The following is a 506,977-nucleotide window of genomic DNA, read 5'->3' as shown; positions in this document are numbered from 1 at the left end:
CTATGTAGTATTTCCATGCAGGATACATGCTACAACACGATTAAAACCATTGTGCTAAGTGAAAGAAACCACACCAAATGCCACATATCCTGCCACTTAGGTTAAGTGTCGGGAACAGGCGGACCCATGGAAGTACAGAGAGGATTAGTGGTTACCCAGGGCAGGGAGGAGAGAAAGAATGGGGCAAAGAGTCCTTGTTGGGGTAAGGAGAACATTCCAAAACTTGAAGACAACTCTGTGAATCTACTAAAAAATGATTGTTACAGGGCAAAGTGTCCTATGTTAGTCATCCCCAAAGCAGTAAGTTCTAGGCTCATTAGAGCTACTTAGTGAGACCCTGTCAACAACAAAAGTCAATCATAAAGTCACACCATCTTGTACTTCAGAAAAGTAAGTTTTATGGCATGTGAATTGTTTCTCAACAAAGTGTTATTTTTTATTTTCTTTCTTTAGGAAGAAGGAAAGCATGAGAAAAACAGAATTCACCTGTCAGAACTAAACATCAATGCACTGCGTGTGTAGTGTACGGATCAAAAGCGCACAGGTTGGAAGTTTAAAATACGACGTAAGCCAGGCCTAGTGGCACAAACCTGTAATAGCAACGCTTGGAAATCTGGGGCAGGAAGATTTCTGAGTTCAAGGATAGTCTGGACTGACCGTGAGTTCCAGGCTTTACCTGGGTTATATAATGTGACTCTGTCTCTGAAAAGCAAAAGCTAAAACATGAAGAATATTCCAGAAGGAACAGTTTAAAGAATGCAGTGATTGCCTCTGGGAAGGGAGCAGGGCAAAAGATTGTTCCTTTGATTATAAACTTTGGAGGGTTTTAGAAACATTCTTTTTATGTACCTAGATGTCCTGATAAGAGTAAGAACTCCGGGACTATAATAGTTCATTTGGCAGAGTGCTTGCCTGCTATGCATAAAGCACTGGATTTGATCCCAAACACTACAAAAACCGGGCAGGACACGCGTCTGTCTGCCCCCAGGGAAGGTGGAAACAGGGGTGGGGATCAGAAGTTCAAGGTTGTCCGCACACTTTGAATGAATAAAGCTGTAACTAAGCTGGAAGCTTTCTCCTGATGGTTGGTGTTTATAGTGCTGGAAGGCACAATGTGGATGCCGGTGGGGAAAGTCATCAACGATTAGAGCCCTGGATGCTGTAATACCAGCCTAATAGACAAGGCATGTGCACTGGCACTATAGTGGCATGACTGTTTGGAGGGCAACCAACGCCTTTCTGACTAGAGCTGAGGGCAAGTCCTGTCAAAAGTCCACCAGTGGGGGCAGTCACAAGGCCCATGGAGAATTTGCTACGGATGTTTTGCTAAAAGAACATGGAGTCAAACTTCCTTCTAAATGTTTATGCCCACAGATGAATGTTAATCAGAGGAGCCCCCTTTCACAGTGGGTGATGGTTACTACACACAGGCTCAGAACTAGTCCTAGTGCTGAGAATGGATTCCTGAATGCCTGTCCCTAAACAAGTCGTTTGTATAACTCATTCCAAGGCTCAGGTAACATGGCGGCAGAGAAGGCAAAGAAACCATTAACAGGTAAAGGAATGCTATGGCACCCTGCCTCCTGCCTGTGTAACCGCCCTTGCGTTCATCAGCTCACAGAAGCTGTGGGTACCTACACAGACCAGCAATTTTTTTAAATTTCAGACATGAAGGTTGGGGAATGGGAGACTCGTTGGGAAGATCAAGGGACTCAGAAGAGACAAGGGAACACACAAGAGATAACAGAGTTTATAAACATGGCCATAATATATTAAACACATGTATGAACTTGCCAAACATGTAAAAATTAAGAAAAAAAACCCTTAAAGGTCATCCTTGACTACACAGGGAATTTGCAGCCAGCTCAGGCTACATGTGAGCATGTCTCAGTTTTTAAAAAAGTAAACTTTGAATTCCTGCTCAAAACTACTAACACTGTAATAGTAACAACACTCAACGACTGCCTAGGCCTGGATCCCAGGGCATCAGGCAGCGGGCTCCTGATGGTGAGTGATGCTGGCAAAGACTACGACAGCAGCAAGAGTTCCCTGAAACACTTTCCACACTCCCCAGGGCAATGCGGCTCTCTTTGGTTTCTCCTCCAAAGAGAACTCTGCGGCCCCTGGGAACGTGAAAGTAAGTCCTGTGGAGTCGGTTTAATGTATATTCTCAAGAATGCTTGGCTAATGATTATTTGAAACCCTGGCTCATAAAAGCCAAACAGGCCTAAGTGGTAACAGCAGAGGTCACCTATGGCCATGTCATGTGTCTTTTCAGATTAAAAGATAGATAGATAGATAGATAGATAGATAGATAGATAGATAGATAGATAGAATGAAATATATAGATTATAGAGAGAGATGGATAGATAGATAGATAGATAGATAGATAATTTTATGTGCTTGAATGTTTTTCCTACATGTACATATATGTGCACCACATGTGTAACTGTTACCTGCCGAGGTCAGAAGAAAGCATGGAATCTCCTGGAACTGGAGTTATGAGTTGTGAGCCATCATGTGGGTGGTTTCAAGACATGTGGGTGCTGAGAACTAAGTCCTGGTCCTCTGCAAATGTAGCAAGTGCTCTAAACCACTGAGCCATCACTCCAGATCTGCATTTTCAGGTTTCTGAGATTTCATTCTTTACCCATAAAGGGGAGCTGTTAAAATCCCAGTGCCATGAAGATTGGATGAGCGGTGAGGTATAGGAGAGCACAATCAGGGAGCATGGGAAGCGTCCCAAAGCCATCTGTGTTGGTTTGGGGCTGTCGTTCCCTTGGTAGAATGCATAGTTTGTATCCACAAAGCCTTGTGTTACCCCAGCTTCACATACACCAGACACAGTGAGGCATGCCTGTAATCCCAGCACTCAAGAAGTGGACACGGGAGGACCAGGGAGTACAGCAAATTCAAATACATGTTGAGCTACATGAGAAACCTGTCTGAGAATACAAAAAAAAAAATCCTATTTAATCCCAGCACTCGGGGGGCAGAGGCAGGCGGATCTCTGTGAGTTCGAGACCAGCCTGGTCTGCAGAGCTAGTTCCAGGACAGGCTCCAAAGCCACAGAGAAACCCTGTCTCAAAAAACCAAAAAAAAAAAAAATCCTAAAAAGGCATATACAATCAGTGTGATTATATTATTATTTAAATATTTTATAGCTACAAAAGAATTTTGTTCCACAAATTAGAACTACTATTCTAGCCAAGAGACATCTTCTGAGAATTAATCTAGGTTACATCTCGGACCTTCACAATGCCAGACTCTGCTACAGTCAACACAAAATGGTTTCTCCACATCGCACCCCTGGCTCTCAGGAAGCATGTGCAGAGTGGGCGGTGCAAAGTTCTGCCTTTTGGGACAAAGATTCTTCAGCACACTTGCCTCAGGCAACCACTTTGAGCTCTGACTTCTGCTCTGCAAACCCTAGACACTGCATGGGGGCTGAGAATGTAGCTCAATTAGTAGGATGCTTGCTTAGCATGCGCAAAGGCTAGGGTACACATCCCTAGCAACAGACAGACGGATATACACACACAGAGATGCGCACACATGCACACACAGATGCACAGATACGCACACATACATGTACAGATGCACATACATGCACGCACATACCTTGCCTGTAATGTGTCCTGAATTAAACAATACAGTAAGAAACAGTGTTCATCATATATAAACCATCTGATGTTACCCGCACATGCATGTGTGTGTGTGCTGTGTGCTTGTGCAGGTGTTGCATGTTGTATGCATATGTGTGCAAGTGTGCATGTGTGTGGGGTGCGTGTGTGTGCTTGTGCGTGTGTATGTGTTGCATTGTGTGTGCATGTGTGTGGCGTGCATGCATGTGTGTGTGAATGTGTGTGGCATGTGTGTGTGTGTGTCTGTGTGTGTGTGCTGGGACTGAAGCCAACACCTCATGCTGTGAGGCAAGTGCTCTGCCATGAGCTCTAGCCCAAGCCCTCTCACCTTATCAAGTGGGTCTCAGCTGCAGACTCTCCTCACTTCACGAAGGACTATCTGCAGTACCTTCCCAGGCATTCCTCTGTGTTGTTGCCAGGACTTTCTCCCAGCATGGAGGGATATGTATGTGGCCATCTATCCAGATAATTACCCTTCTCCAGTAATTATCTAGACAGCCTCCATTGCCTCCGTCCTCCTCTGCACGTCAATCATCTGTGTAAGAACAGTTAGAATGCAAGTAGCCCTTACCTTTGCACTCCCGCAGGTATCTTAACATTGACTCCAGTTAATCACAACAGGAGCCTTCTACTTTGCAGTTGGACTAGATCAGTCCCGGGCACGTTAAGCTTTCGTTTTGCACACATGCTTATCCCTCATAGATGAAATTATCTTGCAAGTTCCCAAAGTTAAAGAACCCATGTGATGTGATATGCGATGTTCTGTGTCTTGATTTCTTTAACTCAACATTCTTTTTGAGATTTACCTAAGTTGGTTCATTTGAATTTCTGTATTAAATTCCACTGTGTGAGTTGGGCGTGGTAACAAGTGCCTGTAATCCCAACTAATGGGGAGGCTGGAGCAGGAAGATTCTGAGTTCAAGGCTGTGGAGTGGGATGGAGACAGTGTAACTTGAGAGACCCCCAACACAATAGCAGCTTGGCAGAGGCACCGGTAAGGTGGATGCAGGGTAAGAGTGCTGCTGGCTTTCCCCACCCTATCCCTGGCTCCTCAACCCCAGCTCAAGACTTTTACTGGTCCTTTAAAAGCAGAGCTGCAGAGGATGGTGTTACCTGGGTCAAATAGATACCCATCTCATTCATCTTGACCATGTAAACATAGACCCAAATTAACTCCAGTCAGCGAAAATCTTGTGTATCACTCCCAGAGTGGCCACAAAGGCCAGGCTGAGCTAGTTCATCACCCATGCACATCCGGGCCTATTTACAAAGGCCTCTCAACCTGGACCAATGGGTCTTTCTCTGACTGTCACAGAAAGCTACGTAGTAAAATTTCTCCTCCATGCTTCCGCAACTGTCAAAGGCAGACACTAGTTCATAAACTGCTACAACGGTCTCATACCTTTGCTTGTGAATTGCTATGATTGTTCATTTTTATTGTGTTTTAGTTAATTCCCTTTTAGGACATCAGAAACCTTCGAATATACCTCATTTCCTGCTTTTGATTCGTGAGTCCATGTGGTAAAATCATTGTCACAAAGAGTTGCCAGATGCAGTCTAGACCGTAAGACATTAAACTTAACCAAGAGACCACTAGCCTTAGAAGTGACTGGAGAATGCCACCACCACCAAGGAGAGGAACTGCCGTGACTGGGCTCTCACAGATGAGGAGGTTAACTGTCAGCATGACTAGCTGCTGGTTTTTATTCAGCTACGGTGACAGATTTAGGGTTATGACATCATCTCTCTGTTTCTAATCACTGCTGTTTTATTTTCCTGGGTGTCTGGTCTGTTGACCTCAAGATTAGACCCTCTACTGGAATGTCAAAAGACAGATATTTAAGCTCTGTTTACCAAATAGCCTGCATTTTTACTGGTCAGTTTTGTATTTTTCTGTTTGAATAAAAATGACAGGGACATAAGAGCTGAGTGATTTATCACAATAATTATCACGAAAGAGTCAATGAATAACACACAGGAGGATTGTACCCTTGGAGTTCATCACTGACCCTGCCAGTGAGAGGGACAGGGTGACTTCCCAATCCGTGTGTGAGTCCTAAGGATTAAGAGTCAGAGGGTAGAGGATGATGCCTAAATGAAGGCTTTCCACTTCTGTAATTTAAGATGAATTTTCTGGGCTTACGGAAGTGGCTCTATTGGTAACATGTTTGCTGTTCAAACATAGGGACCTGGTTCTGAGCCCAACTACTCAGGCATGATGGTGCACTTGTAATCCCAGCACTGGGAAGGCCAAGACAGGCAAATCTTTGGGGTGTACTGGCTAGGCAGCCTATTCTAAATGATGAGCTGATGTGGGAGTGTCATATATCAATCTGTTGATTTCATTGGCTAAGCAATAAAGAAACTGCTAGGCCCATTGGATAGGCCCACCCTTAGGTGGGTGGAGTAAACAGAACAGAACGCTGGGAGGAAGAGGAAGTGAGCTCAGACCCGACAGCTCTCCTCTCGGGAGCAGACGCCTCAGGAGAGACGCCATGCTCCAGGCTCCTGGGCAGACACACGCGATGAAGCTCTGAACTAGAATCTTCCCGGTAAGACCGGTGCTCACAGATTGTTAGAGATGGGTTGATTGGGATATCAGAATTAGCCAGTAAGGGCCAGAGCTAAAGGGCCAAAGCAGTGTTTAAAAGAATACAGTGTCCGTGTAATTATTTCAGGTAAAGCTAGCCGGGCAGGCGGCTGGGGTGTTTGGGGACGCAGCCCCGCCGCTCCTATTACTACAATGAGCTACAGGCCAGTGAGAGACCCTGTGTCAGAAAAAAAGGTATCCCCCCAAACTACAAGCTACTTAAATCTCCCAACACCAGGCATGAGTTGTTGATTCAAGGTTGCCCAAGAGGTTCCTTGGTTGCCTCCCAGAGGTAGAAGATAAGTCCCTATTGCTTATGGCACCATACCAATGACCCAGAGCCCCCTGAACTGGAACTGAACTGAAATGCTCTTCCCCGAGGACTAGCATCCACGGTACCAGGAAGCACCATACACGCTTCCAAATAAAGGAAGCAACCAAGAGTCTTCCCCAGCTAGGACACCTATGAACCCCAACAATGACGATCATGGTACAGTCACCCTAAGGATGCAGTAGTGGCTCACATTCCTAGGTGGTAACCAACAGCTCTCTAACTAGACTTCAGAACCCACTTGACAAGAAGGAAATCAAGCTTAGTACTAGAAAACTGGCTGACAACCTGCAGCTAGGGAAGTCATGGGTACAACCACCACCTTACTAAACCAACCTAATTTCTGACTGTATTCTAAATATTATCCTTACCTTCACAGGTGAGTGTAGCCCTTGCCCCTCAGCAAGCAAACTTCTCTTTGCAATGGTTGGAGACCATTAAAGAGAACTAAAACCAATCAAAAGACAGAGTTATGGAGCCCAGTCCCAACTGACCTATCTACAACATAACTCCTGCTTCTAAGGCCCAGGGATCATTGTGAAAGAGGGGGCAGAAAGAGAGGAAGAGCCAGAGGAACAGAAGGTCACTGTGAGACTGGGTCTCTGAGGAATGTCTGAAGCTACACCCATAAAGTCTCACCAACATGACTGCCCAAACATGATCTGAACAAGGACAATGACAATAGAAATGCTAACACAAAGGGGGGAATAGCATGATTAATAAAAACCCAGGTATAGAAATTGGGGTTCAACCTAAAGGTCAGAAAAGTAAAACAGCCAGCCACTGGTTCTTACCTCTACCTCAGTCTGAAATGGCGATCCTGCCTCCAGGAATCTCAGAATAAGACTGTGAGTACAAGCTGTCTCCTCCCATCTTATATTCCTCTCTAGGACTGGAATTAAAGGCGTACACTACTACTGCCTGGTTTCTATGGCAAACTAGTGTGTCTACTGGGATTAAGGGTGTGTGGCACCACTGCCTGGTCTGTAAGGCTGACCAGTGAGGCTGTTTTAGTCTGATCTTTAGGCAAGCTTAATTTATTAAAGTACAAATGAAATATTACTATGGGGGTGGGGGAAAGGGAAGCTCAAGAGGCCTCAACCCTAGACAAGAAGTTCAAGAGGAATACTGGGAGCAGAAGAGATCGTCTTCCCCAGTGAAGAGCATAGTAACCGGTTACCCAATACCAAATGGTCAGCCCTGCAAACACACATATGAGTAACATTATATAGACTGAGAAGGTTGTATTTATGTATTAGGTATGTATTAAGTTATTTAGGAATATACACACAGTGTGTAGAGTCAGGGAGGGGGTTGGGTGTGTGTAAGACAATAATTAAAGAAAACCAGACAAGAATTTGAGAAAAAAACCAAGGGGGAGTACATGAAATGGAGGAACGGGACGGGAAAATCATATAATTATATTATAATCTCCAAAAGTAAAAAGTATTAATTTTTTAAAAGATTGATGGTGCCTGAGGATCAACACCCAAGGGTTGACTCCTGGCCTCCTCAGACACATACTTTTACAAGCACCTGTGCACACTGATTGTGTGTGTGTGTGTGTGTGTGTGTGTGTGTGTGTGTGTGAGGAAGGAAGGAGGAAGGAGAGAGGGAGAAAGAAAGGAAAAAAGAGAGAGATGAATTCGCTTTCCATTGTCCCCTTCCAGCCGTTCCATAATTCTACTATCTTCTCTGTTCTGGGGAGAAGTTAATGTAAACAAATCTCCCACCTTTTCCTCAGCGCCCTTCTCAGTGAGCCACACCTTTGTCTCTTATCACTAGGAAAGAAGATAGGCATGCGAAGCTGGAGACTCAAAAGTCAGGGTGGAGACCAAAAAAAAATAAGGGGAAACTTTTTTGAATATCTAAATACACCAGGCAAATTTGTAATTCAAACCTTGTAGGTGAAATTCCCATTCTACAGAAGAGGAAGATGACATTTAATAAGTTATTTCCAGAGTTTTCCAGCACGCAACCAGCAGATCTGATATTTAAACCCCTGTATTCTGCAGCTCACGTGACATCACTCTTCAGAGCTGCCTCCTACCTCCCACCCCTACCCTCCTGATGCCTTCCCAGTTGGTAGCATATGGCCACAGTTGCTTTTAGGACTCCCCAGAGGCCTTGAGAAGCAAATGGAGGTGACTTAGTATATCGGGGCCTTAGAGGAGCAGGTTATGGGAACCCCGCGCTTTCTGTTTCTCTCAACGTTCTCACCGGGCTAGAGGCTGGCTGGCCTTCCATCCTGTTCTACCCTGATGTGTGCAGGGAGCCTGCATGGGCAGATCACACCTGAAGTTGAGGCCAGGCACTGGGGGGTGTCGTATTTACTTTTCTCTAGTTGTAATGGAACACCACACCCAAAAGTGACATAGAGAAGAGCTTATTTTAATGTGTGGCTCCAGAGGGATAAAAGTCCATGACGGTGGGAGACATGGCAACAAGTGGGGAGCATGGCGGTGGGAGCAGGAAGTGAGGGCTCCTATCTTCAGTTATCGGCTGGCGGTGAAGTAGAGAGAGCAATCTGGAAGTGGGCTGAGGCAAAGAAGCCTCAAAACAAGCCCTTGGCTACATACTCCCTCTAGCAAGGTCACACCTCCTAAGCCTCCCCAATTGTGCCCCAAGTATTCAAATACATGAGCCTACAATGGCAGTTCTCGCTCCAAACACCACAGTGGGCTTGCTTATTGTCCAGAGGAACAACAATATCCACATAACACAACCAGCATTTCCCCCACTACCTGTGGGTTCTCCATCCGCCTCCCAGTCAAATTTAACAGCGGCAGTAATGGAGACTTCCTAGCTATTGCCACCATAGCAGGAACAGCCAAGTCATCTTACAGGGTCTGTGAAATGCATGCAAATGGAGATTTTTCAGTCTAGAATGTTCTCCTCCTCTGTCAGCCTCCTGTGCTCTCACGTGAGGATGGGATGAAGGGCTCGATGTCATTCCCTTGGTGGAAAGGGTGATTTCCCTTGGAATCATAGTGTGTCTGTTCCACCTTCGGGATGTGAACAAGCAAAAGACATGTCTTTCTGAGCCTATGGATCTTAACAGAAAAAGTATTATGACTGATGAGGGTGGACGCCAAACACCGAAGGAAGAGCACGAGTGGGAGGTGCTGGAGATAATTTAAAAGGACAGCTTGGAAATTAGAGTTCTGAAACACGGCCGAGCTTCAGGACAGCAATGGCAGTGAAGACATTGAGATGAGTGGGGATGTGGTTGGAGGCAAACGGCCTGCGTGGGCTTAAAAATACCAGGACGTACGATTCCAAAGCAACGTGAAATACTGGTCAACTGGGCCCAGGGATGCAGGCCTTTAATCCTCAGTAGGAAGAGGATTGCAAGTCCAAAGCCAGCCTGGTCTACAAAGTGATTTAAAGGCCAGCCTGGGCAATGTACTGAGATGGTCTCAGATTGAAAAGCAAAGACAGAACCGAGGGTGTAGCTCAAGGGTGAAGGGTTTGCCTAACATGCATTGAGGCCCTGGCTACAAAAATATCTATGAGATGACTTCAAGGTCAATGACAATTGAGGGCATCACAGTTCAGGCATATTTGGCTCTTCTGCTTACCCATCCCAGGAGGTCCCTTTCTGTATATGGCCATGGGTGGGGACACCTGCCTCACCTGGGCAAAGCCCCGCATTTGAACCCTAGCCCAGCAAAAGCAACAACAATAATAAGCAGACCCACAAGATACTAACCATTCCCAACAGGTCATTGATTACTAATGGAAGAGCGCTTCCTGGCTCTGCTCCACCTAGGAGTGCCCCTTCAGAGAGAGCATTTCCCTAGGAACCTTGATCTTCATTCTCACAACAAATACCCTCCTGCTCCTCCTCCTCTCAAGGCAGGACCAACTCGGGCAGGGCTCCTGCTCAAACCTGGGTGCAAACACGCACCATACGATGGGCGGTCACAACCACCAGAGTCGATTTTCCTCAGCTGCACTTCTTAATCTTATCTCTATTTTGAATTAGTTGGGAGGGTGAACTTCCCTTAGCCTGCTAATATTAGAACCAGCAGCTGTAAAAGCAGGAACTGTTTAAAAAGTTGTGGGTGGGTCAGAGAAAAACAACATTATTTCATTTGTTCGGAAGAAACAAAATTAAAAGAAACATTGAGATAGGGAGGGGAGCAGTTTGGGGTATACAAGTGAATACATGTTCTCATATAAAAGAGAAATCAGTTTGTGAAACTTTATATAAAGGAACATGGAACACAGTAACTATTCTTCTAACTTAACTTACATTATTTCAGCTTCCTATTCTTTCAAGTATATCTACATTGTAATACATAAGGTACATGTAAGATATGTTCTGGTTTGTTTTTAGTTTTTTATTTATGTTATATAAGTATGTCCAGGTATTGGCACTAGTTAACGTATTTGCCTTTTTTATTTTATTTTTATGTGTATAAATGTTGTGCCTGTGTGTGTGCCTATATGTGTGCCTCTGTATATGCCTGTGTGTACCTGTATGTGTGCCTGTGTGTGTGTGAACCGGTGTGTGTGCCTGTGTGTATGCCTGTGTGTGCCTGTGTGTATGCCTGCGTGTGTGCCTGTATGTGTGCTTCTGTGTGTGCCTGTATGTGTGTGCCTATGTATGTGCCTATGTGTACCTGTGTGTGTGCCTGTGTGTGTTTGAACTGGTGTGTGTACCTGTGTGTGTGCCTGTGTGTGTGTGCATAGTAGCTGGAGAGGCCAGAAGAGGCTGACAGATCCCCTGGAACTACAGTTACAGATGGTTGTGAGCCACCACTAGGTGCTGGGAATTGAACTCAGGTCCTCAAAAGAGCAAGTAGTGCTCTTAACCAGTGAGCCATTTCTCCAGACCCCACAGTTGTCATTTTTACATCCCCACAACATCCTATCATGCTGACATAATCCCTGCCTACTTGGGGGCTGGAGAGTATTCCAGAGTTTTCCAGTCTTCAGGCTTTTCTGTGGCTACAAGCAAGTGTCGAAATTCAGTCACGTGAAGGAGGGTAGAAAAGGAGCTGGAGAGGCCCCTGATGAAAAGCTTTAGTATATGTCTGTAATTTCTGGTGTTGAGTGTTTCCTTGTCACTTAAGCAAAGCCAAGGTGACAATCCACTGATGAGTGCTGGACAAGCAGAGTGGGGGACTATCACTCACAGATTCACTGTCTTTCCCACCCAAACACACTGTGACACTCTCCTTTGCCAATGGTTCCACATTCGCTCTGTCAGCAGGGTACCTGGAGAGCTTTGTAAGTCCCCAGGGCAAGCTATTTGCTTTATTTTACTCACTTCCTGTGACTTCCTGTCTACTTCCTGTGTGACTTCCTGTCTGCTTGATGTTGCTGTGAACCAGTCCCAGCAGCACCTATTCACCTTGGCAGAAGCAGTTCCTACCCAGGGTATCCAAACCCAAAGTGCAACTTTGTAGCTTTTGCAGAGGTGACTCCACTGTGGTTCATCCACCCCAAACCTGCTCCTGACCTCAAGGTCTCAGCACTAGGCCCAACAACTACCACCTCCCAGGCTGGAGTTTCCCCCTTTATCCCTTTCCCCTTGTTTAATTCTTGCCTGTTCCCTGTCTAAAATATTTTTAGGATGTTTTAATCTTTTTTTTTCTACCAGTATTGATGCAGTGAATACTATACTGTATTAATAATATTTTTGGGGGGTTTTCAAGACAGGCTTTCTGTGTACCCCTAGTTATGCTGGACCCTCGCTCTGTAGGCCAGGCTAGCCTTGAACACATTCTGTAGATCAGGTTGGCCCAAAACTCAGAGATCTGCCTGCTTCTGCCTCCCGAGTGCTTATTTTTTTTACGTGTATAAGAAGAATGCTTTCCTTGTACACATCTTTGTACCATGTGTGTACCTGATGACCCTGAAGGTCAGAAGAGGGCCTCAGATACCCTGAGACTTAAGTTACAGACAGTTGGGAGCCACCATGTGGGTGCTGGGAACCAAACCGGGGTCCTGTGGAAGAGCAGTCAGTGCTCTTTAGTCACCGAGTCAACTCTCCAACCCCTGTGCTTAATTTTCAGTGTACATATTTAATTAGAAACTCTCAGTTGAGTGGCAGTGGCGCACACCTTTAATCCCAGCTTTCAAGAGGCAAAGGCAGGTGGATCTCTGTGAGTTCAAGGCCAGCCTGGTCTATAGAACAAGTTCTAAGACAGGTTCCAAAAGCTACACAGAGAAACCCTGTCTCAAAAAAAAAAAAAAAGAAAGAAAGAAAGAAAAGAAAAACAAAAAAAGAAATTTTACTAGTATTTTGCAAACTTGTTTAAAACTTCTCTAAGAATATGACATTCTTAACATTCTTTAATTTCCCAACACAACTCTTTTGGTCATTGTATGAAACCAGAACCGGAACCACATGGTTATTAAGTTCCCATACCTTAAAAGAATAAGTTTCTGTCTCCTAAACTTAATGTACCCTGCAAAACATGTTTTTCAACTTTCACTGAACTTGTGACCCAATGATCTATGACCACCCTTTGCCTTGCTGAACTCATGATCCCATGATAACTGTCATTTGCCTTGCAAAATATATTTTCAAGATACTTTGAGCTATACCCGTCGCCACCTACCTCCTGATCTATGACTCTCCTTCCACATGATGTATATTCTTGCTCTGATTCTTACTGTCTTACCTAGGGTTTCTATTGCTGTGAAGGGAACTCTTACGAAGGAAAACCTTTAATTGGGGCTGGCTTACAGTTCAGAGGTTTAGTGCATCATTGCCATGGCAGGGAGCACGGCGGCATGCAGGCAGACACGGTGTTGGAGAAGGAGCTGAGAGTTCTCCATAGGGACCATAGGCGACAGGAAGTGAGAGGGACAGACACACTGGTCAGGCTTGAGCTTTGGAGACTTCAGAGCGCACTCCTTTGTGACACACTTCCTCCAACAAGGCTGCATCTCCCAACGGTGGGCCTCTGGCCTATGGGGGCTATTTTTATACAAATTGCCACACTTAACCTTTCAATGTTTTCTTCCTAACAGCCGAATCTCTCGCCCCTGTAAACCCTCCTACAGCTGTTCTACCAACCCTAACTTTTCCCCACATAAGGGATCTCAAAAAGTCAGTAAGGGGCCTGCTCTGAAAAATCTCAACTCAGGGTGAGACAGTCAGCTGACCAGTCCCAGGTGCACTTTTAAAATAATGCTTGTGTTGCTTAGATAATCGTGGGTTTGATCTTTCTCCTCAAATTTTTCAGATTTAACAATTGTTTCTCTATGTTTTGGGTTGTTTGTTTGAGACAGAGTCTAATGTAGCCCAACTGTCCTAGCCAAGAAAGACCTTGAACTCTTGACCCTCCTGCCTCCATTCCTAGAACTAGCTATGTAGGACACGCCACCACACCTTTTTTCTATTATATATATATATATATATATATATATATATATATATATATATATAATCTTTCCAGAAACATATTTAATTTTTCAATGTATTATTTTCTTTTTTCACTCTCTGTTGCTTATGTTCTGAGCTCTTGCTCATAGCTGCTGTTTCTACTGTGAGTGTTATGTTCTATCATACAGACTACGTCAGTCTATGTTCTTTGACATACAGACTACACGTCAGTCTATACTCTGTGACATACAGACTACACGTCAGTCTATACTCTGTGACATACAGACTACACGTCAGTCTATACTCTGTGACATACAGACTACACGTCAGTCTATACTCTGTGACATACAGACTACATGTCAGTCTATACTCTGTGACATACAGACTAAATGTCAGTCAGTGTTCTGTGACATACAGACTACACGTCAGTCTATACTCTGTGACATACAGACTACATGTCAGTCTATACTCTGTGACATACAGACTACATGTCAGCCTATGCTCTGTGACATACAGACTACACGTCAGTCTATACTCTGTGACATACAGACTACATGTCAGTCTATACTCTGTGACATACAGACTACATGTCAGCCTATGCTCTGTGATATACAGACTACACGTCAGTCTATACTCTGTGACATACAGACTACATGTCAGTCTATACTCTGTGACATACAGACTACATGTCAGTCTATACTCTGTGACATACAGACTACACGTCAGTCTATACTCTGTGACATACAGACTACATGTCAGTCTATACTCTGTGACATACAGACTAAATGTCAGTCAGTGTTCTGTGACAAACTGGACTTAAAATTCTAGGCGAGCACATTTAGTTTTGTTGTGGGTTTTGTTTGTTTTTTCTTTTGTTTTTCTTTTGAGACAGGGTCTTGCAATGTAACCCTGACTGTCCTGAAACTCACTATGTAGACCAGGCTTGACCTCATTCGCCTCCTGCCTCCCAAGTGCTGAATTCAAGATGTGTCTACCATGTCTGGCTCAAAGTTAGGACCTTGAGCTTCACTCTTTAGTCTTCTGGTTTCTTTTACTCTGTGAGAAGTTGGCTGTTGGTAGTGACTGTCTTCTGTCAGAAACCTAACATTTTTCCTTTGAGGACTTTCAAACCTTCCTCTTCTCTTGAACTTTTTTTTGTTGTTGTTATTGTTGGGATTTCTGTTGTTTTTGTTTGTTTATTTTTATTTATGTTTTTTTCAAGGCAGGGTTTCTCTATGTAACAGCCCTGGCTGCCGTAGAACTAGCTCTGTAGACCAGGCTGGCCTCAAATTTACAGAGATCTGCCTATCTCTGCCTTTTGAGTGCTGGGATTAAAGGTGTGTGCCACCACCACCCGGCTCTCTTGGACATCTAAATGTGTCTAATGGATCCAGTTTATTATTAAATTAACATGGAAAGAATTCAGGATGTATTTTTTTGTTTGTTTTTCGAGGCAGGGTTTCTCTGTGGTTTTTGGAGCCTGTCCTGGAACTAGCTCTTGTAGACCAGGCTGGTCTCGAACTCACAGAGATCTGCCTGCCTCTACCTCCCAAGTGCTGGGATTAAAGGCATGCGCCACCACCGCCCAGCTCAGGATGTATTTTTTATCTAAAAGTATTTCTTCATTTAAAATGTTTAACCACTATTGTTCCGTTTCTTTCTTCTTACTAATTCTTTGATGGTCTTCAGGAGCTCTTAGGAAATAAGTATTTGAGCTTCTCAGCCCCTCCTCCACAATTCTTGATGGTGCATGTTTATATTTACGTATCTTTGCCTCCCTGGGTCTTATTCCCAGTGACTCCCTCAGGAAGAAGTCTCTCTGAGGCAGTGTCCCTCTGGAGCGCGTTCTGTATGATCTGAAATTTCTGTGTCTAAGTTGCCTAATTCGCATTTAGCGTCTGAAGCTGATGGCTCCTCACACTTGTCTTTCCGAAATTCTTCCTTTAGAATTGGTGGTTTTTCCTTTGCTTATCTCCCTGAGGATGGTAAAACCTTTGTTAGACTTTGGGTAGTTTTTCCAAGTGAACTTGAACAGCAATGAAGTTATGAGACATAAATGTTATACTGATTTTGGGGGCTGGCGAACTTGTGGCATCTCTTCCTGATTTTTTGTTTTGATTTGTTTTTTCTCTTCCTGGTTTTTAAAGGCTCGATTTGAATAGGAGTTGCTTGATACTCCTCTTTGGCAGCTGTAATACTATAGTGGCTAGATGTTTTCTCCCTCTGTCCTCCTCTCTTTCTGTGCTCATGTTCTCCATACTGCTAGGAACCGAGGTTTTTGCGCTGTACTTTCTAATTGCTTATTGACTATACAAAAATACCACATACTGTTAGACTTCTACAGCCTGCAGTTTTTATGTATTCTTTTTTTATATATGCTACATATTTTCCCTCACTGCAGTTTATTGTTTTTATTAGTCTATACTAATTACACAAAATAATAGATTTCCTTATATATTCCTATGTGCATACAATGCGCTGTGATCATATTTACCCTACTGCCACCCTTTCTTACCCCCTATGTTCTTCCCTGTGTGTCTGTTATTTCCCTCTCTCTCTTTTTTAAATGTAGATTCCACACATGAGAGAAAAATATGTGATATTCGTCTTTGTGATTCTGGATCATTTCACCTAAAATGATGATCTCAAGTTCTACACATTCATTTGTTTTTGTTTTTGTTTTGTCAGTTTCTGGTGTGGTTTTTTGGGGGGGGGGTTGTTTTTTAAAATGTAGTTTGTTGCTTTCCTGTGTTCATAGCGCTTATTTATTCTTCTCCTTGAACAACTCTGTTTACCGTTTCTAGTACTGTTCGAGATGGATTCTAGTCAGGAAAACAGAAACCCACAGAAAGAATTTAGCATAAATTTTGTTTACATTGGTTACATTTTCATTGAAGGATGAAAATGCAAAACGGGAATATGAGGGAAATGTAGACATTGAAACTGCATGGATAATTTGCTGAAGAATAAAACCTTGGGACAACGGAAGCCTACAAACTGAAAGGGGGGAACTATGCAGTGTGGAGGGCTCTCCCATGGAAATAAAAACCCAACATAACACAGTAGATACCAAGGGATCTTCCAGAGCACCAGACACTGACCCTTCGATAGGGCCATGTCCCTGTTAGCATTAAGTGTCAACACAGCATAGACTCACTTGGAAAAGAGATGAGTTTCAGTTGTGTCTTTATCAAAAGGGTCTGTGGTCTTGTTTGTGAGGAACTGTCTTTATTGTTAATTGCTATGAGAAGGCCCAGCCCACTCTGGGTGGCACCAACCCTCGGGGCAATGGTCGTGGTCTGTATTTAAAGCTAGCTAAGCATGAATCTATGAGCAAACCAGAGAGCAGCTTCCATAGTTCCCGCATCCAGTTTCCTGCCCAGAATTCCTGCCCTGAGTCTCTTACAACTCGTAAGCTGAAATCCACTCATCCTCCTGAGTTGCTTTTGGTCAGAACGTTTTATCACAGTAACATACATACATACCCCAGAAAACCTTAGAGCAGTCCAGAACATCCCCTCAGCATCAGTTTACCGAAACTCTCTTTTCTATGAGGTTTTGGTGACAGGAAGATTGGCTTTTCCTAGTTCGCTTAGATTCTACCCCTAAAAGGGATATTATGAAGTAGTCTGCAATGCTCTGTCTGTCTGTCTGTCTGTCTGTCTGTCTGTCTGTCTACCTGTCTTCCTCTGAGTCTGTGTGTGTTTGTGATAGTCCTAGGACACCTTTTCCATTTATTGTCTGCCTTGTTTGTGGGTGGCTGGAGGATGACTGACAATGCTGATGGCCTCTGTTAAGGCAGGCTCTCTCAGCACAAGGATGGGCTCATTCTTCCGGGGAACCAGAGTACCATGTCCACTGTTTCACTTGGGAAGACTCCGCTGTGTGCTCCACCAGTGATTTCATCATATGGTCTTCAAGTCCTTCATAGGCCCTAGAGTAGTGGTTCTCAACCTGTGGGTCAAGACCCTTTTGGGGGTCGAATGACCCTTTCATGAATGACCATTGGAAAACACAGGTATTTACATTCTGATTTGTAACAGTGGCAAAATTACAGTTATGAAGTAGCAACAAAAATAATTTTATGGCTGGGATCACCACACATGCAGAACTTATGGTTGCAACACTGGAAGGTTGAGAACCACTTAGAGTATGATAGTTTGGAGTATAGGTTCTGATGCGGATTTGAGCTAATTGGAATCTTGACTGTTTCTAGTTGCATGATGTTGTATAAGTTTTAGCTCTCTGAACTCGTTTCTGTATCCTGTGCGTTTAAAGTTACCTGTGAACTCAGTACAAGACATGGCTATGGCACAGAAAACAAACCAACAACCCCCCCCCCACACACACACTGAAAACAAAATAACAAACCCTCATATAATACACAGACATCGCCTTCAATGTTACTGTGGTGTTCCTGGATTCTGAGAAGCGGAAGTCGCTGTTGGCTCTGGTTCTTGCACCACAGTCTGCTCCAAAGTTGATAGGCAGCCCCGTCCTCCCGACATTGTGAACCTGAGAACCTGGAGAAGAGTGGGTGATACCTCCCATATAGCCTCACAATGCATCGTGATTCCATCTGGAAATGCCGCGAGGGCTGTAGAGGGCTCAGGAATCTATACCTTGCATATTCATACAAGTGGCTCTGGTCTGCCTAATTGTCTACCCTCCCTCGGGGCGTTGACTCTAGTCACAGGAAGTCCCATGATCTAGCCTTGAGACACACACCTGGTGCGCCCCCTCTCCTGCCTTCCTAAGTAGTCTAGAAAAGCACCTCTCTAGATCAATAGAGCGACGCCTTCTTTAGCAATGTCCTCAGGCCCAGTTTCTACTTCCCTTGTGCCAGTGCTGTCGCTCAGATGGATCTTGCTTGGTTTCTCTGAAGCCACATTGTGCCCTGGCTTGCTGGTTTGCCCATAGAGGTTTGCTGTAATTCAGGCTCTCTCTGAGGCTGTGTCACCTGCCCCCTGCCTGTCATCTGCAACATGATGTCTGTGGATTCTTGAAGACATTCACAGTGCCCCCCTCCCAGTTGCTCAGAGTCCAGGGAGCATCCCTGGCTAACGGCTCTTCTTTTTCTCTTTATAGAAGTAACTTGCATCAGCTTGCTCAGGACCCTTTTAGGCGGCTCTGTGGTTTCTGCCACTGTAGCTGTCTTGTCAAGGTTATTTTTCATTGTTTGGGAGGTTTTTTTTTGGTTCATATTTTCTTTAACTTGTTCAGCTGGGCATGGCATGGCTCTTTTTCACAATGCTCTACCACTCATAATAAAGGAATGCCTTTATAAAGCACGCCCGCTGGGTGCTCTGCTGTGCTATGGCCACTCGGATGTTTTATGGTTGGTTTTTCTCCCCGCTGGGCGCTATGCTGTGCTATGGCCACTCGGATGTTTTATGGTTGGTTTTTCTCCCCGCTGGGTGCTCTGCTGTGCTATGGCCACTCGGATGTTTTATGGTTGGTTTTTCTCCCAGTGCTGAGGCTCTAACCCAGTGCTGTGTGTGCTGGGCAAGCACTCCACCACAGAGCCCCATCTCTCGCCTCTGAGAACTCTAGTAAACCAAACACATCTTGTTTGGTAAACAAACTGTTTGCTAAACCAGTCATCAAAATGCTAATTTTACTGTAAACATGTTTTGTCTAATTTGATCTTTAACTCAACTAGCTAGCCTAAGTTATTTTACTTGCTTGATTTTTCGAGTTGCATTAGAAAAAAATTTAAATAAAATTATATTAACCACATTAGATGAAGACAAAATTTCTGGCCATGATGTGGAATTCGTTTATGCCTGGCATCTCCTGTCCTCCACAGCTCACCCCAGCCCCTGTCTCAGTGTTCAGCTTTGCTCTGGTGTTGACCAGTTTCACACAGGTACAACCTGACAGACAGTTTTGCCTGAGGCTGACACACCTCACCCTCCACTTCCTGCCTGCCTTTCGCTAGTTAGGGAGAGCCGCAGACAGGCGTGTAGGGCCTTCACACCCCACTGACCGCGAGACAGGAATGCAAAGCAGAAAGGGTGGTGAGGAGCTTCACCGAAACTGCCTGTAGAGACCTGTGTTCCTAAGGTCATCTCACAGGGATGTCACAGAAAACAGCGAAACATGCTTACATCCAGAACATTTAGAGCCCCACGTCCCACCCTACTAGCTCTTCTCTCACACCCCTAGAAAACACCACCTCAGAAAACCTCCTTACAATTCCATTTGGGAAAGAAGGTTGATGAGTAGCAACCCAGTGCATGCAATTTTTAAACCATTCTAAAATTTAGGTTTTGATTCATCTTCAAGTTTTCTGTCATGCCTATTTTCTTAAGTATGAAGTATCCCCTTCCCTCTTCCAACAAGATTTCCATATACTATTCAAAAAAGAAAAAAAAAACAAAGTCATCCCTCTGAAATCAAATCCACTCAAGAGTTCTGGCTCTTATTGTTCTAAAAATAAAATTGATTATAATAGATTTTAAAGTAGGAAGCAGCTGGAAGGTGGTGGTGCATGCCGTGGATCCCAGCACTGGGGAGACCAAGGCAGGTGGCTCTCTGTGAGTTCAAGACCACCCTGGTCTACAACAGTGAGTCCAGAACAGCTAGGGCGAGAGAGAGAGAGAGAGAGAGAGAGAGAGAGAGAGAGAGAGAGACTCTGTTTCAATAATTAATAATAACAATACTAAGTAAAATAAAGCAGGAAGCACATGTAGTATTCTTATTGGCATATACAATTGTCTTAGTTAGGGTTGCCATGACAATGGCAACTCTTATAAAGGAAAACAATTGGGGTGGCTCGCTTACACTGATGTCAGGTGGGAAGCAAGGCAGCAGGCAGACATGGTGCTGGAGAAGTACCTGAGAGTTCTACTCTTGACTCACAGTCCATCGTCATCATCATGGTGGGACATGGCCGTGTGCAGGCAGATATGGTGCAGAAGCAGGTGAGAGTCCTCCATCTTTGATCCATAGGCAACAGGAAGTGAACTATCTCTCTGGATGTAGCTTAAGCATATCGGAGACCTCGAAGCCCACCTCCACAGTGACACACTTCCTCCAAGACCACATATACTCCAACAAAGCCACAGCTCCTATTAATATTACTCCCTTTGGGGGCCATTTTCTTTCAAACCATCACAACAGATTTGAATTTCCACAGGACACAGAGTTCAACTTTACCTTGTTAGAATGAGAATTGGGACATCCTAACTTACCGCATTGAAAGGACTCTAAGCAGTCAGAGGTTTGTTTCTTTCTCAAGTGCCCAGCCAGGGGTGAGGATGTAGGATAGTGAGGTGACTCTAAACTGAGGTCTGTCCTTGACAGTGTGCCTTTCTCTTTGTCTTTTGTCCCCCAAGCCCGGGTGCGCCCTGATGGAATGTTTCTGGCTTATCAGCTGCCTTTGTGTTCCTGTTCTAACCCACCGTGAAGGAAGATGGAGGAGTCCCTGGTTTTGTGACTTTATCCCTGAGGGACAACTCTGAAGCCACTTGGATCACTATTCATGTCCTATGACTCAGGCTTGTTCCTGTGGTCCACCAGCTAGAGAAGGCTAGAAGCCCCTGCTCTCAGTGAGTGACTGTGTGCCCTGGGAACCACTCAGAGCTTCTGTCCTCAAATATGAGGTTGTTAGCTGCGTTGCTAGAGGCAAATCCTGGGCCTGCACAGCTGTAACAAACTCAGCCACTTATCCTTGAAAGGTATATTGAGAGATGTATAAACATGTAACCCAGAAAAACGAGATTTAATCAATGTGGCCATGCTGGGAAGAGAAACAAAGAGATCCAATGACCCTCTGAAGTCCTTATTCAGGGCCCCGACATGGAGTTTATGGTTTAAATAGTAGGCCAGGGATATGTAGAACTGATCAGCATACGGTCCCTCTACACTGTCTCAGCTCCAGTCTCTCTGCAAGATGATCTAACAAGTTGTCAGGACGGCCGGCAACCTCTTCCTGGGAGACAAGTTTCTCCTCTGGCTGGCACCAGGCTTTAGCCTGTTTCTTCTCCCGGAGAAATCGTTCTTTCTTAGAGACCATTTTTAAAGAATCGATTAGCCAGCCAGGCATGGGGGTGCACGCCTTTAACCCCAGCACTCAGGAGACAGAAGCAGGTGGATCTCTGTGAGTTTGAGGTTAGCCTGGTCTACAGGGCGAATTCCAGGACAGGCTCCAAAGCTACACTGAGAAACTCTGTCCAAAAAAAAAAACCATTTAAAAAATGTAAATGAATTTCTATGTTGCACATATCACCACCAACAACAAAAATTCGTTGTATGCAGGAGTCCAAAGCCCTACTAACATATGAGAACATACCTTACTTGGAGATAGAGTCGTAACAGAGACAATGTTGTTACATGAGGTTGTTTGGGTGGGCCTCCTGCAGTACACTTGGTGCTACACAAGAGCATACAGACGCAGGGAGGATGAAGGTGAAGCCCTGCAAACCACGGAGGTGGCTCAGAACCCCTGCATCCAGAGCAGTGGGCAGGCGCGTGTGTTTCTATTGTTAAAGTGCCCTGTTCTCCTGTATTTAGCTCCTCTGACCTTACCAGACCCGTGAGGCGCAACAATGCAGAGCTGGCGCAGGACGCTTGTTACCGTCCGCTGATTTCTACCATCCAGTTCTAAAAGAGCTTTGGCTCAGTGGGTGTGGACTTCTGAACTGTAATTTCTTGTGGGTCTCTCACCATCTACTTACCTGTCCTGCTGCCTTCCTCGAACCCTCTGGGAGCTAGGATTCTTTATTACTACGATGAAGGGGGTTAATTGAATTATCTTTAATCCCCGAGTTATAAGTAGATGGTTAATAAAGCTGCTGGAACCTCCAGCTGAGGGACAGTCTGGCTCCTGGGAGGGCGCTTCTTGCCACTTTAACTTTCGGATAGCCAGGACCCCACAGAGAAGGTCAAACAAACTTGGGGAATGCTGAGTCTATTTTCATCATTCCAAAGACCTCAGGCCCTTTAGCATTCTAAGGAATAGGGAAGTCTTACAAGAACTCAAGCTAGGTTTCAGCAGGCATTTTCTAAGGCCCGGGAGCCTGGAGCTTCAGGCTCACCTGTGTCCTGAGAAGCCAGTGTTCTACGTGTCTTTCAGAAACAGCACCCATTTGCGGGGCTGTGTTGTTCCTCTTCCTTTACTCCATCTTCTGTTACTAATAACGAATGCCCCAGTCCTGTGTTATTACTCACGGCAAATTATAAGACAAAGTGGTTTGTTTGGGTACACAGTTATGGTTGAAAGGCAGGAGTCACAGCTGGCACACAGCCTTGCTGACCGAGTCCCAGGGCACCGCAGGGCACCATCATATGTCAAGGGACAGGAATGGCGTGTCCGTGTTGTCTTCCTTCTCTTCATTTAAGTTTAGAAACTTTATTTTTATTTTACGTATATGAGGTTTTGTTTTTTTTTTTCAGAGAAGATCAAGACTTTTTACTGAACATGATTTAGTGGGGAACAGGAGAACACCGTGGAGGTCCTCAGAAATGAAGGGCCCAGGGGACTGGAATTGGAGATATATCTGGCCCCATGCCATCAGGAGCAAGCCTCTTCTCAGTGACCATATCATCACATTCATCTGCATTGAACTTGGTGAAGGCCCACTTCTTTGAGAGATGGGTCTTTGGGTGGCCAGGGAACTTGAACTTGGCTCTAGGCAGAGCCTCAATCACGTGTTCCTTGTTCCGCAGCTTGGTGCAGACAAATATGGTGACCTGGCCAGTGTGAAGCCTGGCCACTGCGCCTTGGGGCTTCCCAAAGGAACCACACATACCTGTCTGAAACCTTAACCGGGGACAACACTGAAATCAGAGACTTGAATAATGGCCGGAAAAATCACCTCCGCGGTCCCTTAGGGCTACTCACAAGGCAACACTTCCAAGGAGGCCGCTGTTTGCAACCATTGCGCACCAGGCCCCCATGGGGAAAGAGACTTGCCTGGCTAAGCTATGAGTGTAAGAATGTTTTATCTGCATGGACGTGCACTACATGCATACCTAATGCTCATGGAAGTCAGAAGGAGGGAGGGTCTGATCCTTCAGAACTAGGGTTGAACTGGAGTTACGAGTGGCTGTAACCTGATGTGTGGTAGCTGGGAATCAAGCCCCAGTCCTCTGTAAGAGCAGTCAGTGCCCTTAACCACTGAGCCATCTCACCAGCCCCTCTTTTCCCTTCTTTAAAACTCTCCAATACCCACGCCTGCAGACTGCACCCTGAAGATGGTCTCAAAAACTAACCACTTATCCCTTTCTGGAGCCCCACCTCCTCCGTATGCTGTCAGCAGGTGAAGTCCCCTCTTTAGACCTCGGGGTGCAGACTAAACTCCAACACGAGTTTCAGAAGGACGATCATATTCAAGCCATAGAAGACGCTCAAGGGGGAAAACATTCTAATAACAGCAAGTAAGACTACTCAGACAAAGTGTTGATTGTAATAAATCGTAAATAAATATGGGGCTTCATTTTGACCCAAGCAAGGATCTGGTCAACTTATAGGAGACTCAGGGGTGAGTGGGTAGAAAGGAGGAGACATTGGAAGCAGCCGGCGCAGCAACAATGTGGCGTATCTCCCTAAACAGACTCCGAAGGCTGTAGGAGGAGAGGGGAGTGAAATGCGCTCCCACAGCAATAACGCTCAGCAATAACTGAGCCAGGCATGGTGAAGGCTACCCTGAGGATGAGGCCTAGTCAGAACCGAGGACTGAGAGAAGCCCGCCTAGAATTTGTCCCCTGTCCCCAGGCTGGCCTGTAACATAACCAGCAGTAACCCTAATGTCTTTATCACTCGGTTTCCTTCAGTTCCTCTGTCACAAATCTTAGAACAGTTGATTTTGCAAGAGGATAAACAGAGGGGAATCCAGCAAGGTTTCAGCTGGATTCATACCAAGTTAAGAGCTCATTTGCCACCCAGAGCGAGCGTCCTAAGCAGTGCTGAACAACCTAGAGGAGTTAGATCACAGGAGAGGCCTCGAGCCCACAGTGGCCCAGAAAAGCCAGGCTATTTCAATCCAGAGTGTCACCGTAGTAGCCTCTGTCTGCCACCTCCTGTATTTCACAGGCACCCTGGGGCATTTCTATGGGAAGGCAGCAGCATCGGGTTTCTCTGGAACGTGGCTTATGTGAGGTGAGAATGCTGTGTTCGCGGGAAATGTGACAGAAACAGGGCGGTGTGCTTCCCCCCTAAACTTCACTGTTTCTCAGAAAGCTCTCTGTGGCCAGGGCACAACGGGAAAGGGTTAAGTTATAGAGATACTCAATGTACCTCTTCATTGGCCCAGGACTAAAGCTAACCTGGTATAAGGAAAAGAACTGAAGTCCCAAGTGAATAAACCTTAAGGACCTCATGGTTCCAGGTGCCCCGCAGTTCGATTAGAACCTCAGGGAATTTACAAACATCAGCTGTCGGGTTCCCACTGCTTGGGATTCTGACTTCGTTAACACCGGGGCAGAGAGTTCTAAAAATTTAAAAGAAAACATGTCTTAAGATTCCCACCAGGCCTATGAAATGGCTCAACAGGCAAAGGTGCCTGCCACTAAACCTGAAGACCTGACTGAGTTCAAACCCCAAGACCCACACAGTAGAAATTCTCACAGTCATCCTGACTTTGAGACACAAGCCTACCCTTCCCTTACAAACACAGACGTTCAGAATAAACAAACAGAACCAAAAGAATGAGAGGAGTCCCATCTCACTCCAAACAGGATTCAGAGCATGGGTGTGTTTTATGTTTACATTTGGTGGATGAGGAAACTGAGGCCCAAAGAAAAGGAGTTGACCTGTGGAAGGGCACACAGCGTCAAAGTAAAAGCTGATATGCATTGTGCAGCAGCGAAGGTTTCAGGGACTTTGATTCGTTAACCTGGCATCCACAGCCGGCACATGAAAGCTAAAGCCTCCAGTTAGTGTTCATCTGAACTCAGATGCTGTGGGACAATGTCTTTTATCCTGTTGCTTGTATTATTACAAGTGCTGATTGGCCAGTAGCCAGGCAGGAAGTAGAGGCGGGGCAACGAGAATCCTGGGAAGAGCGAAGCTCAGTCTGCAGTCGTGACCCAGCTGCAGAGGATGCAAGATGTGACTGCCTCGCCAAGTAAGGTACTAAGCCACATGGCTAACACAGACAAGAATTATGGGCTAAGATAGGTTATAAGAGTTAATAAGAAGCCTGAGATGCTAGGCTAATCAGTTTATAATTAATGTAGATCTCTGTGTGTTCCTTTGGGACGGAATGACTGAAGGACCGGGTGGGACAGAAACCTCAGTCAACGCTCGGATGTGTATATTGGTGGATTATGGTGGGAGACCCAGGAATAAGTCCGCACTGCTCCAGTCACCCAAGTTTTGACAGAGGCCTTGAAATACAACCAAGCTGGATGTCAGAGTGCAAAAGAATGGAATTAGAGTCACCCATCCCTCCTGCTGCACGAAAGGTAATTCAAAATGGATCAAAGACACTCAGAAAAGCACGTTACTGTATACACACAAGCAAGAACTTTCTGAGTGGAACTCGGATAACACAGGGAATCACTCCAAGGACTGACGGATGATTGATCACGTGACATTGAGAAGGGCATACACTGAATGGGAACCATTGCCAGAGTGAAGTGTCAGCCTATAGGTGGGAGATAAATCTTTGCCAGCTCCACAAGAGACTGGAGATTAACATCCAGGATATGTAAAGAACTACAGAAATGAAAAATAAAACAAAACATCCTGATGTGGGATATTTTGACCATACCCTAACACTCCCGAGACTGACAATAATGTTTACCTTGAACAGAGGGCAGAGCTACCTACTATCTGACCATATCGGCCACAGATGTTTTGGAGGAACCTTGAACAGAGGGCAGAGCTACCTACTATCTGACCATATTAGCCACAGATGTTTTGGAGGACCCATCTTGCACCTCCTGTGTCCTCTCCATCTCTGCCTTTCTTCTTCCCAGAGTCCTCTCTGTCTCCAGAAATCCTGCCTAACCTCTTCCTGCTTATCTATTGGCCATTCAGCTTTTTATTTAGCCAATCAGATGGCACCTTGGCAAAGACACATCTTCACAGTGTAAGCAAATACTCTATGATAAAATGCAGTCGAGGGAAGAGCTAATGACTGGCACGCACAGCTGTCAAATGAGGAAACACAATAAGGACTGGAAAAGCATTCGTCATCCTCAGCCACAGGGAAATGGACATTAAAACTGACTGGAGCTTGCATTTTACTAGTCAGAATGGTTGCCAGCGAGAAAACAAATGGCAACAAATACCGCAAGGGTGGGGGAAAGAAATGTTACTCACCGCCAATGGGGATGGGAACTTGTTCAGCCACTGTGGAAATCAAAATGAACATGCCTCAAAAACAGAATCCTGAAAATAGAGCTGCAGACAAACTATGTATATACACTACTCATTAGATATACCGAAGGACCTCAAGGCAACACACCACCGAGAGGTGGTGGGATAGCTCGGTCACTAAAGTGCTTACCTTGAAAACATAAGTACCTGAGTGCTAGCCCCAGAACACATGTAAGAAGCCAGGCATAGCATCACACAACTATAATGCCTGTGCCGAGGCAGTCAAGGCTGGAACCCTAAGTCTCTGTCTCGGTTGATGATGTGAGATTCCCCTTTGCATGCTGTGAACACCATTGGTTAATAAAGAAACTGTCTTGGGCCTGTGCAAGGAATAGAAGTAGATGGGGAAAACTAAACTGAATGCTGGGAAAAAGAAGGAGTAGTTAGAAGAAGCCATGTAGTCTCTGTCGGAGATAGACGCTGGACAGAACTTTACCTGGTAAGCCATAGCCATGTGGCAATACACAGATTAATAGAGATGGGTTAGTTTAAAATATGAGTTATCCAAAAATACCTTAAGCTATTGGCCAAACAGTATTGCAAATCATATGGTTTCTATGTGATTATTTCGGGGCTGAGCTGTTGGGAAACAAACAAGCAGCCTCCTTACAACAGGTTGATGTAGTTGATATTCCTGGGTGTGATGCCTAAGGTGATCTCGATCTCTATATTCATATGAATATATGTGCACATCTCCTCTCACACACATATGTATCTGCATACATGTGAACAATAATATACATACACACTCACTATAAAGAGGTAACTGCTGAGATTCATGCATACCCATCTTTACAGATGCATTGTTCACAGCAGCCAGGAGGTAGAATAGCCCAGGTGGTCATTAGCAGATGAGTGGATAAAGAAAAGGTGGTACATGGGATTGTATGTAGTCAGAAAGAAAAACTAAGTCATGATATTTGGAGGGGAATAGGTACAACTGGAAATGTTGTATTAAGCAAAATAGGCCAGGAACAGAAAGATGAGTATTGTATGCTTTCTCTCATCTACAGAACCTTGTATGGATACACATATGTTTGTGTTTATATGTCTGGCTGGGCTTGCTAGAAAGGGAATCATGAGAGAAGATGAAGCATTCCTAGGCAGAAGGGGGGAAATAGACAGCAGGTGGAATAGGTGTGCAGAAGAGAAAACTGAGTCAGGGAAGAAGGGGGCACAGAGAAACAAATGAGAACACAGTATAATGGCATTTGTGTATAAGATGCCATAATGAAACTCATTGTGTTGGACACTAACCTAAAACTAGAATCATGTCTCTAGAGACCATGTAGTTGTCTAAGAGTAATCGTAAAGTCACATTTCGATGTTCATGCTTAAATGTGTTCAAGTATTTATTGTTAAAAGTATTATCTATTACGTGTTCAATGCATCAAATGTATATTATAATAGTATCATTGTCTAAAGATAACTGATATTGGGCAAAATCACCAAAGAATAGGATAGGGACTGAATTTTCATAGGAAATAACAAAGAGGAACCAGGTATCAGTAGCACACGCCTTTAATCCTAGCACTCAGGCATAGAGGCAGGCACATCTCTGTGAGTTCGAGGCCAGCCTGGTCTACAGAGTGAGGTTCAGGAGCCAGGACTACAAAGAGAAACCTGTCTCAAAAAACAAAACAAAAAATCCAAAAAAAAATGGAAACTTTTTTCTCAAAAAAATTGAAAATATCCTTTGTATTTACTGTGGTTGTGACCAGTGAGCTCTTAGAATGAGCCATCGAGTTACTGAAGCGTTAGCTGCTTTCTTGCCATGACTTCACCATAACAGTTTCACTGCATTTTCTGCCTCCCATTAGCTTTTCAAAAAGTGATGCCAGAGAGAGAGATTTCTACACGAGCAGCCAGGAGCTTCAGGAATCCACACCCCCCTCCAGGGCTTCTCTCAATCCTTCCTTGTTCAAACCCTTGTCCCCTCTTCCCAAACAGTATCCTGGAGCTACTACTGAGAACATCAGGTTTCTGACTCTCTAGCCTCACCAACTTCGTGGAGATTCTACACCACTTGACAGTTTTACAGAGCAGTCTGCCTATTTGCATATTTCCATGTACCGCTACAATTCATGCAACTCATGAAGAAATAACCAGAACTACCAGAGGTAGATGCTGACGTGAAGTGGGGGTGACATTCGCAAAGGGGCTGATTTGTCACAGTGCCTGGTTCTTTAGTTCTTTCATGAGTATTTCCAGACTCAACAGTCTGTGAGACACTGGGGTTTTGTACCGTGACCGCTCAGATGATAGAGACACCCTGCACTGGGGGGGGGGGGGGGTGTTACCCTCACAGATTAATATGGAAATGAACTCCTGTCACCTTCACAGACAGAAAAAGGCAGGTTCAACATGCCATCATCTATAACGGTTCTTCTTGCTCTGCATACCTTCTGGCATGCTATGGTGGCAGGCTTCATCCCTGAAGACACTGACTGGCACATCACTGTGGCCTGTCCTGTAAGGTGGGTGATGGGTCATTCTTCTCCCATAAGTAAAATTCTATGTGTGTGTGTGTATGTGTGTGTACATGTGTGTCTGTGCATGTGTGTATTGCTTAACTGTGTATGTATGTGTGTGTGCATGTGTGTGTTAGTGCCTATGAAGGCCAGAGGACAACTTCAGGCATCATCCTTAGTCATACTGTGCAGCTTGTCTACTTGAGAACAGGATTTTTCTTTGGGGTTTCCCAATTAAGATAGATAGGCTGGTAGTGAGCCCCAGATATCCACCTGTCTCCACATCCCTGGTTCTGGGATTACAAGCACAGGCCACCATGCTGACATATATAAATTTGGGGACATGAACTCTGCTCCTCAACTCTTTATTAACTGAACACTCTCTACAGCCCTGAAGTTCTACTGCTAAACAAGTGTTTTCTCAGCTGATCTGAAGTCTGGCAGTTGTCCCTACAAACCAGGTTTGTCTATAGCTGCCTGGAAACCTCAGGTGACAATCGCAGCTTCACAGCTGCATCACTGGTCCATAGTCCCGCCCTAACCTATGGTGTTAGCTGTCTGGGGCCAACCACGGTGTAAAAACACAGAACGCTAAGGTATAGAAATAACCAGCTCGTCGGGTTTGAGCTGTTATAGTTGTTCTGTATTAGTGGTGGTCATTGATGGTCATCTCCAATCTCTTCTGTGATCATTTATCAATTGATTAATCACAGTGTACATTACACACGAGACTCATTATCTATGGCTTCTGCCTCCCCAGTCTTAGAAGCCATCTATTCCTGTGGATGAGGGACACAGCCTCTTCTGTTCTCAGGACCCCGTGTTTGTGGATGCTCTTATTCAGATCTGTCCACAGATTGGCAGCGGGAGCCATCGCAGCTATATTTATGGCTCTTCTTGTCCCATGTTTTCACCAGAAGCTGTTGAAGGACTGCCTTCTGTTACCAAATTTTCTTCCCCGGGTAGACATAAACACCATCCCCCTCCCGCTAAAGTCCTACAGCAAACCAAAGTTTAATTCCGCCAATGTTCAACCCAGGGAACTGATGTTTATAGCGCTTGCATAAAGAGCACGGGCAAGGGATTGCTTACAGAAGGGTGGGGGACTCCGAGGCGGCAGTCCTGGAAAGTCTTCACGCAGCATGGATGGTGGCTTCCGAAGCAGCTGAGTAGCAGCTCCAGGTAACAGCCCTCTTGGGGAAGTTGTGGAGCCTTTAAGAGATAAGGCCTGGCTGGCAGAAGGGACTCAGAAGGGACAGGCTTGTGCCTGATAGCCTAGCTCTGGCTTCTGTCTGTGGCTGTGACCAGCTACATGCTATTGCCCCACGGTCAGATCCCTGGCCATCATATTTCCCTTTCTCAACTGAACTCAAATAAATCCTTCCCCTAAGCTGCTTCTTGCCAAGTGTTTAAGCCAGGGAATAATAAGAGTAGCTACGACAGGGCTCTCTGGCTTGTCTCCGTTCCCAGCTTTAACCCCGAGATGGTAAACTAATCTATAAGCTTTGTTCTCCGTGTCTACCGTCAGTCGCATTGCCATCACCCTGTGGTAACTGCACCTTAAGGTGTAGACTACAATTAGGAACAGGTTTGATGGCTTCAGGTGGTTGAATTCCCTTCGCTCTGGGTCTCTATGTGGTTCACTGTTAGTTCAAAGTCATGACAGACATACAAAAAATGACTCTTATCCATTCCTTTGCCTGAAGGCGGGGGATGGACAGCTGGCTCTGCCTCCATGGTACCACAAGACTTTGTTACTCACAGAATTAGCTCACTCGTGTGACCAGCAGGTTGACCATGTAGCTGGAAGTGTTCAGACGGTATATGTGGCAGCCCTGCAGCCATACCAGCCAAACTCTCCAAAGTTCTCCGCAGGAGACCTTCCAAGGTTGCGAGAGCGGTTTCCACTTTGATATGCTAAATATCCTCACAGGTAATGCTGGAAACTCTTCCACAGGGAGTTCAGGGTCAGGTGCCAATGTAATTTCCCATGAACTGAACAAAGAGCTGCTCTCACAGCATTGAAAGGCCTATGTTGTATCTGCAGAGGAAATGACATAAATTATTCCTCCCACCTGGGTTAAGTGGAAGTTCTGCCATTGGCAGAGCGACCCCAGGGATCCAGAAGTGTAACAACACTGACTCAATCCACTGCTGCTTCAGAGGTTGACTCTGGAACAGTCACCCTCTGTATGGAGGCCTCAGAGCCCTGGGGAGAAACTGCAAAGCTATTTCTCTCCCTGAAGCTGCACCAGATTTGACAGCCCACCACTTAGAATCCAACATAGAAGTTGAATCTATAAACTGTAAAAATGATTTTTCAAACCCAAACAAATACCCCTCTTAGAGAAGAACATGCCCTAGTGGGCAAAGAATATGGATAAAGTCACTATTAATCTGAACATCTAAAAGATTGAATATGAGGGCCTGGGAAGGTGTCTCAGTGGGTAAGAGCACTCGATAAGCAAGCGTATGAACCTAGTTTGGAATCCCCAGCACTTAGAGGTGAATATTGCCGTGCATGTGTTCTTCTATGCTGTGACTACATAGAACTCTCAGGCCTCCAGTTTTTAACATCAAGAGTAGCAGGATGGTTGTGACACCTGTGAGACTGCTGCAGCTGGCTTCCCAGGTGTCTCAGTTAGGTTTCCAACCACCTGTGAGACTGCTGCAGCTGGCTTCCCAGGTGTCTCAGTTAGGTTTCCAACCACCTGTGAGACTGCTGCAGCTGGCTATCCAGATGTCTCAGTTAGGTTTCCAACCACCTGTGAGACTGCTGCAGCTGGCTATCCAGATGTCTCGGTTAGGTTTCCAACCACCTGTGAGACTGCTGCAGCTGGCTACCCAGGTGTCTCAGTTAGGCTTCTATTGCTGTAATGAAACACCATGACCAAAAGCAAGTTTAGTTTGCTTACACTTCCACATCACTGCTCATCACTGAAAGGAAGTCAGGACAGAAACTCAGGTAGGACAGGCACCTGGAGGCAGGAGCTGATGCAGGGGCCATGGAGGGTGCTGCTTACTGCCTTGCTTCCCATGGCTTGCTCAACCTGCTTTCTTAGAGAACCCAGGACAAGAAGCCCAGGGATAACATAACCCACAATGGGCTGCCCCCCCCATCAATCATTAATAAAGAAAATGCCCTATGGGCTTGCCTGCAGCCTGATCTTATGGAGACATTTTCTCAGTTGAGAGTCCCTCCTCTCGGATGATTCCAGCTTGTGTGACATTGACATAAACTAGCGAGCCAAAGAACCTCTTGTCAGCTTGACACGCAAACATCATTTTTCAATTAGAACCTTGCCTTTCTCATTTGTTCCCAAGATGACATGTTAATACTAATATCGCAATATAAAACATAAATAACCTTAAAAGTCTCACAGTCTTTACACATTTAAACACATTAAAAGTTTAGTTTCTTTAAAAATCCAGTCTCTTTAAAACTCCAAAATCACTTTTAAAAGTTCAAGCCTCTCCAACAAAGAGGACCCTAGGAGAGACAAACATGGAGCTACATAGGAAGGAGACAAAGACAAGATCTGAGTAAATTGGGAGCATGGGGGTCACGGGAGAGGGTAGAAGGGAAGAGGAGAGGAAGGGAAGAGGAGAGGAAAGGAGGGGAACAGAGAAAAATGTATAGCACAATAGAAAAATTTAAAAAAGAAAAAGAAACATAGAGAGTCTAAAAAAAATCAGAAGTAAAGCTAAATATTTTCTTTCTTTAAGAGGGAAGTTAAACTAGCCAGCATGACAGGTGACCCACCTACCTGTGTGGGCTCTCCTCACTACATCTAGGAAACTCCTGTGGGGGTGCACACCTCACTCCAGGGAACTTTAGAGACATTCTCTCTACAGTGCCAACAGCTCTTCTGATGGATGCCTTGTTTTGCCTCCAGTCTCAGATCAATGAGATTACCCATCATCCCTCTGTTTGGGATGACAAGTGTTGATATCCTGCTTCCCAGACTGGTCTTACATCACAGAAGAGGAGCGACAGACATTCTTCAAATATGGACCGCTCATTTCCACCTTGCCCACTAGTGACGGCATGTGGAAGGTAACAAATGCCAGTGTTGGAAGAGATCATATTCTAGGAAGGAGCCTAAGCAGCTCGAAGAAGAAATAATTGAATAAAATCACACTGTTCAGTATGATACCAAATTTCCGATGGTGACCGGGCAACAACTTCCCACACCATCTGTGACTTGCAGTTTTAGTCGTTATTGCGGAGCACAGAAGCAGCCTACAGAGAGCCACTGGAAGCCGTTAGCCACAGGACAGGTGTGGAAAGTGTCGTGTGATGGGTTATGATGGAACCAAAGGCATCGGGGAGCTGCAGAGGCAAGCTCATCTCTAGCTTCAATGCTAACAGGTCCCAAAGGTCCAGGGGACTGTGAGAAATATCTGTGCTGGTCTTTCCTCCGGGTGATGGAAAGTAGGAAACTGTCCAGCACAGGAAGATTTGGTGATAAAGAACACGAGAAGGCAGCTGCTGGGGCTGACTGTGATGATGCGGGACATGGATACTGCAGAAACTCATCCCAAGCTGAAAGATGAACAGAGATGAAGCTCCTTCTCCTGCATGTGCAACTAAACCCTTCGTGATGGACCAGTTAGATATGTAGTCTTCTAATTTCATCACAGATCTTTAATCGGAACATGAATGTAAATGGCCCTGAGAGAACATGTTAGAGACATAGACAGGTCCAGTTTGAATGGATGAAATTTAAGGTTGCCATGGGATCCCCCGTTGTTCAGCATATGCACTGACTATATGAAAACTAAGAACAATGTCCCCTTGGAATCCGTAAGAGACTGGTCCTAATGTCCCCACAGACACACCAAAGCCAGTGAGCGCAGTATCATCATATAACCTACCGCATCATCTAAACCACCTCTAGATGACCTATATGACATATAAAACAATGTCAAAAGTGATGTAAATAGCACGTCTTTAATCCCAGCGCTCAGGAGACAGAGGTAGGCGGATCTCTGTGAGCTCGAGGCCAGCCTAGTCTACAGAGCAAGTTCAGGACAGGCTCCAAAGCTACACAGAGAAACCTTGTCTTGAAAAACAAAAGAAAGGAGTTGTAAATATCTGTTACCATTCATCATTAGACCACAATGACAAAAAAGTCAGTATGTGAACACTGCAGATATGATTTCCCCCTCTGTGTTTGGTTGGCAGTTGGTTGAGTCCATAGATGTAGGACCCCAGGATACATAGGTAGACTGTATGTAAAAGGTCATGGGCCTCTAGTGTAGAGGCAGACAGGGAACTGAGAAAGGAGCATGAGATTCCTTCAGAAGAGAATGTGGAGCAGAGACAGCAGTGACCCACAGGAAAGCCACCAGCATGTACTGACCGCCCTGTGGCCATATTCTATTCCTCCTCTTCATCAGTAAGGGCCAAGTGACTCAACAGCCCTGAGCTTAGAGCCGTGCTAAGCAAGTGCCTGAGAGCTTCTACCAGCATAAGAGAGCAACGCATTGCTTCTCTTAAATGTTCACAGCCCCCTGTCATGGTTATCTCATTAAACATAGCGAAGGCTAAAATCTCAGAAGAAAATCAGACTGGGAAATGAGAAAAAAATAAGTAAAAACAATCTCAATCTTTTATTTAGGAAAATCCCAACAGTTCAAGTTTTTGTTCCTTATGAAGACAATTCAAAAGCTCCCTCCTTTGAGCTATGATACTTTGGGAAGTGTGTGTCTTTTCTTGTTTTATTTTTTTAATGTGTAGGAGTGTTTTTCCTGCATGTATGTCTGTGTACAATGTGTGTGCCTGTTGCCTGCAGAGGCCAGACAAGGATGCCAGATCCCCTGGTAGGGGAGTTACAGACAGTTGTTACTGGTCAGGTAGGTCCTGGGCATCAAGCCTGGGTCCTCTGCAAGAGCAGCAAGTGCTCTTAACCACTGAATCACCTCTCCAGTCCCAAGTGGGTATCTTTTAATTCATTTTTCTTTCCCTTTTAATTTCCCTTTCTAACAGTTGAGTTCTCTATAGCAGACGCTACTTTCAGTTCTATTTTTGGCTCTGCCACAGGATATGTGTTAAGGGTCTCGCATCCTATAGGCAAAAACAAGACGCCTAGGTTGTATAAAACAGACGTCCGACTGTGGATAACACTTAGAAGCTCTGCTGCTTTCAGCGCCAAGAGCATTAGCTGTCCGCACTAGTGAACCCTACGGCCTTTAGATCCTCTAGGATCTAGCTGGAGCACAAAGGAAGATAAATAAAAACGTAAACAAACTCACCGGGAAGATTTGCTTTTCAACGGTATAACCATAGGTTTTTAGCCACATCTCTATAAATGCTAGCAGTGTTGCTCCCTGGTCATACCAGGAGAACGGTTTTATTCAAAGGCTTTTGCTTTAGAGTTGGGTATCAAAGAAAAATAGCCTGGAAACCATGGGTCCTTCAAAGACTGTGTGTGAACCTGTTTTTCTGTAACCAGAAAATACCTAAGTGAAAATATAAAGACCTATATAATACCGAAGTGAAAACCGTTGAAGCCTCCCACCCCAAATACAAACGTAATGACTAAAGGAAGCCTAGAGATGATGTAATTTACCCTCTCCGATGACACTACAAAGCTTTTTTAAGTTTAAATGTGACATGGGGAGAGAGACAGAGAGACTGACTTATCCTAAAGTAAACTCACTATGTAACCACCACCCAGGGAAAAGGCAGGAATTATAAAGGCACCCTCTCCCGACTACCTACCTGCCTCCCCAGGCAACCACCATGTTCTAAGACCATGGCTCAGTCGGCCGACCCTGTGTTTTCATAGGAACAGGACCACAAAGTGTGTGTGCGTTTACATCAGTTTCTAACATGTCATTAAGTGACCAAGTTCTGCTGTTTCACTCTCTCCGTTCAGTGAAGACTTTCCTGCCCTCGCCACTCAGCTGTGACACTTTTGGGTTTGTGCAGGTGTGTTCATGTGTATACAAGTGCGCGGGTGTGCACGTGCACATGGAAGCCAGGGGACCTCACCTATTCAGCCAGATGGTCGGGGTCTCGCCCACCAGCACCCCAGTCACTCTCCGTGATCTTAAAATCTTCACAAGAGGTGAAGTGCCTTCCTTAAGAGGCACCTATTTACCAGCTCCTTTAGCCCCATTTGAAGTCCCCTTAGAGAAGTGATCCTCAAGCTTCCTAATGCTGCAACCCGTTAATACAGTTCCTCGTGTTGTGATGACCCCCAAAATAAAATTATTTTCACTGCTGCTTCATAACTGTAATTGTGCTACTGTTATGAATCATAGTGTAAATATCTGATATACAGGATGTCTGATGTTCTACCCCTGTGAAAGAGTTGCTCTGCTCTAAAGGGGTCTCGCCCCACAGGTGGGAAGCCTTGCCTTAGAGCATCTAGTTCCCACTCTGTAACACGCACAGTTCCTATTTGCCAAAGGGGAATTGCCACTCACGCTGTGCTCTGAAACGCCAGCTGTATCCAGTCCAGTGGACAGGAGAACTGGAGGGCATGGGCCTAGAGGACAGCCCGGCCTGGTGGCACAGTGAGGTGGCTGGTGAGCCTTCTAAGAAAATTAATGGGGTGTATAACACACACCTGCAGTCTCGGTACAGGAGGATCACCGTGAGTTCAAGGCCAACCTGGTCTACAGCGTGAAACCCCATCCAAGGCAAAGTGAAAGGAAATCAAAGAGGAGGAAAGACAGAGAAAAAGTACCTTTCTTGGCCTCTCTACGTGGTTACCTGCTCTTGCTGCAGGTTGTGGAAGGAGGCTGGACCATCGCTCTGGTGTCTCCCTGATGGGCCAGTGTTACTCACAGATTTGGGGTGAATCCATAAATTAATTGGTCACAAAGATTTTGTGTCATTTTTATGGAAGAGTGAGTGTGGATATATATATGGATATATATATATATATGGTTGTAGATATACACGCATTCTAGAACGGTGACAGGAAACTGAGATGCTTCGGGGTCTTGAACTCTTCTGGGTCCTAGAAGTGCTTTTCTGAGTGGTGAGGGAAGCTCAGAGTGGTACAAGCATGGTGACATGTGGCTCCCCCAGGAGCCCCTCACTGGTAACACACTGCTAGGCACGAGGCTTTGGTTGCCCATTTCCCACCAGTGAATGGATCTTTGTGTCTTTGTTAGTTTTATCGCTGGTGCCGGTCTAAGCTATACGTACTAAAACCATGCAAGTGACCAACACCCGTCACTCCTGTGGCCCTAATACCACATCATACTGGCTTGAATTCAGAATACACCAGTGTTCCTGCACCCCACACATATGCCCTCTGCTGCCATCACTCAGTTCCAGCAAGTGGCAGCTGAGCAAAGGGGACGGGATTGGCCACCCCTCCCCCGAGCCTTGTTTGATATTCCGGGGAGGAAGCCACAGTGGGCAGAATCCTTAGCTGAACCTGCCTGACTACACTGGAGGCTGGAGGGAGCTTGGCAGAATGGCCAGGAAGTGAAAACACAAACTCCAAAACCCTCACACTGCAAGGGAGCGGGAGGGGTGCCCTCTGCTGCCCCACCCATGGGGAAGCCATAGAGGCACAAGAGAGGAGGAAACTGTGATGCCGGGTTTGACCATGAACAAGCAGTCAAGAGTGGCTGGAGGAATCGCCAAGCTCTACCTCAAAGCCATTACCAGCAAATGGCTCTGTATAAAGACAGCTGAGGTCATGCTCAGGTCTCAGGGTCAGAGCCCCAGGGAGCGGCAATGAAGGAAGAGGACAGGGGAAGGAAGGCAGACGGAGGGACAAAGATGAGTGAGGTGGGTTCCAGACCAGCTTCTAGTCTCCCACATCTCCAGAGTGTCCAGACATACAGGAATAGTTTAAACCATATTAAAACCACCAAAGAAAGGGATTTTATTGTATAAAATAAATAAAATTTTATTGTATAAATAAAGCCCCATACATGCATGAATGGAAAACTGGGGTTTAGTGCAAGAGACACGCATTCAGCCCCCACAAAAGTCTACACCTTGGGCTTCCTCAGAACCGCCCTTCCCCATGTCTGACTTCTCAGGGTTCTGTCCGAGAAGGGCCCACAGGAAGTGAGGTGGGGCAGGACAAGCAGGCCAGCTCCCAGTGCCCAGCCTCTCCCAGTTTCTGCTTGATCAACGAGGACGGCCTATCAGATGGAAGGAGAAACTGTGAAACCGCACAGGCCCTTCCGAGATAGCAGAGACTTACAAAAGACACAGTGACTCAGTGCCAAGGACCAGACAAGCTGTCACCTGTCCAAAAGTCCCAGACTGGGTAAGAGGTGACTACCTGCTGCCTCCTCAAGCATAGTCAAGGGTAGCCCCCTTTCCAGAGGATACTCAGACTGATTGGGGGGATCTTCAGGCACAAGGGAGGGTAAGAACACTAGGGAAACACTCAACTAGGGGCTGGAGAGCTGGCGCAGCAGCTAAAAGCACATACTGAGTTGGACTCCCAACCCCCGGGTCAAGTGGCTCACAGCGACTTATAACGCCAGCTCAAGGAGATCCACCCTCTCCTGGCCTCCAAGATGCCTGAATTCATGTGTACATATCCCCCATGCATACACATACAAGTGACTTCTGTAAAAAAGTTTTAAAAACAAAAATCAGGGGGTAGGAACCAGCTCTGACGGAGGCATGGAGCCATAAACGAAAGGCAAATTGAGACAGAGACAGCTGGCTGGTGGCCCAAAACATGGGCTACTTGGGGCAGGCTGCTGGTAGGGAAAGTGTCTGAACAGAAGCAGAGGACCGGGGGCAGATGCTACCCACATCCAGGCCACCCACTGCAGGAGAGACAAGGAGAGGAGGCCCATCAGCTTTCCTGTTGTTTTCAAAGCAGAGAACATCCGGTCCGAAGTTCTAGCCACACGGCTGCAAGAGCTGTGGGTGCAAAATGACCCTTTAAAGATCAATAGGGTCTGAGATACAGGGGGGCCTCACTGTCATTACGTAGGCTGGGCAGATTTACTGACCACACCCCACATGGGCCCCTGCTAACTACCCATGCTCTCCCTCTCCCCACTGTGCCCAACCCCAAGGCCTCTGGCTCTGTCACTTATCGCTGCCCCCAAGCATAACTCCAGGCTCCTGGTCAGACGCCAGCCTCTAGCTGGCACTCGTGATGTTCAAGGTGAAGCCAGGCCTCCTTTGGCTCTCTGGGGACTGAACTTTGAGCTACGCTGGCCTGGGCTTCTTTTAAAGGAAGGTCTCTGATTGAATATCCAAAGGGGCCCAGAGTTTGGGATAGTGATATTCTTCTGGATAGATACTCCATGGTCCTGACCCAGTGAGTAAATTTGTGCCAAATGAATGACTAAAAAAGTAGGAAGCTTGAAAAATAAGAAATCCTTTGCCATGGCCGAAACCTCTGAAGGCGAGACAAGTCAAGACTGACAGAATGGCTTCCTGAAGTTTTCTTTTGGCCAGAAGGGCTTCTATAGGGTTAACAGAAACATACATACCCCTAGATGGGTTTAATGTCTTAATATCATAATTACAGGAAGCAAATCCACTGTGGGCTTAGTTCAGATTGTCCTCGCTAATCCTACATCAAGTGGTTTCCTTGTTGCAGCCCACAGTAGCATGGCGAGGCAGATTTCATGTCCATTTCAAAGGGAAGTCACAAAACCAGGCTTGGTGGCACGTCTGACGTCTCAGGACTCAGGAAGTAGAAGCAGGAGGATTAGAAGTTCAAGGCCATCCTGAGATGCTCAAGGCCCTGTCTCTAGAAGAAAAGAAGTTTCCTTGGGCTAGAGATGGAGATTAGTTAGCAGAAAGCTTGCCTGACATGAATGGTACCCAGGTTCAATCCGCAGGCTGCATAAAACACTGGGATGTGGTGGCAGGAAGGCAAGTTGTAGGCTAGCTTTAGCTACATAGGGATATGTGTGTGTGTGTGTGTGTGTGTGTGTGTGTGTGTGTGTGTGTGTGTGGTTTTTCGAGACAGGGTTTCTTTATTGCTTTGGAGCCTATCCTGGAACTAGCTCTTATAGACCAGGCTGGCCTCAAACTCACAAAGATCCACCTGTCTCTGCCTCCCGAGTGCTGGGATAAAAGTCGTGCTCCACCATGGCTAAGCCTTGCTATATAGGAATTTTGAGGCCAACTGGGGCTACAATGTGAACCAAGATCAGCCTGGACCACAGGACATCTTGTTCCAAAGTAAAAAAATACAAAAGGGATTGTAGTAGGTAGTCGCTCTGCCCCTGACCTGGGCTATCTAGCCTGATAGAGGTGGGGCTTCTTGTCTGCTGACCTCTTAAAAGGAAAGAGAAGGGCGGTCACTCACTCTCTCTCATGTGGTCATCGGAGATGAGACTGCTGTTTCCGTTCACCCCGGGCAGAAGGAAAGATCACGGTGGCTACTTACCTTGTCGCGTATCCGTGTAGTATATATATCCTTGATACCCCTTTAAACAGGCTCTCGTGGTTTTGCCTACAGAGGATATTGATTAAAGGAGACGGGGCCTTTCCCATAGGTGCACAGCAATGAGCGACAACACCCAGACGCCCACACCTCCAGATGCTTCTTAGCAGCCAGCTGTGTCCTTGACACAGGCATCTGGCTTAAACCCCTTCGACACTGGTTCGATTTTCTTGTATAAGCAAGGCTATGCAGCCATTTTACTCCCTGTTTGTGTTTGCTATACATACCTGTTGTGTTCGAGGTTGATCCAGAGCTCTGACTGCCCCACGTGACTCCTTCTGCCATACCCCTGCCTCCCCACACAATGCTGACATCAGCAAAATCATCAGATGGGTTTTCAGTGGCTGGAAACTGCCCAGGAACTGTGGAAGACAGCCAGCAGGCATCATTTGGCATAGGACTTCCATCCGGAAGACAAGCTAGGCAGTGATTCCCAAGAGACCCTGGGCATTGGGGAAGAAAGGAGGTCTCTGTGGGGAGAAGCGAATGTCCCAAGGCATCTCCATCAACTAATTGAGGAAGTGGCTCAGAGTCCTAGACTTTAATGTCACTGTGTTGGGCTGAAGCAATCGCCACAAAGGAGGATACAATAATGTCTCCACCAAGACTGAAATGACAAATAAATTTAAAAACACATTACAGAGAGCCATCGTAATCAGTGCAATGCCTGTAGCTACCCAACGGAGCTAAAACAGACTCACTCATGCTAAATGTCCAAACAACCACACTGACTGCTAAACTCTAAATAACAGAGAAGACAAGATCAGAGAGAATCCCAATGCCAGGCTCCCTGCAGTAAGCCTCACCAGGAAACAAATACATCACCAGTTTTCCACTGGTGCTTCCCGGGAAAGGGACTGGACAGACCCACTTTGATTATTTTTTATTGATTTTTGCTGTTTTGTTTTTACTTTCCTTCTTTACATTTTTTCTTTTTTCTTTTCTTTTCTTTTTTTTTTTTTTTGAGACAGGGTTTCCATGTGTAGCCCTGGCTGTCCTGTAACTCTCTCTGTAGCCCACACTGGCCTCAAACTCAGAGATCCGCTCCCTCCATGTCACACTAACCATCTTCTGCTTCAGTTTCCCTTCCCAAACTTTCTGTCGCATACATTATCGTCTGTGCCCTGAGTCCTTTCTGTTCTTCTAAAGGTTCGGTTTGCCTTGAGTTTTTAAGAGTCCTGTGTACACAGGCTGGAGTGGTGGCTCTGTGAAAAAAAGAACTTTTTAAACATGCATGAGGACCCAGCACACACATTTAGACCCCCAAGTAGTAGAAGACGCCTCATGCAGTCATGTGGAATATTCGTTTTTAAGATGTGGTACACTTGTTTATGCTGTGGAACATTTGTTTAATGATGCAAAGATGTGTTGCCTTACTTTATGTTGCATTTGTTTAACTCTGTGAAACTGTGTGAATTTGCCTGCCTAAAACATCTGATTGGTCTAATAAAGAGCTGAACAGCCAATAGGCAAGCAAGAGAGAGAAATAGGCGGGGCTGCTAGGCAGAGAGAATAAATGGGAGAACTCTAGATTCCAAAAAAGAGGATCAAGTAATGAGAAAAGGAGAAGGAGAGGAGGAAACCAGCCACTCAGCCATGGAGTAAGAAGGAAATAAAGACATATAGAATAAAAAAAAAAAGTAAGAACCCAGAGGTGAACCATAGTTAAAGAGAAATGAGGTAATTTAAGTTAAAGAAACTGACTAGAAACAAGCCAAGCCAAGGCCAAGCATATAAGAAAGAATAAGTCTCTGTGTATTTATTTGGGAGCTGGGTGGCAGGTCCCCAGAGCTAAAAAAAAAAAAAAACTACAATGTAGACTTTTATCTTCCATATACACACATATATACACATTCACTATGCGTACACACACACACATATACATATATAGTGATATGCTTGTGTTTTAACAAGTAAAGCTTACCTGAAGATCAGAGTACAGAGCTAAGCCACTAGAGGTCAGGCAGTGGTGGCACACACCTTTAATCCCAGGGCTGGGGAGACAGAGGCAGAGGGATCTCTGTTAGTTCAAGGCCACCCTGGCTACATAAGATTGAATCTGTCTAAAAGAGAAACTGCTCACACAAAGAGGATCCCAGCACTTGGGATCTTATTCCTTTAATCCCAGCACTAGGGAGGTGAAGGCAGGAGCTCAGTGCAGTCTGAGGTTTGGTGGAGACGCACAGTCTGGAGATGCAGTCTGAGGACAGGATGGCCCCTTCCGTCTGAGCACTGGTAGCAGTAAAAGAACTCTCTGGTGGCTGGTGCTCTGCTTCTCTAATCTTCAGCATTTACCCCTGTATCTGGCTCCAGGTTTTTATTAATACCAATTAGAACCGTGCAACACACATATGCTTTCTATTCTGTTTGAATGGGATGTAAAGCATTCCTTGCAGCACAGAGAGTTCCTCCATGAGATAACCTAGACTCCAAAAAAACAAAACAAAAAAACCAAAACATCCTTCTTGTCATGCTCTTCTTTTCTAGTCTGTCACTTACCTTTATGGACATAACGAGCATACCATGACCCCTGCAGCTACCTAATAGATCCAAGATCTGGGGTGGGGCTATGACATCACAGATGTGACCCCCAGCACTGTATCTCATCTGTAATCTCAGCACTCGAGAGGTGGAGGCAGGAGGATCAGACATTCAAGTTCATTCATTTTAAAAAGCAAGTTCACCAGCAGTTTGGGATCTATGAGACCCCCCTCCCCACCTCTAAAATAGAAAAAAAACAAACTGCAGACGCACAAATCCTTCACTGAGTGTTGCAAATGCTGCAGAAAGGCCGCTTTACCATGTTTGCTGCCTTGTTGGTCCTGAAGGATGCTGCCACCTTCAGTTTGAGTGAGAGGTGGGATTCTCTGGGAATGGAGCGCGAAGTGTTCCCATGGGAGACTAGCGTGTACCACGTAGTACTTGACAGGCAGGAAGATAGGAGCTAGCACAAGGCTGGCAAAAGCCGCTGTCTGGGCAGGGCACTCACCCGTACAACTCATGCGACGGAGGGATGGACTGTCACTCCTGAGGTGTGAAGCCGCCAGCCCCAGGGTTCTGCGCAAGCGCAGGAGGCTCTGCCGGAGAGCCAAATAGTTCTCAGGAGGCAAGCAGATATTTCTGACCTCTGTGCACTGCTTGAAAATAGAGAAGGCTTAGTTTCCTGGGGGCCTCGGGAAGGGACGGGACTCCAGGGAGCCAAGCTGGAAGCTCCATGTCCACACTCCACCAGATGTGCTGAAGCCCAGGGGAACTGCCTTAGGCTTCTCCGGCAATGGAGATCTGGTTGTCATTCTTAGCAATTGTTTTGTTTGGGGTTTTTCCTCTCCCTCTGAAATGAGAACACAAATGAGTCTACCCATTTAGGGTGGGGCAGCATCGGGTGTGGAAAATTAGGGATTGAGGCTCCGATTTCAGAGCCATGAAACTGACTGGAGCAAAGTGGAGGAAGGCTGGAGCCAGGTCAGCTAACTTAGACGCCAGACATAGAGTTCAAGTTAAAGAATGTAGCACCTGTCCCTTTCCTCAGGCCTCCCTGGTCACTCAGAACCCCTTTCTCTCCTCAGACTGAGTGTCTAGGACAAGACTTGTTCTGGTGTGACCGTTGTAACTTCAGGTCCTGTCTGACACAGAGGCCCGCTGGGACATTCAAGGAACATTTGCTGAAGGAATGACAGGTCCCGAAAATATAATATGTGAATGTCACAAGACATATCAAAGTTAGTCATTTACAACTGGAAAGAAAGCAGTTGCCTAAAATATTTAAATTTTAACGTTGTAATTTATTTTTGCTGTTTCATAGTGTTCGTTTTATTTTTTTATTTATTGTTTTTGTTTTGTTTTTCAAGACGGGATTTCTCTATAAAACCCTGGCTGTCCTGGAATTCATTCTGTAGACCAGGCTGGCCTCAGACTCAGAGATCTGCCTGCCTCTGCCTCCAAAGTGTGCGCCACCACCCCCCAGTGGCTGTTTTATAGCATCCTAAATCATCATGGAATACCATGAGAACGTAGCGCAAGAACAATTCTGAAAAAGAGAACGGTGGAAATCAGCAACCCTTGTGCCACCTCACAGTTTACAGAGTACTCCTGGTGAAGTTCCAACAGCTTTGGGAGGGGGGAACCAACTGAGCAGGCAAAATTTATTTTGAAGCAAAATGCGGACTCTGATTTCCCCAAGCCTCACCAGTTCGCCAGTGAGCAAGGGAAAGAAAAATAAGAAAATGAGAAAGTAGGGGGCAAGTTGCCCCCTGAATATTTACCCCAGCGACTCTTCACCGAGAGGTGTGCAGGAAGACCATCTCCCCTGGTATGGGACATGTGGACCGGCACATCAGGCAGAGCGGCTCTGCTCTAGCACGAGATGCTCACTGGGCGATTTGGTCCCTCCTGAAGAGTGACCCTGTAGGATGTAGGAAACAGGTGTCTGTGAACGACAAAGGAGGCTATCAGCTTGTCAGGGCACCTGGAAAATAGTTCCTGTTTCCTTGGAAGGTGGGGAGAGCCAATCAGGACCTGTTATCTTTGTCCAAAGGGTGAGGCCAGAGAGCGATAGTTATCACTATATCACCTCCCCGCCCTGGAAGACGTCAAATGAGACAGCTAGCCTAGCGTCGCCCTTCTGGTTGCCAGGATTCCAAACCCCTGCAGGGAGATGCTATCTTGCTTAGGGAGATTGTGACACTGGACCTGTCCCCCTCCCCCTCCCAGCTCTACCCATGGGAGTCAGCTGCCTGTGAGGTGCAATTCAGCAGGCTTCAGAAAGGTTTCCCATTGCCAAGCCAACTTCCCACTGTTTCTCACTGGGGGTTGGAATCCTATCACTAAAAGGACAAGTTCACTGCTATGGGGCTCAGGGTGTTGTGGGAGGACAATCAAATCAGCAGTCAGAGAGTAGAGTTCTGGGAAGCCAGAGAGACGGGTCAATGGGTAAGTACTTGGCATGCAAGCCTGGGATGTAAATTTGAATTTCCAGAACCTATATAAACCTGGACAGGCAATACAAGTCTGTAATCCAGGGTTCCCATGGCCGAATGAGAGACAGAGACAAGAAAGTACCTGGAAGGTCATGGACAGCTAACCTGGTGTACAGAACCACAGAGGACGAAAGAGAGATAGAAAGTCGGGGACTGACACCCAAGCTTGCCATCCCATGTCCACATGGGCACTGTGGCGTGCACAGAGAGAGGGGGCGAAGAATTTGGGGGTCTCCTGTGTTGGCTGACTTCTGGCTGTGCTTTCGCTAGCCTGGGATGAACCCACTCTATCTTCCCTCTCCCTCTCTCCCTTCCTCCCATCCTCCCCCCCCTCCATCTATATCTAAACTAGCAGCGCAGGCCACTTGTATGTGAGCCTACAAAGGTGATGAATGTAGAGGTTGGGGAGACTCAAGAGGTACAGTTAACCACTAAATGGTAGTCAGCTCAGGCATTATAATCTCAAGTGGGATGAGTTGAGAGAACCTTCCAGAACCTTCCAGAAAGCTCCTTTGGAAGGGAGCCCTGACTGGTGGCCTGACAGCTAGAGTTTTGACCTGGGAAGGAGCTGCGCATATCTGAATACGTGAAGACCTGAGCTGCTCAGCTCAACTCAGCCTCACCGCCTGGAGTTAAGGCTGGTAGAAGCTGCCTCAATTAAACAGCAGTTAAGATAAGTAATCCAACCCATCTCTGTCTGCACAAGCCATCTCTCAGGTGAGAGAGACAAAGAGACATGGTCTTGCCAGGAGCCGTCCAGCACGTCAGACCAAGTAATTGCTTTCTTTGTCAGAGTTTCCTGGATCATTTCCTCCCCTTGTTTGGCTGACGGAGCCTGGCCCGGCATCTGGGAGCCTGTTTGCCAGACATGATTGGGTCCCTAGAGATGTCAGACACAGACCAAGCTACTTTCCATAAACACACTGGCGCATGTATTAATTATTACTAGGGGGAAATGGGTGCCTATGCTTCATCTGGGAGGAGATATGAGGGAGAGAGAAGACAGTAGATGGCTCCCTGTGGGGCCACACTAGCTGCCTCTCATCAGGAACTGACAGAGATACAGGCTTGGTTTCAGGCATTTGACGTGAGAAAAAGAAATGTCATTTCATCTGCGCTGGGGCCCTGGAGGCAGAATCCGGGCATGGAGAAACTGGGACTCAGAAGCCAGGCCTTAATGACATGGTGGCACCCTCTGCCTTTTACAGTGTGAACAAACCAAGCAAAGCAAATTGAGCAAGCCAAGAAAGCTCTTTGCTAGTCTGGGCTTCAAGCCTTTTAAATCATTTTGATTCAGTGGAAGTGGCGTTGGCCTCTGGCTGTGCTGTAAGAGTTCACTGTGGTAACCGTGAAACAGCTGATATACAGCAGGCCCCGTGACACACAGCTCTTGTGTCATTCCTGACAGGCCAGGACATTAAAGAGCAGGGAGTGTATACCTTCACCTTTCTCCTTGTGGAGCTGGCTCTCACCCTCCTGAGTCATGGACCCCCAGGAGCTATGTCATAGCCACTAGGTAGACTCTCCTCCCCAGTCTCTGAGCCTCCAGAGGGCAAGAGCCGAGTTAGGCTTCTGTTCCCCCAGCATCTCTCAAGAGGAGCCCACAAGCTCAAACAGACAGTGTGATGGACCACCTAGAACAGGTAGATGAAGCTGTGTTAGGAAAAGCATATCAGGTCCCTGTAATGTGCCTGACCACCTAAGCCTCTTCCGTGCCTTCAATCCCCTGGCTCCATAGCCGGACTTGTTCAAACCCCTTCATGCTGACCCTCCCGATGTTTGTCCCCGCTGGAGGCCGTCTGGCCAGTGATGAAGAATCCCATTAGAAGCAATTGGGTTTCACTCAGACACAGCCCAGGCTGGGGACCCACAAGGAAACTTGGGACTTGAAATATTAGCAAGATTAAACAGGATGCAGGATAGACAGATGCTTACACTAAACTGAGAAGATGAAAGGGAATTGTTGTTCATCTCAACAGAAGGATGCTGGGGCAGGAGGGACTGGGGTCCCACTTGAGCAGAATAAAGGCCAGGGAAGAAACCAGTTAGCACATGGAATACCATGGGCTCAAAAGGACAGCGCCTGGACCTGCCCCCGTCTACCACAGAGCAACATCGTCAGCCCCTTTCTTTTTTTTTATTTTTATTTTACGACAGGGTCACCTCAGGTTACCTAGGCTCACCTTGAACTCACTCTGCAGCCCACCCAGGAATTACTTACGTTCTTGCCCTAAATCTAGTTTCTAGCTGGGAGTCCAGTCCTTTACCAACAGGCCTGGCTCCAGGGCACAGCTTCTCGGGTCATGGGGAATCAGCTCCATGGTCCCCCAGCCTAACAGATGTCTCCAATTGACCAACAAGGGCAGAAGTGTAGGAGTTTGGGCTTTGTTTCCATTTGGCCACCATCTTTCTTCTAAGAGACAAAGGCCTCAGTCATCCTTTTAATAGGCTAGAGTTCCCAACACCCTTGCCCAAGTCCCCAAGCAGTTCTCTTGGCTGTCCACTTCTGCCTCACCTGTCTATCTTGCTTGGCACATGGTACCTGAGGGATCATGGCACTTGAGATAGAGTTCATGTACTGGAACATTCTGGAAGAACTTCTAGGCTCCCCATTGAGAGTCTGAAGTTCCTTGCCACCTCTGAAGTACTCAGATTATGCCTCCAGAGCCCACCCACTAGTGAACTTGTGGTTTGATCCCCTTCAGGCTGAAGGCCAACTTTGTGCCTCCAGGGAAAGCTTCAGTCCCTGACCCATGACACAGCACAAACCCCAGAAGCCCCAAGCAGCTGGGAGAAGCCACACTCCAAATGACCATTGCTGAAGGGCCTTCAGAGGATGGGGAGCTAGGGTCAACCTACCCATGCCGCGAGGCAGCCACAAGCCAGGGGCCTAAGTGGACTCAGGGACTCAGCCGCCTCCCTCAGAGGATGTGTGATATGCCTCTGATCTTTATAAACATGAACTCTGTCTTAATCAAGCCGCATTAATTGACCAAAAGACCAAATATGTGTAATGTCGTGTGCTGGAACCTGCTGGGAGAGTTAGGAAGATATGGTATGTGCCTGGTGTTGCAGGGTCAAGGAGAGGTGGCTGAAGGCATGCATCGTACACTTTGGTGGTCCAGTGACTAGGACATGTGATAGTCCAGGAGACTCCTTCAATCAAGAGTCCATACTCTGAACCTCGAAGGGCAGTTGAGCAGAACACAGTGAGTTGCTATTTAGGCTCCCCCTCCAAGCAGCACACACTTAAAAATCTGACAATACCAAGAGAAGACAGACACCTACAAACCCTCTCTGCCTGCTGGTGGTACCCATGTGGAGTTGGAAAACACTTGAACAACTCTGTGCACATCATCTGCCTTAGCATTCACACGTGTTATACATCCAGGACACACACACATACAAAAGTGTTTCTAGCAGGTAGGTTCAAGTGCCAACCCCCCAGTGGGCAAACTGAGGCTTAGTACACACCATGGAAGAACATACAACAACCAGAAAACTGTGTGACAGTCCATAAAAGTACAGGTGAGGCTCATCATCTAGAAGATTTCATGCAGCATGACACCACCTTAAATCAGGGAAGTGAGGTTAAAATCTAATGGGTGAGATGAGAAGATGCAGAGAAGGGGGTAACAGGAAATGGGCCCATACAGGATTCAAGATGGTTGCTACCATGGAGTCAGCGGTGTAGAAGCCGTGGCGAGGGCCCTGGATTTCAGGTCGGGTGTTGGCTCCTCAGGTGTTCATTCCTTGACATCATTTGACTTTTCAGAAAGCCCTTTGCTGTCTCCCCAATGCTGCCCTTGCTGGCCTCAAACTCAGAATTCCCCTGCTTCCGTCTCCTCTGTAGCAGGGTGTGTACCATGTGAACACACTACCTCACCAGGCCTTGCCACAGCACTTCTGTGTATGTGTCTGTCTGTGTGTATAGTACGTGTATGCGTGCGTGCGCACATGGGTGCGCATGCACATGTGTGCCTGTCAGTGTAGCAGTCAAAGTCAGCAATGGCTCTTGTCTTCATCGTTCTCCACCTTATGTTTGGAGACAGCATCTCTACCAAGCTCAGAGCTCAACAATGGACTAGACTAGGTGGTCAGTGACTTCCGGGCATCCACCTATGTATCCACTTTCTACCCCTGCAAAAGGATTAGAGACCTGTGCCCAACTTTTACATGGTGTTGGAGAAGGGAGGTCGCTTGTTGGTTCCCGGCTTCCCAGGTAGCTTAGACCCAAAATAATTACACAGAAACTGTATTAATTAAATCACTGCTTGACCCGTTAGTTCCAGCTTCCCATTGGCTAACTCTTATTTTAATTTAACCCATTTCTATTAATCTGTATATCGTCACATGGCTGTGTAAAGTTCCCAGTGTCTGTCTCTAGTGGCTCCATGGCTTCTCTCCTACTCCGCCCTTCTTTCTCCCACCATACAGCCTAGATTTCCCGCCTAGTTCTGTTCTTCCCTGCCATAGGCTCAAAGCAGTTCATTATTTTTAATATTTATTTATTATGTATACAATATTCTGTCTGCGTGTATGCCTGCAGGCCAGAAGAGGGCACCAGACCTCATTACAGATGGTTGTGAGCCACCATGTGGTTGCTGGGAATTGAACTCAGGACCTTTGGAAGAGCAGGCAATGCTTTTAACCGCTGAGCCATCTCTCCAGCCCTCAAAGCAGTTCTTATTCATTAACCAATAAAAGCAACACACTGGCAGAAGGACCTCCCACACCAACATGGGTGTTGGGGCTGTCTAAACAAAACTCCTCAGGCTTATGCAGCAGACTCCACCAATCAAGCCACGGCTCTCTAGCCTCCACACTTTTTCTACAGTTGACGTTGGCCACAGAGGCCAAGATGTGATGTTCCTACACTCTTTTTAATATAAGGAGGATAGGTAACTTGGTAGGGCCATGCTTGTAGTAAGAAAATCATAAAAATAAATCAAGAGTCAAAGGTTGTGATGTGGTCAGTGTTCTGTGCCTGAGGCCTGCCCATCAGAGGTTTTGTTTTGTTTTAAGAAGCAGAGGGGTGAAATCTGGTATGTCTGAAGAATACAGAACCAGCCTCACTAGGGCAGAGGTGAGCTGGGAGGAGCCTGGATGTTCGAGAGACTTCTCAGGTTCCCTCAGGGCTCAGGACTATTTTAATCACAACCAGAGTGTGAGAACCCAGCTCCTGCCACGCCTCCCCACACCAGAGCGCTCTTTAGAAGCTGAGCTGGGATGTGCATAGCAGGCTTGGGTTGGTGGCTGCAATTCAGCACGCTTTACTGCAGAAATTGTCCATCCCTAATTGGCTCTGAGCTGACATAACTTTCACTGCAGTGAGGGTATTCATTTGTTTGTTTGTTTTGTTTGAGACAGGGTCCCTCTGTGTATCCCTGGCTGTCCTGGAACTCACTCTGTATACCAAACTGGCCTCAAACTCACAGAGATCTGTTACAAGGAGGGCGGATGGCCCTTTGTTCCCTACCTGCCGCCCGGCTAGCTTACACTCAAAATAATCACACAGAAATTGTATTAATTAAATCACTGCTTGGCCATTTGCTCTAGCCTCCTATTGGCTAACTCTCACATCTTAATTTAACCCATTTCCATTAATCTGTGTATTGCCACATAACTGTGGCTTACCAGCAAGATCATGGCATCTGCCACTCTGCCCTTCTTCCCAGTATTCAATTCTGTCTCCCCGCCTACCTAAGTTCTGCCCTATCACCAGGCCCAAAGCAGTTTCTTTATTAACCAATGAAAGCAACACAAAAACAGAAGGACCTCCTACACCAGAGATCTGCCTGCATCTGCCTCCCGAGAGTTGGGGTTAAAGGTGTGCATCACCACCGCCTGGCATACAGAGAAGGTATTCTGAGGGCTGCTTGTATTGACCCTGATGACCTCCAGGGCCCATCCGAGCCTACAGAGACAGTGGCCTAGTCTCAGTTGGAACCACATTCCCGGGAGCTCTGGGGTCTGACTGGCCTGTAGCGAGAGGCTATGAGTGTCTGTTAAGGGTTCTCAAGAATTTATTTAAATATAAAATAGGTGTAAACACTCACTGATACAGAACAGCTTAGACGTTGCAGCTGATCCAGCTGCCTTGGTCATTTCTGTCCAGGGGTGATAAGCAAGCCACCTGCTCCGACCACCCAAGACAGTGGCAGAAGCAAGAGAGGGCGAGACGCTCTTCCTCATCTTATAAATTGTCAGCTTATAAAACAAGACCACGCACTGGGATTCATAATCCGCAAAAGCCATTGGCTAAAGGGATGGAAATCCCACAACACAGACCTGCTCCCTTCCAGACCCACTGGCGTCCACACTTGCTTGCCTCTTCCTCAGACCACTCTGCCCAGAAGTGTACAAGCATCAGAATGCAGTCTCACCCCTAGGAGCCAAGTCAGCATGTGTCTATACCATATCCAAGAATGACCTGATCAGGCTGATAGCGGGCCTAAGAGCTTTTACTTTAATCCCAAATGCAAAGAATGCTTGGGAGAGAAGTGAATATCCCAGAAGTCCCAGTCCCCACAGTCCCAGGCCCTGGTCACAGAGGGGAAGCACCACTCTGTTTACCCAGATATTGGCTAGGAAAGCAGATATGCCCATGGACAGGAGTACACACAAAGGGCTAGAACTTCTAGAACACTAGGGGCAGAGAAGAAATGTGGACAGAGTACCCGAGACGGAGCAGGGAACTGAACACACGTTTTAAAATTCGGGTAAAGAGCACCACTATGACCTACATAGACCCTGAGTGAAGCCTCAGGGGCAGAGGACATCTCAGTGCTCCGTGCACACCCAGGGTGCACACATTCCCTCACCCAAAACTCACATCCCGTCCCACGAGTTCCTTGGGTACAGTTATAACCACGAAAGGCTGCAGGTCATCACTGGTAGGATGGGGAGGAGAATACACTGTTCCGAGATTGACTTCCTACCATCTGATTGGATGGGGACTGAAGGAAAAGCCTGGACCTGCTGAAGAAAAATGAAGAAGGCCAAGCTATGGTATGGCAAGGTAGGTCTCAGGCCGGACAGCTTGAGCTAATACCATGACCCTCAGGAGCTGGGTGGCCTAGGTTAAGAATCAGAGAATCTCCATTTCTCTGTGCTTCCATGTCCTAATGCATAAAATGGCAGAATACTGACTAGTCCTGAAAGACTACATGGATATTTGAAATACTTAGGATCATGGCAGGGGAGTAGTTCAGCAGTCCAGAGCAGTGACTGTTCTTCCAAAGGACCTGGGTTCGATTCCTAGCACCCATGTGGTAGCTCACAACCATCTGTAACGCCACTTTCAAGGAATCCAATGCCCTCCATGAGCACTGGGCACACACGTAGTACACATATATATATGCAGGCAAGACACCCATACACATAAAATTGTGTGTGTGTGTGTGTGTGTGTGCAAAATCACAAGTCAAGTGTGGTAGTGGTAGTCCATGCCTGTGATCCAAGCATTCAGGAGGCAGAGGCTGGAAGATCATGAGATCAAGGCCATCCTTAATGAATAGAGTGTTTGAGGCCAACACGGGTTGTGTAAGATGCCTCTGGGGTGGAGGGGAGGAAAAACAAATAAAAGATTTAGATCACTGCCTATCAAGGAGCAAGAGCACCAAGATAGTATTATTTATACTTGTGCTTTGGTTATCTCTTGATCATGAGGTTGAGGGCAGAGATTTGCACAAACTACACTTCCAGGTTTCCATCTCTGCTTCGTACCCAGGACAGCCTACAGGAGGAATACACACAGCAATGGGGATCAACGTCTTGGAATCTGGGTTTCGGTTCTGCTGTCATTGTGGGTTATTTCCTCTTCCATATACGCCCATAGCCACCTCAAGCTCACCCTCTGCTCACACACCCTGACTGTGCCACCTCCCTCGTACTCAGTCGAGCGCCTGAATGAGTCATCAGCCTCCTGTAGCCCTGCCCCATCCCCTCCTGTGTGGTGTACCCTGGGTCATCCTGGTTCAGCTCAGCTCAGGGCCACCAATCACACCCTCGGGTTCTGTCTGACCAGTCTTGCTTCTACCTCAATCTTGTCCTCTCTCCTGCCCAGCCTTTCACAGGCTCAGACTTGATGAACCTCATAATGGAAGCTACCCTCCATCCTCCCTAGCTGCCCCATCCCCCTTCCCCTTTCTTTCAAACCTGTCCCCACTTGGACCCATCCACCAGTTCCCAGTTTCCTAAGCTCTCTGGGGTGTTTTTCCCTCTGCAAACCCAACAGAATCCCTTCAGCCCTACGATCCCTATTCCTAACCATTTAAGGTTCCCTTTTAGGAGTCACCACCTAGGTAACCTGCAGTCACCTGAAGTTCAGTTGTCACAACAGAAGTCTTCCCCATTTCCTAGTCTGTTTCTTCACTCAGATGTTATTAGTAGGGTAAGGCTAGGGGAGGTCCCCAGAGGCAGAACGAGCAAACTTCTCCAGGTGAGAGAAAGAACTCGGAGACTTGAGCAAGGGATTGAGAGAAAGTTCTATTACAGGGAGAAAGGACTCATTCAAGGAGTGAATGCAGGCTTCTCAATAGACAGCCACGCTGCCACGGGTCCTTCCCTTCCCTTCTCTGTACAAGCTTCACTAGTAGGGACACAATGGCTTACTAAAATGGGTAGAGATCTCCTGGATTAAAAATTACGCCTGCCTTTGTCATCCTTACACAGTTTTCAGCTGTGTTGTGCAACAGATGTATGACAGGGACCATTATGAAGAAGCAAAGGACACTTGGTATTGGTTTCAGTCAGCCATGTTGGTCCCTGTTGTGGGATTTGTTCACACTGTGAACCCTGAGTTTGCATTTGTGTTAATTAAAATCAACCTTGGGTCAGGAGGCAGAACCAGCAACTAGTTGACAGGAAGTAAAGATGAGGGAGTCTGGAAGATAGATAGAGAGGACACACAGGAAGTAGGAGGGAGGGACTTTGAGTGTGGTAGTTTTTCAGAGATGCTGGAGAAAAGGTGAAGTCAGCTAGTTGCTCCTCAGCCTCTCTGAGCTAGCAGGTTTTCACCCCAGCCTCTGATTCCCGAGTCTTATTGGTAAATAGAATGATAGATTTAGTTAAAAACTACAGTTAGTGGCAGCAGCAGGAGGCAGATTCAGCAAGACGTAGAAGTCCCTCTGGGCTGCCTGAGAACCAGGGCAGTCACAATTACTGGCTGAAACAGCAGTAGATTTTGGAGCAGCTGCTATGCCGGCATAAAACAACAACAGGTCCCAGCCTGTTTGGGGTGGACCCATATCTTTACAGGAGGGGGTTATAAAATATCTAGACCACAATTCAGCACTACAACCGAGTTGGCCTCCAGCCCCTATGAAGTTTGTTTTATTTTTCTCTGGACCTATGTAGCCAATCTCAAGAAGGTTTTACAATCTGGAGCTCACGCTGGGGTCTCTTCCTCCCTCAGGACCGAATCACCAACTCCTGCCAGCTTTACTTCCAAATATTTCTTCTCACCATTCCTAGCATCACCCTAATTTGGCCTGTGACGTCATTGACTAGTCTGTTGAAACCAATCAATCCCCTTAGCTTGTCATCCTCCAGCTTGACTTCCCCTCCATAGCCAGGATGTTCTTTCAATAGCCCAGGCTAGACCTACATTCTGCTCTTGTCCCAAGTCTCCTTCAGGAGAAACTGAGCATCTCTACAAAAGCTCTTGGTGATCTCCCGTCTTCTCCTGGCTACCTTCCTCTGTTCCCAGCAGCATGCCGATGCCTCCCTACACAATATGCCCTCTCTGGGTCCTTGGGGTTCTGTTCGTCTGGGTGCTTCCTCTGCAGCTGCTTGCCCATCACCACCTGGACACTGATTCATCCTCTAAGACAGAGCCTAGGCTTTCCCTGCCTCTGGGGCACCACTGATGGTTCCCCACGTAGACTGGATACCCAGCTCTGATCAGTAGATATTAGAGTTGCCTGTTTACATCCATCAATACCAGCTCAGAAGGAAAGAGGATTTTCTTTGGTGTACTAGGAACTGCAAGTTAAAAGTCAGATTGTGATAGCTTTGAATCCATGGTCTAAGGAAGGTGAGGACAATGACACTCATATGGGAAGAAAAGAGCTATGTGGTAGAAATTAAAGAAAAGATATGCATGGGAAATAAATGTCTATGGAACAAACTTTCTTTTAAAAAAATGGATTTATGGGAGGAGTATGTGGTACATGACTTTAATCCCAGAACTTGGAAGGCAGAAGCAAGCAGGGCTCTGTGGATTCAAAGTCAGCCTGGTCTACAAATTGAGTTCCAGAATAGCTAGGACTGTTACAGAGAGAAACCCTGTCTCAAAAAATAAAAAAAAAATAGATTTATTCTGTGTGCATATGGGTATTTTGCCTACGTGTGTGTGTGATCTACACATATGCCTGGTGCTTTTATTACAAGAGAGGGCTTTGGATCCCCTGAAGCTGGGGTTCCAGACAGCTATGAGCCACCATGCTGGTGATGGTAACTTTGGCAAGAGCAGCAAGTGTTCTTCAGTGTTGAGCCATCTCTCTAGCTCCAGAGAACAGTTTGCTGATAAGCATCACAGCCCCTGAATTAATGAACCTGTTCAGTGTTCTGGTTAGTCCAACGCCTGTGGACACCAGATAGAGGTGACTGAAGTTCACATTCCAGGTCATTGCTGGAGGTGCAGGTACATCCAGTTCCAGGGGCCTCTGCCTGCGTGCTGAGATGTCCTCTCAACTTTACCTTCATCATAATTCTCTTCTATTTTCACACCACATCCTCTTTCCATCATAGGCTTAGCCAAAGGTCAGGCATGATCGTCTCTGTAGCCTGGGACAGCACCACGGCTACATACCACTGTCAGCTGAATAAATGAACGGCCTTACGAGGGCTCTTTCCGACCCGAGCTGGTTTGTCATGTATTGACTTTAGAAACTTCTGAACTTTGAACTTCAAAGGAAGCAAGAGAAAAATCAAAGAAAGCTGAAAAATCGGTAAACTGGAACTCACACTTTGAGATTCAGCCCTGTTCCATCCTGAGCTGGGTGTGGTGGGCGGACCTACCCTCTAAAAGGGGTTCCATGGGCAAGGCAGGTCTCACTCCAACCTGAAAACTACACATTGAAAACAAAGTTCACTGACCATTCTTCCCACACAACTTTAGAATGTAGACTTAAACATTAAGAGGAAGCTCTGCACAGCCCTGCCAGACACTCGCTGTCAAGGCAGCTTGCATCGGTAGAGTGGTCTATACACAGGTCTAAATTCCCATGCAGGAGTTTGCTTAGAGCAGGGGGTACAGGCTCTGGGAGCCACAGAGTGACCTAGAGAGAGTGCCTCGGCCTCAGGGATGAGTCAGTCACCCAGCCTGCTGAACGAGCCTGTGTCTGTCCCTGCACGGGTACCCCAGCATTATCACACCTACTTCAGGGTTCTCCTGGGGATAAATTAGAGGGCCCATCACTACAGAGAGCACCCAAGACACGGAAGCTTCATTATCATCAGAGGGAAAAGTACGAGCACACCGCAGTGCTTAGGGTTCAAAGGCACTGCCACATACTTTGCATAGTTAGAATCTGCTGTCAACTTGACACAGATCTAGAGTCCCCTGGGAAGAGGGGATCTCAACTGAAGAGTTGGCCGAATTAGATGGGGGCCTACAGGCATACCTGTGGGTTATTTTGTTAATGGCTAATTGATATAATAGGGCCCAGCCCATTGTGGACAGTGACATCCCTGGGTGGGCCTGGGCTGTGTAAGAAAGTCACATAATGGACCAGAATGAAGTGGTGATGATGATAAGTAGTTGTAAAATCTTTCATGTGTTTCTTGCTTTCAATAAAGCTTATTAGAACTTCAGCTGAGGGGATAGCTCAGTCAGTAAAGTGCTTACTGGACCTGAGTTCAATCCTCCAATCCACCTTGTGAGAAGAGGAGAAGGAGGGGGAGAAGGAAGTGGAGCCGGCGGCGGTGGCAGCAGGATGTCTTACACTTATATATTCCCAGCACCGAGGAGGTAGTGCAGGTGGATATCTGGAGCTTGCTGGCCAACAAGACTAGCCTACTTGGAGTATTCTAAGCCAGTAAGAGACCCTGAGAGATGGAAGAAGGAAGGAGTCACGACAGGAGAAAGGAAAGAATAGAACATGGGGTGGATGGAGGGAGGGAAGGCTGAACGGATAGGGAGGGAGGGAGGAAGGAAGGAAGAAAAGGGAGGAAAGGGTGGAGGAAGGCTGGATGGCACCTCAAGAATGACATATGACATCTGAGGTGTTCCTCTGGCCTCCTTGAGCACTCTGGACACAGGCACAAACCTGTATGCCCAGACATCCAAAAAAGACCTGCTAAGATTCATCAAGTTAAAATACAGAGTCCCTTCAGATAGAAACCCATCAGTTCAGGGCTCCACGGGGAAGGATCACTAGTGGACAAGATGCCCTGTGGGAAAGCAGCCTAGCCTCCTTGCTCTCTGCCTCCCACCCACGGGTTGGCTGTAACTGAGCAAGTAGAGCAGGAATCCAAAATTTGGTATTCAGGCCATCAGGCGTCCCTGTGACACAAGAGCTACCACTAAGCAGCTGCCACCCATCCACAGGCACATCGTGGTCCTTATCTGATTGTCACAACAATCCTGCATAGTCACCATCTTTATTTGACAAATATTGGGACAGGACTCAGAGGGGTGACTTGGAAGGTTATGCTCCTAGTGAGTGCCAGTGGCTCAAACGTGTCCACCGTGCCAAGCTGTGCTTGGGAAACCTCCATGATTTTGACCAATTTTGGATCCCTTCTTCTAGATGTCCGTCATCCTGATGCAAAGGGCAGTCTGTCAAAAGACAGGGCAGGTGCACCTTCTCAGCTCTGGGTGAGATCCCTGGCCGCAGCAGCACACTTAATGGATGCAGAGGCAGTCCCTGGCTGCTGCTGGAGCCGGGCCACAGGACAATCGGAAGGTAATCCCTGCTGGGTGACTCAGATGGCACAATTCCATGGTGACTTTCCAAGTCAGGCCGTGACAATCTGAGACCTGAGCTCCAGCAGCCTTAACCCCTCCTTGCCTGTGTCTCACCTCAGCAAGAAGAGCTGGGAAAGGTCATAGCAGAGTTGGTGGCCTGCCTGCCGAGCATCCTTAAAGCCCCAGGTTTGATTTCCAGCACTTCATAAAGCCAGTGTAGTGGTTCACGCCGGTTATCCTAGGATTTAAGAGGTGAAGACTGCAGTGTCAAAAGTTCAAGGTCATTCTTAGCACACAATGATTGTGAGGTCAGCCTGGGATGCATGAGATCCTGTCTGGGGAAAGAAAAGGTTGGGGGAAGCTGAGAAAATAGCTCAGTAGGTAAGAGAGCTTTGTATGTAAGCATGGGGACCTGAGTTCAAATCCCAGCCCTCACAAAAAAAGGCTGGGTGTGGCTGTTTGTGCCTGTAATGACAGTATTAGGGGACAGGGATAGGCAGATCCTGGGAGATCACAGACTAGCCAGCCTAGCCTTAACAGAGAGAGGCTTCTCAGGGGAATAAGGTGAAAGTGACAGAGGAAGACAGTTAATGTTCTCCTCTGACTTCCAGTGCATGTGCAAGGGCACGTACACCCCCTACACACACACACACACACACACACACACACACACACACATGCACGCACGCATGCACACACACAGCTTCTCTTCCACATCTGCACTACACACAAGCTACAAACAAGAAACCTGAGCCCAGATGGATTCATAGTTGGCCCCCCCATGTGTGACTTCCTAGAAAAAAAAATCTCACAGCCATAAACAATAAACAAAAATGTGTGCACACAGCTACCTGCCCAGGAACAGTCAAAGCAGGTAATCCATAACCAGCCCAAACAGAAGCCAACCCAAGAGCCCTTTAACCAATGAATGGATTGATAGGATGTCGTCTAATCTGGCACAGAGTACTTCATGGATTCAATACTCAAAAACCATGGAGGACACTGGGAGAGCCAGAACCCACGTAAACACTAATAGAGTGTCGCATATCTATAGTTCTAGGACATCTATGGAGAGATGGAAAGCAGAGACTGGTGACTTGCCCAACGCTTGAGGGCTAGCCTGATGTACACAGAGGTGCCCAAGAAACCTTGTTGCAAGCCAAGTGGAAGAGGAAAGCTTGTAGGCTAGCCTGGTGTGCACAAAGAGGTGAACAGGAAATCTTTGCTCAAACCAAGTGGAAGATCAAAACTAGTGCCTGGGCTTGTCCTCTGCCCACCACAGATGCACCATGACGCACATGGGCCCACACTCACACATGTACACACACGTACACACACACACATACAAACACCTAAGGAGATAAATTTTAAAGCAACAAAGGCTAGAACCTGGACAAGAATTTAATTCACTTCTGGCACTGGGGATGCTTTCCAAGAGATGGTTGCCATGACAATAGTCGTATCACCATCCACGGGGAGACCTTTTGAAGTTAAACCATAAGAGAAGATTGCCCATGTGTTCTTGTGAGACACATTTTGGTGCCCACACACCCGCAGGCAGACTTGGACCCAGTGTGAGCAGGCTGTCTGGCCTCTAATGGAAGCTCAGAGCACCAACCGTGTCCAGGCAACAAAGCTGCCACGCAGACTCAGTGTTACAATGACACAGTGTCAACCATTCTTTCTGTCAGTGTTTGGGGTCACTTTCCCCATTAGCTCCTGTTTGGAGTATCAATGAGTAGAAGCTATTGCCAAATGTAGGGTGCTGGGGCCAGATTCAATGCAAGAGACAGAAGGGAGACCCCGAGTTCTGCTCTAAGGAGAGTATAGCAATTCCACGAGCCAGATGGATCGAGTATTAACATGCCTATTTGACAGGTGAAGAAACTGAGGCCAAGAAGGACAGGATGGCTGCCTGGAGATTCATCACTGTTATATATTGCTAGCAACACCGCATCTCAAGCCTGTTCAGTCCTGGAGCCTGATGCCTTCTTCCTCTGGCTAAGGATTCCTTCCTGAAAGACCCCAGAGTGTGGGTTTGGGACCATGGGTGGGTGGTAACCTGTCTCACAGGTAACTTAGCAGTGAGGATGACAAGTCAAGACAGATACCTGCCCCTCAGGACCCACTGCGTAACCAGTGGGGCTCAGCATCAAATGGAAGTGCATATCCACTTATTCAGGCACCAAGAAGAACATGAAGATAAAGACTATGTGGGCTGAGAGATGGCTACTCAAACATGAAGACTTGAGCTCAGGTCCCCAGCACCCACATAAAAGCCAGGCCAGAGGCTTAAGCCTGTAACCCCAATACTTGAGAGGTGGAGACAAGTGAATTCTGGAGGCTCGCTGGCCAGCCAGTCTAACCTAAATGGAGAACTCTAGGTCTAGTTAGAGACTTTGTCTCCATATAGAAGGTGGAGCGTAATTAAGAAACACATCTGACGCCAACTTCTAGCTTCCACACACATGTATGAGTACATGTGCACACACAAAAGATGGTGACAGACAAGTACTAAGTGAGCTCAGGCCTTTCTAAGCATGGCTCCCTGGGTGGCTGCAGAGGATCACACCCCTCTAAGGACATCCCTGGCTCTCATTTCTGCTCCACAGAGGTCTAGTATGCCATGCATTGCCCAGCAAATCTGCTCTCTGACTCTGATGAGAAGTGACTTCTCTTGGCCTGGTTCCAAGCCTGCCCTGATGCCAGCCTCCAGTATCTGCCCCATGGACACACATCTTTCGGGCAAGCTGACCTAGCACCCTGTACCACTTTCTGCTTTGCAGATTGGCCGTCTCCCGGCTCACGCCGCAGCTGTGGTCTTTGCTGAGAAGCCCAGTCTCTCTGGCCCAGCTTCAGCTGCCCTGAGAAGCAGCCCCATTACGTCATGACACCAGGATGGGAAGAAACATCTTGAGGCTGAAGTGTTCTTTGGCCGGGGTGTTGTTTGTCTGAGACTCCCCCTGTCTATCCCAGCAAGAAGCTCAGGGTGGGAAAGAGGGGCCTCATGCAAAGATGACCTCACACTAATAACCAGCTGTGCTTTCTTCCCACTCGTCATGCAAATCTTACTCTTTTTCTTTCTGGATTATAGGGACTGGGAGACTACAAACAAGCCTGAGGCTACCGGACTTTCACACAGAAGAAAGGTAATTTGGCACTAATGGACATCAAACATACGCAAAAGTAGGTCTTGGGTCTTCTAAAAGCTCAGGTGGGTTTTTAGAAGACCCAAGAAAACCTGTGAGCATCTCTGACTAAGAGATATTGCTGCATTTCCCTTGAATTTTAAAGCTATCATACAGCAGCCTGGGCATTCCCTGGGGCCACCACCCACAGTGCATCCAAGTGCTATTTGGAAGCCTGAATCTTAACCCAGAGGAGAACTGAGAAAATTCTACAGGGGGCTGTATGGAGAGATGCAAATAAGGAGTACCACAGTACACTCTGTCTACCTACTCATGAGAACTTCTGTCAATCTTCTTTATTGTTTCCCTGTCTCCCATGTTATTGTACAGTAAACCCGAGTCATTTTTTTATCCTAAATATTTCATTAAGCATTCTTATAAGATATAAATTATTTTTCAGTACAGTAATGGCAATATTTGATGGGAAATGCAAAAAAGAATAAGAATGGGAGGAGAGAAATAGAAAGGGTTTGGGTATGAATATGATCAAAATATTTTGTATGCATGTATAAAGATGTCACAATGAAACCAATCACTCTGTATATTTCATATGTACTAATAAAAATATAATACCAGTAAGTGACCTAAAAATAACACTTCCCAGCTAGTGCCCAGATGTTTTTATGTCCATGAGTAAAGAGGAATGGTTGGTTAAGGACTATAGGCTCTCACCTTCAAAAACAAGGAAGAAAAAATAGAGAAAATAAAGACAAACCAGAAAGAAAGGAAGAAAGAAAGAAAGAAAGAAAGAAAGAAAGAAAGAAAGAAAGAAAGAAAGAAAGAAAGAAAAAGAAGTGGGAGAAAAATAGCATGTCTACAGAAACAAAAAAGTTACATGCAGAAGACATTTGGTTTGATTACCGATATGGAGAGAGAGAGACACAGAGAGGAATTAAAAACAGCATAAGGAAACTAGGAAAAAGCAGAAATAGGCTGTCTTGATGGAAAATGTCTGTGTCATACAAGGTCTGAGCCCTTCAAGGAGGGGACTGAGGACTATCACAAAAATTGGGGCTGGGTTAAGAAAAGCCAATCATTAACAGAGAAGCCCTGCCCTCCACTCAAGACCACAAGCAGCAGGAAGCCCTTTCCACTCTGGGCTGAAGAGAAGAGAGTGAAAATAGAGCAAGGGAGACCTGAAGATAAAGCGGCCTTAAGAGCTCATCTTCCACAGCCATAAGAGGACAGGTGAGCAGCAACATTCTTGCCTTCCACTATTTCCCTACTGGCTGAACTATGGAGGGCCAGCTTCCTAGGGTATGGGGCAAGATGGAGAAAGGAAGAAAGGAAAAGAGTTCTAGACTGGAAAATAAAACACTGGGAGCAAGGATCTGTTATAGTTTAGATATGGAGTGTGCTCCCAAAGGGTTTCATGTTGAAGGCTGGATCCCCAGGGCAGCAATGTTCAAAGGTGAGCATCAGAGATTGTGGGGATCATAGGAGATCTGGCCTTCTCACTGAGCTAATCCACTGATTTCTATTGGAAAGTGATGAAAGTTTAAGCAACAGGCCCTATGCTTCAGTTGGCATTTACACTGCTGTGATAAAAATACATGAACAAAACAAGGAACAGAGTGTTTATTTTGACTCACAGCATGAGGATACAGTTCCTCATGGTGAGGATGGTGTGGAACAGGAGGGCCAAGAAGCTGGTCTCCTGGTATCAACAACGGTCAGGAAGCAGAGGGAAATGAATGCTGGTGCTCAGCCTGCTTCCTCCTTTTGGGAAGTATGGGATCCAGCTCATGGTGGTACTCCTCATATTTAGGGTGGACCTTCTCACAGTTAACTTAACAATCTCTCACACACATAACCAAAGGTATGTGTCTTCTGTGATCTAGAGCCTGTGATCTGTCAGGTTGACAATTTAACCATCCTAACCTATCTGAAGGCCATTGGAGGCATGTGTTGGGGGACCATACTTTTCCTTGGGCCCTTACTCTCTCTCTCTCTCTCTCTCTCTCTCTCTCTCTCTCTCTCTCCCTCCCTCCCTCCCTCCCTCCCTCCCTCCCTCCTTCCCTCCCAGAGATGAACAGTTTTGTATCACCATGCCCCTTTCCAACTATGAAATTTTAGCCTTACCTTAGACCTACAGCACTGGGGCCCAGCAACCACGGACTTAAGATTTCTGAACCTCTGAGCCAAAGCTCCCTTTTCTCCTTCAGGTAGACTTATTCAGGTATTTTGTCACAACAATGAAAAGCTACCTAACACAAAGTCTAAATAAAAGAGGTTCAAAAAGGAAATGTTCCTAATCAACATGATATGAATTCTAGACTCAAAGCAAAACAAAAATGAGTGCTAGCCGGGCGGTGGTGGCGCACGCCTTTAATCCCAGCACTCGGGAGGCAGAGGCAGGCCTCTGTGAGTTCGAGACCAGCCTGGTCTACAGAGCTAGTTCCAGGACAGGCTCCAAAGCCACAGAGAAACCCTGTCTCGAAAATCCAAAAAAAAAAAAAAAAATGAGTGCTAGCACAGTGGAGGAAAGGACGAGTCTTCACGTTTTTCTCTGGGTTTGGCGGTGAAACGCTGTGAGGTACACTAACAACTTGACTAACCAGTGAACAGTCAGACAAATTGCACGACAATGGTTTCAGGAAATATATAAAGCTGGACATGAAGAAGACGCTACTGATGGCCATAGAGAATGCTGGCCTGAACGTAGCACATAGGCGTCAATCTATTCATAATGTGTTCTTACATATATTGACCTGAGCTGGATTCCTTAATAATGGAAGGAGGGAACTGATTACCAAAAGTTGTCCCAATTGTCCTTGGATTTCCATATGAGTGCTCGGGTACAAGACCCTGCACGCTTGCACATGCACAGAGAAAGAGAGAGAAAGAGAGAGCCCAGTTTTCATGTTAAGTGGTTAAGAAATGCGTTTTACTCCCTGACCAATGCACTGGTTGTTACTTTAGGCTGGAGAGATAGCTTTAATAGTTAAAAGCGCTCAATGTTCTTGCAGAGGAGTCACACTCGGTTTCCAGCACCCACATCCCTGGTGACTCACAGCCATCTGCAGCTGTGGCTCCCATGCCCAGGGGTCCAGTACCCTCTGCTAGCCTCCGAGAGTACCTGCCACACATCGCACCCCACAAAGAAGACAAAAGACAACCACTACAAAATGCGAGACTTTGCCTCTTAGAAGACCTGATGTTTGCTAAGGAAGTGGCTATAAACGGTGGCAAACATCTTCGCTGTGGTGTGTCGAGAAGCAAAGCGATTCTACAAAAGAGGGAAAGTTTGTAGAGCTGACATGGGTTGGGCTTGACTCCCAACACAAACTAGGAACTAAGGTTGCTGGGCGGTGCAGGGTGCAGCATCTGCGCGCATCTGCCTAGGCTCGCACACGCAGTGTGAGGTGTTCGGCATTCACCTGGCCTCTATCAGGACATCATCCTGTCTGGCACGTGTGAACTTCTAAATTCATATCATTTCCCTGATTTGCCAATGATATGGGAGCAAGTCTGTATTTTCAAAATGAGCAGTCTAACAGGACGGAGGACTCCCAGACTCACATGGGGAAGGGACCTTTGTGGAGCTGGCAGGTAGGAATTTGGCCCCACCCACTCCCTGTTCTGACATTAACTGCCAGGCATCGAAAGGGTGGTTCAGCTGGCACCTGGAACAGCTCTATTCAGCTGGCCCCACCCCAGGCCCTCAGGGCCTCTCCACGCTGTGCACTGGGTAACAGCACAGCAGGTGCAAAGCTTAGACTATCCATCCGTGAGTGCCCCCCTCCCAGAAGTTTCCCTGGGACAGAGGGCAGGTCTTGTTAACTCCACCTGTCAGAGATGGGAAATGAAGCTTGGAGAGACTGCTGTGTCTGTCCCCCAGAGACACAAAGCCCACATAGAGGCAGTGACTTCATCACAGTCTTTAGCAGAGAGCTGTTCTTCCATGCAGTGGGGCTTGGGATGGCTCCTTTAAGTACCTGGTCTTCCTTTGCTCAGAGAGGAGAGGGAGAGCAGACACAGGCAGCCTACCGCCACCTGCCTCTTCAGTACTGACGCCTGCTTCTTGGAACTTAAGGAGAAAGCCTCCACTGCCACCTCAGGGGCTTCACCCGACAGTGGTTGAGAACCGTTCTGATGCCACCAGGGCATGAGCGTCTTAGTTGGATTGAGACACTCCATTCAATCGGCCGTGAGTCAGCATCCTACAAAGAAGAAAGCAGGCAGCTTGCAGGACGTGTGAGGCGTTTAGCTCAGAGGCTGCCACAGGGACAGCTTGTGTGACCGTCAACTTTTAAGGCCGAAACTGGCCCTCAGATTGGGCATGCCCGTGTGTTCCCAGGGAGGTGACAGAGACTGCTGATGAGCAATTATTGTTTCTCAGCTGGGACACCGGCCTACTTTTACTTTATGCTTCCCAAAGCCAGCAGCGAGAAGCCACGTGGCCATAACTTCATGACTATGATTTTATGACCTGGTCACAGGACAAGCTGCTCTTCTCAAACAGGCTTCAAAGACCTAAGCATTCAACACACCAGGCCTGAGATCATCCTTACAGACACATGTTATGGCAAGATCTGGAAAGAAAGGCCTGTTGCCCGCCGCCCCCCAAAAAAGCACAGCTGCCTTTGTAAGCTGGACTACAGTTTGATGCTTGGTCCAGGTGGTGGCACTGTGGGACATTGGCAGAAATGGGAGACAGAGCCCAGCTGGAGGAGGTAAGGCCCTGGAGGTTGGCTCCCTGAGGCCTGTATCATCACCCGCTGCTCCCAGGCCTGCCCTGGGGTAAGCTGAACCGCTCAGCCATGCTGTCCCAGCCATGATGGACTGAACTCTCTGAAGCTGTAAGCCAAAGCCAATCATTTACCCTTGAAGTTACTCGGCCATGAGAAAAGCAACTGAAAGCTTGATTCCGGTCTCACTCACCTTCATCGACTGTGCAGTGGGTGTTGCTGCTTTTGATTCTCTGACGAGGTCATCTTCTCAAAAATACCAGGGTCCTTCACACATAGTAACCCAGACTCTTCCCCAGTCCAGCGGGTGCTTTCCCCATTCAGTCCTGGTTCAGTCCTGGTCCCCGCACTTTAAGGGGAGTCAGCAGACAACAGTCATTGCGGGGTCTCTTTGGTGCCACTGTGCATCACCACTGAGAAAGGTGGCCCTGGTCTTGATGGTCCCCTCTTGTCTCCCCTGCTCCTAACTGCTGTAGCTGCACCCTCAGCATCCCAGTGTGCCGTTCCTCACATGCTGTTATCGCGTTCCTCCGCTGAGGCCTGCACTCCAGGCTCTACCCCTGACCATCGCAGTTTTTATGGAGTGGCAGAGCCGGTCTCCCTCTCTGGTTTTCAAATCCCAAACACCCACCATGATGTTGTATTCAGACATGGGTAAGATTTCTCTTGGAGAAAACCATAGTTATCCATATTGAGTGTAAGAATATGATGGACTGGAGAGATGGCTCTGTGATTAAGAACACTGGCTGCTCTTCCAGAGGACCCCAGTTCAATTCCCAGCACCCACATGGCAGCTCACAACTGTCTATAACTCCAGCTTCAGGGGACCCGACACCCTCAGACATACACACAGGTAAAACACCAGTGCAAATGAGTACAGTGCTTTTCAGTTGTAGTCAGTGGATGGGTAAGGGCTTGTTTTATTGCAAATCTTCACAGCTGCTGTGGGAATCTGGTCCCCGGCTGCATTTCGCATGTTCGCATGTGATGCTGTGATCACGTTTTTATGTAACTAAGCAGTCTGAGGTGAGAGGAGATCTTGAGTCACGAGTGGCTTTAGTGACATCGCCTTCCTCAGCCTTCAGAGGGTGAAAGCCAGCGGTCACTCTTCATGCTGATGCCTACAGATATGCGCATGTGCAAATCCACGGGTGCACATGCGTAAACACACATACAGGCCAGTGTGTATGCCACAGCATCTCTGTGTGTATGGACGTGTGCTATTGTCTTACGGTTACTATTGCTGGGATGAAACACGGTGACCAAAAGGCAGCTCGGGGAGGAAAAGCTTTGCTTGACTTACACTTCCATATTGTAGTCCATCACTGAAGGAAGTCAGGACAGGAACTCAGCAGGGCAGGAACCTGGAGGCAGGAGCTGATGCAGTGGCCATGGAGGGGAGCTGCTTACTGGCTTGCTCCCCATGGCTTGCTCAGCCTGCATTCTTACAGAACCCAGGACCACCAGCCCAGGGATGGCCCCGCCCACAATGGGCGTCACTAAGAAAATGCCCTAAAGGCTTGCCCACAGCCCAGTCTTGTAGAGGTTCCCTCCTTTGCTGACTCTAGCTTGTGCCACGCTGACATATTATAACTAGTCAACACGGTTTTGTATAAACAAGCGTGCAATAGTTTCGATATATACTAATGTGTGTAGGTACCGTCAGACGTGTACCTGTGTATAGATACGCTAGTGGGAATGTAAGTATGCACATGTATGTACATACATTTTACTAATAGATACAACATGTGTGTGAACAAACCTGTGTGTCTGTACTTGGTGTAATATCTGTGTTTGCTAGTACACAGCCAAGCAGAATGTGTTTAGATGGCCCCTTGCACCCTCTGGTTCCCAGGTCCTGGGCCTCCCCTTTGCCTCACATGGTCCTCTGGGCTTCTGTGGCTGGCACAGGCTCTGGCCCCACAGCGCCACCTGCTGGCTGCCTAGTTTCTGACGGAGGCGGACAGGCCATCCATCCGTCTGCATCAGAGGGGAAACCAAAGGGACAGGGCCACTATCAACACAGTCCCTAGGATCACAGTGGCCCAGGTAGCCCCTGACTCCATTTTCAAATCTAGAGAAGGACTCAAGGGAAATGGAAGGACGGGCGGTGGCGACACACGCTCTTAATCCCAGCACTCGCTCTTGTAGACCAGGCTGCCTCAAACTCACAGAAATCCACCTGCCTCTGCATCCCAAGCACTAGGATTAAAGGCGTGCGCCACCACCACCCAGCTCCACTCAGTGTATTTTTAAGATTTATTTTATAATTTTTAATTGTGTGTATGTGGATGAGAGGGGCTATGTGCACACATGTGTGTGCCTGTGGAGGCCAGAGCGAGACACTGGATTCCCTGGTGCTGGGATTACAGGCAGTTCTGAGCCCTGGCACCTGGACGCTAGGAACCAAACTCACATGCTGAGCAAAAGCAGACTCTGAGCCATTGAGCTCTCTCTCCAGCCCCACCTCTCTCAATGTAAGCTGAGACCAGACCAAACTAATTAAACCGTCCTAAATGCCATGCGACAGTCCTTAGCAAAATGCCTTTGTACACACAGTTCATGCATCCAGACTGCCCTTCTCCTCTGTGGGATAATCCTCTTGTACACTGTAAAGATTTATCACTCAAATTGCTCTAATAAAACCCAGTAGCCAGGCAGGAAGGATAGGCAGGGAGACCAAACTAAGGATGATGGGAAGGAGAAGGACAGAGTCAGGAGTTGCCAGCCAGATGCAGAGGGAGCAGGAGAGGACCCTGTCATGCTAATCAAGGTTCCGCCATGTGGCAGAGCATCAATAGAAATATAGGTTAATTTAAAATGCAAGAGTTAGCTAGTAATACGCCTGAGCTATGGGCCAACCATTTGCAATTAACATAAGCCTCGGGGTGTTTATTTGGGAACTGCTGGTGGGACAGAAACTTCTGCCTACACTTCTCCCTTTGAATGGAAACTCCTACTCATCCTACAAACTCTGAATCTCATTTGTGCAGCCTTCCCTGTCTCCCAGACCTCCTCCTTTATCTCACTAGTTATTAGTCATAGTAATACATATATATTAATATATAATATATGAACTATATTTACCTTCCATTTAGTGGCTCTATTGTGTTTCTCACATTTCACGTATTTAATAGTGACCATGCTGGCCTAATGAGCCTCATTAGGGTCAATTCACTACTCCTGTTTTACCACTATGTATGGAAAAGACGGGCCTCCAAAAGCAAGTAACCCAGTCTTGATGCTTCTCCATATACTCACAGCACTAGGGAAGCTGAGGCCAGAGAAGAGTCTCAAGTCTGAAGCCATTTTGGCCTGCCCAAGAAGACCCTGCCTCATAGGATGGATGAACACACCTACTTAGCTTGTTCTAGGTCCAGTGGCTGACAAGGACAGGTTCCAAACTCAAACCCCATGCTGCATGACCCAGAGCCCCTAGATGTCACCGTTGCTCGGCTCTGTCCCTTTCCAAAGGCGTCAGAGTCTTTGTCAACTTCATCTCGCGGTCCTCTTGACCCCTTGCTCCTCTACACTAGACTTCCTGTAGTCTGGTTGCCATTGGCATTTACTAAATTGCTGTTTGGAAGGTGTAGGAGCTCAGACTTTCAAGGCTCCATTCCAAAAGACGCGAGAGCCATCCTAGGGTGCAATGCTAAAAATGACCACCAGAGGGAAATGTTGCATCGCTTCTGTGGCTGCTTCAGCAGGATGCAAGACTTGTTTTTCCCCTGGGTGTGTCTGACGCTGCGATTTCCAGTCCTCCAATGTCAGAGTTAATGGATGGAAGAATTCATGTGCTAGTCACTAACCCGAAATATGTAGAGCATAAAATTGATATTAAGAGATAGGGCGTTTTCCTCTCCCCTCTTTAGAGAGCGTTCACTTCCTAGGGGTTCTCAAAATCTATCTCAAATGCTAAGAAAAGATGCCCCACAATGTAAAATTTAGCCAAAAACAGGAGGACCCGCACAGTGTCACCTGTGCATGAGGCTGTGCTCTCACCTCACGGCAGGGACTGCAGGGTCCCTCCTAGCATCGTCTGCAGCTGTTAAATGTAATAGACAAATTATATCAGTATATTTTTTTCCTTCCCAAGCCAACATTAACAAAACGTCCAGCAAAGCCTTCTAGACACTTTGCCTTTTCTGGTAATTGTAGCCCGGAAACTGGTGCATTGTCACTTCTGAGCAGGGTGTTTGAACACGAGCCTGCTAAAAAGCCCAGACCAAGGGCACAGAGCTGAGGGGGGAGCAGGAAGCCTTGTTATTAGAGGAGCCTGGTTACCTCCCCATAGGAAGCTTATTTGTTAATCTATCTGGCACAGGAAGAACCATCAATGATGTCAGCACAGATCTACATATGACATGAAACTACATCGACTAGCATATGCACATACATGCACACATGCACACATATGCACACACATGTACACATATGCACATGCATGCACACACATGCACACATAAACATACACACACCCACAATCATATGCACACTGCCCACATGCACACATATGCACACACGCACACATATGTGCACACACATATGCACATGCATGCCCACGCATGCCCACGTGCGCACATGTGAACACACATGCACACACATATGTGTGTGCAAGCACGCATATGCACACACATGAACACATGCCCATGCACCCGCATGCACATGCATGCACACATATGCACGCACATGCACGCATATGCACGCACATGCACACGTATGAACACATGCCCATGCACACACATGCACATGCATGCACGCATATGCACACACATGCCCATGCACACACATGCACGCATATGCACACACATGCCCATGCACACACATGCACATGCAAGCACGCATATGCACACACATGCACACGTATGAACACATGCCCATGCACACACATGCCCATGCATGCACGCACATGCTCACATATGAACACATGCCCATGCACCCGCATGCACACATATGAACACATGCCCATGCACACACATGCACACACATGCGCATATGCACACACATGCACACGAGATATGATCAGACTGTGAGGAGGGTACCAGTGTCCCCCATCCCTGACTTCAGTGTCACAATAGTCATGCAGTACAGGACACAGAATTGAAGCTGGAGGTCAGATACACACAGACCCAGCCACACTTCTCTCTGTCTATCACTACTCCAACAGCAAACGCGGAAACTGATTTTTTTTTTAAAGAGAAGGGGCATAGGGCAATGATGCTTCAGTACATAAAGCATGTGACGTGTAGGCATGAGGACCAGAATTCAGATTTCTAGAACCATGTAAAAGCTGAGCAGGTGTGGCTGCCACCATTAATCTCAGCACCTAAGAGACAGAAATCCTGGGGGCAAGCTGCTAACTGGAATCAGCAAGCCCTAGTTCAGTAATAAACAAACAAATAAATAAATATATAAATAGGGTTATGGGGCAAGTTACCCAATGACTACCTTGGGCTGTCCACACAAATGTGTGTTCCACATATGTAAACATGCATACACACACATGAAAAACATTAAAAAGTACAAGGGAAGCCAGGTGGTGGTGGCATACTCCTTTAATCCCAGCACTCAGAGGCAGAGGCAGGCAGATCTCTGTGAGTTCAAGGACAGCTTGGTCTACAAGAGATAGTTCCAGGACAGGCTCCAAAACTACAGAGAAAATTTTTTTTTCTCAAAAAAAAAAAAAGAAAGAAAGAAAAAAGTACAAGGGAGTCTGTCATCCTGTGTGTCTGTGACCAGCTCAATCTTCTGTCCTCAGTGAGGCTTTGTAAATCTAATCCTTTCCCCCTACCTACCCCTTGCTCCCTCAAACCATCCTCACTGGAGGAATCCCATGCTGGAAACTGGTGTCCTCCCCCAGGTCCCCAGGTCTCTCCCTACATCCACCCAAAGCAGCGGTTCTCAGGGTTCCTGTGCTGTGATCCTTTAACACAGTTCCTCATGCTGTGCTGACCCCAACCATAACACTATTCCTTGCTACTCCACGACTGTAATTTTGCTACTCTTCTGAATTGCAGCGTAAATATTTTTCAGAGACACAGGTTTGCCGAGGGGGTTGCGACCCACAGGTTAAGAATCAGAATCAGTGATCACTCAATCTTGCTCCAGTGGGGCCTTGTTTCTCTGTTCTTTCACCTCCTTCGGAGTCCAGGCTCTTCTCTTGAGCAGTTATCCTTGAAAATAGTTCCAAAATCCAGACCCCACTACCCAGGCTAGGAGCCATTCAAGTGCAAAAGTCACCTGCCATTTCTCCCTGTGGTCTGGGCACAACTGTACAACATGGCCCTATGGTGGGAGGATTTGGCTCAGTAGGTGGTGTCCCCTTCCTCCGGGAAGCTTTAGATAAACTTGGAGTCCTAAGCAAAAGACACAAGGGAAAAGGAGACTTAGGCTGCAGACTGACAGACAAGCAGTCTCTAGAGAGACCGGTTCTAACCAGTCAGAATGGCCTAGCAAAACTTGCACCTCTGGTTCCACAGTCTGGACTGGCTCCAAAAGCCTGTTCTGCGACTCCCAAGCTCTGGGCACCAGAGGTGAAGCAGGAACAAGCTTCCAAGAGATTAGGTGGCCCAATGATGAAGGAATTTTGGAGTTTAAAGACATTTTGTATCTCATTTGCCCAAACCCAACAAGGACCCATATGTGAGTTCACAAGTTACTGAAGTTCCCAGACCTCTGCTTCTTCCTGGGTAAAGTGGAACTACGTAAGCCTACACAGGAGCTATTAAGTCCCTTCCCTTGCAGAGATAAATAGGCACCTTCCTCCCTGTAAGGTTCCAAGGACAAACACAAGCAGGATTTGCCAAAGTTCACCTAGGAGAACCATCTCTGGGCTGGTGGTCCTGGGTACTGTAGGAAAGCAGACTGAGCAAGCCATGGGGTCAAGACAATAAGCAGCTCCCCTTCATGACCGCTGAATCAGCTCCTGACTCCAGGTTCTGCCCTACTTGAGTTCCTATCCTGACTTCTTTCATTAATACACTATGATATATAAGTGCGAGCCAAATAAACCCTTACCTTCCCAAGTTGCTTTGATCATGGTGTTTAATCACAGCAAATAGTAACCCTAACTAGCCTTCTATATACTCTAGACACAGCCTTCTGTATACTCTAGACACAGCCTTCTGTATACTCTAGACACAACTTTCTGTATACTCTAGACACAGCCTTCTATATACTCTAGACACAGCCTTCTGTATACTCTAGACACAACTTTCTGTATACTCAAGACACAGCCTTCTATATACTCTAGACACAGCCTTCTGTATACTCTAGACACAGCCTTCTACAAACTCTAGACACAGCCTTCTGTATACTCTAGACACAGCCTTCTGTATACTCTAGACACAGCCTTCTGTATACTCTAGACACAGCCTTCTGTATACTCTAGACACAGCCTTCTGTATACTCTAGACACAGCCTTCTACAGACTCTAGACACAGCCTTCTGTATACTATAGACACAGCCTTCTGTATACTCTAGACACAGCCTTCTATATACTCTAGACACAGCCTTCTGTATACTCTAGACACACCCTCTGTATACTCTAGACACACCCTCTATATACTCTAGACACAGCCTTCTACAGACTCTAGACACAGCCTTCTGTATACTCTAGACACAGCCTTCTACAGACTCTAGACACAGCCTTCTGTATACTCTAGACACAGCCTTCTACAGACTCTAGACACAGCCTTCTGTATACTCTAGACACAGCCTTCTGTATACTCTAGACACAGCCTTCTGTATACTCTAGACACAGCCTTCTATATACTCTAGACACAGCCTTCTGTATACTCTAGACACAGCCTTCTGTATACTCTAGACACAGCCTTCTGTATACTCTAGACACAGCCTTCTATATACTCTAGACACAGCCTTCTGTATACTCTAGACACAGCCTTCTACAAACTCTAGACACAGCCTTCTGTATACTCTAGACACAGCCTTCTGTATACTCTAGACACAGCCTTCTGTATACTCTAGACACAGCCTTCTGTATACTCTAGACACAGCCTTCTGTATACTCTAGACACAGCCTTCTGTATACTCTAGACACAGCCTTCTGTATACTCTAGTCCTCCCCAAGGCCAGCTGTGTAATCTGGGAAAGCCTTGCATTCAACAACTAAGGAGTAGCTGGATACTCAGGTGATAGTCTTGGGACCCTCCCCACTCCTCACAAGGAAATGTACACCATCAACAGGCCCGGCTGGGCTCCCCAAGACAGCTGTTGCTTGGCACAGAGAACGTCGTGCACAACATGAGACTCGGGAGTGGGAATGTAGGAGACCCGCATATACAAATATACTTAGCGTGAGGTAAAAAGTGGATAAAAATTGCTCTGTGACCTTGGGCCAATCATCTTCCCCCCACCCCCACACACACACAGATGAAATAGGTGCAGTAAAAGCACGGGCTCCCCAGGTAGCCACTGTGAACAGAGTTCTTCTTCACAGAGCTCTTAACTCAGCTCTTGGCCCACAGTGCTAGCAGTGGGGAAGTTCCACAAGCGGCTGCTCCCTCCCCTGTAGAGCCTGAGAGTGGCCTTGGCCATCTGGGGACAGGGGCATAGAGGGAGCTGGAGGCAGCAACCCAGTGCGAGGGGATAGATCCAGCAGAAGGCTAGAGGGTGCCAGGGATGAACAGCATGCTCGCCCATGCTCGCCCATGCTCGCCCATGCTCGCCCATGCTCTGTGCCCCTTGTGGCCACGCCTCAGCTGCTTTCTTCAGCTGACTGGAAGGAAGGGAGCAGGGAATGTCACGGGCACTTCTGTGACCAAGAACCAGGTTCTGGAATGAGGTGACTCACTTGGGACACAGAAATGCCCTTCCTGCTTTTCTCCTCCCCTGGGAGAAAGGCCAGCTGAGCAGAGAGGACTGATGTGACCCCAAGACAGCAGGCCTAGGGAGCTGGGCGGAGCAAGAGGTTGGGCTGGGCTGCAGGCAAGCAGAACTCCTGAAACTTCAGGTACTACACATGGCCTTCTGTGATGCCTGCCTGGCCACAAGCTCTGGCGCCTCACAGTCTACTGCATCAGATCCAAGGCAGAAAAGGACTCCTCTGACCCATCCAGGCTGCAAGACAAAGCTACCTGTAGAGCCACTGATAAATACTTCTGTCCCAGCTTCGTGACCAGGATCTGTCCCCACTCCTTTCTCGCCATTGCTGGTGTCAATTCCTTTGCTGGGCTTGAAGCGAACTCTCTCTCTCTCTCTCTCTCTCTCTCTCTCTCTCTCTCTTACACACACACACACACACACACACACACACACACACAAATCTGTACTGTCCTTTCTCTAGTCTGATAAAACTCCCATGGCATGCTCCTCAGCCCATACCTTAGTCCCATTTTCCCCATGTGTCCTGACTGTTCCAGCATCAAAAACAAGGTGTCTGCCTGTCACATAAGCCAGCTTCACATGGCTCCCAGTCATGTATAGCTGTAGAGACAGAAGAAAGAAACTCCCCCAGTCGTTATGACTGAGTCTCTTAGGCCATTATCTGGAGAGGGGGTCATTGTCTGGGGAGGGGGTCATTGTCTGGGGAGGGGGTCATTGTCTGGGGAGGGGGTCATTGTCTGGGGAGGGGCCAGTCTTCCTCAAAACCACAGATGGGAAGGCTGGAACGAAGGAGGTAGAGCGAGCAGAGGCCAGCCATGCCCTTGCTCTCTCTGATCTGTGTTTGCAGCTGGACATTCTACTGATATACAGACATGCCCAGCAAGTCTGGATCTTTGTTGATTCCAGATGTAGTCATCGTTGGGGTGGAGAGAGAGTGAGGTGGCACTTCCATCCCAGTGGCCAGCTGGATACTGACTAGGAGGAATGATGTTGTGTGCTGGAATGGAGCTGGCATGGAAGAGCAAGGGTTAACTGCAGCAGGAGCTTGGGTGGGAGGTCAGCCCAGAAGACAATTGGTCTATTCAACAGACACTTAGCTCTCAGGGGCCAGCCATGGCCAAGGCGGTGCCACAATGGCCTCTCTTGTCTTGAGTTTCCTCTCCTCTGTGGAAATGGACATTGGATGCTACTGCAACATGGAACTACAGACTGCAGGGACGTGAGGAATGATGCTCGGGGCTGGGCTCCTCTGTTCCCACGGAAACTAAGCCATTCCACCCTCAGTCCTTCACTGAACCACCTCTGAAGTCCCCTAGGCCAGGTCTCTTCAAAGCCAGTCCACAGCTCAGAGCGGCTGAGCAACAGCCTGGAGCTGGGAGGTTGTGCTGGTCACCTCTCTGGTTGCTGCAATCAAATACCTTCCAAAAACAGCTTATGGGAGGAGGTGTTTGTTTGGCAAACGGTTCAAGGGGATGCAGTCAGTCAAGGCAGGGAAGGCACAGCCAGGAAGTCAAAGGGGATGAACATTGATAGTTAGCGTTTTTCTCCTTTTTAATGAAGTCTACTCCAGCAGGTGAGATGGGGCTGCCCATATTTTAACTAGGTAACCCTTCCCGCTTCAGTTGACTTAATAGATGATCCCTCGCATATGTACCCAGAGTTATAACCCTTCAATGATTCCAGGTGCTGTCAAATTGACAACATGATATTACCCACCACAGAGGGTCAATGCCAAATCTCTTCCCACAGAACGCCATCCACATCTGGCCCGCTGTCCCTCGACAGCATGATTCTTAGAATTTTGTCAGAAGGAAAAGTCACCACAGTGGATCTCCCCAGTGGGTTCAGACTAATGACAGGGAGATAGATGGCCTCTGAGCCCCAGCAGCCACTGTGAGCACAATCTGTGGGGGCCTTGGAGTGGGGAGGCCAAGTCATTTGGGTCTAGAGAAAAATCACTGTCACTCAGCACGGAGATAGGTGGCCCCTTCAAGTCCTAGGGCTAAGCAGAAGTGTCCGTCAGAAATCAAAGGAGGAAGGAAAATTCCACCATGCCCAGGGCTTCGTGGGGGGAGGGGATGGAGGCTACAAAGCCACACTCCAGAGATGCAATCACACTGCACAAATACCAGAACTTACTGTTCCCTGTGTTTGTCTCCAGCCGTGAAAGGCAGCTCTGTGAGCGGTGTTCACGGTGTTTGGGTTCGAGGTGTAGTTAATCTATTATCTATGCACTCACAGTCACCACAGCTGAGCAGCAGCGACGGTTCTGGACAAGGCTTAGTTCCAGAGTTTCAGCTGATACCTGCTAGCCAAGAGCCACCACGCCCAGAGAGACAGACACACCAGACAGTTCTTAGGTAGCCTCGAAGTTCCAGAGAGAACCCTGCTCAGATGACAGTGAGACCTGGATGAGAGACACCTTGCCTGATCTGGAAGAGTCACACGGATCGCCTGAAGGTGACAAGACAGAGCTAAGAGGTGTTTAGCCTTGCAAGCCAGGGCAGCCTGGGGACAAACAGGGCAGGATGGGGGATAGGAGAAACAACTGCCTTGGCCTTGCTGGGCAAGAAGACGTCCTGAGACGGAGATGAGCCGGGGTGTTTGTCAGTGGTAGAGTACTCGCTTATGAATGAGGCCCTAGCTTCCTTCTCTAGGGCCATAGAACAAAAGGAAGTCATGAGACTCTTTGGGGTCAGGGTGGGAGCGCAGACTAGAATGGCGTAATAATCCATGTAGTAGAGGTGACAGGAAGTGAGGGAGAAATTTAGACTGCCACCTAGGCTTTTGTCCCACAGCCCTCGTAAAAAACGTTGGGCAAGTGCTCACCCAAGCGCTCTTTGTCATAAGACCTGAACAACAATGCACAGAGATACAGTCGAGTAATTTCGGGGTATGGAACGCATACAGGAATGCATGACACACAGACATACGTACAGGCAGCCACTGGACTGTCTAAGACATATCTAATTGGCCACAGGAAAAGGCCTAGCATGCACCCGTATATAAGAACAAGGCATCCCAGAGCAGAGCAGGCTGGTCTCTGTGAGTCTGAGGCCAGCCTCGTCTACAGAGTGAGTTCCAGGACAGCCAGGACTACACAGAGAAACCCTGTCTCGAGAAAAAAAAAGCAACAAGCAAGTGAGGTAACCTTCCCAGGCATTGCCAGGGGTCCTGACCTAAGAGTTGGAGAGAAAACAGCCCTGACTAGGTCTCTCTCAGCTTTGTCCCTGCTTGCTCTAAGGGAGGCCACCTGCCTATGTGAGCTGCCAAACAGAGAGGCCCAGGTAACAACAGTCTACAGGGACCTGGGGCCTGTCAGCAGCCACCTGAGAACACAGAGAGGGAGCTGCCCTGGCTACAGCTTGGCACGGTGGCACACACGGTCAACCCTAACACTCGCAAAGACAGGTGGGTCTCTATGAATTCAAGGCCAGCCCGGTCTACACACCGACTTCTAAGATAGCCAGAGCTACATCAGAGAGAGACCCTGTCTCCATTAAAAAAAAAATAAAGAAATAAAAATAAATTATAGAAAAGCATTGGGCCTTTTCTCTATGGAGTTGTTGAAGTAGGGAAAAGGGGACAGACAGGCCCAGTCTGTCCCATCCTGGTCTCCAGTACAGACTGACTAGCAAACTAGCGGAGAAAAATAGTCCAAAGAGTTTGTCAAAACACGCTGCCGTAATTGCTCAAGGCTCTCAGCTCACTCCATACATACCACACACCCTGTTCACACTGCGCACGTGACCCCGCAATACACACACATGCATGTACACACACGCGCGCATGTCAGAGCTCATCTCATGAGCTCTTCTGCACACTGGCCTGTTCCCGCGCCGTCAGCAAAGGCCCATCCTCCTGAGAGCTGGGATCAGCAGAGGAAGCCGCAGCAATCGCCTGTCTGCCTGTTTGGTATGAGAAAACCTGAACTTTTGCTCTCAGAAAGGACCTGCCGGTAGGGGTGTTCCATCCTGGCAGGGACTATGAGGAAATCACCTTCCCCTGGGCTGGGAGAGGACCGTTAGGGAGCCTGGGACCTCAGCTCCCCCTTGGCTTTGTCCCTGAGTCCCCTTTGGAACCTAGGAGAATCTAGCTCACAGACTCCCAGTTCACCTGCTTTAAAAGACTTTCTGATTTGTATGAAATATCTCTTCTCGTGGTGTAACATAGACCCCAACACATCAATATGAATTTGTCTTTTCTAGGGGAGGGAAACTTACAGGCCTCACAGACCTGGGGGGGGGGCATGCTGTCCTTGCTATTTATTCTACTGCGTCCCAAACACACCCATCTTAGTCCTCAGAAGCAAACCTTTGATAAGCACTGTGTAGAAGTCTCTGTAGCAATGACATTACATAAGACCATCCTGTCAGGGCAATTGTCATCTCTCTGTGTAGAGGAGCACCCGGGAGCTTTAAACAGACCGGGCGTCACACTGAGAGGCTCTCCCTGCCACCAGGACTATGCAGTCGGTCCCCTGTCTGGGGACGGCAGCATGGTGAGCCACGCAGGGGCAGCATCTTCACGCATCCTCCCGGCTCCTGCAGCTTTATGGCTTCATCATTGCTCAGGGCGTGTTTTAATGAATGGACTTCCCACAGCAATTCATCAATTAGTTTAAGATTGCACCCCATCCATTTTCCACGTGAGCTTGGGTTGAGGCCACTTCTCGGGAAAGAGCATTGGCTGTCCTCCCACCAGCTGTCTCAATTGGCTTGTCAAAGACTAGAGAAAAACACGGCATGGAGAGGCAGGGTGAAGAAATGCCTTCTGTGTCGCCAACCTCTGGTCCTTCCATATTCCTTTTTTTTTATAGCAACAAATCCATTTAAAAAAAAAAAGAATTAAAGTGAAACCATCTCATTCAACTGTCTTCCATGGCAATCAAAGCCGAGCCTGGATGCCAAGTACTCTCATCTTTAGAGGTCTCTGTGGATGCAGTTTTCTTGTTCGAGCTGCTCTTTAGTGGCTGAGAAAGAACCTTTCTTCCATAGTAACCAGACCCAGAAGTTGATAATCCAAGATGGCCACATGTCCTTGTTGGGATCTTCAGCCAGGCCCCCTTCCACCAAACAGAGTGACCCAGACCCGGGACATTCCCAGCTCCTGTCTTCCCCACAAACAAGCTCAATGACATCTCCTGCATGGGAACACAGACGAGGAACCCCTGTCAATCTAGACTAGAGCGATGACGCTGTTTCCTCAACAGCCTATGAGGATACTTTGGCCATGCTGCGGGAGATGCAAGTCCCCAAGGGGCTCATCCAGCAGCCTGTGTGCAAATTAATTCTCCTTGTACACAGATACAGTTCAGCGCTGGGAAGGATGAAAGGGCTCATGGGAATTCCAAAGGGAACATTGTTAGCGGTGAGGTGGGTCCCCCATGCTTCCAAGGGAGCTGGTGACGGCAGCAAGGCAGGGCAGACAAACACGTCAAGCAGATGCAGTGAGAAGAGATCTGGTTTTGAGACTGTGAAAGAGGATGTTTGGGGCTAAGAGAGGGGACAGAGGTCCTGGAGAGATGGGTAGATGGAACAGGACAGGAACACCAACAGCCGATACATCTTCCAGCAGCCAGGGCATTCAGAGAGAGACGAGGCTAGATGAACAAGGATGCACGTTTATGGGTCATGAAATACAGGCATCCTTGGGGCCTTTGAAGCTGCAGGGGTCACTCAGAAACCATGTGACATGAACCCAGGTGGAGGTGGAGGTGAGGTTGACTCTCGAAGTCCTAATTTGCAATAAAAGATTCTGTCTTCTCCAGTCCCCCACTCTTGACCCCAGCGGCCCAAGACTCCAGAAAAGACTCCAGAGAAGCTCTTCAGACTCCAGCATAGCTTAAGTTATTGCTGCAAATATGAAGGGGTTTATTTTTAAAGCAAAATCTGCCTTTTGGTTACAAAAATAAAGCCTATTCAGGCTGGGAATGCAGAAAAGTTAGCCAAGGGCTTCTTGCCTAACATTCATGAAACCCTGGGTCAGGTCATCAGCACTATGTAAGACTGGGCACGGTGGCACACGTCTATAATCCCAGCACTCGGAAGACAGAGGCAGGAGAATCATAAATTAAAGGTTATCTTCGTTTATATAACAACTGTGAGACAAGCTTGGGCTAGATGAGAACCTTGTCCTGAAAATACATAAATAAATAAATTGTACTTGTGAAAATTCAAGTATAATGAGTATAAAATTAAGAATTTACCTTAGATTGTACGCATCAACATCGCGGGCTGACAAGATGGTTCAGAGAACAAACGCATTTGCCAAGCAGACCTGAGTTTGGTCCCCCCCATGCTACGTGGTGGAAAGAGAGAACAGACTCCTGCAAGTTGTCTCTGACCTCCATTTCTGCTCAGCGGCACAGAAGATTGTGTGCGCGCGCACACTTGCGCACACACACACATTGGTAATAAATTAAGTAAAACAAGAAACTCAAAGTAACTAGCAACTGCTGGACTTTGCCCTTTTAAACACTTGCTGTGCCTGTAAGCATATTAGCATACTCTGTTGCGGGTAGCTTTTTGTGTTCGTGTTGGGATCAGGATTTTTAAGACAAGGTCTTGTGTAGCCCTGGCTACCCGGAAACTCACTCGGTACCTCAAGCTGGCCTTGAACTCACAGAAATCCTTCTGCCTCTGCCTCCCGAGGGCTGGGATTAAAAGTCTCTGCTAGTAGCTTTCTTAATGACAGTGTCATTGAGGTAAATGTTGACTCACACACAGCCGTGAGAGAGGCATTGACCAGGTCCCTCCCATAGTAAAATCTCAACAAGTGACCGGGCACTGCCACAAGGCAGGCCACCAAGTGGTGTCCATTCCTCCCCATGCCCCCTTCGCACCCCCACACCTATCCGCAGTCACCTGCCTCACTTGCATCATTTGCGTGGGTGTGAGTTGCATTCCATACAATTTTCTCACCTTTCTATTCACATATCTGCAAACAGAGTTAAGACTCCTGATGGGCCAGGGCAGTGGTGGTGCATGCCCTGAATACCAGCACTGGGGAGGCAGAGGCAGGCAGATCTCTGTGATTTCGAGGCCAGCCTGGTCTACTGAGCTAGTGCCAGGACAGCTAGGGCTGTTACACAGAGAAACCCTGTCTCAAAAAACAAAACAAAACAAAAGACTCCAGACGGTTTGAGCACTCCTGGGGGCCTTGGCATTGACCTTTAATAACTGTGCACACCTTTCTTCCTTTTGGGGGGATTTTCCTCTCTTTAAAATTCCCTAGAGAGTCATCCAAGCAGTGTGTGACCGGGCTTTGTCCCTTTCCACTGCCGAGCTGCATTCCACAGCACTCAGGCATAGCAGCAAGTTTAGCAAGTCACTGTTGAAGGACCTCTGGACCAATGCTCCTGGCAACTCCAAACACAATCGCTGTGAATGTTTACAGGACGGTGCATCTGTGGACACAGTGATGGGGGACCTCACCCCCATTTCCAGTAACGCACAAGCGTTCCTTTTGCTGTGGGGAATGTCCAACAGTGCAACAGCCGGGCCACAGAGTGGCTGTATGCTTAGTGTTTTGTTTTTAAATTGTATTCATTTATTTCATGTGTGTGGGAGCACACACGTGGAGGTCAGAGGACAACTGTGGCGTCCTGGGTTTCGAACCCAGGTCACCAGACCTGACAGCAAGAACCTTTTTGCCCATTTAGCCACTTTACCAGCCTGTGTGCTATGCTTCTCTCTGTACAAAACATTTTCTAGAATGGTGTATTAGTCAGGGTTCTCTAGAGTGTTGGAGGGAGAGAGGCCGTTTGTTGGTTCCCAGCTGCTTAGTGCCGAAATAATCACACAGAAACTATATTATTTAAAACACTGCTTAGCCAATTACTTAAGCGTATTGCTAGCTAGCTCTTAAATCTAGAATTAACCCATCTCCATTATTTTATATTTTACCACGAGGCTCGTAGCCAACTGGTAAGATTCCAGCGTCTGTCTTCCCCTCCTTTCTCCCAGCATTCGGTTTAGTTTTCCCCGCCTAACTTTGTTCCCCTATAGCTCTGCTATAGGTCCAAAGCAGTTCCTTTATTAACCAATGATAGTCACAGCACGCAGAGGGGAATCACACATCACTAGAGCATTGGTTTTTAGCCTTCCTAACACTGTGACCCTGTAATACACTTCCTCATGGTGCGTTGACCACCAACCATAACATTATTTTCATTGCTACTTCATAACTGTAATTTTGCTACTATTATGAATCTTAATGTAAATATCTGAAATTTCTGGTGATCTTAGACCACTCCCTGTGAAAGAGTTTTCAACTGCCCCCCAAAGGGGTCAAGACCCATAGACTGAGAACCACTGTTCTCGAGGAACAGAACTGATAGATGAACCTATATATAGATATAAAAAGGTTGGTTATTAGAGCAGCTTACAGGTTGTGGTCCAGCTAACCTAACTGTGGCTGCCTATGAACAGATCATTCAAGAGTCCAGTAGTTGTTCCGTCCACAAGACTGGCATCTCAGCTGGTCTTCAGTACACACAAGAATCCTGAAGAAGTGGGCTGTAATGACAGCGATGGAATAGACCTGTGTGTGTGTGTGTGTGTGTGTGTGTGTGTGTGTGTGTGAGAGAGAGAGAGAGAGAGAGAGAGAGAGAGAGAGAGAGAGAGAGAGAGGTTTCCTTCTTCCGTGTCCCTTATGTAGGCTGCCGGCAGAAGATGTGGACCAGATCAAAGGTGGCAGGTAGCTGGTCCTACCTCAACAGAACCAAATAAAACATGTGTTTTCCCTCTTCAAGTGATTTAATTAAGAAAGAATCAAGGCAGGTGTCGAGGTGCACATCTATAATTCTAGCACAGAGGCAGGAGGATTTGTGAGTTTGAGGACAGCCTGGTCTGTAAGAGTAGGACAGCCAGGGCTACAAGGATAAACCTTGTCTCAGAGAAAAGAAAGAAGGGAAGGAAGGAAAGGAGGGAGGGAGGGAGGGAGGGAGGGAGGGAGGGAGGGAAGTAACTCCAGCTCCAGTTTCAGTGCATAGACATCCATATATATCTTCATAATTAAAGTAGCATTGGGAGCATTTTATATGACACTTATCTACTATTATAAAATGTTCAGGGAAGCAATCATTTTTTATGGAATTTTGCCAGAAGGGCACACATGTGTGAACGTTTCAGGTTATTCTGTAACAGCAGAATTTCAGATGCCTGTCCCTTCTTGTATAGTATCTTCCCTTCAATGACTGTGGTCACAGGAATGCATATATGTGAAGGATGAAGGCGGCTTGGCAGGTGAACACGCTTCCTGTATGACCCTGGTGACCCGAGCTCTGGTCTCTGGAATCCGTCGTAAATCCATAGCGTGTGTCCATAATCCCAGCTCTCTGACCGTGGAGTGGGTGGCAGAGACAGAACAACCCTCTAGAGACTGGAAGATCTGGACCAGCCAGCCGGGAGCATGCAGATAAAAGGGACCTTGTCTCAAACCAGGCAGAAGGTGGGGCCTGACATCTGTGACACGCGCCCTCACACACATTGTACGCACATGAAAAGAAAACAGTACGTACATGAGTGAGGAAAGGTCTCTCTCTGCATGTGTATCTGTGTATACGTGCTGACTTAAAGTGTAACACAGAACATACAAAGGTATGCAAAACCAAGATGCATGGTGTCTTAGCTAGGGTTTTTGTTGACGTGGAGAGACACCAGGACCACAGCAACTCCTACAAAGAAAACATTCAATTGGGGCAGCTCACTTACAATGTCAGCAGTTCGGCCCATTATCATCATGACAGGGATCACAGCAGCATGCAGGCAGATGGGGTGCTGGAGCCGAGAGGGCTACATCTTGCAGGCAGCAGGAAGTCAACTGATTGTCGCACTGAGGGAAACTTGAACAAAAGAGACCTCAAAGCCCGATCCCGTAAGTGACACATTTCCTCCAACAAGGTAACGCCTCCTAATAATTCCACTCCCTTTGGGACCATTTTTTTTTCAAACCACCACACATGTGTATATTACCACTAGCATAGTTTATGTGGTTAAATAAATTGCACATGTCTTTAATCCCAGCACTCAGGAGGCAGAGGCAAACAGATCACCACTGTGAGTTCCAGGCCAGCCAGGGCTACATAGTAAAACCCTGTCCAAAAGAGAAAAAGATATATTTATTAAACAAAATGTGATTCTGATAGACCAGAAATACAAATCAAGTGAACAGCTCTCTGTGCTTTCCTTGTTATGGTTTTTATTGAAATATTACTATTATCTTCCTATGTGTACCAGTGTTTGCCTACATACACATGTGCACATGTGTGAGCAGTGCCGCAGAGGGCAGCTGTGGGCGTCAGTCCTCGCCTACTCTATTTGAGACTGGCTCTTCTTCATTGTCCCCTGCTTTACACACCAGGCTGGCTGGCCCCAGAGCTTCCTGGGAGTATCTGTCCCTACTGCCCGTCTCATGGTAGGAACACTGGGATTACAGGTATGTGTTACCATGATTACCTGGGATTTCCATGTTTGGTACAGCAAGTACTTTAGCCACTGCCTCTCACTCCAGCTCGAAAAATGTGACTTTGAGACATCTGCAACAGTGATAATAGGATGGTTATTGTATATGAACCATCTATGCTACGTTTCTGTGTCAAAATAACAGTATTCTGAGATGCTCGAATTCTTCTGAATTCTATCCATTAATCCCCCGAAAGCCATATTCTGGATTAAGAATGTGAGAAGGTTAAGAATTCAAAGTTTAGCTGGGCAGTGGTAGTGCACGCCTTTAATCCCAGCACTCGGGAGGCAGAGGCAGGAGAATCTCTGTGAGTTCAAGGCTTGGTCTGAAAAACCAAAAAAAAAAAAAGAAGTTTGTGGAAAGACTTTTGCTTCCTAACATAAAAGCAAGACACAGCTATGGTGGACTTGTATTTGTCTTTTGTTTGCTTGTTTGTTTTTTGGAAACAGGGTTTCTCTGTAGCTTTTGGAGCCTGTCCTGGAATTAGTTCTTGTAGACCGGGTTGGCCTTGAACTCACAGAGATCCACCTGCCTCTGCCTCCCGAGTGCTGGGACTAAAGGCGTGTACCCCCACCACCCGGCTGGTGTACTTGTATTTGTGGTAACCCAAAAAAGGCTCCTGCAAGAGGACAGTGCCACCACATGGGAGGTGAAGGCTTGTTTTTCATTTAGGTTTATTTCTTTTATTTTCTATGTAGGAGTGGGGTTTGCCCGTATGTATTTATGTGCAATGTATGTGTGTCTGTTGCCCACAGAGGTCAGAAGAGGGCACCAAACCTACAAAAGCAAAATTACCCATGGTTGTGAGCCCCGGTGTATGTGCTGGGAATCAAACCTCGGTCCCCTGCTAGAGTAACCCGTGCTTTCCTTGAGCCATCTCTCTGGCCCCAAGGAAGCTCGTTTTTAAGTTCAGGTGAACAGAACATATCTTCTATAGTTTTCAAGCTAGACTTAACTTGCTGTCTCTCTAGCGCATGTTCTTCTGAGGTGCAGCAATAAAGTTCTGCCAATTCAAGACTTTCTCAGTTGACTCCTGATAAAGTTAGATGATCTCTGCTTGTCCGTTTCCCCACTTTCTCCTTAGAGTTCTCACTGATCTCCCTGGAGACAGTCTTAGTTCTGAGATGTGGCAGACACATCTAGGTACCTTGAGGTGGCATTCTCTGGCTATCCCCCTGGCCATGCGTGGATCTACGGAGGATAACCACACCCCCTCCAGTATTAACTGTACATAGCTTTTCGGGGTTCCCAATGCGGATGAATGCAACTTCCTAACTCGCCGAGCTATTTTGCTTTTCACTGCTCCAGTAAATGCTATGATTAAAAGCAGCTTGGGAAAAGAAAGGGTTAATTTCACGTTGCACTTTATAGTATATCCTGAAGAAAAGGAAGGCAGGAACTCAAATACGGCAGGAACCTAGAGGCAGGAACTTAAGCAATGGAGGAGCATTGCTTCCCCGGTGCTCTTCATGACTTGCTCAGCTTTTTTTTTTGGGGGGGGGGGCAGGGTCAAGACAGGGTTTCTCTGTGTAGCCATGGCTGTCCTGGAACTTGCTTTGCAGAGCTGGCTGGCCTTGAACTCACAGAGATCCACCTCTGCCTCCTGAGTGCTGGGGTTAAAGGTGTGAGCCATCAACACCTGGTGCTTTTTTTTAAAGACCTTTTTTTTTTTAAAATTTTTTGTGTATGGATTGATGTTTTGCCTACATATATCAGCATTTGATGTGCATGCTGTGCCCAAATAAGCCAGAAGAGGGTGCCAGATACCCTGGAAGTGGAGCTGTGGATGGTTGTGGGCCCCCATGTGTATTCTGGGAATTAAATCCAGGTCCTCTGGAAGAGTAACCATTGCTTTTAACCACTGAGCCATCTCTCCAGCTTCTAAGGCAGCTTTTTTATACAACACAGGACCACTAACTACAGTGGACTGGGCCCTCCCACATCAATCATTAATCAACCAAATAAACATCCCCCAGACTTGCCTACAGGTCACCTGATAGAGGAATTTTTCTCTATCGACTCTCTCCCTTCTCCCTGACTTGTGTCAAGTTGACAAAATGACTAACCAGTACACTACCTGCCAAAGAGCTGGGAGTATTCACCTTGTTTTACAGGGGAGCATGCCGCCGCGACCCAGACAAGGAATTGTGACTCACCCAGTGTCACAGGCTGAACAGCGATGGATGTGGGTTTCCCAGAAGGTGTGACTTTGTGTGACTGATGCCGTCGATCTGCCCAGCCTATTTGACAACCGCTTTTAAAGTTCAAACCACAGGTTTCTTCCAGGCCACAAGGACTCTCCGTCTTTACTGACTTGAGTATCCAGACTGACCCTGTTTCAATCAGACAAGGGAAACCTAAGGCCCTGCCTCGGGCACTTGGCTCTCTGGATGGAGAGCAAACGTTTTCCCTGAGCTCCTGTTCCAACCCAGGACTCAATCAGCAAGAGGAGAGCTAGGACCATACTCAACGCCCCCTCATAGGCCTCCTCCCTGTCCTCTCCTCCCTAACTCAGGACCACTGCTGCCTGGTCCCACACTTCTCTAACCCTTCTTCCTAAGCCACACCACGAGCATAGCTTTTCACACTGTGAGGCAATGGTTCCCAGCCCTGATGCGAGCGAGCTAAGATCAATTGAGTAGAACGCCTTTTTATTTTGCTCTGTTTTTGGTTTTTCAAGACAAGGTCTTTAGGCATAGCCCTGGCTGTCCTGGAACTAAGTCTGTAGTTCAGGCTGGCTTTGAACTCAGAGATCTGCCTTCCTGTGTCCTGAGTGTTGGGATTAAAGGCGCACGTCGCCAACGCCGGGCCTCAGTAGAGTAGAATGTTTAAGAATAGTGACGTGGACCTGGTGAGAAGGCTCAGTGAGTAAAGGCGCTTGTTGCCAAGCTTAAGTGACCTGAGTTTGACGCTTAGGACAGACATGGTGGAAGGAGAGGGCTGACTTTGGCACCTTACCCTCCGAAAATGCACACTACCTTCATATATAAACACATAAACAAAATGTAAAAGATAACGACATCCCGGAGTGCGCAGGCCCTAGTTCCCGAGAGAGTCGGATCCAATCCACCTACGACGACTCCTAAAATATGGAGAAAATTTTTATTGTAGATATAAGGAAGAAAGCAGGCAGAGGAAAGAGTTCAGGCTGGATATGACCAAACTTTAAGAGGAACAGCTGACCAAAACTGGAGGCTGGGGCCAAGAGAGGATAGCCAAAAAAACGACTGGATTATACAGAGATCAGGCTGAGAAGGGGGGTGGGGAGCAGAAGCCCCGCTCCTGGAGGGAGGGGCTAAGGGAGAGGCGGGGCAAGAAGTGCTGGGCGGAGCCACAGGTACTGACGTAGGGAGAGGTGGGAGGAGCCACAGGTACTGAGTGCAGCTAGTCCAGGTTTCCAGGAGACCTACCTGATCGAGGATTTAAACCTTCTGGGATTGTACGCTCACACCTTCCCCCTGCGGCAGCGTGGAGGCCTGGCTTCTGGAAGGTAGATTCTGCTGTCGTGGGAGGCGACAGGGTTATTGGCAGGCTTTCTTTTGGCTCTGTAAAGCAGAATTTTGTGTATCTGTATCTGTTCACCTCCCAGTCTTCCTATAAGGAAAGACTCTTCAGCTTTTAGAAGCTGAAATGCAAAAATCGGTCTCCCAGCCTCCCCACACAACGCCTAGGTCCTGGCCCTGATCCTGAACTGGGATTTTATGGCGAAAAGGTGAAGAGAATTCTCTCTAGGGTGGCAGCCTTCAGCAGAAAGATCTAACTTCCTCCCTGTGCCATCGCAGTACACCCAGAAGCCACAGCTGGGCAGTGGGGTCTCCAGGGGACAATGCCACTGTATGGTTTGCATGTGGTTCTGGCTGTGTAGCCCCTGATCTAGCCTATGTCCCTCTGGAGATTCTAGGAGTCACCCGCAGCCCACAAATAAACACCGTCTCTACTTCCATCAGCCAAATTAGGATCCTGCTTCCTAGAAATAAAGAGCCTGACAGATGTGAAGTCAGAGGAGGGCGGGGGTGGGGTGGGGGAGGCAAAAACTTGTCCTTCACGGGACCAGCCAGCCTGAAGATGTGTTCATAGGCAGGGTTCCGGGTCTTCAAACCATCTCCGGGCCTCTGAGGCTCGTCAGTCTTACGGAGGAGAGAGGCAATGGTGTTCCGGAGGCTGTGTCTCCTGGAATGCTGGTCCTTGGGCTCTAGCCCAGGCTCTTGGCAGCCCAGTCCTAGGGTGTGGCACCTGGATATCTGCCCCGCCTCCTGAGGCAATACCCTCGGGAGCTGAAGGTTGGGAGCCGGACCTCAATGGTGAATTTCAGTCCTCAGTGTGAGCCTGAAGCAGCCCTTGAGCAGAAACACTTTTAGATAAAACCTTCATTTTCCAATGAGAAAACTGAAGCCGGGGAGCCAAGTGACTCACTCAAGAGCCATAGACTCACTGGGATGGAAGTGGAGGGCAGTAGAATCTACAAGACGTGAAGCATTGTTCTGAGAGGGAACCCCAAAACCATCACTCAGCACCCCACCAGGAAAGCACAGCATTCCTTACGTAAGTAGGGCAAGTGGGGTGCAAACTCCTGTGAGGCCATCAGATCAGCAGGAAGAAGCTGTGGCCAAAGGCAGACTCGTGTGCCCCTCCCTTCAGCTATCAGAGTCCTGGAATTTCCACCAGGAATCTCACGCTGGGAAAAGGAAAGGGCTGGGACCCTGACAGTAGCCAGAGAAGGAGTCTTTCTCCAATGGCACCGACAGATTGCAGGACAGACATGGGGAAGGGTGTGTGTGCTGAGCTGAGGGGGTCAACCAAGGGCTGAACCTCAACCAAGACTGCTTAGATATCCACGAATCTGTTCAAATCTGTTCTGCAGTCGGGAAGCAGAAGTAGACGGATGCGGGTGTTCAAGCTGCTTTCTCCTTCCTGTCAATCGGACCTTTGTGGGTGGGTCCAAACTCCGGTGGGCAAGGGGCAAGTGCCCCCAAAACAGGTGGGAAGTTTCATTGGGGGAAGGGAAGGAAGAGGGGAGAGCGAAAGGGAGCACAGAGCGGCCTCGTGGAAAGAGAAAGAGAGAGAGAAGAGGGAGAAAGAGAGAGATGCAGAGAGAAGAGAAAGAAGAGGAAGAAATAGGCAGAGTTCCGCCTTTTAAAGGGACAGGGTGCCGGCCAAGCACGCAGGGGTGACACACTCTGCCAGGTCCCCAAGAGATGGGGCCAGGTGTACCTGGATGCTAACAAACACAGCCCTGGCTGTACTGGGAACTCACTCTGTAGACCAGGCTGGCCTCGAACTCACAGAGATCCACCTGCCTCTGCTTCCCGAGTGCTGGGAAAGGCAAATGCCACCACTGTCTGACTGTTTTCTCCTTTTCATGCAGACCAGGACCCTGGCCTACGGAAGGGTTGCTACCCACACTTAGGGCGAGTCTTTCCAGTTGAATTAGCTCAATCCGCAAATTCCTTCACAGATGTGCCCACAGGTTTATCGTCTAGGTGATTCTAGATTCCATCACATTAAGAATCATTACCACCCCGGAGCTATCAGTAAGGAGGTATCGATCCACATTGGCACTGAGCACTGAGCTGTGAGTCAAGAGGCCCCGTTCTCACCGCGGCTTCTCTGGTAGCCACACTTGTAGGAAGTGGCTAGATGCTGGTGTCCTCATTGCTTAGCCCCAAGTTCCAGAGCCACATAAAAGAGGGTATGCCTGTGATGCTAGATTTGGAGGCTGTAGGATCAGAAGCCCAAGATCATGTTTATCGTCAGTCCGGCCTAGGGTACATGAGACTGTCTCATAAGGCAGCACACCCGATAACAACTGCTTGTTTAAGGTGACTACACCATCCATCAATGTCTTCTTCACTTCCCGGGGCTGTTGTAAAAAAGGGGAACACTTAACAGGGTGGCTCACCTGGAAATTGATCATCTTGGCATTCGAGATGCTAAAAGCCAAGATCAAGGTGTGGATGGGGCTCGGAGACTGAACCTCGCCCAAGCCTCTGTCCTTGTCTTGTGGGTAGCCATCTTCCTGTGTCTTCCTCTTTCTATGCATACTTGCCTCTGTGTCTAAATTTCTTAAGATGAAACCAATGTCCTTGAACGGGGGATAAAAGCATTTGCTGGAAGCTAAGGACCCAAGTTCTTATCCCAGCACCAGCATAAGAAGTCAGGGGTGACTACAAGCCCCTGTACACTCAGCACTGTGGTGGGTGGAGACAGGGGGGTCACTGGGAATGCTGGCCACCAGCCTAGCTCCAAAGACCCTCTCTCTCTCTCTTTCACACACACACAACACACATGCACATATGCATATGTGTGCACACACACACACCATCATCATCCAAAGACCCCTCTCTCTCAAACACACACACACATGCCCGTATGCATATGTGTGCACACACACACCATCATCATCCAAAGACCCTCCCCTCTCTCTCAAACACACACACATGCCCGTACACATATGTGTGCACACACACACATAACATCATCATCCAAAGACCCTCCCCTCTCTCTCAAACACACACACATGCCCGTACACATATGTGTGCACACACACACATAACATCATCATCCAAAGACCCTCCCCTCTCTCTGTCACATACACACATATGCCCGTACGCATATGTGTGCACACACACACATAACATCATCATCCAAAGACCCTCCCCTCTCTCTCTCTCTCAAACACACACACATGCCCGTACGCATATGTGTGCACACACACACATAACATCATCATCCAAAGACCCTCCCCTCTCTCTCTCTCAAACACACACACATGCCCGTACGCATATGTGTGCACACACACACATAACATCATCATCCAAAGACCCTCCCCTCTCTCTGTCACATACACACACACATGCCCGTACACATATGTGTGCACACACACACATAACATCATCATCCAAAGACCCTCCCCTCTCTCTCTCTCTCAAATACACACACATGCCCGTACGCATATGTGTGCACACACACACATAACATCATCATCCAAAGACCCTCCCCCCTCTCTCTCTCTCAAACACACACACATGCCCGTACGCATGTGTGCACACACACACACCATCATCATCATATTCACACATAACATAAAAAGCTGATTTTTCAAAGGCCTTACTTGTAACTGCTTTCGAAACTGAAAAAGAAGAATGGCAAATTTCCCTTCCTAGGACACAGGTGCTATTGGAGAAGAGGCGTCACTTGAGCTGAGATCTTATTTCTAAATAAGGCCGCACACTGAATTCTGGGACCTAGCACTTCCACCCTCTCTGGGTGACAGATGTTAAATGACTTCCAGGCGCTGCCGCAGAGTTTAGGAAGCCTGGGACTGCGGTGACGAGCCCAGGTTCTGAGCTGCAGCTCGGCAGTGCTTTCACAAGCCAGCCGGGGAACTAGGAGGATAAAAAGAATTCACCAGTCACTGGTTGGTGGCCTCTGAGTTGAAGGTTTTCTGCAGTTTGGACCGGAGAAGCAGGTGGCAAGCATCAAATGACATGGGTTTACTAGCCCTAACTTGTACGATTTCTCGGTTCCTCTTCACAGGATCAAAGCTGCACAAGAAGTACATCATGCCCGGTGTGCTGGCACATGCCTTTAATGCCAGCACTCGGGAGGCAGAGGCAGGCGGATCTCTGTGAGTTCGAGGCCAGCCTGGTCTACAGTGGAGTTCCAGGAAAGCCAGGGCTACATAGAGAAGCCCCATCTCAAAATAAAATAAAATAAAACTAAAAAAATAAAACAACAACAAAAAGTACTTTCTAATTAATTCTTTTTTTTTTCTTTTTTGAGACAGGTTCTCATGTAACCCAGACTGGCCTTGAGTTCTCAATTTAGTCAAAGATGACCTTAAACTTCTGATCCTCCTGTCTCTACCTTCTGAGTTTTAGGACTACAGCCATGTGCCACTATGCCCAATCTATGCTGAGGATTGAGGTCAGGGCTACAAGTATGCTTAGCGTGCCCTCCACTGAGGTACATCCTGACCCTTTCTCAATAGTTAACACTTTTTGTGAGACAGGTTCTTTCTATGCAGCCTTGACTATCCTGGAACTTACTCTGTAAACCAGGCTGGCCTGGAATTCACAGAGGATGGCCTGTCTCTGCCTTTCAAGCGCTAGGATTAAAGGCGTGAGTCACAATACGTGTCTCAGGTATTAAATTTAAAAGATATGATTGTTATTATAATTAGCTATAAGAATTATCAAATGAACACCCTCTCCCTACCTCTGAGTTTGCAAGGCCATTTAAAAATTTATTTTAGGAAGTTGGAGAGATGGCTCAGCATTTAGGAGCACTGGCTACCCTTCCAGAGGTCCTAAGTTCAATTCCCAATAACCATATAGAGAGTCACATTCATCCGTAATGGGATGGGATGCCCTTTTCAGTCCTGCAGGCATACACACAAATAGGGCATTCTTATACATGAATAAATAAATGTTTTTAAAAATTATTTTGTTATTATTACTTGTTGTAATTTTAAAAAGCAGCATGTGAGAGAAAGACGCCATGCAACAGCGCTCAGGGGGAGGGGTTTTTATTGGGGGAAGTGAATGGGAAAAGGGGGGAGAGAGAAGACCAGCCTCTGGGGACAGGAGTGGCAGAAGAGAGAGAGACAGACAGACAGAGACAGAGAGAAAGAGGGAGAGATGGGAGGGGCAGGGTCCTCTTACAGGGGAACGTAGTGAATGTGCACAGGAGATGTTCTTAGTCACTGCTTCTCAGGGTGCGTACCCAAGCTCAGGCCAGTACAGATGCTTGAATACTAACATAGCTATTAGTAGTAGTAGTAGCTGTATGTGTATATGTACATGTATACACACATGTAGTACAACATATGTAGAGGTCATTTCAGGAGTCAGTTCTCTCCTTCCACCATGTGGTCCTGAAGATGGAACGCAAGTGTAAGGTGTGTGCAGAGAGCACATTTGATTTGTCTCTGGGCCCTCTCACAGACCCTACAGGGCCATTTTTTTAATTTTATGATTTATATATCTTTTAATTTATGTGCATTGGTGTGAAGGTATCAGATCCCCTGGAATTGGATTTTCAAACAGTTGTGAGCTGCCATGTGGGTGCTGGGAATTGAACCGGGGTCCTCTGGAAGAGCAGTCAGTGCTCTTAACCGCTGAGCCATTTCTCCAGCCCCCTATAGGGCCATTTTTTTTCCTTATAGCAAAAGGCAGAAACACTGAGAGGTCCCAACCCCAGAGTTCTGCTAAGACACTCATGTGAAACAGCTGTGGTCATATAATCCAACCTCAGTCAGTGAAGAGTCTCAGCCCAGGGTTTCTCCACCTCAGCACTGAGATGTTTCGAACACATCATACAAACCGCCATAGAGTCTTTAAGTGACTCTCAGACTTCCCTCTGAGACTCCACCAGCCAGGCCTTCACCATCTACGTTGCTCTCCACATTCTCTCCCAAGCTCCCCCAGAACAGATTACCAAGCCTCATGAACTACCCAATGGCTTTTCTAACCCCAAATTCCAGATTCCTTTCACAATCCTTCCCCAAACACGGGTATGTAACAATACCCCACTCCTGGTACCAATTTCTGTCTTAGTTACTTTCCTCTTGGTGTGATAAAGCACTGGCCCAAAGAAATGTGGGGAGAAAAGTATTTATTGCCCATCTGGAAGGGACGTGAGACCATCAACTCAAGGCAAGAGCCTGGGGGTTTGCTGGAGGAACGCCACTTACTGGCTTGCTCCCCCTGGATTGCTCAGTTTGCCTTTGTATATACCCCAGGACCAACCTCATCAACTGTCTATCAAGAAAATGCTCGACAGCCTTGTCCATAGGCAATCTGATGGGGACATGTTTTCAGTTGCCATTCCCTCTTCTCGGATGACTTTCGTTTGTATCAAGTTGATAAAAAAAAAAAAAGATCAACAGCAACCTGGACAGACAGGGATTCTATCACACATATTACATTAATAACAAATGTATATATGGCTAGAAGAGCCATTGAGTAGAGTGTGAGGCTTGGTAAGCTGTCCTGTAATGCATGGTCTGAGGTAATGCAGACCATGGGGGCCTGGTTTGTGGAGTTTCAGAGGAAATGTGAGAATCCCTTACAGGCTATCAGGGCAGTGTGTATGATGTATCTGGCTTAAGACTCTGTGGTGCCCGGTCAGTTGGAGCTGAGTCAGCTGGAGCTGACAAGGAGCCAGCGGTGCCACTTCAATGAAACCTTTGCTTTACTGGGGAAATAGAAGCCAGTTAGCTGGAACTGAGAGATTAGTGGTGACTAAAGAGACCAGTATCATTCAGGTGACATCTGGGAGTGCTTACTTAAGATCAGCACACCACAGCTGTGGTCCAGAGGGTCACGGAGAACAGCTGAGACTTGGCACCATCAGAAGCCAGAAGTCATTGGTAAAGATGCCATCTCAGCTGTGATGGGGTCATGGAGGGAGGCTGGAGCTTGCACCACGTGGCAGAGTCAGAGTCCCTTAAGAGAGGCAGGAAGCTATGGGTAAAGGTGCAGCCTGGGAAGCCCCCAGTCTGTTGGAGATGGCGGGATGGCAGACCACTGCCAAGGGTAGTGGTGGCTGCAGAGTGGAGCTGGACTAAGCCCATCAGTTAAGCGATGTGTGCTATAAAAGGCAGAGCCTGAAAAGTGGGCTGTGGAATCCAGGATGTCATGAGTCTCAGGGACTGGGGACTGGGGACTGAGTCATTTGTTCGGCTGGATGGAGTTTGGTTTCGCTTTGTTTAGACTGTGACTATGCCCTGATTCTTCCCTCTCGAAACAAAAAGATATTAAAATGTTCTAAATATTAACTTATTTTCTTGTTTTAAAGGAGCCCACAGTTAAGAGATCTTGAATTTTTCTTTTTTTTGAATTATTTTTTATGTATACAGTGTTCTGGTGCCTGCAGGCCAGAAAAGGGCACCAGATCTCACTAAAGATGGTTGGGAGCCACCATGTGGTTACTGGGGATTGAACTCGGGACCTCTGAAAGAGCAGCCAGTGCTCTTAAACTCTGAGCCATCTTACCAGCCTAAGAGACCTTGAATTTTTAAAAAGATGTTTGGATTTCTTTTCAGAAGGACTTTGGACTTTGTTTGTTTGTTTTTTTTTTATTAAGCTATACATTTTTCTCCACTCTCTTCCCTTCCTCCCCTCTTCTCTTCTACCCTTTCCCATGCCCCCACACTCCCGATCTACTCAGGAAATCTTGTCTCTTTCACCTTCCAATGTAGATCCAGGTGTGTCTCTCTTAGTGCCCTTTTTGTTGTCTAGTTTCTCTGGGGTTGTGGACTGTAGGCTGGTTTTCCTTTGCTGTATGTCTAAAAGCCACTTATGAGTGAATGCGTATTATATTTGTCCTTCTGGGTCTGGGTTACCTCACTCAGCATGTTTTTTTTTCTAGATCCATCCATTTGCCTGCAAATTTCAACGTGTCCATTGTGAAAATGTACCACATTTTCTTTATCAATTCCTCAGCTGAGGGGCATCTAGGTTGTTTCCAGGTTCTGACTGTTATGAATAATGTTGCTATGAACATGGTTGAGCACATGTCCTTGTGGTATCATTAAGTGTCTTTTAGGTCTATACCTAATAGCGCTATTGCTAGGTCTTGAGGTAGATTGTTTCCTAATTTTCTGAGAAATCACCATACTGATTTCCAAAGGAGCTGTACAAGTTTGCACTCCCACCAGCAATACAGAAATGTTCTCTTTATCCCATATCCTCTCCAGCATAAACTGTCATCAGTGTTTTTGATCTTGGCCAGAGACTTTGGACTTTTAAATGATGAAAATTAAAGATGATGGAACTTTTGAAGTTATTTATGTTATTATGTTCTCTATATTTTATATTGTGATATTAATATTAATATGAACTAGGGGATAAACAAGAAAGGAAAAGTTATGGTTTAATAGTAGTATGTGTCAAGTTGACAGGAGTCAATTGTTCTGGTTGGTTTTTTCTTTTTTCTTTTTTTGTCAACTTGGCATAAGCTAGAGTTATCTGGGAAGCGGAACCTCAACTAAGAAAGTGTCTCCAACAGACTGCCTCTGACAAGTCTGTGGGCATTTGCTTGGCTCATGATTGATCTTGGAGGGCTCACAGTGGCAACCCTGGGTCCTGGAGCATATGAGAAAGCAAACTGAGCAATCCAGGGGGAGCAACCCAGAAGTAGCCGCCCCCCATGGTCTCCACATCAGTGCCTCCCCAGGTTCCTGCCATGAGTTCCTGTCCTGACGTCCCTTCAAGAGGGACTGAACTGTGAACCGAAGTGAATCCTTTCCTCCCTGAGTTGTTTTTGGTCAGTGTCTTATCACAGCAACAGAAAGTGACTAAGACAACCGTGTTCTTCCCCTAGAAGGTTATGGCAAAAGGTCATGGCGCTGTTTCTCCATTTGACAATCCCGATCACTCACAATCAGGGACCACTTCCTTTCCATCCTTCCGAGGGACTCTCCTCTGCTGGTGACATTCAGACTCATCTTTTCAGGCCCTTTCCTTTGACAGGCCTTCCTTTAAAAAGGAAGCGCTCTGAAGAATCATGTCACGATAATGATCCAAACTGCCACGAGCATTTTTCAAAAATGGAAACTAATTAAAAAGCTGCCATAGGTAAATGGAACCTCGATCCATCTTGGAGCTCTTAATTCAGCATTGGGGAGGGTGAGCTTCAGAGCCACCCTCATGCAGATGCTCCCAAGAGATGTGTGGCAGAGCAATAGCCCAGGGCATCCTCTGCGCTGGGCTGGGCATGGCATGCACTGGGCCAGTTATGGCAGCAGGCATTTGGACACTGGCTGAGCCAAGGTTCTTCCCTGAGTCTGCTTCCTCACTACAAAATGGGGACACAAATGTGAGCTAGAAACTGCTTATTGCCTTGCTTTTCTTTTGCTTTTTAAGACAAAGATCACTTCGTTTGAGTGTCCTGCCTGCATGTATGTGTACCATGTGTGTGTCTGATGCCTGTGGAGGCCAGAGAAGCACATCCAATCCCTTGGCAGTGACAGACATCTGTGAGCTGCCTTGGGACAGCTGGGAATTGAACTGAGCTCCTCGACAAAAACAAAAAATTTTATTTATCCTGTTCTTCAGCATGTATTTGAATTTCAGATGTACACTTGCTCATCTGAATGTCGTCAGCAGAGAAGAGTCCCTTGTAGGGATGAGAAGAAAGTGGTCCCCGACTACTCGCACACTGGAGTGTCAGAGGGAGAAGCAGTGCAATGGCTGCTCATGAGAAGAAAACAGCGTCTCAGTTAACTTTAGTTCATCTTCTACTGTTGTGATAGTGCACTGACGGGAGGAGCAAGTGCACATTCGAAGTTAAAGTAAGTGTTTAAGGATAGGCTTGCCAGTCAGTGGTGGTAGCTAGGCCTCCTTTGGTGGTTTGAAAAAGAAATGATTCCCAAAGGGAGTGACACTCATGGAAGATGTGACCTTGTTGGAGTAAGTGTGGCCTTGTTGAAGGAAGTGTGTCACTGTGGGGGTGGGCTTTGAGGTCTCCTATGCTCAAGCTACACCTAGTGAGACAGACCACTTCCCGTTGCCTTCAAGTAAAGACGTAGGACACCGGGCTGCTTCTCCAGCACCATATCTGAGTGCACACCACCATGTCACACCATGGTGATAATGAAGTAAACCTCTGAAAATGTAAGCCACCCCCATTGAATGTTTTCCTTTATAGGAGTTGCCATGGTCATGGTGTCTCTTCATAGCAATAGAAACCTAACTAAGATAGCTCCCAACTGCTGAAGAATTTGAATATTACACTGGTCAATCCTATCAGCAATGCCCCAGCATGCTGCATTTTAAAAGAGTGACCCAGAGAAATTAACAGAAACTGAGTCCAAGGCTGGATTGAATTGCTCTTTATGAGTATATATGTAAACTGGGTGGGGGTGGCACACACCTTTAATCCCAGCACTGGGGAGGCAGAGGCAAGCAGATCTCTGTCAGTTCAAGGCCAGCCTGGTCTACAAGAGCTAGTTCCAGGACAGGCTCCAGAGCTACAGAGAAACCCTGTCTCAAAAAAACAAAACAAACAAAACAAAACAAAAGAGTATATACGTAGCCAGAACAAGTTGGATAACCATCAGTGAACAAGCCTGGTACTCCCAGAATACCCAGCCATTGGGCCATTGGTTCCTGAGAAGAGAATGCTGCTCACGACAGCCCATGCAGCTCCCAGGATTCAGACACCAACGAGACCGTCCCTTCCCTCCAGAGACTTCACAGTCTGATGGAGACAGACAAAGGAGCAACAGAAACATAGATGAGAATGTAAGCAATGAATGGCACTAGCGGGTAGCGATCATCAGAGGATCAGGGCGTGGAGGAGTGTGCAGGGGTCAGAGAGGCTGGAAGAGCCAGCAGGAGTGGGCAGGGAAGACGCTTGGCCATGTAGAGTGCACAGGTCATGTGGGGAACAATGCTTTAGCCCTGATGAGATTTGGAGACTGAGGGAGCCAATGGGCATCCCTAGAACTGTAGGATGCTCTAGGAGGTCCCTGGGATCCTGGCTCAGCCTCCATCCAGATCACTTTTGCCTGTCATCACCTGCTCCCTCCTCCCATCCCACTAAGAACATTGCATCCTTTAGCAATGCCATCTCTGTGCTGTGGGGTGAAGACAGGGACTTTGCATAGCTCTGTTGCCCTGGGTGAACATAGCACCTGCAGCACAATGTTCTCACTGTGTTCTATGGTGTTGTGAACAAATGTGTAAGTGAATGAATGAATGAATGAATGAATGAGCAAGGGAGTCAGAGCATGGAAGGTATCATAAGCTATTCACGGAAGCTTATGTTCTTGTCCTAAGCGTTTTAGGGAGATGAAGCCACACACTGTTCTAATCAGGGTCACTGCTGCTGTGAGGAAACACCATGACCAGAGCAAGTGGGGGAGGAAAGGGTTTTCATCTCACTGCTCATCACTGGAGGAAGTCAGGACAGGAACTCAAGAAGTGCAGGAACCTGGAGGCAGGAGCTGAAGCAGAAGCCATGCGGGGGGGGGGGGGGGGGGGGGGATGCTGTTTACTGGCTTGCTCCTGGGACTCCCGGGATTTGCTCCGTCTGCTTTCTTGTAGAACCCAGGACCACCAGCCCAGGGATGGCACCACCCACAGTGTTCTGTGCCCTCCCCCATGAATCACTAATTAAGAAAATGCCCTACAGGCTTGCATACAGCTCGATCTTATGGAGGCATTTTCTCAACTGAGGCTCCCTCTTCTCAGATGATTCAGGCTTGTGTCAAGTCGACACACACTATCCAGCAAGCACATGAATTTCGGGAGCAGAGGATGGGTTGGCATTGCTGGGAAGAGGAGGAAGGAGTTCTGGCGGGGGTGAGGGATGAGGGGGTGAGGGGGGTGTTACAGCCTGGCATTTTCTGTGCCAGACGAGGGTCTGTGCTTTCCATGTAGGAGGCCCTTCCGTCCTCAGATGAAATTAAAACAAGGAAAAGAGACTCAACTAAGTCTGATCACAAGGCAGGTGAGGCGAGCCTACACCCAGCTCTGACCTCTGGGCTCTCCCCAATGATGCCTGATTGCCTGGAGGGTGGGCCGGGGATACCAGGGAGCCCACAACTGGAGGCCTGATAGAGAGATACACAGTGTGAGGGTATTGAAGGCTATGGAGACTGGCTACAGTTCACTCTCTCCTGCCATCCCCTCTGCTTAGGTGTCTTTGTTGATCTCTTGTGGACTGAGCTGGAGAGTTGCCCCCCAAAAGAGTCAGGGCCAGAGTCCCTTTTGACAGCCAGACGCTCCAGCAGCGGGCTAGCCCGGGGAGGCACATTGCGTCTTACCAGACGGAACAAGCAGAGTACTTTAATGGGCTTCTCTGCAGGACCACACCTGTGAGGAACGGATGCCGGCAGCTCTGAGCTCTTTGGAATCTGGCCGTCCAGACAGCAGCTGCTCTCAGGTGCGCCCGGGCATCTCCGAGGCCCGTTTTCAGATCTCAAAAGACCCTGTGCACCCACACTATTGAAGCTGGGTCCCCAAGGAAGTTGCAGACTGAGGCGGCTTTGTGCCTGTGAATGACTCACGGAGGCCCTTTACAAGGGAACGAAACAGACGTGTTTTGATGGGGGGAAAGCCATGAAGAATGCCGCTATTTTTTTTTCCCAAATAGCCACCAGTCCGTCTAATTTAGACCAATGAGGGCAAATGCGCCGAAAGCTCCCAGCTGACTATCCCCGTGAGGATCTTGTGTCCTGGTCATGGGCCCAGACGGTGGAGGGGTAGGGAGTGGGGGGGCATCGGGGTGGTGAGGAGCCCGACCCTGGAGGAAAAGGGAAGCCAGCTTTCCCAGGGCTGTTTAGAAAGGATGCTTGTGTCTCCAGCCTGCTGTGTTTCTTGGCGACTCACTCTCTGAAGCAGTGTAACAGGAAAATCACAGGTTATTTTACTCAGCGCCTACTCTACGTACCACACAGTTCTGAGGGTAGCGATTCAGATTTCCTAGCCTCCCGAGGGAAGACCAGGGACTAGGAAAAAGTAAGAGACTTATACAAGGTCACATCGCAGACATATCTGTAGGGACAACCAGGCAGCTATAGTGTCTGTCTAGACTAGCGGTTCTCAACGTGGGGGTCGTGACCCCTTTGACAAGTCTCTATCTCCAAAGATATTTATTTACATTAAGATTCATAATAGTGGCACAGTTAGTTATGAAGTAGCAACAAAAATAATTGTATAACACCAGCCTGGTCTACAAGAGCGAGTTCCAGGACAGGCTCCAGACCTACAGAGAAACCCTGTCTCAAAAAAACAATAATAATAATAATTGTATGGTTGGGGGAGGGGGTCACCACGACATGGGGAGCTGTAAAGGGTGGCAGCATGAGGAAGGTTGGTCACCACTGCCCTAGTCTATACCCGACTGATAAACATTTCCTTCAATTTTATTTATTTTATATGAATGGGTGTTTTGCTTGCATGTATGGCACGTGAGTGCCTGGTGACCTCTGAGGTCAGAAGGAGGCATAGGATCCCCCTGGGAGTGGACATACAGCTTTGGGTGAGCAGCCATGCAGGTGGGAATCAAGCCTGGGTCCTCTGCAGAAGCCCCTGGTGCTCCTAACTGCTGAGCCATTTTCTGTCGTGTCTCCAGCCCCTCGCTTAACCTCTCTGAGGCTTGGCTTCCTGCTCTGCCATAGGGGGTGGGTGACACTGTTAATGGAGGCGACAGTAGGTAAACTTGAACTGATGCAGACCCTGGTTAGACCTATATGTCTGCTCAGGCCCTATCCGCTTCCCCCAGGCCTCGGGAGCCCTCCGTGTCTGCAACGTTAGGTGGAGAAGAGGAAAAAGCAGCCACGGTTTCTATGTCTCCAGCATATCCCGATCCGTTGATATGGAAGCTGTCTGATTGGCCAGTGATGGCAAACATGCCCCTCATACACACACAGCCAACAGGAACCCATCAGCTGTGAGCCGCAAAGAGCCCCGCCAAGCGTTGACAAATGCCGGCAGTCGTTGCAGCCGCTGTCAACCTCAGTTTCATCACCCAGGGCTCAGCTTGTCCTGGGCTTTCAGGGGGTTTCCAGAAAATGCGGCTGGTTTGCATCAACCTCTTTGAACGGGGGAAATCCCGTGTTGACGAAGGGGAAGCAGCGACAAATCACAGAAAGACAGGCTCAGGAAGCAGCTCTCTGATTTCTGGCCCTGAGTGAGTTATCCAGGGCAGCTCCAGCCCTTCAGCTCTCTCTCTGGCTTCTTAGCAGGAAGGAAATGGTAGCCACGTGGACGGCAGGAGACCCTGCAAATGTCTTGCTCTGTGTGAGCATTCCTGACTGCTTTACCTCCTCTCCTCATGCCTCCACCCTAACTAGACAAGCCCCATAGAAAGTCCTTCACCAACCAGGGGCTACCTATGTAGGTGGCAGTAGACATGCCTGGCTTACACATGTGTGACAATGACGCCCACCTCCCTGTACGCAGCTCCTAGGTCTTTCCTCAGGAAGCCAGGCATGTGGTAGCCCTCTGTGCCTCTCTGCTCCGTCAGTCCTCTCTCTGGTTGACAGGCATGCAAGCCAATCGGTGTCATTTTCTGGTGACAAAGTCCCTTAGAATCGGGCTTTGATCGTCTCAGCAAAGAAAGAGCCCCTGACTAATACAGCGGGATTTTATATGCTATGTGGACTGCAAGCTGAGCAGGGGGAATACTGATCTGGTAGGAAGAGGGGAGTCCGGGAGGTGCTGGAGCATAAAGGGGCATCCTTGTATGTGCTCTGTCAGCTGCATGTCTCCTAGCTGCTCCCATGCCTGTGTGCCTGTGTTATGGCCACATTCCAAGTGTGGTCTTCCTGGGAACACCTTCTAATTTCAATCTATAATCAGCTATTGACTGCTGATTGTGTGGTAAGATGCTGTGTTAAGCCCCCTTCCACATAAGGTGCTTAGGGCAAGACAGGGGCAAAAATCTATTGTTAGAAAACCAAGCTAGGCTGGGTGGTGATGGTACACACCTTTAATCCCAGCACTCAGGAGGCAGAGACAGGCTGACCTCTATAAGTCTGAGGACAGCTTGGTCTACAAAGTGAGTCTCTCCCCGACCCCTGCCCAATTTATCTACCTTATAGGTAGCCTGGGCAAAATCCTGTCACTCATTGCATGCCGTTTAAATATCTCTTATTAGCGTGGTAATAAAAATGGACAGAATGTATAAGCACATTTTCTAAATCCTGCAAATATAAGTAACAGAAATTCATGGACTGGAATTTCAGCATTTTCTGGGGCAAATTGTAAAGACAAATGGAATTTGGGGCCCAAATGATGGGAAAAAAACCTTGTGGGTCTAAGCTAGACTCCAGCCCCACTACGGGATGAAGCTTGAATGTGCATTTCCCTCCTGTATGGTGCCGCTGTCCCAAGGCAAAGCCTGTCACTTAGGAAATGTGGCATTTTAAAACTTCATCCGGACACGAAAAGAAGTCAATTATCTCTTCCCAGACATCACTTCCCTGGGTGACAGATAGGAGCTATTAGCATGTCCTTGGCAAAGACCTTGCCATGTTTTAATCCTGCCTTCCTGGCTGGACTGTCCCTGGCCCCAGCCCTTCTGGAGACCCAAGTCTGGAACCTGTCAATTCTGTGAAAACTTCCCAAGCTCACGAAGGCCCCCAAAGTCTCTGCTATGGGCCCCGGAGAGGTCTTGGCACCCTAACTGCTCATGACTCATGGGTGTGGCTTTTGTTAAATCATCTGGGATCAGAGCAGTGATACCCAGAACTTTAACAGTAGGAGAATGAGAAGAAAAATAGCTCCGTGATGTCAACAGATCCCTGTGCTGGTCCCCTCTCTGCAGAGCAACCTTGGACGTGTGACGGTGAAGATGGAGCAAGCGGGTGGCTGAGACCTATTTGAGGTCACATTCTATTTTAGTCAGTTCAGACAGGCAGTCGGGTCTAGCCACAGTGGGACTGACTGCTCATGCACCTTCCACAGAAAAACCCTCGATACAGAAGCTAGAAAACAGGAAGGTTGGGGTGTGGTTCACCCTGCAAGGCCATGCCTAGTCCTGGCATCTTCTTCGGGAGAAGTAACAGTTGGGCATCAGTATCTTCATCCTTGGTCAGGTAATCAAGTGGTCAGGAGGACCTTGAAGTGCTATCCCCGAGAATATGTGGGCTTCTAGCATATTCCCCCTATGGACAAACCCAAGACAGCAGTCTCTCCTCCCCTCTCATTCACGAGGCTTTTTCCCTTGTCAAGGAGGGTGCTATGTGGAGCTAGCTTAACTTGAAACCTAACGGGCCACATTCCTTTAGCTTGGGTTTTAGGCAGGCTCTGGAGCCTGACTGACATAGAGGGGCCTCAGAAAGGCACCTGGCCAGCAGGGAAGCATATGGGGTTTACAGATGAGCAAACACTGAGCAGTGCTAGCTCATGGAGCCGGTTGGCTTGACTGGAAGATGTGCACAGAGAGCCTACCTCACAGAGAGTCAGAAATACAAGAGCGGGGCATACTATGCTTCCTTTCTGCGGTGGTTTCAGTGAGATTAGTCCCTGTAGCAGTGTTCTCAGCCTTCCAAATGCTGCAGCCCTTTGATACAGTCCCTCATGGCAAGGTGACCCCCACTATGACGTTACTTTCGTTGCTACTTCGTAACTGTCATGTTGACTTGTAATGTAACATCTGATGTGTAGGCTACCTGATATGTGACCCCTGTGAGAGGGTCTTTTGCCCAAGGGGTATGACACACAGGCATTTGGACAATAGGTCCCCAGATGGTGGTGCTGTCTGAGGAGGTTTAGGAGGAAGCACATCACTGGAGGTGGGTTTTGAGAATTTATAGACACTCCCAGCTTCCATCTCTCTCTCTCTCTCTCTCTCTCTCTCTCTCTCTCTCTCTCTCTCTTTCTCTGTCTCTCTCTCTCTCTCTCTCTCTCTGTGTGTGTGTGTGTGTGTGTGTGTGTGTGTGTGTATGTGGGGAGGGGGGAGGCAGGAACAGCCTCCTGTTCCTGCCTCCCTGTTTGTCACTCACTTGTGCTTTCGCCATGACAGGCTCCTATCCCTGAGCCGTAATAGAACTATTCGTTCCGTGAGTTATTGTTGGCCATGGGTTTTGTCACAGCATTAGGAAGGTAACTCTGTTGTCCCAGAGGATCTGACACAAGTGCTTTCTAAGGAATTGAGGGGTATTAAAAATACCCACCATTTCACAGCAAGCAAGAATTTGCTTTTCAGAGGCTCAGGTGCCAGCTTAAAATTCTCGGAAATTCCTCCTTCTTGCTCTATGGCCATATATACAATCATGGAGCTTAGGTTCTCTGGACACCATATTATTTTGAGAATTCCTTCCCTAGAGAAACATTATCAACATCTGTTTCCATCCTCTAAGGCCCCAATGACAAACCAAAGTATGATCCCACTGACGTTCACCCCAGAGAACCAAGTAATTTACTGAGGTTACGTCCTGGTTAATGTTCTGTCATCTTCACACAACCAGGAGTCAGACGGAAAGAGGAACCTCAACTGAGCCCAGGCCTCCATCAGATGGCCTGGAGGCAAGCCTCAACTGAGCCCAGGCCTCCATCAGATGGCCTGGAGGCAAGCCTCAACTGAGCCCAGGCCTCCATCAGATGGCCTGGAGGCAAGCCTGTGGGGTTGTTTTCTTGACTGCTAATGGCTAGAGGAAGACCCAGCTACCCCCACCCCCACCTCCACCCTGTGGGAGGTATTCCCCGAAGCATGTGCTCCTGGGTATTGTAAGAAAATAGGTTGAGCAATCTATACAGGGAGCAAGCTGGTGAGCAACATTCCTCCCTCGGTTCTTTTTCGGCTCCGGCCTCCAGGTGACTTGAGGCCGTGACCTTTTATCTTAGCAATAGAAAGCACGTTAAAACAGCTTTATTTTCAGAATGGGGGTGAGGCCTTACAAGCACGTGCCTGGGTGAGTCCAAAGCAAAGCAGCTACTCTGGGAAGAGTTTTCACACAGCGCATCTGTAACCACGCCCCTCTCCAGCCTTCTGGTTCCAGGAGTTAGGGCAGAATTGGATTAAAGCCTGCAAAGAGAAGCTGGCGTCTCCAACGAAGGCAATGTTTTGTTCTGATAACGCGACCTACCGGCCAGCATTCTAGGTCAGGACTCCTGCTATTCAGTTTAGTGCTTGGGACCCAGCCCTCTGGGTTGGGTTTAGAGATTAGCCTTGTACTCAATGCTGTGACAACAACAGGCGTGAGAATGAATGGCCCAGGCCCATCTTCTGCAGGGCCCTTTCTACTTCTCATGGCAACTGCTCTTCCATCTTTGAACCCAGCCTCTTGGGCATCCTGAAGACAGAGGTTTGGATACAGGTCTTTCAGCACCAAAAACGCTCTCACCCAGCTATTCTGCCTTCATTCTTCTGACCACTTGTGCTCCGGACCCAGAAAACCCAGCATTGCCCCTGTTGATCATCAAGCTACAAACAATTATTCGATAGATGGCTATGAAATTATGAGACTGAAAACAATCCCGTGTGCCAAGTATTTTTGAAAGCATAATAATTTGAATGGCAGGTAACAAACCCTGTCAACATAAACACCATGGACCACACTAGAGCAGCCATAGCAGAGACCCTACTGTAACAGGTTCCACTTAAAACAGATCCCCAAGGCCAAGGGCGTGTTTTCCAGAGGCATCCTGGGCTGTAATTCAGACACATACTTATCTATTTGTTTATTTATTTTATTTATAAAAACAGGGTCTCAACATCACCTAGGCTCCAACTTGCTATCTAGTGGGTGGAGGATGGTCTTGAACTTCAGGTCTTCACCACTACATGGCAGGCATGTACCACCACATCCATTGGATGCAATGCTGGGACTTGAACCCAGGGCTGAGAAAGTACTCGACCAACTGCGCTATATATTAAACATGCGTTCATTCACTGAGGAGATCTTAATAACGTTAGACGAGCCCAGATGCCCGATGCCCTGCCATGAGCTTTACCATTCTACCCGGCCTTCCCTTTTGCACTCCCAGCCTGCTGCAGCTCCAGGGATACAGGCTCTGTGGTAAGCGCAGCTATAATAACTGACATGCTATAAAACTCCCAAGAATTATGGAAAGCCCACAGTCTGCCTTTCTCGCTGCTGCCAAAGAATGTGCTTCACGTTTTATTGCTTGGGAAGATAAAATCGAACAGGGCGTTTGATCTGGTGGTTGCTCTGCTAATTTGAAGCCCTCCTACCTCGTGTGCGCTTGGGTGGCAAGGGGCCCCTTCTTTACCTCTTACATTGCGGATCCTGGTGCAGAGGCTGTGGCTTTTCAAAGGCGACTGCCAGGGAAGAGCTTGTTTAACGGAATCTCTCTGCCCTTCTGTTTTCAACACCTCCCGATGCTCGCCTCCTCCTGAGACGGCAGAGCTTGAGAACACCAAGGTTGCACAAAATCGCGTACTGTCTGATTTCATTCCCTTCTCTGCATCTTCAAATCCTGGCAGTGCCAAGAAGCCACCTCCCAAGCTGGCAGTCAGAAGGGTCCTTCTCAGAGCCAGAGAGATGACTCAGCAATCAAGAGCTATTGTTACTTCAGGAGACCAGAGTTCACTTCCCAGCATTCCTCCTGGGGGCTCACAACCAGGGGCTCACACTCTCTTCTGACTTCTATGGGAAGCTGCAGTCATATGAATACACACACACACATATAATTGAAATTTTAAAAATCAAAATGTGTAAAAAGAAAAAAGAGCAAGTCATAGTGGTATAAGCCTTAAATCCCAGCACTCAGGAGGCAGAGGCCAGCGGTTCTCTGTGAGTTCGAGGCCAGCCTGGTCTACAGAGCGAGGTCCAGGAATGGACCTTCTTTTGTAGGTCAAGGGTATTTCCCTGCATGCTTCAGTCCTTGAAGGGCAAGGGTCCAAACTGGGACCCTGGTTCTGTGTGTCCTAAATTAAGCATACTTATTTAGCCTTGTAAGGTGCACGGTGGCAATTACAATACACATGGTATGAAGTGCTGGGATTAAAGGCATGTGCCACCACGGCCTGGCAATAATGAAAATCTTAAGTAAAATTTAAAAAAATATTAGAAAAGTGATGGGTCGTGAGCTTGCAGAGTAAATGAACGCACCTCCCTTTCCAAGGATTCGCACATAGAAATAAGCTTACCACTTCAACAAAGATGTTCTGTGCGCTCCAGCTTCCAGTTCCAAACTGTTTCTTCCTAGCTCGCTTACTCTGCTCACCAATAATAGTTTACTCACGAGTAATAAAAGAAATCAAGCTTCTCCACAGCTCCCTCATCCAAACCCTCCTCCTGTCCTGTCAAAGCCTAACAAACATCTTTATTGCCTCTCATTCATGCGGAGCTGTTGCCACCTCCCACATAGACTCCAGGAAAGCTACCGTCAGGTCTCTCATTTTGTAATCTATTTTACATAAATGTTCAGGATGCTACAGCATCCTTTTATTTAGAATGTTTTAGCACTTCCATGTCTTTGAGACACTACACAGTACAATGATTTGTAGAGCAAAACTTCAGACTAAACCATATATATATTTTCTGCCTTCCAAACTGAAAGGGATAGCATTTAGAGAGAATGAGTTCCTACAGTTGGATCTTGATGGTGATCTTGATGGGCAGGGACCCACAGCTCCCCGCCAGACAGTCTGCATGGCCTTCTGCCCTGCTTCTCTGAAGCCTGTTGTGAGACTACACCTGAGCAGACCGTGTCCAGCCCTAGGTACTCATCTAAGGGACCTCTGTGTCATGCGATATTGGCAGAATGCTCCAAACTCTCCTCCTTGGGCTGGGGACAACAGTCCAGAGGCAGCGTACTTGTCTAGAAAGCGTAAGACCCTGGGTTTGGTCCCCAGGGCAAAAACAACAAAAGTCAAACCAAACCAACAGAAATAAACCCCAGTCTCTGTGAGTTGTAGGCCAGCCTGGTCTACAAGAGCTAGTTCCAGGACAGGAACCAAAAGCTACGGAGAAACCCTGTCTCAAAAATCAAAAAAAAAAAAAAAGAAAAGAAAAGAAAGAAAGAAAAAGAAAAAAAAGAAAAGAAAAGAAAAGAAATAAACCCCAATGAGCCTTCCTCTTCCCCAGAAGAAAACCCTCTCACCCTCTCCTCTAGAAGCCTGTGTGTGGAAACGTGATGCATGAGAAACACACAGGGCCCACCCATCCTTTACAAGACTCCTAGGTCTTGGATAGACAGGGTTCTCCAAAAGAGAAAGACTAAATAAGTGGAATTATCCGGGACCCAAGGGAGGAGCTTTGTGTCCTTCCTGCCCCCGTCTCTGTGTAAATCTATCCATTCAGAGGCCACAAAACAAGGGCTGGGTCTTGTGGACATGAAGTTGAATGAACCACACACCTGATCTCTTTCCAACTCATCTTGTGCCAAAGACGGACACGTAAGTGGAAGGCTCCGTGTGTTACTCAGTTAATATTGCTTTGATGAAACCCTTGAAAGAACCAACTTAGGAGGAAGGAAGGGTTATTTGGGCTTGTGTTTTCAGCCTGGGGTTGCTTGGCCTTATTGCTTTGGGCATGTGCCAACTATGTGCATCATAGTTGCAGCAGGTAGCAGGTGATATTGTTTACTTTATGGCAGCTAGAAGGGGGGGGCGAAGTTCCAATATCCCCTCAAAGGCATGCCCCTGATGACCCAGCTTTGTTCCATTAGGCCCTACCTAGGGAGCAAGCCGTCAAAACGCCCGTCTATGGCAGACACTTCACACCTAAACCACGGCAGTCTGTAACAGAACAAGGGTGCCATAAGAACAGCTGAAGATGTTCTTAGCTCAACCATGGAAGACGGAAGGGTTGCTCTTGAGTTTTAAAGCTTGCAAACTGAGTTTGGAAACACAGCAACAAACTCTCCAAGGAGACTGAGGCGAAAGACCTCCTGGGTGGACGCAAGGCATACAGGCTGACATGAAGCCCAGAAAGACCTCATGGTGACCTGGAATACTATGGCCAGCTTTCAAGACGTTCTTTCATTCACAGTCAGAGAGTTATTCTGGAAGTGCGAGTCATCTTGAAGTAGTTTGATGGGTTTCCATCAGCAGTGACCTGAGTTTGAGATCCCACGACAAGGAAGGAGAGAACTGCTGGTTGTCCTCTGACCTCACACTAGGGGCACGTGCACACTCCGTGCCCACAGGCACCGCCGCCTCCAGCCCCAACATGCACTAAATGCACAATGATAAATAAAGCCGGGACCGTGTGAAGGAATGGCTGAGTCAATCTCCGAATATTGGCAAGGTTGGAGGAGAAATTAGACAGCACAAGTCAAACAGTCGGGGCTGTGAAAGATCTCTAAGAGCAGCCGGAAGAATTTAGGATTTATTCGTAGACTGTAGGGAGCCCCTGGGAGATTTTAGGCCACTTAAAACTACATTTACATTCTAGAAGGATCACTGTTGGAAGGATCCTGGCATCCCGCACACAGAGTGGTTGGACAATTGACTAACCCAGAGAAGAGACTAGAAGCTTTGTTATGAAGTAACATTAGCAGGTGAGGAAGGCCTGAATAAATGGATAAGGGGCGCAATGGGAAATGAGGGTTCAGGGCCACAGTGCTGAGGGGAATTGATAGAAATATCCAATTTGGTGACAGCGGCATTTGTGGGATGAGGAAACAGAAGACTCAATGTAGTGTTGAAGCTTCTGCCTGGACAGCTAGAGGGGAAAGAGAACTGTCCATTCCTGGTGGGCCAGCACTCTCCAGAACCTCTGTTAACGTGAGCTGTGTTTCTACTGCCCTAGGTAGCTAATTTGAGCAAGGACCCTCTCTTAGTCACTGTTCCAGTGCTGTGAAGAGACCAGGGCAGCTCGCATAATGGGAAACATTTCACTGAAGTAGCAGCCTACACTTTTAGAGGTTTAGCTCATTGTCACCATGACGGGACGTGGTGGCTTGCAGGCAGACATGGTGCTAGCTACACCTTGATTAGAAGACAACAGAAAGTTCTGAGACCTTGGGTGCGGCGTGAGCATATATGAACTCTCAAGGCCCATCCCCACAATGACACGCTTCTTCAACAAAGTCACATCTCCTAATAGTGCCACTTTTTCTTCTTCTTTTTTTCTTCAGACAGGGTTTTTCTGTAGCTTTGGCTGTTCTGGAACTCACTCCGTAGGCCAGGGTGGCCTCGAACTCACAGAGATCCGCCTGCCTGTGCCTCCCGAGTGCTGGGATTAAAGGCATCCCCACCACCACCAGGCCCCACTTCTTAAGAGTTTATGGAGGGCAATTACATTCACACTACCATAGGATCTGTCTTTGTTACTGTCACTGTGCTGAGACACCACAGCCCAACCAACTTTGAATCACTGGTCATCACTGGAGGAAATCAGGACAGGAGCTCAAGCAGGGCAGGAACCTGGAGGGTGGGGCAGATACAGAGGCCATGGAGGGGTGCTGCTTATTGGCTTGTTCCCCATGGCTTGCTCAGCCTGCTTTCTTATAGAACCCAGGAAGAAACAGCTCAGGGATGAAACCACCCACCATGGGCTGGGCCCTTCTCTATCATGCCCTAGAGCTGGATCTTATGCAGGCTTTTCCTCAGCTGAGACTCCCTCCTCTCAGATGGCTCTAGCTTGTTGTCCTAGCCAGGACAAGATCTGAGGGGTCTTTTGCTCTGCTAAGATTCAAGCACCACAAAGGCGAGAACACTGCTTAATCGGGCTTTCTGTCCCCTGCCACACGAAGGATGAAGGTCATTCCTGGTTTTACATCACTGCTCTGCCTGGTTCACAGTAGTGAGCCGCGTCTTCCAGAGGTGCTGTTTGCTCCTAGGAGCTTCAGGCTGGACTGCTGTGTCATCTTTCCTGGAGCAAGGCACAAAGGCGACATTGATCAGCTGGCGGCCCTGCTGTCAAATCCCTTGGTCTTTGCCTTGCTGGGCTCCTGTCTAACTAATTACTCAGAGGGACCCAGAGTGCCCAACCAGCCATTTCTACAGGTCTGGCCCAACAGGGACCTTCTTTTTCATATTTGGGGGTTCTGCCCAGAGGAGGGTTCAGGGACACGACCCTAGGGAGGCTGGGAGCTCCTAGGAAACTTTGACCAGGACAGGAGCTAACTGCAGAATTCCCTTCCTGGCACTGGTCAGTGGGACTCACCAAAATGTAATGCAGAGTCAGCCAGTGAGGTCAGTACTGGCTGTGAACCCCAAACTGAGTGGGAGAGGCCAGCGGGGAGCTGAGAGGGGTGCTGGAACAAGTGAAATCAGGGTGTAGCCCCGCTTTTAAAGCACAGGTTTTAAAAAGGGAGTGTTGGGAGCAAACCGCCTGGCTTCCCACTGTTGTTGGGGGCTGATGTATGACCCTCAGGCTGCCGTAGGCAAAGCCTCAGGAAGCAGTCTATAAGCCCTTTTGCAAAGAAAGCCCTGCACACAGCACCAGATGCCAGGAATTCCACAGGACTAAGGAAACAAAGCCTGTGCGCAGTCTAGGTCTGCTCTGTGATTTGGGCATTACTTCCATTTTCAGGCAGCTGAGAATCCTAGGCGCCAATTAGCCAATCCCCTCACCCCAGACACATACAGGGAGAGCAGGAGAGTTATCTCAGCACAGATATTAGACCCTTTCAGATCCACTGGGAACACTTTCGGTCTTAAAAACATGTCTTATTACATTTGTGTGTGCATGCACACACTTGTGTGGAAGTCAGAAGACAATGTGAAGGAGCTGGTTCTGACAAGTGAACTCGGGTCACCAGGCTTGGTGGCAAGCGGTTTACCCACCGTACCGTCCTGCTGGCCCATGTGTATTCTTGAATCGTGGCTCCATAGAGGTTTGCTTGTGGGCTCACTACTCACTTACACACTTACCTCCAGGAATCACCCTATGCCTGCATACACTCACAAAGAAACTCCCGAAGCATTGGCTTTGAGTTTCTCCACCTAAATGCCAGATAAAGCTGTATAGAAAAATCTCCTAAAACACTATTAAACATATGAGATGCCTGGGTCCTCCGCCCTGAAAACTAACTTTCACAAGTCTGAGGCCTCCGAGACTCTAGATTTTGAAAATGACCCATGGCACGGGCCTGGGGAGATGTCTCAGAGGGCAGGTGTGCTTACGGTACAAGCGTGACTTGGGTTCAAATCCCAGCACACATGTAAAAAACAAACAAACAAACATGGCCGTGCACACTCCTGTCCAGTGCTATAGAGACAGGATGGTTGGGGCTTGCTGGCTGCTAGCCAAGCTTTACATTCAATGAGGGACCTGGAGAGAGTGGAGATGACAGAGCGAGACACCCAAATCCTCCACTGGCCTTTGCAGGTGTATATGTGTGCAGCCACCTGCACACACATGTGCAGATACCACACACACACACACACACACACACACACACACACACACGTGCGCATGTACCACATGCATGCACACATGTGTGCATATACCACACTTAGGCACACACACGTGTGCATATACCAACGTGCGTGCGCGCGCGCACACACACACACACACATCTTTTTTTGTTCTGTTTCATTTTCTTTTTGAGACAGAGTTTCTCTGTGTAGCCCTGGCTATCTTGGAACTCACTCTATAAACCAGGCTGGCCTCAAACTCAGAGATCTACTTGCCTCTGCCTCCTGAGTGCTGGAACTAAACTTGTGTGTCACAACCCCCCCCCCCCCCCAGATAACAAACACAAATTTTAAAAAGAAGAAACCGGCCAAAAAGACAGTTGAGCAGTTAAAAACATCCATGTCGGGTGCCCCTAGGGCATCCAGTACTCTCTTTTGAACTTTGAAGTACCTGCATGAAGTACCATGTATACATACCCTCATACAGATACACACATATAGACATAGTCAAAAGTAAAATAAATCTAGAAAGTAAACAAGCAAAACGATCCCTAGAAACCCGTGATTAGGGGAGCATCACAATGCTTGTAGGCACAAGAGGGCACCTGGGCCTGGACCACGGTCATTGTGACCGTAGTCCAGTAAATGAAAGAGATGCTGAGGATTGTGCCTGTTGACACCTAGGAGTAGAGAGGCCTAGGCTGGCCATGAGCATTCTGTGCAGGTGGGGAGGTTGGGCTTTGTTGACAATTCTGTACTTTAGCATCCAGGGCTGATGTGGGAGTCCCTGCTGTGTGCTGTGATTATCATTAATGAATAAAGAAACTACTTTGGCCTGTTGATAGGGCAGAACTTAGGTAGGCAGAGAAGATGGAACTGAATGCTGGGAGAAAGAAGGGAGGAATCAGGGAGCAGCCATGGAGCTGCCAGTGTCAGACATGTCGAATCTTTGCCAGTAAGCCATGTGGCGATATACAGACTAATATAAATGGGTTAAATTAATATAAGAGTTAGCCAATAAGAAGCTAGAGCTAATGGGCCAAGCAATGTTTTAATTAATATAATTTCTGTATGATTATTTCAGTTCTGAGCAGCTGGGACAAGCAAGCAGCTCCTCCCTCCTACAAGTGGCCCATCTCTGGGTAACACCTGGGAATAAGGCAGGGATGCGGATGGGACCATGAGTCCCATCAGATGGAACCTACTTGGGGACCTAGTGGCAGAATGAAATAGGCTAATCCAGAGAGTCAGGGAAAAACTAGTTTAGGGACAGATATTGCATCCCTTCAAAGCCAGATCGTGTTAGTCCATGGAGTGTGTTGCAGAGTGGCCCAGCATCTGTCACTGGGTCACCCTGTGTCCCTCTCGGTGGACTAAGGTTTGCCTCTGTGAAGGGCATTCACATCATGAAGGCAGAGCACCACTGTAGACACTGTCTCACCTTGTCGCCAGGCCTCCAGGGTCACACCCAGCACCCAGCAATGCTACGACAGTTCAGGGAATTTAACACCTTCACACAGATATATGCAGCAAGGTCTCTCTGCACAGCTCTGGCTGTCCTGGAACACTGTGTAGACAAGGCTGGCCTCAAACTCTGCCTCCTGAGTGCTGGGATTTCACGCCTGGCTATTTCATCTGTCGTCTTTATTTATCTACCTGCCTCTGTCATCTATGTTCTTTTATCTTTATCTATCATCGATCTCATTATTCTCTAGTATCTGTAATGGTCTGTCCTGTCCCTTTAAGAGACAAGCCCCACCCACCTCCACTCTCAACCCCACCCCCCACCCTGTCTACCACCGAGGCAGGCAGATCTTCCTTCTGCTTCCAAAGAGCCTGAGCTCTTTTCCTGTCTGTCTGTCTGTCTGTCTGTCTGTCTGTCTGTCTGTCTGTCTCTCTCTCTCTCTCTCTCTCTCTCTCAGAGGTAGCTGCTGCCATGGCTCCTCTCCTCTCCCCCATCTCTCTGTTTCTCTATCTCCTACCTCTCTCTCTGCCTCTCTCTTTCCTCTTTCTCCTTCCCCCCTTCCCTTCCATAACCACTAAATAAATATCCAACTTCACTCTGCATAGCGTGCCTATCTGTCTGTCTCTCACGCACCATGGCTGCAGCTCCTCGTGGAACTGGCTGCTCCACCAAGGTCTCTCACCCGCCACACCTGCCTGGGACTTGTTGCCCCTCGTGGCCTGCAGGTCACTCGGGGCTCCTCCCTGCCGTGGTCTCATACTCGCTGCCCACTCCTGTCACTCGGGGTCATGCAGCATTTTATTTTTACCGTGAGAGTATCTGTATCTATTATTATAACTGCCGTTCATATATTCTCTATTATTTTTATCTATCCCCTATCTCATCACTTTCTATTATCTCTATTATCTACCTTCCTATCCATCAATCTATCTAGTCTTCTGTCTTCTATCTTACCTACCTCTATCATCTGAATCTATCAATCATCTATCTACCAACTTATTTTGTGGTACTGGGGATGAAAATGGGGCTTCCTGGGTGGTTTTATTTATTTGTTTGTTTTTGTGTGTGAACTTGACACAAACTAGAACTATCTGAGAAAAGGGAACCACGGTTGAGAAAATGACCAGTTAATGATTGATGCCCAGTCCATTTGGGCACTCCAGGCAGGTGGCCCTGGGAAGTATGAGCAGGCTGAGCAAGCGGCAAGGAGCAAGCCAGTAAGCAGCTCTTTTGTATGGCCTCTGCTTCAGTTCCTGCCTAGAGTTTCTTTCCTTACTTCCTTTCATGATAAGCAGTGAGGTGGAAGCATCTGAAGAAATAAACCCTTTCCTCCCCAGGTTGCTTTTGGTCATGGTGTTTTATCCCAGCCACAGGAACCCTAATTAAGGGCTCGTCGTGGGCCAGCCACACAGTCTACTACTCCCACTGAACTCCGCTCTGAATTCTTAGTTCTTCTCTCACAATTTTCTAAATTTTATGTACATTGCCTGTAGGTCTATGTGAGGGGGTCTAATCCCCTGGAACAGAGGTTATAGACAGTTGTGAGCTGTAGTGTGGGTGCTGGGAATTGAACCTGGGTCCTCTGGAGAAAGAGCCAGTGCTCTTAACCGTTGAGCCATCTCTCCAGCCACCCTTCTTCATTTTTTTAAAAGCTATACCCCAGCCCAGTAGGTTTATAATTTTGATTGTGGTAATAATTTTGGACAGATACACATACATACATTTATAATAATTTTCATATACATATCCAAATATATATCTCTAGATATCCAAATTACATATATTACATATGTAATTAATGTATGCATGTGATGGCAAATAAGAATCCAATGAAAAATTAATATGTATTCAGGAGACTTTTTTTTACAGAGTTCTGATAGGTTCCTGAAATTCATTTCAAGTGAGCACCCAACATAAGCTCCTAACTCTTGCGTTCTTCCTTAATGGCATTCTGGGTCCTGCAGCTCATTAGAGTCAGCACTGCCTGGACCCTCACTTATCTGGAGCCCACTGTGGCTCCTGCCTCCACGTCCTGGTTGTGTGCTTTGAAGCGCAAACATTTTAAATTTGATAATGAAACCCATTATTTTGTACAAATAACATAAGGTAATAAATTTTTAAAAAGTTGGATGCAATCCAACTTTCTATTACTAATTAGTGCTTTATCCATCTGTTCTGCCTCCACCCTTGCCCCATGCAATCATTTCCCCACAAGCAGCCAATGGAGTAGTGTGTGTGTATGTGTGTGTGTGTGTGTGGTGCATACATGTGTGCCCAGGGATGTGTGTGTGTCTGAAGATCAGAGTAGATGTCACTTTCCATTGCTCGCTGCCATTTTTGTCATTCTTGTTTTTTTTTTATTTTTATTTATTTTTTGCTTTTGAGACAGGGGTTCTCTGTGTAGCTTGGAGCCACCCTTGGAACTCACGCTCTGTAGACCAGGCTGGCCTCAAACTCACAGAGATCTGCCTGCCACGCCCAGCTTCATGCATGGGTATTAGGGACCCCCATGCTTGTGCAGTGAGCATTTTACCTTCTGAGCCATCTCTTCCCAGCCTAGTCACTGCTTTTAAAGTGAATGGCCAGTTGTGTTAGCTGGTTCCAGGAAAAACACACTCTAGAAGATTCTAGGGCCTTGAGTAACCAGTGCCTGCCGGTGTCTTCAGCACCAACCTTCTCTTCCTTTGGGGGCAGGACTCTAAACCAGCTAAGGTTGTCTTCAATCCACAGAACTCCTGCCTCAGGGCCTTTGCTCCTGCCGTCCCTCTGTAGGAGCCCCCCCCCCCCCCACTGAGGTTCATCTGCTCATTCCTTCTCTTCACCCAGACTCAGGCTGAAAATGTCCTTTCCCAGCCCTGGCTATTATTGTGACGCCCACCTCCCTTTGTTTCTCTCAATAGGACTTAAATGAGGGCTGAACACGCAGTTCAGTGGTCCAGGGCTGGCCCAGCAGGCACGAAACCTTGGGTTGCATTACCAGCAATGAATACACTGTGCAAGGAGGCACGTGACTGCAATTTCACACTTGAGGGGAAGATACAGGAAGATCAGAAGTTCAAGGTTGTCTCTAGCTACTTCTGAGTTAGAGGCCAGCCTGGAAGATACATGAGGCCCTGACAAACAAACAAACACACAAAACTTAAAAATCACACCTACGAACATGTCTTAGTTAGGATTTCTATTGCTGTGAAGAGACACCATGACCACAGCAACTCTTATAAGAAAAAACATTTATTAGGGTGGCTCGCGGTTTCAGAGATTTAGTCCGCTATCATCATGGCAGGACATAGCAGCCTACAGGCAGACATGGTGCTGGAGAAGGAGCTGAGGGTTCTACATCCTGATCTGCAGGCAACAGGAAGTGAACTGTGGGCCACACTGGACATAGATTGACTACTGGAGACCTCAAAGCCTACCCCCACAGCGACACTCCACACCTATTCCAACAAAGCCATACCTCCTAATTGTGCCACTCCCTACGACCTTGTTGGGGTCAATTAGGGTTCAAACTACCACAAACGACTTTCCTTGTCTGCAATTCAGCCTCCTCTCATTCTGTCTTCTAAAAGCGAAGTGACGCCCGGCAATTAGTTTCTATTATTAACATTTAGAGAGTATTCTGAGAGACCCTGTATCAAAAAACAAAATTTGTGGAGATTCTACTCTGTGCATCTGCCTTGTTTTAAAGCTGGAGGGACAATGATAAAACATAGTCCCCTTCTCAGACGCCTAGTGACAGGGGTAAGATGAGGAAGCAGGTGCTCTATGGATAAACGTGAACTGTTTAATTTTTTTTAATATTTATTTATTTAGGTTTTTCAAGACAGGGTTTCACTGTAGTTTTAGAGCCTGGCCTGGAACTAGCTCTTGTAGACCAGGCTGGCCTCGAACTCATGGAGATCCACCTGCCTCTGCCTCCCGAGTGCTGGGATTAAAGGTGGCGTGAACTGTTTTATAAGGGAAGTTTCTAGAACAGAGTGAGATTGAGATGTAAAATAGGATCAGTGAAATGAGTGCTCCCCTCTTGTCTGACTCAATGTTTGGCCAAAGCAATCACTTCTCAAGTCAGTGAGACGGGAGCTTTGGAGGGAGAAGAGGGAGGAGACCTCTGTGCACCTACTTCTTAGTGGTGTGCTCCGGGCTGTTTCTTCTCAACAACCTCAGAGATTCTCTGTCTAAGATTCTCCGTCCAATGCTCTGTGAAAGCATTGTGGGCAAGACCACCGGTTCTGCCCAGAGAGACATCTAGAAAGAATTGAAAAGAACCCTGACCCTTAGGTTTCTGCTAAGGATGAACAAGACACCTCCCAAGTAGCCAAGAGGAAGAAAGTCCTCGGGGCCCAGGGTTTGGTGTACTGGTGTGAAGGTGTCTGAGGATGAGGAAGTTTACAACGGGTACTAAGATCACCAACAGCTAGCATGCCCTGCAGGAGTCAGACGAGGAGCATCTCATCAGCTGGGAGACAAAGGGCACTGTGCACGAGCACAGGGGTGGGGGAGACAGCTCGAAGTGGCAAGGGTGTGGCTGACACGCCCCCTTGAGAAGGGCTGGTGTACTGCAGATACTTCAGGGTGGGGCCACTGGGTGTGCAACTTCTCAACTCTCTACCTAGGACAGTGGGTGAATGGGTGCTGCGGCTGGGAGCCGAAGTTCCACGGCCATTTCACAGCCGAGTTCCACAGAAATTTCACCAGCCTTGAACTATCATAGGGCTGATGTTTTTACTTGAGACAAGGTCAAGAACATTCTAAGCTGAAGGGTACTACAAACACAGTCAGGGTTTAGGGGTGCTTAGGGGCCACAGGTTGCTAACCTGTGTCAGAGGGGAGCTGGCAGAGAAACTGAGGAAAAGGCTAGAAAAGACTTCAATGGAGGAACTTCAGTTTTGTTTCAGAGACAATAGGAAAACACTAGGGAATTTCTGCCCCATAGGAAGAGGGGGGGGGGGGGATCTATGAATGGGCTCGTATCCTGGAGGAAGAATGGTTGGTTGGTATTTGTTTGTTTTGTTTTTGAGACAGAATCTCACTACGTAACTCATTCTGGCTTCCAACTGGCTCTGTAGCCCAGGCTAGCTTCAAATTCCTAAGCTTCTACTTAGGCCTCCCCATTGTTGGGAGTACAGGAATGCACCACCACACCCTGCTACGGAGACAGTGATTTGCTGTAGGGAAATAAATTACAGCAAACGGCAAACACCCTTTAAAAGCTTTAGCAAAAGCTATTTGCATATGGAGTGTTAATTAGACCTTTTTTTTTTTTGGTTTGTTTTGCTTTTTCATGAAAACAAACCCCACCCTCTGCCGGCACTAGTTTGTGTTATTCTAAGTGCTTGAGAACAACAAATGGCACTTTCTTAATTACTGTAAGACAAATAATATTTATTAGCACAAGTTGCCTTTGCTTGCATAATACAGTGTATTGGGGTTTTAATCCTACATGTATTTAATTTCAGGAGCCGTGACTCAGAGCTGGGAGGGCCACTGCCCTGCTGTTGGCAGGGAAGATAGAATTATATTCAAAGTGGGCTGGTAGATACTGAAAGCCTAGCCTCTGAAAATAGATGAGAGTGTATGTACATAAATACACTTACTTTATGTTTGCTGACTTCACGGACGGACAGCACACAGCCTGCAGAGCGTCCCAAGCCGCCTCCTACTCCATACGGAATCCGGTATAGCTAATTGATTCTCATAGACATTTTCATTGATTTTTTTTTTTGCTAAGTGCTTGCATCCATATCCAGTCTGCAGTTTAACCATGACTGGACAAAATAAGACACTCTATTTGTTTGACTTAGACAATCCATGAAGCCGTAACCCCAGTCACGATTAGCAGTTGCCCATTTCTCTGGTGTCAATGCTCCTACCGAGCAATTTCAGGCTGCCAGAATCTGGAATTAGGGAGAGATGGGTCATACCAGCGGCACATAGGATTTCTATCAGACATGAAAGAAAGAAGCCAAACCCATAGCATTCCTGAATGTGTGGCATAAGCTCACCTGTATAGTGGGATATGATTTGTATTTTAGTAAATAAAGCTTGCCTGAAGGTCAGAGGGCAAAGCAGCCACAGTAGTCAGCCATACTGGCCAGGGAGTGATGGTGCACACTTTTAATCTTGGGACTCAGGAGACAGAGGCAGATGGTGGTGGCTCACACCTTTAATCTCAGTGTTTGGAAGTCGTGCACCTTTAATCCCAGCACTAGGGAAGTGGAGACAGGAGCGGTATAACTGGGCAGAGAGAGGAATATAAAGGGAAGACACAGGAACTCACTGGAGCGTGGAGTCTGAGCATTCGGGGAGACAGGATCTAGTCCTTTAGGTCCGAAGATTTAGTAGAGGTAAAAGATCTCTAGTGGTTGGCCACTTTGCTTTTCTGATCTTCAGGTTGAACCCCAACATCTGCCTCTGGGTTTTTATTATTCATGCTACACCCCGGCTATCCTATAGTCTCCATCTTAAAGCTCCTTTATCTAGACTCTTCTTGCATTTCAGCACTGAGAGCTGAGAGACCTCATTAAGATGACAAAATAAATGGTCCTCGTGTGTCGTTCTGTAAAATTAGCTCAGAATAAATCTGCTTGTCATCCAGTCTCTAAAATCAGTTCTAAAGGTGGACCCAGAATGCATCATTTTCAAATGTCTCGACCTAAATTGGGCACAGTGGCATATGAGTTTGAGGCCAGCCAGGTCTACAAGAAAATTCCAGGTTAGCCAGGAACAAACACAAATCCTAAGGCCCAAGGATGAGACTCTCAGCAGTAATGTACCTTAAGGAATTTTCTCTCTGTGTTGAAACAAACACAAAACATGGATAACGGAACTGGAGTAGGGAAGTGCTTTAGATAGGAGCTCGTCTAGAGCATAGCTCCGTGGAAGAACACCTTTTAAGGAGATAGGCAGAGAGATGGTGTAGTACGATTAATAAAAACCCAGAGACAGATATTGGGGTTCAACCTGAAGGTCAGAAAAACAAAACGGTCAGTCACTGGCTCTTATCTCTACCTCAGTCCAAAATGGCGATCTTGCCTCTAGGAATCTCAGGAAGAGACTGTGTCTGAGAGCTGTCTTCTTCCATTTTATATTCCTCTTTAGTGCTGGGATTAAAGGCATGCACCACTACTACCTGGTTTCTATGGCAAACTAATGTGGCTGTTGGGATTAAAGGTGTGTGTCACCACTGCCCGGTCTGTAAAGCTGATCAGTGGGGCTGTTTTACTCTCTGATCTTCAGGCAAGCTTTATTTATTAAAATACAAATGAAATATCACTACAAATTGGTTCCATAGTTAAGCGCAGGTTCAATTCCCAGCATAGATGCATACAGCCATCTGTAATTTCAGGTTCAGGACATCTGATGCTCTCTCTGCTCTCTGAGTGCATGGAATGCATGTGGCACACAGACGTACACAATAGTAGAACACCCAGACATATAAATATAAAAAATATGTGTTGTGTACTTTAAAGCTGAGGCAGCTAAAAACCCTTGTGGCTCTTCCAGAGGAATGGGGTTCAGTCCCAACACCCACTTGATAGCTTACAACAATCCATTTCCAGGAAATATGATACCCTCTCTGGTCTTTGAGTGCACCAGGCACACACATGGTGCACATACATACGAACATGCAGACAAAACATTCATGCACATAAACACATCTTTTTTTAAATAAAGCTTGTACAAGCATCTTTTATTATTTTATAAATGAACTAACTGAAGCTCAAGGAAGCTAATTTATTCAGCACAATGTTGACACCAAGATCTAGATTTTCATTCATTTTATAATTAATTGTGCACTGCCAAACCCTGGCCACTGCATGACCTCTGACCTCACTGCACGGAAAGTGCGGCCAGTGACAGATATGAGCAGCTGTCTTTCATCTTGGGGGCAGCAGGGTCCCTTTCACATTTTTTGTCGGCGGGGAGAAGTACTTTAAAATGTGGAGCAGAAACTCCCAGCAACGCTTCCATGTTCCTATCACCAGGTGCTTTAGGGTGCTTCGATTTTATTACGTCACTTACCACACAGTTCTGCCAGGGTACAGATCTGTTCATTCCAAGAGCAATCATTTACAAGTTAACAGCAAGTGAACTGGAAAGGTCTGTGTTAAACCAGCCAACTCTCCCAGAGAATTCAGAGCTAAGAACATATTTTTCCTCCTTGGTCAGAGAGTGAAAGATCTCGGGTTCTTGTGATCTGCCAGAGACACAACATTCCTTTGGAAAATGGGTTGTTAGCCAATCTTAGTGGGCTCCTGCATGCGGGCTTTCCTCCCATTCTCCTTCCTTTTGGTTTCCTGAGATGACTTAATTTAAAGGATGAGGGTTTACGTTGGCTCCCAGAATCTGAGGGATCAGTCCTTCATCACTTCCTGCTGCTTTGGGGCCTGTGGTGATGAGGTAAAACATCATGATGGAAGAATATGGAGGAGGGAAGCTGCTCACTTCATGACAGAGGGGAATCAGAGAGAGGGTGGAAGCTATACTCCGAGCATCCTCTTCGAGAACAGGACTGCAGCGAGCTAGAAACACATCCTCCAACAAGGCCCCACATGTTCACGGTTTCCCCTCCTGGAAGCACCATCATGAGGTTGCTGGTGGTGTCGCCGAGGCCTGCATGCCTTTATCCAGAACTTTTTAACTCTTCCAAGTCTCAGAGCAATCTAGTTATTTCTGAGAGAGCGTCTCACTGTGCAGCACAGGCTGGCCACAAGCTCACAGAGATCTACCAGTCTCTGTCTCCAGAGTGCTGGGGTTAAAGGTATGGCAACCACACCTGGCAAGGATCTAGGATGAAGTTGATTTGAAACAAATTGGTATGAACTTAAGCGCAGTTCTGGTCCTCCAACATCAATGACAACAACACCCCCCACCCCTACTATTTGGATGTGATTTGTTCCCTAATGGTTCACAGGGTATAGCCTTGGTGTAGGGGTGGGACTGAGGAGGGGCCACATAGGAGATCATTAGGGCACTGTGGAAATTATTAAGGTAGTTTTCTTGGGACCCTCCCCATTAGTTCTCATTAAAGAGAGTTAGCTATAAATGGACTCTCTGGTGCACAATCTGTGATCAGCCTTACAGGTAGCATGATGTTCATGTTACGCTACCACCTACCACGAGGCCACATTGATGGGGCTGCTTGGTCCTAGACTCAGGCCTCGGTCCTAGTTTGGTTTCTGTTGCTGTCACAAAACTGAACCCGAGGAAGGAAAGAGTTTGTCTGGGTTACAGGCTATAGACCATCAACCAGGAAAGCCCAGGCAGGAACCTGGAGGCCCTCTGTATACTGTGAATACCATTGGTTAATAAAGGAACTACTTTTGGGCGTATAGCAGAGTTATATGGGAACAGAGCTAGGTGGGGAAAACTGAGCTGAATGCTGGGAGAAAGGAGGCAGAGTCAAAGAGAAGCCACGTAGCCCGCTGGAGATAGACGCCGGAACTTTAGCCGGTAAACCACAGCCACATGGCGATACACAGATGAATAGAAATGGGTTAAATTAATATGTAAGAGCTAGCCAATAAGAAGCTAGAGCTAATAGGCCAAGCAGCGATTTAATTAATACAGTTTCTGTGTGATGATTTTGGGGCTAAGCGGCCAGGAACTAACTAGCGGCCTCTTCCTACAGTAGAAACTGAAGCCGAGGCCATGGAGGAATGCTGCTTCATGGCTTGCCCTCTTTGGCTTATGCAGCCCCTTTCTTACACAGTCCAGGCCTTCCTGCCTAGGGCTGGTATTGCCTACAGGGTGCTGGGTCCTCCCACATCCATTAGCAGTCAAGAAAATGCCCTACAAACATGCTCACAGTCCAATCTGATGGAGGCTGTTCCTTAGTTGAGATTCCCTCTTCCCAGGTTTGTGTCAAGTTGATAAATCTAAGAGCTGAATAGCTCCTTCCCGTCTTCACCTCTCTTGCTGTTTCTATTGTCTTCCCGTGGTGGAGATGAGCCCTGGCCCTGCACACCCCAGACAAGCACTAGTACTAGACCTCTGGGCTGCATCCTAGTCAACCTCCTCTCCTGATAAATTTCCCAGCCTCAGGCATATCATAGCAACAAAAACAGGCTAATACACCACGGTTAAAAAAAATAGGACTACAGTCTTTTATATAAATTATATGGGCCCAAATACATATGGGTTCAGATTTCTAAGACTTTAAAAAGTAACATAGTTTACATGGTATAGATTTTGAACAAACCCTTACAGGGTCTAGGACAATACTTTATAATCAATGCATTTATATTTTACGGTAAAGCATAGATGTCTGCATGGAGTGGGAAAAATGAGATTATATATCGCCTCAATTCAGTTTCAGGACAATTTGAGCATTAAGGATTATTGCTATTATTACTTGTCTTTTTGAGACAATGCTTCTCTGTGTGGCCTTGGCTGTCCTGCAACTCACTCCAAAGACCAGGCTGGCCTTGAACTCACAGAGATTTGCCTGCCTCTGCCTCCCGAGTGCTGGGATTAAAGGCATTGTGCCACCATTGCCCAGCAAGAATTATTTTCTAAAGTATATATTTTCAGGGATTTTTATATATTTAGTGGTGTCCAGGCCTCTAATAGCAAGGTCAGTATTCCCTTCTCTTGATGCACTAAAATATGTAAATGAGGGCCAGGGAAATAGCCATGGTAGAGTGCTTGCCCAGTAGGTTCAAGGCTTTGGATTCAATCTTCAGTACTACTCATAAGGGAGTGTAAAGTGTCGTCTTGATGTGTGTGTGTGTGTGTGTGTGTGTGTGTGTGTGTGTACAGACATGCTGGTTAGTTCGACTGGTAGTGTATTAAGTATCAAGGAAAACACTATTTTCTCTTAACTTCTCAAGGCATCACAGAGACCAGTCCTCCAAAAATAAAACCTTGAAAAGTTACAGGGACTAATTTTCAACTTCAGAGAACAAAAGGACTTACAGGTGGGGAATGAGGTAGAGGGAACAGAAAACGCCTTAGGTAGGAGAGGGTGTACTATAATAAAATACCCTTGAGTTAGACAAGCTTCGATTGGGAGTCCTGAGATACGCAGAGGATGGAAATACACAAAGATAGGAAGCGGTCAAGAGATGCAGTTTCTGGATTGCAATTTATTGCCTAGCCCAGTAATAAAAGCTACTTACTGGCACAGCTATTTTTGAACGCTGAACTTCATTCACACGCACTGCTAGTGAATACCAGAAGCCATACATAATGTCTGACCCCAGCCACCACTTCATACAGCAAATCTGCGCATGGGAGCTTTAACATGATTGACTGGTCTACTGTCCTGCGGCGGCAGGAGACCACTTTTGTCTCCCACGTTGGGTTTCCAACGTCTCACACACTCCCTCCTTTTCAGACACACAAAAGGTCTCTTGTAAAAGTTTCTCTAGGCTGTATTGTTGGCGGCAGCAGTAACCCTGCTGCATGTCTGGTGGAGTTACAGGGTGTGATTTTCGACTGGTGTATTCAGAACCTCTGGATTTTTGAATACAGCTGAGAATTTCCTTATGAGCTATAAACGAAAATGTGTACTAATTCAGATGTTTTATTGGCCCAGTCTGGTCTGCGGCCGGCCAGCTGCTGTCGGCAGCACTTTCTCATAGAACCACCAGGTACAATAGCCCCCCTCTTCTCTTACACGACCTCAAGTCCCCTCTTCCCTAACTTCAATAGAAATATCATTGCAGCGCGTTCTGTGATCTTCGTAGGGTGAAGCCTGGCCTAGCACCCTAAACCTGTTTACAAGTAACTGGGATTACCCCTAATTGTACAAGTTTAAGGAACACGATGTTCACTAGGGGCTGGAAGTACTCTTCCAAGTCAAAGGACATATGCCTTATGGTTTCTGGCTAACTCTATAAAACCCATCTTTACCAGGCTCCTTAAAGCTGTGAGGAGGTACACAGACACTACACGGTCCCTGTGACTGCATCCCAAACTGTCCCCGCGGCTAGTCCCGCTAGGGTGCAGGAGGGCTGCCCCGACGGACCTCACCGTCCTGTAGGGGGCGAGCTACCCACATTGTCGTCTCGCTTGGCCTTTCCTTGAGGTTCTGGCGGGGGATTCGGTGGGGGGGGGTCTTCGCCCAGGGGTGGGTGGGATTGGGGATCGAAGGGTGGGATTCGTTCCGGCCCGAAGGCCGGAGCCCCGGGTCTCAGTCCACACCCACCAGGGTTCCGGACTGGCGTGGCGAGGTCCGGGCACTGCAGCCCGGGAGTGGGGCACGCCCTCGAACCCCTGCACACCCCGGCGACAGACACAATGCGGCGGCCTGCCGCGACTGGCGGGCCCCGAGCACGCACCTCCCTCCTTCCTGCGGCCTCAGCTTCCCGGCGGCGCGGTGGCGGCGAGAGCGCCGATTGGTAGCCGGGCCTGCGCCCCGCCCCTACCCGCGCCCCGCCGGCCACCGCCCCCTGGCCGGGACCCGCCCCTCTCCGCGGGAGGCGTCGCAGCCCGCGGCTGGGTGGCGGGCAGTTCCCGCCAGCTGTGCGCGCCCGCGTCTGGGCTCGCTCGGAGAGGACGCGGCGGCGGCGGATCCCGGAGCACAGCGGGCAGAGCTGCGGGCTCCGCGCGCCCCTGCTCCCGCCGCGCGTCCCGCGGTGGCTCCCGCGCCCTGCGGCGGCTCCAGCGCCCCGCGCTCCCCTTTGTCCGCCGCCCGGAGCGGCGGCAGCGGCGGGGTCGGAGCCCGCACACTGGGCGACTGAGGCGGCCGTGGTCCTCTCCCGCGCGCCGCGGCGATGCCGGACCAGATCTCCGTGTCGGAATTCGTGGCCGAGACCCATGAGGACTACAAGGCGCCCACGGCCTCCAGCTTCACCACGCGCACGGCCCAGTGCCGGAACACCGTGGCGGCCATCGAGGAGGTGAGTGGCAGCCTCGGCGGCGCGGGGCGGGCGGCTCGGGCCGCGGGGATCGCGCTGCGCCCTGGGAACCCGCAGTGGTCTGCGCTTGCTGCCTGATGCACAGTGCCCGCCGCCCGCGCCCACACCGAGAAAAGTTTCTGGTCTCCCAGAGCCGGTAGCGGCCGGGCCAGCAGTGCCCGACACAGAAGCCCTTTGTTCCCAGAGAGGTGGCTCTGGAGAGAGGCTGTTGGGCCACCTTGGGCCTTTTTGGGGGAACCCTCCCCTCTGCTCTCGTTTCCCTCGCAGGGTTTCAGGTCTTTTGCTCTACAACTCGGCAAGGTCAACTTCGACCGCAGAGTCCGCGGCGGCGTCTGCGAGCCGGGGACCCCTGCGCGCGCTGCTGCCACGGGTGGTGGGTCCTCTCTTGCGGACCTCTCCAACTTGTTCCAGAAGTGGCCCGGCGGGGGCAGCTATGCTCCCTGATCCAGCAGCGGAGCAGGTCCAGAGGACCCCGAAGCTGCTCAGGCAGGGGTGCCATCCCAGCCCGGGAGGCCTGGCAGCTCCCACTGCGTGCCGCAGAGCAGAGCCGCCGGGAAGGTGGACAGCCGCCGCATAGAGGTCCGAAAGGCCCTGGTGGCCGCTCCTGTGCTACCTGTGTGGTGCCTATTGGCACCATGGTCATCTCTCTTGTCCTTAACCTGGAAAAGGCCTGATTTTAGTAAGGGCTGTCAAGGTGCAGAGTCATTGTATCGAACTGCTAAGCAGCGAGCTCTCCAGATCCCGGAGAAGAGGGATCTTGTGAGAGTCAAGCAGCTCGGATTGAAAATTAGAAAGCTTGGAAGGGTCTGTGTGAGTCCCTGGGCCAGGACTGGCTGTGTGACTTGGGACAGTCACACTTCTATCATTTTCTTCATCTTCCAAACCGAATTCAGAGTCTCATCCTTTCGGCTTCCTAGGTTTTGTGCGCTCAGCGGGGCTCACAATAGGTAACTGGCGTACAAGACACATGTGTGGCAGTAGTGAACCGATGACTACATTTCTTCTGGCCAGAATTTTAAGATTGGGGTAATACCCATGCCAGCGATGGGGGCGGGGAAAGGGTTGGTCTTCCGAGAGCTTTAAATTAAGCAATGTCATTAAATCCTTTCCCGGTGCCTGAACGCTGCATCTGCTATTAAGAATCACTTGAAAAAAAAAATAATCTAGACTGTTCAGCGTAAAATATTTTTCTTTGGAGAGATACACAGTCACGACTAGACTCAATGGAAAATACTAGATTAAGCATCCTGGTGCAGCCTCCTCTTTCTCTCCTCTCCCGTCTTCCAAAAGATCCTCTTGTAAATCTTCTGTAGTGAGTTCAGTCATGTACAGATTGCTTTCTTCTGCCAATGCCAGCACAGCTTAAACACAGCCCCTTTAGCTGAGGCATGGGGAGTCACGTCTCCGTCCCCCCCACCCCGTAAATGCCATTCTTTAGGAAAATGCGTCATTCATTCTTATGGAAGGGATTGCGTTTTAAAAGCTTGAAAGAGAGCTTGTAGTTTATAAAGTTGGGGTGCTTTCCTCCCTGCAGCGTGTCAGCTAAATATTATTAACACTGGCAGATGTTGGGGAGCCAGGCAAAAGGAGTTGCGATTAAGTTGGAATACCCTGCCTCTGATTAATTTTGGTTTGCAGTGGATGAATCCAAAGCTGCTTTTGCACGCAATGCAGGAGATTACCCAAGAGCTCAGTTACTGAGTAGATTGGAGAGAGACTGGATTTGGTCATTTTGTTAAATTGCATGCTTGCTTCCTGTGTCTCCCAAGCAGAGAATGGGTCCAGGTTGCGAAGAGGGAAGAATTAAGACCATTTCAGGCTTATCTCATTTTTAAGCAAACCCAGTACCCACTCTAGGGTAATATAGTGTGTATGAACTTGGAGTTGGAGGTAAAGCTGAAAGGGCTCAGCCTGGATTGCTTCAAATAATGCTCTTCCCACTCCTCGATTAGCTAATGTTCACTTCCATTACACACAATTGCTCTGTGTCTAATGTAGTAACACACGATACTCACAATACTTGGATTTCAAGCAGATACCTTTTTTATGCTGGGATCAGGCATGAGCGTGGGTTTTGTGATGCACATGAAGTTACACATTTCACAGAAATAAGATTGAAAAAATTTATCAGCCTGTTGGTTTCCCATGGAGGCTGTGTCTGGTCATAGTTGGTTTCTGATGGAAACAGGCTTTCTGGGCTGGTGCACCCGGACCAGCAGTTAGCTAGTGCCTGGCCTTGCTTCATATGGCATTCCTGCTGTGCTGACTCTCTGGCCCTGGTTTGTAGATGAGGAACTTGAGGCTAGGAGAGGCTGACTTTGAACTTGGCTCCCCCGTGCTGCTTTCACCAACTACATGGCTTCTTATCTTATGCTTAATGGTGTGTTCTCTAAATGGTCCCTTTGCCAGACTAGCCACCTTCAGGTCAGGTTCCGTCACTTTTCTGTTGTGTGAATTGGGAGGAACACCCTTCCCCCAGTCCCCTTTCTTTTCCCATTTTCCAGCCTGAATCATTGTATCTGTGAACTTCTGAAGACTGGTGAAGTTATGTGGTACAGCATCCGACAGACAACTGACTTACTACTTGCTAACTGGTTCACCAGATTTCACTGCAGTTAATGTTTGACCTGGCGGGAGAATGGGGCAAGGAGGAAAGGAAATGGATGAATGGCTGAAGGCCTAAAAGTAACTGGAAAATGTTGTCTGCCTCTGTCTCTCTCTCTTGTGTATGGCTGCAGGTGCACTGGATGGTTTGTGTGCTGACTGAGGCCAGTGGTTGACGCTGGATGTATTCCTCAGTCAATTCTCCCTCATCTTTCCCTGCTCCGCCTCTGGGAGTGGGGCGCGGTGGGGTATCACTACTGTCCTGAGCTTTTACCTGGATCCTGGGGATCAACTCAGGTTCACAAGCTTGTGTGGCAAGTACTGTACCCCGTAATCTGTCTTCCCAGCCCCCATTTATTCTCTCGATCTAACAAGTGTATTTGTTGTCTTTGTAGCCAGGAGAGTGTGGCTGGTTTTAAACTTTCCCCTTGGTGATGATTTTCTCCGGGTATCGCATTATTTTGCACAGTTTTAGCAGACTTTGCGGAGTGAGGAGTCGCGACTGGCATAAGCTTTGTGCTTTTGGAGATGAGGGAGGAAACAAGTAGCTGTGACATCAATCTGAAAGCTGAGCTGCCCCTTTCCAGCTCTTTGTGTTTCTTAGTTTCTTTAAGCCCCTGGTTACTTGAGAATACTCCCGAAACAGAGAAAAAAATGTGTCCATTTTTGGGATGTCCGTGTGGACAGCGAGGCGTGCCTTCATTGCTCCATCCATTCTGCCTTGATGCAGTTTTAAAAATAAATTTGATATTGACTCTTAAGTATTAAAATTTAATCTATTTCCTTCCAGGGCCTTGATTCTCACTCTGTTGTCTTTGGTTACCTTGGAAACCTCTTTGCTGTTCTCACTGAAAAGGGAGAATGAACATCTGGACTGTGTAGACTCCCAGGGGGCCTGCTCTTCATGGGCCAGGCTCCGCCCCGCAGTTCCAATGGGAACTGGCCTTGCTTTTGATTCTGAGCTGTGACCTGTTTGTAAACCAGCTCCTTCAAGATCCCAGGCTAGCAGATTTTGGTTCCACGGTCAGAAGGATACCATTTCTTTCCCAGGACATTTGTGATCTCGGGAGGAAACCTCTCTAGGCCAACAGGCCACCGTGCTATGCTGCTCTGAGATCTCCGTGGATGTATCTGGATCATGTCGAATCAGTTAGAATGGACCTGGTTTCCCCCTCCAGCTGAACTTAATTTCTCTTTTATGATTAGTAGTAGAAGCGCTGCTGGTGCTCCTCCTTGTGGGTCCTAGCTCTTGCTGCTGTTCATTTGGGATCTATGGAATCCTGCTGAAAGGATTAGAAATCCGTCCTCCTTGAGAAAACTTGTGGTCCAATGGGAGAAACGTCCTCCAGGCAGATCAGTGCACTCGGACGACAGGCCATGTCTACAAGAATGTCCAGGGTGACTGGTACTGCTTGTGAGGTGTGGTCAGGGCTGTGGGGTGGAGAGGGCCTTGAAGGGTGGTGTGTCTCAAGTGGCTCCAAGGTGGTTTAATCCAGTCTTCCATATCTGTGCCCCTACCTTTGGCAAATATTTACCCACTCCTGAGCTGGCGATCAAGATCAACTAGGCCTTTGGTGGGATTTTCCTATCCATCCAGTCTGCTTAGGCCAAGAATTTGTAGATGCCTTTTATGGTAGGGCACACATATTCTGCACTGTTGGCCCAAGAATGAAGTCAGCTCCTTGGTCACATTAGTCTATCTCCGATGCCTAGTAGGCACATGGGTTAACCGTGACTGCCAAATGATGCTGAGTTAGAACTTCGTTCTACATACTTGTGGAAAGTTCAGTTGGCGAGCGTGGTTTTAGGCCCTTGGAACTCCAAAGTGCTTCACCAGGCAGTGTGAGTGTGGTGTGGAACTTGCTGAGAGCTGCGGGTCCCCCCCGAGGGCTGTGGAATGAGAATCTGCATTTTACCTGCGCTCCCAGGAACAGTGTGCATTGCAGCAGGTTTGAAAGTGAGTCCTGGCCAGGATTCAGAGTTGCCCAGTCGGGGAGAGGGGTCTTGTGGACTGGAAGAACCTGGTCCCACTCTCCAGAATTCTCATCTCATCTGATTTAGACAAGGCCTGGAACGTCCACATTCTTAACAGGTTCCTTCCTGGAGACAATCACTGATTGACCCAGGTAACGATAAGTCAAGGTTATCCATAAGGCGGTGTAGAGAGTGGTTCTTGAGGTGGGAGGAAGCTGAAATCAAGGCAGAGGTGACCTTTGAACAGTCTGGGACACAGAGGCCTGCTTGAGAGATCTGTGCTTAGAAGAGCCCAGGAAAAGACCTGGAGACCTGAGTATTAGGGGTAGACAGGCCTGTGGTCAGAGGCAAGGGAGGGAGAGGAGGGGCCAGTGCTCATAGGGCTTTGCCTTGGGGAGGGCATTTGCATTTTTGATGTGGTGTGCTGTGGTTTGGTTTGGGGCTCACACTATCATGACCTGATTTCCTCTTTAGAATTTATGTTATTTATTTGTGTGTGTATGTGCCATGCACGTCCAGGTACCCTCAGGGAACCCTTGGAGCTGTGGTTACAGCAGCTTTGAACTGCCTGTTCGGTGTAAGCGCTCTCAACTGCTGAGCGGCTTCTCCAGACACTCATTTACATTTTAAAGGTTTACATTTTTATGGTTGTCCCTAGGCTTAGGAGAAAAGAGGGAAGACCAGTGAGAGGACAGAGAGGACAGAAGTGTGAGGGGTTAGGAGTTTGTTGCAGTCCTTCCAGTGATGAGTGGTGGCAGAGTCAAGGCCAAGTGTCCTTTGAACTGGGAGAATCCGCTGGCAGATGCTTACTGTGTGTGTGGCCGCTGTGGTGCGAATGTCACACAGCTCAAGCCCCAACACTGGAAGAAGGGCTTCCATCAACCCCAAGGTGAAGCTGGCACTGGCCATCATTGCAGCATGGCTGGTTCCAGGACTTGTGTTGGGACCCGTCTACTGCAGAAACTAAGCAGGGTGTGGAGGGGGCTAAAGGGAGCCTTGCCATTGCTGTGTTTCTGGGCAGACGTTAGCAGGTGTTACTTGTTGGTACGCTCTCCCGTTTCTAGGTCTTTCCACTGAAATGAGCTGGGCTCACTCAGACGTGATGCCCTAATGTGACCCCGTGACCAGGATTTCGAAGTAGGTGGCTCGCTGGGGCCTCTCCACCTGCTTCTCTGCCTTTGCGGTTTTAGTGGGTGTGATGCCGTGGGATAAAGGGACTGCCGGTTGGAACTGGAATGCCGATACTGTGTTCTTATGATGGCGATTATTCTTCCAGAGGAATCTGGTTGAGTTTATTTGTTCATAAATGTATTTAGGTGCCCGGTAAATAGTGTCACTGCCAGATACCAGGACTGTGCAAAGGGACAGGCCTGTAGTGAACTGACCTTCGGTCGTGTGTGAAGCTTCATTTTAACTTCGCATTTTCCCCCTTTTGTGCCATGGAGCCCTTTGGCAGTGTGCCTCTTTGAAGAGACTCCCTGTTCCTCTTGTCCTTTCTGTAGTCTTACTGCTTACTGTGTAGCCCAGGCTAGCCCTCATGCTCCCTCTCAGCCTCTGAGTGTTGGCAGTATTACAGGTACCCTGCAGAAAATGGTGAGCACACACAATAGGAACTTAAGGTTTCAAAGGAAGCACCCGTTATACTGAATTTCAGTTTGTAAAACACTTGGAAAATTTGATATGACATACTAGTATGTGGCTTTTGTTGTTAATAACGTGAAGATTTATTATTGGGTCTAATAAGTACCTGCACTGTGGCGTACTACAAGTGTAAATAATACCGTGTGGCGTTGCTAATGATTCTAATGTGGTGTTGTGGCACCTTCCATTGGAGTCCCAAGTGACACTTACGCTAACTGGGATGTGTGGCTTTCGTTCACTCCTGAAGAACGGCTGAATTTCAGTTAGATGCAAATGATGTATACACAGGGACCTTTTTTTCCCTCTCTTCCAAGTGTATGGATTCCTTGAATTCAGACCTAAGGTTCCAAGCCTGATGGTCTGATGTCTTTGGCTTTGGTGGTTGACTTCTTTGCAAACGCTATAAACCAGAGCGTGGACCTATTGTCAGTGTTATGGTTCTGGAAATCTAGTGAGAAGAGTTGCCCTCTAAGCCAGTGTTACAGAGTTCCAGGGCAGTCGGGGGTGGGGGCGGAGGGAGGTGTGTGGAGAGGACTACCTAACTTTGATGTCACCAGGATTCCCCATGCTGCTCCACAGGTGAGGCCTTGGGCAGTTTCCCTGGCGTTATAGCATGCTTCTGAGTTCGGCAGGCCTACAGTTGTACCGTATGAGTCCATCAGTTAGGACCAGGACCTCTGCAGGCCAGCTCTTCTGCTTGTCCTGTTCTTGTTTGTCTAACATGTTATGTGCTGACCTTGATGTAGGACAAGCTCCGGTGGGAAATGACGGCAGATTCCCAGGTACCTTCCACCCAGCGGGGTCAGGGAGTCCTGATGGACTGTGTTGCAGGGTGAGGTTATTGTATGAGCTAACTGCTGTAGCAGAGCATGCTGGATGCCGGGACTCCCCTCCCTGTCTTCCTGTATTTTGGGGGCATTTTATTGAGTATCAGACATGCTTGGCTGTAACTCGGCTGTTACTGAAGATTAACCACACCTCACTGACTTCCCGGAGCTGGCCTGACTTGGAGCCAGGATTCAGACCAAGATTTTCTTTTTCTTCCATGGACATATGTGTTCCTGTGTGCGTGTGTGTGTGTGTGTGTGTGTGTGTGTAGGCTTAGGTTGATATCAGGGGTCTCCTGATCTTGTTCTGCCTTAGCCATTGAAGCAGGGTATTTCAATTGAACCTAGAGCTCACAGATACTGATGCTTGCCCCAGGATCCCCTGTTTTTACCTTCCAAACCGTGAATTCAGGCCTGCCACCGTGTCCACTCAACAGTGATGTGGGTTCTGGGATCTGAACGCTGGTCCTCATCTTTGTGCAACTAGTGCTTTATCCACTGGGCTGTTTTCCCAGGCCTCAGATGGAACATTTTGACATCACGGTTTGCTGTTTCTGTAGCCATCTGTTCTGTAGAGCTGGTGCCTATGGAAACCCTTTGCATTAATGCCTTTGGGTCAGCGTGGCTTCTCTTGTTGCTGGTTTTCGTGAGTCAGCTCTGTTGCTCTCCTTGAGTGGGAACTTCTGGTAGATCCCTGGGCTGATCTCTGAGGTAGATCCTTCCTCTTTCCTCTTCTGCCTAGCCCAGCCCTGCAGAGACGTGGCCAGCCATTGCTCACACTCTGGCAGGAGGCTGCCCTGTCTAGGGTGTTATTAATGATGTCATCTTTCTACTGGATGCTAGTGACGACTTTGTCAGTAACATCAGGTGGTTGATGAAGACAGCGCCTTCAAATGACAGGTTCCTGTGCCTTAGAATTTTTATCACACCAGCAGGCTCTTAGGGCCTCTCTCCCTAGTTTCCTGGAAGAAATCTAATTTTTTTAAACAACAGTGACAATAACCAATATTTCTATGGGCTTTTAGTTCTATGTTAAAAAAATGTGTCTATGTTGATTGGTTCCCAAATACCCAATGGTCAGCCCTGAAAACATACATATGTGTAACGTTATACAGACTGAGCAGGTTGTGTTTATGTATTTAGAAATACACACACATACACAATGAAAAAAGAGGCCATGGATTTGAGAGAGAGCAAGAAGAGGATGTATGTGTGGGTTTGGATGTGATGGCATGTGGCGTCATCATTCCTGGTTCATAGGGTGCTAGGACCAAACCCTGGACCTCTTGCATGCCAGGCAAGCACTCTGCCACCTGAACTTCCTCCCTAGTGGCCTTCACTGCCACTAAGTGAGTTGTTAAAAGGATACACCTGGCCCCTAGGGCTGTGGGTTCCAGAAAGCCATCTGGATTGTGTCTTTAAAAGGACCTCACAGTGAACAGACTCAGGGTGTGTTTTCCAGGCCAGCAGATCTGTGTTTGGTGAGGTGACCCTGAAGGATGTCTCAGGGATGTGCACAGGTCCAGGCAGACCCTGGTAGAGGGGATGGGAGAGATGTATGTCACACCTGCCTGAAACGCCTTGTGTGTTACTAATAAGCTTTTGGGTCTGAATGGGTGACCACAGGCTGTGCCTGTAACAGCGGAGGGCCGGGCGAGAGCTCTCTTTACTTCTGGTCCGGTGAGCTTCTTCTCTCCTACTTTTTTTTTCTTTTTTCTTTTGTGGTTTTTCTAGACAGGGTTTCTTTGTAGCTTTGAAGCCTGTCCTGGAACTAGCTCTTGTACATTAGACTGGCCTCGAATTCACAGAGATCCGCCTGCCTCTGCCTCCCCAAGTGCTGGGATTTAAGGCATGCGCCACCACCGCCCAGCCTTCTCTCCAACCTTTATCTTTCATGTGGATATTTAGATTTGTACTTTTTGAGAAGTTGGAAGTCAAAATGAGCTTGACCTCTTCCACTCCTCCCTTGAAAGATTCCCTCCCCAAAGACCTCTGTAGTCAGCATGGCCGTTGCCACCTGATCTGGAATTCTGTTGGGTTCACTGCTGGCTGAAATCTGGGACAAATGGGACCAGCTTGTCTGGGGTTTTTGTTTCCCCCACCTATGGACCACATCTTGATCTCTTGATTCTGCCTTGTTCTTTCATCTCTCTGGCAAAAGGCAGGCTGTGTTAATGATCACAAGGTTTAGTGCTTATTAAATAATGTGGGCTACTGAACATCACATAAGTACTGGCTTTCTTTCATGGACTTATTTATTTGCTCACTCACTGTGAATATGTGTGAGCCTGAGAGTAAGTGTGCACCGCGTGCTTGCAGGAGCACAAGGAGGCCAGAATAGGTTTCAGGGTCCTGGGTTGGGGGTTACAGTGGTTATGAGCCCCCCATGTGGGTCCCTGGAACTAAGATCTGCAACTGCTTTGACTTTCGACTCATCTGTTCAGGCCCCTGGCGTTCTTGTATGGAGGTTTTAGATGGAGGAGGAGTGGCCTACTCATCCTTGGGAGATACACTGCCTCAAACAGCATTGGTTCTCACGTTTGCCTGTTGTGTTGGTGGTTTGTGGCGGGACTAGTTCGGTAGCCAGGGAGTTAGGAGGGCTGGGTTCCAGTTCTGACTGGGCCTCTGTGTCACTGTGACTTTGAATTTCCTGTTCTCCTGTTCCCTCACCCTGGGCACCCCCTGATGTGCTTTTGGTCTCCGTGAATTTTACCGTGGACATCTCATAATATGGAATGGAACATCATGCGGCCTTCTGTGCTGTCTTCTTTGGCATGACTAATGTTCTCAGGGTTTATTCGTGCTGTGGTATCAATCTGCACTTTGCCCCTTTTAATGGCTGAATCTCATTGTGTGTTGCAACACACTTGGTTTGCCCGTCAGTTGGTGGATATTTGGATTATTAATGCGTTTTTGGCTATTATGAGTGATTCACTGTATGTTTTTTGTAAGTCCTTCTGTAGACGTATTATATTCTCATGGAGCTGCATTGCTAAGTCACAGGGTGACTCGGTATTGAAGTTTTTGAGTAAAAAGGAATTGCTAGACTTTAAAATGGCTACATCCTGCCGTATTCCCTCTAGCCATTTGTAAGTGTTCCAGTTTCCCCACATCCTTGTCAACGCTAATTGTCTGTCTTTTTTGATTCTGTCCGTTCTCGGAGGTGCGGAGCTGTATCTTACTATGAGTTTGATTTGCATTTCTTTGATGGATGGATGGGGATGTCGAGCCATGTTTCGTGTGCCTGTGGTTGTTCGTATATATTGTTTTTGGAGGACTCACTTCTCAAATCCTTTGCCCATTTTTGTCTTACTTTGTTTTTAATCTGTCTATTCATTAATGAGTCATACGCACACACATCATATATTCTGGAAGCTGAACAGTAGTTGCGTGCACCCTGGAAACGCTCCCATTTTGGATTGTCGTTTTACTCCCTTCATGGTATCCTTGGAAACAAAGCATTAAAAGTTTTCTTTAAGTGTTTTTGTTTATATGTGTGTGTATGTGCATGTATGAGAGTGCTGTGCCCAGGGTTCAGGAGGGGGCATCAGATACCCTGGAGCTGGAGTGCCAGGCAGTTGTGAGTTTCCTCATGTGGGTCTCTGGGAGCCAAACTCAGGTCCGCTATGAGAGCTGGACACACCAGGCGCCGGTTAATTTCTCGTCAACCTCACATATCATAGGGCTGTCAGGGAAGAAAATGCCTGCATCAGAACGGCCTGTCGCAAAGTCTGTGGGCCATCTTCTTCATTAGTGAGTGATGGGGGAGGACCCAATCCCCTGCATCAGCGTCGTCCCTGGGTGGGCGGGTAGTCCTGGGCCCGAGGGAGCCATGAAGAGCGAGCCAGTGAGCTATGCTTTCCTCATAGTCTCCGCTTCAGTTCCAGACCCCAGTTTCCTGCCATGGCTTTCATTGGAGATGGGCTGTGGGCTGAAAGATTAAATAAGCCCTTTCCTCCCCAAGTCCCTTTTGATCATGGTGTTTATCGCAGTGATAGAAAGCGCTAACTAGGACATACTCTAAACTTGCTGAGCCATCTCTCCAGCTCTGCAACATCAGTGTTTAAAAGTCTGAAGAACGTCTGTGGACTCTTTACTGAATCATCGACTTAGACATATTTTTAAAGCTCCTTATTTATTAATTGTGTGTGCACATGCGCACCATGGCGCATAGTCCATGCGTATGTGTACAGGTTATAGAACAACTTTACGAAGTCTGTTCTTGTGCTGGGTGTGGTGGTGCACACCTTTAATCCCAGCACTCGGGACGCAGAGGCAGGTGGGTCTCTGTGAGTTCAAGGCTAGCCTGGTCTACAGCGTGAGTTCTAGGACAGTCGGAGCTACATAGAAAAGACCTTTTCCAAAATAAGTCTGTTCCCATGTTTAAATACATGGGCTCTGGGGACTGGACACGCTCAGGCTTGATCGCAGGTTCTTTACTGACGGAGCCGTCTCTCTGGCCCTGACTTGGGTATTAATGTAACTGTTTTTATGCATAGCTGAAATTGTTTCTATTTAATTGAATTCATCTTCCTTCTCATTTGGGTTTTCTGTGGGCTGGGAAACTGGGAAGACATACTAGCCTAGACTTTGGTGGCAAAGGAACATAGTAGGGGATGCCTTTGCTCTGTTTTATAGGGTAACTATGCTCACCTCATTGGGCCATGGTGCTTGGGAGTCACTTGGGAGTTCTGGTTCAGTGGGAGCCAGGGCCGGATGCTCCCCGTGTCCCCCGTCGTTCACATGTCTGCCCTGTAGCAGCCTCTTTTCAGAAGCATCTCCTTGGCTCGTTCTCTCAGGGCAGCTGCTCTTTCTCCCTGAAGGTCAGGGTGGCTGGTCCTTGTCTCACAGTCTGCTCTCCGGTGTGTTGCATTTTGGAAATGAATGATGTTTGTGTACTACCATAGCCGTATGAATGATATCATTTACTACGGCAGCTGAGGGGTTGTAGGAACCTGTAGCTCTTGTTTGCCTCGGCCAAAGCTTGCCAGGGCACCAGCTTGCCATTTGGAAGATCTGAAAGGTTCTGCTGGATTTGTTTGCTAGGGGGAGAACAAGCCTCAGGAAAGCCCTGGAAGCCAGCCCTGTCCCCCTTTTCTGTCCCTTCTCTGATCCCCCTCTTTCCATTGGGGACCGGGATGCTTAGGCCACAGTGTCTGAAGCCTGGGTTTGTCTCCCCTTGTCTTTCTCCTTGTGTGTTTCTCTGGGCCCACGGTTTCTCCTTCCAAGAAGCTGGTCCTACCATATGTGACTTTTGGGATTTCAGGCAGCAGACCCCTGCCTCTCCCTGTTCACTGAGCTGTGACACTGAACACTGGCTTCCGTTCCCACCACGCCGCCTCCTCAGCCTTCCAGAGCTGGGTCGTATGGCTCTCTATCTTTTCAAATAATTTATTATCTCCGGTAGCCACATTGAAGCTTGATTTTTTTTTTCAGAGCGCATGATTTCTTGCCGGTCGAAGCAAAGTAGGAGAGGCTTGATTGATCCTAGGACAAGATAGCTTTAGCTGTTGTTAATGCGAAATCCCTGAAGGGCCCCTGTTTCATTTGCTCTTTTAATTTATGAGCCTTCTTGGATCCTTCACGCATCTATATACTAGCCAGAGAGGCCCCAGCCTGTCTCATTCTGGGCTCTATTTCTGCCTCAGATGCAGCCTGAGCTGCTGTACTCGCTATGTAGCTGACACACGGCTGGATTTTGAACTGAATTATGGAGTAGCGGCGGCAGCAGATGAATGAGTGTTTCAGACATTTGCTGTTTTTCCAAAGGAAAATGTACTCTGAGCTGAAGGAAGCTGTCAGCCACAGGGTGTGCGTGCAGGAGAGCTGGGGGCGAGCGAGAAAAACACAGTGATTGGGGGGCGGCAGAGCTCCGTGTGTTCTGCCGCAGAGGCCAGTGGGAAGAAGTGAGAGTTAGACCAGAACAGACTAGGCAAGACTAGGAGGGTCCCACGAAGCCGCAGCTGCAGCTCCTGGTGTGTAGATTGTCATCAAGATGAGCTGAAGTCAGAGACCGGCTATGACACTGTGGGACAGCAAGCCCTGGTGTTGGTCCCCAATACCTCAAAGCTCCCCAAACTAAAACAACAACAGAAAGCAAGCCCAAATCAGGGAAACTCTGATTCTGCGCGCTGAGCCCCATGCCATCCCTCAAGGAATGTAGCTGTGAAAATAGATCATAAATTTTGCCATATAATTTATGGGCTCACGCTCACTGAGAAAATTAATTTCTGTGTACAGCTTCCTGTGGTGTTGGCTCTCAGAAGGCTTGCAAGGTTTCCTTGAGGGTGGCGTCTGGTCAGTGGCAGAAAAATACAGACATGGGTTCCTGTGATGTGTTCACAGGCCGGTGGGTGTTCGTGTCAGCTATGGCGAAAGGGAAACTCATCCTGTGAGGGGGTGTGCCCATGTGTGCCTCTAGCTCTCTCCTCATGCCCCAGGGTGAAGACTGAGGCCCAGCCAAGTCCTCTTTGACAGGCTTGTTGTAGTTGTCCTAATCAAGGTGGTCATGGCATATTTTTGAAACAATTAGAGAATCAGGAGAGTATTTCAAGCATTATTGTCGAGTCTCTGCTCCCTATCGTATTTCAATGAATACCTGATTTCTCCACTGCATGCTATTGATCCTTTTCCCTGTAACTTCCTTAATCCTACCACACACCAGAACCATTTTCTTCTCTTACTTCTTTTGTGCTGGCTTTTGAGACTGTGTTGTCCTGGCTGTCCTGGAACTCTCTGTCTACTAGGCTGGCCTCAAACTCACAGAGATCCTTCTGCCTCTGCGTCCCGTCCTGAGTGCTGGGATTAAAGGCGTGCACCACCACTGCCTATCTCTTCTTTGAATTCTTAAGGTGTTTTCCCTTTGATGTAGTTGGGTGGCTTTTTTGTTCATCCATTCGTCTGTCTGTCTGTCTGTCTGTCTGTCTGTCTGTCTGTCATTATCCACACACAGTTCCATCATGGAGATTGACTTAAAATGTGTACACTCGGAATGACAAGGTTCTGTGAGGTGTGTGTGCCCCTTGGAGCTGGAGAATGGGGTCCTGGCTTCTCCCTTGTAGCATGGGAATCTCAGAGGAGGTTAGCTTGAGTTGAGGTCTCATGCAAGTGGAGTTTGGACACTTGGGTTTAGCTAACTCCATCCTGCAGCTTGTTTTTGTATGTACTTGTAGTGGTCCCTGGGACTCATGGACCCCTGTTTAAATATTTGCCTGTGGCAGTGGCTAGGTGCTTAGCCGCCGGTGGAGGCAGCCATTTCTACCCTTGCAAATTCATGCTCAGTGAAGGCTAGCCCTTCTGCCCTCCGCCTCTTTAGTTCCGGGTTTCCCTCTGACGATAACCGAGCCTGATGACAAGTGGGTCAGAGCTGGGATGTGGAGGGAGGGATGGGCTTGACCCTTGGAAACGCATCCCGGATTTTGTGGGACTGAGGGTGGAGAGGAGGAGAAAGGCCAGAGACAGGGAGTCTTGTATGAGGATTAGCCATTCTAAGGTGGTGAGTTAAAGCGCTGGGAGGGTCAGGGAAGGAATATGTCAGAGGGACTGCCTGCTCACTGTCAGCCCTATCGCATAGTTGGGGAGTTGTGGGCTTGTGGTTGGTTTTTTCAGGTCTTCATTTCTTCCTGCACTGCAGCTTTGTACAGGCCTGAGACGCCCAGAGTCCCTGCCTTCCCAGGCTTCCTAGGATGGAGGAAGGAGAAGCAGTGGTGTACCAGAGAGAGAAAGAGGATGGGGGAGGAGGAAGCATCCTTCAGGGGTAAGGCCCTGAAGCAGGACTTGCTTTGCTCCCGTGTACCCTGACATATGTCTTTCTTACCCTGTTGCACATGAGAGGGGCTGAGAGAGCTTGCGCCAGCTCAGGTAGCTAGCTGTCTATGTGGAGATTAGGATTGTTTGCTTGGAGTTTGTGTTTGTTACCATATTAACATACCATCTTCTCCTGCACTTGAGGGACCTGTTTAAAAGTCATTTATGTATACTTAGTTGATTTACAGAAGCCTATTGTAGAGCTGTGTACACTGCAGAGACTGGAATTTTCTCATGAGCCTGCAGCAGGGGCCTCTCTGCCAGTTTCCCAAATACCATGTGCCTATTTCTTGACCAGAGACTCCTGGGCCATGACTTCCAATGCACCTTGCAGCCTGTGGAATTAGTATTTTGGCAAGTTCAGCCTCCTGCCATTGCCGTAGGGCTCTATTGAAAAGAGGGGCGGTTGTGGCGCATGCCTTTAATCCCACCACTTGGGAGACAGGCCGGTCTCAGTGAGTTCAAGACCAGCCTGGTTTACCAAGCAAGTTCCAGGGCAGCCAGAACTGCTACACAAAGAAACCCCGTCTTGAAAAACCAAAGAGGGGAGGTGGAGTCTGTGGGCTGAGTGCTCACCCCTGCCAAATCTCATCTCTTGCTGCCACTTCTTCCTGTCTGGGCGCAGGGCTGTTTATGAGTAGGAGACTCAGGGAGCCGGTCATAGGGTGTCTGGGAAAATAACCCATCCAGGGAAAGTGCCAGCAGGCCATATGGTCGGCTCAGACCATGCTCGGCACCACTGGTATGTGTGGGTTCTCCCAGCTCTCGCCAGGGAGAAGCACTACTTGGATGCTGAGGAGTGGTTGTAGAGGCACCATGAGGCAGCCCCTCTTTCCTGCAGTGTGCGGGGATCAGGGTGCCCCCTTATAGGCGCCTGCTTAAGGGAACTGAGACATGGTCAGCTGAGCAGGAGGGGTGGGGTGAGGTGTTGATCAGCCAGCAGACTGGAGGATTGGGGCTCTGACCCCTGGAGTGAGTGTGTATCCCTTCATCTGCCTCCAGCATCCCCAGCGTTCCTGTACCTGAGATGTTTGCACTGTTAGCTGCTTCCACACCCAGACCCTACATTTTTAGGGTTGTACCCGTCAGTCCCCAGCTGTAAGGGCAGATGTTGTGTGAGGAGTGCCACCAACCTGCAGCACTGCCCATGTGGCTAGCCCTGCCGTGTCCTCCTCCAGCACGGCGCCCATGGCGCTCCTGTGGCTCTCTCGGCGCTCCCGCGGCTCCCTCTTCCTGTGTTTGTTCTCAGTTCCTGAAACCAGCTGCAGAATCCTGACAGTGGGAGCTCCTTCTTTTACTCAGACTCTGTCATTTTCGAATCACTGTTTGGATAGAACAATCCTTTTGCAAGCATTGCAGCCAAGTGCATGCCCCCAATGGTGTTTAATGCTTCAGAAAGTAAGATACTGAGACAGAGTTGTCCCGTAGTCTGGAACCAGACCATACAGTGGGTCTTGTCCAGTGAGTGACCATATTGTTTTCCAGAACCACCCGAGTATTTAAAAGTCCTCAGTAATGACTTTGTAGAGCTGGCGTGTGCTTGTGAGTGTACACATACACACATGTATGTACACACCTGTAATTACAAAGCTGTCTGGAAGGCGGATGCAGGAGGATTTCCATGAGTTTCAGGTCAGCCTATTCTACAGAGTAAATTCTGCCTCAAAATAAACAAATACAAACAAACTTAAACAAACAAAGAAAAACCCAGAAAGTGGAAAACATCAATAACAGAAATCCCCCAAAGTGTCACTACTACCAAGTCAGTGTGTGGGAGCCCAGATTCTGCGCGTGTGCACATGTCTCCGCCGGTCTCTGAAATTTCATGTGCACTGTGTGCATTGCTTGCTGTGATACTGACTTAGAAATGCTGGAGAGAAGCCCCAATAGTGAGGAGAGTTAGTACCGCTCACTATTAATGCTGAGGTATTAGCTCTTCTGGGAAGAGGTGCAGCTGATTTGTAATTCCCGGACTGGAGGAGCAGCTCGGATGCGGCTATGAGCAGAGGGGTAATTATAATTTAAAGGCAATGGGGTGAATCTCCTAATGTGAGGCGTTAGGAACACTAATGCCGCCGCGTAACGGACCGTGCATGGTGTGTGTTTGATAAGGAGACATGCTTAGTCTTATAACCCCAAGGAAGTCCTAATCTCGAGTTGTTTGTCATGGGAACGGAGCGTCTCGAGAGATTCTCATCCTCCCTCAGCCTTAACAATATGCTCGTGTCAGCTGTCGAGGCTGGTATTCATTCTCATTTCAATGTGTATTTCTGTCTTTGCAGCCTGCCCACTCACTCAGTGTTATTCTTGAGAAGAGAAAGGGGTCTGGGAGGAGAGCTTAATGGTACCCAGTCTTTGAGGCTATTGCGATGTCTCTACCTCCACTCCAGTTTCTGTTGGCTGTGCTCTCATAGTTGGTCCCTGCCCTCTCTGAGGAGGGGGATTGGGTGGTTGATGAGGGAGGGAATTTACTTGGCCTTGGTAGCAGAAGGATTTGCATTGTGTTGGCCAGGATGCCAGCACCCATCTTATATGGAGGTAGATAATAGACGGAATGGTCTCTTCTCACCTGACTGTCATAGAGATGAGAACCAGTGCTGGGAACACTGAACTTTTCAGACTCAGGCAGCAGCGTGTGTGTGTGTGTGTGTGTGTGTGTGTATTTATGCATGCCCTGGGCTACTCAAATGTAAATTCTTTCTGTTGGTACTGAATATATGCAAATTTATACTGCTTAGTTGACAATGACATTAGGCAACATAACTGAAATTTTCAGCGTTTTCTACCTCAGCGTTCAGGTGTGTCGGGAGTCTTATTTCCTCTGGAACTTTCATGATCATAAGCTTAGAGTTGCTGATGGAGATGCAGTGGCTGCTGAGTAGGGCCAGCATCTGTCCTGAGTGCTGTTGGGCTCCCTTTGGAGGCCTCTGATGGTCTTCACAGGACATAGGAGCCCCCAGAGAAGAGGAGGGGTGAGCTGTTGAGAGCTGAAGGCAACACTGTGGGAGGAAAGTGATGTGTCCTGTCTCACCGTCGGTGCTCATTCAGACACAGAACCCAGCGTATTTGGAGACAGAAGACTAGGTCGTGGGTGAGGCAGCGTGTGCCAAAGGGTTCCATTCTTTCTTTGTGACTTCTAGGATGTACTCCGCTCTTGCTCTGGAGGTGGGCCACTGGGTCAAGACAGTACTCAGTGGTCTCCATAGGGCAAGCGTGGGCCCCACCTCTCCTGCTCATACTCCCTGAGCGCTCTGTTGTCTGAGCTCTGTATATTTAACTCCGCACTGAGCTGGGCATTAGGGGTGAAGAGCAGGTAGGAGATGTACACCTAGCCCAGTGGAACAAGCTCTGTGTGTGTACAGGAGGGCGGAACAGTGTTGCTGGCAGAGAGGTGGCTGGGGTCCGGCAGGAGCCTGCAGCGACCTTGGGCCTGCAAGGGTGATAAGCGTGTTAGGTAGGCGTGAGTCACCAGCATATAAAACCACTGGAGGCCACATGGGGAGATCATGGGAAAGATGGCAACAGGAGGTTAGAAAGATTCCTAGGAAGGGACAGGGCACCTAACTGTCCCCCAAGGGACAAGACTGTGGCTTGGAGAGGAGATGGATTTGGTGGCAGCAGGGGGGAGGTGTCCTGGGTTTGCTCCAGAGAGTAACACAGGTGCTGGTTGAAGTTGAGCATCGTGATTCCTGCCGAAAGGATTGTGGTGTGTATCTCCTAGTCCTCCACTGACAGCCTGTCTGTCCTCTCCAGGCCCAAGGCCGTTGGCTAATGTGAATAGAGGCTAGCATTTCTGTGAGGTCACTTTCAGAATAAACAGACAGGCCACAGGGGCAGTTGCTATGACAACAAGCATCCATCATAGCAACCTGTGGGAATGCACAGAGTCTGGCAGGAGATCCAAAGGACCCACGATGGGGACCTGCACAGACTGTTATAGGCCAGCACCAACCCCGTTGGTGTATTTGCCATATAGAGAGGTTGTCAGAAACCCTGGGCTGAGCTCAGGGCCTGGGATGGAGTTGGAACCTGCCGAACGCTAGCAAACCCACAGATGTGCCAAAGTGATTGGGAGACTGGCTCCTCGGGGAGGGGTGGAGGGAGCCCGGGAGCTGTGTCCCCACGTGCATCAGGACTTTGCTGCCACTAGGAGCGGAGATGCTAAATATAGTTCCTGCATCCTTTGGGCTACCTGCAGACACCCGCAAGGAAAGGAAGGCTGTTGGGAAGAAGCCTGCCTTTCTAATCACGAGGGCTCTGACAAGGGCACGGGGGACAGCGGCTGGCTATGTCCACCTGCAAAGCCAGGTGCAGTGTTCCTGTCTCACTGCAAGTGTGGGGTGGGGCCGTGGCGGTCAGAGGATGTCTTTGGCTTATTTCCATGGTGGATGATGGGTTGGCTTGCTTTCTGGAAGCGTAGCTTCCCTCCCCCAAACCTCTCCCCTCTTCTGGCGAGGAGAAGGCTGGTTTGTGGTTCTGAGTCGGTGACTTTCCTTGAGCCACTTCTTCCCTGTTCTTCCTGGTCCTGAATGTGCAGGAGTGGTTTCCTCTTCCCACTGGCAGAAAGGAAAGGAAGGAAAGAGAACATTGCTCATTTCTGTCTCCTGGTGAGGATCCCCTGCCAGACCAGGACTGTGTTTCTTCCAGGCCACAGGACAGTTACCTTCAGATTCTCAGTGAGATTCCTGGCTCTGCCTTCTTATTTGATCTTGGCTAAGAGGCTGTGTCTAGCCCCCCCCCCCCCCCCCCCCCCCGTCAGATCCTGGCTCCTGCCCTGCTTAGGCCACACTGTCTTTTTTTTTTGGTTTTAATTTATTTTTATTTATGTGCATTGGTGTTTTGCCATGGGTGTTAGGTACCCCGGAACTGGAGTTACAGACAGTTGTGAGCTGCCATGTGGGTGCTGGGAATTGAATGTGGGTCTTCTGGAAAAAGAGTCAATGCTCCTATCTGCTGAGCCATCTCTCTAGCTCCCCTAGACCAGACTATCTCTATCCTAGCTTCCCCAAAGCAACGGGCCTGCCTAGTGTTTGCATGTCTCCTGCGTCCGCACCCATTCCCATGCTCAGGCTGCTGGTTGGACCATCTCTGCCTCCTCTTCCTGGCAGGTCAGGTGTGCCCTTCTCACAGTAGGTAAGGGATTTCCCCCTCCTCTCAACTCCGAGCTATCACTGCCCCTGACTCTGGACCCTCTGGAAGTGACAACTGTGCCCAGCAGCCCGGGCCTCCTGTCAGTTACCCTGCTGCTTTAATTTTCCTTGACCCAGTCCCCTTTCTCTCTTCCTACAGCCCGACTCACACCCCTGCCAGATTAATTATTCAGCAGCCTCTGTCTCCACTGAAGTTAAGCACTTGACCTTTTTAGTAAGGACCTGAGTCTGGCCCCATCTCCTCTTAATCCCTCCTACCTTCTTTTCTCCTGATTATCCGAGCTACACCCTGAGCCTTACATTTTTATTTTTCTGTCTCCTTTACCCTATTAAATCATAAGCTTCATGGGGACAGGGACCTACAATCATGTCCTTGACACCCTGAATTGTGCTTGTGATATCACACAGGCTTAGGAAAGGAAGGATGCTGAATGTTTAGGGCCAGCCTGGGTTACTGAAAGAGATCCTGGACCAGAAACCAACAAAAGACAAGAAAGTGTTTGTTAAATACATAAAATTAACCAGCAAACCCAGCGTGGGTGACCAGGGGTGGAACACCCTTCCCAGAGTTGTGGAGTTACTGGTTCTCTAAGAGCTTGCCATTTTACAAGTTGAATTTGATGAGTATAGACCCCTCAAATAGCAAGAGCCTGTTTGAATAGATGGCTCAGTTTCACCCTGTGTGGGAGGAGTAATCTTGGTGTTGGGGAAGAAGGAATTCCAGGTTAAACACACTCCTAGCTGCAGGAGTGTTTCTAGATCCAGCCGAGATCAGCAGACAGAATCTTTGTGTGTCTCCAAATTGCTGCCTATTAGGGCGGGAAGTGCTGGCGGTCTGTGTCCTGCATTTCTTTTACTCAGTGGGACCAAGGCTGTTCCTTGTTAGGGAGATTGAGAGATAGGGCTTTGAAAGGGTCTGATTCATCCAGTCATTGTTGAGAGGACTGGGCGGCTAACCCTGGCGGCAGCTTCCGATAGCGATCAACAGCTATAATGGAACCTGGGTTACTAAGGAGGGCTTTGAGAGTCAGTGGAGGGCATCGAGCCCTGGGCTCCACCTGCGGTCCCACTCCTCGCTCCTGTCCTTCATATTGTCGTGGTAATTTACTTATCTACCAGCACAAAGACCTCAGTGCAGTTTACAGGCTCACAGTGGTGAGAGGCTTTTACTTGGTTCCTTGGTTCTTTGTCTCAGTAGTTGTTTAGTGTTTGTGGTTTGTTTTGTTTTTCCCAGAGATGACTTTTTATAGATTCCCTCAGATTTCACTCTGTAGTAACACTGGTAGAGTATGGTGCAGAGAAAGAGTACAAATGGCCCGTTTTCTACAGAGCACATGTTCTGCCTTAGTGTGGACAGCGATCAGAGCGTCCATCTATGTATCTTTCTCGAAGTCCTCTGGACCTGAGCTTAGTCACTGGCTTCACCAGCTGACTCTGGTGTGGTCCCCCGGGCAAATAACCTCATTTACTTGTTTAAGAAACACATTGCCCTTACTGCTTTCCTGGAGCAGTTTTCAGTGAATGTTAAACACACTTGATTTGTACACCAACTTGGTGAGTACATGTTGTCATTCTGGCCACATTGAGAGAAGAAAGAGTGAATCAGAAAGCCAGAGCTCCAAGTAAGGGCAGCCTTGGGTTCTTGGTTTGTCCTGACCCTGCCTGTCCCACCTTTCATTTGTCTGTGTTTGAACTTTGAATCTGTATGATGGGGGACATTCATAACTTGAGATGGGATGAGAGCCATAGGCCCATGAGCCCTGTTGAATGATAACAACATCTTAAAACTACACGAGGAGGTGAAGCTGCTGGGGCACTGTGAAAGCCGACCAGTGGGGCCGGATCAGACACCCGGGACCTGACCAAAGCAGGCTTTCCCCATGGTGAGACTCTAGAAGTTGGGTAACCCTTAAAATGAGGGCCGGTAGAGCCACAGAGCAGGAAGTTGGACATGCCTGGCACCAGATGACTGTACTGTTGACTTGGACACATCTGGAGTAGTCCGGCATGCAGGCCCATCAGCCTGCGGCTGTGGGGCTCCTCACAAAGGCCCAGCAGCCAGCAGCCACTTCCGGCCCTGCAGATTCCTGATTAACTTTCCATATTGTCTTTTTGTTCGTTCTCTTTAGAAATTCGCTCCCACACCTTCCTTCCATTGGACTTCTAGAAATACCCCCGCTCTTCATGACTCACTGATTGAACATATCCTGTTTGGGGAAGTGTTCAGAGGGATTTCAGAGCGGGCATGTTGACTGCCGGTGATAAGTGGTGCGGGCAGGAATCTGGGAGACGGCTCTCCCGGCCTCCTCCCAGGCCCTGGACGTGCGGTGCATCTCCAGAGGCTGTCTTGCACCTTCACCTGATATATCCCTCGCAATTTCCTCCTTCGGTTATGGTAGAGATCCCAGTGTGGCTACAGTGACTAATGCTTAGCTGAATCAAATTAGACATGGGGCCTGGAGTTTGAACCTGGCTGGGTAGGATGACCTTTTGAACCACACAGATGGCCTGTTTTCTTGGTACCAGGATCATATCACAGAGCAGGGAGGGGCTGTCTGTGTTCCTGGTGACAGAATTGCTGTCAGAGCCTCTGGTGTGGAGAGAGACGAGGAGGCCCGGCGGCCACAGCAGTATTACACACGGATCACAGAATGCCAGCCTTATCTTCGGATGCTCTGATTTTGCCCGTGACTTGCTCTTATTTCACAAGCTGGAATGTTGCTCCCGGTGGCCAAGGCTAGGTGTGTAACTCATGCCAAAGCAATTCTCTTTTGTATATCCAGAGGCCCTTGGCAGGCTGATAGGAAGCTCAATGTTAGGGCAGGGAACTCACAGTGAAGTAACAGGAAGAAAAAGAGCTGGGGCAGGCTCAGGCATGGGGGAGGCTGTGGTGTGTTGGAGACACCCGGTGAGAACTAGCGGGATGTTGAGGTGCTGGTCCTGCTGAGTGGCTGTGTAGCCAGATAGGCTGGGAGGATGGCACTGAAGAAGCAGTCCACCTTTTTTTGTCAGGGGCGTTGAATCCAAAGGTACCACAGGAGAGTTATCTGCAGAAAATGGTTGAAAGGCGAGTTGCTGAGGTCTCCCCGTAAATGGCACGAAAAAGAGTGAGTGGCGCTAAGCAAGAGCAATGCAGCTTAATCCTGGCAACTGCGGTTTAGAGGGACTTGTGGCAAGGTCTGGAGACATGTTTGAGGGTCATGCCTCAGGGTGAGGGATGTTTCTGGCAACTAGTGGGTAAAGCCAAAGATGCTACCAAATGTCCCTCAGTACACGAGAATGCCTCGGCCACGAGGAACCATGTTGTTCTAAGTGGCCTTAGTCCCACGATCCAGAGACCCTGAGCTGGGAAGTTTGGATGGTGGGGCAGGTTTTAAACAATGTTGTCTGCACCCAAACTTCTCATATGTGTGTGTGTGGTGTATGTGTTCGTATGTGTTGAAGTGTGTGCTGTATGCATGCATATGTGTTTGGTGTGTACATGTACGGAGGCCAGAGGCTGATGTTAGATGTCTTCCCTGATTGCTTCCTAATATACACACACACATATATATTATGATTTGTATATAATTACATTATCTTATTTTGTTTTTGAGACGGAATCTCTCACTGAACCCGGAGCTCGCTGATTTGTTGAGACTAGCTGATTGACAAGCCCCAGGGATCCTCCTGTCTCTTCCTTCCTAGCAGTCAGTCACAGGATTATGCCACCACAGCTGGCATTTGGTGTGGGTGCTAAGCATCCAAACTCAGGTCCTCAGGCTTTATGGTAAGCACGCCACCCACTGCACAGTCTCTCCAGATTCGTGTACGCTGAAGTTAAGCACCATGCGGCAAAGACCATGGTTTCAGGCCTCCTGGTAACATTAAGTCTGTGGAGCCATTAAACTCTTGGCATAGCCCTGTTCTTTTTATTATTACATTTCATTTACTTTGCGTTTGTGTATGCGTGTGTGCGTTTGTGTGTGTGTGTCTGCACATATCTGCACCCACCGAGCCACCCTGCCCACTCCTATATTCTCATTTTTGCCTGTTATTATATTTTTCCTAACTTTTAAACTTGAAATGTGCCCAATACAAAATGTATTTGAGGGAGTTATGTTTTTATATCTTCCTTTTTTATGTTAAGAAGATTAGTAAAACTAAACTTAAAGAGCTAGAACTTAATTTAATTTTGTAATTATGAAAACATTCTTAATTCAACGTTTACTAAGTAGGAGGTATTTATCAGAGAGCCAAAGGGAATTTAAAAATTGGTGGAATTAATTTAAAAAAAATTAAAAGCTACTACATCATCATATATGTTTGTGTGTTTGTTTATGGGAGATAATATTATGCATTTTGCTTTTTTTTTTGAGTCAGGGTCTCTATAGCTGAGGTTGGTTTCAAATTTTCAAGTCTCCCACCTCAGCTAGAGTCACAAGCCTGCATCACCACACCTGGCCGCAGCTAGGGTCACAGGCCTGCATCACCACACCTGGCCGCAGCTAGGGTCACAGGCCTACATCACCACACCTGGCCGCAGCTAGGGTCACAGGCCTGCATCACCACACCTGGCCGCAGCTAGGGTCACAGGCCTGCATCACTGCACCTGGCCGCAGCTTGGGTCAGAGGCCTGCATTACTGCACCTGACCACAGCTGGGGTCACAGGCCTGCATCACTGCACCTGGCCGCAGCTAGGATCACAGACATACATCACCACACCTGGCCGCAGCTAGGGTCACAGACATACATCACCACACCTGGCCGCAGCTAGGGTCACAGACATACATCACCACACCTGGCCGCAGCTAGGGTCACAGACATACATCACCACACCTGGCCGCAGCTAGGGTCACAGGCCTGCATCACTGCACCTGGCCGCAGCTTGGGTCAGAGGCCTGCATTACTGCACCTGACCACAGCTGTGGTCACAGGCCTGCATCACTGCACCTGGCCGCAGCTAGGATCACAGACATACATCACCACACCTGGCCGCAGCTAGGGTCACAGACATACATCACCACACCTGGCCGCAGCTAGGGTCACAGGCCTACATCACCACACCTGGCCGCAGCTAGGGTCACAGGCCTGCATCACCACACCTGGCCGCAGCTAGGGTCACAGGCCTGCATCACTGCACCTGGCCGCAGCTTGGGTCAGAGGCCTGCATTACTGCACCTGACCACAGCTGGGGTCACAGGCCTGCATCACTGCACCTGGCCGCAGCTAGGATCACAGACATACATCACCACACCTGGCCGCAGCTAGGGTCACAGACATACATCACCACACCTGGCCGCAGCTAGGGTCACAGACATACATCACCACACCTGGCCGCAGCTAGGGTCACAGACATACATCACCACACCTGGCCGCAGCTAGGGTCACAGACATACATCACCACACCTGGCTGCAGTTAATTATTATTTGCTTTCTTTTCTTAAAATTAAAAAGAAAGATTTATCTATTTTATGGCATGTGCGTGACTGTTTTGCCTATGTGTATGTATGTGTACTGTTTTCATGCTTGGTGCCCATAGAGGGCAGAAGAGAGTGTCTGGAGTTAGGGATGCCGAGAACCAGGGTCCTCTGCAAGAGCAGCTAGTGCTCTTAGCCACTGAGCCATCTCTCCAGCCCCCCAAATTAATTTGCTTCTAAGTACGTGCTGACTGCTCCTGGTCCACTTTCCTGTCAATGCTCTGCATTAAACTGACAAGAACCTAGTCTGTGTCCGCCTCTGAGAGAGCTGCGGAGGGCTTTTGAGCCAGAGCTGAGTGCCATCAAGACCCCTCTGAGCCCTGTGGGTGCAGACAGGGCTGGGTGGGAGGTGGTCAGGTGCCTGACCAGAGGAGAGGGAGTGGGAGGGACAGTGTGGACAGGAGGAACAGTCTGACCTCAAGCCGTGGGGGCTGAGGAAGAGGTGGAGTCCAGGAAAAACCCCCTTCTGGTTTGAGTGGGCGGATAATTTAAAACTGTTAAGAAAGGGGAAAAAGTCCATCTCTAGCTTGCTTTGATAGTTAAGTTGTCTCGGGAATTTTGCTTTTCAAGAATGTCAGTGAAAATGGAGAAGTCTGAAGAGGCCAGGTTAGGACATTTCTCACTGGTGTAAATTTTAGATGAAAATACCCTTGATACTTTTGGCCAAAGCCAATTCTGCTTATTTCTACTCTCTGGAAAGCTTCTGCTTGGTCTCAGGGGTGGCTAGAAGGCTTGATGGTGCGTCCCCAGGAGTGAGGCTGCTCTTGCTGCTGGCCTGGTATAGCACACTGCAGTCCACAAGCTTCTGTCCTTCGCTTGGCAGAGTCGCTGTTTTAAGATGGTCTTTGTCTTCACACACAGGTAGATGTGAACATGGTGTGTGTCCATTCCAAAGCAAGAGTGCTAGGCAGGGTGGCTCAGGGTCTAACCTGTGGTTCCTGCAGTTCTGCAGACAGGCATGTGTCCCGAATGCTGGTCTTCTTCTGTGGAGGAAGGAATGCGGGTCTTCTTCTGCCTAGGGAGGAGTCTCAGGTCTGCTGGGATTATAGAAACCAGTTTGTTAGTTATGTATATAAATTACCAATTCAAATTATATTCAGTTTTGTATTTTTCCATCTAAACAACCATCTTCGGAACTTTGGCAGAAATTTGTGTGCTATCTTGGGCAAGTTGTTTTCTCAGCAGGAGCCTCAGTTTCCTTTTTATGACGTCACAGAGCTTCGGGAAGCCCCTTGGCGAGCGACAGCTTGAGTTCCAGCCCCGCTGTTCTGTTTTCGTTGGCCCTTATTTACACAGTTTTGCTCTTTAGACTGGGTCTTACCCCTGAGACCTCTGCTACTCACAGGTCTCCCCTCAGGATGGGGGGCGGGTGTCCACTGTCTCCTGGAGTCAGGGAGTAAGTTCACATTGCGTTGCTTGGGGAAGGTCGCAGCTGGGCTTCAGCCTGTTGGCGAGGGGTACTAAGACATTTGTTCCCTTTCTTGCATCCCTTTATCTTGTGGTATAATTTATATGCACTAAAATGCACCATTTTTGATTTTGAGAGTGCTCTCTGGGAGTCACTACTGTAATTACGCTTTAGACATGTCCATCACCTTAAAGGGCCCTCTTGTTGGCTTGGTGGTTTCCATAGCGATTTGTAGACTGCTTGGTGGTTTCCACGTAGATGACTCGTGACTTTCCCAGACACCAGGTTTGACTCCTTCCTTTCAATCTGTTTGCCCCTTCTCTTTCCCTCTTGTTGCCTTGAATTTCTGTGTTGGGGAGTGGGGGTGGGTTATTGCCCCTGCCTTGGTTCTATGTCTTCATTGCTCCCGGCCTTCCCTGCAGGCTCCTTGTGGCTGTAACTCAGTGGTTTCCCTTTCCTTGCTAATGGGCGTTCAGTTTTGTCAGATGTTCCTTTTGCACCGGCTGAGCTGACCATATGGTTTTCCCTTTTTAGCTTGTTCGTGTGGCGAGCTCCGTCTCGAGATGCTGCCGACTCTGTGGAAGCCTCATACGCAGGGTAGGCTCAGAGTCTGTGGTGTCGTGTTGGTGCCCACGTGGAGTTACTGGCGTCAGCTGTGGCACGGGAATGCTCACTTGTGGGGGTCTGAACTGTTGAATCATGACTGTTGCTGCTTTGTTGCTTCAGTGTGTTATAAGGGAAGTGACAGTGTGTCTGTGTGTGGAGACAGACAGACAGACAGACAAACACTAATTATTATCACAACTCAAGGAGATACGTAGCATTTATTTCCTTTATTTTACAAGTGAGGAAACTGAGGCCCTGCCTCTCGGAAGCTCAAGAGAATTCTGTTTGCTGGACAGTTACAGTACCATTCAGGCACCAACCGCTTTGTCTCATGTGAGTGGCACCACAATTCACCAATAGCTGTGCCTTTATTTTAATGGCGTCAACTGAATAGAGGCTCAAGGACCTCCCCCGGGGCTTCAGAGCTGCGGAGAGAAGGCCTCCTGTTGCTGAGCTGTCTTCTTGTCTGTGGCCTTGCTGCCACTGGAGGGGTTGCGGGAAGGAACTGAGTCAAGATGAAGAACAAACCAGGTGGTTTGCTGGCATGATTCAGAAAACGTTTTCAGTGTTAGTCCGCATAGACTCATCCGTATTTATCAGGAAAAGTGCAAACTCACATTCCAGAGTGAGCTATTATGAGCTCACTTACTATCATTTAGGACAGCAGCCTTAATTCAGTCATGCTCTGGAAGGGACTGCCTCCATATCTAGTAATGATACTGCAGAATCTTGGCCGGACCATGTTGATTCTTTGTGTCTGTGGTTGCTTTGAGTGACAGGTAGTTTTCCTGCTGAGCGGTTTTCCAGTTGCTGCCCTGCGCGCCAGACAATGGGTGATTCTGAGATGCTTGTATGGAGTGTGCATACCTGAAAACAAAGTTGGTTGGTTTAAGTTCATGCTTGTGTGGAAAAATACAGTAGACATCCTATTGGGGGTATGCGTATCTTCAAATGAGCTGGCATATTATATTAAGTGTCTACCGTGTGTGAGTCACTGTGGAATGCAGGCAAGGCGGGAGATGGGTAGGAATGGCCGTAGACCTCAGAAGATGATCCTGTGGGTAGGAAACAGGTAGAGGGGCAGGGTTTTTGCCACTGGTTGGAAATCTGTGAATTTCAAATATACCTCTGTTATTGGGTAGCTCTGCACTCCTGGGCCAGGTGCCTCTGTTTGAATTTTCTTACAGACACAGAGCTGAAGGTCTGAGTGTCCTTCAGAGGCAGCTGGTCAGAGTGTCTTCCCGTCTCAGAAATGAGACTGGAGGCCTGGGCTCTGTGCTGGATGACACTTTTATCTTGGCCAGACAGCTGGGCGAGTCGGTGGTATTTGGACAATGGCCTCTTGGGACCACGCACTGGCAGGTCACAGATGGAGATCTGTCCCAAGCCACGGGAGGCACAGACTCAGGGCCTTCTTACTGTCAGCTTTCCTCCCAGCACTTCAGTGCCGACACAGTCGTTGTTTGGTGACAGTTTATAGAACAGTGAGCGGGCGTTTACAGGAATCTGTGACAATCTGCTTCAGGGGTCACACATTGGGACTCTGGATGCTGCAGACTGTGAATAGAGCCAGAATGTTCAGTTGCATGGTGATGTGACTGTCTGGTGTTGGGCAGTGTGGTTCTTGGTTCTCTGTGTCCCTTTGGAAGCAGTAAGGGAGAAGAGCTGGTGACCAGACAGGCCACCGTTAGCTCATCACCTGTGAGTCATCCCCATGCCGGGCGAGGCCCAGGAGAGAATCCTCTGCTCATTTCCATTTTGATCGCCTTTTCTTTTCCTCTGCTCCAGCTCTTCAGTTATGGTGGGAGTTTTCTCCCTTTGGGCAGCATGACACTAAGAAGGTGAGCTTTGGTTGTGTGGTGCCGTCCTAGAGGCTGTTAGATTGGTTTGAGGCCATTGCGTTTCTTCACTCTCGCCCAAAGACCACAGAGGCTCCTAACAAACAGCGAAGAGCAGGATTTTGTTCTAACAATGAAACGGTGTCAGAACACGATGGTGTGCACGTAGAAATGTTCCCGCCGAAACCCACTCATTTGTACAGTTAATATGATTGAATAATTGTGGTTTAGAAACCAGTGAAAGTAAAGGAGGCATCCTCAGTGGTTCGTGCGCCTGCTCCCTCTGGGGCTGCCCTGGACGATGGCTGTCATGTTGCGGAGGGAACGCGTAAGAGGGTTGGTCCCGTTGTGTAATGATTAGCACTCTGGACTCTGGGAAGGTCTAACAGAAGTCTTTCTTCCACTCTCCGAGAATAGGAATGCTTTGCCCTTGGCGAACCTTGGAGTTTGGGGTAAGGCACAGATTGTGATCTCTGTTGGTGTTGTAACTCAGAGGGAAAGTGTGACTCAATAGGGAAGTCACTGCTACAAATCCTATTTGATTTGAAGAAGCAGCTGCTTACTGTGTGTTATGCAGACGAACTTAATTAAAATACTTCCCAACTCTAGACCTGTAGAAGATCAAAGATGTCAGTGTGTTTTTGCAAGAGAGATCTGGAGCTAAGTTGAAGCTTGTTTAACGTGATTTTACCCAGATTAAGGTGAGACAGAATCTGTGTAAGTGGGTCGTCTGGTGTGTATTCCTCGTTCATGTTTATTCAGGAAGCAGTTTGGGTTACGACCCTAGTCACCCGAATTCTGAATTTGTGCCTTCTAGTATTCCCAGCCTAGTGTTGAGACAGAAGTTCAGACAGCAAGTGATGTGGCCAGCTGTTTGAAGGATTTTGGCCTTCCCCACCCTCTCCTATTCCTCCCCGGTCAGAAGCAGGATGTATGCTTTTATGAAGCAACTATATAAACTTGTTTTTGGTGAATTGGTAGAAAATTGCTTTTGTAATAAATCCTTCTTACAATTGTAATACACTGAAATTATACATATTGGGGGCCATAATGAATCATTAAAACTAGAATCTATCTGGGCGGTGGTGTTGTACACCTTTAATTACAGCACACGGGAGGCAGAGGCAGATCTCTGTGAGTTCAAGGCCAGCCTAGTCTACAGAGTGAGTTTCAGGACAGCCAGGGCTGTTACACAAGAGATATTCTGTCTTGAAAAACCAAAGCAAAACAAAACCCCTAGGATCCAGTTAAAATGCTTGCGAATGAAATTCTAGGCTTCCCTGACGCATAGTAGACAGATAATTGGGGAAGGAAACACATACATGCGTGTGTGCACTTGCATACCCATGCACATGCCTGCTTGCACGCAAACACATGCATATTGCAGAGCAGTTTGTGACAGTTAATCCTCACAAGCGCTTGACACACTCTACACACCAAATGGAGTTGAGCGTTCCCACTTCTATAAGAGCCAGGGGTCTTGTTATTTGCTGTGTCAGCTGACAGAATCGCTCACCTGGGTTGTCACAACAACAGTTGTAGCGCAGTGTGAACAGTGCCTGTGACTTCCAGTTACCACCCGGGCAGTGAGTGTGTAGGCAGTGGGTTTGTAGTCTAAGAATCTATGACTTTAGGTTGAGTATGTTTACCCACACCTTTAATCCCAGTGCTTGGAGGCAGAGGCAGGTGGGTCTCTGAATTCCAGAACAGCAAGAGCTGAGAGAGAGAGAGAGAGAGAGAGAGAGAGAGAGAGAGAGAGAGAGAGAGAGAGAGGAGAGGAGGGAGATGGGGCTGGGACACACGTGCGCTCGCGCGCGCGCACACATACATACACACACACACACACACACACACACACACACACACACACACGAAAAACTTTCCCCTAGGCCTTGTAGAAGGAAAGCATCATATAAACAGTGTGGTTGCGTGACTTCTCTGCCAAGAATTATTATTGTTTTACAGGGTAACCTTATGGTACATTTTAACTGCACTCATTGGACTCATACCAGGGTAGGACTGGTTCATGGTTCATGCAGCCTGACGTCTGATGTAAGCTTTTTATCTATGGCTCAGGAGGACAAGTCACTAGGCTACCTACTCTGCTGCATTGTGGGGAAAAAAACTCTGTGGTGGTGGTTCACGATAGGCATCCGTGGAAGGTGGGTATCCATGGAGGGTGGGCATCCATGGATGGTAGGTGCTCACGAAGGGTGGCTGTCCCCAGAGGGTGGGTAAGCACAGAGGGTGAGCGTCCACGGAGGGTTTGTGACCGTGAATAGTAGGTGTCCATGGAGGGTGAGTGTTAATGGAGGGTGGACGTCTATAGAGGGTGGGCGTTCACAGAGGGTGGGCGTCCATGGAGAGGGTGTTGCTAACAGGAGCCATGCATGCTGGGAGCTGAGCTTTTCCAAGGCTTCCCATCTGAGGAAGACTGGTCATAGCTTTGTTGAGCACTGTGTTTTTCCAGATCTGCGGAGTGATTAGTGTGGAGCTGTTGTCGTTGGGCTCTGGATACACTTGGGGTGACTTTGGGGTCCCTGAAACAAGGCCAGCCTGCATAGCTCTGGTCTTATCTGTGCTTCCTCAGGCTATTTACTGTGCTGGGTGTGGAGAGTTCTGTGCAAACAAACCCTAAAGCCATTAGTCATGTATTTATTTCTGGTTGCTTGTCAAAGTGATGACGGTTTCCCTCTGTAACCTAAACTTAGTTTCCAAGTCTTTTTTTAAAAAACGTGTCTTGCTCAAATGTCACTTTGCTTCCCAAACAGCATCCTGCTCATTCATTCCTTCAGTCTCCAAATGCCTGCTGGTGGCTGCTGCTGCTGCACTAGCTAACAGCCTACGAGAGCCCTCCTGGTGAATACGGGGCTGGGTGGTGAATACAGGGCTGGCCGTGTTCTGCCTTTGTTTCTCCCACCTATACACATTATGTTACTTGGTCTGTGTCTCTCCACTGCAATGACACTTGACGCACCCTGTGGAACAGCGCCTCTGCTGCTTCTGCCTTAGAGGCTAGCCCCGGGCATGGTGCCTGAGTCGGAACTTGGTCACAGTGAGTGTTTTTGCTGGGGTGGTGTTTAGGACTCGGGTGCAAGAGAACAGACCCCCCCCATGCTTGGTTGTGTAATCACCAAACTATTAAGACTAAGCCCAGGGAAGACAGATTGTTTTATTTCAAAAGGGCAAAGAGTGTGTGGCCTGAGATGAGGGAGGAGTCCAATCGCACATCAAGAGAACTAGCTGAGGACCTTGGCTGTGTCCCTGGTAATGCTGATTGACTTGGGACAGGTGTTTACATTTACCCCCCCCTCCAAAAAAAAAGGGTAGAATTTTCTAAGATCTCTTCAAAAAGAATCCAGACCAGACTTTTAAATAAAGATTTATTATTTTTGTTTTATGTGTATGAGTGTTTTGCTTACATGTATATAGTGCACCATACGCATGCTTGGTGCTTGCAGAGCCCAGGAGAGGCCGGCCGGGTCCCTTAGAACTGGAATTACTTGCTTGTAAGTAGCCATGTGATGATGGGAACCATATCCAGGTCCTCTGCGGGAGCAACAGGTGCTCTTAACTGAGCCATCTCTCCAGCTTCCATAGTAGACTTAAAAAAAAAATCTTGTTTGTTGTTGCTTTTTAATGCCTGCTGGGGCTAGAACCCAGAGCTTCCTGTCTGCCAGGCCCAGAGGTTGGTGTCTGGTATCTTCCTGAGTCGTTCCCTACCTTAGTTTTTGAGACACAGTCTTTTACCTCTCCAACCATACTGGCTGCCTAGGGAGCCCTGGATATCTTCTTGTCTCTGCCTCCCCGGCACTGGGATTACAGTGTGCATCATTGTGTCCAGTTTTAACATCCGCAGGGCAGTGTCCTTATATAAGCGTTTTACTGGACCACATCTCCAGCCCCCAAAGAGGTGTGCTACGCAGAACAGGTAGACATATATCCTCCTTTATTCGTTCATTCATGTGCACAGTCTCATCCTGTCTCCGGGATAAAAAGAAGTGGGAAGTCTTCAGTTCTACCTTCAGCAAAGCACACTCGAGTCTCTCTGCTTGATGCTCTTGATCCTGTTTGCCTCCAGATTGCTCAGCCCATCCTCAGTCCTCGCGAGAAGGTAACATTCTCCACACATAGCTGTCTGCCTTGAGTCTGTTAGCTCCAGAGTTCTGAGGCATGGGCACCGTGAACTGCACCTCAGTTTAAGGAGACTGCCTTGCCCTTCCCCAGAATGGGCTCCATCTTGGACTGATTTCAGGCCACCAGATGCTTTGGGGAGTCTCAGATGGCGTGTACTCCCCATTTGCTGGGTGGATCAGTTTAGCAATTTGTCCGCCTAAAAGGATATTGGCCTCAAGGCCTCATCATCTCAGGGGTTGTTTTCTGCCACAGCTTAGAGCCTTTGGATTCGAATGTTTTGCTGATGGGCTGGTGGCTTCTGTCAGAATAGCCAGCATGATCTGGCCGAAGGCACACGGATGCTCGACACAGCAGTGTGGGTGTCTGAACTTAAAGGGTCCTCTGGTCCCAGATTCCTCACCCTGAATTCGAGGATGCTAATAAGTCATCAGTGAAATGAGAGTAGCGTGGGCAATGCATAGGCCAGTGCCAGGCTCGGAGCTGTTGGCCTGCATCTGCTGTCTCTTTTAGCTTTGTACATCCTGACCGTTTCCAGCCTTGATAGGTTGTCTTTACTCGGAATTGTGTCTCTTAGATTTATAACCCCGTATTAAGCTTGGTGGGACCAGTCAGCTGTCACTACCAGGCCCTCTTCCTCTCTTCTACCCCCACCCCACTCTGATAACCTCTCCATGATGTGTGTCCTCCAAGCTTTTAGTCATAATTATGCCACACTTATCCAGAGGTCAGACTTTTAGCAACCTCTGCCATCTGGAATGTAGCCATGAACCAGACAGGAAAGGCCCATGAGCTCAGCTGCCCCGGTGTCTTACCCTAGCTGATGGGGCGATACCCAGCTGACGACAGGGAGAGGTGGCAGGTGGCGAAGAAGGCAAACACCCTGGAATGGGCTCTATTTGCACCCCACACTGACATTGAGACCAAGCCAGCAACCTTCCACGTGATGAGAATCCTTGCTGTCCCTACCCAGCCATCCTGAGAATTGAGATAGTGTTGAATGAAACCTTCTGCTTTTTACACACACAGAGCACACCGATACACATGCAGACAAAACACCCATAGAAATAAATAAATCTAAAAAGGAAAGAAAACAGATTATAAAATTGACTTCTCTTGGATTTCCTTTTTTTTTCAGATCCATTAGTGGGGCTGGGGAGATGGGCAGTGGGTAAAAGCATTTGTGTCCAAGCCTGACAACCTGAGTTCAGACCCCCAGAAACCACCTAGAGAGCTGGACGCAGGAGAGAGCATCTGTTATCTCAGCCCCGCTGCGGTGAGATGGGAGGTGGACAGGAGAGAGCTGCTCTGGAGTTCTGGGCCGGCTAGCCTGGAGTGTGTGGTGATACAGACGTGGCAGAAACAGTGAGAGAGACCGTGCCTCCAGAGGGTGGAAGTGAAAAATCAACCCCCCAGAGTTGTCCTCTGACCGCCACATGTGTGTCCCCACACCCCTGAAAATCTCTCGGTATTTTGCCGTTACTTCATCTGGATATTTAATGTCTGTGAAACTTCCCCATGTTTGAGTATGGGCAAACGTACCAGGATATGGGAGAAAGGCGGGTGTGAGACTCACTTTCCGTGCCGTTGCTGGTAGCTTCCCCACAGGACGCCAGCGTCTGAGGCTTTGACTTCCCTATCTGTGCATCCATGTCTGCTCCTCTCCCAGGGTTGCTCTTAGAGGTGCAAGCCTCTCTGGTGTGTGAATCCTTTCCACTTCCTCCTGCTTGCCCTGCCCACCCCTTCCACTCAGGTCTCCTGGGAAGATACTTGGTAAATTTTCTTAGCTGGCACGCCATGTTGAGTGGAGTAGAGCTAGATATCGGGTTTTGTCTCACAGACTTCTCCAGGCTCCTGAATCTGCAGGGACATTCTGTGTGTTAAAAAATGTAAGTTTCACCCATCCATGGCATCTTAAAAGCGTAGAGTTTTAGGTTTCTGGATGATTTAATTTTTGTATCCACACGAACAGATTGCATATTTTGGGCCCATATAAGGGCTAAGAGGTTGTCACTTGGTCAAGGTCATACTGGTGGACCCAGGCTGGCCCTTAGGGTTGGGGCTGCTTTGCTAGAGGGTCTGTCTTTGCTCTGTCACCGGAACAATTGCTGTCTGATGCTGCCTTTCCCTGCTACAAAGCTCCGGTGTTGCCCTTACTCCCCGAGGCCTTTAAGTACGGACTGAACTTGGAGCTGAGTTGATCTTATGCCGAGGTCTGGACCTCAGCTCCACCTTAGCCTCCCTGCTCCTGTCTCCTCCTGCTCTCACGGCTCCAAGGGAACAGCCCTGCCTTCCTTGTGCGGTAAGTTTCACTTCTGTGATGATGCCGTGCCTAATGGTTTCATACTTACAAACTCCAATCACATATTTGAGCTTCATCTTGTGCTTGGCCGGAGAGCAATTTCTGGGGCTCCACAGCGCTAAGGCTGCCATAAGCACTTCCTGAGAGCCAGCCAGACCTGTTCTAGAGCAGTATTTCCCAGCCTGCGGGTCGAAACCACTTTGGGGGTAGAATGACCCTTTCACAGGGGTCACCTAAGACCATCGGAAAGCACAGGTTTATTTCCACGAGGATTCATAACTAGCAAAATTACAGTCATGAAGTAGCAGTAAAAACAAGGTTATGAGGAGCTGTATTACAGAATCACAGCACTAGCAAGGCTGAGAACCACTGCTCTAGAGGAGAGCTGTTGCTGAGGTCAGAGATGACTCTCTGAGAGGAAATGGCAGGTGGACTCATTGCCTGGATTACATGTCTGATTTACCAGGGTGGGGCAGTATAGGTGACTGATAGAGGAAAGGTCACAGAAATTGCCAGTACCTGCTAGTGGCTTATTTGTCTCTGCAGGCCAGAGTTCTGGGACTAGCTGAGCAGCCTTGCGTGCATTGGCACTTCCAGGACAGGGGCACCTTGGGGAGGTGCCATGGGCAGCATGCATGGGATGTGGCCAGAGGGGTCATCCTACAAACATGGATGCGTTCCCAGGTTTTGCTATAGGTTGCTCTTGTTGAGGGCCAATCAGGACTCTGGAATGTCAGGTTGCACCCGTGTCATCAAAGCACTGTGGGTCGTGGTGGAAGGACAGAGAGATGGCGGGATGACAGTGAATCTGGATCGATAAAGGATTTGTTTTTATGTTTGTGTGTCCAAAGAGGCCAGTGTTGTACAGGCAGTTGTGAGCTGCCCAGGATGGGTGCTAAGAGCCAAGTTCTGGACCTCTACAAGATCAGTCAGTCTGTGCCCTTAACCTAGAGCCATCTCTCCAGCCCTGCAAATTTACTTATTCCTAAGCCTTGTTTTACACTCAAGTGAGATTCCTGCCATGACCTTCTTGCACATCTGTTACAAAGCTCTCATAATGTGTGTGATCTTGGAACTGAAACACTGCCTTCACTGCTGTCTAATATCTAGCAGACAACAAGGGGCATTTAATATTTTGACATTTAGTCCCCCCCCCACGGGTTTGCCATGTGTCCTTGGATTCGTTTATAGGCATCTTGCACATGCAGAAGCCTGCAGAGACCAGCAGAGGACATCAGATCGCCTAGAACTGGAGTTACAGATGGTTGGGAACTGCCTTGTGGGTGCTGGGGGCCAAACCTGTATCCTCTGCAAGAATAGTTACGTGCTCTGTTACCCAGAGCCATCTCTCGAGCCCACATCTAGTGTTTTTATTTCACGGTGCCTGTGTAGAGGTGAAAGGACAACCTGTGGATTGGTTCCTTCCTTCTACCGTGTGGGCGTAGGGGTTGGAACTCAGGTTGTCGGGCCCTGCAGAAGTGCATTTGCTCACCGAGTTGTCTTACTGGCCCGGTCATCATCCTTTTCTATTAAATCAGGTGCATTTGGGGAAGTCCTGACAGATGAGAAGGAATTAGGGTGGCAGCATGCAGCATATGACGCAGGAGGTGGAGCCTTTATGTTGTTGAGGAAGCCTTTATATGCTATAAAGATGCTGACACCCTAGAGACATCTGAGAGAGGGGCCAGACCAGGCCATGGATGCTAAGGCCCTGTGTGACCGAGCAGCATGACCGAGGCGAGCCAGTTGAAAGAACTGACAGACAGACCAGTGTATTCGGGAAACAATTTGAAAGTCTTAGTAAGACACTAAGAGTTCAGCTAGTGGATGCCCAGTCTGCAGCCCCCTGCCAAGTGCCTTGACTTTTAATAGCTCATTCCAGCCCCCACAAGTCACCAGTGCTCTCTGTCCTTGACCCCAGCTGGTCCGGAGGTGCCAAAGAAATCAGAGTTGTCTTTTGAAAGTTAAAAAAACCGAAAACAAACGGCGTGATGGAGATACGTTCTATGCATAATATATTTGCCCGTTTTAAGTTGTGAATTCAGTGAGTTTGCTGGAATGCCTCGTTGTGCAGCCCCCTCGAAAGTAACCACATGTAGTTATCTCTGAACTGCGCCTCTGCTCCCCTGCAGATGGACCCCCTACTTCTACTCCTGCTAGCCAGTGCTTTTCAGTTGTGGGCTTTTTTTGTTTGTGGTATTTTGTTTTTTAGTTTTATACAATGAAGTCATGGTACATAGTCCCTTCTGTGAGCTTAAATCGTTCTTAGACCACTCTGTTTTATTACTGAGCCCTATTACATGGGCATGCCATAATTTTAAAATCAGTTTTATTAAGTAGTGGACAGTTGAACTCTTCCTAGGTTTTAGCTGTAACGAGTAAGAGCTTCTAGGAACATGGAAATTCAAGTCTTTGTGCAAACAGATGTTTCTTTCCTTATTTTTCTTATTTTCTTTTTTGAGGCAGGAGATGGCCCTGAGCTGGTCACTGTCTCTGGCCTTTTACTCCTGAGTTCTGGACTACAGGCACTCACCGCCGTGTTTAGAAGATGTTTTATTATTTGCTTGGGTAAACAGTAAAATTGGTGCTGAGTGGATTGAGGTTGTTAAGACGCTGCCATTCTGTTTTCTCCAGCCGCAGTATCATTTTCAATTGCACGAGTTCAGTCCCTCCATCTCTGCATCGGCAGTCGGCGTTATCACATTTTAGGGTTGTGCTGCGGGGTCTCCTTGTGATTTAACACACATATCCCGGTAACCATGGTATCCAGAATTTCATGTTTTCACTGGCCTCTGGGCATTCATTCTGTTGATGTAGTTGTCTGGACGTACTGTGTGTGTGTGTGTGTGTGTGTGTGTGTGTGTGTGTGTGTGTGTATTATGAAGTGCGTTACAGCAGAGGAGATGCTAAGATGTTGAATGTCTCTCACTGGAAGGGACTGTCAAGAGAAAGTGAATGTTTCTGTGGCTCTCAACCTTCCTAACTACGATGCTTTAATGTAGTTCTTCATGTTGTAGTGATGTCTGATGTATAGGATACCTGATACGGTATCCCCAAAGGGGTCCAGACCCACAAGTTGAGAACCACTGGTTTAAGTAGTGATAGTTCAAGACAAGTTTGTGAATGGTATACTCTGCAAAACAGTTGTTGTAGGTATTCTGGGAGCTGGATTAAATCACCCTTACAGAAAAAATTTAAATGATTCATGGTCTCTGATTTATTTTTTAAGAATTCTGGGGGCTAGAGCGGTGGCTCAGTGGTTAAAAACACTGGCTGTTCTTCCAGAGGACCTGGGTTCAAGTCCCAGCAACCACACAGCCTCTCACAACTGTGACTCCACTTCCAGGGCATCTGCCATCCTTTTGTGCGGTCCCTGCGGGCACTGCACACATGGGGGGTATGGGCATGCATGCAGACAAAATGCCCTGGTGTAGGAGGTCCTTCTGTCTACATGTTGCTTTTATTGGCTAATGAATAAAGAAACTGCTTTGAGCTATGGCAGGGAAGAACAGAACTAGGTTGGGAAAGCGAGGCTGTATGCTGGGAGGAAGAAGGGTGGAGTCAGAGACACCATGGAACTGGTGGAGATAGATGTGCTAAAATTTTGCTGGTAAGCCACAGCCTCTTAGCTATACACAGATTAATAGAAATGGGTTAAATTAATATATAAGAGTTAGCCAATAAGAAGCTAGAGCTAATGGGCCAAGCAGTGATTTAGTTAATACAGTTTCTATGTGATTATTTCAGTCTAAGCTAGCCGGGTGGCCGGGAACCAACAAGCGGCCCCTTTCTTACTACAATGCCCACACACATAAAATAAAACAAAGGAAACAGATCGAAAGTCTTCTGGCATTTCTACAGAAATTCTGGACCTGAAAAGGTGGCCCTTTTGTCTGTGCTGCTGTATATTTGGCAGCTGGTTAGAGAACTCAGAGTCAGGCTTCCCTTTCTCAGGGGTGCAAAGGACTTGCCCAAGACTTTGAAGGCAATTTAGTGAGAACTTGTGAGGCCCGGGGTTCCTCAAAGATTCCTGAGAGGTTTTGTAACATGGCTATAATTTTTTAAAACCTAGAATATCTCTAACAATGGCTAAAAACTCTTCAGATTTGCATGCTGGCACTGGAGTGATGGCTCAGTGAACAAGAGCAAGTCCTGCTCTTGCAGAGAACTTGAGTTTGGTCCCCAGCACCCACACCGGGTGGCTTACGACCTCCTGTGACTCAAGCTCCAGGGTGATCTGATGCCTCTGGCCTCCAAAGGCACCTGCAGTCACATGCATACACTCATACGTGTAATTAACAATTATAATAACATTTAAAAATGTTTGCATACTAAAGCATGCATCCGCAGGCCTGAGGGGCTACTACCTAAACATTCTAAGCTCCTCTTACGCCATGGGTGAAGGGTTGTGAGGGCAGCGGATTTATTTGCATGCCTGTTGGCACCCAATGGGTGTTGGAGGACTTAGAAGCTAGAGTTCAGAGGCTGGAATCGCTCCAGTTACACAGCTCTGCTGTTTTAGTGAAGGTGTTTGTGTAGACAGGAAGTTGGAGAGGAGTCAGTATACAACCGTGGTTATCGTAATCAACATCACATTCATAGATGCTGACGCCTTACAGAACTATGCAAGAAGAGCCGTCCCAGGGTCCTCTGCAAAGACAGGTGATCCAAGCAGCCCAATTCATTGACTGATTTTTTTCAGGGCCAACTGAATGCATGGTCCTAGGATGGCAAAGACAAAAAATTAGCCACTTGGTGATCTCCAAGATGTTAAAGTGGGTGGCGTGTGTGTGTGTGTCTGTGTGTGTATGTTCCTATGTGTGGTATGTGTATTTATGTCTTTTTGTATGTGGTGTGTCTGTGTGTATGTTCCTATGTGTGGTGTGTGTATGTGTGTGTGTCTTTTTGTATGTGGTGTGTGTGTGTCTCTGTGTATGTTCTTATGTGTGGTGTGTGTGTCTTTTTGTATGTGCGTGTGTCTCTGTGTGTATGTTCCTATGTGTGGTATGTATATGTGTGTTTTTTCTATGTGGTGTGTGTATGTGTGTCTGTATGTTTTTATGTGTTGTGTTTGTTTGTGTGGTGTGTATGTTTTTGTGGTGTGTATGTGTGTGTTTCTGTGGTGTGTGTTTGTGTGTAGTGTGTGGGTGTGATGTGAACGTGGGGGTGTGGTGTGTACGTGTGTATCTCTTAGTATGTGATATGTGTGTGAGGTAGCACAGCACAGACTGTTGGCTTCAGTTAACGCCTGACTTACAGTCCTCTGGGATAGTATGCACAGGTCACCCAGCAGGGACTTCCAGGCCCTTCTTGTCCAGTGCATTTACAATAAGGACTACAAGGACATGCTCCATGATAGAGAGTTGAAACCAATTTCCTACTACTTCAGAACGTTTCCGTTTTTTTTTCCAAACAGAGGATGTCTGTGCCCATCTGTTCCTACTTATTTGTGCAAACCCGACTCATCTCTGTCTTATGTAATTCAAAGACTAAGGAAAGCGTAGAGTGGGCCACTGGCACCACGCTGCTAGTTCCAGACTAATGGTACCGGCCTCTGTGTTCTCACTGATGCAGCTCGGAGGATGGGATGTCACATCTTTGAACAATTCCTGTTCTAGCAAGGGTGCCTCCGAATCCACCACACACAGAGGAGCTAGTCCAAGGGGACATGGGTCTTCTTATTCCTCCATCTATCTCTGGCTTCTATTGCACCATGTGCTGGGAGGGGCTGGCACAGCCCCTCTGGTTCCATTCATGCAACCTGCCTGCCTGTTAACAGCTTGTCACTTTCTTCGCGATGTCTCTGTATGTGTGTGTGTAAGAGAGAGAGAGGTGGGGTGGGGGGTAGTGCGTTAGGCGTAAATAAAGCACAGCACTGTACGCTCTGTTCATCTCACGTTGCTGGAGCATGTGTCCGTCAGGGAAGAGACCTGGCTCCCTGCCCTGGAAGAAGCACCCATGGTCTCGCCTTTGTCTTCCATAGTTCTGTTAGAAGATTCAATGACTCGGGAAGTCTTAGGTTTCTGAAAGCAGGGTCCTCTTTCACCGTAACCCCAGGCCATGGTAGGAGCAGCTTGTCTGCTTAGTAAGCACTTTAGGGTGACTATAGGATTTCCAGGGATCCTACCGCCTGATTAAATATCTTTATTTTCTCGATTCAGTGTTCCTTAACATTCCCACAGTCGTTTCCTGTGAGCGGTAAGGAAACAGCACTGCTGAGAGAACACGGCAGAGAATTTGAACGAGAATGGGGAATCCGGGAACTGCTTTGGCTTCTCCTTACCTCTGTGAACTTGGTGTGGCCCCTCTGAACCTCGGTTGGGACATTGTTACCGTGTGCCTTTATCATGTCATGCATTGAAAGTGTCACATGGACAAAAGGTGATTCACTGCCTCTTGCCTTGTGCCAATAGAGTTGGTGACGGTGCTCGGACTTTTCGGCTAAGTGGTCATCGGATTTTTCTCTTTTGCTGTGTATTTCAAGATACCCAATCTAGGGAAATACAGTAGAAGTTTTAAAAAGTGCTTTCTGTCATCATTGACTTTATTTTTATACTTCCTTCTTGTTCATAGTAATTGGTAATAACTAATCATTGATTTATTGCCCCCCCCAACGAAACTTTCAGCCATAGATTTTTCCCCCTCCCCCAGGAGAAGCAACCCATTACATCATGTATTAAAACGTAATTTTAATATTTCCCCCATGTGCCTGTCACAAGATGCATAAGGAGGTCAGAAGGCTCTTAGGGGAGTTGGCTCCCTTTCTTTATCTGCCATGTGAGTCCCGGGTGTTGAATTCTGATTGATTGCTGTAGGAGGAGCCACTTGTTCACCCCAGCCACCCAGAACCAAAATAACCACACAGAAACTATATTAATTAAAAATCGCTTGGTCCATTAGCTCTAGCTTCTTATTGGCTAACTTTTACATCTTATTTTAACCCATCTCCATTAATCTGTGTATCACCATGTGGCGGTGGCTTACCGTCAAAGTTTCAGCATGTCTGACACTGGCTGCTCCATGGTGTCTCTCTGACTCTGCCTTCTTCCTCCCAGCATTCAGCTTAGTCTTCCCCGCCTACCTAAGTTCTGCGCTATCAACAGGCCCAGGCAGTTTCTTCATTCATTAATGGTAATCACAGCACACAGCGGGGACTCCCACATCATATCGCCCAAGCCATCTCTCCAGCCCAAATTGTAGATCTTGGAGGCATTAAGTTCTCATGTTGCTTGAGGTGGAGCAAGCACTTTGCATGTTAGTTTTATGGTGTCATGGTTTGAGAAAGACTTTACAGTGTGTCTGTGTCCGTCCGTTCTTCTGTGTTGGTCCCCCACCTCCTCTCTTGTAAGCACCTCAGATCAAAGACAGCAGCATTATGTTAATCCCTGTGGATTTCCTCCTTGGAGCTGGTCCATCTTTGGTCCCTGTGCCTGTTACCTGGGAGCTGGGGCTTGCTTGTCCTTGGTTGCTGTCCCCTGGGCCTGCGCAGTGATGGCAACCTGCTTCAGGTGGGCAGGCACTGTGTCCTGCAGCCTCTCAGGGACCCTGGGCCCACTCTTCTGTCATCAGCTATCTCAGATGACCCCTTAGCCAGGAGGGACTCTGCTTGTGCCTTTATGTGGGAGGAGACTCAGCCATTGCTGTCACTTTCTCTTTGTTTGCTTCCCTAGGATTTCTAGTTGTTTTTTTCCCCCTCTGGAGTGAAAACAAAAAGTGTAAATAAGGCCTGAGCCCTTCCTTGGGGAGGGACCTGCGTCCTCCAGTGAAGAAGGTAAACTGCCCGCTTACCCTCACAGCACAGCCAGGAGCCGCCTCTGTCCTTTGCTGTACTTCCTGTCCCGCCTGTCCTGTCCCTCAGTGACAGGGACCCAGCCCATCCTTACCTTTGCCTGGCCTTGTGCCCACAGCCTCATCCTGATCCTGCTTCTCTGCCTTTCTACTGCTTCAACTCACCAGGCTCCTACTCACCTAACTGGGCCACATTTCTCTTCTGTGCCATGGCCTCTGCTCATCCTCTGTGCTGGAACCTTGGGGGACGGGGAGAGGATGGGATGGGGATATTATCTGAAGGCTTGGTGGTTTTCGGCCAAAAACTTTAATAAAAAAAATAATAAGTGAACGGGACTGGAGAGATGGCTCAGCTATTAAAATCACTTGTTGCTCTTGCAGAGGACCAGGATTTGGTTCCCAGCACCCACGTGACGGCTTCCAGCCATCTAACGCCACTTTTAGGGGATCCATCACACTTTTCTGTCCTCCACAGGCAGTGGTGTACATGCGACACATAGAACTACATGCAGGCAAAACACCCATATAGATACGCTAAAAATAAATATATCGAACGATTAACAGGGACTTTTGCCACTCTTGGGAGCCCCTGCTCTGTCCACTGTTGAGAATATTATTTTAAGGTCTGTTACTTTTGTTTAAACTCTGTGAAGCTGTGATACTTTATCTCGAACACCTGATAAGTCTACTTAAGATCTGAATGGCCAATGGTGAGAGAGGAGAAAGAATAGGCGGGCTGGCTGGCAGAGAATGGATAGAAGGAGAAAACTGGGAGGAGGGGTTTGGAGTAGTAGCCTGAGAAGGAGGAGGACATTAGGGGCCGGCCACCCAGCTACACAGTAATCCATGGAGTAAGAGTAAGATTTAAGGAAATGAGGAAACAGGAAAAACACAGAGGCCAAAGGGTACATGGGTTAATATAAGTTAAGAAGAGCGGGCAAGAAACAAGCCAAGCTAAGGCCGGATGTTTATAAATAAGAATAAGACTCCGTGTGTGATTCTTCTGGGAGCTGATGGTGGACACCCCCAAAAAGAGTCCAAAGAGTATAACATTATATTATTGCTAAAGGGTCAGGGTTAGATTACTGCCACAGTCCGCATCTTGTTCCTTGTGGCTCTTAAGCTATCAGTGAGATCAGTGTGTGTGTGTGTGTAATTTAAAGGAGGTGTGGGGGGCTCAGGAGTGGGCTGAGAAAGTGTTGATTCCCTCAGGCACTAGAGAGAGCAACAAAGGTGAGGTGGGGGCTGCCTGTGGGCCCCCTGACTCTGGCAGGGACACTGTTAAGAAACAGGGAGGAATACAGTGGTGGGAATTGGCCCACGCTTTTCCTAAATTTGCTGCGGCTCTCTAAACCTTTTGATCAGTTCAAAGCCAAATAAACAGCCTGGGGTGAGTCTCTAAAGTCCTTTCAGTCATTCTCTTCTGCTTTGAGTTGGGAAAACAAATGAGGGTTTTGCAAGCTGACCTCGTATTTCCTCATATGATGGGGTTCAAGCGGCCACAGTGTCACCCGCCGTATGGTACTTGGCATTAACCCCCTAACTGTCTTGTTAGACTATGCACTTATATTTTACATATAAATCATATATCTTAGTGTGTGCCTCTGATGCTAGCATCTGAGTGGCACTGTTGCCTTGTGGTTCACTTGAAAAGCTTTGGTGGGGGTGGGGGCAGGGGAATGGGGTAGGCGTGGGTGAGCCATCATCATTTCTTCCTGAATGATGGGGACCCCCCACTTTCCTGGTAGGCGTGGGTGAGCCATCATCATTTCTTCCTGAATGATGGGGACCCCCCACTTTCCTCTATGAGTGCTGCAGAGAGTGGATGGGGAGCACAGACTTGGCTGGACTTCTTGCACAGAAAGACCCCAGAGTCATGAGAAGGGGGAGCTTGCTAGGAACCTTATTTCATAGAGGTGTACCCCAACATGGGATCTCTGACTTAGGGGACGAGGGTTGCATGTCTTCCCAGCACATTAAAATGTATTTTACTTGTTTAACATCATTTTAAGGCTAAGAGCACAAGGGGCTTTTCTTCTACCAGGCTGGCTCAGGGCATTCCTTGTGGCCTTTTGGGAAGCCTTCAAAGGAAGTAAGAAAATGTTCAGAAAAACTTAAATATGAATGGAATAAAAAAACTGGTTGGTTCTTGGAAGTGTGCCAGTGGGAGTGTGAGCTGACTACGAAGGCTTGTTGCTCTTACTTATTTGTTATTAATGTATTCTTTGACAATTCCATGCGTACACAGTGTATCTTGATCGTACCTACCTCCAGTTCCTCCCTCTCACCCCCACCCTTCTAACACACCCCCTGCCACCTTCATCATGTCTCCATTGTTGTCCTCTTCTTCCTCCCCCTCCCCCTTCTCTTCTGCACACCACATCCTCATCTACCAAGTCCACTTAGTGCTGCCTGAGGGAATATCAGCTGATTCGTTCAGCTTCATCTTGTGCCTATAAACCGAATCGCAGTGGATCCGTGGATGCGATGGCCGCGTCCTGTCTAGAAGGGCGTTTTACCGAATACATCCTCGTACTCCTCCTCTTGATGTTTGCACCTCCTCTTTTGCCACACTTTAGCAGCTGTCATTTCTGGAGACGACTTCTCTGATCTGGAAAGAGTTTATCCTGATGATAAGGGCAGACCTAGAGGATGGTGTGTCCCTAACCTTAGTTGGAACGGTTGAGCTGTGCCTCTCTGGGAAGTGGAGGACACCCGGTTGGTGCTGTCTGCTGCCATGCCGGCTGTATGAGGAATACTACTCCGGTTACCCTAGCTGAGGACACAAGCTAAGTTATTCTCAGGTTAGGAAGCTAGGGGATGCTCTTCCAAGACCACAGATTCCTGGAGAAATTCCCGTTTTCTTGGGGACAGTTGTCTCAATTGTCTGATGTCAGGATGGCGAGACACAGGAGTCACACATCCTCACTGCTCCCTGTTACAGTCTGTCCATCAAAGGCATCCAATATCATTTTGCCCATTTTTAGTATATGCCCATTGCTTTAAGCCTGTGGTCACAGTTGCACGATGTTCTTCTGAAAGAACACATAAAACACACCTATGACAGCTTGTGGATCACAGGAAAGCATCTGTGGGACCTGGTACGCTGGACAAGATGAGGACTTGGGGTAGCATGGTGTGTGGTGTGTGGAAGGTGTCCCCAGGTAGACCGCATCACCTCAGGAAGCAACCCCTCCTTGGTTCTGAAGACCCGTGTTTATGTTACTGAAGTGAGGTTGACGTGGCTTGAGACTATGGGGCATTCAATCTGGCCTAGGATCCCATTGTCTTCTGGGACTGGGAAGAACAAGAAGGCTGACTCCAGCCACCTGCTAATGGTCACCTTCCCAGCCTCTGTGTCTCTGTGCCCTGTCCCTTCAGTAATGGCTGGGCACCTTTTAGTGTCCCCTGGCCTGTGCATGGTTCCCCTCCTGCCATTATTGCTCATTCCTGCCCTACCTCTGTGCTCTGCTGTCATTTGGAGTACTTGGGATTGCCAGAGCCAGAGTCATCAGGACCTGGGACTGTCCAGGACATCTTGTGTCCCGCTGGCTCCTTCCTGGGAAGGGTCCGGTGCAGGCTGTGCCGGCAGCCTCAACATACAGCCTATGTGTGGCTGCTGTGTAAGGGAAGTCCCCTTTCCTATTCTCTTGAGCCACTTAGAGGCTTCTTGCCCCTGTCAGTAATCAGATACGAAGCAAGGCCAAGCTTGTGTTCAAGGGCATCTGTCTCCTTTTCTCTGCATAGCGACTATAGACTATAGCGTAGTCTAGTTAGCTGCTGGATGTGTCCCCTTCGGTGTCTGCAGGGGACCAGTCTCCTGAGTAGTTGCTTTTGAAACTTGGTGAGACTGAAGCTGCCCTCACTGACCCAGCATTTCTGGGTGTGTTCTTTCTTTTACTAGGCCATTCCAGTGACCTCATTGCCTTGGGTCACAGTGGACAGCAGCCTAGGCCAGCAGTTCAGCATGGTTGATTGTTTCAGGTGATGGCACTTTTGGGTTTTCCTCTTGTTTACTTTTGCAGTTCAGAAAGCGTTTACTGAGAATGTCTTTGCAGAACCAATTTGTGGCAAAGGGAGGGAAGTGGATTTCAGCCCTGGAATGGTGGGGTGAAGGTGAGACATTAGGTCCCCATTGTGTCCCCAAACCTGGAGCCAGCACCATGTGCAGGCAGCACCCCAGGGCTGCTTCTGCTGGGGTTTCCCCATCACTGGCCGGCTCACTTGACCTCTTCATTGGTCAGTGTTTCCTGGCTGCTCTGGGCCCCTCTGTCCACATCCAGGGAGCTTCAGGGTGAGGTTTCTGCCTGCAGGCTGGATTAGCCCACCCTCCTCTGCGTCCCAGGGAGCTGTTTTCACGTTAATCATTTATTTATCCTTAAATAAACGAATACATAAGTACACCCTGGTAAATCTTTCAAAGAGTGCCAGGAACTGAGTCTCTTGGCACGATTTTCTACCTCTCCTCCGGAGCCACGTGATGGCTTCCTGTACCGCCTAACCAAGGAGTCTCTGTGTTTATTTTTATATGTGGGAATATGCAGCTTAGAGTATTGCTGTTTTCTTTATTGTTTAATCTGTTCCTTCCATGTATTTTTGTGGTCAAAGGTAAACAAATCCCCAGTGGTAGGATAATAGAAAAGGAGACAAAGTGTAGGGTATTGAAAGCCTCTCCCTTTGCCTTTCCCTGAACTCCAAACCTAATGAATGCACTGGGGCCAATCTGTTACTGTGCTGTGTTTTTCTTTTTTCTTTTTAAGATTTATTTATTTTTACATTATGTGCATTTGGTGGTTTACCAGCATGTAGGTCTGCAAAGGAGCCAGGACCCCTGAAATTGGGGCTACAGACAGTTGAGTGCCTCCATGTGGGTGCTAGGAATCAAACCCAGGTCCTCTGGAAGAGCACCCAGTGCTCTTGGCCGCTGAGACAGCTCACCGGCTCTTCTATTTTCTTCTTGCTTTCAGATTTGTTTTTTTTTTTTTTGAGAGATAGTCTTACATTGTAGCCCATGCTGGCCTCAATTGCAAAAATCCTCCTGCCTCAGCCTCCTATGTGCTGGAATTTCAAGAGTGAGTTACCATTACCAGGCCTGGCATGCTTTTAGTGTGTGCTGTGTATGTGTGTGTGTATGTGTGTATGTATGTGTGTGCTGTGTGTGTATGTATGTGTGTGCTGTGTATGTGTGTGTATTTGTGCTGTGTATGTGTGTGCTGTGTATGTGTGTATATTTGCTGTGTATGTGTATATGTATGTGTGTGCTGTGTATGTGTGTATTTGTGCTGTGTATGTGTGTGCTGTATATGTGTGTATTTGTGCTGTGTATGTGTGTATTTGTGCTGTGTATGTGTGTATGTATGTGTGTGCTGTGTATGTGTGTTTAATTGGTTTATAATGAAGCTGGTGTCTTCTTTGCTTTCTGTGATTTTTTTTTTAAACTAGTTAACAGTTTCTTCTCCTGAGTGTGTTGCTTGCTGTTTGTGCAAGGGAGGACCTTTCTGCTTGGCCAGCTGTGTCTGGGTACAGCCTGAGGCCAGCGAGCTGGTAAGGTGATGTCCTCACTAGCCAGGCTGCGATAAGAACGGAATCCTGTATGTGGACACACGGAGTGAGCATTTATCTTTCTTTGCCTGTACCCCGGCGTCACATACTTTAATATTAGATTAAGGCCGTCAGTAGGCGTGCAGTTCGCTAGCCACTGTACAGTGGTACACCTGGCTTTGCCTTTCATTTTGAGATTTTACCTCACAGTATCGCGAGTGTTCTGTTTTTAACATTTTTATTGAAATCGTTTGTGTATGGTATACACAAAGGCTGTTCTCCCATGGCTCTGTAGCCTTTTCGGTACAAATGCATAGTGTGGTTTGTAGTGTTAACTCCCCAACAGACTCGTGAGTCTGTCCAGTTGGGGGATGTCTTGAAGAGTGTTAGTGTATCCTTGTGTTTGACTTCTGTGTCATTACAGAACAACCGTCTGTGCCCCCGCTAGCTTGTCCTGAGGCGCACACATTTCACACGACTACAGTTTGGCTCAGGCATGAATTTGATCTTAATTTTGAACGACACCTGTTATTCTCCCAGCTCAGTTAATTCCCAGAAGGAGGGAGGCCCATTATTGTCCAGCTTCACAGCGAGCTCACGGCTGCCATGTGGTTCTGTGCATCCCCGATGGCTTCTGCAAATGTTTACCACTCTTCCTTAATGCTCTGTACTTTGCTCAAAGTCAGATGTGTGATGAGACCGCCCTGCCACTGATGCCCGTGTGACCGTCCTAGCAGATCTGCCCTGGGGTGTGCTCGGGTTTATCAACTAGTTTTCAAAAGTGTCATTTCCTCTGAAGTTGACCCGTCATCATACATAGGGGTGGCTAAGCGGGGAGAACATGGACGGGGCCAGCTCCAGCAGGGACAGCTGTGCTCTGTAGGTCTCCTGCAGACATTATCTTTGGGTTCCAGGGAAGGACATTGACCCCTTTGTCGCCTCCCTTTGAGATCCCAGGGTGCTGGACCAAATTGGCCGTGGTCTGGTACTAGTGCTTCTAGGCCGGGGCCAATGGGACAGGTCTGGCTGATGCCATGGATGGATGCTTTGCAAAGACCGTCTGAGTCAGAGACAGCAAAGTTTTCCTGAAAAGGGCCAGATGGTAATTAAATAAATTTCCACAAATATTTAGAGTGAAATTCAAAACAAAGCTAATAGTCAAGGCCCGTGATTGAGAAGAATATGGTTGTTTTGAGAGTTGGGATAACGTTTCCTTTAGCTGGGTGAGTCAGAGCGAGCTTTCCCTCACGCATCACCACACCCAACTGGACGCGTCCACCTGTCAAAACTGTTAGGTTGTGAACAGACAAGAGGTGGGGCATCTTTCGCTTGTGGCTCATGGGTTTCCCACCCCTGAACCAAACCATCTCCTTCCACAGACTGTGAGGCCGCCCCTCCACCCAGCCTGCCATCAGGTACCTGCTTGCCAGGACTGTGGGACGCAAAGAGGAAGTGGGTTGATCTCACACCACCAAGAAGGTAGCGCTATGGAGCTACGGAACAGGAGGGCTGCCTGGTGGATCCCGTAGCTCCCGGACAGCTCTCACGTGCACAGAGGGACCTGCAGAGGCAGAGGCAGAGGCAGAGGAGGCAAGAGCCTCATGACATTCTGGAACCATCACACACACGCCTATGTGGCTGAAGCTCTCGCGGGAGTCAGCAAGGCGTGCCGAAGTGAACTGTCAATGTTTTTCATTGTAATAGAATCCCCGACAGCTTATGGCTGCTTACTGTGCGGGGCAGCCAGGTGTGAAAATGCCGCCACTGGGGCTGTGAGGGTCTTTCTAGCGGTGGGTCTATCATGACACGTGCCCTCGTGGTCTCTGCTCCCTTTCCCCGTTCGCCATCTCCGGTTACCACTCCAACGGTTATTTATTTGCCTTGGAAATGTTTGAGACACATCCCTACAGTCTTGTTTATGCAATAAATTTAATCTGGTAAGCTTGTTTTATAAACTAGAGGTCAACTTGAGTCCAGCCCCTCAGAGTTTATAGGGTTTGGCCAGACATCAGCTACGGGCCAGGCCCGCCCTGCTTAGGTCTTCATTGACTTCTGCAAGGTCCGTGTGCTTGTGATTTGTCCGCACGCTTTGGTGCCGGTCATCCCTCTTCCTTCTTGGGTTGAAGAGTTTTGCGGAAGAAGGGGTGGGAGGTGAGGTACGGTTAGAAGTCTCAGCCTCAGCTGCGTTGCAGGTGCCTTAGGATTCTGGAGCCCACAAAAGCCTTATTCGTATTCTTGCTTTAAGGTTTTGGCAAAGCTTTGTGTAAATCACAGATGCAAGAATTTTTTGTCTTAATCATTCTCACTTCTCCTGACTGGGTTTAATCTTATGATCTATAAATACGCGGCGATGGGGGGGGGTGCAGTTTTGAGCAGGGAGGGAATCGCTTTTCCCTGGTGTAGGTTTTAATTATAATTACCTCTGCCACCAAGCGCCATGCGCCAAGCTCACCTTGCTTCAATCTCTGCTGAATAGACGGGAAAAGCAGCAGCCAGTGTTTGTTTATCTTCTCATTCCTGAGGCAGGAAACGGCTTTCCCTTCAACAATAAGGACAGAAGGACTCATGGAGGCGTATTTTTACAAGACTTCTGTGCTGTCCTTGATAGGGAAAGGGCTGTAATTTTCAAAGCATTGTGTGGTGATTTTTGTTCAGCTGGTTGCTGAGACAGCCCCTGGCACCTCAGTAGGTGCCCTCCTCCAGCCTCAGCCATACCCCACAGACACAGATGTACCCTGTGACCTGGGGTTACCAGCGGCAGAGCGCTTAACTCTACTGGAGACCTAGAGAAGCAGGCTAGGTTTCTGGCTGGTTACTCAGGAATCTAATGCCCAGATGGAGCCTGACTGGTTTCTGAACCAGTGTGGCTCCAACTAGTTCCTTCATCTTTGGGAGGTCTTTCCTGGAATCCTTTCCTGCTTGCCCCCAGTGACCTTGAGGTACAACAGAGCTCTCGTGCTCTCTCTCTCTCGCTCTCTCTCTCTCTCTCTCTCTCTCTCTCTCTCTCTCTCTCTGTCTTTCTCTCTGTCTCTCTCTGTCTCTCTGTCTCTGTCTCTCTGTCTCTCTCTCTCTCTCTGTCTCTCTCTCTCTGTCAGAGAAGCCCTATGGCTTGGTACAGAGTCATGTTCCTTGGCAGGGCTTTCTGGTATGCAGTCGGTTGTGAATGCTGCACACACTCCAGCCCCTGACCTTAGAATATGGCACAGGGGCAAGTGACAAGCCACGAAGGTAGTTCTGATGTTATTTCTCAGAACCCAGTGTGTTCAAGTGTTCCAGGGTGCTCAGTAGTAGTGTGGAGGTGGATAGCACCGGTGTCGGGGCGGCGTCCAAGGTTGGCAAAGCAGGTCAGTGTACAAGGTGAGTCCTGGCCTGCTGCGTCTGTGTGTGTGGTGAGGTGTTTGTCTTCTGCAGGATCCTTGTCTTGGTTTTCTCACCGATACTCCCTGCTTTTGTACTGGGCATGCACCAGGTGCTCAGTCAATCTCAGCTGAAACCGTGAACAAGCAGAGATGCCGTGGGCCATCCTAAGATGAGCAATTGGTTCACCCTTCCTGTGGAGGGATTGCATGGCTTTGCTGGAGAACCAGACACCTGTGAGCCAGCTTGTGAAGCTGGGATCAAGGGTCAAGAGGCCGGAAGATATTCCAGGGAGAGAAGGCAATTAACACTGTTTAGAAGCAGAAGAAAACAGTGAATTGGGTGAGCATCAGGCAGTTCACTGAGAGCCCAGAGGACCCCAGAAGTGAAGGTGGCAGTTCAGGGGTTTGACGGATGAGCAAGGAGAGCTCAGAGCGCAGGGGGCTTCTACGGCTTCTTTGAATTGTGCTCTCAAAGAGCTCACCCCTGCTGCCGAGGGGTCCTCTGCTGTCTGTGAGGAGGCTTGGAGGAGGATCTGCCCGGACTGCATGTTTGCTCATCAGCTGTGTTTGCAGCAAGGGTCTACGACTTGGGGTGGGAACTCCCAACTGTGACAGCCTGCTGATTCACCTTGTCGGGCTCTACTCCCTGACATGTGGGCGTGGCGCTTCAGAGACTGCCTGAGCAAACACAACCTTGTGGAATACCGCTTGGAGGCCTGGGGAGGAGAGTGTGAGGGAGAGGGGGCAGGGCAGGTTTTTGTGGATTACCTACTGTTTCCAAATTCCTGTTTTTAAGGTCAAGAGTGGGTTAGAGATGGCCACCCAGGAGCATTAAGAGTTCATGGGGGTTAGGAAGATGGTTCAGTGAGAGAATTCGCTGTACAAGCATGAGGCCCTGAGTTCAAACAAACAAACAAACAAACCAAAAAACCCAGAGCCCACAGCATAAAAAAAACAGGCATAGCCATAATCACCCCAGTACTGGAAGGTGGGGCAGATGGGTCCCGGGAGTCAGATGACCAAGGCGATTCTGTCCTAAGGGAATAAGGTGGAAAGTGACAGAGGAGGACGTAAAGTGTCCTTTTCTAATTTCCACAGGCGTGTATACACCCCCAAAATGCGTGCGCGCACACACACACACACACACACACACACACACACAGAGTGTGATCCCACAAAAAGCCAGGCATAGTAGCAGATGCCTGTAACTCCAGCACTGAGGTAGTGGGGAGGATCTTTGGGGTACATATACCACACTTAAAATCTTTCCCCATATGCAGAAAAGCCAACTCATAAGAAATTTTGATTCAAGGCCAGCCTGAGCTATGTAATATAGCAAGGCTGTCTTTTTGTTTTTTTTAAATAGCTCTGTTTTTGCCTAGAGTCCAGGGTTTGATCTTGATATACATTAAGTTTCACTCAGTGAGTACATCCTATGGGTTCAGACAAACATACTGGTGTGATCAGAACTTTCTTTTCTTTTTTACCCTGCCGTGTGTCTTTTGATCAGTGTTCCATTTAAAACTGTCGGCTCCAATCTCATCTGTTTCTAACACCCCAGAAAACAGCCACGGCAGCGTCAGAATGAGGACTTACAAAGGTGGATGCTTGGAGCAGATTCAAGGGGCCTGGCTTTCTGATGTTTTTAGATGACAGGTCACCCTTACTTGGCCTCACTCTCCTAGCTCCCAGGTGTACGCACCCTCCTGTCACAACCATTTGGTGGCCTTTGATCTTCTGAGCTGTTAACTGATTGATGGGAAAAGGGAAAAAGTGTTCGCTCTGCCTCTTTGGTAGAAGTTTAGCTGTGACTAAATGCCTGGGGTCGACGAGTCACTGTGCACACTGTTGAGCACCTACTATGTGTGCACACTGTTGATCGCCTACTATGTGAACACACTATTGATCACCTACTATGTGTGCACAGTATTGAGTGCCTACTGTGTGCACACTGTTGCATCTACTATGTGAGCACACTGTTGAGCGCCTACTGTGTGTGCACTGTTGAGCGCCTACTATGTGCGCACACTGTTGCACACCTATTATGCGCAGATATCTTTCACACCATTTGCTGTTGTCCTGTGATGGCTGTGCTGTAAATATTTGCTGGATATTAAACATGCAAGTGTTTGCTTGATCATTCGGCCTTGCCAAAGCTGTTACAGCTGGATTCTGGAAGAGAAATCTGAGACTTGGAGGGGATTAGGACTAAGCCTCCTAAACACAGCTAATAGGCTCACAAATCCAAAACACTGAGCCGCATCTGTCCGGAGCGGGTCTGACTCCATGACTTGGCTGTTGGGACGCTCTTTGTGGGGAGGGTCACTTGGTATCCTTGAAATTGCCCTTTCCTCCAGGGGGAGAGGGGCAGACAGGGCTTAGGAACAGACAGGCTGGACAGACGTCCAGATGTGGTCAAGCCCTGTGTCTAGGTTCACTCACCTCTCTGTAGAGTCCTGTGCTCAGCAGGTGATGTGGGCAGAGGCAGCTTGTATGCTTCAGGTGCTGAGACACATGAGTTGATTTTCTGTAAACCAATAAAACTGCTGTTTGGTGCACTTTTGTATATCAAATTTTCCATACTAGGCAAAGCCTCAGCCCATAGAAGCAGCCTTGGGGCCTTGTAGAAGGACCCCCAGAAGGTTCTCATGGTTAGTGTCTGTAGTTATGATCTATGTGCAAATATGTTTTAATTCACATAGTCTTTGTATTTTAGGCTTTGGACGTCGACCGGATGGTTCTCTACAAAATGAAGAAATCTGTGAAGGCAATCAGTATCTCCGGGCTAGGTAAGTCCTCACTGTTGCCAGGGGCGGGGGGGGGGGGGGTTCTCAGTGAAAACACTCTATTTAAAGTCCTGTCTGGTTACCTCCCCCACTGAACATACAGTCTGGAGATGCTGGGATACCTGTTCCAGAAATAGGATTTATTGCCTGTTGTCTGGTTCGGGGAGAGTTCTCTTGTCTCCTGTCTGCCCCACTGTATGAACCCACTCCATCAGGCCCGGCGACAGAAGCTCCGCCTTCTTCTGTTTGGCCTGCACTGTGAGTCATGGCAGAAATCTCTCTGCCTTTCTCACTTCTCCTATTCTTTCCTTGTCTGGGAAGAAAATGAGTAAACATACAAACAAAGTCCACCAGCTGCCAGGTAATACTTGATTGACTTCTACATGTGCTGAAGGAAAATGAATTCACCCCAGAACTGGGGCGAGCTCAGCTGCTAGACCGTTTGCTTAGCACATGAAGTGAAGCCCGGGTTTGGTTCTCAGCAGACAGTGGCACACACCCATGATCATAATACTCAGGAAAGTGGAAGCAGGAGGCTTGGAAGTTCAAGGGTATCCTCAGCTATGTAGTTGGTTAGAGGCAAGCCTGAACTACGTGAGACACTGTCTCAAAACACGAGTCCCTGAAACTTTTGACTTAAGGACAGCAGGCCACAAAGATGGTGGGAGAGCCGCCCTGTGCAAATCCTATTAATGATAGAAAATATTTTTTTAAAAAGTCACCAAATGTCTGTGTAGTTTCATTCAGAAAAGAAGGTGGCAGCTTTCAAAAACTAGAAATAGGGATGGTGGCAGAGGCTTGAAAGAGGACTAGTAGATCCTGGAACAAAAAGCTAGCCAGCATGTGGGAGAGCAACCCTGCTAAGTTAGAGTTTGGATGCTCTGTACGGGTGTAGAAGGGCGTTCAGGTCCACAGATATCTGTACCTTGTGGTGTCTCATTTTAGTCAAGAGTAGTGATTGAGCTGGACGGTGGTGGCGCACGCCTTTAATCCCAGCATTCAGGAGGCAAAGGCAGGCAGATGTCTGTGAGTTCGAGGCCAGCCTAGGACAGGCTCCAAAGCTACAGAGAAATCCTGTCTCAAACAAACAAACAAACAAAAAAAAAGTAGTGTAGTGATTGGAGCAGGAGGACCAGATGATGTCATCAGGCTATGGCAATGCCTGAAAGCTCACATCCCACCTAACCCCATCCAGGATAGTATGAACATGGCTGTGGGAGCCACCCTCTGCTCATCCTTGGCACCAACGGCAACAAGCCACGATGGCGCGGAGTCTGGAAAGTTGTCTTCACTGAAGGCGTATGCCTTGAGCAGGCTCTGTGGAATAACAGAAGGGATAGAAGGAACACACATGACGAAGGGGAGTCCAGCCAGTCTGTTGGCACATCAGAGAGGCCATGTTACTGGATGCCCGAGCCTGGAGAATTCTAAGAGAGTGATTGGTTGTAGTTTGGGGAGCGGGACCCTTTGTCCCGTCCTGCCTGGCTAGCTTACACCCGAAATAATCACACGGAAATTGTATTAATTAATCACTGCCTGGCCCATTATCTCCAGCCTCTTATTAGCTAACTCTCACATCTTGATTAACCCATCTCCATTAATGTGTATCGCCACCTGACTGTGGCTTACTGGCATGAATCTAACCAGTGTCTGTCTTGGGCAGGAGAAACATGGCATCTGCCTGTCTCTGCTTTTTTCCTCCCAGAATTCTGTTCCGTCTTCCCTGCCTACCTAAGTGCTGCCTTATCAAAAGGCCAAGGCAGTATCTTTATTCAACCAATGAAAGCAACACAGAAACAGAAGAACCTCCTACACCAATTGGTCTTCAGTGTGAGATCAGAGCCCCTGGCACAGAGTAGCTGCTCTCACAAAGGGTGGGGTGGACAGGCCTAACAACAGCTTTTCCCTCAGACCTCCTCACGTCCTGGTCACTGCCAGAAGGAACCACCCACAAAATTAGAGATGGCCTAAGTAAGACATAGATGATGGACTTGGGTCTGGAGCCTCCGTACCTACAAAGAGCCCAGGCTTCCCTCTGGTCCAGTAAGACTATGATCAGGTGTAAACTGCTCCTCTTAGCCAACGGGAGGGTCCTGCCGATCAGAGCTATTGCCAGGGGATTGGAAAGGTTTCCCCAGCATGCTGCTTTCCACTGGCACAGGGCTGTGCTCAGCGGCTGCTGAGTTAAGAAAGCCACTGCCCACCTGGAGTGTGTGTAGCATCCTGTTGCTCCTCAGGAGGCTGAGAGCTCACTAAGGTATGCTCGATTTTGTTGTCAAATCCCAGATTTCACAAAGAGTTTAATTTTTAAAAATTGGACCCACTCGGGCCTTTTTGAGATTGTAATTTGAGGAATATTCTATTTTGCACGTCATATAAAAAGGATAGTGTATTTTGATCAGATTGAAAACAGTGATTTTGTCATCACGTGTTGAAAAGGCTGTAAATCAGAGATAATCTGTGTGGTGCGCATGCCTGGAGGCCAGCCGTGGTGTGTCCACACCTGTCTCATTTACCTTCCTGACCTGCATTGCTGTGTGCGGACCATAAACCTCGTGTGTTCCGAGAAGCATTCTAGAAAAATAAAGACACAGAGGCACTGCCGGGTCTGCTTACGATCTAACAGAATTCTCCTTTTTCACCTGGAAATTTGTGGACGTGAGCTCCGTTCAGACATGGGAAAGATGAGGGAGGCCCAGAAGAGGGATGGAAACGGGGCGGAGCACAAGTAGACAGTGTCACCAGAGCCACCCGATAATTTCAGTGTACAAATATGTGCTGTAAGGGGACCCTTGGTCTTTTCCATGTTCAAACAGTCCTTAGTGGGCCATCCAGGAACCCGGCAAGGCCTGGGCTTCTACATATCTCCTGGGCTCAGGCCACCCATCAGAGGTCCCTCCCCATGCCCATGTGCCCTAATTTGCCATTTTTTGGCCTCCCTCCATGTATCCTCTGCATGATCAGAATGGTGCTTCTCCCCAAGGCCCCAAGGACTTTGTTTGCTGTCAAAAGACCCTTAACTAATAGAGCTAGGAAGTTACCCAGTTCTTGGGGACTTTGTGGGTCTGTGTCTTCCTGAGGTCCCATTTGTCCAGCCAACTGGCTGTGCACCTGACCTTGGAGGGGGGTCTTCTGCTTTGGTCATCCTGTGCCCATGACCTCCATCACTCCAAGTTTGAATTATCCTATTAAGACTGTAAGTCTGAATTTTTTGTTTTCCAAGTCTGAGTTTTATCTTGGAATCTTTATTTGAGAACAGGTGTCATCTCCTTGGAAAGTCACCTGAGGAGACCACGCTTTCCTCCGGGTGTTGACGTTGGTCACAGCAGTCTGTCAAGTTCCTCAGGATAGTGGTGAGGGGTGAAGCGCTGGCTACTGCAGTTGGCTAGGTACACATTACCTGGACAGCTTCTGCTCCCAAGGCTGTCTGTCCTAAAAGAAGAGTGCCCTGTGACTGATGTTAGGGTTTAGTAACCCAGGGTGGTTGCTTGTCCAGAAAAAGTGGTCCCTTTGCTTGTGTTTGAAACAGGGGTGAGAATCATTGAGCATTTATGCCTGGCCTGCCCTATGCCCTCTTGGGATTTGTCAATGTCTGACCTCAGCTTTGTGTCTACCGAGACTTGGCTACGTGCATTGCTTCCTGAGCATGTGGTGATGATGTGTGTCTCTCCACACTCCCCAGCTCTAGTTACCTGGGTGTGACCTTCCCAGCCCTAAGTCTGTCTCAGGCTGGCGCCTGACAGGGTAAACTCTTCTTGACTCCCATTTCCTCTTGCTTCTGAAGCATGTTTCTGTCTGCCCAGAGGCTTAATGGAGCGCAAATTCTTCCTTCAGATTTGCAGGTGGCATGTGGAGCCTGGGTCTCACTGTACTGAGATCCGACTGATGCCTTGGTCAAGGTTCCTCTCCTTGCCCGTTTCTTCTAGAGGCCACCGCACTCCTTGGTTCTCAGCCCTTTGTCTCTATGGAGCCAGCAAATGGCCACTGGAGTCTTCTGCAGGTCACCTCTGAGAGTTTGAGCTGGTTGTCCCAACACAATGCTACATCCCCGTGGTGTGAACATTAGAAGCTTATTGGAGTTCTGTAGATTGGAAGTCCCTGATTAGGCTGCCGTTGTAGTCAGACTCTCGGGTGGGCACTCTTGGTTTATTATAGACAGTGCCTCACCTTGTAGCCCTGCTGACTTGGGACATGCTGTATAGACCAGACTGGCTTACAGAGACCTCTCCACCTCCATGGGCCATCATACATGGCCGACAGTTATTCTTGTGGGATGCCCTCCCTGGCAGGGATACAGGAAGCAAGTGCCCTGGGGTCTCTGCTCATAAGGGTTTCAATTCCACGAGGGCCCTGCCCTCTTAATTCATCTGAAACAATTTCCTAGCGGCTCCATCTCTTGATGTCAACACACTGAAGGTTTGGAGCAGACAATGAATCTCCTGCCTCCCCTTTTCACATTTAAGTACTTTAAATAAATTAAAAAAATAACATTGATTCATTATTCATTATTTTGTGTGTGGCGGGGTGGGAGCTGTGTGCCACATTGCCTGTGTTGAAGGTCAGAGAATAACTTTGAGGAATTCAGTTCTCTCTACCATGTGGGCCCTAGCAGTGGAGTGGAACTTGGGTTGTCAGGTTTGGTGGCGAAAGTGCCTTTACTACTGAACCATCTCCCCGTTATCTAGGATAATCTCATCTCAGCTAGGTTAGCATGTCTAATTTATCTACTCCTAATTCCTTTTGTCGGGCAGCTTGCAGTACTCAGGGGTTCCTGGGGTTACGGTGTGGGGGATGGGACATGTCCCTCCCTCATCGAACCTCTTAACAGTTTTGTCGATGGTTCACTCTTCTGGTGGTGAACCCCACATTAGTGGATTCCTGATATTCAGGCGCCATTAACACGTTAAGCGCTTCTTTCTGTTGCTTGTGTGTCTTTGTGTGGTTTTCACACTTCTAAGAGTTGTATATCTTCCCTCCTTGATTGAGCACAAGCCTTGGAGGTCAAGGGTCAAGTCTAGAGGACTTAGTTGGGGTGTTAATGGCATTCCTTGTATTGTTGGTGAGTTAACACCTATGCTTTACAGGTTGTGAGCTAATAAATGGTTTTTATTCTCTTACCCCCTGTGTACAGAAAAGCTTCAATATTGCCACTTAGCCCCCAAAGTCTTGTTTGTTTTTGTGTTTTGTTTTTTCAGGACAGGGCTTCTCTGTGTAGTCCTGGCTGACCTGGAACTCCCTTTGTAGACCAGGCTGGCCTTGAACGCACAGAGGTCCGCCTGCCTCTACCTCCTGAGTGCTGCGATTAAAAGCGTGAGCCACCGCCTGACTTTTTTGTTTTTTAATTTACCAATCTTTGCCTTGAAAGCTTTGCTTTGGAGGCCCCAGGCAGCAATTCTCAATCTGTGGGTTGTAATTCCTATAGCAAACCTCTGGTCTCCAAAACTAATTACCTTAAAATTCATAACAGTAACAAAATTACAGTGATGAAGTAGCAACAAAAACAATTTTGTGGTCGGGGTCCCCACAACATGAGGAACTGTACCAGAGGGTTGAAGCTTTAGGAAGGTTGGGAACCCCTGCCCTGGGGACATTTGGTTCAAATCACGACTGGACCCTACCTGTGGAGTCTGGGTTTGACAGGCCTGCTTGGAACTTCATCAAACAGAGCCCCACGGATAGAGCTGCTTTGTGAGAAGTGGTCCTGAGCCAGGAGCTATCAGGATGTCTGTTCCTTGAATCTACTAAGCAAGTAATTACGCTCTCTCAGGGACACCTTTTGGGGACTGTCTGAACAGGTTCATGAACCTGGTTTTTATGATGATTTGTTCAAACCGTTTCTATAACTTTTCCCCACCCACTGGACTGCTACCTGGCCTCTTAAAAAAAATAAACAAATCCTCGTTTATATGTATTTAAAACATCTCTGCTCTTCACCCACACTCTGTCTCAGCGTAAAGGTGTTTTCCTCGGTGCTGGGAAGTGGAAGCTGACATTTTTCATGTGTGTTTGACACATCAGCGGGTGGGAAAATTAGTCTCCATCAAGGAGGAAGCAGCGGGAGATTTTCATTTTCACTTCTAGAATTGTTGCATTCCCAGTGTTCTTAGGGGGAGCCCGAGTCCTCTTTACCTGGAATCTGAAGGCCCTGGGGAAACTGTCACATCCCCAAATAAAAAGTGCAGAGGAGGAAATGCTAATTTTAGCGACACTTTTAACTGTCTTCAAGTACTGAAGAAAATGAGCCTTCAAGGCTCCTCCCTTTCTCTCTCTCTCTGGTATGTGTGGTGTATGTTTGTGCTTGCTCACATGCATGTGTGCCCATGCATACTTGCACCAGCATGGGCGAGGTCCGTGGACAGCTTGTGGGAGTTTGTCTCTCCTTCCAGCACTTGGGTCCCAGGGATCAAATTCAGGCCATTAGGCTTGGTGCAGGCATTGCCACCTGGCCCTATTTTCATTAATGAGAAGCATATAATAGCTTAGGAATCAATATTTTATTGCATATTAAGAACGCACCACATCTGGTATGGTTTTCTAACTTGTCAGAGTTGGACAAGAATGCTGGAAAGCTGGGACCCTGCTACATGGTTGTGGTACCGAAGATGGACAGACACTTGGGAGTTTTCGGAAATCCTTGGGCAATACACATCACTGAAATCAAAATTTCTATGTGGAAGGATATTCTTGCAAAAGATGTTGGGTTTTTTTTGTTGCCTTCCCTATTGTGCCGAAAAGCCAGCACCTCCTGTTACAAAGCCTGGAGCAGCCGCTTGGAATGACTGGTCTGTAGAGCAGGAAGGAGTAGGCTCACGATGAAGTCCACAGCACAAAATCTATACACACATTTCTGGGAGGCAGAGGCAGACGGATCTCTGTGAGTTCGAGACCAGCCTGGTCTATAGAGCTAGTTCCAGGACAGGCTCCAAAGCCACAGAGAAACCCTGTCTCGAAAAACCAGAAAAAAAGGAAAAATAATAGTGAATTGTAACGTCATAAAACGGCATGTGCTCTGCTGGCCTTTGTAAGCGTAATGGTAGAATAGTAATAATAACAAAAAGCAGATGTTCACCTGTTTGCTACCGGCCAGGCAGTGTGCTAAGGATGCGGGAAGACTAAGTTAGGTACTGACCTTGGGCAGGCGGGGTAGTTGGTGCCCAGTTAGGGCATGGTGAGGATATCAAAGGAGGAGCGTCCAGCACACAGCTCCCCCAAGCCTGACCGTCCTGCTGAGCAGTCTGTAGGTGGTCTTGGCTGCTCACAGTTCAGAAGGAGGCGCCTTGTGCCTTAGGTGACCTCAGGGGAGTGTGAAGGTCATTGGTAAAGGTCGTTGTCCTTCTGAGTGAATCGAAGAACCTTGGAATAGGAGGGCCAGAGCTTGTCTTTGAGGGGTGCTGAAGAACTCAGGACTTCCTGCTTTAGAGGGAGAGGACGTGTGTGACACAGGGCTTCTCTGTGTATCTCCGGTTGTCCTGGAACTTGCTCTGCAGACCAGGCTGGTCTCAAACTCGGAGATCCGCCTGCCTCTGCCTCCCAAGTGCTGGGATTAAAGGCATGCACCACCACTCCGATGAATTGTTTTTTTCCTAAAAGATGGTTTCTTTGACTTAAGTACAAAAGGAACTGTGAGCTGCTCCTCGGAAGGTTCTAGCAGCGGATTGGAGAGGAGGTGACGATGGGGATTGATGTCTGGCGGTGTTTCCCGTAAGTTCTGGTTCTGGCTGCTAGCCCAGTGTCTCTGGTGGTTCACTGCAGTGACTGGAATGCACCCTGGCGACTGGCTGAGGGAATCCTGTCAGCAGTGATTGGCACGTTAATCACAGGAACGCCAAGCCTGTGGCTTAGCCTGTGAGCTTCAGCCTGAGTCACACATGTGGGTAGAGTTCTGATTGGTGGGAAACGCTCTGACGTCTTCAGTTCGGACTCCATGGGGTTATGTGCAGTCCTCCAAATTCTCTACATCAAACATGCCTGGAGAGACAATCTAGAACATTCTTGTGAATTTAACTGGTGCCTCTGCGAGCCAGAAAGTGAAGAGCCATTGGTGGAGCAAACTGTCACTTCCCCGGCGGACACTGTCACCGGCACTGCTTGCCTTTACTGTAAGGCACAGGCCAGATCACCCTGCTGAGTTCGAACCTGTCTCCTTAGTCGACAGATCCGGCAGAACTGCCACAAGATGGAAGAATTCTCCCCAGTGTGGTCTCCGCAGCAGTGGCAGTTCTTGAGTGAGGCTTTGGACTGACTTTGGAGGTGCTCTGACTGCCCCTCCCCAAACCCAGGAGCTGTCCTGGCTCCTTGGCTTGGGGTCTGGGAGTAGCATGGTAGAATGTCTCACCAGGTCATCATTGTAACAATGGGAATTGTGTCCCCAGGTGGATGAAATAAAACCCAAAGGGGAAAGGCTAAAAGCAACATCGCATCGCCTGACCAACAGGAGGGCTTCCTCCAGTAAAAGATACAATTGGATGTAAAATTTTGTCCATCACGTGCAGCGAAAGTCCCTTCCTGATTTTGGCCCCGGGACCCCTGGGCATTAGTGTCTTGAGGAGAGCTGCCTGCTGCGCCCTTACCTGGGCTCAGGCAGAGGCCCTGCATGAGTCAGGCAGCCCCCAGCTCATCTTTAGTTGCAACCTGTCCTGGATTCTCAGGAGGAAACTGCCAGAAGCCTCTGTGGCCTCGATGCTGGAGGATTTCCTCTTTTCCTCACAGTGCTGTTCCGCCTTGTTGTTTTCGGATTAAAGCTTTAGTCATTGCCTTGTTTCTACCCCACCTCTCCCCGGCTCATTTTTTCTCCCATTTTTTTTAAATTGAGAGGTCGCTCTGATTATATATTATTATTATTATTATTATTATAGCCCAGGTTTGCCTCCTGCTATTCACTGTGTAGCTCAGGTTAGCCTTCTAACTCACAGTGATCCTTCTGCTTCAGCCTCTCCAGTGCTGGGATTCTAGGCATGAGCCACACCTAGCTCCCAGTCCACCGTGTGTGTGTGTGTGTGTGTGTGTGTGTCTGTCTGTCTGTCTGTGATGTGTCATTGGTGTGCTTGTGGAGGCCAACAGGGCATTTCCCTCTCTTGCCTTGAGACAAGATCTCTCACTAAACCTTAAGCTTGCCTTTTTTGACTAGGGTGGCCAGCCTGTGAGTTCTTGGGGTGTTAACTCCACCTATCTCTGCCTCCTGGTAGTGGGGCTGCACGCATGCATGGCCATACCTGGCTTTTTACAAGGGTGCTGAGAATTTGAACTTAGGTCCTTATACCTATAGAGCAATCACACTTACCCACTGAGCCATCTTTCTAGGACTCCCCCATATACATACATACACACACACACACACACACACACACACAGCCACCCCTAATTCCTAGGACACACACACATATATACAGTCACAGCCTCCCCTCATTCATCTTCTTAACACAGGTTTTATGACCCTTTAAATTACCTTCCAGTTCTTTCTATTACCTAGGGGAAACCACTTCATTATCTGGTCCCAGGAGGCCCTGCATTGGTCGCTGCCTCTGCCCAGGCTCTGTTCCAGCCTTTGTGTTTGCAGGGAATAGACTGAGTTGAGCCTTTTTCTCTGGTAGAGGCTTGCTGCTTGAGGGCGAGGCTTGTTATAGGAATCTTTATTCATTAGCATCATAGACTTCCCACTTGACTGGGTTCTATTCTCTTAGATGATGGGTGCTTAGGGCATACAGAATGAAAGCACGGTGGACTTGGTGCTCTCAGTACCCAGAGCCTGTGTTCTAAAGGGACAGAAACCAGCAATATGATGAACGGGTCACGGGTCACACAGATCCGTCAGCCCTGCATCTTTGCTTGACTCCAGTGCGCAGTGAGCAGTAGGAGCCTCTGAGCTGTCTCTGTCCTGTCTGTACAGGATAAGGGGTTCTACCCAGGATCTCAGGCAGGGGTCAGCCACTGTTAGATCTAACCACTGTCAGAGATCTGTGTTGGCCACAGCCAGATTCAGTCCCTACCAGGGTGGCATCTGTTGGAACCGGTAGCCTTTGTGGGAGCTTTGAAGTGGAAAGGGCTCCAGGGATTGGAGAAAGTGCAGGGTTGGGAAGGAGTGTCCCCCTGAATGAAGCCAGTCTTGCCAGAGGAGGCACACTGCCTCCTTGCTCATGTTGTCTCTTCCAGGGAAAGTTCTGGGAGAGAATGACAGACTACAGTGATCTTTTAAAAAGTATTTTATTTTATGTTTATGGTGTTTGCCTGCCTTTATGTCTGTGCACCGTGTGTGTGCAGTGATTGCCTGAAACTGCAGTCACAGACTATTGTGAGCGCATGTGGGCACTGGGATATGAACCCAGATTCTCTGGAAAAGGAGCCGTGCTCTTTAACCACAGAGCTGTCTCTCCAGTTCCTACCACAGTAGCACGGTTGGAGAGCTAAAATGATCCAGCCATTGCAGCCGATTGTGGCTTCTTTGTGTTGTTTCCTGGTTATGGGGATGCCTAAGCTTGGCTTAGAAAGTTCAGTTGTGAGCACAGCCAGCTCGCCTGGTGTGCAGGAACAGGAATAAGGTTGGACGGGTGCTTGCCCTGAGCCTCCCTGACTTAGAAGCTGTGCATCCCTGGGCTGGCATCATGGTTGGTTCATTCCCTCACCTCTAGGACAGCACACAGGCGTATTCCAGGAAGCGTGGGGTCTGCTGCAGCTTGTTGAGCACTCGTTTTTCTAGCCGCCATGGTTAGCATTTGTTGCTCTTGCTTCATCCTCCGTCCTGGATCTTATATTTTGAAATTCAGATGGAATGTATAATTTTATTATCTACCCTTTTTCAAATTGGGTTTTCTGTCCTCCATTCCTATGTGCTGATTTAAAAAGCTGGCCCCAGGCCTGGAGAAATGGCCTCAGTTGTTGCAGGTGAGCTGCTTGTTCATCCCAGCCGCCCAGAACCGAAATAGTCACATAGAAACTGTATTAATTAAATCACTGCTTGGCCCATTAACACTTGCTTCTTATTGGCTAACTCTTATATTAATTTAACCCATTTCTATTAATCTGTGTATCGCCATGTGGCATTGGCTTACTGGGTAATGTTCCCAGCATCTGTCTCTGGCAGCTCCATGACTTCTCTCTTCTCTCCACCTTCTTCCTCCCAGCATTCAGTTTTGTTTTCCCCACCTAGTTCTGTTCTATCCTAAAGCATTCTTTATTCATTAACCAATAAAAACAACACACAGACAGAAGGACCTCCCACACCACTCAGTGGTTAAGACCGCATACTGTTCTCATAGAGGACTTACTTAGTTTCTAATACCCACAGCTGGACCTCCACAAGTACCTGCTCCAGGGAATCCAGCATACTCTGCCTTCATGTGGACTCATGCACACATCACACATGCACACACACACACACACACACACACACACACACACACAATCACACATATCACACACTCACATATCACACACACACAACACACACTCACATCATACACTTCACACACACATCACACAACACAATGACATATATCACAACACAACACACACATCACAAACATATACAGACACAATCACACATCACACACTCACATATCACACACACAACACACACTCACATCGTACACATCACACAACAATGACATATCACAACACAATACACACATCAAACACACTCATCACACACACGTAATCACACATATCATACATACCACATTTACACATCACACACTCATATACACTCACATATTATACAACACAATCACATATCACACACATAAACACCACACACATCACACACACACATACAATCACATATCACACACACATCACACACACATTACACCAAACATATCACACTCACTTCACATATCACACATACTCACACACACACACACTTTCACACATATCACATACACCACACACTCTCACACATAAAAATTAAAAATAGCTCCTTCGAAGCCACCCTCACGTGCTGTCCTGGAGGAGTGCTGACCCTTAGCCAGCGCGCCCTTGTTGGCACTGTGTGCATTCCCCATTCCGTTCTGCAGACTGCCTTCCCTGCAGCTGCACAGTGCTCGGTCAACCTCGGCTTCCCCCTTTAGGTGGACTCCTGGAAGCGGGGTTCTCAAACGGCGTGAGCATTTCCCAGGCTTTATTACAGACCACCATGTTGTCAGTTGGATGGTTGTTCTCAGCTCTTCATCTGGGCCTGACCCTAGAAATGAATTCTAAACCACCCCTCCCTGGGGATGGGAAATGACCTGTGAGGAAGTGAGGTCACCTGGGAGAGTTTACCTTATCCCCTTAAGAACTGTGTGCTTTCGGTTAGAGCCAAAACCAGGCGACAGACATGTTGGGCCGAGGCTATGACCTCACTTTGGAATATCTTTATTTGAACATTCTGTGCACATAATATTAATCATGTCGTCTGGGGAGTGTCTCACAGCGCTGCTATCGTGGAGTGTCTCCCTGAATGCTCCCCTCACCAGCTGTCTGGGTGGCTTGAATGTGCCGACTCAGCGGAAGCTTCTCAGCCAGACTCCAGGTGGCCACCGTCTTATGTGAAGCTGGGGCTTGCAGTGGCCCTGGGGGTGATGCAGAGTTTGGGGCCAGGTTGGCGTGCGAAAGTCCCGCCTGATTTTCTTCCTCCTCTATGATGGCATTTTGAGCTGTTGGTTTGACTGGAAGGGTGTGACCTTTGTTTTAGCCTAGGGCAGAAGGCAGGGACGTGAGCTGAGCTAAGGTGGCAGCAGTTCCTGGTGTGGAGGGAGAGCATTGGGCCGGCCACTGGCCACTCACTGTGTGACCTGATGCACTTGCTGTCTTCCCCATGTCTTGGCTTGTTCTCTGTAAAGGGAGGGCTAGGGTGGGTTCTTTCTCAACATCTTTAAAACAGGACAGGGTAGTGGGGTTTCAGGTTGAGAACCCTGGCATGGGCAGGGACTTTAATTAAACATGTGGAACTCTCCAGGGCTCCCTGGAGCTTCGCAACTCCCAACTCTTGGTGGTTCAGACCCATCTTTGGAACGTTGGTGCCTGGCATGAAGCAGTGTACCCGATGTCTCTTTCCCCAGGCGTCCCTGGTCCCTCTATAGAGAGAACACTGCCACTCTTCTGTTGCTGTGCCAAACGTTATGAATGAAAACAATCTCAGAATCGAAGTTGGAGGCGTTCAGTGTGTCGGCAGCTGGAGGTTAATTGGCTGATGCCAGCCCCTCCCCATCTTTTGTTGCTCTGCGTTGTTGGCTTGCACCCTCAGTGTTTTGTGCCACCTCGACTCCTCATCTGTACGTGTGTGTGTGTGTGTGTGTGTGTGTGTGTGTGTGCGTGTGTGTGTGCGTGTGTGTGTGTGTGCGTGTGTGTGTGTGCGTGTGTGTGTGTGCGTGCGTGTGTGTGTGCGTGTGTGTGCGTGTGTGTGTGTGTGCGTGTGTGTGTGTGTGCGTGTGTGTGTGTGCGCGTGTGTGTGTGTGTGTGTGTGTGCGTGCGTGTGTGTGTGTGTGTGTGTGTGTGTGCGTGTGTGTGTGTGTGTGTGCGTGCGTGTGTGTGTGTGCGTGTGTGTGTGCGTGTGTGTGTGTGCGTGTGTGTGTGTGTGCGTGTGTGTGTGTGTGTGTGTGTGCGTGTGTGTGTGTGTGCGTGTGTGTGTGTGCGCGTGTGTGCGTGTGTGTGCGTGCCCGCTAAGGAGGAGCAAGGAGCTGCCTTTGCCTTTTTAGATCTAGTCGTTTTTTTCTTGAATCACATTCTTTGGGCCCTTGATATATATATTTAAAATGATAGTTAGGTAAGCTGAGCACAAGACGAACCTAACCCTTGCCTCTAAAGTCCTTGCCTGCCTAGGCTTCCTGATACGTTCCTGTGTGGGTGGACCCTAGTTCATTTCATTCATCTCTTGAATTGATTGAATTCCGCACAGTGAGGTGTGGGGACAGGAATGTATTCAGAGAGAACCGGGATTCTGTGGTGGTTCCTGCAGTTTAGATTCCCATCTCCCGGGACCTCCCAGACGAGAGATTCTTGGCTCGGGATCCCAAGGACTGGAGCAGAAGAGGTGCTGCCTCTGAAGCAGGGGAGGTGAGAGAGTGAGTGTCCCGGAGAACAGCTTTCGGCTCTGAAAATGGAAGCTGACGGGTTCGTCTTGGGAACTTTCCAGAACTTCATTCCCAGGCTATTTATTTTAGGTTCCTATTTTAAGGTTTGTTTTTTTGGCAAAAGAATGATAAAAGCGTTGGAGTGCTCTCAATTCTTAGTAGGAAAATTTCCAAGTTGGGGGTGATCTGGAGCAATCAATTACCAGGCTTACGGGCGAATTGACTATTTTCACAGTGGGCACTGCCCCAGGCATACCAGGAAGACGCAGAAATTCAGGGCATACAGTCTACAGTGAGATACTTCAGCATATTTGAACCGCAAAGGAAGTGCCCATCACACACACATGCAAACACACACACAAACACAGACACCACCCATGCAAACACACATACCACACACACAACAATACAAACACACACACACACACACACACACACACACACACACACACACGCACCTTGGGCATCCTCGGGCTCGGTTTCTAGGCAAACAAACCCTAGAGCAGGGAAGCAACTGAATTTGCTTCTTGTTTTTCACGCCCAGTGAAAATGGCCAGTACCAGATATCTGCAGTGGTCATCAGTTCTGGGCTGAAACCACACTGAGCCTGCCTGACAACTTTGAGATAGTTTAAAAAACAAAAACAACAGTATGTGGTTTGGAAGGGGTCTGTGCTTCAGAGTTCACCACGTGTGTTAGAGTTGTGCATGTAAATATATGTGTTATATTTATATTAATATAATGTAATATATATAGTTATGCATAGGGATTATTGATCTACCTGTGTAATGGAATTAAAAAATCTAAAAACTGAGTACTTTTAGTCTTAGCAAGGTGAACTGTTTTTGATTTTTGAAAAGTTATTTATTATTGTGTGTGAGCACATGCACGCCACCGCACACATAGAGAGATCAGAGGGCAACTCCGTGGAATCCCTTCTCTCTTTCCACCTTCATGTGGGATCTGGGAATTGACCCCTGACTGTCAGGTTTGCTTGGAAAGCATTGTTACCCGCTGAGCTGTCTTGCTGGCCCGAGGTAAACTATTTTTAGACGTGAAACGTGTGTGGAGGAGAAGGGAGGAACGGGCCGGGGAACTGGACACAGTTAGGGTTGAAGCCGTGCAGCTTTGTTTCCCGGGATTGTTTATTTGATCTTGAGTCCCAGTTTTCTAGCCATGGATAGGGAAGTTGGAAATGTATTTGCTCTGTTTAGATGTCTGTGGCCACCATTACTGCTGTCGTGTGCTCCGTGTGTCCTTATCCTACATTGAATCTTTCTACATCCCAACACCGGGACCCAGCAAGCCTCTGTCGTTTATGAAACCAATACAGTAGGTTTAGTGAGGGTTTCTCTGACCTAGTAGCCACACAGATGCCCACAGAACTGGGGCCCAGATCTTCTGGGGGCTTCTCTTGTGATACCAACACTCTTTCACTTTCAGGAGGGTGCATGAGTGAGTGTGTGCGCATGCGCATGTGCACTTTTGTGTCTTAATTTGATTGATACAAACACACTTCAGGATTCTGTGTGTGTGTGGTGCACGAGCGTATATCTTAATTTGCTTACTCAATGTAGTCTAGAATTTAATTATCTAGAATTCCTGGGCCTCTTTCCGGAACCTCCCCACCTCAGGACTTTGTACATGCTAAATAAGCACTCTGCCACCGAGCGACAGCCCCAGCCCTGGAATGCTCTTCAAAATAAAAAGACTGAGGCCTCGGAATTTAAATTCCTCCAGTGTTTGCTAGTCTCCGTTAGCCTCCCCAGAAATACCCAGGTGCCGCTGGAGGCCACGGACATGGTGCCTCCTAAGCCTTCCAGTAAGAGCAGACTTTCTTGACAGTCTCAGTGACATGTGAGCGGAAGGAGAGGGGAGGTACAAACTCAGACACCCAGGGTGCACGACAGTCTTTAGAGCATCATGGAGAAAGGATAGGCTGGGATGGGAGTGTCCTGGGCAGGGGAGGCACAGAACAGAGACATTGAAGACCACCCTGTTGTAGGCTTAGTTCTGGATTTCAAAGAGCACCGTAGTCTCTCCGTAAGGAGGTGATGGTGGTATGTAGCTATGACTGGATGTCCTGAGCTTTAGCGGGAGAGGAGCTGGTCGGCATCGTCTACATTTCTAAGAGGGGCTAGGGCCCTTCTTAGACGAGTGGCCAGTGTGGTGATGAGGCCGAGGAGGATTCTGGGAAGCCGTGGGGAGATGGGGTACCTGAGGGTCTTGGTGTGTGCTGCAGATGAGGGAGCCGATGGGACACGTTCTCTCATGTTGACGGCTGCTTCCTTGGGTACAGTGGTTTGATCTTGGACTAGTAACGACTTTTCTTCAGCGTCTTTCTGAGGACACTCCTGGGCCGTGTTTGTGACCGAGAAGGCCCTGACTGCCGGGTGGGTCCACTAACAGCCCCTCCGCTTGCTTTTACAGCACATGTGGAGAACGAAGAGCAGTACACCCAGGCTCTGGAGAAGTTCGGTGGCAACTGCGTGTGCAGAGACGACCCAGACTTAGGAAGTGCGTTTCTGAAGTTCTCCGTCTTCACCAAGGAGTTGACAGCACTCTTCAAAAACCTGGTCAGTGTTCACCGTGTGCGCGGCTGTGCTATGTGAAATGTCTGTCATATTCCCCCCAGAAGATGGCCCGGCAGCCGGCCAGAGTGGTTTCTGATCATCTGTGGAGATAATGTCTGGTTTCTGCAGGGCTTAAGATAACTATACTTTCTACGTGTTTATAGTAGGTAAATTTGGAGCAAAGGCTTACAGTTTTAATTTATTTCTTTAATATGGCTTAAACTTAGCTTGACACTTTAAACACTCAGGCGCAGGATGGAATGGGTAAATTCTCGTGTCTTCTTCAGGGCCCCTGACTCTAGTTTTGGAAACCAAAGACTAGTGTGTTCTGATTGGTGTCTAGTATAGTTCCCTGTGGCTGCGAAGCGACTCCATGACCAAGGCAGCTTATAGAAGAAAGTTCGCTGGGTTCTCTGGGGGCTGGCTGGCTTTCAGCCCCGGCAGGTTAGAGTCTGTGACCATCATGGTGGGGAGCACAGCAACAGGCAGCCCGGCATGGGGCATGGTGCTGGAGCAGTAGCCGAGAGATCCACGTGCCACACCAGGCAGAGAGAGAGAGAGCTAACCAGGAATGATTGGGACTTTTGAAACCTCAAAGCCCACCCTCCACGGCACATAAAGCCACACCTCCTAATCCTTCCCAAACAATTCCACCAACTGGGGACCAAGCATTCGATATATGGGCCTATGGGGGGCCATTCCTACTTAAACCACCATGTGATAGAGGGCATCCAGGTTGGTCATATCTAATAGAACTCAGAGGAAGCAAGGTAACCTGTACTCAAAGTGCAGGGATACCATGGCTAGTTAAAGGACTTCAGGACTGAAAGAGAGGGCTGGGTGGCCCCAGGTGCAGAGAAACACAGGGTGGGCACCTGTGGCCACTGCTTGATAGCATGGGAATGGATCAGACATTCCTTGTGCTTGCAGCCCAGTACTGTCCTTGCTGTGGGAACAGGATTCTGAAGAAGCAGGCGAGAGGGTTTGTGGTCCTGCCCTAGTGGGTGGTTGTTTCCCCAAGTGGGGTGTGCCCTGGAGATCTCTGCAGCATTTCCTTCCTGTTTTTCTCCCTTAGCATCTTCTAAAGACTCCAGAAGGCCAGATCAGGCCACAGTCATACTCTCTGCAGAGGACACAGGCAGCAAATGTTTTCATTTTTCCTCTCAGCTTCTGCCGAGCAAAGAAGCAACTCATTCCCCGAGGCGGCGGCGGTGGTGATTGGTCCATGGGGCTGTGTCAGTGGGCGGGAAGCAGGGAGTGCCGTATATGAGTTTATTACAGGAAGGGCAGAGAAAGGATCGTCAGGGCTGTCTCTCTCGTATGTTTTCCTGAAAATACTTTCTTAGAAGGAAGTAGCTGTCACAACGCTCAGGTTATTTTCTCTGCTTGTTTGCCGGTTTGTTTTAACTTGGCTGAATCTGGAACCTCTTGGCATTATAAACTCTGTCCCTCTTTGTCCCTGTCCCAAACAGTGGCAGGCTGCACACTGCCTCTTGGAGCCTGCTTCCCCCAAGGTTGTGGCAGACTGGAGCTGGTGGTTCAGAACGGAGCCAGGGCCTCCTTTGCATGACCAGGGTAAAGCTCTCTAGAGGCTGACCTGGCAGGGTTCCCTAGGGAAAAGTCACTGTGGTCCCCGAACTCAGTGCCAAGTGGCCAGTCAGCATCTTAGAGCATGGCTTGTGGGCGCACAGCAGCATCCTCAAGGGCGAGAGACCAGTGTAAGCAGGAGAAAGATCATGGCGGGAAGAAGACATTGCAGCAACTGTGTGCATAGGACAATGGCCAGCAGACCTGAAGGAATCCTGCATGTGTATTGGGAGGGTGAGGTGTTCCTGGTTATTGGAGGAGTTCGGGATGTGGGAGACCATTAGTGTTTGAAAGTATAGAATTAAAATCTGCGGACAGCCAGGTATTGGGGGCATACCCCTTTAATTTCGGTACTCGGAAAGCAGAGACAGGCTGGTCTCTGAGTTTGAGGCCAGCCTGGTCCGTGGAGTGAGTTCCAATATAGCCAGGGCTACACAGAGAAAGCCTGTCTCCAAAAAACAAAACCAAAAAAACCATAAAACCCTGGGGGCTCAGGAGGTGGATTAGTTGGTATTGGTAGAACGTTTGCCTCATAAGCATGAGGATGTGAGTTCAGAGTCCCAGGATCCATGTATAAAGCACACTCGTAATTCCATTGAAGGCCAGATGGGAGGCAAAGAGATGGATCCCTGGAAGCTGGCAAGCTTGCTAGTCTGGCCTACGTGGCAACGTTGCAGAGCAATAAGGAGCGCAACTCATACAGAAGGCATCTGAGGACCAACACCCAGGTTGTTCCTCTGACCTCTGCACCTGGACATCTGCATTTAAGTTTTATGGACATGTCAAACACACACACACACACACACACACACACACACACACACACGACAAGACTGGGTAGAAAAAAATATCTCCCAGAAAACAGAACAAGAACTAAAGGAAAAACGTCAGTTAGGAAACCTAATAAAGATGAATCCCCCAGCTAGCCTTGGACACAGCAGCACCGTTAGAAACTCTGAGATGTGGCAATACCTTGAACTACTGAGGGAAAAATGGCTCTGCCTGGCCTCAGGCCCAAGCCGCTGAACCTGTGCATAGGATCAAAGATGTTGTCATACACAAGGCTCCGGACGGCTAGCCCCCATGCATCATTTCTCTGAAACCCTTGCTGGACGTGCTTTAGCAAGGAAAGAGGGAGGCTGGAGAGGGGGGATGGAGTCAGGGCGGGAAGGTGGGCACCGATTGAGGATGGAGAGCAGCCTGCCCGGCTCAGCTGGGAATGTTGGAGGCGGATGGGAAGCGTTTGTCCTCTCCCCACATCCCTGGGCAGCTAGTTTTTAAAATGTTTGCTCACTCATCCCTCTGGACTTTCTCAGTTTATTGTTAGATATAGACTAAAGCCAGCCAGGTGCTTCCCCACTTTTTAGCACCTTTAATCCTTAGACCAATCCCAATGGATTGAGTCAGTTTTGCACCTGCTGCAGAGATTGGATAACGGAGGGTCCCAATGGCGTATTGAGCCGAAATCTCGAGGACCAGAGCGCCTTGCTACTTTGGAGTATGTACTCCAATAAAGGCCACCTGCACCGTGGTGTGGACCTTAGGGTCTCAGTTACTCATTTGGGCAGTTCTTTCTATCTTTTATTCTCTGTGAAAGCGGAGAGCGGAGCAGAGCTTGGCCTCCGTGCTGTGCCCGGTGCCTTGCTGGCCAGACCGTGGCTTTGCCACTTGTAGAATCTGAAAAGTGTCACTGGGTGCAGGTGCCGTCAGACTTCGTGCAGAGTGGAAGTCGCGGGCATTCAAGCTACTCCATTTCCTTTGCTTCTGGTGACTGCCATGCACAAGAGCTTGTTCCGCCACCTCATGAGCATGGGGTGCAGAGGCTAAGTGGGCCTCAGCCGCTAAGGGACCGAGCTGGGGTCCAAAATGAGGTTGTATAACCCAAACTCATGTTGATACCCAAGGAGACTTCTTGTTGGCATTTGGGGGGACGGAAGGATGGAAAGTTTGGTGGAGGTATGTGCAGACAGCCTGAGGGCTGGATTCCCAGCTGAAAGGACAGTGAGATGGCTCACTGTCCCGCCTCACGTGGCCGATGTGGCGGCAAACTGAACAAGTGGTCTCTTGGGGTTGTTCCAACCTGTAAACTCACGAAACCTGGCGCTGGGAACTTTGAGGGCACATGTTTCCAAGTTTTCACTTTGTGGAGTGCTGATCTTTGGTTTTATTTTCCAACAAAAATAAAGACAGAGAGAAGTTATCTGTGAGCCTCACTTAGTGCTCACCACAGTGTGGACGCTGTCGACCATAGGAGTGCCGAGCCACAGCTGAGCTGACCATTAGGAGAACTCTCCTTTTTGGGGGTACACTTTCAAAGTCTTGTTTTGGGTCACCTGTTTTTGGACTCTTTGTTGATCTCCCACAGACCTTGAAAAGGCACTTCAGTGTAGTTGAGAGTCTCAGCTTCATCTCTTTCCCAAAAGATAATTGCCACCTGCCTGTTTGGAGGCCTAAAAGGATACTTCCAAAACCGCTGGACCAGCTCCAGGGAAGGCCGACTTAGTATGAAATGAGATTTTCTTCCTAACAACACGAGACTCTCACCGTTAAAAAGACTGAGTCTGGACAGAATCAAGGAAGAAAGCAGGTGGTTCCAGAACGAACACCGTGGCACTAAACAGGTCGTAAAGGCAGCGTGGCTTCTTAGACTCTTTTCCCTTCTCAGAGGAGCACGAGAATTCTGGAGAGATTTCCCTTGGACCACTTCTATGGCGAGAAGGGACTTTTGAATGACAAGCTTCAAGCTGGGACTGATTTCCGCAAGGTCAGCTTTAGAGAAATGTCTTGTCTCTGATAATGGGAAGTCACAGTCACAGAACCTGCTCAAGTGAAGACGTTGAGCCTTCGCTTGAAGAACAGGAGCCAGGGAGGCAGGGCTGAGGGCGGAGTTACGGTGTGAGAGCTACTGTATCTCTGAGCTGAGGAATTTCCATTTTCTCATACCAAAAGAGGACCCAGGAGCTCCACCGAGCATCTCTTGGTCATCACTGTTGCTCTGTGCAGCTGCCTGGACGTAGAAGATACCACAGCTGGATCAGAGCAGGCCACTAGGCTCTGACTGGATAAGCAGAAGTGAGTAGCTTTAGTGCCTGGCAGAGGGGCGACCCACATCAATTACCTTGCCTCCTGAGTGCTGGGATTAAAGGTGTGTGCCACCATGACAAAGCCTGAGAAAGTGGGAGACAGACACTGTTGTGGGAGGGGACAGGCTGCCTAGGTCCCCCGGAACAGGGAGGAGAGCTGAGACAGGGCCTGGCACTTGGCCGAGCACAAGCAGGTGTTGTACAGGCCAGTGAGCTCCACCTTGTCTATCTTTTATGAGAACCTACCGTGTGCTTTGCAGGCCGATAGCCTTCCTAGAGTCCTACCAGCCTGGAAAGCTGTCCCTCTCTTATTGCAGTGTGAAATCGACTGTGTTTTTGGCAGCTGGCTTCATTTGGTCTTTTAGTTTGTGTTAAACTCTCAAGATTGGCGGGGGCTTTCTCTAAACTTATCAAGGTGATGCTGCTGCCAAAGACACAGGATGGAGGGGTCTGCCCAGTAGGCTCCCCTATATAGAAAGTGTGTGTGTGTGTGTGTGTGTGTGTGTGTGTGTGTGTGTGTGTGTGTGTTAGATAGTCTAAGACACCAGCATCCATTGCCTGGGGGAATGTTATATCTATATCAAGAACAAAAGTGGGCCAGATAATTTTGCTTAGAAAGTTTCTTGGTGTATATGTGCTGGCCGCCTTGCACGCAAGGGGACCGGTCTTAAGGAAGCATGCTGAGGATGTGTTCAGTCTGGCTGAGAGCCCTCTTACTCTGGGGGCTGGGATGTGAAACCATGGAAAGAACTCTGACTTCACAGCTCCTGGCTACCCATTCCTATTTGTATGATTTGGGGACCAGGAGAAGGCCCTACCCTGTTTCCATATCTGTTCCGTGGGAAGAGCAAGGCTTACTTCTCAGGACGGCTGTGACAGGTGAGATGAAATGCCGCTGTGCCATTTGGTGGCGTATTCCAGCCATTGTCTTTTCCAAAAATTTTCTGCTTAGGTGTCTGTTCTTTCAGAAAAGCGACTTTGAGGAGGAACATGGAGAACTGACCCTTGAGTCTGGCAGGTACACTTCTGCCCAGGTCCTTTGTGTTAGCCATCCTCTCTGCCAAGAATCTTCTACCAGACTCTCCTCGTTCTCTGCCTTGCCTGCTTCAGACTCTGCTCAAACATTACCCTGATTGTCTTTGAAAGAGTCCCTCTCCCGCACATGACAACAACAGTCACACCTAGGCTGGAAGCAACTCGAATCCACAGCAGGATAAATGAATCGTGGTGTGTCTTTATACTGTGATTAGGGAGGAAGGGATGATGGGTAGATACATCAGTGGGAATGAGTCCCAAAGAAACCATGCTCAAGGAGCCAGATGGTGAGGAGTTAGTACTACAGATCCCACCTCTGAGAGATGCTAGGAGGTGGGAGCTTTTGCTTGAGGACGGGAGCAGGTAAGAAATAACCTACCTGGAGACCAGGCGTGAAGACAAGCCATTTTGGGAGGTGTTGGTATGACACATTGGATAGTGACATGATTTCATGGGTGTTCTAACCTTCATTTCATGTCCTAACCTTTTCAAATGTGTGTGGTTTGTGCTATGAATTACCCCTCGGTAGGCGTGCTTAAAACATTTGAAGCTATGTGCTGAAGCATCGGCATGGAGGAGAACCTCTGCGCTGATGGAAATGATCCTCTGTCCAATGCGTTAGGCCACGAGCCACAGCAGGAACTCAGTCCTGACGAGAGGCACAGGCAGCTGGCATCCATTCTGGCGGGCAGTATGCCACGCCATCCGTTAGCGCCACCTCGCACGTGGATCCGAGATCTTGGGCCCAGAGAGAGAATGGAGCTTGGGGCAGATGAGACACTGCTTTGTGGGCTGAGGTGAGGTGAGGAGGGCTGAAGTTGAGGAGTTTTAAGGTTCCAAAGTAAAATGGCGAGGATGGGCAGCATGTGAAGGTGGCATTGGCAGGTACAGTACCGCCCCCTTCTAGTTGTTAGTTCTGGTGTTCCTGACCTCTGCTTGGCGTGCGCCTCTGTCTTGCTGGCCCAGGAACTTCGATTGTACGTATGAGATTATAGACTTTTGCCTGCAGTTGACTCATCTTGTCCAAATGAACTCCAGAAAGACTGGAAGAGGGAAGGAGGGAAAGATGAAATTTTAGAAGCTTGTGTGTTGGTTCACGGTAGTCACAGGCTTGATGAAGTGACCGTTGTACTTAGGAGTGCTTGCTGCTCCCAAGGCGTTTTACAAGGCTAGTTTACAGTGGAGACAAATGTTCTCAGTGGTCGCCTGAGGTTAAGTTAATCCTTGCCTCAGTGTTATGGCCGGGGTGTTCATTTCTGCCCAGCAAAACTTGCGGTGGAGTGTTTAACAGCTGCCTGTGTAAGATCAGGGTTGATCAAGGCGATGTGAAGACTCTAAGAGAGAGAGAGGAGATAGGTCTCTCCAGAAGCAGGTTGTCCTTCGATGAGATTGATAAAGGGGGTCTCTCGGGAGTGGAGGTGTTGTGCCCAAGCACATGGGGATATTCCAGGGACGAATACCAGGGGGACTTTTGGGGCGGGAGATTCCATCCACAGATCTGTCCCTGCAGTCTCAAGAGTTGTCAGTACCAAAGGAGGTTGGCTGTTGATCTTATCACAAGATCCCTGGGTCCTGAGAAGAAAGATGTCGTCACCGTGTTGGCTTTCCTGTCCAGGAGTTTCTCAGTCCACCTGAAGTTTTGGGGTTATTAGTCCATTAGCCTGAGTACATGCCGCAGAGGCCTCGGACTTGTTGGTCTTGCTGCTGACTGGCACTGAGGCCCAGGGGGAGCAGGGAGACTCCCTAGTGAAACCTCTAAAGGAGGCTCTGTTATATTTCTACAGTTCCTTTACCATTTTGATTTTTAAGGTTTATTTTAGTGGTGTGTGGTGTGTGTGTTTATGAATATCTATTTGTAAACAAACCAAACCAGGGAGTGGCTCCTCGTGGAGGGGGCTGAAGTTAAATCCGGTGCTCTCCGAGAACAGAATGTGGTGTTCCTAATAACCCCTTTAGCCCAATTGCTTCTTCCAGCAGGCAACTTAAAAAGCCTTTTCAAAGTATATTACCCACATCCTAAGAACCACCTGTTTAAATGAGTTTGTGCTTTCTGGAACCTTCCCTGAAGCCGGGCCTCTTGCCATGCCTCAGGTTTAGAGACACCCTCTTCCCCCCAGTATTCCTTGTTCTCTGAGGATCCTGTCTCCCCAGCTCCAGTCAATACTGCTCTGCTTTTAGCCTCTGTTACTATAACTTAATTTTGGTTAGGAAAAAAAAGAAGAAGAAACCAGTAGTTTGTTATTTCAGTCAACTTTTTCTAATGCCAAGAAGGAAACTCCGTAAATAGAGCCCAGACTCCTTCGGCAGGCCCGGCGCCCAAGCTCCACTTTGCTGCAGCTGACAGGGCAGTCCCCTCTGCTGACATGGCTGCTTGTGTCTACATCAGCATCTCAGTCCACCTTCTGCGCCCGCCAGTTACCTGGGCACAGCATCTCAGTCCACCTTCTGTGCCCGCCAGTTACCTGGGCACACGACTCTGGTCCTGTAGGAGGATAGAGTTCTGCCCGTGTTTTAAAGCCAGTTTCACAGGCCTTGCTCAACAAAAATTTCCCTCCTCTCCAGATAAAAGTGACTCTGAGGAGCCCCACTCCCCGCCCCGTGCTTCCCTTATGGCTCACGGGGGCTCCACCAGGACGTTACAGGCGGCTCTCCTCCCTATCAAGCCCGATTCCTAGGCTGAGTCTGTCTCAGTTGTCTTCATCTCCTGGCCCTTCTCTACCCCATTTCTTCCCTGGCACCCCCTGAGGCTGCACGTAACCCCCCCCCCCCACAGGTCTTCACTGTTGTCATTGTTAAATGTTCTCGCACGAGGGACTGCGTGGCCTGACCCCAGTGTGTCTGTCGCTTAAGATGTTCTTAACTATATGAAGATTTGCTTAAATGAACGAACATTAAAAACATGCTGTATTAATCCCAGCGCTCAAAGAGGCAGAGGCAGGTGGATCTCTGTGAGATCGAGGCCAGCCTGCTCTATACAGTGAGTTCCAGGACAGCCAAGGCTACACAGAGAAACTCTGTCTTGAAAAACAAAGTAAAGCCAAACAAACAAACAAAAAAGATGAAAAAAGCATACCACCCCAGTGTGTGTGTATATCCACAATTGTCCGTGCTTCTCTTTCCTATAGGTTTTGCCTGCTTCTTTTTGTATTAAAATCTATTTGATCAATCTGCTATCAGCACCAATCCTCAATCCTCTCCCTTCTCTTTTTCCTGTTTTTGTTTTGTTTTGTTTGGGGGAAAAGAGGGCTTGAACTAAGATGGGATGGCCTTGAACTCTTAACCCTTCTTCTGAGTGAAGAGTTACAAGTGTGTGGCAGTTACTGGTTTGTGCAGTGCTGGGAACTGAACTTAGTACATGCTAGGAAAGTGCTCTCCTAAGCGAACTACACCGCTGGCCCTAGAGTTTATCGTATTTCTTTTACCCTCTTAGCCAGCTGTTGGCGAAGTAGACTCAGAAAACTCATGGTTGTATTGATAAACTTTATTCCTTTGTTATGATACAGTCGATTCTGCTTTTGTTGCTGCTGCTGCTGCTGTTGTGTGTTATTTTGAGGCAGATTCTTCCTAAGCAGCTGTGCTGGCTCTTTGATGTCAACTTGACACTGGCTGGAGTCTTTGGAAAAGTTGGGGCTGTTGGCAAGTCTCTAGGGCGTTTTCTGAAGGAGTGGTGGATCGGGAAGTGTCCAGCCCATTGTATTTTGATGCTCCTTCTGGGCTGGTGGTCCTGGAGTCTCTAAGAATACAGACTGAGTAAGCCATGAGAAGCAAGCCAGTAAACAGCGTGCCTTCCATGGCCTCTGCATCAGCTCCTGCCTTCAGGTTCCTGCCCTGTTTGAGTTCCTGTCCTGGCTTCCTTTAGTGATGGACTGCAGTGTGGCCATGTAAGCCGAACAGACTCTTCTCCCCAGCTTGCTATTGGCCATGGCACTTCATTACAGCAATAGTAACTGTGACAGTAACCACACTGACTTTGAACCTGGGATCCTTCCCTCTCATCCTCCAGTGTGCCAGGCTTACAGGCACGTGCCGCCACACCTTCATTCGACTTAAAAGTAGTGATGTAATTCACTCTGTAACTGAAGCCTTGTGTCTGGATGGTCAGAGGATGTTTGTTGATTGGTCCTCTCTCAGGCCACACCCCATGTTGGGAGACGTGGTGCTCATGAGAGGGAGCATGGAGCGCTGGCTTTTAGAACATACCAGATGCAGGTAGGACCTGCCAAGTGCCAGAAGAAATTCAGTACAGGGAAAGTCTGGGGACCTGGGGAATGATGGGGGAGGGAAGGAGATGATCCCTTTGTTCTGGGAAAGGTGGCATTTGAGTCCTGCTGGGAAGGAGATAGCGCTGGACAGTGAGGACAAGAGAGGACATTGCAGCCAGGGGACAGATCGAGGACAAGCCACTAAATTGGAAAAGCAGAGTTCAGGAGGCTGAACGGAGAGCTGAAAAGTGGCAGATGAGATGCATGGGATGGGGCCAGCACAAATTAGCACTTTGGTATCCCTTAGCAACCTGGTCCCAGGTAAGCCTGGTAGGACTGCGAAGGAGGGCTTGGGGCAGCCAGGGCCTAGAAGCCTGTGACAGGGAGCAAGAGATGCAATGCCTTGTAAGGAGAAGGGACACCAAGGCATGGGGTGGTTGCATTATGGGTGTCGGCGGAGACTCTTTGGCCTCGCGTGGCTGTATGGTGCAGAGCAGAGGTGCATTGCGGACCACTCCCAGGTGAAGCAGCTGGTTAGTAGAGGGGACAGGAACAAGGATGGTTGTAGAGCCAAGGTATCAAGCCTTGGTCCTTGGTCTTGCAGGAGGGAAGGGTGAGCCCCTACATGGGGACTTCCTGTCTGTTCACAGTGGAAACCCGGGTGTGATTGCTCTCAGGGATTAATCACAGGCAAAGGCTAGTTCATCGCCCGCCGGCATCCACAGACCTCACTCTCAGCAGGGCTTTGCGGTATGTAAAAGTTGATCCGTTAAGGTTAATCCTTACAGGCCGTGGCAGATTCCGGTGTGCCTTGGGCTGAGGCCAGGCCCATGACAAATGCTGACTCACTTAATACTAAAGCAACGGTTACTCAAAAAAATTGTTTTGGAAATGGCAGGCGTTAATACGCTCTCCTTTGACCACGGGGGTTTCTTTTTTGGTGGTTGTTTCTGTTTTTATGCCAGCATCATGGCGCGCTTTTGCAGTGTTGTGCAAGCGAGTTCCAAGCTCACTTGAACATTTCGTGTGCCGAGAGCCTAAGGAGATGACTCAGCTGGTAAAGGTGTCTACTGCCAGCCGAGCCTGAGGACCAACCTTATTAACCCCCAGGACTTACATGGTACAAGGGGAGAAACGGCTCCCTTAAGTTGCCCTCTGACCTCACACATGTGCCACGGCACCTACATGCCTACACACAGTAATTAAAGTTGTATGTGCTGGAGATAGGGGATCTCACTATGTAGTCCTGGATGCCCTGGAACTCACAGAGATCCACCTGCATCTGCCTCCCTGGTACTGGGATTAAAGGCGTGTGCTGGCAAGCCCAGATATATTCCAGATTGTCTTTTTAAATGGTGGCGTTTGTTTTATCTCCCTGTGCAAGGTAACTACCAAAACGTTAAGTTCCCTTCGCTGGGGTTGAATGTGAATGCAGAGGTTCTCCCGTCCATTTCTGTGATGTAGACATGGGACCTGCTGACACAGTGTGGCAGAGGTTGTGTTGATGGAGAGGGGGCGCAGGTAGGCTGAGCCCAGGAGGGAGGAAGTGTATCTCAAGCTTATTTCCCACGTGGGAAGGCATCTTGGGGTCGAGGGCTCGCCTCTGTGCTGGAGGTTTGCGGTTGGCACTTCACTCACATTTGAGTTGCCCTTGAAGCATCCGTGCTTGCTCACAGCAGACCCCGAGTGTGTCAGGAAGTTCTGATTCCCTAAGATTCACTCCGCGATGACAATTCAAGACGGCATTTCTGGCTTCTTTTGGCAAGGAGAGCAAGGCTCTGGCTCCCTGGCTTCTGCCCTTCCTTTTCCTGGCTCTCTGCTTTCTCCTTTTTCCAGCAGACGGGTACACAAGCACACTTTCCCAGACACTGATAACCATACCATACTCACGCATGCGCCCTCTCTCACACTCCTTGGCACACAGCCCTCCTCTGTGCTCTGCCGTCTAACCTGCATCCTCATTTCTTCGCTCATTGCCTTCAGTGTTTGCTCACACGCCTTCCCTGCAGACAGAAACCTCTGGATCTGCCTTCCTCTCATTCCCGTGTAGGGATCATGCCGGCTGGACCCCCACACTGCCTGGAGTGGGCTGCTAGCAATGTCGTTGAGAAGTGGGTTGTGCCCTTTTGTTTCAAGCACTGGAGTGAGTGATTCTCTCACTGATTGGTGGTTCGGAGATAGGTTTAGGTTTCACTAGTGGTGACAACTTCCCACAGCTTAGCAATTGAAGGTTCTCGTGGAAGCCTACAGATCCAGGTCTTCCGTTAGCTGCATGCTCACTTCTGAAGCAAAATGAGTGAGTGGGGAAGGCCACCACACCCTCCTGGCCAGGCTGTCCACGAAGGGAGATTATTCCCAGCATCCTTCCCAACACGCTTGTCATCTTTGCTTGGATTAGAAAGGACGTTGACTATCTTCTGTGCTTTTCCTTTTTAGATTCAAAATATGAACAACATCATCTCCTTCCCTCTGGACAGTCTGCTGAAAGGAGACCTGAAAGGCGTGAAAGGGGTACGAATGAGTACCGGGGTTTGGACATTGTGGGGGGGGGGGCGCCATGCCACTTGGCCTGTGGGTTCTTCTCTTGCTGGTGCTGCAAGTTTGGTGAAGGGAGAACACAGAGAGGGAAACGAGCCAGTTGGAGACTCGCAGCACACCAGAGGGTTCCCACAGGAACACGGGGAGGCGGGGGAATCTGGTTTCCTTGCTGTTGTGTTCCTGCTCTACCCCTAGAAAGTACCCTAGCAAGAGCAGAAGGTCTCATGGAGCGTGAGCTGACTATGTGACTCTGCCCCCAGAGGATGCTCACCGAGGCCTTGTAGTACTTAGTTGATGCAGGAACTGCTATTAGTTTCAGGGCTAAAGGGATGTTTGGCTGGGTTCTTGAGAAACCCACGTCTTTGTATGTGTGTGTGATTTCAGGGGCTTGGTCTAGGCACATCTGGCAGCCTGTCTGAACCATCTTGGGGACCTCTGCCTAGACCCCCTGCTGAATCCCTTCCAAAGCAGGCAGGGAGAGAGCTGTTAGGACAGCAAGGGACATGATGTGTTTTCCCTGTGCAGGCCCGGAAATCAGGCCAGCTGATTTACCAGGAAACAAACAAACAAAAAGCAAGGGGTAGGAGGTTGCAGAGGAAAGACACGTCCCACAGTAGAAGCATGGATCCACGCCCTGGGCCAGGCTGTCAGGAGCGGGAGGGCAATTTCACAGAGACCTTCCATGGCCCCTGGAGACACAAAGTTTAAACACAGAAAATAGTCTTGTTGAAGGGAAACAGAGCTGTGTGGGAACCTTTGGACAGACGTGAAGGCCAAGCCCTGTTAGAAACCACGAACCCCAGCTCTGAACCCTGAGTGCAGAAGGGAAGCCCAGGACACAAGGATGGGGTGAAGTGAACACGGGCGGTATGCATGTTGTTTGACCTGATCTTTGTGTGTGTTGTATGTTGTATAAAGCATGTCTTAGAATGAGAAAGAATGGAAAGGAAGGAAGGCTGGCCGGTCCACCCCTAGTCTCAAGGGGTGACTTCTTCCAGAGGCTAGTGCCTGTACAAACCAGTCTAGGGGTTTGGATGTCTGTCTTGCACAGAAGTTAATGATTAATTAAACTTACTCGCTGCCCCTCTGCTTGCAGGACCTGAAAAAGCCCTTTGATAAAGCGTGGAAGGACTATGAAACCAAAATGTGAGTGTTCTTTATTGTTTTAAGTTATGTAGGCAATTTGAGATTTCAGTTTAAAATGGGGATTTTGTTGCTCGCAGGGACTGTCTGAATAAACCAAATCCAGGAAAGGATTTTCCTCAAGCTGTGTCACATGGCTCCTGGTGGCAGGTGTATCTGTTGTCTGCGTTCAGAGAGGGTGGCCTCTTCCAGCAAGCTCTGTGGTGTCGGGGTCGTGGTGGTCACAGAATAGGGTTTCACATTAGGGCTTCCTGGTGGTTCATTAAATAAACAAGCAGAGCCCTGGAGCTGGGGGATGGCTCACGGGATAAACCACTGACTCTGCGAACGTCAAGTCCTGAGTTTGAGGCCCCAGAACCCGTGTGAAGAGACAGCTGTTGTGGTGGCTGTGATGGCACTGTCCTGGGGTAAGGTGGGAAGTGGAGATGGCCAGAGTTCCTGAAATTTGTCTACCAGGTCGCCCCTTACACAGGGGCAAACGAGAGACGCTGTCTCACAGAAAGCAAAAGACAAGGACTGACCCCTGAGGGGGCCCGCTGACCACGTTCCCGCCAGGTTACACACACAGATGCAGGCAGGTGCACCTCCACACACAAGGGTGTCTTTTTGTTCTTTTGTTTGTAATATTTATTTATTTACTTATTATGTATAAAATATTCTGTCTGTGTGTGTGCCTGTAGGACAGAAGAGGGCACCAGACCTCATTACAGATGGTTGTGAGCCACCATGTGGTTGCTGGGAATTGAACTCAGGACCTTTGGAAGAGCAGGCAATGCTCTTAACCGCTGAAACATCTCTCCAGCCCTCGTTTGTTTGTTTTTTAAGTGCACTCTTAGCTCCCAGTCCCTGTTTATCTGAAATACTAGATCTCTTGTTTTTAGGACTGCCAGCCTCGAGGGCTTCAGTTTTTACTTGGTTTCTTTGTTGCTAGGGAGGGAGGTAGTGGTTGGGGCTCAGTGACCCTGATGTCTCCCTCTGCTGAAGGTCAGTCTGCTAGTGGCCAGGGACAGGCAGTTAGAACATTTCTCATCAGTTTCTCATTCTGAAGGCAGGGAGAATAAGGCCAGCTAGAAAAAGCTAATGATGGTATCGTATGTGTGTGTGTGTGTATGTGTGTGTATGGTGGGAGAGAGGGTGCCTTAAAGGTGTTGATGATTGAAATGATGGAGATTGACAATTCCTTTAAATGTTTTGTGTTTACCTTGTATCTGCCGGGGTGCTGAAGGCATCCCTGAAAGGAAAGACACTTCCCTACGGAGCCGTCTGGTAAAGTGAAGGGTCTTCAGAAGAAAGTCATTGTAAAAATGACTTAAGTGTTTTAACTGGGTCCCTCACCCCGACCACGGGTGGCATCCACTCCTATACTCAGCAGGAGTGGAACAAGACTGGGGGACCTAGAATGTCTGTTCAACTCAAGGAGGCTCCCAACTGTCATCCTTGGCCACTTAGCCTCTTTTCACTGTGTTAAGTTCAATGCCGTCAGCACACGGCTGCTACTGTTTGCTGGGGCCTGGCATCTGCCTATGTAGCTTAGGGTCAGGAGTGGGATTGGCTCACCACTATCCAACTGTACCTGCACATTGCCCCTTACACCACGACCTCGCTCAGAGACGTGGATGGTTGGAGCAAGGTAGAGTGATGGCTGAGAACACTGTGGGAGAGGGGTCTCTGGTTGAGGAGAGAGAAAGAGATTGGGGGAGCGACGGCATCACACTCTCCAAGACAAAGCTTGATTTGCTCGGCATATGGACAGAATCACCTCAGAGTCTGGCTTGGGAGTGGGGGGGGGGGCTTACAGAGCTTTTTAAACTCAAAGCAACCCTAGGATACATCAAAAAGTTATTTCTTCCCCCTTGAACTTGGGCAGTTTCCCTATCATGTGTGATAACTAGATTTGAGATGTCTGCAGGATTCCTCCGCAGTAGCTCTGTATTGAGTGTTTAGCTACATGGCCAGCGTAGCAGAATGGTGTAAGGGGCCTAGAGACTGTAGTGCCCTGTGGTCACAGGTCTGTTGAGGTGCCTGAATTCTCGAGACAACGTCCCCGGCCAGTGACCTCCTAGTCCTTCACATTCTTGGCACCTTCAGAGTATCAGGTTGACCTCGTGTGCCAGACAGAAGAGCAAAGGACTGGCATTCGTGCATCTTCCACACGTATGCACAGACAGACACACACGCGCACACTGCCTCCTGTGATGGCGAACCCTCAAGTAGCCTATATAATCATCAAACAGCTTTTAAGGAAAATGCCAGCTGTGTCTCTGTGTGTGAGCTGAGGCTGGGCAGGAAGTGCCTCCAAGGCCATTAGGTCCAGCGCTTTCTGTGGCCTGTGCAACTCTGTGACACCGTTTCCCTTGGTGTTGGATGTTTCTGGGTGTGTGCCCAGCTGGTCAGTTTATACCTGAACTGTACACGTGACATTTACGTCATGTAGCTTAGCATGAGGTCTCTGTGCGAAGGGACATGAAGGAAGAGAATGGTTGAACAGCGTGATGTTGTCGTGAGGAGCACTCTGGAAGCCAGAACTGCGTGTGACTTTGCTAACTGCGACACAGAGGGTGCTAGTGAGGGTCTCTAGCGAGAGGCTGGCTATCAAGGGCAAGGCGTGTGTGGGTCTTCCATCTCCTCGGACACAGATAGGACCCAACAGGTGCTTAGGCAGTATCTGTTGAGTGAGCAGCGGTGTTTCCATGACACCGCGTAGCTTGCTTTCTGCGAGAGTTAAGAGGTCGCCCGCTTTGAAGAGTGCCACATGGGCGGGCATTCGTCTCTGCAGATGATTCTGAGTCTGTCCGCTGGGGAGTGCGGTGCCCAGTGGCCTCTTGACTCACCCTCGCGTTTCCTTCACACACAGAACCAAAATAGAGAAGGAGAAGAAGGAGCACGCCAAGCTCCACGGGATGATCCGCACTGAAATCAGCGGGGCCGAAATCGCAGAGGAAATGGAGAAGGAACGGCGCTTCTTCCAGCTGCAGATGTGTGAGGTGAGAGGCCGGGAAGGGGAAGGTGGTACAGGCTGGGCCACGGGCGCACATCCTCTCCAGTGTGGTCTTCCCCACCAGACAACCGGACTGCGTTTCTGGGCTGAAGGTTTGTTTCCATAGAGGAATCTTAGGCTACTTCCTGGTGTGTGGGTTTAGGTCAGTCTAAAGCCAACCTTCACTCAAGGAAGAGAGAGGGACTGGCAGAGACCGGACTCAGAGGTCAAGAGCACTTGCTGCTCAGTCACGAGGATCAGAGTTTGGATCCCTGCACCCAGACCAGGCTGCCCACAGGGCCTGTAATTCCAGATCCAAGGGCTCTGGTACCCTCTTCTGGCTTCCAGATAGACCTGCACCCACGTGCCCAGGAACACACACAGGAATCTAAGAGCGTCCTCTCTGGCCTCCATACTTTCTCACAGGAGTTGGCTAGAATATTTACCTCTTCCATGCTTTTAGGAGTTCTTATTACACCTGTGCAGTCGGTGGAAGGGAGGTGTGAAGAGCTAGCGGAAGACGTTCATGGCTCCCACAGCATCCTTACTATCCAGTTAGACATCACCCGCCCTAGGGGTCTTGCTTTCTATGGTCTTTGCTGGTGTCTTGGAGAAGGGCAAAGGGGAGCTGACATCAGGAGCCTTTATCTAGATCAGAGTCCAAGAAGCATGAAGGCCTTTGTGTGTGTGTGAAAATGGCCCCGCCTCTCCCCTAGAGTCTGCATTAGCCTAATCCCCAGCCCAGTGGTACTTGTTATACCTCCTTAAACAGGGCACTAATTAAAAAAAAGAAAAGAAAAAGCCTTCACAGACCTTCCTTCCTAATTGTATGCTTTATGGATTGCTTTTTATAATAAGTTCCGGTAAGTAGAACTTCCGGGTCAAAGAGCGTACACATTGTAAGTCTTGCTACGTTGCCAAACGTTTTATTAATGATTGTATCATTTTGGTCCGTTGCCAGATATCCAATTAAGAGTGAATAACTATCAAAAAGGAAGGAGAAAGGACACATAGGCAGTTCTTACAGAGAGAAGAAAATTTGTTGTTATGGTTTCAGAGCGGCTTCCTGTCCCCTCACTGGCTTGCACAGCTGGCCTAGGAGGGTTTCTGGACTTGGGCTCATCCTGAGACAGCTGGGAACTCACGGGGCTTACCTCAGGTTAGCAGGTTTTCCTGGGCCATCCTGTCTTGAAGAGGAGATGTGTTCAGGATTATTTTTTTAAAAAATATTTTATGTGCATTGGTGTTTTGTTTTGTTTTGTTTTTGTTGTTGTTTTGTTTTTGGGTTTTGGCTTTTTTGTTTGTTTGTTTGTTTTCCGAGACAGAGTTACTCTGTAGCTTTGGAGCCTGTCCTGGAACTCGCTCTGTAGACCAGGCTGGCCTCAAACTCGCGGAGATCCACCTACCTCTGCCTCCTGAGTGCTGGGATTAAAGGTGTGCGCCACCACCTCCCGATATACATTGGTGTTTTGTCTGCATGTATGTCTGTGTGAAGGTGTCAGATCTTGAAGTTACAGACAGTCATGAGCTGCCATGTGGATGCTTGGAATTGAACCTGGGTCCTCAGTGCTCTTAACTGCTGAGCCCTCTCTATCCCACCACCTCACAGTGAGGGGAAGGGGGTTTATAAAGCCCTTGTTCTGGACACTTTTAGGAAGGGACGAATGAATTTTATAATGCCTGGGCTTCCTGCTCAGCAGTCCTTGATGGATTCTCTGGGTTAGATGTGGCTTTGATACAATTCATTTAAAATTCACCGTTATAGTGCTTTGGATCAGCAACAAAATCTCCACTACTGGACGCTAACAGTGTTGAAGACAAGGAGCTGGTAAAGAAAGGGACTTGAAACTGGGTGTGGTGGCAAAATGCCATTGATCTCAGTTCGAGGACAGTGTAAAAGGGACCTGGGTAAAAGAAAATATAGAGTAAAAGCCAAGGCAGTTAGAAATTCCCATTTGTTCCAGGCATCCTCCTCCCATGAATTGAGAGTAAGCTCATCCTGCCTGGTTATATGGCAGACTATCTAGTTAGTAGGATGTGTGATTATTGAACGTTGCATTACCTGACCAGCATAGCCATTTAGTCACGTTTGCAGACAGCACCTGGTGTCTAGCACAAGCTCTGCCCGGTCTACAAGCTGTTAAACACGTCCAGATAGAGTCAGTCTTGAACAAGGGGTGTGGCGCAGTTGGTAATGTGCACACCAAGTGTGCACAAGCCCCTGGGGTCAGGCTCCAGCCCTGCCTAAGCCAGGTGTGGTGTTACATACCTGTATCCCAGCACTTGGGAGGGGGAAGCAAGGGGACCAGAAATTCAAGGTACTCCTTGATTGTCCAGCGAGTTTAAGGCTAGCCTAGGCTACAGGAGACCCTGTTTCAAAAGAGCCCCCGATGTCGTTAGACGCTTCCAGCTGCTGACTTCTGCCACGGCCTTCCCTTGTTTCTCAACAGTATCTGCTGAAGGTCAATGAAATCAAGGTTAAAAAAGGAGTGGATTTGCTGCAGAATCTGATCAAGTACTTCCACGCCCAGTGCAAGTAAGTGGCCCTGTTTCATGGTGTCCTCGAATGCTCCCTGTGGGTGGCAGCTTCCAGTGGGTAGCTTTGTGTTGAGGGAATAAACACTTTTGTGTGTGTGTGTGTGTGTGTGTGTGTGTGTATGAACGAACATAGCTCAGTGGTAACTCACTCTTGGCCTGGTATGTGTTTTGGCCTAGGTTTAATTTCCAGAACTGGGGTGTCCGGGGGAGAGAAATTATTATAATCATGAGCTGAGGCTGGGGCTGCAGCCGAGTTTGCAGAGTGTTCGCCTGGCACGCAGAGACTCTTGGGTTGGTAATTCCAGCACTATGTTAACCAATGTGGTGGCATAATCCTGGTCCACCTAGGAGGTAGAGGCAGAAGGAGCAGAAGTTTAAGGTCGTCCTTGGCTATATAGACACTAGCCTGGGCTGCATGGGATTCTGTGAATGAATGAATGAATGAATGAATGAATGAATGACCATGGGAAAAAAGAAGCACCAGAATACAACACAGATGAACCTTAACTATGTAGAGGGAAGGAAGGCAGAGACGCAAGGTCACACTGCATGACTCTGTGTATTTTACAACCCAGGAGTAAAAGCACTTTATAGACAGAAAGCAGCTTAAACAGTTCCCATAGAGAATGAAGGTGTGGGGCCTGACCGCTTGTGGGTCCCTGCTCTTTTGGAGGCAACAGAACACGTTCTGACTGGTGCAGACACTGGCAGTATTCTAAAATCTACTGCACTGTACACTTCCAAAGAGCCATCTTAGGGCTTGAGGATTGTATCTCAATAAAAATGGAAGTAGGGAGGCAGTATTTAAAAATTGACAACAATTGTCAAATACCTTTTATTTTCCTTTTTGTAGAGGGGCCAGTTTGTTTGGTCTGACACAGGCTCTCAGATTTTGTTGATTTTGAGGAAGAGGGGACACAGCATTGATTTGGTGTGTTCCGCTAAGCCAGTACTTGCATACATTACTGGTCTTAGGAAGTCAGTGGGAGCGAAAGAGAATATTCGTGTTCTGGGCACTTAGCTTTGCTGTGGATGTTTCCATTCCAGGCCCCTGACCACTGGTGTGAGTGCACACCTATGACTTTTTCACAAGCCATGGCATCTTCCCTCACTCACCCAGTAGACTTTGATGGAGTTCTTGTTTATATAAGGCTTATGCAAGGTGCTGAGATAAAAGGATGTGCTTGGAGAGATGGATCAGGGACCAGATGTTTGCGTCGGCATTCTGAAGACTGGAGAGATGGCTTGATGGTTAAGAGCGCTGTCTGCTCTTCCGGAGTACTTAGGTTGGATCCCAGAACCCACGTGGCAGCTCAGAACCGCCCGTAACTCTAGTTCCAGGGGATCCGACTCCTCTTCTTACCTCCAAAGGCTTCCGCAGACACATGGTGCACATACATCCACTCATGTGCACATACATACACGTAAGAGTTAAACAAATACATTATTTTAGAAGAGTAGCCCCAGACAGTGAACTGCCATAGAGTAGTCTGGGGTGACATTAGCATGGCTGAACTGATCCCCGCTGGAGGGGAAAGTGTGAAGCCCTTTGAGAAATCCCTCAGAGGTCAAGCTGCCACACCTGTCTGTCTGCTGCTCTCTGAATGGTCTGGCCTGGGGATGGTGTCACTGCACATACTTTGTCCCCTTCCCTGGAAGGTCCTCTGGCTTCCCCTGTGCTCCAGCAGATGCACTGTCTGGATGGGACCTCATCTCCTTGCCTCTGCAGCATCTTCATTCATTCCCATGTCCAGGGATGCCATGTGGACCAGCTATGCATGTGCAGTGGGGGCTCGGGTGCTCACCCCGAGGCTGCTTAGCCGTTGATCTCAGGGTGGCTGTGGTGACTCTGTTAGCTTGTGATCAGGTGGGACATCAGCTGGGAAAGACTTGCCCAGACTCAGAGGACCTGGAATTTCTAGAATTTTCAAGACGGTTTCCTCTGACAGACTCAAAGCGAGGACCTGCTCAGCAGATCGGAGCTGCTGCTCCATCCTCATAGCCCGGTTGCCAGGCTGCGTAGGAAGTGGGTTGCTTCCTCATTGGGTTTTTATTTTTAGGGAAAAGTTATTCTCAGATTTCCTTTTTCTTCTTTATTTTGCACAAAATATCAGTTGGGTAGCAACAGGCTACTTGTGGAAAGTAAATCGCTTGACCTTTTATGGACACGAGCTCGATAACCTTCCAAGATGCAAGTCTTCCCGTTTCCTCCTCGGTTGAGGGCTGGTGTGGGTGAATATGGGGGTTGTGCCCTCACATGGTTCAGTTCATACTCGGGAGGCAAAACAAAGCCTGAGAGGAACCTGGGGTCACGTGTGTGCTCTGAACGTTGTGCAGCCCTTCACACGGCCTCTTCAGGTGCCCTTGCCATGAGGCTCTCGCACGGCTGTCTTCCACATGGCATCTAGACCCTTAGAATGACTTCCATGCACCTTAACTTTGCTATTACATTTATTTTTGCTTGTTACGTTTTGTAGTTTGTTTATTTTTAAGTATTTTGTTGTCACCGTTTTTTAATTTCACGCAAAGGCAGGCACTTGTGTCCCTGGAGCATCTGAAGATTCGTCTTCTGCTGCTGGAGAGGGAGGATGCTGTTCTGTAATAGCCAAGGGAAATAGGGCAGCCCTTGGGACAGTGACTAAAGGAGGCGGCGACTCTCTGAGGTGGTGGCTCTCTCGGAAGTGGGAGTGTGTGTTGAGTCGCCTTGCGCTTTGAGAACGTACTGCTCAGAGCTGTGAGGGCCAACAACTACGCTGATGAGGCTTTGGGAAGGGGAGATGTGGAGGAGTGGGTTTTTGTGCCAGGAAGGGGTGGGTGCCATGGGCAGACCCTCAATAGATGGGGTCCCCATCCTGAAGCTATGGTAGCTTGACTGTGGGGCGCTTGGCACAGTGTGTGAGGTCCAGGAGAAAAGATCGCATCTAAAGAGTTCCATTTTCAAGGCTCGAAAACTGTGGTTGAACCGGCTAGAAAATGTCCAATAGGAAGAGAACAAAGTCTGATTTGGTAACACCAGTGATAAATGCCCTTTGACTAAAGCGTGGAAAAATGCTAACAGGCTTTGGGGACACGCACCTGTGAGTGTCACAGTGACTGACGGACGGAGGTCACGGAAGCAGCCCTTGAGCTCCTTCCCTTGGAAGCTGCTGTGGTGTCTGCCTGGTACCCTCTAGAAGGAGGGCACAGATGGATGGATGTTTGAGAGTCAGAGCGGGAGTGGGTGGTGGCATTATAGGTAGATTCATAGGTTTGTCAATGATGAAAACTGCATACTTAGCCCAAGTTTGCACCTTCTGCATGTACTCTCCAGGAAACGTGTGAGAGCCAGGCTCCCGAGCCCCTGACTACACCTTTGCTCTCTCCATCTACCTTGGGAAGAGTTGCCAAGCTGCAGATGCCCAGGGCTGCGCACCTGTTCCCTCCCCGGGTACCGCCTTTTCCTGTACTTGCATTCCCTGCCTCCTATGTTTATCTCTTCCTCTCTCTCTTGTGACCTACCTACATTACCAGAATGCAGAGTGAGCAAGGGAGTCATTACATAAAGAACTGTAACTAAGGCACGGAGATCACAGGAGCTCACAACAGGAGCAGCCCACTTTCTGGTGCCCGTGGCCCTTCAATTCTTCAAGATTTCCTTGTCAATTTAGGAAGCCCAGAGAGGCAGGGGACCTGACATGTTTGCTCTAACTGTGGCCACAAATACCCGGACAGGTCACACTGACACGGGGACATAATTAATTGCTATCCAGAAGCATGTTCTGTGTTTAGAAACATTAAACACAGGTAAATATCTCGTCACTTATGTTGAGTGACTGGCTACATTGTTTTCACGACCCTTCTGTTTTGTGGCACACTTAGGGTGAAAGAGTCTCATGGAACCATCAAAGACTTTAAAAGAAAAAAAAATTTACCTAAGTAAATATAGATGTGAGACCCAGGTCACTTTCTTCCCTCCCCCCAGATTTTTAGTTATCATTTATTTTTTAATTTGTGCGTGTAGGTATATGATGCTTGCATGCCTTGGGGTGACCTGAGGTCAGCAGACAACTTGGGGAGCCGGCTCTCTCCTTCCACATTCTCCTCTGCTTCTGCCGCTGCCTGTGCGTCTGGCCAATTCTCTTCTCTCCTCACCATAGGGGTGCTGGGATTCCGTGTGCACACACACGTCACCTCTGACATCTGGCTTTTGCTGAAGGTTGTCCAGGAAGGGTTGAGTTCTGGTTGCCTGGCTGTTTAAGTTACTTCTCTTGCTGTGATGGAACAGCCAATGAAAGCCTGCCACGGAGGGGAGGTTACTCCTGCTGTGTGGAGGCGGAGTCTGCCAGAGGGAAAGTTTCAGGTAGCAGGGAATAGAGGAGCCAATGCTGGCTTTCAGCTTGCTTTCTCTTTTTCATTCCATCCGGGACCCCAGCTCACGGAATCGTGCCCCCACGTTCACGTTGGTCTTCCCTGCTTGGCTAAACCTCTCTAGAAATAAAAGCCCTTGCATCCAGACCCAGGTGTGAGTCTCCTAGGTGATCTTAAATCCAGTCAGGTTGACGGTGACGACTGGCTGGCATGCTTTGGGGCTGTGCTGTAGACTAGCAGCTTTGCTACCTCTCCTGAATCCTTTGTCTTAAGTGGCCTCGCAGCCCGGAGTCCCTCGCTTTAGGAGATCCCTTTTGCTAGCTAACCTTTGAAACCCACCCTGCTTTCTGTGTAGGTGGAGCCCAGCCATTGATGTGTGTCAAAGTTGCCCGGTATTCCACTTGACTGTTTCCTAATAGAATTCTCTAGTAAGCGCTCTGGTTTGCACCTTATGGCTTTTTGGCCTCAAAGCCCTCACTGCCGCTGTCCAGGAAGTCTAGTTTCTATTTACTAACTTAAAATCAAGTCCTCTTTTATGTGGGGGAAATGTTCAGCCTTATTGCCATTCCTTTCCAGTTTGTTTAGAGTTTTGTCATTTTATTCTGGTTTTGCCAGATCATGCGCGGTTCTGTTCTTCCAGGAACCCTGCTTCCTTCCCTCCCATAGTCTCATGGCTAACAGCCTCCTCCCCCATGACACACAATCTCTGCTTTTTCTTTCCCCCAGTTTTTTCCAGGATGGACTCAAAGCCGTAGAAAGCCTCAAGCCTTCCATTGAAACACTCTCCACGGATCTCCACACAGTGAGTAGCCTCCCTCTGTATGGGGTGTCACCGTTCAGGGCCCATTTCTGCAGCCTTGTGTATGCCGGCTGTGCTGTCCGGCAAGGACCGGCTCTGGTGTGCTGAGGGATGGTGTGAAGGCCATCCCTGCGTGTGCTCGTGTGTGGAAATACCATGATCCGCAACATCTAAGGGTGCCTTAGTCTTACTTTTCTCTGCTTCGTTTGCTCTTCAAAGATCAAACAGGCCCAGGATGAGGAACGACGGCAGCTGATACAGCTTCGGGATATTTTGAAATCGGCTTTGCAGGTTGAGCAGAAAGAGGTGAGGGGATTTAAGACTGCAGGATCACTGTTAACCCCCCCTTCCCCCATGCCTTAGAAGCTTTGGGCTGAGGACTATGACATCCGTGTTGACGGGGGCTCACAAACTCCTCTGGGACCGTGTCTATTGGCCCGAAATGTCTTTTGCTTTAGAAATCTTAGTGTTATAAGGCCGTCTATTTTAGGATACTTCCTTCTAGGAGCAGCAACCACTATGGGCCTGGAGTGGCCAGGTGTGATGCTTCTCCTGCTCTGTCACAGTTCAGTCTGACACATTTAGACCCTAAGTCTGTCCCCAGACTTTGTGATTTCCCTGTTCTGTGTGTGTGAACTGCTCCCACTGTGAACCTGTCCCCTGTGTGAACTCTCCCCTGTGTGAACTCTCCCCTGTGTGAACTCTCCCCTGTGTGAACTCTCCCCAGTGTGAACTACCTCCAGTGTGAACTCTTCCCAATGTGTCCTTTCCCCTGTGTGAACTACCCTCAGTGTGAACTCTCCCCTGTGTGAACTCTCCCGTGTGAACTCTCCCCTGTGTGAACTCTCCCCAGTGTGAACTACCTCCAGTGTGAACTCTTCCCAATGTGACCTTTTCCCTGTGTGAACTACCCTCAGTGTGAACTCCCCCACTGTGAACTTTCCCCAGAGTGAACTTTTCCCTGTATGAACTGCCCGCACTGTGAACTTTCCCCTATGTGAATTCCCCCACTGTGAACTTTCCCCTGTGTGAACTCTGCCACTGTGAACTTTTCCCATATGTAAACGCTCCCCACTGTGAATGTTCCCATGTGAACTCTGCCACTGTGAATTTTCCTCATGTGTGAACTCTCCCCAGTGTGAACTTTCCCAGGTCTTTGGAGGAGGGACAGAACAAGTTCCCTTAAAGGCCTAGCCTGTTCTGTCTTTGAGGAGTTAGGTTGGGTGTAGTGGCGTGGATTTATAATCCCAGCGTGGGGGAGGCTGAGGCAAGAGGACCTCCGTGAGTTTGGGGTCACCCGGTGCTGCCTAGTAAATTCTAGGATAGACTAAACTATATAATGATGCCTTGTGTGAAAATCAAATGAAAGATGAGACGAGAGCTGGTAAGATGGCTCAGAGGGTGAAAGTTTGAGTTCAAGTCGCGAATACAACGGTGGGAAGGGAACCAACTGAAAACAGTTGTCCTGCAACTTGCATGCCCATCTCACAGGTACATATCACACACACACCACCACCACCACCAACAACAACAACAATGCTTTTCTTAATAGTAAGAGTTGGGGCTGGAGATATGGCTCAACCGTTAAGAGCACTGACTGCTCTTCCAGAGGTCCTGAGTTCAATTCCCAGCACCTACATGGTGGCTCACAACCATCTGTAATGAGATCTGGCGCCCTCTTCTGGCCTTCAGGTGTACATGCAGAGCTCTCAGACATAAACTATAAATAACTTTTAAAAAGAAGATAAGAGTTATCTTTGCATATGTCTCCACTCCAGTGGCAAGCCATCTGTGGTTCTTGTCTGTTTTCCTGGTATGGTGGTGTCTTTGTGTCCCCAGACATCTCCAGGTGGTGATGATGCAGCTTTGGGATTATAATGAGTAACTCTGTCTCTAGTCCATCGTTGAGGCTAGCCCTGAACTCCCAGGCTCAAGTGACCCTCAACCTCTGAGTAGTGGGATATAATGGGAATTTAACGTAAATCCTCTTCCTTTTCGGTAAATTTAAATAACTGCTTATCAAAGCATAGTTCTTAGTCTGTAACTGCATCTTGTTGTTTTTCTCCCAAATGCATTTACCTTTTGTGACCGAAGTCTAGGAGAGTAAGTACCCAGTATTTTCACAGATGGCAGTTTCGCATGCTTCATTTGTAAATGTTTCTTCACGTAGCTTGACGGCTAGTTCACTTCAGCTTTCAGTGTCTCGTCTTTCACTACAGTTGATGGTTTTCCTTAAAAAGATCATAGGATTTGGACACATAAGACGAATGAGATGGAAAATCCCCAAGTTTAGCTTACACCTCTGCTGTCATTCTGCAAGGCCTTCTGGTCCCTGCTGAGCCCTTTCTCAGCAGGGCTACCCCTGAGTGCCTTCTCCATGATGCCGCTTTGCTAGAGATTACTACAGCATGGTGACTTTACCTGGTCCAGAAAGCGCAAGCCTGTGACGTGAGCCCCACCGCCGTGAGGCGGCTGCTCCCCATAGCGTTGGCGTGAATGGTGGAGAGATGTTTTTGTCTGAAGAGGTTCTAATCCAGGCAGAAACGACCCAGTTGGAAATGAGGAGACATGGCTGGCTTCGCAGCCGTTGGGGTATAGAGACTATGATGGTTTTGACTGTGCAGAATTTGAGGTCTAAGGAGACCGGCTTTATCAGAGAGCTGTTGCCAATGGTTCTGCGGAGGTATAAAGTCTGGTGTCTTTTTTCTGTGGTCTGGCTGGACTAGCCAGCTCATTTGCCCCAGTGGCCCGGGGCTGTGTCAGCGGAACCTCCTTCCTTTCCCCTGGCTTTGTGCCTGCTGACTGCTCTCAGGCCAAATTCTCCTCCACGCCCCTGATTGTGAAGATGTTTCGTGTATCGATTGCTGTTTTGGTGCTGATGCTGAGACCGTGGGACAGTCTGCAGACACAGTAGAACCTCGTTAGCAAGTACCAAGACGTCGGATCGTACGTCTTTCCCCGTGATGTCTGGGCATGGCTGCTTACCTCTGCTTTCTTCAGTTACGATCTCCCCTGTGACTCAGACTCAGTCGAGATGTTGGGTGGATTTTAGCAGCACTGTGTCAATTCTAACTCTGCCTGTGCACTGGAGAATGGCGTGGACATTCAACCACGGGCCCACAGACCGTGACTTTTAGGTTGTTTGGAGTGGAGGCTTGCTGCTCCCTCTGCTAATGTCAGCTTAAGTCAGTACCGAATGCAGCCATCAGTCGGTGGCTGCCAGCTGCTCTTCCTTACCACCTTGTGGCTGTCCTTCAGTTTGGAGTCCCATCTTTTCTCCCAGTGTTCCTCACACCTCCCTGGTTAGACTGTTTCTCTCTAGAGAGGGTACCTCTGTGAGATCGTTTCCATCGGGAAGAACCTCACATAGAGAAAATGTGAAAACTGAGTATCTGTGTCCCATGCTTGATTTTGGGGGAGGAATCCTTCTTCCAGGGGGTCCTGGTGTCACATGCACCTGTAATCCCAGCTTCTTGGGAGACAGAAACTAGGGATCTCTGTGAGTTCAAGACCTGCTTGATCCATAGAGTGAGTGCTAGGCTAGCCAGGGCTACACAGTGAGATCCTGTCTCACAAATAAATAAATAAAGCCAAGGGTGTAGAGCACTTACGAGCATGCACAAGGCTCTGGGTTTGATGCTTAATGCCCCCAGTGCCCCTGGATATTGCATGCTCTTTCTGTCAGTCACTTTTGTCTTCTGTTTTCTCCATCCTGTGCACATCTCCATCTGTTTTCTCCATCCTGTGCACATCTCCATGCCCCCATCTCAGTGAGGTCCACATGGGTGGACCTGCTGGGATGCCGCTGCTAATGAGAGCCTAGATGTGATCCCGCAGGATGATCAGGGTCTGGGAGGTGGTCTCAGGGTTTAGCCAGAGCTCTTGGTTGTATGAGTGCATTGCTCTCTCTCGCGCGCGCCCCCCCCTCCCTCCCTCCCTCCTTCCCCCTCTCTCTCTGATCTCTGCCTCTCCTTTCCAAGTGTCCCAGTCTGGTGGCCAGTGGTGGAGCCTTTGGCTTGTCAAGTAGCAGGCCCTGCTCTGATCCTTGTCTCTCTCTGACTGATTTTTCCATCTGGATTTGTGACCTTATGCTCAGCCCTAGTTCACTGCTGGCCTCTGTCGAGTCCTGAGCAAGCCTGCCCCGGTCTTGTCTGCCCCGGTGGAAGGACGACTTGCCCAGCACCTGCAGTTCTTGTCTCTTAAGCGATACACTGCACAAACACCCCAGAATAAAGTGGGCACAGTGCTTCCTACTACAGGAGTAACATTCTAGACGTGGGGTGAGAAGAGCGACTTGGGGTACAGCGTGAGAGCTTTAATGGAGGCGTCTGCCAGTGGCCACACAGTTTCTGAGCCAGGACTTTTAGACAATGGCTAGGAGATGTCCCAGTCTCAGGGGTGAAGCAGGAAGTCTGGTTTCTAATTCAGGACGAGGGTGGAGCAGAAAGGCTGAGTCTTCGTCTTCCATCTTTGCCCGCACGAGAGTGGAAGGGTCTGGGCCTTTCCTGCCTCCGTCTCCGCAGAACAGGAATGATGTCCATTTCTGCAGTCGTTAGGATGGCTGAGAGGTTGTGTATGCCGAGGTCTCAGTTCATTAACTTGATACACAGGGACTAGTTCATTTATTCAACCCCTGGATGCAGCAGTGAGCCAGAGAGGCCATAGCTTCTCAGGCCAGTGTGCTCACACTCGGTGCTGTGCCATGATGGCCAGCTGTGCTGCTGTCTGTCACTGTTGGGCTTGTCCCTGCTTTTCTTAGTCCTCTCTGCCAGCCTCCTCTCACCACCCTTGGCCCAAATAACTTTGTTTTTCACTTTGTCCACGTTGCAGTGGTGGTCTTTCCCAACACTCCAGAGAACATTCTTTCCCAAGGCTTCACCATCACAGGATCTCCTAGTCATTGCTGGGGGCCAAAATACAACCTCTGACCGCCAAGGTGGCTCATTAAAGTCAGTTTAGAAGTGCCGGTAGTACAGGGGGAGAAGAAGAAGCTGGGATGGGACTGGGTCACCCACCTGGGCAACAGTACCCTGCCAGTCCTTTCCCCCAATACCAGCTCTAGAACTACTGATGCTTGACATGCTCTACAGCCCGATAGGTAGCTTTGTGAATTCCCCATTTTATCTCTTTTCTTTTCTTTCTTTCCTTTCTTCCCTCTTTCTTTCTTTTCTTGTGTGTGTGTATGTGATGAGGAATAATTTTATAGTAATATTAAAACATTTAAGCACATGTTTCTTTTTTTATGTAGTGCATTTTTTAAAAAGTGGGACTTAAACAAGATGCATTAAAAAACAGTTTCTTGACCGAATTTTTAGGACTCACAACTTCGCCAGAGTACAGCGTACAGCTTACATCAGCCTCAGGGAAACAAAGAACACGGCACAGAGCGGAATGGGAACCTGTACAAGAAGAGCGACGGGTAGGTGGCCAGCCTGCTGGGTGCTGAGTTGGGATGTACGCAGTTACTTTCTGTGTCAGTGTCTAAACCCTCCTGTTCTCCTCAAGGATCAGAAAAGTGTGGCAGAAGAGGAAGTGTTCGGTTAAGAATGGCTTCCTGACCATATCGCACGGCACCGTGAGTATCTCTCCTGATTCAGTCTCTGCTGGGGGTGGTGGCTGACTGCTGTTCTGTGAGTTCCACTGTAGTGAAGAGGTATTCTGAAGTTTCCCCACTAGGAAGCTTGTGCCCTCATTTGTGGGGTACCCGCAGCCTTGATGTGTTCTTTTGGTCACGTGTAACCTGGTTGCCAGCTTCACCAAATCCAGGACAAACTGGTCACTCCGGTCACCTTCCTTTAGTAGCCTTTGACCTCCAGGAACTGTCAAATCCGCTGTGCTTGCTAGCGTCAACCTGGACTTCCTCCTTACAGAGAATTCTGCTGTTATTAAAGGAATAACCTTTCTAGCCATCAGAATTTTAGGAACCAGATCTAGAAGACAAGGGAATTCCCTATCTTTCTGGCAGAAATCTCGGGTGCCATGCCGAACCTCAGTCAGTGTTTTCTCTCTATCATCCCGTGTGTAAGTGAGCCCCGTGCCACGTGACAGAGGCCGGGATGGGCTTGTGTGAGAACGGAGTGTCCTTCAGTCTAGTTTTCAGAGACCAGGAGCTCTGTCACAGCGCTTTGTCCCCTCACCTGGTGTGGCTGGGGCTGGTGAAGCTGGTCTGGTGTCGAGGCCGCCAGTTGTCCTTTCGCTGAGTGCAGACGGTCTTACTGCATGTTTGTCGGTCATGACCGTGGGTGGTGGTGAGTCTTTTTTTTAGCCTCCCTTTCTCCGTCCTACAGTCCCCTTAAGAGGCAGGATGGGGCAGAAGCACAGATAGAGTATTTTTTCTTTTTAGCACTTTTGCTTTTTTTTTCCCCGAAGCAGGGCTTCTCTCTGTAGCTTTGGAGCCTGTCCTAGAATTAGATTTTGTAAATCAGACTGGCCTCAAACTCACAGAGATCCACCTGCCTCTGCCTCCCGAGTGCTGGGAATAAAGGCATGTGCCACCACGGCCCGTCTTTAGCTCTTTGAGTAACCAAGAATGCTTCACCTAAAGATGTCACAGAAGCAAAGACAATGCTGTGGGAGTCTGGGGAAGGGAGTATCCCCTTCACTTTCGATGAGTCCATTAAGGGCAAGCAAGGCACTAGAACTGATTTGTACCAAGCAACCATGGTCTCTGCTGCTTCGGCCCTGGGGACTCACTATATCTGCCAAGGTCACCCGTCTTCTCATAACCCAAACCGCACCTCACTCCTGAGCCTCGAAGTTTGGACTTGGATGCTCTGTTTCTACACAGCAGGTGGACAGGAGTGAGGGGGTGCGGCTGCCTGAGACTAAGGGAAGCAAGCGTGTTTAACCATGCGGAACGTCAGGAGAACGGCTGGGCCTCACCCCCTCTGCTGCTGTGTTTCCTTTCCACGGTGTCCATTAGTTTGCTTTAGTTCCAGCACACTGCCTCGACGCAGAAATCATTGTCGCGTGAGGGCCACGTTTCCTTGCTTACACTTAGAGCGCCCATGTCACAAGGAATATTTGCTTTCTTGGGGTCCCTGAGGGGCAGGACCTCCACTTAAACCTGCTACGGGGGAGGGCAGGCCTGGTGATTCCTTGCTGAGTTGGTTCTGAGTAAGTTCCAGCGTTCCAGCTTCCTCTCCAAAGGCTTTACAAGAATTCTTTAAATTTTGATGTGTTGCCCCAGTTTTGGAGCAGACAGTAGTTATAATTATCTTCACCAGGATGCTGCTGCTTCTCCTTACGGTGTATGTATTTTTTAAGAGCTGTGTGCTTTGAGGTGAACCTTCTCAAGGAACCTCCTCTTGGGGGAGGCATTCTCTGCCATTAACAGCCACTTCCTGCTATGTCTGGTAGGTGGGTCCCGGCTCAGCCTCCACCTAACTGCCTTGGAGGAGCCTGCGTAGCCCGCGTGTTGTTCTGTATGCCCTGGCAGTCAGGCTCCTGAGAGGTCCTCCGTGTTTCCACTCCACCCAAGTGTTTGCCTGTTGTAGACGTGAATTGTCCGAGCTGAGAGTGAAGACTGGGAAATGCATCTTTTGAGGGTTTTTGTCTGCCTCCTGTGTAGCTTACCCCTCTGGCTAGTGGCCACCTTGAGAAAGGAGCAGGTCCCCAAAGGTGGGTCTGGGAAGTGGGGATTTAAGAGGAGCAGCGCCTGACACAGCTGGGAATAGGGTCTGTGGAAATGGGAAGTTCCTGGGGCATGCTCGCACTACTGGGAAGACAGGCCCTTCTGGAAGCTGGTAGCCACGGAGAAGTGAAATTGCTGCACTTTTTGCTCCTACGGTACCCATCTGGGTACGGGTACCATCTGGGATGGGTACCGTGAGGGTCAGCATTAGTGTCGCCACACAGGCTGTGTTTCTGGAACTGTGACACTCAGTCTTGGGATTAGATGCTCTGATTAGGTGTCTTCTTGACCAGGTCCACAGCATTGCCACCCCACCAAGACCTGAGGGCTGCATTGTGCCCGAAGAGTTGCCTGCTGCCTCTTAGAGGGCCCAACATTTTAGTCTGTCTGTCTGTCTCTGTCTGTCTGTATGTATGTATGTATGTAGTTCATCTGTTTCTGCCTCCTGAGTGCTGAGATTAAAGTTGTGTGCCACCATACCTGGTTAGCCCAATAGTTAAAAAAGTAATTGTTATTCATTTGGAAGGAATAGCACAAGTTTGTGTTTTGAAGGTATTCTAAGGACTAGAAATACAGGTTAGTGGTAAAGAGCTTGCCTTACCTGCATGAGGCCCTAGGTTAAATCCTATGGCATCAATCAATAAATCAGTGGCTTTTATAAGCCTGGGACATTTAGTAGAAGAAGAATCACTAATAACCTCTGCCCTCGCGCTGACAGCTCGAAGGCTGGTAGGAACTTCCCTATTGCTAAAGTTTCCTACTAAACATAGACTGCTTCAGGAAGGAGCCAGCACTGCTCTCCAGCTAGATCGAATAATGACTTTGTTTCTTTCCACATGGCAGTGAGTCTGGGGGTGGGGATGTTAGTGGATAGAACTTTCTCTCTTAAATTCCCCTCGCATCTTTGTTGGTAGCTAATAATCTGAACGAGCAAATAGCAAGTGGTTATTAAACTGAAACCCGCCAGGGCTGGTAGTGTGCAAGATTGCCCGCCGAGGGTCTGTGGGTCCTTCTTGGCCGCCATCTTTAATAGGTAGCTATATTTATGGCCTTGAGTCCCCAGTCCAGATGAAGGCCTCAGGTCTTTTCATGAACTTGGTTTTCCTTTGTTGTGAGTGAGAGTTTGTCTTTGGGCATGATTACCTAGGTAGAGAGAGACAGTGACACGGCAGGGAAAGGAGGTGACAGAGGTGGGAGGGAGGAAATGTCATACCTCTTCGTGGTGGCTCTCAGAAGGTGTCCTGGTAGGAGCTGTGGTTAACTGTGTGAGACTGTATATGATCGAGCCCGCTGCAGTTCTACCATGGATGGGGTTGATCGTCTCTAGATCCTATCCAGTTCTGAGTTGCTAATTGTTGTCTATATGGCTGTACCTGTGTAGTTGTAGGTGGAGGGGAAATCATCTTCATTGGGAATGAAGCCACTGGTGGTTTCCTGTGCTCCAGTGGGTGACCCCAAACCTATGCACATTTGAATAGCACTAACTGGATTTAGTGGGTTATCCATAGAAACCTTGTGTGAGCCCTGGCAGAGAGGGCAGTGACCCTGCCTCCTGTAGGGCTGAGACACAAGGAACCCCAGCATTCCTGTGTGTCTTGTCCCTGATACAAACTTCTGCAGGCTAGGAAGGTGTCTTCTCTTGAGGACCTTCTCCCGTTTCCCACTCACCCTGTGTTTTACATTTGTTTCTGAACAGGCCAATCGGCCGCCCGCCAAACTCAACCTGTTGACCTGCCAGGTGAAGACCAACCCGGAGGAGAAGAAGTGTTTTGACCTCATCTCACGTAAGGCCCTTTCTCAGACTGTGCAGTGCTTACTTTACACGTTCCTGGAGAATCAGCCTTTTGAGGAATTGGTCTTCAGGTGGGTGAGGCAGGAGGATTATGAGTTTGAGGTCCATCTAGTGTAGGTTCATGGTGAGACCGTTTTCAAGTGGCCTGCCTCTTTTGTTTCCAGTGGTGACTGATGTGTGGCTTGCCAGGACTTTGGGTTAAGATTGGCCTTTGGAGAGTTCCTGCTCCATCTGCTCTGTAAACTGAGAGCCACCCTCTCCGCCCTGAGTCTCAGCTCCCCCACTGGTAGACAAACACATTGTATTAGGTGAGCCTCAGGCCTCAAATCCTCTTGCCTGCTTTTTTTTCAAATGACAGTTTTATTGCCTGGACCTTCTATCATTTATGCGTGTGATGTTTAAAATGTCATAAGCGGAGGCCAGGGAGATGGCTCAGTGGGTAAAAGGCCCTTGGCTGCCAAGCCTGACAACTGTGTTCTATTCCTGGATCCCATATGGTAGGAGTGGATCTGTCCTGCAGGTTGTCCCTGAACACACATGCGCACCACAGTGCATGCAAGTCCCCTCTCTACCCAAAACACACATTAATGTAAAGTGGTACTTTTCTTTTTTTTTAAATGCTCAAAACGGAAATGGTTAGGTCTTCAATAAAGCCCTTGAACTTTAGTGATTTTTTTTCCCTCATGTTTTTTTTAAGTTGTTTATTTTTCCCACTACAGAATTTGTCTTCTCCTGTGTATTCCTCTCCTTTATGGTGCACACAAAGAAACTGTCGCAGAACCAGTCATTACAGCAAATGTTTACCCAGAATCCTCCAAAAACAGGAAAGGGGTTCGTGATGTCTTAAGGAAAATATGATAGCTAGGTTTTGTCCTTGGTCATTGCACGTGACATGATTACAATTCAGGGACGGGTGGACCAGTCTGCACTCTAAAGTGGTGCCCCCAGCTGTCCAGCACAGCGGTTGACACCAAGCTCTGACCTGAGGGGTGTAGGCAGGTGGTATATCCCGTCATCCTTAGCACCCCCTCCTGCGATCAGCTGCATTCTGACCACATTGTTGAGACCTTGTAGCTAGTGTCATGTGATTTAACACACACAGCAAATCAAGAAGTGTGGCCATGCTATCTCCGCTGTCTACTAGATTTCCTTTTGTAGACCTCCTGCATCGAGCTGCAGGGAGGGGAGAGCTGTGTGATATGGGAAACCTCTGGGGACTGCTGGTCATTTATGCTGGCCTAGGGAGATTGCTCAGTGGGTTCGGGCGCTTGCTCTGCAAGCCATGGCCATGTGCGTGCCTTCAACCCCAGCACTGCTGAGTCAAGTAGAGATAGGAGGATCATTGGGGCTTGCTGGCCACTAGGGTAGCCTCAGGGTCAGAGAAAGACCCGGACTTCAGGGAATGGAGCGGAAAATGACAGTGGGATACCTCCTCTGGCTTTTACACACACACACACACAGAGGGGGCAGGGGTTGAGGTTATGCTGCTTCGAGCTCCAAACCTCAGTCTGGCAGGTTCCATGTGTAGCAGCAGCAAATTCTCTCTGTTACATCTACAACATAAAATGCCGAGCGTTGACTCTGGTTTAAAATGTGACCACTGTGGGCCACCTGCCTCTAGATAGCAGCCAAAGCCAAAGCTTGAGTTAAAGGAAGAAAACTCGATGGTGTCGTTAGATGTCTACTCATGGCTGGAGAAGGGTTTTTTCCAAACCTTTATTTTTAAAAAAGAAGTAACCTGTTAAAAAGCTGGCTGTTACCATCAGCGTAATTCGGCGTAAGATTCTCTTGGTGATTGAGCTTCCTGGGCTTTGGGCATCTCAGCCAGGTGGGGACAGCACCTCCCCCAGCTGTCACCTTCAGCATGACTGGCGGGTTCAAGTGAACAGCACAGGTGCAGAAGCAGTTGCTATGGAACTTTCCATCCTGGGCTCATCAGGTAGGGGGAGGGGCGGGGCACGCACATAATGAGGGCTCAGATACCCCCTCCCCTCCACTAGGGTGTGAATTTTTGCATCCTGAGGATGTGGGAGAAGTGGCCAGTGTGTGAGTCTGGCTCTGCCCCGAGCAGTGCTGTGGACTTCGCCAAGGCCCCGCTGCTGACTTTGTGGCATCTTCATTCAGGCTTATGAATAACCCCGAGAGGGCCCGGCCTGAGCTGCTCTGTGAACTTGGCTGTAGGCACAGTTCCTTGTTGTGGCCTTGCAGAGCCTTAGTTATGTTGAAAACCTGTCTCACCCACTTCCTCTGCTTGGTCTTCAAGGGGCAAAATTAATTCCAGTCCCTGCCCAGTTTTTAACTCAGCAGATTTTTAAGATGCCCAAATCCTCCAGGAGTGGCTTTACGCGGGGCTGCTGGGGCCTGAGTCCCTGTGAAGAGAAGAAAGTTATCGAGGAAATGCACTAGCTGAAGCTCTGGTGTGACTGTCATCCTGAGAAAGTGAGGGGGACCTGGCTCAGCACCCTGTTCTTTCCTCATGCCTCCTCTGCCTCCTGACAGGTGGAGCAAATGCTGTCAGGTGTCTTTGAGCTTAGCAAAGTTGGGAGACAACCGGGCGCAAGAGTCCAGCTGCCCTCCAGGGCCCCCCATCCTCACTGATCATGCTGCCTTGAAATCTCTCAGAATGATACACTCAGCCACCGCCTGTAAGGTGATCTTGCTCTCCCAAAAGAGGGCTCCCCATTTTGATCAAGAGGCCATGGGAACGTGCCCCTCAAGGGGGGATTTGTCTGTTGTAAAGCCAACCCTTTGGGCACTCGTCCAGTCTCATGCCCTCAGGCTGACTTCCCCTCTGTAAACCCAAGTGTTGAGCCGTTATCCTTGACCCACACGGGCACCCTAGGAAGGGTGGTGATTAGAACTGAGCCAACTTGGCCAGCTCCTGAGCAGGATGGGGCACAGGAACCCTTGTGGCCTGCCTGTCTACATGGCAGAAGCTCATGTGGATCTCCAGAGAGCCTGCAGGTAGAGCATTGTTTGGACATTTTCACACGGAATAACCTCCCACTTCTCCGGTCAACGCTGGCAGAATTAGCCAACAGCCAACCCAAGCCGTACCCGATCTGGCTGTGAAGTAGCTCAGTGTGGGCCTGGTATACTGGCAGGCCCTCCAGTCTCAGCTTCCTGAGAACTCTGAGCTCCGTGTGGCAAGCTCCCAGCTCGAGCTGTGGATCTGCCCCTCTGGCCCTCTTCCTAGGATGCTGGCCAGGGCCATGAAGTGCCTGGGCGTAGAAGAAAGTGGCCGTGTCTCTTTTCTCACTCAGTTGGGTGCAGTCCAGTGTTTGCCTGACGTGAAGTAGTTTTCTACATCCGTCCCTCTCTTCAGTGACAGGTGGGACATAGAAAGGTATTGTTTCACTCCCCGCCCCACCGCTGGCTTGTTAAGATTTTAAAGAAGCAAGCAAAACCAAAAACAAAACCGCGACCTGGATCCTCTGCCCTGAACTTAACTTGTGTCCGTACTTGACCCCTCTTGATGTTTGGCCCCCATCCAGGCAGTTTCTCAGGAGCCCTCCTGAGGCCGGGACCGAAAGTGACTATTGCAGAGCCGTGTCCACCCATTATCTTTTTAAAAACATTTTATGTGTGTGTGTGTATGTGCCCATTTGGAGACCAGAAGGCGACTTGTGGAACTTGGTTCTCTCCTCCCAACCTGTGGGTCCCAAAGATGGCTCTCAAGCTTCCAGTCTTGGTGGCTCAATGCTGAGCCCCCTCCTCGCCCTCTGCTTGCTTTTAAGGTCATCCATATTTTCTTGTGCCACCAAGAAGAGTGTCACTCTGTGTCACTCGCAGAAGTTAGACATTTTCTTCTCTTTTCAGACTTAGTTTTCTTTTTTAACTTTCTTGTTTTGACCGATTCTGTGCATACTTTGTGGCGTGTGTGCGTGCGTGTGTACGTGTGTGTGTGTGTGTGTGTGTGTGTGTGTGTGTGTGTGTGTGTAGATATTAATAAGCCAGTATGTATTACTAAAGAAATCCACACTGAGAAAGGACCCAGGCATAGTACTGTGAAATCCTACCCAGAATGTTTTTTACTCACATCCTTGTTCTGGTCCCATGATTCCCCGCCCCCCAGGCCCCCACATTGCATTAAGATCTTATTTAATCTCGGCCCCCAGCGGTCTCGTTTCTGCCCTCCTCCCTTGTCTGTGTTGACCTCTCTGTGTCTTTTGAACACTGCAGTCTAGTCTTGTTTTGAAATGTCTGTCAAGTTAGGTTTTCCCGTGTTGTGAGGACTTAACTGAGATTGCACATTTTTGGGTAGCACAGAAGCAAAGCTGCCCCCCCATGCGTCCCCACTGTGTGCAAATGGTTCACAGCCCCCCTACACTTGTAAAACACGGCAAGCATCTGCTGCGTCAGTGTGACCCTGTCTCTTCGATCATTATTTAACCGTGTCTTTTGGGTTAGTTATGCTTGTGACATCGGACTATCAGAGTGTGGTATTCTTAGAATTTATGATAGAGTATTAATCCTTTTTTCTAAGAAAGCCAGAAAATGTCTAAGATAGCATTTTCTCAGAAAAGGCTCTTGTTCGCCAGACAGATGGTCCACTTCTTGCATCCTGTTGCTAAGTAAGCACGGGCAGGCAGATCTGTGTGAGTTCAGAGCTAGCCTGGTCTAAATAGGAGACCCTACTTCAAAAAGTGGGAGGGGAAATGCGCTTATCAAAGGACTTTAACAGTTCCTTGGGGGCGGGGGATGGCTGTGATGAATAGAAAAGTTTTGGAAGTTTGGTTTCTGTTCAGTAGCCTCACTTCTCAGGAAGCTGCGTGTTTTAGACTAGAATGGGCAGGTTCATTAATTTGCATTACAAAGTCATAGTGACTGAAGCTTTGGCACACACACCCATGCATGCACACGCAAACCTGGAGGACTGCTCAGCTTTGTTTATACGGTGGAGAGCACATGTCATTCATGCCATAAAGTCCAAGCCTGGCCTCGCGGTAATAAGTCTCCCCTTGCTTATGCAGATGACAGGACGTACCACTTCCAAGCCGAGGACGAACAGGAATGTCAGATGTAAGTACCGTGGGCTGGGCTGGGGCCAGGGGTGGGAGTGGGTGTGCTCTCCCTCTAACACCCCAGCTGTGGCTGTCTGTCCAGATGGATGTCTGTACTGCAGAACAGCAAGGAAGAAGCTCTGAACAATGCATTTAAGGGCGACGACAGCACCGGGGAGAACAACATCGTCCAGGAACTGACCAAAGAGATTATCTTGGAGGTGCAGAGGATGACAGGCAATGACGTGTGCTGCGACTGTGGAGCGCCAGGTGACCTGGGGCGCTCGGATTCCGCAGGCTTGCGTAGAGCCCGCCCATTGATTTCCAACTGTCATTTCAAACATGAAATCGGTGCAGCTCAGTCTTCTCATCCATTACACAAATGCTTAATGAACTGTGCAGAGCGCAGCGTGGCCCATGGGTGGGAGATGCTGGCCTGCTGGGCCCAGGGCAGGACCATGGGAAGACAGCCTGGTGCAGATGAAAAGATTGCAGTGCTCTTTGAGTAGTGAAGAAAACTGAAGGGCGTGGTGGGGATGAGCTGAAGGTCACCGGTCTTACAGGCTCTGAGACGCTGTGAAGGTCCGTTAGGGACAAACCTTTTGAAGCCACTTTCAGGCACACTCTGTCTCTGACACCAGGAAGAGAGCCACAGACTGTCAGACAACTGTAAGATGAGTGACAGATCTCTATTATCTGTCATATCCTGTGTTTGCATTTTAATATAGTTTATCAGAGGGTTCATGTTAAGGCACATAGTATCCTTATGGATATTAACAACCAGAACTTTACAGCTTGAGGAATTGACGTTTAAATTAAGATAGGGGAGGGCCAGGGAGTCAGGGTGGACACAGTACTTGTCTGAATGCTTGCTTACCCTGGCTTCCTGTTCCCTTGGTTCTGTGACAGTTTCTATTGAAAATGCAACTGCAGTAGAGTGGACAGTTAGAAACACCATCAAGTTCTTGTTTTCCTGAGCTTCTATTGGTCTCGGATCTATTAGAACTATCTTTGTGGCGGGAGCAGAGGCAGCAAGGAGAGTGTGCTCTTTCACAGGGAACAATAAGAACGGTGGAGTACTCAGACGCTTAGAGCGTCTTCATAAAGAGACTATGCTGTCGAATGCTAAGGCCACACAGATGGTGTGAAACATGCTGTGTTATCTGAACGTGTATTGTGCCCCCAAAGCAGAGGCACACAGAATAGCTGAGGTGCCTGCAAACAGGGATGCTAGTAATAATCGCTAATACGGGTACAATTGTGTGTGTGTGAGTGTGTGTGTGTTGTGTGTACGTATGTGTACTGGGGATTGAATTTAGTGACTTCCACATGGTAGGTAAGCACTGTACTTCGGAGCTAAAGTTCTAGCCCACATTATTTTTTTCCCAAGATTAATCTGTTTGTTTATTTTCCTTGGAGTTGTGTGTATGACTCTGGGTGAGTTTATGTGCACCATTTGTGTGTGTGTGTGTGTGTGTGTGTGTGTGTGTGTGTGTGTGTGTGTGTGTGAGAGAGAGAGAGAGAGAGAGAGAGAGAGAGAGAGAGAGAGAGAGAGAGAGAGAGAGTCTGGGTGACTTTATGTGTATCATTTGTGTGTGTGTGTGTGAGAGAGAGAGAGAGACTGGGTGACTTTATGTGCACCACATGTGTGTGTGAGCCTGGGTGAGTTTATGTTCACCACGTGTGTGTGTGGTGCCCATAGAGGCCAGAAGAGTGCATCAGATCCTCTGGAATTGGAGTGACAGATGGTTGTGAGTAGTCACATGGGTGCTGGGAGCAGACTTCAGGTCTCTACAAGAGCAGCGGGTGCTCTTACCACTCCAGCCCCTCTCCCCCCATCCCCAATTGTTAACAACCAGACAGTTTTTAAAGAATTTCATGATGACCTTGGGGGCAAGATCGTCATGCTTGCCTGTGGAGAATTTCTAAAGGGCAGCAAGCACTCCTAGGACATCGTGCTCCAATACGTCTTATTTTCAGTGCTCTGTAAATTCTGCATTTGCCTATCAAGTATTGGCTGGGTCCATAGTGTACGCTTAGCACCTGGTAGGATACTTACAGTGAGGAAGTGAATATCCCATGTGGAGAAGGCGTAACTCGACCTTGTGGAGACACTGCGCTAGCTAGTGACAGGCCCTGAGCATACAATGAGATAGTGTGCAAAAGTACTCTGATGTCTGACACTTGCAGTGCGATTGACTCTTCCCCAGCCCGGATCCTGAGCACAGTCCTTCACAAGCATGAGTATTCTCTGTTAGTGGTGGTACCTGGAGACCTTATCCATCCCTGCAGCGCTATGCTCTTCCTGCTCCATTCTGTGATATGGCCAGGCAGAACTGGGGTAGGTGCTGCTGGACTAGCCCTTGCGGTCACTGCAGTGTATAGAGGGACAGGGTTGGGAGGAGAAGAATGAACACCTTGTCTGTTGGTAGTGGGTTTGGTGTAATTTTAGATGACCAGGGTAGCAGCTATATCACGGGTAAAATACTCTTGTTCAAATCTCCGTGTTCAGCAGCCTGACTGGGAGAAACTTCTTTCTCCTGTTGTCTGACGGCTGACTCATGAGGACCTCTTCTCTTTGGCAGATCCAACGTGGCTCTCCACCAACCTTGGCATCCTCACTTGCATCGAGTGCTCTGGAATCCACCGGGAGCTGGGGGTCCATTACTCCAGGATGCAGTCCTTGACCTTAGATGTATTGGGAACGTCTGAGCTTCTGGTAATTTGATTTAGAAACTTGTTGATAATGACTCCCTCTCCACTACCAAGGAGCGAGGGCACGTTTTGTTATGGGATGTTATTCATAAATGCAAAGAGTGGAAACGTCCCCAGACAAGGGTCACAGGCTGGTGGAGGAGTCTTCTGAAATGGCTGAGGTGGCAGCGGAAGGCCCATTGCTCCCTTCCACTAACCAGGCACAGAAACCCGAAGCCTAAGGGCAGTGAAGGGTTTACCATGCCCAAGTCATCAACCAGTTTCTGGCGAGACTGTACCCGTGTTTGGCTTCCTGCCCCCGTTGGCCTTCCTGATCTGTATTAGCCCTCTCAGGAGACATACTGGCTTCTGTTGTAGCCCCTTGCTTTTCTAAAGTAGTCTTCCATGCCTGGCTCACTGCTAATTTGGATGCTCTGTGATAGAGGGCTGGGGAGATGGAAGTGTGTTTTGAGAAATACCTTTTGGTACTTGATTCTGTGGCCTGACTAAATCATAAGGCCAATTGCACACTTACCTGGGCCTTGGTGCCGCTTCAGAATCTGTAGTTTCTATTTGGAAAGCAGCGCTCGAAACCATTTCTTGGGAGGACTGGGCTCTGGGTAGTAAATAGTAAGTGGATATTGATTGCCATTGATTTTACTGCCAAGAGCAATAATCTTGACAGAGGATCTATTCACGTGGTCAGTAGTATTCCTCTCACGGGGCCCTACATCTTCTTGACATCTCCGAATCCAGTGTGTCCGTTTTCCTGATGCTTCTGGCTGTCTTGGGGAAACTGCCCTGTCATTCCGAGGAATTCTTTGTTTGATATTGGAAGGCAAGAGTGAGGAAAAGCTAGTGTGGATCTCAGACAGCACCGTCATTGGTTACACCTTACAAATGAAACAGACTCAGTCCCTCCTCCGGGTGCTCTTGCTTATGAATACAATCCCTGCTGCTCATATTAGGGCGCCTGGCCCACATCTCAGAAGTGTTTGAATGTACAGCATCTCTGGGAAAACTGATTATGGCTCAGTTACTGAATGGCCACACCGAGTTCCCGAGGAAACGGTATCTCAGCAAACTGATGGACTGTGGTGATTTCTCCTTTCACTGGTTGGCTTAGAGCAGAAGGACACATCCAGTGATGTATGGTGAGATCATGGCTTATGCCTTGGATCATCCGATCTCTGTGACTCAGCATCTTTGGTGTAGGATCTCCCACTTTACGGGGAAGCTTTGTTTACAATACTTTAATGTACCCCTGTTCTATACCCGTTAAGTTAACCCACTCATTTTGAATCTGTCTTAGTTCATACTCACTTCTGAGACTCCTGGGATACAACTGGCATTTATGGTGGGTTTTCTGGCCATGTGGGAAACATGTGAGCCCTTGATTGAAGCCCGCCTATTTCCCTGCTGTAAATGCTTCTATCGTCGCCAGTTATGAATTGCTGACTGTAGAGCTGGCAAAGGATGTTCAGAAGCACAGTGTTCTAGCATGCATTTATCACATAAATATAGTGCATATAAGCAACTCAAAACACTGATAATAGGGAAACGCACTAAAATTTAGAAATGATAAGATTAGTTTTATTTGGGTTTGGGGGGAACAGGGTGTCGCTGTGTAGCCCAGCCTCTCTCCTTTCTTCTTCCTCAGATCCCTGCATACTTAGAATTCAGGTGTGCCCCAGCTTGCTCAGTGAGATAACGAGTCTCGAATGCCCAGGGTCGTCGTTGCTGACATGATTTATCATGCGTTTACACAGTACAGTTTTTAACAGTAGCAATGTTTAGCAGCTGTCTCTCAGAATTCCTAGCCATCTAGTAATTAGCTTTCGAGAGCTGGTAGAGCCGTGCTCCAACACCGATTAATTAACTGTGTCTGAAACGCGGGTCTGGAGAGATGCCTCAGAAGATGATGTCAGGTACCCGTGAGCAGGAGGTAGAGGTGACTGATGTCGCTGAGGTGGATGCTGGGATGCCGGGTCCTCTGTAAGAGCAGTGTGCACTCTTAACTGCCGAACCATCTCCCCAGTGTACTTTTATTTTATTTTTCTAAGACGTCTTCATAGATTCAAACCAGTGGTGTATATGGTTCTCTTCTTTCTCACCCTTGATGCGGTTTTTGATAAAAAGCTTCTTAATATGAGGGGATATGCCTGTTGTCCGCGTGTTGCTGGAGTTGGCATTGCTGGACATTGGTCTTGTTATCCAATTGCTGTTTCGTGTCTTTGGTCCTTTGCCCCTGAGTCAGGACTGTCTGTATTCATTCTGTCAAGCTATTGATTGATTATGTCAAGCTATTGAAGCTCATTAGGTATTTTTGGTTCTGTCCTCATATCAGGTGTTTTTCTATTCCGTAGACGGCCCCTTCACTTTATTTGTGCAGAGCATTTCCAGTTTTCTAGTTTTGCTTTCGTTGGTGAGCCAAGGCTTTTAAAATAACCCGAGAGAGGCAGCCAGCCCACAAGCAGGGCCTGAATGTATTTCATTTCTCTTGGGCATTCTGTCTTTGACTAGGAGAGAAACGCTCCCCGTTCCTGTCCTCCGACATGACTTCAGCAATTTCCTCTCCAGAAGAGTCCCTTGCTCAGTTCTGTGGATTGTGACCTGGTTTGCAAAGTTTATCTGACACTGTGCCCTGGCTGTTTCTCCACTTTAATTTGCTGTTGTTTGAAAGCACACTTTCCTCGTTGGCCCGCTGGATTAGGGCAGCATCTGTGAAGGTGGCTGGATGTGGATAGTGACCACCTCTGCTTTCAGATCACTTCCTGCTCACTGAAATGGAAGACAGGAAGTTGGAGGGCTCGTTTGGTGAAGTTATGCCACCCCAACCACTTTAGCGGGTCCAATTCCCTTCCACAGGGGCTTCCTAAGACCATTAGAAAACACAGGTATTCATATTATGATACAGTGATAGCAAAATTACAGTTATGAAGTAGCAGCAAAAGTAATGTTATGGTTGGGGTCCCCACAACATGAGGAACTATACTAAAGGGTTGTAGTGTCAGGAAGTTTGAGAGCCACGGCTCTAGAGTCTCAGTGAATCTGATTTCAGAAACGCCTGGCAAGCCCGGGTTTTAGAGAGTTGAAATTTCTCCTTAACTTTGAAGACCATTAAAAGCAGCTTTTTGCTGGAGGGAGTCATCTGAAAAACCACATGACCTCCTAGGGCACGGGTGTCACGTGACCCGTTTCACTGTCATGTGAAAAGTTACATTCCGTAGTTTGAAATTTGGTTTAGAGTGGGGTGTGATGGCTCAGGCCTGTGAGCCTAACTGTGGAGGCCAAAGCAGGGATTGCTGCTGCCGCAAGCCCAGCCTGGGCTACATAGCGGGCTCCAGGCCATCCTGGGCTACAGAGTGAGACCCTGTCTGAACGGAATGAAGGACATTGACTTTGAAAGCTTTCCGTCATGCTGGAGGAATGTCGGGAAGCCTCGGGAGTTGGGTAGCTGACTCAGCCGTCTCTTGCGGTCTCTCAGCTGCACTGTCAGACGCCAGGGCAGCGCCAGCGCAGCCTCGAGCCCTGGGTCTGCTGTCAATGCTGGCATTTGATGGCACTGAGTGAGCTAAGCCGCTCTGGGTAGTGGCTGCAGCTGCTTAGAGCCATGAGATTGCCGTCAGCTGCCATCCACTGAATCACATTCAGGTTCCAGGCATTGCTGTGACTGGTTTTTTTATTTGGTTGTTGGGTTGTTTGAATTTTTTTGTTGTTGTTGTTCGTTTGGTTGTTGTTGTTGTTGTTGTTGTTTCTGTTGTTGTTCTTTCTCTCTGGCCTAAGTGAGGCCCAGAGTATGAGAAAGTTGCCCATGTAATACATGTGTAACATTCCTTCCACAGGCCATGTGCAATCCTGTTTGTAAGTCACGGATACGTTTTTAGCTGCAGGCAAAACCAAGTCCACAAGCATCTGTGTATATTGTCAAATAGATAAGAGAACCGGCAAGGTCCGCATAAGAGTGTGGCCTTCGTTCCTGCCCTCAAGATGTTCATGCTCCACCCTTGTTAAGCTCTCAGCATCTCTTGACTCTGTCCCTCTGTGTTCCTGGGCCCTCGGGCACGTTTGTCAAGAAATATAGCCTGCCTTCCAGCCTTGTACCCTGCTGGGCAGAGCTGGGGATGAATAGAGAGCTAAAACAAACCAGAATAGACCCAGACTGTAGTTGGCAGAGGCCCAGATGGCTACATGGTGCCTGCGTGCGGTAACTGTGTGGTAGTCCACCCCACTGGGCAGCTTGACCAGATCAAGCCTGGAGGAGGAGGAGCCGACCTCAGTGTTGTGACCCCTGTGGGACCTGAGGGACTTCAGGGAAGTCTGGCTTGTGAGGACTTCTGAATCCTGTCTTCAAGTGAGGGCAGAGAGGTGGAGAAAAGCTAGCAGAGTTGATATCCCTCCTTATGGGGATAGGAATCAGGAACTCTGCTCCAGACCATTCCAAACTCTAACGGCTGAAGGATTTTAGAGGCCCCATTTCCCTGCTCTGGGTGTGTATGTGACTCACACACAGTCATTGTGGCCGTGAGCACTCTGCCTACCTAGACTTAGGGGCTTTCGAGGCTTTGGGGCAGGAGCTTCTGTTGCCACACCCCAAACACCGTGCTGTTTTTACAAATGTATATTTGTGTTTTACAGGACAACTTTCGGAATTCTCTTCTTGTCTTCCACCCTGTTGAGTGGGTCATTCTTGCTTTCTTCGGAGGGAGCGGCGCTCCAGAAAATCAGATCATTCCTTAGGGATTGCTCCTGGTCCCACTGCCAGTGACCCCACAAACTGCCCAAGCCACCCACTGTCACCTGCTTTCGGGGGGGCTTGATCGGTCTTACGCAGGTTTCCTGGTTGTCTGTCCAGAATCAGTGGTCTCCCTCTACTTCGGGTCAGCTTTTTCTGTGGCTTTCTCCATCATGGTCTTGACCCCTTTGCTCGTGTTATCACTTCTTCCTCCTTGACAGGACTCAGGAGCTCGGCCCAGTGGTTAGATCCACAACTAACCACCCTGCATCTGCCTCTCTGCTTCCATTGGTTATTGGATGAAGGTTTTAGGGGATCGTGTCTACTTCCCCTTCCTAGGCAGATCCATGTGTGTCTCTCTTAGGGTCCTCTTTGTTACCTTGCTTCTCTGACGTTGTAGACTGTAAGCTGGTCATCCTTTGTTTTATGCCTATGGGCTGGGCGGTGGTGGCGCACGCCTTTAATCCCAGCTCTCAGGAGGCAGAGGCAGGCGGATCTCTGTGAGGTTGAGGCCAGCCTGGTCTACAGAGAGAGAGTTCTAGGACAGGCTCCAAAGCTACACAGAGAAACCCTGTCTTATTTCTGCCTCTCTGCATATTTTAGGCCATCTAGCCCATGGGCTTCTGGGTAATTCCTATGTCTACCCCTCCTTTCTTGCCAATGGGGTTCTAAGATTACAGATTTATGCCTCCAGCTCTTTTGGGTCCCAGGGAACAGACTCGGGATTTGCAATGTAAGCCCCTTTACCCACCGCGCCACATCCCTGGCGCCGCTGCTTCTGCTTCTTTTTATTTATCTATTACTATTGTTATTATTTTATTAATTTGTCTCTGTCGTTGGCCGAGCCAGTAGAGAATGACATGATGGCTTATGCCCAGTGCCCACCCCAGCTGAAGAGCTCAGTTACACGAAGGGCTCCTCTGTCATGAAGCAGTAGAAAGGGCAAGGGATGGATGGGTCTTCAGTTTCACTGTCTTAAGTGATGATCAGGTGGCCCTCTGTATCTGTGGGTTTACCATCTACATATCCAACCAACCTCAAGTCAAAATTATCTAAACTGGGTGCTGGAGAGAGAGCTCACTGTGGAAGAGCACTTGTTGCTTTCGCAGAGGCCCTGGATTCGGTTCCCAGCACCCACACAGTGGCTCACCACCATCTGTGACTCCAGTTCCAGGGGTTCTGATACGCTCTTCTGAACTCCATGGCTGTGGTGCGTACACACACACATTGAGACAAAACAAACATTCATGCACACGAAGTAAATCTATAATGTTTAAAAGAAAATTTAGGAACTTCTAAAAGAAAACTGAAATTTCAGTTTGCCTCATTCCAAAAAGTCACCCATGAATGAAGTGAGGTGCCAGCTGCAGCGTCTCTTCAAGGCCCTCCAGCTCCCTGACCCTTGAGCCTTTGTGCCGAGCCCGCTAAGGTGTCATCTGGTCGTGGGCACGTGCAGGCTTTTCTCCTTGTTATTCCCTCCACAGTGTCAGTTGGCAGCTGCTTCCCTGGCATTGTCTTAGGAATTAGAAGCCATCTAGAGCCGTCAAGGATGTACCCGGGTACCCTCAGGTCTCCCACCTCCAGACAGGGAGAGACATCTGTGCCATTGAACACCCTAGCTACCCCCTGCTGGCCAGAGTTCCACCTCAGCACATCCCACACTGCCTTCAGGGGCAGTGACAGCTCTTGTGGCCGGAGTGTAGGTTAATGCCTAGTCCTCTGCTCTGAGTATGCTTCCCAGGGGTCTGCTGGTCCCCTTCTTCCCCAGTAGGATCCTCTGGCCTCCAGCTTCCAGGGGCTTTGCCTCTGTTCCAAGTGGTTCCCTGTAGGCTGTTTTATAAATTTTATAAATTGGGTCTTAGCTGATATGGGAGGCAATACGTTCCTCCATGGTTGTGTGTGTGTGTGTGTGTGTGTGTATGTGTGTGTGTGTGTGTGTGTGTGTGTGTGTGACATATAGGTGTGGCCACTCCTTGGACCAGCTGTCCTGGCTAAGCCAGCCAGACCCAAGCAGAAGGGAAGCTTTCTGAGTCCTGGTAAATTCTCTCCTCCCACCCCCATCCACTAAATGCAGACTAGGAGGCACTGGGATGGTCCCTCACTCACAGGAGACAGTGTGGCTTCAGTCATTACTTACTTATTTATAATTATTTGTTTGTTTAAATGATTAAGCTCAGTTAAAGAGTGGCGCCAACATTCTGTATAGCATAGGGTGCTGAAGCAAGCGAGCTGTCTATACCAGAAATCCCATTATTGATATTTGGTTCCATGACTACTTCTTGCTGCACGAGAATCCTTTGCGGGGCATTTATCTTGTGGTCTGTGTCGTTGGAAGGTTTGTGCCCCCTTTGCTGTTTGCTCTGAGTGTCTACAGTAGGAAACGTCAGTCTGGCTGCTCAGATTTTGCCATCTTCCCACTGCTTGAGGCCCCGCATTCAGGTCTAAGCAAGGAGGAGCAGATAATGGGTGTGTCTGGCTCACTGATCGGAGACAGTGTTAAACTAGCAAGGCTCACCACTTGAAGGGCAAGCTGCCTATATCCTATCACTGCCTTTACTGCCTCAGTCTAATGTGACTTCATGCCAGGGAGTCCCTGCTTTCTAACCGAGATCCCTTTGGATCTGAACCTAAGGTAGTATCCCCTAAGGACTCTTCTGACAGGACACACCTCCAGAATGTCCCTGCCTACCCTTTGTCTGCACAGACTGATTCACTGTGTTGTTGTCCATGAAGAAATTGAATAATCTCTTCTTTCAAACCCTTATGCAAGATGGACCCTGTCCATGTTGTTTCGTGACATATTTAAAAATCTGACTGGTGGGCCAACCTGCAGTAGTGGCAGGAATCAGACGTGGAAGCCCAGTTTGGTGCTTGGAATGAGGTGGAGACATCCCTGCTCTGAAGGAGTTTCTGGTCGTGCAGTCCTTCATTTGGCAAATGCCAGGTGCCACGTTGTCAAGATAGCCTGGCTGTGCCTGGCACAACAGTACTTAGTGAACTTAGTGAACATTGCATGAGAAGGTATGGCTTGAATATTGAAAAGTCAGAAGACATAGGGCGATATCCCTTTAATCCCAGCACTCGGGAGGCAGAGGTGGGCGGATCTCTGAGTTCGAGGCCAGCCTGGTTTACAGAGTGAGTTCCAGGACAGACAGAGCTGTAGGTCTCGTGTGACATCACAGTGTTTCGGTTTGCTGAAGGTTTTCACTGAAGGTGCCCCGTTTGGTCACTTTTGCAACCCTCTGAGGTAATTGTCCCCCTGGTTCCATGGATAAAAACTGACTCTCCCATTCGAACCTGGGTTTTGGCTTCCTGGCCCCGTGTATGTCTGTGGTGCTGTCCCTCCCAGCTGGCGTCCCAGTGAATGTCTGCGGGAGAGCATGTGGGAACGGAGACTCACCGTGGCTCGTGTTCCTGCTTTTCCTGAGGCTGTGGTGACTCGGTCCACTTTCCACGGGATCCTCTTCTGGTCTTCTGTGCGGTCCCCCTTGGGGCTTTGGGCTTTGTGCCTTTTCATTAAAAGCAAACCACTTCACCGCTCTGTGTCTCAGTGGCCATTAAATAAATCATCAGATCGTGAGTAACGGGCAGCAGTGGAGGGTATTAATAATTGAGCGTCCTAAAATAGACTTCTGTCTTTGCAGCTTGCCAAGAATATTGGGAATGCAGGCTTTAATGAGATCATGGAGTGTTGCCTGCCATCTGAGGACTCCGTCAAACCCAACCCGGGCAGCGACATGTAAGTATGAGCAAACGGTTGCTCTTTGCTGAGCCCTGTGTGCACGGGGTCTGGGGACACCTCAGTTGTTGCTTCCCACTGGCTGAAGTTTATTTGTTTTCACTTTGATTTTTTTCTTTTTTAGTCGTTTCTGTGGGTCCAAATAGAAACACGGTGTGACTGGTTTTGCTAGGTGACCAGAGGACAACAGGCTTTTTAGCACCTGAGCGACTTCCATGTACCTCTGTGCCCATTGCCATGGTGCTTTCTCTCTGTCCGCTTTCCCAGCGTGGTGGATTGTGCCTAGTCATCACAGACAGGCGACATGTGCCATTCTCTCTGCCAATGTCCTTCAAGATGTACAACTTGTTGTCCCCTCCAGAAAACCTTTTTGTGTTTCACTGTTGATACGAACTGTGTGACCCACAAGCTAGTGTGCCTCATTGTGGTTCCAGCTGGCCACTGATGGACCATATACATCAGGGATTGCCTGCTGGTTTTATCAGTGTTTCCTTCAAACACACTGAGCTTGAGGAGGTGGACAGGGCAGTGCCATGCTGCCTCTCAGACCTCATCCCTGTTTCTTAAAATGGCCGGCTTGCCCACAGGAGGGCTTGGGGGTGGTGTGCCTGCCATACCAGAGTGTGATGCAAAGCGAGGCAGGTAGAAGAGGAGGAGGACTGGGTCTGAGGCCTGCAAACAGACACCGCCTGTGTCTGAGCAGCACGACAACATGGGGAAAGTGGAGAGGATAGGGGAGAAGAGGAAGCTTTGCCATCTGTAACACAAACTACGTTTCACTGGCATGGGCCTGGAGTTGAGTTAGTGGGAGAACAGTGTGTAGGGTTTGTGCACAGCAGAACACTTAGGTCTTTGTAGCTGTTCTATTTGGGAAACTGAGGACGCAGAAGGGTAGGACCTGTGTTTCCTTGCACTCTGATCCACTGAGGACATGGAAACATTCCAGGGGGCGAGTAGGAGGCGGTCATTCATTGACCACCTTGTGTGCCAAGTGTCTCAGACCAGCTGTGAGCTGGTGTTTGGTTATAGTCGGTCTGTGTTTGCATCCCGTCATAAGTGAGCATTTGGGACATAGCTTCTCCCAGAGATTGGATAACATGGTTGTAAAGCATTGTCTTCTGCATATGAGATGCTGATTTCAGATCTGACCTGGAAAGCCAGGATTTCCCATTCTTTTTCAGGCCACGGGGTGGGGCAAGTTCTTTGCAGTTTGAGTCTAAGCGCCAGTTTCTTCCATTAAAAAGGAAGAATATGCTGCCCACCTCAGAGAGGTATTGGGGAAATCAGAAAGATGGTTTGCAGTGAGCCTTCTCTTGGGATCCACGGGTGCACAGTACCTTCCTGGGTAACTGGAGGACCACATTTAATGAAGGAAATGCCTTGGTCCAGCATGCTGAGTTTAGTGATGACTGGCACTTTATGCTGGCTTTCTGGTTGTTTGTCTCTCTTTGTGACACCAGTCTCCTGGGAGGCTGTAATGCCAGTCAACTTTAAACAAAGACTATAGTAACTTTTCCATACCAGGATTAGAGACTGGAGAGGTGGCTCAATGGTTAAGAGCGCTTGCTGCTCTTACAGAAGACCTGGGTTTAGGTTCCAGCACCTATGTGGTGGCTTCAACAAGTCAAAACTCTAGTACTTGAAGCCCTAATGCCCTCTTTCTGGCCTCTGCAGGCACCAGGAAATGTATATGGTACCCATACATACATGCAGGCAAAAACATTCATACACATAAAATAAATAAATGAATCAATCTTTTTTTAAAAGAATTACTTATAAAAGCGGAACTTTAAAAAAATTACTTATGAAAGCAGAACATCTGTTTGTTCTAGGGGTAAATGAGCCTAAGAATGAATACCACCTCTCAACATCTATGCTCAATCCTCTGCGAGGTGCACACACACACCCTTCACACTTTTCACAGGAAGCTTACACCCTCAGAAATGGGGGTGAATGGCTGTTACAGTGATGAAAACACGCTCCCAGTCATTCTTTCGCAAGTGAGATGAACCGCATGACCAGCCGTGGTGGTCCATGACCGGAATCTCTGCAGTGGCCAGGTTGAGGCAGGAGGATTATGTGTCTGAGGCTAGCCTGGACTATATAGTGAGTTCTAGGCTCACCTGGGCTACATAGTGAGTTCAAGGCTAGCATGGGCAGCACAAGGAGACCCTTAATCCGACGACCCCCACCCGCCCAAATAAAAGACGATTAATTGTATGACTCTTTGTGCCTCCGGAAGCCAAGCCGGCTCATTCTTATAGCATTCCATCTCACTTGACAACATATTCAGGTTTTACATACCGTTCTGAGAAATTGTGTTCCATCCATTTTTGTATTTGTCACCACAGTATGTTGCTTGTAGTGATTCGGTAAATATTTAATGGCTCAATAAATCAAAGAAACAGCCCCTGCTCTATGCCAGCTTCATTCGGCGAATGTTTTACGCCTAGGTTTGATAGAGTGAGCTGCTTGTAGCTTGATGTAAGTACACACGATCTTCTGCCATATGCTGAAGGGGAAACCAAAGGCACCCACTAATGGCCTGTGAACCCCCAGTTGGGAGTGGAGGCAGAAAGCATGTGTGACCGGGCCACCCAGAGGCCAGACTGCATCTGCTCATAGAGGCAAACTGTTTCTGAATCCCCGAGAAGCAGCAGGAAGCCCCACCTCCACTCCCCACTCCCACCCTCAAGAACACCAGATGGATAGGTCTGTGGTAGTCTGTTGCTTCCCACCACACAGCTCAGTCTATGCATTTTTTAAAAGCCGAGAGCACATTAATAACACAATCTATCTCGATTCAATGAGGGGGTCACAGAGATCTGTCCCATGTTTGGGTTGGAACCACCTCCAGGGTACTCAGAGCCCCAGATACATAAATATCTGTTTAAAAGCACAAAAACAGCATCTGATATGGTGGTGTACACTCAAAAACCCAGCGCTCTAGAAGCTGAAGCCGGAGGATCCTGAGCTTGAGGCCAACCTGGGTTATATAGTGAGACTCTTTTTAAAAACAAAACGAAACGAAACAAAAAAAAAAAGCCTAGAACTTCAGACTGGAGAGATGACTCAATGGTTAAGAGTGCCTACTGCTTGCCAGGTGATGGTGGCGCACACCTTTAACCCCATCCCTTAGGAGGCAGAGGCAGGCAGCTCTCTGTGAGTTAGAAGCCAGCCTGGTCTGTGGAGTGAGTTCCAGGACAGTCTGGGCTGTAACATGGAGAAACCCAGTCTCAAAACACCCCCTCAAAAAAAAGAGTGCATACTGTATTGAGTTGAGTTCTCAGCACCCACGTCACGGTTCTAAGTCTGTACCTTTAGTTTGAGGGCATCCAAAGCCCTTGTCTTCGTGTCTTCCATGTGTCCTCCCCACCTCGTTTCCTGTCCTTCTGGAGATGAGAGGTCATCTGAGCAGTGGCTTTGGCCTGCTTAACTCACCAGCCTCCCAATGCTGGCTTCTAGGAATGGCGTCCACTGCATCTCACAATGCAGATGTTGCACGGCCCAGGCTTAGAGACATGCTGTCTGTGAGCAGCAGCAGAATGATACAGAGCTGCCTGCTTCTGTCCCTTTCTCACCTGGAAGGAGAGGATGTCGGGAGTGTTTCAGAATGCCGAGCGGACTCATGCACTCCTGAATCCCAGTGTCTGTGGGCTGGGACCCCTGCCATTTGAGGCATGGTAACTGAACATTGTCATTTAGTTTTCACTCCCTGCCACTGATGAGTGAGTGATTTTTATGGCACGCATGAAGACTGCAAAGGAGAGGGTGTAGATATGGCTGTCTGGTAAGTGGAAAGGCACAAGGAAAAGGCCCAGAAGAGGGCACATCAGGGTGACCAGCCCGTGGAGGAGGTGGCTTGGGACAGCTGAAGGAGGAACATGTGGGTAGAGTGATATAAGCAAGATAGGCGAAGACACAGGTTACGTGCAGGGACCGCAGTGTGCTGAGACGAGAGCTCAGGGTCACAGGAGGGACAGCAGCGGGCAGCTGAGAGGATGTGAAGAAGCCACGCCCTCAGCTTCTGTCTTTACAACTGGGTGAAGCCCAGGACTGCTGCGTGAAACTATTCATGCCTGTCCTTAAAGAAAGAGCCCACAGGGCCCCAAGAGAGCGGGGTCACGTTGAGATGATGGGCTAGGCGGATCGGCAGAGGCCTTCAGTGTCTCACCTGTTAGCTATGTCTGGTTTCAGGACCGCGCGGAAGGACTACATCACAGCCAAGTACATCGAGAGGAGATATGCAAGGAAGAAGCACGCTGACACCTCGGCGAAGCTCCACAGCCTTTGCGAGGCCGTCAAGACCAGAGACATTTTTGGCTTACTCCAAGCTTACGCTGATGGTGTGGACCTGACAGAAAAAATCCCACTGGCCAATGGGCATGTAAGAGGGGCTGCAGAAGGATGAGAAATTCGGGGTGAACAAGGGAGGTGTGTTCAGCCATGTTATCCTCCGTTATTGTGCCCTCTCTGGACAGAATAGGTGGCATGTTTTCTTTTCATTGGTAAATTAATGTGCTGGTTGAACATATTTTATCCTACTTACTTGGGCCAGAAGTGGTTTTAATTTGGGACATTTTTTTAGGTATGGAAATACTTGCTATATAGTGAGATCTTAGAGGTTGGCACAGCCAGCTTGTGTCTCTCAAATGCTGCACACATGGAGGTGATTTTGTCCAATACTGTCCCCCCCCCCCCTGTTTTGACATCTGAGCTCAGGTATGGGATTTTCTGCCTGGCACGGAGTTTGGGGTTGTGTTCTGTTTTGGATTTGACTTGCATTCGGGGCGCCCAACCTGTTTACCTGCAACATTGTGATGTGCAAACATGGCATTTTGATGTAGATTCACAATGTGGAATGGCCGCAGTATACGCCATCTCTTATACTTACTTTTGCCCTGGACACATTTCAAATCTACTTGACAATTTTGAATTTATAACTCAGGTACATTATTAACTATAGCTGATACTATGCAACAGGAACTCTCCTCACACACACCCTTTTTTTTTAAAAGGGTCTCACTTGGCTAACAATCCTCCTGCCTCAGCGTCCTGGGTACTGAGATTACATTTATATACCACCACACCTAATTGACTCCTTTCAAATGGAACCTTTCTATGTTTTATTTATTTTTTTTAAAAAAGGCTTAATTTAATTTTCTGTGTATGTACCTGAGTGTATGTATACACCTCGTGCATGTAGGCATCCTCAGAGGGCAGCAGAGGGTGTCAGCTCCCTTAGAGCTGGAGTGACAGGTGGTTGTGAGCCTCCTGTATGGGTGCTGGCATCTAAACAGAAGTCCCTATGAGAGCAGCAAGTCATCTTAACTGCTGAGCCGTCTCCTTAGCCCAATCAGTTTATTCTGAAGCCAAATGTGTAATGCCAGATGTTGAAGGGAAGCCCATCTGAGGTGAAAGGACTCCATCATCAGAAGCTTAAAAGCCTAAGAGGACCCTCCTTCCCGTAGACGGGTTAGTGTGGCAGCTGGTCCCAGAGCATCTCTGGCCAGGACCATCTTGTAGCTCGCATTCTTGGGGTCCTCCCAGAAGGGATGGATACATCACCCCCTCCAGCATCCAGATGATAGATACTCTTGGGATTGTGTCTGTGTTACACTGCTGGTACCTAAGGACCTGTCGAGTCTCCTGGTCTTTCTGACAGAATCCCCATGGGCACATGTTCCAGGTCCAAAGAGCCTCCTGGTCTCAGGACTGGGGTCCTCATCCTGTGTGGTCAGCTACTAGGTAGGGCCATCATGTTTGGACCCAGGCTCCTAGGCTAGATCCCACAAACGGGAACATTATAGTGTAACAGCATTTCCTCCTAGTGACACAAGCTCTTCCTAACGTTAGCCACTGTCACTCCCATTCGTTCTGAGGAGAAAACTCAAGCCCTGTGACTAGGGCAGAATGTGCCCACACTGCCCAGAGGACAAATAAAGAAAGAGGCAGACACCCTGTTCGTGCCTTTTGCGTTTTGGATTTTTGCCTTTCCTCTAATTGTGACCCACCCACCCACCTTCTCTCTGCTTGTGGTATTGATGTCGGGATGGGGACACAGCTGAGATGATTTGAACCTGAGATGCTCTGCATTTCTCAGGCCTTGTGATTAGGAGGGAAGGGACCAACCTCTAAGATACCCTGTTAGTGTTACTCAGTTACTTTTCCATGTCTGTGATAAGACACCATGACCAAGCTCCTTACAGAAGAACTTTGAATTTGGGGCTTCTGGCTGCAGAGGGCTAGAGTCTGACCATCATGGCGGGGAGCATGGCAGCAGGCCGGGAGGTAGGTGCTGGGGCAGTAGCCGAGAGCTCACAGCTTGAGACAAGGCAGAGGCAGACAGACTGGACTGGAAATGTCACAGATCTTTTTAAACCTCAAAGTTCACCCCCAGTGACAACACCTTTTCCACCAAAGTCACACCTTCTAAGGCTTTCCAAGTTGTTCCACTAACTGGAGACCAAATATTCAAACTGTGATCCTATGGGGGCCATTCTCATCCAATCCACTAGATACGCCTCTTGCTGTGGTGGTTGAAACATGGGCACTCTGCACCATAGGTGGCCGTTTTGGGGGAAAGGACAGTCCTGGGGTTAAAAGATGCCACTGGAATTGCAAATGTCTTGGTTTGAATTTCAGGAGCCAGATGAGACGGCCCTTCATCTTGCTGTCAGATCCGTGGACCGGACTTCTCTTCACATTGTGGATTTCCTGGTCCAGAACAGGTGGGTGTCGCACTAGGTGGATGTCTTTGTTCTTATTCTTGGGGCTTCCCAGCAAGGGACCAGATGCTGTCTCTGCTGCTTGGGCTCTGTTGCCAAGATGCTCATGTCTCAGGTTTAAATATGAATTATGGGGATTCCCTAGAAAAGCCATGAGTAAAAGAGAAGGCCTTCATGGTACCTGTAAGATCCAAGATATAGAGTCAAAGAGAGGCCCAGGGAACTGTGACTGCTCAGATCCCAGCTCTGGGGAAGACCGTGTGGGGGCCAGGGCCATCAGCTGTGACTTGAGCTTTTCTCTGGTTTGTCATGTGGGTGGGTCTTCCCTCTATAAGTCCCCACACAGCATCTCAATAGCAGAAAGCTATGAGGAAGAGAAGATGCTTTAGCCCCTGGCCTAGGCCGGGAATTGTATATCAGGAGAGACTTGCGGTACCATCAGCCCTAAGAAACAGTGACTGCTTGTGAAGCCCAAGTTCATAGAACTCAGGGTTGAGTCAGTGAGACATGCTCTCCTCTGAGGCCAGCCCAGGGCCTGATGTGGGGTGCTGGACGTTTGATAAGTAGCCAGTTTGTATCTCCACCTCTGCCTGAGTTCTTCTGGGACAGCAGCCTGGTTTGGCCTCTTCTGAGATAGAAGGGAGACAGCGATAAGGATAGGAGGCATTTTGGGGTGCGCTCAGTGGTAAGCACTTGCTTCACATGCCTGAACCCCGAGTTCTATCTCCAGCACTGCACAAAGAAAGGAAAGGAAGGGGAGGTGTCTGAGGCGTCCCTACACTGAGGCAGCTGTTTTCCTTTTGCTGGGAGCTGTGGGTACCATCCCCAGGGTGCTTCTGTCCTCATTTGTTAGCCTATGGATGCAAGGATCCTGTCCTTTCTCAGCAGCGGTGACACTTCGGGTGCTAATCGCTTTTATCACATATGTGGAACACATGCACCTTTGGTTTTGGATAACCTGGTCTCCTTCTATGATAGAAGAACACGTGACAATCTTCAGAAGTGTCTCTCTTCACCTGCTTTCAGGGGCCTAGGGCCAGGCTTGCAGGAGTCCCAGGACACTAAACTCAAGAGTAGCATTCCCTTCCCAGACAGAAACATCAGGAAACAAAATGAAGGGGGCTGGAGAGATGGCTCAACTGTTAAAAGCACTAGGGGCTCCTCCAGAGGACCCGGCTTCAATCCTCAGCACCCACATGGTGGCTCACAACCGTCTCTACCGCCCATCCTAGGGAACACAATGCCTTCTTCTGGTTTCCATTGGTACCAGGCATGCACACGTGGCTCAGACATACATGCAGGCAAAATACCCATACATATGAAATAAAATAACCTTTTTTTAAAAAAATGAAAGAAAAGAAAAGGAACAAAATGAAAAGTTTGCTTCTTCTCTGGTGTGACAGGAGGGACATTGCTTCATAACTGTAATTTTGCTACTGCTGTGAATCGAATTGTAAGTATCTGACATGCAGGCTGTCTGATACCCAACCCCTGTGAGAGGGTCGTCTGACCACCAAGGCGTTGCAACCCACAGGTTGAGAACCGCTGCTTTAGCCCAAACTCAGCAACAGCACAGCCACCTTTCATTGTTGGTCTTCTCTGTCTTCGTTGCATCTCTGAGCCGGCTCGTTCCCTGACCGCCTTCACAGTGGTACCCACCCACTGTGGAGATGACTGTTCTGCTAATGCACGTCTCCCCATGCAGGGCAGTCCTCTGGCCCGTGACTCTGTTGTTTTATCTCTCTCTGTCCGTGTTCCGAGCAGCGGGAACCTGGATAAACAGACAGGCAAGGGCAGCACGGCCCTGCACTACTGCTGCCTGACCGACAACGCCGAGTGCCTCAAGCTGCTCCTGCGGGGAAAGGCGTCCATTGAGATAGGTGAGCTGCCCGGGGCGCACTGGGGTGTGGGTGAGGGCTCTGCTGGCCCCCCTTGACCTCCTTTCTGCAGCTCTGCACTTCTCTCAACCTGTCAGAGTGTCGTCAGAGTGACGTGACAGGCTCCGCCTACTGTCTGTCTTAGCCTGTGGCCACACCGGCAGCCCTCAGGAATGCTGAGCGTAGGCCTCGCAGAAGCCCTGAGCTGGGTGAATCTAGAGCGGCTGTGTAGCAACCCTGGCTCACCTCCCAAAGTCAAACTAAGCCTTTTGACGCGGAAGGTGCTGTCACTGCCCCCTCCTTTCATTTGTCGTCCTATAACAGGTCCTAATATCCCTTGCCCCTTGTTCCCCTCGGTTGCCGGTCCTTGACCCGCTGATCCAGCCAAGGCACAGTTGAGTAGTTGAAAAGATGCATTCTGCTTGAAAGCCACACTACAGAAGCTAATCAAGGCAGACGTGGTGGCACATGTACTTGAGAGGCAGAGGCAGGGGGATGACTATGTGTTTGAAGCCAGCTCAGTCTCTGCAGCAAGTTCTAGCAAGGCAGAGCTATTTAGAGATAACCTGTCTGGATTTAAAAAGAAGGGGGAAGAGGAAAGCAAAGCCCAAAAGAAGAAAGGGCCAGCTCAAATGTCTAACCTACAGGGCTCACTACCTTCTAGTGTGTGTGTGGGGGGGTGGCACCCACTCTGCATGCTCTTGCCCTCTGGATCGCTTGTAACTAGAGTCACGGCTTTAGTTGGTTGGCTGCCTCAGTGGTTCTTAGGTAGTGCCATCCTTTCTTTCAAAACCATGGCTTCTCTACGCTATTGTATCCTGTACGACTAAGTGGCAGCCAGCCCTGCCCAGGTTAACCTGACTGCATCCCGTGACTACCGCTTTCTTTAGTGAGGTGTCCCCACACTGCACGAGATAATCTTCGTTATCAGCTTCATGGGACTGATTCATTGGGATCACCATGGAAACCAGTCTCTGGGCGTGTCTCCAAGGGTGCTTCTAATGGGATGGATGACGGCATCCCCTGCGCTGTGGCCCTGGACCTACTGAATTGAGATGGCGCTACAGAACTCAGCAGAATTCCCAAGCAATAAAACACAAAAGGCTGAGAAACGCTTAATGATGAGTTCAAGATCCAGGCACCTCCACAGCACCACCAGCTGGGGACCGAGCCTTCAACATCCGTGTCTTTGCAGATGTTTTATATGCTATGCGTAAGGCCAAGTTTTGATGTCTCCTTACCCTCCCTTGACTTTCAGCCAACGAGTCAGGAGAGACGCCGTTGGACATCGCCAAGCGGCTCAAGCATGAACACTGTGAGGAACTGGTGAGCATCCGCCATGGACAGATGGCCTGGGACGTGATGGAGTCGGGGGCGGGGTGGGGTGGAGTCGAGCCCGGCTCTCTGGACACTGACAAGGACAAGGCACACACAGCAGTATACACCTGCTGGGGTAAGCCCAGTGCTCACTGACCTGGAGGAACTCTCAAGAGCCTTCAGAAACCTTCCTTATCCAGATGGCTACCCCTCGTGGTGAAACTTGTGACTCAGTGTGTGCTTATTGGCCATGATGGTAGCCCCGGCTCCTCAGACAGCCGGAGGAAAGGATGGACCTCCCACTGTGTGGTACCCATGAATGCCTGGCTCTCGCCAGCGTGTGCAGCCGGCTTTCCTACTTGTATCCTTCAACCCAGAGCTTGCAGGTTTCTGTGCTTTGTTTCTCTTCTCTTGTGGAAGTAGAGTCGCTGCGGACAGTGGAAGGCTCCCCAGTCCTGGGCTTGCAGTGGGCTGTTTCCTCATTTGTAAAGCTGAGTTAGTTGTACCTCTTTGCAAAGTTATCGTCAGAATTGCTGAATTTTATTAACGCAAATACACTATGAGTACTCAGCCTCCATGCCGCACAAGTAGACGATAAGCAAAGGCGCTGGTGTGGACTCCACCCATCAAGTTATGTAACCTATCATCCCCCGTTTTTGGATGAGGAAGCAGGTACAAAAGAGTCAAGTGACTCACCCAAAGTCACACAACTGACTCGGGAACAATTAAGCCCCAAACATGAACTACACATAAGAAATTGGCGTACCTCCTGTACAGATGGAGTGGAATTAATCGGCCACTCTCTATGAGAGGACTAAAGAAAGGGACATAATTTCCTATAGGGCTTATTTCTGTTGTTGTGAGAAGACTGGCTTGGTAACGAACTCATTCCTTCTGAGGTCCAGTTTCTCCCATGCTGTACTAATACCTGTAAGATGGTTATCACCTTTTAGGTCCCCCAATCCCTTGCCTGTGTGGCATACCGCATGGTTTCCAGAGAATCACTGACAGGGAGGTTTGGGTTATCCTGCATATCAGGTCCAGGGACCGCCAGGAAGATCGGGGATTTAACGAGCTGTCCTGGAGCAGAGTGGAATCTCCCCGTGAGTCCTCCAGGCCCTCCTCCACGACTTGTTCATTCTTGGCCTGGACAGCCATAAGTGTCTGTCCTTTGTGGTTGAACACAGGGGTAGCAACACTAACTGTCCCTCTTCATCCTTAGCTGACTCAGGCCTTGTCAGGAAGATTTAATTCCCACGTTCACGTCGAATATGAATGGCGATTGCTGCATGAGGACCTGGATGAAAGCGACGATGATGTGGACGAGAAGCTTCAGGTCTGTGCCTCCCTCCCTCGTGAAGTGTTTCTGTGGCCTGATGGTTTCCATGGCCTGATGGCTTCCGTGGCTGGATGTTTTGTGTGCTCATTGATCTCGGTGGGATCCAGTCTTCCCCTTCCTGTTTCTCTCCCTGCCTCCTCTCCAGCCCACACCAATGGAAGAACGGGCCAGGCGTTCTATGATTGTAGGTGGCTTGTGGGGGAGAGCACCCTGCTTGCCATGGAGCCATTATACAGCATCAGGTCCTGCAGGCAGGTGACACTGTTTATGTGGCTAGTCATGTTTACCCGAGTGACCTTAGAAACCAGCACATGGGAACTACTCAGCTGCCTTTAGAGTTCACTGGATTCAACTCCTTTCATTGGATGGAGTCTCAGGAGAGGCTGGCTCAGCCCGAAGGACATAAGTGTTTTCACACAGCCTTGGATCGAGCATAGGGCTGTAGTCCTAGTCCAGTTCCCTCTCACACACACAGCCAAGCACACCTTGGGGGTACCTCAGGACGATGCCATCTTCACACGGGTCTGTGGTTGCACAGCCAAGAATAGGCAGCCTCCCTCCAGTCCTTGTTATGACCCTTCCTAGCTCCCTCCACAGCACACTGCCAGGTGTGCAGTATGTTCTCTAGGAACATGAGAGGAAGGACCTGGTCAAGCACATTTTCATGGTTTAATGTCTCTTCCCCCATACAACTTTAATGTTCTAATGTAAAGTATAATACACGATCAATAGATACAAATGGAAGAAAGCATTTCTGAGGGCTGTTGAACCATCCGTGATAGAAAAGCCCGTAACATCCATTCGTAGTGTTTCCTACAGTATGGATCTATAAATGACAGAACATGGTTGTAGCTCAATAAATATTTTTTCCTTTTTTCTTTCTTTTTTTTTTTGCCTACAGGATATATTCTTGACTCAATAAATCTTTATTGATAAAAGCACTAAGGTACTTCTGCCAGTCCTGAGGACCTGAATTGGATCCCTGGGGCTCACATGGTGGAAGGAGAGAACTGAGTCCCACAGTGTCTTCTGGCCTCCACACGTATACCAATACACATACACAAAGAACACACTATTTTTTTTTTGAAGCAAGTGATAATCCAGGAATTAAGACTTAACTGCAGTACCCCCGATTTACTGGGCCCTCAGCAGCTCAACAGTTCAGAGGAAAGTGAAAAGGACTTGTTCATCTGCGCTGAATTAAGCACAGTATTGGTAGAGAGCGAGCGCTGCTCTGTGGCCAGGGCCTTCTGTCCCTTAAGATAGTGTGTTAGGGAAGGGATCCTCAAGGATAGCATGTAGCTAGGCTGAAGTAGCTGGTTGGTAAGATGAAATAGCTTCTGTTTAAAGTCCTTCACAGAAGAAAGATTTGCAGTTAGTAAGCCACGACTCTGTAGGTGTGTGTGTGTGTGTCTCAATTTTTTTTTTTTTCTGAGACAGGGTTTATCTGTATCTTTGGAGCCTGTTCTGGAACTAGCTCTTGTAGACCAGGCTGGCCTCGAACTCATAAAGATCCTCCTGCCTCCGCTTGCCTCTGCCTGCCTCCAGAGTGCTGGGATTAAAGGCGTGTGCCACCACCGCCCGGCCATGTCTTGATTATAAGACAGGAGATGGGTGGGATTTAAAATCCTGCAGCTCAAATGAAGTGGTATATGTCAGGCTGAAATGGTGCCTACCACGCAGCTGTGATGGCTGCGTCTCACTGTTCACAGAGCTGATATCACGCAGGGAAAGCCATACCTCCAGCTCATGCTCTCACCCTCGGCATTTCTCTGCAGCCCAGTCCTAACCGGCGAGAGGACCGGCCTGTCAGTTTCTACCAGCTGGGGTCCAGCCAGTATCAGCCCAATGCCGTGTCTTTGGCCAGAGATACCGCAAACCTCACCAAGGACAAGCAGAGGGGCTTCGGGCCCAGCATCTTGCAGAACGAGACCTACGGAGCCATCCTGAGTGGCAGCCCGCCCTCCTCTCAGTCGTTACCCCCCAGCACCACCAGTGCACCCCCGCTCCCACCACGCAACGTTGGCGGCAAAGGTATACGATTTTGAGTCCCTTCAAATGCCTATGGGCTTTGACTTTGAGAAGTTTGATGCATGGGTGTTTATTCTGTAGCTATTTTCTCTGCTGCCTTAAGGAATTCCCTCGCTCTCACCTTGCCAAACCTGTAGAGTTTGTACTTGGGTTCTTACTCTGGCAGAGGAAGTGTGCAGGGTGATACAGGGCTGTCCCAGGCCAGCCAGAGGTGACAGCTTGCAGCTGGCCAGCTAGGATACCCTCCGCTGCCCGTCACACTGTGCTCTCATCCGCTCCCCTCTTGGTCCCCTCCCGGTGTCCTGATGATTCCCTTTCTTCTTCCTCGGGGCTAGCTTAAGACACATGAGGACTTTGTGTGTCTAGCATACCTTTGAAATGAAGGAGTTAAAGTAGTAACTTGGGGGACAGTGCTCAGCCTAGTTGTAGGAACCTCAAATGTTTGAACCTTCCTGATGTCTTAAGTGTGAGCAGCTCAGGAACCTACCCCGTCTGAACATAGCAGGTCCACTCAACAGGTGACTTTTTTTTGCGTGTGTGTTTGTTTGCTTTTTTTTGCAAATACAGAAACACAAAAGCGTTCGTCTGATAGTGAAGAGCACCCAGCCACTCTGCTTCTTGAAGTGGCCAGCAGATGGCCAGCCCAGCTCTGACAAGCTGCCAGTCTTAGGTGGTAGTCTTCAGGACCTTCAAGGTCAAGGAGGGGCTTCCCTGGAAAGAATCGTAGTTTCCACTTGCTGTCTCTGGGCTGTGGCTGCCATGCATAAAAACATTGCAAATGTTCCCTTGCTGCAGCCGGTGGCGAGGAAGGGGTGGGCAGTGTATGGTGGTAATGGATATTGAGTATCCGGAAGAGCAGCTGGACAGACCACATGTGTCCCTTCCCTGCCTTAACACTCCAGGAGGCTAGTGAGTCACTGAGGAGCAAAAGCACGAAAAGCAGACCCTCTACTCCCTGCTCCCACGGGCACCCCCACCTTTGATTCCTTCTGGACGTTATGAACACTCCCTGTCGCCTCCTACAGGCTGTCCAGGGCAGTGCAGGTCCTTACAGACATATTACTGGTTCTTTTTCCCAGAGATGTGTGTTAATTCTGAAAGGCCGAGTGTCACAGAGACTGGGTATCTGCATTCCCAGAAGCAGCTTGTGCTGACTCTGTGGCAGGAGAGATTTCTGTCATTCTGTTGGATAGTAGGAGAGGATGGCTCAGCTCCTCGTATTGGTTTCTTGCAGTCCTGGAATCGGAGGGATTGCTTTTTCCATTTTTTTGGCCATTCTATATTTAGCTCTATTTTCTTTTCACATGAAGGAAATTGCGCCCTTATCCCGCATCTTCCCTGCTCAAGGGTCCATGCTTGGCACGAAGATGGTATTCTCGCACCCCGGGATGGAGAATGGAGTTACTGCTGCCCTGTATGCCACAGCGGGGCGCAGAACTTCCTCACCATAGGGCAGTAAAGGCTGCAGCCCTGGTGCTGGCGTGGGAGGGCGTATCTCCTCTCTGCCACGCCCGACTCTACCTTAGCCACCCCTGTGCATTTGAGTAAGTGGCACACAGTGAGAAAGACCACGACCAGGGAAGTGCTATCACTTTAGGGGTCACCTGAAGCTACCGGATCATACGTGCTGAGTTGCAGGCAGATAGATGTTACAGGAGGCTGGGGAGAGCCCCGGCCCTCGTGTGTGGAACACACCCTTCCTCTTGCCCACACTGGCTGAGAACAGGGTCTCTCTGGGAGGTAATAGAAGGGCAGAGATGAGCAGAGGCTCCAGAAGCCCTGAGTGCAGTGCTCAGTAGATTTATGGCTTTTTATTTCCTCCTGCGAACCGTGGCATTTTAAAAGCTCGCCATCAGATCGAAAAGGCCACCTGTGAGGATGTCCTGGAGCAGCTTATTGTTTTATTATTGTCATTAGGATTTCTGGGTGCATCTCCCTTTCCCTACTAGGGAAAAGAGTAAATCCTCAGGGTTCTGTTGCTGTTCTAGAAGGCTCATGTTGACCATTTTACGAGAGAGAGGATCAATAACAAAGTGTTTTGTTTCTGTTTTTGTTCTGTGTGTGTGTGCGCGTGCGTGCCTGTGTGTGCGTGTGTGTATGCGTGTGGGTTTAGTTCAGGCAGCCACCTCGGCTAACACCCTGTGGAAGACAAACTCTGTAGGTGTGGACGGTGTCAGCAGGCAGCGATCTTCGTCAGATCTGCCAGCTGTCCACCCACCGCTGCCCCCTCTGCGAGTGACGTCTACCAGTACGTTTTTTTTTCCTCCTCCTTTTTCCTTTCTTGCCAGTGGGCCTTATGAATCTGGAAAACAGGGGGCACTGTTGGCAGCCACTTGGGGGAGACCACTGCGGGCTGCCCACAGATACATACCAGATGTTGCCCGTGTGGCCCCAACCCTTGCAGTCTCTACCTCAAGCCCCCATCTGTTCCTTCACCCCACTCCCAAGATGGCTCACTCTTTTCTCTGTCTCGCCAGCATTTAACAACATTCTCTCCCTCTCCACACAACATCCTTCCAGTTCCTTTAGCTGTAAAGTGATTTGGGGGTGGTCATTTCAGTCATGATCTGGCATGAGATTCTTTTCATGCCAGTGTATAGTTGGCAGTTCCCCACGCTGGGAGCCAGGCAGTGGGAAACGGCCTTTCTCCTGCTGCAGAGCCAAACGTTTTGGGTTTTTTTTTTCTACTGGGTGAGTGACACCAGCCCCGTCTGCTCCCTGCCCCCTGCCTTGGCCTAAGGAGTTTCTGAATCTGTTGCTTCTGGGGCACTGGAGCTCTTCCTAGGCCACGGTGCCTGCGGTTTAAATAGAAAACACCCTAGCCCTTCTGCAGGGATTGCCAAGAGGGACCATGTTAGCAGCTGCAACTGCAGCGTGTGTCCAGGAAACGCTGCAGAGAATCTGGGGCAGGGTCCAGCTGCAGTGTCCTCAGGTCAAGCATTAGGAGGGCTCACAACTGCCTTCCCTTCTGCCTCTCAATATGGTGCTCCTGAGCGTTTCTGTTAAGACAGAAAAGGGAAGAGAGGGAGAGAGACTGTGAACTAAATCCCCCCTCCTTCTTGTTCCATATACGTTTGCTCCCATCTCGAGCAGGCCGTCGACAAGGGCCTGGCACTCTGTTATTTTTGAAATGGGTGGGGTGAGGGAAGGCCCAGACACATGACCTCACTCTGTTGGTTTTGGTTTTTTTAAACGGCTCTGCCCACTCTAGCGGAGTCAGTTTGCCTCTGAGCCACAGCCTGTCATCTAGACAGTACAGAGAGTAGTAGACACCGTCACCTCTCCCCTCAGACTGGGGACCCCATACCACGATTGTCACAGTTTGTCCTCAGAGCTTACTCCGCCCCCCTAGAGGCCAGTGGGGTATATAAAATTCAGTTCCCGTTGGGTGGTGGGTCATTTGATGCAAGAAGAACCCTGGGCTCCCTAGGGCAGATGCCAGCTTTAAACCTAACCTCAGACTCTGGCATACTCTGTTGGTTTTGGGGCAGTCGGCCACAGAATCCAGGGCCGGCCCCAACATAGGTTTCCAGCTAAACACACACAAACCTCAGCAAAGTTTCAGTAGTAGTTGAGGCTCGCTTTCCTCATGGGTTTGCTCCTCGCAGTTTTCCAGAGGAGACAAGCTGAGAAGCAGCCATGGGTGTTCCCAGAAGAATGCTAGAGAGGGAAAAGTCTCCAGAAAGAGACTAGGTATGTGACCTGGGTAACTCACGCTCTCTTTCCCTCCCCCGTCTTCTCTCCACAGATCCCCTGACCACCACACCACCCCCGCCTGCGGCTAAGACGTCAGCCGCACTAGAAGGCATGAGCCAGCCAAGCAAGCCCTCCCAAGCCGGGGCCTCGCAGAGCAAGCCCCCACCCCTGCCGCCTCAGCCACCCAGCCGCCTGCCTCAGAAGAAGCCAGCTTCCGGGTAACCGTTGCCCCTGCCTGGCCGCTCTGTGCCTGGCCACAGCAGCCAACACTGCTCCCATTCAGAGGGCTTCCAATGGCCTTGGCCCCATTTCTGCATCTCTTGGGATTTCTGTGTGAGCCCTGGAAATCTCCCGTGTTTCTGCCACGCTAGGGTGAGAGGCCAAGTGCTGTGTAACTTACTGACCAGCCCTTGAGGGTCTTAACGGTAATTCTGCGAGGAGGGTTTAGCTGAAGGTGTATTACAAGCTTAGATCTTAAACCTGCATAATCAATTTAGATTTTTGTGCATTAAACACTGGGATTTTTGGAGTCAAGTTCTTAAGAAACTGAGCTCCCACTGGCTCTTTGTTTTGCTCCCTGGAAACATCATCTTGAATGCATGGTCCTTCCACAGGGTCACTGAATGTTTCCTATAGACAAGGGCTTTTTCCTTCATGCACACACTGCAGAGGGATCCAGTTACCTTTTTGAAAGCATTTAAAATTTTTTAATTTTATTTTATGTTTATGGGTGTTTTGCCTTCTTGTATGTCTGTACCATGCAATCTCTGGTGCCTAAAGAGGCCAGATGAGGGTGTCAGAGTCCCTGGAACTGGAACTAAAGGTGGTTTTGAGCCACCATGTGGGTGCTGAGAATCGAACCGGTGTCCTGGAAGAGTAGCCAGTGTTCTAAGCCACTGAGCTATCTCTTCAGCGGCCCCCCATCTCTGAATCTATGCTTTTATAGTAGAAAGTAGATTTTGTTTGAGTCTTCTTTTTGTGGATTCGCTTCTAAGGTGTGCGGTCTGGGTGGGAGGTGACGTGGTCAGGGCTACAGGATACCTATGTCTGTGTACACACACTTTCCTTCATCTCTTTCTGTGGTCTGAAGCTCTCTCTATTGGAACCAGGAGCTCATATCACCACATCCGCCTCCTCTCACAGAGATGGCGCCAGTACTGCATGTTATGAGACACACTCTCTTAACTCTGTGCATGGTTCACGAGTCCCGTCACCAGGGTTACAGGGTGACACACTGGAGTAGTTTGTCTTTGCCATAGCTGGCACACACACCATAGGATGGAAATCGTTTGGTAAAGGCAGGTGTCTGGAGGGCTCCCCACTTAGTGGACTTGGAAGCTGTTGCTGCCTCAGCAACACTTCAGCCAGGCTGCTGACCACAGTGCCCTCATGCATACGATCTCTTCCGGTGGTGTGACTCTCTGAAGACCTGGGCCCAGGACAGGCCGTCCCAGACAGGCCAGGCCGTGTTACTTTGCCTTATTATTTGCATGATCGGTGCTGGGTGTGTGGAGGGGGTTCTGTTGGGACACAGGGTAGTGGGGCCCTGCATTCATCATCTCAGGCCCACTTGCCACTCCCTTTCTCAGTCATGCAGTCGCTCCTTCCTGAGAACATTCTCCTGGCTCTGCCTCCACCCGACCTAGAGGCCGCCGAAGCCTTCTTTCCCTGCTTGGGTCAGGTCAGCTCCAGATCTAGCACCAGCAGCCTCTAGCGCCACCCTCCCTCCCCAACCGCTACCCAGGCCGTCTGTGCCCTGCTGGGATTTTTAGTCTGATCAGAAGATCACTCACCCCCAGCCCCCCCCCCCCGTCTCTTTTAATATAACTCCCCCTTCTCAGCTGTCAGCCGCATTGGCCATTCCTTTAAATGTGCCATCTTGGTTTTATCGAATTATCCAAATGTTCCGGCAGCTTCCCCAGATCCCAGAGGTGAAATCTGGGTACATGTGCCTGGTTGATCCCCAGACTCAAGGCCCCACGTCTTTCTGACTCCTCCCACATCGTCCTTTGAAGAGGAAAAGGGGTGGGGGCCGCATGTTAGCTTCTCATACCCGTCACCAAAGCCTGCCCCCTAGAGGTGGGGCCTGGAGCGCCGTCCCCAGCTGGATTCTCCAGTAGTGGGCATTCTGCCACCATCTTCCTCAATCCCCATGTTGTTTCTGTGCCTGTTTAAAATACATATACTTCCAGAGGGGCTTTCTCAATTTTGTCTGTTTAGTTTTCCATTTCCATCCTCACAGGAGATCGAACTTTCTTTATAGCATCCGGGTTTTGTCTCATGGGGGCTCTATTATATCTCACTTCTTAAGAACTGGATGATTTGGGGGAGGGATGGGCACTTGCCTTGCTGGCTTCTCGGGTTTGGCCTCTGCGTGGTAGAAGCCGTTTCCTGTAAATGTCCCTGCGTGCCTCTGTCCTGCATCAGGTGAGACCTCACACCCTCAGGCCAGGTTGCACGTGATATTTCTTCACTGTCACGGAGGCTCAGGAGAAGCAGTGTGAAGGAGGGGCTTACTTTGGTTCACAGTTCAACCAAGGGCCACTTGGCTGCACTGTGGTTGGCCTGTGGGGAGGCAAGCATGTCACGCGGCAGGGACCAAACTGTTGACCTCATAGCAGCGGGAAGCAGGGATCTGGAATGGAGAATGGGCCGTAGCCATGCTAGGCCCTGCAATGGCATGCCCCTAGTGGCCCTGTCTCCTACTTGCTGTTTCCCTTTAATGAAGCATGGTTAAATAAAAACTCAGAGAGAAATTTGGGTTCAGCCTGAAGATCCGAAAAGCAAAGCAGCCAGCTACTTACCTGGCTTTTACCTCAACCTCAGTCCGAAGTAGCGATCCTGCCTCCAGGAATCTCAGAATGAGAATGTTTTTGAGATCCGTTTCCTTCCATTTTATAATCTTCTTTAGGGCTGGGATTATAGGCATGTTCCACTGTGATTAAAAACATACTCTGCCTGGTCGGTTCCTATGACAACGAGTGTGGCTACTGGGATTAAAGGTGCGTGTTATTGTGGCTACCAGGATTAAAGGTGTGTGTTACCATGACCTGGTCTGTAAGGCTGAGCAGAGGGGCTGCTTTACTCTCAGATCGTCAGGTAGGCTTTATCTATTAAAGTACAGTTGAAGTGACACTACATTAACACCACCTCCCCAAAGTACATCATCTGGCAACTGAGCATTTAACATGGGAACCTTCGGAGGGACTGTTTCATATCCAGGCACTAACAATAGGTTTTCCTAGGTGGTATTGCTGTTTGTCTACAGATCTCACAGTCTGAGTGTTTTGTTTTGTTTTTCACCCTTGGGCAACCTAGGTTCAGTATGTCTGCCTAAAAGGTATATGATTTCTGGGAGTCACGTTAAAATTAATCTTACACTTAATCCCTCTGCTTTGAAGATGTTCTCCCCAGCTGCCCCGGTGTCCCTAGGTGAGATGTCCTATGCCATGCCCTCCCTGGAATGGAAGCCGTCTTCAGTGCACTGGGGACGGGTAGCTGGAAGTCCAGGGACTTGCCGGTTCCTGACGTAGCTTTGGGGATTTCTGCTGTCGTTTGCTCTTGGCGAAGCCTCTTGTTTATTGCACAGACTGCTGCATCTCCCACTTGCAGAGGCTTTTGGCCTGACAGGGATGTTACTGAATACCTGGGGACTATTCTAGGACTTCCCCTAGCTTGATGTAAGCGTTTCCTGCTTGGTCAGCTGGGCTAATCACAATTCTTTCTGACATTTCTAGACATTCTTTCCTTTTCAGGTCTTTGTTCATTTGATTTGGATTTTCACTTTTGCTTGGGGGAGTGAAAGGACTTTTATATGCTATCGCTCCCCTCCCACCTTCTTCCCTCTTTATTCCTCTCTCCCCACCCTGCTTTCTTCTTGGTACTGGGGGTGGTACCCAGAGCTTCATGCCTGCTATGAGTGTGCTCCTCACTGAACAACAGTCCCAGGCTACAGCATGACATTTGAAAATCAGAATGCTTGTGTACCGCTTTGCCAAGACATCTTGCTAGAACAAAGTGCACACTTGTACTGTGATATTCTTAAACAGTGGTTTGAAGCAAGGTTGGCTGCTGAGTTAACACCGTGACAAATATGCTTCCCCGGCCCCTTTGCTAACAGCCGAGGGTTGTGCCTCTCCTGGTCCCTGTGTGCCCTTCCTCTTCCCTCTTGTAATGTTCTTGGATTCTCTGCCTCCTGTGTGCTACTTTTTATGGTGCCAGGTCATGTCTTGAAGTTCTGGACAAGAAACAGTGGGCTCCTGGCACTCCGAGGGTACGTGAGATCAGTGGTACTAGCCGGCAAGCGCCAGGTCATGGCATCCCTGCCAGCCGCTTCCCCGGGGCTCACAAGAGCCAAGCTAGGGCTGCAGATGAGTTTTCCCACTGGTTTTAGTCCAACTGAAAGAGAAGGTGGGGGATGAGAAAGCAGATGATGTTAGGGCGTACTCATTCGCGGCAGATTTCCATGAATGGAACCAGGCTGTCACTGCTGGTAGAGTTCCAGTTTAAGGAAGACATGATGTATAGTCTTTGCAATGGAAGCCCACTCCTCCCCTAACCATTCTGAACAAGATATAAACCTGTCATTTCGTACCTGTCCTCTTAGAGCAGGAGACAGCCAGAGCAGGCCCACAGGCCGGCTGCCGCCACCACTTATGCCCACGAGTCCCAAGCTATTGGTGGGTTTTGCGGCATGTGAGATTTCTTGCGCTTGCAGGTTTTAGTGCCTGTATCCTCGTTCCTTTTTTCTCTTGCTGTGAAGAGACACCGTGGTCATGGCAACTTACAGAAGGAGTTCATTGGGGCTCATGGTTTCATGGTCTGAGCTCATCATCATCAGGGTGGGGCGTGGCAGCAAGTAGGCAGGCGTGGCCCTGGAACAGTGAGCGCTCACGTCCTGAGCCACAGGAGCGAGGCTGACAGGTGGAGGGCACTAACCAGGCCTGGCATAGGCTTTTGAAACCTCAGAGCTCACCACCCCTAATGACAGACTTCCTTCAACAAGACCACACCTCCTGAGGCTTCCCATTCAGTTCCACCAACTGGGGACCAAGCAGTATTTAAATGTATGAGCCTATGGGGGCCATTCTCACTCAAACCACCACAATTGTAAGTGACATTTTGCTGGCATGGCAACACCATCCATGGTACCTTCCCACCTCATTAGCAGACAAAGCTAAACGGTTGTCATAGAGACTAACTCACAAAAATTTGGCCTTTTACTTTTTATGTATTAGCCTAAGTTAGCCTTGAACTAGTGACTCTTCTTCTGTTTTACCTGGCCTTTGAGGGCAAAGCTGGCTGACTATGGTCCTCTGCTGAGTATCTCTTGGGAGCCCTTCATTGACCACAGAGTAGGTTGTCGGCAACACAGCTTATAATGTCTGCTAGGACATATGTGCCCAGAGGCAGTGGGGATCAAGTTGGGTCTTTGTTTATGGTTTTTCAGTCCCTTGAAAATAAGAATATAACCAAGTTGTGTTCTTTTCCCTCTCATCCTGAGTCTGCAGACCAGCACCCAGACAGACTCACTAGGGCTGCAGAGGAAGTGACCTGTTGTGGAAAGAATGCCATCCCAGGCTGCCTCCCTGTTCCTCAGCCCCTCCCAAGGCTCGCCTGCCCAATTGTTTGTCTGACTTCCTGCTAGGTCCCCCAGCATCCCTAGGCTACAGAAGATAAGGCCCTCTTAACCCTCCCCAGACCCTGGTCCCTTTTCTGTTTAGAGAATTTGCAGAACTAGTGTCCCATCTTCTGCAGGTGAAAAGTCTTCTCTGCAGATTCCCCAGTGGTGAATCTGAGTAGACAGAGCCCCCCTCTGCCAGCTGTGAGAGCCACTCCTGTCTGTCTCTACTGCACGGCTATGCTAGAGGAAATGCTAGACACAGGGTTCAGTGGGCCTGCCATCAGCTACATTGGTTCCCAGAGCATGTGTGATGTCATGATGCTGTGTGTGACTTGTGGTGATGTGATGTCTGCAGAGACCCTGGCAGAGCCACCCAGGCCTGATATGAAGCTCCAGCCCCTCCCCTTTCACAGGACGATGGAGGCTCAAGCCTGGGCTGGAGTAAGCAAATGAGTGGAAGCAGTGATGGGTGCTTAGCGTCTGCCCCAGGCCACTGTGAGCACGGGTCCCTGCCGTGCTGGGTTTAGGATCAGGATGTAGCACTTTGCTCTGGACCTTTCCCTTTTCAAGGGTGGGGCTAGGTAGCAGGTTACAGCAAGCACCAGCTAAGCACAGATCGGGATCCCTTATCAAGGGCATAAGGTTGGAGCAGGTAGCCTGGGTGATCAATACGTCTGTATTTCCTTCTTTCTAGGACTGACAAGCCAACCCCACTGATCAACAAAGGCCAGCCAAGAGTGCCTGGTAATTATTTAACTTGGAACAGGTTGATTTGTGGGTGGGTGGGGGTGGCACTTCTAGATAGCTGGTCAGCCCTGGTCAGGGCCTGGAAGCTTAAGTTTCTCACACTGTAAAGCCCGGAAGTTCTCTGCCTTATACAGGATTTCTCTCTTGATACCACAAAATACACGGAGAGCCCTGCTTTTAGACACAACTCTGTGGCGCTTACAGCTGCTGTCTCAGAGTTAAAATGGATGGGGTAGGGCTGGGGGTGTCTTGTAAAGTTGCTTTGTCGTGGCCCTAACGCAGAGGATTGATCTCTTTGAACAGAAACTCCAGGTCCTCTGACCAATGCCATGGCCCTGCAGCCCCCAGCACCCATGCCTAGGAAGTCACAGGCGGTAAGTGAACAAGCCTGCTATCCTGTCCTTGGCTCTACCCATTGGGATTGCTCCAAGGCAACCATGCTTTCTGTTTCTCCTGGGCGGAGGCCTGAGGGCTTTTTTCTGGTGCTGTTTCTTGACTGGGGAGCTGACCAGCTTGACCATCTGTTCACTGCCACAGTATAGTCCCCACGAGTGCCAGACCCCGGGTGTTTCATTTCCCAGGCTTATCCCGGTTTGCCTGACCTCTGTGAGTTTCCCAGCCCAAGTGCGTGGCTCATGAGGCAAGCACAAGAGAGAGGCTCTTTCTCTACCTATGACCTTGTCTTTCTCTCACACTGGCCCCTGCAATAGCCCCTCACCCTTTCTCTTCTGACACAGACCAAGGCCAAGCCCAAGCGAGTCAAAGCGCTTTACAACTGCGTGGCCGACAACCCAGATGAGCTGACTTTCTCTGAGGGGGATGTGATCATTGTGGATGGAGAAGAAGATCAGGAGTGGTGGGTGAGTCTGGGGGCCGTGGGGGCTGTGCACAAGTCAGGGGGGGGGGGTCATAGGGCCTGTGCACAAGTCAGGGGGCATAGGGCCTGTGCACAAGTCAGGGGGGCATAGGGCCTGTGCACAAGTCAGGTTGGGGCCATGGGGGGGCTGTGCACAAGTCAGGGGGGCATAGGGCCTGTGCACAAGTCAGGGTGGAGCCGTGGGGCCTGTGCACAAGTCAGGGGGGCATAGGGCCTGTGCACAAGTCAGGGGGGCATAGGGCCTGTGCACAAGTCAGGGGGGCATAGGGCCTGTGCACAAGTCAGGGGGGCATAGGGCCTGTGCACAAGTCAGGTTGGGGCCATGGGGGGGCTGTGCACAAGTCAGGGGGGCATAGGGCCTGTGCACAAGTCAGGGTGGAGCCGTGGGGCCTGTGCACAAGTCAGGGGGGCATAGGGCCTGTGCACAAGTCAGGGGGGCATAGGGCCTGTGCACAAGTCAGGGTGGAGCCGTGGGGCCTGTGCACAAGTCAGGGGGGCATAGGGCCTGTGCACAAGTCAGGAGGGCATAGGGCCTGTGCACAAGTCAGGGGGGCATAGGGCCTGTGCACAAGTCAGGGGGGCATAGGGCCTGTGCACAAGTCAGGGTGGAGCCGTGGGGGCTGTGCACAAGTCAGGGGGGCATAGGGCCTGTGCACAAGTCAGGGTGGAGCCGTGGGGCCTGTGCACAAGTCAGGGGGGCATAGGGCCTGTGCACAAGTCAGGGTGGAGCCGTGGGGCCTGTGCACAAGTCAGGGGGGCATAGGGCCTGTGCACAAGTCAGGGTGGAGCCGTGGGGGCTGTGCACAAGTCAGGGTGGGGCCATGGGGCCTGTGCACAAGTCAGGGGGGCATAGGGCCTGTGCACAAGTCAGGGGGGCATAGGGCCTGTGCACAAGTCAGGGTGGAGCCGTGGGGCCTGTGCACAAGTCAGGGGGGCATAGGGCCTGTGCACAAGGGAAGCCCTCAGCCTAAGCAGTCTGGGTCTGCTGCTGCCACCAGATTAGCATACGGTGCCTTCCACATCCTCTGGTGTCTTCTGTGTGGACATCCTCCTCTGAGTGGGCCTGATCTGTCCTCGGGTGTAGCTGGAAGTGTTCTCCATCCCGCTGGTCCCCCTGGACTGGTTTTCCTCTGCTTGCCTGTTCCTGAAGCCACTTATGAAATATATGAAATAACCGTTCTGAGACTTATTATCAGTTACAGTTGTTTGGCCACTGTCTTAGGCTTCTTACTGGCTAGCTCTAACTATTAAATTAACCCATTTCAATTAATCTATGTATCGCCACGAGGCTGTGGCTCACTGGTAATGAATGTACTGGCACCTTTCTCCTTTGGCTGGCTACATGGTGTCTCCTTGTCTCCGTCTTCTGTCTGTCTCTCTGTCTCTCTGTATCTTTGTTTGAATTTTCCACCCATCTTTACTCTGCTAAGCCATTGAAACAGCTTTATTCATCAACCAATAATATTCAGAAGGACATCCCTCATCACTTAGGTGAACGCCTCACTATTATAATGGATGGGCCACTCGAGCTCCATTTCCAGAGCACCCTTGACCTGAACTGGGGGCGTTGTGGCCATAAATTCCACACGCAGCCCTCCACTGCCAATGTGTGGAGCCAGACATCCGGAGAGCTGGGCTCAGGGCAGAGTCCTGTGTCACTTTGATCCCAACACAAGCTACACCCTGCTCAGCATCCAGCTGGTACAAGAGCAGCGTGGGTACTGAGCTTCTCCTAGAAGCCCCTGCCATTCAAACTCTGCCGCTTAACAGGCGGGGAACCTGGGCAGTAGGATCTCCGAAAGAGAGTCGTGCACAGCACTGCAGCCGAGATGCCATGGGGATCAGCAGGGATGATATGGGTGGTAGGCTGGGGATGAGGGTGTAGGGATGAACCCATGGAATGGAGTGTGCATAGAAAGAGCTCGGCACGGACTGCCACCCAGTGGGCACTCGGGGCCCTGTCCTGTAGACAAAACTCAGATACCAAGTGTTTCAAAAAGTCCCTTGGGACTTGGGGAGGCACTTTGCTTGTCAGCCACAAGGAGTTTGACCTGATCCATCTGTAGCTGCCTGTCCCTGCTGCAGCTTAAGCCCCAAGTTCTCTGGTGGGTCTGTGGCTCCACCCTGCAGCATCACTGCTGGTAGTTTCTGTCACTTTTCTTGAAGCCACTAAGGGAAGAAGCCCATTTCCATCACTTTCCATGGCACCTCAGCTCCCACACACCTTCCTCCTGTTTGCTGAGGAACTCCCGCGCATGGCTGGGCCTGGGCAGAGTCCAGCACTGGGCTCCGGGAACCTGGCCTCACCCCTCCACATGCACACCCACCAACACCTACCACCAGGAAGCAGGATTGGAATCAGACTGTATTTCATCCTGTGTGGTGGATGGATTCCAACCTGACCCAGTCTTAACCCAGTGGAAAGCGTCTGTTTCCAAGAGCATGGAAAATCCGGACAGCCACAAAAGAAGTAAATGTTACCATGACTACAGAGCCTGCCTCTCCTGAGGACCCAGGGTTCTCGGTGGCAATCTGGGGAAAAAAAAAAGTATAGTTCGACAATTTGCTAATATCATAAACATGGTTGAGATTACCCATGGGATTATACATAAAAATTTATGCTATTTACCCAGACTGAATTTTTTTAAAGCCTTTCTACAAATGCCTGATGAAATAGGAATGGGGCCACATCGTTACTTTGGCCAAGTTTTATGACTTTGAGTACAGTTTCCTCATTCACAGACGAAGTGGGAGTGGATCCAAGATGACTCCCCTGGTGTCTTCCGTCCTGCTGTGGCCCGGGGGCAACATCTCTCTGCTCCCTGTAGCCTCTGAGGGTGTATGAGGCTTGCGGAAGGAGACAAGCACAGGTGGGAAGGAAAGAAATGGCTTAGCTGTTTTTCCGTCATTCTCGGGCAGAAGAAATTCCTCTGCACAAGCAAGTATGTGCTGCCCCTCTGAGTCGCTAACGTTTATGACCCAAACTTGCTCGTTTCAGATCGGCCACATCGATGGAGACCCCAGCCGCAAAGGAGCCTTTCCTGTCTCTTTCGTGCACTTTATTGCTGACTGAGTTGCTACTGAGCAGAAGGCCTTTCTTTCATCACGACGTTCCATTTTGTCATTGATACCAAGACTGGCTATAGCCAGTCTCCTGGATCCTGCCGTATGGCCGCCCATCGTCTCATAGTACCATTTTGTTCTAAAAACTCAAAGGCAGTTTTTATATTCAAGCGGATTCTTTTTTATAGGTTGTGGTTTTCATGCAACATTGCTATACTTTTACTAGGAAAAGCCAAATGTCCTAAGAGCAAGGAGGCAAAAGGCTATTTTAACTCTAGACCCAGGATCCTGCATTTTCAGGAGTAGCTAAGCCTAAAAATGCTTAGACGAATTTGGGGATTCCTTAGCTTTCCTTAGCGCGGTTGTGCCATTGCTTAGCTTTGGCACTATCGGTTCAGCAGGCCGGAACCGTGCTGCTTCAGTCTGTTGCCCTGAACTTTGTCCACAGATGCCATCCATTCCCCTGTAAGACATATTCCTCTGAAACCCAGCCAGTGTCTGTTTAAAGCAACTTGGCAATTTACACATTAGCCTTGTACTTTTCCGGCCCCAGCCCAAGGTGGCAGCTGCCATGATCTCCTGCATGTATGTATGACCCGTTGTCGTGGACAGTTGTACCTGGCATACTACTGATGGGCTATTAGGACATCGCACTTTTAGCAGTCTGATCTGCGCCAGTATTCTTAAATTGCAGTTCCTGAATTTGGTTGAAAACTGAGGATGATGGATTGCAAAAGGCCCTTGAAATCAGCTTGTGTGCCCTAGGTGTTTTAGGATTTGCCTCCTTCAACGTCCCCCGTCACTCAGAAAGCAACTGTACACGAGTAGGTGCGGGCCACAGTGAGAGGCAGATGCCTCATTGTGTCCTGGTGTGTGCCACTGCCTTCCCCTCCCAGCCCCCAAGGACACCTGCTCTGCTTAGTGTCTTGTCTTTAATAGGATTCTCCAAAAGGAATGGTAGCCACACTGTTTTTAGCCTGTTCAGTTGTTTGTATTCAAGAGCATATCAGAAATCTGTAGATCCTGGGGAGCCCAGTACCCCCCAGACATCCCAGTTACACTATGTAAGGCCTCACGTAACTTTGAAACTTACAATATGTGGGGTGGGGGTGGGGGACTAGGTTGTATATGATAGAAATCAAAACTCATTTGTTTCATGAACTTGACTGCCATACCTCTATTGATAACTGTAAGCATAAAAGTCACGGTAGAGAGATGGGAAATTCTGGCACGCTTTCGGAATAAAGAGGCGAGTATAGGGTGTGAACCGGAGCTGGAGTGTGAGCAAAAGGAACGGACTGAAGTGTAGGCTTGGCAACAAGGCAGTGATGCTGTCGAGGTGACACCTGATTGAAGCAGCTCCGTCTGTACTCTCTGCGCAAGGCTCTTACGAGCACGGAGCTTCCCTTTCTTTGTCTCAGAGCAATCAGGACAAACTGGAATGTTTTATGATGCTATATAGTGATTGCCTCCTGTCTTTCAGATTCTGGGTAAAAACATGTTAGATCTGTATTTAAGGTCAGTCTCTCCCCCGCCCCTTCTCAACACTACTTGTTACGTTCACTACTCTCATTTCTGTCGTTTAAGCCCTTTTAGCCACTCTTCTCGTAGACCCGAGAGGATGGGCAGATGCATTTGCACAGTGTATCTCTTTTACAGTGCCCCCACCCCCCACGCATCTGTATTGTCCTCTTTGGTGACCTGGTGCCAGCTCTCTCTCTGAGGAATCACGTTGATGTTTATCAACATTAGAACTCCGGTCCCAAGCTAACCTATCAGGTTCACTGGTACTTAAATGCCTAGGAAACATTTTCCCACTTTCTGGTGGTGCTACTGTGTGGTAACGGATAGTGCTTTCTACCAGAAGAGAAATTTAATCGACTTCCCTCCTATTATCCTTTCTTATTTGCTCTCTGCAAACTGAGAAGAAAAAGTAACTGAAAGGAAAACATTGTAGATATCTATTTATATTTAAAGTTTACATTTCTTGAGTGTCGGCCGTGGAATTCGGGCTTCATTTTTATTTTTATTTTATTTTTTTGCCACTTTCCATCAGGTCTGACTTGGAGGGAAGAGGACTCAGAATATGGTGCACAGACTAGTGTGATCTGTTGAGGGTGAGGATGAACTGCAGCCTAGAAAGCTATTTTGAGATGTGTGATACTCGATTCATTCACTCGGTTACTTTGGTCTAGTTGCAGCGCAACTGTATATACTGTATAACCTAAACGGATTATTTTCATTGTCCTAATGCAGTGATTTATAATTAGAGCATGTTTAATAAATTGACTTCCTGTTAACCAGTCATTTGACTGGAAAAAAAATAAAGTACTTTTAAATGGACATGGTTTTCCTCTGTCAAGTATTAGCTCTTGGCACTTGGCAGAGAGGGTGTGAACCATAAGATCCTTTTAAACCCATTTGTGAAAACCAGCAGATGCCCTCCAAGGTCCTCTGGACTCTGAGATGAACTCCCGAGTGCAGGGTAGTATACGGATGGGACCCTTCAGTTAGGGTGCTTTTCATCTTGACACTGCTGTCGCTACTCCAAGGTCATGTGAAATCGAGGTCCCTAGTTCACGCCTATGCCTGCCCCTAACCCAGACTTCCAAGCAAGTAACCCCGAGTCTCTGGGTCGGTACAGTATGCAAGTCTCATTCAGTCGTCTATGAATAGATGCAATCGTCTATGATACATCAGTATTAAGTAAGTCTGGGTACATTTTAAAAAGACAACAGAAGTTTCTTTATCTTATTTTTAGATTTTATTACATGTATGCATTGACTGGCTGCATGTATGTATTGTACACCACATGTATGCCTGGTACCTGAGGAAGCCAGAAGGGGAAGTCAGCTCTCTTGGAACTGGAGTCACCGGCAGTTTTGAGCCACCTTGTGGGTGCTGGGAACTGAACCCAAGTCCTCTGCAAGTGCTCTTAGCCATCTGTCCAGCCTCAAGGTTTCCTTTTAGCCCAGAAAGTAGGTAATTTATTGGAAGTTATCCTACTGTTAGTGACACCTTTGCGTGGCCACTGATATTTCACACGTTACACTTCCTTTAGAACACTGGGTCGGGGCTTTACGCCCTCTCGTAGGTCACCACTGCAGATCCAAAGCAGGAAGATGCAGGACCAGGCGAGCTCTCAGATGGGCCAGTTTCCATGGGACTACAGAGGTCAGGACTTGTCAGATGTCAACACAGAGTCAAAGGCTGTGGATAAGACCTTGCAGATTGCTTGGGCTTGCTCCTGCATTGTACGAAGAGAAACACTGCTGCAAATATGATCAAAACAAAGTGCACAGGATTCTCAAGGAAATGGACAAAAAGACAGAGTGAGAACAGAGATGATACATCTCTCTGGAAACTATCTGACTTTCCCGAATTCCTCATTACTTCCCCTGAAATCTACAGCACCTGCCCAACCCGTGAACATTCCTGAGATGGACAGACAGTAATGGCTGCTACTAAGCCCTGAGCCTGAGAGGATGGTGGCTCAGGAGTGGAGGGAGCCCTGACCCAGCCCGGGTCAGTGTTGGTTGCTCGGCAGGAGCAGTACCCAGCCTGAGTAGCTGCTGACCCAGGGTTTACTCCTGCTTGCTGATGACCACTTGGGAGAACCTTTGCAAGCTGTGGGAGAGTCACAGTCACCGTGTCACCTGCTGAACAAGAACAAGATGTCTCACCAGGCTGTTACACTGGTAAACCCACAGGCTGTATTCTTCATTGCTTGCATCTGTGGTCTTGAGTGCCAGCAAGCTCTTCCCGGCTCCTAGGCCATCGTCGTAGCACACCATCCGGATGATTAAATACAGGGCATGCCTATGCAGAACACCCTGTGGAAATCACAAGACCTTCAGAAAGCTGGGACATGGCTGCCAGCGTTTCGCAGTTCTCAGAAAACACATTTTCCCCATGTAAAGTGCACTGGGAGGCTTGAAAAGACGGGTCCGTAGATCTGGGAGAAAGAACTACACAGCTTCCCAGCCCAAGGGACCCTGGTATGCCTAGTTATGGGGTCGCTTGCTCTCGGGATCCCAGAGAAATAGGAACAAGGTCAGCTATCCTGTCCTCACCTCTGCCTTGCCTCCACGTCAACCAACAGCTACTTTCAAATGACATGGAGTCCCTACATGACACACACTGGGTGCCTGCACATATGTGGGAAATACAAAAGAAGCCCCTGCTGTCCCTAAGGAACAGGCAGAGCTTAACACCAGCAACCACCCAGGACCCGGGAGACCCAGGTCCAAGTGCACCCTGAAAGGCTAGGGCTCCGGTTCCCTAGAATGGGCGCTGCACTTACATGCTGATCCGTGGTTGAGACTTTTATGCCATACTTGGAAACGCCCAGAATGAACTCCTCCTCCAGGGGAACAAAAGGCAACTTTCCATCTTGCTGCAGAGTGGAAATAAATCACAGTGCACACATTAAAATGGCACAGTCCCCTCAAGTTTGATTAGTTGCTTCTGGTCTCTGGTTGTCACAGTCTTGGGCTCTTTAGGGGTTCCGTCTACACAAGCATTTCCCCCAAATTCAGATCGATCCTCTCTGTACTGTTCTGTCCTTTGTGATGTAAACCCTAATGACAAATGGAGATCCTAGCCACAGATCCTGGTGACATTAAAATACTTACACTATTAAACCAGGAATGTTGGCACAAGCTTTTAGTCTCAGCACTCAGGAGGCAGAGGTAGGAGGATTTTGTGAGTTCAAGGCCAGCCTGGTACGCAGTTTCAGGACAGCCAGGACTGTGTGTGTGCCTTGTCTTAAAACAAGCAAAGTTTACACTATTTAGATTTACAGATCCTCAAAGCTCATCTTCATGTCAGCACAAGGAGTGAAGAGGAAGTTGGGTAGCGGGGGACATGGTGTTTTCCGACTGCTGAGATACATTTTGCTAGCTAAGGATCCCAGGGCTCCAGGTGACAAGCTGTTGATGAGTTAACAAAGCTCAGAAAGTCATCTATCAGCAGGATGAGCTCTTGAGAAACAAAGCAGCGGGTGATAACCGATCATACCCATCAGCCGGCCTCATCTACCTAAGAATGCTGCCTAATTTGTCTTCTCTCAAAAAGATATTGCTGGCAGATAATAGGTGTTCTGCATTGCAAATGCTTTTGTGGAATTGATGAATTACAGTAATTGAGCCATGGCCAGATGCCTCAATTTCTGGCCCTCTGAGTATCTGTAATGCCTTGCCAATCATTCTCACAGATCTCAGACTCAAAATAATGTGGCTGTCAATAATGGCGCTTTATCAAATAAAAGCTCTGCAGTGGATGAGCCATCCAGCCATTCTCAAAGAACGGAGGGAGCGCTAATATAATTTTGAACATCTTTCATATAACAGAGTACTTGTCACTTAGGCTGTTTGAATGACCATATTCCAAGTCTTATGCAGTGATAAGAACAGGCTCTATCAAAAGTTCTGCTAAATTGCAAATTAGAGTCACTATTTTTCCTTGTAAGTACCTTTCTTTATGACTACAAAGATAGGAGTCAGTAGGCCCAGTCTCTGTGACTAAGAGACTTTGGGTTCTCTGTGTTGTCCTGGATGTTCTGGGGCTCTTCCTATACAAACTATGATGGCCTTGAACTCACAGAGATCCACCTGTCTCTGCCTCCTGAAGTGTAAATGTATGAGTATAGATCTCATATTTATTTATTTATTTATTTTGGGGTTTCCGAGACAGGGCTTCTCTGTGGAATAGTCTTAGCTGCCCTGGAACTAGCTCTTGTAGACCAGGCTGGCATCAAACTCATAGAGATCTGCCTGCCTCTGCCTCCCAAGTGTTGGGATTAAAGGTGTGCGCTACCACTGCCCAGCATAATTTTATTTTATAAACAGTATGGTGCTACCTTAATTTTGCTACATGTAGAATTTTGTAAGATATAAATATATATAATTATAAGATATCTATGTATCTATCTATCAATGTATGTGGGTGTTTTGCCTGCATGTATGTATATGTGCCATGAGCATGCAGTACCTGGGGAATCCGGAAGAGAGGGTTGGTCCTCTGGAACTGCAGTTAAGGTGGCTGTGAATGCCATCTTGGTCCTGGAACAGAACCTGGGACCTCTGCGGAAGCAGCCAGAGCTTTTAGCCACCAAGATACCTCTCCAGCCCTATGATAATTTTTTGTATTTTTATTTTCCTGAACTGAGTACATTTTTGAAGCCCCTCTCACCTTAATTCTTGTAGAAATGGATTATAAAAAAATGAGACACATGCTGGGCTTGGTAGTACACACCTTTAATCCCAGCATTCATGAGGTAGAGGCAGTTGGATCTCTGAGTTCAAGGCCCGCCTGATCTAGAGTTCCAGGACAGCCAGAACTACAGAAAGTAACTATCTGGAAAAAACAAAACAATAACAACTAAAGAAAAGATATTTTTGGTCCATGTCATGAGTTTTTAAATCAGTGAAACCATTTCAGTAGAGAAAGGCTTTGACAGATTGTTTTAGAAGAATCTATCGTCCAAGCAGTGAGCACAATCAGTTCTTCAGTAAACCAGGAGCCAGGTCAACCAGATAATGTAAACGTTTTATGCCTGGGTAAAGAAACTTTCCCCCATGCGGCTCCATGTCAGGGCACCTTGCACAGTCTAAGACAAAGCTGCCCCAGGATGAGCGCCAGGCTCCAGCCACAGATGGTGAGCACCGTGCAGTGGACCCAGGGAAACATTCTCCTTCAACATACGTTCAGCACCAGCACAGCCAGAGGCTTCCACCGGAGTCAGGTTTTGTCCTGTCACTCACCTGGGCGACATCTATGTAGTTTATCAGGTCTAGTGGTCCTTGGAGACTCTTCCCCTGAGACATGTCCAGTTTCTCGATGGCACCAACATACTTTATTCGAAACTCGGCACACGTGTCTAAACTGTTGCTTTGTCCTAAGATTATAATAGAAACGAACAACAGTACCTACTTTACATAAGGTTTTCTCTTTTTAGAAGATTTCTTTTGATTTTACTTGTGCAGGTGCTTTACCTGCAAAGGCCAGAAAAGGGGAGCGGATCCCCTGGACTTGGAGTTGCAGACAGTTGTAAGCTGCCATATAGTACCTGGGAATCAAACCAGGGCCCTCTGCAAAAGCAGCCAGTGCTCTTAGCCATCCCTGGCCCGTTTCAAACAAACCAATTTTGAAACAAACTCACTCTGTTCACCAGGATGGCTCAGAAGCACAGAAAGCTGCCTGTCCCAGTCTCTCAGAGTGCTGGGATTAAAGGCATACTCCACCACCAAGTTAGCTTTTTGTTTTTTTGTTTTTTTTAACTGGCTTTCGAAGCAGGGTCTTAACCATCTAGCTCTGGCTAGCTGGAACTTACTATGTAGACCAAGCTGGCCTCAAACTCAGAGATTCACCTGCCTCTAAGCACTGGGATTAAAAGTGGGCACTTCCATGCCTGCGTCTGCACCCAGCTTCTTAGCTACTAGTTTCTAAATGGAAGATTTCTTGGTATAACAGGGAGGAACTTAAAATTTTATTAACACTCTTTCCTCAACGATCAACTGATATAGAAAAGCCTCAATGACTGGGGCAAATAAATACTGATAACCTTCATTTCAAAATGAGTAAAAATTTAAAAGTCAACTAGATAGGAAATGCTACCTTATAATATATAACTACTACTTTGGGTTCCTTCTACTTTATTTCATGATTCAGGACGCCTGCTCTATCATTCAGATCTATATATTTGAACATGTATATATAGGATAAAGTCAGAAGTCCCGTAACAGATGGCAACAAACTCTAGCTAGTTCGGAAACTCCCACCAACCACTTGTGACACCTGCCATGCTAAGGAAGTGCAGTGCAATTATGTTCACTCTATTTGTGTATGGAAACAATGCCAACCTCTTGACACCCGGAGGTCAAGATAATGACTTCTATGTGACAACATTAGTTTAGGTATAGTGAGAATGAATGCACTGTACTTCCAATTACCAGCTATTTATAGAGCTCGATTAGGAGTCTCTTAATTTCTAAGGCGCTACCAATTTCATGCGGCTGTGTCTGGGACAAATGGCCTCATTTGCCTGTGTCAGCTGTCATCTCAGTGAGGGTCTCTGGAGGCAGCCTTTGAGGTTAGTGGGTCCTAAACCCTTCGCCACTAACACCTGCCCAATCCCTAAAACCATTTAAGCCCAAATATAATTCAGTCTCTGCTACCTATTAAAAGGCGGTTTTGAAACTGCTAAGTCCTTGGCCCAGATGCTTTCAAATGCTTGCTCTCAGATGCACTGAGGACACTTTGCGTGCCTTTGGCAGGCTCCTATCACACCGCCCTTCCCCTGTCTCACCAAGTCTGAACTGCCCAGAAGTGGCAAGGGGAGAAAAACCAGGAAAGGAGACCTAGCTCTGCCACACAGAGCTACGAGAATAAACACAAGGTCAGCCATCAGATCACCCGGCCCTCATACCTGAGCTTTTGGTGGAGTCCGTATCAAGGCTGGCGACAGTGCTGGATCTTGAAAGACCCCCGAGGCTGGAATCCACAGACTGAGAAGAAACACAGTAAGACGTATGTATGTCTTCTCTGATGCAAGTTCTTACTAAGCTGAGCTGACACAGTATCTGGTCAAGTGTTCAAGCAGACTGACTGCAGCTGAAGACATTTTCCACAGCAACACATGACACATGACTGCTCTGGAAACCACGTGACACCAGATACACATGTGGTCAGCATCTTCAGTTTAGGGCTCAGCCACTAGCTCCCCTCTCTGACTCTGCCTTATACTCGGAGCCTCTGCTGTCCTGTTATTTCCATGGAACCTCAAAGAACCCCTGTGTAGAAAGCCAGCCGGTGAGCAACGTCACTGTCCAGCTCTGAGAGAAACCAAATGTCCCCGTTCCTAATCTGGTCCTATGCAATTATCCCCCTAGTTTCTGGCTGCAGCAGGCTCGTGGTTGTCAGACAGCATGGCTGTAGATGTAAACAGAACAACAAAACGACATGCTTGGTTCCACCAGACTCCACTGTTGGTGTCACTGTGTCTTTAGAAAAGGGCTCAGGGAAAGCCTGATTTAGAAGGTGTGTGCTCCATAAATCCGCTGGTACTGCCAGGCAGCCTTCAGTCTCTGGTCCATAGGACTTAACTGAGCTTGCTGTGAGAGGCTGTTAAGTGCACAACGAACCCTAGACTCCGGGAGATCTCACCCCTCAGTGCCTGCAATTTTTATCTTTTAAAGATAATATTTTATGAGCTGCTGAAATGGTACAGCTTTTCTAGAGGACCTGAGTTCAGTTCCCAGCACCCACAGCAACTCAGAACCATTGCTCCAGTCTCTGGGTTCCAGTGCCTTCTTTTAGACTTTGTAGGCAGCCACACTCCCCTGCATATAACTCCCCATTTATACAGAGATAACTAAAAGTAAATCTTGAAAAAATAATTAAATAAAAAGTATAGTCAGGCATTTTGGCCCATGCATGTAATTCCCGCACATGGGAGGGGAGGATCAGGAGAGGAAGGTTATGCTGCAGGGCTCCTTGCTGTGAGTATGAGGCCAGCCTGAGCTACCTTGGACCCTATCTGCAGGAGGAGGAGTAGAAAAGAGGCTGCATGCAAGTCACTGAGGTAAGGGCACTTGCTGCCCAAGTCTGACAACCTGAGTTCAATCCCTACACAGTAGAAGCTGTGATATGAACAGAAATGCCCCCCACAGATGCATGTGTTTGAATGCTTGGCCCATAGGGAGTGGCACTGTTAGGAGATGTGGCCTTGTTGGAGGAAGTGTGTCACTGTGGAGGCGGGCTTTGCAGTCTCCTATGCTCAAGCTGCAATCAGCACACAGTTCACTTCCTGTTGCCTGCAGAGCAAAGATGTAGAATTCTCAGCTCTTTCTCCAGTACCATGTCTGTCTGCCTGCATGCCACCATGCTCCCTGCCATGATGACAATGGACTAAACCTCTGAACTGTAAGCCAACCCCAATTAAATGTTTTCCTTTATAAGAGTTGCCATGGTCATGGTGTCTCTTCACAGCAATAGAAACCCTAACTGGGACAGAAGCCTAGATCTAATTCCTGCCAACTGTTCCTCTGACCTCCACATGTATGCTGAGGCACACACTCACCTCAATCTCTCAAACAAAAAGTTTAAAAAGTATTTTTTTAAAAAAATATTAAATCAGTGTGTTTTAATGATACCACACATAGCTTTAGTCCCATTTAGTTGAATGAATTTAAGAATTTCAGAAAATTACCAAAATAATAAAGTTTGAGCAAACACAGAGTGTCAGGTAAGGTGATGACTCGGGTCCTGGCATGGCCAGCACTCTGCCCAGAGCCAATTAGGAGTGCCGCCCTCAGCGCTCTGTGCCTCTGACCCGCCCTCTTCTCTAACCTTGCTCTTTGTGCTGATTTCACTGCTCTGGGAACTGCTGCTGCTGTGCCGCTTCTTGCCTTTGCGAAACATCTTTCACCATAGCTTGATCCCAAGATGACGCCCTGGAGGAAGAAGTGTTTCCAGTGCTGTCAAGAAAAGCAACATCAGCCCGGTGGAGGCGCACACGCCTTCAATTCCAGCACTCGGGAGGCAGAGGCAGGCGGATCTCTGAGTTTGAGGCCAGCCTGGTCTATACAGTGAGTTATAGGCCAGCCAGGGCTACATAGATCGGGTCTCCAAAACAAAACAAAAAAAAGCAAACAGAAGGAAAATCAGCAACAGATCATGTTCCGCACAGCACAGACAGAAACCATCAGCCTTTCCAGGCCTGTGGATGTGTTTGCCTTACTTCCCTCGGGTGCTGCTCTGGGAATGTGGCTTTGTGGTTCAGCACTTGCCCAGCAATGTGTGAGAACCTGGCTCACTCCCTATTGCTCCCTTAAAGACTTACAGAAGGCAAGGACAGTTAGAGTGCCTGCTGCCTGCTAGAGGACCTGATTTCGGTTCCCAGCACTGACCTCAGGTGGCTCAAAACCACCGCAGTCCTAGCTCCGGAGGAACCAGTGTACTTTTCTGGTCTCTGATGTTTAACTGCATACCTATTGTGTATGCACACAAAGGACACATACACATTAAATACATACATATATGCATACATAAAATTTACAAAAAACCAGGGTAGCAGAGTTGGCTCAACGGTGAAGAGCAGTTGCTGAGTTCAGCTCCCAGCACCCACACGGCAGCTCACAAAAGTCCACAACTCCAGTTCCAGGGAATCCAATGCCTTTTCTGGCCTCAGGCAACAGGCACACATGTGGCTCATATACATACATTACAGGCAAAACACTAATACACATAAAAACAAGTAATTATTTAAAAAATTTACAAAATGTGAACAAAAAACCCTGTCAGCAGTCATAGCTGAAAAGTACTTTTTTCTCAGACAAACACACATCGCCCAGTTCTCAAAGATCCAGATAGATGCCTTACTTTTCAGTTGATTCAGAATGACGAAAATAAAACATATGACACATTATCAACCAAGATACTGAGATCCAGTGACCTCAGGTACTTGGGAGAGTGGCAGGGTAAGAGCATCTGCACATCCTAGATGAAGACTGTGCCAACACTCACACACACACACACTCACGCCCCTAGTGATGTGAGACAGGGTCTCTCAGGCTAAGCTGGCCTTGATCTCAATGTATGACCTAGGATGACCCTGAACTCCTGATTCTTCCACCTCTGCAGAGCTCTAGGATGTAGAGATTATAGGCATGCACCACCACACCCCTTGAGACAGAATCTTGCTGTGTAGCCCAGGCTAAACTTAAACTCATGATCCTCTTGTCGGAGCTTCCCAAGGGCTGGGGTGACAGGCAGGGACTACATTTCATGCCTGAAATGTGCCCTTTTCTTTCCATAGAGAAAGGCCTTTAAGTAAAAATCCAACATAAAAAGCACTCCTAAGAGTCAGCTCCTCACCTCCCTGCACCCAGAAAAAGCAGGAGCTTAAGGAAGGTGGGTACAGTCTACATTTTATAGATGAGGGAGTCCTGACCCAATTTTCAACTCAGAATTTTTGAGGAAGACAATCCTAATACATTTTGCCTAAAACTGATCTCGATAAATCATGTTTTACCAGAACCAAACACTTACTTGGTGTTGTTCTCCAAGGTCCTGCACACAGCGATTTGTACAGCAGCTCCCCTTCCCCTGATGTGCCCAGTCCCTTCCAGGCTGAACAGCGGACCTTGCAGAGGGAGGAAACGGGTAGTGGGTAGAGGACCCAAGTCAGGCTCAGAGCTTCTGCTTGTTCTTGTAGCACCCACTCTCCACCCACCTTCTGGGCTCCTTGCCATGGCAGCCTGCACCTGAGCGTTTGGTCAGCCTCGCACCCAAGCTCCTTCTTAATGCTCACTTTATTTGTAGCAAGAAGGGCTGACTCGTTCACTCAGTCCTGAATGGGCACTGTGGTGATTCCAACAGACGTGGCGCTCTTAGGAGGTGTGGCCTTGTTGGAAGAAGTGCTTCATTTGGAGGCAGACTTTGAGGACTCCTATGCTTACGATACCACTCAGTGTTACAGACCATTTCCTGTTGCCTGCAAGACGTAGGACTCTAACATATTTCTCCAGCACCATGTCTGCCTGTATGTCGCCATGTTCCATCATGATGATAATGGGCTGAACCTCTGAACTGTAAGCAAGCCACCCTAATTAAATGTTTTCCTTTATAAGAGTTGCCGTCGTCATGGTGTCTCTTCATAGCAACAGAAACCCAAAGACAGGTAACAAGCACTTAGGTGCTGGGGACTCATGGCACAAGGACAAAGCTGACCCAGGAGTGTGTGTGTGTGGGGGGGGTGTCCATTTTTAGTGGGAATGAGTAGATCAATAAGAAAAATCCAACTATTGGAGAACAATAATTCCCATGAGGAAAACTGAATGTGAAAAGGCTGTTGACTCCGGGGCAGAAGTTGTCGCACAGGATGGCTCCATACACAAAGACGCCTGTAGGGAGGGGCTGACAGCAGGAGCCCCTATTCCCAGGCCTGCGCCCACCTAGGTTAACCCAGCGGCAGAAAGCACCACGGAGTGTCCGTGACAGTGAAATTGTTGCTTGGTGACATCCGTAGGTGCATTATATTTAGTGCAGACCTCTTGGTATCTACAGAGGATTGGTTCCATAACTGCACCAAATGCCTATAACCCGCACGCACACACCCTGCCCTGCACCAAATGCCTATAACCCGCACGCACACACCCTGCCCTGCACCAAATGCCTATAACCCGCACGCACACACCCTGCCCTGCACCAAATGCCTATAACCCGCACGCGCACACCCTGCCCTGCACCAAATGCCTATAACCCGCACGCGCACACCCTGCCCTGCACCAAATGCCTATAACCCGCACGCGCACACCCTGCCCTGCACCAAATGCCTATAACCCGCACGCGCACACCCTGCCCTGCACCAAATGCCTATAACCCGCACGCGCACACCCTGCCCTTGCACTTTATGTCACTTCTAAATTATTTAGTGTAACTAGGCAAGCACGCGCCACTGGGCTGAACCTCAGCTTATATCTAATGTAAATGCTACAGAACTAGCTGTTATGATGTATTATTTAGAAAATAACAGTAAAGGGAAGGCTCCGCTTATTTGGTACAATGGGATGTCGGTCTTGCTTTCACCATGCAGCTTTAAAACTCTGGCACAGAGCCGGGCAGTGGTGGTGCACGCCTTTAATCCAGCACTTGGGAGGCAGAGGCAGGTGGATCTCTGTGAGTTTGACGCCAGCCTGGTCTACAGAGTGAGTTCCAGGTCAGCCAAGGCTGCTACACTGAGAAATCTTGTCTTGAAAAACCAAGAACAAATAAATGAAATCTGGTTCTATTGTTTGTAGAATCCTGAAGTGTACCCACAAACCCTTGGCAATGATTTGGATATCATGAAAACTTACTTCCCAGCATCAATCCTGGAACTCGAGGGGGAAAGATTATTGGTTAGTCTTTGGTATCTCCTGCTATTCTGGATGCATGTACTTAAGCAAATTACTCTTGGTTCTAAGTTATTCACATATAAAAATGAGCCTGGGGATGCTGTGTCAGCTGGGTGTTACACAGGTTCACCAAATGCAAAACTGTCAAAGACTGAGCATCCCACCCTCCCTCCAGACATGCTCCTCCCTCGTCTCTCCTACTCAGGCAATTAAGCCATCACTGATAGAAGCCAGAAAGTCACCAGTCCCTCCTTGATCTTCAGCCCCCACATCCAATTAAGCACACGGGTCCCAGAGTGCACAGCAGAGCAGAGCTCTCTGCCTCGGCTCTGTAACCAGCCCCACATCTTTGCTGGATTAATGGCATTCTTTGCAACATGAAGGTGATGAATCCTCAATCTACAGAAAATGTCCAATCTGACACATTTAAGGAACCCACAAAGATACTTTGTAGATAAGATGTCTTTACCTTAAAAACAAAAACAAACAAAACACTGCATAGGAGTAGGGTCCCCCTGGAGCTGGTGTTAAGCCACTGGATATGGGTGCTTGGAACTCAGCAAGAGCAGTAGAGGCTGGTAACCACTGAGCCAGCTCTTAGGATAAATGCTCGTGTCCTACAGGACTTGACTGCCCCCACATTTTAGCCAAATCCATGGCAAAGACTTCCTTCAAATACAAGTCAGAGAGCCTGCAGGAAAGCGTTCACTGGCTCCTCACATTAACGGACTAAAGAAGGTCAGATCTCTCTGGCAAGACACTCAAGGCTCTCCACCCACTCTTAAGCTTGTCTTCCACAAGCTGCTACACACTCACTTCATCCCTCAGGAACGCGAAGCCACCTTGGTTCTCAGGGGCACTGCGCTCCCCATGTGCTCTTAGGCTGTGCTCCAACCTTTCCTCCCACAGAACTTATTTCATAAGTCTCCTGGTAGCTACTTGCCTCTCACAACTTACTTCAGGCCTCTTCTAAGAAAGCCTTCCTTGGACGTCCAGGTTGGACTAAAGGACCCACAGCTTGAATGCACACATCAGATCACTGTATTTTAAAAAAATGCCATACTTCTACTGAAAACTCTCACTCTCAACGAACTAGTCCAAGGCGGGGCTGGGGTTGTTCTCGGTGGATAGATAAGCTAGCGGAGGGTACCGAGTATTGACTTGGGAGGTGATTATCCAAAACACAACAAGTACTAAACATCCAGCATCGCCAAAAGCACGCTCTAGAAACTGCTAGCCCTCCCTCCCGCCCAGGAGGAGCAGCCGGGGTCCGCCCGGGTCATCTGTGCCTTCAGCGTAGTGGGAACGCCCAGCTGCGTACACAGGAGGCAGCTGAGCCAGAGATGCAATAACTCGCCCCACAACACAAAGTTAACTTGGGGCCCCAGGCACGAGCAGGCTTCCAAAGCTCTCTGCACACACGCCTCGCACAAGTGAGGATGGAGACAGCCAACCCCAACCCGTGTCGGGGTGCAGCAGCAGTGACAGGGAGGCCTCAGGGCCCTCTCGCTGAGCCTGGTCCTCGGGGAGGCAGGCGGCCGACCTGTCACGGGAACGCGGGTCCCTCCCTGACCCGGGCACCGAGGCTCCTCTTCCTTCTCCCGCTTGGCACTCAGTCGGTGTCTCTGCCTCGGGATGTGGGGTGGGGACGGCGGGCTCCGGGGGACCCCACCCAGGGGGACCCCACCACCCGCGCCGCCCGGCCCAGTTCTCACCTCGCCGCCTGGGCTCGTCCCCGGGCCTCCCGCGCCTCGCGGGGTGTGGGATGGTTCGGCAGCGGCGGCCGGTCTGGCGGCTCCTCCAGTTCGGAATCCAGCTCCGGCTTTGCCACTTCTCCTGCCCCGGTCCGCTAGGCCACGCCCCAGCTCTGCGCAGGCGCAGTCCTTATGCCGCGCCTCCAGTTCCTAAAGGCGCGGAAAGGGGAACCTGCGGAACCGCTGTCTCCGACCGGAAGTTGACGAGACGAGCCCAGCCCTGGGCGCAAGAGCGCGCCGGAAGTTGTGTGTTGGTGGTCGGGGGTTTTTCTTCCTTTGGTTCGCCGTGGCTGTGTTTTCAGTTTAGAGACTGCGGCAACGGGTTCCTGGTCCACGCTGCTCCTGAGACTGCCAGGATGTCCGCGATTCCTGCAGAGGAGAGCGACCAGCTGCTGATCCGACCCCTGTAAGGGACGAGCTAGCGAGGGAGCGTAGCCCCCGGATGTGGGAGAGCCAGGAGGGGTCGCCGCGGAGGCAGCTGCGGGCCCGGTCTCCCAGGCTCACGGGGTTTGGAGAATGTTGATCGAGGGGCTTGCTAGGTTGAATGTCATTTTACTTTTCCTTCAGTCCCAGGGGAGGGTATGTCGGAGTTGAAAAGAAAAGAAAAACCAGGTCGTTGGGCGCTTTCATAGAGAAGGGTTTGCCAATTAGCACCAGCCTGGATCTCGCACAGGGAACCGACAGGTAGAGGAGGGCAGTGCAAGGGAGACCTGCGTCTGTTTAATGATCTCCAGACCCCACGTGCGCTCAGATGGCTGGGGTAATAAAGACGTGGTTTGTGAGTGTGCGCATTCAGAGCTCAGACCTGAGCAGAAGGCGGGAGGAAAATGCAGAGGAGAAAGCAGAGTTGTCACGGAGGGAAAGTGAGCGCTCCGTTACCGTAAAAGTCTGGTTTTAGTGGAAAGGGCTTTCAGCGTTCTGGAATGCTGGCAGAGAATTGCCTCACGCCTGGAAAGGTCAAGAACGTACTGGTGCAGAGGAGCGATTTGACTCCACACACGATTATCGTTCTGTTTTAGATACTAGCTAGCGCCACGTGAATGTGTACATTTTTCAAAAGAGAGAAACCAGATCCTTTATCTATTCATTCGGTAAGATTTACTGAAGCTGGGCGGTGGTGGCGCAAGTCTTTAATTCCAGTACTCAGGAGGCCGAGGCAGGCGAATCAATGTGAGTTCGAGACCAGCCTGGTCTACAGAGCGAGTTCGAGGACAGGCTCCAAAGCTACACAGAGAAACCCTGTCTCAAAAAGCAAAACAAACCAGGGGGAAAAAAATTACTGAGCGCTTACCAATGATTGCACACAAGTGTCCGTGCCGTCCCCCTATATACACTAATCAAGTATCAGATACCTCATATTCAAGTATCAGATACCTCACCAGGCACAGGGTGAGTTCACTGATGCCACTCCTTTGGTTAAATTGTAGAGCAAAGTGTGTGGGGGGAGGGGAGGTGCTGGAATGAGTTTGTAAAAACAGGAGCCAGCTACCTTGGAGTCAGACCTGAAACCCAGTCATTCTATTTAATAGGAAAGTAGCCTTCATGAAGCCACTTCCTCGCATTGTGGGGGGAAGAGCTCATGGGCTGCGCTCCTTTGACGTGTTACAAGGGTATGGAGAGGCATTGTGTTGAGGGTCAGAAAGGCTGAACATGGGACTTCCTGAGATTGAGGCAAGGATATCTCATGCACCCTGGAAATGGAATTGATGTACAACCCGAGTGTTAAAGAATTTGTAGAAATTAAAGGCAGTGTAAAAGCCAGAGTGTTCCAGGGGAACATGAGTGTAGTCCCAACTCATGGCCAAGTTCCTCTGGCTGTGGTTAACAGCAGATGACTTGGGACAGGCTGTCAGGTACCACCTTAGGAAGGACCTTGTGGAGATTCTAAGAGTATTTATCACACCAGTTATAGTAGCCAAGAGATTTGTGAGGTTTTTTTTTTAATTAATTTATTTTGTATACAGTGTTCTGTCTGCATGTATGCCTGCAGGCCAGAAGAGGGCACCAGATTTCATTACAGATGGTTGTGAGCCACCATGTGGTTGCTGGGAATTGAACTCAGGACCTCTGGAAGAGCAGCCAGTGATCTTAACCTCTGAGGCATCTCTCCAGCCCCCTAGCCAAGAGATTTGTATACAAGAGATACAGTATACAAGAGATTTGAAGCAACTTTATAATGCAGTGGGAATTACATTAAAATGTGGCTACTTCCCCTACCCCCTTTAGAAGCACACGCCTTTTGCTAGTGACCCACTGAGCCGTCAAGAAGGGACAGTAAAAATATCACTTTGGGGTGAAGTGGCAACATATGTTATTTGCTTCAATCATCACTGTGACAAGAAAAAAGCAAAAACCAACTCCACTGTGACTGAAAAGATGGATTAATGAAGAAACCCTGGTTGGATGTCATTAAGCTGGGGCAGTTCTGGGTGACAAGTTACTTGTAGCCGGTAAAAGGAGGGTGACGAGGGAGGAAGAATCGGGTTTCCAGAGATGAAGTAAAGTCTTGAGGAGTTTGTAACTGCTCAGGTGTTGTCTGCAGGGACAGTCATGAAGCACAGGGGGTACATTACAGACAAGAGGACAGACGGTGCAGCCGGGACAGAAAGTGTACCAGAGGAATTTTATAACCTTTCTTACAACTGCGGTACCTAATTCCAGAATATTTTCAATACCCCCCCCCTTTTTTAAAGCCCATTAGGAATCATGCTCATTTCTCCCCACCCTCCCTAGCCCTCAGCATCAATCTATTTTCCTTTTCTGGATTTGCCTTTTTGAGGCATTTCCTACAAATGGAATCATACAAGATGAGCCCTTTGTCTTGGTTTCTTTCACTTAGCAGTTCTAAGGCTTCTGATACGGGAGTTTGGCAAACATTTCAGACCCCATAGCTGCACAGCAGTGGACAAGACAGATGTGAATCTTAATAGTGCTGCCATTGTAATATGTGAAGTACTCCATAAATGTATCTGTGTTGCACTGCAGTGAGGTGGGGTGGCAGATTGAGGCTTGCAGTAAAGGATGCATTAGAGTAGGCAGTCAAGAAAGGGTCTGAGAAGGTGAAGCCTGAGCTGAGACTCAGCCGATCTCAAGGAGCCAGTCCAGGAGTGTAAAAACTAGCCCGGCATACTGAACATGCAGTACCTGGCAGATGCCCCAGTAAAGAGGCTTAAATGTCAGGTGTATGTGTCAGAGGTCTAGAATTCAGAACAGTCTGGGCTGTAGATAGAACCTCTGAAGTCATCGACATGTCAGACATGTAAGGACCATGAAGCTGGGAAGAGATCCCAGGAGAGACTTCAGAGGCTAGAGAGTCAAGGCAGATCAGTGGGGGGAAATGGGAAAGCCAGCGAGACAGACTGGAGTGTGGAGTCAGAGGAGCTGGGAAGTGCTTGGTACTTGAAGGAGCCCTTAAACAAGGGAGCTAGTAGCTGCCAAGGGGACCAGTTAAGTAGAGCTGCTTGCTCTTAGCAGCAAGGACAATCTCAGAAAAGCAGCTGGGAGCAGCTGGGGAGTGGAGTGGATGGGAGGGGAGGAAATGCAGAGGACAGCTCTGTGGGGAAGTTGGCTTAGGAATGAAACAGGAATTCCTCTGGATAAGAACCCAGGAGTTTAAACTGGAGCAAAAAACGAGCATGGCATTTATTCACTTTTAAATTTGAGATGGAGGCTCCCTGTGTATCCTGGCTGTTCTGGAACTCTCCCTAGACTAGGCTAGCCTCGCCTTTACCTCCTATGTGCTAGGATTTCAGGAAAGTTCCACCATCATTTCTTCGTCTCTTAATCCGTGGCTAGCCCAGCGTGGATGGGTATGCATGGGTCCATCTCCTACCTGTTTGCTGCCAGACCACAAAGTCTTTGAGGTCTGATTACCTCATGGTGTCAGGCGCACATCTGTTCTGGGCAGTTAGTACCTTGCGTGAGAGCACTGAGTGAATTGTAAGCTAGATTTTTGGGAAAAGATAACCAAGAAGCAGTTATGTTTAGCTTAAGATGTGCGAGAAAGGGGAGGTCTGAAACCATGGGTGACCAAGCTGCTTGGTATAGTGATCTCCAGATGACAGACTGTGACTTGGTGACTTGATCAGAAATGGTTGTTCTAGAAGTGCTGTGTGACTCTGCTCATGTAAATCCTAAATGTCCCTCAGCTCCCAAGGACCACTTTTCACCCCTTCCTATCCCAGCACTCATCCTCTGTTTGAGCTCTGCAACTGTCATCTGTCTCAGAAAATGACCACTGCCATCGCTCGAGGGCTGTTTAAGTCATGAAAGAGTTTTAATTTATGTTGAATGTTACTGCAGTGGAGTGAGATAGGCTTACTGAGCACTGATTTACTCGCTGTAGCTTCTTAGTGCTGGTTTTGTAGGCATTTGGACTGCTTTAATTGCTTTTTAATCATTTTTCCATTTGAATGTTTGCAGTGGCGCTGGACAAGAAGTGGGAAGATCATGCATTATTTTGGAGTTCAAAGGGAGAAAAATCATGGTAAGTATTATTGATGGTATCATTGCAGTTTGGTACTGGAAATTGAACTTGGGGCCTTGTGAATGCCAAGGACATGATCTACCCCTGAATCATACCCTAGCCTGGTGATCATTTGTTCAGTTAAGAAAACAGTGTAGCTCTTCCGTACTGTCTGTTAGGTCTGTCCTAGTGACCAGTTATCTCTGTAGCACCAGCCAAGAGGGGTGTGCATGATGTATGTAGTCAACACTGTGACGAGAGAAAGACTAACACTCTTGTGCTTAGTAACTAAAAGCATTAAGTAACCTAAAAAGATACCTTGTAAGACTGTAAAGCTGCCAACTACATCTGCCAGACTATTGTCTCTTGCACGTCCTTGTCCGCTCCCAAGGTGTGTGGATAACCTGCTGACCCCACCCCTTTGGAAGACATCAAGGATTTAAGTGCCCTGAATGTATGTCAGCTTTCACCGCCCATGAGTGGCTTCAGTCCAGCTGGCGCTCTGCCAGGTCCGTCTCCTTGCCTGGCAGGTGAAGGGCTCAGGAGCCCTGGTTTCTAAGGTCCCAGTGGGGCACTGGCTCTTGCTCCTTTGTTCCCCTCTCTCTTTGTTACACTTCTGTCTTCAAAACACAGCAATATGTGCCTAGAGTCACCAGTTTTAAAAAAATCATTTATCTGAATGGGTGTCTGGCCTATACCGATACCTATGCACTGTGTGTGTGTGCCTGGTGCCCGTGGAAGCCAGAGAGGGCAGTGGATCCCCTGGAAATGGAGCTGTAGTTGATTGTAAGCCTCCATGTGGTTGCTGGGTGTCAAACCAGGTTCCACTGGAAGAGCAGCCAGTGTTCCTAACCACTGAGCCAGCTCTGTAGCACCCACCTGAGTAATTCATTTAAGGATTTATTTATTTTTGTTTTATTTTATTTTATTTATTTATTTGGTTTTTCGAGACAGGGTTTCTCTGTGCTGCTTTGGAGCCTGTCCTGGAACTAGCTCTTGTAGACCAGGCTGGCCTTGAACTCACAGAGATCCACCTGCCTCTGCCTCCCGAGTGCTGGGATTAAAGGCGTGCGCCACTACTGCCCAGCTATTTAAGAATTTATTAACTTGGCAATAAAACCCCATAGAGTAAATCCCCAGTCATCAGCTCGTAGGAATGTGTTGATGCTCTCCCTAATGGGAGAAGTACTTCACACCTACAGACTGGAAATACCGTTTGGTAACAACGAGCTTGAAGAGGAACCCCAGTGATGTCTTGTGTTCTGTATCCCGTGCTGCTAACTGTGAGCTGTGTCTTAAACGTGAGAGCTGCTTTGGGCACAACCTCGTCTTTCATGAGACCGAGGTCCGAGTGCCCACTCCCTGGGCTCCTCTGAATGTGGTCTGTCTGCTGCATGGGTGTTCGTCAGATGTGTAGCAGCTTGAGATCTGTTTGCTGAGATTTTCTTCCTTCAGCTGGACTGTGGGATCCACCCTGGCCTGGAAGGAATGGATGCTCTTCCTTACATTGACCTCATCGACCCCGCTGAGATCGACCTCTTGCTAATCAGTCAGTAAGTTTCCCTTTATTGACAGCGTCACTTCTCAAGCCTTTCTGTGAAGATCAGTCTTCCCAGGATTTGGTGTGGGGTTTTGTTTACATTTATTGTGTGTGTGTGTGTGTGTGCGCGCGCGCGCGCACTTCCCGCAGTGTTCATCGGGAGATCAGAAGACAATGTGTGGGAGCTGCTTTTCCCCTCCCACTGTGGGTCCTGGTGGTTCAACTCTGTGGTCAGGCTTATTGGCAAGTACCTGTATTCTCTGAGCCATCTTGCTGGGCAGATGTTTGTTTTGTTTTCTAATAAGCTGGGAGTGGTGGCACAGGCCTTTAGTCCCAACACTTAGAGGCAGAGGCAGGCAGATCTCTGTGAGTTTGAGACCAGCCTGATCTTCCCTTGAGTTCCATCAGTCAGAGCTGCATAGTGGGACCTCGTCTCAAAAATAAAATGAAAGAAACAAAAGTAAATATTTTCTATTAGGAAACACAGTTTGGGTCTCTAAGTCTAAACCAGCACCGCTGTGTGAGGCTAGAGATGCTGGCTGGGAGATGTGTGTGCCGTGCAGCGAGAGGTGGTGGAAAGCTCATGTCCTCTGTGGCCATCCTCAGCTGACACCGAGGAAGTCTTCGCTGTCTTGTCCCATCCCTCAGTAAGAGCTTCACATAGGTGGTGCACGCCTGTAATGCCAGCACCCGGGAGGCTGAGGACAGAGCATTGCTATGTGTCTGAGGCCAGTGCAGGCGGCACAGCAAGACTGTCTTGAAGAACTTCATCTAAAGATGGTGACACGTTTCAATTTTATTTCACTAAGTTGTTTGTTAAAATTCTGCCAAGTGTAGATTTGTTTTACATTGTCCCCTTCGAATTGATTACTGATAGAGGGGGAGGGAGTATCGAGAAGGCACAGAGGTAGAAGTACTAGCTACCGAACCCGCTGAGACCCCTGTCAGAAAAGGAGAGAATGGACAAGCATCTGCTTGGTCTCCTGGAAGCGCCCTTATGTGCTTGGCACAAGTTGTCCGCTGAGCAGAACCTCGCTGGGGTCCCGGCCTCTAGTGTCCAGAGCACTCATGGCCCTGTTTCCTTGTCAGCTTCCATTTGGATCACTGTGGGGCGCTGCCCTGGTTCCTCCAGAAAACAAGCTTCAAAGGACGGACATTTATGACTCACGCCACGAAGGCTATTTACAGATGGCTCCTCTCAGACTATGTCAAAGTCAGGTGAGTCCTTATCCATTCTTCGATCAAGGGGCATTTAGGTTGTTTCCAGGTTCTGGCTATGACAAACAAAGCTGCTATGAACATAGTTGAGCACATGTCCTTGTGGAACAGTTGAGCATCCTTTGGATATACACCCAAAAGTGAATCTTGAGGAAGGTTGTTTCCTAATTTTCTGAGAAATCGCCACACTGATATCCAAAGGGGCTATACCAGCTTGCACTCCCACCAGTAATGCAGAAGTGTTCTCTTTTCCTCACAACCTCTCCAGCATAAGTTATCAGTATTTTTTATCTTGGCCAATCTAACAGGTGTAAGATGGAATCTCAGAGTTATTTTGGTTTGCATTTCTCTGATGATTAAAAATGTTGAGCATTTCTTTATTGTGGTACATTTGCACAGTAGAGTACTACACAGCAGCAAAAAATGACAACATCTTGAATTTTGCAGGAAAATGGATGGAGCTAGAAAACATCATTTTAAGTAAGGTAACCCAGACCCATAAAGACAATTATCACATGTACTCACTCATAGGTGGTTTTTAAACATAAAACAAAGAAAACCAGTCCACAAATCACAATCCTAGAGAACTTAGACAACAATGAGGACACTAAGAGAGACTTACATAGATATAATCTACATGGGAAGTAGAAAGTAAAAAAAGACAAGATCTCCTAAGCAAATTGGGAGCATGGGGACTTTGGGAGAAGGTTGAAGGGGAGGGGAGCAGAGAAAAATGTAGAGCTCAATAAAAGTCAATAAAAAAAAAAGTCACCTCAGTGGGTCATGCAAGCTGCAGCCCATCCTCGCAGGTCAGGCGCAGGCCGCGTTGTTTCAAGGATGCCATAATCTAGCTGCAGAGTACAGTTGTGCATCAGCACCATCCGACTTCAGTCTGTGTGTGGTTTTGCGTCCTTTCAGATCTGAGTAAGGGTAGAACTGAAAAGGTTTGACAGAAATGTTCTGTGAGTAGCGCTTGGCCATTCTGTTATTTAAGGCTGACTACAGTAAGCATAGGGGTTCTTTGGGCAGTCTGACCGGGTGATGCTGTTCTCTGGGGAAGTTGGCACCAGTTGTAAGAGAAATGTCCACTCCTCTACCACAAAGAGTCCAGCATGTTTGTGACACCCCCAGTGTGAAGTGTTGGCCTTCAGCAGTCGACTTTTACTTGGGTAGCTACCACGGTGTTTGTTACTCCTCATGTGTGAATACAAGGGGATGGAAAGAGCTTAATAATGCTAACGCTGTTAGCCAGTGCCCGGAGTCCTCAGTGCCCAGCCCTCTCACCCTCAGCAGCTCATGCCAGCTCCCCTGTAAATCCCACTTTACAGACAGAGCATGGGGACAAGTGGGTTGTTTACCTAAAGCGGCCCGTTAAGAGACAGCCTGACTGGTGAAGCCATCCATTGTGGCTATAGAGTCTGTGAAGTTCTTTTTTATAGTTTTCAGGAGATATTATCCACAACATTAAGAGAAATCCTTTTCCAGACCAGCGGAGAATGTCCACCTCGTGTCCATGTGTATAAACATGTGTTCGTGTGTATAGAAGCTAAGAATACCATATTAAAGAGCGATTTGTGTAGCTGGGCCTTGTAGCACAAACCCATGATCCCACCTAAGGCTCATATAGGGAGGTTACAAGTTCAAGGTCAGCTTGAGCAGCCTAGTGAGACCCTGGCTCCACAGGGTTAGGGGTTTTGAGTCACACTTGGCTCACAGTTAAGCTTCGTAGCCATGCACTCCTTTGTACTGTAGTTATGGAAACTGTCTGAGAGTCTAAGTGCTGTAGGCTTTGTTGCTGTTGAGTTTTCAGTATGGGGACTGAGCCTGGAGCCTGTGCCTTCCGGCAAATGCTCTATCCCTTAGCTATAGCCCATCTCTATGGACCGCGGCATTAAGGAAAGCTGTACCCATATGTCATCTCCAATTTCAGCAACATATCAGCAGATGACATGCTGTACACGGAGACGGACTTAGAAGAAAGTATGGACAAAATCGAAACCATCAACTTCCATGAAGTTAAGGAGGTCGCGGGAATCAAGTTCTGGTGTTACCATGCTGGCCACGTCCTGGGAGCGGCCATGTTTATGATCGAGATTGCAGGTGTGAAGGTACGCTGTAGCTTGGATCCTTCTCCCCAAGAGCAGTCAGTGTAGAGCTTCCTGCCCTGAGAGGTGTGGAAACTTCCCCAAGCTTTGCAGAGAGTTAGGACACAAAAAAGCTAAAGCTCCATCACTGCTGTTCCCTCCCCGTTATAACAGAGCTGGTTCCCCAGCCGTTCACTGCAGGCTTGGTCCACTTCAGTGGCTTCAGAAAACTGGTTAGGGAAAAACCATCTTAGCGACTGCTTCTGTTTAAAACTCAAACATGGATGGATGAGATTGCTCAGCATGTGGAAGTGTTTTCTGTATAAGCTTGAGGACCTGCGTTCAGTTCCTAGAGCCCACAGTAGAAGGAGAGAACCAGCTCCCGAAAGTTGCCCTCTGACCTCCCCCATGCTGTGGAATGCACCTACTCACCACATACACAATAAAGCTGAAGTTAGTTAACTAAATTAAGACATGATTTCATGTGTATGTCCATGATTCGGAAGGGTTCAGGTAAACACCTGACCAGAGTGGCCTGATTTCTCCCTCTCTCTGTCTCTCTCTCTCTCTCTCTCTCTCTCTCTCTCTCTCTCTCTCTCTCTCTCTCTCTCTCTCTCTCTCTCTGTGTGTGTGTGTGTGTGTGTGTGTAGGTAGGTAAGAGGACATCTCTGGAGTTATTTCTTCAACCATGTGAGTTCCAGGGCTTGAACTCCAGTCTTAGGCTTGGCAGCACTGCCTTTACTAACAGCCATCTTGCTGCCCTGGACTCTAGAGCAGCTAGCTGTCTGCATTCTGGCGGCAGCCCAGAATCAGCCAAGCAGCTTTTTGAAAATACCCATTGAATAAGACCTGGAGGGGAAGCCTTGTAAGTTTTCAGGGGTTCTGCTTTAGACAGCAGAGAACAAGGTTTTAGTGAACCTTAAAGCTGCTCGTCTGTTTGAAGTGTCTGCACATGAGTTGGACAGAGCCATCAGGTTGCTTATTCTTGTCCTGTGCTGCAGGGCACCAAAAATAAGCAGGAAATAGCAGGGTGCACATCTCAGTTCTCACTGGGAATTAAACTGATGTGGGATATATTTTTCTGAAAAATTGGGTAATATGAACACAGGGTGACCTTCATGACTTGGTTACACATTTAGGATTAAAATTCCTCAAGTGTAGGCAGGTGGGTTTTCTTTTTTAAAGTCAATCTTACTATTAGACTTCAGGGATCAGCTGCTTACCAGGGCACGGAAGTCTTGATTTTTTAGCTTTGCTTTCTCACAGCTGTTGTATACAGGCGATTTCTCAAGACAAGAAGACAGACATCTCATGGCTGCTGAAATTCCTAATATTAAGCCAGACATTCTTATTATTGTAAGTATTAACGGACTGGGTTATAGTTAGTACAATGGAATCAGAACTTTTTCTAGTGGAAAAAAATCACATGAAAGTTTATGTTTTTTATGTGAAGATTTTCTTGGCTCTCTTGGGACCCCTTTGCTGTGAAGTTAATTCTAGTCTAGTTTTAGAAACATGGTCACTCTCAGCAGTGTGGGGAGACAGGGTGTGCCTACCTGTGGCCTGCATATCTTTTCTAGTGAGGCTGTTAGAAGGGCATATTAAACGGTGTTAGAGATGTCCCACTGCCTTTGCAATGCTGCTGGCTTTGGCCTTTTCCGCGGGACACTTGTCACATTTTCTTAGTTTTCAGGTCTCAAGGACACAAGAGGATGGCTGTCTTCAGAAGCACTGTGAGGGAGTGATGGCTGGCACAGGGTCAGGGAACAGGCATCCTCTGGGCCTGTCATAGACGCAGGAACATCAAATACCTTTGGTCTCTTTGGCTGTGGCCTGGACATGAGCTGCCCGAGTGTGGCGGGCGCCTGCCTGGTGCTGTGCCTGTGGCTCCACATGGCTTAGCTGGTGCTTCCTAGCACGGCTTCCCTGGCTGCTGCAGCGAGTAGCCGGCCCTTGTCATCTGCATTCAGGATGAGTCCGGGGAAAGCAGCAGTTCCTGAGTAATGGCACCTGAGTACCAACCCAGGAACCATGACCCACTTCTGCTTATGGAGCTTTGGCTTCTCCGGGGTCGGAGGATAAAACATCCAGCAAAGTTATCCTAAGGGAAGAACATTGTTTTTTAAGATTTATTTATTTATTATGTATACAGTGTTCTGCCTTCATGTATACCTGCACACCAGAAGAGGGCATCGGGTCTCATTACAGATGGTTCTGAGTACCATGTGGTTGCTAGGAATTGAACTCAGGTCTTCTGGAAGAGCAGCCAGTGCCCCTAACCACTGAGCCCTCTCTCAAGCCCCCAAAAGGAACAGTTTATGCTATTCCCTGGCTCCATTTCTGTAACATTGGCCTTAAGATTGAAATTCTAATTTATTTACTGTTTTTTTTTTAGTTATTACTATAACAGCATATATTCAGGTTAATGCCACGTTGTTGAAGAAATGAATCTCAGCCTCAGCTTTTGTTCTGAATTCTCCAGGGTAAAATGGTCTTGGTCTTACACATGTCACCTGTTATTTAGGAATCTACCTATGGGACCCACATCCATGAGAAGCGCGAAGAGCGAGAAGCAAGATTCTGCAACACTGTGCATGACATTGTCAACAGAGGGGGCCGGGGGCTCATTCCTGTCTTTGCTCTCGGACGAGCTCAGGAGCTGCTACTAATTCTAGGTATTTGGGCGACGGCGAAATCCACCTACTCTCACAGCCTTGTAAACAGCATTTCATCTTTCTTTATCCTTTTTTATTTATTTATTTATTTTTATTTTATTTTATTTTATTTTTGAGGCAGGGTTTTTCTGTAGCTTTGGAGCCTGTCCTGGGACTTGCTCTGTAGATCAGGCTGATCTTGAACTCACGGAGATCCGCCTGCCTCTGCCTCCCAAGTGCTGGGATTAAAGGTGTGTGCCACCACTGCCCAGATCATTTTTCTTCTAAAAATTCACTTTGGTGACTCAGTGGTAGATCACCTGCTCAGCAAGCATGAGACCCCAGGTTCAGTCCCCCGTGCCATGGGAGCAACATGGGGACCTGGCATCTCACGTCCTCTGATACAAGAGCCAAGCCGCTGTGCTTCCCATTGGTGTCAGAAGCCTTCCTTCCAACATGAGCACTTCTAGAGTAGCGGTGACACTGTCAGGACACAAAGGGAGATAAGCAGTGTGTACTCTTAGTGTCGTTATTATTTGAGGGTTTTCATGAAAGAAGTCTGGGATGGAAGACTGCGTGACCTTTTATTAATAGCAAAATCCATGCACAATGACTCCAAAACAGAATGGGGAATCTGGGCCGTGTTACAGTGTCACCTGCTGCTCCACTGTTCCCGCTGGGGTCCAGCTCTCTGCTGCTGCCACTTCCTTGTTCCCAAGGGGGATGAGGAATCTGAACCAAGATGCAAAATCGTGGCTTGCTGCCAGTATGTCTACCTTCCAAGAGCGTGCAACCCGCGCCCTTTATTCAGAGCACGCAGTCTTCCATCCAGCTCAGCCCCTTGGCCAGTCGGCCCTCACAAGTGATCAGTGGAGCAGTGATAGAATTCCAAACAGGGTTTGTTAGACTTTACTATACAGCCCAGGTTAGCTGAGAATGGGAGCCCAGGCCTGACCCTTTAGCATTGTTTTCAGGAAATGCCACATCAGTGAATGTAAGAAGTCTCAGGACGGATTATAGATTTTCAGAGTACTAAGTGTGCAACAACAACAAAATAGGACTCAAAAACTACAGCTGCTGTGCTTCTGTTTAGGTGAAAATACAAACAAATGAATCATAGAAATAGGTGTGATTTTCTTTTTTCTGCTTTTCTGTCTTCCAAAGACTTCGGTCAGTTTGCACAACTTTGAACCAAGACTGGTGTGCATTGTGCTGTGAACTTGGCCTGTCCTGATTCTATGAGGGAAGCATTCTCGTAGGCGTGGACGGTCAGCCCTGTGTTGATGGAGTGTGAGGAGAACTAGAGGGACTGCCTCCTGCACACTCAGTGCTGCCGCCTCCACTGGGGACAGTGTTTTTACCGCATTGAGTGGAAAACAGGCAGAGGAAGATGGGCTGACCCAGCTAAGGGCCAGTCAGTCTCTCCCAGACTGCGCTGTTCAGTCTAGCGAACCCGATGGTGAGTCAGGTCGGTCTATCAAACAGTGAGGAAGAGCAGTCGGAACCAGCAGAGTGTAGAGGCGTGGATGTGGTGCTGCCAGGTGACCCTGTGAAGGGTACCAGGTGTCACAAAAATGTCCGTTATCCAGGCAGAAGACTATTTACAGGTATCATGAATGACCTCTCAGTGTTAGCGCCCCATAGTGCATGTGTGCTCCAGATCCTACAGCCCTCACGCTAGACAAGCATTTCCTGGGCGCCCCTGAGCAGCTGATCGGCTGTGCTCTGTATAAAGTGCTGGGATGAATGAATTCCCTGAAAACAGGCCTTCTTGTGAGGGTGTTGTTCACTGCTCTCGGTAATTAGTAATGAGTGGTTTGTGTAAAAGGTTTTTGGAAATATAATTATAAATAATATGACTGCAGTTGATAAGCTGTTTAAAATAATAATTACATTAATAATACTTGTATTAAAACCTCGAGGGGAGTAGGAAGTTACGGTCTATTAATCAGCATAAATTTAAAATGAAGTATTTGTTGAAGCTTCCACATCTTTGACTTATTGTCACAGCTTTATTTTATTTTTAGATGTTATACCAGTATTTAGATTTGTAGTTTGCATTAATAAGAAACAGAGTAGTTTGTAGTAATATGGGCGGCGGCGGGGCTGCGTCCCCAACACCCCAGCTGCCTGCACGGCTAGCTTTACCCGAAATAATTACACGGAAACTGTATTCATTTAATCACTGCTTGGCCCACTAGTTCTAGCCCTTACTGGCTAATTCTGATATCCCGATCAACCCATTTCTAATAAACTGTAGCACCGGTCTTACTGGGAAGATTCTAGCCTAAGTCCATCCTGGGTTGGAGCTTCATGCATGCATCTGCCCAGGAGAGGGGAGCATGGCCTCTGCTCCCCAGAGAGCAGAGCTGTCGAGTCTGAGCTCACTTCCTCTTCCTCCCAGTGTTCTGTTCTGTTTACTCCACCTACCTATGTCCTAACCAATAAAATGGGCCAAGGCAGTTCCTTTATTAGCCAATGACCTTCCTCCATCAGTAGTTTTTCTCAAACTTATTTAAATACAGTTGTATGGATCTTCATTTCTCAGTTGTTCAAACTCTTTAAAGTTAATTTTGTTATCGTTAGTTATTTGAATTTTACCTCATCTGCCAAGTGATGTCTGCCTCTCATACAATCTCTGTAGACGAGTACTGGCAGAACCACCCAGAGCTGCATGACATTCCCATTTACTACGCATCCTCTCTGGCCAAGAAGTGCATGGCGGTGTACCAGACCTACGTGAACGCCATGAATGACAAGATCCGGAAGCAGATCAACATCAACAACCCCTTCGTTTTCAAGCACATCAGCAACCTCAAGGTGATGCCTGTGGAGGAGGGGAGGCAGAGGGGCATGGGGCAGGCAGGGCAGACTGCAGCCCTCCTGCTGAGGCTTCCTACTTACACCCCTCACCTCGGTGCTGGGGCGCTGGGACTCACTGTAGCTGGGCCTGCATCACAGTGCTGGAACTCGCTGTAGTTGGGCCTGCCCTTGCTCTGGGTCTCCACGTACCTTCAGTTTGCAGCTATAACTTGGATCTCTTCTGCCACAGGAAGAAACTCCTGACAGGAAAAATATGGCAGGTCACAGGTTTAGATTCTGTTGTTCACATCTGGTCCTTTTTGATTGGCTCTGCAAGTTCCATGTATGAATTTATAAAACACCCGTGTTTGGCTTTCCAAGATCAATTAAATCAAATCTGTTTTCAATATATTTACAACCAAATGCTTTTTAAATAACATGTTTACAGAGCTAACGTGCTGATTTTGTTCGTCTGGTTGGTTGGTTTTGGTTTTTTGAGATGGTCTTTCTACATAGCCCTGGCTATCCTGGAACTCTCTCTGTGGACCAGGATGGCCTTGAACTCACAGAGATCCACCACCTGTCTCTGCCTTCTGTGTGCCGGGATTAAAGGCCACCATGCCTGGCACATTTTCATTTTAAGACTTGGTGTTTAAACACAACTCCTCCAGCAGTGTGATGGCCCCCGGTGAAAACTGCTTTGACTCCTTCCTTTGTCTCTCAGAGCATGGATCACTTTGATGACATTGGCCCCAGTGTTGTCATGGCCTCGCCAGGCATGATTCAAAATGGCTTATCCAGAGAGCTGTTTGAGAGTTGGTGTACAGACAAGAGGAACGGCGTCATCATTGCGGGGTACTGCGTAGAAGGGACACTTGCCAAGGTCAGTTCCCATCTTGGAGTGTGAGTCAATATTTCATCCAGAATGCTGGGATAAGTCATGTTTAGGTATAGTGCAATTAATAAAACCCAGAGACAGAAATTGGGGTTCAACTTGAAGGTCAGGGAAGAAAAACAGCCAGCCACTGGCTTTTACCCCTGCCTCAGTCTGAACTGGCTATCCTGCCTCCTGGAATCTCTCAAAGAATGAGACTTTGAGCGAGAGCTGTCTCCTCCTGTCTTATATTCCTCTCTAGGGCTGGGATTAAAGGCGTGCACTGCCCGGTTTTTATGGCAGACTAGCATGACTACTGAGATTAAAGGTGTGTGTCACCACTGCCTGGTCTGTTAGGCTGACCAGCACAGCTGTTTTACTCTCTGAACTTCAGGCAAGCTTTGTTTATTAAAATACAAATGAAATATCACTACATTCAGATTGTGTGACTTTTGATTTAGGGTTATTTTGTGTAGACTTTACCAGTTGAGCATCCCAGGCATTTTTGCTTAAAAACATTAGATTTAGAATTTTTCCAGACGAAGGATTCACAGCCTGTGACACGGACGTCTACAGAGCTGTATTGGGTGCCTGGGCTGGCTGCTGTCTTCCTGTAGGTATAAAGTGGCCGTTCTTAGCCTAGGGTGTACATATTGTCGATAACAGTGCAGAACTTTAGGTGCAATTAATGGCTGTCCAGACAGCATGTTCTCTTGCCTTCTTGCTGTTAATATCTGTATTAGTTTAAACACAGAGTGGTTTCTCAGTCGGGTCATTTTCATCCTTTGCCACATGCTGTGGAGTCAGTAGAGAGCTTTTGCGCAGACGGCTCCAGACTGGAGTTGTGTCCTGGTGCCTGGAAGGAGCTGCAGCAGCAAGAGCTGGGTGCAACTTTATTGACAGCTCCAGCTTTCACTGCCAGCTCTGGGGGCCCCGAGCTCTAGTTATCTTCTGACTTTTCTGATTAAATGTTTACTCAATGAAAATCATAAGTGTTTGGTACTTGCTAACTCATGAACATCAGAATGGCTTTGATGGTTAACACTAGAGATTGTGACTGCATAAGACATAAACAAAATGCACCTTCTGTCGTCTAATTGCACAGTCTGTTTTTCTTGTATTTGTTTCCGACAGCACATCATGTCTGAACCTGAAGAAATCACTACCATGTCTGGACAGAAGTTACCACTGAAAATGTCGGTTGATTACATTTCTTTCTCTGCTCACACAGATTACCAGCAAACCAGTGAATTTATTCGTGCTCTGAAGCCACCTCACGTGGTTAGTCTGTGAATGCCATGCCTAACTGTAAGGTGCATGAAACGCAAGGGCTCTCACAAACCTATCATCTCGTTGTGAACAGAGCTCTTGGTTTAGCCATTATCTCTCCTTCTGCACTTGTTTCTTCATTTTACACTGACTGCTTCAGGCTTACCAACCCTATTCTAGTGTTCGCTGTGTTTTCTGCTGCCTCTCCAATAGCCTAAGAACCAGGGTAAGGGGTGTGACTACTTGCCTTGAACCCCAGCTCCCTCCTTTGCCTACAGTGTATCTTTGTGCTTTATAAATAAGGGTGGTAGCAGTTTATAAGGTCATTATAAATGAGACTATGACGTACTTGACAGTGCCTGGCCCATAGTGCACTTTGTGGTTATTAAATTGACAGTTCAGACCGTCGTTCGAGGAGTAAATGTTCAAGGTTTACATCGATATAGATGGAAACAAATACTGAATTAGTTCCTTACTAGTATAGTTTATACCTTTTAAGTATCCTGAAAAAAATAATAATGGGTCAGCAAGACAGCTCTATGGGTAAACGTGCTTGCCTCGGAAGCCTCGTGACCTGAATTCAGCCCTCAGAACCTGTGTGGAGGCACAGAGAGGACTGCCCAGATCTGCCCTCTGACTTCACGTGCATACCCAGGCCTGGGCACGCTCTAAACTGCTGCTCTTTTCAGCCTTTTTAAACTATTACTGCTATCATCACGCGAGTGTCAGTTGGTTTTAAACCATTACTGCTATCGTCATCACGCGAGTGTCTGTTGGTGGAATCTGGAAGACTTTTAAGCTGAAAACTGCAGGGTTTTAATCGGAAGTGGAACAAGTATCCATAGAAATAGATTAGACCCTCCCAGTGTTCTGAAAACTTTCTTAGAGGAAATGGCTTTTCGCTATTGTATTCTGTTTCTTTATCAAATCTTTTTATTGTGCCCAAATATGTAAAGCATACAGTTTGCAGCTTTCACTGCTTTTAGGTATGAGATTCAGTGGTCTCACCTACGCCCATGTCGTAGCCCCTACTTCTGGTTTCAGAACTTCCTGCCCCTCAAGCAGAAGCCTGTGCTCTATTTTACTCTCTTCTCAGCCTCACCAGTCTTCTCTGTAATTGCTTACTGTCGCTCTGAATATGACAGTTGTATTTCACATAAGTGCAGTCATGAATTTTCAAGGCCCAGCCATGCTGCTTGTCTTAAGTAGGCCAGCAATTGCCTGTTGATTATCCTTGAGGCTGCTGCTGATCATTTTGGTTAGTTTGAGTGACATCTAGTGGCTGATCATGTCCTTAGCTTTTGAGCACTTTGTAGCATGCTGGTCCTCCTAGGTATTTTCCCTCAGCCCTTAATGAACAGACTCCTGTATGGAGAAAATCATTCCCCTCCTCAGCATCATGTGTAGGCTGTAGAACTTGAGTGCAGTGTAGACCCCATCACGTGCTTCTGCTGTGTGTGTAACTGATTCATGATCCCACCTCATACCTTGAGGCCAGGTGGAAAAACTGTTCTGCTTTTTCAGCTGCTGGCCTCACCTTCATTCCCTTGTATCTCTTGGCCATCTGGTTCTGTCTGTGCCGCTAGTCTAAATCCTCAGCGGATGTTTACTTCTAATAGCCAGCACTCTCCAGTGTGTGACTGCATGTGAGGTTACACTGGTAGTGGCAGTAGCATGCATTTACTGCATATGGAGTGCCAGGCTGCTCATGCTTCTTATGCATGCACTTGCTCAGGCTTGGTATCCGACGCTGTTGTGGAACCGGGGAGTTCGGCCAGGGTTACACAGTACAGAGCAGTGCTACGGTTAGTGTCCAGGCAGCCCAAACTGGGCCTTGCACCTCTGGTGACAAGCCTTTGCCCTGGAGTAATGCTGGCTATGCTTCCACAGGCCAGATAGAAGCTGTCTGCCAGTGGTTTGGAGACGAGATGCCCACCATGGAAGACAGAGGAGTAAAAAACAAAACAGATGGACGGACAGCCAGTGCAGGGCAGCAGACGCCACTGTAAACAGATGGACGGACAGCCAGTGCAGGGTGGCGGGTACCACTGTAAACAGATGGACGGACAGACAGTGCAGGGTGGCAGATGCCACTGTAAACAGATGGACGGACAGCCAGTGCAGGGCAGCAGACGCCACTGTAAACAGATGGACGGACAGCCAGTGCAGGGTGGCGGACGTCACTGTAAACAGATGGACGGACAGCCAGCGCAGGGTGGCAGATGCCACTGTAAACAGATGGACGGACAGCCAGTGCAGGGTGGCGGGTACCACTGTAAACAGATGGACAGACAGCCAGTGCAGGGTGGCGGACGCCACTGTAAACAGATGGACGGACAGCCAGCGCAGGGTGGCAGATGCCACTGTAAACAGATGGACGGACAGCCAGTGCAGGGTGGCGGGTACCACTGTAAACAGATGGACAGACAGCCAGTGCAGGGTGGCGGACGCCACTGTAAACAGATGGACGGACAGCCAGCGCAGGGTGGCAGATGCCACTGTAAACAGATGGACGGACAGCCAGTGCAGGGTGGCGGGTACCACTGTAAACAGATGGACGGACAGCCAGTGCAGGGTGGCGGACGTCACTGTAAACAGATGGACGGACAGCCAGTGCAGGGTGGCGGGTACCACTGTAAACAGATGGACGGACAGCCAGTGCAGGGTGGCGGGTACCACTGTAAACAGATGGACGGACAGCCAGTGCAGGGTGGTGGATGCCACTGTAAACATTGCATCTTACTTTCAGTTGCTTTACTTAGCAAGAAACTACCAGAAACCTAAAGAAAATGGATGGTTTCCTAGCAAGAGAAAAAGAAGTCCATTTAAAGCTGTAAGCCATCTGGTTCAGCCTTCAATGTGAGCTTTGGAACTAAAGATGACAGTGCACATTCTTCCATCAGTGCTTAAAGCAGTTCCTTTACTTTTTCTTAAAGTAGGTGCTCCTAGCATTGAGATAGGAAAGCAAGATCCAGAGAGTTGATGGCTCAGAGCACCCTCTGCTCTTTCCAAGGACCTGTTTGGTCCCCAGCACCCACATGCAAAGGTTTACAGCTTGCCCATGACTGCAGCTCCCCAGCCTCTTACCGCCTCTGCCAGCTCCTGTACTCAGCTACACCCCACACAGCCGTAGATAGAAATAAGCTTTAAGACAAGAGGACCGTTTCCACAGTTCAAGTGTGAATGTCTCATGAATTAACTAACGTTCTTACAGACAGTCCTTTGCCTGCTGAGGGCTCCTCTATACTCACATATCTATTCTGTGCAGATTCTAGTCCACGGGGAACAGAATGAAATGGCCAGGCTGAAAGCAGCGCTGATCCGGGAATATGAAGATAACGATGAGGTCCACATCGAGGTTCACAATCCGCGGAACACGGAGGCTGTGACCCTGAACTTCAGGGGAGAGAAGCTCGCCAAGGTACAAGGCAGCAGGTGCTGATCCTAACCGTGTTCTTTTCAGGGAGATACATTCAGGGAGAGAGAGAGAGATTGTCTGCTACCTGAGGAGTCAGAAGAGGGCATCAGATCCCCGGAACTGGGGTTGGGGTTATGGGTGGTCATGAGCTACTAGTTAGGTACTGGGATTGAAACATGGGACCTATGCAAGAGCAAGAAATGGTCTTCACTGAGCTACACCTTCCTCGGTGGCACAGGCTTATGACTTCAGCTCCTGGGAGCCTGAAGAACATTGAAATTTTAGATGCCATCCTGAGCTGCAGTAGTGAAACCTGTCTCAGAGTGACAAGAAAGGACAAGAAAGCTAATTGACGGCTGGAAAAGACCTTGAGACTCAGGGTGTGCGGCTTTGCTCTGAGAAAGGGCTTTTTGTCTGAGCCGTGCTGCTCACAGTGAGGCTCAGCGGTAGAGTACTTGCCTGGCTACGTCCCCAGATGGAGCCATAGCTCCACCAAAACATTTACAGCATTTTAAAGCATTAGCATCTTTATTTTCCATGTGTCCACACCACCGCACTGAGCGCAGCCCTGGAAGGGCCTGTGAGACAGCTGTCTCCACAGTGTCAGAGCCAGGGTGCTGCCGTGTAGCCGCTGCGCTCCACTGCCTGGCTACAGCTGCTCCAGCACAGACGTCGGCATCCCTGGGAGCCCTGGCCTGCAGTGAGAGAGTTTACACTCCAGGATGGTGGGCTCCCCATGGGCATGGCCCATGCCTGTATTCTAGCACTTAGGAGATGGAAGCAGGGTCGAAGATTCAAGGATAGGCCCTGCTGTATAGTGAGGACCAGGCTAGGCTTGAGCTACGTAGTACATTAGTTATCTAGAAAACAAAGCCAAATAAGTAAATAAAATAAAAAGTTGGTAAGGTTTCTGTATTTGAGTTTCTGTTTGACTTAAGTGTTGCCTCAGGCTGGAGAGGTGGCTCAGCAGTTAAGAGCACTGGATCTTCTTCCGGAGGTCCTGAGTTCAATTCCCAGCAACTACATGGTGACTCACTGCCATCTATAATGGGATCTGATGCCCTCTTCTGGAATGCAGGCATGCATGCAGATGGAGTACCCATACACAGAAAATAAGTAAATCTTTAACAAAAAAAATAAGAAAGTGTTGCCTCAGTATGTAATTCCATCCTTACTGAGCTTTGTGTTCAGAGATGCTATCTCCTATTGCATAGCTAGCACACTCCCCAGTGGGTCAGAGCAGCCCTCTACACGTCCCACCCCATGTGACGAAAGCCTGAAGCCTTTTTCTTTGACACCACTATGTGTTCTGTTTTTACTAGGTCATGGGCTTTTTGGCAGACAAGAAACCAGAACAGGGACAGCGTGTCTCTGGAATTCTTGTTAAAAGAAACTTTAATTACCACATACTTTCTCCCTGTGACCTCTCCAGTAAGTACACTGTTCAATGTGGGATGAAGTCTCGTCTGCATGTGCGTGCCCATGTGGTGCCTATGTGGTCGGAGGCTGCTTGTTTGTTTCTGCTTGTTCATTTCCTGGCCGCCCTGACTCAAAATAATCCTCAGAAAACTATATTATTTGCAATACTGTTTGACTTAAGCATATTGCTAACTAGCTCTTATATCCTAAACTAACCCATCTCCATTAATCTGTGCATCACCACGAGGTCGTGGCCTACCAGCCAAAGTTTCGGCGGCTCCAGCATCTGTCTCCTGTGGCAGCTACATGGCTTCTCTTCAACTCTGCCTACTTTCTATGTATCTTTTCCAGTCTGGCTATGTTATGTTAAACCATTGGCCAAAAGCAGCTTCTCTATTAACCAATGGCAATAAAACATATTCATAGTGTACAAAGGGGAATCCTACCCACATCGTATGTGCGTGTTTGTGTGTGTCAGAGGACAACTATCTGTGTATGTGTGCGTGTGCGTGCGTGTGTGTGTGTGTGTGTGAGAAGACAACTATCATGGGTGAGTTCTGTTGGCTTATGAAGCTGTCTGTCTCTGTGGGTCAGAGGACAGCTGTCAGGAGTGGAATCTCCTTCCCTGTGTGGGTTTTGGGGATGGACCTTGGCTCGTGAAGCTGCAGTGACAAGCTCCTTTACCTATTGAGCCATCTGGCCACACAAGTGGTCAGATTTCAGTTAGCAGCTAATCAAGTAGGACGGGAATGTAATCTGAATCGCTCCATGGGAAAGAGCCTTTCCCTGACAAGCTGTTGGATCGTTTGAATTACTCCCCAGATGACAGCTTTGAAGAGTGCTCACATGTAAGGCCTGCCTTGCTCAGGCTGCAGCGCCCTTCTCCTCTTCTCTGGTGGTGCAGGGCTTTTAGTTTCTGGAGTAGCTTTCTGCTCTACCCCAATTAACTTTTGTTTTTGTTTGGTTTGAGCTGCTTGATGTGGTACATAAGCCTTAGGGGCTTATGTTTTTGCTAGGCAAGTGTTCCACTACTTAGCGACATCTGACCCCTTTTCATTTTTTATTTTGAGATCGAGTATCACTGTGTAGCCCAGGCTGCCTCAAACTCACAGTCCTCAACCTCCTGAGTAGCTAGATTGGACATACAGGCCACCATGCTCAACCAGCATTTTGTTTTTACATTTGTTTTAGTTCAGTGTGGGTATGGTATGAATGGAACCCCTTGGCCCTCTGAGTGGCGAGCATGCTCAGGCCCCAGGTACACCTTGTTCCTTTATGACCCAAGCTTTCCATAACTTGCTTAGTTTTTTAATTCTTTATCTCTAGAAGAATGGCCAGGAGGAGAGAATAAAGCATTTGTAGTTTCTCTCTCTCTCTCACTCTCTTTCTCTCTCTGTTGTTACTGTTTTTTGAGATAAGGTTTTTCTGTATAGCCTTGGTTGTCTTGGAACTTGCTCTGTAGACCAGGCTGACCTTGAACTCAGAGAGGCCTGCCTCTGCCTCCTCAAATGCTGGGATTAAAGGAGTGTGCCACCACTGCCCACTAAACATGGGGGTTTGAACAAAGCTAAATAGGACTGCATTTATGTTTGTAAATTGCTTTTCCCCAGTATAGAAATACTCCCATAAGAGCTCTGATCTGTGTAAAGTCTGAGCCATTGATGAGTACTGCTTTCCCAGATGATGCAGGTAGTAATAGAAGAGACACCAAGACGGGTTTATCTCCAGGTCAACAGTGCGCTCACACTCGGTGCTGTTGTGTGCTGCCAGATCGTAAGTGTGTCGTGAAGGAGAAGCTATCATAGTTAGATGTTAACCTGTGAGACAGGTCACCTTTCAGCTACGATAACAACAGATAAATGGACAAGCTGGGTTTTTTTTTTACTAATTCTTTTTTTAAAAAACTTTCTTAAAATTTATTTTTATGATTTTTATATGTGTGTGCACACCTGCTGGTGCCTGTGGAGGCTGGAGGTGTCAGATCCCTATGGAGCTGGAGTAACTGGCAGGCGACCCAACCTGGATGCTGGGAACCAAACTTGGATCCTCTGCAAGAGCAGTGTGCACTCTTAACTGTTGACCTCGGTCCTGCCCCAGTGAACTCCCACTCTTAGGCCAGCCTCTGAGCTAAAGCTGGATACTGACGAGTTACTGAACATTGTCCTGGCTGGTGGTGACAAGTCTAGTTAGGGACCAGCACACAGAGGGCACAGAGGAGACTTCCCGAGAGTTGGAAAGAGTGTTTCAGGTCAGGAGCATGCAGGCCAGGTAGTATAGAGACACTGAGCAGAAAAGAAGTACAGATGGTTGCTATACTTGCTTGGAGATGTACAAGGACCTAACACGTCCAGAACCCAGACCCACCGGAGTGGCATGGAATAAGTGTAGGGAGTTAGCCTGGGAAACAGAGCAGCAGCCTGCCAGTTGTGGCACAGGTGGGCTCATCCCTCTGGATCTGGCATGGGTGCTGGATCTGCTACGTTTTTCTTAATCCCTGGTGTGTGTTTGTGCAAGTTATATTTTGTGTGATTTGTTTGTTTTTGAGCTGTTGTCTCACTTTGTAATTGAGGCTGGCACCAATCGCAAATTCTCTGCCTCTGACTCCCAAGTGCTAGGAGTATGTGTTTACCACCATGCTCAGCTGGTCTCTTAAAATGTTTTTATTTTCATTCTCTTTTCAGATTACACTGACCTGGCCATGAGCACTGTGAAACAGACCCAGGCCATCCCATATACTGGGCCCTTTAATTTGCTGTATTACCAGCTACAGAAATTGACAGGTGTGTTTACTGAAATTCACATCATTGCATTTTTAGTAAGAATTTTTTTTTAAAAAAATGTACTTCACTGTAATAATTGTCTCAGAATTCCTATGTACTGCTTGGTCATTTTATCGCATAAAAGTCAACATTTTTTTTAAATATTTATTTATTTATTTATTATATATACAATGTTCTGTCTGTGTGTATGCCTGCAGGCCAGAAGAGGGCACCAGACCTCATTACAGATGGTTGTGAGCCACCATGTGGTTGCTGGGAATTGAACTCAGGACCTCTGGAAGAGCAGGCAATGCTCTTAACCACTGAGCCATCTCTCCAGCCCAAAAGTCAACATTTTAAAAACTACTCACAAACTTTAAAAAAATCCCACAGTATCTTTGATCACCTACAATCTTAAAAATATCAGTGGTCTTTTCTCCTTTTATTTAAAATCTGTTTTGGTTACCTATACTTAAGATTTTATATATTGCGTTCTCTGTTCTGCCAGTACCAGTCTGTAGCCGGCTTGGTAAAGCCTCGGGGAGAGCGTAAGCCTGTGTCTCTCATTCTCACCATTTTAGACAGAAGATTCTGTCTTTACCCAGTGTCAGGTGATGCCTGACGCCTGATGGGGGGTGGGCTCTCTGAGGAGGCGGGAGCATGCCAGCCTGTGACATGCCTGCTGCTGCTGAGCCCTCACAGCCCCTGAAGCAAGGTGCTGCCCTGCAAGAAGTGGGGGAGGAACACCTGAGATTGACCTCAAACAAGAACTATGGCCAAAGAGAAGAGTCATGAGTTAATGGTTGATCAGTTAGTGAATAAGTTCTTGAGCACTAAGGGGCTTCAGCAGCTGGACTCCCCAAGCAATGATTGACTTGCGGTGGAGGTGGGGAGCTGGCCCATGAGGTCCCCACACTTCGGCTGAGTGCTGTGGAATCTGGCCTCTCTAGCTGATGGCCCAAGTGTTGGTGCCTGAGGGGCAGGTGTAGGGATTGTGTACTGCGGTGTCTTCGGTGGCTGTGAGCCGTTAGCGTAGAACACAGCCATTAAATGTTACTAGTTTTCCCACTTACAGCAGCTCTATCTTAACTATCTCTACAAAGACAAATGCCTCTTAGAGTCTGTAAGAATATCATATGAATCTTACAAATTTTTTCAGGTGATGTAGAAGAATTAGAAATTCAAGAAAAGCCTGCCCTGAAGGTGTTCAAAAATATTACTGTCATCCAGGAGCCAGGCATGGTGATTCTGGAGGTGAGGCCCAGTCATCCCCTCACAGAGGGAGTAGGTTTCAGATACACACATGTAATCACAGAGCAGTGTGGTTAATGGTCTTCCAGGGAGCCATCAGTTTTGAAGAGGGAAGTTCACAGACTCAGCCCTAGACAAAACTGCAGGCAACTGAGGATTCTGGGAGCTGGAGAAAGTCTTCCCCAGGGAAAAGATCCTGATGGGTTTTCCAAGACCAAGCGGTCAGTCCTGAGTCAAGTACATACAAATAACAGTATACATGCTGAGCAAGCTGTGCTTACGTGTGTAGGGAAAGAGATACAGCAACAATTGAAGTGGAAGAGGCCGTGAGTTAGAGACAGAGTAGTTGGTGGTGGGGTTGACATGGGAGTGGTTGGAGGGAAGAAAGGGAAGGGGGAAAATAATGTACCTGTATTTTAATTTTTTAAAAAATAGAAAGATCTTAAAAGGGAAAAGGTTGAATTCTGGGGGTTGGACACAGCTGACTTGCCTGAGCCAGCCCAACACATAATCACAGGTGCTAAGCAGTAATAGCTAGCAAAGCCCTGGTCAGACCCTAGCTTTTACCCTACTGTGTAAGTAGGTCATCCCACTGCTTGGAAGGTGGAGGCAAGAGGATCAGAAGAGCAAGGTATCCTTGACTCAAAGATAGTTCATATTCATCCTGGACTTTATGAAACCCTGTCTCAAAAATTTTTTTGTTGTCTGGGCAGAGGGAGCAGCACTTGGGAGGCAGGGGCAGGTGGATCTCTGAGGCCAGCCTGGTTTACAAAACGAATTTCAGGACAGCCAGGGCAATGCAGAGAAACCCTGTCTCAAAAAACCAAGCTAAAACAAAACAAAACCACAAACTAATCATGCTGCCTTTCTTTAAGAAAAAAAAAAAAGTGGTATTTTCATGTTTTGAATAAACTGTAAAATAACTCAAGTCCAAAAGGGTTAGACATCATTAAATTAGGTTAAGACAGACATATAAAAACAGATTCTTTTCTTTAAAAAGACAAACATCTGGGCTGGAAGGGTCAATCCCCAGCTTCTACATGGCCATGCATAATCAACTGTCACGTCAGTGCCAGGACACCGACATCTCTCTGAGAGGTGACACACAGACGTACAAGCTGGTCAGATACCATTACCAACGGTGGGGTGGGGTGGGGATACACTGGTGAGACCCAGTACAAACACAAAGCCAGATGTGCGTATGCACGCACCTTGTATTTCACCCTCTTGTCCTGCTGTCTGTGCCCCTGGCGCAGGTGTGGAATTGTAGTTCCCAGCACCAGCAGTTACGTTGCATGGGGTAACTTTGGGATCAGGCTTCTTTTTCCATAAATAATTGGGGAAATTAAATGGCAATTCATGGAAAACCTTTTGCCACAAAGGGGGTGCTTAGTAGGTTCTTTTTGCTGATTAAAAGGAAGTTAAGGGGGGGGGGTCTCACGTGACCAGAAGTCAGTTGATTCCCAGCAGAGCTAGAGCGGCAGCTCCCCTGTGACCTGTGGCCTGACAGGCAAGGCCCGCAGCAGTATGGATGCAGGTCCCCTGTCCTGACTCCACCTTTGCCTTGTAGTGGCTGGCGAACCCCTCTAACGACATGTATGCGGACACAGTGACTACCGTGATACTGGAAGTTCAGTCGAATCCAAAAATAAGGAAAGGTACGGCCTTGCCTATGCTTACCCCCCACTCCTCCTCTCCCGACTCGTAGAACTAAAGATCAGTGGAGCCCTGAGTGGAAGTTGAGTTTCCCTGTCTTCTTTAGTGTGTGAGTTTGAGTTATGAACACGACGGTGCAGATCTTCGGTGGCCCATCATTTACACACCAAGGTAGATTCCCGTGTAGTCACAGTTCTCTTGGGCCCCTGAGCAGAGACGCTAAAATACTGCTCTGCTGAGCTGGCCTCATGTTCAGGGGAAGGTGCTGAGCAGAATGGCGGCCCCAGCCAGCGCGTGTGTGCTGCACCGTGCACTCCAGTGCTCTCCAGATGCACCACCAGGCAAGGAGCCACCCTAATGTACTCTGGGGGACGCCCCCACGCTGTGCCCACACATCATTCCAGGGCCTGTTCAGTATAGAGTGTTCTAGACTTAAAGGCACGTCGTGGGCACGGGCTGTTAGCACTTTGATTTCAGGGAAGAAAGGGGAGCTGCTCACTTCCTAAGTCTTCTGTGTGGACCACTCTGTCACACGAATGAGCAAGCCAGGCACGTCCAAATCCTCCCTTGAACCACGGATGAGCATTTGGGTTGTGGGTAATGGCAGTGTAAGCATCTCCGCCTTTGGCCCTGGAATGCTGCTGCTATTTGCTCTGTGTGTGATGTGGTTCAGTGGTGACAGCACTTGCATAAGGAGCACCCAGTCCTGGGAACCTTCCCCAGCACTGAGAAGGGTTCTGGCCAGCCTCAGCTATATAGCAATTTGGAGACCCTATCTTATAGAATCAAACACCAAAATATTGAAAAGAAGCTGGGTGTGGTTCACATTTCTTTAATCTTGACACTTGGGAGTCAGAGGAAAGAGGGTCCCCGAAGTCTAAAGCCAGCCTGGGCTACGTAGTGAGCACTGGGACTTCATAGTGAGATACTGCCACAGGGGGAAAGATTATTCTGTGTGTGTGCACACATGTTCTGAGTAGGGCAGGGTCACATGTTAGCTCTACCTACCCTGGGGGAGCAGAGACGTGAATGGGTGCAGGCCAGGGAGGTATATGAACGGATGTGCCAGGGTGACCTTAACTCCAGATTGAAGATGTCATCTTGACCATCAAGTTGTGTGTTTGTTGGGGTTTAAAAAGAAAAGGAAAAAAGTCATTATTAATAGGCTGGCACCTTTAAGTATTATTATTATTATCATTATTTTATTTTTATTTTAGTTTTTAAGACAGGGTTTTCAATATAGCCCTAGCCATCCTGGAACTCCCTGTAGACCAGGCTGGCCTTGAACTCACAGAGATCTGCCTCTGCCTTCTGAGTGCTGGGATTAAAGGTGTGTACCACCTCTGCCCTGCCTGGCGAGTATTTTTTTTTTTTTTTAAGATTCACTGTCAGTCGTGTGTGTACGTGAATGAAGACACCTGTAGAGACCAGAGCTGGAGTTACAGGTTGTGAGCTGCCCCGAGTGGGTGCTGGGAACTGAACCCGGGTCCTCTGCAAGAGCAAGAAGTAAACATCCATAATCATATGCCGTATCAGATGTTAGATGTACATAACATTTAGATACAAAAGAGCTTAATGTGTTTTGGGATTATTGGACCTATAATTTTACTCATCTCTCTTCAAAATGTAAGTTTGAGAAATATGGGAAATAAAAGTGATTGTCATTGTGGTTTCTTTATAAAAACATGGAATAACACGGCACATGCTTTTGCCTGAGTGGGCATGTGACAGACACATCACATGCTTTGACTTTGAGGTCTCCATGGTTACTTCACATCTCCATAGCCATGCTCTGGTGACCTGTCTGTCTGATGATGGTAAATGGGAAAATGGAGACTGAGCTGTTTGTCCTCTAGGTGCCGTGCAGAAGGTCTCTAAGAAGTTAGAGATGCATATTTACAGCAAGAGGCTGGAAGTCATGCTCCAGTAAGTCTCGGGAGCGCACGGGTGTGAGGGTGCATGGGCATGCGGGTGCACGGTGGGAGTGCTGAACTTATGGTGTGTTGTACCAAGTTATGTCCAGTGGTCAGTGCTGGATGGCAGTGCCCACAGGCCTCCAGGAGTGCTCACGAAGCACTTTTGTCGAGACTGGGTGCTGATCAACTGGTCACGGTGCCTTTATTTTAAGGGGCTAGAGATACGGCTCAGCGGTTAAGAGCACTGATTGCTCTTCCAGAGGACCCGGGTTCAATTCCCAGCACCCACATGGCAGCTCACAACTGTCTAAAAATGCAGTTCCACAAGATCTGACACCTTCACACCAATGCACATAAAATAAAGTTAAATAAATCATGAAAAGTTTTTTTTTAAAAAAAAAAAAAGAATTATTTTAAATGTTGCTTGGGTGTGAATTATTTGATAAAGTGGGTGTTCCAGGCTCTTTCCAGTAAGTCTGTAACTATGAAATGTCTCTAGACTCAGTATGTTTCTAATGCCAGCACCTTCCTGTAGGTGCTCTTTAAGCTGATTTCAAGATGCTTTTCCAAGTGATCTTAGGAGCCCTTACCAGTGGCAATTAGTTTATAATTTCAGCACCTAACACAGTGCCTGAAGTGCTGGTCTCTCATTTGCTTGTTGAATGAATAACTTAGTTTTTCATTATAGACAAATGCCTACAAGACAAAGGGAAGAAAGATACATTGTACCTCACGGTTTCAGAGAACTCTGCCATGGCTAGGTAGCCTTGGGTTTGATGATGGACTATAACAGAGGAGAAAGCTCCCCTGGAGGCATGCTCCCAGGGGCCTGTCTCCTCACCTAGGCCTCACGTCCTGGTTAGCAGTGTGGTGTCAGAACCCATCACCCAGCAGCCAGCTTTAACTTTGAGCATCTGGGGATGTTGCAGTTTCTGATCATGACAATGGCTGCTTCTGGCTTTAAGTTGAAAGTGACTCTTAACGTAGACATCTTAGTGTTTGGGCGGCTTTTCTGAAATTTCAGACTGCTTACAGTGGCTTTTAAATAATGACTTTAGTTGGTTTTTTATTTTCATGTTTTAGAGACATAACTTTACTGTCTTGCCCAAGTTGGCCCCAAATTGGAGGATTCCAAGACCTATGCTGCATAGCAGTTGGAGGTTGTTCTCGGCAGCTGTGTGAGGCCTGTCTCAGAACAGTTTTAAAGACCAGTGCAAGACCCCACACTTAATCCCCAGTATTAAATTAATACCAAACCAATACTAGTGCTTGCTAAATGGAATGGTGGTGTACCCTCCTGAGCAGGGCTGTGTTTTAACTGTTGTAGAAAGCTGACGGTCAGCAGCGTGTCTCCAGGGTAGCTGAAAGCATCCTACTGCAGGACTTGGGCCTCTCTTCAGTATCATTCTCCCATACAGGTAAAGCAGCATTTTCCCAGTAACAGCAACTTTCTATTCACTTAAAGGGACATATTTGGAGAAGACTGTGTCAGTGTGAAAGATGACTCTGTCCTCAGCGTCACAGTGGACGGGAAAACAGCAAATCTGAACCTGGAGACACGGGTATGTAGCTGCCCAAGATATGTGGGGTGCAATGTGAAGACAGGAATACGATTGCAGCCCGGGCCATTGGGTGTGGCAGTTTGGAGGCTGGGGGCTAGCTCAGTTGGTAGTGGCCTTTCCTGATGTGGACAAAGCCCAGGTTCTCCTGGTAACACAGAAGTGAGCACGTGGAAGCACACGTCTGTAGTCCCAACAACCCTGGTTCCTGCTGTGGTTTGTGAGATAGGTTCTTATCCTCTCCAAGCTGTAAGATGTAAGCTGCCATCCAGGCGGTGGTGGCGCACACCTTTAATCCCAGCACTCGGAGGCAGAGGCAGGTGGATCTCTGTGAGTTCGAGGCCAGCCTGATCTACAAGAGCTAGTCCCAGGACAGGCTCCAAAGCTACAGAGAAACCTTGTCTCAACCCCCCCCCCCCCCAAAAAAAAAGATGTATGCTGCCATAAACTAGGTTGGGTAACGCATGCCTGTAAGGCTACTGCTCAGGAGTCTGGCCTGAGTTTCAGCAAGTTTGAAGCCTGTCTGTAGAGTGAGACTAACGTTACCTTTAAAAAACAACAGCAGCAGTAAGGCAGGGCCACCAGAAGATGGTTAGTTTGAGCCAAATTAGCCCCAGATGGAGAATAATTTACCACATCCATAGCCGCTAAATCCGTGCCACACAGACTAACTTGTGTAGAGTTACTTGTGCTGGATAGATGGAGGGGCTCTGGCCTGGGAGTCTGTTCGTGCCCCATCCCTTTGGCTGTCCAGTCACTGTGGTCAGGGACACTGCCTACCACAGGTGCACAGGAGAGAGAGGCTGCATCCTGGCAGCAGCCTCGGGGCTTAGAGTGTTCACTTTATTCACCAGTGACTCCAGGCTGAGGTTTGTGCTTTCACTTCCAGGTTGTAGAATGTGAAGAAGGAAGTGAGGATGACGAGTCCCTCCGAGAAATGGTGGAGCTGGCCGCCCAGCGGCTGTACGAGTCCCTGACGCCCGTGCACTGACTACCTTGATCCCCTGCCCTTGAACTTTTGTACACTCTTGGCTTTACCTCTGTTACCTCAAGTAAAATACCTTAGTTTCTCTGGGGTGCCTGTTTCCTTCAGCATCAAATGGCTTGAATCCTGCTGGACCACTGACTAATTCGCCCGTTGGTTTTGAGCTGTTCTCAGGGAGCCGCCTCTTGAGTATTGGTTCTACCTGCAGGTGTTTGCAGCACTAGCTGAAATCCTAAGATCTAGCAGCTGCGCAGACTCCGAAAGGAAAAGCAGTGTCCATTCTGGCATACCTGTGCCTTGAATTGAAAGCAAATACTGTGCCACAGGTTTGAAACCTTTCTCCACCCTTACCGAATTCCTTGCTTATGTGTTCAAAGCCACTGCTTTCAGGACGCTCCTTTGTATGGGATCCGCATGTCAGCTCAGAGCTAGCTTTTTTACAGATGTGTAGATCAGCTCGTTAGTCTCGTTTCCTAAAGTACTGGCTGGAGCGGGTGGTGGCTCCCAGTGGTCCTCACCTTTCTCCTGGAGTTGGCTAGAGCCTCATCCTCAACGCACAGTCAAGCCACAGAATCGCGCGACTGTAACCTGGCCGGTGCACCTCCCCTCGTAGGTGTGTAAATACTCCTGCGCTCTGGTAACAAAGTATAAGTCTGACTTTATGAGATTTCTGTAAAACAGCCCAATTCCCATGTCTTTGGCCTATACCAAAAGTCTAGGGCCCCCATAGCATACAAAAATTTATTAGAGCTAAACATTCCGTTTTAATGCTTTGGAATCGGGCAGTCTGGAGTGAGGGTTCCTGGACAGCTCGGGCTTTCCAAGTTGTCTCCTCACTGTGTCCATCGAGGCCAGTAACCAAGGAGAGGCGAGCCCCACTTGGGCGTGGCCGGAGATGGACGAGCAGGCCTGCCGAAGCGGGTCTCAGCTCCGCCAGCCTGCGCTGGGCACACGGAGCTTCTCTAAGAACCCAGGGCACCCCAGCTATCGCCGGTCACAGAGCGATGGAGTAGAGGGTGAGTGGGCCCCCACAGCCCCGATCTACCGACTCACGGGGCCCAGAAAAGCCGGCGGGAGAAACAGAAGACCAGATCCGCCAGGCTCCGCCCACGGCTGGCTCCGCCCCCCGGAGGCTCCACATCCGGCGCGGTGTTCGGAGCCCGGCACCATGGCGCTGTGCGAGCGTGTTGCTGGCGGGAGCTCTTTGCTCTGGCCTCGCGTGTTGCTTTTCGGGGACTCCATCACCCAGGTACCCACTGCACCCTCGGTTGCGTCTGCGCGTGTCGGACGGGCTCGGTGCTGTTTCCCCTCATGCTCTGCTGGCCGTGCACCTTCGCGGGCTGGTGTGGACGTTCCGGGTGCCCGAAACCGCATCTTTTCAGGAGGACTTTAGATGGCTCGGTGCTCTGTCGGGGGTGCACAGCGGGTTTAGACGGCCCGGTGCTCGTGGGGTTCACGGAGGGTTTAGATGACCCACTGCGCGTCGGGGGTGCATGGGGTGCTTAGAGGTCCCGAAGTCTCCTACGTGTTCCTGACTGAAGGCACTTTGAACTTCGAACCCACTAGTTCACCTCTCGTTTCCTCCCGCGACCCAGGTCCTGTACCAAGTGTTTGAAAACAAAATGATTCCAGCAGTACGGGAAAGTAATCCCGGTATCTGAGACCGTTTAACCCCCAATTAAGGAAGTTCCTCAGGATGCCTTCCTTCGCAGAGATAGGAAAACCGCTCCCCAGTGCTTTTCTAATGCTCACGCATGGCTTTCCCTAGTAATTGGCAACATTTTTTTTTAGGTTTTTGTAAGTAGTTGTGATGGCGTGTTGCTGCCAGAGGACTGCCACAACTGTTAGGGAAATCAGTTGAGCATTGACTTCCTTGGCTTTCAGCTGTGGAGTGGGATAACGCGGTGTCATCTCCCAACTCGACAAACCTGGATAACGAATGCCTCTAATGCGAAGTCGCAGTAAAGTGTAGATGACTGGCTCGGGTCCATGCGTTTCCAGAGAGCTACCAAGTGCAGCCACAGTGTCCCTCCCAAGATCCCTTCCCAAGCAAGGAAGGCAAGAAGCTTGGGGGGTGTCAAGATGTAGCCCCTACCTTTGCCATTGTGTCTGGCCGAGTGGGTAGTAACCGGCTTTTCTCTTCAGTTTTCTTTCCAGCCGGGTGGATGGGGCGCATTGCTGGCTGACCGACTTGTCAGGTGAGGACGGTTCCCTGTTCCCAGATCGTACTCAGCTGCTTCCTAGGGAAGCTTGGTCTGAAGAGTGAAGACGCAAACAGTGGGTTTTGCCTGTTAGCTCCTTTCCTCCTCAGTGCGTGTTAGAGGAACAGAGGCAGGCTCTCTGGATCGAGTTTGCCACCGTGTGAGATCAGGGGGCACTCGTGTTGTCTGGATGTCTACCTGTAATCCTCCAAACCACTGAGTTTCCGCCTGTTAGAGGATCGCTGACATTTTCTACTTGCCCGGATTATCACCCATCAGGAAGTCCATTTGAGATGAACTCCGAGGGGCCATAAACATCTATAGAATTAGCCCCTTGTATGGAATTCATATCTTATTGAGGGGTTTGGGGGATTGAGCAGGGTCTAAGCACTACAAGGAAGCCACTCTTTACTTATAACCTGTCTTTTTAAATCAATTTTATTTCAGAAAATGTGACGTTCTGAATCGTGGATTTTCAGGTTACAACACCAGATGGGCCAAGATTATCCTCCCAAGACTAATTAGGAAGGAGAACAGTGTGGAAACCCCAGTGGCAGTTACCGTCTTCTTCGGTGCCAACGACTCCTCTCTCAAAGGTAAGGGCGTTTCTAGCTCATTCCTGTTTTTCCTGGACTCGAGCAAATACATGTTTATATGTATCTCCCAGTAGAGAGTTTTCCAGAGAACAGGGCGTCCCTGGAACTCACCTGTGTAGGGTTTCTTTTGGCTTTGATGTGGTTAGAGTTGGCTCGGGTCCTCTAGGGCTCATTTTCTACATAACTGCCTTGTTGGCCCACCTGAAATGGTGTTTGATTGATTGTTCCTGCACTCTGGTGTCCTCAGCTGGTACAGTGGCCAGCAGAGGGCTGGTCTCTGGGACGGGACGTGCTCCCTCTGGCAAGAAAGCATTGTCTCTTTGTTAGAGACAAGGTCTCCTGTAGCCCAGGCTGGCTCTAAACTCACTAGGTAGCTAAGGCTAGTTGATCCTCCTGCCTCTACCTCTCAAGTGCTGGGATGGGGTCGTGCCACAGCCTGGCCTGTTACTGGTTTTTTTTTTTTTGTTGTTGTTGTTGTTTGGTTGTTTTTGTTTTGTTCTTAAATTACACATGGTACAGGGAAAGACTGGCCAGGAACACATCCTATCTCCAGCAGTGACTTGGATGGCAGGCTCATGGGTGGCTTTGCTTTTTACTTCCTGTGGTTTGCACGGAGTCTGCAGAGAGAGCACCCCGTGCTTGTGTGCAGCCTGTGCTTTCCACACTTGTCTGTTTTCACTGCTATCCTAAGAGGCAGAGCTGCCGTTGCCCTCGTTCCCCAGTGAGGACACTAAGCTTCAGAAAGCTAAGCATTTTTCTAAGCTGAAATGACCAGTCAGTGATAGGCAGGATTGAAGCTGGGGCAGTCTTTTTGTTTTGTTTTTGTTTGAGACAGGGTTTCTCTGTACCTTGGGGCCTGTCCCAGAACTAGCTCTTGTAGACCAGGCTGGCCTCGAACTCACAGAGATCCTCCTGCCTCTGCCTCCCGAATGCTGGGATTAAAGTCGTGCACCACTACTGCCTGGCTAAATGGGGGCAGTCTTATGTCACAACCTATAGATCCAGCCTTGCTGATGGTAGAGGACCTAGAGACCAGGACATTCAAAATGCCCTAGCCAGCCTCTGCGGTCTGAGCTGTGAGCGGTTTTGGTAACGTTTGAAGAGGAGGGGATCTTGTCTTTGTCTTTGGTGCTCAAAAGTTCCTCAGTTACACTGTAAATCTGCAAACAATATATTCCTGCCTGTGAGGGGTGGCACATGTGTGTGGTCTGTGCACCGGAAGGCTCCAAGTTAAGCCTGAAAAAGGGTAAGATCCTGTCTCAAAACACAAAGGCCTACCGACAATGGTGGCACACACCTTTAATCTCAGCACTGTGAGTTCGAAGCCAGGCTGGTTTAAAGAGGGAGTTCCAAAGCTACACAAAGAAACCCTATCTCAAAAAACAAACAACAAGACCTCACAAAGGCCCAGGGATGTTGAAGAGTGCCTGTCTGGTATGTACAGTATACAGTACCGAGTTCAGTTCCTTCTCCAGCACTCCATAAAACCAGGGCTGCATGAGGCGTGCCGGCCTTTAGCCCCAGCACCTGGGAGGTGGGACAGGAGATCTCAGCTATCGGGGCTACAAAAGGAAACCCCATTTTACTATCTAGTGAATTTAGAACCTGTCTGGGCTAGAAACTCTCAAAAAACAATTTAAAAAGCTACAGAAGTCCATTCATCTCATTTGCTGTTTTGGAAACTGTTCAGACTGAGTGCGCATGTCTTGAACAGGTGAGAACCCCAAGCAGCACGTCCCACTGGACGAGTACAGAGCGAACTTGCGGGACATGGTGCAGTACCTGACGTCTGCGGGCATCCCCCAGGAACGAGTCATCCTCATCACCCCGCCCCCGCTGCACGAAGCAGCCTGGGAGAAGGAATGCATCCTGAAAGGTGAGTGAGCACGCTTGGCGTGTCACAGCTGCATGCAGGGCTGAGGGCTTCCACTCCAGGGTCCTGTCACAACCAATGTACAAACTCAAAAGGATCGACTCCGGGTGTCTTACTCTAGATTGTTCTAGATATGAAGTGGGGCGGGGATTCTGGTGTGTGAATCAGGAGGGCATCGGTGCCCTGTCACCCACTGTCTGTATAGTTGCCAGACACTAAGAGGCACACAAGGCCCACTGCCAGCTGCAGCAGCTGGGTCAGGCATGGGCAAGGCACCTGCAGTCAAGCTCTGGTCCAGCTGCTGGACCGGAGAGGTGTACTATGGACTCTTGTCTCAGCTGCTTGGATCCAGAGGACGGGTTTGACCGGGACACAATAATGGCCTTTCAGCACCCGTCAGCAGCCAAAACTAGGGAAGAGTCATTCATGCCTTCTCTTGCAGCTAGACAGCCTGGCTCCTACTGTACCCCACATCCCTCCCTTAGCCACCTGCACTCCTGAGGTTCTTCCCAGCTCTTCCAAGATGGTCAGGCTTGCCCTATGCCCTGGGAAGTCAGCCTTCATCCTAGACTGGGAGGTAGGCAGCATGTGCTTGGCTAAGTGTGCACATTTTGTACTAGAATCTGCATGAGCTGGGCAGTGGTGGCACACGCCTTTAATCCTAGCACTTGGGAGGTAGAGGCAGGTGGATCTCTGTGAGTTCTAAGCCAGCCTTCTCTAAAGAGCAAGTTCCAGGACAGCTAGGGCTGTTACACAGAGAAACCCTGTCTTGACAAAAACAAAACAAAAAACAACAGCATGAATGAGATAGGTATGGCCGTCACAGGCTGAGAGCCTCAGAGTGGCTGCGCATGGTGTTCGCAGGCACAGCTGTGTAGGAGCAGGCTCGGGCGATGACTGGTCTCTGCAGACACCGTGCATCTCATGGTCTCGACGTCTCTTTCTAACCATGCCTATCTTGTCCCTTTCCCAGCTCACTGCAGTCTGTTCTCTAGCTGGTTAGCCTCTGCACCCCAAACCTGGTGCCTCAGAAGCTTCTAGATGCTGCATACAGCTGGCTGCTCCTCCCCCGTGCAGAGCAGTGCCGCTGTCATAACCCCCAAGCAGGCTGGCATCAGTGCTGCTTGGAAACTGGACCAGCAGTAAGTGTGCCAGTGACGCTGTGGGGTTTTCCCGACAGGGTGCAAACTAAATCGCCTGAACGCAGTTGTGGGTGAATATGCTAATGCATGTGTACACGCAGCCAGAGACTGTGGGACGGATGTCCTTGACCTGTGGACCCTGATGCAGAAGGACAACCAGGTACTGTCGTTTTCTCAGTCCTTTCAGGATCACAGACATAAAGCAGGTATGTGCAGCTCTCCTGGAAGGGCTCTTCAGACAGGCATGTAACCCAGAATGCAGGAGGCAAGGGTGGAAGGGTCAAGAGTTCAAGGCCAACCTTAGCTCGGAGCACATTTGACGTAAAACCGTGACTCAAGTCAAGCTTTTCCAGAAGAAGAGCGTAAGAACCGGGCAGTCAAGAGGCCTGGCAGGCAACCAGAACCTCAGCTAGAGATTGCCATAGTACACCATAAAGGGCCAAATTTGGGCCTGTAAGAGCAGAACAGAGCTCAGATAAAACGGCAACATTTATTGACTAACAAAATCCACAGCTTGAGATGCCATCTCGTTGAATTATTTTGTCCTAGAGCCCGAGAACAATACACAGGGAGAAAGTTGTTGTGAGGCGCAGTGCTCAGGAGGGCAGCTGGAGGTTGCATGCGGCTGGCTGCACATCCATGCGCTGACAGAGGACGCGGCTGTCCACTCACCTAGTTTTCTGGCAGCATTATCCACACGAGGCCCAATCTCCGTATCCATGGAGTCCTGGGCAGCAAGGAGGCCGGGTCTGGTGCCTGAAGTGATGGGGAAGGCGGGCTTTCAAGTCCCGGGCTTGGTTCCAGCTGTTCACACCTAGACAAGGCTGCTGTAGGGAGAGGACAGTGACGACCTTCAGGTTCCACCCCATTCCTGGTTCCTGGTCTGCTTTCAGCCCCTCCCCCCTTTTGAGACAAGGTCTCATAATCCCAGGCTGGCCTGGAACTTGGCTTTGTGGCTGAGGATGACCTTGAATTTCTGAACTTCCCACCTCCACCCTGGAAGTGGGTGCTGGGGACTGAGCACCTGCTAAGCAATCTGCTGGGTCTTTCCCTACTTTTTATTCCTTAGTAAAGTGCTTGCTCTTTAGGGGCATCTCCTTGTGGTGCTGAGGGACGGGGCTGTGGTGTTTGAAGTGCTCGGGCAAAGGAGAACCCCCTCAACCCGGGTTTTGTTCTTCACAGCTGTTTGGTTTTGCTGTGTCGACTAAGGATAGCCCCCAGCCCACAGTCACCAAACCACACACTAACCTTTCGCCCTCCCGATTCTCAATCCATCCCGGCCTCCACGGACCCGGGTCTGACGTTACAGCTGATCTGTAAAGAGGGACGTGGTGCTGTTCCCTTACTGGAAGGTGACAGAGCACAGCCTGGACTGGTGCCGGAAGGCAGAGACCGTCAGTTCAGGATGCCCAGTAGCCGCTGACTTGAGAACATCATCTCTGGAGGCTCTCGGAGCCCCGGGACTCCAGTGGTCCTCGGCACCCTTCACTGAGCTTTGTTCCCTTAGTGGAAGGGCCACGGCAGGCTCAGTGCTTAATCTGCTCCAGGGCCAGCAGGACGGCTCAGCTGGGAAAGGCACCTAACTGCCAGGCCTGATGACCTGAGCTTGACCCCAAACACCTCCTTGGTGGTTGGAGAGCACCAACTCCTACAAACTGTCCTTTGGCCTCCTTGTGCCACCATGATATGTGTGTACCCTTTCCTCCGGAAGTTCAGGAAGGGTGTCTTCTACCACTGCCTAGTTTTACTCAAGCCTTTCCCAGTTTAGTTAAGTTTTCTAGTCTAGGTCCAGGACTAAGAGCATCTTCCTGACAGATCAGTAATCCGGGACCATCCAGGTGGGAAAGGCCACTCGAACTGGAGTTCTCCTCTCTAAACAGTCTCCATGGCGGTTAGGCAAAGGAAGATTCCTCCGAGTAAATCCTGGGTTTAGGCAGGAGTGCTGGGAGACTAGACTCTACGCAGCCTTCCTATTGTAGTCCAAGTTCTTGTCACCTCCAACCTGCCCACATCCTAGGAGGATCCTGCGCCTTCTTAATGCTGTGAATCATAGGCCTTCATTAAGCCTGAGACCCAGGAATATGGGTCTGTTGGACACAGAAGCACAGGCAGCAAGGGTCTTGTACCTGTACAGAAACTCTGAGGCCATTGTGGTCCCAGTCACTGGTCTGTGCACAAACACAAGGGCCAACCCCAGGAAGCCACATGACACGTTACTCCTCTCCTTACAGGACTTCTCATCCTATCTATCAGATGGCCTGCATTTATCACCAGTGGGAAACGAGTTTCTGTTCTTAAACCTCTGGCCGCTGCTGGACAAGAAACTCTCCTCTCTGCCATGGCTGCTTCCCTACTGGAAGGATGTGGAGGAAGCAAAGCCCGAGTTGAGTCTGCTGGGGGACGGAGACCATTAGTCGGCCCGGGAAACCTTCCCAGTTGGTAATTCACAAACATCTAGAAGCTAATTAAACATTTTTTCAAGATTAACATCTTTATATGCACTGGTGTTTTGCCTGCATGTATGTCTGTGTGAGGGTGTCAGATCCCCTTGAACTGGAGTTACAGTTGTGAGCTGCCATGTGGGTGCTGGGAACTGAACCTGGATCCTCTGGAAGAGCAGCCAGTGCTCTTAACCACCAGGCCATCTCTCCAGCCCCCTACCCCATTCATGACTTTTGATCAAAAAACCCATTAACGTTTGCCAGTGTAAATAACTTATTTTTCAGGGAAATGTTGTTCTTGACCCATTTTGTTTTGATGTTCAGTATTTATTGAAACAGCCACAGCTACAGAATATACCCTGAGCAGCTTGTTAATCCTGTACATGGCAAAAAAAAAAAAAGACATTTTTGGTTTGTTTTAAAAGTCATAATTTTATAAAAATGGTTTTCCAAAACTTTGATTCATACAAACACCCACACACCCTACTCACCTTATAGCAAATCCTCAAAATGTAAGGCTACCATGGCTAGTTAAGAGCAAATACCACAAGGTACACATTCAAGTATTAGTGTAACAGACATCCTCGGAGAGACAAGGCACAGGTCTGGTTAGTTGTCCTCAGAGATTACAAGTTATCTTGGTTAAAACGTGTTGGCTGGTGAGCACATTTCGACTCTTAGAACAAATGCTTTTGTAAGTAGACTTTATAGAAACCAGAATCCAGGCTAATGGCTTTCATCCTTCACACAGTAAGTACAGAGCACCCAGGATCCTGACGCACTAAAGCCAGAGGTCGTGTAGTACCTACTTGCTGGGGCTGGGCCCCAGGTGGCCTGTAAGAGTGCCTGCTCACTCAGGCAAGCTGACACCGCAGCCGTGTCCTTCTCATTGGGGGTTGAGGCAGGATAGGTTTCGTGGATACCGAAATTTCTTACAGCACTGGGCTTTTTATTTTATGTGAGTATTTTGCCTGCATGTCTGTGCACCACATGCCTGCCTGGTGCCGCAGAGGTCAGAAGAGGGCATCTGATCCCCTGGGACTGGAGTACAGAGCTCGTAACAGATGTAGCTCAATATTGAATTGTCTTCTTACACTTTGTAGGCCATCTCTACACACACGCGGCTGTTACTGCAGACCTCACCTAAAGCTCGAGTCTTCATCCTGGACAGGACCATCCTTAAGTCAGCATGGTCCTAAGTGTTCCAGTGCCAAGACAGGCCACATTAGGGAACAATGTACATATAACCAGGTTCCTCTGCTTTTACTTAAAGGCAAAGAGAGAATAAGTCTGTTGGTTCCAGTTACCCTCACTAAGAACTGTGGCCAGGGGACCATTACAGAGAGACAGACTGCAGATGGTCAGCGCTGTCACCAAGGACTCCATCCAGCCTTAGTTTCTGTTTTTGCACCACAGGTCAAAGGAGATTTTAGATTATAAAAGAAAAAACCCAAAACCTGAAATGAGCCAGATTTACCTCACCCCTTCAAAGGGCCTATACCTACACAGGATGTCATGTGACGGTCATGTCACATGACCAGCATCTGCTAGGTTGCTTGCGTGTTCCTGGGGGCATTGTTTGGTTTAGGTCGGCTCTTAGAGCATCTGCGCATGTACGTCCTGGAGCAGGGCGAGGCTCCTCACTAGCACTCTGTCTCCTTGCTGTCAACTCGGTTCTGGCGCTGCAGCTTAAAGGAGGCCGCCTTCTCGCTCCTGGTCACTGGGTGGTCTGTGAGGTCCTCAAAGGACTTGGCAGCTGCACTGCTGTTGGGGAAGGGGTCCTTCTCAAAGCCATCGTCGTCCACATGCGAGTCTGTGCTGGGGTCTTCCTGGATGGTGTCCATCCTCTGGTGCTCCAGTTTGGGAGCCGCAGACACTGGCGGCATCATGGAGGCCGGCTGCAGGGGCTGCAGGGGCTGCAGACGACCTGGAGTCTGGGGTGCAGGAAAAGGCTTGATAATGCGAACAGACGCCGAATCCATGCTGCTGAGCATCTCAATGTTCTGGAAAGGCATGGTCCAAAGGGTGGGGAGAAATGAGTCAAAGGTCACTGTTAAATTGTTACCTTCCCCCACAGTAGCCCTGGGCAGCGCTCAAGGACCAGGAGAGACTCCCACACCTTGAGTCTACCAAAATCCGTGACGGAAAAACTGAGAGGCTGGGTCAGCACCTGTTTTTTGGGAGACCAGGGTTCCTCTCAGCTTTCCACCCCTGTGACTAAGCCACTTTCTCAGGACCACTCAACACCCAATCCTTCCTGGGAGGGAAGAGCTGAGGCCTGCTCTGGTTTTCTGTGTGTACTTACGCTGTGGTGAAACAGAGACAGGGATTCATACTGTTTGTCCAGTTTCTTATCCTACAAAGAACAGGAAGTAAAAATGTCATTAAAACTAGGAGCCCAACCCTCAAGCAGTACTGCTTCCTGTCCACTACTCCAAGGCTGAGTGAACACAGACCCTCTACTGCAGGGCAGGGCGGCAGGGGTACGGCTCAGCACTGGGGCAGTGGCCCAGCATGTGAGGCCTTGTTTTACCTGCCACCCCTCCACACTATCACGAACCTGACCCCCAGGGACAGGTTCGCTAGCTGAGAAGGCACTTCAGCTCCTAGGAAAGAAGTGCTGCTCTACACAACAGTGGCGAGGGTACATAGAGGAGGGACTTTAAGTCCTGCTTTCAAAGACGTCTTACACTGTGGGTAGAAGGACAAGTGGGTTTGCCCATATCCACATGCCTGTGCATTGGGACAGTTGGCAAAGGTTAAGGTTCGTGGCCTCCCTCGGTCCTGACTCTTTCACAGAACCGAATCTTGATCCCCCACACTGTATTTCTGCAGGAGGCTGAATGCTAACTAACAAAGGGAAAGGCAGCACCAAGAATTGGGCCACAACTTGATGTCTGGTGACATGAATGCGTTCTGTGGCTAGAAACAAGCCACCAAGATCAGCTTCATGGTCCACACGTACACCTTTCAGTGAACACAAGATCTGCTCAACATGCAGCAGCAGCCCTGGGGAGGGATGCCAATGCTGTCCTAAGACGCATCTTCTAACAAAGCCTCGGGTCTGTCACTACGACAGCAGCTCTGCCTCAGTACAAGTGCCAGTGCCTTCCACACTGAGAGCTTCAGACACCAAGACTCATCTTTCACCTGTAAGGCACCTACTCCCTATTCATGCAAGGTAAGTTGTTTTTTAAAGAATGTATACAACATTCAGCTTCCATGTACGCCCTCACGCCAAAAGAGAGCACCAGATCTCATTCCGGATGGTTGTGAGCCATCATGTGGTTGGTTGCTGGGAATTGAACTCAGGACTTCTGGAAGAGCAGCCAGCTCTTAACCACTGAGCCATCTCTCCAGCCCGCAAGGTAAATTTTTTAAGACTCACAATGTATAAAGTGCCCGGAGTTCTAAAGACAAAGTCTAATTTAATATTTAACTGTTAACTTATTTGTGAAGACGAGACTGTCAACAATCTCCACAGCACATGGGGAATGTCTGCAGTGTTTGTACTTGTTCCCCTAAAACCAAGCCAGCCAAAACAGTGCTCCTGTTGACTATACGTCACAGGCAAGGCCAGCTAAATACTCTCCTATGTTTAAGAATACACACACACTTTAAAAACTGTATGTTGTGTGTGAGTGAGCCATAGCCTACAAGCTAAAACCTGGCTGTGGAGGGAGGAGGACCACTTGGGGAGTCAATTCTCTCCTTCCACCATCTAGGTCCTGGGAAAGAGCATGGGTCTGGCAGCAGGTGTCTCATGCTGACAGGGACCCATGAGGTCACTATGGAGCTCTTGGTCCTCCTGAGTGCATGCCCTAGTTTACTCAGTACTGGGGAAGAACACACGGCCCTGGGCAAGCTCCAGAAGCCCTCTACTAGCTGAGCTAAGTATCCAGTCCCATTCGGTTTAAAGATCGTCAGGCAGGCTCCGAGGTTCTGTCACAGAACACTCACGACAGCACTGGCAACACTCACATCTATCTTTCAACCTGGAGCTGCTCGACATCTCTGTAAAATGTTTGATCACTTACCACACAGTGGACAAGAATGCTGAAAGGAATCCAGAATATCAAGGAGAAAACCAGGACGGACCCTACGATGTTGTCTGCCAAAAACTTTCCTGTGAACAATTCCAAACAGTGAACACTCAACCACATACCTCACAAGTCGACTACCAAACACTCTTGAGTATCATGGTCAGGCTGTGTTTGGGGGTGAAGGAACTAGAGAGTATTATGCCTGCTTCCTGTGTCCACAGTGCCAAAGAGACACAGCACACCATGCTTAGGAGACAATACTTTTATTACCTGAAGATTACTACTTTTATATTAGAATTCTAGGGAGTTTTGCCTTCTGCAAAACCTGAGACCTACGGGTAAATAGCTCAAATAGGATCACAAGACTGAACCAAGTTCAGTTGGACCACTCTCTAAAAACTCATGCATGCAAGATACATAAGGATGGATGAGTGAGTTTTGTCTTAGCCTACAAAGCATTTTTTAAATATAACTGTGTGTGTGTGTGTGTGTGTGTGTGTGTGTGTGTGGTTTTTCAGGACAGGGTTTCCATGTTTAATAGCCCTGGCTTTCCTGGAACTCACTTTGTTGACCAGGCTGGACTCAAACTCAAGTCCTCCTGCCTCCCAAGAGCTAGGATTAAAGGCATGTGCTACCATGCCCAGCTTTTAACCATTACTTTGATGTATTCTGCCTCTACATATGTCTGTGCACATATGAATGCAGTGCCCTGGAAGGCCAGTAAAGGGTGTCGGATTCCTCAGAACTGGCATTTCAGATAATTATGAACCACCACATGGGTGCTGGGAACTGAACTCAGATCCTCTGGAAGAAATAACCAGTGTTGTTAACCCTGAGCCATCTCTCTAATCCCCAACAGAGTTACTTCATAACAAATATGTCTTCTGTCATAGAATCACAGCACAAATTCTGCACCACGCCTGAGTTGCCATGGAAATCACAGCTCTTGGTAAATACAGAAAATATTTCACTTACCAAAAATATTTCACTTACCGAAAGTGTTGATGCTCAATTGGTCAATGAAATCCCAAAATCGCTCAATTACATCCTGTACTCGTTTTTCACATTTGCCCTGTAAGGAGAAAACATACTGTGCTATCCCAAACACGTTTAAAACTAATGAAGCCGCAGAAAGACAATGGGCATAGAAATAACTTTCACTGGGTAGCCCATCTTGAACACAGCATGATAATTCCAATATGAAGATACCCGAGAAAGGAGGTTGGGTAATTAGCACTTTCACAATTAGTCCCTTAGAATATTTGGTGCACTGGTGGGGATGAGGGTGTTCAGACAGGGTATCCTGTGTATCTCAGAACTGGACTTGTCTATTTTCTTAATGGCTAAGAAGGAGTCTGTTGCCATACCCAGCCTAAAAGTCCACTCTCGGAATAACCAAGATAAGGCTCAAGAAAACTGTCATCTAGGAGTACCCAGTTAGAATAATATATAGATTATATACATGGTGGACAGGACGGCTTTCTATGCTTAGTACTTGAGTTTGCAATCAGAAGCAATCCAAATGCAGGTGCTCCCTTTTGATCTTTCTGACCAGTGCCTGCTTTCAATGAATGCCCACAGAGGAAGTCGGCAGGTGTTCTAGAGTCACTGGAGTTTGAAACTGAGCTCAGAAACAGAAGACCTGGGGAGGGAGCTCACGTGTTATTTGAGACCAGATCTTGGGAGTAACCCCGGCTGGCCTGGAACTCCATGTGAGAGCAGGCTGGAGAGGGGCTGGAGGGCAGGCAGCTGGCTTCAGACAGAGCCCTGATTTCCTGGCCGGGACAATGGACGCAGACTACAAGAGTGCTCAAGCTGTGTCTGACTCTGTAGCACTGAGGAGCAAGGGACCAAGGCTGCTTAGGTTGCCTCACTCAGACCCTGTGCTCTCTGCAGATGCAGAATTCCACAGCAGGTCAGACTCCCACAGTACAGAAAAGTTGGAACATAATACTTACATTCATGTCGCAAAACCCCACTGTACAGGGCTTCCCTTTTCTCAAAAATAAGTTCTTCTGCTCTGCATCGACGTAGGGCACACAGGGGCCAGAGAGGTTCCTGCAGCACACCTTGCATGAGTTGTCAGTGTCTGAAAGAGAAACACGTGGCTGACAAGAGTCTACCACAGGCTTCCTCAACTCCCAGACTCTTACCTCACTCCTAGATGTGAAAAGCTGGTACTACCCAAGGCTGAGGGTTCATCGCATGGCAGATGTGATGGCTTGGGATCCAGGTACACAATCATGAGAAGAAAATGGGCTGAAATGGCTTCTGAATTCATAATTCCTCAGCTTTCAAGCTAAAATAATTATTAGCTGGGTGTGATAGCACACACCTTTAATCCCAGCAGTTGGGGATCAGAGGCGGGCATCTCTGTGACTACACAGCTGGCCTGGTCTACAGAGTGAGCACAAAGTGAGATTCTGAATAGAAAAGTCTGATTAAAAACGATAGTGTCCTCTCTGTCCAAACCTGCATAATGTTCTTGCAAATGTGTCCCTCTGGCCCAGCATTCCTAGCTCCCTGTCAGTTTCCTTCTCTGACTCCTCAGTGTAAAGCCTATCCTGCCCTGAGCCAATGTAGCTGCAACACAACTGACTACCTGTGGTGTGGGGCTGAGTGACTGCCAGTGAGTGACATGAGCATCACAGCCTGGACACAACACCTGGGCTAAGTCAACAGTACCAGGTGAACTGCAGACACCCAGCTTGAAAAGTTTACCCTCCACAGTCTGAGCTTGCTCTAGGGGGCAATCTAAGTTTATCTTCAGGAAGAAAGCCAAGTAGAACACAAAGCAAGCAAAGGTTTACTGGGACTCTTTCCAAGGCACTGCAAGCCTGCTGTCAGTCACTCAATCATTTGCTGAAGTGCCGTGGCTCAAACCAAGGGCCACGTGCATGCATGCTAAGCAGATTCTCTGTTGCTGAGCTGCACACCAGCTGTTCTTACAGTAACCAACCAGGAGGAACTGCTCAGTCCAGTGCATGAATGAGTTCCCAGCCTCATGATTTAATGGTGACGTCTCTATATGGAACAGAGAACTGTCATCAATCTACCAGGTCCACAGTGGAGTGGAATTTAGAGTCTAGCCAGGCCCTGGATGTCCTTAAGCCTCCCTTCGGGCCTAGTGATTCCAAAAATAAGAGCATGGGAAACCAAGGAGAACTGTAAGGCACTAAAAAGGCTACTTTCCCAGCCTGCCCAAACAGGGGCAAGAGGGGTAGCAGGCCTTGATGGCATCGTCAAAAGTTCCACCTAGGGGGCAAAGTAGGTAAAGGCACTGGCTGACAACTTGAAGACCTGAGTTTGATTCCTGAGATCTATATGGTTTGAGGTGAGAACTGATCCCTCAAGGGATCTTTTGACTGTATATGCGTGTGTGTGCGTGTGTGCGCGCACACACACACACAATTCTGAAAATCCCACCTACTGGACTTAGATCCTAGAATGGCTTTGGTTAAGTCCAAGTGTTTCCTGTATGGGAACAGAGCTACTGCTGCCTTTGTGCTTTTTATGGCATGTAAGGGGGGAGGACAGTTCCCCTGCCCTCCAATGCCTTCCCATTCTACCCTCAAGCCTGCCTCCCTGCCTGCCTGCCACAGGTCTGAAATGGAGTGGGAACACAGGTTGGTGGGAGCCAGGATCTGAACAGAGATATCTGTCTTCAGACACTAGTGTGTCTTGCTTTCCTCATCCACTTGTTTGGTTCCCCCACTTTGATAAGCAGCAGGGAGCAACAGACAAAGAACGGAAGCTCTGCACCTCCAGGACTCAGAAAGCACTCACCACTGCACGCACATGGCTCCAGCTCCTGCTCTCTCTTGCAGAAGGGGATGCACTTTCCTGCCTTGCACTTGCCAAGGTCCAAGCACACAGTGTCATCTTCCGCATCTCCTGGTGGGGGGCACTCACTGCTGTTCCCTGGAGGCAAACACCAATTAAAACTCAGCCCAGGTCAACAGTTCCCAGGGCACAGCAGTTGCCAGGCACTAGTCAACAGCAAGGGCTTAGGGCACTGCTTTGACCTGAAGGAAACTTGACCCTGATTTTCAAATACATGTTCACACACTACAGGATACCTGGAGAAGCAACAGAAACGCATACCTGTGCAGTAAGACACGCCTTTGCAAGTAGCATTAATGGCCTCCTGGCACTTCTTCTGGGCTGTCTCAAACTGACAATTTTTACAGCAAGGACTGTTCCTATCACTATGGAAGAGCAGACAAACACCATTCAATGCAATGGCAGCCCAACATCTAAGGCTATGGTTGTGTTAGTGACCCGAACACTGAAGCAAGACCCCAGGGCCAAGTCACTATTGCACTTCCTGACTCCTCTGGAGCATCTGCACTGCGTGTATCCCTTCCTGATGTGGGAAAGGCAACATCAATGCTGCACCTCAGCAAGAAATAGTACATACAGCAATCACCTTTTTGGTATTCTTGGTTTTCACTAGCTAGTTAAGAAAAAAACCAGGGATGCACCAGTGGTTATGAAACAAAGGAGCCTGAGTCCCATCCCACTCCCTACTAGAACCTACAATATACAGATAGATAATTCACCAAACACTGGTCCATCAGGCACCTAAAAAATAATTAAGTACCTACCAATCTGGAATCTGCTTAATATCATTAAACAGTACTCTACAATATTCTATTACATGGATACACAATAACAATTTGTATCCTAATATTACCATCTTGGATTGTTCTGATACTTTGCTGCTATAAAAGACATAGCCATGAGTAACCTTGCTGAATCAACTTTTTGTTTTAGAAGATTTTTTCCCCCCAGATGGGGTCTCATTGTGTAGCTTTGGCTGTCCTGGAGCTCACTATGTACACGAGGCTAGATTTGAACACACAAAAGATCTGCCTCCCTCTGCCTTTCAAGTACTGAGATTAAAGGCATACCACACCATGCCTGGCTTTAAAATTTTCTTAAACTCCACTGAGATAGCTAGTAAAGGCAGTTACTATCAAGCTTGATTTTAAAATAAAAATAAATCTTAAGCACTAGGGAGGCAAAGGTAGGTGGATCTCTGTGAGTCCATGCTAGCCTGGTCTACCTATATATAGAATTTAATATAATGAGACTATGTCTCAAAAAATTAATTAAAAAAAACACAAAAGGGAATTCTGTGTCAATGGTCATGCAAGCAAGGTTAAAGATTAAAAAAACCACACAGGTTTAAATATCTTCCATAAAGTACTGCACTTGCACGCGCACAGGTTCAAGTGCCTAATCACAATGTCTTGTCATCCGGACCCTCATTACCCACCCCCATTCTCTCTTTAGGACACTTCTCACCTGCACTGCACACCTGGCTTGAGCGTGCAGTCACTATTGCAGCAGGTGTCGTTGTTCAGGTACATGATGCCCGGGTCACACTCTTCTCCTTCATCCACCCTGGAGTTACCACACACCTTGTTGCTGCGCTCCTGAAAGCACTCCGGAGCCTTACTTTCTATGGTTTTGTAGATGGACTGTTTACTGCAGTTTGAAAACATCTTAAGAGGAAAAAGGGTCATGAGAATCGAAAAGAGCAAGATAAAATTCATTCCCAAGTAGGTCTGTGCTTCTTTAGACAAATACTTACTGTGAAGTCACCATCAATGTAACCACTGAGCTATTATGTCAAGTGGTCACTGCCCTGGAACAGAATTACCTAGAGAAATAGCTGAAACAATGGCCCACTGCTGATTGTCACTTGCACCTCTGGAAAACCTTGCTGCTTCCTGACCCTACCTTGTGATTTTAGAGCAATGGTTCTCAACCTATGGACTGAGACCCCTTTGGGATAGCTATCAGATATCCTACATATTAGATATTTACATTATGATTCATAACTGTAGCAAAATTACAGTTATAAAGTAGTAATGAAAATAATTTTACAGTTGGGGGTCACCACAACCTGAAGGACTGTATTGAAGGGTTGCAGCATTAGAAGGTCAAGAACCACTTTATTAAGAGAATAAAATGAATACAAACTGAACCCAGCATAGAAGCCTCTCAGGAGTTGTCTCTCTTCCACTCACTAGTGTTGGAGCACAAACTCTGGAAAGATGCTACAACATGGTTTCCCTTTATTTGATACAAAATGGCTAGGGCTTTTAAGACAAGGGTCACCATCGTGTGGCTCAGGGCTGGAGCTCCCTATCTAGACCAACACAGCCTTGAACTCAGATACATCTGCCTTTCTCAAGAGCTGGGGTTAAAGAAGTACCCCACCATACCCCGCAGGTCAGAATGGCTAGTGATCTTAGCTTAGATCAGGACCTACACCCCCACAGCTAGAAGAATACCTCTTCATTCACAGTTAGACTTTCAAACAATGGGGCTCCAGCACCTAGACAGCACTGAGCACGCAGAGACCAGCCTGCCACTGCCTCTGACCCCAGTCTCTAAATCCCAGTCTTCTGTTTGCACCTTTAATTATAACCTCTCTTTCTTCAGGGACCCTCAGCATCCCTTCTTTCTTTCCAGTAACATCACTGCACAGCTCATGTAGCACTTCGGAGCACCTGCTCGTTGGCCCATCTAGTAGCAAACAGGGCCGTTTGTCCAGGTGAAATCAAAGAACCACCTCATTTATGTCCTACAGTTCTTTTCACCTAATTAAAAAAATGATTATCAAGAAAACTCACGAGGGAGGCTGCTAACAGCAAACTGGGAAATACTGCTAAAGTGAAACGAGTAACAAATAGTAAATAAAGTGGTCAGGTCCTTTTAAGGCTGAACCGAACACCCTCAAAAGCAGGACCTTGACAAAAGTCACTACTGTAACTTTCATAATGAACCCAAATTTGCATGTGTTTAACCTTGACAAAACTGCCCAATGACATTAAGTTCCTACTGCATTTGACAGTCCACCTATAAGAAAAACATTGAGGAATGGATACTTCCCCAAGCCCCTGTCTAATAACATCACATAGCCTTCTTTCCCACCCCTAGAGACAATCAGAGCACACATACCTTATTGTTCTCATGGTCACCACTCACAGCTATGGGGTACATAACGTACTTTCCTCCCTGGTCCTCATTTGGGGCACATTCTGCTAGCCCATCAGGATCGTGTTCTGCTCCAAAATTGTGTCCCAATTCATGAGTTGTAACCAGGTCAGCTTCCTTAAGAATTAGGCAAAGAGAATATGTAACCATCATCTACTTTTGCCAGTTTGGCCCATGCTACATTTATCAGATCAAATGGAAGCAGAATGACTCCCGTAAGTGGTCCACGCCCACATATACCCATCGTGTATGTGTGTGTTACTGAGGAGTGGGGGGGAGGGAGGGAGGGAGAGAAACTGACTGAGACCAGCCTGGTCTACAGAGCTAGTTCCAGGACAGGCTCCAAAGCCACAGAGAAACCCTGTCTCGAAAAACATAAATAAATGAATGAATGAATGAATGAATGAATGAATGAATAAATGAATAGAGTGTAGATCTAAACAGAGAACTCTCAACAGAGGAATCTAAAATGGTTGAAAGACACTTAAGGAAATGCTCAACATCCTTAGTCATCAGAGAAATGCAAATCAAAACAACTCTGAGATTCCATCTTAAACCTGTAAGAATGGCCAACATCAAAAACACTGATGACAACTTATGCTGGAGAGGATGTCGGGTAAAAGGGAGCATTTCTGCATTGCTGGTGGGAGTGCAGGCTGGTACAGCCCCTTTGGATATCAGTACGGTTATTTCTCAGAAAATTAGGAAACAACCTTCGTCAAGACCCAGTAATACTACTTTTGGGTATATATCCAAAGGATGCTCAATCATGCCACAAGGACATGTGCTCAACTATATTCATAGCAGCTTTGTTTGTCATAGCCAGAACCTGGAAACAACCTATATGCCCTTTGACCAAAGAATGGATAAGGAAAATGTGGTACATTTAAACAATGGAGTACTACACAGCAGAAGAAAATAACGACACCTTGAAATTTGCAGGCAAATGGACGGAGCTAAAAACCATTATTTTGATTGAGGTAACTCAAATCCAAAAAGACAATTATCATATGTACTCACTCATAAGTGGCTTTTAAACAAAGCAAAGAAAACCAGCCTACAAATCACAATCCCAGAGAACATAGACAACAATGAGGACACTAAAAGAGACATACATAGATCTAATCTATATGGGAAGTAGAAAAAGACAAGATCTCCTAAGTAAATTGGAAGCATGGGGACCTTGGGAGAGGGTTGAAGGAGAGGGGAGAGGCAGGGAGGAGAGCAGAGAAAAATGTAGAGCTCAATAAAAATCAATAAAAAAAAAAAGAATGCTTTCACACCAGGCTGTTGCTACAGGCCTGCAATCCCAGCACTTGGGTGAATGATGCAGGAGAAGCTCAAACTCAAGTGAGACTCTGTCTCACCAAAAACACACCAAACAAAAAAAAATAAACATTCTGCACAAAGACAAAGTATCTAGATCTAGAAGGATCCACCTGCCCTCACAAAGGAGGGGGGGAAAAAGGAAATGTTATGCTAATTAAAAAAAATTATCTTAGTTATGTGCATACTGTCTGTGTGGGGAGGCCAGAAGAGGGTGTCGGATTCCTGGTGCTGGGAACCAAACTCAGGTCCTCTGGAAGAGCAGGATACATCTACACAGAAACAAGGATTTTGTTTTGTTCTGTGTTTTAAGACAGGTCTCAAGTATCCCAAACTGGCCTTGAACTTAGTATGGAGCTGAGAGCAATCTTGAAATGCTTATGCTCCTGCCTCTACCCCATCCCCAAGTGCTGGGGCTGTAAGTGTGCATCACTGTCCCAGGTTTTATATGCTACATGCTAGGCAAGGGCTCTACTGAGCTACATCTCCAGACCCTAAATAAAACAAGATATAAAAATCTCTTAGGGAAAAACAAAAGATCAGAGAGACTAAAGACTCCTATTTCTTCTAACAGCACATGAATGCAAGTAGACAGCGGAGCAATGCCCTCAAATACAGAAGGACAGACACACCAGCCACAAGATCAACCAAGTAGGGACTACTTTTTTAAAGATCCCAGTATAAATATGTAACTGAGACTGTAATGCAACGCACTCCCAATCCATACTGTTTTAAAACAAAAAATAAAAACACAGGCTGGAGAGATGGCTCAGTGGTTAAAAGCACTTGCTGCTCTTGCAGAGGCTGCATGTTCAATTCCCAGCACCACTTAGACCACTCACGACCACCTAGTAACACCTCCTGCAGTACCAACAGCCTCTCCCGGTGTCTGTAAGGACCCATGCTGTACACACCTGTGCACGCATGCACACACATATGTAAAAACATTTTTTAATAAAGTTCTTTTAAAAAATATCAAGGAACGTACCTTTGTAAGGATGGTTTTACCATAATTTTTTGTACTAGTCAGACCACTGTTCAAATAAATGTTTTTCTTCCCAACTGGGCTGTAGTAAGCTAAAGGAAAAAGAACAGAAAACAGTTGCTTCTGACACATAACCTATTGCCTTTCTCTTTCATCTCGCTCAGTGTCATGACAATGCAAATGAGACGTACCTTTCGGGCAAACCCCTCCGTGACTGTTTGCTCTAGGAGAACCAACGTAAGCTAATCCAAGAGTTCCCATATCAAAATCCTGGTATGTGAAAAGATGAGCCAGGCAGACTTTAGATGCTTCTTCAGCTATATCAAAGCTAAATTGCTTTAAAGAGAGAGTATTTTTAATAGGTTACCATCATGCCAGAGTCAGGGTGCATCTCACAGAAGAGCTGCACTTCTGCAGTAGCACCTGTAAGCCCCTGTAACACAGTATGTTTTCACTGGGGGAGGGGGCCTCACCCATCCAGCAGGTAGAAAGCACAGTGGCCATGGGGGTGGTCGGGAGCACTTGGGTACCTTTTCATCTACTCTTCCATACAGAGACCTAGTCAGCAGCCCCAATTCCAGAGAGACTGCAGCCCCGTGCATTTCAAGAGTTTAACATGCTGTGCAGGGATTACCGTATTTTGAATTATATGGATTGGGAAAGATTTTTGTTTGAATTTTATAATTTACAATTATATAAAATTATTTAAAAATTCACAATACAAGTTTATAGAAAAGCAGACATACTTAGTTTTATGGCACCAAACAAAAGATTTAAAGCCATTTTAAAAGCACTACAGACTCATTCCTCCATCCTCTACCCTGCCCCACACTCCATGTGCCTTACACTTCAGTGTCTTTTATTTTTCTACTCTAACAATCTAAAAATTTGAAGTTTAAAAAAAAATCATGACTTTTGAAAATGTTAAATGCCAACCCTTAAAAGGCAGAGGCAGGTGGAACTCTGTGAGTTTGAGGCTAGCTTGTGAGATCCTGTCTTAGCATATACATATAGTTTAAAATGAAAGCTCAGAGAATCCCATGTACGGAAGGATGACAGCTGTCTGAAACCTAGACAGTCCCTTGGCAACAGGGCGCGTGAGGCTCCGGGACTTCTCTGGGGACTGAGGAAAAAAACTGGAAGGTGCACCTTTGGGCCCATAGGAAGTGGTGTGGTGGGTCAGCTGTCTTGGCAATCAGGCTTACCGCTATAAGCAACCCAGGAAAAGACATCTACACTGATGTATGGGCTCAACTGTAGTCACCAAAAAGCTCATATATTGATGTTGTAGCCCTGACGAACTCAGAACACAGCTATATTTGAAGACAGAACCTTTACAGAAGCAAGTGAGGTCCAGTGAGCATAACTCACAGACCCCGATTACAGATGAACTGCTTCCTTAGGAAAATGACTTGGGGGGAAGTTGGTTCATGTGCTGCTTTGCAGTGCTGGGATCCAAATCCAGGGCCACATGAATACTAGAAATGTACCATATGACAACGGCACTGCCTGGACCATGTGTGTTCATGAGGAGATAAGGACACAGACATACACAGAGGGAGACTGCAGCATGCTCAAGAGAGGCCTGAGCAGAAACCAATCGTGCCAACACCTCTAGCTGTTATCTATGAGAAAATAAATGCCAGTGGCTTAATCCTCCCAGTTGTAGTACTCTGCTAAAAGCAGCTGGACCTCAGTCACATTTGCTGAGACTTTTCTCAAAAGTAACAATACAGACTACCTTTAATCCCAGAACTCCAGAGGCAGGAGCACGTGGATCTCGGAGTTTGAGGCCAATCTAGTCTACAGAACAAGTTCCAGGACAGCCAAGGCTATATAGAAAAGCATTGTCTCAGAAAAACAAAAAGATCCTATATCTCAATCTCCCTGACGGAGGCTAGCAGATCAAATTACATAAGCCAGTATCATACAGACAGAGCACATAATGGGTCTCAATCTGGGGAGGAAATGATAAAAAGCATTTAATTCCATTCAAGTTTAAAACTTAATTTTGGTCTTATGCATGCATAAGTAAGAAATCCATAGAAACCCCATATCTAAACCAACATATTGAAACTACAAGATTTTATTTATTTATTTATTTTTTTTTTATTTTTTTATTTATTTTTTTATTTATTGTGGTTTTTCGAGACAGAGTTTCTCTGTGGTTTTGGAGCCTGTCCTGGAACTAGCTCTTGTAGACCAGGCTGGTCTCGAACTCACAGAGATCCGCCTGCCTCTGCCTCCCGAGTGCTGGGATTAAAGGAGTGCGCCACCACCGCCCGGCTTGAAACCACAAGATTAAAAGAACAGCCCACCCAAATGTTCCAAGCTGCTAGATTTGTAGTATTTGTTAGGGCAGCCACAGAAATTACCATACACCAGTATAGAAAGCCAGTTTACAATAAAGCAGTAATATGCACGTCAGACACTGGAGTCGTGTAGCTGTTAAGGTAAGACACTCTTAAATTTTTCAGGTTATACTTGTGCCAGCCAATACATGTTCACAGCTTCTTTGGTAAGTTCTGTCTTAAAAGACTGTGGTTAGGTTTCAGGGACCTGAGGGACAGCACAAAGATGTCTACACATTGACAATTCATGTTATTTTCCAGAGAAGATCCATTGTGCCACGTTAGATGCTCAAAGACACTGAGGTTTCTACCATGCTCCTTCACTAGTACAGAAACATCCACCCATTAGAAATGAAAAACTGCAGGGCAAACCCTACCTCTAGCAACATCTTCACATCCCAGGCATCTTTTTCTTCGTTTGGGTAACTTTTTGCCATATTGAAGTGTCTTTCACCGGGTTTTACATCTTGTGGAGACTTGAGAATTCGAATCTATACTTAAGAGAGAACATACTTAGAACAATTCCAAAGCATCCTAAGACTTTTACTGCAGTATTTCATCACTTCAAAAAAGGAGTGCCTGGCTAGGTACAGTGAAGCACACTTTTAGCCCCTGGACTCCAAAGGCAAGCCCAGCAGATCTCTGAGTTTAAGGCTTCCCCAGTATATATGAGTGTGTTCCAGGACAGTCAGAGATGCCTCGAGAGACCCTGCCTCAAAAACAAAACACAGGACCAAGAAACCCAGTATCTGAGCGAGCACTGGAGAGACCTCAGCAGCTAAAAGCAATCATTCTTCTCAGGACCCAGGTTTGATACCTAGCACCAACACCCAAATGCAAGTTCACAACCATTCCTAACTTTAAATCTTTTTTTTTAAAGTCTTTAATTAAATAACAACAACAACAGAAAAAAATCAACATCTATGTGACGCTGGCACTTGGTAGGCTGAGACAGAACAGTCACTAGCAGTTCAAGGACAATCTGAGTTACATAGCCAAAGTCTGTCTCAAACAAAACAAAACAAAAACCAAAAATACAAACACATGCACTCACACGTGCACACACACACTCACATATACACTCAAGTACACATGCACACACACGTGCACACACACATACACACTCACATATACACTCAAGTACACATGCACACACACGTGCACACACTCACATATACACTCAAGTATACATGCACACACACGTGCACACACACACTCACATATACACTCAATGTATAAGTGCACATGCACACACACATACATACTCACATATACACTCAAGTACACATGCACACACACACATACACACTCACATATACACTCAAGTATATATGCACACACGTGCACACACACACTCTCACATATACACTCAAGTACACATGCACACACACAAACAACTTAACTATCTACTATAAAAAAAAGTTTTATGAGCCGGGCAGTGGTGGTGGCTCACGCCTTTAATCCCAGCACTGGGGAGGCAGAGGCAGGCAGATCTCTGAGTTCAAGACCAGCCTGGTCTACAAGAGCTAGTTCCAGGAAAGGCTTCAAAGCTATAGAGAAACCTTGTCTTGAAAAACAAACAAAAACAAAAAATTCAAAGCCCAAAACAAACTGAAAAGCATCTGGTATAGAAAATACATGTCAGAGTCGGGCGATGATGGCGCACGCCTTTAATCCCAGCACTCGGGAGGCAGAGGCAGGCGGATCTCTGTGAGTTCGAGACCAGCCTGGTCTACAGAGCTAGTTCCAGGACAGGCTCCAAAGCCACAGAGAAACCCTGTCTCGAAAAACCAAAAAAAATAAAAAAAGAAAATTCATGTCAATGAATTATTTATAAAGTTCTAAACGTACTAAATTTTCACATTCTCCACATGTATTTGAAAAAGTGAGAACTTGGGTTTACATGAGCCTAAGATATTTACTGCAATTGTAATCAATAATTTTAAAATCAGGATTGGGATGAACATTACTTCTGCACCATAAGTACAGGAGACTACTGAAACCTGGAGCTTCTCTTTGCACGTTTAAGACAAATTCCTATTAAAGAAGACACTAAGAAGAAAGGAAGGAAGGTTTCTGATCAGGGACTTTGGGACAAGGACAGAGGCCATGCTGAGCTCACAGCTCAGTCTCTGGCCTCCATTTGAAGTGCACCAGCACCAAGGTCCTAGCTTTCTGGGGAAGGTCAAGGTCAGTTCTGGTGAGAAGTAACTGGAAACCTGACAGGACTACACGCCTAAATCACGCCTCAGTTCACCTGGAATGGAACAAAGACGCTGGCATTTCTGTTCCCTATACTGCTATGTTCTTCAACTGTTTTCAAGTTCCTACAGCATAAAGGAACTATTTACTGATCCCCTAAAAACCTGCATGTTTTCTATAGCTTCTTTTTATAAGGTTGGGTTTTTTGTTTGTTTGTTTGTTTGAGACAGAGTTTCTCTGTGAAACAGCTCTGACTGTCCTAGAACTCACTCTGTAACCAAGGCTGGCCTCAAACTCACAAAGACCCATCTGCCTCTGCCTCCCGAGTGCTGGGATTAAAGGCGTGTGCCACCACTGTCCAGCATATGTTTTTGCTTTGTGTATGTGTATACGTATGTGTCTGTGTGTGTGTGTATATATATATATATATATATATATATATATATATATATATATATAATTTTTATAGCTAAACATAGTATAGTGATTTGATTTTTTTTTAATTGTTTAAAGATTTTTAAATGTATACAGTGTTATGGCTGCACATATGCCTGAACACCAGAAGAGGGCACCTGATCTCATTATAAATGGTTGTGAGAAAAGAAAAATGGTTCTGAGTCACCATGTGGTTGCTGGGAATTGAACTCAGGACCTCTGTAAGAGCAGCCAGTGCCCTTACCCTCGGAGATATCTCCCCAGCCCTAGTATAGTGACTTTAAAATCAGTAAGTCGTCTACTTTACATTATCAATAGGAAATTCTATCCAATATAACATAAAATAAAATGCCAAAGGGCCAAGAATATATAGCATATTGACAGTGTGCTAATTATAGACTTATTTGTACATGTATAATACACATGCACAGCATCTCTAGGAAGATAAACCCTGACTGATCTAGAACCCAATGAGTAGACCAAATTGCCTCTGCATGCCAAGAACTAGAATTATAGACATGTAACACCATGTCAAGATAAATGATTTTTTTTCTTTTGTAGTTTGCTTTTCGTTTTTTGATTTTTCGAGACAGAGTTTCTCTGTGTTACAGCCCTGGTCGTCCTGGAACTCGCTCTGTAGACCAGGCTGGCTTTCAACTCACAGAGATCCACTTGCCTCTACTTCCAAGTGCTGTGATTTTAATGTGTGCCACCACTGCCTGGCTGTTTGCCTTTTTTTAATCTCTCAGTTTTACAATTATGTAAAACTATATGGTTTAATACAATCTGGAAATATTATTCATAATTATATCAAAATACGTATTTTTTCCAAAGCAATACTCAATTTCCAAACCACCAAGGTTGATTTTCACGGAGAATGATCACAATGACATGAATGCTGACAGCCATGCTGTATCATAAAGCTAGGGACTAAAGGAGAGATTTACTGCTGTGGACAAACACCTCCTTGCATTGTGTTCTTGAGTAAATTTCCTGACTGTACAGATTTAAAATTGTAGGATTTTTTTTTTCCTTAATACTTTCTATATGCCATCAGATTCTCCTCTTTTACTCTGCTCAGAGACTCAGTGGACACAAAGTTAGAATACTCTGCCATTACTGATTTATGTGCTAGAATTCTAACTAAAGGCTGATGCATATCTGAGGAAAAAGAAAACACTACAGGAAATGAAAGAGCTATAACTACCAGGTAAGAAGAATATAATAGCATTAAGAGGTTTCATTCCTATAATAACCCTCAAGACAGAAACTTTATCATCTACGATTGCATACCAAAAACACAACACAATTTATCATTAAAAAAAAAATCATAGCCAGGTGGTGGTGATGTATGTCTTTAATCTCAGCACTTGGGAGGCAGAGGCAGGGGAATCTCTGTGAGTCTGAGGTCAGACTGATCAACAGTGAGTTCCAGGACAGGCTCCAAAATTAAAAAGAGAAACCCTGTCTCGAAAAAAAAAATCAAAAATGAGAGTATTTATGATTAATGTTAAGGTAGATTTAGGGTTTTGAAAAAAATAAAAATATTTACTGTACAAGACCTACTATTGATGAATACCTGTTCTATCTGTATTCCATAACCTTTAAATCCTGCATTATCCCACGAAGTGTTCCGGTATATGTCATCCACTCGGTCAATTAGCTCTATCTGTGAATATAAAAATAAAATCATACAGACTCTACCACTCACTTCAATGTAATAAACCTACTGGAATAAACATCTAATGGAGGAAAGCATAAGATGGACTATGAAAATTTGCATCAAGAAACTAATCTTTATCACTAATGGGTCTATCTAAGAAGCTACCCCTAGAGCCAAACTTAAAACATCGCTACAAGAACATTACTGTCTATCTAACCTCAAGCTTTTAAATACTGCTATCCAAGTCAACTATGAGAAGGAAAAGTCAACTCCAATTTATCAAAAACCCTAAGCAGCAGTCTTTACGCTGTGTCAGGAGTGCCTAATTGTGACCCTAGAACAGGTAACTCCCTTTTAATTTTTGTCCATCTTTTTGTGTTGGGGGATACATGTATGCACATGCATGTTTTCTTTGTGAATGGGCGTGCATGTGCATACACACACACTTGCTTATATGCCCATGGAAGAGGCAGAGCATAATCACATCAGAACAACAACAAAGGGAGCCACTTATCTTTTCTCAAAGAGAAGTATTTATTTGTTCAAAAAACGGGTTATCAGGTTTGTTCCTGCTATGAAGAAACTGCAGCGATGAGACATGCACTTTGAAAAACCTGACCTCACACCAGGCAGTGGTGGTGCACACTTTTATTCCCAGTACCAGGAAGGCAGAGGCAGGTGGATCTCTGGGAGTTCAAGGCCAGTCTGGTCTACCGAGTGAGTTCCAGGACAGCCAGGGATGTACAGGATATACAGAGAAACCCTGCCTCGAAAAACCAAAAAAAAAAAAAAAAAAAAAAAAAAAGGTGGACCTCACAGTATGGTCACATTTATGTACACAATACAAAGAAGTAAAATACAAGGAGTCTTTGATACAAACCCCAGATGAGAATTTTTCAAGAAAGACTCCTGCTTAAGAGCAAGAACTACAATGACTCCCACTGTTCTCCTAAGGAACTCATCCGTACGACAGAAGGCAAGAAGGCTGAGGGAGAGCTGGAATGAGTGGGGAGAATGGGAATGGCAGCAATGAGAAAGCAGTCTTTGCTGCAGCAGGATGCTGGTTCATGAATAGCTGCATTCTCTTCTCTTCCCTCAATGGCAACATTTTGATCAGTGCCAAGTTATCAAAGATGAATGGAGTCATGCTGAGAAAAAAATAATGGAGGAAAATCATTTTCTTGACTTTAAAAAGTTAGTAGCTGATGCTGAAAGTTCCATGTCAGGATGGAACTTTTAACTCAGTGCAAGGGCTCTTACTTAGCAGGCACAGTCCCTGGGTTTGATCCTCTGGACTGAAAAAGGCAAAAAATGAATTGAGAGTTAACAACTCTTTACTCTTTCCTGCCTATCTCTGCCCTAGGCTTAACGATGGCTGCGAGTGTCTCACTTATCCCACATTCTAGCCTAAGACATCTCTTAAAACCTCTGTGGAATATAGATACAAGCAGAAGTTACACACAAGTGCATACACATATCTATTTTCACTCTGAAGTATAAATCTATGCATCTGATAGCAATGTTTGTAAAAAGCTCACTTATATAAAGGGAGTACATTATAAACATTCCTCTAATTTAATCTGCAGAAAAATCTAATGTACAGAAAATAGTACTTTGAAGCAAAATTCTCCTAATTTTGAAACTATAGATTCTACACAGAAATATAAGATTCTAGTAAAAGGCCCTCAAAATAGTAGAAAGGAAATAACGCAGTGTCTGGAGTAGGCCCTAGAGCAGGCCAGTTTCTTTAAGCTGTAAATTACTGTAGCCTCTCCTAACAGAATTAAACAACACATGAATGACCTGCTGAATCATCAAATACTTACTAAGTAATTGGTGGTGGTGCTCTCTTCTCCGCGGCCCATGTATTTATAAAATCGATGATCTGCTACCACCAGTAATTTACAAGTATTCTTCAAGGGATTAGGCTCAGCTCGTCTCTTCACTCGACGAACAAACTCTAATATGAATTTGTATGCACTATTAAATTAAAATTCACCAAAACAAGGAAGGTTTTTATAATAACACTTAGTTCTAATGTTTCTAAAACAAACATTATTTAAGTTTAGTATCATGAAGAGTATCTTTTTTTCCGGGGAAAGGATGAAAACAGGGTCTCACACACCATTGGCTGTGTTGAGCACACTATGTAGCCAAGGATGACTTTCAACTCCTGATCCTCCTGCCTCTACCTCCCAAGTACAGGGATAATAGCCATGCACCATCATATCTGTCCTTAACGGTACATTGAATAACAACAATAATCATAATAAATTTGGGAAAGGACAGAAAAGTAAAAAAGTAACATAAGGTTTAAAATTGCTAAATTCAAAACCAAGAGGGCTTGAGATTATGTAAGACCCTAGTTCAAAACCCACCACCACAAAAAGAAAAAATGTTCATAAACTTTAATACAATAAAATAATCATTACAAGGCAATGAAGCTAGGGGTCATTTTCTTCTAGAATGCCGTGAATTAATCAAAAGATAAAGAGGTCAAGGTAACCGTACATTAAAATTTAAGTAATACTAAGCCAGGTGTGATGGCCCAAGTCTGTAATTCCAGTAGTTAAGGAAGCTGAGGCAAGATGGCCATTGTGAGCTGTACAGCAAACCTTGCTTAAAATAAAAATTAAGCAATCCTGGATGTTTGGAGATATCTCTATGATCATCTGCAGGACTGCAGTCTTCTCAGCTCCCTGATACAAGCAGGTCTAGTTAATGTTTACGCACAAACAAGGATCTATGGAGTATGTAGATGTATACACATATCCATCTGAATACCTGTCAACATATGTATATAGACAAGCATATTCATAGATACACTCATGTACATCGTTTGTTAACCTGACACAAGCTCGAGACCTGACATCCATGCATATAAAACACCAATACACATAAAATTTAAAACAAAAGGAGGCTGGAGAGATGGCTCAGAGGTTAAGCACAAACTGGCTGCTCTTCCAGAGGTCCTGAATTCAATTCCCAGCAACCACATGGTATCTCACAACCATCTATAATGAGATCTGGTACCCTCTACTGACCTGTAGGTATATACATACTACATACATACATATATATGCATACAGTATATACACATATATACACATGTATACAGTATGTACATATGTGTGTATATACATACTATATACATATAGTATATATGTATATTATGTATCCATGCACTGTATACATAATAAAAAATATATCCTCAATAAATGGTAGTTATTATTTTATCTCTGTGAGTTCGAGACCAGCCTGGTCTACAAGAGCTAGTTCCAGGACAGGCTCCAAAACCGCAGAGAAACCCTGTCTCGAAAAACCAAAAAAAAAAAAAAAAAAAAAAAAAAAAAAAAAAAAAAAAAAAAAAAAAAAGTTTAAAACAAAAGAAAACAATGTATTTATCAGCTGATGATGCATGCCTTTAATCCCAGCACTCACAGGCAGAGGCAGATGGATCTCTGTGAGTCCAAGGCCAGCCTGGTCTGCAAAAGGAGTTCTAAGACAGCCAGAGATACACAGAGAAACCCTATTTCGAAAATAACCAGGGCTGGAGAGATGGCTCAGAGGTTAAAAGCACTGACTGCTCTTCTGGAGGTCCTGAGTTCGATTCCCGACAACCACATGGTGGCTCACAACCATCTGTAATGAGATCTGGTGCCCTCTTCTGGCCTGCAGGCATACATGGAGGCTGAACACTGTGTACATAATAAATAATAAACTTAAAAAAAAAAGAAAATAACCAACCAATCAATAAATAAAACGAAGACAGAAGAACACGCCCTCCAAGACAGTTTTTTTTGTTTTGTTTTAAATGACCCTAAATAGATATGTTCGTGATTGACAGCCTCTGTGTCTTTCAAACGCCAAAGTTCCTTCCCACCCACTTAATCTCTTACAAGCGCTAAAGACTACTTTCCAAAAATAGTATTTAGACATTTCAGACAGTCTACAAGAACTCCCCTAGATCACTTTACCTCTCTTTCCTCGATCTCTTTTTTTAAGGATTTTCGTTTGTGTTTTTTTAAATATTTATTTATTTATTTATTATGTATACAATATTCTGTCTGTATGCCTGAAGGCCAGAAGAGGGCGCGAGACCTCTTTACAGATGGTTGTGAGCCACCATGTGGTTGCTGGGAATTGAACTCAGGACCTTTGGAAGAGCAGGCAAAGCTCTTAACCACTGAGCCATCTCTCCAGCCCCTCCTCGATCTCTTTTACAAAAATTATTATTCACTATTTTTCTAGTGTTTTCAACTATTACGTAACAGAAAAAGAATTAAAAGTTTCTGTAACAAGACTGTATTTTCAAGCCACACAATAGAGTTATTTAATAATCAAAATATAACAGTTGGAAACCACTGTGATATGCTTATGTCCTATCTGAAACATGAAGTCTTACCTTCAGATGGTTCTGTGTCTATGAGTCCTTTCGGAAGCAACTCTTCACTATCCGCTTTTACATAGCCACACACTTTTGGAGACTGCAGACGTGAAACATCCTTGATGTCTTCAGACTTATAAACTAACATTCTTTTGTCTTTAGTATCATTAACGAACCTCCAAAGTGGCTAAAAAGGAAACCATATATGAGGAAATAGAAAACAACCAAGAACTTTTAAACATTAAATAAAATTCTCACAACTTACTTTGTTCTTGAGCAATATTGTTTCTTAGAGAATTACTTGCTTTATCAATTATTTACTGTTTTGTGCATGTTTCTGCACAAGCTTGTAAAGAAGGAAAAATCTCCTTTTCCATAAACAATTCCATTTTAACTATTTCTGTAACTCCTACTCAACTCCAGCATTGTTAGAGAGAGTCACGGTGCAGTGATGTCAGGGGACGATCCTACGCACATGGTGCACTCCGCTCCTTTAGCACCCAGGCATTCAACATCTTTTTGCTATGACAGGTTTTACACACAGCAAAAGCCTTTTTATAAGAGATGATTGAAAACTCTTAGCAATATGCTTAACCCTTCTTTCTATCAGTTCCAGGAAGAGCAGCCTGTGCACTGCTCTGCAGTTTCACCCCTGCACAGGATCTAAGTGATGCTACAAAACTCTGCATCGGGGACCGGCAGGGACCGGCACGGCGGCAGACACAGGATGCGGGCGGTGGGGACCTGCGCGCAACACCGAGAGCAGATCGCCCCACTACAATTAAATCAAAGAGGTAGGCCTTTTGTTGGCGAGGTCCCTGGCAAACGGGGAGCCTGGTCCTGTTCCTGAAGACCCTTCTGAGGGGTGAGAGGGATCTTGGCCCCCGGCAGAAGCCAGGAAACAGAGCGAGGGCATTTTGTAAGAGGAGCCCCTGGCCAGCAGGGAAACCTGATCCGATTTTAAAAGACCCATTAGATAGCATCGATAGGAGGAGATGGGCAGGCGCCAAGGCAAGAATTCACCCAATAATCTGAAAAACAACATGAAAACACCAGAACCCAATGATCTTACAACAGAAGGACTTGAACAACCTAACAGGGAAAAAGTGAAAAAAAATGACTTAATGAAAGCAATAGAGTCCCTTAAACAACATGTAAAAAACGCCCTTATAGAAATGGATGGGAAGTATAACAAAAAGTTTGAAGAAATGAGTAAATACGTACATGATACCCTGGGAAACCAAGAAAAAATGATCAAACAGGTAATGGAAACAGATCAAGAATTGAAAACACAAACTGAGGACCAGCTGGATAAGGAAAATCTAGGTCATCGAGCAGAGTCTACAGAAACAAGCATAATCAATAGAATACAAGAGATAAAAGAAAGAATCTCAGATTCTGAGGACATCATAGAGAAAATAAACGCACTGACCAAAGAAAACAGCAAAGCCAACAAATTCACAAACATTCAGGAAATATGGGACACAATAAAAAGACCAAACCTAAGAATAATAGGAATAGAAGAAGGAGAAGAGTCACAGCTCAAAGGCCTAGAAAATATTTTTAACAAAATTATGAAAGAAAACTTTCCCAACATAAAGATATTCCTCTGAATATTCAAGAAGCATACAGAACACCAAACAGACTGGATCAAAGAAAAACATCCCCTCGCCATATAATAATCAAAACACAAAATATACAGATTAAAAAAAGAATATTAAGAGCTGCAAAGGAAAAAGGCCAAGTAACTTATAAAGGTAAACCGATCAGACTTACACCTGACTTCTCTATGGAAACCATGAAAGCCAGAAGGTCCTGGATAGAGGTACTTCAGAAACTAAGAGACCATGGATGCAAACCCAAACTACTATACCCAGCCAAGCTATTGTTCACTATCAATGGAGAAAACAAGACATTCCAAAATAAGAACAAATTTAAACAATACGTAGCCACAAATCCAGCCCTACAGAAAGTAATTAGAAGGAAAATCGCAACCCAAGGAATCCAACATTGCCAACACTGCCTACAATAACTCAGGCATCTAGCGACCCTTCACCAGCGCAACTCAAAGAAGGGAGACACACAAACTCTACTACCAAAAACAATAACTGGAGTAAACAACCACTGGTCATTAATATCACTTAATATTAATGGTTCCAATTCACTTAATAAAAAGGTACAGGCTAAGAGATCGGATACGAAAACAGGATCCAACATTCTGCTGTTTGCAAGAAACACATCTCAACCACAAAGACAGGCATCTACTCAGAGTAAAGGGTTGGGAAAAGGTGTTTCAAGCAAATGGTCCTAAGAAAAAAGCAGGTGTGGCCATACTAATTTCAAACAAAACTGACTTCAAACTAAAATCAATCAGAAGAGATCGAGATGGACACTATATACTCATAACAAGAACAATTCATCAAGATGATGTCTCAATCCTGAATATCTACGCCTCTAATATAAAAGCACCCACTTATATAAAAGAAATATTACTAGAACTCAAGGCAGACATCAAACCACACACAATAGTAGTAGGAGACTTCAACACACCTCTCTCTCCAATGGACAGGTCAATCAGACAGAAACCTAATAGAGAATTAAGAGAATTATTGGAGGTAATGAAGCAAATGGACATAACAGACATCTATAGAACACTCCACCCAAATAGGAAAGAATATACCTTCTTCTCTGCAGCTCATGGAACCTTCTTGAAAATAGACCACATACTCAGAAGCAAAGGAAACCTCCACAGATACAAAAAAATATCAGTGTCCACCTGTGTCTTATCAGATCACCACGGATTAAAGTTAGAAGGCAACAACAATGCTACCCCCAGAAAGCCAACAAACTCATGGAAACTGAACAGTCAACTACTGAACCATACCTGGGTCAAGGAAGAAATTAAGAAAGAAATTAAAGTCTTCCTTGAATTTAACGAAAATAAAGAGACAACATACTCAAACCTATGGGACACTATGAACGCAGTGCTAAGAGAAAGTTCATAGCACTAAGTACCCACTTAAAGAAAACGGACAAAGTATACATTGGGGACTTAACAGCACACCTGAAAGCTTTAGAAAAAAAAAGAAGTAGACGCACCCAGGAGGAATAGAAGACTGGAAATAATCAAACTGAGGGCGAAAATCAACAAAATAGAAACACAGAAAACAGTCCAAAGAATCAATGAAACAAAAAGTTGGTTCTTGGAGAAAATCAACAAGATCGACAAACCCCTATCCAAACTAATTAAACAACAGAGAGAGAACACACAAATAAATAAGATCAAAAATGAAAAGGGGGACATAACCACAGACACAGAGGAAATTCAGAGAATCATTAGATCTTACTACAAAAGCCTGTATGCCACAAAACTGGAAAATGCAAAAAAAATGGACATTTTTTTAGATAAGTACCATATACCAAAGCTAAACCAAGACCAGGTGAACTAGAAACTGTTATCAAAAATCTCCCCTCCAAAAAAAAATCCAGGACCAGATGGTTTCAATGCGAAATTCTACCAGAACTTCCAAGAAGAGCTAATACCTATACTCCTTAATGTATTTCACAATATAGAAACAGAAGAGTCATTGCCAAATTCCTTTTATGAAGCTACAGTTACCCTGATACCAAAACCACACAAAGACCCAACCAAGAAAGGGAATTACAGGCCTATCTCACTTATGAATATCGACGCAAAAATTCTCAATAAAATACTGGCAAACCGAATCCAAGAACACTTTAGAAAAATTATCCATTATGATCAAGTAGGCGTCATCTCAGAGATGCAGGGCTGGTTCGACATATGCAAATCTATCAATGTAAACCACCATATAAATAAACTGAAAGAAAAAAACCATATTATCATTTCATTAGATGCTGAAAAAGAATTCGACAAAAATTCAACACCCCTTTATGATAAAGGTCTTGGAGAGATTAGGAATACAAGGGTCATACCTAAATATAATAAAAGCTATTTACAGCAAGCCGACAGCTAACATTAAATTAAACGGAGAAAAACTCAAAGCCATCCCACTAAAATCAGGAACACGACAAGGATGTCCACTCTCTCCATACCTCTTCAATATTGTGCTTGAAGTTCTAGCAACAGCAATAAGACAACATAAGAGAATCAAGGAGATTCGAATTGGAAAGGAAGAACTTAAGCTTTCGTTATTTGCAGATGATATGATAGTATACATAAGCGACCCCAAAAACTCTACCAAAGAACTCCTACAGCTGATAAACACCTTTAGTAATGTGGCAGGATACAAGATCAACTCCAAAAAATCAGTTGCCTTCCTATACACTAAGGATAAGGAAACAGAGAGGGAAATCAGAGAAGCATCACCTTTCACGATAGCCACAAATAGCATAAAATATCTTGGGGTAACTCTGACCAAGGAAGTGAAAGATCTATTTGACAAGAACTATAAGTCTTTGAAGAAAGAAATTGAAGAAGACACCAGAAAATGGAAGGACCTCCTTTGCTCTTGGATTGGGAGGATCAACATAGTAAAAATGGCAATTCTACCAAAAGCAATCTATAGATTCAATGCAATCCCCATCAAAATTCTTCACAGATCTGGAAAAGACAATAACCAACTTTATATGGAAAAACAAAAAACCCAGGATAGCCAAAACAATCTTATACAATAAAGGATTGTCTGGAGGCATTACCATCCCTAACTTCAAACTCTATTACAGAACTACAGTATTGAAAACAGCTTGGTATTGGCATAAAAACAGAGAAGTCGACCAATGGAATCGAATAGAAGACCCTGACTTTAACCCACAAACCTATGAACACCTGATTTTCGATAAAGGAGCTAAAAGTATACAATGGAAAAAAGAGAGCATCTTCAACAAATTGTGCTGGCAAAACTGGATGTCAATCTGTAGAAGAATGAAAATAGATCCATATCTATCACCATGCACAAAACTCAAGTCCAAATGGATTAAAGACTTCAATATCAGTCCGAACACACTGAACCTGATAGAAGAGAAAGTGGGAAGTACTCTACAACACGTGGGCACAGGAGACCACTTCCTATGTATAACCCCAGCAGCACAGACACTAAGGGCATCATTGAATAAATGGGACCTCCTGAGACTGAGAAGCTTCTGTAAAGCAAAGGACACTGTCACTAAGACAAAAAGGCAACCCACTGACTGGGAGAAGATCTTCACCAATCCCGCAACTGACAAAGGTCTGATCTCCAAAATATATAAAGAACGCAAGAAACTAGACCGTAAAAGGCTAATCAACCCAACTATAAAATGGGGCATTGAGTTGAACAGAGAATTCTCAACAGAAGAACTTCAAATGGCCAAAAGACACTTAAGGTCATGCTCAACTTCCTTAGCGATCAGGGAAATGCAAATCAAGACAACTTTAAGATACCATCTTACACCTGTCAGAATGGCTAAAATAAAAAACACCAATGATAGCCTTTGCTGGAGAGGTTGTGGAGAAAGGGGTATACTCATCCATTGCTGGTGGGAATGCAAACTTGTGCAACCACTTTGGAAAGCAGTGTGGCGGTTTCTCAGGAAATTCGGGATCAACCTACCCCTGGACCCAGCAATACCACTCTTGGGAATATACCCAAGAGATGCCCTATCATACAACAAAAGTATATGCTCAACTATGTTCATAGCAGCATTGTTTGTAATAGCCAGAACCTGGAAACAACCTAGATGCCCTTCAATGGAAGAATGGATGAAGAAAGTACGGAATATATACATATTAGAGTACTCCTCAGCAGTAAAAAACAAGGACTTCTTGAATTTTGCATGCAAATGGATGGAAATAGAAAACACTATCCTGAGTGAGGTAAGCCAGACCCAAAAAGAGGAACATGGGATGTACTCACTCATATCTGATTTCTAGCCATAAATAAAGGACATTGAGCCTATAATTAGTGATCCTAGAGAAGCTAAATAAGAAGCAGAACCCAAAGAAAAACATATAGGCATCCTCCTGAATATTAATCATCAGGCGATGAAAGGAGACAGAGACAGAGACCCACATTGGAGCACCGGACAGAAATCTCAAGGTCCAAATCAGGAGCAGAAGGAGAGAGAGCACGAGCAAGAAACTCAGGACCGCAAGGGGTGCACCCACACAATGAGACAACGGGGATGTTCTATCGGGAACTCACCAAGGCCAGCTGGCCTGGGTCTGAAAAGGCCTGCGATAAAAGCAGACAATGAGGACTACTGAGAACTCAAGAACAATGGCAATGGGTTTTTGATCCTACTGCACATACTGGCTTTGTGGGAGCCTAGGCAGTTTGGATGCTCACCTTACTAGACCTGGATGGAGGTGGGTGGTCCTTGGACTTCCCACAGGGCAGGGAACCCTGATTGCTCTTTGGGCTGACGAGGGAGGAAGACTTGATTGGGGGAGGGGAATGGGAGGCAGCGGCGGGGAAGAGACAGAAATCTTAAATAAATAAATAAATAAATAAATAAAGACTCTGCATCTATAACACGGGTCTGCCAGGGAATACAACCCATGTGCTCGGAAGGGTGCACAAGTCAAAGGGCTGCAAACATGTTCACAAAACTAACCTTTCTGTAAATATACTGGTCTCAGCTATGAAGAATGTAAAAAGGATTCTAAACAAAGTTATGCATGTATAAGAAAATGAGGACACTACTTCATGCCCCTTAGGACGGCTATCATCAGAAACAGCCTGGCGAGGCTGGAGAGAAATGACCCCTGTGCATGCTGCTGAAAATGCCGAAGCCCTAACTAACACACGGGAAATGGCCTTCTACACTCAGAAGACTCGGTCTCAGAAACAAATGAAACACAACAATGAAAACCTTATAGACTGGTCACCCAGACCATCCCAAGTAAATATATGTACCCAAAAGCTGTTCATTCTAGAACATTCTATTTCAAGAAATTAAAGCACAATTAATGGTCATCAGCAGAAGACTGGCTAAACAATGGTCCACCTTCACTAAAAAAACTTCTTGCAGGAATAACAGTCTGGATAGTCACACTTAGTATACATATGTATACAGAAAAAGAACTAGAAAAATATTCTCAGAACATATGGTCCAGGTATGCATATACTGGTACAGCACCCAGCAAGGATGGAGAGGCCCTGGGCTCTTATTACACAAATCACCACCAAGGCATGGTGGCATAACTATGGCATCTACGATTATTTATCTAGGTTTCTTAAAGCGCCCTGGGTCTCCCTATGTAGCTTAGACTGTCTCAGAGCTCACTATGTAACCTAGCCTAGTCTTGAGCTTACAGTGATCCCCCTGCCTCTGCCTTCCTGAGTGCTAAACAGAAAACTCATGGCAATTCTCCTGCCTGAGCCTCCCAAGAGGGATTAGAGATGGGACTCACCGTATTTAATTAGCTTTAACATCTTAAAACAGCCAAGAAATGCTATGGAATATTTGTTTAATCAAGCAAAGATGTGTTACTTTTGTTTATGCTGCATTCGCTTAACAATGTAAGAATATGAGCTTAATTATGTAAAAATATGCTGCACCTCTTTCACCTTGCTTAAGGCACCTGATTGGTCTGATAAAGAAATGAACAGCCAATAGTTAGGCAGAGGAAAGATAGGCGGGGCTGGCAGGCAGAGAAAACTGAAAGGAGAAATCTAGGGAGGAGAGCAAGGAGAAAAGGAGAGGAGGATGGCAGAGGCCAGCCACAGAGTAGGAAGGAAAGAAAAATAAATAAAACAAAGTAAGGTTAAAAAAATAAAAAGCCCAGAGGCAAAACATAGTTAAAGAGAAATGGGATAATTTAAGTTAGAAAAACTGGCTGGAAACAAGCCAAGCTAAGGCCGGGAATTCATAAGGAAGAGTAAGTCTCCTTGTACTCATATGGGAGTTGGGTATGTGGGCCCCCAAAGAGTAAAAAAAACAACTACAAAGAAGCTCTTTAAAACTCAGAGAGACAAGCTACTGAAAGAAAGACAACTTCAAAGGAAGGAAGGTGGAAGTAGAGGGAGAAGAACCAGGGGTTCAAGGCCAACCTCAGCTGCATTGAGTTCAAGGCCGACCTCAGCTACCTTGCCAATTAAAGGCCAGCATGGGCTATAAGAGAGCTCTCAAACCCCTGTCCCCAAGTCAACCCTTTTACACGTAGACTTACCTCTATGTTATACTCTGCCCCATCTGTGTTGATTCTTATTGTAACATCATCATCTCCTATGTGGGCTAGAACTCTAGAGTCAGGCTCGCCTTGAGGGAAAAAAAGAAGGTACTTTTATTATCAAAAATATTTATATCAGAGCCAGGTGGTAGTGTCACATGCCTATAATCCCAGCACTCAGGAGGCAGAGGCAGGTGGATCTCTAAATTCAAGGCCAGCCTGGCCAACAGAGCAAATTTTGGGGCAGTCAGGACTGCACCAAGAAACTCTGCCTCAAAAATAAACAACAACTAAGGAAAACAGGAAGCACAAATTAGAATATATAGATCCCAACAGTAATTTGGAGCTTTCTGTGCCATTTTCACCTTTTTTTTCCTTATTTATGCGTATAAACATTTTGTCTGTGTATGCAGTACCCTCAGAGGCCAGAAGAGAGTATTATATCCCCAGGAACTGGATGCTGTGAGCCTCCATATGGGTGCCTGGAATAGAACCCGGGACCTCTGGCAGAGCAGTCAGTGCTCTTAACCCCCCCGAGTCATCTCTCCAGTCACCCATTTCCTTCTTCTTATTGCAGAAAAAAGTAAAAAGGGGCTAGAGAGATGGCTCAGCGGTTAAGAGCATTGCCTGCTCTTCCAAAGGTCCTGAGTTCAATTCCCAGCAACCACATGGTGGCTCACAACCATCTGTAACGAGGTCTGGTACCCTCTTCTGGCCTGCAGGCATACACACAGACAGAATATTGTATACATAATAAATTAATAAATAAATATATATTTTAAAAAAAAAGAAAGAAAAAAGTAAAAAGCAAACCAAGCCAGGTGAGGGATGGGACGACAGTGCATGAGACACAACAAAGAGACCAGCTTGGGCTATGTTATGAGGGAAGGAGAGACGCTCCCTAAACAACACGCTAAATGATACCTGTACTCTCCTAACTTATAGAGCTAAAAAAAAAAAAACACACCCTTTTGGGGAGCTCAGTGGTTAAGAGCATTGGTTGCTCTTCCAGAGGTCCTGAGTTCAATTCCCAGCAACCACACAGCAGCTCACAATTATTTGTAATAAGATCTGGCTCCCTCTTCTAGCCTACAGGCATACATACAGGAAGAATACTGTATACATAATAAATAAAAATCTTTAAAAACAAAAAAAAACCCACGTCTTTCCTTACCTATCCACCCCCCACAAAAAGAGACTCTGTAAGTAAGCTAAAGCCAAGGCCTATGATGGTTTAAATCTAAAAAATGCCCCTTAAAGACTTGTGCATTCAAAGCTGAGTTTTCAGTTAGATTCTTGAAAGTGATTAGACTATTAGAGTCATACTTCATCAAGGGATTGATCCACTGATGACTAACTCATAACTGAATGGACCAATTGGGAGCTGGAATCTACTTGGAAGGAGTCAGTCATGGGGAAAGGCCTTTGAAGGACATGTGGCGTCCCTCTGCCCTCCTTTCTCCATGCTTCCCAGAATCATGACATGAGCCACCTCTTCCACCACACGCTTCTGCTACCATGATGGTCTGTCTCCCCTCAGTACAAAGCATCGTGAACCAGAACCTTGTAAACCATGCAGCGATGTAAATCCTTCCTCTTTTGCCTGTCAGGCATCCCATCACTGCCAAGCGTGATGAGCGGAGAACACAACAGCCCAGGAGCTCTGCAGAGGGCCAGCACGCACTCACCGACCACGTGCCCGCTGAAGAAGTCCTGCCATTTCACGCTGTACTGGCTTTCTTCTTTTCCATCCACCACCACGACTCTGAAGTTTTGTGAAAAGCGCTCAGTACTTGATGTCAGGTATAATTTAAAATGCCTACAGAGAGAATGCAGTCAGTTTAAAGACATAAAATAGAGGCCTAATTTTCATTTCACTCTTTAAGATCTAGAAGAGACAAGATGAATAAATCTCTACCCAAGTTATAACTACTAATTTTTTCCCAAGATTTATAGCAACTGGTCTCTCTCTTCGGCAGCATATATATACACTAAAATTAGAGGATGCAGAGAGGATGCATAGCCCGCACAAGGATGATACACAAATCTGTGAAGCATTCTGTAATTTTCCTCAGGGGAGAAAAGGTTTAATCCATTACTCTGTGTGTTTGTGTCTGTGTGTGGGCATGAGTACACGGTGGTGAGTGCCCTGGAAGGCCAGAAGAGAGCGCTGGATCCCTAGAAGCTAGAGTTACAGGTGGTTGTGAGCAGTTCAACATGGGTGCTGGGAAACTCCAGTCTTCCATAAAAGTAGCAAGTAAGTGCTTTAACCACAAAGTCATCTCTCCAGACCCACAGCAGCTAATAACAACTTATTGGGTACATGTAACATTACTTCTCCTGCAAAGATAAACAGACTAATTGGTTTAGTTATAAAACCTTGGTAGAACAAAAGAAACTATTTTTCTTTCTTTTTTTTTTTTTTTTCTGAGACAGAGTTTCTCTATGTAACAGTCCTGACTGTCCTGGAACTCACTCTGTGAACCAGACTGGCCTCGAACTCACAGATCTGCCTGCCTCTGCCTCCTGAGTGCTGGGATTAAAGACGTGCACTACCACCACCCAGCTAAAGAAACTAATTTTAAAATGGTCTTTAAAGGGGCGCTGGGGGCTGGCAGGACAACTCACAGGTAAAGTTCTATCTGTGGGGCCTACATGATGGAAAGAAAGCACTAACTCCCTCAAGTTGTCCTCTGACCTTCACATGTATTTCATGATACATGTGTACACATAGATACATAAAGAAATTATGAAGGGGTCCTCTGACTGCTTGAGAGTTCTACCCGACTGGTTTTCCTTGTAGCACTGAGACCCATTAGAAAGGACTGGAAAGGAGGATGTTTTGTCTAGCACTGTGTGCACACAGGGGCAGTCTGCTGTCGTCAAGTAGTCATTTCATCTGCAGCACAGCTCTCGGGAGTCACCAAACACTCCCTGCCTCCATCCTGAGGGCTGTCTGGAGCTTCAGGCACCTGTTGTCTAATTTTTAGAGAGCATTTCCAAGTACTATGAAATCCATTTTTGCAAAAAGTACCGTTATATTAAGTGCATCTGTGTATCCTGGTTAAAAATATGCAATCTTTAAAAATAACCCTTCATATTCTGTACAGTCAAAACAAGAAAGAAAGGAAAGATGGAAGAAAACTCATTAACTAATTCTTGGGGAATAAGGGTAAAGATTATGTATTTCTCTTTCCTGGAAACTGATTAATAAGGAAACACATGTGGGCAGTTAAGGTTTAAATTGGGTGTCCTGCTTATCTCAGAAATTGACTATTAAAGACTCTGTTATATGCCATTAATTTTATCTACCTGCTCTTAAGATAATCTGTCTATTATCTCTACTTCATAAAAGTAAAAGCTGGACCTGAGCAGTTACACACTCACAGTTACACAGCTATCAACTGTGAACCTGAACAATGGATTTGTATTTCACTGCTTCTAGCAACCAGGCTGGCGTCCTATGGAAGAGGTCTTGCTACTGTGTAAAATTATCAAAATGCTGTTTCTGGGTTTATTTAAAAGAACCCATGGGTTTTTTTCCTCCTCAATAAAACTCACCTCAAAAAACAGTAATACATAATTACTACCAGGGACATAGATACTAAGTGTGGATATTAAAATATATATGTCCCAGTTCCTTATATGGTTTAATACTTTAAAGCATTGTCATTCTGAAATAAAAGCTGGGGGTGGGAGCCAGACTTTGATATTCACAGAGACCTTTCAATGTGCCCACTAATACCCAAGGTGAAGAAAGATATGTTGTTCTTCTCAACCATAGGAACAAATTTTGTCAGCTATGGTGTTGAAAATATGAAATGTTACTTCCCTGTGGGTCTGCATAAATCTCTCAACTGCCAGGAAGAAACCCAGACTGGGACTGTCTCCACAGCAACGAATATTTTTAACTTTTTGAGCATACAAGGTAATTTTAGTTTTGCTTATATACTTTCTGATGGTCAGAGAGAGATACAATACATCATTTCATAACCTTGCTCATTTCCCCTGCTATCCAGTGTGCCCTCCTACATCACTCAGTATCACTAATGTTCTTTCCACTTTGGTTACGATGGAACTTTGGGAAGAAAAGCACCCTATTACAAATGTCCTAGGTTTAGGGTCAAAGTTCTCCTGAGCTATGACAGTGTCTCTGACGTTCTTCCTAAGAAAGTCTCACGAGCTGCAATCTGGGTTTTCTGCACCAAGAATCTGCTGTGAGGACTGGGGAGACGGGCTCGGTGGGTAAAGCACTAGCTATGCCAATATGAGGATCAATTAAAAAAAGGGGGGAGGGGGTGCTGAGTGGTGGTAGCTCACACCTTTAATCCCAGGACTCAGGAGGCAGAGGGAAGCAGATCTCTGTGAATTCGAGGTCAGTGTGGTCTATAGAGTGAGGCTACACTGAGAAAACCTGTTTCAAAAAACAAACAAACAAAAAAAGTGGAAGGTGAGGGCTTATGCCCAAGATTGTCCTTTGATCTCCAAACTTGCAGCACCATACCTTAAATACAAGCATCCATACTTAGTAAGTACCCATTCCTTAGTAAACTTTCACCAGTGCTAAAAAAAGTAACTCTTAATTCTGGACGCAGCTGTGCACAAACAGCTATCTATTGTGGGCATGTCATCTAGCTTCTACGAACCATAGGTGTGTGTGTCTTTAAAAGGAAACAACTACATGAACACACACACTTTTTATAAAAAACAGATCTGTTATATGGTAAAAATAAAGCCCAAATTTGTTTTTTAAGTTTTCTAGTCTTAGCACTGTGCTTTATAAAACCTTCAGCTAGGGAGTCAGTTACAACTACTTTGCAGCTTTCTCATTACTTTAGAATGGGTGTTTATTCATTGTGTCAACAAGGAAACAAAGCTCAGCAGGCAAATTTTAAACAAGTTTCCTTTCTCATAAACCACTACTTGTGCTGCAATCCTTCAATATTCATTTCATGCTTTCAACCTTAACAGTCACATCCAAATCTACTGTAGTCTGGTTTAAATTCTTTTGTCTTCCACTGCTATTAAAATGAGAATCTTCTTCTTTGCTATCATCACCAGAAACAGTGGCTTCTCAAAGGCAAGGCTGGCCATTGCCTGCACTGACCATTCCCGCTACCCAAGACTTGATTGTTTATATGTTAGGTAACACAGTATGAGAGGAGAAATAGCACTGGACTAGAAAGTCTGAAAAGCTTGGCTCAAATCCAACCTCCACCATTACTGTATGACCTTGACTGTAAGTCACTAAACCTAAGCATTCATCTACGAGTAAAAAAATATAAAAGACTTAACTCAATAGTCTGAAGGTTCAATGAAAGACCAATTTAGTGCAATGATACATTTTCAGAATTGTTAGACACAATTCCTAATAAACAAGATCAAAACTGTGAATTAATAAAAAAAATACTTAATTGATTCTGTGTAAACAGGGATGGATATTAACATTTTCTTTCTTCCTTCCTCTGCCAGCCTCTACCGCCCAGTGCACAGCTTATATTAACATTTTCTTTATACACCAGTGTCATTTGTGAAACACAAGAAATACGTAAAGCCACAGAAATACCTGCCCCGTCATAGGGAAGGACTCCATAAGCCGCTTCAAATCTCTAGAAAACTCAATTTTTAGTTCTTGTTTTGTACCTCCTCCACTGCTCCTATAGACTAAACACATTTTCACTACACTTATTTAGTGTGGGCCTGTGTGTGGACACACACGAGCCACGGTACACATGTAGAGGCAGTCTTCTACCATGCAGGTCCTGAGGGTAGAGTTCGTGTTGTTAGCAGGCACACTCACACTAAGCCATCTCCCTTCCCACCCATTCCTTAGTAAACTTTCACCAGTGCTAAAAAAAGTAACTCTTAATTCTGGACGCAGCTGTGCACAAACAGCTATCTATTGTGGGCATGTCATCTAGCTTCCACGAACCATAGGTGTGTGTGTCTTTAAAAGGAAACAACTATCAAGAGAATGGAAGAATCAGAGACAAGCTATGCCAAGTGTCTGGTAAACAATACACTCAATTTTTAGGTTGCTTGGAAGCTAAATAGCCAAAATGATACTATCTATAGCCAATATTTTACTATTTGTATATAAGTTCTAAAGTTACTAAAAATAACATGTAGATATGGCAATGATTAGAAAAATAAAATACTATTAAAAACTTCTTGTGGTGGTGGTGCCTTTAATCCCAGCACTCAGGAGGCAGAGGCAGGTGGATCTCTTTGAGTTCGAGACCAGCCTGGTCTACAAGAGCTAGTTCCAAGACAAGCTCCAAAGTTACAGAGAAACCCTGTCTCAAAAGTCCAAAAAAATAAACTTCTTGCACAAAATATCAGTAATATGCAACGACTGACCAATTTCCTTAATATACTAAGCAATACTAAATTCAGTAGCCAAATGAACAAACTCAGTAGCAAAAAATTATGAAGGTGTAATTCATAAAAACAAACAAATGAAATGTTTCACTTGAAACATAAATCAAAACAACTGTGTGAGATATTTGCCCTTAGAGAAGATGAAAGCTACCTGCTGATAAAAACCTAGTCCACTAGGCTGGGGACATAGCATAGCTGGCAGAGGGCTTGTCTGGCAGGCAAAAGGTCATGTTCCCCAGCACCACACCAAACAAGATGTGGAGGCACACACCTGTAATCCTAGCACCTGAAAAGCAGAATTATGCAAGTTTAAGTCCTGTGTGATCTACACAGTGAGTTCCAGCCCAGCCTGGGCTACACAGCAAGACCTTGTCACAAATGAATGAATGAATAAATAAATAATCTGATTAAGTTACTTTTACTTACTTTTCAGGGTATAATAAGACAAATTCTGTACATGCTCATTTCAGATGAAAACTTCGTCTGTGTTGGTTGAACTCACCAACATAGTGAGGGCATGGTGGCATGTATCTACACTTTAATCTATATGCAAAACTATGCACGCACTGAAGAGGCATCAAGATGGTCAATGGGCAAAGGCTCTTGCTGCCAAGTGTGATGGCCCCTGGAACTCACACAGTGGAAGGTAAGAGCCAACTCCTACAAGCTGTCCTAATTTCTACTCATTTGCTGTAGTGTGAGTATCCCCACTGATAATAAGTAAATGTTTAAAAAATATTTTAATGCACTAAAACTTTTTAGAAGTTTACAAACAAAAAAAACTCTTTGGATCTAGGATTTAGTTAGAAAATGACTTACTATAGTCTCTTTAAGGTTGCTTTTTCTTTGTTTTGGGGTGGGGTACTAGGAATAAACGCAGGACCCTGAGTGTGTTAGGCAAGCACTTTACAAACTAATCTGTTTCTCTGGGACAATTTGGTTCTTAAACCAGATACATATATTACTGAACAAGCACTTGGACTGGGCACACAAGTACTGTGTATTCCCAGGAAGAACAATCTCTCACAGGAGCCCAGATGAGAACAATAATCCAGAAGTGTAAGGCTACACCCAAGCCTTAAGAGTAATGACAAGAATAAGAATAAAATGTAAGAATAAGAGTAATGACAACCAATAAGAACTTCTTTGGACCACCGAATGAACCAGAACCGAGACTAGGACAGGGAGAATCACATCTTGATCAGCACTGCTTAATTCTAAGTAGCTCTTTCCCATGACCCAGTGTTCTCTCTGCTTAGAGTAAACCTCATGATGGAACCTAGAAGATGAACTTGATGGTCCCTGAACCCCTGTTTCTAATGTGTGTCTCACCACTGTCTCTTTAACTGGAGTACTAAGTGGGTAGAGCCTAGCCTTTTGTGGCTGTTTGAGCTGGGTTTTTTGACCTAAAAAATATTGGCAACCTTACTCATGTTTATTGTTATTTGAAAATCTTATTCAATGAATTTCTTAAAAGCTCATATATTTATATTCCCCACTGTTTTTCAAAGAAGATTGTATGTATTCTTTCTTATGTATGTATATTTGCAACTAATGTGGCTGCAAGGAATCAAACTGGGTACCCTGCAGTCAGTGCTCTCAACCAGGGCCATGTCTCCAGTCCCATCTTATTGCCCTTTTAACTGTCAGTTCAGATCCCAGCACCCACATTGAGGTGGCTCACAAGAGCCTGTAATGCCAGCTCTAAGAGATTAGATACTCTTCTGGTTTCCTCAGGCACTACAACACACCCATGCATGTATACTCACACAGACACAAACATAAATAGTAAAAATAAATGATTAAAAATTTTTAAAATAGGGGCTGGAGAGATGGATCAGCAGTTAAGAACACTGGCTGCTCTTCCAGATCCAGGCTGGATTCCCAGCATCCACATCACAGCTCACAAACCTCTGTGACTCCAGTCCTGGGGAATCCAATGCCCTAGCCTCTGAAGGCACCAAACACACATGTGGTATAAAGACAGGCAAAACACTCATACATAAAACAATGAATAAAAAATTTTGAAAATAGGACTGGAGAGATGGCTCAAAGGTTAAGAGCACTGGCTGTTCTTCCAGAGGTCCTGAGTTCAATTCCCAGCAACCACATGGTGGCTTACAACCATCTGATCTGGTGCCCTCTTCTGGCCTGCATGTATCCCTGCAGGCAGAACACTGAATACATAATAAAATAAATAATAAATCTTAAAAAAAAATTAAATAAAAAGTATTATAAGCATTCAATTAATAAAACTGTTAGAATTTTATAAATATGGTTATCATTGGTAATACTCTTAATAAATTTTTAAAAGTATTTTAAACATTTTTAAAATAGACATTAAACAGTGTTAGAGTCACACAGGACATACTGTAACTACATCAAGTACAAATCTTGAAGAAGTATTTTCCTAAGATTTCTGTAGATACCTTTTTTTACTGCTTTTGTCAAAACAAGCCAGCCTGCCCCACCTTCACATTGCCCCAGTATTACTCTATGTATAATTCCAATTACCTTTTCAAAGCTGAAAAAGTTAGTAGTGTTTCTAAGTGTGCCGCAGACTGTAGGTCTCTCTTCCTTACAGAGTGCTGCTGGATATTAGACAAAGAGAGGATATCGTAGTCTGAGAGCAAAGAATCAAGTTTCTCTGAAATAAAGGTAAAAAAGTTATTAGCAGGTTAGACAGACAGCTCAGTCAGTTAAGAACATTTCGCACTCAGATCCGAATTCGGATCCCAGTACACACATCAGATGGTTCAGAAGCTCCACGGGATCTAGAGCCGTCTTCTAGCCTCTGTGGGCACCCAACACATACCGTCACACAGACACAATTTAAAAGATTTTTTTTAAAAAGATTATGGAGGTTGAAGCTGTGGCTCAGAAGTGAAGAGCACTTGCTGCTCTTCCAAAGGACCTGGGTTCAGATCCCAACACTCACATGGCAGCTCACAACTACCTGTAATTGCAATTCCAAGGAGGGGAATCCAAGGCCCTCTTCTGACCTCCATCGGTACCAGGTATACATATGGCATATACCCATATACACACACAGGTAAAGCATTCATAGAATAAAGTAAACAAATCTTTAACAGACTGATAAAGGTTGCCAGAGGCTGAAGAGGGGGATCAGCAGTTAAGAGCACCTTTTCTTGCAGAGGAAGAGGACCCAGGTTCAGTTCCTAGCACCCACATGGCTGTTCACAACCATCCATAAATCAAAGTCCAGGGAATCTGACACCCTCTTCTGACCTCCACTGGCACAAACCACACACATGTGGTACACATATATACATACAGGCAAAACATTCATAGACATAAAAATTAAGTCAATAATCTTGAAGGTTTTTAGCACTTAAACCTACTAGACAATTGTGTCAGACAATAAGCTGAAGTGCTTGGGTATGTGGCCAACAAATCACGTCCTTACAAAAAGAATGAACCTGAATTAATAAAGATCTAAGTTCAAATTCTTAGGACATAAAAGGTTCAGATGCTGCCAAGTTAAATAACTAGTGCAAGAAGCCATCGGCCACGCCTAGAAAGTTAGATTCCTGCAGAACAAATGACCCAGTTTCTCCTGGAAGCAGGGAGGGGCAAGGAGGTAACAGACTTAAGAACACAGAAACAACTACACTCTGAGTGCGGCAAACAAGCTAGATGTGGGAAGACTCTTGAAGGGCCGGGAGCTGGACTCGGAGTGAGGTTAGACACCAAAGAGTACCATGAGACTTCAAGATAAAAGGCATTTCTAGCATGCATGTTTAAAATGTCCAAGATAAAAGTAGCTGATCCAACCGTTTCCCTGTCAAACTGAGCTAACCCAATCCCTCATCCATGAACAGGTACTAAGAAGACTGATAGATGATATGTATTAACAGCCTAAGAAACTAAAGCCAGGAAAGCACACAAGTCCCCAAACCCAAGTTACAGACCAGTCTGGGCTTGTCAGCAAGACTCAGTCTCAAACCCGAGGGCTGGCAATAGCATCACTACCATGGCCACCCCAAACAGACACACCAGCCTCTACCAACTCAGGTACAGGGAGAGGGCACTAATGCCCAGAAGGAAACGAACACCTATTGCTTTACCAGACCAAGTTGCCAGCCAAGAAAACAAAGACACACTGCCTGCAGGCAGTTCAGAAAAAGTACGAGATTCAAAACCTGAGCTACTATAATAAAGTATATGCCACTGCTCTCCATGTTTTTAACCAAGCCTCTACTGCCTCCTCCAAAAGAAGAGCTTTAAAGTAAGGTTTTTAACTTAAAAACAGTAGACACCTGCCCGTCACTCTAGTTCCTGGGGGTCTGACACCCTCTCCGGGCCTCCTCAGACATCAGGCACATGCAAACACTCACATACATAAAATAAAAATAAATATTAGCTGCCTAAAATACATGAGCTGATATTTTCCTTTTCTTTCAATAATCAAGGCCATTCAAATCATTCAAATGGACCTAGAATTCCTCACTACAGGGCAGCAGCACTCTGGGCTAATGTTTGTTACACAGTAAAAACTTAAATGGTTTTAAAAGAAATGTCAAAAGCATCCAATTATTTCATGTCAACCAAAAATTAAGAGTAATTTTATTTGGGGACAGGAGAGTACTATGCAGCCCAGAAACTCAAGCGTTCCAAGTGCTGGGATTATGGGTATTTTTTTGTTTGTTTGTTTGTTTGTTTTGGGTTTCTGAGACAGGGCCTTACTGTAGTGCAAAATGACCTCCAATTTACAGCAACCCTCCTGCCTGAGTCTTCCAAGTGCTAGGATTAAAAATACAAGCCATCACACTCATTTTTTAAGAGTGACAGAGTTGGGAGTATGGCGAGGTGTGACTGAGACAGAATCTCCTGCAGTCCACGGTGGCCCTGAACAAGCTATATAACATAGCATAACCCTGAACTCCTGATCCTATCCCACCTCCCTGGTGCTGGGGTTGCAGGCCTGCCTGTGCTTTCACATTCAGCCTTAAAAATAATGTAGGCCTAGGTCCAAATCAGGAGCAGAAGGAGAGAGAGCACGAGCAAAGAACTCAGGACCGCAAGGGGTGCACCCACACAATGAGACAATGGGGATGTTCTATTGGGAACTCACCAAGGCCAGCTGGCCTGGGTCTGAAAAAGTCTGGGATAAAACCGGACTCGCTGAACATAGCGGACAATGAGGACTACTGAGAACTCAAGAACAATGGCAATGGGTTTCTGATCCTACTACACGTACTGGCTTTGTGGGAGCCTAGGCAGTTTGGATGCTCACCTTATTAGACCTGGATGGAGGTGGGGGTTCCTTGGACTTCCCACAGGGCAGGGAACCCTGATTGCTCTTCGGGCTGAGGAGGGAGGGGGACTTGATTGGGGGAGGGGGAGGGAAATGGGAGGCGGTGGCGGGGAAGAGACAGAAATCTTTAATAAATAAGTAAATTTAATAAAAAAATAAATAAATAAATGGAAAAAAATAATGTAGTCCGGGCAGTGGTGGTGCACGCCTTTAATCCCAGCACCCAAGAGGCAGAGGCAGGTGGATCTCTGTGAGTTCAAGGCCAGCCTGGTCTACAAGAGCTAGTTCCAGGACAGGCTCCAAAGCTACAGAGAAACTCTGTCTCGAAAATATATATATATATATATATATATACGTATATATATATGTGTGTGTGTGTGTGTGTGTGTGTATATATGTGTATGTATGTATGTATGTATATATGTTTAGGCCTGAAGAGACAGGTCAGAAGTTAAGAGTAATTGTGGTTTTTGAAGAGATCTGGGGTTTAGTCCCAGCATCCAAATAGCAGCTCACAACTCTAGTTCCATAGGACCTGGCACCCTCTTCTGACCTCCAAGAACAACGGACACAAGTGGGACACAAACATGCAGGCATAAGAGGCAGATACAAAATTAAAGTAAGTAAATTTTAAGAAAATTAATGAACCCAAGAGCATAGTCCCTGAATATTCCCAATCAGTCCGTTCCTCAGCTCATTCACCGGCTGCTGTGAGCCAAGCACTAAATAGTCCAAGGGCTGAAACACAACAGCAAAAGAACAAAGTCCTTGTGCTACAGAATACTCATTGTAGTATGAAGCACAGAATGCACAAGAAAACAGATCTCAGCCAGGCAGGCCTGGGGCGCACGCCTATAAGCCTGGCACTCCGGAGGCTGGGACAAGAAAAGCACAGTTGCAGGAGAGTGGGGGCTACACACAAACTTCAGGTCAGAGAAATGCATTCATAGTAAGTCTGTCTCCAAAGAAAGAAGGGAGAAAATAAAGGAATGGAATGGAGGGAGGGAAGGGAAAAAAGGAAGAGAGGAACTAGCAAAGAACAGAGAAAAGAGGTGTGGACATTAAAGCAAGATAAAAGTATTAAACAGTTTCTATAGGGTGGTAGGAAAGATTATCTTCCTGTTAAATACCTAAGTAAACCCGAGAAAGCAAGAATGCAGGCATGCAGAACCTGGAAAAAACATAAATGCCCCTCGACCGAAGAATGGATAAGGAAAATGTGGTACATTTACATAACGGGGTACTACTCAGCAGAAAAAAATAACAACAGCTTAAATTTTGCAGGAAAATGGGTGGAGCTAGAAAACATTATTTTGAGTGAGGTAACCCAGACACAGAAAGACAATTATCACATGTACTCACTCATAGGTGGTTTTTAAACATAAAGCAAAGAAAGCCAGCCTACAAACCACAATCCCAGAGAACTTAGACAACAATATGGACCCTAAGAGAGACTTACATAGATCTAATCTACATGGGAAGTAGAAAGTATAAAAAGACAAGATCTCCTGAGTAAATTGGGAGCATGGAGACCGTGGAGGAGGATTGAAGGGGGGAGGGAAGAGGCAGGGAGGGGAGCAGAGAAAAATGTAGAGCTCAATAAATATCAATAAAAATGTATAATAAAAAAAGAGTGCAGGCATGCTACTACCAGATCAAAGTTTTTTTGTTTTTTTGTTTTTTTTTTTTTTTTTTTGGTTTTTCAAGACAGGGTTTCTCTGTGGTTTTGGAGCCTGTCCTGGAACTAGCTCTTGTAGACCAGGCTGGTCTCGAACTCACAGAGATCCACCTGCCTCTGCCTCCCGAGTGCTGGGATTAAAGGCGTGTGCCACCACCGCCCGGCTCTACCAGATCAAAGTTAATCAACATTCGTTCAAGGCTCTGACTCAAAATTCACAGTTGCTAGATATTACCCTATTTTTTGTGTTAACAGAATTTTCTTTTGAAGTCAATCCAGAAGAAAGCTGTTACAGATATTATTGGCTCTCCCACCACAAGATGGCAGCTGGTGATTTGACTCTGCAATCACAAAGCTTAGGGGCACCAACAGAAAACCTTTCAGAAGCTTGCCCTTTTAGTCAACCAACTTGTTCAACAATGTCCAAGCTTTTCTCCTGGGGGCTGTGCTGCGTGAGTCACTACACTATCTCCACAGAACACTTCGAATGAGGACGAAGACTAAATAATGCGTCTACCACCCCAAACTCTGATGCCACTGCTGTGTCAGAGAACCAAAGAAAGGAAGAAAAATACAACCAAACCCGAATGCAACACCGCACTGGGTTTTTGAATTTCATCCAGGCTGAGAAACTCAAGCTTTTCTGAAATGATGCTTTTAAAAGCCTGTGAAGACAGCCAGGCCTCCTGGGACTGTCTACCTAGTTGGTCTCGACCTTTCAGCATTTCAAGCAAAATGGCCTTTCTTCCCTCTGGACTCTACAGCTCTCAGTATCTTTCTTCTGACACTTTTTGTTTTATGACATGTTTTATCTCACAGATTAAAAAATGGCCAGGAAGGAGCCACGTTTTATTCACCACAACGTCTTTTTATTGTGGTATTGCTCACGGAGCCCCAGGCTAGCCTTGAACTCCTTCCTGATCCTGCATCCACCTTCCTAGTGAAGACCACCACATGCAGCTCTCATCACAGGATTCTATCGTTAAAACATTCAGCATAGAAGCTTGGCTCATCAGGCTCACGTTCACAAATTACATGAATTTTCGATGCTGAAGTGCCAACACAAGTCTTCAATTGCCTTGATACAGGCTGGTACATGAACTCAGTTTCATTAAGATCATAATCATACCTACTGACTTAGAATCCTACCTCAATATTGTACTTTCATTGTCAATAACATAGACCAGGGCTCCTCAGGGTGTGGTTCCCCCAAACCAGCTGCATCGGCAGCTGGGGGCTTGTTAGAAATACGAACACTCAGAAACCCTCAGTGTGTGGACCAGCAATTTATGTCGCCTTCCAGGTAATTCTCATGTGAATTCAGGTTTGAAAACCACTAAGCAAGTGTGGCAGCATGACGGCTCCTACTGGCAAGCTTAGCTACTGAAAGCTGAAGCAAGAGGAAGGCTAGAGTTCGAAGTCACCCTAGGCAACACGGAGGGACACCAGCCCCTAAAGGCCTCCCTGTCCTACACCATAAGAGAAATGGAAAAGAAAAGAGAAAACCACTTAGGCTAAAGTAGTAAACAACTAAAAATAATGCTTCCAGCTGGAGACCAAGCAGCTAATACATAAGCAAGCCTGTGGGGACACTCCACATAGGGTGCTTCTTGCACACTTCCTTAAATTTACAGCAAGGCAGAGTAGGCACCAGGCTCGTGTTTACAGATAATGCGTGTTTAAGATTCAGGTCATCCAGTTCACTCTTTATTCAACCTTGCACTGCTTTTAAAAACAAGAACCAGAAACAGGATAAGCTAAACTGTAAAACAGAGAGAAGCTGTGGAAATGTCCCAAGGACAGGGGGAAACCATCCACCATTTAAAAGCCTGCTCATAGCAGAACACCTACAATATTGAGCAAAGGGAGGGTTTTAAAACCTATTCATACCCCAAATATCTTAACTATGTATAAAAATGGAGCAGGAAGAAAAATAAGGGCAAAATAGAAACACTGTGAGTTATTTTGCACAAGCTGTCTATAATAAGCGCCTTTTAAATGTAGCTTGCTAACACACTTTAAAATAGTTAGCAATAGTTTTCATTGCAATTATTTTCTTTTAATAACTGGATATTACAAATTAGATGTCCTGGAGCTATTACAAACAACTCAGTAAAAAACAGCTCTCTCTTGGAAGGCAAACTGAAACCAACTACTGCTCCTGATATTGTCTCTTAGAAAGTGCCCCTTGGATCCTCAGCTTCCCACTGCAGCTCACTTCCAGAACTTCAACTGTTGGTGGTCACATTCTCCTATAACCTAGCAACAAAATGTCTCTCTCATCCCACCCAAATCTCTCAGTAAAGTATAAACTGCTGCTCGGCATGGTGGTGTGCACGTTTAATCCCAGCACACAGGAGGCAGAGTGTGAGGCCAACTTGGTTGAGACAGTGAGTTCCAGGCCAGCCAATGATACATAGTGAGACTCTGACACACACACACACACACACACACACACACACACACACACACACACACACACACACAGAGTATAACTCACTGACTTTACTACAGTATCATTTACTGCAGTTCATACTCAACCGGAGACCTGAAGAGCCTTGTTTGCTCAGCACCTGGTCACAGACTCTATAAAATCCAAAGCAGTTGCCCATTCCATTCTGTGATTACAGCCACCATGTGAAACAGCTGAGCCTTTTAGTTCAGCTAGCTAGAAACATGCTTAGAAAACGAGACCGTTTAAAAGGTCAGCTGGAGAATGTTCTCTCAGTACCACTGCCCTGCTCCTCTCGGCTGTAGTTCCCCCACCTGGCATTATCTAGTGGTGTTTAGTTAGGGACCTATCATCCTTCTGCTTTTGTGTTTTCTCTATTCTCCGACCTTTGTCTCAACTTTCCCGAACACACTTTTTTGCTCTTTTCAAACCAGGACTCATTTATTCAACTAATACTCATTAAGAACCTCCTGGCAATGTGACAGAAATAAAAGGAAATACATTTTTAGTACACTGGGGACGAACAATCACAAAATTATCATAAAGTGTTCACCTGCCAAAAGAAAAAGTGTGACAATCAATATGGAAGAACATAGCAGGATTAGCATCCCTGCCTGGCAAGCCGAAGTGCTTTCCCTGGAAGTACTATCTGTAGTAAAAGGACGAGGTCAGGATTTGAGGGATGGCTCAGTGGCTAAGAGCACTGGCTGCTCTTCCAGAATATGTAGGTAGGATTCCTAGCACCCACGTGGTACTTACAACTATCTGTAACTCCAGTTCTATGTGTGTTTTGCTTGCAGTTATGTCTGTGCAAAACACAGAAGTGGAAAGGTAACTCAGTTGAACTGTAGTGTAGAACATCTCAGCAAGAATATGGCATCAGGCCATCTGTGGTGGCGAACGCCTTTAAACCCAGCACTAAACCACAGAGGTAGGCAGATCTCTGTGAGTTCAAGACCAGCGTGGCCTACACAGTGAGTTACAAACTGGGAGAACAACAAAGTGAGACCCTCTCTAAAAAGAAATAAAGATTGATTTGTGAGACTGGAGCAGCAGAAGGAGGTCAGTTAATGAACACGGAGTGAAATATTAAGGAGTTTGGACTCTGAGTAAAGGCACTGGGGTTTTTTTTTCTTTTTTTTTTCTTTTTTTGGAGACAGGGTTTCTCTGTGGCTTTAGAGCCTGCCCTGGAACTAGCTCTGTAGACCAGGCTGGTCTCGAACTCACAGAGATCCGCCTGCCTCTGCCTCCCGAGTGCTGGGATTAAAGGCGTGCACCACCACCGCCCGGCACTAAAGGCACTGTTAAGTAGAAATCTCCATGAACTTCAGTATGGAACAAACAAGATTGGAATCTGGGAAATCAGTAAGCTGCTGAATGAACACTGAGTATCACTAAAAGACTCCTGGGATTCTAGCTCGGCTACCTAGGTAGACATTCGTATGTATGTGTGTATGTATGTACATTTGTAAGTACACACACGCACACTCACTCACCCTGGCACTTGCCAGTGTGGGCTACAAAGTGAGACTCTTTGTCCAAACAACAATAAAAATGGAAAAAATGAAGCCTGGGCTGCACCACTGTTTGCTGGGCCTTGCTGAAGACCCAAGGTCAGTACTCCCAGAATACACAGCAGAGAGATGCAGTCTGGCCAGTGTGCGAGCCCTCGGAACGGATGTATCCTTCTTGGGCCGGAGGGATGAAACACGGAAAGCAGTGCTCTCTACTAGGCCAGGGAACCAGAACCTTGGAACCAAAACTGACTTTTGGGGAGTGTCAGCTGTTTCAACTAATACTCTACGGTCAGTGCTTACCAAGGCTGAGCCTAACCTAGGTCAAGACTCTAACAAGTCCTGTAACCGGCAGCTGCTTGGCCCTAAAGGATCTGCAGAGTCCAGGTGAACCCCTGAAGAAAGCCTGGGCCCTGAGAATCTGTGGTACACCGGTACACACTAAAGCAAACAAGGGGCAGCCCCTCCCTCTTCCAATCAAAATCAAAGACAAAACCAAATAGCATAATTCTGAACCTTCCACACTACCGTGCTTTTGAAGACAGAGTGTAAACGTCAGCTGGATACGAGTGGGGCTTCAGAGAACAGGACAAGGTCAGAGACACAGAAGTTAGGGGAACGCAAAGAGCAAGTGAAACCAGAGCAGCAGCCCAACTCTTTGGAGGCTGCAACTCCTGTTGGGTGAGGCACAAAGAGGAAGCTGGGGAGGGACGTGCCAGCTGATTTGGAGCAAAGCAGCACTAGGAACCTTTCTTTCACTTCCCTACCACGGTGAAGACTCTCTTGTCGTTCCTTCCCTGCCAAGCCAGTCCACAGGCTCTTCAAATTATTCTTCCACTTATACACCGGTGTTCTTCCACAACACACACAGCAAAGGATCCAAAAATCAATCACGCTCAGATGTGGAGGACCTCCACACTTAACGTTCTGGAAACGCCTATGAAAGCTAAAAGGACTTCTCCAGTTCCCCCACTGGGGCTCTCTGCTTAGTTCTTCATCCTCTCACAGAAATGGTCACCTCTTTAACTACCCCTGTAGAGCAGAGTAATCTCTGTATTAAGGATTTGGATCTTGGAGGACTGCGGCTTGTCAACAGCAACTTTAGCATGAAGAGCAGCGCATTGAAACCCTGAGTGCAACTGTACTGCCGATACTGAGCTGTGAGATGGGCTCGAACTCAGAGCCTTGAGCAGAAATGCTAAGCAAGCACTGCCCTCCTGGGAGACATCACCACCCTACGCTGTTTGGTTGGTTTGTTTGTTTGTTTATTATTTATTTATTGGTTTATTTATTTATTTATTGGTTTTTCGAGGCAGGGTTTCTCTGTAGCTTTGGAGCCTGTCCTGGAACTAGCACTTGTAGACCAGGCTGGCCTCGAACTCACAGAGATCCGCCTGCCTCTGCCTCCCGCGTGCTGGGATTAAAGGCGTGCGCCACCACCGCCCAGCTTACTCCACTGTTTATTGAGTAGGAAAAAATAGGTCTCAGAAGAATGCAGTGACTTGTCATGAGCATGAAGTGATGAACAGAAGCCTTGTGGACATCTGAAGAAGGGCATTTCTGTTTGTTTGGCAGTTCATGATATTATTTGCTGTTTAACCTAACCTAACTATTATTTAGACATGGATGTTCAAGACCAAGAAATAGTTTCATAGTTTAAGGACATAGGGTTTTTTTTTAATTAACCCATTTGGTTCTATGTTTAGATCATAAATGTACTAAATATTGATTAGGTATCAATTTTCTGAAGGGCAAAAAGTATATACTTAACAGAAACATGGCTTTTAAGGTATTCTGTAGGTCACAAAAAGTGATTTCAGGAACTGTTATGAATTGCATAATTTAGGAAAGTTATGAGTCACATGAGCTTAGTCATGATATCATAGTGAAGTTACAGCTGGGGTGGATAAGTCTCACTTTGATTTCAAAACTGTTTCTCCTTTGTGTTACTTTGAATAATAAAAGAGGATGGAGTGGGTGGAAGAAGTAGGTCACAGATTTTTTGTGTCTGAAACATTTTGAAATTTACCTCGAGTTTATCAGCATACCACACACACACACACACACACACACACACACACACACTACTTGCCACCAGCATGTCTTAACACACTCCATGTGGCTTTAAATGTGCCTGCTTAGGTCCCTGAATGAGTTTCCTTACCCCAAGTCATCAACTTTCAAAGGTGGATTATCATTTACTTTGCATCTCAATACCAGGCATAATTCCTGGCAGCCCCAATAAGAGTTCTTCAAATTTTAGATCAAGAGATTTTGGTTTTTTTGTTGTTTTGCTGTTCTAACACAGATGTGCTATACTTTGCTATTAGAATTAGAAAGAGGAAGAGAGAGAGAGAGAGAGAGAGAGAGAGAGAGAGAGAGAGAGAGAGAGAGAGAAAGGCAGAGGCAGACTTGTGTTCAGAGCCAGCCTGGTCTGCATAGCAGGTTCCAGGGCAGCCAGGGCTATCTAGTGAGACTCAGTAGTAAAAATAAAATTTAAAAGTCCCATGATCTGCAAATGTTGCTGAGAATAGATCTAGGAACAATGTAGCTTTTCCTCTACACTGTGACTCCCTAGGATTGATTTATGCTTTTCTTTGCACCTGCGGACAGGAGAATTGTAACAAACCCTGTAAGAATGGTGAAAAATCACCTCACTGTCTCAAATACAAGTTTATTCTTAATAGCATCCTGAAAATGAGCGTGTCCTTTCATGCTCTGTTATCATTCTGAAAAGTTTTCCTTCCGCTTTTATCAACTTAGATTTCAGTACTTCCTAGCTAGCTCCTTTGACTTTCTTTCATCTTGTCACTTGTAATTCATTTTAAAATGCTAACACACGCCAGAAAGTTATTTGGATTAAAAAAAAAATACATTCAATGTCTGTGCCAGTCAATTACAACCTCTGTTCAGAGAATAAGATACAAACACAAGGGAAAAAAACTGACAAGGTTGGGAGTGGTGGTGCAAGGTCTTTAACCCAGCACTCGGAGGCAGAAGCAACCAGTCTCTGAGTTCGAGACCAGTCTGGTCTACACAGCAAGTTCCAGGCCAACCTGGGCTACAGAGGGAGTCCATGTCTCAAAACAAACATAAAGAAAACCCACAGGGCTTCAATTTGCATAATAAAATACTATAATGACAAGACCTTAACTTCACACAACGGGGAATGCACTCTTTCACACTGTTACCGTTGACTGAACTGTCACAGAGGGCAACATTTTGAAAGCTAGAGTCCTAAAGTACCGTAAGTTCCCTATCACCAAACGACACCTCTACCGCATGTCCATCCTCTCAATCCGATCTCTCTAGAAAATCTAAGTAGGAAACCTCTGGTCTCGAGGCTCAAAATGATTTGAACGGGTCAGCCCTGGGAATCTGCTCAAAGCTGCAAGGAAAGCACGCGCAGTGGCCAATCCAGAGTTGGACTGGGAACTTTTAGCCTCGCTCTCTCCACCAAGCACCTCTCCGACAAGCAAGTGATCAGGGGGGATCTGGAATTCGAACTCCGAGACTCCAGACCCAGTCAGGAAAGGCAAATGAAACTACTTCAGTCGCCGCCTTCCAACCAGATTACTGCTTAAGTGCCTCCACCAGAAGAAATTCTAGTTAGCCTCTGAGAGCCAGCATGTCGCTGTGGGGCTCTGGGGCCGTCCTTTCTTCCAGGGTCTTGCTCTTGGCAGACACCCCTAACCCTTTAGAATCACTTAGCAAGCAAAGGACCTCGACCCTCCACGCGCGAACCATCCCCATGCCTGCACCTCTCCGCTAAACACATTCCAGAAATACAAAACGAGGAGACCTGACCCCTCTCTGGCCCTCGGTCCCTGTGAGAGACCCCATCCAGGATGTCCTTCCTCGCTCAGAGACAAGCCCGTGTCTATTCTCGCTGACCGCCAAGAGCCACACCCCCTTCCCACACTGGGACCTTGGGGACGCGCCACTAGCGCCCCATACCCCGCACCCAGCGCGCCCGTCCCACCGAGCCCTCTGAGGCCAGCTTTCAAGTTTGCTCCCCCAACTCTTACCAAGTCGCGGGTGGGAGCCAGAGCCCGGGTCCGCAGGAGGTCGGGGCGCCAGGACGAGAGGCACCAAAGTGGTCAGGAAGAGGAGACGCTGCCTCATGTTCCCGTCCGCCACCTCTCTGGGTAACCTGCTCCTGGAGAGTGTTCGCGGAAACTGCTCACATTGGGAGGAGGAGGTGATCCTCCCAGCACTGCCCCGCAAACTTTTCCCTCCCGCGCCGCCTACAGGGAAGAACTAGAGCGAAGCTCCAGGCCCCGGAAGTGCAGGCGGCGCTCGCTGAGAGTAGCTACAGCCCGCTTCCGGCCGCAGCCGCAGACCTACCCACAGCCGGAAGAGGGGTACCGCAGAGCATTCTGGGAGGCGTGGCTCGCCCCGCCCAGGCGCGGGCTCGCCGCCATCTTGTCGGCTCTGTTCCTTCGTGGTCCCTCTGGGGCCTGACTGGCGCCATCCTGGCCCTCTGCTCCCGCCGTCCTGACTCGACCCAGCCCGGACTCGCCTCTGTCCCCGGGTGACCGCGGGGAAAGAAGGTGGGAGCCGATGGGCAGGCCGTCAGGCGCGTGCGGCCGCCTTCGTTCTGATTAGAATGTCGCAGGCGCTGGTGACAGGATGGAGGCGTGCAGCCCGCCACAGGGCCCTGGCGGGTCTGCTGTGCAGCTCCGCGTCTTGCTGCCGGAGCCCAGGCCTCCATTGTCACGTTCTCTTTCCCCTGACTCACGTAGCTTCCCTGCTCGATCCATCGAGTTTGGAGTAGTTGTGTTTTTGCAACCTTTTTCTTTTTTAAGTACTGTGCCCTGTGCTGTTTGTAATACTGAGTATTATTAGCGTCCTGATAAGATTTCAAGTTGTCCTTCAGAAAAAGATAAACTGTGATTTAAATGTGTTCCTTGTGGAATGTCCCAGTTAAAGTCTTGCGTCATTTTCAACAATTACTGAGTTTGTACAGTTTTTGGCAAGTTAACTCTAGTCCCTACATTCTCCTAGATATGAAAGGCTTTCATACATATTCATGACACACTTCAAATCAAAAAGCAAAAGTTAACCCCATAAATTAGATGTGTATAGTTTTTTTGTTTTTGTTTTTTTAAATAAAAGTCTTAGGGTATTCCTTTCGAGTATTCAGGCTCCATATCCTCAAGTTTGTAACTTGAGTACACTGGATTATATTTTTGTGTCCCCTGCAATGCCCTGCCCAGAAAAGGCAATTAGCTATATTTAGTGAATACTAGTTTGGTGGTTCTCAGCCTTCCTATGCTGTGACCCTTTAATACAGTTCCTCATGTTGTGGTGATCCCCAACCAAAACATTTTTCATAACTGTAGTTTTGCTACTATCATGATCAGTAATGTGAATATCTGATATGCAGAATATCTAATATGTGACCAGCAAAGGGGTCACAACCCATAGGCTGAGAACCACTCTGCAGTTCTTTAAAAACTCCTGATCTACTTTATCCGCCAAGTTCTCAGGCTAAGTCAGCATAGCTGTCCTTGGCACGTAGAGCTTGGTGTGCTGGGCTGTGCCTGCATCCCAGTGCTAGGAAGTGGACATAAAACAACAGTCAGGCTGGGCTGCGGCATCACTTAGGAGGCAGAGACAGGAGGATCTCTGAGAGCTTGAGGCCAGCTTGGTCTACAGTGCAAGGTCCAGGATAGGCTCCAAAGCTACAGAGAAACATGGTCTCATAAAATAACAGCTAGAGCTGTGTGGAGAAACTTAAAGTCGAAAAACTGACAGTCCACATCTGGTCTTGGAGGGTTTATTGTGGGATTTTTCTTGGTTTTAGCGGGAAGGAAAGGTGCTTTGGAGTCCTGTCTGGGATGGGCTTATTTTGTGACCCTGCCCAGGCATGTTCCTCCTTCGGCCTCACAAGCACTGGGATGATAGGGCGTGAGCCACCATACTTGGTTTCAAGCTTTTTTACTCTCAAAATAACGTTTTAAAAATATGTTCCCACTAGGCAACATTTTCATTATAAATATTAACTGGTTGCCACATTTGGGATTCCCGTCATAAATATATGTACACTTAACTGTCAGGTCATCCTTTTTCTGCTTGCTAGGAAAGGAAATAGCTCCAATTTTCACAGCACTGTTGGATCTTCCACCACACTCTCCAGTGGTCCCCTCCCTCCATTGTTGGTGTGACTTACAACACACATGCAGTAGAAATAATGGCATGTCACTTCCAAAATTAGGTTTTTACATACTCTTCCATCTCATGCTCTCCCGTCTTTATTGTTACTATTGCTTTAACATTGGTAGACAGTCTTTTGGAGTGGTCTCAGAACTAATGTCCTCCTGTCTCAGCCTCACTGGTGTCCTGGTACTACAGGTATGTGCCACTAAGAAAAGCCAGTATTCACACTCTGAGAGCACACAGGAAACACACAGAGGGATGGATAGGAACACAGGCCACCAGCCAAAGACCTCAAGTCTACAGAATGCTATAGCTGCAGCCAACTTCTGAGATCATTGCAGCCCCACCTGATCCTCAGAAACAAGATCAGAAATGTTTACTGGGGTGGAGAGATGCTTTGCAGGAAAAAGCACCCACCTGGTGGCTCACAACCATCTGTAACTTCAGTTCCAGGGACTCTCATGCCACCTTCTCACCACCAGACAGCGCGCATGTACATGGTGCACACACACAATGCAGATAAGACACCCCTAAAAATAAATTTTAAAAAGATTTACTGTGTTATTATCCTACTTGGGAACAATTTGCTATATAGCCATTACCATGTTGTGTTGTGGCTTCATCTGAACATCTGAAATAGCTTCAAGATTTAATAAAGGAGGCTCTTAACCGTGAGGGCTTTTCATCCCAGCAGTCAAGAGGCAGAAAAAGAAGGGTCTCTGAGTTCAAGACAGCCAGGGCTACACAGAAAAACCCTGACTCAAAAAAAAAAAATGAGGACAAATAAAAGATTGCTTAAAATTTACTGATTCCACTCTATGAAATGAATTATTCAGGAATAGATTGCAAGTCAGTTTAAGTATTTGTGGTTGTTAGATACCACATCCTTGCTTCTGCAGTGTTATTCACCCCAAGAAAGAGAGCTGAAGATGTAGCTTGATGCTTGCCTAGCACACATGAAGCCCTAAGTTTAAGCACCATTGTTGGGGACTGCAGACCCTCAGATCCCGAACTTTCTATGACCCCTTGCCTGCCAGAGTAAACCACCTGATTTCCTATGCTTGCAGCTGCTCTGAACACGAGACCCTCATGAGTTCCTGATAACAAGGAAGTGGTTTCTGGTGGGTTTGCAGCTGAAATATCCCAAGAGCTAGGGTGTGGCTGTTAGCCAAGGAGAGCACTGTATAAGCTGCCCTGGAACACAATAAAACTGGCATTCTTGTTTCAGGAGTGACCCATGTTTCTGTGTTTTTTAATCCCAAGACCCTTGCCCAATCACGGTTCCAGGTGGTGCAGGCACCACAAACCATCCCACTTTTGCCAGACCTGGTGGCAAAAGCCTATAGTTCCAGCATTTGGGAAGGGAAAGCAGGAAGATCAAGGTCATGCTTGGTGACAAGGGGAGTTTGAGGCCATCCTGGATAAAAGGGGAACCAATCTCCAGGATAAAACCTAGCGAAATGGGGCTGGAGAGATGGCTCAGTGGTTAAGAGCACTGTCTGCTCTTCCAGAGGTCCTGAGTTCAATTCCCAGCAACCATATGGTTGCTGTAAAGAGATCTGGCGCCCTCCTCTGGCGTGTTGGTATAAATGGAGGCAGAAAGTTGTATACATAATAAATAAATTTTTTAAAAAAAAACCTAGCGAAATAGCTGGTAAAACATGTATGTATGTGTATGTACATAGCGCATGCATGCGGAAGAGAACTGCAGTGCCCTGCATGGCTTTAGGGACTGCCCTAAGGGACAGTGAGGTTCATGAAATGACTGTAGCACCAATAATAAAAACCCAGACAGATATTGAGGGTCAACCTGAAAACCAGAAAAGTAAAGCAGCCAGCCGTTAGAAGTCTTACTTCTACCAAGGCTGGGCCCCTGCAGACTAAACCTCTCCTCTCATTTTATATTCCCTCTAGTGCTGGGATTAAAGACATGTGAGACTCCCTAGTACTGGGATTAAAGGTATGTGCCACCACTGCCTGACCGCTAACGGCCTAGCTTTGCCCTTCTGATGTTCAGGAATTATTTATTAAAACATAAAATATCACTGCAGATGACAGACACTAAAAAGCTAGTGTTGAGTGGTCTGGGCTTTCTGATGGGGCAGCCAGAGCACTACAGACATGCAGAGTATTTATGACATACAACTGAGCAGGGAGGCAGGGTTTGCTCATCTGAGGGAACAGCTTCTTTCAAGGTGCTGTGAACATTTGCAGGGTAGGGAGTGAGGGGCTGCGGTGGACAGTTTCTGCAGTCAAAACCTGCACTCAGACCTCAGGAAGATCCTGTCACTCAAATGGGGCTAAAGCATTGCAAATCCTTGACATGGATTTTACTTGCTCCCTACAGAGAATAACTTGGGAGGAGTGGGTTCTCTCATTCCACCATGTGGGTCATGAGAATCAAACGTATCAGGCTTGACAGCAAGTATCTACCAATGAGCCACCTCTTACCCTACCTGCCACAGAGCCTATACTATTTTGAAGATGCTAATTATTCCTGAATTTGGATGTCTTTTATTTTTGCTGCTGAATAAAGTTGGTAAAGATAGCCCTTCAAGAAATATTAATTCCCAGGACTCAAAGATGCTATTTTTACATATGATTATACAAAGTTCATGTACCAAGAACTCATTTCCAAGGTTTTAATTCAAGTAATTCATACATAGCAGTAAGATCCTTTTAGAAAGAAAACTAGAAAGCAAACATGGTACAAACTGTTCAAGGAGCCTGAATATAAGCACACTATTTTGGGGGAAATTATTTTGAGACAGGGTTTCATATGTGCTAGCCTCTGCCTTCTGAGTGGTAAGATTACAGGTGAGGTGTGTAGTGTCCCATGTATGTGATGTGGGGGTCGAACCAGAGCTTCATACATGCTAGGCAAGCACTCTGCTCATGGAGCCACATCCCCAGGCTGGAGATTTTTTTAATGGGCCAGCAAACCAGACCCACTATAACTGCGGTCAGTTCTCTTCAAAAGTTGGGGAAAAAAAACCCATCCATTTCAGTGAGAAATGAGCCACAACATTATTTCAAAAAGACCCATTTCTGGGCTGGAGAGATGGCTCAGTGGTTAAGGGCATTGCCTGCTCTTCCAAAGGTCCTGAGTTCAATTCCCAGCAACCACATAGTGGCTCACAACCATCTGTAAAGAGGTCTGTCGCCCTCTTCTGGCCTTCAGGCACATACACAGGCAGAATATTGTATACATAATAAATAAATAAATATTAAAAAAAGATCCATTTCTAAAACTTTGTAACTTGGTATTACCTCCCCTTCCACATCACCTGCAGTGGCTGTTCTGGATAGGTGCAAGAGGATCATACATCATATATACAAATGTGGGGCTGTGGAGGTTCTCCTCCTGCTGAAATGCCTGTTCCCTTGGCAGCTCTGAGTAACTGGACCACATGAGAAACTAAACATAAGAGTATAAATGAAGAGAATAAATGGAAAGGAGCTTGGTTGAAATTACTTAAGGTCTAAAGTGACCAAGTCTTGATTTGAACTGATTGGCCGCACAAAACTAAGAAATCAGGGTCTGGAGAGATGGCTCAGAGTTCTTGAAGGAGTCAGGTTCCCAACACACCCACATGGCAGTTCACAACTCTACTTCCAGTTCCAGAGGATCTGATGCCCTCTACTGGTCTCCAAGGGCACCAGGCACACATGGTGCTCAGACATACACAAAAACAGTAGTCATACCCAGAAATTAGAAAGAAAAACAAAGCAGCACTAGTATAAATGAACTGTGAAGGTGTTTTACAACAGCCCAGGACACTAATCAATGCTGAGTTTCCCACATCTAGCCTGCTTATATGCATAGGCAGAAGAGCCATGTTACTGTGATGCAGATATTTGGGCCGTCAAAGCCATTCTGACAGGAAGATGCCAAAAAACAGCAGAAATTGAGAATGTTTCTCACAACTTCTGAATCCTGAGGTTGAGGCTAAGTCTCTTGGGATTTAGTTGTCCTTCCACTAGTCCCATTTTTGCTTGAAGGAATACAATAAAATCTGTAAGTCAGTCCAATTGTCACCAATTGTTGCCCAGCAATTTACTTTCTGTAGGCCCAAAGCTACTGTCAAGTAGCTGTTGTCTTTCCCCTTCTTCCATCCCATTCTGCCCATTGGCAGAAAGCTTCTCATCTGTCTTAAGATGCGAGCTAACCACATGCAAAGGCAGTAACAACAAGAAAAACAGGAAGTTTTAGGTAAAAGGCCCTGCAAAAATAGACCAGAATCTGGAAGTGGCTTTTACATCTATCAGTTGTTAAACAGATGTTGATTTGGAACCAGAGGGGTGGTGTTCCTCCCACTTCAATGCTCAATAACTTGATTACAGTTTAAGTGTGGATTCCTGGCTACCGGCAGGCTAGACCATCCATTGTGTCAAGACTGATTTACCCCTAAGGACAGGATCAGGGAGTATCTGACGCTGTGGACTCCCTGATCAAAGAGGAGCATTCACATCATAGCTGACATGGGACCTATCACCAGAACTGACCAAGATTCGCTCAGGAAGCATTTAGGGTCTAGACTAGCCAAGGCATTCAATGTGTGTTCAGACTGTGCATGTGCCACAGAGAAAAGCCCTAATTCTGATCCTGGGTGATCCATGCAGTATGGTGCTTACTTTAGACCTACTGGCCACACTAGGAAACCAAAACATAGTCACCTTGGGTAGATACTACCATCTATCTACTTATTGTCTTACCTAGGAATATAGATCAGGCAAGTTCATTAAGGAGTGGATCATTGGCTCATTACTTGAATATAGTACGGTCCTTGGTATTTGGTCATTCTTTGACTTTTTTTTTAGGGGGAGGGTTTTGAGACAGGGTTTCTCTGTGTAACAGTCCTAGTTGTTCTGGAAGTAGCTCTTGTAGACCAGACTGGCCTCTACCAGTGCTGGGATTAAAGGCATGCGCTACCACCGCCAGACGATTTGTTGACATTTTAGAATATAAAAGAACAGCTGGAAGGTCATCCACCCACTAACGTCACCTCTACCATCTCAGTGACAGGTCATTCAAGTCAAGCACTTAATGCAGAAGTCTACTGAGATCTATTTGGGGAGACATGGGAGAAGCCATGCTTTTATAGTCAAAAGCTCTTAGGTAGAGAAGTATGTGCCCTTGAGACATGTCTTGAGAGAGGGGATGGCCTAAGTGAGGTATGAAATGTCACCTATCTTAAGGGAGACTAATCAATGTGAACCTTATTAAGATGCATATGTCAGGCTTTTTGAGTTTTGCCCCCAAAGCAGTTAGTAGAACCACTCTTCCTCTAACTAAATGGAGCGTTTTCCATCTGCTGCACAAAGGCAAGTGAGCTTCCTCGGAAGTCCAGCACATTTCATTTCCTCCTCCAGACTGTGCCTAGAGTTTATTATATTTTAACCAGAAATGGGAGGGACTGATGAAAACAGGCACTTAAGAAAGGCTCAGGGTTTACAGCCTACCTTCTTGCCAACTTGCTGTTCATAAACTGAAAAGAAAACCTGTCAGATAGGCTAGTGAAATGGCTCAGCAGTTAAGATCACTGGCTGCTCTTCCAGAGGACCTGTGTTCATCCCAACACCCACATCAGTACTAACTGCCTAAACTCCAGTCCCATTGGATCTGACACCCTCTTCTGACCTGCATGTGCAAGGCACGCATTGTGTACAGGTGTACACACAGAAAAAATACCCCCCCACACAGATTTTTATTGCCTACATAGTTTTGAAGTCTCTGATGAAACCTGGCAGTCTACAAAGATGGTAAAATCGATCTCTTATCATCTAATTTAAGCAGTTTCTCATTTCATTCTTATCAACATCCTCTCTTCAGATAGTATTTCATGGTATAACCCAGGCTGGAATCACTTTCATGGTCTTCTGCCTCCCAGCTGTAGGGATATAAGCGTATGATAGCATTCTCATTTATCTATGAGCTTTTAGCTGGTACCCAATACATATAACTGTTTTTTGTTGTTGTTTTGTTTTGTTTTTTAACAGGGTAGTCTGTAGTCCTGGCTGTCCTGGACCTCTTTACATATACCAGATTGGCTTCAAATCACCTACCTTTGCCTCCCAAGTGCTAAGACCATAGACGTGTACCACATGCCCAGCTCAACATACATAGCTCTTAGATGAGAGCCTTGAACAGCAACTTATAGCTTAGGATGTTCAGGTAAGTGGTTATTACACATATTAGCTGTATAGATATGGAGTTAGGCTTACCATGGAGACTATGTAGTAAGAAGTATGTAACACACACATATATGTGTGTATAGACAGACATACAGATAAAAACTCATTTGTCGGGGGCAAGAGATGGCTCAGCAGTTAAGAGCACTGGCTGCTCTTCCAAAAGACCAGGGTTCTCATAGCACCCACATGGCTGCTCACAACTGTTTACAGTTCCAGGGAATCTGATACCTCACAAAACATGAATGAGGGAGGGCAAGATACCAATGCACATAAAGCTACTTAAAAAAAAAATCTAATTAATGGGGGAAGACTTGAAATTACTTCCATTAATACTAATAGCTGCAACAGTGGGTACCCCTCCCCACCTCTTAAAAAATAATCTGTTGGGGGCTGGAGAGATGGCTCAGAGGTTAAGAGCATTACCTGCTCTTCCAAAGGTCCTGAGTTCAATTCCCAGCCACCACATGGTGGCTCACAAACATCTGTAATGGAGTCTGGTGCCCTCTTCTGGCCTGCAGGCATACACACAGAATATTGTATACATAATAAATATTTTTAAAAAGGGGGAGGGGAAGGGATATGGGAGGCGGTGGAGGGGAGGAGGCAGAAATCTTTAATAAATAAAAAAAAAAATAAATATTAAAAAAAATAATCTGTGCAACTCAGTCTGAGCCTTCCAGATAATGATATTTACAGCTCTGTGCTAACAGATCAGGCAAGTAAACTCTTGACCAAAGAGAAACAAAGACATTTCTTCTCTGGGTCTTGGTGTTTTCTAACTTAGCAACAAAAATTTCTCCTGGTTTTCCATCAGAGGACACTAATTAGAAGCAACATAACTGCTTAATAGTTTTTTAAGCCTTTCATTCATTTTTCTGTGTGTGTCCTTGACAATGTAGGGTAATGGGTCTGCTCAGTATAGTAGACAATTTCACTTTATTAGAACCCTCCAATTTAGGCTGACCTGATATACCTTTGCACGCTAAGAAACCACTGAGTTTTACCGCCAGCCCTTCTTTTATTTTGAGCAGAAGTTTCTTAAAAACAGGAGGGGCTCATGTAACCCGGGCTGGTCTTAGAACCTCCAAAGTACTGAGATTGTAGATATGTGCCACCATACCTGGCTGAGAAAGGGTCTTCCTGACTCTACTTGAATAGCTAGCTGGAATTATAGGTGCTTACTACCATGCTCAACCTGTTAAATCCCCTACACACATCAAATTCTTTGATGCAGTAGCTCACAGAGTAGACTGTGCACCTTTTATAGCCAAAAAAGTGAAGCTCAGACCATGGCGACAGTTGTGAAGTTGTGTGGATCACAGTTCTGACACTCCGTCCCTGAGCACTAACGCTAGTGAGTACACATGAGACCAGACGGCTTCACTTCTAGGCTCTCCATCAAATCATCTTAGACTGAGTCTAATTTCAAAAAAGGTTACCAACCTCACCCTATTTATTTTCCTAGTTCAAAGTTGTGGTGTTGCCAGCTGTCTCTGTTCTACCAGTAAACCAATATTCCAAGATTCCTGACAGGGTCCCTAAGTCTGGGGGGAAAATGATCATGGAGAATGGCTTAAATGAAGGGCCTTTGTGGAAAGACTCACAGGGATGAAACTACTGTGGGAGAATGCTCTTGTACACTGTAAAGATTTGTCACTCATATTGGTTTAATAAAACACTGACTGGCCAGTAACCAGGAAGGAAGTACAGGTGGGGTGACCAGATTAGGAGAATTCTGGGAAGAGGAAAAGCAGAGAGACACAGTCACCAGCCAGAGGAAGCAAGATGAGAATATCTGAGAAAAGGTACCAAGCCACATGGCTAAACATAGGTAAGAAGTTTACTTAAGTTCTAAGACCTAGTTAGTAGTAATAAGCCTGAACTAAGAGGCCAAACAGTTTATAATTAATATAAGCTGTGTGTTTTTTTTGGGGGGGGGACTGAATAGCTGTAGGATCAGGCAGGACAAATACTTCCAACGACATGAAATAGCAGAAGCACACTGAATACTAATTCCAGATGGAAAGGAAAAACAAAACCCCAGTAATGCCTCAGCCTGCTATCCTTCAAAAGCTCACATTACTGGAGTAGGATGGCGAGGAAGGATTACACAAGGAAGCAGGGATTTTGCAAGTACTATCTACTTCTAGTCCACAGGAAGGAGAAGCCTGCGTACAGCCCCTCTACTAGGAAACAGCAGCAGACTAAAGTTTCAGTTAAGCTATATACGAAGTTGTCCCAGAAAGCTCCACTGCTATTCCATTTTTTTTGAGACAGGGTTTCTCTGTGTAGCTTTGAAGCCTATCCTGGGACTTGCTTTGTAGACCATGTTGCCTCGAACTCAAGAGATCCACCTGAGCCGGGCGGTGGTGGCGCACGCCTTTAATCCCAGCACTCGGGAGGCAGAGGCAGGCGGATCTCTGTGAGTTCGAGACCAGCCTGGTCTACAGAGCTAGTTCCAGGACAGGCTCCAAAGCCACAGAGAAACCCTGTCTCGAAAAATCAAAAAAAAAAAAAAAAAAAAAAAAAAAAAGAAAAGAGATCCACCTGCCTCTGTCTCCTGAGTGTTGGGATTAAAGGAGTGAGCCACCACATGCAACCTTGGAAAGAAATTTCAAAAATTGCGAGTTCAAGGGCTGGGATCAAATGATGCCTAGGAGCATGGGGCCCTGGGTCCAATCCCTGGAAATGAAAATTAGAAAAAGGACACCCTCAAACATGGCTCTAAAGCCTCCCATAACTCTAAACCCTTACTTGCTTCCACCTCCCCCTGAGGAAAGATGCTTTTCTGTCTAATGCTGAAAGGCCCATAAACCAGAAGGTTGAACACCAGGACTTTAGATATTAACTTCTCCTAAATGGAGAAGGCATTCTTTCTTGTCAGAAATTAATATAATGTTCTCTGTATCTCCTCCGCTCAGAGTAGGAGTTCTGGAGACCAAACCGTAACCCTCTGAAAAAGCAGCACTTTTAAGATCTGAGCTGCCTTTCCAACCTTGAAATAGACATTCAAATGTGGGGCTGAATACAGAGAGGCCACCCAGCAACCCATCACCTGACTTTACTCACCACTTACCGCTCAACACATGACAGGCTCTCAGTGTACACCATTCTCATCTTCACTCAACTATCTGTAACTATAAGCCGTATCCTACAGATTTAAATTCAGGGAAACAAACTTCTATTAACTGTTTTGGTTTTCTTTCTGCGCTGTTTTTAACTTTTTGAGGTACTATGGATAAAAACCTATATAGCCTTATCAATTCTTCTCAACAAGCTACCAGTAAGGCTTATACCAAAGTGGGAGACATTCTAGCATGTACAAAGCTCTAAGGAAAAGAAGAAAGAATCAAGAGAAATGGAAGAGAAAGAAAGACAGAGAGGAAGCATATAGCAACTGTAAATGGAGCTTTTTCCCCCCACATTCATGTTTTAGAAAATAAGAGGATAAACCTCAGTGTTAATTTTTCAAATTATGTTGCCTTTAAAAATTGTTTCTCAAGGCCGGGCGGTGGTGGCGCACGCCTTTAATCCCAGCACTCGGGTGGCAGAGGCAGGCGGATCTCTGTGAGTTCGAGACCGGCCTGGTCTACAGAGCTAGTTCCAGGACAGGCTCCAAAGCCACAGAGAAACCCTGTCTCGAAAAAAAAAAAAAAACAAAAAAAAAATTGTTTCTCAAACTAATACAGGTTAAAAGGAAATCACTGATAATATAAAATCAACATGACTTTGAATGTCCGAGTGGTAGGGAATGCTTAGAGTGAGCTAACTGGAAACCAGAACCCCACACTTACAACTCCAACACCAGCCAAAGCACTCCTAGGCACATGAGTAGCTTTTCTAGTGTTCAAATGTCCACTTTATTCCACACGACAGCTAACCAGATTATCACTCACATCTGAGGAGATGACCCATGAGATGACCTGGAGAAATAGTCCAATTTTACAGTGTCAGGCACCCCACAAGTGTACCACAATGCAGAAATACATGTTTATACTAACTACATTTTACATAAAGAAAAATAGTAATAAACTTCAGAAGGTAGTAAATGCATCTGTTCCTTAAAATACGGGTATGCAACTGTTACAAAGCCATAATAAATGGTTTTATAAAATGTAGTTTTATTTTATGTTACTCTGCTGTTACATAGGGCATAACATTTCACAAGGCTTTTTTGGGACTACAGTCAATGATTAGCAAACACAATATTGTGGGTCCGACCCTCTAAAGAACAATCACTGGACAAACTGGACACCCTCACCTCACATGTGTACAGATCTGCATGGAAAAGTACTGACGTTTAGACTTGGACGTGTGTACTTTATTTCCCCTTTCTAGTGTATTAAGAAAGGACATGCATTTTAATTTGTCCAAAGCAATGCTTGTATTCTGGCAGCAACATGCTACTTCTATTACAAGGTAAAGTGAATACCAGAGCTACGAAGGCAGGAGGTGTAAGTGAATTTTTATTGGGAAGGAAGTTGTCAACTCAAACAGCAGCAAATGAAGAATGCATAAATGAAACTCCCTGTTGTCACAGACAGACGTAACCTCCAGAATATGTGACATAGGAGACATTTCAATCTGTGACCCCCAAGACTGGATGCATTAAGAGCTTTCCCATTCAACCCAACACTTCTGGATTCCTACTAAAAAGGAATATGCAGTAAGAGTATGGAAAAGTCGCTTCTGAAAGGATTACCCCCAAAGAAGGGTCAGAGGGGGATGTAGAAACGGGGGAGTTATTATTACAATTACTTTAAATTGTAATGCACTACATTCCCATAGCTTCACAGTAATACAAAACACAGCCACTTGCAGAACTGGTTCAGAGTACTTAAATACCCAATGTACTGTCAGTCCTCTACACAAGTGTCTGCAGTTACTCGCGTTTATATGAAATGAAGCTATTGATACTTTTCTACAGCAGTAACTGCACACCAGGAAGGCCGAGACAACACAATCAGGGGATGGAGTTTTCCCAAAGCTGCAGTGTGAAAAGACTATAAACAGTTGATCCCATACACATGAATAGGCTTCCTTGCTAGAGGAAATCCAGGTGAAATAAGGAATGGAGATGTAAAAAGGTTTTCTTGAGGGATGAAGGACAGCACCCTGGATGCCTTTAGTTTTCGGCCCCCTCCGCTGCATCACATTCTTCTCCTGCACTGTCCGATGTCCATAACTATAGAGGAAGAAAAAAAGAAACACCGTAAGATATTACTTCCATTTAGATATTCTTTACGTCCTTTGAGAGAAGTCCTTGAGAATGATCATGACAATCCTTCCTCAAAACTGAACATCACCCCTTCAAAACACAGTCTAACAAGACATTTACAAAATCGCATACACACACATATATGTGTACTGTGGGCAGCACCACCATCTACATGTTCCTCCTTGGATTCCTGCTCTGACTTCCCTCAAGGATGGACTATGACACGATGTGAGAACCAAATATACATTCTTCTCCTCCCCAAGCTGCTTTGGTCATGAGCTTTTTTTTTTTAATTAGTTTATTTATTATGTATATAGCATTCTGACTGCATGTATGCCTGCATACCAGAATTCATCACAGATGGTTGTGAGCCACCATGTGGTTGTTGGGAATTGAACTCAGGACCTCTGGAAGAGCAGCCAGTGCTCTAAACCTCTGAGCCATCTCTCCAGCCCATGGTCATGAGCTTATACAGCAGCAGAGAGCAAACTGAGACAGTGTCCAACACCACACTAGTAGTTAAGTAATAGAATTGTAATTACAGAATACACAAGGGAAATGCTGAGACTCTCATATTCTCCATTCTCAGTAGTGAAATGCTTTCCTTGAAAACAATATTTAAATAGAATTTATAACCAGGTGTTGGTGGCACACATCTTTATTCCCAGAGCTCAAGAGGCAGAGAAAGGTGGATCTCCGTCCAAGTTCAAGGCCAGCCTGGTCTACAGAGTGAGTTCCAGGATAGTCAAAGTTATATAGACAAACTCTTGTCTCAAAAATAAAAAAGTAATTCATGAGGCTAATAAAGCAGAAAGCATACAAGGAGAAAATTATGGTTTTGTTGTTTCCAAGTACATGAAGGACTAACAGAAAAAGCAGCAAATATACTTTACACTGACAGAAATTCAAACAGGATTAAGTGATGAAGCTAGAGACATAGCATGCAAACATGTGTACTAACTGAATGCTAAACCTACAGTACTCTAAGATCGCTCTAATTAAGGATGGAAAGAAGCCAACAGTCAATACTAACTGCAATCAGTTCAGAAAATAGATTTTATCAGATCAACACCAGGATGCTACTTGCAACTTTAGAAAAACGAGGCTCTTAGATTACCTTAAATTACTATTAAGATACTATGATAAACAGAATTAAAATCCCCTAAAGAATTACTCCTTAAAGAGAGGACGGAACCAAACCAGTTAAAAGACAGCTAGTCCTGAGTCCATGGAAGGAATATACAATCAGTTCACAGAAGCAGATGTGTGTGGATCACTCCTCTGTCCCACAGGGCTGCAGGCTTTGCTGACAACTAAGAATGTCCAGTGCTTTCCTAATTCCCACATCATCTGTCCAGGAGAACTGAACGGATGGGAACTTTATAAAACACTCTAACAATAATCCTCCCTAGTAAAAGCTGAAGCACTATAACCGGGGGCTAGGAAAACTGCATTCAAACTAACAGGCATCATTCCCTCTGTTCCCTTAAGCCTAAGATATTACTCCATCAAATTTACTTGAAAATACAAACAATTTAATTTAAAGCTTTACCTTTTTCAATTTTTTTGTCTTTTTTTTAAAAAAAGATTTATTTATTTATTATATATACAATATTTTGCCTGCATGTATCCCTGTGGGCCAGAAGAGGACACCAGATCTCATTACAGATGGTTGTGAGCCACCATGTGGATGCTGGGAATTGAACTCAGGACCTCTGGAAGAGCAGCCAGTGCTCTTATCCTTTGAGCCATCTCTCCAGCCCCTACCCTTTTCAATTATTCTGCTATAATTTGGGTCTAAAATGTACCCAAAGGCCCATATGGTCACTGTGGCTTGAAAGAGAGTAGTAGAATTTCTTAGAAGAGGTATCAAGCTAGAGAAAGTTTGGGTCATTGTGGGAGTGCCCTTGAAGAGGACACTATGATACAGGTCTCTTTCCTGTGGCTGCCAAGAGACATGCAGGATTTCACCACACGTCCCCATTAAGTTGTTCAACACAACATGGCCAAGCTACTATGGACTGAAACCTTTAAACTCAAGAATCAAACTAAATGTTTCCTTCATTTTTTTTAAGATTTATTATGTATACAACAGTCTGCCTCCATGTACGCCTGCACGCCAGAGGAGGGCGCCAGATCTCATTACAGATGGTTGTGAGCCACCCTGTGGTTGCTGGAAATTGAACTCAGGACCTCTGGAAGAGCAGCCAGTACTCTTAACCACTGAGCCATCTTCTCTCCAGCCTCCCAATGTTTCCTTCTTTTAAAGTTGTTTAATCCCAGGCACTTTGTCATTGAGGGAATAATACCTCCATCAGATTGGCTTGTAGGCATGTCTGTTTTGTTTTTGTTTTTTTGGTTTTTCGAGACAGGGTTTCTTTGTAGCTTTGGAGCCTGCCCTGGAACTCCCTTTGTAGACCAGGCTGGCCTCAAACTCACAGAGATCCGCCTGCCTCTGCCTCCCAAGTGCTGGGATTAAAGGCGTGCACCACCACCGCCCGGCTTGTAGGCATGTCTGTAGGCACATCTTTTTTGAGACAGGGATTCTCTGTGTAGCCCTGGCTGTCCTGGAACTCATTCTGTAGACCAGGGTGGCCTCGAACTCAGAGATCTGCCTGCCTCTATATCCCAAGTGCTGGGGTTAAAGGTGTGCACCATCATCACGTGACTTGGGGACATCTTGATTAATGATTGAGAGGGCCTCGCTCTGCTATGGGAAACACCACCCCTGAGAATGTGCTTCTGGTTTTATAAAAGAAAAGCATGCTGAGCAAGCCCTGGAGAACAAATCAGCAAACAGCTCTCCTCCATGGCCTCTGCTTCAGCTCCTGGCTCCAGATTCCTGTCTTGATCTCCTGCCCTGACTGCCCTCTATGACAAAATATAAACTCTAAGCTGAGACAAATCCCTTCCTTCCCAAATGCTTTTGGTCATGGTGTTTTATCACTGCAACAGAATGCAAACTAGAAGACCCACTATCAAATATTTAAATATATATAACTCACAAAGCAACCTTTAAAAAAATTTAAAACCTTTATAGGTATAGGTGTTCTGCCTGCACACCATGTGTGTATAGTGCCCATGGAGACCAGACTTGGGTTCTTTAGAACTGGCGTTAATCCATTGTGAACCACTATGTGTATATTGAGACTTGAACTCAGGCCCTCTGGAAGAGCAATCAATGTTCTCTCTAGCCTTACCAAGTAAACTTTGATTAGAACAAGCTGTTTCATGTGATTTTAGGAGATTGCAACACCTATAGAAACCCTATATTTGCTATGCCTAATTTAGCCAGAGAAAGGAAATACTAAAATTACACAAGGGCTCTACATTAACTGTTATCAACATGTTCAACCAAGTCAAAGAATAATAACACTGTGTTCCTACAAGCACAGTACCTTTTCCAGGAAGGTCTGATAAAAAAAAAAGTACCTCGTCACCATGGAGATCTTTCTCCAAGCTTTAAAAACACTCTACTTCTTCTATAACTGCCCCCCGCCCCGCCAAGACAGGAAGATCAAAATAAAGTTATGCTGTTTCTGGAAACACTCACTGTTAAGTTGTCTCTAAGCAACTGCATGATGAGGGTGCTGTCTTTGTAGGAGTCTTCATTCAGTGTATCAAGCTCTGCGATGGCCTCATCAAAAGCCTGGTAAAGTTAATATTCACAGTGAGCAATACCTTCAGTGACATAAGCTGGTCATTCTGCAAATACAACTGTGTGCACAGTCACACTGTGGTATAGGTACACTAACTAAGAAGTACTGCCTTAGAATCCTGGTTTAAGATTTTTGTGAGGGCTCCTCACTTAAAATTCCCTCCAACCTGAGGAAGTTCTTTCCTTACTAAAATCCATACTTGCTCTTTTTTTTAAAAAAAAAAAGAAAGAAAAAAGAATTTGTATAACCTGAAACCTGCTGTAAATACTTATAGAAACAGGTATCTTTGTTCTTTCACAAGACACACAGTAGATTAGCAACACTTGACACAATTCTTATAAGAGCTAGCATAACCCTGAGACATTTGGGGGAATACAGATTTCTAGTGCTTCAGCTCGGTAGGCATTCCTTTCTAGAATGTGATGCTTCCTCCTAAAGTTACACTTTGACCACTTTGCTTCCATGCTCTTCAGTCAGACATGACAGTGACAGCATGGTGTTTAAAGGGGGAGGAAGTAGGCAAGACAGCAATAAAAAAGAAAACACATTGCAAAAGAAATAGCCTCCCTGAATATCCAAATACTTAAAAATTAATATACTTAGTATCTCAAATACCCTCAGCCAAAGAGGTATAGTCCCCACAGACCTTACCGTTTTAGCCAGTGTGCAGGCAAGCTCTGGATTATTAAGGATCTCATAGTAAAATACAGAAAAGTTAAGGGCCAGACCCAGGCGGATTGGATGTGTAGGCTGCATCTCTTTCTTGCTTATATCAAATGCCTCTTGGTAGGCTCCTTGGGAATTATCTATCGTTTCTGTGAGTTGAAGAAAAAAAAATTAAGACAACAGCAAAAATATCTATCCAATATACAGCATTCTGACAACTTTAACGTATATAGCAACTGAGTCATTCTCAGTCATCATAGCTCCAGTATATTTAAATAAAACCCATCAGGACCAGCAAGATAGTCAGTGGGTAAAGGTGCCTACCACCAAGCTTGACAAGAGTTTGATCCCTGAACCCATATGGTAGATGTCATCTGATCTCCACATGTGTGCTATAGCATTCAGGTGCACACACCTGCGTGCACACACATTCACACTACAAAAACAAAAACAAACAAAAAAAAAATCAATTAAGCAACAATGCTGTGGCCCCTAAGAGTGCAGTGTGTAAGGTGAGCCTGGTGGAACAGGCCTGTACTTGTAGCTATTTGAGAGGGTAAAACAAGAGATCACAAGTTTCATGGACTTCCTGAATGACACAGTGAGTTCAAGGCTAGCCTAGCAACTTAATGAAACCCTGTCTCAAAATTTCAAGTGAGATTAGTAACATAGCTCAGTGGCAGGGCACTTGCCTAGCTAGCATGTATGTTAAATTCCCAGAAAAATAACTACTATCAAAATTTAAAAAATAACTGGGATTTGAACAAAAATTAAGTTAAAAGACAGTAAATGAAACACAACAAATCAAAACACAAGGGAGTGAGCTGGGAAGGCAGCTCAATGGTTGAAGGGCTTCCTGACAATCATGGGGACCTCCATTTAGATCCCCATTACCCATATAAAAAGCTAGGCAAAGTAGCATGTGCTTGTAGTTCTAGCACTAGGAGGTAGAGACAGAAGAATAACTGGAGTTTACTGGCTAGCCAGTCTTGTCAGTCAAGGAGCTCCAGTTTCAGCAAGATATTACATCTTATGAAACCTAACGTATGAAAAAACCATTAAGAATAATAGAGGAAGGGGCTGGAGAGATGGCTCAGTGGTTAAGAGCATTGCCTGCTCTTCCAAAGGTTCCTGAGTTCAATTTCCAGCAACCACATGATGGCTCACAACCATGTGTAATGAGGTCTGGTGCCCTCTTCTGGCCTGCAGACATACACACAGACAGAATATTGTATACATAATAAATAAATAAACATTAAAAAAAAGAATAATAGAGGAAGATGTTTTCAGTGGACTTTTCATGACAATGAGACACATCTGCTCTTTGCAGCAACAATCTACTTCAAGAAGAAGATGGGCATCGAAGAGGTTCTTTTTTGTTGTTTTTGTTTTTTTTGAGACAGTTTTTCTGTGGCTTTGGAGCCTGTCCTGGAACTAGCTCTGTAGACCAGGCTGGTCTCGAACTCACAGAGATCCGCCTGCCTCTGCCTCCCGAGTGCTGGGATTAAAGGCGTGCGCCACCATCGCCCGGCTCGAAGAGGTTCTTTATGAAGCTGCTTAGCCATTTGGGCAAGAAACTGCATTTGCCTGGAATGCTTGATGAACTGAACATGAAGGACCCACAGAGAAATGACTGCTGAACTTGCCTAAACATGAGACGATCCTTTGGAATTCCTGCTACATGAAAAGTGTCTTCTGCAGGATACTGAAGAAAGTGACTGACAAACTGTCAATATAGGTAGAACTGTCTTTGAAATTTTCTGCTTCATGGAAATGTCTGCTGGATACTATGGACCAGTAGGTTGAATATGGATGCCAGAATGGTACTAAAGAATTTTGGGTGGCTGTCCAGGCAGTGAGATGTCTCTGTTAATTGCAGGGTTTTGGAAGTTGCTTACAATGCACTTCCTGTTTACTTAGGTAATATTATATCCTTCTGGGGTCTTTGATGGAGTTGAAGAATTTAGTTATAGTTTTTCTTAGTTATGATAAAAATAAAGTAGATATAAATACTGTAATTATAATTCTTACTTGATACCTGTTTTTTTTAAACATTTATTTATTTATTATGTATACAACATTCTGCGTGTATGTCTGAAGGCCAGAAGAGGGTACCGGACCTCATTACAGATGGTTGTGAGCCACCATGTGGTTGCTGGGAATTGAACTCAGGACCTTTGGAAGAGCAGGCAATGCTCTTAACCTCTGAGCCATCTCTCCAGCCCCCCTTGATACCTGTTTTATGTATGCAATTTTATTATGTTAAAAGTTAAAACCTTTTTTATTTTTTATTTAAACAGAAAAGGGGAAGTAATGTGGGATTTCCCTCTGTATGCTGTGAATATCATTAGTTAATAAAGGAACTGCTTTGGGCCTATAGCAGAGCTATAGGGAAACAGAGCTAAGCGGGAAAAACTAAACTGAATGCTGGGAGAAAGTAGGGTGAAGTCAGAGAGAAAAGCCATGGAGCCATATTCAGAGACAGATGTGCTGAAATCTTGCTGGTAGGCCATGACCTTGTGGTGATGTACAGATTAATGGAGATGGGTTAAATTAATATGGAAGAGTTAGCCAATAAGAAGCTAGAGCTAATGGGCCAAGCAGTTATTTAATTAAAACAAACAAACAAACAAACTGGGGATATAGTTACTTTCAGCAGTAGAGCCTTTGCCTATCATATACGAAGCCCTGGGGGTTTAAAACCCAGTAAAAACAGCAACACACTCACACATAATATACAAATCCTGCTTCTATGTTCTACATAAACTTTATGAAAAATATAGAACAATTGATTTAAGTGTATATAAAGAATTATGGAGCTAAAAGTACAACAAGCAAAATTCCAAAGCATAAAGGTTAACCTGCTTGCAATGTCAAAGTATAATTAGAGCTCACCCATGAGCCTAATTTTTTTTTTTTTGAGGCAGGGTCTCACTGTGTAGTCCAGGTTGATCTAAAGAACAATCCTCCTGCTCCAGCCTCCTGGCGCATTTTCATTTTGGGGAACATAAAGCAACATTCAATTTTCTTGACTTTCTTAAGACAGCGTCTCTTAAATAGTCTTGGCTGTCCTGGAACTCACTCTGCAGACCAGGCTGGCCTTTAGTTCAGAGATCCACCTGCCTCTGCCTCCCAAGTGCTGAGACTAAGTAAGGATGTGTACCACCACACCCAGCATTAATTCTTTAAATACTGTTTATGTATTCTTAGAAAGGGCTAGAGAAATGATGCAGTGGCTGAGAGCACTGGTAGTTCTTCCAAAGACCCAGGTTCAATTCCCGCCCCACACTGGAGCTCACTACCTGCAAACTCCAGTTCTGGGGCTTCCGGGGGCACCGGACACTCACAGGTATAGACACACATCCAGATAAAACATGCATGCACAGAAAATAAAAATAAATCTGCAAAATGTAAATACCATGTTTATTCTCCACCCACCACACACTCTCCAAGTCCTCCTAGTGCCCTCCGCATCCCCACAACTTCATTTCCTCTTTCCTTGTTATTAGTAACCCTGAGTCTAACTGTGCTGCCATGTGGGCATGGGTGTGGGTGGATGGTATAGGACCATCCACTGAGACAAGACCCGTAATTGTTTTAGTTGCAAAGAGCCTACAAACTACATACAGACTAGTTGTCCTAAATGTCCCCACTTATCCTGTCATGGTTTGAATGTGAAATGTTCTCTAAGACACATGTGTTAAAGATAGGATTGTGAGTTTGTGTGGCTTTTAAGGACTACATCCTGAGGGTGCTGACCAAATCCATGGATCAGTCTTCTGATGGCTGGCATTACTGGAAGGTGACACAAACTATGAAGTATCCTGAAAAGCTATACAGTGTCTCTAGCTCTCCTAACCCCTTTGCTCCAAGGCTGCACTTAGGTGAGCAGCTCTATTCCATCATGCAGCTCTATTCCATCATATCCTCTCAAGACTGGCCTACTCAGGGTCCACATTAATGGAATCAGTGAACCATGGACTGAAACCATTGAAGTCAAAATAAATCTCTCCTTTAAGCTGTTTGTTCTTAGATATTTGTCATAGTGACAAGTGACTACCCAATCCCACTTCATTTTATATATTCTGCATTTATCCACAGGTCAAATATACTTACGTTTTCGATCATCGCCACATGCTACTTCAGCAAGATACCGGAAATAATCTCCCTTCATCTTCAGATAGAAGACCTTACTCTCTGGATTAGTTGCATTGGCTATTAAATACTTATCCAACAATTCCTAAAAGAAATAAATCAAGCACTAATGAAAAGCCATTCGATCACAAACAAGAATAGTATATTCCTGACTATTATTGCAATCTAGACCTCAAGCATGTTCTTACAACTGGGTCAAGTTGTTGTACTAGCTTCCCTGGCAGGCCTTGTCCACAGTTTATAGCAAAAAAACATAGATACGCCAAATACTGTCATTAGCAAAAGCGTGTCCTTTTAGTAAGCTATTTGCCCAATATTTACTGATACCCACTTATGTGCTATCTACTCGACTAAATACATAAAAAAGTCTGAAATAAAATTCATGCTTCCCTCACAAAGCGCTCAGTCAAAAGATGTATGAAGAGATAGCCTCTAGTTAAGAAGGGTGGCAGGTAGGGAGGCATGGGAACAGGCAGGGAGGAGAAAAGCAGGTAGGGGAGGGTCAACAAAAACTGACATAAACAACTGATACTTAATAAGCTAATTTTTTCTTTTTTAAAAAAAAAAAGCTTAAAGAGGCACCTTGTATGAACGGATAAAACTGCTCTCAGAAACCATGTTACTACATAAAAATGCCAGAACCACAACCAGGATACCTCCCTACAAGCTGTTGGTAAGGTAAACAAACCCTTGTAGCTTCCAAAAATACAAACAATTGCTACTAGAATTAGTTGCCATTAGAACTAGAGTAAGAACCTATTGTTGGATAACAATACATGCGCTAGTCGCAGGATGTACTTGTTAGTTTTTTGCTAGTCGCAGGATGTACTTGTTAGTTTTTTTGTCAATTGGGAAGAGAGAGCCTCAATTGAGAAAATGCCTCCAACAGACTGGACTGTAGGCAAGTCTGTGGGGGCAATTTTCTTGGTTAATGACAGCTCAGTAGGGCACTGCCATCCCCATGTAGAGTAAGCCAATAAACATAGTGTTCATCCATGGTCTCTGCTTCACTTCCTGCCTTCAGCTTCCTGCCCTGCTTTCTCAGTAATGGAGTGTGACCCTTTCCTCCCCTCGAATGGTTTTGATCAGTGTTTTATCAAAGCAACAAAACCAAACTAGCACACAGGACTAGAGCAATCAAACGGGAACAAGGCATGAACTGTCTTCCCTGCTTTCCAGTCCTCACAGTGCTAGAAGGACTATGAAGGCTGCTGGCGGAGAACTGTTACCCAACAGCATTATTTAGGTTTACTTCCTGCCCGCTATACCACTGGACAGCAGGACAAGAAGTTCCCACCGGAGCTACAGTGCTAAGTCTGCTAGGGGGTAACCAACAGAACCAGTATTCGAAACACCTGTTTAGGATCGAGTCCAGCTCCACAGAAGGGGAGTCATATCATCTGGTGCCATAAACCTGGCCCATATATCTTGTACCTGGAGAAGTCATGGGTCCTAGTGGGAAGGCTACAATTGTTTTGTTAAAAGGACATGATATGCCTGTCAAACTGTCTTCTAAATAATTACTTTTATCTCCATACAGTAGTATCGCTATCATCCTTGATAGAGAATCAAAACTGGTCAAAGTGCTGAGAATAAGTGAGTTAAATGTTCATCTCTAAACAGGTTATCTACACATCACTCACTCTAAGGCTCAGGGAACATGACAGAGGAGAGAAGACAGTAACCACACAGAGGATAGGGTGAAGTATTGTAAGACACTGTCTTTCAGGCATACAACTGTATTTGGCCCATCAGTATCTTGTGATAAGGAAGAGAGTCATGAGGCCTCATCCTTTTCTAAGGATTTATAAGCAAATTAACAGTAACTGGAGGAAGGGTTCATAAAGCTCCAAGTTCTCTCTAAGGATCTGTAAGTAGTTAATGGATACTTTCTTCAGTGGTGTGTAGCTACCAGTAATGTACCTAAGCTCTTGTAAGAAACCCTAGTGGAGTTTACTGGGTCATCAAAGAAGACATAAATGCTCTCGGAGGCGGGCGGGGGGATATACCTGAAGAGATGGCTCAGTGGTTAAAAGCATGCATACTGCTCTTGCATAGGACCAGAGTTCAGTTCCCAGCACACAAGCAGTTTAGAACTGTCTGTAACTCTAGCTCCAGGGAGACCCAATGCTTCTGAACTTGAGGGACACCTTTACTCATGTGCGCATAACAATACACAGACAAATAAACACAGTAAGAACTCCCCAACTTAAAAGAAAGGGAAGCGTGGGTGAAAAATGCACCAAGACAAAACAATTAAAAAAAAAAGAGGTAACACAAAATGCTTAAGACATCAGATATGAGGAAGAACAATACAGACAGCACTGTGGCTCAGAATGACACATTCAGGATCCTCTGCAGACAAGTGTCTGCCCAAAGAAAGAGAAGTACAGGGTCTGCAGACTAGAGTTAGACATGTATACAGCAATTTGAAAGCAACTTTTATGTCAACTGGATGTAAGCTATTAGCTTATTTGTGTGTGGGGGGGAGGGTGGCAAACTGACGCACATGCTATGTAGACAGGAGCTCATCTACTAGACCAACCCTCCACTGCTAAGTCTATTTTAAAACATGACTGCATTGTTTATTTACTTACTGATCTTTCATTTATTTAGAGACAGTGTTTCCTTATGTACTCTAGCCCTGTTCTAGTGCCCAAGGGATCATAGGTATTATGTCACCATACCTGACTTGGCTATGTCTTTTATATCCCTGGTTTCATATAATGGCATCTTCACTAAAACCAATGACCTTTAAGTGTTGGTGCTGACTAAAAATAGTCAAAGTTGAACAATAGCTCATCTCTTCAGACTACCCATTTTACTTGATAGTAAGTAATTTAAAAAATAATTCTCATAAAAATATGTTAACACGTAGTAGATGTTCTCTGGGAATAAAACCAATCAAAAGAAGTCAAAGCCTAGAATAGCATCATGCTAAGAGCTCAGAAAACTGACCAGTTCATCTGCCTCAGTTCAGTTAGAGAAGCTGAGCAAAGACCAGAAGTTCAAGTTTGCATTCTCAAAAAAATTTTTTAAAAACCCCATATACTATTAACAAGCTATAAAGTGTTAATTATGATGCAAATTGGAAAGTCTGGAAAAATGCCCCTAACAAAATGCAACCACCACATGATACAGCTTAATGGAAATAAACAGGAGGAAAAGCGTTTAAAAATCTTAAAAAACTAACAAACAAAAACCCTTAACATGGGGCTGTAGAGATGGCCCAATGGTTGAGAGCACTGTTGCTCTTGCAGGGAACTGGGTTCAATTCCTAGCACCCAGATGGCGGTTCATAACCTTCCAATCCAGAGGATCTGATGCCCTTTTCCCACCTCTGTGGTACCAGCCACGCATATGGCACACATATATACATGCAGGCAACCCCCCCCCCCACATTATGTATACAGTGTTGTCTGTAGGCCAGAAGAGGGCACCAGATCTCATTACAGATGGTTGTGAGCCACCATGTGGTTGCTGGGAATTGAACTCAGGACTTAAGAGCAGCCAGTGATCTTAACCTCTGAGCCATCTCTCTAGCTCCAGAAAATAAATCTTTAAAAAACAAACAAACAAACAAATAAACAACTAGACAGGCATGGTGGTATTGTGGTGCACATCTTTAATCCCAGCACTTGGGAAGCAGAGGCAGGCATAGTTCTGTGAGTGTGACTACAGAGCAAGTTCCAGGACAGCCAAGGCTACACAGAGAAACCCTGTCTCGAAAACAAAACCAAGTTTTCCTATTACTAATAGTAACTATTTTGAGAGTTACACTATGTAGCTAATTCTGGTATTGAGCACAGAGTCCTTCTGCCTAAGCCTCCAGGGTTAAGGATTATGGGCATGAGCCACCACAACTACTTCCATGCATTATTTTTATTTTAACTCATAAGTAAAGTCTTCAACCAGCAAACTGCAAGATCCTGGGAGGTTTGGAGGACTCCCACTGGGGATCCCTGTCGCACTGGCAGTGTTACTTGACTGAGGGTATAGAAAGCAAATGAGAGAGCTGTAAGATGTCATTGCACTACTCACAACTACAAGATGGTCTGGTAAGTGAGAACACTCTACACCAATGGTTCTCAACCTTCCTAATGCTCTGACTCTTTTATACAGTTCCTCCTGCTGTGGTGACCCCCAACCATAAAATTATGTCATTGCTACTTCATGACTAATTCTGCTACTGTTATGAGTCATTATAAATTATCTGATATGAAGAACATCTGATATTCGACCCTCCTGGGGGGTTAAGAACCCATAGATTGAGAACCACTGCTCTAGATCAAAGAAATAAGAGCTTAAGGAAAGTGTGTAAGTAATTTACTCTCAGAAAAACACAATACTACAAAAATTATAAACTAAGAAATAAGTCTGTCAAGAAACAGCACTGGTACAAACACAGATCAGTAATGTTTTTTCTTATTCCTTCTAGAAGGAAAAAACAAACCCCACTACTAACTCACATAGGTAGCCCCCCTTCTGCATATCACAATTTTGCCATCACTTAAACAGTTTTACAAAACAATCCACTTGCCTTCAGTGGTAATGTTCCATAGCACTCATCCAAATAAACTTTATCCTCACTTCCTTCAGAAGTCAGATATACTGCTCTTTAACTACAGAATATATACTTCATACAGAATACAGAGCAGGAACCTGAAGAGGAACCTTGAAAAATAAGGAAAATTTAAACAAGGAAATGTTCACACATTTTCCAGTTTCCTGCCACGTCACTAAAATCCACTAATAAACACACCAGTAACAAGTTCAATCTTTAAGATACACTAGAGAATATCTTATTTCTCATTTAATAAAAACAAGAATATGTTGGAAGATGCAAGCATATCTAAGAGGCATAAGACAAAACAAGTGAGAGGTTTACTTTTAAATAATCATAAGGGGGCTGGAGAGATGGCTCAGTGGTTAAGGGCATTGCCTGCTCTTCCAAAGGTCCTGAGTTCAATTCCCAGCAACCACATGGTGGCTCACAACTATCTGTAATGAGGTCTGGTGCCCTCTTCTGGCCTGCAAGCATACATGTAGACCGAATATTGTATACAAAATAAATAAATATTAAAAAATAATAATAATCATACAGACAGAATAACCATATTATTGAGGAAATATGAGCTTGAGCTTTAGAAATTAGATTTTTAGACTGGAGAAATGGCGCAGAAGAGTACTGGCTACTTTCCCAGAGGGTCCAAATTCAGATCCCACATCAGGGGACTCACAACTGCCTGTAAGTCCAGCTCCAGGAAAACCAATGCCCTCTTCTGGCCTGAGGGCACCCCTCCCAACTCCCAACACATGCCCCATACACCCTGTACCAAAAAGAATAAAATAACGCTGGGCGGTGCCAGCACTCAGGAGGCAGAGGCAGGCAAGGCCAGCCTGGTCTACAAGAGCTAGTTCCAGGACAGGTTCCAAAGCTGCAGAGAAACCTTGTCTCAAAAAACCAAAAGAAGCCAGGTATGGCAGTGCACACCTATAACCCCAGCGCTTGTGAGGCAGAAAGATCAAGAGTTGAATGTCAGCCTTACGTAGACAGCAAGCTCAAAGACAAAATGGCTAAATGAAGCCATCTTAAAGAATAATTTATATTAAAAAAAGAATTAAAAGCTTTCATGGAAATAGAAGCAAATCCCATGAGCTGGATGATCAATCAGCTGACATCACATAGCACACACCAGTCAGAACTCAAACTTCAACTGAACATTTCATCAAATCCTTACTACCTTATATGCCCCAAGGTTAACATTTTTTTCAGAGCCCACACTAAACCCCCACAAAGTACCAATAAAGCAGTAGTCCTCAAAAAAATAGAGTAGTTGTGCCCAGGTTTGATTTATCAGTTTAAGCTTATTATCACAGTATTAATTACTAATAGTATTTCTTTGCACTCTTAGAAGTATTTGGCTTTATAAGAATACATGATTATCCTGTAGATGAGGCATCAACACTTTTAAGTATTCTGTCTTTGCTGGTGCTGGGGAGTACTGATGAAGGCTCCTTAACCATAAGCAGTCTCCATAGCACCTCAGCTCCCAAGGATTATTTTAGTATTTAAAACTTGCTTCATCACAGAGGTTGGAGAGAGGACTCCATGGCTAAGAGTATTTATTGCTCTTGCAGAGGACCCAGATTTGGCTCCTAAAACAGACATGGTTCCAGCACAACTATCTGTTACTCCAGGGAACCCAATGCCCTCATTAGACCTCCACAGATACAATACACAAACATGGGGGCAAAACACAATTATTTTTTTTTTTTTTTGGTTTTTTTCGAGACAGGGTTTCTCTGTGGTTTTGGAGCCTGTCCTGGAACTAGCTCTTTAGACCAGGCTGGTCTCGAACTCACAGAGATCCGCCTGCCTCTGCCTCCCGAGTGCTGGGATTAAAGGTGTGCGCCACCACCGCACAAAATTAAAGATTTAATTTTTTAAATCTTTAAAAACTTAAAAAAAAAAAAACTTGCTTCATCAATTCACATTTATACAAAAGGCACTAAAACTTGATACATACCAAATTTAATTTGACAGTATCTACTACTTATAAGCCATTAAAAACATTTTTATCAAAGATGTGTCAGGTGTACTGGCACCTATAGAGGCCAGAAGAGGGCACCAGAACCCCTAAAGTAGGAGCTATAGTTGGTTGTGATGCTTCTGGCATGGGTGCTGGGAAGCCAACTCCATATCTGAGTAAGAATGATTGTTCTTAAATGTTGAGTCATCTCTTCAGCCCCTAAGAGCAGTTCTTCCAAACAGTAACTGTGACATATATACTAACATCATCTATGCCCCCTAAAATGGACACAACTTTAAAGTGCCTACCAGAGCTTTCACTTTAAACTGTCACCTCCTTTCTTTTCTATTAGCTCTTTCAAATAGCCCCCTTTCAGCTAATAAGGCTTTCTTCATTACCTTAACATGTAATTGGCAGCTAATACAAACACAGATGAAACAATACAGATATCACTATCTGATCTTTCATATCTTTCATAAACAGTGTAACCAGATGTGCAGTCCTATGAATTACAAAGAATGTAACTTTAACTACCAACTTTTCCAAGTGTCATGAATGACCTCTCCAGTCAAGTGGTAAAGCATGTACAACCCTCTTCATTTTTAAGTATCAGCTGCATATTATGTAACTTTTTTGGTTACTAAAATATTCTAAATTCAATCAAAAATCAAATTTATGCCCTGGCAATGCTGAAGCATGCATGGGTAGCCCATATACATGAAGGTTTTGTTCAACTTGTCCATATTGGGTTTCATGGTCTAAGTTGATGAGGATGACTGACCATATGTCTCTTCCTCAAGGGACAACAGATCTCATTATAGATGGTTCTGAGCCACCATATTGATGGGGGAGAGTCTTCTGTTTTGTGTTAATTTCATTGGTTAAATAAAGAGACTGCCTTGGCCCTTTAAGAGGACAGAAAATTAGGTAGGTGGAGAAAACAGAACAGAATGCTGGGAGAAATAAGCTGAGTCAGCGAGTCGACATGATTCTCCCACTCCAGACAGACGCAGGTTAAGATCTTCTCTGGTAAGCCACCTCGGGGGCTACACACATTATTAGAAATGGGCTAGTCCAGGTGCGAGAGTTAGCCGAGAAAAGGCTAGATATAATGGGCCAAGTGGTATTTAAAAGAATACAGTTTCCGTGTAATTATTTTGGGTAAAGCTAGCCGGGTGGCGGGACACAGCCCGCCGCTCATAATACAACACCATATGATTGCTGGAAATTGAACTCAGAACCTTTGGAAGAGCAGCCAGTGCTCTTAATAGCTGAGTCACTGAGCCATCTAAGTATTTCAATGGAATGAATACTGAGCCAATATCTCACCCTAGAGTTTCAAGCAGGCTCAAGTTCCAACAGTTTAATCTTTTCTACAAAATACTTTAAAAAAATCTCTATTATATATGTTAATTCTTAAGTATTAATTTAGAAGAGCTTCTAAATACAAATGTTTTCTTTGTATTTTTCCTTTATAAAATTCAGCACAGTGCCTAACAGGCATACATTTGTTTGTCAAATGAGTATCAGCCATGTCTTGGCAACAGGCTGAAATGGAGTTAACAGAAACAGAGTTAGTTTCACATGCGTTATGTCACTGAAAAGGTAGAGTGCTTTTCTGGAACCTGTAAGGGAAAATGATAGTCACCCCATTCTGTTTTCTTCCTCCTCAGGAAATATTTTTTTTTTTTAAATCATCTCACAATGGCAGGTCCAATTCAAATCTAACATGTCTTCCTCTATTCTAGTTTTGTATACAAGTACCAATTCCTACTGAATAATGGACAATATATGTGTAATTCAGATAAAATACAGAAGTGAATAATAGAAATTCTCCCTACAATTCCTTAGACATCTAGGTCTTCATCAATTCCCCCAAGGCAGCAATTACTACTAGTTTCTTTCATGTTTTTCCAGAGATTCAATGCATTTAGAATCCACTTTTGTTTTTCTCTTCTACATGTTAGTACCTTTCATACATTATCCTACTCCTCAGTCTCTCCATATAGGTAATCCCTCTGAAATAGCTTACTTGGGAGGCAGAGGCAGGAGATTTCTGTAAGTTCAAGTCAGCCTTGTCTACATAGCAAGTCCTAAGAAAGGACTACATAAAGGACTTTGATTCAAAAATAAACACAGAATTCTTAAACTATTAAAATTGGGTAATGGATGCACACATATTAGCATATTATCTTTTATTTTGCATGAGCTTTTGTTCTTTTCCTGACATATAATAATGTTTAGAATTTGAAAAGAAATGAAGCCAGGAGGAAAGAAGGAGTATGCATTAGTTACTTTTCACCTTTTTTTTTTAAGTTGGACAGTTGTTTATTATGCAGAGAGGAAAGGAGGGAATCCCTTTGCCTAGCTAGCTAAGCCTTTGCACCTTGGGTGGGAGTGAGAAGGTGGTGAGCACAATTCCAGCTTCAGCAGCAAGAAAGGTAAAGTGTTCCCCACTGCAGGCCCTACAGGTCACCTCTCCAGCCAGTGACTTCTGCAGCTCAGAAATCAACAGACTCGACCACCACAAACACCCTCTCTCTAGACAATCACCAGCAGCAATGTGATCAAAGACCACAGACAGGCAGGCACTTGAAAGCAACATGTGTCATGATGCAGTCAGAAGTCACAGACTGTGCTGACCAGCTCTGAGATGGTGCTGGCTGCCCACTCATTATTCTCAAGGTCCCCAGATGATGCCAGCATCACGTAGTCAAGCTAATCTGAGATTTGCTCCAGCCCAAGTCAGTGCAAAAGTCATCCAGCCTCAGGTACTTTTCTAGTTCTGTGATGAGACACTATAACCAAGGCAACTTATAAAAAAGGATTGCTTACAGTTTAAGAAGGTAAGTCCATGTTCATCATGGCATAGTATATGGCAGCAGGCAGTTGGAGAAGTAACTGGGAGCTTACTTCTGTTCCACAAGCAAATGGGGTGGGATGTATATAACTGGGAAAGGTATGGGTTTTGCAAAGCCCACCTCTTCCAACAAAGAATGCCTAATCCTAATGCTTCTCAAATAGTAACACCAACTAGGAACTGAGCATCCAAATATATGAGCCCACGGTGGCCATGCTCCCTCAAATCACAACAGGACACTTGCTTCAGCAGCACATACACTAAAACTATCAAACTATGATACCTATTGCCTAACTGATTGCCAGAGTTCATTCAGCAGGTCTGGCTGGTATCCCCATCTTGGGAACCCTGCTGAGGTTGTGCACTTTAGTGATCGAGGATAGACATTTGTATCACAGGTTATAGTAACTGTTAACTCCAGTACTAGTTCCTCTAAACAAACTCTTAGGAAAAGGAAACTTGGAGGTTGGGGAGACAAAACTCTTTAGAATAAAAAAGACAAGAACTTTAAAGTTAGATAGAGATAAAAGAAAATTAGCAAAGCAGAAAGCACATTGAAAAAACTACTCAGAACACAGTATTTCTTCAGTATTCCAATAAAGACCACCAAAGACTAGCTCTGACTGTTGAAGCATCATTCAGCCTCATGGACTAAACAACTACCAGATTTTGGACCTTTCTAGAGGAAGACAGCCATTGCTGGGGTACCCAGACCACATCTGGTAAGTCAGTGTAATAAATCTCCTTTAATATAAGTTAATTCTATCAGTTCTGTTTTTTAGAGAACCCCGACTAATGCACCAAAATACAGGTGTTCCCTTGCCATAATCGATGGACATGACTGATTAGTGCCCATTCCCCGCCTAATTACTTTTACGGTTCTGTACTTCGGTCCTTTTATCTACAGAACAGTTACTGACAATCTACCTCACAAATGTTGGTAAAGATTAAATGAGTTAATAAAACACTACCTGGTACTCAGTCTTTAATGCACCGACAGTCCTATCCAAAAGGCTAACTGTCTCCTAGTTAAGGCATCTGCATCAGCCACTGGGACTTTCAATTCTAATTTTACTGTTTTGAGACAGACTAACAAATGTTCTCAAACTGATTATGTAGCCAGGAATGACCCTGAACATCTGGCACTCCTGTTTCTACCTATCAAGCACTGAGACTAGAGGTGTTAGCCACCACAGCCGGTTTACATGATGCCAGGGACCAAATCCTAGGCTGCGCACATGTTAGACGAGCACTCTATCAACTGAGCTACAGCTATAATTCATTTCCTAAAATTCCACTTTCCAAATCTCATCTACCATTTCCTCCTATTTCTGATTGGAGAGCACTCAACTGACTTAACCAGAAAGCTAGTATCATTCCAAAGCTTCCTTTGGTTTTTATCCCCTGCCTTCCACTGAAGCCCCAGAAGTAATTTTCTCCAGAAAGTGAAGACTGCACTTAGAAACCTCAGACAAGGAAGCATAAGTAGATCATGGTAACACCTATTTTCTCTCTCTTAGCTATACATCAAACTGGAAGATTTAATTTGTCTAGATTTTATTTATGTATGCATGTAAAATAGGGATATGTGTATACATACAGTAAATTCTTAAGAACCTAAGACTTGCTGGGTGGTGCTGGTATACCCTTTAATCACAGCACTTGGGAGGCAGAGGCAGGAGGATGTTTGAGTCCAAGACCAGCCTGGTCTACAGAGTTAGTTCCAGGACAGTCAGGGATATATTGAGAAACCCTGTCTCAAAAAACAAACAACAATTACAAAAAGAATCTAAGACTTAAATACAACTAAGCAAATAAATTAAACAGATTAACAATATAGATGAGTCTTGCAGAACAGTGGGAATCATGGAGAGAGAACAGGGACAGAAACTAAAGGAAGAAGCCCCAATAGTCCACAGTGAAGCATAATCACTGTACAAAACAAATCTGTCCTAGCTGTGAAGATGATGGCCTTAAAAACATTGTAGAAGCCACCCAGTTCCCTTTGTTCTAATGCCAGTTACTAAACAACTTCCTCATTATAACTGGATCCAGCAAGTTATCTGCCTCCTCACTGAGAATACACTGGCCATGTCAGCCAGCAACAGCATTTCTGGCTACTACTCCATGTAAATGAGTAGAACAACTTCCTTAGTCATGAGCACCTGACCACTGATCTATGCTTGAAAGATGTCTCCTCCTTGATATGCCTGCGCTTCTAAGGCTAAAGGCAACATCACATGCTGCATTAAACGGATCCCTCCAATTTCATCTACGGGAAAACACTCCCCACCCCAACCTTCAGTGTATCTGTCTGTAGTGCATTATCACACGGGCTGAGTACCCTGACACAAGTTTCTACAAGATTTAATACGTCATAAACAGAAATAAATATTTCCAGACATATATCTATAATTATAATACTTATTTCTACTAACCACCTACCCAACCTCCTTGGCATCCAGGCTTATTACACCACTTTCCATTAGTGTGAACTCGTGTAATTCACCCCTCTAGCAAAGCCTTATCCTAAGGTTAAAAGGATCAATACCTGAAAATGTGTTTATTAAAATTCACAAAGGTCTAAAACATTCGTTAATGCCTTTCTGGGGACAAGGGGATTGATATGTTTGTATAGGGATTGAATTCTAACACTAACACCTATCAGCAGCTAGAATGGTTGCTAAATGAGTGCCGTGAATGAATGAGAGCTGCTGTCACAATGTCAGAGACTTAACATACTACTCAGGTCCAACAAAGCATGCACCACCACAGCTACAGTAAAAATAACAATAAACCAGCAGCCCATGCAGTCAACTGGCTACTTTTTATGATCAAAAGAGTTAAAATCCAAAAGACCAACAGACAAAAGGGGGGGGGGCAACAGCATATAAAAACAGAAAAAAAAATGTCCTTTCCCCAAAGATCTCAATTTCAAATCTCTAAATCCTTTTTCCTGGTCCATAAAACCTCCAGCCACCACTAACACAGGCAAAGTTAGACTAGGATTGGTATCAGGATCTGCTTTGGCACAGAGCCTCATAGAGAATAGGACTACTTTTCTATGAACATAGTGTACTCCCCTCCACACACCCACACACACCCAAGATGCTCAAGTGCAAAAAGGTTCACCCAGTCTCTGCTTCAATGACCAAGTGGTATGACTACAGCAGTGTGAAGATGCACGACAGGGTGTGGTCTCTGACAAGGAGGCAATGAAACAAAGATGTGCAAACTGCAGTATGCTCTTGTCTCTTCAAAGCAGCTGCACCAATTCTAGATACTATCAGAAATCAATTCCTGTCTGACTTCTGTTGTACTCTCATGCTGAGAGCTGAGGACCTAGTAACTGTAACTGCCAGGTAAAATGTTACACTGTCTCAAGATGTCAAAGATATACAGGAATAATATCGTTTGTATTTGTCAACATGTAAAATGTTGGCTATTGTAAGGCCAACATTTCTGGTTTGTAATGGAAAACAAATACACACCAGAGCCTATACTTTCCCTTTCCCTTCCAGCAGCAGAATTTCAAGGGAAAGGATACATGGTGATACATGATGGTAAGCTAAAAGTTTTCCTAAAGGAGGCAGGGGAAGATCTTAGTTGAATCCTAAATAATCAAAGTAGATGGACACTCTGATACCTAATACAAAGGAAGTTCAATAACAAATAGGTCAAAATCGCTTGGTTAGATTAGTAAATACAGGTCAAGTCCAAGTTCTGTTACACTCTAGAAGACTACTACAGACAGAAAAGGGCTTGTACTAGTAAGGACACCAAGCACTTTCATTTAGCTTCTTCTGTTATGTCTAAGATGAATTAAAGCACTGTGAGGTATAATCTGCACTACGTTATAAATGTTATCTATGGCTATCCATTATCTGTGTAGCTATATTACATGTACTCCTTAAAGCCATATCTATCGCCTCTATCTCAGGGCACCCAATGAAAAGGCACATTAGCTGCTGAGAACTAGTAAATATAAGGCGCACAACTCACACTGAACACTAATATCACCCTACAGAAGTTCCTTCCTTCCTGCCTTTCCGTGTTTATCCCAGTCTCTACTCTAGCATCACTACTCTCATTTCCCAACAATTTAGGATTTAGATAGAATTATATGTTATATTTCTTTTCATGAAAATTTTCACTTGGCAATTTTTCAAATAGTCTACTTTTTATTGCAAGAAGTATTCCATGACTAATATGCTGCTGTTTATTATCCATTTTTCCTAATAGATTGTTTGCAGTTACTCTTAGAATAAATTTGTGCACGCTCTCTCTCATACATATAAACTTTCTTTTGTTTTTCAATCTCTGTCATAGCCCTGACAGTCCTAGGACTCACTCTGTATACCAGACTGGTCTCGAACTCAGAGATCTGCCCACCTCTGTCTCCCGAATTCTGGAACCAAACAAAGGCATGCGCCGCCACTACCACCCTGATTTTTAAAAGATTTTTATAAGTTTGTGCCATTGACTTTATGAACATCACGAAGGTGTTAAGGAAGTATAATTTACAAGATGTAAAGAGAAGAAAACTTATTTCATCCATTGCCATTTTTATTCTAGTCTATAGGTTGGTTAAATTATTTTTGAAAGTGTTTATATATACAATATATTTTTTAAAAAGGCAAAATGGTAAATCACACTTAGAGTGAGCTGCATTTAAGAGTATACTGAGTGCCGGGCAGTGGAGGCATACACCTTTAATCCCAGCACTCAAGAGGCAGAAATGGGGGATCTCTGTGAGTTTGAGGCCAGCCTGGTCTACAAGAGCTAGTTCCAGCTAGGGCTATTACACAGAAAAACTCTATCTCAAAGCCCCTACCCCCACCCCCAAAAGAGTATCACTGAAATAATGCAATGAAAACGGACATTAGCTTTTTGATTTTGGCAGAATTCTTGATTTTATTCTCCTAAATGTTTTCAATTGTTCTACAATAAAAAAAAAAAGGTGTGAGTAGGAGGCTGAGGTAGGACGACCATCTAGTATACATAAAACCCTGGGTTTGATTCCCAGCACCATATAAAAGTGGGTATGACTGCATGTCTGCAATTCTAGCAATCCAGAGTTGAAGGCCAAAGGATTATAAACTGAAGGTCACTCCTTTAAAAAAGGTAGATTTATATTACTCTCCCTACTCCCAGATGTAGCATTTTTCAAAAGGGGAGTAGCAGTACAGAATGTACCCAGTGGTAGAGCACTTGACTGGCAAGCACTACAAAACATCAGTTAACAAAGAATAAACAAAAAGGAATTGTGCCCATATGCCCAGTGAAGAGCAGCATATGGGCTAGTTTTGGGACAGGGATGCTCAGTTAGTAGAGTGCTTGCCTCGGGTGCATTAAGTCCTAGGTTCATCCCCACATCCTCTGCTGGTACATGCCTGTGCCTGTAACCCCAACACTTGGAAGATGGGAGCAGAAGTTCAAGGTCATTCTCAGCTACATAAGTTTGAGGCTAGCTTAGCTATACGAAAACCCTCTCTCAAATATAAAAGTTCTCTCTCTTTTTTGTTTTTTTGAGACAGGGTTTCTCTGTAGCTTTGGGGCCTAACCTGGAACTCTCTTTGTAGACCAAGCTGGTCTCAAACTCAGAGATCCGCCTGCCTCCCACTCCCCACTGTTGGGATTAAAGGTGTGCGCTACCACCACCTGGCTATAAAAGCTCTCTCACTACCATGTAGCTCTGATGCCACACTATTCAGATTCATTAAGAAATAAAACAGCAAGTTGATGAACATTCTCAATCCATTTTATTAATTAAAGGAAGGGGCCGGATATGACAAGCATATTAGTTGTCATATATTACAAAGGGCTAACCAGTGAAAACTTTACTTTAAAAGACTTACCCCTATAGGTGGAGTTTTTTTGTTAGAACCACGATCCAGCTCTGTTCCACCAGTTGATTCCCAAATAACCAGAGACTATTTATTAATTATAAATGTTCGGCCAAAAATTTAGGCTTGTTTCGAGCTAACTCTTACAATTTAAACTAACCCATTTATATTAATCTACATTCTGCCATGTGGCCTTAACTTTCATCTTGCACATCCTTTTTCCTCTCCTGTCTGGATGGGGACTCCTCTTACTCAGCCCGCCTTCTTACCAGTGTCCTTCATCTGGTTCACTTGTCTACCCTTATCCTGTCCAGGTATTGGCCAGCCAGCTTCCTTATTAAACCAATCATAGTGACATACGTTCACACAGTGTAAAGGAATATCCTATATACCCCAGCCCAGGCTGTGATGGCACAAACCTTTAATCCCAGCACTCAGGAGGCAGAGGCAGGTGGATCTGAGTTTGAGGCCAGCCAGATCTACATAATGTGTTCTAGGACAGCCAGACCTATACAGAGAAACCCTGTCTGGAAAAAGAAAGAAAGAGAGAGAGAGACACCTTGCCCCAATACATGATTATACTTTAAAAAGTAGGCATTACCATTAACCTGAAAGTGGCACAAGATGCAATGATGCAGATTCTCCATCAGACTGTCTCAGCCATCTGTTTAACTGCGTTCTAAACTCAGAACGTGGTGACTATACTCCTCTGCTCCTACCAGCACTTTCCCCCAGTCTGTGGCACTCTGACACTCTCCATTGCTCCAGAGTGGCCATTCTGACTGTATATACAAGTTTACTGAGATGTAGAGTTTGGGACTAGGCAAGTTTGAGTGGCTTCCTTAAACTAGCTGTGTGTTTTTATTTTTTAGTTAATTAGAATAAAGTGATTTCATTAAATAATAAAGCAAAAACACTTCTCTGTACTAAGAGGAAATGACCATTCTCAGCCTTTGCTGACAATGTAAACTCATGTCTGCCCAAAGGGATGATTTACAAGTTTCATTTCTAGGACACTATAAGCAAATCACAGCATAAAGCACACAAAAGATATGTTCTTCTCCATGTTGTTTAAAATAGAGAAAAACTGTTTAAAACCTAAACATTAAATGGAACATTCATAAATTATGGAACATCTAAAGACACAGGGTTTAAACGTGAGCAACAGTTTTTACAAAGGTGATGCACACTTCTGTCTTCCCGCTGAGACTGAAGTAAAGAGCTTCTGCCTCTGTGACAAGCTTATTAAAAAGCAGACCTTAGGACTTCAATCAAAATGGCTTTTGAAAGGATCTGATAAGTAAGTTTCTTATGGTAATTGCCAGCAGTTGTGTATTTTATTATATTTATCCTCTATCCACAATATAGCACACACATGCATGCACACACACGGGGTGAGGGCTAAGGGGGAGTGGCACGCTCTTTATTTCTCTCACTTCCAAGTTTCGACAACCAAAAATGTCTCCAGATGTTGCCAAAAGTCCCCACATGTAGAAATATGGGCATGGAGAGGAGAGGATAAACACCCTGGTTGAGAAACACTAATCTCATTTACACTAACAACATTCCATTCCATTTTACTTTCTTTTCCCATTGCTGCGACAGAACCCAGGGCCCTCCCTGTACATGCTAAGCAAGCACATACAGTGATATATCTAGTCCTCACCAGTCACTCTTCAGTAAAAACAAAAACCTACAAAACGCTCGACATTAGTAACTTACATAACTCAAGGACAAAATACCAAAAGTCAAGACTAAAATTTTGTCATATCCTGTATATTAAATAAGAAGCTGTCGGTAATATAAGTTTAAGTCATTTTGTCTAAAGGTCGATCTTCTCCCTTCAAAGTTCTGTGTGTTAACAGTAAAATGCCCACATTTCCTAACACAGAAGGTCACAAAGGTCTACAATCAGCTCCCATGTATTTAGGAACTACTGCTTCATTTCATATGGAGGCACACAGCTTGGGTTCAGGTTTTTGGTCTACCTTTTACTCACTTTGTGATCTTGACCAAGTTGCTAATTTCCTTATGCTTCAGTTTTCAACTTTGAAGTATTCACTAGCAGCTTAACTTGTAAATATACCAACTGTTAGCAGTAGAGAGTGAGAGTGCTTGCCTAGCATCCAAGAGACCCTAGGTCCAATCCTCAGTATTTAGGAGACACACAGACACACACAAGATACTTAAATTGGACAAGATCAGAAAATATAAAAAAAGAATTTCTGGGAAGTACAGCATACATTTGAGAGGTAGTGGCAGCACCATCAACAGTTCAAGAACAACCTCAGCTACACTATCTCCCCCTTCTACCCCCACACCCCAAAGGTCCACTAATGCAGCTATTTCACCCACAAACCTCTAACAGAGGACACCATCCCCAATTTACAGATTAAGAAGCACTGCTAGGTCAGTGCTCACCAAACAAGGCAACCAAGGAACAGTGATTTAAAAACTGCCAATTCCAAACTGGGCAACAGTTGGGCACACCTTTAACCCCAGCACTCAGGAGGCAGATCTCTGAATCTGAGGTCAGTTTGGTCTATACAGTAAGTTCCAGAGCAGCCAGAGCTACACAGAGAAACTGTATCAAAAGGGGGGGGGTGTGTTTGCCACCTTCCATTCCAGAGCCCATACTTTTCCTATTATACACAGAAAATTGCATTAAGATTAAGATATGTGATTGCTAATGATCAAGAATCAAAATAATGACCAGCATGAGCTATATTTTCATTAGAAGAGGTTAATTCAGAACATAACTAAACTTAAGATTATAACTGAAATAAGGCTTACAGCTACTACAAGATCAGTTTTCCACTGTCTATATTTTTATTTTATGAGATTTTCTTTTGCCCTCATTTGAAACAGTAGAGGTTTAGTTACACAGCTTTTGATTGAGATCCTCCTGCCTCTGCCTCCTGAATACTAGGACTAAGTGCATTCACTTCCCACTCAATGCACATGGTTTTTTTTCTTTCTTCTTTTTTAAAGAACAGGGTTTCTCCGTGTGGTCCTGGCTGTCCTGGAACTTGCTCTATGGACATGCTGCCTCCGAGGGCTGGGACTAAAGGTGTGTGCCATCACATGATTCTTTCTTTCTTTTTTTTTTTTTAAGACTGGCTCTTGCTGCTCCCCAAGCTGGCTTCACTCTCAAACCTGCTCCAACCTCCCAAATGGCTCAGATTACAGGCACATTATCCCTGTACTTGCCTCTGGCTCTTGTTTTTGTTTTTATTCCTTTTTGAGACAGGGTGTCACAAAAGTCAGGCAGGCCTCAAACTTACAATATAGAGGTTAATTCTGACCTCTGCTCCTTCTACCTACCACCCTAGCTGACTCATATTTTTAAAAAGATCAGAGTACTGACAGTAGGACTTCAAACTGTCCCTGCATTATGCTGCAACTGTTCTACTCAAAGACTAGAAGAGAGGGTACTACAGCTCTAAAGACAAAGACTAACCTGCATACACCTCAAGTGGCTGTCTCTTAGTTGAAGGCTTGTAAATGATAAATTTTGTTCCTAGTCTCAGAGGGGACACTTTATGAAACCATCTGATTTCTTTGGTCTGCTCCTACTTCATATCAAGTTCTGAACTGCTCCCAAAGTCTTATTTAACCTATTTAATTAACCACTGCTTGACTTTTCACTTACACTTCGCTCCTATCAGCATTCAGGTCATTAATAACTTTTGGACCACTTCTTCAAAGACATTACACTAGTCACTAGATTTCCATCATTTTATTCATCTTTGATGACATGTGCTACAATTATTTTAGCGGTTGTCTTTAGTTATTTTACTGTAATAAGACACCATGACCAAGACAACTTATAAAAGAAAGTGTTTATTTGAGGCTAACAGTTTCTGAGGGTTAGAGTAAGCCATCATGGTGGAGAGCGCACACAGCAGGCAGGCATGATGCTGGAATAGTGGCTGAGTGCTTACATCTTGATCCACAAGTACTAGACAGAAAGAGCTGACTGGAACTGACAGTCCCAGAGGCACACCTAATCCTTTCCAAACAGTTCCACCAACTGGGAACCAAGCGTTCAAATGCGGGAGACTGTGGGGGCCATTCTCATTCAAACCACCAGAGGTGGGAGTTAAAGCAGAAGTGGAAGGGCAAGAATCAACTATGGATAGGCCCCAATTACTAGAACTGAAAGACACTTTAAAAATTTAGACCAACCGGATTATACTGACAAGTGACCTGGCAAAACCTTTGACTTTAAAACTGCCATTAGGAGTCTGATTTGAACCATTTTGGTCTGCTTCTCTTCACAGTATTTATTGGGACTTTAATCTTTTTACATGGAATGTCACAGTTTAGGAACCTTGAAAACAATGACTACCAAAGGCTGTTCATCTACGTTCTGGATAAACAGTCAAAATTATCCACCCCCAATCTATTCGGAGAGGGAGTCAACGATATTTTGGATCAAAACACAAGCTGATTCTTAAACCAAATGAATCTCAAATTTCCCCTCTGTATCAATTTCTCCTTCCTAGTCCCCTCCTCAATACACAGTGTTCATGTTTAGTTTACTGTTTTCATGTTCAGAAACTAGGTTTCCCTCTTCCTCCTCTTCACTGACTCCTTACTAAATTACTAATTACAAATAAAAACGTTTAGACCTATGACTATAATTATGAATCTATCATTCATCAGATTCTTGTTGACTAGTTTATCAGATTATAATATTTATTGTACTATAAAACACCATTATAAATATCTACAGTGGCTGGAGATACAGTTCATGGTGGCAGAGCACTTGCCTAACATTTGCAAGGCCTTGAGTTCAATCCCCAGTACCATAAAAAGAAAACCCAAAACCTCCATCTAGGTTCTCCCTTTGATCTGCCCTTACCAACTATGGTTCCTACCAACAGATGAACCTCTAGTCACACAGAAAGCCTCCTGTCTGTCCCATGCCCCATTGTCCTGGAAGAATGACAGCCCACTTCCAACACTGTCCATTCACCCTCACATCTACTGTCTCTCTCCGTGAGTCTGTTTCCTTCTAACTACACTACCTTTTGTTCATAAGCACCTTATAGATATTGGCTTATATGATCTATATTTCCCAAAATTATAAATTACTGCAGGGCAAATAAATGAATAAAATCAATGGTTCTCAGCTTTGTTCTTCCCTGCATTATTTCTTAACCTTTCACTGTACAGCAAGCTCTCCAGTACATTTGCCACCTGAAGACATGTTTCCCCAGGATCCTCTTTTCAAAGTTAGTCAACAAGGCAAAATTCAGCTAAAGACACTATATTAACTTTAGTTTGTGCATTGCTGTCTCAGATTAGTCTAACCTTCCTCTGTCTCATGCAAGAAAAAGTGCTGCCCTAATTTCAAGAATTCTCTCTTCCTAAAAGGATACACATGAGAGGGCTATGGTAAGTGTCTGGCCACTCTCTCAAACCACACCATCGAAAACAGGAAAACTCCCACATTCATGCTACCTTAAAAACCCAAGTTTCTGGGACTGGAGAAATGGTTCAGTGGCTAAGAGCACTTGCTGTTCTTCAAGACAACCTCAGTCAAGTTCCTGGCACCCAAGCAGTGGCTAAAAACTAACTCCAGTTTCAGAGGATAAAAGACCCCTGGCCATTTCCCTCAGGCCTCTGGACAAAGCATCCTCATGGGTGGTACGCATGCATACATGCAGGCAGAACACACACACACACACACAAAATCTTAAAATAGAATTGTAAGAGCTGCAAGATAGAATACATTTTCCCTTGGTTCAGAATTAAACTGCTAGAGAACATGAAAAAACCTGGCAATCCTGAACTGTATGGGTAAATAAACCAAAGTGGTAGGTAACAACAGCCATCAATACATGCTACTAATGTCTGCCATTTTTATCCAAGTTGGCAGCTCTCTTAAATATAAAAAACAAACAAACAAACAAAAAAAAACAACTCAGCCCGGGAGTTGGGCCTCCCTCTATGTGAACAGGGACTTAAGAGCACTTACATGTTAATACAACAAAACCTGGCTTGTCTTCATAAAGCGGCAGGGCTTTCGGCACTGTACCATGAACTGCCCCTACCATCTGCACCTATCTATCAAGATTTCATTCAGATAATCTCTCGGAAATAGAAGTTCTAGGTTCCAGGGGTTTGATGTGATGAAGGAAAGGCTGGAAGGAAAGGGTAATTTTTTTTCTTCTCTTAAGAAAAATCACCAACCTTGCATGCTTGCCTTTCAAAGGCACCTGAACACAGTACTGATGGAGCGGTCGGGGCGCCTCTTCTAAAGGTGGCATGTGGAGGGCACACCCGGCAGCTACTGCACTAATCACTACTGCATGTGAACGAGCACACGTCTCACAGAAAAAACTGCAGCATGAAACTAGCTGACACCCCACGATACACTACGACTTACATGTGAGAACCTTACTTCATTGATTAAAGGGTCTGTGCAATGACCAAGCTTTGCAAACCCCTGCTCCCTCTAATAAGGACCTCACAACAGCTAAGGACCGGATAGTTCAAAACCTGGAAGGCTTTCCTTGCCAATCCCATCAGAAATGATTTCATCTCTACACACCCGGGCTAAGTGAGGCAACAAAAAGGGAAAAACGCTACTAAATAATGAAACTGACCAGGTCATTGTGTTCTTTTAGATTTGTCTGTAGCCTTTTCATTTAGTGAACTTCCGCCTACACACACACACACACACACACACACACACACACACACACACACACACCTTTAGCAGGGAACGTCTCAACATATTCTCACCTGAAAAGATGAAGCTATATTTAGTTTCCCATTCCTAAATCCGGGGGAGGGGGGGATATACTAGCATCTCTATGTTAAAAGCCCCCATGCCTTCCCCCTATGATGTGAAGCCCCCAAAGTGACCTGTCTCCTGGCACAAGGTTAAATAGATCTCTTCCAGTTTTGTGCAAGTCCTATACGGATGTTCCCAAGTTTCTGTAACCCAGAGCCTGGGAGATTTGCTCACCCTTGGGGAAGCTCGGAGACAAGGGACAAAGGCAGCCCAGGGGTTCATCCCACCAACTCGCCACCCCACCACCGGCCGCTCGCCATCAAGAACCCCACACAAAAGGGTCTCGGCTCCCGCCGCCCTACTCTCCCCCCACCCGGCGGCCGCCGCCGACCCACGACTCACCAGGACCGTGGTGCAGATGGACCTCAGCTCCGACTCCACTTTCTCCCGATAGTCCTTGATCAGCTGCAACTTCTTGTCGGAGGTGTCGGTCTTCTGCTCGATGCTCGAAATGACCCTCCAGGCGGACCGGCGGCCCCCGACCACGTTCTTGTAGGCCACCGACAGCAGGTTGCGCTCCTCGTTGGACAGCTCGGCGCCCTGCTCCGTCACGGCTTTCATGCAGGTGGCCATGTCGTCGTAGCGCTCGGCCTGCTCGGCCAGCTTGGCCTTCTGGATCAGCTCGGTCTTCTCCATGGCGAAGCGAGGGCGAGAGCCGAGCCGAATCCGGAGTCCTCCTGAGAGAGCCGCCAGGGGCGGGGCGGAGCGGGGCGGCGCCGGAGAGGAAAAAAAAAAAGAGCGGGGGGAGAGCACGTCAGACAATGCGGCCGGACGCCCGCTTTGTCTCGGAGCACGAGGCCGCGTCCTCGAGCCTCCCGCGGGGCCGCCGCCTTCCGCGCGCGCCCTCCAGCCCGCCCGCCGCGCCTCCCCGAGGCCGGAGCGCGGGCCCCTCCTGGCCCAAGATGGAAGCGGCCGTTGGCGCCGCACCTTCCCGCCCCGGCCCGTCCCTCGGGCGCGCGGTGGCTTAGCAGCCCCGAGCACCGTACCCCGCCACCCCGGCCCCGATCCGTTGCGGCGGCGGCGGCGGCGGCGGCTCCTCGGCGGCGCCCGTACTCACCTTCTAGTCTCCGCGGCCGCGACGCGAGTCCCACCACTTTGATCTGCTTTGGGCTTTAGCCGAGGACCCTCCCGTCTCAGCCTAGCGCGGAGCCGACGAGCACGCCGCCGGCCAATAGCGTTCCGCACTTCCCCGGGGAGTCCCGCCTCCAGACCCTTGGCTGACCAATGAGAAGCGAGCGCGCGGAAGGGGGCGCATGGGGGCGGGGCGGGAAGCGAAGCGGAGGCTCGGAGGGTGGGTCGGCTCGGGTAGGTTCGGTTGGCCCGCAGGCTGCGGCTTCGGCCACGGGGTTTCCTCCAATTAGATCCAGGGTGAATGGACGTCACTGTTGCCATGGCGATGCCTTTACCAACTCCCCTCATCCTCCCCGCCAGCCCGGCACTCCTGGGTGCGGCACGGGACCCGGAGGTGCGTTCGACCTCCCCGGCTGCGGCCGCGTGTCCTGCTGCAGCGACCACTGCAGATGGGGCGTTGCAGCTCACTGGCTACAGCGGCTTGCGGCTGGACTTCACAGGGTGACATAATTGGCCGTTTGGTTGCACAAGCGCCTTTCTTTCTTCCACCTTCCTATTCTTGACAAAGGTTTGGAACCCCAGACGCTAACATGCAGCCTTTATGACTTTCCTATTCCTACTCCAAATTAGAGATAACCCCATCCCCATTAGAAAAGATTTGGTTCCCAGAGAAAGTGGCTTAATACGAGTTTTTCTCGCAGGCATCCTAGAGCCTGGAATTCTCTTGTGGAAAGGTAGATGTAGGAGATCCGGGCAGGTCCGCGTGGCAGAGTCAGTTACGCTTTTTTTTAAAAAAATGGAAAATGACATTAAGCACGATTTGGAGAAACAGCTATGACTACCTGCTTCCCGAAACATTTTTTTTTTTAAATCCTTTCCTACTTCTCCAGGTTACTGTCTAAATACACACACACACACACACACACACATACACACAAGCAAGTGTACAAGGTTTCGATTTTTGGGTGTGGTGGGTTTTTTTTTTTCATGCTCTTTTTTCTTTTCGAAGATTCTTATAAAGCCAAAATTCTCCCCTTGTGTTGACTTCCGATTTTCTCCGCACGATAAACACCCTTCTGAAATGAGAACATTTGCCCCGGATACTATGTATTCAAGATCATGACTAACATTTCTTTTAAAATCGCTCTTTTCTCTCCTGCCTTCAATCACAAACACGCCCCAACTCCTAGTGAGGTGGCTGTCCTGCCTGACTTCAGAAGGAAATTGCCACCTGGGCTCAGGAGGCTGAGATTCCAATTCCCGTTGTTCCCCAAGGGTTCAAAGAACTTAGTGACCGCCGCTGCAAGCAAAGTGAATTCAAATGCTAAGAGGAAGCCAGCGGATCTGGAGACTCCAGTATGGTAGGTTTGACGGAAAAGGACAAACTTTCCAGAAATTCGTATTCCCTCCCAGCTGCCCCTCCCCAGCCAACTAGTAAAGGTTGCTTTGTGCTTTGTCGGGGAGAGGCCTGGTTGGAAAGCGACTCTGTCTCGGTACAGAAATGCCTTACTATGCTCCAGTGCTCTAGCTAGGGCCCGACATTATTTCTGGAATCCCTGAGGCCAGGCTGCCGACACGCAAGCATTTATGGTCCTGTGGGTTGGGTGGAGCTGGACACATAGAAATTCCAAAGGAAAGAATTTCCATGTGGAAGGTCAGATAAAACGCCTGCTTTTAAGGCAGTGAATTTCAAGATTCCCTAAATTAGAGCAGCAAGCCCTGAGAATAGGAGGCGTGTGTGTGTGTGTGTGTGTGTGTGTGTGTGTGTGTGTGTTGGGGGGGGGGGATAGAGATATTTGAAGGGGAATTGTCAAATGGTTGCACTATCCAGAAAGGCAGGTGGACCCATTCTTTTTCAATAAGTCAGGATGCTCTGACATCTCTCCAGGCGGCACTGGGCAAGTTTTTGCTTTTCTCTGTATCCTACCCCCTAAAAATCTCCGCTTTCATCCAAATATTTATCGTAGACAAGCTCATATAGTTAAGACGATCTGAAATCAGAAACACTGACACATCATGAAATTGTAAGATATGAGAGTCTCCAGAGAATTCCGCCTCTGTGTCCAAAAGAAACATTTGGACACTTGAAGTCCCAGGACACAGACAAACAGGCATTTATTGAGTAGTAATGAGTGTCACACATGATTTAAGTCCCGCAGGGATTTACTCATTTAATATACTTAATGCCACTAGAAAGCAAATACAGTTTTTGTTTGTTCTTTTGTTTGTTTGTCCTGTTTTGGGTTTTTTGGGAGTTTTCGAGACAGGGTTTCTCCGTAGCTTTGGAGCCTGTCCTGGAACTCGCTCTGTAGACCAGGCTGGCCACAAACTCACAGAGATCTGCCTGTCTCTGCCTCCACGGGTGCTGGGATTAAAGGCTTGTACAACCACCACCTGACCAGCAAATACAGTTGTAATCACCATCTCCAATCCAAAGAAAAAGGAAATGAGGCACAGCCTAGTCACCCAGCTATTCAGCAGTAGAGCACCTATGTAGTGTAGGTATCAAAGCACATCCCTGAAGTTTTGCTGGGGCTGCTTCACCTGGTCCTCTCAGGTTCTGATAGGGACTGAACTTTAAGAAGGTTCTGACTTGTTTCTGTAATGGTCTGCTCTGTCTCTTTAAGAGACAAGCCATGCCCACTCCCTCCCCTGTCCACTGAGGCAAGCTGATCTTCATCTTCCAGCTCGAGTCCTTTTCCATCTCCCTCTTGAAAAAGCAACTTCTGCCTCCCTCTCCCTACTTCTCCCCTTCCCCGCTTCTGTTTTTCTCTCCCTCCCTCCCCCTTCTCTGCCTCTCTCTCTCTCTCTCTGCTCTTCTCCCTTCTCCCCTTCCCTTCCATAACCCACTAAATAAATATCCAACCTACCTCTGAATGGTGTGCCTATCCATGTCTCTCTCTCTCGCCCCAACTGCATGGCTCCCTGCCGGGGACCAGCCACCTTTGGAGACCTGTGGCCTGGTCTCATGGGGTATCCATCCATCTGTCTCTCCTCATGGGATTGGCTGCCCCATAGAGGTCTCTCACCCACCACACGGCTACCTGCTTGGGACTCACTGCCCCTCACGGCCCGCTGGCGCCTCATGGTGAACTGCGCCTTCCCTGCCTGGGACTGACTGGCTGCTCTCGACCCACAACCCGCTGCCTGCCACCATGTCATCGGAGAGCCACTTAGGGATCCTCGGCATTTTACTTTTACCTTTACAGTTTCCCTGTCCTCTTGGAGTAGCAGCCATGTATTCAGTATCACACCAACATGCTGGGAAGGATTTTAGGGAACAGACCACAGAGAAAGTACTGTACAGTTACCTTAATTTTCCTGAATTGCCAGCTAAAAAGTTGCTGAAAGAGAACAACACACATTCATCTTGCAGTCAGATGATCCTTAAACTCAGACATTATATTTATGATTTGATCTTGGGCATCTTGGCACTCTTTGGACCTCAGTTCCTATACCTGTAAACTGTAAAAGCAGTTCATAACTCAAAGAATTAAGTGAAGTCTCCCATAAGAAAATATGGGCTATCTTGCAAGTGTCCAGTAAATCTTAGTTTATTTATTTACTTATTTAGGTTTTTCGAGACAAGAGTTTTTCTATAGCTTTGGAGGCTGTCCAGAACTAGCTCTTGTAGACCAGGCTGGTCTTGAAATCATAGAGATCTGACTGCCTCTGCCTCTCAAGTGCTGGGATAATGCCTTGGCTGTCACAGCCCAGCTAAATTTTAGGTTTGTTGTTTCCTTTTTCCCTCTGCTTGAGGCTAGGGAGGGTGTTGTCCCTCCTCAAGGAACCTTGGTAACTTGTGAAATGTTAATGAAAGTTTATCTCTTGAATCAATTGTGTTAGTTAGCACAGGTAAGGACTGCAGGATGGCCACCTTTAGTGTCAAAAATGATCTGGGTGTTGCCATAAAGATGTTAATGAGACTGAGATTTTATATTTTTTATTTTATTTATTTTGTTTTGTTTTGTTTTTCTAAACAGGGTTTCTCTGTATAGCCCTGGGTGTCCTGGAACTCACTCTGTATACCAGGTTGGCCTGGAACTCACAGAGATTCACCTGCCTCTGCTTCCCAGGTGCTGAGATTGATAATTTGTGGACCTTGTAGGTGGGTCTCACCCTCTCAGCTGAAAGCCTGGACAGGGCAAAACCCAGGCCTCCTTTCACCAGGAGGGAGTCCTCCAACAGCCTGCATTTATTCTGGTGTCATTTGAGACCTCTGAGCTGGAAGTGGAGCACCAGCCCTCTGTGGCTCAGCTTGTTGGTCCACCCCGCACAATAAATCAATGACTTATAATCCACCGATCTCTCCTGTTTTTATATTGTGATAGCCAATACTGATTTGTTGACTTGGCAAGATCTATTGCCGTGGAAGAGACAAGTATCTGGATCCCATCTGTAAGGAGTTATCAAGACTAGGTTACCTGAGGCAGGAAGGTCTATAATAAGGGGTCACCTTTCACAGGCTAAGGTCCTGGTCTGCATAGAGAAACCAAGCAGAACATTTGCATGTCCGTCTCTCTTTTCCTGACTACAGATGTAATATGGCCAGCTGACTGAAGCTCTTGCCACCACACCTTCGAATGGAGAGCTGAAATAAACCCTTCCAAAGTTCCTTTGGCCATGTATTTCTCCACAGCTGAGAGAAGTAACTAGTACATATTGTAATGGTCTGTCCTCTCCCTTTAAGAGACAAGCCACGCCCACTCTCTCCCCTGTCTGCCGAGGCAAGATGATCTTCAGCTTCCAGCCAGTCAGTGTCCCTTCCCCCCCTCTCTCTCTCTCTCTCTCTCTCTCTCTCTCTCTCTCTCTCTCTCTCTCTCTCTTTCTCTCTCTCTCCCTGGAGCAGCTTTGCCTCTCCCTTCTTCCCTTCCTCCCTGTTTCTCTCTTTCTCTCTCTGCTCTTCCCCCTCCTCCCCTTCCCTTCCATAACCCACTAAATAAATATCCAACTTCACTCTGCATTGTGTGCCTAACTGTCTTGGCCTCTCACCCGCCACATGGCTTCCTGCCTGGGACCCAGCTGCCTTTGTGGTCTGCCGTGGTCTTGGGACCCACTGCCGCTGCCTGCCACCACTTGGGGACCTGCAGCATTTTTTACTTAAACCAAAGAGACTAGCTATGCCAGGATGTGATCAGCACCCAGTCTACTCAGGTTCCCCCCAAAAGACAACACCCACAAATAAATGGGAAGCAGTCTTGAAAATCTGCCATTCCAATTCCTTTAACCTGTGGTGTCTAACCTCCTACCTTTTTATTATAAAAAAGAGATGGGAATGTAATGATATGCCCTGTCCCTTTAAGAGACAAGCCATGCCCACTCCCTCCCCTCTTCTGCAGAGGCAAGCTGATCTTCAGCTTCCAGTCTGGGTCCTTTCCTTTTTTGTCTCTCTCCCAGAGAGGTAGCTGCTGCTGTGGCTCCTCTCCTCCCCACCCCTATTTCTGTCTCTCTCTCTCTCCCTCCCTCCCACTCTCTCTCCCTCTCTCTCCTCTTTCCCCTTTTCCCCTTTCCCTCCATAACCCACTAAATAAATATCCAACCTCACTCTGCATGGCGTGCCTATCTGTCTCCATCTCTCACCCACACTGCCCTGGACCAACTGCCTTTGGAGACCTGTGGCATGGTCTCATGGTATGCCCATCTGTCTGTCTCTTCTCATGGGACTGGCTGCCCTGTCGAGGTCTCTCACCCACCACACGGCTCCCTGCCTGGGACTCGCTGCCCGTCATGGCCCACTGCAGCCACTTGAGGAACTGTGCCATCTCTTCCTGGGACTGGTTGCTCCTAGGACTTGCTGCCTGACACCACTTTGGGGATCTGCTGCATGGTCTCATGGCCTGCTGCCTGCTGCAGCCCCTTGGGAACCTGCAGCATTTTTACTTAAACCATAACACATATATTTGATATAATTTCATTGGAAAGCCCTGACTAACACATCCAATAACTTTTCCCACTCAGCCAATGATATCAACATCCATCCATAGCTCTAAATGTTTGCCCACAAGGTGCCTCTGTCACTGCTCCCTTACCAGACCACATGCTTTCCTAAGCCCAGGGTTTTGTTTTGTTTTCCCATCTCATCTCTCCAGTGTCCTCTGAACAAACACCTCACAGCCTAGTTGGTTCCACAGAGGCGCCGACCCTTTAAATCACCTACCCAATTGGTAGGCCTTAGAGTTAGGATACAGAAACAGGCCTGCCTGACTTTTTCTAGAACAGCCAGGACTCTGTACACTTGCAGTGGAGGATAAGCCAAGGCTGTCTTGAGAACAATGCTTAGTTATTTGAGGCTGGTGGGTGGCTAAGTATATATCTACTGATGAGTGCAACTGTCTCTGTTTTCATATGGGAGCTCTGTTTCACTCCCAATGTATCTAGAGCAAGCAGGGCTACCCTCTGATCCCTTGCTTATTCTCTTTGATGGTTTCTGTATTTCTCTCCCAAATTCCTACCTTCAGACTGTGCTCTTCAAGTGGGAAAAAATTAGATCTCACTCCCTTGTCCCTGGTGACTTTTCTTGCCCACAAAAGCCATTCAGTGAAGGTTTGTTTGGGGAGTGATTTCAGGCCATCAAGACAAAGCATGGCCAATCTTATCGATGGTTAGCATCAGGAACTCACTGTGTGCCCACCTACGTATGAAGGCACAGAGAAGCAGAGAACAGAGCTGTGCTCAGATAGTCCATGAAAATAGGATTGTGCTCACTTGCCAAGATCCTTGAAGCCACATGGAAGATCCTGGGTCTCTCAGGGAATGCCACAGAGACGAGGCATTAAAAAACACCCTGGCAGGCTTTCAAGCCCTAACTCAATTTCTCATTGATTCATTCAAAAAATGTGCATTGGTGTTTTGCCTGCATGTGTGTCTGTGCGAGGATGCCATATCTCCTGGAACTGCGGTTACAAACAGTTGTGAACTGTCATGGGGTGCTGGGAGTTGAATCTGGGTCTTCTGGAAGAGTAGCTGGTGCTCTTACCCGCTGAGCCATCTTTCCAGCCCTCAGGAAAAATGTTAAGGGTCTGCCACCTGCTAGGCACTGTCTCAGATGTTGGAGTTTTTGGAACTGTGCCCACAGGAGCTTAGAAGAGAGTAAGGGGTAGGCCCTGGAGCTTAGTCAAGGACAGAGGAGGCATCCCCATTTTTGGCAGTTCTGCGAGGCCGTGCCATGCTGGATTATCCACTGAGCCCAAACAACCACCATCTTTGAGAGTTCATTTGTGTTCACTTGCAAAAGATCGTTCCAGCTAGGCTAGTTGATGACTGACATCCACTAAAAGAAGGAGGGTCAGAGAGGGTCACAGCACCCTCAGATGAGTATCCAGCCATTCTGTAGCCCCTGTGGTAGGCAAGTCTGCCCTAATTGCAAAAGGGGCTAGAGTATATAAGGCAGGGAAGACTAGGTTTGTGTGGCTCCATCTATGCAACTTTCGGTTTTCCTAAAACCATCCTTGTACAACCTTTTGGGGGACAGCACCCACACTCCTGTAAATAATCTCTCATCTACCCTCTGTAAGTAAGCCCCAAACCTCTTTGATTTCCCACACTTTGGTGAAATCATACTCAATTTGTCATTGGTACCTTAGGAGAAGGTGAATACATTGTTTTCATCACCTCTGGGGCAGGACTTTTAGCAACAGGCCCACTCACGGGGGTTTCCTAGGCCACAACCACCCAGAAGTAGCCAATCATAAGACGTCAGCATCAACTCTGTTTTGCCAGCAGGTGATTCTGAGGGGAACTCAGGTTTCGAGGGCTACCCTGGGATCCAGACACTTCTATCAAAGCAATCACTTGATAAAATAGAACAGACTAACAAAGAGATAGTGAGAAAAACCTAAGACATCAGGAGCACATTAGAACTTGCACAGCAGTGATCTTAATAATCACATACAAAAAAAGTTCATCAGGTTCTCAGTCAGGCATGATCTACATTATGTATATATATTTAAATTTTGAATTATTTATTTTATGGGTAAGAGCATTTTGCTTCAACGTGTGTATGTGTACCATGTACATATGGTACCTTCAGAGGTCAGAAGAGAATAATGAATCTCCTGGAGCTGAAGTTACAGTAGATTGTGAGCCACCAGGTGGGTGCTGGGAATCTAACCTGGGTCCTCTGAAAGAGTAACCAGTGCTCTTAACTATTGATGCATCCCTGTGGATATACATACATACATACATACCACATGCATACATATTTTTTAAAGGCACGGGTCTCCTGTATTTGTTAGCTGGCCTTAAACTCACTGTGCAACTAAAGATGACCCTGAACTTGGCATCCTCTTCCTTCCTTCTCTCTGAGTGCCTCACAAGCCTAGTTTATGTATTAACCAGTCCCAGGGCTTCATGCAAGCTAGGCAAGCACTCTATCACCGGGCTATATATAGTCGCAGCTCTACTGCATACTTTCTTAGACTTCTAATAGAGCTCTATACCAGGTCATTATAATTCTTCTGCCAAGGCTAAGGGTTGGGTAGGGGTCAGAGACTGTCTTGATTTCCCCACCTTGCCCTTGTTTGAAACCCACCAAGGTATACAGACATTTGTTGTCTTCAACTTCAAACTTAATGTTGCACCCCCACTCCCTCTTTTTTTCCTGCTCTTGGCAGATTTGGCATCTTTTCTCCTGCCTGGGAGCAAAGCATCCTTGGTTCCTCCGTTTTCTAGCTAATGATGAAGTGTGCAGGGAGAGAGTGTGGACAGGCAGAGCGAGCAGTTAGAGATATTCTCTGCAGTGGCCAGGGTACTGGCGTTTTAAGGTTTTGGTACATAAAGCACTAAACCTTTAACAGTCACCCAAATTATGACTCATCCCTAGACAATTCGGGAGAGCAGCACGGATGAGTGAACGCAAAACAGAGAACAATGCACACAGGAGCCGATTGTGTGCGCCTTACAATAAGTGCCATGGGAGTTGAGAGAAGGGAGAGGCGAGTGTGGGCTGGAGCGGTGGGAGAGATTGCAGGCATCAGGAGGCTGCGGAGAGAAAGGAACCGCTACCGAAGCCATAGAAACAAGAGTCTACAGCTCTTCCCTTCTCGCCTAGCAGAGAGACCCCTGGGGAGGCCTTTTGTGCTGGATTGACTTGACTTAAGGCCAAGCCCAAGAAGGTAGCTGCATGAGTTACTTTCGTTGCTGTGGCAAAATATCTCACAAAATGCTTCACAAAAACCAACAGCTCAAGGAGACAGGCTATTGTGGCAGGAAAGTCGTGGAGGACATGGTGATTTGGTGAGGAGGACGCTGGTCACATTAAATCCATAGTCACGAAGCTCAGAGAGGGATGAGTGGAGCTCTCTCTGCTGGACCTCTCGCTAAGCCCAGGGCCCCAGCCCGTGCAAGAGCGCTACCCGCAATTAGAACGGTCTTCTCACCTCTACTAACATAATCTAAAACTCCCTTACGACATACCGAAAGCCCAGACCTTCTTGTCAAGCTCAGCTGTGTTAACCTCCACAGAGGCTTGGACAAAATGTGGGGGTGTGAATCACTCAGGAGAGCACGTCCTAGCCAGAGGCGGTGGGGTTTCTTTGGCTTTGTTGTTCTGCCGCAACAGCTTAGTCACCAAGCTCATGGAGACTTTAGCAAACACACATGGTGCAGGGGAGACTGGCTACACTCGCACCGTTCCCTCAGCAGGCCTTCCTACTCTTTTGCCACTCTAAGTCTGTTACCGTGATTCATTTGCATGTTGGGTGAACCCAGGAGCTAGATGGCCTGGGTCTGAAGCAGGACTTTGTTATAGCATCTTCGGCAGGGTGCCTGGCCACGGGGTGCCTCAGTTTCCCTCTTTATAGAGTGAGGACGGTGAGAGTAGAGATTCCTTGCCTCCCCAAGTTGTTCTGAAGGTTTGCTGAATGATATTGGCAATGTCTTTCCGAGTTCCTTTCCTATCTTAGCTCTTGGCTTCCCCTCCTCCTGTTCTAGGCTTTGGTCCTGCTCTCTCCTGTCCCCTGACATTTTTATCTGGCTACCTGCTCATCTCTCATTTCCATGGGAGATGACACTCCTCTGAGTGACCCTTCTTTACCCCTCCCAGGTATCAGAGCTCAGCCTGTCCTGTGTTTCCTGAGCAACAAGTCACTTTGGGTCAGCTCTGGCCTGCTCACCCACAGGTTGAAGGTACCTCAAGGCAAGGGCTCTGCCTACGTTATTTGCCTATGTATCTGCAGTGCCTAGCTGGGCACTGGGTGGATACACTGGGTGCCAAGAAGGGAATGGTGAAAGGGATGAATTAACAAAGACAGGAAGGAGGAGCCTAGAGGACAGGGTGAGCCGCTGCTCAGGATGGCTGCAGGATTTGGCGCAGGTCCAGCTACAGCTGGAGACACCCGTGACTCTGACCGGGTGGGGGTGGGATGGGGGGTGGGGGTGGGATGGGGGTGTGTGTTGGAAGAGCCAGGCAACCTCTCCCACCCTCCTTCTCCCAGTCAAAACCAAACCCCTAACTGCCCCAGAAGGTCTGGCAACCAGAGCTTCCCAAGAAGAGGCCTTTTGCAGAGGGGATGAGGAGTTTTTTTTTTTTTTTTTTTTTTTTTTTTTGGTTTCTCAAGACAAGGTTTCTCTGTGTAACCTGGGGTCCTGTCTTGAAACTTGCTCTGTAGAGCAGACTGGCCTCAATCTCTACAGAGATCTGCCTGCCTCTGCCTCCCAAGTGCTGGGATTAAAGGTACCTGCCACTGCCTGGCTGGGAAGAGGCTTTTTTTTTAATTGTACATAAAATTCCCATTTTTTTTATTGTAAATAAAATCCCTAATTTAGCTGAACAATTTCTCTTCCGGGTTTCTTTAAGTCAGAGTAAATTCAGACAAGAGCACTAAGGGTCTTATATACGAAATATACCAAAATATGATTGATACCCTGAGGCTTGACCCATCAAAAGCTGCCCCTGGGAGAAAGGAGACATGCCCACTCTGCTTAACAGTTAGTACAGCAGGAGCTGCTTGCTCGTTGCCTGAGGTCAGGCGATTGATGCAATCGATATTAATGAGTAAACGATTGCCAGCCTTTCTCTCCGCTCCTCATCAGCCACCAGACCAAGGGAAAGAGCTTCCCTCGGAAGGAGTCTGCAGCGGGTGAACGGCTGGGATGTGCTCAGATAGGATCAGCAGCGGCAGCCCAGCCACTGCGGTTGTTGCGCAAACTTCCTGAAACAAAGGGAGGAAGGCAGCAGCTTGTCCCTTCTTGAGCCAACGGATTCAAAACATGAACCCAAGTGAGAGCAGTTTACACACACGCACACACACACCACACACACACACACACACACACACACACACACACACACACACAGTGGGGGGCGGGGAGCTGGTATAACAAGAACTCAGCTTACAAGGGTAAAGCAGGCAGGCTTGGGTCTTCAACACAGGAAGTTGTAGCTGCTGCTTGTACAAGTCAAAAGCTGAGGTCTGGAGGCTGATTTTGAAGTATTGCTTCAAACAGCAGCAAGTGAGTAGAGGTGGCAGTGATGAGGTAGAGTCAGGGGACCTGACAGCGACTCTCAGAGGTCTGGTTGTTCCCTGGTGGAGTCATCACACAGGGATCCTCAGACATCCATAAACAAACAAACAAATAAATAAGACAAGATTTTTAAGTTCCATAGCTGGATTTTTACCTAATAAGTGCTCAGAAAATACATGATTTGTCCTAGCTAATTTTATGTCAATTTGATAAAGTCATTTGATAGAGGAAGAAGATTTTCTGGACAGTTTTACACTGTTAGAACAAGTTGTTGCCAGTTACGGTAATCTCTGACCCTAAACCAAGAGGGAAAACATCTCGCAGGAGTTTCAAACTAAAATATTTTCAAAATTGAGCCGTGCTCAGTGGAGGTCACATGAGATCCCTGCTCTCTGGAAGAAGAAGCCGGAGAGCCAGAGCAAAGTCGAGCATCCTTAGCCACACCAAGTGTTCCAGGCCAAACCACTGGTGGCGCCTGCCTTTAATCCCAGAACTCAGGAGGCAGAGACAGGCAGATCTCTGTGAGTTCAAGGCCAACCTGGTCTACAAGCGCTAGTCCCAGGACAGCCAGGATCCGTGTGAGTTTGAGGCCAGTCTGGGCTACAGAGTGAGTTCCAGGACAGGCTCCAAAGCTACAAAGAAACCCTGTCTTGAAAAAACTAACTAACTAAATAAATAAATAAATAAGTAAATAAAAGTGTGTTCCGGGCCAACCTGGGGTACGTGATACCTTGTCTCAGAATAGATAAATAAATACAAATACTTGTTCTAAAGTTCAGTCTGTTAAAGCAATAAAGTAGAATGCTGAATTTAGTAAACTGTTGCTGAGTCTTTTTTTCTATTGTCAAAAAACTGCTTTTCCACTAATTCATGCCTTTCACATTTTAAATATGACAATATTTATAAATGTGTAATTTGGAGGAATTGTTTCAACCCCTTTTCCTAATTTTTCTTCAGGATAGATTATTTCAACAAATGATTTGTAGTGATGACCATGTTGACTTCAATTTGGAGTGGAGTAGCTGTGTTAAAGAGTAACTATTTGAGGTTGGGTGGTGGTGGTGCATGCCTTTAATCCCAGCATTTGGGAGGCAGAAGCAGGACAGCCAAGGTTACATCTGGGAGGAGGGAGCCTCAATTAAGAAAATGCCTCCAGAAGATCTTGCTGTATGTAAGCCTATAGGGCATTTTCTTAGTGATTGATGAAGGAGGGCACAGCCCGTTGTGGGTGGGGCCATCCCTGGTCAGGTGGTCCTGGATTCTACTAGAAAGCAGGCTGAGCAATCCATGGGGACCAAGCCAGTAAGCAGCATCCTTCCATGGCTTCTGCATCAACTTCTGCCTTCAGGCTCCTGACTTCCTCAGTGATGGTCTATGGTGTGGAAATATAAGCCCAATAGACCCTTTCCTTCCCTATTGCTTTGGTCATGGTGTTTCATCACAATAGAAACCTTAACCAAGATGTTCCCTTCACCCTTTCTGAACAGGGACCCAACTTAATCTATGTTAATTATCGAATCCCAAAGGATGGGTACCTCAGTGATAAAGCCGTTTCCTAGTGTGTGCAAGGCTCTGGGTGTGATCCTTAGCACTGAGAAATAAAAACATGCCTCTCCTATTGTAAGTAACAAATCCATACTCACCTTGGCATAAGAGTAACACTGTTAATTCTTAGATAGCGAGGGACCATGATGGACCAAGTTAATGGAGTAATGAGCACTGAAGATGGAGTTTGGCTAAGCTATGACCAGAACCGCCCTGAAGTCCTTGCCCAGATGAACCTTATGGCTTCTGCCATTAGCTGGCTGGTATCAGAACATACTGCCCTGACTTTTTGGGGTTGAGACACAAGACCTTGGATCCCATTCTCTGCCACAGCACCACCCTTACTGAAATCCATGGCACTAGGGTGATGATGCCCTAAAAGGCTTTCTCCATAACCGCTGCTCTTTAAGAGCCTCACTCCGGATACTAAACCCTGGAATAGAATATTGTCATACCCGAGTCCCAGGCCACACCTAGATGCCAGGCAATCTGGAAAAGAAGTATCTGTAATCTGCATCTTCCAGGAAGATGCTCCACCATCCGCCTAGATACAGTGAGCCATCCTGCACAGATTTACTTCAGAGACTGGGCAATCTCCAAACAGCACACAGCTTCTGTATGAGTATTTGGGCTTTTGGCCAGAGTGGCAGAAAAAGGCAACAGCTTTGTAGAGCCTGGAAGGGACTGAACTCAGATCTCACTCAGCTTCCCTTCTCTAGAAAAAGCAGGGAAAACAAAAACATGGCTGTTATTGAGGCCTCTACCCAGCTCAATTCAGCCCTTTCCTAAACCCACAAAAAGCTCCCCCTTGCCGGAGAGACTATTCTACCTCTGGGTTATAGCACACTTCTCAGAAATGAATCACACCATTTTGTAGATCTTGTCATTGTTATGATTTGCTGGCCAGGTCTGTCATCTGGGTACCCTGTCCCTTTAAGAGACAAGACCCACCCACTCCCAACCCCCTCTTTTCCTCTGAGAAAAGTGGATGTCCCAATTTCCTGCCTCCTCCAGCATGTGTTCTCTCTCTTTCTGTCTCTCTCTTGAAGAGGTAACTACTATCTTTCCCTCTCTCCCCTTCCCTCTCTCTTTATTTTTCTCTCTTCCTCTCTATTTCTCCCCTTCTTCCCTTCCCTTTCCCTCCATAGCCTACTAAATAAACTCTATACCCAAACTCTCTCTGCATGATGTATCTGTCTGTCTCTCACCTGCTACAGTCTCCCACCCACCAAGGTGACCTGCCAAGGCCTCAGTGGACTAGCTGAGGCCTGGGGAACCCGCTGAGGCTTTGGGTCACCCACCACGGCTCCTCATGGGACGGGCCTTCTCCCCCCCCCATCATTATATCTTTAAAAAAGAAAAACAGTCCTGCTCCCCTATGATAAGAACAAAAATACCATTCACTAAAGAGTCGACAAATATTTGTTACTGGGCCCTAAAGGGACAGAGAGAACAAAGACAGGCCTGTGTCTCCGAGCAGAAGGTCATATCCAGGTGGGAAGGCTTACAGAGCTGAATGAGGAATGTCTCCCTGGGTCAAGGGCACTTGAATATTTGGTCCCCAGTTGGTGGCCCTGTTTGGGTCTGTTTAGGAGGTGTGGCCTTGTTGGAGGAAGTATGTCACTGAGGGTGGGCTTTGAGAATTTAAAGACTCAAATCACTTCTAGTTTGTTCTTTCTGCTTTGTGCTTGCAATTCACCATGCAAGCCCTCAGCTTCCTGCTTCCTGCATGCAAGCCCTCAGCTTCCTGTTTCCTGTTACTATGCCTTCACTCTACCATCATGGATGCTAACCCTCTGGAACAGAGGCTCTCAAGCTGTGGGTCGCAACCCTTTCCACAGCGGTCACCCAAGACCTTGGGAAAACGCAGATAGTAACATTATGATTTATCACAGTAACAAGTTACAGTTATGAAGTAGAAACAAAACTAATTTTATGGTTGAAGGTCGCCACAGCACGAGGCGCCGTATTAAAGGGTGCAGCATGCAGAGGGTGGAGAACCACAGCTCTAAAACCTAAGCACAAACTCTTCCTTCTGTCAGCTGCCTTGCTCTTGGTGTTTTATCACAGCAATAGACAAGTCACCAAGATAGGAAGTGACTTGGTAAATTGGTCTTGACATGAATCTGTTCTTAGCCTTTGAGAAGAAGAGGAGAATCTTCCAGATAGAAGGAAGGGTGGGTGAGAGAAGAAATAGAGATAAGGAGTTACCCCGTTTCGGCCTCGTTTTTAGTGCTGTGATAAAGTGCCATGACTAAGGTGTCTGAAAAAGGAAGGATTTATTTTGGACTTCCGGTTCCAGGGGGCTACGGTCATAATGACGATGAGGTCAGCACAGCGGCAGAAAGCAGACCCAGCAGCTGGGGCAGCGGCTGAGAACTCACATCTCGAACCACAAACAGGAAGCAGAGAAAGCAAACTGGGAATGGAGTGTGGCTTTTAAAACCTCAAAGCCCATCCTCAGTGACATACTTCCTCCAGCAAGGCCATACCTCCTAAACCTACCCAAATGGCCACCAACTGGTGACCAAGTACTCATTCAAACTACCGTACTGAGGAAGCATGGTGTGTGGGGGACAGAGTGGTCAGAAGACAGCATGTGTGTGGTGTGCATGGAGTGGAGTAGGAATTGCTGATGAAGTCTGAAGATCTTTGAACATTTCTCTGAGGAATGGATGCTGAGGTCATTAGGTACCACTAAATGCTTTTTAGTTTTTTTAATTAATTTTGCAATGTGGGTAAATATACATAACATAAAATTTATCATTTTAGCCACTTGTGTGTGTATGCGTGATGTATGTTTATGTATATGTTCGTGTGTGGTGCAGGTGGAAACCAGAGGTATATATCAGATGTCCGTATATTGCTTTTAAACTTTTTATTTAGATGGAGTCTCAGTCTCTTTCTCTCTGTTTTTTTTTTTTTTTTTTTTTTTTTTTTTTTTTTTTGAGACAAGGTTTCTCTGTGTAACTCTGGCTGTCCTGGAACTCACTCTGCAGACCGGGCTGGCCCCAGACTCACAGAGATCCTCCTGCCTCTGCCTCCCAAGTGCTGGGATCAAAAGTGTGTGCCACTGCTACCGAACTGGATGGAGTCTCTTTATTGAGCCTGGAACTCACAGATTGGATAGACTGGCTTGGCTAGTGAGCTCTGGGGAGAGAAGCATGACACTATGCCCCTCCCCCTTTTTACATAGGTGTTGGGGATCCAAACTGGAGTCCTTACAGTTAAGCAGCAAACACCTAACTCACTGAGCCCTCCCCCCAACCCCATGATAACTATTTTAAAATGTATAATTCAGTGTTTCACACGTGTTCAGGTCATGCGCGCTCATCTCCACCACCTTTGCAGTTTCTCAAAACGAAATTCTGCATCCATCCTCTCCCCCCATCCTCTGTCTGCTGCTACCCCACTTCCTAAGTCACAGGGTGCAGAAGAAGCAAGTTGGTGTGACTTTACAGAAGGCAGTTCTGACTACCTCAACAAGATGGGCTAAAGGGCCTGGGATAGGAAGCAGGCTCAGCTAGTTCCAGGGGAGCAAGGAGGCCTAGTGAGGCCCAGAGCAGATGAGAAGGGTAGTGAGGGGGTACCTCAGAGTGCTTGGTTAGTTGTTAAAGTTCGGGGGCACCCATGGGATTAAGATGTCTTTTTCTATTTTCTTTTTTTTTTTAAATATTTTTATTTATTATGTATACATATATACATATATCTGTCTTCATATATGCTTACTCGCCAGAGAGGGCACCAGATCTCATTACAGATGGTTGTGAGCCACCATGTGGTTGCTGGGAATTGAACTCAGGACCTTAGGAAGAGCAGTCAGTGCCCTTAACCTCTGAGCCATCTCTCCAGCCCTCTTTTTCTATTTTCTATTCACTGTCTTGACACACACACACACACACACACACACACACACACACACACACATCCCTGCCCTGTCTTGTATGAGGAAGGGAGGAGATAATAATCTTATAAAAATTGATTTTTAAATAATTCGCTGTCAGTTCACAACGGTTTCAAAACCACAGGCTGTTTGGCGGGTGATTTGCGTCCTCATATTGTGAAGGTGAAATGTTGAGAACACCTTGGAGGGCCAGAATTGACATTGCATACTTTGATCGATTTCCTAGAAGGGAAATAATTGACAGGAACATTTTGCACTTAGTAATATGTAGTGGCAATTCAAAACAGTTCCTGTGCTAGGAAAAACTATTCAAGGCTTGTGTACTGGTTGGTTTGTGTGTTAACCTAACACAAGCTAGAGTCATCAGTGAGGAAGGAGCCTCGGCTGAGGGAATGCTGCAATGAGATCAAGTTGTAAGGTATTTTCTCATTTAGTGATCAATGGGGGAGAGCCCAGGTCATGGTGGGTGGTACCATTCCTGGGCTGGTGGTCCTGGGCTCTATAAGAAAACAGGCTGAGCAAACCAGGGGAAGCAAGCCAGTAAATAGCACCCCTCCATGGCCTCTGCCATCACTTCCTGCCTCCAGGTTCCTGTCCTGTTAGAGATCATGTCTTGACTTCCTTCCATTGGGTGATGACAGTCCTTACATGTTAAGTACAGATGTAATTTCAGCAAAATACACTTTTAATTATGATAGGCATGCATGTCCATATATGGGTACGTGCATATGAGTACAGACACCCAATTAGGCTAGAAGTATTAAATGCCCTATAGCTATAGTTACCGCCAGTTGTCAGCTGCCTAACATGGATGCTGGGAACTGAATTCAGGTCCTCTAGAAGAGCAGCAAGTGCTCTTAACCATGGAGCCATCTCTCCAGCCCTGACAGGCATCACTTTTGAAAGTTTTTACACTTATTTATTTTGTATGTGCCTGTGTATATGGAGGGGGTCACTCGTACCACAAAGTGCCTGTGTGTAGGTCAGACGACAACTTGACAGGAATTGGTTCTCATTCCCAACGATGTGGGTCCCAGGGATCAACCTCAGGTCATCAGACTTGGTGAAAATTGCCTTTTCCCATTGAGCCTTCTCATTGGCCCACAATTTTAAACATGTGTTTCCCGCTGTAAGTCAGTTTAATGTGAAGGGCTTGCTCAGCCCTGACACTCTGTACTTTTCAGTAATCTCAGAAGGGAGATGGAACTCCATTCCTGGGTGTTTCAAAACTCACACGCCACACCCCTGGTTGGGCTCCCCCTTCCCAGCATGCTCTGCTGCAGTCATATGCCAGCTTTGTCTCTTCTCTTCTCACTCGCCCTGGTCACATGTCACCCCACCTGGCCTTCCTTAACAGCTGGGCCATTTCCTTTTCTACCCTCACGATGCCAAGTCCTGCTGCCAGGGTTTTGTGACTGAGGCAGCAGAGACGGAATGAGGCCTTCCCCGGGAGCACAGGCTCCTCTCCTTTCTCCAGCCATGCCGCTGTCTTCCCAGAGCGGCCACACTGCCTGCCAGGATCCCTTTCCCTTCTGCAGCTCATCTGGCCCTTCTTCAGGGCTCACACATTTTGAGACTCCTATGCTCGTGCATGTAATTAAGACATGTAATAGACTCCTATGCTCCTGCTAATTTGTCTTATATCAATTTAATTTGTAACTCAGACAAAGAAGCTAGAAGGATGGGTAGGGCCTCTTCCATGCCTCCCTTACAGTTTTATTTGTTTTGCTTTGCAGACAAATATATTGGGCTTGACATGTATCTAATAGACTAACTGATTAGAGAATCAGATACTTGTCAAAGGAAACCTCTTTAAATGCTTTTAAAATTTCCCATTGGCACTGAGTATCATGTTCCATGAATGGACTCGTGAAGCTGCTATGTCGACCCCTATATTAATGGTTACTTCTCAGGTCCTAACGATTTCCACTGTGACTAGGAGGCAAACTGTCCTCCAGGTGCCATGGTGGTCCTCCAGTTTAAGAGCCATAAGCAGTTGGCTCCTTTCCCAGGACCTGATACGGTGTTGAGTGCACAGTAGGCATCCGATAGCTGCTAGTATCAGGAACCTGCAGCAAAAATAAAGTTAGAAACTGTCTTGACTTGATTCCTTCTGTGGCTGACTCCTTCATCTGAAGAAACAAGACTTCAGACTTTATGAGCTACGTCCACCCGTATTCCTGGTGTAGCCCTCAGTTCTGGTGTGGTCGACAGCTGACGGAGAGGATGGTCAGAGGTGTGGAGGACATGGACACTACATCAGAGCCTCCTCTTGTCCTGGTTTCTGTGTGCGGGCAAAATTCTAGAACCAGACAGTGTATGTGGGAAAGTCAAGCCGGAAAGCAATCTCATGCTTCAGAGTTCTCTGATGGGAGGTCTGTGAGTAGCAGGAATGTTGAGGACGCTTGTATTTGTTAGCAAGAAAGGGTTCTTCTGAATGGCAGAGACTCTGCCCTGAGTCCTTGTTTAGTTGGACTTGGATTCTCCTTATTCAGAGGAGTCAGGACTGCCCTGTTGCTAAAAGGTTCTTTTTGTTTGTTTGTTCATTTGTTTGTTTTGTTTTTGTTCTTCCAGACAGGGTTTCTCTGTGTAATAGCCCTGACTGTTCTGGCACTCACTCTGTAGACCAGGCTGGCCTCAAACTCTCAGAGATTTGCCTGCCTCTCTGCCTCCTGAGTGCTGGGATAAAAGGCATGCACTACCACCACCACCCGTAGAAGGTTCTTTCTACATCCTCCCTCCCATCCCTCTAACAGCTGTGTGGGAACAAGCCTGAGTCCATAAGGAAATAATGGAAGAATAACAGTCAAGCCTCATGAATGTTCCCCTGTTGTTCCAGATCCTTCCCTGGAACCTTGGATGTAATAGTCCCTGTCCCTTTAAGAGACAAGCTCTGCCTACTCCCTCCCCTGTCCACTGAGGCAAGCAAATCTTCCTTCTGCTTCCAGCCTGCAAATCTTTCCTTTCCATCTCTCTTTCCCAAAGAGGCAGCTTCTGCCTCTCTCCCTTATCCCCACTTCTCCCCTTCTCCCCTCCTCCCCCTCTCTGTTTCTCTCTCTCTTTCTCTGCCTCTCTCTCTGCTCTTCTCCCTTCTCCCTTTACCCCCTTTCCCCTTCATAATCCACTAAAGAAATACCCACTTTCTCTGCATGGCATGCCTAATAGGTCTCTGTCTCTCACCCATTGCATGGCTCTCTGATAGAGACTGGCTGCCTTCATGGCCTGCCGTGTTCTCATGCCCACTGCCCATTGCCACCACTTGCGGACCTTCAGCATAACATTGGTGCTTGTGACTCAGCCAGGCTCTCTCTACGTTCCATCTGGCCTGAGGAAATGTGGAACCCTGGGCTTGGGAACTAGGTTTCTTTACAACAGCTCTGGGTTCTATCTGCCTGAATGCTGACCTGAACACACACCAGCAGCTTCGGTGGTGAGTTTTCCCCTTCCAGTCAGCCATCCACAGCCTTCACGGCTACAGTTGAGCCCTTCGCTGACATTCATCTCTGGTTTCTTTTCATAGCTAAAAACGTAACCAGACTACCCGGAGTTAGTCCTCTCATGCTAGCACTGCACACGCTGTGTGGTGCATTTGATTTGGGGTCTGGAGTCCCTCGGATTTTTCTTTCTCCCTTTTGGACCACTCATAAGTGTTTCCCGCCATGAGAGACCACTCGGAGTGACCTCTAGCCTCTCTGGCTTCCGAGCCCGCCTGTAGAGAGGAGTCATCCCTCTATAGGCCCTGCGGTGTTTTCACGTTTTCAGCTGTGGTATAAAACTATCCGCCACTTGCCTGTGAATGCTCTGCCAGTGTCCCACCAGCTCTGCTTTTCCCTGCCACCACTACTGCTGGTCCCACCGAAACTGACAAGATTAGTCGGACCCATGAGGCAGCTGTTTTTAATTCCATTCTTTGCTCCCTGCTGCGGCTTGTGGTGCAGTGGCTGGGTGACAGGGCGGATCATGTCTCTGGGTCTCTCTTGTTATGTTTAAAACACCCATGGCTCAAGAAATGTGACTTTTCCATACAACACATGACCACCGCCATTTTGACTGAGGTTAGGTGACCTTACTGATGGCCAGGTCAGGTGACCAAGTCCCACCTGTATGGTCCCCTGCTTTACTTATGTTTTTGTGTCTAAAATCCTCTTGCTGACCCTGTTACATGTGTGTTTTGTGCAGTGGCATGCCTTTGGTAGGGCCCACCAAGAGCATCCACTTCACCCAATTCCTGTTCACTGTGTGTGTGTGTGCACAGGTAACTTAAATGCACCTATGTTTACTGTTAAATGTTATAATTGCCTGTTCATTGTATCTTATTCCAGACCACAAAGCAATAAGTCTCATGTTTTAAACTGGTATATACTTATAAGTCTCTTACAAAAATACTTTATATTTAATACAACTCTGCTTTAAAATAGAGTAAGCTGTTCTCTGCTGTCATCTGTTCCACCATTAAGCTTTATTGCAAACAGTTTTCTCTTTTGTTTTTTACAAGTATAAATCCTACCTGTTAAGTTCAGAGCTAGTACAGTCAAGCTCAGACCCAGCTCTCCAGGAAGATTCTATACAGTAGTTATACCTGATAAACAGCCCTCAACTGCTCAGAGATCTGGGGAATATGGCATTTAAATATTTAATTATTAAAAAATTATTTCATAACAAAAAGAGACAGGTTGGCTCCTAGCAGCAGCACTCTACTTCCCCCAGGGAAGACAGAAGACAAATGGGCAGAGAACAACATCCATCTGCAATTCACTTCAACTGCCAAGCACTGACCACTGGGCAAAACTGCCTTTCATCTAAACTGAAGATCTTCAGTGATGGAGGAGGGTCATCTGTCTATGTGTTACTTTCATTGGTTAATAAAGAAACTGCCTTGGCCTTTTGATAGGACAGAAAATTAGGTAGGTGGAGTAGACAGAACAGAATGCTGGAAGAAAGAAAGCAGAGTCACACAGACGCCATAGCTCTCCTCTCTGAGATGGATGCAGGTTAAGATCTTTCCTGGTAAGCCACCACCTCATGGTGCTACACAGATTACTAAATATGGGTTAAAGCAAGATATGAGAATTAGCCAATAAGAGGCTGAAACTAATGGGCCAGGCAGTGTTTAAAAGAATGCAATTTGTGTGTTGTTATTTTGGGGCATAAGCTAGCCAGACAGCTGGGAGCCAGGCGGCAGGAACGCAGCCTACAGCTCCCTCACAACACTCCAGACAGATTTCTTAGCCCACAGGACCTTCTGGAGCCTTGCAGGCTCTGCATTAAACAGCAAAAGACAAATACAATCCTCAGTGACCATGGAGGACCCTGAGGAGTAGCTCTAGGTGCCAACCAAGTAAGTTTCCTGTCATTTTTTAATCAATAACTTAAGTAAAATTTTATTATTCTCAAAGATTTCTGATGCAGTTTGACAACTGAGAGGTTTTGTTGATTTAAAAGGACAGCCTCACCAAACAAATTTCAGCAAAATATAAATATAAGTTATAAAGGTGTGAGAACAAGTGCACGCTCTCTCATGCTGCCTTTCATAGTCTTAAAGATACTTTGCATTATGCAAAATTATCTGTCACAGTCATTCTGATATAAATATGCTACTGTTTATACAATGTATATGTCTAAACTTATGTTTTCACAAACCCAAAAAATTCTTGCGAGTTCCAGGGAGCTAAATTGAAGGGATCCACCTTAAACAGGTCAGATACACCCTTCTCAACTCCCTCTTTCTAATTTTTTTTTCCTAAACCTAAATTTGTCTTCTGTTCTGCCAATACCTTAAACAGGTGTAAAAGACACCAGGCATTTCCATACCACAAACACTGGAAAGGAACAAAGAGACCAGCTACCCTAGGATGTGACCAGCACCCAGCCTTCTCAGGATTCCCCCCAAGACAATACCCACATATAAGCAGGAAGAAGTCTTGAGAATCTGCCGCCCCAATTCCTTTAACCTGTCCTGCCTAACCTCCCTCCCTTTTATTATAAAAAAGAGATGGGAATGTAATGGTCTGTCCTGTCTCTTTAGGAGATAAGCCATGCCCACTCCCTCCCCTGTCAGCTGAGGCAAGCAGATCTTCCTCCTGCTTCCAGCTTGTGAGTCTTTCCTTTCCATCTCTCTCTCCCAAAGAGGCAGCTTCTGCCTCTCTTCTCCCCACTTCTTCCCTTCCTTCTCCTCTCTCTCTCTCTCTCTCTCTCTCTCTCTCTCTCTCTCTCTCTCTCTCCTCTTCCCCCTTCTCCCCTTACCCCTTTTTCCTTTCCCCTCCATAACACACTAAATAAATATCCACTTTATCTGAATGGCATGCCTCTGTCTTTCAACCACCATGCAGCTCCCTACCTGGGACCTGGCTGCCTTGTGGCCCACCATGGTCTCTTGCCTGCTGCCGCCCCTTGGGGAATGGTACTCTTTTATTTTTACCATAAAACCAGATATTCCCCATCCCTATCCAGTAGGAAGAGGGGGAGGAAGGGGAGTGGATGATCTGGTTCTGCTCCTCTTAAGACCCTGAAGCTTGGGTAGTTAAACATTTTGGCTGTTTCTGTGCACATGTGTATATACAGGTGCACACATGTATGTACAGGTACATATATGGAGGCAAGAAAAGGGTATCATGTGTTTGTGGGACATCTAGCTTCCTAGGTAAATGCTGAGGTCTGAACTCTGGTCTTTGTGATTATGTAACAGGTATTAAAAACTACTGAGCCATATCTCTAGCCCTTGGGTTGTTTTGTTATTGTTGTTGAGACAGAAGCTTACTATGTAGCCCTCACTGGCATGGCACTTGCTATATAGATCATGCTAGTCTCAAACTCACAGAGGCCTTCTTGTCTTGCATGCTCCACCACTCGGGGCTTTGCAGTGATGAGTGAGGTGGGCAGTTGCAGGCTGATCTGTGGGCTATGGCGGCAGGATCCTGAGAAACTCACACAGTGACACACGTGGTGCTTGAGATACAGGCAGCTTCACCTGCACAGAGAGCTGGGAGCTTATGGCAGACATTAAAGAGCGATTAGGAGAAAGAAGGAGGTTGCCCCAACCTTTTTCATGGCTTTCCTCCCCACGCAGGAGAATCAAAGGCCTTGTCCACATCATCTCTCTTTTCTTGCAGGGATTGGGGTGGTGGTGGTGAGTGGTGGGAGGCAGGGTCCTCTTGCCCTTAGTTCCTCCCCTGACAATTCCCTTTCTGAGCTGTTCTTGTCTCTCTACAAAAGTCTGCCTCTTTTGTCACAACCAAGGACTACTCATCTTTTTAAGCCCAGGTCCCCCTTAACTCCCTGTTTACCTGGTCATGGTTTTTCTTGTCTATAGTCCCAGCCCTTGGGAGACTGAGAGCCCAGGATCACTGTGAATTTAGGACCAACCTGGAATACACAGTGACCTGAATGCCAACCTGGACTGGTTAGTGAGCTGTAAAGACCAGATACAAAGGGAATCAGAGGGCCCAATGGGTCCGTGGCAGAGCAGAGGGCTTAAGCCAGATCTGCAATCTTCCCAGGACTGAGTCCTGCTCCAGTTCTTACGCTGTGTGCGCGACGCAAGCCCATGGGGAAAAGCCATCTTTTGGTTGGTTATAACTAAAGTGGGTCATGATACTCAGGACAAAGAATTCAGACGGTCTAGCAAACTTCAGCAAATCAGGGGTATCCATGATGTCAAGCAGGTTTCTATAACACACGCGAGCAGAATTTTCAAAGCAGATGATTTGCCTGCAGAATATTAACCTTGCCCCGATGCCACCGTCATTGAGTGAACTGTTTCAGCCCCCCTTCTGTGCTCTCTCAAAGTCACCCTTGGATGCCATTGATCCCGTCAGAATTCTTGGCAGGCTGCAGCCGATCTAGACTGCAGAGACAGCAGTATTGGTAGGTTAAAGCCTGTGCTGGGTGGGGTCAGGGGAGGTGACTCTGTGGGTCAAGTGCTTCCATATATAGCCAGGGCAGCGCGTATCTGTAACCACAATATTGGAGGGGCAGACAGACAGGTGGATCCCAGGGGCTAGCTGGTCTACCAGTCTGCTAAAACAGAGGGCTCCATGTTCAATGAGAGACCATTTGTCAAAAGAACAGGGTGGAGAGTGTTAGATGAAGATCAACACTAAAACAACAAGGTCTGGCCTTCATGCGCGTGCGCGCAAACACACACACACACACACACACACACACACACACACACACACACACACTCAACTGCACCACGGGCTTTCTCACAAAGTTCTGGGCCCTGTGACTAGATGCAGTGTGCACCATCAAATGCAAGGGTAGGATGGCTGAAACCTGGGCAAGTGGTCTCCAGGTACAACTTCAGGACCAATATTGTGCTGCATCTTCCTGTCCCATCCCTCTCCCATCACCCCAGGGCACCATTTTTATAGTCAGAAACAGGGGATTCGCAGGCAGCCTCTTAACCCGCTGTGACCCAGGCTTGAGGGCAGAATGATTAAGCTCCTGTCGCAACTCTGCCTTCTTCTAATTATACGACCTTCATAAAGTCACCTCCCTTTCTGAGCCTTTGGGCCTGTCTTTAGTTTGTTGTTTATTAATAGAATATTGCTATGTAGCTCAGGCTAACCTTAAACTGCCTGTTGGGTGCAGAGATGTCAGGTACAAGCTGCTCTAACTGGCTCAGTGGAGATTTATACTGATGGCATGGGAGCTCCTGTGCCAGGAATAGAAACACACATGCTAGATTCCCAGAGTGCCTTGGCAGACAGGTGCTGGAGTACTGCCTGCACAGCTTCCATAACCTTCTGATCCTCCACCCTCAAGGGACACCAGACTTCTCAGAGTTTGGCAAACACTTCAGGTGGTTGTCTCTTGGTCGCTTGTCTAGAGCCCCATGACGTCACGTGGGATGGAAAGCCAACTGCAAAAGAGTGCATTGAGCCAACAGAAGCTGTCACCCTGACTCTGTCACAAACTTCACCCATGGTCCTGGGTGAGCTCAGTCAGCAGCTGCTCCTTCCACGCTTCAGTGTCCTCACCTGGAGAGCAGGCCAGCCTCCCAGGACTTCTGCCAAGGGAAGACGAGCTAACACCTCAAAGGTGTTTAGTGTTGGCCTGGAACTTGCCAAAAACAGGATAAATATTAGCGATGGCTTGGCAGGGCCCAGGAGAGCTTTGTCCTCCCACATCCTCTCCGCGTCTGGACAGCAGAGAAAGGCTTTATGCATAGCCCCACCGCTTTGTGTCTCCTCAGACACCAGCTACCTGCTTTCCCGTGTACTCAAGTGTTCTGGACTTGGTACCGGGTCAGGGATCCGTCTGGTGTATTTTGAGTTAAAGTTACTTTGGGAACTGTGTGACTCTTGATGAGGGTGGTTTGAGGTAGCTGGAAGGGTGACAATGCCTAGCTGCTTTAGATAGTGCCCTTAATGGAGGATGGACGGCTGCCATCTAGATCACAGTTTCTCTGAGCAGGAAATGGGATCAGAGCCTGATTGAATCTCTGGTTTTCATACATTTTGATGAGTAAAGACTCATCTGTTTGAGTGAAGGTTTACCTGAAAAATGCCTCAGCAGAACTGAGCTGAATGAAACAGCCCTCAGCTGCCGAATCTCCAACCCTTGGCAGTTCCGGACATCTGAGCAATACCCTCCAGAGAGCTGTGTCCCATCCCATCTCAGAAACCAGTTGGAGGGAAACTTGGGACAATTTTTAATCTCTATAGCAACAGCGGTTTCTTATGACTAGTTTCTCAGTTTTTATTCATGTATTTCATTTATTCATCAAACAAATACTTATATACAGGCTGTTGAATACTTATTTGTACGATCTTTATTATATTAGGTAAGTCTGAATGTATCAGTATGTCGTATGCATATGTGTAAGAATAGTTAAGAGCGTGAGTCATCTTGGGGAAATTCTTTACTCCTTCTGTCTTACTCCCCTAGTCTTAAAACAAGGATATCTAATAAGTCTGGCAGTGGGGGTGCATGCCTTTGATCTCAGCACTCAGGAGGCAGAGGCAGGTAGATCTCTGAGTTTAGGTCAGCCTGGTCTACAGAGAGAGTTCCGGGACAGTCAGTACTGTTACACAAGAAACTCTTGTCTTCAAAAAACCAAAACCAAAACCAACCAAGCAACCAACAAACAAAACACCAAGGATATCTAATAATGCCTACTTTAAATTTACTGTGAGTCAGTGAGTGGAAAGTTATGTGTACATGTGTGAACACGTGTCTATACATTCATGCATATGTGTGAGCATGTGCACTAGGGAGTGAGTTCTGCTGATAAAGGGAATGACTGCTGGACCAGAGGTTGCCAGTGGAGGGGTGGGGAAATGTCCCCTGAGATCATCCCAGCTCCCAGCACAGACCCAGAGCAGAGTGAAAAGCCTCACTTTGGCCTCCTTTTCTTTTTTCTGAGCCATTTCCCAGAAGTCCAGGAAATCCAGGTGGGAGCAAGACTGGGCCGGGAGAAATGGCTCCCCTGAGGCCCTCTTCCCCCTCCTCCCCACAAGACTGGCACGGGGAGAAACAGGGCTCCCCTGAGGCCCTCTTCCCCCTCCTCCCCACAAGAAGCTTCAAGCTTTAGCCCCAGTGAGAACACTCATACTCTAGAATCACACAGACCTTGATACTTCCTGGGGGTGCATCCAAATATCTTTCTTTTAAAGTGTTGACTTTACGATGTGTAACTCACAAACCACTTGGTCAGAGGACAGGAGCTGTGTCCTTCTAGGACCACTTTTCATTCTTTTCCCTGCCTGAATCCCAGGGAAGCTGATTCCTAGTAACCATATCTACATGCCCTTGGCCCTCTGGTTTCTTACTGACTGAGTTCTGACCATAGGATGACAACCAGAAAGAGTCAAGGTCGGTTTGCCTCCTGCCTGGCCTGCCTGCTTTCCTCCAACAGAAGTCAGAGCCTCCCTTCCTCTGTGGCTTTGATTCATCACTTTCTCCACTTTGTTCTGTCAGCACTGGGGGTGGTGCCCACTTTCTCTTTCTTGTCCTAGCGACCTGAATTCATTTCCTGCCTGATTGACTTCCCTAAACTCCCATCTTCCACTTTTTAAGCAGTGCTTGATTAAACTCTTTTCAGATTTCTCAGTTTATCCATGTGCTTTTTTATGCATCCTTCTATCCTTCTGGTCATTCATCCATCCTTTCTTTCATTAATCCACCCACCCTCCCACCAATCTATTCATCCATCCATCCATTTACTAACCCTTCCATTCATCCTTCTACCAATCTATCTTCCCATCCATCCATCCATCCATCCATCCTTCCATTCACCCATTCATCCTTCTATCCATCCATCCTCCCATCAATCTATCCATCCATCCATTTATCCACCCATTTACTAATCCTTCCGTTCATCCATCTTCCCATCCATCCATCCATCCGTCTGTCCATCTGTTTATCCATCCATCTATTTTTCTATCCCTCCATCTTCAGAAGCACAGGACAGGGTTCATTGTAGAAGCTCAATACATTCAGGAAATACTAAGCACCTACTGTTTGTTAAGTATAATAGGAATAATTATAATAATAATAGGAAAGTCAAACACGGCCTCTGTTCTTTATAAGCTGACAGTACAATTTAGCAGTTGTGTTCACAAGAGACTTTTTGTTGTGGGATAATCCTTTTGAACACTGTAAAGACATGTCTTTGCCAAGGTGTCTTCTGATTGGTTTAATAAAGAGCTGAATGGCCAATAGCTAGGTAGGAGGGAATAGACAGGACTTTTGGGGTAAGAGAGGAACTGGGGAAGAATCTGAGGTACATGAAAGTTGCCAGCGAGACATGGAGGGAGTCGGACATACAGAATGAAAGAGAGGTAAAAAGTCACATGGCAGAACACAGATTAATAAAAACAGGTTAATTTAAGTTATAAGATCCAATGGGACAAGCTTAAGCTAAGGCCAAGCTTTCATAATTAATAATAAGTCTCCATGTCATTATTTGGAGGCTGGTGGTCCTGACAAGAAATACTCATGGCAGTTTCTTTTGGCTGTTGGTTTTAGAGATCTTGGTTCACGGTCATTTGGCCTTGTTGGAGTGGGTCTGTGTTAAAGGCAAAGCATCGTATTGGAAAGGAGTCTGTGGAGCATGGATGGCTGCCTCATGATGGTCAGAAAGCAGAAAGGAAGAGAAACCAGAAGGAGCCAAGGTGGGATATCCTCTTCAAAGAGGCACCCTCCATGACCCACTCCTCCAGCCAGAACCTACCTCCTCACAGCCCACTTATTATGAATTCACTACTGGGTAAACACATTGATATACCTATTGGCCTCCATAATCTCCACCTCTCAATGACTGGATCTGAGGACCAAGTCTCCAGCACATGAGCTTGTGGGGGAGCATTTTATATATAAACCTTACCAAGAGGAAAGAACAAAAGAGGTACCTCAATCTCCAGTAGTTCTTTGTAGCTAATGGGAAGAAAAGAAGGAGAAAGAGGGAGGAAGGAAGGGAGACAGGCAAAAAGGCCCTTGAAGATTACTCAGGAAGACTTGAAAAGGAATTAGGAGATGCATTCTGGGCTCTTTTATTTTTTATCATGAAGAAGTTTAAGTCTTAATTTTCTGTTTGCCTTCTAACACATACATCCACATGATGTGGGATTCCCCTCTGTATGCTGTGAATATATTTTTTTTATCATTGGTTAATAAAGAAGCTTCTTTGGCCTGTGGCAGGGCAGAATAGAGCTAGGTGGGAAAACTAAACTGAATGCTAGGAGAAAGAAGGCAGAGTCAGGGAGATGCCATGTAGCTGCCAAAGAAGACAGACGCTGCACAAAACCTTACTGGTAAATCACGAGCCTCGTGGTAAAATATAAAATAATAGGAATGGGTTAATTTAAGATATAAGAGTTAGTTAATAAAAAGCCTAAGCTATTGGCCAAGCAGTGGTGTAATTAATATAGTTCTGTGTGATTATCTCAGGTCTGGGTGATGGGGAACAAATGAACAGTCTCTGCCTACATACACAGAGAGGAAGAAAGGCAGACAGAAGACACATCAGTATCTCCCTCTGAAAGCTGCTCACCTGACAACATCCCAGGAGGATGGCCCTTCCTAAGTTCCTGAGCTAGCCTCTCCTCATCCTCTGGTCAACCAATGAGGAAACTGAAGTTCGAAATTGAACAGGATCAAGCTAGAAGGGATGTGAAATCATGGCACAAATCCTGCTATGGCTCCAACAGTTTCCCTCTGGAAATGTGTAAAGGCTGAGAACATAGTACAGTGTCTCAGAAGCCCACAGAGAGCTGACATTAGAGCCGAACCTCTTCCAGGAATGAGTAACATTGAGAGAACTCAGCAGACCCCAACCGAGCTGTCGAAAGAGCTCTTTGGGTGCCAGATGTGCCAGATGTGGTCCTACAGAAATGAGACTCTATCCTCAACAGCCTCTTATCCAGCAGTGAGAATGGGCCTGGGAGAATATACAAACAGAGATCTGCCCAAGATGAAGAAACCTGTTCATGGAATTAGCTGTAAAATACATTGAAATTTGTTCACTAACCGTATACAGAGAGACTACTGGATATCTGGCCTCATCTAGATGCTAGACCCCAGGAGAGGACTGCGGGGAAGGGGGGCTCCCACTCTGGGATCCTTTCTATTTTAGGGTGAAGTGAGGAGTTGGAGAGACAAGGATGGAGCTCCCACAGACAGGACCTGTCTACTGTTTTTTTTTTTCTCTCTCTCTTTCTCTCATCCTAGGGTCCAGTATATAGCAGGTACTCAGCAAACTTAGCTGACTTGCAGAGGAAGCATACAACATAGGAGATTCTGGGGACACTGTCCTCAAAATGCCACACTAGGGAGCAACAGCAAAACTGCAGGGGGAATAACAGAACTCCCCTCCCTCTTCCCACCTGCCTATCTCCACAGTGACCATTACCAGCACAGGTCAAGGTCAAACATGGCCAACCAAGCAGTGACTTCAGAGACCATTGAAGCTGCATTTTAGGTGAGTACCACTGCATGGAGAGCTTTTGTATTTCAGATCCGCTTCTGTTAGGGCACAAACGTGTTAGACGTCTTAAATACATTCTCTAAGAAAGGCAAACCATCTTGTTGCCTAGAACCGATTTAAGTTCATTTCCCCCCCTAGTCTTTGTCTCTATGCCTGTGTGATTTAACTCATCAATAATCACAGTGAACATGTAATTTTGTATTCTGTTTGCAATGCCTTTTCTTTCTTTTTTTAAAAAATAAAGCATTTATTCCTTCATATAGACGTGGTGCTCAGGGCCAGTCTTTGTTGGCCTACCAGTTTTCAGCTTAGCAGCTCAGCACTGGAAAGACAATGGGAAATGTTTTCATCGCTTCTATCAGGTGTCTGAGAAAGCCTTTGTGCTCCAGGGCTCTACAGACTGAGGAGTTAGAGCAAGAACAGACTTCTCAGGCAGATTATTTGTGTTATCTAAACAGGGCATTTTGCTGGTGCAGGAGGAAACCTCCCAAAGAAATCAAATGCCCACAAGTGTCCGTGTGACAGCCTGAGCAACCGAGATTTGAATTCATAGATTGTCATTTGTCATCTGTGTGACCTTGGGCCACCCACTTAGCCAATTCTCTTGTCCTCAGTTTCCCTCTTGTGGGGTGTGGAAAGAGGAGAGGAACGGATGAGACAGAGACTCTCTAGGACTTCATTTAACTAATACAATGTTCCCTGCATGATAAACATTTTAAATATTTTTATGTGTGTGATTCTTTTAACTGCTTCTAAGTATGTGTCCCATGTGCGTGCTTAGTGCCCTCAGAGTTTAAAAGAGGGCATCGGATCCCCTAGACTTGTGGGTGGTTTTAGAGCTACCGTGTGGGTTTTGGGAATCGAACCAGGATCCTCTGCAAAAGCAAGCGATGCTCTAAACCACTAAGCTGCCTCTCCAGCCCTCTACATGATACTGAGACTGACTTTGGGCAAGCCTCTTTGATCTTTAGTTTGCACCTATGCCAAAATGGGGAAAAATAGAGGTCTCCATGTGTATTGGTTACCTCCACACACACTTCCTCCCTCCTTCCCTCTCTGCCTGCCTGCCTGTCTCTGTGACACAATAGGCACTCAGAAATAGGCGGCTTTGCCGGGTGGTGGTGGCACACGCCTTTAATCTCAGCTCTCTGGAGGCAGAGGAAGGCGGATCTCTGTGAGTTCAAGGTCAGTCTGGTCTGACCTACTGAGAGAGTTCCAGGACAGCTAGGGCTACACAGAGAAAACCTGTCTCCAAAAAACAAACAAACAAACAAACAAAAAACAAAAAAAAAAGGAAGTAGGCTTTACTTTATTTATTTTGGTTCACAGGTTAAAATGGCAGGCCACCAAGCCGGTTGGAGCTTATGCCACAGCTTTTCCTCACCCCGAGGATCTGGAAGCAGAGCTCTCAGGTCAGATGTACCGCTAGGCTATAACCCTCCAATCCTGCCCCTAATGGCTTATGTCAGTGAGCTCAGTCCTCCCCAAAGTATCATAACCTCTCAAACTACCACCAACTGGGAACTGACTGTCCAAACACATCAGTCTTTGGTGAACATTTTCCATTCAAATCTTAATGTAATGAGCCAAAGTAAAATAATGACTATCGATGGGTCTTGGTGGCTAAAATGCATGCTGTCCACCTGGTCATTAGTGTACCTGCTTTCCTGTAAGTGATATGGAAGTTTGCAGATGAGTTCTGAAGTATATCCCACAGCTGGAAGCAGAGATCCGTTGCTAGCAATTTCTCGAAACCACACTCAGGGCTCAGCATTCTCCCTGGACTCCAGCTCCAACTGGAGTGAGGTGTGGAGTGGGGCTGGGAAGCTGAAGGCTCTCCTGGGCACATCTCTGCACTGTACTCTCTGTCCAGGGCTCAGTTCCATGGAAACATGAACAGGGATGCTGATGGCCTAGCTTAGGGAATGTCTTAGTTAGGGTTTTGTTGCTGTGAAGAGACACCATGACCACGGCAGCTCGTAAAGGAACGCATTTAATCAGGATTGGCTTAAGTTTCAGAGGTTTAGTCCATTATCGTCATGGCTGGAAGCATGGCGGTGTGCAGACAGATATGGGACTGGAGAGGGAGCTGAGAATTCTACATCTTGGTCCACAAGCCACAATGGGTATAGCTTGAGCATATGAGCCCTCAAAGCCCCCTAGTTAGTGACACCCTTACTCCAACAAGGTCACACCTCCTAATAGTGCCACTCCCTATGAGCTCACGGGGGGGGGGGGCAATTTTATTCAAACCACCACAGGGAGACAGGTGAGCCACGTAGCAACAGCCTTCCTTGTTGAGTGAGAGTCATCTGGCTTTCCTTCTTGCTTCTGTCTTTCTTCCCTCCCTCCTTCTCCCCTTCCTCTCTCCCTCTCATTTCTTTCACTCTTCCCCATTGCTCTACAATGCTGATGGCTACCTTACATTGTACCAAGAATCCTACAGTATCAGTGGCCAGACTCTGTTCCCCTGAACAATTGTGCTCTTCTGCACACACAGAAAGGCAGCAGCTTCGAGACAGGCCCATGAAGCACCTGGAGCTGGTAGAGAAATCTCACCATGGGGATGGGCAAAGTAAATATTAAGTGGCCACAGAGTTGTGCGTTGGAAAAGAAGCAACAACTAGGCAGTGAGATTGCATGCGGCACAGTCCTGGAAGAGCTGATCTGTGGTGGAAGAGGCTTGCTAGAAGGTGGTGAGTGGCATGTCATTGAAGACAGGCCCAGCCTGCCTGGACCACCGGGAGCAGGAAGCCGGAGAGGAGGAGCCAAGCTCCGGGGCAGCGAGGGTCAGACCTGTTGGCGGTTGGAATCTCACCTCCCTGATTTGACTTTAAATCTCCCAGCTCAGGCCCGCAGAAGAGGAGGCAGGGCTCTCATTCATGTGGGCTGAGAGTCTAAACAGCTCTGATTTTTATTCTAATTTTCATTGAAAGAATGAATGGCATAAATAATGGATGAATATTGAATGGCACAGATAACTCAAACACTCCTTACTAGAGCCTCCGAGAAAGGTCAAGAAACAGGAAGGGGGGTGGTAGGGATGCATTTCCCAGGCACGGGGAAAACTGATGCTGAGCACCCAGGATTTATTTATTCCTGGGTTCCTGAAGGGCTCTGGGTGAGCCTGGCCTTTTCCCTGGCTGGATGGCAGCCCACCATGGTCTGCAGCTTTAGGGTGGGATATGATCCCCTTCAACGTCCTACAAGGTTTTCAGTTTTGTTTTGTTTTTAGAGACATTTTGAAAACTTTACAATGGGAGAAAATCTATTCCTGAGTTCTGAGCTGCCTGTTCTGCAACACCAAGTTTTCTTTATAAAGGGCTTCTGTTGGTGAAGAAAACCAGGATGGGAACTAATTACAGGGAGTCTCAGGGATAGCCAGGCCTGATCCCAGGTTGCATCAGCCTTGGGATGAATTTGAAGCCAAAGAAGACTTGGGTCTGTCACACCCACCTGTGTTTACACCTAGACAAGCCCCAGGGAGGCAGAATCCAGAGCGACACAGTCCAGAAGGATGCAGACCAAGGGACGTGGGGTACCCATCCTTTCTTGGTCCTTTAATATTCCTTTAATATTATCTTACCAGTAAGGGAGATCTACACTTTATTATTACTATAGACTTTAGCACAGTGGTTCTCAACCTGTGGGTGGTGACCCCTTTAGGTCAATGACCTTTTCACATGGGTCACATATCAGATATTTACATTATGATTTATAGCAGGAGCAAAATTACAGTCATGAAATAATTTGATGGTGGGGGTCACCACAACATGAGGAACTGTATTAAAGGGTCACAGTGGTTGAGAACCACTGGTTTATCGCCTTTTAAAATGTTTTTTTAATTGATTTTATTGGGCTATACATTTTTCTCTGTTCCCCTCCCTTCCTCTAACTTCCCTTCTACCCTCTCCCATGGTCCCCATGCTTCCAATTTACTCAGGAAATCTTGTCTTTTTCTACTTCTTAAAATGTTTTTTTTTTTTTTCCTTTAAGCCATTCCCTGACTCCTTCCTGGAACCATTTTCCAGGTAAAACACCTGGACTCACCTCCTTGTCTCAGGCTTCTCTCTTGAGGAAACCTGAACTGGTATAACCTTGGCTAGATCTCCAGGCCTGGCTATACCAGACTCGTTCTTTTATATTTGGCAAGTCGAGTTTTTACATGGTTCCGCGTGCTGCTCTTCTTATCACGTCTGGGGCATCAATGTCTGGGGGCCAGAACCCAATGGTGGCGATTACAGAAGCAGGTGCTAACCTTGAAACAGCAGGAATCTGCCTGGGAGACCCCAGGGGCTGTCTTCTAGCGTAGACGCTGTTTCCCCGCCAACCCTGCATTTGCTCCTGGCGCCCTTCGCCTTCAGGTAGCCATGCCGTGTGTTAGCCGAGGAGACGGGTTTGTGTCCCCTTCGCTTTGCCAGTCTCCAGGTGTGACTCATTTCTGCTCAAGGCGTAATCGTTCAAGTCCGTTTGAACAGGACACTTGGTGCGACAGAAATAGAAGCTCATCAGAGGTGTGCTTCTGCTTGACTGGTGCTTAGCCAAGTCACAGGAGGCTTAGCGTCTTGTAAGGAGAATGCAGAGAAGGAAAATTGGTTTTGTGTGTGTGTGTGTGTACACATGCGCACATACATGTGGGAGAGCATGCACACCACTTGTAACCAATCTCTCTTCTGCTATTCTGACATGCTATTTCCAATTAGTACCCTCTTCTCCAGCAAAGCAGGTGAAGATGGTGGCAGCTCCTGGAGACACACTGATTTACTGGGTTACTCTGGGTCACTCACTGAACTGCTCTGGACTCCATTTTGAAAAAAAAAAAGCTGGACATGATGAAAATGTGGCATAGATTAGAACACTTTGATTTTAACAAGTCAAATGAGGAGGCTGCATGATGAAAAAGGAATATTGCAAGCAGTAAAATCTTGTACAAAGAAGAGAGGGCGTCATTATGTCTCCGTGGCAATGGATTTTCAATTTTCTCTGGATGGCTTTTGATGGGCGTAGGAAACGAAGACTGAATCAGAAGGCGTTCTGAGCCGGAGACAACGGAAAGGGCTCGCACTAGTTGAAGCCGTGAGGAGGTTTATCGACAGCGCACTGGTGTGTCTTAGACTTGCCAGAAAGCTGCTGAGCCAGGTGTGCTGAAGTTATCAAGTGCCAAGAGCTCTGGGCAAGGCCACAGCTACAGCACAGAACCAAGAGGCGAAAGTCATTCTTTAACGCAAGGAAAAAGTGGTGGCTCCTGTGACCTGCATGGCCCCAAAGCAGGGGCACTCATGACTTCTGTATGGTCTCTGCCTTTTTAAGCTGGCATTTAGAAGGCAGGGGCTATGTCATTGCCTGTACCCAACTTTAGGGAGGTTGGGACAGTGGCCTGTGGGGCTTCCACTTCTGTTGTGAAGACCAAGCTGAAGGAGGACATGCCATGCCAATCAGATGGAGAAGTTGTGGGATGAGAAGGGACATCGTGAAGACCATTGAAGGACTTGGTTTGGGGCTTGGGAGAGGGCTGGGGGGGGAGGGTAAACGACTTGCTGTACAAATGTGAGGACCTGAGGTGAGGTCTCAGAACCCAAGGAAAGCCAGAGGTCATAATGCAGACCTGTAATTTTGGTGTTCCTGTGATTCTGAGGGAGGAGAGACAGGAGACTCTCTGGAAACTCAAGGAACAGCTAACCTGGAATATACAACCCAACCACACACCCCGTTTCAACAAAGTAGAAGGTGAGGGCTAACATCCAGAGTTATCTTGCCACCTCCACTCACCGGCTGTGGTGTCCATGCGTACAAATGCGTGTTCACATTGTACACACAGATCTTTAAGGCCTGTATTAATATTGACAGTGCCATGTGATTGTTTATCAGATACCAGACTTTCCAACAGAGATTTGTTGAGGCTCTATGGTGGCAGAACACTCCCAGCTGTCACAGCCCAAACCCCTGACCACTGTCACGTGATTTTCCTCCACCTCAGAGGAGGAGGAAGTGGAAATGACTTGATTCCAATTGGCTTACTCCTGTATCTTCTGGGACCCCAACCCTTCCCTCTTCCTGTCTCCTTTGGTGGCGCAATGGCAGGACAGAACTTTTGCTTTGAATTTAAAACATAAACTATGTACATTATGTTTTAGCACATGATGTAATCATTTACAGATATTACCAAACATCTTTGTGAAAATGTGGACAAATCCTTATGGTATATTGTCAACAATATATCAAATTGTTATTGTTATTTGATTTATTGAAAACAAAGGAGAATACCAAAATTATAAGTATGCATGATTAAATGGACATAAAATAAATGTGGAAATTGATTAATAAAGTAATCTGTAAAATGGGAAATAGCTGTTTGGGCTTAAATTGTAGGTATGAGTAATTTTGATTTTTAAATATCTTTTCCTTTAAGGTTGCAGCCATGTAACTACTTTATTGAAAAGAAATTCAGCAAGTTCTGCAGCTGTATTTAAAGGCAAATTAAAATTCTATCTTGGAAGATGTTTACTATACTGGAAACTTCGGTAGTGTCCCGGGATGAGTGACCAGATTGCAATGATGGTTGAGAAGATGTAGGGAGGGAGAGGGAGGGTTACCTGCCTCTTTCCTTGTTTTCAGAAAGATGAGGTGGCCTAAGGCCTGTCTCACATCAACTGAGCCTGCTACAATGTTCTGTGGCAGCCAAAGCGACTGTAAAATGACTCCTCTTGCTGCCGCTCTCCGGCTGCCACAGCATGGGTTCCTGATGGCTGTTGCATGAATTCCCCATCTCAGAAGAGTAGCCGCAGGGAAGGGCTTTCCTCCAACTTGTCTGTTTGTGTGTCTTTCAGGAGCCTGGCTCAGCTCCTCCTGTCTCCTGCCCTAGGAGCCGACCAGCTTGGCTTCCACTAGGACAGAAGTAGATGCCGCCTGTTTGGCACCAACAGTCACAGTCTGCAGAGAGGTCGGCATGGAGCGGTTCCTGTCTTGCTGACTCGTTTCTTTGAGGGTGGGGGCTTGTGTCAGGATGGTTAGCCTGAAGGATGGAGAGCGGAATCTTGCAAAGCACTAATTGCCACTGGAAATTTGGCCCCATGTAACCAAACTTCATATAAGATGGAGAAGCAGAAATTTTTAACTTGTGTATATGTGTGTATGTGTGTATATGTGTGTGTCTCTGTGTGTCTGTCTGTGCACGTATGTATGTGTGTGTATATGCATGTGTATATGAGTGTGTGTATGTATGTATGTGTGTATATACGTGTGTGTGTGTATGTGTTTGTGTGTGTGTTTATGTGTGTATGTGTTTAGGACAAATGCCCTCTTACAGCAACTGCCAAGGAATGAAGTCTTAGATGATGGCACCCTCTCCTTTGTCCCTGCAGGATGGGCATTGTCCATCTGGATGCTCTCCATCCACTGACAAGTGAGGTTGGCGTGTATGCTGCTCCATCCGCTGACATGTGAGGTTGGCGTGTATGCTGCTCTATCTGCTGACATGTGAGGTTGGCGTGTATACTGCTCCATCCCCTGACATGTGAGGTTGGCGTGTATACTGCTCCATCCACTGACATGTGAGGTTGGCGTGTGTGCTGCTCCATCCGCTGACATGTGAGGTTGGCGTGTGTGCTGCTCCATCCGCTGACATGTGAGGTTGGCGTGTATACTGCTCCATCCCCTGACATGTGAGGTTAGCGTGTATGCTGCTCCATCCCCTGACATGTGAGGTTGGCGTGTGTGCTGCTCTATCCACTGACATGTGAGGTTGGCGTGTATACTGCTCCATCCCCTGACATGTGAGGTTGGCGTGTGTGCTGCTCCATCCCCTGACATGTGAGGTTGACGTGTATGCTGCTCCATCCCCTGACATGTGAGGTTGGCGTGTGTGCTGCTCCATCCCCTGACATGTGAGGTTGGCGTGTATACTGCTCCATCCGCTGACATGTGAGGTTGGCGTGTATGCTGCTCCATCCCCTGACATGTGAGGTTGGCGTGTGTGCTGCTCTATCCCCTGACATGTGAGGTTAGCGTGTGTGCTGCTCCATCCCCTGACATGTGAGGTTGACGTGTATGCTGCTCCATCCCCTGACATGTGAGGTTGGCATGCGTGCCGCTCCTGATTGCAGTTTCCTGAGAATCTGCATGGTCCTGTGCTCTGCTCTCTTACTTGCCTCTGACACGGCCAGTTCATCCTGTCATGGTAGCCCCTCTGCCCTTGATGTCCCCTTGAGCAATCTGAGGACAGGGAACAGTGGGCATCCTATGCCCTCCTTTCTTGCCTTCCCCTCTCCCTCCTCCAACCACCAAGCCAGGAAAACATGAACTTCTTTTTCCCTTCTCCCCATCCTGCCTCTTTTCCATCTGCCTCCAGCTAAGCCTTAGTGATGAGCTGGGCTCTCAGCTACACACTGCAGGGAACCCTGTGGGCTGAGTTCTCCAGATCCCATGCTGTTGTGCTAAATGAAGGGAAGAATTTGGAAAATCCCTTCTTTGGACAACAGTGTAGCTTGCTGAACAGCGCTCAGTGGACTGGTACTGTCGTGGAGGATGGAAGTGTGTTGTTGTTCTGCTGGCCTGCTCCCGTGAGCCTATTCGCACCTCCACCACCCCAGGAGACAGAGGCCCAAGAAAAGTTAGAGCAAAGTTTTATGTGTTTGTGAAAACTTCGTTTATGACTCTACTTTGTGGGTCCTTTACTTAGCATTCAACCTGGCTAAAGCCAGCCTCCCCCTCTTCCACCTTCAGCTAAGCTATTCTAAGTCATACCCGACTGTGTCACTGTCCGGCACAAAGCCTTTAAGGGCTTCCCTGATGTCCCTGTGTGGATGCCTTCAGACCCACAGCTCTCCGCGCTGCCTCTGTAACTTTCTCCTCAGAATAGCACTGCTTGCTTTCTTCTAAGCTTCTATTTAGAAGTGTCTCCCTCTACTCTCTGCCTACTTAAACCCTGCCCCTCCCCAAAACGTGACACCAAACCCATCCTGTCCATGACATTCTCCAGACCTTGCCCTGTTCTTCCCAAGCATCGGTTGGTCCCTTAGCCCAGCCTGCTTTGTTGGGCCATCGCAATGGAGTTTCTACTCTAGTGTTCAACTGCCTAGGGTTCTATTCCAGAATTGTGAGCAGGGTCTGGGGCAGTGACTCAGTGGTTAGAACACTTGTAGTACATGTGTGAGAACGAGGACCCTCAGAAACCCACATAAAACACCAGGAGAACAAGGCAGCCTGCCTGTGAGACCAGCCCTGGAAGACAGACATGGGATTCCCAGAGCAAGGCTGGCCACATCAGTGAGCTCTGGGTTTGACTGAGAGACAGACCCTACCTCACTGAATAAGATGGAAGAGTAATGGGGGGTGACTCCTGACATGTGTGCACACGTGTGTGTATCCATACACATGCAAAGATGTGAATATGCTTGTGCTCACACCACATACAAACACACAAAGAATAAAAGGGGGGAGGGGATAAGAAATTATGGGTAGGCATACTCATACTCAGAGGCCTGTAGTTCCAAACCCTGAGAACCCACTGCTTCTAAGGCAGAGGACCTAAGGCTCTAGGCGCTCAGACTGGAGCTCAGTACTCTGCAGCTCACACGATCCTTGGCTCTCAGCTGCGGTAAGCAGCGGCAGTCTCTGCCTTTGGTGCTGCTGTGCCCTAGTGAAGGCACCCACAGTGGTTAGTGTCACAGCTCTGGAGCCCTGGATGGCAGGACCTGCTACCCTTGCAGCAGCCAGCGTTACAGCTCCTGGGCCTTGGTCACCAGGATCTTTGGCCCTTAGGGCTTGACTGCTCCCCAGAACTTGTTCAGTGACTGGGACCCACAGTCCCTCATGGTCACAACCTTTGGAAACTCCTATTGTCCTTTACTGTTTCTGCCATTTCTGTCCCTTTCCACCTCTGGTCTCCAGTGGTTCTCTGCAAATCTTCAGCTACCCTTTTTTTAAGAGCCACAAACTTGAGCATGACCTTGAATTTCTGCAGAGTGCTGGGGATGGAGCCCAGGACTTGGTGCATGCCAGGCAAGCCGCTCTATCCGCTGAGCTACATCCTAGCTCCCAGCTGCCTCTTTGATGTTGTTACTGTTGCTGCCACCACTTGTCATTGCCACTGTCTCCTCCCTGTGTTACCACCTCCGCCTACTCCCTCCACGATAAAGATCACAGACAAGCAAACATCACCCAAGGTCTTTTATGTGGCTCAATGTCATAAAACCACAGGGCAGCAGAGGAGGGTGTCTCTTGGCTGACTCAAAAAGTAAGCCAAACAGGTTGGTTATAAAGTCAGAAAGGGAATATGACATGCAAATGAAAGAATATTTTTTGTGATAATTTAATTTTTTTAATTGATTTTTATTGAGCTCTACATTTTTCTCTGCTCACCTCCCTGCTTCTCCCCCCCCCTCTTTAATTCTTCCCCCAAGGTCTCCATGCTCCCAATTTACTCAGGAGATCTTGTCTTTTTATACTTTCTACTTCCCATGTAGATTAGATCTATGTAAGTCTCTCTTAGTGTCCTCATTGTTGTCTAAGTTCCCTAGGATTGTGGTTTGTAGGCTGGCTTTCTTTGCTTTATGTTTAAAAGCCACCTATGAGTGAGTACATGTGATAATTGTCTTTCTGTGTCTGGGTTACCTCACACAAAATAATGTTTTCTAGCTCCATCAATTTTCCTGCAAAATTCAAGCTGTCATTACTTTTTTCCTAATCCATTCTTCGGTCGAGGGGCATTTAGGTTGTTTCCAGGTTCTGGCTATGACAAACAAAGCTGCTATGAACATAGTTGAGCACATGTCCTTGTGGCACGATTGAGCATCCTTTGGATATATATCCAAAAGTGGTATTGCTGGGTATTGAGGAAGATTGTTTCCTAATTTTCTGAGAAATCACCACACTGACATCCAAAAGGGTTGTACCAGCTTGCATTCCCACCAGTAATGCGTAAGTGTTTCCTTTATCCCACAACCTCTCCAGCATAAGTTGTCATCAGTGTTTTTGATCTTGGCCATTCTTACAGATGTAAGATGGAATCTCAGAGTTGTTTTGATTTGCATTTCTCTGATGACTAAGGATGTTGAACATTTCCTTAAGTGTCTTTCAGCCATTTTAGATTCCTCTGTTGAGAGTTCTCTGTTTAGGTCTGTACCTCATTTTTTATTGGATTATGTGTTCTTTTGGTGACCAATTTCTTGAGTTCTTTGTATATTTTGGAGATCAGACCTCTGTCTGATGTGGGTTAATGAAGATCTTTTTCCATTCTGTAGGCTGTCATTTTATCTTGTTGACTGTGTCCTTTGCTTTACAGAAGCTTTTCAGTTTCAGGAGGTCTATTTAGTAATTGTTTCTCTCAGTGTCTGTGCTGCTGGGGTTATATTTAGGAAGTGGCCTCCTGTGTCAATGTGTTCAAGTGTATTTCCCACTTTCTCTTCTATAAGGTTCAGTGTTGCTGGCTTTATGTTGAGGTCTTTGATCCATTTGGACTTGAGTTTTGTGCATGGTGATAGATATGGATCTATTTTCATTCTTCTACATGTTGATATCCAGTTATGCCATCACCACTTGTTAAACATGCTTTCTTTTTTCCATTTGATATCTTTGCCAAAAACCAGGTGTTTGAAGATGTGTGGATTGATATCCAGGTTTTCTATTTGATTCCATTGTTCCTCCTGTCTGTTCTTTGCCAATACCAGGCTGTTTTCAGTACTGTAGCTCTGCAGTAGAGTTTGAAGTCAGGGATTGTGATGCCTCCAGAAGTTCTTTTATTGTACAGGATTGTTTTGGCTATCCTGGGTTCTTTGCTTTTCCATATGAAGTTGAGTACTGTTCTTTCGAGGTCTTTGAAGAATTTTGCTGGGCATTGTGTTGAATCTGTAGTTTGTTTTTGGTAAGATTGCCATTTTTGCTATGTTAATTCGGCCTACCCAAGAGCATGGGAGATCTTACCACTTTCTGGTGTCTTCTTCAATTTCTTTCTTCAAATATTTAAAGTTCTTGTCATACAACTCTTCCACTTGTTTGGCTAGAGTTGCTTCGAGATATTTTATGCTATTTGTGGCTATTGTGAAGGGTGTTGAATCTCTGATTTCTTCCCCAGCCCTTTTATCATCTATGTACAGGAGGGTTACTGATTTTTTTTTAAATTTATTTATTTATTATGTATACAATGTTCTGTCTGTATGTATGCCTGCAGGCCAGAAGAGGGCACCAGACCTCATTACAGATGGTTGTGAGCCACCATGTGGTTGCTGGGAATTGAACTCAGGACCTTTGGAAGAGCAGGCAATACCCTTAACCACTGAGCCATCTCTTCAGCCCGGGTTACTGATTTTTTTTAGTTAATCTTGTATCCTGCTACATTGCTGAAAGTGTTTATGAGTTGTAGAAGTTCCTTGGTAGAATTTTTGGGATCACTTATGTAAACTATCATATCATCAGCAAACAGTGAGAGTTTAACTTCTTCTTTTCCTATTTGTATCCCCTTGATCTCCTTTTAGTTTCTTATTGCTCTAGCTCAAAAACTATATTGAATAGATATGGAGAGAGTGGACAACCTTGTCTTTTCCTGATTTTAGTGGACTCGCTGGGAGTTTCTCTCCATTTAGTTTGATGTTGGCTATTGGCTTGCTGTATATTGCCTTTATTTTGTTTAGGTATGTTCCTTGTATCCCTGCTCTCTCTAAGACCTTTTTCATGAAGGGATGTTGTATTTTGTCAAAAGCTTTTTTGACATCTAAAGAGATGATCATATGGCTTTTATTTTTCAGCTTGTTTGTATGGTGGATTACGTTGACAGACTTTTGTATGTTGAACCATCCCTGCATCTCTGGGAAGAAGCCGACTTGATCATGGCGGATGATGGTTCTGGTGTGTTCTTGGATTCAATTTGCTAGTATTTTATTTAGTATTTTTGTGTCAATGTTCATGAGTGAGACTGGTCTGTAATTCTCTTTCTTGGTAATGTCTTTCTGCGGTTTGGGTATCAGGGTAATTGTAGCCTCATAAAAAGTGTTTGGCAATGTTCCTTCTGTTTCTATTGTGTGGAATAATTTGAGGAGTATTGGTATTAATTCTGAAAGAATATTTTTGCACCATTCACAACACAGCTTCTTCCAGTTCCACTAACTACAGGCCCCTCATAAGGACCAATCACAGGCCTTGTGTAAGGACCAATTTCAAGTACAGCCTTGCACCAATCACTGACTACTGCGTCTTCCTCTTCCTCTGCAGGACAGAATGGTCTCAAACTTGAGATCTTCTGTTTCAGTCTTCCAAGTGCATTTATGGCTGCACCTGGCTCTTTCCTCAACCCATCTTGAGTGGGGACAACTTCAGGCTCACCCAACACTCACAGAACCTTGTCTTGCTTGGAGTGCTGCTATGATGACCATCTAGACTGTTACCACGAGAGGCAACCCTCTGGTGACAGCTCCCTTCTTCAAGGTGGCCAGTCATAGGCAAGGCTCTGACAGAATCAAATGGCCCCAAACACCTGCTTCCAACAGCTTTGCTTATTTGAAGGAGAAATCAACATTCAAGGTGTTTACAGTAAAGATGAATCACCGGGGTTCTGAGATGGCTCCGTGAGTAAAGGTGCTTGTCCCTACTAATGCAAGCCTGCCAAACTGAGTTTGACAATCAGAACCCATCTGAGGATGGAAGAGAGAATAAACTCCACGGGTTTGTCTCTGACCTTCAGACGCATGCTCTGATGTAGACACACATGTAGTAAGTGAAATAAAAGATCCGTCCCCGGCGTGTTGACAGTATTTAACAGTGTTCAGCTTAATGAAACGCTTCTAATGAGAGACCCTGTCTCAAAATAAGATGAAAGGTAGACTCATGATTTTTTTGGGCCAGACACCCATATGCAAGTGGGCAGCATGAATTGAACTCAATAGGGTTATTTATTTTATTTTAATTTAGTTTTTAATTTTATTTTATATTCCACCCACAGTTCTCCCCCCTCCCAACAGGTAAGGACTCTCACAGGAAGTCAACAAAGCCTGGCACATTAATTTGACACAGGACCTTCTCCCCTGCATTAAGGCTGAGCAGGGCATCTCGACATAGGGCTCCAACAAGCTAGCTCATGCACCAGGGATAGATAGATCCTGGTCCTACTGTCAGGTGCCTTACAGATGGTCCAAGCTTCACCAACGTCTCCCGCATATGGAGGGCCTGGTTCGTCCCATGGGGGCTTCACAGTTGTTGGTCTACAGTTCATGAGTGTCCACGAGCTTGGTTCAATTGTCTCTGTAGATTTTCTCATCATGATCTTGACCTACCTTGCTCATACATTCCCTCCTCAGTAGGGTTATTAATAACAAAATAAAATAAAATAAAGACACGAAGCTGGAAGCTGTTCTAGTTGGCTTTTTGTTTCTGCAATAAATTGTGGACCAAAATCAATTCGGGAGAAGAAAGGGTTCATTTGGCTTTTGATTACAATCCGTCATGGTGGACAGGAGCTTGAGACAGAAACCACAGTTTACTGGCTTGTTTCTCTGCTCGTTATTGGCCAGCTTGCTCTCTTACAGGACTTAGGCCCATCACCCCAGATGTGGCACCACACACACACACCACCACAAGGCTGGGCCCTTCCACATCAATCATAAACCAAGACAATGCCCAACTGACCACATACCCAGAGGCCAATCTGCTAAAGGCAATTCTTCAGCTGTGGTTCTCTCCTCTGAGGCATTTCAAGTGTCAGCCAAGATTAGGTGTCACAGAGGGTGATGGGGTTTAGGGCACTAGAAGAATTGGAGGGAGGTACTCTAGAGATATACATACATACACACATATCTACATATAAACATATGTATATAAGTGTATGGAACCTTCAAGGAATAAAAATGTATTAAAAACACAAGGTAACAAGCAATCTAACTTGTCTCACCTTCAAGGTCACATGTTGGTAACAAAGACAGGTGTCCACAGACAGAGTCAAGCTAGTTAAGAGTACATTATATATAAAAGGACGATGTCTCCCATCAGGACAGGACTCCCTGGGGTGATCACAGCCTATCAGAGATGCCATAGCCATCTGGAAGGAATGAAGATATTCTGGAGAGACATTTGTGCTTTCTCTTGGGTTATCAGATAGGAAACAATGGGCCTCACAACAAGGGAATCTCCCCAGGAATCTCATGCTGGGAGAATGGAAAGACTGAATCCTGGGGCCAGGCAGAGGCAGAGTCTGTCTCCCCCAAAGGGATGTCATGCAGTGAAGACTGAACCTCAGGAAAAGACGTAGAAGATGGGTCACTCCATATCTTTGTTCCTCTTCCCAACATGGCTACACAGAATAAATACCCTTTATCTGATTTTCACTGTTACCTAATTGCCTAATTGGTCTCTTGAGGATGGGAGGCCACCATCTGGCTTGTTAAAGAAGTCAGGGCCCAGGCTCTGATCCTAGTCCAGTAACAGCACTGATGTGTGTGTGTGTGTGTGTGTGTGTGTGTGTGTGTGTGTGTGTGTGCCAGAGGGGATGTTGGCACCTTCCTCTGACTTTCTTTTTAGACAAGGTCTGTCACTGAGTCTGAGCCCTCTGCTTCTGCTAGAATGCTTCCAGTGAGCGTCCTGTCTGCCTTCCCAGAGCTAGGGTTATGGTCACACGCTGTTGTACGTGGCCTTTTTTAAAAATGTGGATTCTGAGGGATTAAATTCAAGTGTCCATGCTTTCGTGGCACACACTTTACTGAGTGTGTCTTACAGCGAAGGGTCGACAGAGACTACCGAAGGGCAGAGGCCAGAGAGCCAGCAGCATTGTGTCTTTGGTCCTAAGCAGATGGTATGTGGTGACTCTGACCCTAACTCCTGCAGAAAGCGGCAGTTCATGGGTGAGACAGCATCCCATGTGACTTTCATCCCTCTCATTGGCCTTGCTGTTCTGTTCCAACACTGCCAGCAGCTGATTGGCTGATTCACACACTCCAGAATCCAGCCAGTCTTCTATGAGCCTCTGGCTTACACTCTAGTGACCATCAATCTGTGTCAGCTATGTGACTCAGCTCAAGGGCTCACCGTTCTTTCAGAGCCTGGGTTATGGTGGCCCCATCAATATCCTGACCATGTCTTAGCTGTTGGGTTCCATGAAGACTGATCAGCTTTCCTGAGGAATAACTCTAAGACGCAGCAAAATGTACTTGGCAATTTCCTGATAGAACGCAGGTCATACAAGGCAGAAGCACATTGAACTTTTATGTTTTCATAGTTGGGCATTGAGCTTCTCTTGTATTCAGTTACAGACAAGCAACAAACCTTTGTTGCTCTGACCTGGAAGTGGTTCCCTGAGTAAAGAAACCTCAAACCATGGACCTTTTCCTATTAAGGAATTAGAATAAAGGTTATGTGCTCTAGGAGTGTCCCAGGGACAGTAGAACTAATTGAGGATATTGGAGGGAGCCCCTTCAACAATATTCCCTGGCCACAGAGTCCCCCAAAAGAGCAACAAAAGTGAGCAATGTACGGTCCTTAGCCAGCCTCTCTGGTAGTTTGCTGGTTTCAGACACAAGGAATGTAGCTGTCCATTCTTATAGTTCAGGACAGACCCCAGGTTGAGGATTGTCCCTTTGAAGTCTCCGGCATGTGTAATACTAGTTATTCAGGTTAGCTGTTGTTTTCTGTTTGTGCTTCCTGAGAGCTGGTTCTAAGAACAAGAGATGGACTTCTTTGCCTCAGATTCAAGCATGATTATCTTAAGTGTTCTTTAAAACTCTCTTGGGTCAGGCTGGCCTGCTGGCTCTAACACAGGGAGAAAGGAGAACAGGGAGAGTGTTAAAAACATTGCGCCCTTGAGAACAGCCAGGAGTCGATGATTCCTAGCCAAGGTTACCGCTGTTTACCCCGTGGTATAAAAATGACCGTGGCAGGAACGAGAACACAGAAACTTGCCCACAGAAACGCCATTCCGCTCTACCCAAAAGTCTCTCAATTGGGGACTCCAGCAAGACCATCTCGTCAGGGCTTCTGCAGTCCTTTCTTCTAGAGCTGTTGATCTGCTTGCTGTCTGTTCCTTTAGTTTTACTGGCTGCGTGTTTTATAAACTCATTCAGAACATGGCTGTCACAGATTCTTTTCTCTGGACAAAACATCAGCATTCTATAGCAGAACTATAACCCTCGGACTCAGAGGGTCAATTACATGCGTCCCCTTCTTTCCTCTAACATCTGCTCAGTCTCTAAAACTTCTGCCATCAGAATAGTGGGCTCCAGCAGCAAGAACTTGGTCTTGGTTTCTAGTGACAAGTGTGACCTTGTTCTACACTCATTTCCTCTTCGAAGCCATATAGTAGTAAACCTAAAATATAGGAAGATTAAGTTGTTTGTATGACAAACTATATATATTGGATATTTCAAGACAGGGTTTTTCCGTAGCTTTTGATTCCTGCCCTGGAACTAGCTCTTGTAGACCAGGCTGGCCTCGAACTCACAGAGATCCGCCTACCTCTGCCTCCAGAGTGCTGGGATTAAAGGCGTGCGCCACCACTGCCCAGCTGACAAACTATATTTAAACCTAAAATCATAGGTCTAGGGTTTGGGCTTGTTAGGTTTTTTTTTTTTTCTGAACTTGATGCAAACTAGAGCCATCTGGAAAGAAGGAACTTAAATTGAGGGAATGCCTCCTGATGCTTGTGGGCATGTCTGCGAGCATTTTCTTGATTGACGGTAGATGGGGAAGTACCCAGCCCACTGTAGTCCATGCCATCCTTGGCAAGTGATCCTAAGGTATATAAAAAAAGCAAACTGAGCCTGGTAGAGGTAGCCTACACCTTTAATCCCAGCACTCAGGAGGCAGATGGATGGATCTCTGACTTTGAGGTCAGCCTGGTTCCTGAGTGAGCTCCAAGACAGCCAGGGATACACAGTGAAACCCTGTCTCGAAAAACAAAACAAAACAAAATAGCAAACCAAGAGAGCCAGTAAGTAGCATTTCTCCACAGTCTCTATTTCGGTTCCTGCCTCAAGGTTCCGACCTGACTTGAGTTCCTGCCTTGACGTTCCTCGGTGATGGGAACACGATCTGGAACCAAATAAACCCTTTCCCCAAATTGCTTTTGGTCACAGCAATAGAAAGCAAACAAGGACAGGATTCCTATGGAAATTTTAATTTACCAAAATTGTACTTAGTACATCTTTTTAAAACAACCTTTTTATTCAATAGAAACAGTTCGTTTTCATGAGGAAAATGGGACCCAAAACATGGTCTCCGTGTTTTGTTGGACACTACATGGACTGCTCAGACATTGGTAGATCCATTTAACCTGGGTGTGACAGGTCCACCAGCAACAATGACAAACCCCAGGGAAATAGGAAAGATGTGAGGGCAGTTTATAACACCAACTGTTCCAACAAAGCAACCTCCAGAAGGAACCTGTTCAACTCTGGAGTGCATCTCTTCTTTGCTTGAAGCCAAGGAAGTCTATGAAGGAAGGATCTTCCACCTCTTGAAGTCTACAGCCATGCAGACATTCTCAGGTCTGCACAGAACTGTTCTTGTTAGAGGTGGTGTCTGGGCTGGTTTTATGTCAACTTGACAAGCTAGAGTCATCTTCAAGGAGGGAACCCCAGTTGAGATAATGCCTCCATAAGACCTAGCTATAGGGCATTTTCTTAATTAGTGATTGATGAAGCCCAGCTCATTGTGGGTAATGCTACCCTTTGGCTGGTCTTGGGTTCTATAAGAAAGTAGGCAGAGCAAGCCATGGGGAGCAAGCCAGTAAACAGCACCTTTCCATGGCCTCTGCATCAGTTCCTGCCTCCAGGTTCCTGCTCTGCTTGAGTTCCCGTCCTGACTTCCTTTAGTGATGGACTACAATGTGTAAGTGTTAGCCAAATAAATGCTTTCTTCCCCGAGTTGCTTTTGGTCATAATATTTCATCACAGCAATAGAAATCCTAACTAGACAGGTGTACACCTAGAGAAAGATGCCACTGGAAGATCCTGGAATAACAGGACTATCCTCAATGCAGGACCACAGAGTGATGTTTGCCATTGCTGCAAGACTTCCAAAAAGAAGACATCTCAGTCGTTATCATGGATGACACTAACAGAGTTGTACTGTCATGGACCACGTGATGCTGGAAATGGATCAGGGACAAAGTGAATGACGAGACCAGGCTCAGAAAAGATGACACCAAGTGCTGCTATCTGGAAACATTAAGTACTAGGTACTCAGCAATGTGATACTGTTGCTAACACGAGCCTCTTTCTGGAGTGGCATTTACATCTGGGGCGGGGTGTGTGCATATGTGCATCGGTTGGGTGGTTACATGCCGCAGCTTGTGTGTGGAGGTCAGGGAGCAACTCTGGGAGTTGGACCTCTCCTGTCATCATGTAAGGAAGGCATCAACTAAGGTTGTCTAGTTTGGTTGCCCTCCCTCACTAAGTCACCTTGCAGACCTTCACTTTTGAGACTTATTGGTAGGTGGAGTTTTCCTGTCCCACAGTGGCTCTAAAATAAACACATGGAGACTTATGTCAATTATAAATGCTCAGCCGATAGCTCAGGCTTATTACTAACTAGCTCTTACATCTTAACCTATTTCTGTTAATCTTGCTGCCCCAAGGCTTGTGGCTTTTATCTCTATCCCATTTTGTGTGTCCAACTCGTTCTCTGTCTAGCTGGTGATTTCTCTGACTCCGTCCTTCCTCATCCCATCATTCTCAGTTTGGCTCTCCCACCTAACGTTATCCTGTTCAGCTATTGACCAGTCAGCTCTTATATTAAACCAATCACAGTGACATATCTTCACAGTGTACAGAAGAATTATTCCACAGCACTTACTGATTGAGCTAGACTGGCTAGTCTTGACTGTAGGCCCATATTTCCAGGGATCCTTTGGTCTTTGCCTCCTTGGTGCTCAGTTTTCAAGTACACAGAGATGAGACCAGCTTTTCTTATGTGGGTACTGGGGATTTGAATTCTGTCTCCAAACTTACACTGTCTTTACTGATGACAGTCGTCTTTCTAGCCTCTGAGGTGATTTTTTATTTTTTTTATTTTTTTTTTTAGTTTTTTTGAGACAGGGTTTCTCTGTGTAGATTTGGTGACTGTCCTGGTACTAGCTCTTGTTAGCTAAGCTGGCCTTGAATTCACAGAGATTCCCCTGTCTCTGCCTCCCAAGTGCTGGGATTAAAAGCATGTGCTGCCACTGCCCAGCTGAAGTGATGTTTTTATTAAGCCTGTAGGTTTCATGTTAGTATCTGGGTTTTTTTTTCTCTGTGTTTTGATGCAGCATCTCAGTAGTTCAGGCTGAACTCAAACTTGTGTTGCTCAGGCTGCTGCCTGTGTACTGGCAACCATCACTCCTCAGCCCCCTAAATCCTGGGATTAGAGATGCGCGCCACTATACGTGGCTGGTTCTTTTTATTTTTAATGTATATTTCTGAATCAGGTTTAATTTTCTGCTAGTAAACCCTGGGATGCCAATGCAGAGTCTAAAGCATGAGAAACACTGGATGAACGTTCAGGCAAAGCCCAATGTAGCTGTGATTTCCATCTCTGGTTAAGGTGACGTGTCCCTGGGGTGGGCTGAGCCTTGCCCACGTAAGTGATGGGCCCACATTCACTTCCCTTGGGCTGGTGCCAGTCTGAGTCAGGGTGCCAGGTTTGGAGGCCGTGGCAGAGCCTGCCGTTTGGAGACCTTGCAGCAGCACCCCAGCTGGGCCAGCTCCAGATCATGGTGACTCGAGCCAAAGGGCAAAGCAGCAGTCTGCACTCTTGATTTAGACATGGGAACAGTTGACAGGCACCCGGCAGAACTGCACCCTTATGCCCTGCTGGCTCTGCCTCCAGGACATTGTGTTTACTCACGAATCTAAAAGGAAATATTTACTCTAAAAGCAAACAGTTTAAGGCAGCTGAACAAATGCTGGTGGATCATTTTACACAATGTCTATGCAATCTAGATAGACTCTAAATGAACCCTCTCATTGCTCAGAGGGAACCACCAGGAGCCTTCATTCACTCAGGTGAGAATGACTGAATGAGGACCAGCAAAGGGGCGCAGTGGGCAAACGTGCTTGCTGCCAAGCCTGATGACCCGAGTTTGAGCCCTGGGTCCCACATGGTGGAAGAAGAGAACCAGCTCTAAAAGTTGTCCTCTGACTGCCACACACACACCATGGCATGCACACACCCACCGTGGCATCCACACACCCACCGTGGCATGCACACATGCACCATGGCATGCACACACCCACCGTGGCATGCATACACCCACCGTGGCATGCATACACCCACCGTGGCATGCATACACCCACCGTGGCATGCATACACCCACCATGGCATGCACATACGCACCGTGGCATGCACACATGCACCATGGCATGCACATACGCACCGTGGCATGCACACATGCACCATGGCATGCACATACGCACTGTGGCGTGCACACATGCACCATGGCATGCACATATGCACCGTGGCATGCACATACGCACCGTGGCATGCACACATGCACCATGGCATGCACATACTCACCGTTGCATGCACACATGCACCATGGCATGCACATATGCACTGTGGCGTGCACACATGCACCATGGCATGCACATACGCACTGTGGCGTGCACACATGCACCGTGGCATGCACATATGCACCGTGGCATGCACATACGCACCGTGGCATGCACATACGCACCGTGGCATGCACACATGCACCATGGCATGCACATACGCACCGTGGCATGCACACATGCACCATGGCATGCACATACGCACCGTGGCATGCACACATGCACCATGGCATGCACACATGCGCACACCTTTCAAGCCCCTTCAGTAAATAAATAAAACAAGACTGGGTTTGTTTGTTTTTTTAAAGATTGTTTTATTTTTAAGACTCAAAGAATGAACGAAGAACACACACCTGAGCTCCGATGGCTTCAGCTGCCTGGATGTTTTGATTTCTGCTGCCCCTCACTTCCTTTTTTTTCTTTCCTTTTTCTTTTTTTGAGACAGAGTTTCTCTGTGTAGCCCGAGCTGATCTGGAACTCATCCTGGAGACCAGGCTGGCCTCGAACTTGGAGGTCTGCCTGCCTCTGCCTCCTGAGTTCTGGGATTAAAGGCGTGTGCCATCACCGCCGGGTCTGATGCCCCTTTCTTTGTGCAAACCCTGTCCACACGTCTACTTCTGGGCCTCAGACTTTTCTTTCTAAGAACGTCTCTTGGAGCCTCCTTGTTGGCACATGAAACTCAAAGTTTCTTTTCTCATTCTGACAGATTCAAGACACTACAGACCTTTAATTGAAATGCCTCCCCCGATACCCTTCAATCCTCTATAATATCCTTCTGGGCAGCTGTAGCTGTGGGCACAAAGTCATTAGCTGTTCTCGACCGTGACACAAAGTGGCTGATGGATTGTTCGTAGTCCCTGTCATTTTTTTCAAAAGACCTAAAGCCATTGCAGTATCTAGCCAGCAGGGAACAACATCATCTCCTCCCTCTCCCTTCCTTTTTTTCTTCTTCCCTCCCTCCCTCTCTCCCTCCCTTCCCCTCCCTCCCTCCGTCCCTCCCTCCCTTCCTCCCTCTCTTCCTTTCTTTCTTTTTTGGCAAAGTTCACTTTAAGTGCATGTGGATATGCTGATTTACAAAACCCATAAACATTTATTTGCATCTCTATATATGTGGGTGTATCTGTGTGAATATAAACCCTATTGGGTGTGTCAGCAGATGCCAGAAGAGGGCACCAGATCCCCTGGGACTGCAGTTTCAGGAGGTCGTGAGCCTCTCTGGGTGCTGGGAACAGAACCCAGGTCCCCTGGAGGAGCAGCAGGCACTCTTAACACTGAGCTGTCCTCCACTCATGTGTTCACTTTATAACGTGAAGGAGCCTGGTGCATACTGACCCCCAGATACAGAAAAGGCTGTAAGACAAGTGCGATCAGGAGTGGCCCATGGATGTCCCCAGGGACCAATCATGACCACTCAGCAGCAGTCCATAAGCTGGTCCATTGTTACACTCTCTTTATATGTCACCTGGTAGTGATTATTTTTAATATTTTAAATGTTGTATGCGTATGGGTGTTTTGCCTGCATATATGCATGTGCACTTTGTGCATGCCTTTTATCCAAAGAGACTAGAAGAGGATATCAGATCCCATGGAACTGGTATTGTAGGTGGTTTTGGGATACCATGTGGGTGCTGGAGCTGAATCCAGGTCTGATAAGAGCAGCAAGTGCTGCCTGTATGGCTCCAGGGACTGTATTTGTGTGTCAAGACACTTTGGCATTATCTGCACGATCTAGTGCATGCTTCACACTTTACATTTTTGTTTGTTTGTTTGTTTTTTGTTTTTGCTTGTTTTTCGAGACAAGGTTTCTCTGTGTAACAGCCCTAGCTGTCCTGGAACTAGCCTTTGTAGACCAGGCTGGCCTCTATCTCACAGAGATCCACCTGCCTCTGCCTCCTGAGTGCTGGGATTAAAGGTGTGCCCAGACTTTACATTTGTTGGCAGGGGACATGCACATGTATGAAGGTCAGGTGACAGTTCTGGGGAGTCAGTTCTCTCCTACTGTGTGGGTCTAGGAATGGAACGTGGGTTGTCAGACTTGGTGGCAATCTCTTTTATCTGCTGAGCCCTCTCCCCTGTCCTCATACGTTAAAGAGAAACTTCCTATCAATGTTGTGTATGTTACCTATATTTATTCTTCTTTTAAAAATGCATTTGTTATTTAAAATGATGGATATTTAAGAGAAATATGTATTTATCATGCTGCTGTGTCACTTATTCACACGGAGATACCCACTTACCTAGACAGGGCGATGACAAGCAAAAAAACAGGTTCTGTCCAAATCTGTCTTGGCAAATCAGTGAGCTTGCTGAGGGTTATTTACTGAAGCACGAGCGAGAGGTTTCCTACGGAAGTGTGGGTGACTGCTGGGGTCATTACATCACCAACGAGCCTACTCCCCCATGTGTGACCATTCACACAACCCAGGACACCAACACCCTGACACAGTTTGCAAGCCGTCCCAACGGCCTCTTCTCCCTCCCGTTAACGACAGGCTGAACCTCAGGAAGGGACCTCTGAATTTTAAATTTCATGAGTTTGAAAAGTTTCTCATGGCTTTCATGAGCCCCATGAGAGTCTTTTCTTCCCTCTATGAAGGAATATTTTAACTCAGTAACAGCTATTCATGACGTTTAGTATCTTTGGTCTGAAATGTGTGTGTGTGTGTAGGTATATACATGGAAGCATCAGAATAGAAAATTAATGCACATATAGCCAAATATTGTACATTCTCTGTGGATAAATAGCACAAAGCATGAAGGCTGAGGTAATAGAAGTTAGTATAAAGTGTCAGCTTGCTAAAAGGGAAGGTGGAATTGGTACTGCACAGACTTTAATCTTTTTTTTTTTTTTTTTTTACTTTTTTGAGACAGGGTTTCTCTGTGTAGCCTTGGCTTTCCTGGAACTCACTCTGTAGATCAGGCTGGCCTCAAAGTCACAGAGATCCACCTGCCTCTGCCTCCCTAGTTCTGGAATTAAAGGTGTGTGCTACCACTACTTGGCCTTCATCTAATACTTTTTGAATCCGTGTTATTTCTCTGGTCTCTCATCCTTTTTTTTTTTTAAAGTCTCAGGACGCATGCAGACCCTCTGTGAGAAAACCGTCCCACCTTTGGCAGCTGGTCGCATTGATTTACTGCCCAGTGTCTGCGCTGGATTGCAGCCACTGGGATCTTGTAGTCCTGGTGTGGCTACAGTAGGGTATTCACACTGAGCGTGCCCTTAAAGGTTATTGAATGCAGTCGTTAGGAAAGCTGAACGCGGAGAGCGGCAGCCATTGTTGCCACCACCATCCTCAGCATCATTGTCTATACTTTGTTGCGGGGAGGGGCCTCTTGTTTGTCCCTGCCGCCTGGCTAGCTTAGCCCCGAAATAATCACACAGAAATTGTATTCATTAAAACACTGTTTGGCCCATTAGCTCTAACTTCTCATTGGCTAACTCCTACATCTTTATTTAACCCATTTCAATCAATCTGTATATCACCACGAGGTCGTGGCCTACCAGCGAAGTTTCAGCATGTCTACCTCTGGCCGCAGATCCATGGATTCTCCCTACTCTGCTTTCTTCCTCCCAGAATTCAGTTCTGTCTTCTCCGCCTACCTAAGTTCTGCCCTATTAGGCCAAGGCAGTTTCTTTATTCATTAATCAATGAAAGCAACACATTGATAAAAGGACCTCCTACCCCAACACTTCTCTGCCATCTATCCAGCTGCTGCAGGGATCATACCAGGCAAATAAGTCGTGCCTGGGCTGCAGCTGAATTCAGGTCGCTCTCTAGGCTCCCAGTGGCCTCCTTTGCCACCACAGTCACTCAGGCATGGTTGTCCTCGAGATCTAGTCATTTGAACTATAAATCCTAGCTGATATCATTAAGACCTTAACAATGATGTTGGTCTTGGCTCAAGGCTCTGTATGGGTCTGGACTTGAGAAGTAGCAGATAGGCTGGTACAGATCTAGTGTTCACTTCTGGTCCAGTCCTCTACACCCAGAGGATACAGTCATAGGAGCATCTGGAGGTTGGAATCCGATGGTCAGAAGAGGACCTTGTCTCCCAAGGACAGCACTTGTCCCATATAAGGGACAGAGTTGCTGGCTGACAAAGCATCTGTTCTCTCTATACTACAGAAGTTCATTCCAGAAGGAGTTTTGACAGGGAGAGGCCCTGCCTCACTGTTAATCAAGGACAGACACAGTAGACAGATGCCTAGGATGGAGAGTAAACAGAGGGGCTAGGAAGGTAGCTCGGTGGGAAGAGTGCTTGCACAACACACACAGAGCCCTGGGTTCGACTCTCAGCACTGCACAAAGTGGGGCAGTAGTGTGTGTTCGTAATCCCAGCACTAAAGGTACGGAGGCAGGAGAATCAGATGTTCCAGGTCCTCCCTGACTACATGGCAAAGTTGAAGTCAGTCGGGGCTATGAGAGATCCTGTCGGAAAACCAAACTAACAAGCACTACGAACCACAAGCTGGAGAGCGAAGGGAAGCTTTACACAAGTCTGGGGCCAGGAAGGAGAAAGCGAAAGCGAAGGGAGGAAGTGCTCGGCCTCCTCTGGAAGCCCAAATGTACAAATAAGGGAACGGTGAATCGGAAATAACTCAGGAAGGAGCCAACCGGAACCGGACACAAGAGTCGTGAGTTGCAGCTCTTAGGGGTTACACTGCCGGACAGAAAACAGGATGCCTGAGAAAGTCCAGGGTTCAGGTGAAAACAGGGCATTGAGTGACCATCTTTATACTAGAGTCGTTTCTTGTGTATCTGAAATTTAAATATAACTGGGCACTTTATATTTAAATTTGCTGAATCTGGTCATCTTTCCATGTTGTTTTCTTTGGTTTTTGTTTTTTTTTTAAGACAGAGTCTCATTGTAGTCCAGGCTAGCCTCAAGTTTGATATGGTCAAGGATAACCTTAAACTTCTGGTTTTATTACCTCCATCTTTGCGTGCTGGGATTATGGGTGTGTGCCACTATACCTGGCTAATGCAGGGTTGGGGATGGACCCTAGGGCTTTGTGAATGCCAGGCAACCCAGCACCCTGGCAGGCTTGAACAAGGAACCAAGGAAGGCTCCACAGCTTGAGGCTGTGGATCTAATGCAAACCCTAGCACCTCGTGCATCTAACATGTAGGCGAGGAAAGCCCGATGTCCAGGGCAAGCAGCTATGCCCAATGCCACCGGCTTCCTCTTCTGTTCCCCGCCAAGTGAATCCTGTTACAGAGTGTCAGTGTGTTGAGTGGAATCTTTAAATGTCTTCACGCTCTCACCTCCATCACAGGCATCGTTTGTCACCATGCCAACTCAGTTGGAAGCACAGAATTCAATTAACCAATTGCCCCCTTCCCCTGAGACCAGCTCAGCCATCAAACTGCTGGGTTTGGTGATGTCATCCAGGATCTAGTCCCTCAGGGAGTCATGACAGAAACACGGAGAGGAAGCAGCAGACAGCAATCTGGGATGTGCAAAAGTGTTGCCAGCTCTACCCTGCTAAGAGGATGGTGGGTCTGGGCCTCAGGAAGCCACACACAGCCCTGGGTTTCCTGGCCAGCTGTGCAGGAGCTCTGTAGCCTTCACAGCCAGGACCCTGCGGGAGCTATTAAGAACATGCTCAAGAGCAGACTCCCACAGCAATTTTCACTCAGCAGAAAAGAGGCCTCCGGGAAAACACGTGCTCTTCACAGCACTAGTCCAGACGGCCTGGTTTGGCTCCACTCTTTGCCAGTTTTCACACTCCCATGTCCAGGGAAGAGTCTTAAAATGAGGTGGAATTTGGGATCCTACTCTTAAATCCTGGAAAGTACTAGACGTAGCAAGGATCTCCTTTTCCCTCTGGAAGCTTCTGTGTCAACTGCATCACAGATGACTCTTCCTTGGGATTGCTGCTGAAGAAGGCAGTTAGCGGGTACCCAGAGCCTTGTGTACACTCAGCCTAACTTCACCTATGTCTCCACAGTATGGCCAAGGTCGTAGGTCACCACACTGGTCAGCCATAGCAAACCCTCCACAGCACCCTCCATTACCACTCCCCACCCCAAACTCTACCCCCACTCCCATTCGAGGGTCCCTAGAACCTTGTGCTTATTTTACCTTCAGCCATGGGCCTACATGGAGTCTGTCTAGCAAGATAGTTTGTTTGAATCAGCCTGGCCTTTGTAGTCCAACCTGGCCTTGAAGTCACTGTATAGCTGAGAATGTCCTTGGACTCATGAACTTTCTGCCTTTACCTCTCCAGTGTTGGGTCATAGACATGCACTACCATGCCCGGCTTCCAGGGGGCTCAATTCCTCCAAAAGGGGGTGCTAGACCCAGCTTTTGTCAGTCTCCCGGACCCTCTACCCCACCTTCCTTTCTTTGCATGTATTAGTTGTAGATATTTATGACAGGCAGTATGACATTCCATGTATAGACAACACGCAATGGTCAGATCCATCATCACCATCAGAGAAATCCTCTTGGTGTCAGAAACATTTCAAACCTTTCTACTATGTATATTAAAATATTAAAGCTGGAAATGGTGGCCAGAGGCAGGAGAATCGTGAGTTTGAGGCCAGCCTGGGCTACATAGTGAGAGCTAAGACATCTAGGACTACATGTCAAGAACTCTGTCTCAAAAAACAAAACAAACAAACAAAACAAAAAACAAAAAACCAAGCGAGAGCAACAATAGCAATGAGTAGTTGTTGAGCACAGTTTCCTCCTAGGTTTTGTAGAACGGCGATGCTGGTCCTTCTAGTCAATTCCCTTGTGTCTAATAGCCAGCCTCCCTCCATTCCCACCCCCATCCCAGCCCTTGTACCACTATTCCACTCTCTGCATCAATGAGACCCCTACTCTTGACACATTGTCCCCAATCTGTCTGCTCATATAACCTGTTCCTCATCACGTGGAGGAAGCTCTAAGTCAAGGATTGTGGTTTTAGCACCGACTGGCAGGGCCATCCTGTGACACATAACAGAGACCTCACTAATGATTTCAAACAAAAAAATTTATGTTTAAAAATAATTCTAGGGCTGGATAGACGGCTCAGTGATTGAGAGCTCTTCCAGAGGTCCTGTGTTCCATTCCCAGCAACTACATGGTGACTCCCAACCATCTCTAATGAGATCTTGTGTCCTCTTCTAGTCTGGCCTGCAGAAAGACATGCAGACAGAACACTATATTTAATAAAGTAAATCTTTTAAAAGTCTAATATCAAAATAAATAAAAGCTTCCTATCATTTCTTATAGAAGTTTATTACATTTATTTATTTAATTTGCATGTATGTGTGCACTTGTGCATGCCATGGCACGAGTGTGGCGATCAGAGGTCAACTAAGAGTCACTTCCCTTCCTCTCCTTCCACCTGTCTACTTCTGAGAACTAAACCCAGGTCAGCAGGATTGGCAGCAGGTGCCCACATCCACTGAGCCATCTTGCCATCTAGTTTTTGTTTCTTAGTTCTTCACTTCAGAGGCAGAGAGAAGCACCCTTGTAGATTCTGACTATACCTGAGCCCCCACAGCACATGTGTGTGTGCGTGTAGGGTCGCATTAACACATGCAATCTTATTGGGCCTTTTCCACTTAGGCATACATCTTCCAAAACTTCCCAGGAGAGTGGACAGATCTTCTTCACTTGTACAGGCGTAAATGAATTTAGACAGATTGTAATAATATATACAGCTTTAATGGGGAAATAGACTTACAGAACCACAGGTTCCCGCGGAGAACAGGGAAGCAGAGAGAGCAGTGGGCTCATGCTCGCTAGATTTATAAGTAAACATTAGCCCGAGGTGAACATGCCCCCTAATGGGCTGGGCTTATCCCTACATCTCCCCCTTTTGTCTCTAATAAGACAGAACTATACCAAATACAACTATATACCATAATAACAAATAATAAATATAACAAACAATATTGAGAACAAAACTTTTGCTAAACATTCTATCTCAAGGAGTCTAAATAATGTAGAGAGTAACTACAATTATATAATCTTCAACTCCGTCAAAGATCTGAGAAGGGAATAAATATTATTTAACAAACGAGAGATATCCAAAATGTGCAGCAAATGACAGAGACAACTGACTACTGGGCAATCACCCAAAGTCTTGTTTGCAATGTTGACTCAACCAACTTTGGCTAAGGCCTAATATAATTGAAGGCAAGGAACTTTTTTAGAATTATCTTACCCTGTCTTGGCAAGATAAGACAATCCTGTTTTATATCTTTGTCAGTAGTTGAGGTATGGACTTTTCTTAACCCAAAGGCCAGTTCTGCCAAGAAGACAAGCTCCCAGTGGAATGTCTTTGGTGCTCAACGTTCTCTCGGGAGTAGAGTGGCGTTGCCAGGAGTAATTGTGTCTCACTGGCACAGAATTTTAGGTTAGATTAAAGGCCATTTTCTACAGCTCTTCGAAGAGGCTGAAGATTATATTATCTATACTAAATATAATCTCTATGTATCTAAAAGACCTGATTAACCCTAATGGGCTGGGCTTATCCCTACATCCACTCTTTCTCTTTTCTTGTCTTTCTTTCTTTTTATTATTTATTTATTTATTTATTTATTTATTTATTTATTTATTTATTTTCTGAGTCAGGGTTTCTCTGTGTATTCCTGGATGTCCTGTAATTCACTCTGTAGACCAGGCTGGCCTTCAACTCAGAGCTCTACCTGCCTGTGCTGGGATTAAAGGTGTATGCCACCTGACTTTACTTTGCTCTTTCTGTCCTTTAAGTAATAGGTCATAAATGGGGTCTAGAGACAATGCTGTATCCACAGAGAGTAAAATCGCCTTTTTCTTTCTGTTTTAGGCAATTTTGTACAGAGATCCCTTTTGTGCCCTTGATTACTGCTATGCAGAAATAGTTATAAGAGAAATTTCTAGAAATGAACTTACTAAGATTTAGAGAAGGCATTTGGCTCTTTTAAAACATGGCAACAGCTGGGCAAGATAAGATAGCACATGCCTTTAATTCCAGCACGTGCTGGTTTGAATGAGAATTAGCCCCCATAGGCTGATACAGTTGGATATTTCATGACCAGTTGATGGAACTGTTTGGGAAGGATTAGTGGCTGTGGCCTCTTTGGAGGAGGCATGTCTCTCTGAGTAGGCTCTGATGTTTCAAGAGCCCATGCCATTTCCAATTATCACCTTCTCTGTCTCTCTCTGCTTGTGGCAATATTGTACATATCTTTGTATGCTTGTGGATCAGATATGACTTCCTAGCTCCGGCTGAAGTGCCTGCCTGCTGTCATGCTTCCCACCACAGTGGTCATGAACTCTACTACCCTCTAGAACCATGAGCCCCAAGTTAAATGCTTTCTTTTATAAGTTGCCGTGGTCATGGTTTACTACATCAATTGAAAAGTAACTATCTCCCAGCAGAAGGAGCTGGATCTCTGTGAGTTCAAGGCCAGCAGTTTGATCTACATAGAGAGTTCTAGCCAGGGTCACACAGTGAGAGTCGGACAAGGCATATGAGGGGAGAGAGGGGGTGGCAATGAATCAACTGCCCACAATGTCTGGGTCTTTCCCAGAAACTCTGGTCTAGTTGGTGTAGTGACTTTTATTATTTTTACCAACGAGAATAAATATTTTGCTTTGACTGTCACTAATTTGAATGACCTTACATTTTTTAAACGTTTGTGGGACTTGGGTGGTAGCTCAGTTGGTAGACTGCTTGCCTAGCGTGCACAGAGACCAGCACCACATTAACTAGAAATGATGGTGCACATCTGGAATCCCAGAAGTTGAGTTAGGAGTTCAAGGGCATCCTCAGCCACATAGTCAGCTGGAGGCCAGCTTGGGGTCTATGAGACCCCATAAAGGAAGAAAGGAAAGAAGAAAGTATGAATGAAAGGAAGGAAGAAAGAAAAGAAAGGAATAAATAAACTCAGACTTATCTGCACCACGGTTTAGACTTCCTATGTTCTCACGTTATTTAATATGCGACATTATTGCCTTCTCATCTGTCCTGAGAGCAGAGCTGGGATTTGTAATTTATGTGTGGTTAGGAGAAACTTAGCCCAGAGGATGGACTCTCTTTTCTTCCTGCATTTTGCTTTAAAAATTTGGTCATTGCACGAAGTAGTATATGCACACATTATGTTGAGACATTCAAACACAAACCTTGATAGCGAAAACTTGGAGCTCCACAGAGGAAGACTGAGAGTATCCTATATACGCCCTGCCCACCCTCTCTGTCACACACCATAATGTCAATGTAATGTTACCATACACATTAGTTCTTATTGTTGCTTATTAAATTTGACTTGGAAAAAAAGTTCTCATGAAAATTGGCAACCCCCCCCTTTCTTATTTCTCAAGGTTAGGGTGTATCATAAAGCAGATTTTATGTGGGTTGTAAATTGTGGCCCAGGAGTCTCAACCTGTGAGTTGTGACCCCTTTGGGGGTCAAATATCAGACATCCTGCAGATCAGATACTTACATGATGATTTGTAACAGCAAAATTACAGTTACAAAGTAGCAACGAGATACTTTTGTGATTCGATGTCACCACAACCTGAGGAACTGTATTAAAGGGTCACAGCATTAGAAAGGTTGAGAACCACTGCCCTAGAGCAATGTACACTCCCTCCAGAGAGCCATCAAGGTCAAGACTGGGTTTGGCTTTCACACTGCTGGTGCAGAAGCCCTGTGAGTGAGAGTCTCTCAGCACTGCTGTCCTGGTCATTGGGCATTCATGGTAGCAACACAAAAGAAAAAGAAAAACATTCACTTAAGAATATCCTTGAAAAAAATAAAAATCTCATTGATGTAGAAATTACGTTGGAGTGAAATCTTACCTCTCAAGCACTTGCTTCTTGATATTGTATCTGAAGGTCTGGGCAGCGAACCATCCACCCCGCCATGCCGTGTTTGTCTGAAGAACAGGGCTCGCACCTGGGGCTGGAAGCCAACCTTGTTGTGACTCGCGCGTGGCATTGCTTCTCCTCGGAAAGGGCATGTTGGCATACACATGATGGCCCTCTTGGGTTTGAGGTCTGTAAACATTTTCATAAAAATCAACCGAGGGAGTCAGTCACTTCAAGGAAGCAACTGACAGTATTTGTTGCCGGACACAGTTCCAGTTTTGAATGGAAAAATTAGAATTTGAAAGAAAAAATAATTCTTAATTGTTTTAAGTCCCTTTACCATCTACAGCTTAGTCTCTCTGAGATGGATTTGCTGTGGGTAAAGATTAATGAGCATGATTCTTAGCCTAGATATTTAATTTCAGAATATATATATATATAGTGTGTGTGTGTGTGAGAGAGAGAGAGAGTGAGTGTGTGTGTGTGTGTTTGCATCCACCTCGCTGGCTCCTGATTCTTACAATATATGATGAAATGTGTCAGCATTTAAAAGCTCTGTGTAATTTAGTGAACTAATATTTTCCAAATATTGAATGCCTTATGTTACAGAATCACACATGGATAAAAAGATTCATTCAAAGAACAGCAAGAAGAGTGGCGCTTTACAGAACGGGGCGTTAAAAGTGCTAAATTCATATTGATTTGAATGCAGATTACACATTACAACCTGCAATTAAGAAGCTACCACTTAGGGAGGTTTCATGAAGCATCGGAGAACATCCACAATTATCTGGAAAAAGGCTATTGAGAGCCTCCTCTTTTTCAGCTGCGCATCTCCGGAGAGTGGTTATTCATTGAACAGTGCCTGCCACCCGAGCAGCAGTTCAGTGTGTGACTGCTGACACGGGTATGAGGGCTCAGCTGCGAAAAAAACACAGCATCCGTGTTCTCGTGGAACAGAATTACTTTGTTTTGGAGTATGCAATTGAAATTATTTTGTTTTGAACTATACAGGTTTATTTTTTTCAGAAAATATATGGTGTATGTTAGCTTGCAGTGTGTCATTTTATTGGTTTAAGTTCATTAATGTATACATTTTATTTTATTGTTTATTTTTATGTGTATGAGTGCTCTGTCTGCATGCAGGTATGTGTACCAAGTGCATGCCTGCTGCTCATGGAAGGAGTCAAGGGGCATCATGTCCCCTGCAACCGGGGTTACAGCCAGTTGGAAACCACCATGTAGGTGCTGGGAACTGAACCTGGGTCCTCTGCAGGAGCAGCAAGGGTTCTTAATTGATAATCAATTCCTCTAGACCCCATGATATGAAATACTTTCATTTTGAAATATGCAACCATTGTTTATAAAATTACCTGGCTTATGTTAACTAGCAGTGTTACTTGCCTGCAGTCCTAGCATTTCTACATATGGTGTACATGCCTGCAGTTCTAGCGTTTCTGCATGCAGTGTACATGCCTGCAATTCTAGCATTTCTGCATGTGGTGTACTTGCCTGCAATCCTAGCATTTCTACATGTGGTGTACTTGCCTGCAGTTCTAGCATCTCTACATGTGGTGTACTTGCCTGCAATCCTAGCATTTCTACATGTGGTGTACTTGCCTGCAGTTCTAGCATTTGAGTGACTGAGGCAGCAAAATCAGAAGTTCATCCTTAGCTACATAGTGAGCTTGAGGCCATCCTGGGATATATAACCCGTTTCAAAACTTTTAAATATAAATTTGTACATTTTGATGTTTGGATACAGCCATCCTCCCTGGGGATGGCTCGGAGGCAGTGTTTGTGGTCTCCTAAAACAAATGGCCTAGTGGTAAGGACTTGTGTTTTCTTCTTTGTGTACTTTAAAGTTCTCTGCCCTCAAGCGGATACCTTCTGAGTACCACTTTATGGACCCAAGTGTCACATTTGCAAAATATTCCAGGGGTCATCATTCCATGTCTTGTGCTTTTGTTCCTTTTTTTCCTGTCATCTCTGAAAGCCCCAAGAACACGTATTTTAATTCCTTGTCAGCCAGCGCCCTGCTGCAAAACCATGTAGGATGGCAGCTGGCCAAGAAGATGAGGTCACTGCCGTTGTCCTGTCCTGCTGCTAGGAGCAGATCATCCTAAAAATACTGCCCCAGGGAGAATGGATGCCATACAAGCTGGTTCTGCTAAGAGAGAGGCCAGAGGGGCAGCTCTTGCCAAGATTCCAGCCGAGCCTTTGGAGACATCTTTCTGGAAATATTTGAAGTTGGTTGGGGGAGCTGAGGTCATCCTGTCATTTCCTTAGAATCTCTCTCTATTTCTCAAAAAAAAAAAAAAAAAAAAAAAAAAAGAAAGAAAGAAAAAGAAAAGAAAAGAAAAGAAAAAGAAAAAAAGCTCAATGTTCTGGTTTGAGAAATTAGTATCACAAAAGTTATAAAAAGGAGGGAGGGACCAATGTTGCCAAGACTGAAGGTTAGATAAGACAAGGCTTTCTCTTTTCTTCATATTTTAAAATGTTTGTTTGTTTATCTCAAGGCAGGATATTGCTATATAACCCTGGTTGGCCTGGTACTCACTATGTAATCCAGGCTGTAGCATGAATAATAAAAAACCCAGAGACAGATATTGGGGTGTAAGTCGAAGGTCAGAAAAGAAAAACAGCCAAGCCACTAGAAAAGTCTTACCTCCACCAAGTCTAGGCGATTGCAGACTGATCCCTGAGCCTCTGTCTCCTCCTGTCTTATATTCCCCAAAGGCGTGTGACTCCCTAGTACTGGTTAAAGGTGTGAGCCACCACCACCTGGATCTGTTTCAACACTGGTCTTGTGTAGCTGAGGCTGTCCTTGAACTCATGGGAGCTCGCTGCTTCAGCCTTCTGAATGCTGGGCTCACATGTACACAACCATGTATGACTTCTTAGCCTTACTTTTTTTAATTAAAAAATCTTTTAATCATTCATTGACTATCCTGCAAGAGAGCAGCAGCAGCTGGGCATTAGCTGCTGGGTCACTCACAGCTTTCTCTTAGGACTAGCCTTCTAACTGGCATATAGTATTTGTATTTTCGTTATGGCATTGCAATTGCATACGTGCACGCAACACACACCCATCCAATCAGGGCAATTAGCATTTCGTCTCCTGAAATGTCACTGCTGGGCTAGAGCCTTCTAACTCTTCTCTGGTTGTTTCCAAAGGTGTAATTAAATGTCATAGGCAAGCCCGCGGCTTTCTAAGGCCCGCAGTTAGGCCTTCCATGTTCAGCCTTGTCTCCTTGGGAGAAAGATGTGGTCAAGGGGCCCAGGGACTATTAGGAATTTTGACTCTATCTCTAATTTATGGGAAATAAGCTTTCCATCAGCTTCAGCTTTGCCGTTTGCATAAGGCAAGGATTAGACACAAAATTGCTAAGGTTTGGTCAAAGTCTAACATTTGTTGATTTATTGTGTCTTAAAAGAGGTCTGAGCCCAAAAAAAGAGAGGGGGGTAGGGAAAGAAAAAGGGGAGAAAGGAAAGAGAAGGGAAGGGACCAGCGCTTCTGTTTGCCCAGCACAGAGACCAAGAGGCATCTGAAGGCCTATTTCCACCTATTTCTGGCTCATGAGTTCATCCCGAGGTCTGTGCCAGCCCCTGTGGCTTTTTTCATCTTTCCACCCTAGTCAACACGACAAAATGACTAAAAATACATGTTCCCCACAGGCCTGCCACCCGGCCAACACCCTCCCTTGAATCAACTAATTTTCAGACTTAGGTGTGAGGTGTAAGAGAGCCAGGGACGGGTCACATTTGGAAGTTTCAAATCTCAGTCACTCCGTGCTGGCTGATGTCTGAGCCTCCGTCTCCTCATACTGTGAGGATTAAGTGAAATGTGTGTAGATGAGAAACTGACCCCAGGCTGAAACCTGGAGCTGTATCAGTTCCTGCTTCTCTGCCCCCTTTCTTCACTTAGACCCTTGGGGTAGTTTCTCTTACTAAGAAAGAGTATCTGAATTCTCTGGTACGTGGGAGACAAAGGCTGCCCTGGTCAGTTTTACTTGCCTACCTGACATTGACTAGAGTCATCTACTAGGAGAAGCCTCCACTGAGGAATTGCCTAGATCAGATTATCCTGTGGTCACGTCTGTGGGAGACTGTCTTGATAGTTAACCAACGAAGGTGGTACGGCCCACTGTGGGCGGCGCTATACTCTGTGCAGTGGTCCTGGGCTGTGAAAGGAAGCATGAACCAGTGAGCGATGTTCATCCGTGATTTCCACTTCAGGTTACTGCTTAGAGTTTCTGCTCTGCTCTCCTTCAGTGGTGGACATTGATCTGGAATGTTTGTGTTTCATGTATATCTTGTATGCAGAGTTACAAGGCTGAAGGACAGAGTTGAGAGAGAAGCTGAGTGAAACATAAACATGATTGAGAAGTTCATTGCGCGTCTCAGAGACAAGGCAAGAGCTGTCCTGTTGGGAGTCAGGTGGCCCAGACCCAGACAGGTTAGCACACTGTACTGTGTCCTGCTTGGTACTCTGGAAGAAGAAGGCCATATGGAGTCCACTGTGCCATCCTGGACTTGCCCGGTAGTATGAAGATGGAAGAAGAGCAGAAATGGGCTGGAGAGATGGCTCAGTGGTTAAGAGCACTGACTGCTCTTCCAGAAGTCCTGAGTTCAATTCCCAGCAACCACAGGTGGCTCACAACCATCTGTAATGAGATCTGGTGCCCTCTTCTGGCATATAGGCATATATGCTGGCAAAACAGTGTAAGCATAATAAATAAATAAGTAAATAAATAAATAAATAATCTGGAGAAGAGGAAGAAGAAGAGACTCCCCAGGCTGCCAGGACTGCTACTCCTGAGCAAGGGATTGGATAGAGTATTCCAAACTAAAAACAGAATGAGCCCCACCCAAGGCTGAGGACTACAGGTCAAAGATAGGCCTGGCTCACAGAGGTGAGGGTGTAAAGGTCACTGAAGCATAGGAGACATCTGGGGGGATGAGAGTGGCCCCAGAGTAAGGGCACGAAGCTGCCAGAGCTTGGGAACCTGTGAGAAATAGCTAATCCATGTCTCATTCTGTGAGAAGAGATCTGGGGATCAGGGAGGGAGGGGCTTATTCCAGGGCTTCCAATCAGGGAAAGACAGTTAGTTATATGGTAAGGCCTCTTTTAAAATGGTAACTACTGGGGCTAGAGCCCATAGCTCAGTTGTTAAGGGCACAAACCAGAGCTATCTAAAAGAGGGAATCGAGAAAATGCCTCCATACAATTTAGCTGTTTCTGGGTGGTGGTGCACGCCTTTAATCCCAGCACTTGTGAGACAGAGGCAGGCGAATCTCAGAGGCAGGTGAGTTTAAGGTCAGCCCCGTCTACAAAGGGAGTTCCAGGACAACCAGGACAGCTACACAGAGAAACCCTGCTTTGAAAAACCAAAAAAATTAAAATATAAATAAATAAATTCAACTGCCTGGGCAGGGGTGGAGGAGGAGGGGATGGTGAGGATGTGAACAGAGGGTGGATGGGTGGAGAGTGGCCGGGACGTAAAAAAGATTCAGCTGTAAGGCATTTTCTTAATTAGTGATTGATGGTGGAGGGCTCAGTCCATTGTGGGTGGGGCCATTCCTGGGCTGCTGGTCCTGGATTCTATAAGAAAGAAGAAGACTGAGCAAGCCACGGGAAGCAAGTCAGAAAGCAGCACCCCTCCATGGCCTCTGCATCAGCTCCTGAACCCAGGATCCCGCTCTGCTTGAATTCCTGTCCTGACTTCTGTCAGTGATGACCAGGGATGTGGAAGTGTAAGCCAAATAAAACCTCTCCTGCCCAGCTGGATTGGGTCATGGTGTTTCATCCTAAGACAGACACTGGCACAAGGATAGTGTTGCTGGGAGAGATCTGACTGTGTTTTCACGGGAAGGGTTGTGGAAGGACTGTGGAATGTTGGGTAAGAAAAGCCATGGAGTGTTGAGCACTCAATAAGCTGTTCTCTAGGTGTAGTAATATGAGCAGCGGGGCTGTGTCCCCAGGACCCTGGCTGCCTGGATAGCTTATGCTCCAAAATAACAACACACAAACTGTATTCTTTTAAACACTGCTTGGCCCATTTCTATCTAGCCTCTTCTAGGCTAATTCTCACATATTAATTTAGCCCATTTCTAATCATCTGTGTAGCACAGCTAGGTGCGCTTACCAGGAAGATTCTAGCCTACGTCCATCCTGGGTCGGAGCTTCATCGCATGTGTCTCAGAGAGCAGAGCTATCGCATCTGGAGAGGGGAGCATGGCGTCTCTGAGCTCACTTCCTCTTCCTCCCCGCATTCTGTTCTGTTTACTCCACCCATCTATGTTCTAACCTATGAGGGCCAGCCAAGCAGTTTCTTTATTTTTTTAACCAATGACCTTCCTCCATCATTTCCCCTTTTTCTGTTTAAACAAAAATAAAGGAAGGCTTTAACTTTAACATAGCAAAATTACATATAACAAAACAGTTATCAAGTAAAAATTACAATAATCTTTATCATAACTAAGGAAAACTATAACTATAACTAACTATTCTTCAACTCCATCAAAGACTCCAGAAAGATACAATATTACCTAAGCAAACAAGAAATAAGCAACTTCCAAACTCTAGAAATGACAGAGACATCTCGCTTCCTGGACAGTCACCCAAAGTTCCTCTGTACCGTTGGGGCATCCATCTTCGGCCTACAGGCCCATAGTTTCCAGCAGACATTTCCACAAAGCAGGAAAATTCAAAGGCAGTCACTATCTGCTTGTCCTGAAGAATGTCTTGCAGACTCTTTCATGAATCAGGAACCCCGAAAGACCATCTCACCTTTAGGCAAGTTCAGCAGTCCTATCTCTGCGGGTTCTTTGTGTCCAGTTTATGCAACGGTCCAGGCAAGAGCAGTTTCTTGCCCAAATGGCTATCAAACTCCATAAGGATCCTCTTCAATGTCCATCTTCCTCTCGAAGTAGATTGGTGCCGCCAGGAGCAGACATGTCTCATTTTCGTGAAAAGTCCTAAGTTATTAAAATATTTTAAATGCCATATTCTTCAGCCTTTGAGAGATATGAAGAATGCCTATCTGAAATATATCTCTATATATCTAGAAAATCTTAACTAACATGACTACAAACTTGACTGTTATGATTATCTATTAACAATCTATATTTCTAATTATACATCACATTTTTAAATGAACTACACAATCACAGTACCTTAATCAAGATCAGAAATACATATACATATAACAAAATTGACCTTAAATCTCTATCAATAAAGCAAAATCTATACTAATACAAATTACTCATAGCCATATCATATCCCCCTTTAAATGTTAAAGAACATTTATAAACCATATTTGGGAACATGGACACAGTTTTTTCTCTCCAAACTGCTTCCTGCTGAATGGGGGCCTCGTTAATTAGGTCTTTCATGGTATAACCTGTGTGCTAGTTTTATCTCAGTTGGCAGTTGAGCAAAGCAATTTTCTGAAGATGTTCACAGCAACCCTTCGGGAGGGCGTGGTCCATTCATACCATATCGGAATAGAAGAAATGAACAGGGTCTCATCCTCTGTGAAAACAAAATAAGAAACTCCTTTCCAAAACATCATGTCCTTAGATCCAAATTTCAAAGTCAAGGCATTTTCAAAATATCTATGTTGGATTAGTTCAGCAGCATTTATAAATAAATATCTTTTAGCAGCTGTTGCTCTTTCCTCAGCATTCAAATAATTCAAAGAGAGCATAATAGCATACAGTATCAAAATTCTCTGTATATTTTCCATCTTTGTGCACACCTCTATTTTGTTTATTTTTACTTTTACCTTTTGCTTTTGGAGACAGGTTCTCTGTATCTTTGACCTGGAATAACTCTGTAGACCAGGCTGTCCTTGAACTCTCAGAAATCTGCCTGTCTCTGCCTCCCAGGCATTCGGGATTAAAGGCATACACTACTACACCTTGAACTCACAGAGATCTGTTTGTCTCTGCCTTCTAGGCACTGGGATTAAAGGCATGTGCCACCATACCTTGAAGTCACAGAGGTCAATCTCCCTCTGCCTCCCAAGTGTTGGGATTAAAGGTGTGTACTACCACACATAACAACTCTCTTCCTTTTTTTTAAATTGGTTTTTACTTTAAGAACTTCAACTTTTAGTCTGCATATATTTTTAACACACTTTAAACCATTTAGAAATTTTCTTTGTCTTTGAATCTCTCTTTACTGTATATCTCTCTTTTTCTGACCACACGAGTCTTTAATTTACCAAGCAATATCAGTAGGACTAAAGCTGTGGCTTTGCCGGCTAAATGTAGCCCATTCCTTAGCTTTCCAGCCTCATGGCTGAGGTACTGGCTGTAGCCATGTTTACTGCCACAACTCTATGGCATTTCAAGGTCCCTGCCAGCAAGTAAGTTGCAGCATTATGTCCACAGACAACACACAAGTCTTCTCTCTGTAGTCAGCCCTCTTGCCTCAAACAGTCAGAGTTTGCCCTGGCAGGATGGCCCAGAAAGCCGGCATTTTAAAACAGCACAACTTTTTTCCTGCTACAGCTGAAAACAAACAAACATTCAGTCGGCTTTTCATCAACACCATTTAAGTGTTTTGTGGCAGGACCTCTTAATGAGCTGCAGGGTTTTGCAGCTAAAGCTGAGTCAGGAAGCCTCTCTTAGATGAGAGTGCTTGCTTGCCTCTAGCAAGCAGAGTAGACCCGAGAAATTGTTGCTACCATGTCGGGCGCCATTTTGTAGTAATATGAGCTGCGGTGCTGTATCCCCAGCACCCTGGCTGCCTGGATAGTTTATGCTCCAAAATAACAACACACAAACTGTATTCTTTTAAACACTGCTTGGCCCATTTCTATCTAGCCTCTTCTAGGCTAATTCTCACATATTAATTTAGCCCATTTCTAATCATCTGTGTAGCACAGCTAGGTGCGCTTACCAGGAAGATTCTAGCCTACGTCCATCCTGGGTCGGAGCTTCATCGCATGTGTCTCAGAGAGCAGAGCTATCGCATCTGGAGAGGGGAGCATGGCGTCTCTGAGCTCACTTCCTCTTCCTCCCCGCATTCTGTTCTGTTTACTCCACCCACCTATGTTCTAACCTATGAGGGCCAGCCAAGCAGTTTCTTTATTTTTTTAACCAATGACCTTCCTCCATCATCTAGGAGCTTGGCAGGTAAGAATCTTGAGAGAAATATGGATAGATGGTTGAGACCTGGCTTGTGAAGTTTCAGAGGGAAGTTTGGGAGTCTATGGGGACCATTTGCCATTCTGAGTTAAGAATCTATGGTTCTGGTCAGCTGGGACTGAAGAACCAGTTGTGATTAACAAGATACCAGAATCACTAAAGTGAAACCTTTGTTTTAACAGGACAATTGATGCTGGTCAGCTGAAGCGGAGCAATTAGTGCTGATCAAGAAGAGACCAGCATCACTGAGGTAAAATCTGTGGGAAGTGTTTGCCCGAGGTCAGCACGCAGTTATGTTCTATATGCTGCCAAAGTTGTCCCGTGTGCTGGTAGTGGAACAAGATTCACCCAGGTGGTGCTGGTTCTGAAGGCATGAAGAGGCCATGGAGAACAGCTGAGGCCTGGCACTGTGGGACAAGGCTGTAGTCTGTGAAGAGCGCCCAGGAGAGGCTATGGGTGGAGGTGCAGCCCGGTTGTAGCAGAGACCCAGCCTTTTGGAGATGCCAGGGGCCGTGGAGTGACCATCAAGAACAGCAACAGGAGTGGAGGCTGCCAGAGCCTGGAAGACAAGGTATGTGTGCTGCAGAGGGTAGAGCTGGAGAAGTGACCCAAACCCTTTGGAGGAGCCCGGATGATTGTAAGTACATCACAGAGATTTGACACTGAGTTATTTAAATTGTTGGAGTTTGGTTTTCCTTTGTTTGAGATTTTGACCATGCCCTGATTCTTCCCTGTTGAAGTGAGAAAGTATTTAATTTATTTTTGATGTTATAGGAGTCCACAGTTGAGAGGTTTTGAGTTTTAAAAGACTTTGGATTTTAAAAAAGATCAGTTATTTTAAAGAGTCTGGATTTTTAAGTATTTGAAATTTTAAAGACTGGGGGGGACTTTTAAAAATTAGAATGTTTATATCATATGTGTTTATATCATATTAATATGTGATATTGAAGAAGCACAAGAAAGGAAAGGTTATAACTTAACAGTGATGTGTTTATATCAGATTGACAAGGGGTCAATTGAACTGGCTGGTTGACCTGACACTAGCTAGAGTCATCTGATTGAGAAAAATCCTCCATAAGATCCAGCTGTAAGGCATTTTCTTAATTAGTGATTGATGGGGAGGGCCCAGCTCATTGTGGATGATGCCCTCCCTGAGCTGGTGATCCTGGGTTCTAGAAAGCAGGCTGAGTAAGCCACGGGGAACAAGCCAGTTAGCAGCACCCCTCCATGCCCTCTGCATCAGCTCCTGCCTCCAGGTTCCTGCCCTGACTTCCCTCAGTGATAAACTATGATGTGGAAGTGTGAGCCACATAAACCCTTTCACCTCCAAGTTGTTCTTGGTCATGGGATTTAATTACAGCAATAGTATCCCTGACTAAGACAGGAGTCAGAGGCAGGAGGATCTCTGTGAGTTAGAGGCTAGCTTGGTCTACATCGTGAGTTCCAGGCCAGTTAGTGCTACATAGTGAGGCCCTGTCTCAAACCAAATAGGAAAAAGTGATTATTTGTGTGTGCATATATGTGCACATGCCATGGTACACATATGGGGGTCAGAGAACAACTTACTTACAGGATTGATTCTCTCTTCCTTCACCACGTGGGTCCCTGGCATCAAACTCAGGTGGTTAAGCTCCTTGGCAGACATAT

The 506,977-nt window shown here is 46.9% G+C and overlaps 6 protein-coding genes, 1 non-coding gene and 1 pseudogene across 14 annotated transcripts; 4 read left to right on the top strand and 4 right to left on the bottom strand.

Moving 5' to 3' along the window:
• Positions 1-23,725: 23,725 nt before the first annotated feature.
• On the bottom strand, positions 23,726-23,850 carry LOC142856670 (small nucleolar RNA SNORA70; annotated as a pseudogene).
• A 105,131-nt stretch (positions 23,851-128,981) lies between these two features.
• Asap2 (ArfGAP with SH3 domain, ankyrin repeat and PH domain 2) lies at positions 128,982-280,591 on the top strand. Of its 4 annotated transcripts, none has more exons than XM_075984073.1 (28): positions 128,982-129,245; positions 184,418-184,490; positions 200,963-201,108; positions 213,449-213,523; positions 214,647-214,696; positions 217,548-217,677; positions 220,121-220,206; positions 225,282-225,357; positions 225,574-225,660; positions 230,670-230,773; positions 230,860-230,929; positions 234,684-234,771; positions 239,753-239,801; positions 239,886-240,052; positions 242,368-242,501; positions 250,856-250,950; positions 255,148-255,337; positions 257,596-257,681; positions 259,443-259,558; positions 260,814-260,881; positions 262,095-262,208; positions 263,990-264,245; positions 266,356-266,490; positions 267,991-268,156; positions 274,256-274,305; positions 274,612-274,682; positions 275,046-275,168; positions 278,184-280,591. In XM_075984073.1, exons 1-28 carry the CDS (start codon positions 129,120-129,122, stop codon positions 278,256-278,258), a joined length of 3,006 nt encoding a protein of 1,001 aa, XP_075840188.1. In that variant the 5' UTR covers positions 128,982-129,119; the 3' UTR covers positions 278,259-280,591. The 4 variants fall into 4 exon arrangements, with proteins under 4 accessions (XP_075840188.1, XP_075840187.1, XP_075840190.1 ...); XM_075984072.1 differs by having other exon boundaries at positions 225,574-225,676; positions 230,677-230,773; XM_075984075.1 differs by lacking the exon at positions 266,356-266,490 and having other exon boundaries at positions 128,983-129,245.
• A 416-nt stretch (positions 280,592-281,007) lies between these two features.
• Positions 281,008-294,009, bottom strand: Itgb1bp1 (integrin subunit beta 1 binding protein 1). Of its 2 annotated transcripts, none has more exons than XM_075984082.1 (8): positions 293,862-294,009; positions 290,300-290,393; positions 288,599-288,726; positions 286,677-286,755; positions 285,013-285,146; positions 282,552-282,644; positions 281,932-282,081; positions 281,008-281,495 (listed from the first exon to the last, which is right to left on the bottom strand). In XM_075984082.1, the coding sequence occupies exons 3-8, from the start codon at positions 288,668-288,670 to the stop codon at positions 281,424-281,426; spliced, it is 600 nt and encodes a 199-aa protein (XP_075840197.1). In that variant the 5' UTR covers positions 288,671-288,726; positions 290,300-290,393; positions 293,862-294,009; the 3' UTR covers positions 281,008-281,423. The 2 variants fall into 2 exon arrangements, with proteins under 2 accessions (XP_075840197.1, XP_075840198.1); XM_075984083.1 differs by having other exon boundaries at positions 288,599-288,702; positions 293,862-293,953.
• A 41-nt stretch (positions 294,010-294,050) lies between these two features.
• Positions 294,051-325,856, top strand: Cpsf3 (cleavage and polyadenylation specific factor 3). 2 transcript variants are annotated; one of them, XM_075984080.1, is made up of 18 exons: positions 294,051-294,306; positions 298,323-298,386; positions 299,821-299,918; positions 300,995-301,123; positions 303,054-303,231; positions 304,474-304,563; positions 305,732-305,882; positions 308,506-308,681; positions 309,388-309,546; positions 310,672-310,818; positions 314,075-314,227; positions 315,547-315,655; positions 318,325-318,423; positions 319,562-319,656; positions 321,224-321,311; positions 323,166-323,235; positions 324,691-324,787; positions 325,674-325,856. In XM_075984080.1, the coding sequence occupies exons 1-18, from the start codon at positions 294,257-294,259 to the stop codon at positions 325,773-325,775; spliced, it is 2,055 nt and encodes a 684-aa protein (XP_075840195.1). In that variant the 5' UTR covers positions 294,051-294,256; the 3' UTR covers positions 325,776-325,856. The 2 variants fall into 2 exon arrangements, 1 of the variants encoding a protein (XP_075840195.1); XR_012911653.1 differs by having other exon boundaries at positions 294,052-294,306; positions 314,075-314,241.
• LOC142856617 (small nucleolar RNA SNORA21) lies at positions 296,117-296,241 on the top strand. Its single transcript, XR_012911665.1, has one exon. It is a non-coding gene; the product is annotated as a small nucleolar RNA SNORA21 (small nucleolar RNA).
• A 729-nt stretch (positions 325,857-326,585) lies between the features above and the next one.
• Iah1 (isoamyl acetate hydrolyzing esterase 1 (putative)) lies at positions 326,586-334,068 on the top strand. The gene is made up of 6 exons (XM_075984081.1): positions 326,586-327,018; positions 327,915-327,967; positions 328,418-328,566; positions 330,281-330,442; positions 331,620-331,741; positions 333,813-334,068. Exons 1-6 carry the CDS (start codon positions 326,665-326,667, stop codon positions 333,993-333,995), a joined length of 1,023 nt encoding a protein of 340 aa, XP_075840196.1. The 5' UTR covers positions 326,586-326,664; the 3' UTR covers positions 333,996-334,068.
• Positions 334,069-334,316: 248 nt separating this feature from the next.
• On the bottom strand, positions 334,317-388,173 carry Adam17 (ADAM metallopeptidase domain 17). 3 transcript variants are annotated; one of them, XM_075984077.1, is made up of 19 exons: positions 387,888-388,116; positions 375,452-375,584; positions 368,245-368,375; positions 366,557-366,645; positions 358,444-358,612; positions 355,865-356,018; positions 353,955-354,044; positions 350,116-350,229; positions 347,579-347,723; positions 347,391-347,479; positions 345,041-345,193; positions 343,376-343,575; positions 342,170-342,273; positions 341,852-341,986; positions 340,024-340,154; positions 339,059-339,137; positions 338,060-338,148; positions 336,328-336,378; positions 334,317-336,025 (listed from the first exon to the last, which is right to left on the bottom strand). In XM_075984077.1, the coding sequence occupies exons 6-19, from the start codon at positions 355,901-355,903 to the stop codon at positions 335,666-335,668; spliced, it is 1,779 nt and encodes a 592-aa protein (XP_075840192.1). In that variant the 5' UTR covers positions 355,904-356,018; positions 358,444-358,612; positions 366,557-366,645; positions 368,245-368,375; positions 375,452-375,584; positions 387,888-388,116; the 3' UTR covers positions 334,317-335,665. The 3 variants fall into 3 exon arrangements, with proteins under 3 accessions (XP_075840192.1, XP_075840191.1, XP_075840193.1); XM_075984076.1 differs by having other exon boundaries at positions 334,337-336,025; positions 355,865-355,998; positions 387,888-388,173; XM_075984078.1 differs by lacking the exons at positions 355,865-356,018; positions 358,444-358,612; positions 366,557-366,645; ... (1 more) ...; positions 375,452-375,584; positions 387,888-388,116 and having other exon boundaries at positions 335,528-336,025; positions 350,116-350,234.
• Positions 388,174-400,317: 12,144 nt separating this feature from the next.
• Positions 400,318-433,295, bottom strand: Ywhaq (tyrosine 3-monooxygenase/tryptophan 5-monooxygenase activation protein theta). The gene is made up of 6 exons (XM_075984071.1): positions 433,019-433,295; positions 432,304-432,638; positions 409,876-409,999; positions 405,745-405,908; positions 404,988-405,083; positions 400,318-401,401 (listed from the first exon to the last, which is right to left on the bottom strand). Exons 2-6 carry the CDS (start codon positions 432,595-432,597, stop codon positions 401,342-401,344), a joined length of 738 nt encoding a protein of 245 aa, XP_075840186.1. The 5' UTR covers positions 432,598-432,638; positions 433,019-433,295; the 3' UTR covers positions 400,318-401,341.
• Positions 433,296-506,977: the final 73,682 nt, after the last annotated feature.

The sequence above is a fragment of the Microtus pennsylvanicus genome, chromosome 8, assembly GCF_037038515.1.
Source record: "Microtus pennsylvanicus isolate mMicPen1 chromosome 8, mMicPen1.hap1, whole genome shotgun sequence".
Taxonomy (NCBI): Eukaryota; Metazoa; Chordata; class Mammalia; order Rodentia; family Cricetidae; genus Microtus; species Microtus pennsylvanicus.
Note: the sequence above shows the minus strand (reverse complement) of the source record. Positions and strands in the feature narration are given on the sequence as shown.

Coding starts and splice junctions, on each gene's coding strand:
- Asap2 (XM_075984072.1), top strand. CDS start 129,120: ATGCCGGACCAGATCTCCGTGTCGGAATTCGTGGCCGAGACCCATGAG. Junction 129,246..184,417: donor CCGTGGCGGCCATCGAGGAG/GTGAGTGGCAGC, acceptor TTTGTATTTTAG/GCTTTGGACGTCGACCGGAT. Junction 225,358..225,573: donor TCTCCACGGATCTCCACACA/GTGAGTAGCCTC, acceptor TGCTCTTCAAAG/ATCAAACAGGCCCAGGATGA.
- Itgb1bp1 (XM_075984082.1), bottom strand. CDS start 288,670: ATGTTTCGCAAAGGCAAGAAGCGGCACAGCAGCAGCAGTTCCCAGAGC. Junction 286,756..288,598: donor AAATCAGCACAAAGAGCAAG/GTTAGAGAAGAG, acceptor GTTTCTTCTCAG/TCTGTGGATTCCAGCCTCGG. Junction 285,147..286,676: donor GGACTCCACCAAAAGCTCAG/GTATGAGGGCCG, acceptor TTATAATCTTAG/GACAAAGCAACAGTTTAGAC.
- Cpsf3 (XM_075984080.1), top strand. CDS start 294,257: ATGTCCGCGATTCCTGCAGAGGAGAGCGACCAGCTGCTGATCCGACCC. Junction 309,547..310,671: donor TAGAAGGGACACTTGCCAAG/GTCAGTTCCCAT, acceptor TGTTTCCGACAG/CACATCATGTCTGAACCTGA. Junction 321,312..323,165: donor GAATCCAAAAATAAGGAAAG/GTACGGCCTTGC, acceptor TTTGTCCTCTAG/GTGCCGTGCAGAAGGTCTCT.
- Iah1 (XM_075984081.1), top strand. CDS start 326,665: ATGGACGAGCAGGCCTGCCGAAGCGGGTCTCAGCTCCGCCAGCCTGCG. Junction 327,019..327,914: donor TCGGGGACTCCATCACCCAG/GTACCCACTGCA, acceptor TTTTCTCTTCAG/TTTTCTTTCCAGCCGGGTGG. Junction 327,968..328,417: donor CTGGCTGACCGACTTGTCAG/GTGAGGACGGTT, acceptor ATTTTATTTCAG/AAAATGTGACGTTCTGAATC.
- Adam17 (XM_075984076.1), bottom strand. CDS start 387,984: ATGAGGCAGCGTCTCCTCTTCCTGACCACTTTGGTGCCTCTCGTCCTG. Junction 347,480..347,578: donor CGGAGGGGTTTGCCCGAAAG/GTACGTCTCATT, acceptor TTTTTCCTTTAG/CTTACTACAGCCCAGTTGGG. Junction 339,138..340,023: donor TGGGGTTTTGCGACATGAAT/GTAAGTATTATG, acceptor TTCTCCTTACAG/GGCAAATGTGAAAAACGAGT.
- Ywhaq (XM_075984071.1), bottom strand. CDS start 432,597: ATGGAGAAGACCGAGCTGATCCAGAAGGCCAAGCTGGCCGAGCAGGCC. Junction 405,909..409,875: donor ATGTGGCGATGATCGAAAAC/GTAAGTATATTT, acceptor TTCAACTCACAG/AAACGATAGATAATTCCCAA. Junction 405,084..405,744: donor CCTGCACACTGGCTAAAACG/GTAAGGTCTGTG, acceptor TAACTTTACCAG/GCTTTTGATGAGGCCATCGC.